Below are 487587 nucleotides of genomic sequence, written 5' to 3'. Positions count from 1 at the left end.
GTGTTACAACTGCAGCTGATGGTAGGAAAGGCTGACGATGGATCATGAGGGCTTCTTCCAGGGTCGTTGACCTACAATAAAGTTGATGACTGTTGCTCTGTATTTTAGGGGCACTTGCACGTAGTGGTGTAGCTCATATACATGTATAAAATACAATGAACATACATGTACATACAATATTTTGGACATCTGTAATAAGAGAAATGAGGTTTCAGACCACAACTGCAGGATTGAGGACGCAGCAGGATTGCATTACCCAAATTCTGGTTTAGACTTCTTTCCAAAGGGTTTAGAGGGTTAGGCCTCAAAAGGTTTTCTGTTATTAGCAATGGGGACACATGCATTAAGTTAGCATATGACACCCACTATTACTAAGGATGATATTATGTACATGATTTCTGCAAACTTTGAATGCCCATACAAAAATACTTTTCCATCAAAACTTGAAAATTTGCATTTTTTCTGAAAGGTTTTTGTTCATTACAAGGGTAGTAATATCTATGAATTACTTCACATATAATCAAATCCAGTGACATTTCACTAGACACTTTCAAACTAGGCCCCATTTTACGACAGAAAGCATTGCATTGGGTTTTGCACAGAGCAACTGTGACAGAACAGTAGCTCCATTCAGTAGTTATCACAGTATTCATGGGATGCGAAAACGGCCAGTATTGTGACACCATGGTTTACACAGTTCCCATGATTATTTATCCACATCTACTTCAGGGCATGCCTGCAGTTTGTCAGCCCAACTGGGAATTATTGCTGGGTAACAAATGTCCTGTCTTCATGCTTGAAGTCCTCAGGGCATGTATGATTAGGTGTGGCAGTCTGTGGATTGCGCTGTTGCACTGATGTTATGCTTCAAGACAAGTCTGCTTTAAAACGAATGAAAAGTAAACAAAGCAATCATTGGCACCGTGTCCTTTTTTATCCTTCACAATGAACATAAGCAAAACTTTATTCAAAATTAAAGGGCAACTTCCAATTTGTCTGTGTAGGAAACAGCACATATGGTTGCTGCCCTATTTAGACCTGAACTAAGAGATAACTACGCATAGAAAGTATGATACAACTGGACTTAATAGTGTTATATACACGTACACACTGTATACACCTTGCTCATATTCTTTGGCCTGTGTTTAAAGTCTGTTACATTAATTCACCAACCTACAGCTTTTATAATTATGTCTAGTGACAGACCATACAGAGAAAGTATTTGAAATTTCGTTAACTTTACAATTATTTGCCTTTCTAGAGTTTTAAAGCTTTTTCTGGAAAACTTGGCAAATATTTTATTCCTCTGTGGGTTCTGTACAATTTGAGACTTGCGTCTGTACACGTATGGACACTGTGAAATAATTGGTGGAAATGAACTAAGTTTGTGTTTTAAGTCATTCCATCTAATTTAACTGGATTTCTAATTTACAGGCCTGCTTGGAGCAATTCATCCAATAAAAGGTGAGGAAATATATCATCCAGCTACCAGAATTCAGACAGTTCAAACAAGAACATGAAAGTTGTAACAAGACTTTAATAATGTATTAACGATATATCATTAAATTTGACACTGAAAATGTAGTAATTAAATCATCTCAACAAATTTTACAGGACACTGTGTTCATCTCACAGATTTTCAGCTCTAAGCATTTCATCAATTCTTGTGATTTGTTCTCTGCTTTGAGATGAGTTTGAAGATGAATGCGGGCATATTCCCTTCAAAAAGCTGAAAGGCTGGCGATGAGGGCTGATCAGCTGAGCTAAGTAATGAGAGTCATATTTTCATTACAAACTCATAACAGAGATTTATATAGCATTACAAAAGAAATTTCAACAGGAAGAATCAGACATTCTGCTTAAGTTTTAATCCATCACTGAAGTTGAAATGTAAGTGAACAGGTTTTGACTTTTATCTATATCTGAGAAAGGACACTACAATTCCTGACAATATCAAAAACACCTGTTTAGTATTGGAGCCATTTGGCCACAATTCAACATCGAAAATAAACCCAATATACATGAAAATAAAAAAAAAAGCAACCACTGATTTTGATATAAATGAATGATTGTAATCACTCTAATTTACAGCTAACCTACAAATAAACACACAGAAAATTTTCCATAGTTTCAGATCAAAGAAAAAAATCTAATCAATATTTCTTTATTTCTTTCGGAAATTATTTACATACATACGTTGAATTTGAGATAATTTCCTGCATGAAGCACCTTGTCCATATATGTATTAATTAATTTCTGTGATGGCCTCCGAATCTGTTTCTGAAACATTCAGGTTTCAGCATTTCAACAGGACACACAGGTTTCTCCCTCACAACACATTTCCTAGTCTTCTTTTATTGTGCATTTCGACCTTAATACAGAGCAAGGGCTACCTTCTATAATCTTTGTAAAAAATGAACAAAATCTTTGTTAACTTCATTAAAAATTCAAACCTTCAAAATGATAAACTGTGCACATTTACCAGGATCAATTACAATGCTTTCTTTGGGACACTGGGAAAGACAGAACACACTACGAACAGAATTTAATAATTCTCCACTTTTGGAAGAGGGTAGAAAGAAAATGCTCTATAAAGCTACAACAAATGACCCTGTTTTTTCACTTTTTTTCTTTTGATGTATCTGGATTTTGAAATCCATGTTATCAAGTGTGATAAAAACCTTGCCAGGCGTCAAGTTACCAAATCACATGAAAAGACTTTCAGATTATACAACCATACAAAAACCAGTAGAGATCTGTAAATTTTTGAACCCCCATGAAAAGATAAAGCAACACTTATTAAGTTGAGGCAGTTTCCTGGAAAAAGTTACAGTGAAAATGGGGGAACACTTGACAGGGACTTTATTAGGGCCTGTCACCTATGCCATCACTGGATTCACTTGTGGACACCTCCATTACTTCTCCTGTGACCTTACAACGGTGCTTCAATGCCCGATCATAAGCTTGCTGTACTGACTTGCGCACAGCTGACTTGCGTCCCTCCAAGAGTTTGACTTGGTCCAGGCCTGAGTCTACCCCCAGCGGTTCAAGCTTGGATCTCGGAAGCCATTGCCTAGAGGAAAGGGAGCACATTTGTCTTGAACCACAGACTAAAAATCAAATGAACATTCAAAGATGTGATGTTTAACAGTGAAGGCAAAAAATGTCATTCTAAAGTTTGTTTTCTGAAACAGCACTGGTTTTGCACTTACAATCAACTGTGCTATGAAGAAAACCTAAGGAAATTCCTCTCTGTGTACTTGAATCCATGTACACGTACATGGACAGTGAGTATTGTTCCATACCATGCTTGTGTGAGCAGTGGATTCTGAGACCAATGAAATATGGATTTTTTATGCATCGATAGTGGATGGCAGTGCTCTGAACAGCCACTCAAAGAACTGTGCATACACACTCGGGTTCCTCCTGGGTTCCAGGCTCCGGGTACCTTGGGGTTTGCATGCATAGCCGGGGTGCCCGAAATCGGACAAAGGAGATGGGCAGTGTGACAAAAGAGCGTACTTGGAACAAAAGACCTAGATGCTGGGAATCGCCATCATTTTTCAGTTGGCATTAGCGGAGGTAATCCATCATTTTTTTGAAATGGTGTACCACTGTCTGTGGAATCCAGCACCTTCAGATTATAAGCGGGGACAAAAGTGCTCCAGCATGCCAGCGATGAGCAATACAGTACCACTGCACGCTAATCTGGCCGCATTTGAAAAGACACCACTACCATTCAGAAATGCACTGGGCTAATTTCGGGAACGAAGGGAATTATGCAACACCGCAAAATCTGGGCTCTCTTTACTGGGCGGCAGGCCTAGCTGCAATACTCAGGCATCAATGGAGGGTGCCTGTCCAATTAGAGTAGCACCAGACACTCATTTATGTGGGTGTAAATGAAGTGATGAATTTTTAAAGAAGACAACGGAAAATCTTGAAAATCGCCCGGAAACCGTTCTTGGTACAAAAGACCAAGCTGCTGAGAATTGCCAACATTTTTTCAGTTGTCAATAGCAGAGATCTATCGTTGTTTTGAAAGATTATACCACTGTTTGTGGCATTCAGTGAGAGTGGATTACCACTGGGGAAAAAGTGCTCCAGCACTCCAGTGATGAGCTAATCTGGCCTTTATTGAAAAGGCGCTAGCAGCACACTGTGCCAGTTTTGGGAACAAAAGGAGCTTATGTAACGCCACACAATCTTGACTCTTTTTACAAGGCCACAGGCCTGGCTGAAATACTCAGGCATCAATAGATGTTATCTGTCAGATAGAGTAGCCACCAGACAGTCACTCGATGGGGTTAAGGCATTAAGAAAAGATATCAACTTTTGAATATTTTTGGAAACCGAAGATATTGAAAATTGCCCAGTTTTGGACACTGCGTTTCCAAAGGCACCTGGCAGCAAGTGGTAAAGCTGCAAGAAAGCTATTTATAGGAAAAGTGACCATATGAATTACTTCTTGCACATAAGCCCCTGTAGTGCACACTGATGAATAAGGTCATTTTAGGTGAAAGAAGTACAATACAATTTCTGTAATAAATTATTAACCCTAACCCCATAGAATGTATGCAAATTATGAACTGGATTGGAGACTGTTAAAGTTTTGTTACCGTTACCTTGACATTTGTCACCAAAGTATAGTGAAGCCAGACATTACTTTGAAGGTACAGTTAAAGAATATGTACTGAAGTAAAATGGGAAGCTGAAGTCATAATTATATTTTCCACTGACTGAACACACTACAAAACTGTTCTCTTCAACTTTTAGAAGGCAGAGGACTGAATGTGCTGCTTTCTACCATTTTCATCATTATCATGCAGTTTGGCTTACCATGTTCTCTTGTTATCAAAGAAGAGTACCAGGTACAGATGTTCATCAATGACAGCTCGTTGGTTTAAGACTTCCATGGGAGGTACAGGGATGGGGACACCATTATGGCAGAAGCCAGACCTGGGCATCTTGGGGTTGATTATCTGTTGAATAGAATAGACAAATGACAATCAGTCTTATTAATTGCAGAGATACCCCAAAGACAGAGATGCCATTTTCAAACTGATGACTTGTCCATTATCTCATCTTGACTGGTGGCACACACCACACATAAAACTGATGGGGCATTTTTAATTTGAAAGTATGATCTTCAGCGCAGCTTTTTTAATATGGTTACTCTGACATGATCCAACACTACTCTCGCTGATCTTTTGGATAAAAGCAACCAAAAAACCTCTCCAAACAAATGCATTTTGTCAGATTCAGGGTTTAACCACTTCATGCCGGGGCATTTTTCAATGTTGATGATGCTGGGCCGGCATGACTATCATTTTTTCCGTTTTCAAAATCCTTCAAAAATTCATCATTTCATTTAACGGTCATTTATAGCCGCACCAAGTAATCTTTAGGCACTACTCTAAGTTGACAGGTGACCTTCATTGATGCCCGAGTATTTCAGCCAGGCCAGCAGCCTTGTAAACAGAGCCCACATTGTGCGGAGTTGTATAACTGTCTTTTGTTCATGAACCTAGCTTACTGCACTGCTGACCGCTTTTCAATAGGGGCCAGATTAGCGTGCAGCGCTGCGGTGGTGGAGCGCTTTTGTCCCCGGTGGTAATCCGCTCGTTCGCAATGCCTCAAACCCTGGTATACGGTTTCAAAACAAGGTTGGATTATCACCACTTTTGAGAGTGAAAAATGTCGGTAATGCCCAGCAGCCTGGTCTTTTGTTCAGAGTACGGTCTTTTGTTACAGGGCCCCGTTTCCTTTGTCCGAGTTCGGAGACCCCGGCCACCCATATAAAACGTCTCTGATCCCGGAGTCCCCGGCAGCAAGTGGTTAAACTTACTTTTAAAAAATTAGTTTGTCACTGCAGGATTCTTAAAATGGCTGGAGGTTTGAATTTATCAGCCTTAAAAATAGCCATGTGGGGTCCGTTGATGTACTGATGTTACTTGATTTTTCGATATCACTCTAAAAGCAATATCAGTCACGACTTGAAATTTTTGACCTTGATATCGTGAATGGAGTCAAAATATCAAAAGCAAGCCAGATCATTGACAATGTAAATCTCCAGTTTGAGTTCATGTGGTTGATATGTAGCAGCAAATCATGGCTCTGACTAGACTGATGCCAGATCCATATTCTTCATGGCTGCCATTACGGTCAAAGCCTGGATATCTCCAACATATTTGCCTTTTGAATTTCAAATTGGGGTGCCCCTGTATTACGTCTTCTTATCAGCTGAATGGGCACACATTTTAGTGCTGGCATTGATCTCTTTTAGTGTAATGAATGTTTATGTCCACATTAATTTTTGTGCTGATCAAGCATGCACCAACATGTACATTTAGTTAATTTTATCAATTTATCTATTGCATAAATTGGTCTTCACAAATTTCCATGACTTTTTTACAAATTTCAAAAGTTTTTCCAGGCCTGGAATTCGAGATAAAAATGGCATCATTCTTCCAGAATTTTCCATGTTTGTAGAAATTCTGCTGGAATTTGCAGCCTCCTATGCCTGGCTGGACTTTTAAACAGATGCATTTGTCTTTCTTTTTGTTTACTGTAATTACAAAATGAATTACATGTTCTTAACAATAAACATGTCAAGCTGTGTGTGGCAATTTTGTATTCATTTTGCACCATTGTGAGCACATTGCTGCCCTTCATGAACCATAACTCCATCTGGGGTCATTGATAATGATCAGGCTAGATTAAAAGCCACATTTCCAGTGCAGTTGAATGCCACTGCAAAGAGCCAGAGATTGGACTTTCAGTGTGCAAGCTACAACTAGGTGAATGGCAGCAATCAGGCAACTTGACAGATTGCAATGTTTGTGTACTGTGTGGTGTGCACACCCTATCACAGCTTAAAAGGATGAAGTGCTATGGGAGTTACAATGTTTTGCCATTTGTTTGCACTTGTCTGTGACTGTTTCGGCAGCAGTTTCTTTTGTATTGATCAAACAATACAATACCATGTGGGAGGCATGTGGCCTAGTGGTTAGGGTTTGTAGCTTCTGATCATAGGGTCAGGGGTTCGAATCCAGCTGGTGGCAGCATGTTGTGATCCTGGGCAAGTTACTTTCCCCTGTGCCTCTCTCCACCCAGGAGTAAATGGGTACCTGTGAGTGCAGATATTGTAGTTTAGCCATTTGCGCCAAAATGGCAGCACCTGGCTAGTAAACTCCCCAGGGAGCTGAGATGGTTTCAGGAATGTTCTGATGATGTGTGAGCCCAATGTGCAGGGATAATGATAATACAGCGTCTCGGAATGGTTTACTAGATAGACGGGGCTTTACAAGTGCTTGTTATTATTATTATTGTTACTATGTGGGCCTTAGAATTATGGAGTAGAGTAACTTTGAGGAAAAAAGAATTTCCAGTTAGAGAGCACGGCGAAACCCAGTCGAAAAAACACTGCCACATCCTAAAATTTCTTCAAGTTCATTCACAGAAATTGATCTCTTGCCAGTTTGTATTTTCTGTGTTCATGAATTTAATTTGAGGTTGTACTGCTTGTTCATGCTCACTTCCTGCTGCAGCTTGAGGGTTATCACTCCCCCTGATGCATCACGCATGCTTACACATAGCGAAATGCAGACATTGTTCACCAGTTTCCTGTCGTCATTGAGTAGCGTAGAGCACGAGTCAAAAATCAGTAATTTTTTTACACCGACTGTAGCAATGCTAAGAAAAATCCCCTCCCAAATCCAATAAAAAATACACCCCAAATCAGTTCGCTTGACTATTCTCGTTGGTCATGCAGCAAATGCAAAATATCTAAAGACAAAAATATCTCTCCATAACACAATTTGTGTTGGAAAGATGAGTTCACATTCTTGCAGGTACACACAAATCTACTTAATGAATGCTGTTAGCTTCATCCACATCCACGGCAATGGAAAGTCTTTAAAAAAATCCCCAGCCCGATGCTTTCAATTGCTATTTATCTCATGTACATTAAACATATATTTTTTCATATGACAGTGAAGTTTATTATTCTAGATGCATCATAATTATATTTCAGTAATAATAAACCGAGAGATCTTTTTGACATTGACATCACATTTACAACCATTATGCCATACAAAATAATATTTGTGCTTCCACTTTAATACCCGCCCAACCTTGCAAATCGCACCGACCCTAAATCTTTTTATTGAAAAAGAAAAATAACAACCACTGTTGCCGACCCTCGCGCTTATTTCAGGGGTCTGAAATTTTTCCTTTGTTTTGTTGTGTATGCCGAATTTTATATTCCACTTTTTTGCCATCAACAGGCCAGTTTTTCCTCGTTTTCTGCCTTCTGCCGATTGTTCTTTTTCCGACGATGTGACCGCCAGGCCAAACTTTCCATGCCTTCTTTCAATTTCAGACACTGAACAAGAATCTACTGTACATGTATGTGAGTGCAGTGATATGTAGCTAGCTATATGGTCTGGCTCAAAGTGCAAGCCTTTTGTGTTATATCCTTGGGCCACCCGGTTATTGTGATTGGCTGCCAATGAAACATCAATATTCATGTAGGAGTGAGAGGGACTCATTACAGCTATTTCTGTGTGAGCGGAGGTAGTGACTAACAATCTCTACTATAACTCGCGTTAGCACACACAAATTTACAACTTGAATAAGGTTAGTTCATTTTGGTTATCACTGATACAGGGTTTCAAAACTGGCACGGGGCGCACGAAGCATGGCTTTTACATGCACTATGTGCATCATTTCATACAAGCTTTCAAACATTTTTTTGACATTAACTCATTAAAATATCACTGCAACACAAATGTATAATTGATCAAAGAGGCTCAGATATGGATAGGATAATTGTCAAGATCAATCCTCAAGTTACAAATCCGCGGGAAAAAACAGTGGATGGAATACACCTTAGACAGGCATTCAACACAGTCCATGCCCGGAAAATCCAAGCGCCTGGCATGCAATGTGCATTCTTTGTAATACCAAAGAATTGAAATTTTGAAAACGTGGTCAGATCTGGTGGGAAAAGGTCCAGCTCACTCTACAAACCTTGACTTGACCATAGATATTACATTCTAGTTTTGGCTGCTTGTCATATTCAAATCAAAACCTTTCTTATATAGCCAAAAAATTTTCATGAAACATGATGAATTTTCATGAAAAAAAGGAGATACCTCCCACCTACTCTTTGTCACTTTGTTTTCATTGTAATAGGAAGCAACACTATTATCTTGTTTGCCCTTACATTCCAAGGTAAGGTTTAATTTTGTTAGGTGACTTCGAGTTACAAAGATTTTATAGTACGTCTGTGCCCACAAACTGGTAAGTTTCGCTGGCCACTTGGAAACAGGCAAGAGTTGATGTAAGCCCACAAATTTATTACCTTTCTATGGTGACACTCATTCCAACGATTCTTGCATTATTTATTCAAGCCAAGCATGGATGTCGAAAATCAGTCAGACATCAGCGACTGTGTGACTTTCTTTTGAATATGATCGTTTTTAAAATTTTACTGCTAAAGGTCAGTCTGATTTTTCTTTTATTGTTTCCAATATTTGGGTTCTAAATTCAAGTTGGGATTGTAGATTTAATTTCTAACACCTGCTATGTAACATTCACATTTTCTATCAACATAACAGTCACACATGTGTTCCTTGTATCTTTGATTTTTTGATGAAGTCTGGTGACCAATGTACAGCATTTCCTCTGATATCAGAAAAAATAAGAGACAATGTTTGAAGTTCTTTTAAATCCATCTGAAACACAATTGTATTGTTTTAACCTTCATGATTTGGACAGGAAACAGATCTATGAGAAAGACATTCCATCACAAATAGGGGAAAATGATCAATTGCTGACTATTGCTTAAGCTTGTAAAATATTCCATGCGGAAAAACTCACAAGTGCGCAGAATGGATGGCAAACGTCTGCTTCAATGAAAAAACAAACTAAAACTGCTAAAAAAAAACCACCAAAAAAAAGCTGACATTTACACTTGGTCACAGCAAACAGAAATACAGCCATTACAGTGACATCTTTATTCAGATTGCAGCAAGGCCCTTGTATTCTCCAGCCCAATCCTACTTGCAAAACCACCTAACTGCCAGAATCAAAAGCAACAGTGACTGTAAACATCAAAGCTGAACGACAATGGGCACCCTGATTTTTTTTTTTACAGTGGAATGCAGCGGATGGGATTGACTCTGGAGTTGGAATGCCAGTTATGCGTGACTCCATCCAAAGGGGTGGGACTACCCACTGTCATTTTGATCAGGATTGAAAGGCCCACCCGCCGAGGCATAGCTTAGGCTATGACCAGTCTTTTAAAGGCTTGGCCCCGTCAAAGGTTTTGCCGTGCTCCCTTAATCTGATTTTGAAATAGCAATTTACTGACAACCCTTCTGCCTTTATACAGAACTTGTCTTTAGTTTACCTTTTACCTATGCATTAATTTTCATATTTTCAAACCTTTACCTGGATACTTCTTAATTTTTTGGTAACTTCTCTCTGTGAAGTGAACAGGTAACATACCAGGGCTGGATAGGATGGGTAGCCGCGGCACTTTGCCCATACCAGGTCTAATGGGCTGAGGGGAATGTCATCTTCGTCTGAGTTCCAACTTGTGCTCCTTGTCTTACCTGTGTCAACCAAGAATGGATAATAAAAGGAGTTGAAAACTCCCATTGGATTTGTATGTAACCATGAGCAAAAGCCTTTGCAGATGCTACCTTTACGACTAGGTGAGAGCACTTTAAAAAAATACATTACTTGGGGACCAGAAATCAAGCAGTACATGTACATGGAAACAAATCCCAGTTACCATTAATCAACATCTGAGCCAAACCTTAACAAATACATGTACATGTACCATATTCAGATCATACTATCCACAGTCACAAAAACCACATTTAACACAGACACATAGCTGTCAACAGTATTAAAGTTTTGTCAATGAACATGCAGAAGGATCATTACTAATAATGTGACTTGTGAGCCTATCATCTCCAGCCAGCCCTCACTCTAGTGGGACCTGACAGCTAGCCCTCCCTCAAGGATGGCAATGGCCAATGCCTGAGTCTGTAGGCAATGCTGAGTCCATTAGACTTGATGCCCCACAGAGAGGCAGTAACTTTGCACTGAGTTGCCCTGTGGCCACCAGACCCAATAACCCAATCTGGAATGACTGTAGGGACCAAAAGTCACAATTAGAAAACTACAAACAGCCAATAGGAAGGGGACAACCTAAAGGCATCCTGTTATCATTTAATAGTCAAGCGCTAATCCCAGTACTTTCTCGTGCTGGAGGTGCATGTAAATCAACAGAGCCTGTTGCCTATCGCTTCCGTAAATATACGAATACGAATGGTGGAACAATTTCATGCAGTGGATCATTCAATCATGTGCCAGTGAAGAGCACTGCCTACTTTTGTAATCGTATAATTGTATTTACTTGTGAGCCTTTTTGGATGATGAAATAGGTATTGCAGGATGCATTTCATTACTGGAGCATCATCCGCTCCAAGCGGGAACAAAAGAGGCTGTGTCTTTAAATGAAAATTGACAGTCCTTTGGTACGAACTCACTGCACTGGCATGCAAATTTATGTGTTTTTGATGCAGAGCAAGTACACAGAATGAATTTATTCTGGAATGTATAAGTCTGAAAACTGTGTGTAAACTTTTGCATTTCTGTTTGTTCAAGTCTAGCAGGAATAAACCAAACAATAATTTGTATCTAACCGTTCAGTAGTTCAGTGTTTCAATCCAGTGAACAATACACACAATTTGCTCCGTCCCCTTTTCTTCAAAATAAAGCATTATGCATAGATTAATCATTGCCACATCGAGGAAGGTTTCACAGCTACCTTGAGGGCAAATAAGATAGGGCAACAGTAACTATTGCTTACCCACACAAAATGTACATGTACCAACACAGCATTAACACATGTAACCAGATATCAACAAACAACCAAGAAGAAACACAAGGTAACAGTCATGAATGTTAAGTCACCCTCAGAATAGTGTGCAGAAAAAATTACTGTGAAAGTTTTGATCTTTTAAGTGTGTTTTTGAAGAAATGGAAAGTGGAAAAAAGTGAAAAAAAAAGATATGAAGGACAAGAAAAACATTCAATGCTCTTTTTGGCATTGGACATTGACTTCATGACTCTGTTACCTCGTTTTTCTCTCAAGTAAGGACCCGCACCATGATGACGATGTCTGCTGGTGGTACTGGTGCTCTCGCCACAGGATGTATCACCACTGCTGTCTTCAGGGAGATTAAGTCGACCATGAGGTCTTCGATGACGGTGGCCTTCTTCCATGGTTGAAGTTGACTCAGAGATTGAGCCAGAGCTGGTAGAGCTGGTGCTGGATGTACTTTCTGAATCTGAGCTGCTTCGGGTGCGGTTATGTCCAGAACGATACGTAGTGAAGCTGTCCCCTGTTGGCTTGACACCTTCAAAACCATTGGGTAGGTTGCTTGACACACTGGACTCCAACAATCGTTTTGCTGGGCTGCAATCAGCATTGCTTGCACTCAGGCTTCGGGATCTCTTTCTGGTATGGTTCTCATTGACAACAGAAGATGTGGTAGGTAGGTTTCCCTCATACTCAGTCTCTATGTGAAGGCTTCCTTCTTGGATCCCTCGACGATTGTCTCTTGTTATATTCTCTATGTCCATGGACAGTGATCGTTTCCCCAGGCGACCACCTCTTCTGGATCCAGGACTTCCAGCAGGCTTCCCACGCCCTGCTTTCCGAAACAGTATTGAAGTTCTTCTGCCAACTCCGCCTGGGGAGGGGCTCTTGTCAGAGGAATGGGATGGACTCTTGTTGGGTGTGACTGCAGTCTCAGATGCCTCATTAGGTGAGAGTGTGGGAGCACAGTCACCGCTCCTTGGGTGAGGCTCAGACATGGAGCGAGACACCCTCTGCCTGCCTCGCCCACGCCCCCTTCCTGGAGACCTTGGTAAAGGGCGGATCACTGATGTCCTAGAAGGGGAGGACTTGCTCCTACCTACTATTTGAGCAGGTCTGGAAGGGGAAAGTTTGGGTGGTTCTGCTGAGTCATTTGGTGGTGGGCCGTCACTTCCTTCATCATCTGGAATTGTAATCAACAGAATAAAATATACACTATATTAAAAATATCAATGATTTCTTAGCTATAAGCTACTACAGAAACCCAGAGTGCCACTGACTTAAATGTATAATGTTACATTTGAAGGTATGGAAATAAGTACATTTTCTGAGTTAGTGAGAGTGTGTGCAGCATATCAGTCAGTCAGTAAGGCAACATATGAGTAACATGTTACCTTGACAAAAGATTCTGCCAAACAGACACAATCAGGAAAAGAGAAGAAAAAGAGCAGAGACAGTGGAGTGAAGGGCCAATGGAATTAGAACGCACAGATAACCAAACTTTATTTGAAACATAACATGACAAACCGAAGAACTAGTCATTTAGTTAAAAATCTTTATCCTTAATTATGAACTGGTTGTCTGGTCTTACTTGATGACCCCTCTGTGGATGATAATCGTTGCTTCTTTTCTCCAGCCTTCTTTGCTGGTGATACCGCCTTGTTGGCTTGGTTCCTTTGTTGTGCCAGCTTCCGCCGAATAACATTGATCTCTTTACGTAGCTGCTTGGCACGCTTGGTCCTTGCCGCACCATGCTTGATGGTGCAAGTCATGTCGAGTTTCTCCAAGAGTTCACGAAGTTGCTCCTCCAGGCTCATGTCTGCACGGTGGGCTGGTGACAGGGCGATATCAACTGGAGATTGAAAGTCCAATTTGTGCTTACCGATGTTACAGTCTTACACATTAGGGTGAAATTGTCACACCATTCTTTTTCATAGATTCTGTTTAATCTTGAAATTAGTGATGTACATGTGCATGTATGGAAGTACATGTACATGGAAGTACATGTAAATGTATCTTGGTTTTCAATGTGCAAAGCCCTAAACAGAATTGGATGCAGTATTTACTGTTATACAACACCTCTTGCTTGTTCTTCATCCTGGTTGGCAGAATTAAGGTTATGTGGCATGGTATTAGCATAATTGTGAACTACACACATCCATTGACCCAGTGCAAATACAAATTATGGAGTAGTGTCTGAACATGGCATTATGATAAAAAGGAAACTAACAGCATTCTTTTAACTGATGAATTGCTTGACAAACTACCCATGAGTCAATTGTCAAATTAAACAGCTCGGTCATAAAATACTGAAAACTTTCTTCTTATATGTTACACTTTGGACAGAGGTGTACCATAAAACTGCCAACATTTGGTCAACAGTGCACATCAATCCCCCCCCTTGGGCCTGTAAAGGGGTCTTATTTCCATAAGCCTTTGGCCCCACAAAATACATTTTCTGGTCCATCATCTTGTCACTCACAGTCCCCCATGGCACACTTCTGACCTCACTGCCCACTCCATGTGTGAATTCTGTATACACTGTATATCCCTCTTTAAAAACTGCAATGAATATGTTCTTTCAGAACATAATTGTGTGGTACAGGGTCTGATCAAAAGATGACAAAGTACCATGCGATAAAAGGATGTCCTAAAGATTGGCCACCACTGCAGTAGGCAAGTGTCTGCAAGGCAACCATACACTGAACATTGTAAAGCCTGGTTTCCCTATCAACGTAAGAAATGCAAAGAGCAACAGAATCAAGACGCAAACTGCAACATAGACAAATGGAAGCGTCAAATGGAGGTGTCATCGACAACACAAACAATCGCAAAGCAGCCCTCAAACAATTGGAAAAGTTGAGCCAGGTTCAAATTTGCCGACTGTCTGCGTCAAGTAGCCATAGTATCCCCACACCAACATGCATGCTGGCATGACCGGCGTGCAACGATGTCTCTCTCACTTACCGGTAGTTCTACCAATTTTACCCATATTCTCCTTAATGCTTAACAAATATTACACCCTTATGATCAACTAGGTAGCTGACTGTATGAGTAAAACAATTGTGGTTACACCATGTCCGCTGACGAACAGAGTACACTGTTCGAAATGTCGGTCCCCGGTTTTTCTCAGAACCACACGTACTCAAGAAAGAGATTGATCCATGGTCTAACCACAATCATTTTACTCATATAGTTCTTTCACCATGAAAACCTTCAAGTCTTATAAGTAGCTGACCATTAATAAAATGCATGAAACTGGAGTACAGATTTGGCATCATGAGGCAGTACAGTAGATCTAAAAGGTTATTTTCGGATGCCATTTTGTTTCAATTTGGGGTGGAATGAGGTCATGCACCTTCTCTTCCGTTTGTGTCTACATCTTCACGTCTTGCGGAGCGTCTGCATTACAAACGATCATATGGGAACCAGGCTTAAACTAGACAATAAGGCAAAATAACCACAAATCCTTTATCATGTGGTCACCATCTGTGATGCCAATTAAGCGCTCGGTGCTGGCTGCATTTTTCGTGTCGTTAACACGTTAACTGTTGATTATGAGTATACTTGAAGTCACAGGTATACCAGATTCTGCCACTATGAGGATACTCATAGGAAATGAAAGGATATTGTGATGTAAATTAAATACACTGGCATCACTTAAGAACACAAAAGATATGCGGCCGACAGTGTGGAGGACATACATCAGTAAAATGCTCATGTTCAACTACCGGTAGACACATGAAAGGTACCTGTTAACTATACGCGCATGAGTAAAATGCCCCATATGCACAACAGTCGACATTTAAATCAAAGCTTTGCAAACCTGCCCACAACTGCATGACGCTGTCCTCTTTGCCTATGATAATGGCAGATAAACTTTGGGTCATATGGACCAGTGAGAATTACCTATATGGGCTGCATCTACATCTGAAAAATATAATCTGTCCCTGTACATACACACAAAAACAAGCAGAAGTAGAAAAGCCAAGCTTACAATCATCCAACTTGAGTTCTGTTTCCTTGTAGAGAGGGGCATTTTCAGCATGGAAACCTGTCGCTGGATCATAGCCAATCTTTTCAACAATACGCTTGGCATTACGGATGACAGCTCCACCCTACAAGATCAGAAAACATAGATTATGGGGCATACAAACATTTCCACATGTACGCACTTGTTTCGGTTGTAATATTGCCATCGCTGATGTAACTATTGATTGATTGGATTCTGTACAGGATCTGTGATGACCTTAGCAGAGCATGAAAGTAGACAAAGTAAGCAGTCAGACAAAATGTCTGAACACAACCAATCCTGTTCTACCATTATGACTGGCCTTTTTGGTTGGTCATATGAAAATGTGCTTTTGCAGTGTGAATGTCAGACAATTTAAAATATACATAAATCAGAGAAACTGAAAACCTATGGGTCACATTCTGAGATACTGCAATAAGAAATTAAACTGAGAAGACGATCGAGTTCAGCATATGTAAGTACATGTACAGTACACTGTGATTGAAAGTTAACACCAAAATGGGAAACTTTTTTCACATTTTTGCTCTTTCCACGGAATTCCTTTTCATTTCACAAATTGTGAAAAAGTGTGCCAAAAGTGGAAAAATATTTTCACACCTTTTCACCCCAATTGGAAAACATTTTCACGCTTTTTCCCACAAATGGGAAAAAAAAATTTTTCACAGATTTTCCCACAAGTGGGAAAAGATTTTCACACATTTTCTCTGGTAGTGGGGAAATAATTTTGCAAGCTTTCTTCATTAAGTCGTATTTGTGCATGTACATGCAGAAATCAGGATGTTTTTGTTCTCTGTGGTTTCAAACATGCACATCTCTGAATATGGAAAGTGGAGGAAAATCAGTCTGAGAGAAAAGTTCTTCAATTCTCAGGAATATTCAGATTACTTGAGGAAGACAGCATTAAAATTTCAACGCAGTATGTTTCTCGGTTTTGAACAAAATACAATACGACAGGCGAAATCAAAGCTGGCTATGGTGGAGGTTGGAGACAAGCACTGAACACGGAACAGCTGAATTACAGTAGATTGCCGTTATAGTGCTCTCTTACATGTCTTATAAGCCTTTACATTAAATTAACCCACTTGGATGGATGCTCAACATTTGCACCGTTCATGTACATGTGTACATGTATCCACATGTTGTCATGTATGTGAATTACATTTACATGTATTGGCAGATGTATGTACCATGATTTCGGAATAAATACCTTGTATCCGGTTATCTCGACGTTTTCGTGACGGCGATCAAAAAATACTACCAAATCTCTTCAAAAACTGCCACGGGACCTCGTGCATGCCGCACCGCATTGCGAAGCACAAACTGCATCTACACCTACCACGACATCCTGACTGCTACTGCACGCCCATTCATGGACAGTCCAATCGCTGACATTTCCAATTACCATGTGACCACAGAAAGTAGCATGTCATCAGAAACCCAAGTGAAAACAGACCTGATATGTCACACTGAACACAATTGGCGAAAAGACGAGATTTGCTACATGAAGATACACGTACAATTTAAGCGGTTGATTTTATTTGTCGATCGAAAGAAACCTTTCGGTAACAAAATACTACAAGTAGTATTTCTTGTAGATTTTTTGTGTGCTAAACTACACCACGAGAATAAATAGAAAGTGGGCAAAAAACCCATCTCGCCACAGCTGAGCAAGTTAAGTTTGTTGTAATACACACATTTCATGTGTTTCGTGACTTCATGACTCGGGGACTCCTGTTTAATCACTCAACATCCAGAAAACATTTATTCGCAGACACTGACGAGTGCTTGTGGTAATCCAAGAAAACAACGCGGCTCGCCGTGGTGAGCACATCCCCGCGATCGCGCAGCATGGACCGGACGGCTCGGCCGAGGAAATCACAACTAGACTACAACACCACACTCCATGTGATGAGTTGGCCCCAACCGGCCCCAAGCGCAGCGCAGCCTGCATAATGAACTCTTCACTGCATAATAGTCGTGCGCGTGTGGCAAATGTTGAGCATTTTTGCTGCACATTTTTGTACCGTTTCACATGTCGTTCGTCCCTTTCGCATATGATTGGCTGCAAATTCGCAGGGGGGAAAAATTGTAGTGAAAATACGAAATCTTGTCGCTTTTTTCCCATTCCTTTTCGCAGCGTTAACTTTCAAATGCAACGTACTGTATATTCTTCGCCCTTGGTGTATGTACCTGTCCATGTACTATGCATTATGCACAAGAATATAGTGATCTGTATATTGCACTCAGCTCACTGCAAGCAGATTGCAACATCTTTGGCAACTTGCTGGTATCTTATCACACGTGCATTGAGCATTTGATATCAAGCATCACGTACGTTGATCATCCTGTAAAAATGTCCTTACACTCCTTATCAGGTCATGACCCTGTCAAAAGTTACAAAGTGACAGCCTTTGTTGGCTGATTTTGCCCTCTGACCTACATGTAACCTTTTGGATAAACATTATTTTGCGGCTGGTGGTCCTACATGTAAAATGTCCATTGTTCAACCGTCATTTCATGCTCTGCCTTAGCATGTGCTCATCTCACTTAAACACAAACTCAAAGAGACAAATGTCTATTTTCAACAGCCCATTTATGTCAAATGTAGTGCTTAATGACGTAAAGAATATTAACTCATATTTGTAGGCTGCTGTTCTAGTTTAACATTTCTTTGGTCTTGCAAACAATTAATTCATTTCTGGAGAGCCAAGCTACTACTGTATTATGTGAGACTAGCTGTATCATAGCTTTACGTACTGGCTTCAGACATCAGGTTCCATCAAACAAATGAAAAAGAATGGCTACAGGCCATCAAGTTCCTGCCTCCAAAATAATATAACAACAATGAAGGGATTCATTCAACAAGTCTCAAAAGAGGAACAGCAGACTATCAATAAATGTAAGTCAGTGGTGTCTGCCAAAGAGAAGTCATAACTAAATGTACATGACGCTCCGTCTCTCTCACTCGTCAAGGTAAAATTCATCAGCATACCGTGTCTCTGAGTTTGACAGCTGCCCGGTAGAATACTGTATCCTTGCTGTTGTAAGTCATGCAGTTCTTGATGACGAGGTCAAAATCTTTTTCAAACTCATCGATGGTCCTGTACTCGTGACCTGCAACCTTTGCCCTCATTGTCGAAAAGTCCATGGGATGTTTAATCACTTGAAAATAATCAGGTGCCTAAAAAATTGTTCAAGATTAAATAAGACAGATGAGAAGGTACACTGTAGATTGGGTATAGAAGGGTGGGAGTGGTTTTAAAAAGGAAGGAGGGTGGCTTTGAACTTGGTCATCTGACAACCATAACACTCCCCCCCATAAAAAGGTCATCTGAAGGAAGGAAAGAGGACACTAGTATGCACACTCTATTGAGTTTCCAAATCAGATTTGTGATAGGATAGGAAATGACACTGATGGAAATAGTTTCCTACCTCTTCCACTGAGACAGGTTCTGCAAAGATCCTGGTGGGATCTCGCTCAACAAGTTGGTCCAGTGTATTCCTGAGAAGGATGTTGAAAGGCTGCAACTGCATCTCAATAGTCATCTGATTTAACTTGATCTAAAAGTGAGGAAAACAATTATTATTAATCATTTACCACAGTATATGTAATCTCCCACACCACGATGTTGGACTTCACTTTCAAAGGGTGCAAGGCAAATAATTTTTATTTGTCAAGGTTTTGACCATGAGTAATGATCACATTCATTCAAAGGTATGAAATCTATCCAGAAAGTGTCTAGCCTGTCCACAAGAGTCACTGTACAACTGGTATATTGATTTATATACTTGACTGGAGCAACATAACAGGGGGGCATGAGGCCAAGTGGTTAGGGTCTGTGGCTTCCAATCATAGGGTTGGAGGTTCGAATCAAGCTGCTGGCAGTATGTTGTGGCCCTTGGCAAGTCACTTCACCTGTTTGCCTCTCTCCAACAAGGAGTATAAATGGGCACCAGCATTAGCTGAGGAAGCAACCTGCAATGGACTGGCATCCCGTCCAGAGGGAATAAAAATATTCTCAGTCGTTTCATGCCAAGGAAACCAGAGATAATACCACTCTGATGAGCCAAATTAGCTTGGACCAGGCTTGCTGGAGCAACATACGTGTACACACAATGTTCAACTGATGATGTACTTAAATAGTACACGGACTAAAATAATACTCAACAGCACTTACACATTGAATTACATGTATATTTACAGCGGAGGGATTACTTATTGCTCAAAGAATTACCTGTTCACGTTTGAGCTTCTCTCGTTTTCTAATGAGCTCAACAAGAAGTCTGGCTCTTTCAAGGTCATGCCGGAGTCGTTGCCAGTATTTGAGCTGCTCTTTCAACTTGTTGGCTTTCTGGTTCTCCTGCCATGTAAAGGTAGGACCAGATGGGGGATACATCAAAATATTGACAAAAATTAATGAAAAGGTGAACAGTTCAGTGAGGTTTTGCCTTGCTGAATTGGCAAACCTAATAAAACCTCCCTACATTGAAATGAACAGTTTACTTAAGTCTACAGCAAATTTATAAAGTTACTTTACATCTTCAAGAAGCACTCCCTGGGTAAAATGTTCCACTCAGGAGGTAATCATCAAATTTACTAAAATAGTCCCGAAAGATATCCATCTGCAAACCACACTTCAACCTTAAATAGATGAGTAACACTGCAGACTGACTCAGAATACTGCAGAAAATTTTTATAGCACAGATGACCATCACAAGTAACATGTATACAACATGACAAACGATAACATTTGCCCCCAGTTTCAAGAGAAAAATACTTTCTTCTTCATGCAAACCATGCACTACATCAGTGATGTGTCTGCCAGTGTAGGTGACACCTGAATATTATATTCATCCACACATACTTTTACTGATGTGTATATCAACAGGGTGCATGTTGAGACTGGTTATAGGGAAAAATGAGTAATGACAGATGCAAATCAACAGAAACTATGATAGGATAAACGGAATAATGTGGATACTAATTAGAAATAGTCTATGATTGTACTCAGTGATTATACTGTACCTCTAATGCTCATAACTATAAGCAATGCTAATACGTGTATCTAGTGTTTCGTGATCCATATTTGTTACAGCCACCATTGTCACGTAAGTCTATTTTGCATGCATACATACAGGGTACATAGTAGAACATTATGAGTGTGCAACATAGTGTTGTATTCGAGGCTCTTCACAAGTCCAGTCACAAGTCCCTTCACAAGGCCAGTCATAGGTAACAGGGTGAACCATGACAAAGGAATGCTTTTGTCACAGCTCATTTGAATAGCTTGTGAATTGGCTTAGATTTGAATGACTTGTGATGGACTTGCACTGAACTCACAGGGACTTGCGATGGACTCAAATACAACACTGGTGCAAAATAGTATGGACAAGAGTGGAAATTTGTGATTGATTTTTTAGTTGTTACGTCTTATGACTTTAATAAAAGTTGGTATGAAATCACAAATCTATTTCAGAAACAGTTTCCACTTCAAGAAAACAAGAATTTTATCAATTTGAAAAATACAGAGCAGTGTTGTAGTCAAGACCACTTAAGACATTCACAAAATCATTCAAGACCAGCACAAGACCAACACAAGATCTCCAGTATGAAGTCACAGGTTATTCATGTGAACCGCAACAAAAGTATTCCTTTGTCACTGTTCAACCTGTCACTTGTGACTGGTCTTGTCAATGGTCTTGTGATGGTCTCGACTACAACACTGAAACAGAAAAAGATTTTCTTTCAAATTATTTTTCAAGTCCAGGAAAAGTAGTGAAGTTCAAATGTATGCTATGAAATTCTTACAAAGAGAATATCTTGGTCTGATACCAATGCTTGTTTCTAGACCAATTTGAAAAGTTTATCGAAAACCATTTAAACTAATGGGAAAAAAGTCAGTAGTCCAGCACACAGAAAAGTCAGTAATTAAATGTGCGAGTAATAGTTTGAGAAAAATTTACAACTGAATATTAAACAAAATTGTCAACTTAAAAAAAGGACAGGATTAACAAGATTCCACTACACTACTTCTGATGATACAGATCTAGAACTAAACTGAAACTAACAAATTTAGTTGAGAAGGAAAGAAACTGGGGGCTACACAAACCAGTGGTACCGAGTCTTTGTTGCGTTGGGAGTGATGGTGGGCCTGCAGACGTCGCAGGAGGGGCACTCCATTCCGAGACTGACGCTTCAGAGTCCAATAACCGATCAAACGCTGCACAAATTGCTGCTTCTTCTGCAAACTGACTTTGGTTGTTATCTTGGAAATCCTAATGAAAATGACATTCAAATACATTAGAGGATCCTGTTAAATCCATTTAAATGATCCTGAACAAGGCGGTATTTTTAATACCGTTTCAGTAACATCTTTCAAAAAAGTATGGGGCATTAACATTACTTCAAATGGTTTCAACACAAAATCCAACTAATCAAGACAAGTGTCTTAAATTCAAGACCTTTCTCTCTGAGGAAATATTCCTTTTGAATGTAAAGAGCAAAATATTAAACACAGATGTTTCCTCACATGAAAATGAGTTCACACATTATTGTAAAAACTCTTGCTCATGCAGATATATAACAAAATCACATAAACCTTATAGGCTGGACTGTAATGTGATAGCGAGGTCCTTGTCACCACATTACATGTATTTGGTGTCAACCAGTATTTGGACAAACAAAAACTAACCTCTGTGGTGGGATACATGGCATTGACACAACCGGCATAGCAGCCCTTTTTTCAGCTAGAATCTTCCTTGCTTTTCTCATGTTCTTTCTTGACTGGGCCTTGGCTTTCTTGGCAGAAAGTCCCTTCCCAGCTTCATCATTCTCTATAATCTTGTCATTTAAGTTGGGCTTCTTCTCAACCTCTGGTGGTGTGTGGATGTCACAATAGGCAGTCTTTCTAATGCTAATAGAAGTGCCGTTAATGCTGGTTTCTCGGATGGGCTCCATTTTCATGAAAAGTCCTGCCTGCTGAGCACAGGTCACATGGAAAGCTGTGTAGCAGTTTGCTTTATGGCACTGAATGCAGGCGCCGACTCCACGCTGTTTGCAGATGTAACATGTGAGCTTCCATCTGGCTGCTGGTATATGGTCTATGCTGTCTATGGGTTCTAAGAATACTGTGTTGGCAAAACCCACCTCAGGGATCCAGAGAGCACACACAACATGGGCCCAGCGTCCATCGTCAGTTTGTTTGAATGCGGCACCCTTATTGGGGCACAGCGCACAATCTACTGCTCGAGATGGAGACTGCAGACAACGACGGCACAGCCACTGTCCCTCAGGAATGTATGGCACGCCATAACACTCCTGATGCACAGCTAGGTTGCACATATCACAGAATAATATAACGTTGCTGTTCTGGCACTCCCCATCATTGCAGATGCAGCAAACTGCATCTTCATCGATGAACTGATTGTTGTCTGTCTTACCGGATGTCTGACTTTGGAAGTATGACTCCTTCTCCAGTCGATCCATGAGGGTCTCAAAGATCTCTTGGGAGACAGTAGTGAGCCCATCAGTCTTGCGTTTGTCATTCATCATGTCAAGCCATGCGTAATCCTCTTCATCCATGTCATACTCAATCTCTTCGTCCAGTTCCTCCCGTGACTTCTCAATGTATCTGAAGTATGCCTGTGGACGGTCTGGTGCATCTGGAGGCTCTTCGTACCCATCCAGAATTTTGTAAGAGGCTTCAGGAAGTTTCATAGAAGAGGTGCCTCCAATATCTTTCCTTTGTTTGGTCTGGTCCAAAACCTTCCCAGCCTTGCTGAGAGGCTTCTCATTCTTTTCTTCTTCACTCGTCTCACTTTCGAACTCATCCTCAGTGAGGATGTCAATGGTCTCATGGATATCCAGCCTGTGTACAAGACCATCAATGTCTACTTCAACTAGTCGCTGCGCCTGAGCGTATGTCAGGGCTTCTCGGGTTGGGGATCGGATCACAGAGGGAGACGGGGACCGCCGGTTCTGCCGATTGGTTACCCGTCCTTTCCGCCAACTACCTCGCTTCATGGGTGAAGAGTATCCATTGCCCCCAGGTTTCTCATGGTCAAAGTTATTCAGGTGAAACTCAATTCCAGAATGGCTTCGGTATATTTTGCCACAATCTTTCACAGGGCACTCGTAGGGTGGTTTGGTTGCACGTAAATTCTCACAAAAATATTTTACGTTAAAGCCTAATGCTGGCATGGTGTATTAGAGAATGTGTGATGTAGTACAGGTACTACACAAGCAACGCAGGAACCCTGGCAAAAAGATACCAGAGATACCGTGCATGCCGTGCAGTTAACAATACCTGTAAAAAAAGGGGAGAAATTGCCATTTAGCCTCAGGTGCCTTTTGTGACCTATCACAACAAAATACAGTAAGCGTAAAGTTGCATTCCGTTCTTTCCTATTTTGATGGTTCAAAGTCAAATATTGAAATGGAGGTCAATTTGGGGGTTTTGTAATATCTGGAAAGAGTGGTCTGTCTCTTATTTGATTAATCTTTTATAGCATTATATACATGTATTCAAAACGTCATTTTTTCAACAATTTTGATGGTAGCATTATTATTTTAGATTTTATCCCTGCTCGATGTGTATTTTAACACTATAGACTCAGTGTATGCCCCCAAAGGCTTGTGAAAAAACCACAAGTGTACTCGGGTGGGACTCGAACCCACGACCTCCTGCTAAGTAGTGCAGACATCTTAACCTCTCGACCACTGAGCTTGCTGGTGTCGGCTGGCTGGTTCAAATCAGATGTAGCAGCTGGTACCGCAAACAACTATTTCAAGTCGGGCAGGGCAAAAATCGGAAATTAATTTACATCTCCCTGCCGCAACTCCATCTTTAAAATAGTTGTTCGTGGTACCTGCTGCTGCATCTGATTCGAACCAGCCAACCAACACTGGCAAGCTCGGTGGTTAAGTGGTTAAGACGTCTGTACTAGTAAGCAGAAGTCCCACCTGAGTACGCTTGTGGTTTTTTTCACAATACACGTCGGGCAGGGCCAAAAAATCCAAAATTAATTTACAACTCCCTGGTGCAAATCAATCTTTGAAATAGTAAGCATTATTCATACATGTACCTGATCACAAATGTTGAAACGATGTCAGAAACAAATACACAAAGCTGCCGAATAATGTCACATTGTCACCTTATACTTTTACCTTAAGTGTTCCATGTATGTACCATTGGAAAGCTCTCTTTCTGTTGAATTCAAAAATACGTGTACATGTACCAATATCAAAATTTTTGAAAATTCCAACTTTCAGCTCATTTTGTGGTCTTAGGCACAACAAATGTAACCCCTTGGGTGTACAAAAGACCATGGACCCCTGCACAGCAGATTACAATACAGGCAATTAACAATAGTGCACCTCCAAGAGTTTGCAATGTGTTAGCCAATCACAATGCGCGAAATTGTTGACCCTTTCAAAACGCACATTGGGTCCATAAATTTTGCGCACTGTGATGGGCCAACGCGTTGCAAAGTCTTGGGTGCGCGCTATTGTGAAATGCCCGTATTGTAAGAAACTAAGATGTACATCCTGTAATAGAAACATGCATTTTCTTCAGTAGCTTGCGGGTATCATGTTTAAAGAGGAAGTCTGAACCATGGAGGAATATGTCTGAACTAAAAGCAAAGCAAAACACAATTGACAAATAGGACAACTGTGACCTGCCTCCAGGTTCAATCATTTTCAAACCCTTAACAATGATTCTGAAAAAGATGTCTAGTGAATATTAAAAGGGCTTTAATTTCAGATATACAACAGTCTTCCTTGGAAATATGCGTGCATACATGTACATGAAGGAATACCCAACTCTCAATACTTGAAATTTGAACTTACATGTACCTGATCCCCAGCAAATGTTCAACCTTAAGTTAAAGTACAACGTCAAGCAAAACCGCTAACAAAAATCATTAAAAAAGCTGAATAGGATATGCAATAATCTCTTTTTTTTATGTTGGGTTTTGCCCTTTGAGCAAAAGTGCTGCATGCAAGGAATAGCATGAAGTTGAAGTACATGTACCAGCACATGTACCTTTCTAATCATATCCAGAAGGGTAACTTGATACAAAATTTCAAATAAGTCAAACCTTTTAATTCCTTTTATATTGAGAAAAATTATAAAGTCCCTCCATTTGGGTTTCTTTTCTAATACATGTAATGTTAGGTTCCGCTGAAGCAAAAGAGAACATTTTCTTTCCAGCGCAAACCTAATTTTCAAGGTTTGATCGGATTTAGGATTGTTATAAACGACACTAATTTTCCCTTAAAATGTTTTAACAGCCATCAGAAAGTGATAACCATAACACATCCCAAAAAGTAAAACTTAGCTGAGAAAATTCTGATGCATTTACATAGAAAACACTCAGACAAGTCTTATGGAGCAGCGCGGACATCTGGGATTCTTGCAAAATGACAGATACTGCACCGGTGAAAACAGCAACCTTGGCGACATACACACGCACCAGCCAGTCAAAGGACTGGGTTAAACAATCTTTTCTTTGATCAGTAAGTACGTGTGCACTCTTTCCCTCATTCATTTTTCCATCATACAGTTGTCATGATGTTCATTAAGCATGTTGAAAATTAAGTGAGTTTATAGTAAAGATTGCAGTAACACCATGTATTTATCTCTTCTTTGAGTATGTGTGGTTCTGAGAAGAACCAGGGAATAACTCGACGTTTAGTCATGCAGGTGGGGAATTAAGGAACCAACTAAACGATGCACATTAATTATGCTAAATCTTAATCAACCATTTAATGGAATCTGCGTGAACCACAAAACTTTTCCTTCTTCAACTCTCATATCACTCAAGACGGCAAATGAAGTATAGTAGTAAGCATAACTGTGCACATCAAAAATATCACCGAGGCCTGTCATGCACGTACTGACGTAGGCCACATGTACATGTATGTACAGTGTACATGTTTATATGTACATGCATGTATATGTTTATGTACATGTTATGTACATGTTATGTACAGTTCATGTACGACACACAATACAGGGCCTGCATGCATAGTGGACTAATGGACTCATGGCTGCACCACGTATCACATGTAATTTATCCAGAATATACCGATTGGTCTGCACGCATTCTGATTGAATGGAAGCCAGGCGCCTTCATAAATATTCATCACCAATATGGCTCAAAAATCGCAAGGTGACGGTTATGCGTGTGGAATGTGTAAACGATTCAACCACAACTTCGCAAGTGCAATTTTCGAAGGGTGATTTTGGCACGATAGCATACCATCTGTACATTGATGCAAAGTTTTTACAGAAAAGTAGGCAATAAATAAAATAAATTTGTACTTAATGTTGTAGTGGAATGAACAAATAACGGGAATCTTAATGTGCACTGCGTAGTGCGAAAGTAATACTGACCTTACCGGTGTGCGTGATCCAGCAGTCTGCTCGATACATGCGATAATGATGCATTCGCTGTAGAATATACGTAGACACTATCCAGACGGCGCACGGCGAACAAAGACGGATGAACAATGGCTTCCTACCCTAAAATCACGCTTAAACGATGAGGCGCGGCACAAAAATACACAGTATGAATCCCCTGGAATCACTAGATCAAACTAGATAAGAAAATCGGCAAATGGTTCAAGATAATTCGAGATTTAACCCAGCGAATTAATGGTATACCATCCACTAAGCACGTAATGCCCTCGCCCTAACGCGAATCAGACATTTTTTTTCAAACCCTCCTTTTAACTACTTAGGTTGCTAGAAATTACTCTGCGTGTGGCGTGTAGGGCACATCACACACATACAGACGCATAGACCGCCAGGTCCTATTCAAAACTGCAGCGGGTTTTCGTGATCTGCGTGGCGCCCGACTAAAATCAAAACTGTGGGCAAATTCACCCCTCGGTGTAGGGAATTTACGCACAGTTTAATTCCAGTCATAAAATTCTATGAAGCTATTTTTCGATTGTAAAAACCCTTCTCTTTATTTAATCTGGTCCATAGGGATTCAAAACGATGCGGTTGCAACATTTGAAAAGAATAGCCAGCAGTATACCGAAGAGCAAATAAGGTGAACGTATTTGGAAGCACATTTTACATGTACATGTAAACAAATACAAGCAATGTAATTGCGTTGCGCGTAATGCGCACTGGACGCGCTGCCATCCGTCGCTTCGCTCGTTGTTTTAAAAATCACGGTTTTACGCTCAAGACCGGCGGTCTATGCGTTTATATGCCTGTGGTGTACGTACGCCGCGCAACTTGAAAGTGCCCCCATACGTACCCGTAAGCAGAAAGTTGTGCATCACGCGTGAGCATGCAGTGCGCGCTGATATTTGCGTTTTACAGTCATGCTTTTTACCTCCGACGCATCCTTTTTCTTTTAAGAAGGAATGAATACCACATACATGTACATGGAACACCAGCAATGGGATTTCTTCATGTTTTTTTTTTTTTTTTACAATTGACAACAAAATTTAAAAACCACAAACCCACTGTTGATCTATAGAACTTAATTTATTTTCCTCGGAAAGCTCTATCTTTTTTCCTCGTTATATGACGAAATACATTTTTGTCAGATGCAATAATGTGCCCCCCCTCCTCCCATAACCATGTTAACGCTTCGTACGATATCGACGACGACCACTTACATTTACCAGCGGCGCGCGCGGCCGCAGCAGCGGCTCTTGCTCTGTGTCTTTGGTCTGTCTAATTCTGTTGATTTTGCAAATTAGCAGTGTTTAAAAATACAATTAAAAATAAAAGGCACTGTTGCAATTACCTAACAAATGTGTATTTCTAATTATGACCCATCTTTGAAGTATAGAGATAACTTTCATTGTTAAAGCCATCACAAACAGTGTTCACAAAAAATCGTTCTTATTTTAGTCATATTTGTTCGATGTCTATTCCGCTGCGCATGCGTTGATCTCAGTCAGTACGCGGCACTAGCTCTGGAGCTATAGTGAGATCAGTGGTACGCGGTATACGCAGCCTAGCGGTACGGTACGCGTACGATATACATGTGTGAGTTGCAGTGGTAGTGATATTGGAGCTGGGAAAAATTCCACAACTTCCAGTGCTGGCAGTGGTTATCAGAGGGTAAAAGGTGAATATATTTTGTTCTGATTTCCGTTATGTAGCAGTCAAAAATATGTAGTTCATCCTTTTTCTTAGAATTCGTTGGAATCATGCAGTCTACATCTTTCTTTACACTGTCAATGGCCAGGCAGTGTGTCATGGCCGTGTCTGAAATTACAACGCGATCTTTGATTACAACATGGCCGAGGCGGCAGGCCTAGACCCGTAAACAGGGCCCGACGAATACTTCTCCGTCGTATACTGGGCCCTGTCCCGATTCATAGGGATTTCTTTCGAACAGTTTATCCGGGGTATCTGGGGGCATAACTAAACACCTACTTGATTTTATGAGCTGAAATTGCACCGTTACGGCTCCGGTATGTTCACTTCCAGCTTACCAGCTTAAGTTACAGTTACAGGGTAAAATTTCCGCTTGGTGGCTAATGAAAATGTTGCCTTTTTTGCCCTTTTCCTCTCTTGACAAATTGACTTGTTCATTACACAGACTGATTTTGGGTCATCTCGTACCCTGGGTTAACTTATACCCGGGTCACCTCGTACCCGGGTCAAGTCATACCCAAGTTAACTCGTACCCAAGTTTACTCGTACCCCCTTTCATTAGTCAGTACAAGTGATTGGATTTCAACAGATATTTTTTTTACTCAGAATTAGTTTCAGAATATAAGGCAGCACGAACATACCCTGTGATTGCCGGTGAAAACAACGGTAACGACTTAGTGATTTTTATTACGAGAAAATTTGTAAAAATATATTTCAAATAATTTTTAAATACTTTATTAAACATAAAAACCAAAAATTATTTATTTTTTATTCTTAGCAGGTAAAGCATATCTCTTTTTTGGAAAATGTGGTGGCCCTGAAAAGGGCCGTTTGGTTTGATAGTGGTTGCCCTGAAAAGGACCGTTTGGTTTGGTTGGCCTACAGTGCGGGACCATTCCGGTGCTGGCTTGGCTGCAGTTGCACTTCATAGAGCAGCAATAGAAATTGTGGATTCTCCTGAGACTACCCAAGCGGGAAGGTTGATAGCCAGCCCCCAAATAGCCCCTCTTTCAAATTTTATTGCAAAAAGAAGTTACTCAAAACATTTACAGTCATAAACAGCACGTCATTAATACATTTATTTTACTGGCCGGTGTGCCCCCCAGTCGTACAGTACTATCGCAAACTGTACTACAAAGTTTGTGATAGAACTGTACGGCTGGAAGCGCTCGGGTTAGTATTTTACCAATTTACAAAGAAAAGAAGTCACTGAAATTATTGCATGCCAAAAGCTGCAATTTCAGTTGTGTCTGTTTCCATTTTCTTCATGCTTATACTGCACGCTGTACTTATATTCAAGTTTGTTTTCCAACAACGTTCTCCCGCAGTGCTCAACGTCTGCAGCATAACCCGCTCTGATGTACAGTGTGACCATTGGCATAAAAACTTCACAGGATCCCACTAAAAAAAAGAGAAAAATATGGGGATGGCAGTAACAACTCAACAAATGATGTTCTTTCATATTCATTATCTTAATTTAATATTCCCAACAATACAAGTCAACAGAGCAGAAAATATGGGAACATGCCCTCATTCCTCTTTCGTCATTCGCGACTGGGAAAAATGCTTCCATTGGTTAGATTCAGTGTGGAAATTCAGAGGATACGAGTAAACTTGGGTACGAGTTAACTTGGGTATGACTTGATGTGGGTATGACTTGACTCGGATACGACTTGAGTGTAAATTTTGGGGTATGAGTTGATTCGAGTACGAGTTGACCTGTTACGCACAGACTGCTTTGTATGGTTAAGTAATGGTAGCCTGTACGAGCACCTGTCTAGTTTGCACCCAGACTTCAGCACCTGAATTTCGTTCAGATCTGCGAGAGAACCTGTCAATCTAAGTTCCCGTGGAAAATCACGGCTGTTTGGTGTTGCAGCTAATGCACAACGCCCTTGGCTGGTCCCCTGTCCAGTCACACACAGCTTGCAGCAAATCATTGGTAGCGTGGATTGCTCTCTGTGACATGACACGAAAGTGACGAAACAGCTGTCAGTTTTGTCCAAGTGGGACAAATTTCGTCTGGAGTGGTAAAACGGCAAAAAAGGCAACCTTTTTTCCTCCGAACAAGAAAACGGCGAGTTTTCTACAATTAGCCACTTAGCGGAAAGTTTACCCTGTAAGTAGTGAACGTACCAGTCAGTGCAATTTCAGCTCATAAAATCAAGCGGATGTTTAGTTGTGCCCCTGGATATTCTGGATAAAACTTTTCGAAAGAAATCCCTATGAATCGAAACAGGGCCCAGTATATGACAGAGGAGTATTCGTCGGGCCCTGTTTACGGGTCTAGCCTAGGCCTACGTGGTTGTACTAGGCCTATACTGAATTCGTGTCCAGAATAGAAATTCTCTATATCGAGGAGTGAATTCGTCCATAGTTATGATTTTAGTCGGGTGCCGTGCAGATCAAGCAAAACCCCAGTAGTTTTGAATGGGACCTGGTGGTCTATGCGTTTATATGTCTGTGATAGAAACAGAGCAAAATGAGACAGAAATAGCGCCGCCTGTTGTTGACTCTCGGGAAGAGGTTGGCCTCCGTAGATAATGACCGGCAGTTCATTTCAGTACATGTTCCACTTTAATGATGGTATGTCTTTTATCAACAGAAGGATATTAGACAGCAGCCATGGCAACCCTGAAAGTCAGTAAGTTACCCATGAACGTACAAATGTACATACCCTAACTTTTGTACAAGAACTGGAGATAGAGGCAGTATTTTGTCAACTGACCATTAAAATTGGAAGTTTATACATGTATTTATGCTACATGTAGATAAGGTTTATACATGTACCTTTCTGGTTGGTAGACCCTGAGATTAAAACAACCAGTCTATTCATGAACTTCAAAAAGTTTTCTTGGTAAAAAAGTAAAACAGCTAGACCGTTTTTGAAAGTTTTGGACAAATTAAATGTTTTTGGACAAAACTCTTAATCTTTTAAACTTTCATTCACACATAGTGTGAGCTTATTTCAAGTACATACTGACATAACATTCACACTCAGGGTTGTCCAGTGTATGTCATGTACTGAGCATGACCTTTGATGGTGGCAGTCTTTCCATGCTGGAACATGAACATACACATGGACATGAACATGTATATAATGGATTTGCATCACCACTGAGTTGATAGTAACAAGTAGGCGCAGCCCTACCTCATAATAGATATTATTTGGAGCCTGCTTTACATGCAACTTGTCAACGTAAGGACTGTTTATTTGTCCCCTTCAGTCCAGACTAGGCTGAAATCCATCAAGAATATCCAGAAGATTACCAAGTCCATGAAGATGATAGCCGCAGCCCGTTATGCTAAGGCAGAGAAGGAGCTCAAACCAGCCAGATCGTATGGAGTCGGGGCTACAGGTCAGGAGGATAACACACCTTAAAATCCGAGGAAAAGTTGCTTAAACTTGGTTAATTGCTGAATTGACTGTACATTCTATGTCAGTGTCCAAGTTGTCAGTCACCATCAATGCTGTGTGAAGCTTTACCAACTCACTGCTTACTTCTATGCAAGACTGACATAAGAATTATGAAAGCAACATTTCAATTTGACAGGGCACAAGAAGAATCCTCAAAAGGAGGTAAAATGTGTCCATATTCAATGGTCTAGCAGATGGTGGGAACACACATCACCTGTTGGTGCTGATGATTTTGCAGTGTTTTTATTTCCAGTCACAGGCACCTTTTTTACTATGCTTATTTCTAAGCAAAATTAGTGTAACAGCCACGTTAACTGGAGATTCATTTTGTCAAGCAAACTTTCATTCAATATTGTCAGTATCATTACTGATTGTTGGAACACAAATTTGTCCCCACAGTCACTCTCATTTTTAACACGTAACATTCATAACTGCATTACCTGTGTCTGTGAATTCACGCTTTCAAGGAAATATCTTGTATGTTGTATTGCCAGTTAGAATTGGGATTGGAACAGTAGATTGCTACAAGTATTCCAAGGTTTTGAGATGCATTGCACCAGCAGTGATTCCTTTGTTTTCTTCCTGACGTCCCACAGCTTTGTATGAGAAGGCGGAGCTTGAGCCTGACACAGAGAAGCCTGAGCATCTCCTGATTGCAATCTCCAGCGATCGGGGTCTCTGTGGTGGCATCCACAGCAGTATCACCAAAGCCATTCGGGCCTCAGTCGACCAGAAACTTGAAGGGATCAACTCCAGGATTGTTTGTGTCGGCGACAAAGTTCGTTCTCAGCTGTCCAGGTGTTGATCTTAAGCCTGATTACCATATTGATCTAAAGAGACAGAGTATTGTTGATTAGTCCTAATGCTATGCAATCTGTGCAAACACTTTATTGTGTCTCGACACAGACATTTGGAAAGTCAGTTTATGTTTATTTTGATGTCTGTACACATCAAATTGCCAGAGTATGTTCATACAAACATGGACCCTGGAATGACAGGTGTTTAACAATGTCCCTCTGGCTCTGAACCACTCATTTTGCCCATTTTTCTCTCTGAAACTGAAAAAGGACACCCCAATTGTCAACAAAGTAGCTGACCATAAACTAAACACATCAAAGCGGGATACCATACCGTAAGGGAACAATATTTCTAATTGGCATCTACCACAGCTGAGTATAAATCATTAAGAAGTGATAAGGCCCTGAATGCAACTGCAGCTGTACTTTGATACCCATTTCTTACTGTCTGATACAGGTCACACAAAGAGAATGTAGCTCTGTCCGTGAATGAGTATGGGCGGAAGCCCCCAACCTTTGTCGAAGCATCCAAAATTGCACAGGAGATCTTGAATCTTGGCGAATTTGACTCTGGAGAAATCTACTTCAATAAATTCAGGTTAGTAACACATGTCCATTCTCCCATTTTACGGTTGGTATAGTAGATTCCTGTTATAGTGCTCTCAAGGGGACCTAACAGAATTGAGCTTTATCAGCGCACCACGCTATAACTGACTGAATGGACACGCAACATGTGCAAAACACATGTGCAAATGTACTTCTATGTACATGTCAAGATACATGTATCTACATGTACATGTATGTGAATTTCATTTATATGTTTGGCAGATGTGTGTACCATAATTTTCTGAGTATATGCGTTGTATTCGTTTCTGTTGACGTTTTCATGATGCCAATAAAAAAACCCACCAAATCTCTTCAAAAACTGCCATGGGACCACGCAGCGCGGCACACGCACTGCATCTACACCCACCGTGACATCCTGACTGCTACTGCATATCCGTTCATGGACAGTCAAATTGCTGACTTTTCCCAATAATCATGTGGCCACAGAAAGTGATATGTCATTAGAAAACCCAAGGGAAAAAAGATCTGACATGTCACGCCGAACACAATCGGTGAAAAGATGAGATTTGCTGCACAAAGATACACGTACAATTTAAGCGGCTGATTTTATTTCTTGGTAGAAAGAAACCTTTAGGTAACAAAAACTACATGTAGTATCTCAATGTTGATTATTTGTGTGCCAAACTACACCAAACTACACCATGAGAATAAATAAAAAGTGGGAAAATAATCACTACAATGTCACCACAGCAAAACCATGCGGGCCAGTGCGTGTCTGCAGTCTGTGTGATCACTAAACTACTGGTGTCCAGGATGGCCGGCCAATCGCGGTGGCCTTGTAATGCAGTTTCGTGTGTGTTGATTTTCAAAGAATCTGACTTTGCAAGGTAAAGAGCGCTGTAACTGGAATCGTTTCACATGCTTTATATAGTTCTCAGGGCTGAAAATCGTGAGCATTATATCCCCAAAAGTGTTAAAAACAGGAGTGCTAAAACCACATAAAAATGTACATGGTGAATGGGCTTGCAGTTGGGGAAATGAAAATAGAGCGTTATATCAGAAAGAGCATTTATCAGAGAGCACTATAACAGGAATCTACTGTATTAAGTGTTGCCTATATATTTCATGTAATTAATTCCAGTTGCATCATTGCATGTACTTGTATTCTAGATCTGATATTTTCTTTATTTTTTATGTATGGTGTAGATCTGTTGTTTCATATCGTACAACCACACAGCCTCTGGTGTCATTTGAGACTCTTAAAGGAGCAGGTAAGCTGATTTAATTATGAACATGAATTTCATCATAATACCATGCAAAACAAGCTCACTTTCAATATGAGGAGTGAATTTGTTAAACAAAATTCGTGCTATTTTGACAAGTTTTGGAAATGTAGAATCAACAAAAATAAAATGGGTAAATTTAATCATTGAACAAAAAACCCTGGTCAGCTGCCATGATATTAAGATTACAAAGTCACAGTCAGTCTTGTTACTTGGAGAGCAAGGCTTCTTCTTTTGAATGGGAACACATTATGCTCTAGGGCTTTTGCACTGACTTGAAGCCAGTTCGCTGGAGGTGAATGTGAAGCAAACGTAGTTTGACATGAAACAGTGAAATTTGCTGGAGTTGAAACTTATATGAATTTGCAGTTTATGTACAAATATTTGATCTGATATCACAAAATTTGCTTTCACACCAAGTCAAATCAGGCATTTAGGCTTTGGTGCAAGTGCATGTAAGTGCAAAGAATGCACTCCTGCAAAGATCCAAAATTCTGGAAATATTCTGCAAATTAGTTCACATAACCAGATCCCTTTTTATGTGTATGTGTTTTCCTCTTTTACATGTATGTCTTTATGTTGATGTCTCTGGTCATTATTAGCATTCCAGTGAAGCACAATTTTCTGTTTGGCAGTTGCTAGGCTCACACAGCAGTGGCTGGTCCATTTTGGCACTCACACAGCAGTGGCTGGTCTGTTTTGGCACTCACACAGCAGTGGCTGGTCCATTTTGGCACTCACACAGCAGTGGCTAGTCCGTTTTGGCACTCACACAGCAGTGGCTGGTCCGTTTTGGCACTCACACAGCAGTGGCTGGTCCATTTTGGCACTCACACAGCAGTGGCTGGTCCATTTTGGCACTCACACAGCAGTGGCTGGTCCATTTTGGCATTCACACAGCAGTGGCTGGTCCATTTTGGCACTCTAATTGTGCTGATGTATTGCTGTGCTTTACAAAAATCCCACATCAAAACTTTGGAGCACTGTAACAGAAACCATATACATGTACTTATTTTTAGTATGTCTTGGTTTAGATATTTTGATGGTTGTATGAAAAAAATTATCTGAGAATACTGCAACGAAAGTTGAATGTACAAAATCAATAGAACAGCCAGGATATGAACAGCCAGGATATGGAAAAAGACCTTTTCTGGAGGAGTATCAGGGAATGCTTTAACAGGAATCTAGTATATGTAAATGTCATTGTTGCATTCTTACATGTGATAATTAATATTGTGTGCCTAGATGAGAACTAAATGGAACAGTGAAAAATGGTTAAAAAAAGTAAAGTAACAGCGTGCGTGTGAGTGTGTTACAACTTCTATTGGTCTTGATTTGCAGACAACATGTCTGTTTACGATGATGTGGACGAGGACATCTTGAAAAACTACAATGAGTTCCAGTTAGTTAGCATCCTGTATTATTGCATGATGGAAAGTAACTGTAGCGAGCAGAGCTCACGTATGACAGCTATGGACAGTGCCACCAAGAATGCTGGTAAGTCTAGAAAGGCCCATGTACATGTCGATAGGAATTTGCTCCTGCTACATCTTTTGCTTGACTTCATGTTAATGTTGGGGCTTCCATCCATTTTTTTTCATCGTCCAGTTTTTATTGTACTAACTGGATTTGATGTTTGGACACCAAATATCTTTTTAAAAATATGATTAGAATCTTAAACTCATTTAATGGAAAACCTTTCCATCACTAGAGATTATGGTATAATGAGATGTTTACAAGGTCATTTACAGGCTTCATGTCAGCCAAATCCTGAAGACTGCCCTCTTGTGTCCTCTCTGACTCTTGACTTTTTTGCATTCCCTTACAGGTGAAATGATCGACAAATTGACGCTTCAATTCAACCGTACCAGACAGGCTGTCATCACCAGGGAACTCATCGAGATCATCTCTGGTGCCTCTGCTTTGTAATCCAGTGTTTGCTTAAATAGAGAAATTAAATTGCTTGAACAGTGGATGCTGGATAAGGTGTATCTCCAGAATGTTTCTGTATGATGTTTTAGGTTGTTAATGTAACAGGCCTGTAGGATGAGAATGACAAATTCAAACAGTAATTTAACCTGGGAACACAAATCTTCACATAAAAAGTTAAATCCTAAATCTGTCAGATATTCATGAAAATATTTTTCTGTCACTGCAATGAAAAAAAATTGCAGAAGGGTGGAGAACAAAACCCACAAACATGTATTTTACCTGATGTTTTAGAAATTTCATTCCCATGTGCATCATTTTAACTAGTCCACAAGTGCCCTTTATACATGTACTTGATATATTATTTCCACAGTGGTCTGCCATATATAGAAGACCAACTGGGAATGCCCCATGGAACTATTTATCCAAAAACTACAACATGCTGGTAATACCAACTGGTTTTGTTATGTCAAATGTGCTCACTCAAGACCTCCATAATCTAGGGTGAACAAGAGTAAATCTGGGTTTCAGGGTTGATTTTTCATATAGGTGTATATCCCAAGTGAGTTTAAACAGCCATGGACCATTGCAGATTTTGCTTTTGTAATGTGTTCTTTTTTTAGCACGGTGAATACTGATTTAGTTTTTAGGTGCTCGGTAGTGCAGCAATTATTGGGATAAAATGCTGATGTCAATACACAACAAGGCCTAGACAGAGAGAATAGGACTCCTGTGCACTGCTTGCAAGTGGCAGACAGGGTATCACTCAATGCACTTGTACATGTGCCCACTCCCTTTGTCCACAAAGTTTGTTTCTAGTCAAAATCCCAAAACATGAAAAATTAATTGAAGAGGTTTCTTTATTCCTACCCTAAAACTAAGTCACTGTTAACCACTTGCCGCTGGGGAGCCCAGTTTCGGGCATGTATTCCTTATATGTGTAGCCGGGGTCTCTGACATCAGACAGAGGGAACTTGGCCTTGTAACAAAAACGTACTTGTAACAAAAGAGTAGGCTGCTAGGGATTACCAACATTTTTTTCACTCTCAATAGTGGAGATAATCCACGGTATGCCACAGTTTGGGGCAGTGGGAGTGGATTACTACAGGGGAGAAAAGCCCCTCCACCACCACAGTGATGAGCCACACAGCACCGCTGCATGCTAATCTGGCCCCTATTGAAAAGAGGTCATCGGCGCACTGTACCAGTTTTGTGAACAAGAGAAAATTATGTAACACCGCACAATCTGGGCTCTTTTCATAAGGTGGCAGGCCTGGCTGAAATACTCCAGCGTCAATAGATGTCTGTCAGATTAGAATAGAAACCAGACAGTCCGTTTGGGTGTAAGTGTCCATTAAACGAAGATATGATTTTTTAAAAAGAATTTTGGGAACTGAAAAAAAAAGGAAAATTATCACGTCCCAGCATCATCAACATTCATAAATGCCCCTGGCGTGATGTGGTTAAATATGAGACCTTTTAAGTTCTGGAGTTTGCCTTGTTATGGAAGTGTGGAATTGATTGCAAAATAAGACCAGGTTTGGTTCATACATCCTCTGCTGTGCTGTGTTAACTTCATTCAACATATCTTTTTGCTTTTACAAACAGGTTTATCCTCCCATGTTAGAAAGAAGCATTGAGAAATGCATATACACTTTCACTCCCGGGGGGCCTATGGCTGGTAGGGCTAGTGCAGTTTAATAACCAGCTGGCCTCAGACCTGCTACATGTAAAGTTTAGCTAGTATCTCAAATTCTTGGTGCATATAAAAAGTTTCATGGCTTGTGTTCACAGCTGCTGGAAAAAATGTGCATGTATATACGTTCACAAGTTTCAAAATGGCTATAATGTTAATTATAACCAAACTTTCATCATTTCTTTGTAATGGTAAAACATTAAGTTGATTTCCTTTCACCTACATGTAGATGCTTGGACTATGCAAAGTAAACTAAAAGTTTGAATTTTGGCAATGCCAGGTTGTTTGTTACTTACAGTCTAGTGTATTCAGGAGGTGCTGTATTGGTCGGAGGGGGGGGTCAGTGCCCCAGTAACTATAAAAACGCTTGTTGGCAGGCAGAGGGAGGTGGTATTTTCAAGTTTTCTTTAAACTTGACTTTTCAGGAACACATTTTGTCTACAATATTTTGTGTGAGTAGCCAGGGAAGAATGGTTGTAGATGCAAGGGGAAAGCCTGTATCCAATGTGAAAATCAAACATGTTTTGGTCACTGATAACTCTGTGAAGATTTTATTTTACACACTGTACAGTAAACAAGTGAGTACAGTCAAGAAACTACAAAATGGAGAAAAAATAAACACATTAAACATTTACAATGCGGTGAAATGCCAAAACAAAAGTCACCTAGAAAAAGATTATTAAATTTAGGAATTCCTGTAACCTTTTATGGCTTTTGAGGGGTGAGGCTACATTATTAGCTCTTTGCATGCTTTTTGAAGGAAAGGAAATTATGTAGACTATAAAAAAAATTCACCTTTCATTTAAAAAAAAAAAATTTAACTCGGGGAGAGGGGGTAGACCCCACTGTACCCCTCGCCCATCAGTGTGGGAGTCATGACTGGCCCAGCACTTGTACTGAACACTTGTCACCTTCACAATCATTCTAAAGCTTTTACATGCAGAAGAGACTACAAACTCCACCTTTTGCACAGGAACAAGAGCATAAATGCAAAATGTCCTCATGCGATGTAAGACAACAAAGCACCATCATTTATATGTACATGTACACGCATATGGTGTTACATACGCAATGTCCATAGCAAAGAAATGATCCAACAGGACGGATGGTAATGACTTTTAAGACATGAAACTATGCAACTGTGACATACAACTAAAACATACAGATCCATGACTAATGACTGAAAAAAAGCTCTGAATTAAAAGAAGCGTATTATACAAACGCAAATGACCAGTTTATACAAGACGGAAGATCACATTACATGTAGTAAGAAATAGGTGGGTAGTTAAATACATGCATATAGGTTTGAAAACTTCCCTCTTGTGACAGAATTCAATTGCAAATCTATTCACGATTCTTAGAAAATTTATATCTTGAACTGTAAACTGATTGAAAAGTTCAAGAAAAGCATCTTTCAGCCAAAATATATTGAAAAATTGTGTAAAGAACAGAGAAAAAGTAGCAGAAACACACAAAAGTTAAAATCCAACCGAAAGCAAGGGGTTTAAGTCAACAACAGTATGCACAATCACCTCAACCATGTTTGGTTTTCTTTTGGTATTTTCCTGAATGTACAGTACCAGAATCCAAAAAACGGCAAAATGTGCAGCCTGAAGAATGCATTAGATCACAATGGCTGGAAAATAGGTCTTTTGTTCGTAACTCGGACCAACACAGTCCAACGGAAACTGATTTACAAAAAAGGGTTACATTTTGGCATGGTTAAGGTTAATGCATGCTAGTGAATAGCAATACCTGAAAGTATGTCAAATGATAAAAATGGTGGTATTACACCCAATTTGCAGCCTCTATTTACTTATTTATGTATGTGGTACAAAAATGACTGTTATTACATCAAGAACTAGCCAACAATTTTATGACAACAATGTATTGCCTGTACATGATATGTATATGCCATATATATATGCCTCAGCAACTAATCAATGTACAATTACTGTTAATGTAGAAAGTTCTGTTCTACATAACAATAACATACATTAACATGTACAAGCTTGTAAATCTAAACATGTCAAAATAGGAAATGGGTTTTCAGCAGAATTATACCTTGTAGGCAAGCACAATTTGTCAGAATGTTATATGAGAACACCATGAACTGCCGACAGTGTACTTCAAAAATCATGTGCAACTCATAGAAACACAAAACACATGTAAATGTTTGACTATTTCTTAGGACATTTGAAGTGAGAAACACACGTTCATTGTGTAAGAAGTGATTTTTTACACTTGAAATATACTGTCCAAAGCTAATTAGATTTCTTAAGTAATTTTATTTCAATGTGCAATAACTTCTGTTTTTGTGCAGTAGTTTTTGACAGTGCATATGTGTAGAGTACAGAAGTCTGGAGGCAAGGCTATTGCTGCTCTTCATGAAAAGTATGGTTATGATTACACATTCAGTAAGGCTACTCAACAAATTACTAACTGCCAGCACAGAAAATTCAGACCGTTTCCGGATTTGTAATAAGCCTGTAATCAAAAGGAAAAATATGAGATAATTTTATCACCCATGGAAAGCACAGCATACCATGTGGTAAAATTATTCATTCAATAATATCCAATACCTGAATAATCCCTTGTCATTTGACTAACATGTCACTGACATGTATATGACATATTCAACGATAAACCCTGGAATATATTATTGGACTACATAGGCACTCAGTAGGCCCAGCTGTGACTCCTCAAACAAACAGTGGTGGTTTAACTATGGGGAGCGTGTAACCTTAATTGTTAAACAAAAATGTGCACACCCCAGGATGCCCCTCAGAAATTTCACTCCAGTTCCGACACTGATAACCAGTCCAAATTACAGTTGCAGAATGCAAATGTTGCACTTTTATCTCAGGATGAGAAATTAAATTAGCATCTTGCACATGAGGATTTAATGAATACTTCGCATATGTGCAAATGGAAAGAAGAAAGAATTGTGTCATTCAGCCCAAGTATTAGAACATTTCAACTGCCACCTAATGAAATTATTCTTACCCCTGTTCATAAATATTCATTATTTGTATAACACTACCACTGCAAGACATACCTGGTACTATTTTACACACATTTCATGCACATTCATTGGTTCCTAGATTTCATAATTGCAAAGTATTTTTAATATTTACACAAAACATTTTCCCCAATGAAATTAGACCCAAGGCACTTCTGTTACTCCAATATGTGCATTTCATATCAAATTATTTAAGTAGCATTGTAATTTAAGTACAACAGGTGAATTATTGTCCAACCAAACAAGCCACAGGTGTGTTGGGTACCATGAAACAATTGTGGTGCTCCCACAAAAGTCTTCCTTGGTTGGTTTAGGATTAGTATGCGCAAAAAAACTTGCACAATTTGTTAAAACTCAAGAAAAAAGCACCAAAGTGGGAAAATGGACTCAAGGTGTGCTAGCTACATGTACATATAGGGGGCACAACATGGGGTTTTGCTGTGATTTTACAAGATCGACTGATTTAGTGGCGTAAAAGTTCAGGCAGTTGTCATTCCACTGACTTGTTTCAAGTTTGAGTTAACTGCTTTGAGAAAAATTCAGAAAAACGGCAGCCTTTTTAAAAGTCAAATTGAAGATTTTGTAATTTATCTTGTGCAAAATCCATGAACTACAGGGCATTCTGAGTGAGCAGAACAACGTACAAATTACTTGCAAGGTCCATCTGAAGATCAACAGGCATGACAGGTGGTCTTGCCCCTTCAAATGAGCATATTTCAATGGTAAAGAGTACTCAGTAAATTAACCTTGAAGTAATGTGCCTCTTTGACAATGTAGCTCTATGGGATCATGGAAAAACTTCACTGAGTAGTGATGTTACTGCAGTTTATATGCAGTTGACTCATATCACGACAAGAGTATATGCACAAACTTTTTCCACACTTTCACATCAGTTCAGACATCAATGGAAATATAAAATCCATTCTCAATTTCCTAATAATTTAGCTAAAGGTGGTTTAACTCTTGAAATCATAGTTTTTGTTGATGAAAATCATCTCCCAGTGCACAGAGCTCAAAAACGGCTGCCAAATTACGATTTGGACCATACCATTACATTTCGAGAGTGATAGCGAGATCACAACATTTTCACGTTGAGAAAGTCCCTTTCTGTACACCAAACTTAATTCTGAAGTGATCCAATTTCTTTAACTTTATACGGTACCTCAGCACTTACTTTCATCTTCTTTCAGCTTTCAATGTGTTTTGTGATTTTCCACCAGTGTGTTTTTGCTGCTTTTAGTGTTACCTATTTATAACGACTCCTACAACATCTGTACACATCACACACAAAAATCGGCACCTGTGAACAGACATCGTATTTAAAATGAGAAAAAATTAAACAATGGTCGACTGACTGAAAGAAAGAGAAGAATAGTGTTTTCTCAAAAATGACGGCATTGTGGGAAGAAATAATTTAAATTGATCAAGGCTGTTATTGACTTTATTTCAAGTAAGATTTTTCAAAGATAACTCAGCAGTTTCATTTTTTCTGATTTTACCAATGGTGCAACCTACCCTTAAAGTCACACAAATTCACAATTTGAGCAAATTATGCTCTGAATGATATTTTAGATGAAATTACTTTTGCCAATCATAATTGCAGGGGCTTTTTATTGTAAAATTATGACTTCAGATTACCTTTTCCTTGCAAACTGACCATATATCTTGCTATTCTGTTTCCACATGGTAAGGCCTCACCTTGTCTCTTGCCATTCTACTTCCAGTGGCTTGAGTGAAGCCTTGAGGAGGCTGTCCCAGATCTTGCTGTGCTGACTGTGGATGACAAGCTTTGGGCTTGTGGAGTTTGACGACTCAAACGGGCTGTTGGACAATTTAAAACAATTAAAACAATGATAAGGAATTCAGCTGGGATTGTTGAAAGAGGGAGTACATCTTGAAGAGCCAAGAATTTGTTTGCGAAGCACACAAAATGAGAGCGCAATGCAAAGTCTGTGATGGCTGGTTTCCAAGGCCCACTTAAGAGCCTTAGAAGCTTCTTTATATGGTCTGGTAGTCTCTTAGGCATTTTTGATATTTTTCCCAAGTAAAAGAGAGCTAAAATGGTTTGAATTTTCTTGTTATTGCTGTTGATGTGGTATCATGACCTTGAAAGACCCCCACCAAATGCTTTCATTAATCCAATAGCACCAAAGATATTAGCAGTCTGTTCAAGCATAGTTTAGCCTATAAGCGTATATCACAAGTGGATATCACTTTTTTGCACAGTGGAAATAAAATAGGTGATCACGGCAAGAATCAATTAAAAATTATGAGTTTCTTGCAGGCGCTAGGCCTAGTTTGGGAAAAAACCTTTAGATTTACTGACTGGAAAAGGCATTTGCTTTGCCAGTAGCTGTTCAGGACTTTGCCACTGTGGAAAGCATGCCTCTAAGTTTAAACAATCCAAGCAGGTACAATACGTTCAAAACTGTACACATGTATATGTATGGTACATGTGCCTCAGTACTTTAACCACATGGACATTTACAACATCGCTAGTGTCGTTTCCCTGCACAGTCTCCCACCATTTGGTGTACATTTCATCTTGATAACAGTGTTCTCATTTTTATTGACAAGGTATTAATGAAGTATTAATGCAGGTCCCGGATACCTGTGCAATAAATATGCGACAGATTTGATGCAAACACTTTGATTTTTCGAAATTTTTGATATTTGATACATTATAAGAGTTTCATAAAGCACAGCAATACATGATTGGTGGCGTTATCGTTCACAGGTGCCTACATGGACCGGCAGCTGCAGCATGAACACAGCAATTGACAGATGGGAAAAGCACTTCAGGTGACGGTGAAAAAAATAGTGATATCAGAATAAAGATACTAAAGCAGAAAGACATATACAAAGGAAAAAAAATAAGAAATCCTTCCAAAATTTTCAATCTTCTTAAACTTTTCAACGACTGCATGATGTCAAAGTTCTGTCATGGGACAAGTCACTTGCTCACGGCACTCCCATGTCCTTCACACCATTTCTGTTTATACAAACCAGCATTATCACCGATGTGAGAGACAGACTGGTTCCCTTTTTGGTTGTGCGCATGAAGATATGATTCTACATGAAACAAAGCGTATACCACACTATAATGGAAGCGCTAGTGTGTCCGTGCACACATGGTGCATTATCACTTGGTTTTAAGAGAACTCGAAAACATTGAAATTCCATCAACTATGGATCAACTTTTCCTTTTCAAAGAATGATCTATTGAATTGTGCTCATGGAATTCCATTTAACTGAAGCACATTTTGATACTTTTTTAGCATGGTTTTGAGTTGAAAATATAAGCCGTGCTTGAAAATTTTGCCGGTGTTTTTTCAAAACTGGCCATGCTATCACGGCCTGCATGGCTCACTAGCTAATACACTGCCAACAATTGAACCAACAGTCAAGTAAATGTTGGAACTCAGGAAGTTAAAACAAATCTTTAGAATATCTATATATCATGTCTAATGAATATAGTTGAGGTTTTTTTAAAGAAATTTAGAACAGTGCTAGACTGTGCCCACACAGTTGTGCCAATATCAAATCCAATGTGGCAAAACCAAAATGCACAATCAGTAAATGAGCTGGAAAATGTGCTTATATGTTGCCTGTATGTGTTGTGCTTGAGTGCTGCACATTTTCTAAAATTCAGGCCACCTAATTGTATGTTCTACAGACATTCTTTTGAATTCAAACTATCGCCAAGATCGACAAGAGGAAATTGTCTTATTTGATACAGCTCTATGGTATGATTTCACAAGCTGACTGTATGATGCCTGCACTGCTACAATAAAGGTACAAGTACTGTATGTGCCTGTGCTCCTGAGCAGACACTCGCAAAAATGTTGTCTATCCTTCATTGGACAAATGTATGCCCTCAGAGGATTTAACTGTCACTGAATGAAATTACTCTTACCATTGCACAAATGTGAAACATTCATAATTTGATTTATACAACACATGCATAAATCCTGTTGTTAGAACAAAAGGCCCTGCTTGCATAGTAATGTCCAGCATTTTGCGATACAGATAAATTACCCTGCAAAGTTGGACTGGCTTTCTCCTTTATTATTTTCCTCTTTAAAACTGTGAATGATAGATATGGAATGGGGGTGGGAACAATTCAATGACGTGATCAACGATCTACCAATCAAACTCAGGCGTGGGTTTATCTTGTGTCCATTTATAATCTCTAATACTGGCCAGCCTGCCATTTGCACTAAGTGACCTGAGAGTGACCCGGTAAAGACCTAGACCTAGCAGGACACAAGAGATTTGGATGCAGTCGAATACTTACTTCCAGTGTCACTTGGGGCAAGGCACGTTTCCAGATGGCCTTGAAGCTTGTCTAAATGTAAAGAAATTGTCAAGGAAGACTTTGACTTATCTCAACCTTTGTTGACATATTAAAACACTGCAACAAGGCGATACTCTTTAAGATGTTTAAGCCTTCAAGTTAATTATACACACCTGTCAACGATATTCACACTGCACTTGTCCCAATGACCTTTGTAAAATGACAAGATATTACAACAGTCCAACAAAAAGCTGGGCTTTACAAATGTTGTTCCTTGGTGGTCAAGTGTTTCACGCTTTGTGATTTTTTTTCTTACTATATTATTACTTCTTGAAGACATTATGACCACTTACTACAGCGCCTGACTGTAGCCTACAGCCACTTGAGGGCTCCACACAAGCTCAACGTCCACAGAGTAGTTTCAGCTTGGTGTGTGTGTACAAGGCCAATCAATCATGCATTAGGACGAGTATGGAGGTCACTCTGCTCTACATAGGGGAGTTGCCAGAATGTGTTTAACCACTTCATGTCGGGACATTTTTCAATGTTGATGATGCTGGGCCATTTTTTCCATTTTCAAAATCCTTCAAAAATTCATCATTTCATTAAATGGTCGTTTATAGCCGCATGAAGTAATCTTTAGGCACTGCTCTAAGTTGACAGGTACCTTCACTGACGCCCAAGTATTTCAGCCAGGCTGGCAGCCTTGTAAAAAGAGCCCAGATCATGTGGTGTAACTTTCTTTTGTTCACAAACTTGCCACAGTGCGCTGCTGACCTCTTTTCAATAGGGGCCAGATTAGCGTGCAGCGGTCTTGTGAGGCTCATCACTGTGGTGGTGGAGCTCTTTTGTCCCCAGTGGTAATCCGCTCACTCTCAATGCTCCAAACCCTGGTATACGGTTTCAAAACAAGGCTGGATTATCACTCCTTTTTAAAGTGAAAAATGTCAGTAATGCCCAGCAGCCTGGTCTTTTGTTCGAAGTACGGTCTTTTGTTCGGAGTACGGTCTTTTGTTATAGGGCCCTGTTTCCTTTGTCCAAGTTCGGAGAACCCGGCCACGCACATAAACCATACGTCTCTGATTCCGGAGTCCCCGGCAGGAAGTGGTTAAACAACACAGGAAATCCCTGCATGCTCACATGTCATCTGGTATGAAGTGGTTAATTTCAATGACATCACTTTTGATGAGGTAAAATTGGTACCAATGCTAGATTTAAAGTCAGTATATGTACATGTAGAATGTGGCTTATCGGGTTTAATTACAATCTTTATACCAGCAGCATCGTATGAGACCAGGGTCATTCTAAAAAGTAATGTCCAAGTTTTATCTGTTCCCATCACATCTGACATATGATGTTGTAACTTCAGAATGCATTCTTGAATTTCAATGAGTGATTAAGTATTGTAAATCACATATACATGCCAAATAAGTAAAAATAGTTAGAAGTCGATTCCACTGATATAACCTTTATCAAATTACACATGTCAAGTGTTAAGGGCCGGTCAAACAGGCCTCGATAACAACAACAACAAAGAAAATGAAAAAACAAATCGATTTCCTTTCATATAAGTTAAACCGGTCACACAGTACACGATGACGTGAACGAATTTCCCAAAGAAGGAAAGTTTGTTTGAATTGATTGTAGAGCGATTTTTCTTGGTGAGAAACTTCCTTTGACCAATCAGAGTTGAGCTTTGGAATTACATCACTTCCCCCAAAAAACAAAATGGATGACGAAAAATTGATTATAGAAGTCGAAAAGAACAAATTTTGTAAAACAAACCCAGTCCATTGTCGACATAAGTAAAAAGCAAGACATTTGGAGAGATTGGAGACAAACTTCAATGCAGTGATAAGCATGTTTTATTAACGTTCCAAAACATTTCAGGACCGTTTTTCAGGTGAAGGCAGGTGAGTACTGGCTCGTAATGTTGCACTACACATAGGCCTAGCCTCCCAGTCCTACCACTACACCAGTCCTACTACTGTACTAGTCATTCACCAGTCCAATCATAATAAGCCTAAATGTACATCTGCTTCACATCCAGAAATGACTTCTCCTTGTGGATGGTTTTAGTGACTGCTTGGGCTCATTTCATACATGTTTATTTGTCACAAAAGTCTGGCAACATTTGACCTTTTGGTGGCTCAAGCACACAAATGACTGTACCATATCATGCAATAATGCATATGGCCGTGCTCCAACAAGACGTGTGGGTATTTTACGAGTACCTGTCATTCTTCCTCCATGAAATGGGCCAGATTTGGGCTTAACTTAATCCATAGTCCCCTATAAAAGTGGGTTTTGAGGAAGAAATCCAAGTAACTTTAAGACATGTAAGACTTGCTGTTACCAATACCAGGTAAGGTTACAATTACAAAAACAATGTGCAGCCAGTGTAGCCACACCAGCTATTCCCATCATGCCAGTACTCACTGATGCCGGTGTTGATCAATTTTCAGTGCAATCTTGACTCTTGCACAAATTTATTGTACTTTGTGTGGAGCTGATTTCCCTTAAAATAGGTTTACTTCAGAGGGAAATCAGCTCCGTATAGACAGTGCAAATATTTTTTGCTAATTTAAACATGGCGCTAAATAATGATCATATGACAGAGGAAGGAATCCTCCATGGACAGAGTGTGGTCTGTGGATGAAACAACAGAGTATAGACGGAGTTAATAACAGAGTACCCTGCCCCTTTTTGACACTGTAAACAATGGCTGCTACCAGAACATGTGTGATTTGTTTTCCCTGTATCCTCTATGCAATTTATCTTATTTTAAAACACCTTTTGGGTATTACATGTATTATCAGGAAACTCAAAATTATATTGGTTTCATAATAATGCCCATATATTAAACGAAATAAAAACTGATCCTGATCCCACATCTGAAACACAGAGTTCGGTATTTTTTCTAGATAGTTCAATATGAGTGGTTAACTTTGCTACTCCCTACCAATCTTCATCCGTTCTTTTCTTTTGTTCAAATAAAACGTCTGCTGTTGTGTTTTCTAAAGAGCAGCAAACAAATATTGTGTTGATAAGAAAATGATAGAAAGGTCTTTCCTGTGGTAGGGATGTTTGGTTATAAAGTTTTTTTTGGGGAGCTGTGCTAACTTAAAAGATGTAATATTTTTGCAATGTGTAATTAATCAAAACATTATGTTTGTTTCGGATTAATTCTTCTCTTCTGCAGAACTTCAAGCAATATTCCAATTCCAGATGAGGTGGAAACTGAGGAAATGGATGCTGAAGAGGCAAAAGTGTGTAGTGCACCCATCAATGCTGTAGCCAAATCTGAAGGCGTTGCATTGCCATATACAAGCAAACCGTCCAAACCAACCGAGTCAAGTCCCCCCATGCCAGGTTTATCAAAAATGAGGAAGAGAATGAGGGTGAACTCCAGTCTAGAGGTTGACAGGTGTAAATCACAAGAGATAGAGGAGGATGACATTGAGCAGTTTTTCAGAGCACTCTGGCACTGTGCTTCTATACTCACCTCATGCACAGAGCTGGTCTCTCCCTTGCTCTGATTGGGGACCGGAATTGTGTTGTGATTTTTGTGAGATTGTGCTTTACCATCTCCAGAATACTCTTGTATTGAGATTTGGACATCCTGAAGTACTAGAAAAATTTATCTTTGTGAGAAGAAAGCTCCCTTATTAAAGTTTTGTATTCTCCAACTTCTTTATTCTGAAAAATATCATGCACCCACACACTTCTGGGTAATCTCTGGTTACACCTTCAGTTTAATAATAATAGAAAAAAGAGAGCATCTTCGTTGTTGGCGGCCATTTCGTCTTCAACATCTTCATTGCTATGGTTAAAAACTGATCGGGACATCACATCGGTATACTAAAAAAATTTTTATTTTATGCAGTCCGACCTTTTCAGATGATTTTTCCTTTTCAGGGTCTTTATCATTATTGTTATCGAGGCCTGTGTGACTGGCCCTTTACAGGGACATAAAAATGTCACACACTGGACCCCAAATTTACAGAATGACCCACCAAGGGCTTAAGCAAAATTTGCACAATATTTTACTTGCTTGTTAGTGTATTTGTTTCACTAGTCATGGACTTGATCTGGCAGTTTGATTTAAAATAGTGCAACAAGTCAATATCAATATTAATACTTACAATAACAGGTGTTCTCCTTGTATTACATCTGGTATCCGTGTGACCATTATTCAAATGCAACAAAACCAAAATGGGCAGTGTTGTAGTCGAGTACTTTTTTCCGAGTACCAAGCACTGCCGGGTACTTTGACTGCCGAGTACAAAGACAGGGCGAGTACTTTGCCAGCCGAGTAAAAGTATTGGTTTCCGATTACAAGAACTTGCACTTTCGAGTACGAGTACAAGTACAAGTACTTCTAATTCCGAGTACGAGTACAGGTACTTCTAATTCAAAAGTAGTTTTATCTTAATTTAGAGACTCTAAGACCTGCCACTGTGTAAAAGAAATACCAAATGCAGATGACATGGCTACACGAACAAGTGATCTGGCTAGCAATGTCACGGTCACTACACATGCATTGCAGCAGTTGACACAACGTGCATGGCGCGGCGAAAATCTATTTTCCAGACTAAATTAGTCACATGCCTGTGATTTTCTGTATGCTGGGTGCGTTGTTAGAATTTTCAGGTCCAGGAACCAGACTGCCAATGCCCAAGTAATTTGCGGGACCATTCTGGAGTACCACAATATTTACATACATGATTGGTTAAGTACGATTGGGTCGTATACGTTAATGGTCCCACGTTCGGCCTTCACTTTGTCAGAACCGTATCGTATCGAATATCGGGTCATTGGAGTCGATATTTTTGTGCTTTATTTTAACGGCCATGGTAAGTTTAACTAGTAGAGTACTAAACTACTCAAGTACGAGTACTTTGATGCTCGAGTATAATTTTTGGATGTCGAGTTCTGAGTATTTTGTAGCCCGAGTACGAGTACTAAAACACTGCAAATGGGTGGATGGTCCACATGATACGTAGGCAATAAAAAGTAATTTTCAAGTGCTCACATCTTGGACCTCAATATTAACAATCCAAAGAAATAAAGGATATCATCATCAGTGAAATCTGTCTGGTTAGCTGGACGGATTGGCTCTGGAGGTCGTTCCTTAGGCTTCTTCTTACCCATCTGGGGTGGAGGGGGAGGTCTACATGAAGAAGGTACCATCCCTGTTGTCAAACCTGTGGGAAACTTCTCGGCTACCAATTTCAAACCTAGAGCGAGAATTGAAAATGCTTCAAATACTGGGGTTGAGGGATAACAACTTTGATCTACCTCTTTGGGACATGTCAGTTGCTCTGACTTTTGAAACAGAAAATTGGACTGTAAAAAATTCTGAAACAGAAAGTGCAGATCCCACTGCTCGGGTATTGGTATGGGCACATCAATTTATTAAATAATTTTAGCATTACAAAGAGTTTCAAATGCACATATCACAGCATGGATCTACTAGCAGAATATATGTAACAATTCCTTCAGGTAGATGAAGTTGGTAGTTGAGTGGACTGTTGGGTGTGGAATTGCCTTTGTAAAGGAATTAACTCTGCCACTGTAAAAAAATCCCAGACAGTCAAAAAGGGTTGTCCACTTCCCCTGCTTTCATAGGCAGTCACGTAAACAAGTTAATTGCTAGCTATCAGATTACACAGATTAAATAGTCAAAAGGCTGACTGATAGGAAAGGCAAGGCAGAGCTACATTGTACACGTGTAACTGGATAACTTTCACTAGTGCTGCAGCCAAACGCCGAATCGAACCAAAATTATCGAACATGGCACTTCAGAACCGAACTGTACCGAACCGTACCAAACTGGCCAGTTCTGATGTTTGATATGGCACAGCACACGGAACACACTTGATAAAACTTGATAAAAGCAAACGCAACAAAAAATGGATAACGAGTTATGCCGCACAGGCGCTCAGTATATGTGTGTGTACACACATACTGTAAATGTACATGTACATGTACAGTAAACTTATGATGGCCCTGCATCACATGTTGGTTGTAAAAGTATGTGGTGACAATTCACTAATAATCAACCGAGAACATGCAACGTGCAGCACTGCCGCTGCAGAACAATTCACACATCCTATGATCGTCTTGTTGAGTCAAAAAACAACCGCTTTTGGTCGACAAAACACGGTCGGAAATTGTCACACCTCCGACAGTAACTTTCTATGGAATTTCAACTACTAAACAAACTTTGGGGAAACAGTTTTAAAAACATACTATGTTCTAATCAAAGTAGCTCGTGGATTGGGGTGGGTTCATTGCTTGTATTAACGTATTTTATACAAGTACAGTACGGCACATTCAAAGCGACCTCTTCAATGTCTCAATGTGCATTGTACATGTACACTGTACATGTATATGTACGTACATGTGTGTGCATGTCCGAACCCGAACCAAACGAAAGTTCGTTAAAAATTTCTGAACTGTTCCGAACTGGACCTTGGAGCCTACTTGCAGTGCTAACTTTCACATTTCAATTTTTGAAAGTGACAGCCTGTGAGTCACAGAACCAGTATGTATTTTTCTCTTACAAAGGTAAAGGTAAAACACCTTTTACAGATTATACCAACTACATCTATCATCAATTATTTCCATACACTAGTTACATGTACCACCTTTAAGTCGCACAATTAATCAGCAAGGGTAAATTTAAGAGTTTGGCTCAATAATGGAAACTGTGGATGACTATTGCCATTGAATTATGATCTACACAATTTGTTTTAACAAAAAGAGAATAGTTTTTGACATATATTGTGCTTAATGAAAATGCTCTCTCAATAAATATTAAAGCTTTAGAAAAAATCAAGAAGGAAACCTGACCCTGAAAATCAAAACTCGGCCTCTGACTGCAACTTACCTCCAGACAGAAGGAATGTGTTGTTGAAATCCCTCTCCACAAATGTAGTTGCTGCCATGGGACCAATCCTCTCATCTTCATCATACATGACAATGATTTTCCCTGTCTTGTTTTTCTAAATTGTTTTCAGTTAAGGTAAACTGTTAACTGTCAGTGCCAAATTATGCTGTTTACCATTTTTTTCCAACATTTCAATGAGTAATTTACAGGCTTCTTCACTGGAAATTCAGGATTGCTCTTGATGACAAAAAAAACGCTTTGAATACTCTATCAGGCAGAAGAAAATTGTGACAAATCACAAATACAGTACTACTGTACATAATAAACCAAACCAATCCAATCATTAAATCTTACACTTCAGGTGAATGAAACAGTTTATAGTGATGTAAAAATACTGTAAATATTGTAAGAATTTGTTTATAGAATTGAAAACAATTTGTACAAATTGTGAAGCAAATGTTTCTACAGAAAAAACACAATGCACGAATGCATTCCATTCCTGCAGAAACTAAGCACTTATACCAGTACCTTACGTTCAATCTGAAGGATACATAAGCAAGGATGTCTTTAGTGAAGTTGTTGACTGATCTTGATAGCATAGCAGAGGGGTAATTCTTTGCTGGTAATAAAAAAAGTAAATCATGATTTAAATAAAAACTATTCTGTATTTTTAATCAAGCACATACTGTTAATGCTCTCTTTATTGAATCCAAGTCTTCCAAGGACAAGTGTTACAGAAGAAGAACAGTAGGGCTGTACTGATAATTTGAATGTTTAATTGAGTATCAAATGTGTGGATATGGATTTTCGATACAGCAGTATTTGGAAGTGAAAACTAATGAAATAAAAAAGGAACATTTCAATTACTTAGTCATAAAATAACTCTTTTGTGAGTTAAATTTGAATCAAATCTGGTACACTGAGTTATCTGATTGGACATAAACATAACAATTTGAATTCCAGGACGGAATACACTGTTGCTATATCTTGTGATTCGGGGCAAGCTTTTGCGTAGCGACCGCCATTTCTGGAATGGACTGGTTCCAGTGTACTCTTCTTATCCATTGAAAACAGTCTATTGGTGCAAGGCGTCGCTTATGTAACCAAGCAAAAGCTTGCCCCGAATCACGAGGTATAGCAACAGTGTCTTTAGTACAGAGAATTCAAATGGTTATGTTTATGTTAATGTAAAGAACTCAGTGTACTTGATTTTATTACACTTTAACTAGCAAAATGCTTTATTGCACTCCAAAAGTATATTTCAAGGTGCAGTGTTGAGAGTAAACTTAAAGGCAGTAAAAAGCATACACCCAACAATAAGCCCAAAATTGTTTATCATTTTCTTTTATTATTATTTTTAAAAAAGGTGGATATTTTGTTATCCCATACTTTTGTGGAAATTTGGTAAAACCAAATGTTCAATTGAATGGAAGGTTGAATATTTGCATCTTTAATCAGCCTTAAATGAAAAGCAGACATCTGGTTGTTTGTCATCAAAAGAGCAGTAACAAAATCTAATGTTTACAAAGGTACTATTATTTAGAAAACGACCATTGTTTGGCTGCCCAAATAAAATCTACTTGCCTGATAATCAAAAAGAAGAGAACACCCTGCATACAAATATTCAACTGATGCTTCTGTTTGTCTTAAAAAAAACCTGATGGCCACTTTTCAGGTGGCTGTGTAAACTCTGGTTTTTAAGTGACTGAAAGCATTAAAAAATGTTTGATCAGATTTTCTGCTACCCTGACAAGAGAACGCAGACAGTCGGATATCCAGCTTTTATCCCCAAGCAAAGAATGTAAATCTGTCTTTCAGGTGGCAGAAAGGTAATGTAGATAAGCATTTTTTACAAAAATGTGAAATCTGCTTTTCTGGTTGCAAAGAGCCAGAATATCTGCACCTCTTGGAACTGCACCCCTAAGAACTTTCTATTTACTCTTTGGCAATGGACCGCAAAACAGCAGATGTACACTTTCATCCTTCATACAGGTTTGTACCATCCCTTCTGATTGCATTGCCTGTGTTCTACAGCAAGGCATATAATACCTGAAAAACTTCCTGACTAAAACAAATTTGGATTGACTACAGCACAGATTACTTGAACAGACTGATGGCGCCCACTAAGTCACTTGACTTACATGTACAGTACACATACATGTAGGTCAACAGTACATGTAGGTCAACAAACAGGGCGACCACCAAAAGCAAAGTGTTTCATTAGTATCATTTACCAAAAATAAAACTCAAACGAATGATGCACTGAGTACTATACCCTAACTTGGCCGTGTTGTTTGTAAACAACACTCAAAACACACGTTGCTATGGGGTTGATACCCACGATGGTCACATGGTGTAGTGGGCACAATGGGTCTATTACAGTCATGTATTATCCAGGAAAGTTCGGGTTTTGGTGGCCCATATATTGGGGATAATGGTAAATAAAACCATCTTGTTCAAGACTGCAATAAGTATGGTTTCCGACATGGTATGAGCTAATTACCTGTTATGAGGTGGCACTGTTTGTATGCATCAGAGTCTCTCAGATCAAGAAGCAAATATGGGTTGTCGTACTCCTCAGACTTAGGAATAGACGGTGTGGGTGGAATAGAGTTGTTTCCAACGTCAAATTCTCCTATGCCTTTGATCACACTGCATGGATGAAAGTTCTTAGTTAGGGTTGATGTAATTTTAAAATAGGGCAAAAAATGCAAAAACAGTCAATTTCAAAATGTCATTCAATATAAATTTACCATTGCACTGTGCAAGAACATTTTTAGTGTTATTGACAAGTCTAGGCATATGATCAATTTACAAAAGGATGGCCCCATGTACTAGTAGAAAGCACTGTGGCAGCAACTATTGAATCAAATCATCAAAGGTCACCAAACTATATGAGGGCTATGGGGGGAGGGTGAGGGAAAGGCACTTCTGAAGACATACTGCCAATTTTTTTTCTTTTAGGAATTGAAAGCAGCAGCGTTTTAGTTATGCTTCTACCACCCTTCTCTGAGACCTGGTGTGAGAATTCTTTAACACAGGAAAAAATTGGACAGTTGTTTTTGGAAAAAAGTCAATTCCCCCCCCCAAAGAAATTAAATTAAAAAATTGCTTAATTCACCCCACTTTTCAAGAAAGATGATCCAGCTCAGCTTACAAATTACAGACAGATTTTGGTCCTATCTTGTTTCGCTAAGATTTTGGAGAAACTTTCAAGAAAAGAATGCCCTCATTCTTCTCTGCCAACCAGTATGGTTTCAACATGGGTTTGCCATCTCAATGGCACTTATTGAAGTAGCAGACAAAGTAAGAAAAACATCTTTTCAATTGGCATATTCTTAGATTTATCAAAAGCTTTCAATACTATAAATCATGATATTCTTCTTGACAAATTAAATTACTATGGTGTATGTGTCGTTGCCTATGATTGGTGTACAAGTTCTTTGAAAAATTGTCAACAATGTAGTAGTTTTAACCTGTCTGATTTGAAACATATATCAAGTGGAGTGCCACAGGGCTCTTTGCTCAGGCCTCTACTCTTTTTTAACCCTAACCCCCTAGGCCCTTTTTGCTAGGGACCCTCCTCAATCCTCCCGAATTCTCCAATTTCGGCAGTGAAAATTTAGATTCTCCCTCAATCTTCCAAATTCCTCCAAAATTTCTTCAAAATATTACTTGGAGGTGTTCCTACTGCCTCAATCCTTCAAAATCCTCTGGCAATTCCTATCATTATGTTGAGGCAGTGTGAATGGCATTCTTGAGCAGTGCGGTTGATTCGAAAGAAATATCAGGCTGAATTTATGCACAACTAAGCAAAAACAACACAAGGTCGAACCCATGACCTTCATGCATGGCATCCTTTGCAATCAACCATGCACTTTTGCCATTCACCCTCAATCCTCTAAAACTGCCCAAATGCAAGCCAAAAAATGATGGTGATTCTCAGCAGCAGGTCTTTTGTTCCGAGTACAGTCTTTTGTTACGCGGACCAGCTCTTTTGTCCAATTGTGGCTCTGCTTGTAAAGCCATGCTGCCCAAAACACTGCAAAACAGGGTTCCTCAGCAGCAAATGGTTAATACTCACCTATTTCTCTTACTGTTATATTGTCTGGGGGAATACTTCTCATACAAATTTAAATATTAAATCTCAAAATATTGCGGGATTGATGTTTCGATCCTAGCAGAATCTTTCTCAAAGGCAAAATGACAAGTGGACAGGACAAACAAGCAAACGGAGAATCAACCAACCATGGATGAATGCATGGTTGAACAACAAAGGAATGTAAGGTGGGAAGAGATCAAAGGAAAAATACAATGAATGGAACTGGACCCCAAGAGGGAGGGGGTATAATCTGCAGACAAAAGAGAGGGAAAAAAAAAGAGGGTTAATTAGTAGGTTCCCTCTTGGATGTTCAGGCCATGGGGTTGTATGGAACGGGGGCATTTTATCCAAAGCTTCTCCCTGTTGAAGCGAACAGCATCTTTAGGAACTCAAGTGATTCTATGCCCTGTAAGATCATGTCAGACGTAGAATGGTAAGGAAGGTTGAAATTGTGGCCTACAAAGTATGTAGTCATTTGGTGCTGACCGTAGATCTGTGACCATAGAAACGCTTCTTGAGAGTGTTCTTAGTCTCTCCAACATACTGAACACTGCACACGCTGCACGAGATAAGATATATGACATTAGAAGAGCTACAAGTGATAGTGCTTTTGGTTCTGTGGGTGGTACCGGAGGAGTGTCCAGAGAATGTATCCGATTCCAGGACATGGTTCTGGAAGCAAAGTCGACAATGCAGAAGCAGGCCATGGGTCATCTTCAAAGTAATCAACGGCATGACTAGATGGAAAAGCAACTCACTTAGTAAGTGCCCACATGTACCTCAAATGATATCCCCATAGCAGGAAGATTGAAACATTTTATTACAGCCTGGACTAAAATTAATTCTGATGAATGGATTTTGGACATGGTTGTACATTGTCACATTGATTCAGCATGTTGTCCCAACCCAGATCCAGTTTTTAGATTTTGACGTGGCACTAATAGACAAATAGATTCCTTGTGAACGAAAGGCACAATCATGCAAGTAGAACCCTGCCTTGGCCGATCTGTTTCCAATATTTTTCTGATACCAAGGAAGGATGACTCGATGAGACCCATTTGACAAATTTGCCAAGTACCATCCTTTTAGATGGAAACAGAGTTTTCATTGACACTTATTCGACCACACTGCTACCTTGCTTCAGTAGATCTTAAAGATGCTTAATTTGCCATTCCCATATCCCAAGAACATCAACAGTTTCTGAGATTTCAGTGGCGAGATAAACTGTGGCAATTTACCTGTTTGTGTTTTGGGTTGTCTAGTGCACCACGTATATTTAAGAAGGTTATGAAGCCAGCAATCGATGTTTTAACAAAATAATGGTCACATTTCTACTAATTGTATAGATGATTCCCTTTTGATAGGGGACACAATTAAAAAATGTGTGAATAGCTTTGAATCTAGGTATGCCCTAACGACTGAACTTGGTTTTGTGGTGAATCTACGGTTTGAATTTTGCCTCTTATCAGAACATTAACAGTTTGAAGCAACTGATTATTTATGGCTGGACCCTCCTTTTCTTTGTTTTGACAAGGACTGCCAGCTCCATGAACATGGGATCATTTTCTTGCCCTTGAAAGAGTGTGTCCACAAATCATTGTTGTCCCTTTTGGGTACAGAATCTTCAAAGACTGGGTTAAAATCAATGATTTCCCCCTATTTAATTTCCTCATATGGAATCATAAGATCGGGAACAGCAGAATCGCGAGTAGAGGCAGTAAATGCATTGGTTAAAGACGCAACTGTCGCTGAGAGACAGCAGCTTGCAGGCTGTGATCTTGCGGAGGCCTTGAGGCGCTGGCGCAGCTTGAGGAACCAGGTTCTGCGGTGGGTGTGATATTAAGCTTAGAAGTGCACTTCTTAACTGGCGTAGCAGAAATCTGAGCAGCATTAACACTAGGCACAATTTGAGCTCTTGCAATTTCCTTCTCCAGATGCGTAAAGAACAACTGAATAATGGCCTCATTGGCCATAGTTGATTTGCTGAAAAAAAACCCACACACGACGCGCACCAGGAACAAAGCATAGCAAGCATGATATTCACCAGAAATACACTGACGAGGCAGCGTGAGGATGTGCATGTGAGGTTTGCGGCTACCGCAGTCACCCGGTAATTAGACTTTTCTCCAGGTGCTGCATTTGCAGTCATCCGGCGCGAAAGGGTTAAAGGTCTTATGACACTTTCATGCAGAAACTTAAGTTTTATCTTATGTGATAGATTTCATGTGTCCTAGTCTCTAGGGTTCTAGTTTGATATGTGATCAAGTACATGTAACCCCTTCCCGTAGCCCTTTCATTCATCATTATTTTTATTTGATGCTCATTTTGTATATATGTAATGTTTTCCCTGTGTGTATTGTTGTTTCTTTTTTTACTGTCTTGTTTGTTTCTTGTAATGGCATGTCTGACACAAGCTTTGCTTTTAAGGTATTACCACCTCTGGTGGCCTTTTTATCTCATACATTGTTTGTACAATGTACCTGTATTTTGCCATGAGGTGGAAATAAATGTAATGTAATGCAATGCAATTGAATTAAAGAACTAGATATACTGTATGCCACTAGGGCTTTTCTGACGTAGCAATTACATCAGAATCACCGACATAGGAAAGAGGTAGTGCTGCAGCTGAACCAAACCAATAATTATCGAACATGGCACTTTCAAACCGAACCGAGCCAAACTGGTCGGTTCGGATGTTCGGCTTTAATATGGCATGGCATTGCTAGTGCACAGAATGCATGCAAGAAAACTTGCAAACGTGATGAAAAATGGATAACGAGTTATGCTGCACGCACGGCGCTAGCCCTCAGCACATGTGCATGTACATACATGTACACATACACTGTAAATGTATGTACAGTAAACTTGTGCTGGCCCCGCATCACGCAATGGTTGTAAAAAGCATGCGGTGAGAATTTACTAATTTTACGGCATTTTCGCAGCACAACAATTCTAAATTCTCACTTAATCCAACTGTCCTTATGTATATTCAGATTTACCGGTAGTATTATGTTTGCCAATCTGTGATCGCCATGCCCTTACATTCCATGTTAGGCCAATGATGTCATAAATGGCTGTGCAATACGAATATTGATTGGATGCTGATCACAGTTGGACTCATGCGCGATCTATTGAAGGCAACTTGACTCCAGAGGGAAAAATGATTTTGCCAGACAGGCTGGTGCAGCGATCCAGTGCATGGCAAAATTTGGTTCAAGCAGTGTGGCCTAAGTTGTCTTTTGTTTAATCATGTTTGATCGAAGTCGTAGTGTGAATACCTTGTAATGGAATTTTGCCAGATCTTTAAGTTGTTTGCAAATCTCAACAAATAGCTGTTATCCGTTTGAAAAAGACTGACGGAAAATAACCCCTTTGGCCATGTGGGCGCCGTCTTGGAAAGACTGCTGAAGGCTCTTCAAATAAATTGAAAGCCATAGTTTGGTAGTTGAATCTGTTTCGTGCAAAATAACCAAAACACAATTTGCTGGAAATCTACTTTTATCTTGTATCCTGTAAGGGAAAGTCCCATTTGAGCATGCTGTTTTTTGTTCAGTTTCACATATCCTACGATTGTTTTGTTGAGTCAAGCATAGTCCAAACACAACCGCTTTTGGTCTGTAAAACACGGTCGCAAACTGTCACACCTCTGAGGCAAACTTTCTAGGGAATTTTAACTCCTAAACAAACTTTGGGAAACAGTTTGAGAAAAAATTATGTTTGCATCAAAGTTATTCACAGAGGGTATGGTGAGGAGATTCATTGCTTGTATTAACATATTTTATACATGGAAGTACTATATACGGCAAGTTTGTAGCGAGCTCTTCCATGTCTTAATGTGCATTGTACATGTAAATGTATGTACACATGTATACATGTCCGAACCCAAACCGAAGTTCGGCAAAAAATTTCCAGACAGTGTCTGAACCGAACCCGAACCGAACCTTGGCACCTACTTGCAGCACTAGAAAGAGGTTTAAACTATTTGTTTCCATGTACAGATACCGGACTAAAACTGTAAAAGGTAGTATCAGACAAAAAACAAAATGGCACAAAATGAAATGAATCCCCCCAAAAAGACACATAAAACCCTAAATACACAAAACCTAGTTGTTTTTGAGTTTTCAAGTCAGAAATAAATGAGTAAAATGATTGCGGTTGCACCATGTATCAATCTCTTTCTTGAGTATGTGTGGTTCTGAGAAGAACTAGGGAATAACTCCACGTTTCAAACACTGTAATCTCTCCGTCTTCAGGAGACTGACAGAAATAACAAAATTACTAAATCAGATGATTTGATGAAAGTATTGCAAGTCTCACTTTTTGTAAATTCATCTCCTTACAGCTCTCCTTTAAGCTCTTGCTTGCACGCAAGTCTAAGCACTTTCAACTATGTCTAAAATTGCAATGAAGGGAAATGAGCATGTTGGTTGATCACATGGTCATCATCCCACCATACCTCCCCATAACTACCTAAAAATTTACCTCTGTAATGTTGAACGAGATGTATGTATCTCAGCCTCTTCTCCAAAGTCACCCTCTGTCAGTGCTAATGAGGGAACTGGGCTGCCACTGCCATCCCCACTCCCTCCATTTTGTCCGTCTTTCAACTTGCCAAGTTCCCTGTCTGATGCTTGCGACTCTGTGATTTTAATTAATTAAAACTTCCAGTCTGGCCGCAGAAAATCAACGATGATGGTGTTAAGACAAACACGACTATTGAGTGCCAAGCTAGTCAGAAAATATTAGGCATGGTAGGCAGTTTAGTCAGAGAGTGTTTCCAGCGAAATGGGTTGGGTAACACAATGAGTAACACACTAAGTAGTTTGGGATTGTGCAAAGAGCAACAGACTAAATCTTTTGATTGTGCAATGAGTAATGCATGTATGCATGTGTAGGATGGTACAGGCAATGCAGGGGCATGTTCAACAGCACATACATGTACTGGTACATACATACCCTGTATATTTTGAGTGGTATGCATACAAATACAAAGTGCTGTGCAACTGAACACACCCCAGTAATACAGCAGTTGGTGTGATACAGTACTATTGGTCCAGGCATACAACTGGTTTCTATTTTTCAACAAGAACAATAATGAACCAATCTGAAGCCACTGGACACAAGAGAAATACATGTACATGTACAGTATGTCCCATCGAATTTACAGGACTTAAGTTAATATGTATCTCATTTAAAAATGAGTACAATCAGCATTCTAATTAATGGAACAAATTTGATGCCTTTTGTGGTTTTACAACTTGATGTGAAACCGAGGTGATTCAGCCATAGTTAATCAAAACAAATAACTTATTCAAAGTACTTTGTACTTTCCAACTGAACAACCTGGAACAGGCCAGCTGATCTTCTAGTTAAAATCTACCCTCTCTCTTCTCAGCAATGTAGTCAAAAGAACCCAGCCCTTTGAGGGAGAAACTGCAAACAGAGAAACATACCCAAAAAACGGTTGTCTGCTTCTTGCTGCTGGTAGGCCTTAACTTGTAATATCTGAGAAAACAACAATAACATTAATAAAAGAACTTAATTTGTTGGCACCTTTGTCATACAAGACGTGAGTGAGCCTGAACATTTAAAGTATGTTATGTGGATACATGTATTTTCTAGTTTCCTGTTATTCTGGCTGTTTGCTGTGTCCAATTAAAATCCACCCCATATCATTTTGAATGAATAATACTTTACCAATTGAACAAAGGTTGTCACTTTCATCCTCTTGAACATCTCATCCTTCTTGTACCTGTAGTCTAATGTTTAACATGGCAAAACATATCTTTTAAAGTAAGTGAACTACATTTTAATAAATTTATCTGATGTTGTTTTAAAACCGCTGGGTGTAAAGGGGTAAGGTTATGAGCATGTATGTAGAAAATTCAACTGAAAGTGTAGCTCAACAACAGGGAGTAAGTGATAGAGTAAATGTAAAATAGATTTTCATTGGCGCGGCGAGCACCACAGTGCCGAGGGTCCGCGCTGGCCGACCCTCGGCACTGCCAACCTTCTTAGGGATCCTGCATAACAAAGTTACCATTTGCATAATGCTTTCGTGGATGACTGCATTCCGGATACTTGTTGGCAGCCGTAGCGTGCCGACAGAATCACAGACACTCATCTGCAATTTTCACTATTAACAGCCTTCCCAGCTTATTGAACCACGGTCCTCAACCCCCCCCTCCTGATCCTCCACGCTCAACTGTCAACATATCAATCGCTGAGACGTTAAAAAGAAAACTAAAAACCAATCGAAATATTAGCTGTACATACATGTATTCCTAATTATTAATTGGTTGTAAAAATTGAAGCCAGATACCTGTAATATCACGTGATAATGGCAGTGTCAGTCACTGGACAGAAACAAAATTCTGTGGTCACAATGACATCAAGTTTTACCTTCCCCTACCATGGATGGTGCTTTTGAGGGACAGGTAGAGAGGAGACAAACCCAGTTATATTACTGGAGGGCCCCGAATATATTCACTGGTATTAGTTTTATTTTTCAAAATCATTTTTCCATGGCTTGATTTTCTCTCTAGTCTTAGAATATTTTCTCACACTTTACGAAACTAAAAATAGTCTCAGACTTGGAATACTTTCCAAAGACTCAGAATATTATATAACGGACCCAGGAGTATCTAAAAAATATTCTCCGCCCTCGGAATATTTCTCCCCCCCCCCACGATATTTCCCCTGGGTCAGTACTTATGCTTCATTGGACTGTCAATAGTGTCCATTGGACTCAGAGCTTTTGCTGGACTCGGAAAACTTTCTCAAGACTCAGACTATATTATATTACAGAACTCAATACATGTACATGTACATGTATGTTTTTTCCTCCCCTTTTAGTTGTTTTCCCTGCCATGGATATTTTTCCTGGACTAAAAAAAAATATTATTCCTGTAGTTAAGAATATTTTTCTCCTAGATTCATTAAATTGGATGCCGGACTCAATAATATGTAACTCGACTCAAATGAACTAATCCTGGCCTCAGAATATTTCCTGCCCCACAATTATCCCCATTTTTGAAATATTTTCCCAGACTCAAGAAAAATTTAACAGGACTCAATATTTTCCAGGAAAATGAATATTTTTGGAGGATTGAATGCGCCGAATAAAAATAATCAGTTTGCGGTGAGGCAGGGAAAAATTAAAACCACACGTGATCCAGGTTTGGATAAAGAAATGTTGAGAGGGGGCAGATTAATATGTTTGGCGGATTGAATGCACGGAATAAAAAATAATCAGTACGTAATGGGACACGGAAAAAATATTTTGGTGGGTTCTCTGCTTGGTATCATTAAGTGGTGGGGTGGGGAAAAAATAATAGCCACATGTTGTCCAGGTTTATAGTAAAAAAGAAATGTCGAGATGGACCTTGTCAATCAAAAGACGCAGCAACTAAAAAAGGCAACTGGCCCCATTACCTCGTAGAATTACATTTTACACAGTCAGTGGGTTGTCAATCTTTGTTTAAATAAAAAGCTCCTCAGGGAAATTCGTTTGAAATAGTGTCATTGTTAATGTAGTCGATCTTCCATCCAAATTAAAAAATTTACATTTTGGAAATAGTTTTGTAGTACATGTACATGTATTTCCTGCTCACAGGGTACGGACCACATTGCACTGGAATTGAGGTCTATTTCAGCTGAAGGCAGACTGAATAATTTTCAGATCTGGATGTAGGAAAACGACTGTACTCAGACAATGAAATTCAATCTGAAGTTTTGATCTGCTTCAATTTCATAGACACAGACACTTTTCTGGGTTCCCTTCCACTTATCCCTCGCTTGGAATTTGGAACTCACTTTCACAGGACTCGCTTTGTGGCTGAAATTGACAATGGACATAGGCGTGTCGTGGCGAGCCTTGTGTGAGAGAGGAATTTCCCTTTTCACATTGCTCATTAACAATGCAAATGCACGATAAGGATATTTAATGAGCTGGAGACTGGTCTGGGTGCCACGCTTCGCCACATGTAGAGGGTGGACAGGTGACTTGGAAAATGCACCATGGGGTGCCGCGGCGTCTTGCAGCAGCTCGTGACGCACCGATTAAAATCTTTTTGACATCGTGCCATGTAATTACCAACAAACTGGCTGTCATGAACTGAACTAGCATCATAACACAAAACTATTGCCATGACAACATAAAAACACAAGGAATCTTGCCACTTTCAACAAGTACAGTAGATGCAATTAACCCTCCACCTACATGTACGTAAACGACAATATTGCTTTTTATGACATAAACATTTTCCACGAAATTCCTCTCCAATATCAAGTGTGGGTCGGGTCTACTAAAGAATACCTACCCAAACAGTCATTACATATATGCAAATTTCCCATGCACTTATTATTCATCCGCTCAAAGGTTTGATCACCCGTGGAGCACCCTGACCTCCCACAATGCAGCGCGACCTTGCCGCAATGGTCATCCTTGTTTTTGAAAGCGACTCAAAATTTTGCAGCCAGAGTGGGGAGGACGGGTGGGAGAGGACTGTTTACCTACCCAAACAGTCACTACATATGCAGAGTAGCATCGGTCTTGGTAGAGGTTGGCAACAATACATCTAATGCCGAGAATACAATTTTACATACAAGTATAAAAGTAATACAGTATATTACATATATATTATAAGTATAAAGAGGAATGCATAAGATTAAGAAATGGTAAAGGAACTTCACAATGACTTGTCGTCCGTCCTACAGGAGGTCCCTCTGACCTGTGCAGATAGTAGGACTGTCCTGCTATTTGTGATGTCGCTCTGCAGGACATCCCTCAAGTTGCAGGAAGTAGAAGGAGATTTCCAACATGCAGTTTTGCAGATGTTTGCAATGGAAACATCTCCAGAGTAAGACCGAGATGAACATACTGCTCTTACGTCATGAGCCCTAATGTAGTAATGACTATGTTCATCAGAGCTTAATGGCCAGACTGGATTAGCAAATCTAATGGCTGAAGCCGTCCAGCAGGCAATAGTGTATTGACACCACTGGACGGTGTGGTCTCATGAAAGTGATAAGCGACGGGTAATATCGTCCCTCTTAGTGCTATCGTTTCAGTCAGGTACCACTTCAGGACATGTACAGGTCCCCAAAGTTTATCCGCATCCTATCCAGGACGTAAGGAGGCGGAGAGTATAAAGATATCAGACGGATCAGGTGAGGGAGTCTGATCCTTCGTCAGGAAGCCGATTGAAGGAATGAGGTGAACACCATGCAGCTCCCAAAGTAGATGGCCTTCAGCAATGGGGAGAGCCTATAGTTTGCTGCCTCCTCAAGAGGTAACCATTTTCAGGAGAAAAGCCAACCTGACATGAGCGTGCGTATGGCAGGCATCATTTAGGGTTCAAAGGACGCATCTAGAGAACCTAGCTTAGGTCTTATGACCAGACCAATTTCCCAACAAGGGGACACTGGATAAGCATATCATACAAAAGATAATGGAATGTCATGCTGATATTAAAGGGCAGTTGAACTGACCTTGAAACCAATGTGTATGGCAGCTAGGGCTGACCTATAGATATGAGTCGTAGATATTTGTAGCTCTGAGTGAAAGAAGTACATAAGGAAGTCGGTTATGGCAATCACAGGAGGGTTAACTGGAGCCAAAGCCTGACTATTGACGAACGTAACACAATGCTAAAATCTGCTGTCACAAATTTGAAAGGTGGGCAGATGACGTCCCATGCAGCCACGACTGCAGTGTTGCTAGAAAGTCCCGCTGAAGAGGAAGATCGTGGGAAGTTGAGCGTTGTTCAAGGAAGTGAAGAGATCTATATAAGGCTGCTCTCTCATCCCACGGAGAGTGTGTCCGCCACTACGTCACTGGACCCTACCATGTGGATTGTCTGCATGATCCCTTGTCCTTTCCGTTTATGTGGCTTTGGTTGGCAACATGAAAAAAAGGAAAAAGAAAGAAAGCCGCAAGACATACTCAAAGACTGAGATGACATTATCATTCAGAGTCTCTAGCATGACTGTAGTGAAGGTCTGGGCGGAAAGGAGAACTCTCCTTTCCCATCAAAGGAATTTACCTCGATAAGAGGGGAAGAAATGAAATAGGTCAGAGGCCGAGATAAAGACTTCTTGTAACCTAGATAAAGTTGATGTCAGTCTTTATCAAACAAGGAGTTCCCAACAAAAGGATAGCTAAGTCAAATGCATATGTTGTCTTTAGCGGCAGTGTATAACACCTGGATATGTGGAAAGGTGTTGAAGACGTCCATGTCTGCATCAGAAAACTTTAATCATTTTCATGCATGGGCAAAAAATAAATGGCCTGCATAGAGGCCATAGAGTCAGGCCACATAAGAATCTGTGCTCACAAGGAATCACATAAGTGGGGGCCACCGAATGGTTGTTCTGCTGATTACAGGGTTGTACATGGTGAGACGCAGTAGAAATAGATTTGCAAAATTTCTCCCACAGGGCTCCTTAGGGAAACCCTGGATTATGGGGTGCCAAGGAATGTGTAAAAATCCCAATGGCTTGAAGAACGTTGTGTTTGGATGCCTGGGGATGTGGACTGGAGAGACGCAACGGTAGGTCTGCGTCACAATGACAAATTCACTGTGACTGAACTGAAAAAGACAGGAAGTCTGCCTGGAAAATTTGTTCATTCCTGTCTTGATGCCAAGTGATGTAGTCTCGAATGCCGGCAGGTTTAGACTTATAGCGGTCATCACAGATCACCAGGTAAAGCATGCACTCACTTCCCTGTAGCCTGGGCGGGCCTACTGATGGTAGCAAGAGTAGCTCCAGAAGGCTTTGACAGGGAGTCGGGATTGGGTCCCTGTACTGACAGCATATTCACTGGAGCAACGATCTGGAAAGTTGGCCCGGAAAGTGCTAACTTATGGTTTACGTCTGAATGCCCACACTGTAGATATGTCGGAGGCTCGGTTGCATTTGCATGTAACGGCTGCCTGGAAAAGTGGGACAGTGGCTCATGTTCATTTGAGGAGGGAGCCCGATGGACCCTCACAATATATGTATAATCAAAGACAGATAGGACAAGCATTAATAATACAAGGTCATATCTATGACAAGAATTTATTATTATTTTTTTATTTATCATTTTTAATAGGTGATAACATAAGGAATTTGTAAAGTTCCAAGGACCCTGTTGTATCAGTGTTCCACTGTGCTCAACAGAGTAGTTGTCTCCAAGACACTATTCTTGAAGCCCCTAGATAAAAGGAAGGTGATGAGGAGACATTGTATACACTGGGGCCACTCCGGATTACAAAAGGGAGCAGTCCGCTAAGGCGAAGAACTTACTTCATAAATGGGAGCCCTGTTGCAAGAGTATCTGAACCCATGGGGCAGTTGCTTGACTGGCACGGACGTGGTCAGTGTCTTCCTTCGGAAGGGAGGCTGACGGAGGATCCGGACTCTGGAACATGTCATAGGCGGTGAGGACGCCGATAAAATTGGTGTCATCTTCAACCACAGACACTGTCACTTTGCTTTGACTGAAGTAGGGCCGTTCTTTAGTCAAGAGCCGAGGGTGCTCCATAGATTGGCCGGTGGTTAAGCGGAGGACAGTCAGGCTGGAGCGGACTCAAACACGTGCCAAGGTCTGGCTAGAGACTAGAATATCTCCACACATGAACGATCATGCGGGAGTTTTTGGAAAAATTGGCCAGGAAGATTCCAGTCATGCCATGTCGTTTAAACAAGTCATGGCTGATGTCTTCCTCTGGCGAAGTGGCTAACAGCAGGCCAAGCACTTGAATCATGTCTTGCTGAAGAAGACAGAGGTAGACAGGACACAGGGTCCTTGCCAGATCCTGGCGGTGTCGCTGCTTGGGTCTTCCGCAGTTGACAGCAAGGCCTTTTCCACATCCTGGTAGCCGGAGAAGACAGGGGAGTATGACAGATCCTGACAACGACCCCCTGAATTCAACCGGCTAAAACCTATAATTCATTTGTAGGGTAGACACGGCGTAGCTCGAACGAACCTTATAGTACAGAGAGTAAAGACCTGCAGGTTGCACATACAAGAAAACTGAAGAAAGAACACAAAAATATACATGAAATGAACACTCTTACCAATAAATGGATAAAATCCAGGTTATACTTTACTTACATAGGAAGAAAAGGTGATCAAATCTACACAGAATCGTGTAGCCAAAAATGGAACCTCGATAAATCGAAGATGCCTCGAAAGACACACCCGTTATGTTACCGCGCTGAGAAAAGAAGGACGATCATGGCAGCCAGGCTGTGCTGCATTGTGGGAGGTAAGGGAGCACCACGGGTGATCAAATCTTTTCAAAGAATGAATAATATGCGCATGGGAAATCTGCATATGCAGTGACTGTTTGGGTAGCTGGAGTGCTATAGACTGACTGGCTTCACTTGAATAATGAATTGGCCAAACCTATCACATTGACTATGTTGAAAAAAAAGCTTCCGTTTGATTCACTTACTTTTCCTAATTTCTTCAATCTTGGCCATATATTTGGACATGCTAGCACCTGTACATGTAAGAACACAAAAATAGAAACATCCATAGTAAATTCAGATCTCAGGCTCACTTTCGTCCTCAGTATGTTCATGTACATGTAGACATGTACTTGCCAATGGGACCAGTTCGCTACAGAAAAATAGCACTGTAGACCGGATATAATGCTCGTATTATATAACATCCACTCCACCATGGATCAGCTGGATAGAGCATTTTTTACTTTTCTCTATATTGATTGGTGTCATGCCCTTTTTCATACAGATGGACCAGGTATTTTTTCCTGCAGGAGATCTTGTGTTTGTGTTCATCCTTGCAAAATAATGTATGTTGTGATGGTCACTATCTGCTTTGTGTCTTCCCCTGCACTGACTTGACTTTGTTAACAAGCATATTGTTGGTTACATTTTGTGGTGTGTAATTTTCATTGTACAGAATTCTATTTGCAGAATTGTACTTCATATTCGACCATTGTAACCAGGGTTCAGTTTGTCAGAATTTGTGCCTTGTGTGAATTAATTCTGTTTCTACAGAAGAATATGCAATTTTGAAACACTTGTAGGTTTTTGCGTCAGATTGAGTTCTTGAGTCAAATACTACTGTAACGGACCGTTAATATAGCTTTTGTTGCCACTAGAATAGCCTCAGGCATCGGCGGATCTAGAGGGCAGCTGGTGCAGGGCCTCCCATGGAGCACCCTGACTGGCTTCTTTTGTGATTGTATAACATTTTGTGCGCAATGGAAATTGGTTTCTATTTCGGTATGCTTGTGGTTTTGGTGGGTGCGGGAAGGGTTTGCAAAGTTGTGATACATGTCTGTTGGGAGGAGAGTTGGAACGGTGTAGTTGTTCTGACTGCAGTGTGGAAAGCTGTAAGCCAAATTTCGAGTGAAGTGAAGAAGCTTTGTCATTGTACATCCTGTGAGTTGTGTCCCCTTTATGGTGTTGCTGATTAGGAGGACAAGACCCCACTATTTCACGCTATAATTGGTGGCAGTGGTGGGATTATTCACATTCATGTCTTTTGGGGAAAAGACATGGCAAGTCACATGGAATCTACACGGAGCATCATCAAAGCCATCAACAACATTTCCAAGGACATTGAATAGCTGGAATGCTCCCTGACTGAGAGCTCATGTCAGGGCACGCATGGGTCCAAATCTGGACATAAATGGCAGTGTAATTCGGTGGAGACGCCAACTCTGCTTACGGGGGACGAGTTGGACAGGTTGAAGAAATCTCGTAGCCTCTCAAATCTCAGAGCACCACTCTGATGCAATTACTTTCAATATGGAGCCTGTCCTCCTGGGCACGTAGAGGCTGCATGCTTTGTCATGCAGGCAGGCACATGGCATTGCACACATACACTACTACTAGTGGACCTGGTGTTTTAAATGTGTTTGGCCAGCACGCAAATGTGACATGCATCGGAGCGGCACCATGGGTAACGGCTCGGGAGTACAATGGGGCCTCTTACATTGAAGCTTACCTCAACATGAGTGAGATCAATAGCTGGAACAACAAACAGTGAGCTGACTACCTCCTGGTTGCACTGAAGTGACCTGCATTGCAGGTCGTCTGCTCCTTGCCGAAGGAGGTACTCTCGTCGTATGGTAAACTGGCAAAGGCCCTCGAGCGGCGCTTTGGGACAGCGACTTAGCAAATCCATCATCGTGCGGAACTGTCATCAAGAAGTAGGTGTGCAGGTGAACTCAGTCAAGCCATAAGAAGGCTGGTCCGTCGTGCATTTTTTGATAGTGGATCAACTTTTCTGAAGGGCTTTGCCATAGAAATGTTCAAGAATGCTCTGGACGACCTTGAAATGAAGTGTGCTCTGTTTCAAGGGAAGCCGTCAATGCTGGATGAGGCAGTGGAAGTTGAGGCAGAGGCATGGTGTAAGGCAGAGAAGACCAGACGGTTGAGAACAGCGGCAACTGAGCAAGGAGAAGGAAAATCTTTGGACTCTGCATCAACTGACCAGGTAACAGCAATGTTGCGGGAGCTATCGTAATTGCAACAACATGGCCATCCAACCAAGAAAACCGATGAGTTGAAGTCAGGTTGTCAGAAATGTGGCAGCCCAGAACACTTTTGAGCCCAATGTCCAGTGATGAAAAATGAACAGCCACCGTTAAACAGAGCAGAGCTGGGTTTGGAGCCGACAACTCAGCCATAAACACCCCAGGGCCCAGTACTTTAAGGCAGGGGGTGGAGATGGCTCTGCCGCCGGCACGGATAACGTCGCTGTCGACACAGGCAATTCTGTCGCCAGATGGGCCTGCCTCCACCGGCAATGATGGCCTCGCCGCCAGCGCAGGCACTTCTGCTGCCAGTGGGAACAACTACAGGGCCACAAATTCAGCTTCCAACTTTGGACTCAGACAATTTACCGACCAGTGGTGCAAATACTGAACGTGGAACGGGGATACAATAGGCGTCTTCAGAGTTGGGACTATATATTCGTGGGAAACTGTTTGGGATGGCCGTGAGCTTACTGTTAGACATTAGAGCAACAAAGACCTTCATTGTCTACCACCTGCTGGGGAGGGTGGAGCCGAAACTTGAGCCTAAGCTGCTTCCTGCAGATCGTTGGTTCCATCAAGCGGATGGCAGTGCATTTCACGTTGATGGACGCGCAAGGGTGCAAATCAATATTGGAGGGACTGAGATACAACATAGCGTGTGTGGGTCGCTGACATTAGTGATGATGTCATCCTGGGGCTTGACTTCTTGAGAGGAAACAGGTACCAGCTGATTTGGGAGGAGGATTGTTTCACAATTGGCCAGTACAAGGTTCATTCTTGGAACATTCTTGTACCTCCATTTCTGAAATGCAGCTTGAGTGCCAGGTCGTGAGCGATGGGGTGCAGCTGCCAAGTTGGGGTGTGCTGCAGAACTTGACAGGGATGAAGGGTTGTGAGGTTCTGGTCGCAAGTGCTCTTGTTGGGACTCAAGGAAGCCATGTTCCTGTTAGACTCTGAAGCGGTCATGCTGAGGAAAGGGACTGATGCTGCTATCCTCAAACCCGTGGATAGTGTTGCAGTAGTGAACACAGAGACCCTGCCCACCAAGGCCCTCGGGTGAGTGAAGAGTCTGTGCCTGGATATCTGGCTTCACTTTTCGAATGTGGCTGTAAAGAGCTGAAAGCCAACAAGCAGGATAGACTGGCAGCGATACTGAGAAGGTTTGGGGACGTGTTTTCGACTGGGGACGGTGATATTGGGCAAACTAGTTTAACACAACACCACATCCACACCTCGACTTCCCAACCGGTCCGTCAGAGACCAAGCAAATTCCCTTACACCAGCCAGGCGTTGCTGACCAGGAGATAGCGAAGATGATTGCACAAAGCGTCACTAAACCCTCTAAAAGCCCTTGGTGTTTTCCAATTTTCCTTGTGAGGAAAAAAGGCGGGTCCACCCGAGCTTGCATCGACTACAGGAAGTTAAACGATGTGACAACAAAAGATGCACACCCACTTCCCCGCATCGAAGATAATGTTGACTCACTGGCAGGGTCCATGTTCTTTTTGACCCTGAATCTTGCCTCTGGATACTGGCCAGTCGAGGTAAAAGGGAAGACCGGACGAAGACATGGCAATGCTGATGCCATGTCCAGGAAGTGTTTTCCAGACTGCAACCATTGGGGTAAGGAGGAGATCAGCCACGGCACCATATTGGACGTAGAATACTTGTGCCATTCCAGGTGGGAACAGACACAGTGTAGTACCACACAGGCCTCAGACCAGTCGGACTGGACGTCCCGCCAATGGTGGAGGCAGCGGAACCTCTGAGTACGGTAGCATCCCCCTTGGCGAGGGCAGCCAAACCTCTGGTTAGGGAGCTCCCATCACAAGACCCGTCCTTGAGGCCCGCATGTCAACCTCGGACAGATACTCCAGTGAGGGCCCAGGGTCCACTGGTCACCACAGAACTAAGTCATGACCATATTGTCCAAACACAACAGAACGACGAAGACCTCAGGGTAGTAAGGCAGTGGGTGACGCGAGGTCAAAGGCCACCATTGAGAATATAGCTTCCTTAACCACTTGCTGCCGGTGGCAGTTATTAATGCTGATGATGCTGAGGCGGGATATTTATCATTTTTTCTGTTTTCAAAATTCTTTAAAAATTCTTATCTTCGTTTACCGGACACTTACAACCAAACGAAGGACTGTCTGGTGACCATCTATTGATGCCGAGTAATTCAGCCAAGCCTGCAACCAAGCCTGCAGCCCTGTAAAAAGAGCCCAGATTGTGCAGTTTTATGCTGAGGTGACTTTTACTGCCCTTTTGAGGCAGTCTGTCCATAGATGGGTTGCACAATGTCAGCAGTGCCAAAGGTGAAAGCCACCTGCAAAGGCGAAGAGAGCATGAATGGAGTGCTACCACGTTGGAGCGCCAATGGAGAGAATAGCAGTTGATGTAGTTCGGCCACTTCTGGCCACAGAACGAGACAACAAGTACATTGTGGTTGTCGGAGACTATTTCCCCAAATGGACAGAATGCTACCCAGTGCCAGACCACACTGCTAAAATGGTGGCAACAAAGCTTGTACATGTAGATGAGTCGGTGTCTAGATTCGGTGTTCCCCTTAAGTCCACTCGGATCAGGGTCGTAAGTTTGAATCTGAAGTCTTTGCACAGGTGTGTTTCGTCCTTGGCATAAGGAGGACCCGCACCACCCCTTACCACCCGAGATCTGACGGGATGATCGAGCAGTTAAATTGCACCATGGAGGCCATGCTGAGTCTATGGGTGAACAAGTCACAGACTGACTGGGATGAGCATCTAACCCTTCTGACTATGGCTTACTGGTCAGCAGAGCATGAGACCACCAGAGAGACACCAAATACCATGATGTTGGGGCGAGAGGTTAGGATGCCAGTTGATTTGCTTGTTGGCTCCACCCCAGAGATCCAGTCCAATACACCAGAGTGTATGTGCAAGCCCTACAGGCCAAATTATGGCTTGCACACGAGGCTGCACGGGAGGCTACCGGGGCACAAATGAGGTCCCAGAAGAGGCATTACGACAGGAATGTTGGTCAGGTGTTGTACAACAGAGGAGATGTTGTGTGGCTCCACTGCAAAGTGAGGAAGAAGGGAGTCTGCCCAAAGTTGAGCCTGAGCTGGACTGGGCCATATGTCGCAGTGGACAGGCTGTCCGACGTTGTGTATACAATCAGAAAGACCCCTCGTTCTCACCCTCAAGTAGTCCACGCAGATAGGTTAAAAGCTTGCCAAGGAGTAAGTGCAGAGAGCCGTGGATTCTCCAAGGCCTGGAGATTATCTGCAAACCATTCTCACAGCGCCGCCGCCGCCGGCAGAGGTCTCAATCAACCACAGCAGAGTACGCCTCGCACTCGCCGTGGTAGAGCAGTCGGGAAACCCAGACAGCAGGAAATACTTGCAGCAAGTCTGCCAATCACCAGGCACGTACGCCAGCACAGCTGCAGCTGAAGACCATCGAGAGACACTTGCAAAGCACAAGAACAGCCCAAAGTCCACAGACAAGACAGTGATGGAGAAAGGCATATACAAATGCTGAGTTTGTGGGCAACCTTACGCCTTGCCCTACAACAGGCGGGGGCATGAAAAGTTGTCGCATGAGACTTTCCCCTGTCTACACTGCAAGCAACAGTACAAACGGGCTAACTATCTAGCCCGGCATATGAAATCCCAGCATGGTGACAGTGCTGACGAAAGTGGCCAGGTGGCGGGAATGTAAGTCGACGCCCCCAGGCCACTCAGGAGGGTGGTGAGCGTACAGGAGCAGCAACCATCAGAGGGGAAGCTGTACCTCAGGGGGAGATGGTGCATGGCTGCACAGATTCACATCGCCGGACTGACTGTGTGTGAGCCACTGGACGAGTTCCACAAGAACCCCAGGGTGGTCACAGCCACGCAGACGGAGGCGGTATTAATGTGCAAAGAGTTCACAACAGTCACACGTGAGACAACGGAAACCCGTCGGGCCGGCGGACCTACCGAGAGATCTGCTGGAGGGAGCCGGGCGATGTCCTGTGGAAGACATGGAATAGAGACACTCGTGGCAGCGAGTAGAACGTTTCCAATCACCATTTTGCTATGGGTAGGGCCAAATGGTTGTGTTCTTGTTGAATTAGGAACCAATCTGGGGCCTAAATCAACATTAACCAATAGTTCCGCGGACACCCAGGTAGGCCTATGAGTGTACATTTTTGAAAAATATATGTGCTGATTGGGAGACTTAATTTTGTATGAATTTTTCAGTTGTCTAGATAAAAAACTCTTTTTTATACTTCCCAATCTGGTGAAAGCTAAATAAATACGGACTTAAACTAAAGTTTTCTTTTTTACCTCAAATCAAGATGGCTGAACCCACGAGACTCTTTTATGATCAGTTCATTGGATCATTCAAGATTTTGTTTTAATTTTACGAAAGAGCAATTGATCAATTTGACACATAAATATGTCAGAAAAGCTTATTTGAAAGGCTTTATTTACAAGTATGAATTTCAGATGAGCCACTTCAATGGAATCCCGACTATCGCCTTCATTTTTGTTAATTATTAGCCTCCCAATCCTGTTTCACCCCCATCTGGTAATCAGTTAAAGGCCTACCTGTATCAAGTGTTGGTTTAACATCTTTGTATCTTGGGTTTTCAGGGATCTTCTTGTTCAGTACCTGATCAAAATGAAAGAATGTAACAAATACCCTGATGATACCAAACACATAAATTCAGGCACTGACATGACTGATGCAATCCTAAATTTGTCGAACCTCTGCTTTCCAACGTGAGAAAAATCAACCCGTTTCAACTAACCCAAATGATAACAATTCACTTTCAAATTGTATACTTTGCCATAAAGCGGTAGTCACTGCAACTGAAAGTTGTGCTGTTCAGGAAACAGTTATCGGCAAGCCCATGCAGACACCACATGCTTTAATGGTATGCTAGCTTGGCCAGCTACATGTACATGCAGTGGTCAATTTAGACAGGTGCACGCATATGCATGTATTACTTTTGTAAGTCCACATGCACCAATGCATGTGATTTTGTTTTTCTAAATTGAACACTGTGTACATGTTTGGTACAGTGCTATACAGTGGAACGTTGTATACTGAACACCGCTATACCGAACATTCAGCTGTACTGCACATTGTCCTTGGCTCCCAATATTTTGTGCACAGAACCTACCAAACACTATGCAGTTGCTGTTTGTAATTCTTGAACGTCAACATGATAAAACAGTCGGGGTTTTTATGTTGGAAAGTGACAAGAGGCCATTTTTCCCCAAGGATTAGAAAGGAAAGTCAGTAGTTCTTGAAGAGTCAACTGTAATTAACTAGCTTACAAACTGACAAACTTGCGTACATTGGTCCGTACTTGTTCAAAATCGTCTTCTAGTAACAACCAGGGCATGTACGTTTATAATCTGTCAACGGTACTGAATGGACACTGGTTTTGCAACTCCGCATGATTGGGTGCGGAAGGAAACCGCACGTGCACCTTGGCATTGCACTAACATTTTTTTACTATTATTTCTAGTATTAAAAACACAATGTATCTGTAGCCCAAAGGCTTAATTGCTACATTGTTTACAATTTTAAAAGAACACCCAACTGGACACAATTAAACACAATTATAATAATAACAGATACAGGTGTATGAACAAGTACATGAACATGTACATACACTGTACATGTACATACCATAAAATGCTGATAAACATTCTTTCTGAATGTCGGCTTTCAGAATTTCTTTCCGAAAGCCGACTCCAAGAATTCCAGCCTCGCGAAGGCCACCTGCCAAACAGCAAATTCTCGGTTTGTGGCCGTGCATGCTCTGCACGCTTTGAATTACACGGTGAAAAGGCTGATTGTTTGGTAGCATGCAGCTCTACTCATGCTTCCACATTCCCGTTGCCTCTTTTCAGATTGGGGACTATTGTGAAGCTGTTGATTATGATGCAAATTCAGTCTTTTCATTTCTGGGCTACACACAAAGGACAATTACCATATATACAAGAGCCAGGTTCTGCTTTCTTTCACCGTGTTCGCTCGAGCGTGGGCCAAGAATAGTAGCTGAAAAGCGGGCTGAGGATCTAAATTTTTATGGTGGCTCTAGCCACATCCTGGCGCGAAGGGGTTAAAACATGTGAAAGAACGGGCGCTTTATGTGTTTCAAAATACTGACAGAGTAAGGTATTGGCTACGTTCATACATGTATCTCTCTGTGTTGCACTTGATTATAGAAAGTTTGTTTGAATCTCTTCATTGATATTGCACGCTAGAACTTCTGGGTTGAGGCAATCACTGTTGGAACAAGTCAGAACATTTTAGTTTGCTAGCAAAGTCGACGCAAAGGCATCTTCTATGGTCATGGAGAGAGACCAAATTGTCCTTCAAAAGGGCATGCTCGTAACCTACATGTAAATAACCTGGGCCCAAGATAATTTTAAGGGCACACTTTTGAATACTCTCTAATTTGTTGATTTATGTGCTAGTTGAACCAGCATTCCAAAAGGGTGTTGCATATTCCGTTAGCGGTCGTGTATACTCCTTTATACACAGTTAATAAGCCATCAAGGGATAAGTGGAATTTTTTTAGCAGTTTTAAGCATATGAATCTTGTTGCCAGCTCTGCGATAAATCTGGTCAATGTGTTTGTCCCATCTAAGATCTGAAATGATTAAAACACCAAGAATTTTTACACAGCTATGTGGAGATCAGAAGAGGAAATCTGTAAAGGAGGAAATTGTGGAATACATTTCATAAAGCATACAATCATGCAAGCACTTTTATAGGTCTGGGTTGACTTTCATATTATTTTGTACTGTCCATTGACTAAATTCGTCCAAAACAGATTGAATTGTATGGGGGTCATTCGCTCTCCACAATAGTCATGTCATCAACACATTTGGGACTACGTAACCGACCATTGGTGCCGTCAGCTGAATTATCAAGATGAACAGTGCCATTAAATTTAGCAAGAAAAGCCAACAGTCCAAATTTTGTACCTTGCGGTGTTTCCCCTTCAAGTACATTAAAATTTGACAAAAAATTTTATACTTGACACACTGTGATCTCTTGGTCAAACAGCTGCTAACCCAAGAAATGATTGAGGGGCATGTGCCCAAGTGAAGCTAATCACGAATAACAATGTTATGATCAATAAGATCAAATGCCTTACTAAAATCTGTAACAACCAAAGAACTGTGGCTTTTCGGAAAGTCAGCATGAGCAGGTAAATGATCAATCAGTTTAACCAAATAATGAGATGTTGATACTCCCTTCTTATTACTGAACTGATTAGGATCCAAGTTCACTTGAATGTCTGAAATAATCTATTGCACAACAAAATGCCTGGCTACTTTGGTAAAGTGATCAGTTAAGGAAATTGGGCAGAGCTTATTCCAAATAGGAGAACTTTTTGGTAAAGGAATGACAATAGCTTTTTCCACTACTTTGGAACCACTGCTTCATGGTACATGTATGATGAGTTAAAGATATATATGTGAGTGGTTTCCTTAATTGATAAGCAAATTTGTGGATGATCGGTGCTGGAATGCCATCCCGACCACCTGCCTTCCTACAACTGATTTTATTTATTTGAGACTAGTCTAAAGAGGACGCCACTGATAAACAAGCTACCAAGATTTGCCACAGCATGCATCAGAGATCAATCCTGAGCGGTAGCTTCACAACTTTTAGGATAAACTTGAAATCAATTTTGTAACTTAAGATATAATAAAACACAAAACGTATTAACAGATACATATTTAAAAACTTTAAACGTGAATGCAACAGCAAAACATCATGAAAACAGCAAACTATAGTATCACAAGAGGGTGCATTTCGGTTTAAAGAGGGCACCTTTCAACATGACAACGACACATTCGGCAGTATATTTTGCTATACTGAACACCCTGTACCAAGCATTTAGCATGGACCCCATCTTGTTCATTACAGCGGCATTCCACTGTAGTTATGCCGATTCAACTACAGCACAAAAATCCAGTGCGTACATGTACATGCGTCATATGCCAAAGTCATCAACAACTGGTGCTTGTAGAAACCAATTTTCATTTATCAAAGAAGTCCCATATATTTGAGGAATTGTGTCAGGTGTGAGCTGCATGAACTTGTACATGTTGGAGAAGCTTGAGAAATTTTGGGAATATTTTCCCGTAATACATGTACCACACTTGTAAAAATAAGAACAGACAGGTTGTTCTTTGACGAAACACCTCTTTACATGACCAAACTTTCGGGGAGATTCAGTCAGCAAATCCTGAAAAAATGGATGAAAAACAGAAATCTTGTGATGAGCGCATTACACGATATTGTAGCATGTCAGAACATGATTTTTACATTAACTAACAATTTTTGTTTTTAATTCTGGTTAGTTATAAAGCAGACACCTTTATTACATTGAGAGACAAGTACATGTACTTTTCCACAACAACCCAGACCATGAAGCTGATGATCACTGACTGAATTAATGACTTGCAGAAGTGAAAGAGGTTCAAATCCTAGCCCGGAAGGAAGTCTTAGGAAGAGAAGTGGGAAGAAGTGGTGAGGTCAAGGAAACACAGACAAACAGGTATTAAGGAGGGTAAGACATGGTAAGAAGATAGTAGACCAAGAGAGACGTAGAAAAAAGGACATTCTTTTTTCCGTCCAAAAGCCCTGTCCCTCTTTTCTTTTCTGTTTATTTGATTCCCCCACCCCAATCCATCACCCAGACACCTCATCAATTATTCATACTTTTAATTAATCTTCAAATTGATTCAGAAATAAAACAAAATTCTGCAGGTATTACAGTAAAATCTTTCCAAATCTTTTATATGAGAATTTATGAGCAACACTTGGGCAGCCCAACTAGTGTTAACACATTTCTACTTCAACTTCTACAATACAGCACTAGAGTTGGCACTGTCGCAACTATAGTTGGGCCAGATGCTATTCTTGCAATGTAACAGCGGTTAACCTTACCACCATCACTGGAATCTGTGATTCTCACTGAATCCTGAGGTGGGATCATTAGACGGTTTAAGGATTATTTTGGAGGTGAATTTGAGGGCTGAGGATTTTGATTCAAGGTACATGTACATGTACGTCAATGTACAAGCTATTGGAGTGAAATCAATTAATGAAAAAAAACAAACCATGAGGGGTAAAGGACTCTAATAATATGTCAAATGTGTCAAAAAGGTGATTTGTAGAGTACAAGTTACTCCAACTAGGCCAACTGAATCCTACAAAGAGTACATTACACAGTGTCAACTTCAAAAGTTCATGCAAGATGGACCAATGCAACTCAGCTTCACCAAGTTAACGTTTGCAGGGCCTGGTACGTGTCATTGCTGATTTCCATGCACTGGCAAATTTCTACCAAGTACATGTATGCACATGTATGCTACTACATGTACATGTACAAGTATTTAGGTCCTACTGAGGAAAATTAAGGTTTTGCATGTTCTTGCAAAGTTGACAGGTTTTAGCATCATTTCAACATTGCATCGTTGAAGACCCAGGCGAAAACACACCCACACAAGTGTGTAAACACCCTCTAACATGATAGACACTGCACTGTCCCTACTTTGTTTAGATTTAAACTTTTGGCACTACATGTACCTCCCACATCCTTTGTACACACTTTGGAAAGTGGACACCTATTTATACCTATAATGGACCTATTTTCCCTTTTATTGTATATCCACCATTGAGTGTGGATACCAACTAAGACACACAATTATTGTTTAGGAGTACCAGCTTAAAAAGAAACAAACAGAAAAATTATGAGCCAATAGTGTGAGGGAAGGGGTAGTTCCCCCCACACACACCTGAGAAGATATACACATTGGCATACCAGTTAGCAATATCATCATTGTTTTTAATACTTAAAAATGTTTACATTGCCTTCATTTAGGTTATATGGTGACATCTACTGTATATGACACAACATCAAGTGGGGACAAAGGAACATTGTACACTGCCTGGAACTTCTTGGAGGCACGCAAAGTGACCACCGATCAGATGAGGAACATCAATGCAGCAGCAGACCTGATAACACAGTAACCAAAGCATTGATCATTGCAGCTGCAATGAAGTACTACAGCATGGAATCAATCACTTATCAACCTACACAGAATGATTTCAAGTATGCTGTGCATCATGACAGGTGTCAGTATGTACACAGAGTTGTAGGGGAAATCATCGATCAGTTTGTCATACCCAATAATGATGAGCTTAAACGAAATTCATCTGTCTTGTCGTTTTACTCTGCCCAAAAAATAGGCTACCCGCACAGGACTAAAGAATCACCCAAAGACCAAGCATGCAGGTATTCAGCAACCTCCACCACGGCCGCAAGGACTCCCAACAGAAAAGGGTGCACTCTTCAATTACACTAGGGCTGCACTTACATGTAGTTTGGGTCTGCTGGCATACAACTTCAATGATGCAAGACAAATGGGAGATGGAGAACGAATCATGACGCTATATAAATTCCTCATGGTTCACTTCAGGGCAGCAAAGAAGCCCAAATACAGCTACCAGAGTCTTTGTCTCCTTTTTCAGCCCTCGTTTGGCTCATGAGCTCAAGTGGAACAGGTTTGTACATACCAACGGGAAACTGAAACTAACCATTGAAGTCGACAAAGAACTTGAGCACAAGAATAAGGTTTTCAAATAGAACTGTGGGGGTTTTCAAGGAAAAGTTACCAAGAAGAGTATTGACAGAATCAGTCAATCAGCACAAGTTATCAATAAACTCGTGTCTACAGTGAACCAGCAAGCGTCCACAAGCCATCAGGAAAGCACCCACATAAGAATAGAAAGGACTTAGTCGACCTAACACTGAAGCTTCATGGGGAAAGTATCTTGGAGGTTCAGCCTGGAAGAAAGCATTTCCATTTTCCAGACTTTCCTTCTTCAGTGCTTTCAAGTTTAAATCTCTCTGAACTGCATAAATGGTTGAAATCTACTCTGAAGCAAATGGCAAGAAGATGTTGAGTTGATATACATGTACACATCCCCAGATATTCATCTTGTAGAGAGAGCTATAATTCAAATTCCTTTACTTTCATATGATGGCACTGTCTGTTATCCCCGTGGTTTGCACTTCATGCTATATATGGGGAAAATGACAAACATCAAATTTCCTAGGAAAACAACATGAGCACTGCATTTGTACATTCTCTGCAAATCTTTGTTTATGCTCTTGTGCAGTACATGTAGGTATTTATCTAACATAAATATTTTTAGAAAACTCTCTTCAATAATGCAATCAAACCTGAAGTGACATATATATTTGTACAAGCACAAACACTGATTGTTATAAAGATTGGATGAATGCTGCTGAATTTCCCAAGAAGGGACTTTTTATTTGTAATGTTTAATAGTAAAACCTATTTTTGGCTAAGAAAATATAGAAATATAGGAGCAACTGATAGTGCAATTCCTTCCTCACATTAAGTGTGGATCGGGTCTACTAGAGAATACCTACCCAAACAGTCACCACATATGCAAATTTCCCATGCGCATATTATTCATTCGCTGAAAAGATTTGATCACTGCTGGTGCACCCTGACCTCCCACAATGCAGCGCGGCCTCACCGCCATGATCGTCCTTCTTTTTGAAAGCGACTCAAAAAGGTCAGACCTCGGACTGTTTGGGTAGGTATTCTCTAGTAGACCCGACCCACACTTAATGTGAGGAAGGAGTCTTCGGTGCTCTGCCTACCCAAACAGTCACTACATATGTAGAGTAGCACCAGTCTAGGTGGGGGGGGGTTAGCGATGACACATCCAATGCCAAGAATACACTTTAACATATAAAAGTAATACAGTTATATTACATACATAGTATAAGTATAAAGAGGAATGTATAAATTTAAGAAATGGTAAAGGAACTTCATAATAACTTGTCGTCCGTCCTTCAGGAGGTCCCTTTGACCTCTGAGCTGTGGATAGTAGGATGGTCCTGCCATTTGCGATGTCACTCTGCAGGACATCCCTCAAGTTGCAGGAGGTCAACACGTAGTTTTGCAAACGTTTATGATTGGCAACATCTCGAGAGTAAGACCAAGATGCAGATCCTGCTCTTACGTTATGAACCCTGATGTAATAATGACTATGTTCATCAGAGCTTAACGGCCAGACTGGATTAGCAAATATAATGGCTGAAGCCGTCCAGTAGGCAGTAGTGTACTGACACCACTGGACGGTGTGGTCTCATGGAAGTGATAAGCGACAGGGTTAATATCGTCCCTTCATGCCATCCTTTTAGTCAGGTACCACTTCAGGACATGAACAGGCCCCGAAAGTTTATCCGCATCCTATCCAGGATGTAAGGAGGCGGAGAGTGTAAAGATATCAGACGGATCAGGTGAGGGAGTCTGATCCTTCGTCAGGAAGCCGATTGAAGGAATGAGGTGAACACCAACCATTTTCAGGAGAAAGGCCAACCTGACAAAGGTGTGTGTAAGGCAGGCGTTATTTAGCATTCAAAGGAAGGATGGGAAAGCATCTAGAGAACCTAGATTAGGTCTTATGACTAGACCAATTTCCCAACAAGGGGACACTGGATAAGCATATCACACAAGACGTGATGGAATGTCATGTTGTTCAGGGCAGTTACCGATATTGAAACCAATGTGTATGTCAGCTAGGGCTGACCTGTAGATACGAGTTGTAGATACATGTACAGTACTTGTACCAATGTACTTATCCAATCACCCAGTGATGCCCATTAAAAGCCCGAGCTGCAATGTGCTTGAAGCACCCAGTGGCGGGCGGCCCGGCGGCAGAGGTGGCAGCAAGGGCAGCAGAACGCCCGAGGAGCAGTCTCATTCGAGGTCAACGGGGCTGCAGCATTCCGGGCAGGGGGACCAGGAGGAATGAGGCTGATAGCCCAGTGGTATCCAGTTGAAAGCTGGAGCTGCAGATGGGCTAAGGCGGCTTGAAGACCCGGGGGCGTAAAAGCATGTTAAGCTCTGCAGGACCCGAAAGGGGATTGGAGGAGTCAGGGTGTCATGGCTCGATGGCGCACCAAGCAGGGCGGGCCACACCACTTGCGGGGAATCCCAGCCCAATGACTTCAGTATAGGGCGCGAGGGAATACGCCCTTGGGGCTGCTGGAGAGGTAGTGTTCGAGGCCGAAGTTGAACGGTGGGTGGTACTCTTTGGTGTTGCCGAGGAACGCTAGCTGGCACGCTGCATGGATTCCTCTGGGCCATGGTGAATTTTTCTCGAGCAAGACAAGATGCCGGCTCATTTTCAAGATTTTCCGTTTTCAAAATTCTTCAAAAATTCATCATTTCATTTAATGGCTGTTTATACCAAAATGAAGGACTCTTTGGGCACTATTCTAAAGCTGACAGGTAAAATTCATTGACTCCTGAATATTTCAGCCAGGCCTGCAGCCTTGGAAAAAGAGCCCAGATTGTGCGGTGTTACGTTAGATTCTTTTGCTCCCGAAACCGGCACAGTGCACTGCTGACCTCTTTTCAATAGGGGCCAGATTAGCCTGCAGGGGGGCTGTTTGGCTCATCGCTGCTGTGGTGGAGAGCTTTTGTCCCCGGTGGTAATCCGCTCGCTCTAAATGCCTCAAACCGTGGTATATTGTTTCAAAACAAGGCTGGATATTCTCCACTACTGAGAGTGAAAAAATGTCGGTAATGCCCAGCAGCTCAGTCTTTTGTGCTGAGCACGGTCTTTTGTTATAAGGCCCAACTCTTTTGTCACAGTTCTGTGCTCCACAGCTTTGCATATAAAGCCTACGTACTCGAAAATGGGTCGCCCGGCAGGAAGTGGTTAATGAGGTTGATGGAATCCTGTCTGACACTGGATGTGAGCTGTTAGGAACTGCTCATTCTTTTTGCATCAGTGTTTTGAATGCTATCATTCTGGTCGAAGTCACTGTACATGTGAACACCATGGTGTACGGAAGGTTTATACGAGTACCGTATAAATTTTCACCAATCAAACAAGCAAAATAATTTTTACGTTAAAAGCAGGAAAAGTATTTCACAGATAACCCAGGGATAATGGTTTTACAAGTACAGTGTATATATTTAATCAATTTATGCCACTGTTATTCTGCTAGTGAAACACAACATGAATTCAATAAATGCAATTACCCAGTTTAAAAATTGCTTTTGACTTTACAACACAGGTTCCTGCATTCAAGTTCTTACTGTTCAATTTTAATTTTAGTCACTGTCACAACTGCCTACATATGGTTCTGTATATTCACCATCTAAAAAGTCTTCTTTAGGGGAGTCATCAGAGTTGGAATCTGAATCATGACTTGGATGGTGATTGTACTGATGATCAACACAGATGTTCATAATGTTCCACACAGCCAATGCAATGTCTTTGTTTAAAAAAGGTGTACCGGGTATCTGCTGTAAAATTGTTCAAAAGTAAATGCAATGTGACATTCACTGACAACATTCTCTATTGTAGTGTCTGGCAGGCCACAAGCCATGTCTTCCCCAATGTACAAGTGGGAACTGGTGTCCGCTAGTACAAATGTTCTTTTGAATTTATGGAGCTGCTCAGTGAGTCTAGCGGTGTCATTTTCAGAGAGGGACAGCACTTTACATTCTGATGACGCTTGGGGTCCGTGATGTCTGACAGCTGCTTCTCAGCGAAGGAAGGCTTTACCAAGCATATGTCACCTTCACAACAACAGAGTTTGGCACATACAAGTACATCACAGCAATTGTGCTTGGATTATTATCTCACGTCGACATTTGTCACCTTTCAGAAACTGCTTCATATTTTCACTATTTTTTGGCCAGACCCAGCAGCTGAATAGTCAACAAGAAAAGCAACGCTTTGGTTGCCATCTCAGGCTGCCCTTCCGCTTAACTGCATGAGCGCATAAGAAAAGAGGGAATACAGCTCCCTTACAAACTTCCTGGACTATCAGTACAAAATGATAACTTTTCAGTAATGAAAAGTGTCATCAAAGTTCTTGTGCGATGATTTAAGAACAATGTACTTGATGTTGTGGCACTCTGGGCTTTCCTTGATCAAAGCAAAGTTCTTCAGGGCCACGCTAGTGAAAAACTCCTTCCAAACTTTTGTAGTTGCAGTTGCAGATAATACAACCATACAGGTGAAAGACTGTGAGCTGACAAGTCAGCTAAGCATGTGTTCATCCATTAAGATGTAAACAGAGGTGAATGGGGAAGGGGTTATTAAGTGAAATGAGAAGTTAGCATGGCTCTTTTCTTATTTAGAACCTTGAAATACAATTTGCCTGCCTGTGGTTACATGTACATGTATATTAAAAACACATCATCCACAGTGGTTACAACTTATATGCACTGATCGTGAAAGTGCTACATGCATTCTGTTCATGAGCACAAGCAGGCCTAGGCATGCATCAGTAGTATTTAACATGTCAAATAAACGCAAGTCATTACATTGATGGCTATCATGGAGGACCTTTTTGTCATTTGCATTCTATAATGCCAGCTTTTTGCCCTTGAATGTGTCATCATATCTCATGGAAACATTTTGCATCATTCATGGCTAGTCAGTGTACACCGATTTAATCGGATTTGGCAACAATAGAAAATATGTTTTACAGCAATTTTGAGGAACAAATGCTGATGAATCAGTACAGGGACAAGTAAGTGAACTTTGTATATGGGATTCTTTCCACGGTACTGACCATTTGGCCACGCAGTGGCTTTCATCAACGAACAGCCCACAGCATCTGCTTTTGACTGCTTGAAGAAGTTCTCTCCCCTTTGATGACTGAAGGGACTCAGGACTGGCAAACAAATTGAAAACTTATGGGACTGTTTTAAGATTTCCCACATAACACCAGAGGTGATGTTGGCTGCCTCCAATCCCAGCTGATGGACCCGTTGTAGCTGATCCACAGCAAGAGCTTTCAGTGGCAGCACAAAAATGACGAGAGCTTTCGAAATGTTTGGCTCACCTTTGCCATCATTATCGACCACATTATGATTGAGGAAATCAACAACAATACCGGTACATGTAGGTGCCACTTGGAAGATGACATTTTTCCTGAAGCCAGTAGGTAAATTTATAAATAGGTCATGACCCAGTGCAAACTGTAGAAGTGCACTTGTTTGGTGACTTTTTAGACGCTGAAGTCCTAATTTCTTTGTAGCGAACTTGACAGCTTCATCCACGAGACCAAGACATATTCGCAAGTACACAAGTGCATGTACATCATACAGTCTTACAGTACCTGTATTCATACTCGTATGTACAACACGCACTATTCAGCGTACAGATACGTGTACTAGACCGGACCATCGAGGTGCAAAATGAAATGCAAAATGCAAATCACAGCATACTGGGTCATTATGGTAATCACGCGACCTGCTCTGCTCAGAATTTTTCGAGCAAGACCACTAGTTTGCCAAGACGGTGTTGTCGTGATTGGATGCACTGCCGGTGAAAGCCCTCTATTGGTACTTTGTACGCATGTGCGTTGTACAAACATCCCAACACCGTCATGCGCCAAGACCATGAAGACTATGAGGCCACAAGCTAGAAAAGGTTCCTCTAGAAATTCTCATAATAACGTCATCAGCTGGCAAGTCACATGACCTTAAAGGGGCACTCTTCAAAGCACTATATCTCGTGAAGTACAAGTCAGATTCTGTTGAAACTGAGTGTGTAGTTCAAAGGGGACAGGTTGTAGACCCAAACTGAACTCATGTGATAATGACGTCATCGGGTGACCAGTCACATAACATTAAAGGGGCATTCTTTAAAGTGCTCTATCTCGTGAAGTACATGTTCGATTTGGTTGAAACTTTGTGTATAGCTGGAAAGGGTAGGGTTTAGACCCAAATTTACCTCAAGTGATAATGCAGACATCGGGTGATAAGTCACGTGAGATTAAAGTGGCTTTCTTTATAGCACTATATCTCGTGAAGTGCTTGACTGATTGGATTGAAACTTTGTGTGTCACTGGTTTCAAATAAAAGGAACCTGGGGCAAAGCAGCTGTATTAATTCACAAACACGTCTAGTTTTTCAACTTGCCCTTTTACATGACACAAAATTGACAAAACATTTATCTGCCACACTTGATTTCAAGTATTTCAAATACTCTACACGCGTAGAAACTCCTAAATTGAATGTATTGAATTAAAAGGACTTTGAGAAGTTTTCTTTTTTTTTGCAGTTTTTCCCAGATCGCAGTTGCAAACAGTCAATTCTCATTTTAGCCAGGTTACAGAGACCAAAATGCTTGTTATAACCAGGACTTTGTAAAAAACCCCAAAAACAATAAAGACATCAGAATTCAAGAAAATGGGATTTTAGAATGTGCTCTTTATAACTGTACAGTACTTTGGTCTGTATTCTTCCTGAACGAGAGTGTACCCAACTACACATGCGCAATCGAGTGGAATGTAATGTCAGGGCCACGTGCATTTGGTGCCACTGCACGAAATGTCTGCATGCTCTTAGGCCATTGGGACTGTCGAAAAGCCTTACGCAAGTGTATGTTTATCAATTTGTATTTAGTCGCTATAATTCAGTTATATGCACTGAATTTTTTGACGCTTTGTCAGAAAATGTGGTTGTCAGAGCTCTTGCTGAAAAACAAATTTATCATTTGTGTGACGCCCGGGGAAAACCTGTCAGAAGTCACTACGTACATTTTCTAGTTACGATTGATTTTCATTAAAAAAAAGGCTCCAGATGTCATTTTGAAGATTTAGGTTCCCAGTTGAAGCTATGGTCTTCAACTTTATTCTCAAAATTTCTGTATGAAAATTCAAAGTATAAAATATGTTTATACATGTATAGGGATTTAAAACCCACTGCAATTAAGAAAATGTTCTAAATATTGATGTTTTACTCTAAAACAATGCCTTTCTTTGACGCGCACTCAGAAATTCTCCCAACGTACCCCCATATGAATAACCCATCAATTGAAAGCTCTTCATGAATCCTGTACCATTAATAAAACTGTACAAGGATAGCTAGCTTTCAGTTCCACTGGGCAATCAAAATCTGAAGCACGTCTAGCTAGCGACACGTACTCGTACAATGTACATGGCATGTACACATACATGCAGAATGTTCTGCTACGCAGTGTGGGCATGAGCGCAGGTGCAGTCCCAGTCAAAAGCACCAAATAAAGGATTTTCTGATCAAAGATTGGAATACTATTGGTTATGGAGTTGACAGTGATCATGTACAGGTAGTTCCTACCCTTTAGACCTTGTAAAGAGCGCATGTTTGCCGTCCACTGAGCACTGACTGAGAACTTCGTTAAGTTGAGCCAATTAAAACAGATTTTCTCCATCAAAATCAAAGATGGCGGCACCCATGAGTGATACAGATGCTGCTATTGCTTGCTGTTTAAATAGTTTGTCACTGATAACTATGGAAACATTGCTAGTAGACTACTTTAGAAGACATCATCAAGGACTGATTAGTCTCACATCCCTCAAATGAGGTTGATAGTGATGATTCAGAAACAAATGAATCCAACTTTCGTGAGAGTGATGACACTGTCAGAGACGAAAACCATGATGATGCTGCAGGTATAGCTGATCCTGAACAGATGGACACAGATTCAGATAAGATTGTGTTGGAAAAACCTTATCAACATTTTCGCCATAACTTTCTTACTGCATTCTTTTTAGATGATGGGGGATTAATTTAGTTTCAATGCTTTTTATTGTGGGGGGGGCCTTGTACTGTTTCATGTAGTCGGTCTGGGAAATGCAAACCACAAATCTGACCAGCAATTTTGCACGCCCGACAATCTTGGTGTTTTTTCCACGCACTTGTGATTTTCTGATCAGTAGGGCTGATGTTGATGGTTTATTATCTGTTTAAATTCATGCAGCTTATTCTTAAATATTTAGGTCAATAATTATTGTTCAGAGAGAGGCCTAATACCATTTAATGGATTCTATACTTTTGTCTTTTTAACAGAATACCAAGTGCTGGAAAACTTGCAAGATGTAATCATGCCACCAGATCGTGGGGGTCCTACTGATGGTGGACACCAAAAACCAATCCATTGAAGCTGTTGGTTAAATAATGGATGGCCATGTTACACTCATTTTGAACAGGATGAATTGGATGATACACGGCTACAATGTCTCAGTATGTCACGGAGTGAACTTGACATTTGCATATAATCAAAACTCTCATGCAGTATGCATCTGTCAACCATGACTACCAAATCTCAAAAAAGACAGCAGACAGAATGGAAGAGTCAACGAACTGATTATTATCTGCATGGATTTAGAATCTGCAGAGATGTTTTCAAGCATATCCACAGCATAGGACAGAACAAACTACAGTAAATACTTTGATTGCTCCTTACAAAGTGGCTGGAGTGGAAGCGCATGTCCATAAAAACAGGAGAAAGCCACATACATGTACGTGTAATGCTTTGAAATTTGAAGACACAAAGGCAGTTGTTGACTTTATCCTCAACTATGAAGAGGGTAATGCAATAGTTTTACCTGGTCGTACTTCAAGACACGGGAAACAGATGTCAAACTCCTACCGACGAATTGCAGCAAAAGTAAAGTCTACACACAGTATTGTGTTGCGGTGGACATTGCTGCCACCAGAAAGTGTTCACTGAAAACATTTCATTGACTACGGCAGGAGTTGGTTCCCTTTTTTGTGACCATGTGACCAGCAACGGTCCTTTGTTGGGTCTGTCAGAAGGGTGTGACAAGACTAACTTGAGCCACCAATCTTCCTGACTCAGAGAAAAGTGTCATTCTTAGGGATTACAAGAACATTTGTGAAGAGCAACTACAGAACGGTCAATACTATGTGGATCTTTGCAAAACAGTGAAGGACAAAATACCACCAAATACCCAACTGAGCCCTCAAGAGGCATAGTTTTGAGGGGGAAACCATGACAGTTTTGACTTTGCACAAGAAGTGCATTATCCTTCAAATCCACTGCAACCAGGACCAATTTACTTCAAATGTCCAAGGAAGTGTGGACTTTTTGGCATAGCAAGTGAGGCTATACCGAAACTGGTTAATTTTCTGTTGGAGGAAAGCACTTCAACTGGGAAAGGTGTGAATTGTGTTGTCTCCGAGTTACATTTCTTTTTAACCAACAATGGTACTGGTGAAAGTCACTTATATCTACATGCAGATACTGGTACATGTGCTTGTAGTGGGCAAAACAAGAACTTGTGCATGATGCAGTAACTATTGTAGAGAGTTATGACCGGTCGCCACAAGAGCATTGATCTATCATTTCTGCTTACTGGTCACACCAAATTTTGCTGCGACTGGTGTTTTGGTCTGGTGAAACATCTCTACTGCAGGACGCCCGTTGACTGCATTCAGGATACTGCAAGGGTAGTAGAGAAGTCATCAGATGTAAACATTGCACAATCATGTGAATTTGAAAAAGGAGATGTTGTCCTACCAATGTATGACTGGACAGCTTTTCCCAGGACATTTTTCCGCAAAGTGGTTGGAGTTAAGAAATTTCAACACCTTCATTTCATGGAAGGTTCAAATTGTGTCGTGGTTCAGTACTTCTTCGACACTAAAAAGACTGAGCAAAATTTACTGAAATCACCACACAATTTGCCACAACCAGACAAATTGCCGCCAATTATTCAGCCGAAAGGACTTGATGCAAAAAGGCAGTGGTATTTGTATGAAGGGGTCCGGCAATTCACTAGTGACCGCTGCAAAGACACTACTGCTCCATATCCCAGTGTACCAAAGCCACATATTTAATTACAATTGCCTCATTACCTAATTACAAAGGATTTATAACTCAAAATACAAAATAGCCAACATTTCCATGGCAACACTGACCATGTATGACTTTTTGGTGGGGGGAGGTAAAACTGGTGCCCTCAATGTCAGTAATCTTAGTTATAAAGACTACACGTATACTTTTGTTCTATTTAATGTTTAAAAATCAAAGACATGTAAGATGGCCAACATATCAAAAATCCAACATGGCCGTCATTTCCATGGAAATGAGCACTGAGAGACTTTGTTATTTTGTTAGTAATAACTGTTATATTATTGATCCAAGTTTTAAAGAAATGAAAACCACTTGTATACTCATTTTGTATAATCATGTCAACTTCACCCCATTTTAAGGGATTTCCATTAATTGCATTATAAGCAAACATTGAAGCCCGATTTATCCATTTGCAGGTTTTAGAAGTATCCGTCTCTGAAAGGTCATAACTTTAGTTGTGGTTTGACTATTGAGTTCATTTAAGCTGTCCTGAAATCAGCAAATAAAATATTTGATTAAATGCTTAACAAAAAATGTAAATTTTGACCATGTGAAAGGTTTTTCTGGACCACCACACATTTAATGACTTCTTTATGCACAACGCTTAAAAACTGACTGGTTAAATCATGCAGATTCAAACCAAATGCAGGGAAAGTGGCATCAGCGTTTCCGATCATCCAGCAAGTTCTAGATTAAAAGCTCAAATTTGGAAAATACTGATGTAACCCCGTCCCAAAAGAGGTCTTGGGTAATAATTTCAAATTTTATTTTTCTCTGGCCGTTTTCCTTTTGCATACTGTAATTGTTCTTTCCTGAGCTTTTGACTTTTCTACTGGTAAGCATGCAGTGTTCCAGTGGTGAACCTTTGATCTATTGCCTATTCCTTTTGTCAAATAGCCTACTCTTTCTTTAGTTTATCTTTAATGTTCCTGCTTTCCTAGGAGATCACAGGATGCTCTTTGTATCCACTGCCTTTATTCTCTGACTAGTATACCTGTGTGTACACTTCCATTAAACCATACCAGATCAGCAGGATGTTGGGACACTTAATACCTACACTTACCCAAGCTGTGAAAGCCATAAACTTCTGCTCGGTGTTCATCTGCCTAGATACTAAATGACCAATTAATGGAGTCATGTGTGACACTTTTAAGTTGTAGAATGAGAGCCTGAGCTAGTCATGTGGTAAGGGCATGTCTGGGTGGCAGTTTGCCCCAAAGTTTTGGCAAGCTTGGCATATTCCAAACTTTGCCATCGTGCTGACTACATGCCTGCCAAATTTTGTCTGCGCTCTGTACTATTTTTCTTTGGACAGGAGGACCTCAAGGTGAGTTTGAGTTCCTATTTATATCATTTTATACTATTGTGTGTCTTTTCTGGGGTTTAGTCATTGCATTTTTCACTGTGACTCTTGTTGTAAATTGTGACAAGAAGTGTGCCGATTGATTTTATGAAGTCTGGAGTTTGGGATATTTTGAGAAGTCCAAGCAAATTTCTGATTTTGAAGTTTTGGGGTATCGTAATTTCCACTAGCCAGTAATGTTCTGAGACTAGATCCAAAAGAGATATTTCCTTGAAAGCTTTGCTTTTACATTTAGCTTAAGACATGTATTTAGTGAAATATTTGAGGTGGTTTGAATGTACTTTTTAATCACTTTGACTTATAACTTAGTGGAGGCTGGGAATAAGTTGTGCCCTTAACTGCGTTGAGAAACGTGCAGATTTTGTACGTGTAAGTTAGGACTTATTACCCATCATATCCATGGTGTACATGTATGTGATAGACTGACTGTAGTCCTACAGTTTGGAATGATGCTTTAAAATTTGTAATGCTTTTTTGATGACTATGGTTTACTTGAACAGGCTTTTGTGACTATTCAATAGATTCCGAGGTACATTGATTTATCAGAAGTTAGAGATATGAATTGTCTCTTGGTCAACCTTCAGACTTGTGTTTCTGATGCATACACATGTATATATATATATCCAGTCTGATTATGAGTTGGAGTTTTCACCAATTATTCCTTCCTCATGATATGTGGGACTGAGAAATGTTCTCCTCGGGTGATCCTGTCTAGTTTTAAGATTTGTTCCAAGTCAATGCCCTAGATATATTTTTCCTTCACATGTTAACTTACATGCAAAATGGTAATTCATTGTGAGGTTTTCATACGCAATGTACAGCTACTGAAAAGTGTAACCTGCTGAAAGTCAGTTGCGTTGGTCTTACCTCGTATATGTATTTACATGTATATTAGTGATGTTGCATGGACCACTATACATGTACTCTCTATCTTGGTTACTAAATCACATGTTCTGAAAGAAAGAGGGTCTGGAGGGGAGTATCTGCAGTCCACCTAAAGAGCTGTCCCCAAGCATTCCAGCCACTGACCTATTGTGACTTGCAAACACAGCACAAGTACACCAAGGCATCTGTGGCATATATATATCTTACATCAACCTTGCAAGATCCACAAGTATTCTTTCACGTTACATTTCTTCTGCTGACCTTTTGCTCTTCACTTGTGTCAACCGGCTACACAACATGATGGACTCCTGTTCTCCTACCTTGGAATGACTTGATGCAACTCATCTCCACATCTAGAACTTTGCCACCATTTTTTTTAGCTCAAAGTGTATGCTAACTGAACAGGATCCTGCATTTTCTGTAAATCTCCTATTTTAATTCATGGCCATCTGAATTGGTATTCTCTGGATTCACTTAATATTTCTAATATTGATTGACTTGCTTATTCCCTCCAATAAAGCAAAATCTCTTTTGTATGTAAATCCTGAATTGTGTGAGGTCAAGAGTTTTTTCAAAAGGGAATTAAATTAATTCGAAATTTGGTTCCTGCTATTTTGAAATGTAAACCACGGGTTACACTTTTGTAGTATATTCTTCAGAAAAGGTAAACTATTAAACCATTTTAAATGAATTTGTGGATCAGCTGAGCCAACAATAGATTGTAAAATATTTGTGATCCTGAAAAAGGAAAATGACAGCCCTTTCAGTGTAACGGATTGGCATTAGGCTATTCATCAAGCAATTTCTATTCAGCGACTCGTTTGTCAAAGTAGAAAATGAAAGAGAAGCTCAAATTTTCACATATTTTATAAAAGATATCTACTGATTGGTTTACAGCTAAAGCGCTGCTTACCTTCTGGTTTGGCGATCGCAAAACGTCTGTGTAAACAGTTCAACAACACGGCTAAGCAGACGACCAATAAAGGACTGTCCACAGGACCCTGGCCATTCTGCTAACATGACAATGGGCCGTGCGCAGAGCAAGGTTTTCAAGCTTTTTCTTCGTGAAAGATAAACCCTAGCAATGAGACCACCTCAAAAATAATACTTTGACGTATGTGAATAGTGGACTTTTCCACTTTTCTAATACATGAAAGATATATTGCTAAGTTTTCATATTTTTTGTTCCATCAAAAGATTTTCAAGTATTTGTGCCTCACAGTGGCAGTGCCAGTGCAGTGATGACAGTTAAGACTCAGTCATGTCAGTTGCGTGAAACAAACAAGTACATGTATAGGCCTAGGCCGAAAGTATGTTAACTTCGTATTACAGGGTTGAGATTCCTCTGGATTTTTCTGGATTTCCTGATTCTTCAAATATGAGTTGGTTTCCAGAATTTTTTGCTTTAATTCTTGTAGTTGAATTAAATGCGAAATAATATTCACGCGCGACTTGGTAAAGTCTAGCACAGGCAATGAAGTACACAAACCAATTTTACTCCTGATGAAATAGTGTGGTGCGCATAATGCATGCGGTGGGGTAGTGGTATTGAAAGTAATGGCAGAATGGGATTATATTGTGTATTTCCACGCTAAAAGTGAGTGCACAGCGGGTCCAGAACATGCACATGAAAAGAAGCAGTAAATGCCATGCGTGGTGCACATGTTGCAGTGAAACATGGATGCCATTTAAGTTCAGTACGTACAGTATGTTGTGCCTTCTGTTTGCTTTTCGGTTGATTTGTGTGATGTTTCATAGGATATGTGACTGTCAGTAATTGGGCATAATGGCATATCTAGCAATAGAATGAGATGGGGATCTGTCCATTGATAAAGGTGCCAAAAACTCATGGAGGTTCTCATGGCTAGAGACGGAGATGGATCGTGAAGTCACGAAAGGGAAGATGATATATTACAGAGATTTCTTAGTTAAGATTAATGAGTTAATTTTTGGACACTGTAAATGCTTGTGTTGTAATAAGTTATTGAAAGTATTGGAGGATTAAAGGATATAGTACGCCATGTGAAAACAACAAAACACAAGAGTCAAGTGCATGTCAGACTGACAAACTACATGTACAACCTGTCTGGTAAGTTAAGTACAAAATGTAGGCATAAGCATCTATTCCTTCCTCAAAAGAGCATAATATACCGACACATGTACTGGTATTTCATTCAGTGTAGGTCTCCTTTTTTTTAAAACACAACATGTAAGTTAACTGGCATGCCGGGTACAAAACTCATGTCAGATTTTTTTAAAGAAACGGGCCTAGGGCTTACATATTTACCACTGTGGGGAAAGGGAAAACGTGAGTGGTGTCTCTTGTCCATATTAATAATAATAATAATTCATATAATAATAAATAATACCGCTGATGTGTGTTTAGAGAGACATTCCCATAAGAACGTGCACAAAATTTTTCCAACTTTACAGTCTCATAATTCAATATTCCCTGATCTGATCTAAACCAAACTTTGTATGTTTTCATTTTAGGCCCTTATCTATCATCTCTCAAAATTTGCACAGTAAAATTCGGCCTCCTTCTGGTAGTTTGAATGTGGAAAAGCCAATGTCTCCCTAATGCTGAAAAATTTACCACGAAACGTCTCCCAAATGACCTATTTGTAAATATAATGCCCCTGCCAAATTACTTAGAAGTACATTAATTTTCTTTCCAGGGAGGATCAAGAACAGAACATGCTCCCACATTTGGCTTCATCCCATGCTCAGAAGAGAGGAAAAGAGCCAGAGGCTTAACCAGTGGTGCCTGTGAAAGACAGGATAGTAAATCAAGAAGCCATGGTACTTGGATTTACAGCTGAACATTCCCTTCCATTTACATGTACCCTCGTTCCTGAGTTTATTGGCTTGACGAAGAAGCTGGAAAAAGATAGGCAAGCTCTTCAAAAACTGTCAATGGATAGGACAATAAATTCGTATAAAATGAAATATGGTATTGAAAAACTGCTGAAGATAAACTACTGGAAATACTAAGGAATACCAAGTTCATTTTCTTGGATATTGATGCGGCCACAAGTGATAATCTCCACAACGTGTTATGCATTCTTGTCAGTTTCTATCGCACTAATGCTCATAAGATTGTTGTAAAACATCTGGTGTCAATCAGTGTGGTGAAAGCAACAGCCGAATCCTTGTATGATGAACTTGTGAATCTTTCCAACAAAAAGAATTTGCCGTGGAATAATGTTATTTCTATTGTGATGGATAGTTGTGCTGTAATGCGCGGGAGCAAAACGGGACTTGAAACAAGACTCCGTAACAGTGTCGCCTCCCACTTACTTGACATTGATGGGGATACATGCCACAAAGTACACAATGCATCAAAAAAGTAGTGCAAACCATTTGATTCATTCGTTGACTCTCTGTTTGCAAACACTTTCAATGACTTCAAGTGGACACCCGAATTCCGGGAAGAGCTGCATGAAATCTGCAACATACTTGGAGTTAAATACACCATACCCCAACTTAGCAGCCACAGGTGGCTCTCAGCCCTTCTGTGTGCAGTTGACACCATACGGCGTTTTGATGCATTCACAGTTTTCTATTTTATATTCCTGGACTCTGAGGACAGAGTAACTTACCTCGCCACTTTGTTGACACTGTACACCAAGCATAATGTAAGTGAAGCATCCAAGAAGCACATCAGAAAAATCCACCAGTTCCAAATACACAAGGCAAAAACCATAACAAGTAATGGGTACCAAGAGAAAGGTTGCTGTAACTGAGCATCTGTTCCATCAGAGGAAGTACACAAGTCTTGTCCTGAACTTTTACACGAGTGTTCTGCCACTGCTTGAGAAGTACATGTACATGTATGTCAAGACACTTGAAACGCAGAAGACACAAATTGTATGACTGGCAGAAGGAGCTGTTAGTGGAATTCTTAAGTTGTTTTGTTGCTCCAGAAGTTGTCAGAAGTGAGCTGAAGCACAAAGAATCTACGGACTTTAGAACTCACAGAGAATCTTGTCTCCACAGATGACATACATGTATTCATAGGATGCTTTGCCGGAAAGATGGTTCGCAACTGCCGTTCTGGTGACACATCAAAGGCAGAGTTCCTTGCCAAAGTCAAGGAAGCATACATTGCTTGTGGTGAATACTTGCAAAGGAACATGCCCATAACGAATCCCCTTCTGAAGATGTTGTCAGCCTGTGATCCTGCTGCATTGGGAAATCAACTAAGTCAATGGCTTATGCTGAAACTGCCTCGGCTTGTCCCCAATATCTTCGTAGACAATGAGGAAGATGCCTTTGAAATGGAAATTCGCAAGCTGCATGTCTCCCCTTTGCCACAGTTTCAAGACACTGAGCATATCGATGACTGGTACACAGCCCATGTTTTACAGGCATGTATCATCTACAACAAAGATGATATCCACAGAACGTGCTGATTTGTTTTCATGGACCAATGGTGGAAGGTGCCTTCAGTGTTATGGGGGCATCATTAAGCCTTGGACATCAAGTCTTTCAAGAGGGCATTCAATGTAATTCAAACTGTGAAGTTCAACATACCGGTATTGGGGGAAGGAAAAAGTGCCATAGAATATTACAGGAAAGCAGACCACCTTCACGACAAAACAGACCCAGAACTGTGCCACAATCAATCAAATGCACGAAGTGCTCATAAGGCTGAGTTACATAAGTGCAGAGAGCAAAACATGAAGAAGTAACAGGATCTGTGTATCATGTGTATAGTCCAGCAGAAGCTGCAGAGTAAGAAGAGAGAAATGCAACTTGCTGCAAAAGTAGCCAAACAATCAAGACCAAGGCACCTGAAATGGCTTCAAAGAAAGAAGGGAAAACATTAAAGGTAGTTTGAACATGTACATGTGTTACGTGCGGAGAACGCACGGCAGAAGAAAAATCAAAAGACGGGAATCAGGACACTAAAACATACGAGCAAAGGACAATAAAGGAATTAATTTGGAATAACATTTAATTATTAACTTAAATCAGCAAAGCAGTAAATTAAAACAAAGTAAATCTAGTGGTTTGCTGCAACTTAAACTTCTCATGCAAGAACATCGTAAATTTGAACAGTCAAAAAGCATAAAAGGAAATTATTTACATTAGCACAGCCAAGCAGAATTAATTACACTGAAAATTAGCAAGCCGGCAAAAATATATTAATATGCGAAGAGGCAAATTATATTCGGCCGAGTATGATTACCTTAAGGAGCCAACACAAGAACAGAAGAAAATTAGGCCCCGCCCAGTCAGTGCCATGGCTAAAAGAGCGCAGTCGTCGGGCCAAGCACCTCCGCACTCCGCGCCAGAACAGCCCAGTTCAGACAGGCAGGTCAGTGTCGATCCCCGAGATTCGGCTTCTACATGGAGCCACGACACTCCAGGGTCCACGGTCCCTCATCGGTGTCAGCCTTGGCTACGGTGCGGCAGTAATCGAGGCGTAGACGACAAGGAGGTGCTAACCCAACGCCGGCTATTTCGAAACGCACATGCTAAAAGCATATAGGCACTGACTGAGAGCGAAATCAATGACTACGGAGTCTTTTATAGGTTTTTGGAACGTGCCTAAATTCCACACGTACCTTTTCAGGGAGACACAAAAGGATTCGGATCAACTGGGATCGTAACACTCTCCCCTCCTTAAAAAAAGTTTGAACCACAGGAAAAACTTTTCTTTTGGTATAATTAACACGTTGTAGAAGTTTATACAAAGTATAAATTTACATGGTCATCAATGCTATTCAAATTTTGGTCAATGTATTAACTTGTTTTTGACATTGACATAGCAAAATCACATAAAATACTCAATCTCATTACAGTAATATCTAAATAGCTCTTGGCCTGTCACTGAAACTAATTAGTAACACCTAGATAATGTGTCTGCAATAACATTATCTTTCCCCTTTATATGACGGATCTCAAGAGCAAATTCCTGAAGAGCCAGACTCCATCTTAACAACCTTTGATTCTTATTTTTCATCCTGTTTAGAAAAGTCAAAGGGTTGTGATCTGTATATACTACAACTGGTTTGGTTGCCGACTCCAAATACACTTCAAAATGTTCCAAGGACAGAACTAATGCCAAAGTTTCTTTCTCGACTGTGGAGTACTTCGTCTGATGACGGTTCAACCTTTTCGAGAAGTAACAGATTGGATGCATAATTCCACAATCATCTTCCTGCATGAGTACTGAACCTATTCCAACATCACTGGCATCCGTTGCTAGTACGAAAGGTTTATCAAAATTTGGAGCTGCAAGAACTGGTGCAGACACAAGCATGTTTTTTATCTGGTCAAAAGCTTGATTGCACTCATCGCTCCAGAGAAATTTTGCATTTTTAGCAAGCAGGTTTGTCACTGGGGAAACAACATCTGAAAAGTTACGGCAGAACTTTCTATAATACCCAGCCATTCCAAGGAAACGCATCAACTCTTTCTTAGTTCGAGGCTGAGGAAAGTGAGCAATAGCTTCAACCTTTGCGTTTACTGGTTTCACTTCTTCTTGACCAACGTCGTGGCCCAGAAAGGTTACCTTTGCTTTCCCAATCTGACTCTTGGACAAATTAACCGTGAAGTTAGCTCGAGAAAGTCGATCGAACAGAGCTTTAGTATGTTCCATGTGCTGTTTCCATGTATCACTATATACAACAATGTCGTCAATGTACACTTCAGTATTTTCTAACCCTGCAATAACTTGATTCATAATCCGCTGAAACGTGGCAGGGGCATTCATCATACCGAATGGCAACACTTTATACTGATATAAGCCTTGCGGAGTAACAAAAGCTGAAATTTCCTTAGCTCTTGCCGTCAATGGTACCTGCCAATTAACAGATCCCTTTAACAGATCATATGTACTCACAAATTTAGCATTACCAATCTTATCAATATAATCGTCAATTCGCGGGAGTGGATAAGTGTCAGGTTTAGTTACAGAATTAACTTTCCTGAAATCAGTACAAAATCTTACAGATCCATCTGACTTGGGAACTAAAATGCATGGAGAGCTCCAAGAACTATTACTTTCTTCAATAATGCCATTTTCTTTCATATATTGGATTTCTCTTTCCATCAGAGATTGCTTAACTGGTCCACATCTATAAGGATGTTGTTTGATTGGTGAGGAATTTCCAACATCTACATCATGCTCAGAAATATCAGTTTTCGTAGGCACATCAGAAAATAAATGTCTGTTCTCATACAACAAGTCGGACATCTCTGATTTCTGATTTGGACTTAGATGTTGCAGTTTTACATCCAGATTGCTAAAATTTGCGAATTACTCAATTTAATATTGTCACCTGGCACATGAACATCATCAACATCAGAATCTACTAATGTATAAATTTACAGCTGCTGTTTCAGTTTTGGTTTCTGATGGTCGAACATGGTAACATTTTAGCATATTTACATGACACAATTGCCTTTTCTTTTGCCTATCAGGAGTCTTAACTACGTAATCCAAGTCGCCAACTTTACTTTCGATTACATAAGGGCCACTATAACGGGCCTTTAGTGGCTGACCTTGCAATGGCAATAATACAAGAACTTGGTCCCCTGGGGCAAAACTACGACTCCGAGCTTTACGATCATACCAGGTTTTCATTTCTGTTTGAACTTCTTGAAGATGGGTTTTCGCAAGTTCACAAGCACTCTTGAGACGCTCTTTAAGTTTTACAACATAATTCAGAACGTTATCAGGAGTTTGGTCATCTCCCAGCCACTTCTCTTTCACCAAAGTTAATGGACCCCTCACATTGCGTCCAAAAACTAGCTCAAATGGGCTAAAGCCTAAAGATTCATTAGGCACCTCGCGAACAGCAAACAGAAGTAACGGTAGACCTTCATTCCAATCTCTGGTATGTTCCACACAATAGGCTTTTATCATAGATTTTAAGGTCTGATGGAAACGCTCAAGTGCACCTTGACTTTGAGGGTGATAGGCACTAGATGTTGCAATATCAATGCCTAAGGTTTTGAGTTGATCTCGAAACATTCTAGATGTAAAATTAGATCCTTGGTCGCTTTGAACAACCTTTGGGAGACCAAAACGAGTGAAGAATGAAATCAGAGCTTCACTAACAGGTTTTGCCTTTATCGACCGTAACGGAACCGCTTCTACATATCTGGTGGAAGAACACATAATCGTTAGTATATATTGGTGCCCTGACTTAGCTTTGAGTAATGGTCCTACACAATCGACAATAACTCTGCTAAATGGTTCATCCATGGTGGGTATTGGTTTCAAGGGCGCTTTAGGCGGATCCTGATTGGGCTTACCAATTAACTGACAAGTATGCCAAGTTTTGCAGTAATTGGCAACAGATCGTCTAAGGTTAGGCCAATAAAAATGCTGCAAAATACGATCACAAGTTTTTGTTACACCTAGGTGTCCAGCCATAGGGTTGTCATGTGCCAAACTCATTATGTGATTCTGATAAATTCTAGGGACAACCACTTGATTGACAACTTTCCATTCCTCATCAGCGGAGACATATGGAGGTCTCCATTTTCGCATAAGTACACCATTCCTTACAAAATAACAAACAGGCACTTTAGAAGCTTCAGTTTCACTTAAAGCCATTTGTCTAATGCCAGTCAGTGCGGGATCTTTCTCTTGTTCAACAACCAAATCGTCTCTATTCATGAAAAGATCACTAGATAGGTTAGACTGAACATCTGAAGAATTCTGCTGAGCAGGTACAGATGACTGAGCCATAAATGTATCGCTCAAATCTATGTCATCCATCTGACCCAACAAGTCACTACTTGTGATGCTTTCTCTTTTACTAGCCATTGATCTAGTTGTTACACATGAAGGAAAGATACCCGGAATATCTTCCTCCAACTGAGTAGTATTATTGACACTACTCACTGTCATTTCCATTACTGGTTCAACAACAACTTTGCGACCAGCAACATCGTTACCTAGGAGTAAGGTTACACCTTCTAGTCCTTGCGGTAAACTTGGGGTTACCCCTTCTGTCACAGGCCCTGACACCAAATCTGACTGTAAATTAACATGATGGAGGGGTACATCAGCACAACTACTACCAATACCAGTTACCATAACATTACTTCCTGCATATGACTGAGCATCTAAGGGAACTGCCCCCTCGAGAAGTAAAGACTGGGAAGCCCCTGTGTCTCTAAGTATGACAACTGGATACTGGGGCAAGTCCACTCCACTTTCACCCAGTGAAACAAATCCTTTGGTAATAAAGGGTAAATAGCCCTCACTTATGTCAGATAGTGAGCCTTTGACTTCATTATCATCTTCAGGGAATGCAGACAATGGAACACTCTTAGTGAACACAACCGGCTTTGAGTCGCCACTACCACTAGCTTGTAGATGTTTCAAGTATGCAAAACATTTAGATTTCACATGGCCTGATTTCTTACAAAATGAACAAATCACGGTTGACTTATTAGAAGTTTCCTTTTTTGCACTAGTCCCTGAATTTGTACCGTCGGGTTTATCAGTATCTACTGACTTAAAAGAACGCGGAGGACTATTTCGAGCCCGACGTTTACAAGGGTTGTAACTACCCTTCGCAAAATTTTGTTTATGTGTCAACACATAGTCATCAGCTAACCTAGCTGCTCGGTGTAATTCTTTAAGCTGTTGTTCCTCTAAATGCATCTTTACATCATCTGGAACACAGCCTTTAAAGTCCTCCTAAAGCATGACCTGCCGCAACTTAGCAAAATCACTGCCTACACTACAAGAATTGCACCATCTATCAAAAAGAATCTTTTTCTCACGTGAGAATTCAACATAACTCTGCCTATCCTGCTTCTTTGCATTCCTAAATTTTTGCCGATACGCCTCAGGCACTTGCTCATAAGCTTTTAGAATTGCTGACTTAACCATTGCATAGTCTTTACTTTGTTCGACTGGAAGAGCTGAATACACCTCTTGTGCCTTGCCAGTTAAGACACTCTGCAGCATTAGAGTACGAATATCTGATGGCCACTGGAGCCTATCTGCTACCTTTTCAAACTGACCGAAATATTTATCAATTTCCTTATCCTGAAAGGGTGGAACTAAACGGATGTTCTTACTTGGATCAAACGCTGTAGTATGTGAAGTAGGCATAGACTGCTTCAACTTCGCTAATCCTAATTCCACCTCTGCCTTTTTCCTTTGCTCAATTTGAATTTGAAGCTCAAGTTCTTTTAACCTAATGGCAGCGTCCTCTGAGTAATGACTAGGCTCTACAGTTTGAGTTTCTAATATGCCTTCATCGGCAAAGAACTCTACAAGAACAGCATTCAAGTCTGCTTTTTTCATACTAGCAAGCACAGAAACATTGTAATGTTTAGCTACGTCAAACAATTCAGTGCGCTTCAATGTATTCAATTTAGTCTCCGAAGGAGAGGCTTCAAAGCTGGCTACGAACTTGCTAATATCAAATTTACTTGCCATGATTTCATTTCCAAGTTAGGACTACGCAATCACTAAATAACATGAAACACAAATCCTAACTCTAAACACACTCAATTGTTGCTACAGTGTCTGATGGCTTCATTTCCCGGACAACCCCCAATTCTGTTACGTGCGGAGAATGCACGGCAGAAGAAAAATCAAAAGACGGGAATCAGGACACTAAAACATACGAGCAAAGGACAATAAAGGAATTAATTTGGAATAACATTTAATTATTAACTTAAATCAGCAAAGCAGTAAATTAAAACAAAGTAAATCTAGTGGTTTGCTGCAACTTAAACTTCTCATGCGAGAACATCGTAAATTTGAACAGTCAAAAAGCATAAAAGGAAATTATTTACATTAGCACAGCCAAGCAGAATTAATTACACTGAAAATTAGCAAGCCGGCAAAAATATATTAATATGCGAAGAGGCAAATTATATTCGGCCGAGTATGATTACCTTAAGGAGCCAACACAAGAACAGAAGAAAATTAGGCCCCGCCCAGTCAGTGCCATGGCTAAAAGAGCGCGGTCGTCGGGCCAAGCACCTCCGCACTCCGTGCCACAACAGCCCAGTTCAGACAGGCAGGTCAGTGTCGATCCCCGAGATTCGGCTTCTACATGGAGCCACGACACTCCAGGGTCCACGGTCCGTCAGCGGTGTCAGCCTTGGCTATAGTGCGGCAGTAATCGAGGCGTAGACGACAAGGAGGTGCTAACCCAACGCCGGCTATTTCGAAACGCACATGCTAAAAGCATATAGGCACTGACTGAGAGCGAAATCAATGACTACGGAGTCTTTTATAGGTTTTTGGAACGTGCCTAAATTCCACACGTACCTTTTCAGGGAGACACAAAAGGATTCGGATCAACTGGGATCGTAACAACATGTACGTATGCTGAACATTGGAGTCAGCAGCAATCTGTTTTGTTATCAGTCTTTTTGTCTGTATTCACAAACAATGTGTAACAATGTGTGCGAAACGTGCATTCCATTAATGTACGCACATGTACAGCACATGTACATATACAAGTAATGTATGTATAATAACACCAACCATAGAGGAGTTTGAACTGCCCCGGCTGTAACATCTGGCCAATTAGTGCTTTCTGGCATGCCTGGTATGTCCATAGCCAGAGTGCAGCGAACGCTTGCTACGAACCATCTGTTTCACAACTACGAAACCCCTTTGTACCCTACATGTATGATCATCACCACAATTTGTCGCGGTAATCTGCATCCTTAAAACTCTGTGTACTGAGGTACATGTATAGGAAATTGAATATTCATGCCTTTGTTGGTGCTTGGTATGATCTTAGACAACATAAAATTTAATGCTTGCGCAGTTGCTTCAATTCTTGCATTATGCTGTATGTGCACTCATTGTTCTTAATGAGCTCTTTCTTCTGGAGTTATACTTAAGGAATAATAGCTCAGTTGTTGACAAGATTTTGTGTTTTGTTTGAATCATTTTCATTATGGCATTTGTACAAAAGTGTATGAGATTTCACGATCACTCCCTGTGATGAAATAGTGCATTTTGTTCCTAAAGAACTAAACTTTCAAGCAGAAGTGAACATTTCGCTGTCTTTGTCAAATTCGTACCAAGTCTTTGAACACTGATATACATGTATTGGTCGGAGGAGAATAAAAATGCAAACTTTGCATGGAAAATAGAACAGTGTATCAAAATTTTAAAAGTTTATTTACAAAAGTAGGTCTAATATGAGGGATTTTTCTCTCTCTATTTCCTTGTCAGGGCGATAACTTGGATTTAATTATAAGCAAAAGACTACAACTTACAAGTAGGCCTATTGCTAGGAAGTACATGTAGGATTACTGGCTAGGTGCATGTCCGTCTAAGAATAAGATGCAGGCAGTAATCAGGCATTTTTGGAATGTTTTCTATTATTCGTCTGACTCGCCGGTGACCATCATTTGAAAAAATGTTGCATCCTGACTCCACTTTGAACAGCAGTTGTATACAAACATGGGGAGTGAAGAGAACTTTCTAAGTACAGTAGCCTAGCCTGGGCCCCTAGGCCTATTAAATTTCACAACATTGGTAAATGTTTCTCAGTCCAGAATTCGTGTCTTTCCAGCATTTCTGACTGACTTGTATTGAGATGATATATGAAGAGAAATGTGGAGTCAGGATGCAATATTTTTTCCCCATCATTGAACACTTTGAAGTGCTTAAGTTGCAACTCCTCCTGTGTCCTTCCTCTATGCACCAACCGAAGGAATTTTGTGTCACCCCCTGTAGCCTAGGCCCGTGTCCTAATAAATGACAAACGTCATTACTTAATTATAGGCCTACTATGGAATGAATTTTTATGTATACTGTACATGTGTAAAGTGTAACCATGCTATAACTTACATCTGCTGTAGGCAATCGGGGATTTCTGCTTCTGGCAGACATGTCGTGTGTTGTGCTTGACAACTGAAACCCGAGAATTTGATGAACAGTCATTTCGCCCCATTTCCACGCCGCCCCTAACCACTTCGCCCCATCCCCATTCCCCCAATTTCCATTTGCCCGCCCGTGCTCGAGTGTGTTCCAAACCTCGCGTACATATATATAGAGAACTCATACTCATTCACTTAATTAAATGTCAACTGCGTTGCCCACGGTGAATTAATACACATGGTTGAACCAGCATTGGGTTTATTTCTCTTCCTCTTCAAGTTTATTCCAAATTTCTGTACACATCGTTCCAGACACTGCTGTCCCCGGCGATCCGATAAACCTCGGCGCGCCGCGGTAGGAAATTTTGTGGCAACATGCTCGCTACAAATACGAACAAAACAACCTAAAATTAAACTCATGACCACAGAAAATACACACATAGAAAAGATACTAAATTCTCTGAATTAACTTGAAGAAATTTTGCAACATCGACTTTTTTCAATGCGTGCGGTCACCGTGACGTGTATGTCTGAATAATAGACTGGTTGCCACACTCCATCACGCATTCTCTTGCATGCATGCGGCGCGGCGGGAACCAGTGCTTTGCGCACGTGAAGTTACCAGAACGACAGGGCTAGGGAAACATGAAGAGGCGTGATTGGCAGAAGTTGCTTTTCAGATGTTGCAAATGTGACTGGAAAAACTTGTCAACACATTCTCAAGCGTTATACATGTAATGAGAAAAATTGTCGTTCTGAGGTATTTGAGAAAACAGAAAAGGCAACAGGATTTATTTGTCTCTCTTACATTAAATTTGTTTTTTCTTGACTTGCCAATAAAAATGTTAGGGTGTCGCCGAAAAAAAATTTCGGTCGGGAAATTGAAATCTTTGTTTTTGCCTTTGCAAGTTCGATTCTCTGAGCGTTATTTGGGTACTCTAACGTTGTTTTTATTGGTTGTTTCTAGGCCTATGCTGCCTCTGTTACGTACGGTGGAGCGAAGTGGTTAGGGGCGAAGTGGAAATGGGGCGAAGTGACCGACACCCGTTCTCGCGAGCGTGTTCAGCACACTTTATCTCAGGTGAGCCAAATGTTGGGATCAGGTCAACTCGGACCCAAACCATCTCGGACCAATTCCAACTCGGACCCATGCCAACTCGGACCCAGGACCAACTCGGACTCACGCCAACTCGGACCCAATACTAACTCATACCCACGACCATCTCGGACCCACAACCAACTCGGACCCACGCCAACTCGGACCCACGCCGTTTCGGACCCACCTCGAGTCAACTCGGACCCACTGAGTCTTATGGTTGCATTACACCAAATACGCGCCCGTAGACCGAAATAGCGCTGACTCTTGAACCTCGCGAAGAGGTTGGCCTTCATTTTTTCGTTGAAAATTCAAGATTATGGACAGATCAATCACTTTTCGTTTCAATTTTATGAACTTTTTTATTCGCCTTTTCCCGAAGATACCCCCCTAATAGTAGTAAAACTATGTGCTCATATGAATGTAGCCGCCTGCCTCTATCCAAAATAGGCCCGCATTGTGGGGCTTTTTGTGAAAGAAATACTCTGAACCGGAAACTATCAATCCCAAATTTGGGATTTATATAAATAATTCTATGATCCCTCGTGATTATGGCACGTCTTATTGTAGAAAATAAGTAACCGTGGGATCACAAAATATTAATAATGAGCTCGCGAGCAGACATACGACGCTTCAAAACGTTACAGCTTGGCAGCATGCAGTGCAAAAGTGTCATTTACCAAATGCTAAAATGTAAAAGTGGACAAAATAAAAAGTTTCAACAAGTTAATCACGCTCCTGGGGTTGTGTCTGAGTTGACTCAGGATGGGTCCGAGTTGGTCGTGGGTACCGGGTCCGAGTTAGTGTTGGGTCCGAGTTGGTTGTGGGTCCGAGTTGGCATGGGTCCGAGTTGGTTTGGGTCCGAGTTGACTCGAAACCCAAATGTTTATAGGGGCGCAGACCACTAATTCAAGTGAGAATTTCTGACCAGCTCATTAGCATTAAAAGTTCCCCCGCAGCATCTTTTGAAAAAGGAGATTGTTTGGCCCCCAAAATGGTGAGATTGTGTAAATCGTTGCCAGGATCAACTCCCTGGGTCTTTGAGCTTTCATATGAGAGCAGAAGGGCTAAAAACTACGGTTGAAAAATGGTCCTAAGTGCCCGAGAAAGTTGAGGGTTGCCACTTGGAAAATGGCTGCAATCGGACTTCGGGAAAAATCACTTTTTAGGGGGTAATTTTGTTTTGTGGGAATAATTAAAAATGTAAGTGGTTAACCCACGAAAAATTGAAAAGAAATTGAAAGATAAGTGACCAGACAAGAATTTAATTTGTGTTTCAGAAATCTCAGGGATGTTGGTGTGCATGCTATTGGGGCCCTGAACGGTGTTAATTTTACACTGTTTTCAATGGGGCTTGAATTAGTGGACTGGACCCATAGGCCTACTTGTCAATGTTTGATTAAGTGAAAGCACGGGTTTTACGATAAACCCTTAACGGATAGAGTTCCATAAACATATTATTGATGGGTGAGTGGGACAACACCTTGTCATATCTGTGCTATAGTAGAACTGGTCTAATAAAAAACTCCGGAAAGAAGCCGTTCCATGAATACGGACATCTACGCTGCAACCAAAGATTATATAGCGCCGCATAGCGGTGCGACGATCTTTGCTGATACTCGACTCAGCAACGCCCACTTTTGGATATAAACGCTGAGGTACGGTGAAGCGAGGTGCATGCAAAGCAAGAGGGACGTTATTTTTGTGTGAAAGAAACAAAGTAAAACATTAAATGTAAGTAACAAAAAGAGCTCCCATCTTGGGGCCAGTTGGCAGAAATGAATGCCCTGAAGACGTCCACCGGTGGAACTGTTATGACGTCAGCAGGAAGGGCATTTCAGAGCCGAACCGCTGAATGAGAACTGCATCGGTTAGTGTGGTGCTTGTTCTCAGTTGCCGGAGCTGCCGATTATATCAGATCTCTTTGAAGATTGGGAAATCGTTAGACAGTCTCGTTTATTTAAGAAGTGTTAGATTATGGGGTTAGGGAACCCGTGTGAACCAGTTAATTGGGGAATTAGCGGAGCTTAGACTCGAAGGATTGTGTGCCGTTGTTCCATGCTTGTTGGCATAGCGACGGTTTACCCTGGTCTGGGAGCTTGCTTTCCTCGTTGAGGTTTACTGGGTGCAGGTTTCCGTTAGAGTCTGGTGAGGACTATTATAATCGCCTTCTTAATCAACTTACCTGTGTTATTTCGTAATAACTTGAAGTGGGTGAGGCTTATTTAAGTCACCTTAAACCTTGTTGCAGTTTGGGAACTGTGTTGTTTCGTATAGATTATCGTTGTACACGTCTACACCGTTGTGTTGTGTTGTACAGTTACGAAGATTGTATTTGCTTGTGTGGTCAAGACTTATCAGCTATAAGCCATCGGTAGATTATTTATTTAGACTTGAGGGTTACCCTGATCACTGTGAGGGTTACCTGGTTATTGTGAGGTTTACCCTGATCGCTGTGAGGTTTACCCTGATCACCGTGAGGGTTATTCTGGTGTAGGTTAAGGATAAGGCTGATTAATCACGTTCGTGGTGCAGTTGATCACGTAGGACTACCTCCCCGTGAGGATAATTTTGTATATAGTTAATTGCTGTTGTATATAACGGATAACTGAGCACTGACATTGAATAAACCAATCATATAATTGCCTTGAAAATCACTGGTCACCGTGAGATTTAATCAGTCCTGTATCACTTGTATTGACATTAATTGTAATCTTTATTGACATTTGGATCAATTACCTAATCATAGAGCGGTGGTAAACGTCCATCAAACGAACAGCCCCTAAGGCATAGTCCACCGTTCGTTAACTGGTATCCCCCTTGCGTTTGGATAGCCGCTCATTCTTGCGTAAGGTTAAATAAATATATTTGTGGGGTTAGGCCAGGTCAATTCTATCTCCGATCAGGCCAGTCTTCTTGTCCGCCACAAAAAGGTGTCAGTTGTCCCGCCACACTATGATCGCCATTTCAGCAATAGTTCCGGTGAGGGAAATAATAGGGTTCACGCAACACCTTTTTTGGCCTTCCACCGTCTTCCTTCTTTTTATTGCCTTCATCCACCACCAATATCCCGCGCTCTTCCTTTTCACCCGCCCAAAGTCTCACAATCTTTTTGCTCGTCCACTTCACTGCGTGCAACGACCCTGTGACCCCTGGCAGCCTGCCCAAATACATGTACACAGTTATTTTTAGACCTTGCCGGACAGGTGAGCGCCGCCATATGCACATATGTATATTTATACACACACAAAAAGCAATTCCCCTACATTATTAATACACCGTATATTGGAAAAAAAACATCGGGTGGCTGTTTTGAATGCATGAATACGAATTTTATTGAATGCAATTGCATGACACTTGCATTTCGTATAATTTCTCTCATTATTTAGGATCCAGCACGAGACATGAATTAATGGTCGGATGGCGAAACCTGTCAGCTCATTGACATAATGACAAGGTATGAAGAGAAACTCAAAGAGTCTAAATTTAAAAAACCTGTCTGGAAGCAAGTGGAAAAAGAAATGAGTATACCTGCTGAAAAGTGCGAAGACAAAGCGAAAAGTTTGAAGAGGTCCTACCGGAACCATGTCCAGGCTTGCAAAAAGACAGGCAACTCAACGAGTCACTTCAAATGGGCTACAGAAATGCAGGTCCTTATGGGAAGTGACCCCACTGTGAAGCCAGCACACATGTGACAGTGAACTAAATGAAGTGAACAACCTGGGTAACTCATCTGGTGATGAATTAACCAATGGGCCTAAACTAACGACAAGAAAAAAGAAAACCAGGAGCCATGGGTTGATGCATCAAAAGTTAAGTCAGATGATGGATTACATGGAAGAAAGGGATCACCAGTTCCTTTCTTTCATGAAATCTGTCGACGAAGACAACAAAAACTTGATGCAACAACTTATTGACAAATTGTGAGGATAGAAACATGTTCATGTTATTATCAGCACTTCTACCGAAGAAAAACATTTTCCTCCTGTAGTCATGGTAGTTGCTTGACTTGTTTTATCTTTATGAAAGTTGCCATGACAGTGAAGTTTGTTTGATATTGGACAGTGACATTCCCATTGGTTTGTACAGCGAATGTCTGATTTTTCTTGACAGAGTGGACATTCTAATAGAATTGTACAGCCAATGTCTGATTTTTACAAACCAGTGAGAATGTCCAGTGCCCACCAAAATCAGACATTTGCTGTACAATTCTATTAGAATGTCCACTCTGTCAAGAAAAATCAGACATTCGCTGTACAATCCCATGGGAATGTCCAATGTACATGTGTCAAGAAAAATAAGATATTTGCTGTACAAATCAATGGGAATGTGAAATGTCCAATATCAAACTAACTTTACTGTCATATTGTTAACAAGCTTTTTACAAATCTTAAACCTATTGTTAAAACTTTCGGAGGAGTACATGCCTTGTTACCTACACCTTTTTGTGTGTATCTAAAACTTAAGCATAAATTTATTCCTTTTTGAAAAAAAGGAAATCAAAAAACATTAACTTATCACACCAGTACTGGGATTTGCAATATACTGTACATGGATTGAGCATATCCAATTGAAATGTTTTCCCAGAAAAGCTGTGAAAAATGGAAATATTCACCGTAATTTACTTTAGGGTTTATTAATATATACGTTGGAAGGGCTAAACTCTCCCCAACGCAAAAATACATCTTGAAAACAGACGTTATGCAAAGCACAGGCAGCAAGAACTGAAGACACAAGAAAATTTGAGTCACTGACATCAAATTGAGTGAGCCTGCGAAATCTTCCTTGTAAGTGGCCGAAAGGCCTTTCAATCACTTTCCTAGCGGCACACAACTCCCTGTTGAATTTCCTCTGACCTTGTGTCAGATTACCAAAACCTTTAAATGGGGTTTGTAAGAAGGTTTTCAGGGGGTAGGCTGTGTCCCCAATTATATACTCCTCTCCTGGAAACTTGATGAAGGCATCCTGATATACACTAGAATTGCGCAGTACACGAGCATCGTGGCTGCTACCTGGCCAACCACACTTGACGTTAATGAACATCAATTGATTGAGTTGCAACTTTGCTTCGTTTCGGATCTAGCCTTTAGATTATTTTTACATAGGCTAAGGTTTCGTGTTGCTGATGATACATATGTTCCTGCAAAGGAATGAAAAGAAACTGGGACAATTGTCAACCTTGGGTCCGTATGTATAGCCTAGGTGGTGATACTTCATCTTAGTTTCTGGTGCACGGTGACGTGCACCAGACCATAGAGTGGCAGACGCAGTACTATTCAAACCATATATGTTTAAACTTATCCCCAGACGTCCGCTCATCTCCCACTAATGTGGGAGAGCAGCGGAAGTCGGGCCTCATGATTCTGGGGAAGGCTAATAATTTAAACCCAATCTGACTTAATCTCGTAATACATTGTCTAACTTACCAATATACCAGAGGACAACCAATACCGATTTTGCTGCATCTGTATGTGGATTTCCTGGGATTTGTCTAGGTCTCAATTCTGCACAGGGCCCAAGTTGTTCAATGAGAAGCCCAAATGTACTTCTTTCAAGCCGAAAATGTCTCTTAAAGTCAGTTGGTTCGTACCGCAGAACAGTATACTCGACGTACAGTTTTGGCACGGATTCCCTACGATTTGTGACATTTACATTCATCTGATCATTATGGCATACATGACGATAATTAAGAGCAAACCTGTTGATTCTCTCATCAAGTGATCGTATTGCAATGATACAGCTAATTAAATTTCATCTGATCATTATGACATACATGACGATAATTAAGAGCAAACCTGTTGATTCTCTCATCAAGTGATCGTATTGCAATGATACAGCTAATTAAATTTGACCGACGCCTTTCCATTTTTGCGGTGAGCAGACGACAGAGTACCATTGTACATGTATTTACGTTTTCACTCTTTAAAGTTTCCGCGTCGTGATAACCCTTGACCTTTTTCCTAGAACGCCTTCGCGGATACGGCTGGTGTAGCGTTCGATTAGCCTCATTTCGATGCTTCCCTTGGCGTAGAACCGGTGTATTCAAAGGAAGCTAATCGAACGCAACCTTCCTTGCGCGCTGCGCGCGTGACGTTCGTGCATATCGCATAAGGGTGCATTCCACCAAATGGTTGTATTTCTGCGCGCGAGCTCATTAATATTTTGTGATTCCACGGAGTTTTTGCAATAAAACAGGCCATAATCAGGAGGCATCATAAAAATATTTTTACAAATCTCGAATTTAAGCCTGATAGTCTCCAATTCAGGGTATTTCTTTCACAAAAAGCCCGAAATTGCGGACCTATTTTGGATAGAGGCGGCTGGTTACATTCAGAAATGATGCTTAGTTTTATTGCTATTTTGGGGGTATCTTCGTTCAAAGGCAAATAAAAAAAATTTCGAGGGTAACCCCCATGAAATTGAAACGAAAAGTAATCTTCTGGCCATAATCGTGAATCTCCAGTGAAAAAACGAAGGCCAACCTCTTCACAAGGGTCAACAGGCGGCGCTATTTCGGTCCGATTTTGCGCTGTATTTGAATGGGAGGAGGCGTCGGAAAGTTTAGGTGTACGTGTGTGCCGTGCGTGTGTCGAGCAAAGACGGTCGAATTTTGACAGACTTTGAACTCAGAAATATCACTAAAGCCCAAAACATTTGCCTTTTGCATTTCATAAGGCAGTAGGTGGTGTAAAAGGTATTTTTGGTGAGTCTTTGGAATTTTTGAGAACCGTTGCCACTTTACTTAGAGAACTCAATGTGACTAAGCTAGATCCGCAAACAGGGCCCCACGAATACTCCTCCGCTGTATACTGGGGCCTTGCCCCGATTCATAGGGATTTCTTATGCGAAATTTATCAGGGATATCCGGCATGTCCGGGGCATAACTAAACATTTGCTTGATTTTATGAGCTGAAATTGCACTGGTGTGTTCACTACTTACGGTGTAATTAGGGTGTAAACTTTCCGCTAGATTACTAACTCGCTTTTTCCTCGTTTGGAAGAAGAAAATGGGTTTTTTTCCCGTTTTCCCACTCTGGACGAATGTCCCCCCTTTCACAAAACTGCGGCTGTTTCGTCACTTTCGTGCCACGTCACAGAGAGCGAGCCGCGCAACCAATGATTTGCCGCAAACAGTGTGTGACTGAACAGGGAACCAGCCAAGGGCGTTGCGTTTTAGCTGCGACACAAAACAGCCGTAATTTTCTACGAATAACTAGATCGACAGGTACTTTCGCAGATCTGAATGAGATTCGTAGTGCTTGAAGTCTGGGTGCAAACTAGACAGGCTCTCGTATAGGGTGCCATTACTTAACCATACAGAGGAGTCTGTGTAATGACAAGTCAGGCCAAAATTCGTACAGATGCAGAGTGGGAAAACGGCAAAAAAGGCAACTTTTTTCCTCCGGACGAGGAAAAGGCGAGTTCTCTACAATTGGCAACCTATACGGAAGTTTACACCGTGAGTAGTGAACATACCAGTGTAATTTCAGCTCATAAAGTCAAACGGATGTTTAGTTATGCCCCCGGATATCCTTGATAAATTTTTCTAAAGACATGAAAGAAATCCCTATGAATCGGAACGTGGCACAGTACACGACGGAGGAGTATTCGTCGGGCCCTGTTTACTGGGAATACGGGTCTAACTCTAACTTAGCCTGCCCCCAGAACTGTGAGGGCCACTCCTCTCCCACGAATGTTTGTGGGAGAGGAGTGGACGTCGGACCCCACAGTTTTGGGGTAACTTTACATGGTGTTGTACTGCTATGGGGTTTTGAAAAGTACTCTGCCAGGGTTAGGTAGTTGTACCTGAGAAAACCTCCGTTTGTGCTTTCTGGAGCAAATCTACCCCTCAATTAATTTCTACCTATATCGAACATCCGGGTTCCAGTGCATTTTGTAGAATTTAACCTACATTATTGTCAAAAAATGAGGTTTTTTCCTACCATCCTCACCTCTCATCCCTCAATGATCTGTCCACATCTGCGTTCTTTTGTGGCCATACGTCACGTGACAAAACAGACACACCGTATTCGCGTAACGAACGTTTATCTTGTTTTGGATACCAGTCCCGATAATTCCGACTACTCTCGTTAAGATTATGTAGAGAGATGTCTTGGAAATCAGTGGTCAGGGTACCACAGTAATCACATATTGGCTTGACCATTTCAGAAGTAGGGGAGGAAGCAACATCAGGGCGCGCGGTACACGGTGCGTTGTCAAGCTGGTTATTTGCACACATTTAAAATGTTGAGAAATATGTACTTCAGGGAGTGATAATACACTACTCAAAAGAATTAAAGGAACAAGAGAACAGAAAGTTTTTGTCATGATCTATATGGGCTACCGTTAGAACAAGAGGCATATGTAACTTTAATGCCTCTTGTTCTAACTGTAGCCCATATAGACCATGACAAAAACATTCTGTTCTCTTGTTCCTTTAACCCCTCGATGACGGGAGTTTTCTTCCAAAAGCCGACTCCAAGAATTCCAGCCTCGCTTGGCCACGAAGGGCACCTGCCAAACCGCAAATTCTCGGTTTGTGGCCCTGCGTGCTCTGCACGCTTTGAATTACACAGGGAAAAGACTCATTGTTCAATGGTATGTGGCTCTACTCATGTTTCCACATTCCTGTTGCCTCTTTTCAAAATTGGGACTATTGTGAAGCTGGTGATTTTGATGCAAATTCGGTCTTTTCATTTCTGGGCTACACTCAAAGGACAATCATCATATGTAGAAGAGCCAGGGTCTGCTTTCTATCACCCTGTGCGCTCTAGCGTGGGCCGAGAATAATAGCTGAAAAGTGGGCTGAAGATCTCAATTTTTATGGCGGCTCTTACTGTCTCCCGGTGCGAAGGGGTTCATTCTTTTGAGTTGTGTATTTCGCAAGGAAACGGTTGTGAAGTTGTGGGACTAATTAAGTGTCCGTTTTCTTTGTAAGTCAGGGATTTATCTGTTGCAAAATGGTTGAGCCCATATGTGATTAGTGTGGCTCCCTGACCACAGGTTTTCCAGACATCATAATCTTAATGAGAGTTGTTGGAATTATCGGGACTGGTATCCAAAGCAACATAAACGCTTGTTACGAGAATACGCTGCGTCTATTTTGTCACGTGGCGTACGGCCATAAAAGAATGCAGATGTTCGCAGATCGTCGAGGGATGAGAGGTGAGGATGGTAGAAAAAAATCACATTTTTTGACGATAATGTAGATTAAATTCTACAAAATACACTGGAACCCGGCTGTTAGATATAGGTAGAAATTCATTAAGGGGTAGATTTGCTCCAGAAAGCGCAAACAGGTTTTCTCAGGTACAACTACCTGACCCTGGCAGAGCACTTTTCAAAACCCCATAGCATTACGGCGCCATGTAAACTAAGTAGGCTTAGAGTCACACGGAGTAGTGACTGTGAGTTCTTGAAGTAATAAAGTATTGTTTTAGTAATGTCGTGGAGCGTTAGTATGACCTGACCAATTTACAGTCTTTTTGTCCCATTTTGACATCGCCGGTAACCATTGCGCCCCATCCCCACTTCACCTCATCCCCACTATGCCCCATTTCCACTTTGCCCTGTTCATGCGCAAGTGTGGTCGAAAGAGGAGTTAAGAAAGCAAGCAGGTGGGGAAAAAGGTATTTTGGTGAGTCTTTGGAATTTTTGAAAACCGTGGTCACTTTACTATATGTAATGTTGTGGAGCATTAGAATGACTGATCCCATCTCAAAATTCAAAAAAGAGGAATACTAACGCTCCCTCAGTAGAGCTACATCTAGTCATGGAGTTAAATCATTGGAAGTTCAGATTGTGAGGGGCCGTGTTTTCGCTTCCTTACCTTCTGCATTAGGCTGCGCGATGTAAACAACTTTTGAGTGACGTAAAATACCTTTAGACTTGCTGAAGATTTTTCTCCCTGCTGGCCCAAAAAAAGTTAAGGCTTTAGCGGTAAGTTGCACTCGTAAATATCTAGAGTTCATGTATTTAGGCCTAGCTTACAAGATACAAAAACCATGGAGGTGGCAGGGGCAATTACTATTCATTACAGTTTCTTTTAAAGTTTCAGATGACAGTATTTCAAAGTTGCTGTTCATGTATGACTGAAGTCGTGACTCCGCTGACAACTGAGCATGTGGGGAAAAGTTCGGATGCTTAGAAAAGGCATGCTCCTTATGTCATTTTTTCACTGCCTGGCAAATCGTTTTGCCCTCACATATGGAGGGACGAGTCTTCATGTGGCAAAGCTTTGTTTTTCCATGAAAATGTTCAATTCCGGCTTACATTAAATATCCAGATTAATACTGTAGTTATGTTTCTAAGAACAGTAATTCAATGTAGGTTTTTTCTTTCTTAGAGATTCATTTCATTCTTTCAAGAAATTGTTATTAAAGTGACGGTGTGGGGTTTTTACAGCTAAGGCCTACAAAATAAAAAATCTTATTAGGACAAAAAAGAGATTATAATAAGTATTCATTAGGCCTAGATACTACAACCAACGTGACATCCAACAGCAAAATAAATGTTACTTTCTCATCTTGCAGAACATGTGCACAAGCCAAGTGCTGCAGTCCAGGGCAAGTTTCTCCAGGAACTACATTGTATTCACCGTCAATGCTTACAAAAGCATTTTGGTATTTTGTTGATGTGAATGAACCAAAGAAGCCTTGTGTGATTTCGCCATCCCAACCTGATCCAAGTCATGCTCCTGCACCAGAACACAACATCACTTCATAGCACCACCACCACCGATGATGATGACAGCGACTCAGAGTTTGATGACAGTGAGTCTGACAACTTAAAGGAGATGGGCCATGTAGGGTTAAATTGACATTACGTCATGTACGTTGATAGTTCTCAACCATCTTGTATACAATAAGTTGGATTAATCCCTCTTTTATGTCATTAAATCACAATTCTTTGGAATTTCTTCAGACAGCTTTCTGTACATGTACCTGGCGGCTGTTGTTTAGCTTTTGCTCCCAGAAGGGAGTGAAATAGGGTTGTGAAACCTGTCATTTTTAACACTTTTCTGCGCATTTTCAAATTATGCAGATGTGTTTTCTTGTTATACATGTTTTTTTATGTGTTGATGCATGATTTACAAGAAATCTTCCCAGCACGGCCCATCGCCTTTAACTGATTTCGACCCATTGAACTTGCAAACTCCATCAAAATAACATAATGAAGCCAGTGTATGTTCGAAAACTGCTTGCATTGGACACACATCAAGTACTGTTGCAGTGTCACCCCGCTCCAAGGTGTGACATTTTATTGTCACACCTTGTCACAGTCTCCCATGCTTCCAATCCACAGAGAAGTAAATTTTACCAATGCAGTGTCATTTTTTTGTCAGGAGATTTCCCGGGGAAAAATATAAGTTTTTCAGTTCTAGCATGTTTGTTATTTTGTCAAGAAAATTATAGTTGATGAAATAATCTCCACAGTAAAGCATGTGCTGTTTGTTTCAGTTTTATAAATAAATAAAAATGTTTTTGAAAATGAAAAAAAACATAGGACAGTTGGGAAAAAAATAAAACACAGGGAAACACTTGCAATACCTTTATTTCTTATTTGAAATTTAAAATCATTTCAATATTTTTTGAGGTAAAAAAAGAGATTGATTCTGGAAAAAATGTCTTCCGACAATAAAGGATAAGATAAAGTCGCACAAGGTGCCCCACACGGCAACAAACATTTATTTCATGCATGGTTTTACTTGGACGCCGTACCTCTGCACAAACCTTGAAAATAGGTCACAGTCAGCGACAGATGGCGTGTTCGTGAGAGCATCGAAGATCACTCTGTTTTTATTGTTGAGTTTTGATTGTTGTTTTCAAATTGCATTTACAGTAACTTAAGGAAGGTGATCAGGACATTAGTTGATATTATACTTTTTTATTTACAAGTTAAAAGAAACAGCCTTGTTCCCTCAAAAATCATGGTCTCTAGTGGATACATGTATGGGGCATGTGTGGGAATACTAAGACTCCACTCAGTAGAGCTAACTGCCGTAATACATGTACATGTATATAGAGTAACCCATCCTACATGGGCTATTATTCATGCTATTCGTTGAGGTAAAGACTAAGAGTTCCATAAGACACAGACATTTAATACTATTTCCCCATAAACATGGTTAGGTTGAAGTGGTTTGTGAGAGGGCAGTTAATGTAATGTTATGGAAATTTTGATGGGTTTCTATTTTCTTGCACCAGTCGGGTGCACTGGATGGAACCAGACCAGTCTACATTTAGGACGAATAGATCTTAGACTTTATTTCTTGAAAAGAATCCTTCTGGGGTAGACCTAGGAATCTATCAAAAGAAGGAAGAAAAATCCTGTGATGTGGGCTCAGTCTACCCCCAGAACTGTGGGGTCTGTCATCTGCTGCGCTCGCTCCCACTGGGTTCGATCCTTTCACATCTGGATTGCAGATCAGTGTGCATACCGACTGAGCAGTATGCCTACCGACTGAGCAGTATGCATACCGACTGAGCAGTAAGCATACCGACTGAGCAGTATGCATACCGACTGAGCAGTATGTGTATCAATTGCACCATTGCACTGCCACAACGAGATGGGAAAATAAAAACTTACAGGTCTAGACATGACAGATTGGCAATGATAATTGTGCAATGCTGTGTCTGTAGAATTTGTAAGTCATGTTATGGTTACCGTAACAATAGCCATTTTGTTGTAAGAAAGTGATAACAATCTCCTAAACATGCAGTTTTGGCAAGCACAATATCGAAGCATTTAGGGTCGACTCCAAATTTTCAGACCAGTCCCATGTGCACAGGGTGTCAAGTGATGTTTGTGTATGAAACTCTTTCCAGAAAATGTAAGGAGGCCATTCCATTAGGCCTATTTAATAGGCCTTCATAATTTCTGCAGTGACTGGTTGCAGGATTTGTGCCAGCATTTTCCTCTTATCTTTACTTAAAGAGGCAGGGTAAAAAACCCTTCTTTCCCCAGTTATAATCTTTAAATAACAGGTGACAAGACCATCTTCCTAAAATAACTTGAAAAATACAAAACAGTTTTCCCATTTATGGTCGAAGTAATGCCCAAATAGTGAGCTTCCGGGAGTCTCTTTTTTGCCGATTTCAGAAATACTTTAGTAGTAATGATGTGCTGATGAGCCTAAAATGTCTGTAAACAGGGTGCATCTTCACATGCGAGTCTTGCCGCCGGGAATTCCGGTTTTGGACACGTATTCTTTATACGCGTGGCAGGGGCTGTCTCCAAAATCGGGCAAAGGGAGCTGGGCCTTGTAACAAAAGACCATACTCATAACAAAAGACCTGGCTGCTGGGAATTACCAACTTTTTTCACTCTCAATTTTGGAGATAATCCAGCCTTTTTTGAAACAGTATACAGTCGAACACGCTTAACAACTTCCAGCTGGGGACACCGGATCTGGACACGTATGCTTATTATGCGTGGCCGGGGTCTCCGAACTCGGACAAATGGAACAGGGCCTTGTAACAAAAGACCGTACTCGGAACAAAAGACCAGGCTGCTGGACGTTACCGACATTTTTTCGCTCTCAAAATTTGAGATAATCCTGCCTTGTTTTGAAACATTTAGAGCGAGCGGATTACCAGCGGGGACAAAAGCGCTCCACCACTGCAGCGATGAGCCACACAGCACCACTGCATGCTAATCTCGCCCCTATTGAAAAGAGGTCAGCAGTGCACTGAGCCAGGTTTGTGAACAAACGAATGTTACGTAACACCACAAAATCTGGGTGCTTTTTACAAGGCTGCAGGCCTGGCTGAAATACTCAGGCATTGATAGATTTTGTCTGCCTGGCTAGAGTCAACACCAGACATGCCTTCACGTGTTTGCAAGTGTCCAGTAAATGAAGATTTGAATTTTTTGAAGAATTTTGAAAACAGAAAAAAATGATAAATATCCCGCCACAGCATCTTTGAATAAAGGAAACTTTGCATAAATAAACAATTGATTCAAGTGTGAGAAACCTTTAAACAAGGAGCAGCACAAAGTGGGACTTCACAAATTTCACACATCAATTTCGTCTCTTTTTTAAATACCATTTCTAGAACAAACATCACATGTATGATCTAGCTCATTTTCCAGTCAGGGGAATTTCTATAGCAAAATGTCCTCCTATCAGTCTACCTGGATCAGGAAGACGGGATGGTCTCCCCCTAGATCAGTACACTGGCAAATTTGGTGCACACAAATGACAAATAACTGTCAGTGCCACCAATTTCCTCATACACAAGATAACAGTGTACAAGAGCAACATCAAACAAAAATAACACTTTTTTATATCATTTGGTTGATTTCCTGACTGAACGGTTCGACGATGCCAGCCGGTCTGCAATGTCCACACCCTTTATCCCCTTGTTGTAGTCGAGTACACACTTGGGTTTCTCCAAAGCGATTCCGTCAGGGTTCCGCTTACTGGTGTCGGCCATCTCTTCTGTATGCATCGTGGACAACATACGGATATCTTTCTTGTCTCGCCAGACCAAGGAGTTCAAGCCTTTGTCGCTGAAGCAGTGAACAACATCACTTCTCTTGAACTTCTTGGCCAGTTTGTCTACCACCAGGTGGAGTTTGTAAAGTCGATCAGTTGTATCTGCATGGCTGTTATCGACGAAATGCACATAGGACAGCGAGTCCATAAATCTGTCGCGTAGCATGGTATTAGGAAAAAATGGAGTCTCAAGTATTAAGTCTCTCAAGTGGGGTTTCAGCATCACTATGGTCATGGACAGGAACAGTGACATCTTGGCTGGTGTTGTGTCGAACCAGCTTCGCATGTGACTTGGACTTGCTACTGACTGACTTTTCAGGTGTTCAGGGACGTAGCGGTTAGTCTCGTTGGCAATGTGCAACGTCAGCTCTGGGGTGAAGAACTGCTCGAAGATTTTGAGAGGAGTGCTGTTCTTGTCCAATTCTTGCACTTGAATGCCCGCTGTGCCTTGAAAGCCGTGTCGGTGGGGGAAGTTGACTTGAGCTGTCCATTGAATGGACGAGGAAGTTTTTACCTTCTTGGCAGGCCTCGCTAATGGTGGTTGCCTGTTAAAATCACTGTCATTAGTTTTTATTTCTGAACTATGTTTGGATTCCGACATGAAATTTGAACCACTAGTTGCTGTCAAAGTTTCCTCTTCACTTAAAGACATCGTGTAATGCAGCTGAAGGGCCGGGAAGCAGCCAAGCAAATATATACCCAGCACTACAGAAAATGTTGCTTTTCTATGAAACAAATAACCAATTACACTGAACAATGGCCCGTCTATATCCTGAGTATGTGGTGCTGGGGTGCTGCCCACATGTTCCCAGCTCAGCAGGGCCGTAAACATTAGCAGCACACCATGTCAGTGGCCTGTATTCATCGCGCTCCGGGCCCACACAGAATGCGTTGCATAAGCCCTGACCACAGCCTCAAGTGCTGCTCCACAGAGATTACCCAAAGTATTCATTCAAAGACAAAGGGGTGTTCTGATGAAAAAAAATCCCATTTACCAAGTATCAGGGGATCAACCAACTCTCCAGGTTGCCCCAGATTTCCTTTCAATGCAAAGGTCCAGGTAATTACAGATGTACTCTGAATAAAAGTTGCATGTGTGGTATGCTGCTACAGCCGTCTCCCGGTCATTAGACTTTTCTCCGTGCGCAACTCTTGCCATTTCCCAGCGTGAAGGGGTTAAAGAGTGCCCCTTTAAGGTCATGTAACTTATCATGTGATGAAGTAATCATCACATCAGGTCAATTCAGGTCTAAAACCTTTCCCCTTTGAGCTACACACAAAGTTTCAACTGAATCGGACATGTACTTCACGAGATATAGCACTTTAAATAGTGTCTCTTTAATGTCACCTGACCGGTCACCTGATGACATCATTATAACGACTTGGACAGAAACCTTTTCTAGCTTGTGGCCTTACTGTGTGCCCTTGACACTAATACAGTCAGATCGATAACAGTGCAAAAGCGGTCTTCCTGTTGAAAAACATCTAAAAAAACCTTACATACGGGACAAATTAAGCATTCAAAATTTGAAAATAAGTCAGTGATGCCATCATTATGACAATTATGCTGTTGGACTATCCTTAAGTAATTGTTGGAAGGCTTGCTAAGCATGAAGTCAATCAGATTTTTTTTAAAAGGTACCAAATTCAAGTAACAGGATAATTTAGTAGAAAAACATGTACAAAACCTATGAGAAAAAATTAAATATTCAAAATCCAAAAATAAGTCAGGTGATGACGTCATCATGACGAATTTCTTCTGGGACCTACCTGATATGATTATCTAAAGGTCTACCAAGTTTGACATCAATCAGATAAAAAAATCAAAGTGCCCAGTCGGGGGAAAAAAAGGGTCTGATAAAGGAAAAACAAAACAAAATGAGAGGTCATCTGTCTGTTTGCCAACAGAAAGAGGGCTTTTTCGCATCCTTTTCTAAAGTTGAACAATCAATGTTCTGCACAAACCGAATGGCGTAAATCTGTCATTATGACCATTTGGATCTAAGGTTTCAATCCAATCAGGCATGTACTTCAAGAAATAACGTGCTTTAAAGAAACTATAATTTGACTCCACATCCGATGTCGTCATCACATCAGGTGCAAGTTCCTCCAACATTTCCAAAGCACTCCCTTTTCAAGAAATCTGGAAGATTTGAACCGAATCGGACATGTACTTCAGGAGATATAGGGCTTTAAAGAGTGCACTTTTAATGTCATCCTCACATCAGTTTAATATTCCTCTAAAGGACTCCCTTTTCAAGACATCTGCAAGATTTGAACTTGATGGGACATCTACTGCAGGAGATATAGGGCCCTAAAGAGTGCACATTTAACATCACATGGCTTATCCCATGATGAGGTCATCAGCACAGGAGGTCTACATTCGTCTGTAACACTTTCCTTTCTAGTTATCTGCAAAATTTCAATTAGATAGGACATGCCCTTTAGGAGATAAAAGGCTTTCAAGTTGACAGATTTAATGCCAAGTTAGAGAAATGTGTACAAAACCTATGGGGAAAAATAAAATATTCAAAAATCAATACAAAATAAGGTGATGAAGTGATCATGATGTCATAAATTAGGCTATGATTTTGAATCATGGTCTTTGCCAGCTGTAACTTTGATGATGATTGAGGATCGCAAAGTAACCCAAATTGTGCCTGGAAAACGTGTACAAAGTCAGTGGGCTGAAATAAATATGTAAAAATCTATAATAAATCACTTGATGACGTCATCATGATGTCATGTTTTTAGGACCATCTATGCATGAGGGTTCTTCATTGTATAGTTTGATGAAAATCCAAAGTTGCAAAAGCACGATTACAAAAAACGTTCACAAATCGAATGGGATTCAAAGCAGAAGAGAGAGAAGAAGCAAAAGCGAGAGCTTATCTGTCTGTTTGACAACAGAACAGAGGGCTTTTTCGCATTCTTTTGTAAATTTGAACAACTAAGTCATATCAAGTCATTTTTCGCGTATAACACCTCTCTTTCAAGTTATCTGCAAAGTTTCAACCAGATCAGACATGTAGTTTAGGAGATATAGGGCCTAAAAGAGTGCATGGTTATTGCCACGTGACTTGTCTCCTGATGACATCATCGTCACGTCAGGTCAATATTTCTCTAAAGCCCTCGCTTTTGAAGATGTCTGCAAAATTTAAACCAGATCGGACATGTACTTCAGGAGATATAGGGCCCTAATGAGTGCACCTTTGATGTCACTTGACTTATCCCCTGATGACCTCATTAGTACAGGAGGTCAGCATTCGTCTGTAACACTTCCTTTTCTAGTCATCCGCAAAATTTCAACCAGATAGGACATGTCCTTTAGGAGATATAAGGCTTTGAAGTTGACAGATTTAATTTCAAGTTAGGCGAATGTGTACAAAACCTATGGGGAAAATAAAATATTCAAAGTCAATACAAAATAAGGTGATGACATCATCCATTTCTAGTAAATCTTGCATCAGGGCCTTTGTTGGCTATCACTTTGTCAACGATCAAACATCGTGAAGTAAGCAAAATTGTCGCTCGAATACGTGTACAAAGTCAATGGGCCATAAACTGGTTTGCAGAAACACTGCTCCTTTAAATTCATGTCACGTGATTTGCGCTTAAACTGAACAATTTGTATGAAGTATTACTTCATATTCGAACTCGTCTTACGCATATTTCAAATCAAATAACAGAGTGCAAAGTACTCAATTTCTTTTTTGTTCTTATAATAATCTTGAGCCGAAGTAAAGGAATACTTGTTCACTAGTGTTAAGTAGAAAAACGTGTATAAAACCTATGGGGAAAAATAAAATATTCAAAAATCAATATAAACTAAGATGATGACATCATCATGACGTCATAAAGTAGGCAATGATTTTGAATCATGGTCTTTGCCGGCTGTAAGTTTGATGACGATTGAGGATCACCAAGTACCCCAAATTGTGCCTTGAAAACGTGTACAAAGTTAATAGGCTAAAATTAATATGTAAAAATCAATAATAAATCACTTGATGATGTCATCATAACGTCATGTTTCTACGACTATCCATGCATAAGGGTTCTTCATTAGTATAAGTTTGATGACGATCCAAAGTTGCAAAAGCACTTAAAAGTTGCAGCGACAATAAACGTGTACAAAACAAAGGGGCTTTTGAGCAGAAGAAGAAAGACGAAGAAGGAAAAAAGACTGAAGAAAAAGAATGACTTTTTCGCATAATTGCGAAAAAAACTAGGAGGAATGCCTTTTGAAATTGCGAACCTCCCCAATTTAACGAAAGCAATAGCTGCTTCAGCAGTGAAGCCAAAGCAACTAGTTATTCATAAATGCCCCAGGCACGAAGTGGTTAAGGGCAATTGGTTTGGTTTCTTATGCGTCATTGACAGAAAAACACTTGTAAAATTTAGCCTCTAGCTATAAGGCTAAGGTGTGCAGGTTAACCACTTAATGCCAGGTGCTTTGAAAACTGCAGTGCACACATGCGGATCAATTTCAAGATTTTCAGTTTTCAAAATTCTTTAAAAATTCATTTCATTTAACGGATGTTTATACCCACACGAAGGACTCTTTGGGTGCTACTCTAAAGTTGACAGGTAAAGTTGACAGGAACCTTCATTGGCACAGTGCGCTGCTGAATTCTTTTCAATAGGGACCAGATCAGCATTGCAGAGGTGCTGTGTGGCTCATCGCTGCGGTGGAGCACCTGGATTGCTTTTGTCCCCGGTGGTAATCCGCTCGCTCTAAATGCCCTAAACTGTGGTATACTGTTTCAAAACAAGGCTGGATTATCTCCAGTATTGAGAATGAAAGAATGTCGGTATTGCCCAGCAGCTCAGTCTTTTGTGCCGCACATGGTCTTTTGTTCCAAGCCCAGTTCTTTTGTCCCGGTTTCGACTCTCCCGGCTCTACATATAAAGCCTATTTTCTCGAAAATGGGTCACCCGGCAGGAAGTGGTTAAGACAACATACATGTACTGTGTCAAAGATTATGATGCACTAAAGTTTATCGCTGCTCTACCATGACATTCATAATGGCAAAAAAAAGCAAACATTGCTATGGTCGCATCATGTGTCCAAACTGCCCATTCAATTTGCACCCCAAATACTTCCGACCTGATTGTGCAACCAAGGGTAATTGTGCAACCAAGGCAAACTGGTTTCTGACATGACAGTCTTAATAAAAACCACTGACCAATTACTACATGTACGTGATGGTACAACCATTGAGCTTCAGATTTCATAAAGTGGACCAAGAGTACATGCATGCATATGTGCCAATCTCACCTTCAGGATGAAAGGTTTTCATAACATAATTGATTATCAAATAGTAAAAACACAATACACTTTAATTGGCAAATATGCCTGGAAGAAATCATATACACCTGGAAGAAATCATATACACTTGGACATATGCAAGTGAGTAAAATGATTGCATTTGACACAAGACCCGTTACATGTATAGCGTATGTCTAGGGCACGTGTACATGTACGCGTGTGAGCATGACACTCCTGTTTCAAGTACTAACCACCAAAAATTATCTTTAAGTTTGGCTGCATAAAAAATTAATAATGAGTACGATATGTTCGTTGTGAACATCATATTTGACAGATGAGAATGCCGAAAATGCTGTCACATGTAGTGTTCAAAAATTACATGGGCGATGTTCATTTTGCCGCTTATTTTGGAAACATCTCCGCTGTAAATTGATTAAAATTAACAACTCGAAGCATTATATTTTCAACATGAATTTTTTTTGAACGTCATTCAAAATGACCGATTTTCTTTTGAGAAGCCTTGGTCCAAAGAGAAAATTTGCGGAGTGTCGCCATTCCGTGGAGGGCTCATGAATATCAAATAAAAAAGAGGGTGCACTATCTGGGTTGATGTCAAAGGTGAAACAGGCCATGATGCAGCAAAATGTTTTTCTAACGGCACCGCGAGAGAATGACGGAAGCTGCAAAATCACCACGATCGGTATTTTGGACTGCGGTTTTCGGAAATGTACTTGAAGAAAATGTTATCGGTCCAGTCATAAAAGGATGATGGCGGTGCTTTTTTGCACTCTTTTTTACAGCTTGTGTTGTACGTTGATATATGGGTTTTACTCGTTTTTTTTGCATTTGATTTTTTGACACTAATGACAGAATTGAATGACGTTCACGACTGCCGACTTTGGGACCCAATTAATTGTGAGAGGTATTTTTAATTTCGTGATTTTGGTTTTAATATGTATAAATACTTCACCTTTCACCACATACAGTATAAATGTGTGTAAAATATCTTCGGGGATTATCACTCCTCAGTAAATTTAAACAGGGAGTTCATGTCCCTCAAAATTGCTAACGTTCGAGACTTAAATTAACTCCAATTAAGTTGAAAGGTTGACACGGTCATCATTGTTCCAGATATCAGCCATGACTTCCCTCATTACATCAAACATTAGAAATTAATTCACTGCTGTTCACTTCAGGAAAAATGAACCCCCAAAGTTGAACATTATCTAATGGTCCATATTTTGAGGAACCTGCCATACATTAATGTGACCATGAGCCTAAAATATGGTAGCACTGTACATGTACTTAGTGTCAGTGTTGTAGTCGAGTACTTGTTGAGTACCAAGGTTCTCTGCCAAATATTGAACTGGGTAAGAGGGAATAAAGCTGGCGTACACTGGCATTTGATGGTAAATGCACAAAGGTAACATTACAAACTAAGTGTAAGAGTTTAGACACTCCAAGTTTAGTAAAATTTAAGTTTAAAGGGGAAAAGTACTCGGAAAATTCTGGGCTGAGTACTCTTCAAGTACTTCTGTTCTTAAAGCTTAATTTTTATTGAACAGTGATAGTACGAAGTCATCATTTTACTTTGTAATCTTACCTTTTGCATAACATGTACCATCAAATGCCCATGTACCAGTACTTCAGTTTTGTTGCCTCCAAAACTACATGCAGTTAAATATTTGGCAGAGAAATTCAATTGGTACTCAAAAAGTACTCGACTACAACACTGCTTGGTATCAGCAGTAGTCTAGTACTGTTCTACATGTACACTGTACATGTAATGAATAGTGTGGCGAAAATTGCCAATATGGTTTAAGTGCTTCCCAAATTCTACTAACTACATGTAATCATATAAATTGTTACTGAGGCCCTATGAATTAAGTTATTCAGTTGAGAACTTAGAGATTACTAGGTTGATTATTTCATGAATGATTGCTTATCTTCCAGTTATGATTCTACAGTGCATTACATTTACATGTTCATGTACTTCATCCAGTGCAGGAAAAGTGCTATTGCAGCATCATGGCTACCTTGCCCTGTGTACCATTTTGAGTTAAGAATAGTCACATGAGCATACACACGGCCCTGTTACAAGCTACCGAATGGTGGTTGTTTCATGAACCAATCAGTGTGCTATGCATTAGGCCAAACAAAAATTAGTTTTGTTTCCTATTACACTGAAAAATAAATTAGAGCGGTTGGTTGGGTAAAGTTTTCTTTTTTACTCAAAATTTTTATAGCCCAAAAAAAAATCGGATGATGGTCTGTATGGGGGCATGTATATTTGTAACAGGTATTAACCCCTTACAGTCCCAAATCCTCCAATTTCAATACGATTTTACATACACCCTAGGGGGTTATGGTTAAGTCAGTGTCAGATAATTACATGTACGGTACATGTGCATGCTAATGTTACATATCAGCACTGTGATTGAGTAGAAAAGGAGCTGGCTGTTGATATACAAACACATAAGAACCATCTACATGTACCTCATGCAAAAAATAATAATAAAACAATACAACGTACAGGACGATGTGGCTCGGGGCAAGGTGTCATAAGTTTTTATATTTTATTTATTTGTTTAATAAAAGGATATAGGTTCCTTGTGATTTTCTAGGTGGTCAGGTAACCGGAAACACAACTACTGTAATTTTTTGTGTGGCCTTAGATACCCGAGGGTGCATAGAGCTGGGCATGCAGTGCGTTCGCTTTGTGGCTGGGTATAAAGCCTGCCCATGTTAATTCTTGGGCTGGTTCTCTGCTGGGAGCTGTCCATTCCAGACCTTTCAAGACCAGGCAAGAATTTAAACCTAATTCCAGGGTAAAGCACTATGGAAGTGATCCTCATGAAAGTACCCATCAAAACTTCAGTTATACAGCTTTAGACAAGCAGTGCTATGCACACTGCCATTGTGAACTTTTAGTTACAAATGAGAAAAAATGGCTGCCATGCACAATCTCTATTGAGAAGTATGTCACTGGGCTAAAATTATTAACAAAGTTGTAATTTTGGCTCACTTCGAGATTCATTGTAGAGAGATTGCATAATTTGTGGTATCAAAGATTCCAGTCTGCATGAGCAGTTACTATGAGAAAGTGACCTTGACTCTGAGAAATGCCTAACCATCAGCAGAGCACCAGAGCTCTCCAAGGAGAGGATCAAGACCCTAGAAGAGCATGGGGGGGACATACCGGTACTGTTAGTGCATGCTGTGTAAAAAAAGAAACACTGCAAGCCATCTATACTGATGTGAAACAAAAGGAAACAATGACAGTTGCCAGAAAATGCAAATTCTGTGGGCTGCAGCATGAATTAATAAACAAGAAATGCCCAGCATATGGCAAAGAGTGCTCAAAGTGTCACAAGATGAACCACTTTGTAAAGCAATGCCATACAAAGAATTCATTATGAGTTCATGCAGTTCAAAATGACAGTAGTTCAGATGACTCATCCTACGAAGAACTCCTGACCTTACCTCTGGAACCGGAGACAGTCCACACAGTAGGAAAGGCATACATGACAAATGTACATGCCAAAATGATGACTGACGGAAAACCAGTTGTATTCCAGATAGATCCTGGAGCAACCTGTGATGTGATACTGAAACCGCTGATCAGTGACGTACAAGTCAAAGAGATGAATCAAATGCTATCCATGTACAACAACACTGAAACTGCTTCAGTGATGCAAACTGAAGACAATTAAGCCCCCAAATCAGAAAAAAATACAAGGTTGAATTTGTTGCCGTGGATAGCACAGATGTAATGCCCATACTGTGCAGTAAAACAGTACAGCAGATGGGCATGATCAAAATTCATAATGAGAACATTGCATATATATTCTCCTCAGTCAAAGATTTTGTGAAGTCAGCAGAACAACTAATCACTGAGTTTGCTGATGTCTTAGAGTGCACAGATGCCTGAAAGGAAATGACCACCTTAATGCGGACACAACTGTCACTGTCACAACTGAGACAAGTGCCAGTTTTACTGAAGCAAAAGTTAAAGGGCGAGTTGGAGAAGTTGACTGCAGCTGGGTGCCCAGATCTCAACAAAACACTGAAAAGAAGTCACCACCTGATAAGAGTGATCAAACATATCCTCCCGGACTTGAACAATGCCAAAGTATAATGGCTTTCAGCATGTTGAACTTGATGGAATCTTGTACCTGATAACATTCAATACACTATTTGACAGATACAGGTGGTTGAGAATGCCATTTGGGACAAGCACTGCAAAGGAAAAATTCTGACGTCAGAATCAAGCCATAGAAGGTCTTGCTGGATCACAGACTATGATGACATATTGGTATATCAGAGGGGTGCAAGAGTTGAAGAAGCAACTGCAGACCACAAAATTAAGCTGAAAGCACTGCTAGAACAATGTTGTCAGCAAAACCTCAAGCAAAATAAAGCCAACATGAAGCTGAAGATGAATAAGGTGTCATTCATGGGCCATCTCATTATGGCAGATGGCCTGAAACCTGACCTGCTGTAGCAAAGCTGAGATCTTTATAGGAAATGACAAACCCATCCAATAAGATGGAGGTGCAATGATTTGTCGGCTTTATCAATATCTCAGCAAAGTTCTTCCGAGGCTGAGTGATACCTGTGAGCCACTGAGAAATCTGACTCATAAGGATGCTGAGTGGTGCTGGCTAGAGAATCACTACAGGGATGTGCATACTACATGTATAAAACAGATGGTAACAACTGCACCAGTACTGAACTACATATACTGCAACCCCAAGGAAGAGGTTACTTTTCACTCTGATGCATCACAGACTAGTCTAGGGGCAGCACTGATGCAGAATGGTTAACCTGTCACCTATGCCAGCAGAGCCCTCACTGATACAGAAACCAGATACGCACAGATTGAGCCAGAGTTGCTTTCAGTAATCTTTGGTTAGGAACAATTCTACCCATAATCATACAGATGGCAAGTACATCTGCAGACAGATCAAAAACCACTTGAGATAATCATTCTCAAACCACTGCATCTTGCACCAAAACGCCTGCCGAGGATACTGATGCGGACCTCCCAACCCTCCTGATTTTGGCAGAAAATTTCTCCCTTTTCACTCTGTTTCCACCATTTTGACTTCGCCCCTCAAATTTCTGCCAAATCGCAATTTCTACACACCTGTATATCACCGGAAACTGTCCAGTTGATCTTGTGCAAGTACCGTAATACAACTTACCCTACTTACCCAAACAGTCGGTCATGTGAGTGAAGTGCACATTTCACATATACCGAAATCGTTCATGGACGAAAAGGGTCTTAATAATTACCGTCAACGATGGTAACGTCAACACAGCGTCAACTCCTCGAAAATGCAAGTTCAATCAACAAAAGAGGCATAGAAGTCTAATACTTGGGCTGAAAGAGACTTTCTAGTTGTTGAAAGTCGCAAATCATTTTTCAAAATGAATATTTTTCACACAAAAAAATGATCTCTAGCAGCATAGCTGTTTGCCGCCATTTTGCTTTCTCATGGGGCTTGGACTATACCATTTAGGTGTGGGTATGCATGTAATGCAACAGAGGCCACCAACTGTTAGCTCAGATGGTTGGTGCATTGCGTGGATCTTGTTGTGAGTAGTATTTTGTAAATTTCAATTTTTATAAATATATTTTTAACTACCATCACTTCCTTTTATGAAATCTGTATGTTTTGTGGATGATCCGACTATTCCAGATCCCAGTGTCATCAGTAAACTTACTGTGCTTTCCTGATTTCCTATGTGTTCTGGGGAATCTCAGAAATTTTGTGCGTTTCTTCATAGACTATGTTATACAAATCAGGAATAAAAAAATTAACATGTCTTGCCAAGCTGGGAACCCTGAATCTCCTCTAAAGAGTCGTCATCCGGCAAATCTAACTGTTTCCCTAGTCGCCTAGAATTGCTAGATTTCACCTTTCTTTCCACTGGTCAAATTCATCTTCTGATGCAGGAAAACTCTAATCCCAAACTGATTTACTGAGAGCGATTTCAGCAAAATTAAAACGGCAGTTTCCCAGAGTCTAACATGTTGTGGTTTAGCCAAAATATCCGTTTGACACACACTTTCAGTTCAGTACTGCTTCTTTGGGTTTTTAACATGTTTTAACACCGCCCCATCCCCACTTCGCCCCATCCCCACATCGCCCCATCCCCACATCGCCCCATCCCCACATCGCCCCATTCCCACTTCGCCCCATTTCCACTTTGCCCCACTTCCAGCGATCGGGTAAACCTCGGAGCGCTGCAGCAGGAAATTTTGTGGAAACATCCTTAGATCAAATATGAACAAAACAACCTAAAATTAAACTTGTGGGGCGAAGTGGAAATGGGGCAAAGGGACCGACACCGACTATATGTAATGTTGTGAAGTGTTAGTATGAGGATCCTGTCAAAGATCGAAAAAGAGGAATACTAATGCTCCACTTTGTAGAGCTATGCAGTACTGTACATCATTACAGACTTCACTCTTGTGCAAGGCAGCACTGATTTTTCCTTGTTCATGGACACGGAGAATATTCCGATTTTTCATGAAAAATTACAAATTTTGGGGAGGAGGATTCCAGTTCTTGATAACCAATGTTGGTAGGTCTGCTGATGAGTCTACAAACCTAACCTTTGACGTGAAAAGGTAATTAAACAGGGAATTGGTCATTATGACCCATACAAGGACTAAAGTGGCTACTACTCTCCACATTTAAAAAAAAAATGATCATTTTGGGAGTTAAGTTCCACTATGAGAATGCTAAGAGGGAAACATAAGTTGATGGACAGCACAGCATATCTAGCAATTTGATGATGTTCTTGTTTGTGTTATGCACTGAGGTTGCATTGTTGGCCTCAGGTTAGGGCGAGGACAAGACTTGCATATACATGTAGCCCTGAAATTCCTTTGCACGCATGGAAACAGCCTAAGCTGGACCTGTAGATGAACATGCTACGTACTGAGGGCAGCAAATCAACAAACTTTTAATGCAATACAAAAAGTTCTGAATTCATAAAAATACATTCTTACGGAGGGCATGCCCGCCCAGGAGCAACATCAACTGGGAGCAACGCAGCGCCCTGAAGGATCTACGGCAGGATCGTTCCATCGTGATCCTTCCCGCCGACAAGGGCCGTGCCAGCGTGATCCTCGACGCCCACACATACCGAGACAAGATGGATGAGCTCATCTCCACGGGCCCTTACCGGAAATTGGCTAAGGATCCCACCGACAGGCTGTGCAGGAAGATCACGGCCCAGCTTCTCGCCCTTAACAAGTCCGGAAATCTTGACGACGCCACCTACCGGAAGTTGCGTCCCACCAGCAAACAGCCTCCCCGGATGTACGGTCTACCCAAGATCCACAAGCCGGGGACACCCTTGAGACCCATCACCCACCGTGTTCCGATCACCCACCACCTTAAGGAGCCAACTCGTGCGCCCTAAGGACCCCATCCCACCCGAAAGACGCGGAGGAGTGGTCTACATGTACAAGATACCATGCGGTGACTGTGGCAAGGTATACATCGGCGAAACTGGCAGACCAATCGGCGAGAGAATCAAGGAGCACCAAGGCGACGTGAGACTCTCCCTTGTGGAGTCGTCAGCGGTAGCCGAGCACACCTGGGGAGCTGGTCACCACCCCGATTGGGACAGCGTGCAGTGCGTGGACCAAGACCAGCATTGGTACACAAGACGCGTCAAGGAGGCCATCCACATCCGCCTGAATAGACACAACATCAACAGAGCCACGGCATCGACATCCCCGGTTTCTGGCTCCCCACCATCCGCCAACACAACCACCGGAGCGCAACGGAGCCATACCGAGGACACGCCCCTTCACGCCCATGAAGTGGAGCGGGCGACGCCCGCTGAGGTCACCTGTACTGCGTCCGCAATACACGGCGGGGGACACGCGGAGGACGCGGTCCGGCGGTATGTAGCAGACCCTGCAGCATCCAGACTTCAGTTGCCTGATGAAGGCTAGCAGCACTAGCAGCCGAAACGTCGCTACCAGCAACACGACACCGCGAGTCATCGATTATCTTTTTACTGTATTTGTCATCCACCGCGGTGATTATGTTTATCTCTTCTATTAATACATTCTTTGTATTAAAGCCTCACACATTGGTCCACTGTAAATGAAAATCTGAGTGCAACTTTTATATGGTAAAGAGGTCAGGTACATTGTACATGTTGGTTTAGAAGCTCCAACAACTACCATTTGGTACATGTGTTTTCTCACCGGTCATTCTTGGCAAATGACTGTGGCTCCCTGGATTTCATCAGGACCTTACTCTGCGTTAAATCGGGACGGTTCAACTGTATCATATGATCCAGTGTCCGCATCACATTGACTTGCCTGATTAACGTAGTCGATGCAAAAGCATTTCCAAGTCACTCATTGTCCGACATGGTTTAATTTCACAGTTAAGTTTGAGCAAGTACACTGCTTCCATGGTTGGGCGCATTTGCCCGGTTTCGAAATAATGAAGAAGTCATATAATTGCAGAGCTGTAGTGTGACATCATCAAAACAGGCTGCTATTGGATGCTTCTGGCGACTTCTGTTTTCATTTTGAGTGATATGAAGGAGAATTTCAACTCATGCTTTTGATGGAAGTAGCAATTTTTATTTAGTATTTTACATACATGTAATAGATTGTTTTGAATATAACTGAATTAAAAAAAAAATTACCAATGAATTACCAATGTGACTGATATTTAAGCTCTATAATTCCTTTAAGATTAAAATTGTGTGTACAATTAAGCACAACTGTACATGGGCAATTCAGTGGAAATGTCAACCTGATGGTAAAAAATTGCTTTTTGAAGCTTATTAACGGCATATTTCAAACACAATACTCAATTCTATTTTAATTGTGTATTTCACCAGAAACAATTATTAAATTGCCATTTCAGTGACATTTCACCTATTAAGAGAATTTTGGAAATTTTTCTTGTACATGTATATTGTAATTCTTGCACAAAAAGCCTTGATTGAATGCATACCATTCCAAATAAAAAAAATTAGCCCTTTACCACTTCGTGCCAGTGGCATTTCTAAACATTGATTCTCCTGGGTCAGGGTATTTTTTCATTTTTATCTGTTTTAAAATTCTTTAAAGGATCCAGGAAATGAATTTTTCTTGAAATCAAGTTTGTGTATCTCTGTACTCTTCTTCCACGTATGAAGACTGTTTGACATCTTATTTGAGTTACGTGAACTGAACGGTGCACTTTTTTAAATATTAAAATTTAACCAAGCATTTCTGGATAAGTGAGGATGCTTTTGCTTTGATGTAAATCCAGGAAGACATGGTTCAGGTTGCATGTTTTCATGTTCAAATTGTGAACCCCAAATTTGCTATCTGGGAACATTTCTGTGAAAAGAATTTTTGCTGGATTATTGCCATATGCTTACACAGCAATAAACTGCCAAAGAAATGAAATCTGCCATCTCAGTGGTTAAAAGAATCTAGAAATTTTCTGAGCACAGATCAGTGCAACATTGAGATTCAGCGCCTTGGATGACATCATACGTGTAGTTATGCTCATGAATATGCAAAAAGCATTAACATAGAAACCAAAAAAGCAGCAAAATATGGTTCACAAAACAGACCTTTAAAAGCAGATTAATTGAAATCAAAAGATGCAATTTCAAGGGGTTTTTAGTAAGATTTATTAAAATATTTCTATTTCCTGGTTTCTTTTAAAATTTATACATGTATCTTCATTTACTGGATACTTGCTCCCACACGAATGAGTGTCTTGTGGCTACTCCAATCTGACAGACAACATTTATTGACGCCGTATTTCAGCCAGGCCTGCCGCCTTGTAAAAAGAGCTCACATCATGCGGTGTTATGTTAATTTCTTTTGTTCCCCATACAGGCACAGTGCGCTGCTGACATCTTTTCAATAGGGGCCAGATTAGCGTGTAGTGGTACTGTATGGCTCATCGCTGCAGCAGTGGAGTGCTTTTGTCCCTGGTTGTAATCTGCTTGCACTGAATGCCACAAACAGTGGTATACTGTTTCAAAACAATGGTGGATTATCTTCTCTATTGACAATGAAAACATGTGAATAATTCCCTGCTGCCTGTTCTTTTGGTATGAGTACAGTCTTTTGTTACAAGGCACGGTTCCCTTTTTCCGATTTTGGGCACCCCGGCTGTGCATATAAAGAATACGTGTGTGAAACCGGGCTCATTGGCAGCAAGTGGTTAACTACAAATCCTACAGATTTAAAATTTCGCTGAAATGATGTGGACTTCAGTCTGTTACTGAATTATCAAAAACATTTTTTATGCCATTTGAATAAATTAGATTCATTTTCTTTTCTGGATTGTCTGTTATCACCAGTCAGTGAACAAATATGGAAAAGAAAATGCACACACCTGTTGTTTATTATCAAATTGACCATGGTAATAGACTGACTGACAGTAACAGGCTGACTTACATATACTGTATATATATGTACAAGTCTATGGCTCTAAATGCAAAGCACTAATTCTGGTTAAAGCGTATAGTTCTGCTGTGGTCCAAGGTGAATGGGTTTTTGTCACTGCTTTGACTGTATATTTTGTTTCCTCAAATTTTACATGACTTTTTGTGGGCATGCAGTACTTGACATTGTGAACTTAATTTGGATGTGTTGTGACCTCCAGAAGAGGGTGCTTTATTAATTTTTTCCCCACATTTTTGGCAAAAAAATACAGTATTTTGGGCAGAACTTTTACATTTTGCATCCTAATGTATTCAAATATGGTACAAACAATCTTTAGGTGCGTACATGTACAAGTTCATTTAAACACTCTTCAGGCAACTATGGAGGTGCTTAATCAACTTCTGGGGCAAAAATCATACATTTTCACACTTTTTTTCCCAAATATTCAAGTTTTACATGTACTTTCTCTTTTGCAGCACAAAAGGGTTTTAAACCACCAAAAACTTAAAGAATCAGAACTTCAGAAAGAGTCTTGCATGTTGATATTGGTTTTTGGATGCATAATGTACATAAAGGTAGAGGATGTCCGTCTGTTTCATGTACCATAGATGTCAGTCTGTTACTTACCATAGTCTTCATCCCACTGTTTTTTCCAATAGAGATTTAGGGAAACCATCACCATGAATACATAGGAAGGACTTACCCCTGTGATGTCTTTAGCATACCATTACATTTTATTGACAAATATCAGAGAGTTTTGCCATTTGACACTAACCTACGGTACATTAAAGCCAGGTTGCAAAAGTGTCATTTTGTTACTGTGGCAACAAATAAATTGATATGACTCCTGGAAAGAACTCATTTTGAGAGAAAAGAATGTAAAGCTACATGTACATGTACTTAGAATAAATCAAAATGCACTTTAGTTTAGGTCCTGACCTTACTGTAGTCACTTTACAGATTGAAAACATTATGAAAACACCTTCCGATGTCAGTCTGTTACCCGTGGAATTGCCCACATGTGCATGGGACCTGTCCACAATAAGACATACATCTGTGTGACATTCAATACAAATTTCCAGAATTTTTGCCATTATTTTGCTTATATATGTCTTAACTTTTCTGATTGTTACCACAGAAAAGTAAAGATAAATTGACTAATATTTAAGAAGTCACAGAAGTTATTCTTGAAGATATAATATTTCAAGATGTACTTTGTGATGTTAAATTTAATTACGGGTTTTGCCCTTACTCTGACATATACGTAGTGCTTTTCCCACGAGCTTGGAAAACTTAACAAGCTTATTCAGGTGGGACTCGAACCCACGACCTCCTGCTTATTAGTGTAGACCACTCAACCACTGAGCTTGCCGGGGTTGGCTGGCCGGTCCAAGTCAGATATACATGTAGCAGCAGGTACTACGAAACCATTTCTAGATGTACTTTGCGTTGGAAAGATGTTCGATTTAATTACGGGTTTTTTCCCTTACCTTGATGTACCCGCTGCTACATGTGCGTCTGACATGGACCGGCCAGCTCTTCAAGCTTGGTGGTCTGTTTACAAGACATGCAGGTAATGTGCATTGTAGTCTGCATGCCAATCTTAAAAAGTACTCATAACAAAAATGTATTACCGTATATATATATCAAATAAGCCAGGTTGTTAATTCAGTGAGGAAAGCTCATTTAGAATGAAAGCACCAGGCAACACACCCATTCAGACATGTTCAGTGAGTGGATGAGTTGGCATACAGTCAAGATGCATGTGGAACTGATCCCACATACATGTACAAACACTTGTGTACACTGATTAGTCTTAATAACCTGCTTTGTTGTGTACTGTTTGAATACCAAATTACATTTAGCAATTGGTGTAGGGGTCTGTTGTGTTTTGTAAACCAGCCGAAAGGGGCAAATGGTACTTGAGGCCAAGCCGAAAGTGCCATTTACCCCCGAGGGTGTATAAAACCCATGGACCCCATTATTGCAGGCAATAATTGTTTTGTTATACCATGGTCATAGATTACTGTACGCTGCAATGGTCTTATACAGATATATATTTTATTGCAAGATGAATAAAACACTTTGACATATTAAAAAATATGAACAGTAAATGAGACATTAAATATCAAAGAAAATTATTGGTTGTGATGTCCTTTTTTACCTATTCTTTTTTTTTTTGGTGAGAGGAGAAAGATTGAAGAGAAGATGAGAAGAAACAGTGGCATGAGCATTTTATACAAACAGCAATGAAGCAGCAGATTTCCCCATGGCCTAACGTGATATGCAAGCCATAGCTACAAGTACATGTATTTGCTCCTGTAAAAGTATACCCCACCGGCAAAGAATTGACACATGTACATTGTGAGCATGAATTATGAGATGTATTATGAGCTTGACTCAAGTAATTTTAGGGTGTATGCGGATTTGCAAATCTGTGTTTGTGAAAATGTTTGCATTTACTGTACATGAAGGTGAGGTTATATGGACATGTTTACAGAGGTATTTTATTATTAAAAATGTACTTTTCAGTCACGAAATTCATTTTTATTTCCTCTTTTTCCCAGTTGGACCTCTCCTAACTTTTCAGTACAGTGAAGGTCGACCCAGGTTGCAATATGTCTGGTAGAGAAGGTTGGTAATTCAGCATTTGATTTTTCCCTGTCTTAGTTACTCTTTAAGCCGTTGTGGATTTGAATCTATAGAATATTGAGCTTGTTAAATTATTCAAAGAATTCACATATTTTTCTAGGTACATGTTTTAAAAGTCAAGATAATTTCTTATGTTTCCAGTTCTGCAATCTTTTATTTTTAATATGGCCCAAAATAAAAACTGTCCTTTTTAAAAAATTAACCTCTCTCCTATGCAAAGTACACATGCATGTTTGAGAAAGCCGTGCTCTTGTCAAAGGAAGAAGCTCTAATGACAAGAATTAAGAATCACAAGTGTAGGCACGTAAATGAATGTGTTCCCTATGAAACTCAATTGATTACAGTTAACCCTCATTGTGAACTCTGTTTGAATTCCAGTTCAGTGTGAATGTACATGTCAATCATCTGTCCTGACTGAACTGTGCAGGCTTCCATGGGGAAATGTTTGTGTGAGATAAATTTGGTGAAACATGAAATATTATGGAAAAGCATCATTTACAACTTACGAACAAAAGGGCAGATCTAGAGGTTAGCAGGACATCTCCCCCACCCCCAAAGTTTTTAAAGAAAATGACAGGTGATTTTTTTTAATTAATTTTGTTTGCCTCCCAAAAGCATGTTCATGTATGTAAAGGCCTCTGAAATTCAGCCAAACCCTTTACAAAGGCCATAGGAGCAGGTTTTGCCTTTTTTAATCGGGAAAAAAATTTGTTTAAATTGAATTGGAATTTTTTAAATTCAAGGCAAGTCGGCAAAATTACTTGTATCTTTCCCAGTGCAGACAAATTTAGCTTGATTGGTGGTAATATTCTTCTATTTTTTCTTTTATTATGAAATCAAAACAATATGATTTAAAGAGATTCCATGTGGCAATTTAAAACACCTTCAATCTTAGCAGTCCCCAATCCTCCAATTTCAATATGAAAGAGACAACACCACATTAAAAAACACACCTTGAGTGCCACCAGACTTTACAAATGAAAATAATATGGTCGGAAGCTGTCACTAGACAACACTGAATGAACAAAGGACTACACTGCCAACAGTCAACGCTAAATAAAAGAAGGACAATGCGGAATGAAGGAAGGACAATGTCATGCCAAAAAACCCAGAGGGTGCTATTTTTTATCATAATGCATTCTGGATGCAACCCATGGCATCAATGTTTTATTACCTTTGGGTAACCTTTGCATGTCCTGCAGCCTTAACCTCTTTGTAGGCTCAGCCCATATGCTAAAACTGACTTTAAGTACGCCATTGTGAATACCAGGCTTGCACATGTCCATAGGTACGCACAAAACTACATGTACTACTAGTAGTGTGTGTTTTAACTGTCTGTGCTACGAGGAACAGTACAAATTTTATGGATGTGTATGGAAGTGATCAAAAAACTTATTATAAGAACAAGCAAGACTGGAATAGATCATAAAACAGCGTTAAAACTTTCATTGACAACCCTGTCAAACTAGTGAAAGCTGCTACTCTGTTCTTAAAATGGACTAATATGGGAAGTCCTGGGATGCAGGATCATTACACAAAATTTTGGTGGATACACAGAGCAAGGATTTGATGGATTGTTGTGACTCAAAGACCACTGGAGATGGCACATCTTCGAAAATCAGATTTATTGAGCTTTTGATTCCCTTCCAGTGGAAAAAATTCATATGGGTTTAATTTTTAGTGTAACCGTGTTTTGTTTTCACTCTTTGCACGTAAGACTTTTTGAATTTTCCACTCATCTACTTGTACATGTATATTCTGTTGACAAGGCATTAATCTCCATTGTAAATGCTGTCTTTAAATTAGTACAACCATTGGGTTGCTCTTTTGTTCGTCTCTTGAGATCTAAATAAGGATTGGATCTCAATGCAAAAAGAAGTGACCTTTGATCACAGTTTTACACTGTGCAGTACTTGCATCCCTCAGGGAGCAGATGGAATGAAGGAAAATTTTAGTTTAACAATAATCATGCGGATACCTTTTTGAACTTGGGTTTGTATAAACTGGAATGCAACCCATCCAAACATTTGACCTGGAGTGAATGTCCTTCGCAGTGTTGTATCTGAGACCTTGATGTCCGAGACCAAGACCGAGACCAAGGCATACGAGACTCAGACCAAGACCTAGACCTACTCCTTCAAGACCAAGACCAGGACTTCGAGACTGAGACCATGACATCCGAGACCGATACAAACCATAAACCAATGTTTAGTTTTTACCAAAAGGTAAATAGGGACAAACATATGGTCTTACACTAAAGTACAAAAGAAATAAAATGAAAATATTAGCATAAACTCACACACAGAGATAGGTCATCGTAGGTCCTTAATGTTTTGCTGATTGGAGGTTTCAAGAGCTGACGATGTCGCAACGTGTACCGTAACGAAACTACTAAAACAACACGTACCACATACAACATGGAATGAAAGCACTTTCAGACGTGCACACACACACACACACAGACTAGTTCTCGTCCCAGCCCTACATTCAGCAGGAGACTACGTAGGGAACAGGAACCAGTCTAGTGTGCAAATTCAACTACTCACAATGTCATCTCCATGGTGTCAAGCAGCACGGCTACTCTGGATTGGAAATAAAGTAACAACTTGAGACAAGGTTGCATCATGCTACATTGACTAGTCTTCATTCCAGCATCGATTTCATTGTTTATTGGAAAAATCTGAACATTACTGTGTTGTATTTATATCAGTGGTTCAAGATTTGACTCGAGCGGAGGTAATTTTGTCTTTTGCAACCACGTGCATGCGTGGTAGCTAGATGTGCATTTTGTTATGGTCTTGACTGGTCTCGAGGGAGAGACCCGAGACTGTGGCATCTGAGACCGAGACCAAGACCGAGACTGGCACTTTCGAGACTGAGACCAGCCCTCCCAAGACCGAGACTTTGACAGGGCGAGACCGAGACTGCAAAAAAAGTCCCAAAATGGTCTCAAGACCTACAACACTGGTCTTTCGTTCATTTGGTATTGACTGTTCACAGTATTGTCCTTGGTTCGTGCAGCGTTGTCAGTTGACAGTTTCCAACCGCATTATTTTCAAGTTGTATAGTCCTGTGCACGCAAGGTGTATCATTTTAATGCCGGTGTTGTTTTTTTCATTCCCTTCCTGTCCTTTTGGTTTGTCATCATTTTTCGGTTTGCCGATTTCGTTAGTTTGGCTGCTGTCTTTTTGAACATAACCATAGTGAGCCCTCTATTCCCATAATGCATTGCAGTACCGTCGCCATGTTTTTCTCAGCGCCACTGCTAACGGACATCATTTTGGGCAATTTTAGTTTTTCGAGTTTCCGCTCTCGCTCCACGTTCCTGTGGTGTCTTAATCAACTGTAACAGATATGTATAAACAATAAACTGTAGTTTCTGTATATTTACCTATTATTCTCAACCCTTGCTACGGAGGACTGCTACTACCGCAACATTGTGTGAGGATTAGTGCATTCCACACATACTGTCTATTCGCCATGCAGCTGCTGGTTCAATGGGGCCTGCTGCTGGACAACGCTCTCCATTCATGGCATGCCACAGCCCAGCAGTCGTCAAAATAATCGCGCTGTTAAGAGGTTAAATGTGTGTTGTTTGTTTTTGTGCGGTATTTTTCTCTCTCTCTTTGTATGTGCGTACTCGAAGGATGTAGGATGACTCGTGCCAACTAGCGATATTAGAGGGTCAAACGGGCAACCTGGGCCAGTTGGGGGCTTAATAAGTTCAACGGTCCCCAACTTTCCCCACAGCACGACAAGAGTCAGTCAGCAGTAGGATCGAGGTGCTATGTTCCAAGTCGATACTCGTGATTATCGTGCTAATGATTACCATCACAAGTTCTGGTTAGAACCGGGGTAAGCCAACAACCACACTGGGGGAATGAACTGTGGTACGTGCAGTCTGAATGCTCTGCAAACATGATCTAGAGCAGGAGCGTCTTGATGAGCCTGTCATGGACTGCGTACAAAGTGAATAGCCAAAAACCACAGCTAGACTTGGTTTGTGCAAACGCAGGACCAGACGGGGAACAAGGGCAGGAAAAGCGCTTTAAGATCAAAATGTCCGTTGTTTAAAATCTGTGTGTATGGAAATCGTGTTAAACCTGCGGCACCAACAGACCTGGAGCCTGCCAGCTCGGGCTATTAGGCACTAACATCTGCCCCCGCATCTGTGACCATTGGAACATTAAATGCTCAAACTCTCAAGAAAGACTACCGACTGTATGAGCTGACCAAACTCTGTAAAACTCTGACATAATTGGGATTCAAGAACATAACAGGGTTTTGGACAGGCCTACCATGTGCATTGACGTTTGATGTGGCTGGAACCTGGCCTTGAAACCACATCGCGACATAATGGCATTTGTCTGTGATCTAAACGCTGATTTTCTACCGCATGGTTTAACTGTGAAGAATAGCTACCAGCAAGAAGTTCGTGCTCGCTCAACACCTCATGTTGAAGCCGTCTCAGACTTTGTTGTTGGCAGCAATCTATTGGCATGTTTGGTGTCATGCGACCTTACTGTTCCCAGTTGCAGACTTTTCATCCACCACGTAACCGAAGGTGTCTGCTAGACTACATTTTCATGAATAAGAAATGGACACATTTCATACTAAAGGTACGTAACATCAACTCACAATGCGTTTGCTCACATCACACACTTGTAAAGTGCACACTCGAACAGTCTTAGATTATGGGGGCCAACGAAACACACATACACACGACAGAGTGAGGAGATTATACATCAAATAACCAGGAAGATTTCACAACACTATGAGGCGGGACGAAGCCAAGCAGTCTGGCGAGCTAGATCACTGGCAAAAAAGTGTGACCCACTGCCATCTTCACTGCTGAGTCCATGGAAGACTGGCTATCGAAATACATGTTGCTGGCTACTTTCGTGGGCTCTTGAATATCTGGTCCCTTGAACTGGATCTGTCGCTGGATGGACTGCTGCACCAGACATCAATGTCAGCGCTGTCACAAATGACAAACTCCGCAAGGCTGCCCAACAAACCCCAAGAAAATGGATACATTTCAGTATCTTACTCGAGATTCAGCCCACCCTAAGTCAGTATTTGGCAGATTAATCAAGGGAGAAGTTGCGAGATATAAACGTCAGTGTTGTAACCAAGTACTTTTTTCCGAGTACCAAGTACCGCCAAGTACTTTGACTGCCGAGTACAAAGACAGGGCGAGTACTTTGCCAGCCAAGTAGAAGTACTGGTTTCCAAGTACAAGTACATGTACTTGCACTTCCGAGTACAAGTACAAATACATGTACTTCTAATTCCGAGTACGAGTACAAATACTGCTAATTCAAAAGTAGTTTTATCTTAATTTAGAGACCCTAAGAACTGCCACTGTGTAAAAGAAACACCGAATGCAGGTGGCATGGCTACAAGAACAAGTGATCTGGCTAGCAAATGTCACGGTCACTACACGTGCGTTGCAGCAGTTGACACAACGTGCACAGCGCGGCAAAGTCTATTTTCCAGACTCAATTATTCACATGCCTGTGATTTTCTGTATGCTGGGTTCGTTGTTAGAATTTTCGGGTCCAGGAACCAGACTACCAATGCCCAGGAAATCGCGGGACCATTCTGGAGTGCCACAATATAATTAGCGTACGTGATTGGTTAAGCACCCGCACAGACGGGGAATGGGTCATATGCATTAATGGTCCCACGTTCGGCCTTCTCTTTGTCCAAACCGTATCGAATATCGGGTCATTGGAGTCGATATTTTTGTACCTTATTTTAACGGCCGTGCGTGGTAAGTTAACTTAAATGATTTTTTTATCGAGTACTGTTAATCGAGTACGAGTACTTTGATGCTCGAGTACAATTTTTGGATGTCGAGTTTGAGTATTTTGTAGCCCGAGCACAAGAGCTGTAGTTCGAGTATGAGTACTTGGACGTCCAAGTACGAGTACTCTGAAAACGGTACTCGAGTAGTAGCGGAGTACGAGTACTACAACACTGATAAACGTATCTGCACACACTCTAAAGATTTTGAAGAGAAGGTTGAATTCTTCAGGGACAAACTCATAAACCGCGGATACTCCCATGAAGATTTGACCCTCCTCTCTCAGAAAGGCGAAACTCTCAAGAAATTGAGCAGGCAGACTAAAAAAGAAGAAAACAAGACTCCGCTTGTGTTTGTCTTGCCCTACTACCCTCAAGTGCAACATTCAGCTTTAAAACAGGCCCTTCTCAAAAACTGGGAGTTAATCGACCGTAATGAATATCTTAGTGCGCTCTTCCCAACCAAACCCCTCATTGCCTTTAAAAAACATAAGAGTATAAAGGATGACCTAGTATGTCCTCACCCACGCGAAATGATGGTGACCACATGCCTCCAGAGTGACAGCGAACTTCCAGAGGTTTTTGACAACTTCCTCTCTGTCCCATACATCCCGTCACTGCCAAAGATAAGCTGGCTTCCAATGCTTGCAGATCAATTGGGAAAAATCCATTCAAGGACCAAGACAAGGCTAACTTCAAGCTTAAATTCAAGCGTCGCAACACAGTCTCTGCTTTATCATTTTCCTGTAAAGACTCGTCAATCACTTCAGACCTAGTGGCCATTGCACTCTGGACTTTCGATGAAAACATCCATGCTGTATTTGAAAAGTTCGTACAGATCTCTACAATTATTATATCTGCATGAAGATCTAATGTGCTTGACGCCTTGAATATTTCTTATAAGGGAGTTAAGTCGAAACTCCCAAGATCTCCCACTTTATGGCAAGGACCTTTTTCCTGGGAAATTCTTGGAAACTATGGAGGCTGAGGCAAAGCAAGTTGACATCACCTACAAGCTTAGCCTTCAAAACTGCCCCTTCCACCAACCATAGAGCCCAACCCACCAAACCAGCCCCATGTCATGAAAACTCTGGCTCCTTCTCCCCTCATCTTCTCAACCTGCAAAGCTTTTGCAAAAGAGCCACAATGGAAGAGCAACTTGCCCACACTCCCCCAATCGTTTACGGGCCAGCGCCAATGAGTACACAAATTTTCCTGCGACCCTCAGTCGTGAACCCGTTGGGGGCCGCCCCCAACTTTTGCAAGGTTCTGGAGAGACATCACATCGGACAGTTAGGTGCTTTCAACCATCTCTCACATATATTCTTTCAAACTCACAAGCACCCCTTTGTCCGTCTGACTCTAATCCCTCCCGAAAGAAACAAGTGAGAGGCAATAGAGTCTGAGATAGATGCTCTCCTTCAGAAAGAAGCCATCCACCCTGTCCCATGTCACTCAGGAATGAGGGCTTCATCTCCATGTTTTTCCTCACCCCGAAGAAGGAACCCGGCAAGTGGAGACCCATAAGGAACCTGAAACCACTGAACAAGTCTATCCACCCCAGGAAATTCTGCATGGAGATGCTCTGGACGGTCCCCAGTCTCCTCCAATCCCGACTTGGGCATCATCTTCATATCCTGATTCACCTACAAGACTGCAAGTTTCTCTGCTTCATGTACAACAAGAGCTTATTTGAGTTCAAGGCCCTTACCTTCGGCCTCTTCATGACACCAAGGGTCTTCACACGAGCAGCTAAAATTGTCCCTGCTCATCTCTGGAAGCAGGACGTCATGTTATTCGATATCTAGATGATTTGTTCATCACCTGCACAACTCTTGACAAGGCAACGGCTTCTACTCACCTCACCTACGACCTTACAAACCACTAGGGTTCCTCATTAATCACAAAAAATTTAGGCCCACCCCTACTCAACACCAGACATATCTGAGGGAGGTCTTTGGTCAATGTCTTCATGCACCTGTTCAAATAAGGCCGACATGTAGCAACCATCTGCAACTACTGGTCTGCCATCAAAGCTCTACACAGCAGCTTTCTCAATGGCTCAATTCTATTGGATAATGACATACATGTACTTAAACATCTTCTCCAAGGAATGTTTGTAGAGCGTGTCCCCTGACCAAACAACTGGTTCCATCGTAGGACTTATCAGCCATCCTTCAGCTCTTTGCTGGCCCTCCATTTGAACCCCTCAGTGAGGCCTCACTACTATACACTCCAGTGAAGTTGGCCTTCGTACAGCCAATTACTACTTAATAACGTTGGGGAGGCAAACTGAAATTACTATCCATCGCCAATGACCACATCAGATGGGAACCCACGGCATATGCCTCATTCCAACCCTGGGTCTCCTTGTCCAGAACCAGTCGACTTCCATCCTCTATCATGTATCCACTTCTAAAAACACCCTTCTCTCCCTCATATAATGCGTCCTTGCCCAGCCCCCCCCCCTTCCTGCATATTATAGTGACTGTTTGGGGTGGGATGAAAGCAGTGGACTCCTCTCCCATAGTAATGGGGGAGGGTCTGCTAGTGAATACCTTCCCAAACAGTCGGCGTCCGCCTGTCCTTCCCGCTTTTGGTCTGATGGTATCATACTGAAAAAGGACAAACATTGCGACAGCGTTACAATGCATCATGGGAATAGAGGGTGCACTACAGTTGATCAAGGTTTTAGGGAATAAAATAAGGCGCAGAGAAAATTTGCATATTATAGCAACTGTTTGGGATAGGTATTCACTAAAAGACCCTCCCACACTAAGGGGGGGGAGAATTTGCCATTGTCTTTTTTGCCCCATTGGCTGCCCATAGTATTAAACCTACTTGTACTTGAACATGTACATGTAGAATAGACAGTCCCATACAAGTACTGTACATGTACAGGTACAAAGGGCAAAGTACCATATTATAAACCACTCAGCATGGTGCGAAATTGTAAGTGGGTAATTTTGTAATTTAGGGGTCCAATTTTTTGTGTGTCCCTGTCACATCTGACCTGCATGTACATGTATGATTTTGTAAAGTTCAGAATACATTCTCTAATTTCCGAGAGTGATGAATTAGGCCTAATCCAAATTACATGTACCTACCTGTTTGGCCCCGAATTTATAGAATGACCCAGGAGCCAATTGTGCTCACTGAATGGAAGAGCAAGTGCTTAGCTTACCACAAAATTTGGAATCAATGAGTATTCTGACAAGGTCCTATGGATTTCGTAATGAGAAGAGTTGACAATACCACCATACCGGTATGCCATGTGTACATGACTAATAGGCAATCTTGATTACAGTGTGGGACATGAACATTATCAAGGCAAATGTGAGCAGATAACAAGGAATACATAAATGTCATGCCTACATGGTACAAATGTGTGAGGAATGCTCATAATTTAGTGTATTTTGTTTTACAGGGGGAAAGAAGAAACCTTTAAAACAAGCCAAGAAAGAGAAGAAAGAACTTGATGAAGTAAGGAGCACTTTATCTCAGTTTTTATGCCCGACCACAAAGTTCAAGGGGTACACTTTCTGCCTTGTCCTTTCATGGATGTACACGTACAGCTTTAAAATTACATACTCAGTGTGGACCCATGAACACGATGCAGGTTGTGAGAACCTCGTGTTCATATTAAGCCAGATCCACACAAGGTTAACTTTTTCTCGAAAACATGTTAAGAGGCACTTAGAGGTAAGGGTTATTTGTTGCAAAAATAAATCAAGGAAATCATCAAAGAAGTAGCTCAAAATTGTGTTAGCAGTTTTGAAAAAGTCCTCAAATCATACTGGTACTTAATGTGCCTGTCTCAGGCCGAATACAAGTACTGTACATTGGTAATTAGTCTGAGTCCAAAGCACTAAGTATGAGTACATTCATGGCCGAGTACTGAGCCAAGTCTGAGAACCAAAATCAGAGTCTGAATCTGAGTACATGTGTAATACTAGGCTTGCGCAATACTCTTTGTTCTGATTGGAATAGTGGTAAAAAAAAACCCAGAATTGATGGCTCCGCTTTTGTGAGGAACTGGGTAACCACCATCGGCAGTTCTACATTCAAAGAGCCAACTCCAAACATCAAATCTGAGTCCAAGTCACTGCTCAAGCGGGCATACCGCACGTGCCTGCGAGTGAGAACTCCAAACATCAAATCCAAGTCCCGCTCTAGCCTATGGGCCTACCTACCGCGCCCGTGTGTATGTACTGTACATGTACGTATACAAACTCACGTGAATAAAGCACGCTGTACATTTAGCAGGGCACCTTTCCACACAAGGGAAAGTGTGTACACAAATAAACTGTAAAATACCCTTATGTCTGGGTACCAAACCGCATCGAAGTTGAACTTTGGCTGTTTTCCAATACTCAACTTTGTTGCCATCTCAGGCTTCGTCCCCAAAACCAATCCCCAATTGTGAGCCTGAAGCGTTTAAATCAGTGGGTTACTGTAATTTTGGGCTCTCTTGCATCTTATTTGATGTTTTGTGGTACTATTAGACTATTAATTGAGCTTACAGCTACATGTAAGTCTTCAAAGTAGTTAAAAAAACAGTTGAAGCCTGAGACAGAGCTTAAGTTGAGTATTGGAAAACTGCCAAATTTCATGGCCAGAAGCTCTAAGACTGTTTCATTTATGGCTGTGACTTCAACATTTGTAAATTTTGCCTGGTACTTGTGGGTGACGTGTCTGTACTTTTCACACATATGACTCCAGGCAAAATCATTGAGCGGTTGAGAAATAGCCTAGCTGTTGTCTAAGCTTGTATGAATGATGCATCAGAGTCCTACGCACTTCGGCCTACACAGAATAATTGGGGGTGCTGTTCATGTCATATTCCCGGTTCACAACTTCTTACTTGATACATGTAGGTGATAATGCAGAGCAGGTTCCATATGTGGACCCGGGCATTGGTTCAGCTAACAAGATAGCAAACGTATTAGTTACATGCCCCCACGACTGACCAGTTTATACATGGTCTTGGCCATTTACGATACTTTGGCATATGTTCAATAAGTACACATGATCCGGTCCATACATTAATAAGTGCCTTGGCATGGTCGACAATTCCATTTATGTTTGGGTAAAGTTGCATATACATGTACTGAGACAACCGCAAATCAGTTGTTCTTATTGGATTATTCCATACTGCCCTCTGGAAGGTGATACAGAATTTCATGGATATACATTGCGCATGCTATGCTATGTTCGTTGCCCGAGCTGGTAAAATATCTCTCGCAAGATTGTGCTGAAAATCTTGAATTTAGCAAAACTCCTTTGGAGTTGAACGTGAATCTTTGAAAGGTTATGCCAAAAACTCAGAAGGCAAAAATGGCAGTCGATGATGACGCTGTCACGTCGAAAAAAAGGGGACATTTTCTCGCCAAGAAAGCCCAATGCAGAAAAATCTGAAATTAAAAGTCATGCCGAGAGTGCAGCTCGGTGTGATGCGAGCACCAGTCCTACGTGTCTTGGCATGTATGACTGGAACCAGCAAAACAGAAACGTGACATGTTAACTTCTCGTACCAACTCAAGCTCGAAAAGTATGAGGGCTTGAAAAGGGCGAAAGTGTTCTAACTACAATGATGCACAAGCTAAAATGCTGACAGCAGAGGGACAATAACTCAAAAAAACAGAGGGAAAATCCTGGTCCTTGTGGTCTCATGGATTGGTATGATGCAGAACACTATGAGTACGCTTATGAGAGGAATATGTTCCTTGCACAGTGGAAAGATGTGCTCCTTCCATGACAGAACAAGATGGCAGTGCCTATTTCGGTAACAGCGACAATGAAGCTGATTGGCTTTGCACCAAAAAAAGAGGAAATCAGTGGCAGAAGCACTATCTGAAACTGACGATGTCGGTGCTGAAAGTGCAAAAGAAGGGAAGACTTTGCAGCTGCCGGGCAAGTTTCATAAGGATCAAGAAAAGATCACTGATCCAGTTGAACCAAGTTTAGCCACTATATGTTTACATCTGGCATGGATTATGACCCGTTCAGAGCAATGACTGCTGAAGTCAGGTGACGCGAAAATTGCAAGGAACTACAGCAAGTGCAAGTTAATGAACCCGTTTGGGACTTGTTGTTTAACCAAACAAAAAACTTCGACAAACGAATGCAAGTGGTACAAATTGCTGTGGCCAAATCTGCCTTATGCATCGTCCAGATGGTAGACATCTTGGGCATGTTGGGCAAACAGGCTTTGATCAATGACTCATATTAGGCCATGGTTTAAGTAAGATTTGAAGCTTTGCATGGTGGAACATACATGAGAAATGGGTTTGCGGGTACACCATGGAATCAATCTCGTTTGGGCGAGGTGTGGTTCTTAGAAGAACCGGTGAGTGTTAACTCGACGTTTCGGCCAGTGTGCTCTGGACGTCCTCTGGAGAGTGTGGCGGACTGGAGTGAATAGCTGGTTATAAAGGAAATGCGGAAGCAGTTGAGCTTCTGCCCTCAAGATGAACAGCTACTGCAACCAACGTATCAACCTTTTCAAGCCATCCCATAGGATGTTAGGATCTCCTGTACCCGAAGTCCACCCGTCGCCCACGGCGTTAGGGTCACCTATACCCGAAGTATGTCTACCGTACCTGGGCCCCACCTCCCACCAACTCCGGAGCATCCTACAGTCGGCCAACATCAAAGTACATCATTCAGCACCCAACAAGCTGAAGGCTGCACTTCATACCCACAAGGACAATCACCCACCTAGCAGTCGCCCCAGTGTATATCACATTCCATGTGAATGTGGCCAAGTATACATCGGGGAAACCGGCAGGAACCACCCCACCAGACTCCAAGAACACCGCTCGCACAGCTGACGAGGAGAATACGACAAGTCGACCATCATCAAACATGTACACTCCACGGACCACCCCATCCAATGGGACAAAGCTGAACTCATCGCCCCCATCCAGTACTGGCTCCCAAGGAGAATCCAAGAAGCCATCGAGATTTCCCGGCACAACACCGTACCCCAGACATCGGTTTCAAGCTCAGCGACATCTGGCACCCACTACTAGCACCCAAGGAGACACCCACTCCCGGGCAGTAGGGTCTTCTCTACCCGAAGCGACCCCCATTCCCCCCCCCCTTGGCATAAGGGTCCCTTATACCTGAACTCAAGGTTCCCGCCAGTTCAACACCTTCCAGAGCACACTGGCCAAAACGTCGAGTTAACACTTTCCGGCTCTTCTAAGAACCACACCTCGCCCAAAAGAGATTGATTCCATGGTATACCTGCAAACCCATTTCTCAGGCCATGGTTTCCACAATCTGTGCCTAGAAGTGAACTGCACAAGCCCAATGTGGCATGGAAATATGGCCATCTCTATTCAGCCAATGTTGCTCACAACCAATTCCTTTGTGGCGACAATGTTTAAAGGCTTATCAAGGACATAGGAAATGTAAATCACAGGTGTCGAGTAAGCTGAAGCCTAGCACAAGACCACGATCCACTCCACCCTTTACACAAGGCAGGGCAAGAAGTGGCTCGGATCATTATTGTCCACATGGACCTTGGTACTCGCATCCACATGCCAGGGGTTATCGATATGCACCTGTGACTTTGCAGCCACAATCGTATTCCATGTCAAGTTACAAATGAGCGCCTGCATATACATCCACACCTATAGGCCAAGGCAAGCCCTAATCAGGACAATCTTCAAGCTCAACTGTCACCAAAGGTGAGATATGTGACAGACCTACACTTAAATTTGTGGCAAGAAACCTGAAACAATTCATCCAAAATTGGAAGGAAATAACATCAGATGAGGACATTTTGCAAACAGTTGCAGGCTGCACCATTCCTTTCAGAAATGATACTGTCCCAGTACAAACAGGAAATGTGTGGAAATCCAGATTTAAAAATCACTGCAAGTAATAATCAGAGAAGAGACAAGTTAATGGAGAAGCAGGTGCTTGAATTGGCAAGCTCAGAGCAAGGAAAGTTTATATCGCCTATCTTTCTTGTTCCAAAAAAAATGGAACATTTCATTTAATACTTAATTTGAAAGAAAATCAGAATTTTCTGTACTGTCATTTCAAAATGGAAACTCTGACAGCAGCATTGAATCTGATAACACCAGGATGCCTGATGGCATCAATCTCAAAGATGATTCCTATGGTGTCCCCATTCATGAGAGCTTCCAAAAATATCTCAGGTTCATTTACCAGTTAACCTGTTTGCCTAATGGCTTGACATGAGCCCCTGGAAAATATAGCAAATTGATGAAGCCAGTACATGCTACATTGCGTAAGATGGGGTAAAATATAACTGGATTTTTGGATGATATGTTGATTGTTGCAGACACTGATACAGCTTTGCTTGATTCTGTGCAACAGGTTTTAACAATTTTGCAAACTTGGGCTTTACAATCAATTTTGAAATATCAGTACTTGAACCCACAACCAAGATTACCTACTTGGGATTTGAAATAGATTCTGAATCTACGATGGTTACCTTACCTGAAGACAAAAAAGACAAAATTGTTTCGCAAGCTAAGAATCTGGTGCTGGTATCTGAGGACTCTATACATAATGTGGCTAAAGTCATTGGTAGTGCAGTAGCCAGTTTTCTAGCTGTACATCTGGGCCCTCTACATTATCAAAATCTCGGAAAAGAAAAAGATACTGCCATCAGACAGAAAAAAGGAAATTTTGAGGCTTCCGTGGCTGTTACAGCCACATTGAAACAAGAATTGCAATAGTGGATAGATATTCACAAGTCAAGGCTATAATCACCAAAAACCCAGAAGTAAGCATTACGTGTGATGCTTCATTAAAAGGTTGAGGCGGCAAATGCCTCAATAAATCGACCGATGGTTGACAGAATAAGGAAGAAAAGGAATGTCATATTACTCATCTTGAATTTGTGGCATCCTTTTATGCTTTACAGTCTTTCCAAGTTAAACGTATTGAGAAAGGTGCAGCTAATACAACAGCTGTTGCTTACGTTAACCATATGGGAGGAAAGCAATCTTGCGTCATTAATATAACCAAAACTTTGTGGTCTTGGTGTCTGACCAACAGTATCTGGTTATCTGCATCACACATCCCTGGGGTAAATAATGTAGTAGCTGATTTTGAAAGTAGGCATAAACTGGCATTTTAATGATACATGTATATGCAGATAATCAGGTTTTTCATAACCTCACTCAGAATTTTGGTCCATTACCTCTTTGCTTCTAGTTTGAATGCAGAGTGCCAGTGGTATGTTGCTTGGTGAAGGGACCCCCAAGCTGAATTTATTGACACTTTCTCGCATTCATGGTCAGAATTTCATGCATATACGGTATTCCCCCCTGTAACACAGGCTTCTCTTTAGGTATATTCAGGCAGTGCATTTTACTCTGGCCCACCGGTGATATTTGTATGTAGGGCAGTAGATACAGTGTTGTACCTGGTTACATGTACATATAATTACTGTATAATGTGATAGGGCTCAGATAACAAAGATTTGGGGACTATACTTATGCGTGTATTGTTGGAGGGTAATCTCATGTTGGAGAAAGTTACTGCAGTACAAAGTTTTGAAGATTTATTGGATGAATGGATATTAGAGAACCCTGTTTTGGCATATTTCTGCTAGTTCTGCTAGTACATTGTGTTTGTCGGCCTGTGCTCAGCAAAGTCATAAGTTTTGGCTTCATACATGTAGTTTTAATGAAAACATTCAGCCCTCGGTTTCGTATCTATTGCAAACTACATTTACTTAGGTCGATATGTCGTCCAATAATATTATGTAACTACATGTTTTTAATGTACCCGTATTGTGATTTATCTTATTAGAGCCTGATTAATTACCATCCTGTCATGTGACGTGTAATTTTCACAACCTGATACCACATGTTTTGCTTTGATTTGGTTAATTCCAGATTAAACCTAGTTCCTTTCCACAAGGTGACAGTGTGGGAAGTGTCAATGACTCAGTCTCAGTGAAAGCGTAGGTTGATTCTGGCAGATGGGACAGCAGAAAGCATTAAACCCCCCCTTTCGGCTTGATTGGCAGATGCCTACAAAAGTTAGTGCAACCAAGGGTCAGCGTGTATGGTAGTACCACTGTGGCCAACCCAGCAGTGGTTTGTCCCCTTCCTAGAACTGCTAGACAAGGAGCCTGTGCAGCTACCACAAGCCAATCTCCTAACCGTGCGATTCAGTCAGAAGCTTCATCCACTATGAGAAACATTGATACTGATAGCACGACTTGTATCGGGAAAACACCCGGACAATCTTAGATTTCAGAGAGGACTTCAGAAATCATGCTCAGTGCCTGGAAATTAGGGACTCATAAATAGTACAGTGTCTACATCCACAAATGGAACAACCTTTGCACTGAAAGGCAGATTGATTGTGTTAAGCCATATGTAACTGAAGTGTTAGATTTTCTTACTCATCCTTTTGACAAGGGTATTCAGCCTTGAACACTACCAGGAGTGCTTTATATCAGATTATTGTCTGGAAAGGACATTGCATTGGTGATAAGATTCTTGAGGGCAGCGTATAACCTCAGACCCCCTACACCAAGATACATGGGATACAGCTTATTTGCTTCACAAATTGCTGGCATGTCCCCTTGAGGTATTTATCTCTTAAAGATTTGACCCTGAAGATGGCCATGCTTGTAGCCATACTGTTTGCAGCTTGAGCTTAAACATTGAGTCTAAATTAAATTTGAACAACACAGCAAAGTGTCAGATCAGCTTCGTTCTCAAAGGCACTAAAAGCAGGAGCCTCTTTGGATGATATCCTCAGTACAGCAGGTTGGAGTGGTGCATACTATAACAAGAAAATTGCCTCAAAAAGTGACATGGCCACAAAGATCCTTAGCTCTTAAATGAGGTAGAAATACAGCATGAATGGCCTATGACGCTTACTGTTACTTCATTACAGTAAAAGACTTTGTAGTCACCTACAATTCATTACCAATGCCCATTGCCCATGGTTTGGTTTCGTCTACTGAATTCAAGAAGTTGATGATATCATGTTCTTGGATTTGACATTAACACAGTGAACAGTCCTTGGATACACAACATCTCCTTGGAGCTGGATTTTTTATATTCCTGAACTGTTCCTCTTTATTTTGCAACAAATAACTTTGACCCCAAAGTGTCTCTAAAGTGGTACATGTATATATTTCAAAGATTGGAAAAGACTTTGTGGACATTTATGGTTCCACACTCTCTTCTGAACCTACATTTTATAGATTTTTGTATGGAGGTTTGCACTAAGTACACTCACGGTATGCCTTTTCAACTTCATCAGTGGAACATAAACAATTTCCTTAGAAGTTTTAATGCAAAGTAGATTTATGCAGGTTCAATTTTGTGGTTTATGATCAACATTACCAGTAGGCCATCATAGGATAAAGAATGTTCTGAAAATTTTCTATGCAGATGTACATGTACCAGTCATGGCTTTAGTCCAGCAGTTACATGTACCTTAATGAAACTTAATGAACTGAAACTTGTGTGATAAATTCAGAGGTACTTGTTCAAGAAATTCAAGTCTGATCTGTCACCTTTTCGGCCTGATGATTTGATCATAGCAGAACGTTTTTGAGAAAGATTCCATTTGGACCAAAATGGCAGGGAAGATCTGTCTGTCTATAGCATGGTCAATTAGTCTCGCTGCTTGGCTGGCTGTAATATAATGTGAAAAACAGAAGTGCAAAATAATATTTGTTGCAGATCACAAAAACAGCTGCAAATCTTTGAGAAAGATTCTGCTGGAATCAGATGTCAGGCCCTCAGACTTGTTAACATGTAACATATATTGTACATGCACATATAAACTGACAGTTGAAGGCTTATTTATTGCAATATTGATAAAAAAAATTGTCATGCTGTACGTAGATTAAAACAAAAGGCAATATTGTCTTTAAACAGGAGGACTTGGTTTGGAAGCAAAAGCAGAAGGAAGAAAAGAAAAAGCTAGATGAAGCAAAAGTGAAAGCAGCTCAGAAAGGACCACTGAGTAAGTAATCCTGTTTTAATTTGATACACAGGTGAAAACTTCAGGCAAATCATAACACTTCTTGACATTTTTCCATGGGTGTTGCCCAAGATTTTTACCAAGTGTGTGTGGGAAGGGGGCAAAGCATTTACTGGCAACAAACTGGTGACTTCCATCTGCTTGATTCTCTTTCTTTTATCATTTCTTTTACTTTTGTTCCTTGTTGGTTTCCTTTTACTTGTCAACTTTTCCTGGGGTGACATGAAGGCATTAGACCCCATCCCCGGCTACCCTTGCAAACAGTCATGTCCAGACCCATCAAGCTCTGGTTGGCTTAAATTCACATCACATATATCAAAAAGTATGTAAACTGTATCACATAAAATTTATGCATTTGTAGAAATATGAATTGTAATAATTTAAGATTGCAATGTGGAAGAGGAGCATAACCTTGAAGTACTTCAGCAGAATTTTACTTTGACTAACCAGTATACTTTGTGGAGTCTGTGATCCAAGGCTTGCTTCTACTGTTGAGACACAACTTGATCTGTTTCTTGTGTTTTGTTTTGGCTGGCTGGCTTACTGTTCACCTTCATCATGTTTATTATCTTTGGTGTCTCAAGTAAAGTTGATACAAATGCAGCTGTTTACTTTATTCTTTTGCTTTTACAGGTCAAGGTGGCATTAAGAAATCAAGGAAGAAATAACAACAGGTGTGCCCTTGCTTCAAGATGAGAAAAAGATTCATCCCAAGGAATTGAAAGCAAATGAACTTTAAGATTCATTTTAAGAAGCAATCCTGTGTATACCTGCATTCTTGAAGTAGTATGAACTCAATAAAATTTGACAAGATTATTGGGAGAGCATTAATAAGTATTATCAATGGTTTAACCACTCAGCTCATTTACATTTATATGAAGAAAACTGGTTGAGAAAAGCCTAATCACGATTATGAATTGCGTATGTTGGGAACAAATAAAAACATTTGTGTATAAAAGCAGCAACATTGTGACCAATACTTGTCATAAAGATCATAAAGCACAGCAAATTTACATCATTGACCGTTGTGTGTTACGATTAAAGGTGTACGTACACATATACAAATCCCACTTTTCACATTTTCTGCAAATATGTGTCAACTACAGCCATGTTCCCATTGGATTTTTTTGTAAAATTACTGTGGCTGTGTGGTAGAATTACAACATTAAATCCAATGGGAACACACGGTAGATTGACATTCCTGTTAAGTTACCGCGGTTGTGGTGTAAAACTAACAGGCTGAAGGATGTCGTGGAAGATTTCCGCGCAGGCACGGTAAGTTAACAGGGATGCAAAAAAGTTCAATGGGAACAGTTCCCACCACATAGATTTACTGCGGCCGCACGGTAACTGCTGAACAAGCAGGACACCTTTCCTGTGTTATGTCATCACTGCACAGCGATCGATCCAGGGCATGGGAAATGGTGGTATGGTTCCTTGTCCCCAGCTTTGCTCACGTTGTGTATGTATGTACGTGTACATACATACACAACAGGCCACGTCGTCTCATGTCAAAACGCCTTTTTTTCGCTTTCCTCCACGTCCACTTTTTTTTCCTGTGGCTATATCAGCAATGTCAGAAGCTTGAGCTCCACTCTTTCTGGCAGGTTTCAAATTGTTTTTAGACGTCTTCGAACTTGGCGGGCATGATGACAACGAGGCACTCACCTCCGTTGTGGATGTTGATGCCATTTTTTTTAACATGTGCCGCGTCCAGTCCATGGGCATGTATAAAAAACCTGGACTTGCAACGCCTTTGCATGAAAAAGAAGCCAACCAGCAGCCATTTTACCAAGCCGAATACAAAAGCAAGGTTTGGCTCCCTTTTATTGACGTCAGGAAGAACAAAGGCTGGCATTGCCAGGAAAGCTTTGTATTTGGCTTGGTAAAATGGCCTTGAGTGGATTCAATGACTCTATAAGCTGATTAAGGGTATTGCAAATCCAGATTTTATTGTACATGTCCGTAGTCCAGTCATGATCACGTTGTGCCAAACAAAGCGCAAAGCAGGGCTACTGTCTATTCTCGCCGGAAAAATGACGTCGTCGCTTTGTGTACATGACCACCTAGGTCAAAGGTGATTTGCACAGCGCCCGCAGTGGCAACATTTTGCCAATTTCCTTCGGCGAAATAAACTTTCCATTGCTGTCAAAAAAGGCCAAGTGGGAATGTGCAGAAGATTGACATGAAGGAATGTCGCGGTAAGTTTCCGTGTGGCCGCAGAAGAAAAAGTCTAATGGGAACACGGCTTAAGCTAGATTGAGCCGACAAGGGTCAGGAATGATGAAATGTATCCTGAAAAGTGTATGTTTAATCGAAAAAAATGTTACTTGAGAAAAAGTTGAAATTTTTGCATCTTTCAACACAGCAGAAATGTTGTTGGAACACATCTGCTGAATTTCATTTGTGTCTCTTTATGTACTTGCATCATATAGACAGTTGAGAGCATGCAGGCATACATGTACATGTGTACCTATATGTAAAAATGTCTGTTACGGCAAAATTCTCCAATTACCTTTCATTTGGAGTATTAAAAAGAGATTCATATTTAAAAATGCCCAAAAATTAAACACCACTATAAAAGTTCAAATGTCTATGTGTCTTCCAGTATGTGACATTTCAAACATAAAGATTTATCTAAAGGTACATGTATGTTTCATTGACAAAAATATGTGGATAATACATGATACTTGCACATACATTTAGGTACTATTGAGGCAAGGAGCAAGGAAAAAGGCAAAGTTCAAGTCGAGAGATGTTTTATGAAGACTTTATTGAGTATGAACAACGTTCGCTCCTAGTCTCTACCGTACCTTCTCCTTAACCATTTTTAAAGCCTCCCCCAGCCCTGGGCATGTAAAACCTGGTTTCCATATTGACGTAAGAAACGCAGAGAGCAACGCAAACTGCAACGCAGACATATGGAAACATGTCATTAAACGCAAGTATCACCGATAACCCAGACATAACACAAACCAACCCCAGACAGATCGGGAAAGTTGAGCCAGGTTCAACTTTACCGACTGTCTGCGTTTAGTCACTGTGTAGGCCTCTACAAACACGTACAATGGCAAGACAGGCGAACGATATTTCTCTCACTCAGTACCATTCACTTTGTCCATTTTTTCCGTACTACCAGTGTATGCAGTCCCAATCGTCAACAAAATAGCTGACCATTAACAAAATACAAACTGAAGTATCAGTTTGGCTTCAAGAGGAATCATTGCCACCTAAAGAAGGCATTTTAAGCGAAAATTTTCTGAGTTTCAGGCACCATTTTGTTTAATTTTTGGGTGGAATGACGTCGCGTCACGTATCTTCCGCGAATGTCTGCGTCTTGACGTCATGCAGACCGTCTGCGTTACTAACGAACATATGTATGGAAACCGGGCTTCACTGTGAGACATTTCATTTTGCCGACGTGCACAGGTACTGCATGCACGAGACCGAAGAGCTTCAGGAAGTTTAAAAGCGGCCGTTGTTGCTCCTTAAGTCCGGTCTCCATATGGTCGTTTGTCACGCAGACGGTCTGCAAGACATAAAGGTGTTGATGGTGTGTTGACGGTCCGTTGCGTGTTGACGGTATGTTGACGGTAATTACTATGACCGGATATAGTAACGTCAACACACCATCAACACACTGTTGACTCCTCGAAAATACAAGTTTAATTGACAAAACAGGCATAGAAAAGTAATTCTTGGACAGAAAGAGACTTTTCAGTTGTTGGAGGTCACAAATCAATTTCCAAAATGGATTTTTTTCACACGAAAAAATGATCTCCAGCAGTGTAGCGGTTCCTTGCCTCCTCATGGAGCTTGGATTGTACCATTTAGGTGCGGGTATGGAAGTAATTGACATGCGTTTAATATGTTCATGTAACATAGGCAGTGCACAGTGTGTAGGGCATTATACTCAAGACTTGGCAAATTTCCAGGCACTACACATTGTATGGAACACCAAGAGAACATTGTTTTAAATCTCTAATTTGTGCTCTTTCCGTAGTAACAATGTTCATTTGTACTCTATATGCCTGATTTCGTTGAAACCTTGTAGATAGCCAGAAAGAGAAGGTTTGTAAAGCGAGATTTACCTCATATAATGATGTCATAATTATGAGGAGTTACGCGACATTAAAGGTGCATCCTATAAACTACCATATCTCCTGGAGTACATGTCCGATTGGGGTTAATACTTGGCAGATATTTAGAGAGGGAAGTGTTTTAGACGAACATTGATCTTAAGTGATGATGATGTCAACATGTGACAAGTCACGTGATATTAAAGGTGCACTCCCCAAAGCACTATATCCTGTAAAGTATATGTCTGACTGAATTCAAACCGATTGGGTTGAACCTTGGTAGGTAGCGAGAAATGGAAGTGTTTCAGACGAAGTGAAGTGATGTTAAAGGTGCATACTTTATTCTCCATATCTTCTAATGTCCGAAAGGGTTTGCACATTTCATCAATGTTATGACGCCACCAAAGAAAGTACTTGATATACTTTTGTAAATATTTGTAGTTCTGGGGTAGATCTTTGAGCAAAGAGTGAGAAATAGAAATGTGCTAGTATCTCAAATAAACAAATGTTTTTCTTAACCCTAACAGTCCCAAATCCTCCAATTTCAATACGATTTTACATACACCCTAGGGGGTTAGGGTTAATAAAAAAGAAAATGTGAAAAAGCCCTTTGCTCTGTCCTGAAGACAGACAAAATCTCTAGTTATTACGTATTGAGCACTGTTGTATCCATGTACCTAATGGTACAGGATTCATTATGTGCATGCCTCCAGAACAGCTCTCGGAACAAACATGAATATTAATGACGCCGATCCAATAGAATGGTCACAGTTAGGTGGAACCTGTTGTGTAGTGTTTTTCATTGGGTGACAATAACATTCTAACAGTTTTACGAAGGAACACTTGTAGAACGCTGTCAAAATGACTCAATCTTCACGACTAGTAGACCAGGGCATGATCACATGACCATATGCCATTGCAGGATTAATGGTGAAATTTTTTTCCTTTTAATCAAAGCAGAACTCCAAGCACGGAGGATAAGGGGAGTTCGAACTCTCCTTGCTTTGTCCATGATCACTCATTCCCTACAGACTTACATGTATGCAAACCCACGTAAATGACTTGTGGTAATGATCTCAACTGCTCAAATAGTGAAGTATAGTCCAAAGTAAACACCATGCTGTCTAATCATTTCCTCTTCAAAGCTCGTTTCCCTTCTCCTTTTTTTGGTGGTGCTTTTCCTTTAAGACGAGCAACCCTCTTCATTTCAGCACGGAAATCAGCATGTTCGTCCCTGTGAAAGACATAAAAAGAAATGAGGAAACTGTTACATCAATTATCTATGTTTCCTAACTGCATTTTCCATTATGGAAGCAGACGACTGTTTAAAGAAGATGGCCGTTGCTTGCTAAGAATCATTAGGGCTTAAGTTTTTCCATAAGCAAAATTTTCAAAAGTTTCCACAAGCACAAAAACATCTTTATTTTGACAGTTTAAACAAAACTGTTGCATCTACACATTTCCCTGCAGCTCTCTAATGGAAACAAATGCTTGTACATTCAAAATTCAGTTCCAGTACTGGGCAGCTTCTCAAAAATAAACGTACATGTGTACTGCTTTTGGAGCATGTTTAATTTATGTAACGAGTTTTGCCCTTACCCATCGTATACATGTTCAGTGCTTGTCCAGAGCTTGTGTAAAAATCACAAGCTTACTCAGGTGGGACTCGAACCCACAACCTCCTGCTTACTAGTGTAGATGTCTTAACTGCTTGACCACTTTTACGGCAAAACCTGTTATATAAATTAACATCTCCCAACGCAAAACATCTTGAAAATGGAGTATGTTTATCGCATACGGTCCTTTACATGAATCAGTCACAACACTGGTGTCATGCTATGATTTCATTAATCCGCAAAACCAGCCCTTCAAAACACTTCCACCTGGGATATTATATTTATTGCAAAATTATCTCAAAAAAGCCTGTTATTTTGGCCCATCTCACAGCCAGAGTGGGGGGGGGGGGGAATCCACTCTCCCCCATGACCCAGCTGTTCTATGCTCGATGTTAAAAACTTGGCATGCTTACATGTATGGGACAAATGTGACACACACACACATGTACTGGCCAATCTGCATTAATTAGCACAGCAGTGGATAAAGTATTAGGGCTGACCTACACGCATCTCAGATAAATGCCAGCTTTTTCACAAAATTGGTGTCAAAATGACTGCTAAGGTTTAATGAAAAAAACTAAATGCTCGGCTTGTGAAAAAAAATTCACTACAATCCCTCCCTCGGCCCTTTCAGGAATAAGACAGTTTAAGAGTAGCATTTCAGCTGAAGTCTGGGTGTAAATGACAACAATCTACATTAGTGCCACTGCTTCAGCTTCTGTATCAGCTACCACATGTACTAGGGCTGTGCAACAGAACCAAGTGCTTGAGTACCAACCACTCACATGAATGCCAAGAACCAGTTTTCAACTTCATTGGTGTGTGGCTGGGTACCCCAATGTCGCCATCGCATACTACTTTTGAAGCAATGAGAACATAAATGTTGTAGACGAATTTGCAGGGATTTTTTCCAGAATAAACCAGGCCATATGGAATGCTGAAATTGTACATTTCTTATTTCAATTAATAATATGAATCCGAGTAGTAAGCTGTAATCAGAATCTTGACGTACATTTACGGCTCACTGGTAACCTATTATGTAATTTATATGGACTGGTATGAATACCTGTAAAGACCCAGAAACTGGAGCCTTCTCATCATCTTGTAGACTTCAGTGTGGGGTGGATAGTATTCTGTGACCTCTGGCTTATGTTCTCGCGGTTTCTCATTCATTAGCTGTACAACTTTCATGGACTGAGAGGATGTTGGACGGAAGACATTGCCAAAAATACGGGCACTCAAGCGTGCCATGCGCCTTGCATAGAGAGATGACATCCTGTGGTTCTGCAGTTGGAATTAAATTTATACTAAATGAAACAAAAGTTAAATGACCACAGGTAAATTACTCAAACCATTCACCAAGAATGTACATGAAAGTATCAACGGTGCAGTAGGAAGGAGTGGTTTCAGGGGTTACATGTAAAATGCTATCTCATAAAAACAAAAAAATATGAAACAAAAAACATAACACAATTGGGATGAGAATGCAAATCATGGAAAAGGAAACACAACTTGGTTTAGGAACCCATAAAACTAACTCTAGACAGGCTAAATTTAGTCGGAATAGGAATTTACATGTATTGAGAAAACCAGTAAAACATACTGTACATGTAAGTATTTGTTTATAAATGTGCATGTTTATAAAACAGACTCAAGTCTGAGTTAAGTTGCCTTTTCATACACACGTCAACACTTGCACCAAGCATTGCGTATCCGTCAAAATCACTCCCAGGGCAATTTTGATGGCCAAACACAATGCAGATGTGTGTTTTGTTAATGGAGTTGAGTTTTGTGTCCACAAAAGTGAAATGCATGAACGCTTGCATCACTAAACACCACTATCTTCAATATGGGGCATCAAAACTCAGTTGCAACACTTTGGATAAACCAGTGAATGAAGTTGTCCTGTCTCATGCTTGTCCTGGATGAGATATCAGGAGCACATTGAATATTTGTGACCTGGTACATCATGATCAGGAATAAGTTTTTCGTACTGGCCAAGTAAAGACGGGATGTGGGTAAATGTTGAAAAAAATTGATGTGGTGGCTTCTGTATGTTTTGGAAGCGTATGTATAAAAGGTTACTCAAGTTTGGGTACCACACTTTTGTTATCATTTGCAAGTACCGTTGACCATTCACATTCCGTTTGAAAAAGAATGGTCCGGTAAGGACACCATTACCACACAGTTCTATCCAACCAGTGACCTTCTCACGACTCATGTTAAAATTTGGTGGCTGCCCCTTTGGTGCGTATTCAACATTGTTGCAGGTGTGATCTTCTCCATTCATCCTACATGCTGCCTCATCACCAATTGTCAGCCATTCAAGACACCTTTTATTAGACAGCGTTCCAGTAGCTATTGAGCAAACTCCTGGCTCCTCCCGAGGTCTCCTGGCAAAATATGGCAGCACGTGCATTCAGTATGGATGGAACTGCAGGTCTAACCACATTACGCGGTTTAACGAAGACAGGGACAGTTCAAGTCCATCCCTCCTGCAACTGGTTCCCCTTGGCTGTTCAACAAGTCACTGTTAAACTGCAGCAACGTTTCAGCAATTCACACTGTATGCCTCCCAAATGACCCTCATTCAAATCAAGGCTTGTCCCATGTTCTCAGTAATTGTGCATATTTTCCCATATGGTCGACTTTGCCATGGGATCCCTATCAGGGAGAGCTTCCCTAAATGCAGCTTGGGTGGCTTGAAAGTTCTTAGTTTCAGGAAATTTCATCATGACAAACACTCTTTGCTACATGTAAGTTGCACCATGTTGCAGTCTTGCTGTCCTGCTTTGAACACTTTTCACCACTGCACTGGCCTACATGTACCTCGGGCCTCGTCAACACATTTAAACCACATTATTACATGACTTGAAAGGGACAGAAGGCAATCTTCCCGAATAGAAATGACTTAGCCAGCTTTTGTTGTCACTTTCAACCAGGACAAGTATGAGAGAGGACCTCATTCACTGGTTTATCCAAAGTGTTACAACTGAATTTTGATGTCCCATTTTGAAGACAATGGTGTTCAGTCATGTTAGTGATGCATGACAGGAGGGATGCCATCAAGGTACATGTATCATTAGAAATCACACTACTTATAGTTAACAGGCATCCTTGGATTATAATTTTTTCTGGGACACCCTGTACATTACTGTCTATAATACAAACAAGATTTGGGCCCAATTTCATGGCACTGCTTCCTGTGGTATTCTGCGCTTATGAGGCACTGTTGGCACAGGATTTATGGCATGGGCTCCGTAAGAGATGATTCTAAGCATAAAAGGCTATCACAGAAATTTTATGCTTAATGGCTTTGTAAGTGAAGTTATTGTACCTGAAATAATTCACAGCAAACTTGAAAATACCGGTACATAATACACACTGAAGACATAAACACCAAATAATTTATTTGCTCGCTTCTGCTGCACTGAATCAGGATACAGGAAGATAGTTTCCTTTCCAGGGGTTACTATTGGAAATAAAGTAACCATTGGGGATGAGATTGGTAGTTAAAGGCTCATAGAAGGGTATTTGCCATTAAGGATACACAAAACCTGGACAAACTTAAAATCAACTGAAAACGAAACAAAAATTGCAACATTTTTGTGCTTTCAAACAAAGTTTTAAATTTTCAATTAATTTGGTAATTTTTACTACAAAAATCAGTTGATTTAAATCACAATTTTTAAATCACAATTTTAAATCAAGGAGATTTAAATTGGCCAACCCTGCCAAATACTGACACATGCTAATGCTGGGCATGATTGACCGAGCTCTTCTCCCTATCACTATTCTGCACAATAGAGGGATCCCTTTAGCGTCGATCTGTGCACTTCCGCATTTGAAAACGAGGCTGTATGTCAGCTTCAGTTTTTAATATGATCAGACGATTGAAATTAAGGAGTCAAGACACAAAATACATAAAGGTATGTTAAATTCAGACTTTTCAGACTGCAAATTTTTGTGGAAGAGTCTTTCAGGATGACTCGATATGTACATGTATTATCAAAAGAGAAACATAACAGCAATTTACCGCAAACTAATGCACCTGCAACAGTAGTGTATCTGTACAGTGGGCATGGTTTCAAATAAAATGGCGTCATACTTGCGAACTGGATACTGCATGTACATGTACTGTGTCGACTCTATGGGCATGCTCGGCGAAGTTCAAAACACAGAGCCTCAGTTTTCGATGCAGATATCTGCAGACAGCACTAATGTGAAATCCCTCTATTTGGTCGATCGATTCTCTAACTTTACTGACCATTTTTAAGATAATTTTCACAACCATCAGTTTGAAAAAAAGGCAACAGACCAATGACAGAATTATCAACAAATCATGCACTAAGATTGGCTGATCGCGCAAAGATAGAGTGATTGCTCAAGCCAGCCACTTGCACCCAACATATGCACAAGTTGGGCAAGTTTTGGTTGCCACGTCCCTTGTTTTGCCACCAATAGATGTACATGTAGGTGGTGAAATTAGGAACCCAGCGACTATTACATGGTCATGGTTGTTAGACCAACTCAAGTACTGTCTTTATATCATGGTTATTTGTGAAGTCCCTTTCATGGCACACTTTTACAGTTCCTTTGCCTTTCCTCATGCAGTGCTACCATCCATGTACTGTACCTCTTTCATGAAAAACTCCAATTTCATTCAGTTCAATACTGGTATTACATATGTGCTGCTGAACCTTTGTAAACAAATTTCAATATGAAGTCAAAAAATTATGGCATCAAGAAAATTGGGCACAAATTCAACTGAGTACATGTATTCCCTAACAAGGCGTACCTGAACAAATCTCTGAAAATCCCACATCAACATTTAAAAATATTTTAAAAGTTCATCAGCACTAGTAAGCAGGAGGTCGTGGGTTCGGGTCCCACCCGAGTAAGCTTGTGAGGTTTTTTCACAAGCTCTCGGACAAGCACTGAGCATACATGCTTATTAATATACGTTGGGTAAGGGCAAACCAACCTGTTATATGTAATGAACAGAAACAAATGTTCCTTTTATAACAGAAAATAATTCAGTACAGTTATCCCATGAATACATAAAAGACACAGTCTGTGTCTTTTATTTCTCCATGGCTATCTAGATATTAACCCTAACCGCAAAGCATATTGTTTGGCTTACAGTACTCAGTACTACAAAATACCAAGTAATAGCCTGAGCCTGAAGAACCTAGTGCTCCAAATTACTACTTCTGGCTAGGTTACTTCCATTGTTACTCGTACAGAGAACAATAAAGCCATACATACATAGTGCCAGAGCACTGTGTGGTACATGTACATTGTCTTTTCTATTGTATTTTATGGCTTCAGAGAACAATACAGTCATGTCCTCTTACAAGCCGCTGCACTGATTACTACATTTTACAACAAGTAGTAGATTGTAGTATTATGTAGGGTTAATCCTCAAGGACATACATGTACATGGACACCACCACATGTTGCACTCACTTCCGGTCTTGCTATTTAGTATTTAGCCTCATGAAGCATCACACACGCAAGTAAGTGTCAACAATGTCATGAGTGTTACTAATTTTAAAATACCCTCTAAAGATTTGAGCATGAATTTATAATATTTGTGACCCAGTACATTGTAACCAGGAATAAGTTGCTGAGGCCGTTTTACTTAATGGCCGAGTAAGGTGGGGATGTAAGTAAATGTTCAAAAATCGATGTGGCGACTTCTTATTATTATTAAATGAATTTATTAAGCGCAAATTCTATTCAAAAACATTCAAATGAGCTGTACAACCAATAACAGAAAAATAAACATGTGTAATGTAAAATTTCATCAGAATTCAAAAGACACAAAATAACTAAAAACATTAGTTTACGATTACACACAGATATTAAAACAAAATAAATTAATTACACAGATACAGCAGGACATTAAAGCCGTCACAGACAGACAGAAGAGTGATAACCAATAAAATTCGTTTAAATACTGACAAAAACACATCACAGCTCAAAAGTGATCCTAAACAGGTGAGCTTTTAGCAGTGCCTTAAAATGGTCTAAACCTGTGGCATTTCACACCTGAACTGGGAGTTGATTCCACAGATAAGGGGCAGCATGCAAAAAGGACTCATCACCGAGTCAGGTCCTATAACTTGTACTACGAATGGATGGAATACCGTTACTCTGGTCAGAACTGCGAAGACAGAAGCGAGACTCAGTACAAACAGTGATGAGCTGTGACAAGTATTCAGGACAGTCACCATGGAGTGTTTTGACGACCAGAAGTATGATTTTGAAAACAATTCTTGACTTACATGTACAATGTAACTAGGAGACCAGGCTGAAATTGGCACGAAATTTGGGCCGGCTTTTTTGGCTGGCCTAATTTTCGGCTGCACGCTATTTTTACGGCTGCAAGCAACCCTTCACATAACCGGCTAAAATTCTACGGAGGCCGATCACGGCATAGCAGAAAGAGCCCTTAAACGTCCATAAAAAATTACAGGATAAAACAATGTTTAAATGAATCCTTCGCTGGAATGTAACTTAGCTATGAAACAACGTGACCAACTGAGAATTTTTTTCACCAACAGGAAAAACAGACCGTAATGTGTACGAAAACACACTAAGCCTTCGTGGAAAATGGATGAGGGCGCTAATACAGACAATGATGAACCCAAAATAATACCTTCGCGAACCGAATCGCAAAGTTGTATACTGTCAATTTTTCTTCTATTAAGGAAGTTGTTGGCACATGAGCTCAGAAGTTTGTAAAGACGCATGGAATTTAGAAGCAGGAAAATAAAAGAGTGCCGGAATTTACAAAGTGTGAAACACGAAAAGGCAAAAATCGAAATCGCTTTATAATTTTGATTTCAGGACTCAACGCATCCGATTAGGAACAAAAACGGGAATGTAGATTTCTGGGCTGATGTTTGTTTTCAAACGATTTTCTACCATCCTAGATTGCAAAAAAGTATGCTTTTCTCTTCAGGAATGAGTGTAAGGGGACCCCCGGGCACACGTAATTAGCGCCCCGAATAATTCGGCCAACAGGCTGTCTCAGCCCAATTGATTTCAGGAGTGGAACGCACCCGATTAGGAAGAAAGACGGGGAAAATCGGTTTTTGGGCCGATGTCCGTTTTCAAACGATTTTTTACCGTCTTAGATTTCAAAAAAGTGTAGTTTTCTCTTCAGGAATGTGTAAGGGGGACCCCTGGGCACACTTAATTAGCGCCCCGAATGATTCGGCCTATAGGCGAGTGCGTCACGTTCAACTGCGTTGACTCTTGAAACCAATTGGGCTGAGACAGCCTGTTGGCCGAATCATTCGGGGCGCGGATTAAGTGCGCCCAGGGGCCCCCCATACACATTCTTGAAGAGAAAAGCATACTTTTTTTGCAATCAAGGATGGTACAAAATCGTTTGAAAACAAACATCAGCCCAGAAATCTACATTCCTGTTTTTGTTCCTAATCAGTGCCTTGACTCCTGAAATCAATATCATAGAGAGATTTCGATTTTTGTGTTTTCATGTTTCACACTTTCTAAATAGTTTCTGGCACTCTTTTATATTTCTGCGATTAAATTCCATGCGTCTTTAGAAATCAGCGAGTTCATGTGCCTCCAACTTCCTTAATGGAAGAGAAATTGACAGTATACAAATTGCGAATCGGTTCGCGGAGGCATTTATTTTTTTAATGGGCCATCATTGTCTGTACTAGCGCCCTCATCCATTTTGCACGAAGGCATAGTGTTTTTTCGTACACATTCCGTCTGTGTTTCCTGTTGGTAAAAAAATTCTCAATTGTTCACGTTGTTTCATAGTTAAGATACATTCCAGCGAAGGATTTATTGAAAAATTGCTTTTTTTCTGTAATTTGTTTGTGGACGTTTATGGGCTCTTTCTGCTATGCCGTGATCGGCCTCCGTAGAATTTCTACCCGGTTACGTGAATGGTTGCTCGTAGCCGTAAAAATAGCGTGCAGCCGAAAATCAGGCCAGTCGAAAATCAGGCCCGAAGTTCTTGCCTATTTCAGCCTGGTTCGTCCATGGGCACGGATGACGATGAGCTGTTGTCTTAGAAATCGACCAAGAATGTATGTTTAGCTCATGTTCCAGGAATTTCCAGGGAAATAAAACCATGTTCGGAGAAAACGTGGTCCAGTTTCTTGAAATTTGTGCCCTTTTGGAAAGATCTTATTGGAAACCAGGCCGATGTTGCGAACGCGTTTGCCCGTACGCATGCCAACTGCACGGACTACACCAGTGCAATGCCAGATCGTGGTGGATTTTCCCCCTGCATGCTACCGATATTTTACTGATTTATCGAAAGTACGACGAGCTGAGGCTTCAAAACAGAGACGGCAGTTAGCCAATGAATCTTCTCTATCGACAGGTGAGTTTGAAGTAGGCCTGTGATGCTTCTTATCATATTTATGCTATCCAGTCGCTGGCCATTAACGCTATAAAAGTAACAGTACTGCTCGGGCCCGCATAAAACATGTATGATGTACGTTGTAGGCCTTACGTAAAATTTCTGATTGGTACAACTGAATACGCCCAGAGCTGCCAACCCTTCCGGATTTACTACATTCCTTCCTGGAGTCAGGCATCATCACACAATAGATTCAAAGGTATGTGAGCTAGCAGCCTTTGGAGCACTGCAAAGTGTCAGTTAATGAAAGTTGGAGCACACCACAGTACATGTCGCTCCTTTATTATATGCAAAAAAAGATGGTGGTCTTGTAATGCATTCCACCTCACAATACAACTTTCTTACTAAATGCAAACAAATTGGTGTCAATGCGCATCTTTTGCTGCCTTTTTTATTTGTAAACAAAGCTCTTGTGTATTGTTCTTGTTTTGTTCATGGCCCTTTTTTCAGATTTTCCCCAGTGTTCAACTACAAGAACATCCACCCTTACAGACACAACCAAGACATCAGACTCAAGACTGTTGCTCTCAGGCTCGATCATTGCAAAACAGCCATTGGCAGCTTCTCACATCCTCCTGGAAATCTGTATCATATGTGGAAAAACCAAGTCTTGCAGGGATTCTTGGGGGAGAAAACAGAAAGAGCCGTTGGTCCTCTGTGAGCAGGTTGATGGTGGCAAACTATTGAGAGCTGCAAGAGACAAGAATGCAAGGCAAATCTTGATTCAAATTGAAGACAGGGACTGCGTATCATTGGAAGTTAGATATCACCGCAGTTGCTTCAGAGCCTTCACCGTCTATCTCACAAGAAAAGAAGCACCTGTTGAAAAGGAGCAGTTGTATGCTAAGTCATTTGATGTGTTCTGTAATAACACCATAGAACAGAAGGTCATAAAGGACAAGAATATTTACCGGCTAACAGCACTTAGGATGAGCCACCTGTGAAACGAATGAATGTGCAGCTGGAGAGACCAAGAGAGATCAGTATGCAACAGCCTTAGATCTGTGGAAGGAAATTATGAATGCTAATAGTACTGCTCCATGGCCACCAACATCAGCAGACCTCAACCTAAATACTTCACGACGAGTTGTGCCAGTAAAACTGTACAACTTCATTGCTTGGCTTGTTGGTGCATCTATAGAGCCGGAAGAAGAAGAGCATGTGAAGACAGGCAACGGTGAAGACCGCAGAATCTTAGCCATTGCACATTAATATTACACACAAGCCTAGCGCATGCATTAGCATGAATGAGTGTTTCAGTATTGGCTCCTGTTAAGTACTTCCTAATAGATCTAATGTTATGCAGGAAGTAGAATGCAGACTTACATGTTTTAACCACATGATCACTCATGGACAAGTTAACATCAAACCATGCCCCCAAATTCCGTGCAAGAGTAGCAGGTCTTACTAGAGATTGTCCAACCTGAACCTCATCAATCTTAACTTTAGCTAGTTGCTGACGAGTACCAATGACCAAGAATTCTGAATTTGCTGTCATTAAGGAACAGGCCACTTGCTGACATCCAAGAAAGTAAATCCTTTATACATGATTCCATAACAGATAAAGCTGACACTTGATTTCTAGCTACACAAGGTGAAAATGAAATATAAAGCTGTGTGTCATCCGCGTAACAATAGACCTGAAGATTATGGGATTTTACAATGTCAAACAGTTCATTTATAGATAAAATAAATAGCAAGGGGCCCAAACAGGAACCTTGTGGAACACCCCATACAAGGTCATGCTTATCCGACAGTGTGTTAATTAATACATGCTGAGATCTCACAGACAAGTATGACTTTAACCATTCAAGAACAATGTCGTCAACTCCGAACTTCTTTCTCAGAATGCTCAAGAGAACACTGTGATCAAGTGTGTCAAAAGCAGAGCTTAAATCAAGCAAAACAAGTAAAGTAACCTGTTTATTGTTCATAGCCAGTAGTAAGTCTTTTTTTACCCTCAGTAATGCAGTTTCAGTACTATGAAACTTCCGATATGCTTACTGAAATGTAGGGAACAGATTATGCAAAGTAAGATACAATTGCAACTGATCACAAACAATTTTCTTAAGTATCTTCGAGATAAACTCCTTTATATTTTGAAGTGTATGTATGAAAGGTTACCATCAACACACTTAAAATGTATACCATTCGAAATGTTATGAAATTCTCTTTCTGGCCCTGTACGTATCTCAAATGTCAATTTGCGACTTGCTTGTATTCCTGATTTCAATGTACCGGATCACATTTTTGAGACTCCAACAACTGCCACAATGAAAAGAAATACATGTAGCAAATTTGCTTCCAGATTCTTACAGCTGGTAGTGTGAAGTTAGTTACTTATTTCTCGTTCGACATTCAGTGTTGAACAAGTAACTGTTTAATATTCAGTGCTGAAAACATTCAGTGAGCGTTAAGGATGCACATCCCTAGAAACGATGGAGTGCAAAAGAGACAAAAAATCAAACTGTGTCACCTACATTTGAGAGCTTGTTTGACCCCAAAAATGTGGGAATTGTAAATTTTGCCCCCCCTAGTTAGTTTTACTAAAAGGTCGGTCCTGAAAAAGAGTATTTACTCAGGCATCGTACCCTGAAGGTATTGTAATGAATATGCATAGTTAAACCAGTCACGCGAGTCCATCATGAATTCACGTGCAGCTGCCCAACTGCTGCCCATACTTGCAGGCAGTCTTGCATGCAGTGCCAACCAGTGAGATTATCTTGTACTTCTTTCCATGTGTGACGGGTGTGACGGTTAACAAATATATCCACTTGACAAGCTTGTTATGATCAGGCGAACATTAACAGCACAAAGAGCACGGTTTAATCTGTCCAAAACAAATATGCAAAAATTGACTTTAAACAGTTGGAAATTATAAGGATAAATCAACAACAATTTTGTTCATAATTGAAGTTAAGCAATCATAACTAATCACACAGTATCTGGCAATTAACAGGATCGATGACATTAACCTTGATCCACATATACATTTTACACTGCACGTATTAAACCTAAAGTGACATGTAATCGACCCCAATACACATTGTAAATTGTCCCAATTATGTTACTTGTTCATGTGTTTTTTCCCAAAATAAATGCCTTAAACATATCCCACAACCCAGAGAATGTCTATAATAACCAAATAAAGGAATTACAAATGACAAGTTATGCATATTTCACTTACGACTTTGGGATGACGTGGTAACGAAACACGAAATATGGCGACTGCAAAGCGTGACCGGGAAGTTCCTTCTAATCTGAGAAAAATAGCAGACCAGGTTTCACGGGTTAATATCTAGTCATTTCCGAAGTTCTAGATTACAGTACAATTGTAACAGCGCCCTCTATCATTGAAATCTAACAAACAATAAATTTACCTATAAAGGAGCATTCTGACTTAACACCATGTGACTGCTGTTGCAAGGCTCACTTAACTGCCGTATCACACTAATACTGCTGTCCCGTTGACTGTACTACACCTACATGTATTTGGGTTAGGCCTTCCTTTTGAGGGGATTGTCAATTTGTCAAACTATGTCATTGTCTTATCTAGTTTGGCGACTCTGAAAGCTTAAATCTAGGCCTACTGGCGTAATTCTTCCTCCTCTCGCTCTTTGCACGCTGCTGCCATGGGCATGGCAGAGCTTCAATCTGGCAGCTTTACACACTCAATTAGAGCTGTTTTGTTAGATAGTTATTTTGGGCGTGCTGCATTAGTTCTTATTCCATGCGACTGGACAATAGTTCAAAAAGCTGCACCGACACGATTCCGACGTGACTGTATAAGCTGCCAGTTCGAGGCTCTGCACGCTAGTATGGTGGCAGCGTGCTAAGAGCGAATGTACAAACTGACGAATGCCGAAAAACTCCATGCCCTGGGTTGCCTTTGTGGGAGAGAGTTGTGTGTAGTCCTACATAATACTTGGTTCCTATACACTGCTACATCAAAAACTCAAAAGTCACTACTCTGTCACACTCCACGTGACTTAGAGCCGACACTAGCTCTATTGAGTGGAGCCATAGTAACAGTATATTCCTCTTTTTCGAATTTTAGACGGGATCCGTCACACTAAATACTGTCAACTAGCAACAGACCATCCACACACCATCAAAACACGTTCAAAATCAAAGAAGGCGCACTCGACTGTAAAGTGTTTGCTAAAAGGATGTTTTTGGCTAAACCTCGACAGGTTAGACTCGGGAAAGTTGCCATTTTAATTTGGCTGAATCGCCTCCTTCGAACCAGCTCAGAAATAAGCAGCCATGTTGCCTCTGGGGCAACCGGGACCATACCATTACGCTAGAGGGCTGGTGACATCATATCCATTCATTCATTGCTGATTTACATGTATTATTAAAAGCAGTCAAAGGGTGAATTGCTGAGATTTTTACAATTAGACATTAAAATACAAGAATTACAATATTAACACAGGGTTAAATTATCGCACACAGCCAAAAAAAGACACTCCGATCAACAGAGGTGGGCACGTGCACAACCCATCCGGGACTCACGGCCGGAAAGCGGTCATTGGCACACAGTAGAGACCCACAAAAACATTACAGAGTTGTTTTAAATAAAGGCAAGAGTGTAAGATAGGGTTAATTACAATTATTTAAAAGTTAAGTAAAATAAGGTATGGGATTTTTGTTAAATCATTCTGTTCTACAACGATGTGCATATGATTGTGAGCATTGTTCTGAGTTTCGTAGTTGATAAGCACTCGTAACAGCAAAGGGGAGGTGCTTTTCAACTGAGAGTTGGGTATTTTTGCAATTGACATGCACAGTTTCTGTCCACGTTCCTGCAATGTATCTAGCTCAAGCGTTTGGAGAGCGTTTCTGTAAGAGTCATATTCCAAACCAAGTACATGCCCGCTTCTGTACCCGCTCTAGGTCCTGGGCAATGTTTGTCAGTGATTTCACTGGTCCAAACGGGCACTGCGTATTGTACAACAGGGTGCACAAATGAAACGAAAACAGTAACCAAATCTTTGGTGATGAGGTGAAAGTGCTTCAATTTACGCACCATGAAAGGTCGTGAATTACCGCGTCTGATCATTGAGTAAACTTGTGTATCCCATTTAAGATCTGATTAGATGAATACGCCTAACAATTTAACTATGTTGCTGTGTTTGATGGTGACATCCTTCAGGCATAGTAAACTTAGCGCTGATCTGACTCGTGAAAAACAGACGTCCAAAATCTGACACTTAGATGGGTTTAACTGCATCTTATTTCTGATAGACCAGTCATGTACATGTAAGTCAGGACCTTAGGGAGGTTGGATCTTGCATTCACAGCCCGTGTTTCTGCCAAGGTCAGATCATCTACGTATTTGAAATGTTGAAGACTGGTCCCTATATTGGCCTCATTAAAGCTACATGTACATGTAATATCATTAACAGTGGCTAAAAAAAACTACAGGTGCCAATTTAGTACCCTGTGGAACACCAGCACAAACATGTGACCAATCCGAATAGGAATGACCATACCTCACACGATAGACACGATCAGACAGAAAGTCAGCAACCCAAGCTCTACCGTACAATAGAGGAGGAAACCCCCATGTTCAAAAACTTGGTGATAGCTGTGGTGTGGCCGACTCGATCGAATGCCTTAGAAAAAGTTGTGGATATTGCGACCACCTCTAGTACCGCGGCGCTGTTTACAAATATTCCACAGTTTTATCCGTTGAAATATGTTTGGATGTAGTCTAAAATTGCTGCGATCCATGCTTCGCCGAAGGGTAAAAAGGTTGATCCCTGGAATAAATCAGTCTTGGTATTTGTGAGTTTTCAGTGTTTTGAAGTAAGGAGTGACCATCAAATGCAACGCTTGTGGGACAGGGATTCAGTTGAACATTCATAAAAATAGTTATTGTAAATAGTTATATGATAAAGAAACAACGCTTTTTCCGTTTAAGTTACTATATTTAATTTTTTCTTAAGATTAAATTGTCCCTTTTTGTATTTTGACAATAATTGTGTAAAATAAAATCTATGTTGTTTTTACTATATTGATTTTTACTTCGTATAAAGTATTTTAAAGAGGAGGGGTCATGTAGGGTTAAACTGACGTTATATGATAGTTTTCATCCGTCCCATGTACAATAAGTTGGATTAACCTCTCTTTTATGTCATTAAATCGGCAAAATTTGACATTTTATGTGTATTTTTTTAGTCTCCGCCTGGGCTCTTCGCAAAAACTTATAAAAATCGGTCAATGAGGGCAGCAGACCAATCTTGGCAAATAATGTGTTGTCATTGGATATACTCGATTTTCCAGACGGGAATGCATATCTCTGGCAAGAAAGTTGATCGGTCCGCGCAAGAACAATAATCTCTGTCTGGCGCGTAAGTAGTAGGGTTTGGACAGTTCTGGAGCACCTCCCCTTTCACCCCCTTTCACCCTCTTTCCATCACCCGCACCGGGATTTCCCACTTCACTCATTTTGACCTTTTGGCCCCGGCGCACTTTTTGTCAGCAACTGGCGACGTGCGCTGGCCTGCACAGACTCTCGCACAAACAACCTAGACCTTTGGCCCCGCGTCACCGCCCAAAGACACCTGCCAACACGACATATTTGAAATGGACGAAAGATATGTATGCCGATATTGTGGTCCAATTTTGGGTGGGTTCCTTCATATACCCCTGAAGCGATGGTAGATAGATACTACAATAATCTCGTTTGGGAAAAAAACCCTCCACAAAAATCAGAGAAGACTTTGAGAGAACTTAATATTGAATTACCCAGTGATCAATCGCGTTGCATAGAATATGTGTTAAATCGAGTTTTAGATGGTAGGCGAGCAGACGTTTAAATTAGAAAATCAAATCGACAATTTAAAAGGCGATAAAAAAAATAAAAGTCAGAAAAGTAAGCTTTCGCTCCGATTACTTTAACATAACAAAATCCACCGAAATCGAATGGCAAACTCAAATAGAAGGAAGCCCCACAGAAAGAGCTGACTCACCGGTATCTGATATTAACACGGACATTATAGAAACACTTGACCTGATAGTACCGTTTTCAGAATTGCAGATGGATACTTTGGTTCTGTTTTACGACGTAATAAGAGACTACATTGGAGCTTACGAAGCGGATACTATAGAAGAATTCAGTGTCTCAATTAGTCAAAAAATAAATGACCTTGAGAATCAAATCAGAATGTTAACGAATAAACGTTAGGGATCAGACAAAGAGACAGAAAACGCGTTAATTTATTTAATATTTTTAAATCGAGGTCAAGTTGATACTTCCAAAGAAGCTCGCCGCATCGCTTTAGAATTTATTCAAGAGGGATTTTTAGGCGACGACAACGAAGAAAGAACGAGAACGTCCGAGCGGGTCAAACGGAACCCAGACCTACTCTTTCAGTCACGGCTTCTGGTTCAAACGCCCCGGTGATGCATCGATTGCACAAGAGAGAAACACGGACGGATTTTTTACGTGGTCAAGGTTCTCGAGCACTACCCAAGGGTAAAAAAGGAACCTTGGCAATACAACCCGGGTTTTACAACGTGGATTGGTTTGACTTTTTATTAAATGTCATTCTGGGTGTGAGTTTTAAAGTTCACGAAAAGTCTAAGAGGGTGACTTTGTCTATTACCAACCCCTGCCTTAAATTGCGGCTAAATGAACAACTAGCTAATTTATTAGATCTGCCAAAGGTTAAACTTCTACCCCTCGTCATTTATAAAGGCAAGTATGATTTAAACCCCCATGAAATTTGTGTTTGTACATTGCGCCCAGTTGAATACCGGTATTAACTTTTATAACGGTAAATCTTCGGATACGTTGAGCGTTTTAGATACCAATTATAAAGATAAAATACCCAAACAGTTAATTGACAGAAACATCAGTGAATTGACTTTCTCCTTAAAAACAAGCAAGGAGAACTAGTAGACAACAAAGGCGCTGAAATTTTAATCGAGTTAGACATTTTTTAAAACGCGTATATGATAAAAAGATGACTACCAACATTTACCCAGATTTAACTTTAAACTCGGTTGAACAATCAGAAACCAAAGTCTACAGACTCAGAAAGATCGAAGAAATCAAATCTCAAATCAAAGAGAACGCGACGCACGGGAAACTAGCTGCAAGAAGATCAGTCGGGTACTCACCGCACTCCGTTACGTGGAGTACGGAGTAGAAGTGTTGGGCGCGACCTCTGCAGCCGTCGGCATTTCCGCAATTTTAGGCGTCGCTCCCCGGCCCGTCGGACTTGTAATGGAAGGCATCGCTATCGGTGCGTTTAGTGCCTACGTAGAGCTAAAGTACGCCACTCGCCAGTTAAATCATAAAACAAAAAAGCACGACGAAATACGCGTACTTGCCGATGCTAAATCAAACACGATCGAGGAAAACGTATCTCACGCGATTGAAGACGATGATATATCGCAAGAGGAATTTGTGTTGATTTTATCCGAACTTAAACAGTTTAAGGAAATGAAGGAAAGATCAGGTCAAATACGTCTACAAAATTGCAAGCGAGCGAGCAGTAAAAAAGAGTTCGAATGGCAAGTAAATGAGAGAGCGTTACGAAAGTAACGACGGGCGAAGCGGTCAATCGTTGGACAACCAAGATAATTTCATTTTATCAAAATTAATTTAATTTTGCGGTCTATTGCGCAACGACGGCCTGCGGCATGGGTTTTGATTTACTGTCTGACCCCAATCCATACGTGTCGGCTTTATTTAATTTCCACGTATATTATACCGTACGAAAAATATTTTGCGACTGCGTAATGCCCATTCCGCGCGACGACGTATTTGACCCGTTACACGATAATTACGATCATCGGAATTTTACAGACACGTGTCTTTTATACGGAGTCGATCCACGTAAATCGTATAAACAAACTTGCGATACATTGTAAAATGGGCTTGGGGCTGCTTTTTATACACCGGGTAAAGGAACCGGTTTTGCCGGGTTAAGGCACAGACGAAATTGCAGCCTTTAGAAAATGCGCAGCAAGCTCTGTGGAATCACCGGCCAACAGAGAAAAACGAAAAATGGAGCAAAATACGGGAACCAAGTTAGTTCCGGATAAAAATTATAACAAATGCGACATGTACATAGTAAACCTCATCTCAAATTTGAGATGAGGTTAATTTTTTTGGCCCAAAATTACGTTTTTTGTACAAAAGTCAAAACTACATAACCGATCGCCAAAAATAAAGTCCACACGTGATCTGCTATCCATCCGACCGCTTTACTCACCACATTAAATATCCATTGTTTCTTCAAAATGTTCGTCAAATTTCACAATTGCCTTTTGATCCAATCAGTTACACCATCTTTACTTGGTGGTTCAGGAGGTTTGGGCGTCGGTTTAGGCGTAGGCTTTCCGGCAGCCCTGGCGCTAGCTACGATACTACTAACAATGGTACTTACGGCTAGTGAAAAAGCCGTCGAAATGCTTACGATCGTGACGCCTTGTTCTCTAAAAAACGTTCGAATCTTCTCAAGTTAAATCACCACCCATGACTGCTGTAATCGTTTCCTTAATGCAATTAATTTGACTCCTTAATTGATCGGTGTTTCTATCGATGACTTCTAATCTACCCCGTCTTTCGACTCGTAAGTCGTCTAATTGCTGTTGAAGTTCTGTACGTTCTCCTTCTGATACCGCTTCTTCTTTGACCGTGTGTAACGATTTATCTAAAGCGACGAGTTCTCTGTAATTTAACCCTTTAGTTTGAACGTCCACACCTCGTGTGAGGTCTTCTACGATGTCGCTCGCTAGATCTGCTTCTTGAGGCAGTTCTACTAATTCTATGCTCTCGGGGTGAAGTTCCGCGAGGTTTCCGAGACACCCGGTCGGCTTCTTCTTTTGTTTTACCAGAAACGTAGTTATGTAAGCCTAGGACGCGTCTTATGAAATCGGTATTTGTTTTCAGTTGAATAGTGTTTAGGTTAAGAAATACTTCACTATTGTTTTCGCGGGTTAAGACAATTTTTTGCCTTTGAAATTTACGTACAGGCGATCTTTACTATCTAAATTAAAAACATTTGGTTCTTGAATTTCTGTTTCGTAACCAGTTTCTTCTTTAAAAGCTGCGTAAGGATCGACATCTTTAATTAATTCATTATATCGCTTTTCGATCTCTTAACCGCCATTCAAGTCTTGATTGGCTCTTCTTTGTTCTCTAGTGGTATTTCCTCAAAATCGACTTTAAAATAAACGATTTAAAAAACAGCTTTACGAACGCACCGCTCGAAAGGACGGTCAATTTTAACGCATCTTCGATTGTAAATTTATTGAAATCTGGCGGTTTAATTTTAAATAGCTTACTCGATAGCATAGCGTAACCCATAGAAATTCCTGAAACCATGGCACCATGGTAAACCGTGTTTGCGATTCCATTTACGTTGATTGATTTAGCGTTACTTGTTTTTATTATACAGTATTTTTAAATTTATTCCATATCTAAAATTTTGGGTCGCTCGTTGCTCGCTACGCTTTTTGGTTGAATCGGTTCTTTTAATTTAGCAGGTTTTCTTTTGAAATAAAATGCGAGTAAGATTCCTCCGATTGTTAATCCACCCAGAATTACTGTGACGACCGTCTTTGTAACGTGCGAGTTATAAAATCGTTGAAGAATTTTGATGTTCCATAACGTATCAGACTTATCAACCGCCTGCTTCTTCCACGAGTGTATCCCGTCGAATAGGTAATAAACGAGCCCCTTGTGCTTGGCCCGCACGGCCTGCGCCATGTCTCGGTTCATGACGACTTCATATAATCCGCTGCGGTATCTGACGAGTTAACCAGTTTGTCGTGACCGTTAAAAGTCAATTGAAACGTCAAAGGCTCTTTAAAACCAGACAGATAGAAAGGACCGTGATCCGTGAACATAGGTGTGTCTAATGGAATCGCGTGTCGATTTTTAAAAGCGTCGGCAATTGCTTTATCTTTATCATTGTTTGCGGCTTCGTTTTTGTCACCCGCACTTAAACGCAACTTAGCCACGTTTTCTCTTTCCAAACCAAAGTACACCATTATTTTCGTCTGCGACCGAGGTAGCCAATTGTCCTTAAAATTGTAAAAACCGTCTGCATCTCGGTACTGACGATTGAATTGCCCTCGCCATGTTGTTAAACACGATACGGTTGTCGTCGGATGCGCCGTCTAGATCGAGTTTAAAAGCCAGTTTGGCGGTGCCGGGTACTATTACGTCATCCATGCCTAAAGCGGGGAATTTTACGTTTAATGTGTGACCCGCGGCTTTGGTTCTCGGGTTATGGGTGATGGTTACCTCCCGTCTTTCGCCTTTGATCGTGCGAGGTACTTTGAATTTAGTTTTTCTTGTATTGATAGGACATATTTTTAATATATCTATGATTTATATTCTACGTAAAGATTTTAAAGAGGAAATAAAACGTTAAACCAGCTGTAAAAAATAAATCCTCGTATTGCTTTAGTTGACTTTGCTTTCTAAACATTTCACTCTGGATCTCTAAGACCATATTACCAACATGATCGATATCTGCGCGTATGTCGTCCAGGATCTACTCGATGTTTGTTTGATCGACTTGAATTTCAATTAACTTGGCTTTACTTTCGCTATTCATATTTTTAAATTATTTATTTTAAAAATGGCTAGTGCTTTAATGATGGTTGGAGGTGTAAGCGTTCACGGGTTCAAATTTTTTATTTAGCAGTTTATCAAAAAGTAAAGTCGTCGAGGAGCGAAAGCGTCACGATTTAGCCCTAGAGCAATTGGTGCAAGCGAAAGCATTTTGGGAGCAAAACTGCGTTCATATGTTAGATTTTTTAAACGAACGAATGCGACAAGAACGCGCGAGTCAGCAAACGTTTGTAAACGTGGACGAAGCGTTACGAGCTTACAGCAAATTGACTGGTAAAAATATAATGCCGCTGTCGCCAGAGCCTAAATTATCCGATTTTTACGCGCCTTCCGAGGATCAAAAAATGCGTGAATTGATATCGATTATATCCGGGACGGCTTTAGTCGGTTTCTTAGCTTATCGATTTGCGTAACTTTATTTTAAAATGGAGCGAGAATTTTCAAAGTTGTTTTACAGCCCGCAAGGCTACTGGCGGGGTGAAAGTGCGGTCGATCATTTACACGAAAAGACGGTGGTACCGTGTTAGGCTTGGCCTATCTTTGGGAAAGGCAAATAAAAAAAGTTCATGGCTAACCCCCATAAATTTGAAACGAAAAGTGATCTTTTGGCCATAATCTTGAATTTCCAGCGAAAAACGTAGGCCCACCGGCGCTATTTCTGATTTTGCACTGTTTTCTTTGGGCGCGTATTTGCTGTAGTACAAGTGCAACGTAGCCCGGGTGGACTCCCTGACTGTACTACGTTGCGGAGGGAGTCCAGGGTATAAAGGGTGCAAAATTGGGCGAAAATGTTTAACTAAAATTTAGAACATTTCTTCCTTTTCCAAGGAGCCAATATCACGTCTGTAACTCATATGTGTCCTTATCTCCACGTGTGGTGGGTTAAGAAACTCAACACATCACCATCAAAGACAAAAAGAGGAAACTAAACTGTTTTCAGCCGTTCTCCAGTGTTGTTTGTACAGTGTACGCGCGCAACTATTCGGCGTACGAGATTCCGAGCCGCGTACACGCACATCGAAACTACACGTTCTGACTGGAACCAGCGAAACTCAAGTCTAACCGAATCCATTCAGAACTGAATCTGCTTGCCCTGAAGAAGGAACTCAGTTACCGAAAGCTCAGCAATCACATATTCCAGAGCACTGATTTTATATTATATTCTTGTCAATATTCTAACCGAATCCACTGGTTTCAAAAACGCTCTCAAAAAGCACGTACCGCACAACATGGTTCTCACCATTGATCTCCATAATGAGTACACACAACATCTGGCCGGCGGCCGCGGGAGGCGAGGCTGTGACGTAGTATAGTAGTATGCGCAGGAGAGTTAAAGATCAACCCCCTTTTCACCCTTTTCCCCAAACCTTCGATGACCTCATCATAACCCCCTATACCTCATCGACTTCTTTCAAAAACCCTCAAAAACACCAACTCTCTAAAAGCACTTTTCATTTTCGTAAAAACCCTCTTATACCCCATCGAAGGTTTTCACCGTGCACCCTTTTTAAAACCGGGGTTCAAAAAAGCAGAAAGAACCAACTCACCCCCAGAGCTCGTGACTTTCCTTACCAGAAAGGACTTCCCCCATAATTCGTGACCCCTAGACCAAAAGGGACTTCCCCCATAGCTCGTGACTTCCCTTACCAGAAGGGACTTTCCCCTTTGACTTCCCCCAGAACTCTTGACTTTGACTTGACTTGATAACACACCGCTTCGGTAGCGGTGTGTTATCAAGACGTACCCAGGGAAACTGCAGAAACCGTAAAAGACCCGTTTCAAGTCTTGGAGAAACACTTTACCGATGCCTTCAAAAAGTTTAAACTTTATGAGTAAGATTTTTAAAAACCTGTTTATAGTAAATCAAATCGCAGATGGAAACGCATTCTTTTTATTGGACCAAAAGCGAGCAGACGTTTGAATTAGAAAATCAAATCGATAATCTGAAGGCCGATAAGAACATTAAAGTCAGAAAGGTAAGATTCCAACCGGGTTACTTCAACATTACAAAATCCACCGAAATTGAATGGCAAACTCAAGTCGAAAGAAGTCCTGCAGTAAGGGGAGCCGAAGGAGTTAGAGAAGCAATACAACCGAGCTCTCGAGGGCGTGACCCGCCTGCTTCACTAGAGGCAACATCCATCAATATGCGCGTTGTAGAAGCGCTTCGACCGGTAATACCGTTATCTGTATTAGAAGCAGATACTACGGTTTTCTTTTATGTCGTAATAAGAGATTAATCTTCGAGCTTACGAAACAGAATTTATCGCCCGAGTTAACCAAATCATAACTAATCTTTCGTGAGCAAACAACAATGTTGATGAATTTACGTTTAAATTTAGGTGACAATTTAGTCGAGGCCATAGAAAAAGAGAAAGAAGACGTCTTTTGCTGCAATTTGTAGTTGAAAAAGTCATCAAATACAAAAAGGTAAGACAGGAATACCTGGATCAAAGTAAATCTCTCAATAATCCGCAGTTTCTGTCCGACTGCAGAGATCAGGTTCCAAGCAAGGTGGTATTGCGTTAAATTTCGAGCGAAACAAAAGAAATTAACCCATGACAGGGAAACTGAAGTGACAAGTTTACTTGATGTCATGTAGAGGCAATTCAAACGGTTTCCCAGAATCCTGCGTCAAGTTTGTTTGTGCTTGCTTATGTCCTGCTATATTCAGAAGACAGCATTCGAATTTGCTGCTATATATCCATATATAATTTTCTTAAAATTAACTGGTAAAAAAAAACTATGAAACACTGCGATCAAAAATCGAACAGAGAGAATTCGAGCACGGCATCTCCCTTGCTTGTACATCCGAAATTTCAGATACGACAAAAAGTGCTTGCAGTGAATTGCTGACTAATTCCATACTGTCAGGGATAGAGAGTGACATGAGCAATAAAGATATTTTTCAAGTTGAATTTATTCTGAAAGCGCATAATTCTCCCTTCAAGATGGGTTTCCAAAATTTATTGAACACGCCAAAAACAAAGTCTAAAATTATGTTATGACTCGGAAAAGTACTGTTGAATTATCTCAAAATGCATACTTAGTATATGTTGGAGTTTCCATTTGCAAACATTCCAAATTGGTCTGGACTAATGTTGCATGATCTAGGTAGACATGGTATAACAGAGCTATTCTGGAGATTCAAAAATGTATAGGGTTCTCGAAAAGTCCTAGTTTCAGAATTTATCCAAAGACAACCGAACACAAGGAATAGTTGAAAAATCGATATAGGAAACCAAAAGAACAAAATTAAATTACAACAAATGTTAGTTGGACTTTGTCCCAGTGTATGAAAGGGACATGCTTCCAGTCTAAAGGGAATTTTGCGAATCATTTTGTACTTTTTTATTAGGTAATTTACTAATTATATCAATGATATATATTTCATTATCCGGATAAAAAAGGCACTATTTTGGTTAGGATTGGATTGATTATCAGAAACATTCTAGTTATTGGGAGGAATTTGATCTCAGAAATTTTCACAAACAGTAGAGAATTAGTTAATAAAGTGATTTACTATAACTTATTTTATCGCTTTGGGATAAAAATGCATTATTCATCACAACGCACGTTGTTTAGTCGTTGAAACAGTCCTGGTCATCTGGCTTATACCATGGTGAACAAGGCACTACTGTCTCACCCATCACTTTCTTGCACTAGCTGGCTTGGGATCAGCAAAGTGGGTGCATGGCCTTGCATCAATCAGCAGAGGCCTCACAGGGTTCAGAGAATGTGGTATTTCTTCCGGGCCCAGACACCTAAACCGTCTCGAGGGGAATAATTGGTGAAGCCAGAAGGCCACAAGGAAATATATAACGGTTGAACCACAGCACGTTTGGAACTAAAAATGGGCCACTTCGGCTTAGATTTTCGAGGCAGCAACACACAAATAAAACCCACCACCTCCCCATCTCCACCATAATTTTTTTACTATAAATTTAGCTTTTACTGGTTTAATGGCAGGAACTACCTGGGAGCGACACGCAGTTTCCGAAGTAAACAGATAAACAATTTAGGCGACTTATCTCGCAGTGATTATAACGTAAAGTTAGTTGTTAGTAATGTTTCATTTTGTTTTTCTTAAACACTACGCCAAGCACCCTCTTGTTCTGGTAGGGCTTATTCTAACCGCCTGTTCAAGCGGTGGAAAAAACGGCGTGCCTTATGTAAGATTTTCTTAATTTGTAAAGGATAAATAGAATCACATAACGATTAATTATAGGACAAGCACCTACTGGTTCCGGTGGGGTTTGTCTGCATGGCAAGTGTGCCAAGGAATTCCAACCTGTTATGCCAAGTGTGGCAAATCTTTCTGCTAACAACCTTCCCTTTTTCTGCCAAGTGTGGCAAGCCTTTGGCGAGTTTGTTCCTGTTTTTCTGCCAAGTGTGGCAAGTATAGCGGCAATAGAAAGTGGCTTTGAAATCGGCAAAAACAAATAAACCTGCCGCTCGAAGTCTTTGCCACAAACCAAAACGTGGTGTCAATGTGTGGTTTGTGCACATATAGTTGGAGAATAATGCAGAATTTATGGTAAATTACTTTATTAACTACTTCTCTACTGTTTGTGAAAATTTCTGAGATCAAATTCCTCTCGATATCTAGAATGTTTCTGATAATCAATCCAATCCTATGTATTAACAGGCTTTCCTCCAGTTTTAATTGATGTAATTGTTGGGTATTGGTTGGTTTTAAGTAAGGTATTGATAATTACCCCTATGTTTATTAAATTGGTTAGCATAGTAGTTTCGTGTGGCATTAATAAGGACAGAAGTCAAAATATTTTTAGAACGTTTAGGCTGTAGGGTTAGAGGTATATATATGATGAAGCCCATTTTTGTGAGAGATGGATTTAAATATGCTGACGGTGATCCGGGGTAGTTTAGGAGTAACTTCACATTGATTTACCTTTTACTTAAATTGAATATATTAAAAATTAAAAAAAATTAAAATATTCATAAAGTTGATGAAAGCCAAGTTGGCATCCTATGCATTAAATACAGAGCCCAAATCTCTAGTTCTAAGTCCTTCCTTAAATTTGAATTCAAAAGATTTTCCTGAGAGTATTCAATGACAAATTTATTACCAGGTGTTATGGTGTTGTTGGCAAACGTAAATGAATTAATAATGGGAAAATGATCATATAATTCTGACAGTACGATTGCTGATTTGGGGGCTGATAATATTTGACAGAATATTATCTATTAAAGTGGCTGAAGTGTTGATTACAGGAAAGCAAAAGGAAGAATACACTACATCCAGAAATTCCTGACGTTGGATATTGTGATTAGATCTGAGCAGATTTAAATTAAAGTCAGCAGTAACTAAAATATTGTTTGTTTCTTTGGATATTATTATTATATTTGTATTGTTGCGATTAAGCGAATGGAGAACAAAATTTAAATTATCAATGTTATTGACAAACTTCTGAGGTTTAAATGTAAAAAGGAGAAATTGTCAGCATGATTCTGATTTAAGTAATCTACAAATTTGTCACACGGGTCTCGGTTCAAGGTAAAATTAAAAGACAGTCCTAGCAAACTCATTGTTTTCGTGGGCCAAGCTACATTGAACGCAATGCTGTTTATTGCAAGCGTACGAAACTGCATGTGTACTATGTGGAATCACGCAATGTAGACGTACATGTAGGCGTTCTGCCGGCCCAACAGCCAAAAGGTAATTTTTTGTGGATCGGGAACACAGGATCGTTTCACTTATTTTGGGTGCAACTATTAGTTGGGTAAACATTAAATTTATGTTTTTTTTAAATGGTTACGTCTTTATTGTTACTTTGAAATACTTAACGTGAACTAAGTGTTTTCTATTTCTGTTAACCTTTACTGTACAAAATGTGACAAAACTAGTGTTCCACATGAGGAATTTCAGCCACGCCCACAAAGTTTTATGGGTGTTTGAAATTATTTTACAACTTTTTTTTCTTTAGCTTAAAAATAGACTGGTTCCAACATACTTGTACCAATGACTTGTTTAAAGTGCAAAATGTATTTCCATGACAATGGTTTTTATTCAGTGTCTTTGTTTATCTTAATGAGTGCTCTTGAGTGCCGAAGAATGCACCACCCGAACTCGGTCGGGTTGTGCATAGAGCCCAGGAGCATGCATCTGCTGATACGAACACATCGTATGCTGCACAGACATCAGTCGATTTGTATACAATTGGGCATTATGATATATGAGCTTGATTGCACACTACACGTATTAGAAATACGTTTACAGAGTTCCCTTGAATGGGAGTTTGAGTTGTAAGTGACGTGAATGACTTCTTATTCCGAAAAGTGGACAGCAATCGGAAGGAAAATGGCAGATTAATGGTGTTGGTAGATCAACAGTTAACTGTAGATTGCTGGTTATGCAAAATGTACCATAGCAACGTTCACTTTTTAAAGCTTAGTGTGTAACTTGTTGCCCCAGTTTTGTGAAAAGGGATTGAAATGTGTGACCAGTTATTGACGAATACGTTGGAATCGATTCCTGCACTGTAGACATTCATGCAAAGAGTACGAGAATGTATGTAAAAGGTTTGTGAAACACTTTTCAGAGGCGACACCAGAAACGAATAATGGGAGAGACTTTAGGAGGATATGACTCTGACAACCATCATGTAGCCCTCTCCAAAAACCACCCTTTCGGATCTGTCACTCATGTCTGTGCACTTTCCAATGTGTGTAGGAATTTTTTGTACATTTTATACTGGTGTGAAATTCTTGGATACGGCCCCTACTAAAATCTATCATCTCTGTGCACATTGCAGTTGGTATGGTTTTGTTTTTACCGATTAGGCCTAGGGTTTCTGTATTTTGCTATTTTTGTATAATTTGTCGGGTTTTTTTCAAATCATAACTCAATAATGGTGTATGGTTATTGTCGGAATTTATATATCTAGAGGAAAATCATGGTTTCTCTGACTAGGGTATTTTGTACAGTGTCTTATGGTGTGGGGTTTGGGGATTCGGTTTCGCCGAAAATATCGAGGTTTGAGTGGTGTGCACGCCCCAAAGGAGTAGGGTTTTCCTCTCTCGTGTAGGATTCGTGTGGGGTATTTTGTACTGTGCCATTTCCTTTGCTACGGAGCGATAAGTTCATGGCGGAATGGAGTTAAATTCCATCTGGAGATTAGAGATTCGAATGTCAACTTTAGTTGCTTGACATAAAAAAGACCTTTTTTGCTACGAACAGCAAAAGAGGTCTCGCCTCAAGTGCATTTGGCTCCTATTGCAGCCTAATTGTAGTCTAATTGTAATACCACTATTGTACGATTGTAGTTTAATTGCAGTTAAGTTGTTTTAAAACTGTTGTCCAATTACAATACTGTATTTTGACCTCGGTGTAATTGTTTTACTCTATCAAAACGAAATCCTTTGGTCTCTTTTTGATTTGCATGCTTTGTAACAGAGAAGCAGTTGATTTTGATGTGACCAATCGTTTTGTCCGCTCGAGCAATACAACAATTGCGATTGGGATTGACAAATGTCAATCGGGGGCCACAATCTGGAAATGGACAGTACCGGTACTCTTCTATCAATCCATACAAGAAACCTGTAATGATGAAATAGTTAGGATCAAACATATTGTGTTCAATATCATATCGTCGCTACCTGCGAAGCCAGTGTTGAACGATTCTATCGATACAGTCTTGGCAATCTTGACAATGTATATCGCGTATTGTCATCTTAATTGTTTTGAAATGCTTGATAGAAGTAGATACCATTCAATTTTATTGGTGAATTCCTTTTGGGGTAAAACAAGTCCTTTTCTATTGGCATAGAGATGCAAACTTAAGAGATTCCCCGATTTGAGAGATGTTTTAAGACGTGAACCCCAAACACACCGGAAGACCGCTAAAAACAACAGCCTCCCCTAACTTTACGCCAAGCAGTTTTATTAACAAAATTAAATACTCTTTGAAGTTCTGAGTTTAAAGCTTACTTGGAGTGTGCATATGATACATTTAACTTTCACAAAACTCGCCACTTTTTTTGAAGCTGCAAGTCTGCTTGTGACGTAAGCCTTCTTAAGTCAAACTGCAAAACCATCTTTCACGTTGGTGGGGAGTTTTCTGTAAAACATAAATAAAAACAGTTCAATACTCTTCTGATTTACTAACATTTTCCCATATACTTTATGCTTTCACTTAAATGTGCAATCAAAGTTATGTTAAATTGACTCCAAACATTTAGCCAGTTTTTAAGTGAAGTGGAAGCTTTTGAATAAACTCTGGAGTAAACTTGTCTAGTGCACAAACCCATTGAAACTTTCCTACGGGTAGATACTGACTCATTGCCAATCCGTATAAATTGTTTTCATCAAAATACCCTATGTATGACTACGGTTTGTTTCGGTCATAGTCCGGTAAATATTTGTTATTTGCTTTTGCGTATAAACGAAGGGCTCCTACGCTAAACATGCCGCCGCGTTTCGCTCATGCAAAAAATAGATGTTTATCAACGTCTGTTAGCAGCTCGAGTTTAACGCCCGAATGTTTCAACAAAGCATCCCAAGCAAGACTCGGCGATGTGTAATCATGGGCAGAATCAAGGCCATAACTCGTTCTGCAGACTTTTCGAAAGTTTTCAAAGACGCAAGTGAGTAATAACGCGTGCGTTTTAACGTACAGATTGTGAAAGTCACCTAATGTACGACATCCAAAGACTTGCCAGATGCGTTGTGCTGTTGCGTAAGATTCTTCATATATGTGTTCTTGTTTCAATGATCTATGAAAGACTACTCGCGGCAGTAAACTAGTTTCGTTAAACTTTTCAAATGAGTGTATGCATTCATACGGATAGACGACTTTTTTCAAGATTAGCTCTTTATTATTTGGAAACTACTTTCGTAGTAATTTAAAAGCCTCACAAGGACAAGCCTTCACCAACGCATCGAGTGAATACCCCAAGAAATTAAACGAATCTAAAAATTTCAATTCGCCCACTGAAAACGAGATGTATTTTCCGAATTTTTTGGAATACAAAATAATTTCCTGTTTGTATCCGGGATAACCCCTGCATAATCAAATAGGCGTCGTAATTCTCTAAATTATGTAAAAAGACTGGAATTTCAGACTTGTACGACACGATTTTGAGTTGTAGGTTGCAGTAATTATGCGCATGACCTTTGTGCTTACTGGTGATACGACAATGGTCACGAACTTTTGGAAATTCGTTAATTGGCTTTTTACATGTCATGCAACAATATTTGATCCAGACGTTGTCGTTTGCCTTTTGAAATTCTATCTTTTCGGTTTTTCTTTATGGATTTTTTGAATGAGACAGTTGCATTGATCACAACTCGTCGGCCATATCGCTTTTTCACAAATCCAACAAGTGTCACATGCTTCATAGTGTTTTGTAATTCAGAATTCCATTGAAGTATTTCTGGTTTGGTAAACTCCTTGTTGATCATTTGTTTGTCTAGCATTAGTGAATTTATAAACGAAATAGCGGCATATTGTCCTCGATATGTTTCAAGTTTGATGCAAACTCCGTCGCATCGAATTATAAAATAAGAATAGGCAGATGATTTATGATGTTGCGTTTTATTGTATTCCCTTCTTGCAATGGAAGAGGTTCTTGATTCAAAATCGGCCTATATAACAAATGGTGCAAGTTGCTTATGTTTGTAATTTTTTTAATCTTTCAATCTAAACTTTAATATGTTTTCACCTTCTTCAGGTAATACATCTTTGGTTATTACCAAAAAATTGTTATACACGAGGCAAGCTGACAATCTTGCTTCAGTCCACCTACATCCTTCAAGTCCCAAGAACCTGTGTGCCGACTCAGCCCCTCCCCGTCCCTTCGTAACCCAAGGAGGCCCCTACCTCCACGCCTCCACCCCACCACAGAAGTCTCGACTTATTTTTAATCCAACAGCGACTTATTTTTAATCCAACAGTAATGCTCCGTATGACTGTTGGCAAATAGTAATAGATCGACGTGTCTTTCAGTTGAAACGTTTTTAGACGGATACAAAATAGTGTGGCGGCGACACTCGCCGTCGCCCGCCAGTCGACGAACACCGAAGTACCCACCAACAGCGGGCGGGGCAATCCCACAAAATTATTTAATAAACCTCACATGCACATGGGCGGCTATGTACACACAAGGGGGGATTATGTCACGAACGGAGGACTCTAGGCCTGTCCGTTTGTTGGAAATATACCAACCCTAAAGGAATGACAATCAACGTGGCTACCAATCTACCAAGTCAGGTAAACCTCAATAAACCTCAGTACACATAGTGTCTTAGAGAGCAACAACAACAACTGTTTTATTGACCCAAGTCAACCTCACAGTACATGTATAAGCTTCAACTGTGCATCCAGGTCTGCGACTAATAAACCTCAACACAGCAATCAATTTATGCAAGTGATCATGGAACATAAGCATAAAGACTGTGTAATAACCCTCGTGTATTACCACAAGTAACCCACAGCGACAATAACCCTCACTGTGGCACCTAGTATGATCGACAGTAACAATGTCATGCAACTGCACACACTAGCCCAATAAACATAGGAGTAACCTCGTAGCAAACCCCAAGACATGCAAGCTTCGGCTTAGGTTACGGAGCTCTGAGTGAACCTCAGTGTGACCACATGCGACCAGGCCGACAGGCTTCCAGCAACCCAATCCCACGTAGTGAGAACACTGTTGCACAAGCCACACAGGCCTAAACGTCTCACACCTCTCTTGCTCAACCTACAGCCACCAAACTGACACTCAATCCCACTTATTATAAGTGATAGCTTGCTAACAAATATTCTGAGGTCTCACCATTCGCTGCCCTCGACAGATCGCCGAACACCGCGCTGCACAACCCGCCAGCTGTGTGTGAGGCTGAATTAGCGTTTCGCTCTATCTGCACTGCGATGCTTCTACCACGACGTCTGGAGACGAACTAACTACCAAATCACTGACTACGCGCCAATGGATGCGCCGCGCGTCAGGGAACCAGACATGTATTACTAAACTTGCGTCAGTCCACAGACTGTTTCGCCACAATAGGAAATGATCCATTCTTTTGGTCGTAACCGTATAAGTTAATCGACAAGTTGTTCATCGACAATTTGAGACTTGGGTGTAGGAAAGTCGATGCCGGTGATTTTAACTCGTCAGTCGTATAAGTTGAAGGTCTCTCTCTACGTAATTTGTAATTTGACATGACTTTTTCGTTATAAAGTCCCAGAGCCGCACATACTGCCCAACGTATGCATTGGCAATCGTAGTTTTGCACGTCTATGACCGCTTCTTCACGTTAATATAAAACGCGATAATTTCGTCGAGTATCCATCCAGACCCATTGTGGATGAATCGATCTATTCGATCTAAAAGCCATTCCTATTGTTCTACCAACGCATTTTTTACTTCTTGTTTGAAAGACACTGTGGTGATATTATTTAAAAATGTAAACAACGTAAACAAGGTGTTGTTGTTCTGGTCTTTCCTTTTTAAATCGGACTTCAATTGCAATATGTTATCTGTAAGTGCCTATTGCTCGTAATTCAGCTAACACTTTTGATTCGATATGTTTCTTGTGCGTAATAAAAATTGAACAACATATCGTCCTTAAAAATACGCGGTTGTAATTCCCAATTTCTAAGATTTCCTTTTAAATCTTCTAACGGCACGAACGTTTAATTTTTAAAATACTTCTGGACTAATGAAAGCTTTCATTGCCGCGATTAAATCTTTTCTAAGCTTGGGCCATTTCTACCGGTTGCAATCGGTGTAAATGATACCTATCTACAACTCGAAGTAATTGATAAAATTGTAGAGCCACTTGGCGGCATAGCCCCTCCAGAGGGAAACTGCTATAGAAACCCACCCCCTCCGTCAAAAGTGGAATAGGCCAAAGACAGCAGGGAGCGTCTGTGAGTGTACTTGGTTACTTTCATATATTTTGTCAAAGTAATTGGACATCCTCAATATGTTCTTCTTCTGTCTTTGTCCTACCCAGGTATGAGCTGATTTCTTTTTGTTAGATGTAGTTTCCAGAAGCTTTATGTCTGTTGATACGTGGCTGAATTAGTCCAATGTTATCATTCTCTTCTGAAATTATAAATGGGCTGATGATTGAATGAAGTTGATTAATGAAATATTATTACTGACTGACATGATTGATTTTGTTTTGTGATTGTAATATTGAGTATCATATTTTAAATAGCTTTTACATAGATCGGACATCATATTTTGTCTCGCGAATACGCTATTTGTTCATGGAAAGTACTTTAAGTCATGAACTATTCTTTGCACTGTCAGGGTAATGGCAGGTTTAACTGCAAAGTTCTTGGAAGTTTAAGAATATATAGGGGAAATTCATGACTGTCATTACAAACGATTGATTTGCTTACATCGACGAGGTATATTTGAGTAACTTGTAGTGCTAGGCTAACAAAATACATGTAGTGAAAGTTTCACTTTGAGGCCATCCAAAATTTCCATTATGCCCAGTGCCTGTACAGAGATAAGCTGAAGCAGAGCACGGTCAAGTGCATAAGAAATAATATATTAACAGTGGAACGTTGCCGTATAACGAGGGAGTTGGCCACCCAGTGGAATATGACACCGTGGACTAGCTAGGAGTCGGGGTAGCTAGGGGCAAGAGGTTACAAAGTTATGTTCCCCTTGAGGTTTGACAGGCAGTGTATTGGGCTGGCCACTAGTTCTAAAGTGATGTATGTCATTAAGTCTCGGTATAATGGCTATACTATTTGATGCTTTTACAGTCACAGAAAATCGACTATTATTCTTGTTGTTTGCAAAGTAATCGGACATCCTCAATATGGTCTTCTTCTGTCTTTGTCCTACCCAGATGCACTATTAAACATTACTAGAGGATAGTAGGGTAACAAATCTTGCGACCTTGCCAGGACCTGAGGCAAATGCTACCCAAATACTGCCCAGGAGACAACGATGTTAACATCCCCTGATATGGTTGAGGTCCTTGAGCAGAGGGAGGTGGTGAAGATACGCGAATGGCGCAGGAAGTGACGAGAGACGACCCTTATCTCGCTTTGGGGCAGTTGACGTAGTTTGTCGTTGAAAACGGAAACATGGAGGATCTGCTTGCATTGCAAGAGGAGCAACTGCAGCAGGTGTGCAAGAAGTTGGGAGTGGATGAGCACACTCCCAGCTAGGAAAGTGCACGCTGGGTCCTCGTCCGGAGATCCGCCATCTCAACAGTGAGACCCTCGAAGAATTGGAAGATGAGGGTCAGACGGTTTTTGAAGATCTTCAAAGCTTCCTTAAGACCTTCGCTCTAGGAACCTCAAGCACACCAGATGTCTCACCACCCGCCCCAGTGTCAAGCCCAGTATCCACATCTGACACCCCTGCTAGCCCATCTGCTGTCTCAGTAAACCAAATGATTAGCCTGCTGAAGAAAGAATTTCGCATCATCGGCCAGTTTAGGGAGCCAGGCCAAAAGGACCGGCTGTCCCATAGTAGTCTCATCAAACAAATAAAGAGCGGCCTGCGGAAATCATACCAGGAGGTTGAGATTATCGAGGCCGTCATTCGGTCCATCGCCACCGGAATGCAGCTGAGAAGCTACCTTGAGGGCAAAGAGGGGCTGACACTGACAACCCTAGGGGAAATCCTTCAAGCAAAATAATAGAGAGGTAATGCCTCAGGGATGTACCAAGATATGTCTTCGGCATTGCAGGGAAGTACGGAGTCCGCCTACGACTTCCTTGTACTGGTTCTCGACCTACGCGAGAAAATTCTAAAGGTGTCTAAGACGGAGAGCACCATAAAGTACGATCTGGCATTGGTACAGAACATGTTCCTGCACTCACTGTATACAGGGCTCCAAAATGATAACATTTGGGCGGAGCTAAAGCCATTCCTCTTCGACAGTGAGACTTCCAATGAAATCCTCTTCCAACAGCTGAAGAACAGTTGCCAAAGGGAGGGAGATTGTACGGCTAGCTAAGATGAAGAAAGCTAAGCCGACTACAAATGTGCAGGAGGTGGCTGCGACTGAACCTCAACAAACCGACGTAATGAGCTAGTTCCGGCAAATTCAAGCAGAGTTGGCTGCCCTCAAAGTTTCCACCAAGCAGGCAGTCCAGGAACCCAAGTCCAGGGAGGGGGCCAACAGATCTGGCCACCCGCCTAGTGAATAAGACTGTCATAACTGCTGCCAGGCTGGGAAGGGTCCGGAATGTGATCACAGCTTCACCTGTGGCAGCGCAGAGCGCTTCCGCAGGGACTGCAAACAACGATCGGGAAAGGGCAGCAGGGTAAGCGTAGGGGACGCGTAAATGCCCTTTGTCCACAGCAGTCCCCGGATATAGTCAACGATCCACAACAACCCCATCCAGCCAAATCACCATCCAAAACGACAGACAAGCCCAAGAGTGTTGCTCTAATGGCAATGTCAGCACAACAAATCTGTAACCACTATATTAAACTTCAATTACATTTGGCCGGTATATTAATTATGATATCAAACTGCTGTTGTGACCCCGGGATTCTTTTAAAAGAGAGAACTGTATAGTCCTAAGAAATCAGACTTTTAGTCTTGTTCCACTGTCGTAACTCAAATACTTTTATTTACATATGGACAGTGGTTTTTTAATTACAATCGTCTGATTTGTTCGAATCTGAATTGAAATCAGAAGAATTTCATTAAACAGTCTAATACATTAAAAGAAATCTATTACTTTTCAGCGATGGAAAAAAAATTGGTCAGTGAAAATCTAAGTCTCTGTCTGGATTCCCTGCATCTCTTTGACTTTTCCTCAACTTCCAGATTTTGTCGGGTGCTTGATGTAACCTCGTGCGTTGTCTTGGATAGCCCCGTTATCTGGTTACTAGGCAGTATCCCCGGCAGTGGTGGGTCTGAGCCCCTACGTCTTTACTGTCTCTGGCGCACCCCAGTAGATGGATGGAAATTGGAGGAGTAAGGGCCATCTGAATAATAAGTGATAACACACATAATCGAAAACCAGTTTCAACCTACCGGTCGAACCTTCTAAACGTTTACCCAAAACAAATTGTACAACTTTAAGTAAATTCTATGTTACTTCTTGATGAAATTCGGCCAATCAATCCGCAGACATTACTTTTAAGGTATTCGATACATGACATGGAAAGAAACTGACTTTTATATGTATTTTACAAAAACATCTAAGATCTTGGTTTACGTGGTTTCATTTCTCTTACCTCATTTCACAAATAACTTACGGTTATCGGACTCTGTCCTAGCTTGAAGTGGTCACAGGTTGGGTGCTGCTATACAGAAGGTACAATCTCGGCTGGAGAATTTCGGCACTTTAACATTCTGCCGAGCTGATAAAAGTCGACGATCATCAAATGACCACAAGGAACTTGCGAACTCAGCCGAAGCCTTGGTTGCAGTCATTATTCACCTCAACCTTTCCAAAATTCTCCCTCTCACTTTCTCCCTGACCGTTTCTGTCGATCTCGACAGCCACCCTCAGTGTTTTTTCATTCCTCCACAAAAACCTCAAGGCACGTTTTACACCGATAACCATGGCCCGGACAATACTGAAATTATATAACTCAACCCCCTTTGACTATACTGGACGACGTGGAGCGTAAACTATTATCTCGACATCCAGAACTCCGATTGGTTGTGACGCGTCTACGAGGGATAAACGATGATTGGGTGAAACTTTTTACACGTCATTCGCGAAGAGTACACTACCGGTATACAATACAATGTACACGTACAGCAAACTCGATTGTGTTCGCTGGAACGCGAACGCTGGAACGCAATTGTGACAAAATCAACCCACAGAGTTCCAGATTAATCAAGCTCGTAGGCCCAAAATGCAACATTCAGTGTAACTAAGGAGGAAGAAGGACTGGTACCCTTGAGACACTGGCGCACGGGTCTCTTTTGTGTCTTCCTCGTGGGTCAGAGATAATATGCCCAAAGCCCCGATTAGACTGTGACTGACCTGCTTGACACTAGTACCCTAACAGTGACAGCTGCCAATGATACACAGCTTCCGTATGATGGTTTCATTAAAGCAGAATTCCAGCTGCTGACCAGAGACTAGCAGCCTCTATTGGTTCCAGTGTTGGTGACAGGTGTCCGCCTCAGTAGCGCCATTATTGTGTCCAACGTGCTTGAGGAATTGGTGCAACATCCCGGATATTCAGCTGAGTCCCTGCTGGCGGCCATGAAAGACACTTTCCCAATGACCGCAAAGCAGAATGTAAAAGCCCTGGTTAACCTTCTTCAACAGCCAACCTCAGCAAGACTATGCATGGTGAAAACAGGAAGGAGGGCTGTCACAGTGAAGAAAGGTTTTTGTGCCTGTCTTGTATGCTATCTTCATACCAGGGCCCCTGAGTCGATGACAGTGATGTTTGAATCAGATGTAGAAAAACCATAGTCAGGCTTGGAGGTAGCAGATGCAGTTGTGACGATCCCCAAATGAAGCTCTTGTCGCATGTACGTCCTGGCCTCTAGCCCTACTGGCCATGACATCACCATCGTAAGGAAGACCTACCTTGGTAGTCTGCAGACCATAAGATCCATCTTCCCTGCTGAGGTCAAGGCCACCACACAAGCTACAGCCACAACAGAGGCGTCTGTTCCGCAGGTGTGTCCAGCCTCAATGCGGAAAGCCTTTGGGACAATCCCATTGACCTTCACCATCCATCAGAAGAACAAAAGGTCATAGTAAAGAAAAGAAAATGCTTCAAGAAGAATCTGGAACATTTGCTCAGAATGCCCAAGACGTGGGAAGCATTGAGAAATTACAGATGACTATCAAACTCAATGACACAATGCCCGTCCAGCGGACATACCAGTCAATCCCCCAACCTTTGTATCGCGAGGTTTAAAGATTATCTGACAGATCTCCTCAATTGGGGATGGACCCAGAAATCCTCATCCAACTATTCCTCAGCAGTAGTGTGCGTGGGGAAAAGGATAGCTCCCTCAGACTGAGTATTGACTACAAACAACTGAATCTGAAGACCATCACAGATAGGCAGCCCACCCGACGCATACAGGATATGCTCGATAGCCATGGAGGCAACAGGTGGTTTTAGACCCTGGACCAAGGCAAAGCCTATCATCAGGGGTTCATGGCAGAAGAAAGCCGTCACCTTACTGCTTTGTGACCCCTTGGGTCTCCATGAGTGGGTACGCATACCTTTCGGGCTTAAAAATGCACTAGCAGTATATCAACAATGCATGGAGTCCTGCCTTGATGAAATGAACAACCAGATCTGCACGGTGTACCTGGACGATGTCCTTGTTTACAGTACCACATTCAAAGGCCATGTTGAGAGGGTGAGGAAGGTTCTCTGCAGGATGCAAGAACGTGGCATGAAGTTGAGGCCCATTAAGTGTTCGCTGTTTCAGCTGCAAGTGAAGTACCTCGGTCGCATGGTGTCAGCAGATTGTCACTGCATTGACCCCGAAGACACGTCAGCACTCGAGGCCCTCAGACAAAAGAGACCTGCCACATTCACAGAGGTTCAACAACTTTTGGGGCTTCTAGGATATTACTGCCCTTATGTGCCTAACTTCTCCCAACGTGCTAACGTGCTGTATGATCTACTGAAACAAGACCAAGCTCAATGTCCACACCAGGGCCAAAGTCGAGGGAAAAGGTTGCGTAAGCAGAACAGCAGAATCCCAAGACGAAAGAATGATCCTGTCAGATGGGAGGCCGTCCACCAGGACGCCGTTGAGTCAATCCCTGACTGTCTGAAGAAACCACCATGTCTTACCCTTATTTTGCTCTCCCCTCTGTACTTCACACGGATGCCTCCCAAGATGGACTCGGCGCTGTCCTCTACCAAAAACAAGATGGGAAACTAAGGTTCATTGGTTATGGGTCCAGGACACTGACACCGGCTGAGAAGAATTACCATATGCACGCGGGAAAGCTTGAATTCCTGGCCCTGAATGGGCAGTATCAGAACACTTCCGAGATTACCTCTACTACGCTAAGCATACCACTGTGTATACCGACAACAATCCCATAACATATGTCTTGACCACTGCCAAACTTAATGCGACGGGGAACTGCTGGGTTGCAGAGTTATCTGATTTAACCTGGAGATCAGATACCGTCCAGGAAAGGCCAATGGAGATGCAGATACCTTGTCACGAATTCCACAAAGCTGGAGCAACTGGAAAATGCTCACACGGAAGCTGTTTCCATGAAGCTGTTCCCACGTGATGAAGGCAACCAGTCAAGGGATTACCGCCCAGGCGAACTGCCACACTGCATGGGCCAAGGCTTAGTCTATCGATGATCCCATGGTGGAAGCAGTCCGAACGCCAATTCAGCAGTTCAGTAAACAGGAAGTTAAGCTAGCCCAGGAAAATGACCCCGGTATCCAGAGAGTTCTACACTACAAGAGCTTAGGAAGGTTGCCTACTTGGAAGGAACGGAAAAAGAGAAACAAGGGAGGTCAAGACACTCCCCACGAATGGGGGAAACCCCAAGTAGACGGTGATGGTATAGTTTGGCGGAAGACTGAAAGTCACACCCAACTAGTTCTTCCGCAGCAGTTTAAACGCCTGGTCTACACCGAAGCTGCATGACCAGGCGGGACACCTGGGACCTGAAAGAGTGATCCATCTGCCTGAGATAAATTGTACTGACCGCGTATGTCATCCGAGATAGAGCATCACATCGGTAAAGTGTACCGGTGCCTCATCCGTACGAAACCAGCCAAACACAAAAGAGCACCTCTTGTAAACATCACCACCACCCAACCATTTGAGCTTTTTCCATTGACTATGTCCACTTAAAACGTTGCAAGGGAGGTTTCCAATATATTCCTGTAATTATGGATCATTTTACTAGGTTTGCCCAAGCCTACCCAACGAGAAAAAAAGCGGCAAGACTGCAGCCGACAGCCGTTTCAATGACTTCATCTTCAGGTTCGGTTTCCACAAGAAGTTGCACCATGACCAGGGGCGTGAATTCGAGAACCACCTGTTCACCAGACTGTGAGAGTATTCTGGTATCACTAATTTCTGTACCACACCGTACCACCCCCAGGGTAATGGTCAGGTCGAACAGTTTAACCGAACCCTACTTGGGATGTTGAGGACCCTCGCCGATCATCAAAAGAGTGACTGGAAATCTGCTGTGAACAAGATGATGCACGCCTACAATTGCACTCAACATGAAACGACGGAGTATTCGCCATTCTACCTCCTCAACGGTAAGCATCCTCGTCTACCAATTGACCTGGCCTTCGGGTTGGAGAGACAGCAAGAACGGGCTGTCACAGGCCCAGAGTATTCTAAACGTAGGCAGAATGAGATGAAAGAAGCCTACCGGATAGCTTCCCAACATGCACGCAGCACAGGACTGCGCAGCAACACTTACTACGATCGAAAAGCTAAGGGAACCTTCCTCTCCCCAGGTGACCGAGTTCTCGTCAATAATTTAATGCGAGCAGAGGGGCTGTCTAAGCTTCGACCATATTGGAAAACTGGATTTACCAAGTAGTGAGGCAGAGGGGCAGAGACATCCCAGTGTATGAGGTGCAACCCGAGGGAGGGGGGGGCAAGGCAAAAGCAAGGTCCTGCATCGAACCTTGTTGTTGCCATGTGACTTCATCAGTGGGGACACCAATCAGGACAGCACCCTGAACCTAATTCGACAAACTCGACGTGGTCACCACCGAGGGATTCCCAGGCAAAACGCAGGAACCCAGCCAAATGACACCCAGGAAGTGCAACCAGCCATGATCAACACTGATGACGACGAAGATGAATTAACAGTCGTCGTTACCAAGCCCTCTCCAGTCAGCAACATGAAAGGAGGGACAGCATGCACCCCAGCTCACCCTGCACAGGGCACCTCAAGTTCACCCAGCTCAGTTGCAGACTTAGCTGCAGACGATACAGACATGTCTGCTCCTCCGCCAGTACAGGGAGTGGAAACTACCGTGACGACACAAGTTATGCCATCGGACCAACTCCCACAGTGCCAAAGAAGACAGTGGATACATAGTCTGCTGTGGCAGAGAGTGCCGAATACTTGGCGAGTGGCACGCCCTAAGAGGCACCTCAAGTAGAGATGCATCGACCAACTCGTAACAGACACCCTCCAATGATGCTGACCTAAGACAGCCTTGGGACACCGTAATCTCAACCTGCATTGGTGAATGCAGCACATGTGCCTTATATGATACCGATGGGTTGCCATTATCCCCAATTTCCCAAAGAGCCACTTGTACCCGTTCCAATTCACCAGCAATTTCCGCATCCTGGTCAAAACTTTTGGCAGTATTTACCACCATCACCAAACTACTAACCGTTGACTCCTGTTCCTTACTCGATGGAGCCCAAACAAGTTAGATCTTATGTTGTATTACAGCAGTCATCAATCTGGAGGCACGGTGGCAAGTAGATGAACCTGGTAATCATGTGGCACTATTGGAGGAAAGAGAGGTAGTGAGGACAGAAGTTAGCTCTCGTCAGAAAAGGCTGCACATGAACACCAGCACTACAATTCATGAATGTTGAGATGCTAGCCAATTCACCTGATTGGTGTACGAGACTTAGGATGAGATGCCCATAGTGCTCTGGATCCACTCCAGTGGAACTCATCCCGGCACCAGTGGAGCTTTGGGGCAAACTCATCTGGTCGACACGACACTCCTGTGTGAATGGACTGTGTTGTTCCCAGACTGTTGTGCATGGCCCACCGTGGAAAAGCAAGTTAAATGTTGTACCAACCTTTCTTTTTGAAGGGGAGTGTTGTAGAACCCCTTTGCGACATAGCCCCTCCAGAGGAAAACTGCTCTTTGTCCTACCCAGGTATGAGCTGATTTCTTTCTGTTAGATGTAGTTTATGTCTGTTGATACGTGGCTGAATTAGTCCAATTTTATCATTCTCTTCTCAAATTATAAATGGACTGATAACTGAATGAAGTTGATCAATGAAATATTATTACTGACTGACATGATTGATTTTGTTTTGCGATCGTGATATTGAATGTTATATTTTAAATAGCGTTTGCATAGTTCGGACATAATATTTTGTCCTGCGAATACGCCATTTGTTCATGAAAAGTAGTGTGACAAGAATGCACTTTTCTTTATTCATCCGAAGTAGGCAGGAATCATTTCTGCGTGTTCGACAGGAAGGAAGTGGAACGTGTGTAATTTCAGCAATTTTTCAGTGGACAAGTCAAACATTGTTAGCTGAACAAATTTACCAAAAATGCTAACTGTTTACTGAATAATTCCGTCATAATGTGCAAAAGCCGTCCATTTTAACACCAATGCTATTTAATGTGTTGTTTCTTTTAGATTCTTATGCGACTTGTAAAGCATACATGTACAGTACATGTACATGTAGGTGGCGAAACGTTATACGTATTACATGCACAGTGTCATTGAATTTGCCGATTGTATACGTGTGCCTGACATTTTACATACAAATTAACGGCATACTTAACTAATGCATGTACGCATGTACTCAGTGTTTTCGTTGAGATGAAATGCGACGTGCATTTTCAGCCTATCAGCATACGCGTGCAGTTTTCTGCCCTGCCGAAAATCTATAAAGGCGAGCCGGCTTCACATTCAAGTGCCGTGTTTACCCACAGAGCAGGCCCTGTGGGAAGAAGCGATCCGGCACCGGGAAGAAGCAGGAAGACAATGACGAACTAGAAAGAAGGGTTATGATGATAGGAAAACAAACATGGCCACGTACAGGAAGTTTCAATTGCTACTCGCGCAGTCGCAGCAATAATCTTGAGGCTTAGAATAAACGCAGGGGCACGTGCAGGCTGAATTCACCTCACCTGACAAAAAAGAATCGCTTGAACTTGAAGGATGATTTGGATGTAAATAAATGAGAAGCATAATTGAGAATTCTGGAAATATTTTCTCCACTCCGTTATGAATTATCTGTCATTGTCTGTCTTAGGGATTCCGCCTCAGAAAAAAAGGTTTAGGATCAGACTTTAGGACAGACTCGGATTATTCCAACTGCCCAATTCCAACATCTTCCCTTGCGTTGCGAACCAAGCGTCCTATCCCTCCTTTACCCTTCTCCCATCAATGAAGTCTACTGGGGTTTGACATGAAGGCCTGTCTTCTTAAAAGTGTGTTGCGACATCACTACTGTGGGTGAAGCAGGTAGCTCAGCAAGTGTCACTGATATCCCCAGGTTGATCCCGGCGGGTTAATTTTAGTGATTTGTTAGGCCCAGTGCAGGTCAAGTCCCGTATACCCGTTACATGTTTGGCGGCAGCGGTAGGATTTCGGCTGAAGAATTTTAATGGTAATTTGATCACGCTGCTAACCGGGAAGGGCGTAAACGTGCGTACTTCGGACCCCGAGATTCAGTTTGGACCCATTCCAGAGGGATCACCGGAGAGTGATAATGCGAGCACTGACACGACTAGAGATGGCTCCGCTATCCAGGCTGGAGGAGATGCGTCAACCCCATTTGTGATTAACTTGGATGAGGAACGTGAAGAATTAATGCGAATGAGGCAGGAAAAGAAGAATCTGTGAAGGCAACTTGAAGCCACTGAAGAAACGAGATTTATCTCCTATCCCAATTCCACCCCCGAATACACCCCAAATCTTGAAGCCCTCAGGTACAACTGATCGTCCAGAAGTGATAAAACCAGTCCATTTACTGAGTCAGACAAGCCTTGAGCTCGGCCAACGACGTTTGATGGGTCGGGTTCTTGAACGGATTACAGGGTACAGTTTGAGGGTATAGTCCACTAATCCAAGCCCCATTGAAAACAGTGTAAAATCAGCACCGTTCAGGGCACAATGGCATGCACGCCAACATCCCTGAGATTTCTGAAAAACAAATGAAATTCTTGTCTGGTCACTAATCTTTCAATTTCTTTTCAATATTTTGTGGGTTAACCAATTACATTCTTAATTATTCCCACAAAACAAAATCCCCCCCCAAAAAGTGATTTTTTGGAAGTCGGATTGCAGCCATTTTTTAAGATACTGTCGGCGCATTTTTAATGTTAATGAGCTGCCCAGAGAAACTCTCACTTGAATTAGTGGTCTGCACCCTTGAACTACTAGCTGAACTGCATAGCTGGGGAGAATCAGCAAAAGCAACTTATCTTGCCGCGTGTTTGCGTTGGCCAGCTCAGTCGGTATAGGGAGGTTTAGACGACGAACGGAGACGTAACTACAGTTTCCTAATTGCCGCCTTGGGACAGAGATTTGGCCCTGAAAATCAGACTGAGATATTCAGAGTACAGCTGAAGACCAGACAGAATGAGACACAAACAGAACTAGCCCAAGCCAAAGGGCAATTGACGAGACAGGCGTATCCGAGTGCAAATCACCAACTACAAGAGACTTGTAGGAACATTTCATCGATGCATTGAATGATGCTGACATAAGATTGAGGGTATTTCAGTCAAGACCATCAAGTCTTGAAGATGCAGTTAGAGTTGCCGTGGAGTCGGAAGCATTCCAAGTTGCGGATAAGCAACGTACATGGACAAGAAGACCGACAGTCGAATGATCAATGCAGATGACAGGAGATAGGGTCAAGAAAATTACGTTGATGAAAGGCAGAATCTGCAGGAGCAAGTGATGTCCTTAACTACACATGTAGAGAAAGCGCTGACGGAGGGATTTAAAAATTTGCAAGGACAATTGAATGTCAACAATGAGAGGAAGAATGCAATCTTAATCGGTCAAGTTGCAAGGCCTGCAGGGCAGAAATGGGAGCACTCGGGAAATTGCAGCAGGGAAACGGGCAGCAGCCGAGCAACAACCGGACCAGTGTTCGGCCGAGGCCCAACTGTGATAAGCAGACGCTAGGAACCCTTTCATTATCATCAGCTGACTTTTCTAATTGACACTATAACTATTTTACGCCCTGACGTGTACTAAAAGATACCCGAGAGTAAGCGACCGCCGCTGGAGAAAAAGACGATGGAGTTGATGATGCCGGACGGCAAGCCACTGTCTTTCCATGGGCAAGGATTTTTCATGGTTATTATTAGAGGAGATGTCCGAAAAGAAGTACAACATAAATTGTGGATTGCTGACATTGAACTTGAGGGTATCTTGGGCTGTGACTTTCTTCATCGTTACATCTGTAACTTAGACGTCGGGAAAGGCGAGATGCAATTCAAAGATGAACCTGTAAAATGTACAATGGGAAGACTCAAACCTTCTTGTTGCCGAGTTATGGCCAAGACGAATGTGTGTATTCCACCAAGGGGCGAAGTTTTACTACCAGGGCGAGTGATGAATTCAGACAACATTAGCCTTGCTTTGATGGAGCCAACAGCGACGTTTGGCCTGATGGTTGCCAAGGTACTAATCGATGAAGAGCTTGTTCCAGTGCGTCTTCTTAACTTGAGTGATCAACCATCACGAGTGTATAAAGGAACGAACATAGCGATATGTGAGCCGATCCAAGAAGTAGTTGTGACTGAGGAGACTGATGAGAAGTTTCGTACCGCAGTTGCCCGAGCCCAGGGCGGAAAAGCAGGAAGGAGTGAGCAGGTTGAAAAACACGTTGCACTAGACCACTTAGAAGATTTGTATACTCGATGCAGAACGCACTTGAACCCGGAGCAACGACAGTAGCTGACAAACCCTTTGATACAACATGAAGGAGCGTTTGCCTCATCCCCTGACGACCTTGGAAAAACCGAAGTATACAAACACAGGATTGACACAGGCGAGGAAAAACCAATACGGCAAACCTCGAGGAGACTACAGGTATTTCAGAAAAAGGAAGCTGACACAAAAGCTAACAAGATGTTGAAGAGGGGCATAATCGAACCTTCATGCAGTCCTTAGGCATCGCCCATTGTACTAGTAAAGACTAGTCAAGAAGAAGGATGGAACAACCCAATTCTCTGTCGATTACAGGAAGCTGAATTCGGTGACGATCAAAGATTCGTATCTACTTCCTAGAATTGATGATTCACTTGATGCTTTGTCAGGTTCAGTATGGTTTTCTACACTTGATCTTCAAAGTGGGTATTGGCAGGTTGTTGTAGAAGAAGTAGATCGTGAAAAGACTGCATTTGTGACCGGCACGGGAGTTGGATTCTACCAATTCAAAGTCATGCCGTTTTGACTCTGTAATGCGCGAGCAACATTTGAGAGATTAATGGAAAGAGTTTTAGCAGGTCTTTAACAGCAGACGTGTTTGTTGTGATTTGGATGACATAGTCTCTTATGGTCGCAGTTTTTAGCAGGCGCTCGAGAGACTGGAAGAAGTGCTGGTTCGATTGAAGACAGCTGGGTTAAAGCTAAGCCCGAAGAAGTGTTATCTGTTCCAGAAAAGCGTTTTAATTTTGGGCAACGAAGTTTCTCGCGAAAGAATAGCTACCGACAAGACGAAAATAGAAGCGATACGAGGATAGCCGACACCGAGGAATGTAACCGAAGTAAGAAGCTTCCTCAGCTTGTGTTCATATTACAGACGATTCTTTAGAGATTATCATGAGGTTGCCAAACCGTTGCACAAACTAACAGAAAAACAACGGGGATTCAGATGGACTGATGAGTGCAACATGGCCTTTAGTCAGTTGAAGACAGCCCTTGTAGTGAAGCCCGTCTAACCAGGATATTTTGCCTCTCGTTGACGGCCTCTCGACCAATCAGAAGGCCGGATTTGGCCCCGCGTGGCCTTATTAACATAAAATAAAAAAACACGATATTCCATTCAACAAGGAGGGTGTAGGTAATTTTAGGAGGGGTTGTGGTGGCATTTAAAAATACAGGAACGTACCATTTACTGTGTATTGTGGCGAGTGAAGTTATTGCGCTGATTGAAAGACCGTGACGGCTTAAGAATTTCACATGGTGACCGATTTTTATTGTATTTAGACAGAGGCCTAAGGCATGCTTTAAAGCAATATAGTTCCCCTCAAATAAAAAGAGTTTAATTTGACCTTGCTTGTGAAATAGGATGATAAAAAATAGTAGATGAGTCATACTGACCGTATGGAATTCCATATCTGCCGTCGTCCGTCGCCTTTCGCTTTTTGTTGTGTCCCAACTGCAAAAACAAATACATTTAGTTCTACTGCTAAAATGAGAGTCAGGCACGATAGATCGATCGATCGAGTATATGGACATGTGAAACGATCAAGGGTCAAAGTTAAAGATACCACTGCGCAATCGAGACAAAAAAAACGGACGGGGCTCGACGGGCGACGCACGACGGGCGACGCACGACAGCAGATATGGAATTCCATACTGACCGGGAGGTCCTGGCCAACCAGGAGGTCTAAAAGTAATTAGAAATTAGGAAGCGATAATCCCTAAACAATAGACAGCTCGTGCCGGCGGGTAATGAGAGGGATAGTCCCTAGATAATGGACTGTACATAGTGGGTGAGCTGCGTCGGTGGACTATTGTGTTAATGTTTATATTGTACGTTGGAAGTGAGCGTGGAGCTTTGGACACTAAAGGAGAGAGGGCGTCCACGTGCTAACGGTCTTCCGCTTAGCTTACTTTGGCCACCAAGATTTGATCGATACTAGAGTTTTTTATGTCGGTTACCCTGTACATGTATATGGTTTGGGCTCTGGCAGAATTTTTAAAATTCTTTGAACGGATGTTTTTCGGATGTTTAATACCCTGTATATGTATACGTTTTACAAATTCAGTCAGAGCGGAGCGTTTATGTTGTTCTTTATTGTGGGACCTAAATGTAAAATATAGCATTATATAAACTTAAGAATTCTTGGGGGCGGCATGACGTCAGTTGGGGAATTTTTAACACGTAGCAAAGGGGTAAATTTACCTGAGATTTGTCATCTGAACAGCCGTCACGGTGGGGGCTTGGCTACGCAGAAAGGTTTCGGGAACGTCGATGATGCCTCGACGCAGAAACCAGCGCCCAAACGCCAAAAGATATCGGGCGATATACGTGACCTCTACCGCTTGACGATGGTCAGGGAAGTGAACATGAAGAAATTCAAGTCGACGGGGCAAGAGTACACCGTCAGATTTAATAACGATATTTACGGCCAATCTACCGTTATGGAAACCTTAAATCAAGTGTTTCAGAGTTTTATCGACACGTTGACAGAGGGGGCAGAGCCCAAAGATTTGATACGCATGGTAGTTACGTGTCCAGAGCTGGACTATCCCATCGCGTTACCCTTTATGCTCAAGTCTCGATTAACGGCCGAACGATTTCTATCTAGGATGGAGACGGTGTTACAGCCTTACAAAGAATTCACCACCGATGGAACCCTCGCAATTCAAATGACGCATGTTGCAATGCCATGTTGCAATGCCAGAAGGTGGTAAACGTCGACGCAAAATGTACGTTAATCTGGAAAGGTTTTTTAAGAGAAAAGCAATGTATCATTCAGATCGTAAATAAAGATGAGCTGTGCTGTGCTCGAGCCATCGTCACGGCCAAAGCTCGACTCCAAAAACACGAAAAATGGGATGCCGTCCGCAAAGGGTACAAGCCGCAAAGTACACTCGCTTCAGAATTGCACCGTCAGGTTGGGGTACCATTAGCGAAAAGTGGAATCGAGGAAATATAACTGTTTCAGAAGGTCCTTACTGGCTTTCAAATCATCGTAGCATCCAAATACAACGCAAACGCTGTGATCTACAAAGGGCCCTTTGCCCATTAACAGATTTACCTCTATCATCATGATGAGCACTATGACGTCATAACCAGCATGCCGGCCTTCCTGAACAGAAGTTATTTCTGCGTGAGATGTCTCAAAGGTCACGACCATCCGGAAGACTATAGATGTCAAGGCTCTTGCAAACTTTGTTTCCAACACAACTGCGAGGAAGGCGAGTTAGTATATTGCGCAGACTGCAACAGACACTTAAGAAGCGGCTTGTGCTTCGAGAACCACCAGAAACGAAACACGCGAGGTTCGTCCATTTGCAAGTCCCATTTCACATGGCGAAATTGCGGTCAGCCGTAGACATCTCAGAGGCAAAGATCACAGATGTGGGGAAAGGTACGGCAGTATATTCCGAGAGTTTGTCCTTCCCGAACACCTGTGTATATGCGACCGGTTGCGGGTAATAAAACCAAACCCAATGACTACTGTGGGGAGGCTGAGGAAGTAGAGGATGGAGAAGCCGTAATTACAGTCAGAGCTAATGACGATAGTGAAGATGACGCCACAAGTTATGTCTTCTTCGATTTTGAATGCGTACAATAAACAGTTGTTCACGAACCAAATCTCTGCATCGCCCACAAACTTTGTACCAAATGTTTGACTGATAAAGACCTGTGCTCACAATGTGAACAGCGCGAGCGACTTTTCACTGGGTCCACCACGAGGCAGGAATTTTGCCATTGGCTTTTTAGCGAAGAGAACGCGGGTGCCATCGTTCTCTATCACAACTTCAAAGGGTACGATTCCTATTTCATCCTGTGGTATTTGTACGACAATGCCGTCCTACCCGAGGTTATTTTGAATGGAGCCAAGTTGATGAGCATTACTATACCTGTGATGGATACCAAGCTCATAGACTCTTTCACCTTCCCGCCCGTGGCCCTCTCCAAACTCCCCGGTGCCTTCGCTTTGAAGGAATTGGCGAAAGGTTACTTTCCTCATCTGTTTAGTACTTGGGTCAATCAGAAAATTGTATTGAGTCACCTTCCCGATATGCATTATTGCAATCCCGATTCCACGTAGCCGGCAGACAGACAGGTCTTTGGCCAATGGTATCAAGAACACAAGAATGACTCCTTCGACTTTCAAGAGAAATCGTCAAATATTGCCGTTCTGACATCGATATTCTCCGTCGGTGCTGTCTCAGCTTTAAATCTTTCTTCATGAACATGACTGCCGACGATTCAACTCTCGGTATAGACCCATTTTGCCATTGTATTACAATTGCGTCTGCTTGTAATTTCGTGTACCGGACCAAGTACATGTATTTGGCTCCAGTTACCATCGCTATCATCCATCCTCAGGGATATCCTTCTAACGATCGTCAATCGGTCAAGGCTCTCAAACGGATGGCCCATGAGACTGGCCACCAAGTTCAGCATGCAGCCAACGGTGGTGAGAAGCACATCGGTCCCTATAAGATTGACAGTTACTACAAGTCGAACAGATTAAAAACCGTACTCGAATTTCAAGGTTGTCTCCATCATGGGCACGCTTGCCTGGTTTGGGATACACCCCCTGAAAGGCCTCACGATGGACAAGCTTTACCAGAAGACCATTGACAAGCGTCGGTACATCACGGAGTGAGGGTTTACTTACATCGAACAATAAGAGTGTGAGTTCGATACAGAACTTTCGCAGATATTCAGACACCTCTTGTGCCACGTGATGCTTTCTGCGGAGGTCTAACCAATGCTACTCGACTGCATTACGCGGCTGGGACTGGTGAAAAGATCTCATCCGTCTTCTGAGCAAACTTTGGTGAGCTTTGTCAGAAGGCCATCCAATTTAAAAATCTCATTGGTAATCTCATTGGACTGTGTAGGTTTGGTGTTTACTTACTAAAAGAAGAATTTGAGCAATAAAAACAGCAATTTATACATTTGAAAGACCAATTTATACAATAAAAAGACCAATTGAAAAATACAAAGTTCATTTTGAACAATTAAAATAAAAGATCCGTTTGAGCAATGAAAAGAATATATTTTAGCAATGAAAAGATCAATTTACACCATAAAAATCAATTTGAACAATAAAAGAACAATTTGAACAATGAAAAGAGTAAAAGAGTAATAAAACGAGTAAAAGAGCAATACATAGAGCAGTTTGAGCAATAAAAAAACAATTTGAACAATAAAACAATGAAAAAATAAAAACGAAATATGCAAATCAGAGGCAGTAAATATGTGTATATTTAGGATATACGGGACGATTTAATTTGTTTCGCTTCATTTAAAGGTCATCCTTCGCAGGGTCTACATGAATGGTATTTATGCAACCAAACCCTATGCTTGTCACCAGTGTGACAAATGCTTCGGTCAGAAGTTCAATCTAGAGAGGCACATGGAAAATATCCATGTTGAAGAGGAATCAGACATGAATTAAGTTGACAAAAACTCGGATTCTGTTGAGGAGGTCGATGACGAAACCTCGGATGGATAAAGTGCAGATTGGAAGACAATGCCGCCTACCTAGATTGGCTGGCTGAAGCTAGAGAAACACAAAGGGGGATGACGGATGAAAAATATGACAAGTACGTCAACGAAGGCATGGATGAAGATCAAGCCAGGCAGAAGGTAAACAGAAAAACCCTCTGGGCAGTCAAACAAGACTTTTTCGACAACTATATGGAGCTCCTGTCAAGTTACCAACATTTGAGGGAAAATGAAATTCACAAGGACATTGTGGATGATCACGATGGAAAACTTATTAAAGGCATGAACGTCAACAAAGCCTTGAAAAGAGTTTTGTCTAAACATGCTGCAAAATTTGCCGGATTGTTTAATGACGAAAAAGAGCATACCTAAAAGATAGTCTGTAGAGACAAATGGTTCCGAAAAGAACGAGTACATGTAATGCCTCCTACTTCAAAGTTAATAAACTTCCAGTAATCACCATTGAAGTAATTCTTAAAATTACTAAGATAATTATTGTAAAAAATCAGTGTGAACAACGGGAAATAAAACGGTACCAGTACCAACCTACCAGAAACCAATATGTGAAGTCTACTGAATTTGTTTTGTGTTATACTTATCGGTATGACTATCGAATAACAATTCTCAGGTCGGATATCGCCGGAACTTGTGCACAATATTCCACAGCATGACGAATAAATTTACCCCTTTGCTACGTGTTAAAAATCCCCAACTGACTTCATGCCGCCCCCAAGAATTCTTAATTTTATATAATGCTGTATTTTACATTTAGGTCCCACAATAAAGAACAACAGTAACGCTCCGTTCTGACTGAATTTGTAAAACGTATACGTGTACAGGGTATTAAACCGTCGTAAAAGATCCGTTCAAAGAATTTTAAAAATTCTGCCAGAGCCCAAATCATATTCATGTGCAGGGTAACCGACGTAAAACACTCTAGTTTGAAAGGAGTAAAAATTCAGCTAAGGACAACAGAGTCTTCTTCCCGTATCAATCAAATCTTGGTGGCCATAGTAAGCTAACCGTAAGACCGTTAGCATGTGGGCACCCTCTCTCCTTTAGTGTTCAAAGGTTAAGTCGGACCAAAGCTCACTTCCAACTTACACAATTTAATCATTAACACAATAGTCCGCCAATACAGCTCACCCACTATGTACAGCCCTTTGTTTAGGAATTATCACTCCCGACGGCACATACGGTCCTTTTGTTAAGGAATTATCGCTTCCTACTTTCTAATTACTTTTGGACCTCCTTGTAGGCCCGTCGGTATTTTTTCTATGAGTCACACCTTCGACTAATCCTGTTGTGCCATAATTTCATAAGCAAGGTCACTGTATACTTTAAAAGTGTACTATAAAAAGTGTAGCATATTGCCCCCCCCCACTACAACCGGTATCACCGAAAATTTTGGCGATGTCATCGAGTACGAGGGGCTGATTAAATGTAAGGTACTTCCACCCAGACGCCTGTATCACCCCGTCATTCCCTACAAAGCATCGGGCCGATTGATGTTCCCTTTGTTTGCCACGTGCGCCGAAACCCTTCAGCAGTCACCGTGTGAACACAGCGAAGAAGAACGCTCTCTGATTGGCACGTGGGTTACTCTGGAGCTGCAGAAGGCGCTAGACAAAGGCTACAAGCTCATATCAATTTACAAGGTCTGGCATTTTGACAAAGTCGCCCAGTATGATCCTGACTCAAAAGAGGGAGGTCTCTTCGCCGGCTAAGTGAATGCTTTCCTCAAGATGAAGCAAGAAGCGAGCGACTGGCCCTCTTGGTGTAAGGCGGACGAGCAGAAACATCAACATATCGAGCGGTAAGGTGGAAAGCTTGCGGTAGCACCATGCAAGGATAGCTTATGTCGTCAGTGACTGGAAATACGTTAAAATACTGACCTTTAATTAACGCATACTAGCTCGATGCATGCTCATGCGACATGTGCGATGCGTGAACGTACACAACGAACGTACGTTGCACTGTACGTTTGATGATCAACACGTGGATCGACTTCATGTTCGAGGGCCGACAAAATGCAACATCTAAATGTCAACAGAGAGGAGGATCTTCATGATATTGAAAGAGATGTCAAGGACACATTTCAGTGGAGATGGCTGGAAGAAAAGGATAACTATCAGAGCGTGAAATTGCGGTCGGACATCGGACATTTTCCGGCTCCGAGCACTTATTGTGTTTAACAAAATAAAAATGCTAGGACAAATTGTCCGACCAACATATCATAACAGCTCTTAAAATATCGACACAATATTTAGGACTATGGCGTCCTATTTATTGTTAGTTTTGTGTTAGAATGACGCCCAAGACATTAATCAGGGCTGATCGCTCATCACCGGCCCATGTCACCTAGTGCAACACACAGACCTAAAATAACCCTTAATTAATTAATTAATTCTCTGCGCGCTGTCACAGTAGTGAAAAAAACTTGTGCGAAACTGTATGCATTAAACGTAGCTGCTCTGGTTCCCGCCGCGCCGCACCCATGAAAAAGAATGCGTCATGCAAATGTAGCAATCAGTACCAGTCTGTACTGTACGTGCACTGAATGTACTGCACATTACCACTCTTCATCAGCCATACGCGTCAGGCCCGAAAGACAGGCCCGATTGTTATTGTAACGAAATCCTTTTAATTAGGTCTCCGCTAGTAGTGGGAACACACACAAATCAACTGAACAGAAAAGAACTATTTTTAAATTCGCCACTAGCCAACTGGCCTCTGGCATTTAATTAATGAACAAAAAATATTGCATCATTTCAAATATTTACCATTTGACAGTATGAATTCAAATCGTTGAAACAGCCCAACAGGTTTCCCGGCTGTAATTCACAATCTAATTAGCTCGTGGCTCTAGCCAGCAAATAAGCGAATCAAGTGCCATCTTTAAGCAGTTTGATCAGTACTCATTACTGCATCTACAATTATACAGCACAACCAGTGAATTATACAATAATAACAGAGCTACAGACACGGCTGAGATGAGGCACGGGGCACAATTGCATGAAGATAGAAACTAAACTTACAGAATTTGTCAGGATATTCACGTGTTTCGGAAGTGGCATTCATACATGTACATGCAACACAAACAAATCAAAACAGCATGTTGCCTTTACCAGCACCCAGTCGCAAATCTCCGACAGGCAATAGTGGGCTCTAGTTTTTATACAGAGTGCCCAACCCAGTTTTCAACAGAAGGAATGTAAGGGAGTGCTCTCTCCATTCTCTGGCGACACAAAATAATTCAAATGTAAATGACTAATCTACAGACTGCACTCTGAGCTCTGCTCAAGCTTATCCAACTTAACAAAAGAGTCCTTGTTAAGAAAAGAACAAGCCAAACTCTAAGCATGCAATGAGCCATGAGCAAACACAAAAAAGGTATTCTAATTAGACATCAAAAGGCTTTTTGTTACACTTCCCTCCCCTGACGAAGAGGCGCGTCTCTGCGCATGATAAAATTATTAATTATGCAAACGTAAAATTTAAGAATTCATTTTTTTCCTTCTTTTTTTTGTCATGCTTACAATTAATTCATAAACTCGAGGCAACCACTTGCATTATCGTGTACCCTTGGTGCCAAAAATGGAATCCATGTCTACATCAACATACATAAATCTGGTAATAAATTTGCAATAAGTTGGAATACTTGTATTCGACAGTTGTGTACAGTGCTGCTTGGTCTAAACAGTAGACATCTTTTTTTTTGTCTTTTTTGCGTACTTCATCAAGGAATGAGTGTGACTACAAATTACCAATGAACAGTTCAAACTTGTTTTCTCAAGTGTCCAAGTATTGGTGTGCACCCCAAACTGTCAGGAATTTAAGCAGCTGTTCTACATTTGGAATGGATCACAGCAAATACTGTCCAGTTCTCATCCACTGTGGTGGCTGTCGCCGGCGAAATCCACGTGATCTAGGTTGGACGTCTTCAGCCATTAGTGGATCTGGAGATGTCGGATGTCTTTCTGGATTGTTAATCAGCTGATCTGCATCAGTATGTTGCTCGCCGATCGCTTGCAATCTGCAAGCATCAAGCCATGATGAGGTTCCGTTGGTGTACTCTGGATCCTCCTCAGCAGACATGTCTAATGCTTCCCCATCAGCACCCCGAGCACCACACTCCCAGATTAGATCTGGTGTGCCTTGCCCATCCAGTTCACTCGAACTGTTGATGTCAGCTTCATCCAAGATGCCATCCTGAGAGGGATCTTGTGGTTCCTTCGCGGTTTCTGTATCAACATCATTTCTAACATAACATGGTTTTAATCTGTCAAAATGGACTACTGTTCTGTAACCACTCTGCAAATGCTTATTACGATAAACTGCATCACATATTCTCTTCATTACGACAAAAGGGCCCTTCCAGTGAGAAATATGGGATTCAATACAACCTTTCGAACAAAGTTGTAAAGCCAAACTTTGTCACCCATGGCATAAGGCGTACCCTTTAATTTGGCATCATACAACCGTTTTTGTCTCCTTTGTTCACCCACAATTTTCTGTCTCGCCACATCAAACGCACGTCGTAGCCGTTCATATAGTTCAGTAGCATAAGCGTCTGGTTCTTGTGGTACATGATCTAAGTTAGGATTACTTGCAAGCAAATCTAATGGTAAGGAAACCTCTCTACCAAACATCATACGATTTGGGCTAACACCTGTAGTGTCTTGCTCACTAGCTCTGTATGCCATCATAACATACGGAAGATGAATGTCCCAGTCAGACTGGTCTTCCTTTACATACATGCTCAGCATACTTTGAATTGTGCGATTGAATCTTTCTACCAGACCATCTGATTGAGGATGATACGGAGTAGTTCTAGTTTTGTTTATTCCTAACAGTCTACATATAGACTGAAAAACACGGTTTTCGAAATTTGTGCCTTGATCAGTATGAATACTTAAGGGAATTCCAAATCAGCAAATGAATTGTTCAACTAAAACCTTAGCTACAGTTTCTGCTTCTTGATTACGAAGTGGATAAGCTTCAGCCCACTTAGTAAAGTAATCCATAACTACCATGATATACCGATTTCCACGTCTTGAATAGGGGAGTGGTCCGAAAATATCTATTGCTATTCGTTCTGACGGTGCACCTACGAAAGACGGTTGAAGCGGAACGCGAGACTTTTTACAGGGAGACTTTCGACGAGCACACTTTTTACATTGTTTAACCCACCGCTCAACACTAGTGCGACAACCAAGCCAATAAAATGATCGCTGTATCTCCTTGAACGTCTTGGTGTTGCCAAGATGTCCTTCAGTCGTGGAACTATGAGCCTGCATTAACACATCTCTTTTGAGTGCGGTAGGCCCACTACTTGGTAAATTGAAGGAGACTTGCCCTCAAATCTCCTACATAAAACCCCATCTTTAATTTCAAGTTGATCCCACAAGTACCATTAGCCTTTCGTCTCTCGACTATTGCTGGACACTTGACCACGAGCAGGCTTCTCGGCACTTTTCTACTTCCAGCCTATTGTGGCGAAATTATGGTAAGGCGTTAGGACGCCCTCTATTTATTTAATTTATGCTAATGCTGCCCGGGCCGCACAGCTATAAAAACCGCGTGCGGTGGCGGGAAAGTCGGTCTTGTCAGTTGCGTGTTTCAGAAGTCAGTCCCGTACGTGTTCCACGTCAGTCCGGAGTGAGTGTTCCAGTCAGTTCCCGGTGAGTTTCTCGTCAGTCCTGAGTCAGTTACCAGTCAATCCCGTCAGAAGAACAACGAGGGGGCAGGTTTCCTAAATTTGCCAGAGTCTTGGGAAGCGACACCGAGGCAGCCTTAGAGGAGATGAGGAAGGAGATGAATGAAAAATATCGGCGGATTGAGAATGACATTCTAAAGAGCCATGAAGAAATAAAGAGCTGGATGGCGAAGACAGGTAAACGCGACAACGCCTATGCAGGTGCTTGGAAGAAGGAAATTAGCCTTGCTGATGTGACCTGTTACAACTGCCAGCGTAAGGGACATTACGCTCGAAACTGCGACCGACCACCAGTGAAAAGGAGAAAACTGTCGGAAAACGAGCAGCAGCCGACTCAGGGGCCCGAGAGGCGGCTGGAGGACTCCATGGGCCAAGGAGCAGCGAGCCAAGAGAGAAACTAACCGGGCCTAGTGTTGAGGGAAAATCATTTGTATCCCCAAGAGTTTCAGAGCCTAAGAATGGATTGTTTGTGACAGCAACGGTAAGGGGAAGACAGACAAATTTACTGACAGACACGGGCGCAACAGACACATTACTCTCCTCGACACTTTTCTATGAGATTCCGGCTGAGCAAAGACCAAAGTTGACAGGATTAGGAGCCAATGTCAGGACGGCGGATGGAAGTCTCCTGCAGACCTTAGGGGGCAGCTGCGTAGACATAAAGGTTGGAAGGAGTACGTACGCAGTTAATGTGGTATTCGGCAACATGGGAAGTCTGAAAGGAATCCTGGGGATGGATTTTCTGCTCGCCACCCAGGGGAGCCTAAACTTCAAGACCCTAGAGCTGACTCTCAACGGCGAGAAGGTGAAGTGTACAGACACCCAGGGGGGAAATTTCTGTGCAAGAGTGGTGGTAGAAGAGACCACCGAGGTACCGGCAGGGCATGAAGCGATAGTACCGGGGCGTCTTGCGGGAAAGACGCAGGCAGCAGGGTTAGGCATAATGGAGCCCGCTGATAGGGGCGAGATTTCCGCAAGGGGAATCGTGATGGCGCCCCTACTGGTAAGGTTGGATGAAGAAATAGTGCCAATCCGAGTGTTTAATCCCGGCAAGCGATTATGTGTAGTGAAGAGGGGAACAACTGCGGGACATCTCACCTCCGTAGGCGAAGGTGATGTTGAAGAACGCCTAAGGACTTCGCAAAAGGCTAAAGACTGCGTTGGAGTTCCCGAACACTTAGCCGATTTGTACGAAAGAAGTAAGAACAGTGTCGACCAGAAGTACCACGACAAGATAGCGGCATTACTTCGGAATTTCCATGACGTTTTTTCATCCGGAGAAGCCGATCTTGGCCGCACAATTCTGATCCGCCATGGGATAAATACCGGCAATGCACCACCTATACGAGAGCGACCAAGACGGTATCCTACACAGGAGCAGCAGGAAATCCAACGCCAGGTGCAGGCGATGCTGCAGGAGGGCATCATAGAACCAAGTGACAGTCCGTGGGCTTCCAACGTGGTCCTAGTGGAGAAAAAAGACGGAACTAAAAGATTCTGCGTTGACTACCGTCGCCTGAATGCCATAACCATCAAGGACTCCTATCCAATCCCTCGTATTGACGACTCCCTAGACTCGCTTGCTGGGTCCAAGTGGTTTTCCACTTTGGACCTGGCATCAGGATACTGGCAAGTGGAATTGGACCAGGAGGCCAAACAGAAATCTGCCTTCGTAGTGAGAAGGGGGTTATACTCCTGGCGGGTAATGCCCTTCGGGCTTTGCAATGCCCCCTCCACTTTCGAAAGGTTAATGGAACGGGTACTTGAGGGTCTCCACTGGGAAACGTTGTTGGTCTACCTTGACGACGTCATAGTCTTTGCACGTACTGTGGAGGAAGACCTCTCTCGCCTGGAGGCGGTGTTCGTTCGCCTTCGTGAGGCAGGGCTTAAACTTAAGCCAAAGAAGTGTGAGCTGTTCAAGGAGAGCGTTCTTTACTTAGGGCACGTAGTATCTGGAGAGGGAGTAACAACGGATCCTGAAAAGGTGGAAGCCGTTCGTGCGTGGCCTGCACCTACCAATGTGCGGGAGGTTCAAAGCTTCCTGGGATTAGTGTCCTATTATCGGCGTTTCATTAGGGGTTTCGCCGATGTGACTCGCCCACTGCATCGCCTTACGGAGAAGGCTCGGAAATTTGAATGGAGCGACGAGGCCGAGGGTGCTTTTCAAGAACTGAAACGGCGATTACAGGAGGCGCCAATTTTGACTTATCCAGAGCCAACTGCAGACTACATCTTAGACACCGATGCAAGTGGAGTAGGAATTGGTGGGGTGCTGTCGCAGACAATAGACGGGCAAGAGAGGGTAGTGGCTTATGCCAGCAGGGCCCTGAGCAAACCAGAACGCAACTATTGCGTTACCCGTAGGGAACTTCTAGCAGTTGTGGTGTTTCTAAAGAAGTTTCGACAGTACATCTACGGGCGTAAAGTCACCGTCAGAACTGATCACGGCGCGTTGAAGTGGCTCATGAATTTTCGTGATCCCCAGGGGCAACTCGCGAGATGGCTTCAGGTAATAAGCGAGTATGACGTCTTAATAATTCATCGAGCAGGCCGATCGCACGGCAACGCCGACGGCCTATCAAGGAAGCCCTGTACAAAGTGTGAGAGAGGAGGCACCTTTGGAAGAGGGGGACGTAGCAGATCCTCAGAGCCAAGAAATCAAGGAAAGGTCAGGGGTAAGAGTGGTCACGATAGAGCCAACCATCACCAGACAGCAGTGGAGGGATGCTCAAATGGAAGATCCGTCCATCCGGTGGGTGTTGCAAGAAATGGAAAAGTCAAAGAGCAGGCCTTGCCGGGACGACATTTTTCCGCAGCCCAGTGCAGTAAAGGCCTATTGGCTGATTTGGGACCAACTACAGATCAGGGATGACGTCCTGTATAGGCGATGGGAGTCAGATGATGATCGTCGAACAAGTTGGAGGCTGGTGCTTCCAATCTCCAAACGGAAGGTGATGATTCAGGAACTACACGGAGGAAAGCCGAGCGGCCATCTTGGGCTCAAGAAGACAATGGCGAAGGTGCGCCAGCGATTCTACTGGGCGGGTATGGGTGCAGATGTGAGGTCTGTGGTAAGGCAATGCGACGTCTGTGCCAGCAAGAAGTCGCCTGCGAGGCACAGAAGAGCACCCCTCCAACAATTTACTGTAGGCGCACCTATGGAACGAATCGCTGTAGACATGGTCGGACCCCTTCCACTAACTGAAAGAGGAAACAGGTACATACTAGTGGCCGGTGACTACTTCAGTAAGTGGGTCGAGGCCTACCCCGTTCCAGATGAGAAAGCAACGACTGTGGCCGAGAAGTTGGTGGGCGAATTTGTATGCCGTTTTGGTGTCCCTGCCAGTCTACATTCCGACCAAGGGAGGAATTTTGAATCTCAGGTGTTCTCAGAGATGTGCACGGTCCTTGGGATCGAGAAGAAGCGCACAACACCCTACAATCCCAAGTCGGATGGGATGATCGAGAGGTTTAATCGCACCCTCCTCACAATGGTATCGGTGATGATTGAGCCCCACAAGCATCAGCGAGATTGGGACACTTAAACTTCCCTTTGTCACCTTCGCTTACCGAGCGACGCCACAGGAGTCGACCGGTGAAAGCCCTAACATGCTTATGTTGGGCCGAGAGGTGTCCCTTCCGATCGACCTGATGACCGGAGCGCCTATCGAGGATGACCATGGTTCAAGTGAAGTGACATCTGATTATGCACTGGCGCTGAGGGAGAACATGAGAGCTGCACAAGACAGAGCGAGGTCTTGCCTCAAGCGAAGTGCCCAGCGCCAAAAGAAGAACTATGATCGGCGGACTGCGGGGGACAGCCTATCAGAAGGACAGTTTGTTTGGCTATATAACCCGGCTAACACCAAAGGGTTGTCACCCAAGCTGCAACGAAAATGGCAAGGGCCATACCGGATTATCCGCAAGCTGTCCGATGTGATCTACAGAATCCAGAAGACACCCCGGGCGAAGATGAAGGTGGTTCACTACGATCGCCTGAAGCCTTACCGTGGAGAACCAATCACACAATGGGGCGCACGGGAGCCTGGGAAGGTTACCCATGGGGGAGATAGAATACAGGATACACCAGTGATGGCCGAATTAGATAACTCTGTTACAGAGGAGTTTGAAGCCAATTCCTTGTCCCCAGAGTCCATGTCCGTGGAACAGCCAGAAGAGCACGAGGTGGCAGGAGATGTACATGACCAGGAGGAACGAGACGAGCCACCGACAAAGAAGACGCCAGGGGCTCATGGCGTTCAGACGCCACCAGTACCAAGAAGAACCCCTGTGAGGCAGCGGAGAGTGCCGCAAGGAGGTGTAGGTGACCAGGAAGAACAAGGCGAACCCCCGACAAAGAAGACGCCTGGGGCTCACGGCGTTCAGACGCCACCACTACCAAGAAGAAATCCTGTGAGGGAGCGGAGAGTGCCGCAGCGTTATTTGTAACAAATGTGACGCCTAGCTAGGGGGGCGGTGACCAGCTTCGTGCCGGTCAACTTAGAGTAGAGACCAGTGATACAAGTGGCAGTAGCAGTAGATAGAGTAACCCAACCCTCTTGCGTTGTACTTGCAGGGGCCAACAAGGAGATGATGGAGAAGCGTGACACACCAGAAAAGGGGCGGGTGGAGTGTCCCCAGTGCCATGTTTTCCTGCATCGTAGGAGCTACGAGCGCCACATTGTCAACGAACACGGGCCTAGACTTCACTTCTGGTGTTTGAGGTGTGCGCACAAGAATAGCCGAAGAGACGACCTTAGAGCCCATTACCGCGACTGCCATCCTAACAACGTCCACGAGGTCGACCGAATACCAGGAGAGACTTACGAGGAACATGAGCGTAACCAACTGGGCAGCAGAGATGGTGAGGGGAGGAAGTCAGAGAAGTTGAGATCGCCATGTGTTGGTAGCGGCAGTGCGCCTGACAAGGGGAAGAGGCAATCTGGGATGTCCAAACCCAACGAGGATAGGGAAAAGAAGGCAGGCAAGAAACGAAGTCGAGAGACGGAAGAAGCAGAGCACCGAAACAAGCAAGTACAAGAGGCGAGACGAGCACCCTGTACGTTGTCTCGAGCTCCTAATGAAGAGCCTTTGGACCTCTCGGCAGATGCCTCCCCTGAGAAGAAAAGACGGAGAGTGGTAGCCAAGTCCAAGTCAGCGGGTGAGCCCTCACAGGGGAAGGCAGCGGTACAAGAAACCGAGCTAGCTGACGATGTACCAAGAGTGGCAGAAGAAGTGGAACTACACACAGCCGAACGGGAAAAAGTGGGCAGCCTGGAAGAAACAGAGGAAAGAGCTGCGATAAATCTCTCCCCAACTCCGATGATGTGGGACCAGGAGCCTGCAGAGGAGGCCCCAGCTGACACGACACCAACACAGGCGCCCGCTACTGGAAAACCAAGGGGTATGTTGGAGATGCTTCATGGAAAGAGTTGTGATGCGGTCCAAGGACAACTACACGAAGAGGGACCAGCAGCAAAACCAGTCCCCGAGTGGCCTCAGCCATTGCTGCCAGAGAAGCTCCTTCCCGGACAGGTGGTAAGAGTGCGGGAGACGAGAGAGACCTACGTATACTCTGATGGGGGAAGGCTATTTGCGGCGAGATTCAACGAGAGTACGAGGTAGTCTACCTGAGGCCTATCAAGGTGAAGAAATCCAAGGAGCCTTCTTCTACCCCGACGAAGCCACAAGGCGGTATAATTCGTCGCCTTACCCGAGACGAGTCGGAAGACCTCGAGGCAGGACCTCCTCTGGCCAAGGAAGATCTGGAAGCAGCGATGATGGGAAAAGTCACCAAGATAACCGAAACCTCTTCGAGATCCGTGTACCAGGACAACGCCAAGGTCAGCAAGGACAAGACAACTCGTGTCTTTGATGTTAACTTCCTAACTGGGATGACTGCCGAGTCTGCAGCTACTTAAGGACTTTGTACATAGTTGCAGGAGATAATTTTCACCTGTTAAGGCGTAATTTGTTTGTAAAGCCAGAAGTTATATAAACAAAGTTTAGGTATTCGCGTTTTATGGTTTTTCAAAGCTTATAGTTTATTGTTAAAGTTTAACAGTTGATAGTTGCGGCCTCCTATGTAAGACGTTTATGATGTATAAAGAACGTGAAGGTGACGATCCATCTTGTGTAAGAAGAAGTTTATGATGTATAAAAACATAAAAGCGACGATGCATCTTATGTAGGAAGACATTCATGATGTATAAGGACGTGAAGGTTACGATGCCTGTTCAGGAGGTTTAGAAAAAAAGTTTTAAAAATTTTAAAGTTACAGTAGTTAACTATAAGGCCCCTGTATAGGAGCTAAATGTTTGAAGGTTCAAGTGACAAACTTTAGGGGACCTGTATAGGAGTTAATAGTCCATGTATAATTTCGCCTTATTTTCAGATGTTCTGGTCAAGGGACTAACCAGTCTTAGGGCAAGGCAATGTGGCGAAATTATGGTAAGGCGTTAGGACGCCCTCTATTTATTTAGTTTATGCTAATGCTGCTCGGGCCGCACAGCTATAAAAACCGCGTGCGGTGGCGGGAAAGTCGGTCTTGTCAGTTGCGTGTTTCAAGTCGGTCGCGTGTTCCACGTCAGTTCCGTGTTTCAGAAGTCAGTCCCATACGTGTTCCACGTCAGTCCGGAGTGAGTGTTCCAGTCAGTTCCCGGTGAGAACATGGCGCTACCCCTACCTACCACATCAACACCGGTAAGAGCAAGGCCGACTCCCAAACCACGAACAGGAAAACCCAAGTTAGTTGCAGCATCTGCGCCTTGTGATGCAACAGGACACTCTGAAATACAACCCCAGGCTGAGAAAAATCGGCCGGCCAACGAAGTTGTGAAATCTGCAGCAGCGGAAACGAGCACAAGCAGAGAGCCGAAGGGAGAAACGGCACCGGAGGTGTCAAGAAACTCGTCTGTACGTGAGGATGGCGTCCTCCTAGATAGGAGCATCAACAAAGAGGAAAGTACGAGCGTTACCTTGAAGCGACCAAATATTGTCCCCGACAGGTTCAACGGGAAGACACCATGGAGGGATTACTGCCGCCATTTTGAGGCGTGTAGGTTGACCAACAACTGGTCGGATTCACAGGCGGGTGCATTCCTAGCCGCAAGCCTGCAGGGACCGGCAATGAAGGTGTTGGGGAGTGGTAGCACCGAGGGAAGTCCGCCGCCCTACACCAAGCTGGTCGACCAGTTGGAGAAAAGGTTTGGACCGGGCCAGTTGGCGGAAAAACATTTAATGGAGTTGAGGCACCGACATCAAGGCGCCAAGGAGAGCCTACAGGAACTAGGGCAGGCGATCAAGGAGTTGTAAGAACTGGCGTACCCCGAACTCCCGGAGGAAGGCCGAGATCGCCTAGCTAGGGGACATTTTGCAGACGTAATTGAAAACCAGGCGATCAGAGAGGGAATTTTCCGGGTGCCACCCACAACGTTGGAAGAATCCTTTTGTGTCTCGCTGAAAGGTACGTGTGGAATTTAGGCCCGTTCCAAAAACCTATAAAAGACTCCGTAGTCATTGATTTCGCTCTGTCAGTGCCTATATGCTTTTAGCATGTGCGTTTCGAAATAGCCGGCGTTGGGTTAGCACCTCCTTGTTGTCTACGCCTCGATTACTGCCGCACCGTAGCCAAGGCTGACACCGCTGAGGGACCGTGGACCCTGGAGTGTCGTAGCTCCACGTAGAAGCCGAATCTCGGGGATCGACACTGACCTGCCTGTCTGAACTGGGCTGTTCTTGCGCGGAGTGCGGAGGTGCTTGGCCCGACGACCGCGCCCTTTTAGCCATGGCACTGACTGGGCGGGGCCTAATTTTTTGCTGTTCTCTTGTTGGCTCCTTAAGGTAATCATACTCGGCCGAATATAATTTGCCTCTTCGCATATTAATATATTTTTGCCGGCTTGCTAATTTTCAGTGTAATTAATTCTGCTTGGCTGTGCTAATGTAAATAATTTCCTTTTATGCTTTTTGACTGTTCAAATTTACGATGTTCTCGCATGAGAAGTTTAAGTTGCAGCAAACCACCAGATTTACTTTGTTTTAATTTACTGCTTTGCTGATTTAAGTTAATAATTAAATGTTATTCCAAATTAGTTCCTTTATTGTCCTTTGCTCGTATGTTTTAGTGTCCTGATTCCCGTCTTTTGATTTTTCTTCTACCGTGCATTCTCCGCACGTAACAGAATTGGGGGCCTGTCCGGGAAATGAAGCCATCAGACACTGTAGCAATAATTGAGTGTGTTTAGAGTTAGGATTTGTGTTTCATGTTATTTAGTGATTGCGTAGTTCTAACTTGGAAACGAAATCATGGCAAGTAAATTTGATATTAGCAAGTTCGTAGCCAGCTTTGAAGCCTCTCCTTCGGAGACTAAATTGAATACATTGAAGCGCACTGAATCGTAGCTAAACATTACAATGTTTCTGTGCTTGCTAGTATGAAAAAAGCAGACTTGAAGGCTGTTCTTTGCCGATGAAGGCATATTAGAAACTCAAACTGTAGAGCCTAGTCATTACTCAGAGGACGCTGCCATTAGGTTAAAAGAACTTGAGCTTCAAATTCAAATTGAGCAAAGGAAAAAGGCAGAGGTGGAATTAGGATTAGCGAAGTTGAAGCAGTCTACGTCTACTTCACATACTACAGCGTTTGATCCAAGTAAGAACATCCGTTTAGTTCCACCCTTTCAGGATAAGGAAATTGATAAATATTTCGGTCAGTTTGAAAAGGTAGCAGATCAGATATGTGTACTCTAATGCTGCAGAGTGTCTTAACTGGCAAGGCACAAGAGGTGTATTCAGCTCTTCCAGTCGAACAAAGTAAAGACTATGCAATGGTTAAGTCAGCAATTCTAAAAGCTTATGAGCAAGTGCCTGAGGCGTATCGGCAAAAATTTAGGAATGCAAAGAAGCAGGATAGGCAGAATTATGTTGAATTCTCACGTGAGAAAAAGATTCTTTTTGATAGATGGTGCAATTCTTGTAGTGTAGGCAGAGATTTTGCTAAGTTGCGGCAGGTCATGCTTTTGGAGGACTTTAAAGGCTGTGCTCCAGATGATGTAAAGATGCATTTAGAGGAACAACAGGTTAAAGAATTACTCCGAGCAGCTAGGTTAGCTGATGACTATGTGTTGACACATAGACAAAATTTTGCGAAGGGTAGTTACAACCCTTGTAAACGTCGGGCTCGAAATAGTCCTCCGCGTTCTTTTAAGTCAGTAGATACTGATAAACCCGACGGTACAAATTCAGGGACTAGTGCAAAAAAGGAAACTTCTAATAAGTCAACCGTGATTTGTTCTTTTTGTAAGAAATCAGGCCATGTGAAATCTAAATGTTTTGCATACTTGAAACATCTACAAGCTAGTGGTAGTGGCGACTCAAAGCTGGTTGCGTTCACTAAGAGTGTTCCATTGTCTGCATTCCCTGAAGATGATAATGAAGTCAAAGGCTCACTATCTGACATAAGTGAGGGCTATTTACCCTTTATTACCAAAGGATTTGTTTCACTGGGTGAAAGTGGAGTGGACTTGCCCCAGTATCCAGTTGTCATACTCAGAGACACAGGGGCTTCCCAGTCTTTACTTCTCGAGGGGGCAGTTCCCTTAGATACTCAGTCATATGCAGGAAGTAATGTTATGGTAACTGGTATTGGTAGTAGTTGTGCTGATGTACCCCTCCATCATGTTAATTTACAGTCAGATTTGGTGTCAGGGCCTGTGACAGTAGGGGTAACCCCAAGTTTACCGAAAGGACTAGAAGGTGTAACCTTACTCCTAGGTAACGATGTTGCTGGACGCAAAGTTGTTGTTGAACCAGTAATGGAAATGACAGCGAGTAGTGTCAATAATACTACTCAGCTGGAGGAAGATATTCCGGGTATCTTTCCTTCATGTGTAACAACTAGATCAATGGCTAGTAAAAGAGAAAGCATCACAAGTAGTGACTTGTTGGGTCAGATGGATGACATAGATTTGAGCGACACATTTATGGCTCAGTCGTCTGTACCTGCTCAGCAGAATTCTTCAGATGTTCAATCTAATCTATCTAGTGATCTTTTCATGAATAGAGAAGATTTGGTTGTTGAACAAGAGAAAGATCCGGCACTGACTGGCATTAGACAAATGGCTTTAAGTGAAACTGAAGCTTCTAAAGTGCCTGTTTGTTATTTTGTAAGGAATGGTGTACTTATGCGAAAATGGAGACCTCCATATGTCTCCGCTGATGAGGAATGGAAAGTTGTCAATCAAGTGGTTGTCCCTAGAACTTATCAGAATCACATAATGAGTTTGGCACATGACAACCCAATGGCTGGACACCTAGGTGTAACAAAAACTTGTGATCGTATTTTGCAGCATTTTTATTGGCCTAACCTTAGACGATCTGTTGCCAATTACTGCAAAACTTGTCATACTTGTCAGTTAATTGGTAAGCCCAATCAGGATCCGCCTAAAGCGCCCTTGAAACCAATACCCACCATGGATGAACCATTTAGCAGAGTTATTGTCGATTGTGTAGGACCATTACCCAAGGCTAAGTCGGGGCACCAATATATAGTAACGATTACGTGTTCTTCCACCAGATATGTAGAAGCGGTTCCGTTACGGTCGATAAAGGCAAAACCTGTTAGTGAAGCTCTAATTTCTTTCTTCACTCGTTTTGGTCTCCCAAAAGTTGTTCAAAGCGACCAAGGATCTAATTTTACATCTAGAATGTTTCGAGATCAACTCAAAACCTTAGGCATTGATATTGCAACATCTAGTGCCTATCACCCTCAAAGTCAAGGTGCACTTGAGCGTTTCCATCAGACCTTAAAATCTATGATAAAAGCCTATTGTGTGGAACATACCAGAGATTGGAATGAAGGTCTACCGTTACTTCTGTTTGCTGTTCGCGAGGTGCCTAATGAATCTTTAGGCTTTAGCCCATTTGAGCTAGTTTTTGGACGCAATGTGAGGGGTCCATTAACTTTAGTGAAAGAGAATTGGCTGGGAGATGACCAAACTCCTGATAACGTTCTGAATTATGTTGTAAAACTTAAAGAGCATCTCAAGAGTGCTTGTGAACTTGCGAAAACCCATCTTCAAGAAGTTCAAACAGAAATAAAAACCTGGTATGATCGTAAAGCTCGGAGTCGTAGTTTTGCCCCAGGGGACCAAGTTCTTGTATTATTACCATTGCAAGGTCACGCACTAAAGGCCCGTTATAGTGGCCCTTATGTAATCGAAAGAAAAGTTGGTGACTTGGATTACGTAGTTAAGACTCTTGATAGGCAAAAGAAAAGGCAATTGTGTCATGTAAATATGCTAAAATGTTACCATGTTCGACCATCAGAAACCAAAACTGAATCAGCAGCTGTAAATACATTAGTAGATTCTGATGTTGGTGATGTTCATGTGCCAAGTGACAATATTAAATTGAGTAATTCGCAAATTTTAGCGAATCTGGATGTAAAACTGCAACATCTAAGTCCAAATCAGAAATCAGAGATGTCCGACTTGTTGTATAAGAACAGACATTTATTTTCTGATGTGCCTACGAAAACTGATATTTCTGAGCATGATGTAGATGTTGGAAATTCCTCACCGATCAAACAATATCCTTATAGATGTGGACCAGTTAAGCAATCTCTGATGGAAAGAGAAATCCAATATATGTAAGAAAATGACATTATTGAAGAGAGTTCTTGGAGCTCTCCATGCATTTTAGTTCCCAAGTCAGATGGATCTGTAAGATTTTGTACTGATTTCAGGAAAGTTAATTCTGTAACTAAACCTGACACTTATCCACTCCCGCGAATTGACGATTATATTGATAAGATTGGTAATGCTAAATTTGTGAGTACATATGATCTGTTAAAGGGATATTGGCAGGTACCATTGACGGCAAGAGCTAAGGAAATTTCAGCTTTTGTTACTCCGCAAGGCTTATATCAGTATAAAGTGTTGCCATTCGGTATGATGAACGCCCCTGCCACGTTTCAGCGGATTATGAATCAAGTTATTGCAGGGTTAGAAAATACTGAAGTGTACATTGACGACATTGTTGTATATAGTGATACATGGAAACAGCACATGGAACATACTAAAGCTCTGTTCGATCGACTTTCTCGAGCTAACTTCACGGTTAATTTGTCCAAGAGTCAGATTGGGAAAGCAAAGGTAACCTTTCTGGGCCACGAAGTTGGTCAAGGAGAAGTGAAACCAGTAAACGCAAAGGTTGAAGCTATTGCTCACTTTCCTCAGCCTCGAACTAAGAAAGAGTTGATGCGTTTCCTTGGAATGGCTGGGTATTATAGAAAGTTCTGCCGTAACTTTTCAGATCTTGTTTCCCCACTGACAAACCTGCTTGCTAAAAATGCAAAATTTCTCTGGAGCGATGAGTGCAATCAAGCTTTTGACCAGATAAAAAACATGCTTGTGTCTGCACCAGTTCTTGCAGTTCCAAATTTTGATAAACCTTTCGTACTAGCAACGGATGCCAGTGATGTTGGAATAGGTTCAGTACTCATGCAGGAAGATGATTGTGGAATTATGCATCCAATCTGTTACTTCTCGAAAAGGTTGAACCGTCATCAGACAAAGTACTCCACAGCTGAGAAAGAAACTTTGGCATTAGTTCTGTCCTTGGAACATTTTGAAGTGTATTTGGAGTCGGCAACCAAACCAGTTGTAGTATATACAGATCACAACCCTTTGAATTTACTTAACAGGATGAAAAATAAGAATCAAAGGTTGTTAAGATGGAGTCTGGCTCGTTAGGAATTTGCTCTTGAGATCCGTCATATAAAGGGGAAAGATAATGTTATTGCAGACACATTATCTAGGTGTTACTAATTAGTTTCAGTGACAGGCCAAGAGCTATTTAGATATTACTGTAATGAGATTGAGTATTTTATGTGATTTTGCTATGTCAATGTCAAAAACAAGTTAATACATTGACCAAAATTTGAGTAGCATTGATGACCATGTAAATTTATACTTTGTATAAACTTCTACAACGTATTAATTATACCAAAAGAAAAGTTTTTCCTGTGGTTCAAACTTTTTTTAAGTAGGGAGAGTGTTACGATCCCAGTTGATCCGAATCCTTTTGTGTCTCCCTGAAAAGGTACGTGTGGAATTTAGGCACGTTCCAAAAACCTATCAAAGACTCCGTAGTCATTGATTTCGCTCTCAGTCAGTGCCTATATGCTTTTAACATGTGCGTTTCGAAATAGCCGGCGTTGGGTTAGCACATCCTTGTCGTCTACGCCTCGATTACTGCCGCACCGTAGCCAAGGCTGACACCGCTGAGGGACCGTGGACCCTGGAGTGTCGTGGCTCCACGTAGAAGCCGAATCTCGGGGATCGACACTGACCTGCCTGTCTGAACTGGGCTGTTCTTGCGCGGAGTGCGGAGGTGCTTGGCCCGACAACCGCGCCCTTTTAGCCATGGCACTGACTGGGCGGGGCCTAATTTTCTTCTGTTCTCTTGTTGGCTCCTTAAGGTAATCATACTCGGCCGAATATAATTTGCCTCTTCGCATATTAATATATTTTTGCCAGCTTGCTAATTTTCAGTGTAATTAATTCTGCTTGGCTGTGCTAATGTAAATAATTTCCTTTTATGCTTTTGACTGTTCAAATTCACGATGCCTTTGCATGAGAAGTTTAAGTTGCAGCAAACCACTAGATTTACTTTGTTTTAATTTACTGCTTTGCTGATTTAAGTTAATAATTAAATGTTATTCCAAATTAGTTCCTTTATTGTCCTTTGCTCGTATGTTTTAGTGTCCTGATTCCCGTCTTTTGATTTTTCTTCTGCCGTGCATTCTCTGCACGTAACAGGATGGTTACAAGCGCCTAGAGATCCAGATCCTTAGAGGTCATCAGGAAATCAGTGAGCTAAGAGGAGAAAGGCGTAACCAAGGGAATTGTAACTCGCGCTCAGCGCCGGAGAGCACCAGGATTCCGTTTGGCAACAACAATGGAAGTGGAGAGATTCCTTTAGGCGATTTGACGTGTTATAGGTGTAGGCAAAAAGGGCACATCGCCAGAAGTTGTAGGCAGTCGACCGGGCAGAAGAGGCAGAACACGGGAAACGAAGTACAGCTGCCCCAGGGGCCCGTGGTGCGGCTGGAGGAAAAGCAGGGCCAGTAGGTGACAGCATCTCTTCACAAGAAACTGGTAGCAATTCGGAGCCGAGACACCTTCCCGTACCTTCCAAGTCGGCTGTTGCACAAAGTGGATTATTTGTTCCAGCAGAAGTTAGGGGAAGAGGTGTACAACTACTGGTTGATATAGGTGCAACCGATACGGTGCTTAATTCGGGATTATTCTTCGAAATTCCGGCCAATAAAAGACCTAGGCTCGAGAGCAATGAGACACGTGTGAAAACAGCGAGCGGTGGGCTGCTGAGAACTATCGGCAGCGCCTACGTAGACATCCGGGTGGGAAAGATCACCTACCATGTTAATGCGGTATTTGGGGACATTGGACCACTAGAGGGAATCCTTGGGATGGATTTCTTACTGCGGACGCAGGGGAGCTTAAATTTTCACACCCTGGAACTGAAAATTGGAGACGAAAAAATAAAGTCTACCAACACCAAGGGAGGACGATTTTGTGCCAGGATAATTGTCGCAAAAACGGCCGAAATACCGCCGGGCCATGAGGCGATTGTGCAAGGGTACATGGCAGGAGGTATCAAGGCGACTGGTTTAGGCGTCGTCGAGCCAGCCGAGCGGAGTGAGTTGGCAGACAAAGGTGTGATTGTGGCCCGACTGTTGGTGAATGCTGGAGGAGACGTAGTGCCCATCAGAGTCTTCAATCCTGGACGGAGACTGTGTGTGGTGAAGCGGGGTGCTACGGCAGGCTTTCTCACCTCAGTAGGCGAAGAAGACATAGAATTGCCAGAGAGAACCCTACCCGGGGCGGAGACCAACGAGGAAGTCCCATCACATCTTATCGACTTGTACAACCGGAGCAAAGACGGAGTGGAGCCGCAACATCACCATCGAATTGCAAAGCTTCTGCGTGACTACCAGGATGTGTTCTCCACAGGGAGCACGGACATTGGACGTACTGATGTCGTCCGACATTCAATCAATACTGCAGATGCTCCACCAAGACGAGAAAGACCACGGCAGTATCCTAGACAGGAGCAAGAGGAGATAGATCGGCAGGTGCAGGAGATGCTCTGTGACAACATCATCGAGCCATCGGACAGTCCCTGGGCCTCTAACGTTGTCTTAGTAAAGAAGAAGGATGGTAGCAAGCGGTTTTGCGTTGATTACCATCGACTCAACGCGGTGACCATAAAAGACTCCTATCCCATCCCCCGCATCGATGACTCCCTCGACGCGTTGTCGGGTCCGAGGTGGTTCTCCACCTTGGACCTGGCATTGGGGTATTGGCAAGTGGAGCTAGATAACAATGCCAAGTCAGCTTTTGTAGTGAGAGGTGGTTTGTGCTCATGGCGTGTAATGCCCTTTGGGCTTTGCAACGCCTCATCCACATTCGAAAGATTGATGGAACGGGTTCTCGCAGGGCTTCATTGGGAGACACTCCTAGTGTACTTAGACGACATCATTGTTTTTGCAGACACAGTGGAGGAAGAGCTGAGTCGCCTGCAGACAGTGTTTTGGAGACTGCGAGAAGCTGGGCTGAAGCTCAAACCAAAAAAGTGTGAGCTGTTCAAACAGTGTGTATTGTACCTTTGCCATGTGGTTACGGGCGAAGGAGTCTCGACTGATCCTGAGAAGGTGAAGGCAGTCAAAGAGTGGCCAACTCCTCAGTCTGTGAGAGACGTGCAGAGCTTCCTCGGTCTCGCGTCATACTATAGACGGTTTATCAAGAGTTTTGCAGACATCGCCCGACCCCTCCATCGCCTTACTGAGAAGGGCCGAGAGTTCGAATGAACGGCAGAAGCTGAAGGCGCATTTTGTGAGTTGAAGAGGCGCCTACAGGAATCACCTATTCTTGCTTACCCTGATCCATACGCGGACTATGTCCTAGACACAGATGCAAGCGATGTGAGTATAGGGGCCGTGCTGTCCCAGGTGAAGGATGGAGATGAGCGGGTGATTGCGTACGCCAGCAGGGCATTGAGCAAGCAGGAACGCAATTATTGCGTAACCCGAAAGGAGCTACTCGCTGTGGTTGTCTTTCTGAAGCAGTTCCGGCAATACATCTACGGGAGAAGGATCACAGTAAGAACCGACCACGGTGCGCTGAAGTGGCTTACAAATTTTCGCGAGCCACAGGGTCAAGTGGCCCGTTGGCTGCAGGTAATAGGGGAACATGACCTGAACATCGTCTATCGAGCTGGCCGTTCGCATGGGAACGCTGATGGCCTATCTAGGAGACCATGTGGGCAGTGTGGCCGTGAAGAGGAGATAACTGGGAGTGACGACCGTGGTGAGTCATGCAGCACCCGCATGTCTGAGGAAGCCGGCGTCAGGGTTATAACGGCGGCGCCTACCATTACAAAGGAACGGTGGAGGGAAGCTCAACTGCAAGACCCTTCCATAAAATGGGTACTCCATGAGAAAGAGAAAGCCTTGGCAAGGCCAGATCAAGAGGATCTTTCAGCATGTTCGCCTACAGCCAAGGTCTATTGGTTAACCTGGGAGCAGTTGGAGATCAGAGAGGGGTACCTAAACAGGTGCTGGGAGTCCGACGATGGACGACAGGTGAAGTGGAAGCCGATAGTTCCTGTGGCACTTCGCCAGGAGATAATCACGGAACTACACAGTGGAAAGACAAGTGGGCACTTAGGCCACAGGAAGACATTGGAGAGAATTCGTCAGAGGTTTTACTGGGCTGGTATGGCAGCAGAGGTGCGATCTGCAGTCCGACGATGCAGTGTGTGTGCTAGTAAAAAGTCTCCAGCGAGGAAAAGTAGAGCCCCACTGCAGCAACGTCTGGTTGGCGCACCGATGGAGCGCATTGCTGTTGACATGGTTGGTCCTCTTCCAAAGAGCGATAGGGGGAATAAGTATATCCTCGTAGTTGGCGACTACTTTAGTAAGTGGATGGAGGCTTATCCCGTCGCAGATGAGAAGGCAACTACGGTGGCGGAAACACTGGTCAGCGAGTTCCTGTGTAGGTTCGGAGTTCCTGTCAAGTTACATTCGGATCAGGGCAGGAACTTTGAGTCGCAAATATTCTCGGAGATGTGTACCTTACTTGGGATAGAAAAGACACGCACCACGCCGTATAATCCCAAGTCCGACGGCCTAATTGAACGCTTAAACAGGACTCTGTTGACCATGATCTCAACCATGATTGAGCCCCACAGGCGTCAGAAAGACTGGGATATGAAATTGCCGTTTGCGACCTTCGCCTACCGAGCTACACCGCAAGAATCGACCGGGGAAACGCCCAATATGCTCATGTTGGGGAGGGAGGTGTACCTACCCATCGACTTGGCTGCTGGAACGGCAACGACAGACAACAGGAACCCGGAGGCCGTGCAAACGGACTATGCACTCAGTCTCAGGAAGGACATTCAAGCGGCTCATAATCGGGCGAGAGAGTGCTTGAGGAAAAGCGCTAAGCGACAGAAGAAAACGTATGACCGTCGCGTTGTACATGATAGGATTTGCGAAGGAGGCTTTGTCTGGTTATACAATCCCGCAAAAACAAAGGGCCTGTCGCCTAAGCTTCAGTGTAAGTGGTGTGGACCCTACATGGTGGTTAAAAAGCTATCAGATGTAACCTACAGGATACAGAAGACGCCGAGGGGAAAACTGAAAGTCGTTCACTACGACCGTCTCAAACCCTACCTAGGTGACCCGATAGAACCCTGGGGTCCTGAAGGAAGAAAGGCGGGGAGGAGTCCCACACCTGGGAGTCCTGTGGTTGAACAGGCGGGTGCCAGCGGCAGTCTTGTGGAAGACAGCCAACCCGTTCAAAGGGAGGAGTCCATTCTCCAGTCACCTGCAGCGACGCATTTCCCAGACGAGGAACTACAGAATCCAGAAAACGTAGAGGAGACATGCGAGCCCAAAGAAGAGTCCACAGAGCTACAGAGGCAGACGACGCCACCACCAAGGCAAAACCCGCCTAGGCAACGTAGGGTGCCACAGCGGTACCTGTAGTGAGAGTGTAGTTAAGAGAAACCTTCACCTCTGTAGGCTTTGTAGTGCGCCTAGAAAAACCGTAACGAAGGTATCAGGGGTTAAATTATCTCTTTTTTTTGGATCTACTGTTTGCTTACACAGAGAGAAACCTGACTGGCGAAGATGGGAGGGAGTGAAGAGATGGTGGAGTGTCCGAGATGCCACGCGATGATGCACAAGAGAAGCCTTGATCGACATCTAACCGTGGAGCATGGCCCAAGGCTTTTCTACTGGTGTCTTTGATGCTCATATAAAAACAACCGTCGAGATAACCTGAGGGCCCACTACAAGGATTGCCACCCAGAAAGGATCTCCGAAGTGGATCACATCAAAGGTGAGACTTATGAAGAACGGGAGAAGAGGAGAACCACTTCAGGCAGGTCAACGTCGAGGGGTGACGGAGAATCTAACAGAAGCTGTCCTAGGAAGGAGACTAGGGATGGCAAGACAAGTAAGCAGGGCAAGGACACTAAGAGGAAGCGTAGCCTGGATGGGGAAAGGCAGCGTAAAGACAAGAAGTCGAGGAGTGACGGGTCAGCACCCTCTTGCACTGTCTCCCGACCGCCAGATGACCTTCCAGTGGACCTGTCTCCCCCTAGAAGGCGTTTGCCAAGTCCGAAAAAGTCTGCAATGGCTGGGAATACTGGAACCAAGAGCCTAGAGAAGGAAGTCGTCGCCCCTATGAAGGCAAAAGATATACCTGCTAAGGAGCTGGATGGATCTGCAGAGTCTGCAGCAGATGTGCCTGAAGCCGCGAGGGAGGTGGAGATAGTTTCCGGTTCTGGGCAGCAGGGTGACGAGGATCTCATGGAACTGGCAGAAATAGCTTTATCTCCTACACCAATGCTGTGGGATCAAGATAATGAGCCTGCTGAGGAGCGGCCAGTGGCCCGATCTGGGGGAAAACCACGTGGGATGATTGAGATGTTCCACAGGCAGCCCACTGAGGGAGATGTACCCCGTGAAGATACATGTAGTGACAAGCTGCCACACAGGCCTCAACCCATGCTACACGGGTGCTCCACGTGAATGAAACCAGGGAGACCTACCTGTAAGCCAGCCCCAAGCGGTTGGTGGAAAGGCAATCTGAAAATGAGCAAAGTTATGCAAACATCAGTAATTGTTGCAAAACTGGACAACGTCTTTAATCACTGACTGCTCATCAAGGAATCTTTCATCATGTAATCAACACCTTCTTTCGCACTAACAAATTATCGCTCAAACTTATAACCATTCAGAAGGTCTAAATAGTACATTCAATCCCAAAGAAATGAAACTCTAACTAATGGACGAAAGAAACATAATACACAAAATTTTCGCACATGCATAGAAGTATGGCAAGAGCACAATTGTCAAATACTCATTTAGATCCTTAAACTATACTGTGTCTTTTCACCGGGCTGAGTTACGCAAGTAAGTGAACCAAAATAAGAGTGAAGTCAATCCTATTAAAAATGCACAAGAAAAATGTGTGTTCTTGGCCCTACTAGTTTTCACACGGTTTGGCACTTGCAGCTGCTGCCATATAAGCACATGGTCGAAGATAAACAACCTCTTATCTCAAACAGTGCCTGTGGTCACTACCCAGTGGACCCCATGGGCACATCCTGTCTCCCCTACCCTCGCCCGAATACTAATGAGCTAGGGCTTGGTTCCAGGAATGTGTGACTAATCTCTGCTTGGACCATTTCCTGTCCAATGTACGATAGCCAAATACTGTACAAATACTTGCAATATAAAATGCATGGTCCAACTCTACTGAGTTTCTCCAGAAAGTGGCGAGAGCGGACACTCAATTCAACACTTTCAAAAGTTATGAACAAGTGGAAAAGTTACTAAATCACACATTCGTCCACATCCTCTATGCACGTAAAGAAATACCTCTAAGTATGAGAAATCGCTGTTATCAACGTAATAATCTGGCAAGTGGCACTCCAAAACCTGTCACTTTTCTAAGGTTATATAAACTCAATCAAAATCTGGCATCTCCTACTGGAAACTTAAATAAACTTCCTCAAACTTTCCAAAACTGGAACCCAAATCCTTGTTTTTCCTGCTTCCCGTGAAACTATCATTTGGGAAGTTTTAGAAAACACAAATCAAAGTTAAACCTTTCTCTAGTTGCTTTGCTTTCTTTTAAGCCAAATTTTAACCGAAATCACTGGGTTCAAGAAAGACAAAACAGTATCAATCCTACAATTACGTAAATACAACTAAGTCTAAAATATGAGATACATGTATAGTGAAAGGAAATGAACATACCTGAAAATGAGCAAAGTTATGCAAACATCAGTAATTGTTGCAAAACTGGACAACGTCTTTAATCACTGGCTGCTCATCAAGGAATGCTTGAGTCAGCCAAGGTGAACAAAGAGGGTGAAGTTCCATTTCCTGCTGGGTGCCTTAGCCAATCAGAAGGAAGTGACCATGGCAACTGGGTCACTGCCCAGCTTACCAACTGTACAGGCTAAAAGTGAGCATGTGCTAGCCACAAGAGCACAGGGAAAGTGTATGAGGCAAACATACGGGGAAAGACTATTTTGGGGGGGGGAATTTCCTAAAACTTTCTCTCAGCTTTCGGAGGGGCCCTACATACTCCCCCGAAAAATTAAATGTTGTCCTCAACATTACAAAACAATCCGTAACAGAAACGTATGTACAAAAAAAACAAATGAGTGCTCATCACCTTATAGGACTTATGTGGAGTCGGAAGTGCGAACTATGGAGAATCTCTCCAACTATGAGCCAAAAACATCTCTCCATAAGTTTACGGGCATAGTGCGATAACTGGAATCATTCAAGGTGATCAGCCAATTTAAATTCCAAAAATCTGATCAAGAAGATCAAGTTAAAAAAAGAAAGTCGCACTTCCCTGCAAGACTTTGCAATTTTGTCCTTAGGAGCCAAGCATCATTCAAATAGGTCACAATTACTACTGTTCTACTATTGTTCAGTTCAGCACACTCCAGGTGGGTTGAAGTACGGTAGAGACGTCACTGGATGCGATCCCTGTACATACTGCTGGAGAGGATACTGCGGTAGTGCAGGGTAGTATCCCATGGGTGGCACTGCATACATGGAAGGATACGGCTGTGGAAATGAACCATTCCCATAGGGCATTCTGTAGGGGTAAGGGGCTTGAGCAGAACCCATCTGCTGGTTGGGAACCTCAGGCGGAATGGGGGCGGGGACATGGTGTGGGGGCAGGGCATATTCACCGAAAACCTGTTCTGGGGTTTTCGCAGGGGGTTCCGTCGCGAGCACTGGCAGTACTGCAGAAACGTGTTGACGAGGGACACCAAGTTGATCATAGGTGAGTGCATCCGGTGGCTGTCTGTTCCGGCTTGGGTACCTGGCTTCAGTCTCTGCTGTGGATACATCGCTTCCTTCAGGTGGGGCTTCATCTACAGGGGGTTCTGGGAGAGCTGCCACACCCGGCTGTTGTTCAGGCTCCACGTTGAGTTCGAGGTCTGGAAGGGCCTGCATCTTCAGCTCTTGTTGGGGCTCTGCTGATGAAGGTTGGATGGATGTTGTAGGGTTTTCATGCCCCAATGTCTGGTGCCGATCAGGAATGATGTCCTCTTCTGGGGTGAACTGCTCCTGCAGTTGATGTGGCATCTGAAGATAGACCTCTTCATCGGAACTGCTGCCGTCTTGAGTTGGGCTGGGCGATTGGTGAGTTAGTCGTTTTGAGCATCGTTGCTTCTTTGGTTGAGCTGTAGGTTGTTCCCCAAGTGTTTCTGATGCAGGGAGGTGGTCACAGGAGAGGAGAAGATTTCGATGAAGAACCCGTGTCCGCCCCAGTCCATTCTCAGGTTTGACCTCATACACAGGCATGTCGTCCTGCATCTGCCTGATGACAGTGTGTATTTTCTCCTCCCAGTAGGCTTTCAGCTTTCCTGGACCACCGGTCTCGTTCAGATTTCTTACCAGCACTCGGTCTCCAGGCTGTAGGCTGACGCCATGTAGCTTTTTGTTGTACAGTTTCCGGTTGCGGAGCGCTGTCTTGGAGCTTTGTCTGGAGGCTAGGGCGTATGCTTGCTCCATCTGGGCCTTCCATTTTGCAACATAGTCAGCATGGTTGGTAGCTGAGCCTTCTGTACTTGCTGGAAGGTTGAAGGAGATATCTATCGGAAGGCGGGGTGGTCTACCATACAGAAGATAGAAGGGTGAATACCCCGTAGCCTCGTTGCGGGTGCAATTGTATGCATGTACGACTTTATCAAGTGATGCCTTCCAGTTTGATTTCTGTTCTTCAGGTAGAGCTCGCAACATGGACAGTAGGGTTCTGTTGAATCTCTCAACCTGTCCATTTCCCTGCGGATGATAGGGAGTTGTACGTAAATGCATGGTCCAACTCAGTAGAGTTGGACCATGCATTTTATATTGCAAGTATATGTACAGTGTATGTGGCTATCGTACATTGGACAGGAAATGGTCCAAGCAGAGATTAGTCACGCACTCCTGGAACCAAGCCCTAGCTCATTAGTATTCGTTTACATGATGAAAGATTCCTTGATGAGCAGCCAGTGATTAAAGACGTTGTCCAGTTTTGCAACAATTACTGATGTTTGCATAACTTTGCTCATTTTCAGATTACCTTTCCACCAACCCCTCGGGGCTGGCTTACATTTGGCGACCTTGCCAGGACAGGTGCGTCTGTTTGTTATGCAACTCTGACAAGCTAGATGACATGCGCCTGTCCTGTGACCAGAACCTGTGATGCAGCGGAGAGGGCAGCACCACGAATGACATAGCGGACCCAATCTCCCAGCAACCAGTGCCCCCCCCCGGTAAGAGAGAGATGGCATCCCTGGATGAGGTGGACGCCGATGTTCATGTGCGGCTGCAGTCAGCAACCAGGGATGTCCTGCTGGCTGTATATGCAGAACTCGGCCTGGAGGAGGGAGATGGGAAGACCAACTCAGCCCTTCTCCGACGAGTGAGGAAGCACCTCAGCAGTGACGACGTAGAGGGCCAGGAGGATGAGGGCCTTGCAGTACTTGGAAAAGTACTGTCAGTGCTGAAGGGGGCCCCATCAGGCACACCGCAGGAGGAGGAGGCAGCTGTATCAAGCCAGACGTGTGCCCCTTCATCGACGGAGGTAGCAGCTGGCCCGGTGTTCCGGAGGGAGTTTAAAATCTTTGGGCAAATTGGTGGCGCGGGGCAGAAGGACAAAATAACCTTTTTGTCCCTAATGCATCAGATCGAGGCGGGGTTGGCGAGAAAATACAAGGAGAGAGAGGTGGTACAGGCCGTCATCAGGGCCATTAACCCAGCGTCACGCCTGGGAAGTTACCTTGAGGGAAAACCTTCGCTCAACCTCGCTGACTTGCGTCGCATCCTAAGGTCACACTACGGGGAGAGGGATGCTACCGAGCTTTACTACCAGCTGTCGAGGGCGCGGCAAGATGTCAAGGAAAGTCCCCATGAGTTCCTGATTCGAGCCATGGATTTGCAACAGAAGGTCCGGTTCGTCTCTAAGGAATTGACTGCAGGCCCAGAGTATGAGGCGGAACAGGTGAGGACGATGTTCCTTCACTCACTCCAGACAGGATTCCGCAGTGATGGGGTACCGACCGACATGCGCCCGTATCTCCAGGACCAGAACATCACTGACGAGGAGCTACTAGAGAAGCTGAACATAGCAGCCAGTCATGAGGCAGAGCTTCAGCAGAAGATGAACGGGTCACGACCCGTTACAGTCAGCAGCGTCTCTCAGAACACACCTGAACCAGCACCCACCAAGACCCCCAAGCCCAACCCTCTAGTTGAAGACGTGAAGGAGCTGAAGCAGCAGGTTGCTGCCTTGGTCACAGCTCTGCAAGCAGGCGGCAACCAGTCCTCCAATGCAGCGAGCAGCAGAGCGACCCGCCCCCGGGGCCCTCCCAGGAAGTGGGGCTGCCAGGGATGCCAGACACAAGGTGTTGGTGACCAGTGTCGACACTGCTTCAAGTGTGGATCACCTGACCACTACATGCAGAACTGCAGCAACCAGTCGGGAAACGGCCAAGGGTTACCGCCAAGGGGCGAGCAGTAACCACCCCAGTGACAAAGTCCCAGCATAGAGAAACCACAATGGAGGAGCAGAGGACAGGAGTAACAGCCCAAGTATGTGCACACCTCACCCCGAGACAACACAAGAAAGTAAGTCGTCTAGTCGGGAACAGATGCATGGTGCACTGCTACATTGATGGGCAGCGGACAGAGGCACTTTGGGACACAGGGTCCCAGATCTCTCTTCTTCCCCGTTCGTGGTTTCGACAACATTTCGCACACGTCCCCTTACGACCCCTTCATCAGTTGCTGGGTGAGACCCCATTGGATGTGAGAGCTGCAAATTCAACCCCCATCCCATTTGACAGTTGGATCGAAGCTGGGTTCTCGCTGAGTGAGGAGGGAAATCAGACAACCCCAAAGCTGCAAGTACCCATGCTTGTAACCCCAGATGTGTGTGAACCCATCATCGGGTACAACGTCATTGAACAGTTCACGAAAGAGCATGAAGGCGACACCAGGGGCATCCTACGCTCGGGGTTTCCCAGGATGAAGTCTGCATCCATCAAGGCCCTGGTTAGTCTCCTTCATGATGATAGTCCTGATAGCCTGTGCCAAGTCAGAGTGGGAAAGAAAGGTGTAATGATTCCAAAGGGAACAACGAGAGCAATGGCTTGCCGGGTTATGACAGGACCCGTCAGCGAAGACATCCCAGTGCTATTCGAGCCCAACATCAGTACGCCATGGCCAGATGAAGCAGATGTAGGAGAGTGCTGTGTAACAATACAGGCTGGTTCTTGTTCACACATTCGTGTGCCAGTGACTAATCACTCTGGATACGACGTCTTCATCAGAGGCCGAACTATCCTTGGCGATCTGCAACAGGTCAGGTCACTTCTTCCCTGCTTTGACGAACGTGCCCCGACTCATGAAGCCTCCCAAAACTCACAGGTGCGGGTTAATAAAGTGACTGTTCCACAGCACCAAAAGTCATCAGAGTGGACTCCGCCTGTAGACCTCAGTCATCTGTCTGAAGAGCAGAGACAAGCAGCAGAAGAAATGCTGAAGGAAGAGGCTGGGGCCTTTGCCAAAGATGACAGTGACATGGGGTGTATCACTAACCTCAAGATGAACATCCAACTCAAAGATGACAAACCCGTCCAGAAGACCTATCTTTCGGTACCCCGCCCCCTCTACAAAGAGGTGAAAGAGTGCCTCCAAGATCTCATAAACAGAGGGTGGATCGCCAAGTCTACCTCTCCGTATTCTTCTCCCATAGTCTGTGTTAGAAAAAAGGACGGCAGTCTTCGTCTCTGTATTGACTACCGGGAGCTGAAGAACAAGACAATTCTGGACCGGCAACCCATTCCGAGGATCCAAGACGTTCTTGATGGTTTAGGCGGGAACTCTTGGTTTCTCCACCCTTGACCAGGGTAAAGCCTACCATCAGGGATTCATGGCAGAAGACAGCAGACCCATGACAGCCTTTGTGACCCCATGGAGATTGTACGAGTGGCTGAGAATACCCTTTGGCCTCACGAATGCCCCAGCTGTGTTTCAACGGTGTATGGAGACGTGCCTCAAGGGTCTGACAGGGGAAATAGCCGTCATTTACCTGGATGACATACTGGTGTATGGTACGTCCTTTGAAGACCACTTGGAAAACATCCGCAAGGTACTCCATCGCTTACAACAACATGGAATCAAACTAAAGCCCAGTAAGTGCCGCCTGTTTCAGCGGGAGGTCCGATACCTTGGCCGTGTTGTCTCTGCAGAAGGACACAAGATGGACCCTGCTGACATCAGCGCCGTCCAAGCCTTGAAGGGCAAGGTACCAGGAACTGTAGGAGAGCTGTGGATATTACTTGGTTTCCTTGGTTATTACAGACGGTATATACAGGATTTCTCCCAGGTAGCCAAACCCCTGTATGACCTTTTCACTATCAGCCCAGGCAACCAAGAGAAACCCCAACACCATACCACTCAACGAGGCAAGGTGAAGCCCGCCAAACAAGGTGCAGGACAGGTCCCCTCTAAGCAACCAATCACCTGGACAAGCGAACACCAGCAAATTCTGAACTCCATTCTAGACCGGCTGACCAATCCACCTGTGATGGCATACCCTGACTTCTCCCTCCCCTTTGTCCTTCATACAGATGCATCCAATGAGGGGTTGGGAGCTATCCTCTACCAGCGGCAACAGGGAAAGCTCAGAACCATCGGTTATGGGTCGCGAACTCTCACTCCGGCAGAGAAGAACTACAACTTACACTCGGGCAAGTTAGAATTCCTGGCCATGAAGTGGGCGATATGCGAGAAATTCCGTAACTACCTATACTACGCAAAGTCGTTCACGGTCTACACTGATAACAACCCGCTCACCTATGTCCTCACCTCTGCCCGGTTGAATGCCACGGGATATTTTTGGGTGGCGGAGTTGTCAGACTTCAACTTCGACATAAAGTATAAGCCAGGAAAATCCAATATCGATGCTGACACCCCCTCTCACGATTACCCCTCGACTTCGAGAAGTACATGGCCGATTGCACCCTGGAGACAACCCCAATGGCAATTTATGCAACTATCAAGGCTGTTAAAGCGCAGCAGTCAGGACTCTCATGGATAGCAGCAATCACCTCCTCAATCCCTCCCAGCAGTGAGGGAATCCAAGATGTAACAGATCAGGAGATGGCTGATGACCAGCGAGCAGACCCTGGGATAGGACCGGTACTGGAGTATGTCAGCTGCAACCGACGACCCAAGAAGCATGAGAGAAGCAGAAATCCAGAGACGAAAGCTCTTCTCCATGAGTGGGAGAAATTACATCTCAAACAGGGAAGACTCTACCGGCAGCGAGGGTCCCAGCGACAACTTGATCTCCCCCAGAAACACAGACAGCGGGTGTACCGGGAACTACATAATGAAATGGGCCACCTGGGAGCAGACAGAGTGCTCAGCCTTGCCCGAGATCGGTTCTACTGGCCCCATATGCAGAAAGACATCGAACACTACGTCACTCAAGAGTGCCCCTGCCTGAAACAGCGACGACCCAACAAGCCAACGCGTGCCCCTATGCAGAGCATCACTACCACAGAGCCATTCGAGTTAGTGTCCATCGACTTCTTGCACTTGGAGCGCAGTAGAGGTGGATACGAGTATATTTTGGTCGTAGTGGATCATTTCACCCGATTTTCCCAGGCCTATGCCACAACCAACAAGTCTGGTAGAACAGCTGCGGAGAAGATTTTCAACGACTTCGCCCTGAAGTTCGGGTTCCCTCGAAGGTTGCACCATGACCAGGGCCGGGAGTTCGAGAACCAGCTGTTCCACCGACTTCAGCAGCTGTGTGGTATTGAACAATCACGTACAACTCCCTATCATCCGCAGGGAAATGGACAGGTTGAGAGATTCAACAGAACCCTACTGTCCATGTTGCGAACTCTACCTGAAGACCAGAAATCAAAGTTAAACCTTTCTCTAGTTGCTTTGCTTTCTTTTAAGCCAAATTTTAACCGAAATCACTGGGTTCAAGAAAGACAAAACAGTATCAATCCTACAATTACGTAAATACAACTAAGTCTAAAATATGAGATACATGTATAGTGAAAGGAAATGAACATACCTGAAAATGAGCAAAGTTATGCAAACATCAGTAATTGTTGCAAAACTGGACAACGTCTTTAATCACTGGCTGCTCATCAAGGAATGCTTGAGACAGCCAAGGTGAACAAAGAGGGTGAAGTTCCATTTCCTGCTGGGTGCCTTAGCCAATCAGAAGGAAGTGACCATGGCAACTGGGTCACTGCCCAGCTGACCAACTGTACAGGCTAAAAGTGAGCATGTGCTAGCCACAAGAGCACAGGGAAAGTGCATGAGGCAAACATACGGGGAAAGACTATTTTTTTGGGGGGGGGAATTTCCTAAAACTTTCTCTCAGCTTTCGGAGGGGCCCTACATACCTGTATGCGGATCTGTGGCGAGGTGAAGAGGGAGTTTGACATCGTCTACTTGAAGACACTACCTCCTAAAAAGGACGTCAAATCCGCTGCACCGCAGAACGCCAGTTGTCTCCGTCGTCTTACTCGTTGCAGGGATACCGGGGCGGAGGAAATCGGAGAGCCTATGGATCTAGAGGATCTGGAGAGGGCAATGATCGGCAATGTCACCAAAATCCATGAGACATCTTCGACGAGCGTGTTCCAGGAGGGCCGAAAGCTCACCAAGGACAAGATAACACGGGTTTTCGATGTGAATTTCCGAGCAGGATTGAGGGAGTAAAACCTAAAGAAGTGGTGTTGCCTTTAAGAAACCTTTTTACGAAAGCTGTTTATGCAAGTTTTGGCATCATGTTTTAGAGCCAGATTGTTTGGACTAGGCCCTTAGCTTAGAAGAATTAAGTGTTTCTTGGTTTTGTTATAAGACTTAAAGTTTTTAATGTATAAGTTTCCCCTTGTTCTAACTTAGAAGTGTATAATTTACCTGTGATTCCTTGAGGCACCTTTATTTCAACGACTGACTATGGAAACCTGTTTAGGAGTAAGAATGGATTTCGCTACTTTTATTTTTCAGATTTACGGTCAAAAGGACTGACCGATCTTAGGGCGTGGCTATGTAGCAAAATAGTGGGGTGGTTAGAGCGCCCTCTTTAATTATTTGCAGTTAAGCATTTATATCCCATAATCATAACCCGCGCATGGGTATATAAGGAATGCGCGCGAGCTACTCGCGGTCTTTCCTGTCTTTCTGTTGTTCGGTCATATTTGTGCGTGACGAGTTCGTACTGCTGCTTGGTTTGGCTGTCAGAGCAGTACGCTGTGCTGGAGAGTGATTACTGGGCACTAGGTTAGTGCAACTTCATTCAATTATTGTAATTAGTCCTGATAAGCACTCACATCTCTTTTATGGTCATCTTTTATGTAATTCAGCAGTACATAGTGCAAGTAAAGACGTAGGTGGTGTAAACAATTTGCAAATCCACAAGCCGCCTAATTAGGAGTTGCCTATTTAAGAGTCTCCTGTTTAAGAGAGTGCCAATATTAAAATAATCAACCAATCAAATTTGAAGCCAACCAGAGTCTTTATTGAGTTCGTCCAGGAAATCCCCCAGTACCAGTAACCCACGGTACCGGCCCCCTTTCTGCCAGCCCCAAGACCAGACCCGTGGGTGCAACTTGTTAGGCTTCGGCGCCTGGCGGTAGACTGCCTCCAAACGGACCTGCCCCCCTGGTCGCCTCTACAGCCGCTCGTCGAGTCGACCAAAGGCACGCCCGAGGCTCCGTCGCTGGAGACCGTTACAATACTCAAGTCAGGATCGTTACGCTGAGCTTGAGACAGCTCATCCTTGCTCATACCTGAAAAGACATTGCTAACAGAAGCACATGTTACTCTTGTTGGGGTAACCTCTGCAATGCAGGCCCCAGACCTAGACGGAACCCTTGAAAGAGCATTGGAATTTTTATGGTGATGACCAGGCCGATGAGAAATGTCAAAATCAAAACTACTTAATGTCTCCAGCCATCTTGCAAGTTGACCCTGGACATCTTTGAAGTTAAACAGCCACCTCAAGGATCCATGATCTGTCCGTAGCGTAAATTTCTTCCCATACAAGTCGTGTTTATAATGCTTAATGGAATGAACCACGGCCAGCAACTCCCGTTTTGTAACACTATAGTTTTCTTCACTTTGCTCAATTTGCGGCTGGCATAACCAACGACCTGTTCCTGTCCATTCTGCACTTGTGACAGAACACCGCCAATTTCATCGTCACTAGCATCCGTGTCCAATACAAACGGCAGTGAAAAATCAGGGAATGCTAGGACAGGCGCTGAAGTCAATCTTTCCTTTAACATGCTAAAGGCAGTTTCACATTCCCGAGTCCACTTGAAACCTACATCTTTCTGGGTAAGCTTGTGAAGTGGCGAAGCAATACAGGCAAAATCTTTAATAAACCGCCTATAATAAGAGCATAACCCAATAAAGCTACGCACTTCCTTTAGGCTACAAGGAGTAGGCCAATCATGAACTTTACATGTCTTCTATGGATCAGTCGAAACACCTTTTTCAGAGACTACAAGGCCAAGGTAAGTGATTTCTGATTGAAACAGACAACACTTTTTTGGTTTCAATTTGAGTTTCGCTTTGGTAAGACAGGCGAATACTTCACTATCTCGAGACACATGATCTTCAAATGTTTGGGCATATATCAGAATATCATCTAACTACACTAGAAAGGTTTCCCAATGAAGACCAGCCAACACCACCTCCATTAGTCGTTCGAATGTACCAGGATCGTTACAAAGACCAAATGGCATGACATTAAATTCGTACAAGCCATTACCTGTTGTAAAGGCAGTCTTCTCTTTGTCTTGAGGGCACATCTCCACCTGCCAGTACCCACTCGTCAAATCTAACGAGGAGAACCATCTGGAACCTGCCAATGCATCTAGGGTATCATTAACTCGGGGAGTGGATATGCATCTTTTACGGTTACCTTATTCAACTCCCTGTAATCGACACAGAATCTTATTGAATTATCCTTCTTCTTTACCAGAACTATAGGGCTGGCCCAAGGACTATTAGACAGAGAAATGACACCAGCTTCCAACATGTCTGCTACCTGTTTTTGTGCTTCCAGTCGTTGATAATGAGGTAAACGCCTTGCAGGTTGCCGACGAGGCCGAGCATCTCCTGTGTTAATTCTGTGATGAACTATATCAGTTTGTCCATTGGCAAGTTCACCTGACTTAGAAAATACATGATCATACCCGCATAACAATTCTTTTAATTTAACCTTTTGGGAAGTAGTCATTGCTTCGGCACTACGTTCATAAAACTTATTTAACTCGAGATGTTAATCAATCTCTTGGTCATTTTGTGTGTTCAAGTCTCCATCTCTATCACCAACTTCATCAGCAGATTGAAGAAGGGCAATCTGTGTGCCCTTATACAAAGTGCACACATCAGGCTGTAAATTAAAAACCCCCAATGGTACTCGACTCTGGTCAGCACAAATAAACGTTCGACCAACCAACAACCCATTATTCTTTTTGTAAAATCTTGCTGAAGTTTGAACGAACCCTTGTGCTTTACTGGCACTGCGATTGTGTAACCTCCCAGGAATTACTACTTCTTGTTTTGCCGGGATGGTCACCGTCTCGGCCACTGTGATTCGACACCAAGTAAACGTCAAACCCTCGGAGACAATCGGGACCTCAACAGAATCAAATCTCAGTTTTCGTTTCGGTAGATCTAACACACCTCCATTTATTGATAAAAAGTCAAGACCAAAGATACCTGCTTGGGTAATTGGTGCAACCACAATTTGGTGACGCCTTCTCAGCTTACCAAGCCCGACAATGACGTCTGTGCAGCCAATTGTTATGGGTTCTAAAGCTTAACAAAATAAGGACACTCTACAACGACTGCGATGTCTGCCATGTCTATATTGTGCCTGTCTTCCACATCACACTTGAACAGAGGAGGGCGCTATAACTCTTTCCTAGACATCTCCCTCCTTTTGTTTTTTTTTCAAACATGAACAATTAACAAACTTGGTAAAGCTTACCTTTAACAACTTGCACAAAAGAGAAACAAAAAATCATCTTTCTTTCTTTGTAAACTTGACTTTCTAAAAAAAGAAATAGAACTTTGGAAAAGAAAGAATCTTTAGTCTCCAGACACCTGTAATGATAATAAAGTTAAGTGAACTGCTTTTACTTGGATTAAAGCCAAAGGCTTCCACATTTGGATGTAAAATTTTAAAATGCCTGATTTGACTTAACTGTTATTATGATGCACCTAAGTGTAAGTTTGTATGAGAATGAGACGTTTGGAAATGAAACCAGGTTAAACATTAAAATTGTCCTCTGAAAAACTGAATCACAATGGAAGTGTCCTTTTGTGTGCAATCACTCCTTGTTTGGTGAAAATCTGCATGACAGAATTTAGAGTTCATTGTCACGTTCAAACTACAAAATCCTTGAATCTAGATGGTGGTTTGATGTTGGATCGAGTTCGCGTGGACTTCAAAGAGATCTGTTGGCTGCTTGGTGGATTTGTCTTGGGTCGGTCTGGATCTGTGGTCGTTTTCACTGGCTTGGCTGGTTCAGATAGGACTGTTGGTTTATCTGATGGTGGGGTTGAGGTAGAGACTGAGTCTGGCTGGACTGGGGTTGTCGCTGAAGAACTTTTCTCCGACTGTTGAGTTGATGCCCGCAAATGCTTTCTGTTACGTCTAAGCACTTGTCCACTGTCTAGCTCGATGAGATAGGAACGGGAACCGTCACTGGCAACACATTTTCTAGGTTGCCATGATGTGGTCTTGCTGGTTGGCTGAATTCTGACTGGTTGTCCAATCTGCAGTGCCGGTAGTGGCTTTGCAGATTTATCATATTGGTGTTTGGCCTTCTGCTTTCGAAGTTGGATATTGTCTGGCACACCTTGGACGATGTTTGGTTTCAGATATGCTTCAGGTGTTGGCAACAGTGTTCTCGCCCGTTTAGACATCAATTTCTGCACTGGACTGCTGCCACTGGAATCAGGTGTGTTACGCCAATCTAGAATTGCAAGATGAAGATCTTCTTTAGCTTTGGTCACTTTCTTGATAATGTTCTTGGCAATCTTCACTGCTGACTCTGCTTTGCCATCACTCTGACTGTGGTAGGGAGAAGACGTAACATGCTCAAACTCCCATTCTCTGCTGAATTCCTCATAATCCACAGCAATGAACTGAGGCCCGTTGTCAGTAATTACCTTGCTGGGTATACCGAATCGTGAGAAATGCTTCTTGGTGCACTCGACTATGGTTTCTGATCTGGTGTCATCGAGCTTGTCTAACTCCCAGTAATCGCTGTAGTGGTCAACTGTAATCAGGTAATCAGCATGCCTGTAGTGGAAGAGATCTTGACTGACTACGCTCCATGCCCGATTGGGAATTTCATATGACATCATCGGCTCTTTCTGTTGCTTGTTCATGAACTCATTACAAGGCTGGCACTGGTTGACCCTGTCTTTGATCTGACTTGCCATCCCTGGCCAGTATAGCACTTCTCTGGCTCTTCGTAGGCACGCTTCTACACCCAGATGGCTTGAATGGATTCTGGTAAGCATCATGCTGTGCATAGACTTGGGTACAATGACCCTCATCCCTTTGTAGAGAACACCATCCTGAACGGTGATTTCTTCTCGGAAACCAAAGTACTCACGAATGCATATGGGTACTTCATTTCTCTGCTCTGGCCATCCGTCCAGAACTACATTCTTCAACACTTGAAGAACTGAATCAGACTGTGTGGCCTTCTTGATCTGCAGCTGTGTGCTATCTTTCATGCATAAATAGCTGGATTGGTTGATGACTTCAATCTCTGACTGGAGTTGCTCTTCCTGTCTCAGCTGGAACATCTGATATTCTGACAAGCAACTCCTATCTGTGCTCTTCAGGGAAGCCCGGCTTAGCATATCAGCGATATACATCTGGCTTCCTGGCAGGTACTGCACATTCAAGTTGTACTTCTGTAATCTCAGAAGCATGCGTTGGAGCCTCTTGGGAGCTTTATGTATTGGCTTTGTGAAGATTGGCACCAACGGCTTATGGTCGGTGTTCACTTTGACCAGCTCTCTGCCATGCAAATACTGGTCAAATCTCTCACAAGAGAAGACTATGGCTAGGCACTCTTTCTCTATCTGTGCATAATTCTGCTCTGCAGAGGTGAGGGACCGGGAGGCAAATGCAACTGGTTGCCCATCCTGAAGAAGAGTTGTTCCAAGCCCTTTCTCTGATGCGTCACACTGTATTGTGACTTCTTCCTTCAAGTCGTAGTACCTGAGTATTGGAGCACTGGCAATCATGTCCTTTATCTGCTGAAAGGACTCTTCCTGTTGTGACTGCCATGTGAAGATTGTACTCTGCTCTGTCAACTTTCTGAGTGGCTCACTTACATCAGCAAGCCTTGGCAAGTACCGTGATAGGTAGTTGACACATCCTAACAGACGCTAAACTGCTTTCTTGGAGTCTGGTCGCTGCAAGTTTTTTATTGCCTCTACCTTCCTCGGGTCTGGGCGGACTCCTTTTGAGGTCAAAACTTGACCCATGTATGTCACCTCATCCAGTCGTAGTCTAATCTTCTTTCGGTTGAGTTTCAGGTTTGCTTGACGTGCACGGTGCAGCAGTGTCCTCAAATTTCTGTCATGTTCTGCTACATCACAGCCGTACACTAGAATATCACCAGCGATGACTGCTGTGCCAGCCAGCCCCTGCAATATCTCTATCTGTCGCCGCTGGTATTCTTCTGGTGCTGATGCTATTCCAAACGGCATTCTCAGATAACGGTATCTGCCGAATGGGGTCCAGAAAGTTGTCAGGAAGGAGCTCTCTTCATCAAGTTTGACTTGATGAAATCCTTCCTTTGCATCTAAGACTGTAAAGACCTTTGCATTAGCGAGAGAGGGCAATATCTCGTCAAGTGTTGGCATCGGGTATTTAGGACGTTTGATAGCTTTATTTAGCTCTCGTTGTCACCGCTAGCTAATGATCAATCTGGTTCTGCAATGATGACCCCCAGATCCGAACATAAATCAAGAACAACTGAATGAATGAAAAGAGACCAATGAATTCTTTTTAAATTTGTGTATTTACACTCTATTTACACATTTATTTACAAATTTACAGAGGAGACATGAATCTGAGAAATATGCCCAATAACTGTCCAGCGAATCTGTTCTCGTATTTAACTTCACTCCAGATCAGTGCACTTAAGTTTTGCCTATTTACAAACTCACTCGCTTTACAGTTTGGAGATTCTAACTCTTCAAGTCGGCAAATAAGCGAACAACTACAGAATTTACAAATAATACAGGTATTCTTAATTTGACTTACTTCGAATTGAGTGAATAACCAACAGTTAAGTTTTATACCAAATTTATTTAGTTGATGAATATGGAGCCGGGTTCTCCCTCAATATGTGAAAATAATACCGACGCTCTCGTGTCCATCTAGTTCAGCGTGACTAGGAGTAGGAAGCCCCAGTTGGAGAACATAAGTCTCGTAGCCTTCTCTCAAGGATGGAAATGGAGTCCTAGCTAGTGCGTCACATGGTGGGGAGGGAGACGTCAAACCCAACAGTTACGGCCATCTATTAAAGTAAAATTCAACCGAATACATGCAAGTATCGTGCCGACATTACCAATCATTCGTTAAAACTCTTCTCAATTCTGTGACATTACTCATCTTTCTTACAGTATCCTTCAATAAATATACAGGTCAGTCAATTTTCCTTCCTAATCCAATCATCAGGTCAGCTATTCTTCTGTCGACGTCAATGTTACAAAAAATGATGAATTATTTCCTCATTCACAGCTTCGTTTATTTTCACAGTTAAAGTTGTAATAATTCAATAAGTTATATCTTCAAAGTTCAAAATATTTTCTTCAGTTTTACATTCTTAAGTACAAAATTCGTTCAACTTACGGTTATGTCCATCATAACTAGACAATGTCTAGGCTGATTGTTGCAGAGAAGGGGATCGGTTTCCTGACAGATCGTATTGGCACTGAATTTTGCCAAAGCTCGATCTGATCGTGCCGGGACTGGAATTCTCCGGCCGATCGTCGCCTGCTGGATCAGGGACTTCAGCGAAGTTGACACCGGTCACAAATCTCTTACTCAGCTCAGCTTTCACTTTAGGATGTTGTCAGATTGAGAATCAAAAATCTTCTGCCAACACTCTCATACACACCAAACTCAACTCCAAAAAAAACTACACCATCCTACGAATACAGATAAAGAAATTAGTGGGGAAAAAACGGACCCTAACACGAACAAAGACAAAAGTATGTTCGGACAATAACCATGGCCGGTGGTTTTACGTAATTCATAGCAACGAAACCGCGCGTCTCTCGATCGCGATTAAGACGCCCGATCCGTGATCGACGAAGTTCTACTGGCTGCTAGGAAAACAAGCGCGAAATTTTGATTGGTTAAAGAAGTGACGCGTAAGAGAGCGAGACTATTTGCTGCCAGGGGAGAAATTTAACAGACAAAAACAACAAATAAATAAAACTACCTATATTTTCAGAGGGATCTCAACACTCGTGGATCTAAGCAAACGCGCATTTTGCCCGGTTTCTCAACAACCACTAGGCTACTGATCCATGCTGTAGGCTCGGAAACTTTTGCTATGATGCCTCGTTTCTCTAGCTCACGTATCTTGTCATACAGCTTATCTTTCATGGCAACCGGAACACGACGTGGTGCATTCTGCACCGGTCGCACAGCAGGATCAATGTCGATGTGGTACTCCCCTGCTAGGCATCCTAACCCTTCAAATACATCACTAAACTCAGACACAATGTCAACCTCTGTCAAGGGCACTGTGTCATGCTGCATGCTATTGACTGCACTGTCAACATGTACGCTTATGAGGCCCATCTTTGTACATGTCTGTCGTGACAGTAGGGGAGGCTGACTGGAATCAACTATCTTGAAGTTAAGATTCCTCTGGACACCTTTATAGTGACATGTCAGGTCACATTCTCCTTTGACATTGATGACACTGTCATCGTACAATTTCAATCTGGCTGATGACTTTTTCATGTGAGGCTTTTTTGTCTGCTTGACGTCACACAGGGTGTCAAATGACATCACGTTGCAAGTTGCCCCTGTGTCAATCTGGCACTGAATGCTTATCTCGCCAGGCTCTGAACTGAATGTCAGCGGAACCGTAAGCACTTTGTGGCCGCTGCTGATAGCTCCAAGTAGTTGCACACCAAAAATAGACTCGTCTGTATCACTTTCTGATGATACTTCCTGCATTACGTGCAATCTTTTCTGTGTTTCTCTCCATCTGCATACTGACTGGAAGTGGTTCATTTTTCCACACTTTCCACATTTCTTTCCATAGGCAGGACATTTCTTCTTGTCCCACTCATGTGAAGATCCACAGTATTTACAAGATTTCAGTGTCTTGGGCTTCTTGGGGTCTTTAGGCTTTGATTTGTTGGCGCTCTTTGCTTTTGTGCTCTCTCGTTTCTTTACGGCATGCACGGTTTCTGTTTGTGGCACATCAATCTGCTTGAGCTGTTCTTGTGTCAGCTCACTGATTCTGAGGGCTTCAATCGCTCTCTTCAGATCACATTCTTTTTCTCTGAAGAGCCTCGCTCTTGCTGCTTTATCTCTAGTTCCAAGAACAAGCCGGTCTCGGATCATCTCTGTTTCTAGCTGACCAAATTTGCATTTCTCTGCTAACTGCCGTAAGCGAATGACATACTGATCTATGGTCTCATTCGGCTGTTGATCAGCAGTATGAAACTGATATCTCTCATACAGTACATTTCTGCTTGGTGCAAAATGTGCCTGTAGCTTATCGAGAATTGTTTTGTGGCTTTTCATCTCGTCATCTGTGAGCTGAAGCTCCTTCAGAATATTCTTGCACTCTTTTCCCATCACACTTTTCAGAGTAGCCACTTGGATTGTTTCATCCTTTTTATCTAGTTCTACTGCTTTGCAATAGTCCTCAAAACTTTCTCTGAAAAAGTTCCAGTTATTGGCAAGATCGCTCCCTTTACAGTTCATGGCCTCCGGCGGTGGAATTTGATAAGCCGCCATCATGCAAAGTCGTTTATGTCGTTATTCAATATGCGTGTGTCGAGAATGCATGCACCTACGTAGCAATGCTCATGTACTATCGCACATGACACTGTAATTTCGGAAGTGTTGTTGACTTACCCCCGAAAAAACCTCTCTTGTTCTCGGTCAAAGGCTGGCTACTCCAACACTAAGTTAAGCTCAATCAAGTCTCTGATATTTTCTCAATATATCAGTTCACTTCTGACACCCGAAAAAACCTCTCTTGTTCTCGGTCAAAGGCTGGCTACTCCAACACTAAGTTAAGCTCAATCAAGTCTCTGATATTTTCTCAATATATCAGTTCACTTCTGACACCATGTTATGGGTTCTAAAGCTTAACAAAATAAGGACACTCCACAACGACTGCGATGTCTGCCATGTCTATATTGTGCCTGTCTTCCACATCACACTTGAACAGAGGAGGGCGCTATAACTCTTTCCTAGACACCAATCACCCCCTGACAACTTCCTTCAGCTGCTACAATAGACTGTTCCCAAGGCTTCATATTCTGTCGGATACTTAAAGGCATCATTTCCCACATGTGAGAATGCAAAATGGTAACTGAGGACCCTGTATCAATAAGGAACTTGATATTGACACCATGAATACAACCTCGTACAAAACAAACAGAGGACTGGGCCTGACTATCTAATTTTAACTGAGCAGTGGCCCCTTGCTCAGCCTACTGCGGTTTTCCTGTACTTGTGACTGACCTTGGTCGACTGATGTAGGTGTAGTAGATGAAACCCGCTCAGCGGCAAGTTCTGGACACTCTGACCGTCTATGCCCTGGCTGTTGACACTTCCAGCAGACAAGTGGTACCACCGGCTTTGTCTGGAATTATAACTCATAAGGCTCTTAAGTTCTGCAATGGATTGTTCTCGTTGGTGAACTTTACGTTCTAGGTCTGAATCTGTCTGTCGAGTAGCACTAGAGACCAGTTTCTTTGGAAGTTCTTTATTACATTCTAAATGTAAAAATGCCTCTTCTTCTAGTGCCAATGACAAGGCTTCACCTAGTGACTTCGGCTTTGCACGTCTAACCTGCATCCTTACTTCAAGTAAGTCAAGTGATTCAATAAATTGGTCCCTACCAATCTCTTCTCTGACTTCTGAGGACACATTAGGGCCTCTGGCATTTAATTAATGAACAAAAATAATTGCATCATTTCAAATATTTACAATTTGACAGTATGGATTCAAATCCTTGAATCAGCCCAACAAGTTTCTCGGCTGTAATTCACAATCTAATTAGCTCGTGGCTCTAGCCAGCAAATAAGCGAATCAAGTGCTATCTTTAAACAGTTTGATCAGTACTCATTACTGCATCTACAATTATACAGCACAACCAGTGAATTATACAATAATAACAGAGCTACAGACACGGCTGAGATGAGGCACGGGGCACAATTGCATGAAGATAGAAAATAAACTTTCAGAATTTGTCAGGATATCCACGTGTTTCAAAGGTGGCATTCATACATGTTCATGCAACAGAAACAAATCAAAACAGCATGTTGCCTTTACCAGCACTCAGTCGCAAATCTTCGACAGGCAATAGTGGGCTCTAGTTTTTATACAGAGTGCCCAACCCAGTTTTCAAAAGAAGGAATGTAAGGGGGTGGCCCTCCATTCTCTGGTGATACAAAATAATTCAAATATAAATGACTGATCTACAGACTGCACTCTGAGCTTTGCTAAGCTTATCCAACTTAACAAAAGAGTCCTGGTTAAGAAAAGAACAAGCCAAATTCTCAGCATGCAATGAGCCATGAGCAAACACAAAAAAGGTATTCTAATCAGACATCAAAAAGGCTTTTCGTTACATTATGTTGCAAGAAGTTTTCTGCAAGTTAATTCACAGAACTTGGTCTCTTATTTATGTATTTTCTGTGTTCATGAGAAATTTGAGGTTGTTCCGCTCATTTTATAAAATTTAGCGCCCGCTGGTCTAGATGCATCACGCATGCTTAACACGCAATACACGGACATTGTTGACCAGTTCGCCTGAATTGTTCATAATTTTCTTGTGAATTGCAGAAATTTTAACATAGATTGAGACGGTTGTTCTTCACTTTTTGAGATACTTTTGGAAGCTTTCCTCCCTACTGATGCCATTCAACCAGCACAAAATTGCCCCCCCCCAAAAAAAATGTTCCGACCTACCGATCCAATTTTTGAGAGGCATGTACCGCAATTCAACATTACATGTATTTTTTGGGCTTAATAAAAGACTACATGATGTATGCAGTAGGCCTTATTTAAATAAATTGTACCGCCGGCGGGTCCGGCCGGTGGGGGCGCCAGCTCGGACCCGCATGGAGTTGGCTGACTGCCCGCGCTGGTTGCGAACGGCCCGCGGTTTTCCGCCTCGCGCCTGCGCAGTCCCTGCCGTTAGGCGCCATGTTGTGAAGAGCTTGTCGGAAGAGCACATTGTGGTGCTGTCAGATTGCGACAGAATAAAGCAGAGATTTTTGTGACCAGAACAGTGAGTTGCACCTGAGTGTCGTTCTTCACAGCGTCGAACCCTGTGCAGCGGGACACGCTACAACTGATGGCAGTGGCGAGACGCTGGATAGCCGTAAAAAGACAGGTAAACTCTTCGCCTTTTCTGTGTCATGGAATTGGTGGATGATTTTGGTCGGGTGCCAGACTCGCTGGATAGCGGCAGCACAGGCCGGCGCGTGGCCCCGTGGTCGGGGGCCCAGACCGTGAAGGCGACGTGGAACTCACCTGGGTTGGCGGGCGAGCTGGAGTCGTTCCTTGCGGAGAATCTGGAACAGTTATCCCGGAGTGGGAGGCCAAAAATTCGAGGGTATCGAGTGCGTGGCGTGGGGGGGGTCCTGGGCTAGGTCCCCTGGAGAATACAGCCAAGTCTGCGCAGTCCCCGGGCCACTTCCCCCCTTCTAAGGTCGATGGGGCAAAGGGGGTGCAGTTCCGTTTGGAGCATGACCAATTCGCCCTGGTCGCTGGGGAGGGGGCGGGGCATCGCCAGGAGACATCCTCCCGGCCCCTCACTAGTACACCCATTGTCGACGTCCGTGAGGCGCCCTCAGGCGGTGGGGACGCACTGGGAGAGGCGTTCCAGTCGGAGCGCCCCCAGGGTGGGTCCGCGGCTGGGGGGTCCTGGCGGGAGCCGGGCGGAAGTACATTCATGTCTTGTGGTAGCGTCGGGGCGCCCTCTCGCGGTACCGTCGTAGCCGAGAGAATGCTCCTCTCGGAGCACGGCCGGGCGGCTGCCGTGGGGTTGGAGTCTCGGTGCGAGGTAGCTGAAGTTGGTAATACTAGCCATACTTTAGGGGCATAGTTTAGTTTTGCGGCGCCGCGGTGGCTATGGAAGCGTCCCTCTCGGAGCGCGGCCGGGCCGTGGCGGCGGCCATGGGGGCGGGGCCCCGACGCAAATTGAGGGGAGCTAGCGGACCCGTGACAGGTTTTGGGGCGCCCTCGCGCGCCGGGGACGTGACCGGTGTGGCTTACCGCCTGGAGCGCTGCGAGGCCGCGGCGACGGTTGTCGGGAGGGAGGGTCGAGACGGGCTAGCTGGAGTTTGTGAGATAAATAAGGAGATGCGTACAAACTCATGAGGCGGATCCCCACGTGGGGATCTGCACGTGTCTGTGTGAGGCGGATCCCCCTCGGATCCACACACAGGCACATGAGGCGGATCCCCACCGGATCCGCACACAGACTTACGAGGCTGATCCCCGTGCGGGGGGAGCCGATCAGAAGGACCGAAGACCAGTGCTACTTCCGGAGCGGTATGACGGAAGCTCATATGGGCGGATTACCTCACACACTTCGAGATCGTGGCCACCGTCAATAAATGGAGCAGGGCCGAGAAGGCGGAGTACTTGGCCTCCCATATGCGTGGACTGGCCCAGGAGGCATTCACCGACTTGTCGCCGGAGGCCCAGAGGGACTACGTGAGCGTCCTTGAACATTTCGAGCGGCGGTTTGGAGTTGCTTCGCAGGTGCCGCTCCATCGGGCTCAACTTTCCATGCGGGTGCGCGGTCGGGGAGAGTCCCTAGAGGAACTGTGGAGGTCCATCCGTTGGTTAGTCCTCCGGAGTAACCCCACTTTGCCCACGCAGGCGCGTGAAGATCTGTCGGTTGAGGCGTTCCGGAACGCCCTAGAACGAACAATTGCAGCGCCATGTATTCGCAAGTAAGGCCACGACCCTGGCAGAGGCGATTACCCTGGCCACTGAGATGGAGACCTTTTTGGAGTCCCAGGCTTATCAGCAGAAGGGTAGGATCGAGGCCAAGGAGGCCCGAGTGGTCGAGGAACCCTCCGCAGGTACGCCAGGCAAGGCGGGGGCAGCGGGTGGAGACCCACCCTTGCTGGGTGCCCCCTCGTGGGTCCGGTGCTACAGGTGCCGCGAGTATGGGCATTCCCGCCGGGATTGCCCTCGTGGGAAAGGGAAGGGTGGCGCCGTCCGCGGCCGGCTGCCGGCGGAGCCAGTCTGGACGGTGCCGCCGGGGCCGGCCCCTCCGGCGGATTCGGGCCCCCCTCGGAGCCGGCCGCCGGAGGCGGAGGACAAGTCCTTGGTTGCGACAGCTGAAATGGACGGAGAGGAGGATGACTCGATTTTGGACGGGTTTCCCGAGGTCTGGGACCTGAGCAAGCTAGCTCAGGAACAGCAGGACGACCAGGAGCTGGGACCGGTCCGCCAGTGGCTGGTGGCGGGGAGCGACCGGCCTGAATGGGAGGACATCACCGACCTTGGCGCCGGGTTCAAAAGCTGGTGGTCCAGATGGGACACACTGTACCTATTCCAAGGGGTCTTGCAGGTGAAGTGGGCAAGGGCCGAGGGGGGCCCCCCACCTGGAAGATCGCCGTCCCGCAGGCCAGGGTGCGAGACGTTCTGCTTCTTGCCCACAACCACCGAACTGCTGGACACCTCGGGCTCGCTCGGACCATGGGTCATACTCAGGCAGGCTCCTGTGTATTGGAAGGAGATGAGACGGCAGGCTGAGGAGTGGTACCAGAAGTGTCATCTCTGCGGTTCTAAGAAGTCCCCACCGCGTCCCGGGAGAGCTCCGCTTCGACAATACCTGGTGGGGGCCCCTATGGAGCGGATCGCCATTGACCTTATCGGACGCCTGCCCCGAACCAAGGCCGGAAACACCAGTATAATGGTAGTGGCAGACTATTTCACGAAGTGGGTGGAGGCGTTTCCCCTTCTGGATCAGACGGCCGAGACTGTGGTCAAGAGCCTTGTAGAGCAGGTGACCACGCGCTTCGGGACACCCCTCGAGATCCACACGGATCAAGAGTGGGAGTTCGAGGCGGGCCTGTTCCGTGGGGTCTGCCAGCTGTTGGGCATCCACAAGACCAGGACGACTCCATTCCACCCCGAGTCCGACGGCATGGTCGAACGGCTCAATCATACCGTGAAGACCATGCTGAGCATGTTTGTAGATGAGAATAAGGACGACTGGGACGAACATCTTCCCTACGTCCTGATGGCCTACCGCTCCTCTCAGCACGATAGCACCAGGCTCACCCCGAACATGCTCATGCTCGGGAGGGAGGTGGGACTTCCCCTGGACGTCGTTGTGGGGTCACCGGAGGAACAGACGGAGACTACCGAGCCACTAAATTACGTCGACGAGCTGAGAGCGAAGCTCACACGGGCCCACGAGTTTGCCCGGCGACACCTGAGGCGGACTCAGAGCCACCAGAAGCAGCAGTATGACCGTCGCGCCAAGGAGGGTGGGTTCGAGCCCGGCCAGGCTGTTTGGCTTTTCACCCCAAAGAAGAAGGTCGGCTGCTCCCCCAAGCTGCAACGGTGGTGGGACGCCTCAACGACGTGACCTACAAAGTGTAGCGTTGCGCCCGAGCGAAGGCTCAAATCGTGCATCGCAATCGGCTCAAACGCTACCCGGGTGAGGTGCAGCTGTCGAATGGGGAGAATTTAGACACAAGCAGCCAGGGAGGCAGCGCGCTGGCGGAGCCATCGCCGTGCGAGCCGGAGGCGGGGGGAGCACGCCTGACTCGCAAGGGGAGGCGGGTTCGGCACCTGGCGCGATTCTGCTCCACACTAACTCCTGAATCTCCCTCTGTTTCTCTCCCCAAGATGGACCGGTTGGCCTGCCCCCACTGTCGACGGGAATTCCGTCAGCGGACCAATTTGCGGCGACACCTGAGGAAGGCTTGTCCAGAGCTGTTCGCCGCCCGGCCCTATACCTGTGAGCGGGGGTGTGGCCGATGCTTCTTCCGCTCAGACATGCGGGATCGGCAAGACCAACACTGCGACCATGTCCTCGTCGGCCAGATCCGGGCGGAGGATCCTGACGTCCCGGAGGTCTACGCCAGTGGCGGGGAGTTGGGGGTGACGAGTTCCCCATGGAGCAGTCACTCCCCCCTGCTGGTCCTCCGGAGGGAGCCACTCGGACCCGCCCCTGGTTGGCTGCCGCGGGTGAGCCCTCGGTGCCGAAGGTGGGGGTCGCGGGGCCAGCCAGAACAACGAGACCAGTCGGACTCGCCTTCCAGTGCGGCCCCGGGCCCTCGGGCCCCTCGGTGGCCACTGCGGCCGGAGCCGCCCCCCTGCGTCGCTCAGTAGGGACGGGGACGCAGACCGAGGTAGAACCCCCAGTCCCAGTTTGGAGTGGGGGCCGTCGGAGTCTGCCCCCCGGCTCGTGGGTGACGTATGCGGGAGGGGTCCGCCTGCAACTGGGGGTGCGAGCCACCCTACAAGAGGAGCGGGCCACCAGAGATGCAGACACCACGATGGATCCACCCCTCCACCACAGCCAGTGGCGGTCGGAGGTCCAACGGGAGCCCCCTCCACCACCCACCGGAGTCCGTCCCCCAGGAGCAACGAAGAAACACCAGGGGGCACCACGGCGACCGGAGTCTCCTCCACACTGGACCCCTGGATCCTCCCCATGGTAGCGGAGAAGACCCTTGGAACCCACCAGACTGTACTCGTTGCTTGGTTTCACTCTTTGTAAGCTGCGCAGGGGCGACCGGGATGGCCTCGGGCTGGCCCGCCGGGTTGCGCCGCCTCGTTCGGGGACGAACAAAAGTCCTCGGAGGGGGTGGTGTAGCGCCGGCAGGTCCGGCCGGTGGGGGCGCCAGCTCGGACCCGCATGGAGTTGGCTGACTGCCCGCGCTGGTTGCGAATGGCCCGCGGTTTTCCCGCCTCGCGCCTGCGCAGTCCCTGCTGTCAGGCGCCATGTTGTGAAGAGCTTGTCGGAAGAGTACATTGTGGTGCTGTCAGATTGCGACAGAATAAAGGAGAGATTTTTGTGAGTTGCACCTGAGTGTCGTTCTTACAGCGTCGAACCCTGTGCAGTGGGACACGCTACAAAATCTTTGGCAAGTGTTGATCCAATTCGATCAAGCAAATTTATGACATGGCCTGCCTGATCGGCCAAACTAAAAAAAAAAAAAGTACGTATCTTTTTGAGTAAAATACAGCAGGCTGGCCTACATATAGGCTGCAACTCATTTCTGTGATCGACCAGCGATGATCAAGAAAGAACTTTTTTTGTTTTTATAGATGACTACACGATGAAGATGCACGTTGTGTACATGTACATGCACGCAGACCCATGCATTAATACGCATAAAACCGACACCGTGCAAAGCGCTGTGGATTTGTTGATTTTCAGATTTTTTTGCATAGGCTAGTGGCATCGCTGAAGAAGAACCCCGGATTGAGGGCCATAGCAAAGCTGATGCTTAACAGGTAAGCAATACACAATTTCCGCATGAAAATGTTCTTCAGCATTGATTTATAAATATGCAAGAAGCTACGTCACAACCAAAGATTGTATAGCGCCGCGGAGCGGCGCAAGATGGGCAACTCTCCACTGAAACGCGTAATCACCATGGGCGCCATTTTGGTGTGATATTGCGCCACAGTATATGCGCGTTTCTGGGCGGCGCTCTGTGTATGCATGGATCGCGAAGCACAATGTCGTCAACGTGTGCAGCCATCAACCATTTTTCTCCTCCAGGTCTATGCATCAACAGCAAAAGCAGGTTCAAGAAAAGCTCGGAACTATCATTCTCATATTTTCCCAAGAACAAAGAAAGGCAAGAAGTAATTTAAATAGTGCAAAGTGAAATTTACCAAAAAATAGGCATACAATAGCGGCAAAAATCAACACATAGCTCAAGCTAGATTGAGCCCCTAAATTAATGACGTTCATATTTGTAATGAGCCTCTGACCCGTGAATGCATGTACATTGTAATTAGCTTAACATTCTACTAAACACCTAGGCATACACTACAAATATCTACTGGCATATTGGACAAAGGATGAAAACCACACCACCTTCTTTAGGAGTTTTATCAAGCTTTCTTTATTTCACAGACAGTATGGACAGTTAAAACAACAAAAGCGCAGAAACTGCGCTTGAATTTTACTATGTGCTTACATTTTATTTGATGTTTCCATTTCATTACAGATGCCAATTCTAAGTTCAAAACACCCACAGGAAGGATCTTCTGAAGAGAGCCCAATGGTGTCTCTACACAAACTTCTGCCTGTGTTCCAATTATTTTGAACCCAGTTAGTTTACCAATCACCTCCAAACAAGCTGAAATGGAATGAAGTGCCCACAATGTTTGAGGTCCCAAACCCACCAAAACTTGTGACACCTCAACGATAAAAATGAGGATGCTAAAGGAAGCTTGAGCCAGATAGGACATAAAAAGTCCACTAAAACTGGCCAAAAGAAAATAAATATATACAGATATACTTACATGTACATGTATCATATATATGTGTATATACAATTAAAATTGCCTATCAATCTTTGTCTGTACATTCAAGTTCATCAGTGACTTTGTCATCACACGAACCCATTACACATTACACGTGCCCATTGGCTGAATGCTGAATTTGAGTTAAAGTTAATGGGCAATATGGGGGTTCAGCCAATGGATGCTTGATTTATATATGCATATATGTATTCTTTGACTAAAACAGTTGCACACGATCATAGTAGATGGTCCCTTAACTGAAGATGGCATTCATCATAGGAAAACCGAAAAAGCTCTGCTCAAGGAAAGAGTCAAAACATCTCGACTGAGAGAGAAAGTGCAACGGCTTCAGAACATCCTCTCACGTATTACCACTCCAGCTGAAATCAGGAGCAACCTCATCAAAGGTGCTACTCGGTACATGGATGAACCAGCTGTTTTTCTTTGCTTCTCAAATTGACAAATACGCAACTCATCAAGGTGTGTAAATGTTAGAGGTAGAAGATGGTGTTATGCAAAGTAATTTTCTTGTCTCTTGATTCTGAAATTGATTGTATGCGACAAAGGATGCAGTAATGTGAAACTGTACAATACACTTGCAATTTCAGAGGAAAACCATACTTTTTGCTTGATGAAAAAAAGGTCTTTTGTAGTTTTATCAGCCTCATTTCCTTAACTAAGAATACAAGATCAAACTTACATAACTACCTTCTTAGATACATGTCTAAGGATTCAGAGGGGGCCACTGGACATGTAAAATGGTCCTACATTTGATTTTTTGGGGAGTGTGATTCACAAATGCCCATTCGTATGGCATCTAAACTTTCACGAGGTCCCTTTGACAACTTCTCAAAAATTGAGAGTGAATAAGGCAGCACAGGTCTTGTGTCATACCGTTGCAGCAGGCATCTACACTTGTACTTCTCATGGGAAGCTCCCTGCTGAAGCTGCCTACACTTTAGAGTTCGAAAAAATCATTCGATAACTTGTTTGATGCATTTAACAGCAGGACCTGAGATAAGAAGCAGGTTTTGAAGAGACCTATGTCAGAAGGAACAAACCATACATCGTTTTTAAGTACTTGTACACCATGGCTTTAAAGTTTGGAAATTGTTGGATTGAAAAATGGTCTGTGTATTAAAGGTATGGATTTTGAATATTTCTTCCCTTCTCCAGCTTTGAAATGACATGAAAACATGTGATAGTGTGAAATTTCTTTAACAGGTAGATTCAACCACGATGTAGTTGAAAATCTTTTTTCAACAATAAAGCGGAAGTGGGTTTTGTGACAACCCAACTACATCCCAGGTTAGGTTTGGTGTGTAGCAGGCTCTGATAGATTCATGCTAACATTGAGCTCTCTTTCACAGAGAATAGGGCCCCAACAACACCTGTTACCCACCCTGTTCTTGATACCATCCATAGCTGGTTACCAGTGATGTAAAAGCCTGAGGAGTCATGTTGTTCCTTTTCAGTATGACCAGTGCAGATTGGCTTTGTTGTCACCCGAAGCAATTTTACATAATCCATCCCTCCTGTTTATACACAACAAAGCATGGGATACTACAAAATAAGATTCTGGGTCACTTATGGTGCTGTCACATTCCTTTGTTGACTTCTGTAATCTCTGTGAACAGGTATTCAGAACAGAAACAGATCTTCCACAGAATAACCAGTGCAATTTGTAATGAAAGGTGCCGTGGGGTATCTGCCCTCTGGCGTACGAGAAACATGTATGTAGGGCCTAGGCTACAACTTGTGTTTAAGATTGCTGCATGATCCGACAGCCGCAACCCAGAGAATGTAACCACACAGAACACACCAAAATTCTCCGATTTCATCTCCAACGGTTTTAAGTTGTGATGTTACACATTTGTATTTATGATAAATATAAGTTCCAATCTTAATTGGGGGTAAATATTCACCTTATTGCCCCTTTTTCGTGGATAGAGCCTCCCGCCGCCATATGTCGCGTGTACAAACAGCTCGCAATTTGCACACCAAAATGGCAGATCGTGACTCCATAAAATTAACACATGCGGGATGGTCAGTTCCCCATCTTGCGCCCCTGCACGGCGCTATGCAATCTTTGGTCACAACTGCATCATCTTGGTCTTGCTGGAAAATGTATACAGCGTTTTGGTTAGGGCTGCAGACAGATTTCTTGTTAGCTGGTTCGGCAGTTCAGCCGAACCAGTATTGTAATCGTTCTGTTTTAAGCTGGTTCGGCAGTTCAGCCGAACCAGGTATTGTAATCGTTCTGTTTTTTTTTTTAGCTGGTTCGGCAGTTCAGCCGAACCAATATTGTAATCGTTCTGTTTTTTTTTCTTTCCTTTTTTTTTTCTTCTTCTTCAGCCAAGTTTTTCTACCCCTACACTTTGGCACCTAGGAAAATCAGAACAATTTCAAACTTGGAGGATAGTTGTGTGATCATCCAAGGACGGTCCTAGAAGAAATTCACAGTGATAACTTAAGTAGTTCATTTATTATTGATTTTTGAAGAATTAATTTTCCCTCATAGACTTTGTACACAGATTGCACACAGTTTTCGGACTGTCCTATATCAGGCTATGAGGGCGCTATTGCAGAATTACGGTCGCACCAGCTGCCTGGGCTTTCAATTTTCAAGAAACTGTCCCATATTGAACCATGGATGGCGTTGTTGCACAACATAGGGTTTGTACACACATTGTCCCGCATAATGCGTGAGCAGTCCTCAACTTCGACCCAGAATTACTACCAGAACGAAGAAGAAATCAGACTAAATTTTCCCTTCCGTTCGATCGCAAATATACCCAAGCGTCCAAATATTAAATAATATTTCATAAGTTTTTCCCAGTTTAGACAAAAATCACGTGACATGAAATTAAAGGAGCAGTTTTCCTGCACACGTGTTTCTAGCCCATTGACTTTGTACACGTTTGTCAGCGACAATTTTGGTAACTTCGCAGTCTTTGATCGTTCCCAAAGTGATAGCCAACGAAGACCCCGATGCAAGATTTATTGCAAAGGGATGACGTCATGATGACATCATCCCCTTATTTTATATTCATTTTTGAATATTCAATTTTTCCCCATAGGTTTTGTACACGTTTTTCTACTTAACACAAGTGAACAAGTAGTCTTTAACTTCGGCGCAAGATTACTATCAGAACAAAGGAGAAATCGGGTACTTTACGCTCTGTTATTTTATTTGAAATATGCCTAAGAGTCCGAATATGAAGTAATATTTCATAAAAATTGTTCAGTTTAGGCGCAAATCACGTGACACGAACTTAAAGAAGCAGTGTTTCTGCAAACAAGTTTATAGCCCCTTGACTTTGTACACGCTTTTGAGCGACAATTTTGGTAACTTTGCAGTCTTTGATCGTTCCCAAAGTGATAGCCAACGAAGACCCCGATGCAAGATTTATTGCAAAGGGATGACGTCATGATGACATCATCACCTTATTTTATATTCATTTTTGAATATTTTATATTTGCCCATACATTTTGTACACGTTTTTCTACTTAACACAAGTGAACAAGTAGTCTTTAACTTTGGCGCAAGATTACTATCAGAATGAAAGAGAAATTGGGTACTTTACGCTCTGTTATTTTATTTGTAATATGCCTAAGAGTCCGAATATGAAGTAATATTTCATAAAAATTGTTCAGTTTAAGTGCATATCACGTGACTTGAACTTAAAGGAGTGTTTCTGCAAAGAAGTTTTTTTGCCCGTTGACTTTGTACACGTTTCCAAGGCACAATTCTGAACCCTTTTTGATATTTGATCGTTTTCAAAGTGACAGCCAACACAGATCTTGATACAGAAATTATGTAAATAAATGTCATGATGACGTCGTCATGTGATTTACTCTTGTTTTTTCAATATTTATTTCAGCCCCTTGACTTTGTACACGTTTTCAAGCCAGCATTGGGTTAGTTTGAGAGCTTTGATCAACAATATTTATCTTGTTGGTAAAATAGTCCCGAACCAGCTCTGTGTTTGTACTTGTTTACAAACACTTTTCTCTAGTTTTGTTTGAAATCATGTTAACACAAATGGTTACATTCTTTCCTTTTCTCTTCAGTTTCTGGGGAAGTTTGGACAACGACCCAACATGGCAAAGAATTCGTACTTGAAGGACCCGACTGAATACCTCGACATGGTGATGCGTGATGACATCGAGGTTCAGAGCACTAACTTTGTCAACGAAGAGATGGTGGAGGTGCAGTGGCAACACACAGAGGACTTTGTGGAACCATCAGGGAGGACCAACGTGATCCTGGCCGCCTACATGGCGTGTCAAGCTTGTCTTATTTAAGTTGTACAAACTGTTGGACAAACTCGAACATAGGGTTCTGTATTACGATACCGACAGCGTGATTTAAGTCAGTCGAAAGGGAGAATGGGAGCCGGATATTGGAACAATAATGGTCCGGGTGTGTTTCTATTAATTGATTCCAAGAAGGCGTTTGATTCAGTCTCACACGAATTTATCAGTTTTGAACCGTCTATTCAGGAATGGTTCATAGTTTTTTTTACAGTGGTGCGGCCACCTCGGTGTTAGTAAACAAGTTTTTATCAGAATGGTTTAAGATATAGAAGGGTTGTCGTTATAGAGATGGGTTTGAGACCTCTTGTTTCTTTCGTGTGCCGAAATTATAGGTATTATTATGTATGTTCGTAAAGACAGTCATAAGGACATTTCAGTACAGGATACAAAGTATAGGATATCTCAGTACGCAGATGACGTAATATTCTACTTTGATGGCAGAGTCCCTTGAGAGAGCTTTAAGATGTTTGGTAATTTTGTCAATATTTCTGGTCTCGGAATGAACAAAACTAATTGCTGTGTGGATTGGTAGTAATAAGGGTGTCAAAACTTTCTTTATTCATTAGGTTCGCCCAAAGGATATTTTAGAGCCCTGGGCATTGATTTTAGTGTCAATCTCGATACCATGACTATTATAAGAGTGTTCGAAGCCACTGTTACTTTAATCGATTAAAGTTCTTGGTCGAGTCACAATTGTTAAATCTCTTATCTAAACTTACTTTTAGATTTTGGTTCTTCCAGACCCACCCCCGATATTATTAAGAATTTAATAGTATGCTGTGTAAATTTATATAAAGGGGGTGCTTGGGAGTTGTAAGGAATCAGGTGATTCAAGATTATTAACATGGCTGTGTTTAGATGATAAGTTTATATGCGGATCCGTTTGTTGAATAGCACTTCTACCTGGGTTTCTTTGTTTTGTAAGATTATTCAGAATGTACTGTTTAATTGAAGGTGGTCATTCTAGCATCAATTCTTTTCTTCAGCAGGTATAGTATCCCAATCATGTTTGGATTGACGTTTTTAAAGCTTGGAGTCATTTTATTCAGTGTTCAGGGCAGCATGTGCTTGAAAATGTTTTGTGGTACCATAGAATTGCGATTGGCAAAAAATGTATTTTTTTATAGACACTGGGCTAAAAAAAAGAGTTTTGTGAGTAACTTTCTCAACAGTGATGTTCACTTCTTAAGCTTAGATGACTTTGATACGGGAGAGATATTAACAGTCGGGAAATCTCTTTGGAGCTTATTGTGATGGGTAAACTTTAATATACGTTTTTTCCGAATTACTTTTAATTTGCAGTTACTTTTGATGGATAAAAGGGCTCTACTCGTCTGTATCACATTCTTACCCCTAAAATAGGTTTATTGATGGGGAATGAAGCTGGCATGTAATCTTCCTTTCAATGAATGGTTGGAGTTATGCCCTTTCTAACTTTAAGATGTGGTATTAAATTGCAATGGTTTCAATATAGACTTACAGAATCTTGGCTGGCTCTTATTTGTATAAAATTGGCAAAAGAGGTAATAACTAAGAAAAGAACCAATTTTTTTTGTCAAGCTAAGAGTGAAACCTCACTGCATCTCTTTTGTGAGGTTTTCACTTCTTTTTAGAATCAGATCAGTGATTGGCTTTAAGATACCCTGAACGTTGATATACTTTTAAATAACAAATTTCTAATAACTCGAGGAATGTACTCAATTGAATTCTTTTGCTTTGCCGCTTTCATATTTAATTCCATTGAAAATGCACGGGGATTAACTATCATTTTCACTATTTAAAGACGATTTAAAAAGATTATTATGCCTTAGATTTATATTTACCTCTCTCGGAAATTATGCTAAATCCCATACTAAATGGGGCCTTTTTTCTTTACCATGTAACTGATTAATGTCTAATGTGAGTTGACTTCTTTTTTGTGTTAAATCTAATGTAATACACAAGAGCAACTAGTATAAAAGGGCCAGAAGGGAGGGGAAAAATTTGAGCTGCTCGTGAACATACTCTCGAGAACAGGCCGCCCGAACCCGGGCTTTGTATGAATGAAGGAACGTTGAATAAACTAGATATCATTTTGCATCCACGGGTTGTGTATATTTCAAGTCGGGTATTGTTATTATTGTTGTTATTGTTACATAACAAGGCACTAGGGCCTATCACATCAGACGTCCAGGTGCCAAACACCAAGGAGTCAACAAAGTTTCCAGGCCAGGATGGTATAATTCCGTCCCAAAAGACATGTCTCTAGCTGCTCAGGGACATTCCACTACATGAACGCCGCCACCAAAGAAGCATGGTGTATGTTTTTAGATGAAACTGAATGAATTTCCTCCCTTTAAAACACGATAGCCCATCAGTCCACCACTTCTGACGGCATTTTACTACGGAATAATTCACAAAATGGAAAGCAAGGCCTTACTAAATCTACTTCCTTTATTTCAGGATTACTCCACAAAAGTTTGAAATATGGATTTCAATCTTTGAGCACTAGGTAAAGGGCAACAATGAGTAATGAATGTTTGCAATACATTCCATCAACCCCCCTAATCGATGCCCCAAGTAAATTAAAACTGTAAGGGTATCTTTTGTTCACAGGTTAACACACATGAATATGAGGGATTTTCCACACATATCTGTTTAGACATGCACAACCACAAATGAATCTTGTGTGGCTTTTCCTTATTTTTACAGGCAATAAAGACAACCCAGAAAAGAGTTCAACAAGCAGTGTTGTAATGATTGACCATAAAATTTCTTTTAAACAGAATCCCTGAATGGCTTGTTTCCATTTTATTTTATTCTAACCCCAATTGTGCCTAAAAGTGTTTTCCTGGGTTTTGAATCCTTTTTTCGGGGAGGGGGAACAATATGAAGGAAGATATGAGACGGCGAGGACCCCCCCTGCTTTGTGTTGATCATTGTTTCACTGGAATGTGAGGAAATCTTTTCAGACACTTGGGGGAGACGTGTTAGGTAACAATATGGACATGTTGGGAGGTACCTCTCGGCCTCATTTCTTGCTGGATGTAGGAGAACAGGATGCTTATGGGAAAAACTGGGGAAAATTCAGAATTCAGCCAAATATATGAACATTTCATTTGAGCGGTAAGTTTGAAAAACACTTTTGCTTTCCTTTCCCGTCAGCCCCAAATGTACACTGTATGCAGCTTTAAAAAGAGCTAACTTAAAGCAGGTATCAAAAGCTCAACACTAATGCATATTTTATCATTAAATACTGAATGATTTCCCTTCTGAGAGTGAATTATATATAACGGGTTTGCCCTTACCCAACGTATATTAATAAACACTGTATGCTCAGTGCTTGTCTGAGAGCTTGCGAAAAAACCTCACAAGCTTACTCGGGTGGGACTCGAACCCACGACCTCCTGCTAAGCACTTCTGAGAGTGCTTAGAATGATTTCCCTTCTGAAAGTGGAGAATGTAACCTTTCTACACTGCCTGAACAGAGCTTCATCATCTGATTGGTGAAATGTAGATCACATGGCATGAATCACTTATCCAAATGCAGGGCATGTAACTGCAGTATGCAGTAAATGTAGAATGTGGAAATGGGACAGCGAGGCCAATATAAGCCAGCACAATAGGAAGAAGAAAGTTAAAAAGAAGTGGCCACCAATGTGAAAAACCAAATTTTCGACACTACTGGGTCTTTGTTGGGGCTTGGAATGCTGGTCACAAGCCCCAACAACGGTTTAAAAATCAGATGAAGCTCTGCCATGATGCACTTTACATACATGTAGCTGTCATATGGCTAATAAGAGATGTGAAGTCATCGCTTTTACTATGGTAGACAAACTCAGCAAGCAATTTCTGAAACTGTAATGCTTGTAATAAGAAAAACATTGGATACACTGACAAAAGAAAAAATTGAAATCAGATGAGAAAGTATGTTGAAGCATGAGCTGTTTTTGAGGACCACTTCTTGTCCAGATACTATGCCGCATTTAGAAACGAAAACAAAATGGTGATGCATTCAAACATTGTGCAAAAAAAAAGAAAGAATAATCTTGCAAAAAATAATGAAAAAATAATGAATTTGATAGGGAGTCACTGTAAAGCAATGATTGAAGCTGTATGGGCTCTCCTCCAGCTGACAGAATTACAGTATACTCACAAATTTAACCCAACATGTACAATGCATACATAAGCATCTCAGTTCAATTAGTAACAGGTGAAGGCTACAGAGCTCCAGATCGTAGTGGTGGTGAAACCAGTATGACTCCATCTCCCCGAACAAAGAGCATGGATATATTTCTTTTAGTGGTCTGTGATAAAAGAAAATGAAATTAAAAATAAAAGAGCATTTATTTCTTTTTCCCTTTCAACCATTACTACATATTTATAAGCAATTATAATAAAGAATAATTCAAACGTTAATGATAAAAATCTAGGATACTTCAGAAAGACGACAATAACAAGCTTTTGTAGTAAATATCAGTAGCAAATACAACTGTTCAAATTTAAATATTCCTCTGGAAAGTATTTTGTATCATGGTAGGACTTTTGTTTTATGCACATGTATATTACAATAATATACATGTACATGTACCTTAGACAAGAACAAAAACTAGATGAAATCAGGGTTGCAAAAATACATGACATATATGAGTTAACTAATATGACTCCATGTTTGTTTATAAGTGTAAGAATTCACACAATTTCTGCTTCAATGAAATCAAAATACATGTGCTTTGAAAATTGAAGCCTCATACCCGACATTCATTTGGTTTGCTTGTCTACTTATTTTGCCAGCCCGTGTCAACCTGATCCCCATGATGTTAGAACCCTATCACCCAATGAAACAAAATTTGAAAGATATCATTGTTGCAACTCTAAAATACAACTCTGGAAAAAAATCATTAGACCACCATCATTTTGTTTAGTTTATGCCACTCAGAGGGTGTCGGTGACCCTGATATGAGCTTTGTTCTGATATGAGCTGCACTTCGGCATGCTCTCCACTAGCCAATGACAGTCTTTCCGTGTCACTGCTGACCACTCCTGATGTAAACATTCAAACAACTCTGCTTTGTTTGACGGCTCCGTGGTCTTGCATTTTTTGTTTAATTCTGTTCCACAAGTTTTCAATTGGGTTTAGGTCAAGTGTCTGAGCAGGCCAGGTCATGATGTGGATGTTATGATCTGTCATCCATGTCTCAACTGAATTAGCTGTCTGGCAAGGCGCACTGTCCTGCTGTAAAACCAAATTATTAAAGTTGGGTAATGCAGACACTGGGCAGTAGATTTTCTACCAAAACTTGTTTGTAGGTGGCCTGGTTCATTCATCCTTCACATTATCGCATTTGTCTGAAGCAGCCCTACATGTGTATAATCGCAAAATCACCACCAAATTTCACCTTAGGAATCAAACACTCAGGCTTGTAGGCTTCCCCAGACCTTTTTCTCGCCATCACATGGAAGGGGGGTGGAAACAACTGGAAATTAGACTCATTGCTGAACAAGACTTCAGCCCAGTCATCAACAGTCCAATTCTTGTGTCCTTTGGCAAATTGTAACCTTCTCTTCCTCTGCTGTGACTTCCAGCCAGCTTCCAGGAGTCTGAAATTACAGACTCTCCTGAATCTCAGTTTTTAAACTTTACCACACCTTCTGAAGGTCACTGGAGGTCAATCATCGATTTTTTTACGTGAACAGATGAGTAGTCACCTGCGCAGTACAGGATGCTGTTTCCTGTTTCCTGGCTGCAAGCTTGGTGTTTCCATACCACCCTGCTTCTTCTTAGTGTGGTGGACTGCAGTCTGATATACTCAGCCTTGTAGCCACCTGCCTTTCACTGTAGCCTTCATCCAGCAGAATGACAATGGAGTTCTTTGTTGCTTTGCTCAGCTCTTTAGTTTTTTGAATGATTAAACTGATAATTTATTTGTTCCTGGTAACTGTCTCCGTATGAGTGAAAACTGTGTACCACAAAATCACAGTGTTTTAGAGTGATTTTAATGATGTTTGCATAATTTTAACGATATTTGGATACTCTGCTAATATGATCGGTTTGAAAATATAATCATAAAAGGAAGCTACTGACACCACTGAAATGACATTTAAGCAGTAAATGGATGAATTGTTACCAATGTGAAGTTCTAAACTACATGTACATCAGTTACCAATAATTTCCATATGCAGTGAAATGGCTTTGACATATCCACGAAAAGGGACAGAAACATTAGTGGTCTAAAACTGTTTTCCGGAGCTGTATACACCTGTACAATGGTACTAGTGACACCAATGTTTTTGAAAGTGATTTTTATTTTTTTGGCAAACGATTTTGGTGATACAACTATGAAGTTGTCCACAAAGTGTACATGGCTAAAACTCCCTGATAGTGTAGATATAAATGCATAAACAATATTTCTTATACATGTAGAGCATGACCTTTTTGGTAACTTCTACCTGAAATGACTCCTTTATTTTGCATCCTTCAATAGCCTGATGAAATGTTGAAAACTTCTTATAATTTCATTAAAAAAAAAAAAACTAAAGGTGGTGTTTGTGAACAAACACAGGCTGTTTCAGAGTTTGCTGTTTTAGTCAAATCGTATTATAAAAGAAGAATGTTTACAAAATACATGTAGATTTGATATGCTAATTTTACAGTTTCATGGAATACAGCTGAGTTACCAAAATATTGGCTATACTGGCTATATATCTGTGTAGAAAGTCAATTTGAAAGAAAAACCAAAATCATAATAAATTCATCGATGTCATCATGACATCATTTTTAACTGTTTCATATCACCATTTGAGTCCATCCTTGATGCAACTACATGTACATGTATAATGAAAAAAGAATAATATATTTTAAAGGTTGCACAGTCCATCCTGATTAGACGTGCATGCAATGGATAACTTTTAATGGCATGTGACCTCTCGCATGATGTCATCATCATCAAATGAGATCAATATTGCTGTAAAATACTTTGTTTTCCAGTTACATGCAAACTTACAACACGATTGGACGTGTACTTCAGGAGATAAAGAACTTTAAAGATGGTACCAGTAGTGTCACGTGACATGTCACGTGATATCATCACCATCACATCAGGTCAACAGTCCTCTAAAATATTTCGTCCTGAAGTTACATGTATATGCAAGGTTTCAACCCTATTGCATTGTATTTCAAGATAAACAGACCATTAAAGAGTGCACCTTTAAAGTCACATGACTTGTCATGTGATATTATCATCATCACATGACATCACTTTTCCTCTAGAACACTTCGCTTTAAAGTTATATACAAAGTTTCAACACAATCGGACATGTACTTTAGAAGTTATAGTGGTTGTTTATAGTCGCACGCAGTAATCTTTAGGCAATACTCTCAGTTGACAGGTGACCTTCATTGATGCCTGAATACATGTATTTCAGCCAGGCCTGCATCCTTGTAAAAAGAGCCAGATTGTGCAGTGTTATGTAACTTTCTTTTGTTCATGAACCTGCTACAGTGTGCTGCTGACCTCTTTTCAATAGGGGCCAAATTAGCGTGCAGTGGTACTGTGTGGCTCATCGCTGCAGTGGAGTGCTTTTGTCCCCGGTGGTAATCCACTCGCTCTAAATGCCCAAAACCCTGGTATACTGTTTTAAAACGAGGCTGGATTATTACCACCTTTGCGGGTGAAAAATCTCAATAATGCCCAGTAGCCTGGTCTTTTGTTCGGAGTATGGTCGTTTGTTACGCTGCCCTGTTCCCTTTGTCCGAGTTCGGAGACCCCGGCCACACATATAAAGCATATGTGTCCAATTCCGGAGTCCCTGGCAGGAAGTGGTTAATCATGTACACATGAAGGGATACGGCTGAAAGGCTAATGTAGATTTTCGATTTTTTTATCTCTCAGAGATGACCGACATTTACAACTTATAAGGCTGTCGTTTATTTATTTTTGATATACACGTAGTCGCATCCAATTGTACAAAATGTGAATCTGCATTAACCCTTGCGACAGGAAGAGAATAAATCTTTTTATCTTTCGTAAGAAAGATTCGGGTCACTGACTCAATTTGTTTGTAGCCTTGCCACTCTGGTAACAATGTACATGTACATATGTACATTACTATAACACAACGTATTGAATAGGTACACGAATGATCTAAAACACATGTAGACATGCCCGTGTACATGGTACATGTATGTGCATACTGTTCTGAAAAAATCTGGTTCCACATGGTTGTTATAAAAAGGTGTACTGTGGACATAATATGACACCACCAGTGACATTTAGTTTTGCTTTTAATCATGCACTGTCCCTTAACATCAGGCTTGTTTTTTTTAATAATTAAATGTTTGGTGTTTTAATATTTTTGGAATCCTTGTGAGCCATAATTGTGATCCGGCCCTAGGTTTTCACACAATTTGTATTTATTGCAGCAAAATGAGGTTAGTTTTACTCAGCTGGGTGAGAAAACTAAGCATCTTTACTTTGTTTTCGAGAAACCAGGGATTACAAAAAATAGCAAATTTAAGAATGACTTATCCTGGTATCCTTATGATTGGTCTTTTTTCTATGTGCTTTTAGAATATACTGTGTCAAGATGAAAAAAAAACTAATATTATCCACCATAAATGTACACTGTTGAAAATCAAATTAAGAAAACAACTATAAAGGGAGAAAAAAACCAAAAAAAACAAATTGGGACACAGAAAAACACGCAACAAAAATTACAAAAGTGACTGGGATATTGGGGAGTAACTCAGCTTAAAATCAGCAATCATCATCTGCAATCCTCTGAAGCACCGTACAGAAGTTTGATGATGCCCAGTGACTATTAACTCACATCTGCAAAACCCCATTTCAAGTCTGGGGCATGTGGTAAGCCAAATTTACCTTATAGATTTCTTCGTATGTCTCTTCATCAATCTCCATAGTTGTCACTGTCTCTTCTACATCACCAAGGATCATATTAAGATGTTGGTCATAAGCCTGAAAGGATAAATTTCAAGTGCATGTGTAAATGTTACATGAAGTACCCAGTTACAAAAGGATTCAACATGCATACTATACATTGTCGGGTGCCCAGCAGAAGGGCATAAGCACACTTACGCCCTTTCGCCGGGAAGCATGATCACAGCAGGAAAAAATGTTCCCGGCAAAAGGGCGTAAGAAACACACTCTCATTATTTAGTAAAAAGGATACAATTTAATACAAAATCAGCCTGGGCTGTACAAAAAGCAACCTTTGAACAAATTATTAAAGGACTAGGGCTTTTTTTTTACTTTTTGCCAAGAAATCTTCATATTTCATTAAAATACAATAGTTGTATAATTTCGTCCTTTTGCTGGGAAACGTTTTTTGCAGTGATCATGCTTCCCGGCAAAAGGGCCCAAGCGCTTAGGCCTTTCTGCCTGGCACACGACGACATAGTGTTGCGTTCCAACAAATATTCTCCTACATACTGGTCAATGTACATGCTATTTCTATTACGCACCACACGCTCAGCCCACAGCAAGTGCATGGTGGCTACCAGTCATATTACATGCACTGTGCACAGAGTGCATTGCATCCCACATTCGAGATACATGTAGTTGTACTATGCAGTGACATGCCCTAGAACCACTAGTCCCTAGCACAGCATATAAACCACACCCTGAAAGCCTGCATCCGGTGACGATACACCAAGGTCAAATTACCTTCACTCAACCAGTTATGCCCTAAAACTATTGTGTGTAGATTTCCTAGCAGTCCGGCGGCTTAGAATGTTGTACACAACTCAGTGTCCTGAGAAAGACTCACCCTTTCCTTTCCCTCACTAAGTCCAGCACAGCACGCCCAAGAAAAACTTTTCACCGTCCCACTTCACGGACTTTATTGCTTTCCAGAAAAAAGGGTCAGTGAGACCAAGTGTACACAAAACCCCCATAGAGTTTTCTTCCACAGGCTTTCTACATGTATGAAGTACCCCAAGCCAGTGTTCTCATTGGCTCGTCCCCGAAAGTCTGTATGAACGGAGCACTTCCACTGGTCAAAATCAATCCTTGACCAACTTAAATGTACAATGTACGATGGACCTCCCCCACATACAGAGGGAACACTGCCCATTATGGGGGTGTCTGGTCGAGTGATTAGTATTTGTAGCTTCCTATCAGGGTTGAAAGTTCTAATCCAGCTGGTGAAGGCATGTTATTACAGCACTTAAATACTGCATGTGACACCCAGTACCTTACATGCACGCAGTAAGAGCAGGGAAAGTGTCACGGGTCTGTATTGGGTGTTGCTGCTACATCTATCCTCTTCTCATGGGCCTCCATGATCCTGTCACAGTGGATTCTTCTTCTGCTCAAAAGCCCATTTGTTTTTGTTTTTGTCACTGCAACTTCAATGCTTTTGCATCTTTGGATCTTCATCAAACTTGTACCAATGAAGAACCCTTATGCATAGATGGTCCTAGAAACATGACGCCATCATGAAGTCCTCAAATGATTTATTATTGATTTTACAATATTTATTTTAGCCCATTGACTTTGTACAGGTTTTCGAGGCACAATTTTGGGTACTTGGAAATATTTAATCGTCATCAAAGTTACATGTACAGCCGGCAAATACCCTGATGCAAAATTAATGCCAACTTTATGACGTCATCATGATGTCATCATCTTAATTTGTACTGAGTTTTGAATATTTGATTTTGCCCCGTAAGTTTTGTACACGTTTTTCAACAGCCAGACTTCAGGACTCTGGTCAGTCAAACTGATATCATGTTTGTACACACTCATACTCCACCACGTAAAGAGGGTCCAAGAACATGTGTCATCACAACATCATCAGTGGTTACGTGACATGAGATTAAAGGTGCAGTTTTTCTCCATGGGGATTGTACACGTTTTTGTACTATTCTTGAGCTTAATGGGTGAATCTTCCAAAACTTTGACCAAGAATTACTACACTACATGTCATGTGAGCTTAATGGGTGAGTCTTCCCGAACTTTGACCAAGAATTACTACACGGAACGAAAGAGAAATCAGACTAAATTTTCCCTTCGATCGATTATATATATACTCAAGAGTGAGAATATCAAATAATAAGTAATAATTTTTTCAGGTTAGACGCTGATCACCTGACATGAACTTAAAGGAGCAGTTTTTCTGCACACGTGTTTTCAGCCCATTGACTTTGTGCACTTTTCAAGCCACAATTTTGGTAACTTTGCGATGTTTGATCATTATCAAATTGATAGCCAAGACACATCATGATACAAATTTTACTGGAAGTAGATGACATTATGATGATGTCATCATTTGATTTATTATTGATTTTTCAATAAATTTCAGCCAATTGACTTTGTACACATTTTCCAGCCATCATTTTAATAAACTCTTAGATCTCTGATCATCACCAAGGTTATAGCCAGCAACGACCCTGATGAAAAATTTTGCTTAATTTATGATGCCATGATGACATCATCACCTTATTTCTTTTTGAATTTTGAATAGTTCATTTTTGCCACAGTGTTTGTACACGTTTTTCCTTTACTTTTTTTGCTAATGTTTTTACTAAACATTAATGAGTGAGTACTCCTCAACTTCAACGGAGCATTACTACTATAACAAAAGAGAAATCAGACTAAATTTTCCCTTTCGTTTGATTACAAATATACCCAAGAGTCAAAATATCAAATGATATTTCATAAAACGTCTTCAGTTTAAACGCGAATCACCTGACATGAACTTAAAGGAGCGGATTTTCTGCAAAGAGATTTTTACCTCCTTGACTTTGTACGTGTTTCGGGCCCATTTTGGAAACATTGCGATGGTTGATCGTTATCCAAGAGATAGCCAACAAAGACCCTGACGCAAAATGAATGCCAAATTTACGACCTCATTCATGCTGATGTCATCATTTGATTTATAATTGATTTTCAACATTTATTTCAGCCCATTGACTTTGTATGCGTGTTCATGCCAACATCATTGGTAACTTTGCGATGTTTGACCGTCATCAAAGTTACTGCTAACAAAGACCCCGAAAAAGGAACTTTGTCAAATTTATCACATTATGATGACGTCATCACCTCATTCTGAATTGATTTTTGAATATTAAATTTTCCCCATAAGCTTTGTACACGTTTTTCAACAGCTAGACTTATCGGGGACTCTGAGTCAATCTACCTAATTTCATTATCGTGCACACTGTCATTCCACCACGCCAAGAGGGTTCCAGGGCAAAATAGTCATAATGACATCATCAGGTGTCATGTGACATCAGGCTTAGATGTACAAAAGAGTGCGAAAAAGCCCTTTGTTCTGATGGCAAACAGACAAATAACCTCTCGTTGAGTTTGCATCTCTGGTCTGAATTTTTCGTGTTTTTTGAACGGGGAAGGGGTTCAGTAATTCACTGGGGATTTGTGGATTAATGGCCTTACTTTTTCCCAACTGTTAAAACTGAAAAAAGCTTATTGAAGAAACAATCATTATTTCTTTGTATGATTTTCCTTCCGCCATGTGCATATGCCACAGATAATTTGAGCCAATCACTCGTGTGATGCATTTAACGACTGGCCATGGTTGGTAATCATGACGGGTAATTTGGATGTACAACTAAACATTGGAGTGGCCTAAGCCCCACTCTCTGTAAATAGTTTTGCTCACCCAAGCAACTGTCATTTTCCAAAAACTGTGATTCCTCATGTTTTCCTTTTTGTAACATTTTGGTTTTTATGTTGTCTCAATGCTGTCATTCATTTATAACCCTGATTTACTCCCATTGATTGACTGGTATATGGAATTTGGGAATTATTGTCATTGTTTCCAAAAAGTATAAGCCTGTCTATGACTTTAATTATCAGCAGACCTAACTACATGTATGTTTCTTTTGTTTGAAGCAAGTTTTCGATGTTCATTTAAAAGTGCACAGAAGTTTGGAAGCCCAGGGGGGATGTGCGGTATTCTTGATTGTTCAGTACAGCAGTGTTTGTTATCCCTACGTTGTACATGTACTGTAGTCCAACAGACATGCCCTATATGCTGGGGCTAGCTACATGTACCAGTACTGTATAACAACTACGGTCTGATTGGATGTACTGGAAATGTTAATCTGTGAAGGGTAAATGTTTAAAGTACAGGTAATTTCATTTTCATCTTCAAAATTATGAATGAAAATACATGTAAAGGGTATGTATCACAATTGTCCACACTTACATTCAACTTGCCTTTCAGCTCCCTGTCATTCCTCATCTTAACATAAATGCGTTCATCCAGGCTTAGCCGAATGAGATCCAGAGGCTCCTCTACAGTACTGGTGGGTCCTTGCTACATGAAATACATGTACATAAGAAAAAAGAACTTTCAACAAATCCTTTACAAGGCTCATAGTATAATTCCAGATCCTGGTTCCTGAATCCTTAACCTCTTCCTTCGTATTATACATGTATATGCAGAAATCATTTTTTTAAATAAAAAAACCAAGGAATGAAAAAAAAATGTATTGTGCCATTCCCACACTGTCTAGTACTATGCCTCACACACAACATGAAAGCAACTTTGAAATTAAAATACATCCATGTACCAAGGTGTTCCAAAGGCAACAAACGTGGGAGCCTTTGTGTCATCACTCAACACCTCCTCATATCATGCTGTAGCCTGTTCACTCAATCAATGAATACATACATGTAACAATACATGTACATGTAAGTCGTATCCAGTCATCCATCACATCTTACTGCGATGAAGTAATCAGCATTGAAGAAATAGGCAATGGCTGGATGTGATGGGCAATGGCATGACGTGACAGGACGACACAATGCCACAACACAACACATATTTGTTGTCTTTAAAATGCCATAATGTACGTGTACATGTACATGTACATATACGTGTATGTACAATCATTTACCAGCTACAATGTACATGTACACTGCATAAATACATTTTCATGCTCCTTCACTTTGCTCATTCGCATGAAAACACCTTGATTCTATTGAATGAACACTGAATGGACCAACACAGAACAACAAGGAATTGATTCTAGGTTTTATAATAGAGCATGGGAGAGGGGGTTTCAAAATGCAGATGAGTGCTTCAACCTTCTGCTTCCAAATACTGTAGGTACAATAAAAGTTCAATACACAATCGATATAAATGTTAAGAAAACAAATTAGAACATTCATTTAAAAAAAAAGTTGGTCTAACACCAATAAAAAGCTTAAACAATCCGAAGTCTATGTAAATTCTGAAGAAATTGGCTGGAAGACCTTGAGCTATTTTGAGCAACTATGGAAATATTATGCATCACTAACAAGTAAATTATACAAACTTCATGTAAAAAAAATACATGTACATGTATGTACAGAGTGATCCTACAACCAAGTAAGGCCAAATAATTATAATAAATAAAACATGCCAGCAATTTGTATCAGCTAAAAATTGAAGCACGATACCAATGCATATACTGTATGTAGTACATTTGACTTCAATATTCTGAAATGTTATAAAAATTCAGTATCGCATTGATTAAACACAAAATTACATGTATACTAAGAGAAATGCAATACTGTAAGTTGCAGGAGCAAAATATTAGTGACTATTTTGATGAATTAATCCAAATAAATTTTCTATACAATGAGAAGCTGCCGCAAATTTGAAAACTGGCAGAAGAACTGTTTATGAGGGCAGCATAAAGAAATATAAATATAGTAAATGTAAACTTAATACTGATATTTCTAAACAGAACACCAACAGAACACAGTAATTTTGGTGAATGCTGCACTCATGATTCTTTCCGTTAAAGCCATTACATTGAGCTGGCAAAACATAAAAAAGTTCATTAATACAATTTTAAAAAGTGATCTCACTCTCAAAACCACTGCTGTGTTGACTGCCAGATACAAAAAACCACAAAAAAAACATTTTAATGGAAAATTGGAAATGTACACCTGAACTATGCAAGTCAATGCTTTTAGGCTTCAATTAATGTGAGTTCTCTTCGTGATAATTTAAATAATTCAGCATACAAAGCACATACATGTAGAAGGAATATAGAGGTATCAAATAATGAAAGATTAAAGTCTGGATCAAACGGGTCTAAGATGAAGCAAAGCACACATTCAGGTCATGCAGTACCAGGATCCAGCCCAGCATACATTGTTTCCGCCTTCACTGTTCCCCGCCTCAGTGCTTCACCGAACTAATCCCTACATCTGGATCCCTCTCTACACCATATACACTGTAAGTTCCACTCCCAGTTAGAATCCTGCTGCTGAATAACTCGCAACGTCGAGTTATTCCCCGGTTCTTCTCAGAACCACACATACTCAAGAAAGAGATTGATCCATGGCGTAACCGCAATCGAAAGAAAGTCAAGTGAACGTCGTATTATGCCATGTGTATGTAATACTCTACATGTGAGCGGTATGCAGTAGTAGACTCAACCTGCCCTACATGTAGGTAAGGGGAGAGTCTACTGCCTGCAACTTACGCAGATTACCTATAGATACATATGCAGAGTAGCACCGAACCCAAGGACAGTGGGATGGCAAGGACGCACCACTAACACCCTAGCCACAACCATGGAGGCGACGGAAGGACCAAAGTGAATGCAAAGTGTTGCCGACAAAACATCCTCCTTACAAGGTCTTTCGGGAACACCGTAGTTTAATGTCTTATCAATAGAGGGCGCTTATTCCGCACTTCATTGCCAATCCAGCCCACTTAGTTTTTTACATGATTCACAAGCACGTGACAAGTGTATCACGGTAATAGTCGGTTAATTTCCTTTCTGTTTGTAAAATCTGTCAGCTCAGCAAAGTGAGTGTTTTCTTTATTAGCTTATCCTTTAGTTATTGCCTTAAGATAAAGGCATTAAGACACATTTTTTGGTTATTTTTCGTGGCTAATACGTAGTAACATTTTTATATGAATATGTCCAAGTTTTTGGGAACCATGATTCATGTACAGCGTATTCATGTTACATATGTATAATTAGATGTCGCACATGTATTGTCATTAGGCAATGGATGCAATGTGCATTTAACTGGAGGTCTAGAAGTTTGTGACCAGAATTTGTGTCGGTGGCATATATAAGTTTTGTCTACATAATTATTTATTTTGTATTTTTCAGTCGAACCATCATTCAGACACCATTAACCATCAACCGCTAGACATCAACTACCATCAAATATTGTCATTTGGATTCCATCACACCTTTGAAAACCATCATATATGCCATCCCAGTAATTTTGCCATCATTGAAGACACCCTTATCCATTCTGGCCTATATGTAGGAGTCACCTCACACATGACACCTTCGTGATACAGCAAACCCAGTGATTTATTTCTTGCTCGAAAGTATTAAAGGAGAGTTAAGCATAAGTGGACACTAGAATTGAATTTAGATGTGTGTTGATTGCCGAGCATATAGCGACAGTTTGAAGTCAAGTAGCCTGAGTGCTACACAAAGATATAAATATACATACATTGCATTGGCAATGCACAATATCAGATTAGGAAGAACACGATCCAGACTCACTAGATCGTCTGAAGCTCAAGAACATTGATGTAGGAGCATGCAAGGGATGGGCCCCATCAACCAGGAACCTGGTGTAGAGGAAGACTGGCACCCCAACCAAAATTTTAGACATTGGTAATGATTATCATGTGTTGAGGCGGAACAAAGGGAAGACCTCCAGTAAGATTGACTCTGGCCGCCCACTGAGACAAATGATGACATACTAGAGCCGACAGTGGGACTTGCAGATCGAGGGGATCCCAGCTTGGTTTGAAATAAGAAAGAAGATGGCACTGGAAAGGCCGCATGTAAAGCCGACACCAAGGAACAAGGTTAACGAGACTGGCCATCAGCCCAAGCAGGTCGAGACTCGCCTGGAGTAAGAAAGTAAACATGAAGCCCTTCTAGGTGAGGTGTGGTGGGACTGAAAGGATGGCCAGCTTGTGAAGAAGGTTGGAAATTTTCGACTCCAGAGCCCGTCGTTTGGAGAGATCACTTGGGACCAGAGTCAGTCAAAACGTCATGTTGGACAGAGGGGGGCTCGTGAATTCCAATTGGTAGCCGTAGGTGAGAGAGGCGAGAACCCATCCATCTGAAGTTATTTCCCCCCTAACCCTATGAATCTTTGAAGGCGGCTGCCAACAGGTTTGGAGTTGGGGGTTGTGGGCAAAATGGTACAGTCACCTGCGCCAACCCCGTTTTTCGTGATCTGCACGGTGCCCAACTAAAATCAAAACTATGGGCAAATTCACCCTTCAGTATACACACAGTAGAAGAATTCCAGCTATAAAATTCTATGTAGCCATTTTTCTATTGTAAAAAGCCCTCTACAATAAAATCTCGATAACTCAAAGTCGGTTAACTTGAAACTCTGCTTAACTTGAAGAATAATTAATTCCCGCAAAAAAAATAGGCTTTTAAGTACAAAAACATATCTGTAACTCGAACTGCTCAAGTTGCCAGATTCGTTTACCTCAAAGTTTTTGTGTAGCAGATCCAAAAGAAACCACTGCCAAAATACATGTACTTCCAGAAAGTATAAACAGAACGCAGGTCTACATGTAGTTATGAATATTTCTCACACGCACACTTCGTCTTTTCACACTGGAACACTTGCAACCGCGCAACAATTATGATCGATCTAGACATGTAAACCACACCGTGACAGCAAAATCCGACTTACAGGAATTGACACAATTGTTACTATGGGCTCATTGTAGCCAGTGCGTCGGCAGGCCAACTGATGGCTGTTTGCGGTGGCTGCGGCAATGCATTGGAGATCTTTGTGTATGCCACATGCACCACACGTATGGAAGTTAAGTCTGGCCTAATGGTCTGGCTCAACTGCTTGCGCTCACCTGTGCAATGGCTGCCCAATTAGAGCCACCAACCACAGCATGAACACACGCAGTAGACCAACCATGTGACTACAATGCAAGCTTTGAATATGCTATGTGAGATGCGTCCCCGTCGCAGCTGCTAGAAATCTGCAGAGCTTTTGTGTAGCCAAATCTCACTCCCAAAAAATAAACAAAAGTTTGAAAATAAAGGACAAAGAACAATAAATAAAAACAGACACCAATAGCATCTTTGTTTTTACGAAATTTTATTGAAGCGCAAAAAGGTGTGCCCTCATGTGATGAAAAAAGTCATCTGACTCATCGGGAAACCCCGCCCGAGTACGCATATGCAAGGTGCTGTGTTGCGGTATCAGAAATGGGACCCCCACAATGCGTCACACATGCACAACGCAAAAGAAAGATTTGCCACACAAAGGTACACAGTTTAAATGATTTACAGTACATGTAATGTGTTATTTAACAGCCGATTGACAACAAAAATCCTCCGCAAAAATGTCTTTCTATGAACAAAAACTTGTGGCACCAAAGTGCCACAAGTTATGATACACATCGTAATAATGACTTAACTTCAAAAGCAACCCTTCAAACAGAAAAAATTTGTTTGGTAGCCATTGGCTCTTAATGGGGGAAAATCTACATGTACATTTGTAGGTGCAAGCACTAAGTTTAGTAAACATGTGCACTGAATATTCATGAACACACGTACACACACGTACACACATGTGTTTACATGTACATCGTCCATCCATGCCACAGTCATGACACGAGGCAGCCCGTCAAAAAGGAAAAGAAGAAAAAAAACAAAAAAAAACAAAAAAACTAGAGCTTATCTATCTGTTTGCCAACAGAACAGAGGGCTTTTTCGCATTCTTTTGTACATTTGAACAACTACGGCATCATGACATCAAGTCATTTTTCGTATATAACACCCCTCTTTTAAATTATCTGAAAAAGTTTCAACCTGATAGAACATATATACTTCAGGAGATATTGGGCTTTAAACAGTGCACCTTTAATGTCACATGACTTGTCTCCTGATGACGTCATCATCAAATCAGGTCAAAATCCTCTAAAGCACTTCCTTTTCAAGATATCTGCAAGATTTGAACCCAATCGCACAGCTACGTCATGAGATAAGGGGCCTTAAAGAGTGCACGTTTAACGTCACGTGACATGTCTCCTGATGACGTCATCATCACATGAGGTCAATATTCCTCTAGAGCACTCCCTTTTCAAGATATCTGCAAGATTTGAACCCAATCAGACATCTACTTCAGGAGATATGGGGCCTAAAGAGTGCACCTTTAATGTCACATGACTTGTCTCCTGATGACGTCATCAAAACATCAGGTCAATATTCCTCTAAGGCACTCCCTTTTCAAGATATCTGCAAGATTTGAACCCAATCAGACATTTACTTCAGGAGATACATGTATGGGGCCTAAAGAGTGCACCTTTAATGTCACGTGACTTGTCTCCTGATGAAGTCATTATCACATGAGGTCAAAATTCCTGTAAAGCACTCCCTTTTCAGGGTATCTGCAAGATTTGAACGAAATTGGATATGCACTTCAGGAGATAAAGTATTTTAAACGAGGCACCTTTAATGGCACGTGACTCGATTGGCCTGAGATGACACCTGGAGAGTGTGTACTAGGATCCTTCTCACCAGTCATGCCAGTTTTGTTGCGGTGAACTGTTTGGTTGTTTCCATACGCCAAAACTCTGTGTACTTTGTTACTCCATTGCCACTTTTGAGCCTATGAAGTGGACGACGATGCAAGTGATTTGTATTCTGATAAAGAAAAGGTGGTAACAATGTATTGTTAAACCCAAGTTCATCTTGTATTGCAGAATTTGAGTACAATTACCAGCTGAGATACCAGAACTGAGCTCGAAATGAAATGGACTTTATTCTTGGACATTAACTTATAGGTTCCTTTGGTGCGGTCCAGGTCAGACTGTTATTGTAAAACATTTTGCTTGTTTTGGGTATTTGAAATCTTGTTTAATTGAACCTGAGTAATCTCCGTCACTACATCAGTCAATAATATTGAAAATAGCGGATAATTAAACTAATTGCTGATAGTCTGGTTTGGTTTTGGTTTCAGAAGAGTTAATTGTGAGAATAGGGAATACCTGATTGGAAAACCAAACTCTCTGATTTGGGTACCCTTTCAAAGTGAAGTGTATGCATATTTCCAATGGCGACTGTAGATTATGTAGTTATTTGTAGTTTGCAACCTAATCTTTCATATCTTTCCAGTCACACTTCCCAAAATTGGGGGTACATGTGTCGCTGATGCAGTCTGACGACGGTTGTACTGGCCGTCAACTAGCCGAACGTCATACTTGTTTGCGCAGATCAAGTTCACTAGGCTACCTCCATACTGTTATAATTTTTTCGCTGGGCACTTTATCTCTAATATAGAGTCATCATCTCTTACACCATCAGGCTGGCAACTAGCTAGTGGTCCCCTTTCATGGATGACAAGGCCAGTGGTCTTCACCTTTCTCCTACATACACGCTCATAATATTGCTGTGCAAGTGGCTCACATTCTTGACCATGTCTTGTAGCCGAGTTGCCCATGAACCTGTCAATAAGTTTTCTGTTGATCCTCATTCTTAGGATTGGTTTTCTTGGAAACATCTGCAGACTCACTGCTGGTAATACGTACTTTATGTTGATCGAGCCAAAGTGTTGAAGAGGGGCACCCTGTAGCGGCCATCAGCTTCTGACATTGTTCTACATTGCAGGATATGTACTTATTATATAAGGAAGTACAGATCTCATATTGTCGTTTTGCATAAGTGCCATGTTCACTTGGGTGTCAAAGACAGTTTTAGGGGTCTCGTATGGTTTGGCACAAAGAACATGGTTTATTATTGTGCCAGGTATGAATGCAAGCCGTCTTCAGCAGTATCTCAAGAAAACTTCAGTTCAGTCCCTAATGCTGACCTCAATGGAAATGTTCTTTCTTGTTTGTTCAAACCAAGTACTCATACTCATAAACCATTCTGAACACAAACACTAATATTTTACAAGTGCATATATGCAGAATTTGGATGCAGCATGTTGAAAGAAGTTTGTTCTTGGTATCAAATCACAACTTCCTGGGAGGGGGAGCTTTTTATGGGTATTGTATTGATGCTTTACACAATGTCATACATAATTATTGTACTAAGCACTTTTAATTAAGCTCAATTAATTTTTCAAGCTTTGCATAGCCTATATAGTTGTAACATGATGCAACACTGACAAAAATTAATGTGCAAGTACCATTAAAAAGATGAAAAAGTGACATCCAAGTAGGAAATTCCTATACATGTAATTAAACCCTAATTACAGTCAATTAATTAATTGGTTAATTTTTTGGTACAGTTGCAGCATGATGCTAGCTGTTACTCATCAGATAAACTGGTAAAAGTACTGAATCCCTGCTTAAAACCCCAGTGAAGCATTTTTGGATCCCAGTATATTCTTTCTTTGTATTTAAAATCTAAAAAAAATCACATCTCCATTAATATTTGTCCAGTACCAACAAATAATACATCATTTTGAAGTATTTTTCAAGCTCCTTCACATTAGACCTATTGATTAACATTGTTAAAAGTTCAAAATTTCATTACACATACCTATCATATCACAAGGCCTATTCGTGCTCAGACTCGTAAACAGGGCGTGATGTATACTACTCCTTCATATACTGAGCCCTGTCCCTATTCACAGGGATTTGTTTCGAAAAATTTTATTCGGGATATCCGGGGGCATAACTAAACATGAATCGTCTGCTGTTGGTATTGTCATCACGTGAGGTCAATTTTCATTTGTAAACTTTCCCTTCCTTACTACATGTACATGTACCTGCAAGGTTTCAACCCAATAAGACATGTACAATACAATATACAATACAAAACATTATATTTTTCGTGGAAAAGGAATAAAAGAGATTAGATATCGTAAAGCTTTGTCCCTTTTGGCGTTCCAAAAGCTAGTGGCCGGCATTTTGCCAAGTCCCGAGTATATGCCCTACGCACTGTGCGCCGTCTATGTTGCAGGCAGATATTGGGCATCCACACACACACAGTAGCATATGCACAGCATGCGAATTGGATTTGATATTCGAGTTGGCAATTTATATTGTAGGGGTTTTTTGGGATGGCACTTCACCTGTGTGAAAAAGTACACCAGTTACGCACTTCATGCAGCTGACTTCAATGTTTTAGCTGTCATCTCACACACAATTCATGCTTATACATGTACATGTATCTCTTACAGTTGATTTTTTAATCGAATTTTGAAGAGTAAAAGAAGTTCTTATTGTAACTTCCGGTCTGATGACGTCATCAGCCCCACACTTCACACACGTGTTGACTGAGTAAAGATGGTCATCTACATCAATTTTCAGGCGATTCAGACAAACTTTGTCACAGACATCTATTCAAAATTCATTTTTCGAAATTTTAACCTGTCGCTAGAGGGTGCTTAACAATTACGTGATGTCATCAGTGGATGATTTGAAGAATACTATGACCCAACAGACTAACACCGTTGAAAACAACTTAATACCTAATACCACTTTTAAACAATAAGGCCACTTCTAGTTTTGACTGGAAGGAAAGGTCACGTGATTTGACACACACAAGATGAATTCAAGACCACATTTTATCCTGGCACTTGCTGCAAGCAGGATATTGGGGGGGGCACGGTTGATTTTAAATGGATTTTTATACATTTAACAGAATATTTAAATATTCAATATTTAACAATAAATCACTTGATGATGTCATCATGACATAAATATTTCAGAATTATCTTCATTTTATAGTTATTGCTTGCTGTAAGTTTGACGACAAGCTCCGTTTCAAACTCAGACTTTATTTACGTGGTTTGCAAAATGGCCCTGGTGTCCGTATACAGTGCATTAACAACATATGCTGAGAACGGGAACCACCCAACACGTGCATGTGATCGCTGCACACGTACAGTATCATATGCATGTATGTACAAGTACAGCACACACGGTAAGCTTTTAATTCACGATGCAACTTGCGCTGCCATTTCTACTTTTCTGGAACAAATTTGGAGTATATAATCATTGCTTTTTGATTTTTAAGCATAATCAAAATCACAAGTATTCCAGTACATTTTGAATGTATTTTTAAACAATCTTAAGTTGCAAGTGGCGACTGTATTGTGAAAATATGATCGCATTATGAAGAAGTTGGTCGCATTTGCGACTGATTTAGGCCCAGTTTAAAGCGTTGTTCAAAAAAAATCGGGACCTTCTTTTAACTCGAATTTGGGATAACTCGAATTTTTTGTCCATTCCCCAGAGATTCAAGGTATCCATATTTTACTGTGCATGTATTTACTTAATCTGGCTCAAAGCGATTCAAAACAATGCAGTTGCAACAGTTGAAAAGAAGAGACAGCAGTACTGAAAAGAAAAAAAGGTGAACATGTTTGGAAGCACATGTAAACAAACACAGGCAATGTAAGTGCGTTCCATGTAATACGCACTGGACGCGCTGCTATCCACCGTTTCGCCCACTGTTTGCTCATACTTTTCAAAATCTTGGTCATACGCACAAGACTGATGGTATAGGCTTTTATACGTCTATGGATAGACACACTGTGGCTTAGCAATGCTAAAAACAGCTGAATGCAGTTGCCCCCAGCTGGAAACAAGTGGCCAGCTGGAATGGGAAGTCTGAAGCGGGCAGTAGGCTGGCAGGGGGTGATAAGGGCACGACAAATTCTGGGTAGCTGCACATGGGGCTTATAAAAGGGCAAGGCTCGGCCAGCTGGTGAAAGGAGATCTTCTGTGCGCTGTTAATGCATTTGACCTCACTCTCAAGGAGATTAACAAATTGGTCCGCAAAGAGGTCCCTGGCAAACAAAGGGAGACAGACGCATGAGCATGGATTTCATCAACTCGTGCGGGATGTTCTTGGCTTCAATAGATAAATGATTCATGAGTCGCAGTAACTCAAAGAGAAACCAGAGTGAATTGCTCAAGGTCTCTAATCAAGGTGTCAATCAAGGCAATGAAAGGCCATGGTAAACTCAGGAGAAATGTTTGAGTCCTCCTTGTATGCACAGGACAAGAACTCAGTCATGAGGAAGAGAAAGAACATAAAGCAAATACCGATAACGGATGCATGGTCAATCCTTCAGAGACATCTGGAGAGTCTTATCAGTGAAAGGGCTACTAAACTTGTCCTGGCTTAATCTTAGCTTTGGCTGCCTCAGAAGCGTCGGGCACTGAAATATAAGTATCATGATTGCCTGGAGGAAAATTGAAGTAAGAACGAAACTAATTGCTGAAGTACCATGTTTGGCTTTGGCTAGTCTGTCCATGGAATCCATGCATGAACGATCAAGCGGAAGCTCGGGAAGACAGAGGGAGAGGAAGACGACCTCAGTGGGCGATGCTTGAACAAGGGGCAATTTTGATCATTCCGTAGAGGAATGGGAGGGAGGAGTCCCAGAACCTGAATCACCTCGTGCTGGAGAAGGCAAAGGTGGGACTCGAAAGGAGAAAGATTGTTCACAGAAATAGGCTCCTCCTCATCAGGAGACTGATCTGAGTCAGAGACTGGCCTGAGTCAGAGACATGCAAAGGTGGGTCAGGACCAGTGGCAGGATCAAGGGAATGGCTCTCAGCAGATGCCAGCTGAGACAGCACAGGAGACAGTGAGAAATCATGCTGTCCAGTATAAGACGCGGAATGCACCAGGGGGAAAATAAGGGTCTAGATCCACATGAGTAGCAGCCGGAGGATGAGAATAATGCTGAGTAAGTGCTGATATAGATTCTGTGAGAGCACACAACATGCCCAAGCTTTGCCATGGGCCCAGTCCCAGCCACCGAAGTGTGGGAAGAATCCCGACTGGAACAGGCACGGGCAGGAGCCATCGCCTTCTTAGTCACGGTAGCTGGGTGAGAAGCCATAGCAGAGGTCACCAAGAAGAGCGAGTAATGATTATGTAAAGGATGAGAAACACCAGGCGGTATACATACCACGAGGTCAGGTGGCTTGTGCCCAGTCAAACCTGGCCGTGGGCCACCCGAAGGGTACATATATGGTCTCGATTAGCAATGGAGCTCTTGCAGCAACGCTAGACTACATGGGCTGCTACGGTACATGGGAAGAGCGGAGTGGCTACGACCGAGGACCTTGAACTGCAGCAAGTGGCTTGGTGAGCAGCGGGGTTGCCCAGCAAGCTGTGGGAAGGAATCTCTCAATAATGGAAGATCGCAATATGTCAGTGACATTAGGGCTGGGTCAATTTAAATAACTCACTATTCGAATATCCGACTTACAATTTGATTGATTATCCAAACATTCGTTTGTACCAACCTGCAGATTATTTATGAACAAATCATACAAAATCGGTTGCAATAATGCACAAAATTGTACAACATAATAGCTTCTCAAAGCTAGGAGTATCTCCAGCCATGATTAAGCAAGATTTAAATTAGGAGATGAATAATATTTCTAGCCCTGTTCGTAAGGGCTAGAAATTGTAAGATTTCTGTCACTTTTCATTTGAATCTGCTTGACACAAACCTCTATGTTAAGCAATTTTTCTCATTTAAAACAAAAGAAAATTTTTCACTTTCTTTTCATGAATTTGGCATTTGAATATTCTTATTCAAAAAAGATATTCGAATATTTAATAACCGATCAAATACTCGGTTATTCAGCACAGCCCAAAGGGATGTGAGTGAGAAGCGAGGTGGAAGCAAAAATTCTCCCCAAACTGGAATCTAATACAGAGAAGTACGGGAAGAAGGCAGCAACATGCCCACAAAATTAACAAGTTATATACATACATGTGTATGTAAGGTACAGTGTGGCTTTATTGAGTGCAATGTTAGTACTTTAAAAAATAAAAGGAACCCACGGATCCTTAGTATGATCAATTCTTGCGGTCGGAGGTTGATTCATTCATTGCACTCGAGGCTGCAAGGGGCATTACCCTCCATTTACTTGGTACAGGGATTCGCCTGTTGACTATAATTTTTGCTGCATCGTGATAAAAATAATTGAAACCTGTATGGTACAATGTGGGAGATATTTACCGTGCATAAAAAGTAAAATATCTGGCATATTTGATGGAAAGGATAAGCCTTTAGTAGGCCTAAATTAAAAGATTTTCCCCGTACACCACATTTTTAGAGAGTGAAATGTTAAAAGCCAATAACTGACCATACACAAGAGAAGAATCAAGACTCGGTAATGTCATCCCCACCACGAATATGTTTATTGTGTGCATGTATGCGACAAGCGACGGAACATGCACGAAATAGATCAGAATTCTTGATCCTGGGAATACAATGCTCGAAAAATAGTAAAGTATACGTACATGTAGGACCTACATGTACAAAAGCACCACTCAGTATAGCTGTGGGCCTATGTAAATGGAAAAATCTGACACAAACTTTGACAGAATATTTACTATATTTAATCTTATTACTGATAATCTCATTCTCAAAAATTGCGGAAGAACAAAATAAAAACTAAAATGGTCTTGGTCGGCATGAAATCACTGTCAATAAATTATGTACAGAAATTCCCGGATGTTCCAACCCAAGAATTACAGCCAAAAACAAAGATTTCTTCAAAAGAATACTAAATAATATTTAAAACCATTTCATGTTTAAGAAAAAACCTTTTGGGGTACCTTTGACTCCAACCTGTCAGCACTTCGCTGAAATTGCTTCGCACGTCCAAAGCCGTGTGTGCTGGCGCAGCGTCTGGGCCAGCCGGTATATGATCTCAACGCGTACGCGTGGTTCAGCCTGTCGCAAGGCCGGCAAGGCAAGGCTAGAAAACATATACGACAAGCGAAACTAAAGTTGGGACAGCCCAACTACAAGACTACAGTTGGGACAGTCCCAACTATAGTTAGTTATACTACGCTATACTGTAGTTGGGGCGTAACACTAACAGTAATAACAAGAGGGGATTTCTAAGAACTAGCCCCACTAGTGTGGCACGGACTCTCACTCCCGATCCATCCTTAGCCACACATCCGTATGCACAATTTCGTGTCGGCGTACTGAACATTTTTGGCGCACCCACTTATAATCGTGGGCGCAATTTCTTTTGCACACGAACATGATTCTTGACCTTCAGTTTTCTAAATACCATTTGTTGAATGATTTCACTCACATTATTCAGGTATTTTCCAGTCTTTTTTCCTTTATCCATTCAATCTAACGAGCTCACTCTCACAGTTGCCATCTTTAAAATAAGGTCGTTGAGCATTACGTCACTTGACCCCTCGTCGTCTCAGCGGCTGTTCCATGGCAAGACATGTAATAAACGGACTGAGCGATAAGATACATGTACTACATGTACCAATGGACTCAGTTTTATTATCTTAACATGGAACAGCCGTTGAGACGAAGAGGGGTCAAGTGACATAATGCTCAACGACCTTATTTTAAAGATGGCGACTGTGAGAGTGCGCCCGTTAGATTGAATGGATAAAGGAAAAAAAGACTGGAAAATACCTGAATAACGTGCGTGAAATCACTCGATAAATGGTATTTAGAACGGAAAGGTCAAGAATCATGTTCGTATGCAAAAGAAATTGCGCCCACGATTATAAGTGGGTGCGCCAAAAATGTTCAGTACGCCGACACGAAATTGCGCACACGAATGTGTGGCTAAGGCTATCTAAGAACGAGCTTTCTTCCTTTTTAACGTGGGTCCTCAATGGAAATCATACCCAAGGCTTAGAGAGATGAGAGACCAACCTGTTCTTGTTCATCGGTCATTTTCAAGCACTTAACCGGTAATAAGAAACCCTTCCCAGCCGGCGATCAAAACGAGCGAGTTCTCGCACAGCAGTTGAGTAACTTTGAATCACATGTACATGTACTGTTGCTGATGCGTACGCGTTACGGTTGCACTGCATCAAATACGCGCCTATAGAAAACAGTGCAAAATCGATCGAAATAGCGCCACCTGTTGACATTCGTGAAGAGGGGGGGGCTCCGTTTTTTCACTGGAAATTCAAGATTATGGCCAAAAGATCACTTTTCGTTTCAATTTCATGGGGGTTAGCCAAGAAGTTTTTTATTCGCCTTTGAACGAAGATACCTCCCAAATAGCAGTAAAACTAAGCGCTCATTTCTGAATGTAGCCACGCACCTTTATGATCCGAAATAGGTCCGCAATTTGGGGCTTTTAGTGAAAGCATGGAAGAAATGATCCGAACTGGAATATATCGGTCCTAAACTCAGGATTAATAGAAATATTTCTATGATGCCTCCTGATAGTATGGCATGTCTTATTGTAAAAATCCCGTGGGATGACAAAAAACTAATGAGCTCGCGCGCAGAAATACAACCATTTGGTGGAATGCACCCCAGGCAATTGCACAGCCTCGTACCACGTCCACACAGCCAAAGATCAACCTCTTCCCATGGGAACGATTTTGCCGCGCCATATCGTTGATACCCTGCACGATATGCGGCAACAATTTTGACCACGTAAAAGCTCCTCGGAAGCAGAGTGCGGCCTACACGCGTGATCCAACCAGATACGCCTGCACGACGTGTAAAAAAGACTGCCACTCCAGAATCGGGCTTTTGTCCTGTCTATAGCCATGCATGCCATTTTGACCTTCCCCCCGGTGCGCTAACCATCGCTTTTCGGGACGAGGCTGCCGATACAAAACGCTACGCGCCCTGCAGAGAAGGAATTTGCACTATATCATTATCAAGCTGAACAGCAGTGTAAAGTTAGATTGTCTTGTTATTGTTGTTTAATTCTATCTAAATAAGGTTTGTCAACTTAACTCAATTCAAGTACATGTACTGTATATGCGGAACCCTTTGCACGAAATTGACCAACATGTGGTTTGCCAGTACAAAATTTCCCTTCGACCCTCTGTATGGCCCTGACCAGGTGACACTACCAGTTGACCCAAATACCTTTACAAGTACTTAATAGATTCAATATTATAATTCAGTTGTGGTAGGTTTTCTCTTATATATACACGTATAATTTTATACTACAATCACTTTGTCATTCGCCACGTCAGCTACTGCAGCTTCGAAGTTGACTAAGGGAATTTGCCACTTTTTGCTCTTGGATAAGCTCAATGTCGTAAGTGTTCTTTATTTCAATGATACTGAATGGATTGGAAATTGTTGTATGAAAATTTACACCTTGCCACAAGTAATCCGATTTAAATTATACATAGCTTAACTATTGCTTATTAAGTTTAGTTTAGTGATTGGATGTTAATTCTCTTTGCGTAGATTGAACCATCATCGATATCGACATCATCAACCATTATCGTCAGATACACGCAGAATAAATGATGGTGATATGTGCGTAATATACTGATGCGTCCGATGTGTTGAGAGATTCGGCAGTGGCAAATGTCTCTTTGATTTTTTCCGTCACAAGCAGTAGTAAGGAATGGGAAGTTTGGGACCAAACCACAAAAATCCACCAAATCTCATTTTACTTAATATAAATCCCAAAAATTTGAAATTCCCAAAATCCACAAAAACTTTCGAAAATCCACAAAAATCACGCTTCTTCAAAAAATCCAAAAATTCCCCAAAATCCGCAAAACTTGAAAAAATTCACAAAAATCGTGCTTCTTCTTGAAAAAAATCCTCAATTACCCCAAATTCACCAAAAACCCCAACATGTCCCTATTAAACCTTTGCAACCCTATTCGAGTACGCAAAAGTAGTCGCTGCCCACGCCGCTTGGTTATCCACTCATTTCACGACGGTGAAGAAGACCATAGTCCAAATGAAAAAAAGCCTACGTTCAGCGTCAAAGACATCGCAAAACTATTTTGAGGCTTGGTGAGGGAAACGAAAGACGGTTCTAAAATAAAATTCTAAAATAAAATTCCTAAAATAAAAGTCGTTTTAAATCAAACATGCGAACAAAAAAATAATTTTTTAATAATTTTTTTTCATTTTTAATAATAGTTTTTCTGTGGCTGTATAAGCATCGAATCAGTATAGCCATTATACCCAGACTTACTGACAAACACCACTGGCACTTTAGAACTGGTGGCCAGCCGAATACACTGCCTGTGTAACCTCACGGGGAACATAACTTTGTAACCTCTTGCCCCTAGTTTACCCCGGCTCCGAGCTAGTCCATGGGGTCACATTCCATCGGGTGACCAACTCCCTCATTATGCGGCATTATGCCTTAATATATTGTGACGAAACAGGGGTAGGCGTGAATGCTAGTCTAAGTCATGAATTATTAAGCATTGCGTTGACCAATCAGCATTGCGTAGAGCACTGGGTCTGGGCGCTTGCAGCATGCTTAGAACGCGCACAATCAGTGAGTTTCGCTGCTGGGTCGTGTCTAGGAAAGAGTTATAGCGCCCTCCTCTGTTCAAGTGGTGTGGAAGACAGGCACAATATAAACATGGCAGACATCGCAGTCGTTGTGGAGTGTCCTTATTTTGTTAAGCCTGAAAACCCATAACATGGAGTCAGAAGTGACCTGATGTATTGAGAAAATATCAGAGACTTGATTGAGCTTAACTTAGTGTTGGAGTAGCCAGCCTTCAACTGAGAACAAGAGAGGTTTTTTCGCGGGTAAGTCAACAACACTTCCGAAATTACAGTGTAATGTGCGATAGTACATGAGCATTGCTACGTAGGTGCATGCATTCTCGACACACGCATATTGAATAACGACGCAAACGACTTTGCATGATGGCGGCTTATCAAATTCCACCGCCGGAGGCCATGAACTGTAAAGGGAGCGATCTTGCCAATGACTGGAACTTTTTCAGAGAAAGTTTTGAGGACTATTGCAAAGCAGTAGAACTAAATAAAAAGGATGAAACAATCCAAGTGGCTACTCTGAAAAGTGTGATGGGAAAAGAATGCAAGAATATTCTGAAGCAGCTTCAGCTCACAGATGACGAGATGAAAAGCCACAAAACAATTCTCGATAAGCTGCAGGCACATTTTGCACCAAGCAGAAATGTGCTGTATGAGAGATATCAGTTTCATACTGCCGATCAACAGCCGAATGAGACCATAGATCAGTATGCCATTCGCATACGGCAGTTAGCAGAGAAATGCAAATTTGGTCAGCTAGAAACAGAGATGATCCGAGACCGGCTTGTTCTTGGAACTAGAGATAAAGCAGCAAGAGCGAGGCTCTTCAGAGAAAAAGAATGTGATCTGAAGAGAGTGATTGAAGCCCTCAGAATCAGTGAGCTGACACAAGAACAGCTCAAGCAGATTGATGTGCCACAAACAGAAACCATGCATGCCGTAAAGAAACGAGAGAGCACAAAAGCAAAGAGCGCCAACAAATCAAAGCCTAAAGACCCCAAGAAGCCCAAGACACTGAAATCTTGTAAGTACTGTGGATCTTCACATGAGTGGGACAAGAAGAAATGTCCTGCCTATGGAAAGAAATGTGGAAAGTGTGGAAAAATGAACCACTTCCAGTCAGTATGCAGATGGAGAGAAACAGAGAAAAGATTGCACGTAATGCAGGAAGTATCATCAGAAAGTGATACAGACGAGTCTATTTTTGGTGTGCAACTACTTGGGGCTATCAGCAGCGGCCACAAAGTGCTTACGGTTCTGCTGACGTTCAGTTCAGAGCCTGGCGAGATCAGCATTCAGTGCCAGATTGACACAGGGGCAACTTGCAACCTGATGTCATTTGACACCCTGTGTGACGTCAAGCAGACAAAAAAGCCTCACATGAAAAAGTCATCAGCCAGATTGAAATTGTACGATGACAGTGTCATCAATATCAAAGGAGAATGTGACCTGACATGTCACGATAAAGGCGTCCAGAGGAATCTTAACTTCAAGATAGTTGATTCCAGTCAGCCTCCCCTCTGTCACAACAGACGTGTACAAAGATGGGCCTCATAAGCGTACATGTTGACACTGCAGTCAATAGCATGCAGCATGACACAGTGCCCTTGACAGAGGTTGACATTGTGTCTGAGTTTAGTGATGTATTTGAAGGGTTAGGATGCCTAGCAGGGGAGTACCACATCGACATTGATCCTGCTGTGCGACCGGTGCAGAATGCACCACGTCGTGTTCCGGTTGCCATGAAAGATAAGCTGTATGACAAGATACGTGAGCCAGAGAAACGAGGCATCATAGCAAAAGTTTCCGAGCCTACAGCATGGATCAGTAGCCTAGTGGTTGTTGAGAAACCGGGCAAAATGCGCGTTTGCTTAGATCCACGAGAGCTAAATAAAGCTGTCAAACGTCATAAATACCCGATGCCAACACTTGACGAGATATTGCCCTCTCTCGCTAATGCAAAGGTCTTTACAGTCCTAGATGCAAAGGAGGGATTTCATCAAGTCAAACTTGATGAAGAGAGCTCCTTCCTGACAACTTTCTCGACCCCATTCGGCAGATACCGTTATCTGAGAATGCCGTTTGGAATAGCATCAGCACCAGAAGAATACCAGCGACGACAGATAGAGATATTGCAGGGGCTGCCTGGCACAGCAGTCATCGCTGATGATATTCTAGTGTACGGCTGTGATGTAGCAGAACATGACAGAAATTTGAGGACACTGCTGAACCGTGCACGTCAAGCAAACCTGGAACTCAACCGAAAGAAGATCAGACTACGACTGGATGAGGTGACATACATGGGTCAAGTTTTGACCTCAAAAGGAGTCCGCCCAGACCCGAGGAAGGTAGAGGCAATAAAAAACTTGCAGCGACCAGACTCCAAGAAAGCAGTCCAGCGTCTGTTAGGATGTGTCAACTACCTATCACGGTACTTGCCAAGGCTTGCCGATGTAAGCGAGCCACTCAGAAAGTTGACAGAGCAGAGTACAATCTTCACATGGCAGTCACAACAGGAAGAGTCCTTTCAGCAGATAAAGGACATGATTGCCAGTGCTCCAATACTCAGGTACTACGACTTGAAGGAAGAAGTCACAATACAGTGTGACGCATCAGAGAAAGGGCTTGGAACAACTCTTCTTCAGAATGGGCAACCAGTTGCATTTGCCTCCCGGTCCCTCACCTCTGCAGAGCAGAATTATGCACAGATAGAGAAAGAGTGCCTAGCCATAGTCTTCTCGTGTGAGAGATTTGACCAGTATTTGCATGGCAGAGAGCTGGTCAAAGTGAACACCGACCATAAGCCGTTGGTGCCAATCTTCACAAAGCCAATACAAAAAGCTCCCAAGAGGCTCCAACGTATGCTTCTGAGATTACAGAAGTACAACTTGAATGTGCAGTACCTGCCAGGAAGCCAGATGTATATCGCTGATATGCTAAGCCGGGCTTCCCTGAAGATAAGATAAGAGTTGCTTGTCAGAATATCAGATGTTCCAGCTGAGACAGGAAGAGCAACTCCAGTCAGAGATTGAAGTCATCAACCAATCCAGCTATTTATGCATGAAAGATAGCACACAGCTGCAAATCAAGAAGGCCACACAGTCTGATTCAGTTCTTCAAGTGTTGAAGAATGTAGTTCTGGACGGATGGCCAGAACAGAGAAATGAAGTGCCCATATGCATTCGTGAGTACTTTGGTTTCAGAGAAGAAATCACCGTTCAGGATGGTGTTCTCTACAAAGGGATGAGGGTCATTGTACCCAAGTCTATGCACAGCATGATGCTTACCAGAATCCATTCAAGCCATCTGGGTGTAGAAGCGTGCCTACGAAGAGCCAGAGAAGTGCTATACTGGCCAGGGACGGCAAGTCAGATCAAAAACAGGGTCAACCAGTGCCAGCCTTGTAATGAGTTCATGAACAAGCAACAGAAAGAGCCGATGATGTCATATGAAATTCCCAATCGGGCATGGAGCGTATTCAGTCAAGATCTCTTCCACTACAGGCATGCTGATTACCTGATTACAGTTGACCACTACAGCTATTACTGGGAGTTAGACAAGCTTGATGACACCAGATCAGAAACCATAGTCGAGTGCACCAAGAAGCATTTCTCACGATTCGGTATACCCAGCAAGGTAATTACTGACAACGGGCCTCAGTTCATTGCTGTGGATTATGAGGAATTCAGCAGAGAATGGGAGTTTGAGCATGTTACGTCTTCTCCCTACCACAGTCAGAGTAATGGCAAAGCAGTCAGCAGTGAAGATTGCCAAGAACATCATCAAGAAAGTGACCAAAGCTAAAGAAGATCTTCATCTTGCAATTCTAGATTGGCGTAACACACCTGATTCCAGTGGCAGCAGTCCAGTGCAGAAATTGATGTCTAAACGGGCGAGAACACTGTTGCCAACACCTGAAGCATATCTGAAACCAAACATCGTCCAAGGTGTGCCAGACAATATCCAACTTCGAAAGCAGAAGGCCAAACACCAATATGATAAATCTGCAAAGCCACTACCGGAACTGCAGATTGGACAACCAGTCAGAATTCAGCCAACCAGCAAGACCACATCATGGCAACCTGGAAAATGTGTTGCCAGTGACGGTTCCCGTTCCTATCTCATCGAGCTAGACAGTGGACAAGTGCTTAGACGTAACAGAAAGCACTTGCGGGCATCAACTCAACAGTCGGAGAAAAGTTCTTCAGCGACAACCCCAGTCCAGCCAGACTCAGTCTCTACCTCAACCCCACCATCAGATAAACCAACAGTCCTATCTGAACCAGCCAAGCCAGTGAAAACGACCACAGATCCAGACCGACCCAAGACAAATCCACCAAGCAGCCAACAGATCTCTTTGAAGTCCACGCGAACTCGATCCAACATCAAACCACCATCTAGATTCAAGGATTTTGTAGTTTGAACGTGACAATGAACTCTAAATTCTGTCATGCAGATTTTCACCAAACAAGGAGTGATTGCACACAAAAGGACACTTCCATTGTGATTCAGTTTTTCAGAGGACAATTTTAATGTTTAACCTGGTTTAATTTCCATACCTCTCATTCTCATACAAACTTACACTTAGGTGCATCATAATAACAGTTAAGTCAAATCAGGCATTTTTAAATTTACATCAAAATGTGGAAGCCTTTGGTTTTAATCCAAGTAAAAGCAGTTCACTTAACTTTATTATCATTACAGGTGTCTGGAGACTAAAGATTCTTTCTTTTCCAAAGTTCTATTTCTTTTTTTAGAAAGTCAAGTTTACGAAGAAAGAAAGATGATTTTTTTGTTTCTCTTTTGTGCAAGTTGTTAAAGGTAAGCTTTACGAAGTTTGTTAATTGTTCATGTTTGAAAAAAAAGGAGGGAGATGTCTAGGAAAGAGTTATAGCGCCCTCCTCTGTTCAAGTGTCGTGAACGCAGGCTGGGAGCTAGTGGTCTTTGCTGTTGGATTGCTTGACGTCTGTAAACACTGATAGTGGGGTAACGGCTGGAAGGCAATCTTGTCATTGTGCTAGCTAGCCTTCAGGTTTACATGATGTACTCAGATCGCTGTGAGGGTAATTTCCCTTTCGTTAGATCGACCCTGTTTTGCATGACACTCTGTGTTATTTATGTGAAGGCTATCACTATTTAGTGAGGTAACCCTTGGGCTTTATACTAGCTGTGTTGGAGTTAGTCGGGTGGTTAGTTAACCACGTGAGGCATATTGTATTGCCTTGTGAGGTGTATTGTGTACATAAACCTTGTATGATTTATATACCTTATTGATTTTTATTGCAATAAATCAAATACTTAATTATTGTCCTTGGAAATCCTGTGTCACTGTGAGGTTTATTTAGGTTTCCCTGTGTTTCATTACTGTATTGCCAGATATATCCAGTGGTGGTAAACTTCCACCCAACGAACTGCCCCTAGGGCTTAGTCCGCCGTTCGTTAACTGATATCCCCCCTTGTGTCAGGGTAGCCGCTCATCCTTGCTCAAGGTTAATAAATATATATTTGTGGGGTTGGGCCAGGTCAATTCCATCCCTGATCCGGCCGGTTACTGGGTCCACCACAAGAGGTGTCAGTTGCATTCGCCACAGTATTATTCCTAATGCACTTGACCGTGCTCTGCTTCAGCTTATCTTTACTGAGCATAATGGAAAGTTTGTGTGGCCTCAAAGAGAAACTTTCACTACCTGTATGTTAGTTAAACTGGCACTACAAATTACTCAAACATACCTAATCGATATACGCGAAATCAATCGTTTGTAATGAGAATCATGAATTTTCCCTGTATGTTCTCAAACTTCCAGGAACTTTGCAGTTAAACACGCCATTACCCTGGCAGTGCAAAGTATAGTTCACGGCTTAAAGTACTGTAACGAGTATACGATATCAACCCGCGGATATCGATGACGCTTGCTGAGATACCTGCTTCACCCACAGTAGTGATGTCGCCACACACTTTTAGGAGGACAGGCCTTCACGTCAAAGCCCGGTAGACTTCACGGATGGGAAAAGGGGAAGGGAGGGGTAGGACGTTAGGCGCACAACGCATGGGGAAAAATTGAAATTGGGCAGTTGAAATAATCCCAGTCTGTCCTAAAGTCTGATCCTAAACCTTTACTCTGAGGCGGAATCCCTAAGACAGACAAAGGCAGACAATTCATAAGCAGTGGAGAAATATTTCTAGAATTCTCAATTATGCTTTTGATTTATTTACATCCAAAATCATCTTTCAAGTTCAAGTGATTTTTCTTTTCAGGTGAGGTGAATTCAGCCTGATATGCCCCTTCGTTTAATCTACGCCTCAATATTATTGCTGCAACTGCTGGTAGCCAGTCTACTGTCCATTACTGGACGGATCGAGCCCAGTCTAATGTGGCTTTTGCGAACCCGGGTTTCCCGGGTTCGCATTCAAGACCACCCCACCTAGTTTATGGCCTTTCTAGTGGTAAACGACCCACGATATAATGGCTTCAATCAGTACACGGCCATGTGTGTCCACTTTTAGGTCTGATTTACGGCGGTGTGGTTTGTTTGCAGTAGGCACTGTATGTGTGGTTGCGGCGCGGCCTGGCTGCAGGCAGGAAAGTGTGGTAGTGAACTTACGTGTGAGTGATCAACGTATGTACATGTACAGTAACTAAATGTACACTGTACATGTAGCTTCACCTTGACGTCCTGTACATACGTACATATGTACATGTACAAGCACATGTACTGTACATGTACCTGTACATGCACATGTACATGTGGGTACTTGTCATTGTGTGACCACTTGCATGAAATTCCGCAATAATTCATGGCCAATATACAGCGCAATTTGGATGGTCAAGATGTAATATTTCTTGTGTATTCGAAAACAACATTACTTCTTATAAGTTCAATTGTTTTTCTTTCCTCGGTTGTTTCAAACAGATTTATTAAATACTTATTTGTTTAAACCAGTTAGAATTTTTTGTCCATTTTCATTGAAGTGAAAAATCGATCAGTGGTTTGGTATTTAAAATCAATTTACTAAACCTCACGTCCCTCAAGTGCTTTTTAATTGAGGCCCTTTTTTCGTCGGGTACTACAAGCATTGATCAAATGAATTTCGATCTTTACAATAAAACATAGCAATCCAAGCCGTGTTCTCACGGTAGTCCTTCAACACAGAGTTGTACTTTTGCGACAATAACCAACATGAATGGTTAAAATGCCTACCGCTGAAAGCCATTTTAAATAAGGCACATGTACTGCTTCCTTTAAATTTGTACGATATTTGAGAACTGATCGGCAGCACAATCGTTCACGGTAAATAAAGTGCATGTACCATCGATCATTTTTTGATATAATTCAATAGCCTCGTTTAATCCGAGTTTCTCCCGATCTAGATCACATAGATGTACATTTTCGTCTCTTTATATCCATAGAAGATTTAAATAAGTCTTATTTTTAAACAGCGTCGGGCAAATAATTATAATTGCCTCGAATACAAACTTGTACTCAGTTTCTAGTAAATCTAATATCCACTGGGTTTTCCCACTTCCCGTTTTACCTACGATTAACGCACAGTGTGGCTTCTTGTACATCAGGTTCATACTTTTTTAATAAACCAAGCTTTTAAATTTCCCGTCCTCTACCGTCAATTGCGCGTCCATCACCAAAAACACGTACATGGCCGACTGGCCCGCATTGTCGTCCGAATTCCTAAAATTCATCCAAAGTCCGTATTTGTCCTTTAGATACTCAGCCATGCCAACACCAGTCAAGTTTAGATCCTTTACTACAGATCGAGCTGATTCAGTATCCGATCACCGAAGTATTTGTTAAATTCGGCAAGTGTTGATATTCAAATAGCACTTGCGAATACAGCTGATTTGGTTTACCCTCTACCATGACTACAGTTTTAGTGACATGCGGGTTGTAAAATCTCTGGGAGTTCTTTACATTTGGATCCTTGAACAGGATCAAGACGGCTTTTAGACTTTTAATCGTTTGATCAATGCTGATGTTCCATGACGTGTCTGACTTGTTACCGCTTGTTTCTTCCAAGAATAAATTTGGTCAAATAGATTATACATGGGGCCTTTTATTATTCACTTCTTTATCCTGGGGAAACCTCTCAGTGAAACACTGTTTTCCAGAGGTGCCCAGCAATTACAATAAAATCAGTTAAGCCCATCAAATATTATAAAATACTAAATATCCAGAAAATAAACTGTACTACTTAAGAAACCAAAGATTGTGCTTTTGCCTCATAGATTGTGCCAGGTCTCGATTGGCAACGACTTCGTATTCTAGGGTCAGGTCTGAAATGCCGTACTCTGCGTTTGTATCTGTCGAATTGACCACTTTGTCGTGATTGTTAAATGTAAGTTGGTACGTTAGAGGTTCTTTAAAACCTGAGGAGTAAAACGGCCCGTGATCTGTCAATGGTGGCGTGTCCAAAGTAATCGCGTATCTATTTTTAAAAGCGTCTGCGACAGCTTTGTCTTTACCGTCGTTTGCAGCTTCGTTTTTGTCGGCTGCTCCCAGTCTCAATTTGGCCACGTTTTCCCGTTCCATGCCAAAATAAGCCATATTTTTGTCTGCGACGCGGGTAGCCAATTATCTTTAAAATTGTGAAGCACGTCTGCGTCTCTGTAACTCGCGATTTTGTTATCCTGTAGACTGACGTTTATTTCAGAGATCAAGTTTCTTGACACGTTATTATACTCGGTGCGATTGTCGTCCGAACCACCGTCTAGGTCCAACTTAAAAGCTAACTTTGCGGTGCCCGGAACAATTGCGTCGTCTGTGCCCAATGCGGGAAATTTTACGTTTAGCGTACGGCCTACAGCGATGTTACTTGGATTGTGCGTAATAGTGACTTGGCGTCTTTCGCCTTTGGTGGCGCGAGGCGCTTTGAGCCTGCTGCTCGTGTATACCTTTTTGGTGCACTGCTGTGACATTTTCTTAATATATACGATTTTTAATTTAAGGGTTTTTAAAGTTTAAGTTTTAAAAATAAGTAAAAATCTTAAAGAAGAAAGATAGCACAATCAACAATACACCGGATGCAAAAAACATGTATTCATATTTGCCCAATAAATTGCACTTAAGAAATGTATCGTGTCGCATTTCTGCTAAACAATTTTGAATCTCTAAAAGCATGTCCCCCGGTGATCAACGTCAGCACGCATGTCTCCAAGCATTTGTTCGATGTTGCTTTGGTCAGCTTGGATTTCAGCCAATTGGTGTTCCATATTTACAATAAAGCAAGTTAAATTTAAGCAAAACGATACACTAAAAAAACAATAATTGCACTACCCCCCAAGATCCATACAAATTCGCGAATTTTTTGATCTTCCGAAGGTACTTAAGAATCGGATAGCTTGGGTTCGGGTGGTAGAGGCAATATGTGCTTGTTTACCCGTTAATTCTGAATATGCTCGTAAGGCTTCGTCTACGTTTACAAAAGTCTGCTGACTTGAACGTTCCTGTCGCATACGCTTGTTTAAAAAGTCTAGCATGTGCACGCAATTTTCTTCCCACTTTTGTTTCGCTGAAGCTAATTGTTCCAACGCGAAGTCGTGTCATTTACGTTCTCCGTCTACTTGATGTTTAGCGAAACTGCTAAGCAAAAAATTTGAACCCGTAAATGCCAGAGCGTTGACTATCGCTCCACCGATCATCATTAAAGCACTAGCCATTTTATTTTATAAAGATTTTGATTTTAAAAAAAATGGATAAATCAATAGACCAAAAACTATCAAAGTTGTTTTACAGCCCACAGGGGTACTGGAAAGGTGAAAGCGTCGTAGATCATTTAGCACAAATAAACGGGTGCAGACAAGTCGACAGTTAGATCCTGGTTAAAAAAGGAGGCAAATGGGCAAATTTATTTACCGCAGACGTGCTGATTAGAGATTAATACTATCCGGGCGAGCAGGAACGTGGCACCGTTAAAAGGGCAACCGATATCGTCTGGTCAGTAGACGTTTACCAAGTGGAAAAACGCATGAGTCAATTCAAACGAGTCAATGGCAAAAAAGTGAAAACGGGGCCTACTCTGTTAAACGGGCCCAAATGGACTTTTGTTAGGCAAGAACTTCAAGTGATACCCGAAGACACCGAATTACTTCCCGAAGAAAGCTAATTTTTAAAATTTAACTGCGCAAAAACCGAATTAAGAGCCTGTTCTTTGTTTTGTTTTTAAAATTTGACTGATATACCCATTCGTAAATGAACGAAACGCGCAATTTCTTCGACTTGTTGCCTTGCACAACTTGCCTGGGGCGTTCTACGTCAGTCGCCTTAAATCCGCAAATGGCCGATTGACAGTGTCCACAAGCTAACGTATCAGTGCCATTCGGTAATATGTACTGCTTCGTGTCTAAGGGGGACATATTTAGTTTATTTTGCGAGATTGTGATGCTTGTCTGATCTAAATAGCTTTTGTTTATTATAATTCTGTACCCGTTAAAATAAGCATCTTTGATAAGCATCGTGCGATAAGTGTTTTTCGGTTACCACATTAGTGACTCCTTTTGCTTTTCTCTTTTAAATTTTATTCTTCAGTTAAAATGGAGTACATTTTTGGTCGAATACAAATAGCTTCCTTTATCACTTCGCCACCAAATTCGTCTTTCGTGTTACCAATTACGTTTTAGTTTTTAGGGTCGTAAAGCGCGTGCGTAGACGAGTAATTTGAAAAATCAAACAGGGCAGTTTTCTTACTCAAGTAGCCGTTTAAATCGTCAGTTGGAATCTCAGCTAGTAAACTGTCGGTGTTTGTGTACAATAGACGTAGAAATCGTACATTAAGGTCTTAGATAAACCCAACACGCTTACGCCGCAGTAAATGGGCTTATTCGGCAGCGTAGTCGATTTATAGTTTGGTTTAAAAGTTAGTTTCTTATACCTTTCTGCGTCTTGGAGGTCTCTCAATAGATGTCCGTTAATGCCAAACCTCACGTTTTCCATCGTCGTGCCAAATACCGATTGTTCATCAATATTGAGAAGTCTTTCTCAAAATCGGACTTGGCTATTTTACGCAATTCGGTATTTTTATCGATGTAACTCTTCATCCAAGGCGCCTGTTTTAACGACATTACGCGGTGAACGTCTTTTAACTGGAGACCGAGTTGCAGGTACTTTTGTAACGTCCGAAAGTGAACCACGTGTTTATGTTTTAAGCCTAAAGTGGCTACGAGTCTATCTACTGAAGTTGCTTGCTCACCGTTACTTATCAAGTTACTTTGATAATCTGATAACCATTCATTTGGTATTGACATATTCTCAGGTGCCAGTGGGAAGTCATTGTGCAAAGAATGTAAAACTTTTGGGTAATTTAAGGTCACTTCAAACATGAAACCCTGTAAATCATTTGGGGAAAGTCTAGAAATGTATTCAGCGCTAACTTGTTAAGTCCTTGACCCACTGAAACTCGCCCGCGGGTAACGATTGGTTCATGGCCCTGCCATACAAATTATTCGCGTCTAAATACATGATATAACAAGTCGGTTTTTTCAGGATCATAGACCTTTAAATCGGGTTATTTGCTTTGGCATAACGCTTTGCACCCACGCTTGAAATGCCGCCTCGTTTGGCCCTTTTAAAAATATGTGTTTATCAATGTCTGTCAATAGGTCCAATTTGACCCCGGAGTGTTTGAACAAGCATCCCACAATAAACCCGGTGAAGTGTAATAGTTGACTGGGTCAAGGCCATAGTTTCTTTTACACACTTGACGGAAGTTCTCAAATACACCCGCCAGTAGTAGTACATCCGTTTCTACGTATAAGTCGTGGTAGTCTCCGAGATTTTAACAATCAAAAGTTTGATTGTACGTCGCTTGTACGTATTCTATTTCTATAATTTTCTTTTGCTCTAAGCTACTATAAAATGCGTCTCTTGGTGGTAAGTTAATCTCTTCAAATCGATCAAAAGAGTTGATATATTCGTACGGATAAATTCCCTTTTCTGAAAGCTTGTCGGTGTCATTTGGAAATCTTGCGCGAAGTAACTTGAAATCATCCGGGGAACAATTTTTAACCAACCGATCGAGTGAAGCAGCCATGAAATGCAATGAGTCGAGAAACCGAAGTTGCCCAAAGCTAAACGAAATGTAATTTTCGTTGTTTTTAGCAATTACTTTAATCTCCTTCCCTTGACTCCTGACAGATAAAATAGGTCCGTTTTCAAGGCATTTTGCTCAAACTACATGTGATTACACGGCCATCAAGTCTTTTCTGAAAAATTATCATACATGCATAAAAGAGAAACACAAAATGCAAAAATTCCGTGAGAAACACATTTTTTCATTTAAGTCTACTCTCTTTAATTTTTTTTGTTAGAGGAGCAGGCTGCTTAGGTTTGCTCACAGCCGTTTTTGTAATAATTATTTAACACATCGTGTTTGCATCCCACAGGCTAAATATGCTCACAATGTATACATCACTTAAATACAGGTTTCCCAGCTAAATTCAGGCCAAAGTCATTCAACTTAACACAATGAACATTCACAGACATTTACAAGTCAAAAGCATGCATTCAATTTCATTATCTATTTAGCATTTTTAGTGTTCTTCAGTAATGTACATGTATACTTTCAAATCAAACACGTCAAACTGTTATATCGTTCACTCAAATTTGTATAGGACCTCAATTTACACACAAACTGTTTCTGCATAAACACTATGGCATAACAAACAGCACTTGATTTTTGGTCATATATGTAAGTATACAGTCACTGGACATGGAATGATGATCTTCTCAAAGATGTGATGAAATTTCCGTAAATATGGACAGTTAATTTAAATACCTCTTCCAAAGTGCTTCATAATAAAAAGGACGAGGTTTCGTAGAGAAATAGGGAGGTTTCTTGAGGTCCAAACAAACTGAATTACTCAGATTACACTTGGTGGGTGACAAATCAGCAGTGTCTCAAAGACAGCATGGATAACAAGATGGCGACCTGTACAGCCTGGAACTCAATAGTACATATTCCAGGACATCTAATTACACATGGGCACTATGGGGAAGAGGTGTACAGGTTCTTTCACACACCTCTTTCAGTTTCAAGAAGTAAGTAATCAGTGTCTTATTTATTACGTTTCTATGGCGTTTCAGAAAGTAACGGCACGTGAGTAATGATTAACGAAAATAAACTAAAAATAAGCCCGGTAGACTAGATTCAGGTCCAGGTACTCTACGCTGACCGCGTTATTCCCCATCTTGATGGCACTGCACCTGAACACGAGTGCACTCTCACACGTATGTCACGCAAATTACGTTTCTCTCCACCTCCGTCTCGCACTCCTTCATTTGGGAACAAATCTCACAATTATTTTGCCCAGCTAAGTGTACGATTTTAGGTTTATGCATCTTAGACATTAATGTATACAACAATGTTTATTTTCTACATGTCATCGAAACACAATTAGGCCGAAACGATGCCAGTTTACATGTATGTTCATGCACGGACCATTTAGAATAAAATCAGCAGTTTATACAGTTTGACGGGGTCATTCTTGACGAAAACATATAAAATTCTTTTTTTTACCCTTGATTATTTGACAAGTAATACAAAACAATTAATCTGACTTTTGCAAATTTAGTAGTACCGCCGAAATGTCTGTGGGTGGGGGTCAGGGTTCAGTCCCAAGTCTGTATTTAACTATACGTATGCCGCAATTTCGAGACCGGAATGTAAAAAAAAAAAAATCCAAGATAAGAGTTGCTCACCAAATCATCAAACTCCAAAAACTCAATTTTGTATGCTGGACTAATTAACGATTTTTACAAAAGTAACATAGACGTGTAAGTTAACTATAGACGGCCATGAAAAGACCTTGTGATGACAAACCAAGAGATTTTGAAACGACACAAAAAACGTGCATTCTCAACGATAGTGTACAAGAGTCAAATTGAGCAACGCTTTGAGAGTAACTGCAAAGAAGAGCTGAATTCAAATTGAGTTTAAAATAAAATCCAGTTACGTACTGCTTGAACCATCCTGTTGCATCATCTGCAGTAAACTGATGTACTTATGTCTTATGAAGAGAACTTTCTTCTGTAGACTTGCGAGATGTGAACAGTCTTGAACAACTGTTTGAAAATACCAAGAGAAAAATCCTGTTAAATAACGCCTTATTTTGTTCGAATTGCGTAATAAACGACAAACGAGTGTAAATGCTCCTAAAACGATAGATGCAAAATCAACAACATATTTTTCACTTAAGACAGTACGCTAACCTTGCCGGGAGGACCACAACTAAATTACATAACAATGCATGTTTATAAATAATGTGTACACTTATCCAAGTGCCCAAATCATTCGTACAATAACCAAGAATAATCTTATTCGGACCATCCTCCACCAAAACAAACTGACTTAAAGTGTGGTTTTTTCGAAATTAAACAACTTACAGCGTATTACATACATGTGATTTTTTCACGGAAGCTATATTGGAAGGATTTAATAACATACATAAAAAGAGTTATCGTGCAGATTATGATCGGACATGCCCTTTCGCCTGTACCTAAAAAGCATTAAGATATGGTTCTCTTTTAACCTGTGGAAAATTCTCATTATCATCCTGGGAAAGAATTATCGATGAATTTCCTTTTGCAGCGTTTCAGATGAACGAAATGAATGATGATTGGTAGTCGCGGAGGAGGGAGAGTCTTTGCAGTAGGATCTTTTATTATGCTGCCAATAATCTCTTGAAAGAATTGCCAAAATGAAGGGATCGCGATAGCAACTTGTTAGAGGATTGCAGCGGTCTTGTTATCAAGACTTCGTATGAAGTATCTCAACAGTGCATGTACATGTATATATATAGTATCCAAGAGTATTCCCTTCACTTCCTTGTCTTAAATGGAGCTAGTCTTGATTCCAGTAGTTCATTAGGCGTAACAAACTGCCAACAGACGAATCAATACAAAGGAAGGTCTGAGATATTTCGTTTGTAACAAGTTTTGTTCTCTGTATGCGTACAATAAATTACGACTGTTGAAAGTTCAAAAGTAATTTTGAAGCCCGCTTGCTTCTCTTTGGTACTTGGAAAACTGTAGGAAGGAATTAAAACCAGTGTACCCCTCATCTGAATAGAAATTCACACCCAAAAGGAAATTTCTTTTGTTTTCTTTCGTGTTGGAAACCAAGTTTTATTGAAATGTAACATATCCTTTCGTTCCAGGCGTTCTAAAACTGTCACTGCACCACATTTGAAAACGATGACACACTTAACAGGACTTACAGGACTACTGAAAAATTTACCCCGCGGCAAGGTCTTATAACTACACAGGCAACACAGTGACGTCGATTTGAGTCGGCAAAGTCGGTAAATGGTCAGGGTCGGTCAGTCAGTCGGAAGTTCCCCAAAATGGACGTTGGGCCCTGACTGTTTTGCCGACATGGGTAGGAATGCAGTCTACCGGCATGCTAAGAGATTGCCAGCCGACGTCTGCCACGATTCCTCTGACCGACGTCGTGTAAACTCACCTTCCGCCGACGTCGGCTAGACGAAATGCAGCTGACACGTCCAAGCAACTACGTCGAACCGAAGTCCTTTGACAGTCCTTCACCCAACGTCGGGTTATTACCATTTAGCCCACGTTGGTGAGAATGCGGATAACCATCAGGACTTCTGGCTGACGGTTAGGCGACGTCGTCAAAGTTCTTTGGGCCAACGTAATATTACTCAGCTATTATTGACGAAGTGCGGCTGACTCACGTCCACATACATAACCAACTGCTTTAAGCCAACAGCATTTGATTCAATTAACCAAATCTGACAATATTGTCTTGCATATTGCATTTACCTTTCAGCAAACGTTTTGAAGTACGTATACATTAAAAGGCAGATCGAAATTTTGTGCATTGGGAGTGCAGCGTTAACCGGGTCTTTAATATCTCTTTCTTTAGATTATTAAAAGTCAGTCGAGAAAGGTCATTTCAAAATTGGTAGTTATTACAAAACCATGTGCCAAAAAGGGACACGATAAATTAAACCGACTTTATCTCAGAAAATCCGTCTGAACCAAAAATGTTTACAATGAACCCGACAAAATGATTTCATGCATTTGCATGTGATTCACATTTGAGGTGCATGTGATCTCATCATCTCACAAGTCCTGAGAAATGCGCCTTGCGCTGTATACCCGCAGCTGGTTCCCACCCGACAATTATAGGCCTTTTCACACTACGAAAAATCTCCGGGTTGGACACGGGTCTGACTCGTGTAAAAGTCAGTGACCTTTTCACACTACAGAATTTGCACACGGCACTAACCCGTGTAGAGCGCTCGACCCGTGTTGAAACCAACCCTGCTCGGGAGGTGGGTTGAGAGCGCTCAATCCGTATTGAGACTGCCGACGTGTTGAAAGCCGTAGTGTGAACGCAAGTGGGTTATTGTTCGACCCGTGTAAATATTGTGCAGGCGAACTCACACGCACACTGTAGTAATAGGACGCCAACAAACAAACGAATTACCTTTAACTTACGACATGCCTTAATTTCACGCGCGTTCTTGGTAATTGTACTGACTTTGTGCTCTGACAAAAAACATCCAAAATGTCAGATAAAGGCTCTCAATCTGAAAAAGGCACGCATGGAAAGAGGAGGAGGTAAAGGCTGTGTTGGCAATTTGGGATGACAGCTCCATCCAAAGCCAGCTTGATGGCATGACAAGAAACAGCAAGGTGTTTCTCAAAATAAGCAATTTGACCCCTGTCGGACGCGCGAGTGTGTCGTAAGTGTGAAACGATCGCGCAAAACATGGGTCGAAACATTACACGTGTAGCAAAAATGCCGGCGCTGTGTCCAGTAGTGTGAAAACGAAGCAGAATTGAAGCCAGTTGAAATTTTAAGAAGTCAACTCGGGTTGGAACCGTGTAGATTTCGACCCTAGCCCAATTAAAAACTGTGTTGTGCTACAATGCGTTTTCTGTAAAATGTATCAGTAATTAACTGAGAATCTTTGTAACGGACACACTTTTGACTGTACAGTGATTTTTTTTGTAACGACAGAACCCCGGAGAAAGCTTTGCAAATGTACAATTTTCCTCTGTAACATGAATTAAGATAAATTTGCATACTGACTTTGGTGCACAAAACCACTTTCATAAAGCTGATTTCGCCATTTCTCTCGTGTTTCCTGTTATTGCGAGTAACCGGTAATGTTTTTTTGGAGGAAGAATTTTATTCTGAGTCACCTTGTGTGCCAATAAATAAGAACTGCTAAAACAAATATGTTTTTTAACCTGCAATCCTGCCAACTGTGACTAAAGTCGAAAGAAAAAGCGATGCACATATAAGCAAGCTGCGTGGCGTTATGGAGTAGTCTAGTGGCATCTGTGATCGTGATGTATCGGTCAGGTAAAAAATATGTCTATAACACATGAAATAAAAAACAAACTTGTCAGTGTCATTACTAACGTATATCCTCCTTTGACCGTATAAGCAGCCTCCTTCCACCTCACTTACGTTTACTCTCCGTAAATTCGCAAATAAAAATTTGTTCTTGCGCAAAATGAGCGTCTGTACATTAACATGACATTTGTAATAAAAATTGACGTAAGTCTCTATGTTAATGTAGAGAAAAATTTCTAACAGTGTTAAAGTACACTTTTATGCTGTAATGTGTACATGAGAGTAATTGCAAAATACCCCGCCAAGCGAAAATCTACGGCCACACAGTCGAGTCATGGAGGAATAAGTGGAGGTTGTTCAACTTCCTGGTTATCCTTGCTGCGTCGAGGTAGGGGTTGTGTAGAGTATTGAAGTCATTTTTGAGAAAGATGCACACTGTGAATTACATACAACTCATTAGGATCCAATGGGGGTCCCGGGGAGGGGCTACGGGATTACGAAGTGGGCCCTGTGCGTCCTGCAACGCAAAGTGAATGATGAAGGCGGAAGAATTTCCGTCTCGTAAGTGTGACGTCACATCAGTTTAAACCACATGTACTGCACATAGAGTTACATGCATTGATCGCCGTTCACATGGAACCATCGAACCGGAAGTTAACGCACAACTTCCGCAATCCCGTCCAATGGGAGCCTGCAAATCGTGGTGCGTCTGCCTTAACGACAAAGTTACTTGCGAACTTGATACCAAGTCTAATCACGTATGTTTCAGAGGGAGATTATTAACTCTGCATGTCCCGTTTTTAAGGTCATTTGCATATGAGGGCCATGGGAATTTGTGCCAGGCAAACAGCTGCTTCATTTCATGAAATTTACGTCTTATTTTCACTTTTTGGAAAAAAATTCCTGCCCAAAATATTTTCACGGTAAGATAAAGCCTTTTCCTAACGTGTTTCGTGAAAAACATTGAGAAACAGTACTAGAGTGGTCAAAACTAGTGATTTTGGTGAAAAGCACTTTTCGTTAGCAGTGTTTTGTTTATATTTTGATGCAATTTATGAAGGCTCGAAACAAAGAATTCGAAGTTATCAAAAATGGGCTGTGGTGGAGAAATATGTGAAGGTTTTAGAATTGCTGACGGTTTTGGGCTAGATTTTTTCTCTTCCCGACTGATCGACCTAACTCAGCACCGATTCCTTCCTTACGGCTTTGCGAGCGTAAGTATTCAGTGACTCGGGTACGAAACACGAACTCAAAAGTACAGTTAGTTAACATGAAGTTTATTATTGAAACCGAGGTCTATCTGTCATTATAAAATGGCCAGGAAAACGTTGAAATTTACGGTATATATCCCCAGTTTTATACGGTACTCTACACGCATGAACCACATGAACATGTACACCAGCTCCGTCGAGAATTTCCATGCACATGTACATGAACGCCGCGGTACGCGTGTGACAAGCGGCAGTGTACTGTGCACAGTATGTGGCTGGATCAGTTTTGTGCAAGTAAAACAACACGTATTGATCGCGCAACTATACGCTGAAGTATCAAACAGAACTCATGAAAGTTGAAAAAATAGCTACATAGAACTGGTTGTATTGTGTAGTTGAGATTCTGGAGTAGTAGGAAACTGAGAGTTCTGGAGCACACGCCCCTTTTTGCCCGGTTTTTGCTCAAAACCCTTGGGTAGTACATCGACCCAAAAAACGTCGAAACATTTTTGGTGGGGGAAAAATGGGAAAAAATGGGAAAATCCAGAAATGACGTGAACCCCGTTTTTGCTCAACACCCCTGGGTAGTACATCGACCCAAAAATCTCGGGGATTTCCGCTCAACTTTTGACCCGGCGCCGCTCGCTCGCTCGCTGGCTAAACAACTCGTGACTGGCAATCACTCGCAAACAAGTCAAGACTTGCCCGTTATAAAAACGAAAAAATAAATAAACAAACAATAATAAAAATACATAAAAATAAATGGTAGATCAAACTACAAACGTGAATTGTTATTTTTGCAAAGACACGAGTAATTCGGTTGACTTGATAGATTCGTACGATTGCTCTCGTTGTTTTAATTCAAAAAGTTTACGCAAATGCATCGGTTGTAAAGAATGTCGCAATTGTCACGAATGTCAAGACTGCGTCAGATGTAAGTACTGCTTCACCAGCGACGATTGCGGTAGATGTATACATTGCGTGGCTTGTTTTAATTCATACGACTGCAGAAATTCGAATGCCTTGGACAGTTGCGAGGACTGTTACGACTGTGTCAATTGTATCGAGTGTTTTGGTTGTACGTACTGCACCTGCTGCGTGAATTGTAACGAGTTGGAAGGAATGGATCACGTGGTGCTCGTAGACGGCAAGCATAAAAAGCTGAGGCACGCGCGAGAGAACGAGTCACTGCCCGATTCATCGACTAAAGTCGACGCGGACTTATACAAAATTGGATTAATTATTAAATATGACGCTGACGTCGAAATTCCGCCTGAATAAAAATGAAAAAAAATTTTAGAAATCTACTTATAAATAGAACATGTCAACTCAAATATATATCGTCTCAAATGACCACGAACGTCTAAATGCCGGCAACAAAAACCCAAAAATTACCTATGGCCCCTTTGACTCTGAAAATTTAGTCATTTTAAGACCTACAAAGTGTTCTTCTAAGATCGCTTATCACCACGAGGGACAAAACAAACGACTGTTGATTAGGCTCGAAGATCCTTGTTACGGAGTCAACCCAGTTTATAAATATGGTACTAAGGAACCTACTGGCCAAGATCAAATTTGTTATCAGGTGTCTCCCGAGACCGAGTCGTTGCTATTATGTGTAAATGATGAAGTTTATAATTATTTTGAAAAATTAACAGATAAGATGCTGGAAGATCTCCCCGTGATTACGCGTAACTCTTTTAAGGTGTCTCAAAAACTAGACGACATATCCGATAGGATCAATTATTTAGTTAAACCGGCTTATACCGATAAAAGTGGGATGTACGTTAAGATCGGCTATGATGCCACATTGGTGGATAAATCGTGTAAAGAAATCGATCGCGCTCTTTTTGCGAACAAAAAATGCCAGGCGATCTCTTTGATCTCTCCTAAAGATATTTACTATGGCGCCCACGGTTCACTTTCTTGCGGAGCGAGCGTTAGATATCGAGTCACGTCAGCTATGCTCACGGTTGAAGAAAAACCTTGCTTTTGGGAAGCGTTTGATTAAAAGCGAGTAGTTAGTGAAAATCAATTTAACCCCGGTTGGTAACAACCGGGGTTAAAATTTTTTTTACTTTAAATAAATAAACCCTTATATAAAATGACTGATGCGGAACTTTGCCACTTGTTGAATAGAAAGGAAGTACACATAATTGGGGCAACGACAATTGTGAAACCGAGACCGCCTTGCGATCACCAAATAGTTGAAATAGATGAAAGATATGCGTGTACAAATTGTGGCCAAATTCTTGGGTGGGTTTCCTCGTACACTCCCGCAGAAATGGGAGATCGGTACTTTAATCATCACGTTTGGAGGAAACCTAAGCCGCCAAAATCGAGAAAAACCCTACAAAAATATAACATTTGTTTTCAAAAGGGCGAAGCGGGTGAAATAGAATACAAGTTGAACCAAGTTTTAAACGGTAAAATCTCTCGAGGTAAACCGTTGGAGGCTTTAATTGCAGTCTGTTATCAAGACGTCACTGGGAAAATCAAATCTGAAGTTAAAGAACTTTTTCAAGTCTCGGATAAGCACTGGAAAAACGCTATGGAGAAGTTTAACCTCGCAAAACAAGACGTATAAAACGTATATAATAAAATGGAGACGCATACTTTTCACTTGACCGAGAACCCGCAGACGTTTAGATTGAAAAACGAGATCAACAACACCAAAGGCGACAAAGTCGTCCGAGTAAAGAATATTCAGTTTGAAGCTGGATATTTTAACGTAACAAACGCCCCTGAAATTGAGTGGGATACAAACTTGGACGGTAGGCCAGCGGGGGTACTTGGCGAACGACCGCCCGGTATGCCCTCAGTGGAAAGAACGGACTCATCTCCCAATCCAGAATTAGTACAAACAGCTAAATCCAGATTGATCCAAGCAAATAAAAGAGGCGAGTTAGCGGAAGAAATCAGAATCATCGCTGATGAAATTGAGCAGCTAAACCAAGAAATCGCAGCTTTAGAAGATCAGTTAAACCAAAGACAACCATCAGAAACGCGAGTTCGTTTAGCTTTTGATCTCGACGATAAAAAAATTAAATCAGCTTCACTGCTCGAGGGGCAAAGACAAGCTTTAGATGAAATCTACGAAGGGAATCCACCAACTCGACCTACCACCACCACCAACTCCCCCAGGAGACCCAGAAGAGAATTAACTAAAAGACTGTTTTTGACGGGGCTAACTGGGCCTATATACGACAGACTTTATTCGCGAAGCTCATCCGAACCATTACCTCCCGGTCAAAGAGGAAGCATCGTGGTATCCCCCGGTTATTACGGCATACACTGGTTTCACTTTTTGTTAAACTCGATACCGGGCGTTTCTTTTAAGGTTCACTCGGAATCTAAACGGGTGACTTTGGCCATTACGGACCCCAATCTCAAGTTGCGACTAAATAAAGAAGTGTCCAAGCTATTAAACTTACCCAAAATAAAACTTTTACCCAACGTTATTTACGAAGGCAAGTACGATTTAAACCCCTTGAAACTCGCGTTTATTCATTGCAAACAATTAAATACATTTGACAACTTTTATGACGGGCGGACTTTAGACTTGCTGTACGTGATAGCTACCAAGCCTCGCACCTGTAATCACTGTGAAACGCCTAAAAAGTTAATTGACAGGAACATCAGTGAATTGACTTTTTCTGTTAAAAATGACAGAGGTGAGCTCTTGAATAACATCGGCAAAATTTTAATCGAGTTAGACATTTTTTAAAACGCGTAATTATAAAAGTAATAAGATGACGACTAGCATATACCCGGAGTTGACTTTAAACTCGACTGAACAAGCGGAAACAAAGGTTTACAGGCTAAGAAAGATCGAAGAAATTAAATCTCAAATCCAAAGAGAACGCGACGCGAGGGAAAATAGTTACAAAAAGATCAAACGACTTTTAACGGCGCTCGGATACGTGGAATACGGCGTGGAAGCACTAGGCGCCACATCGGCAGCCGTAGGCATTCCCGCCATTTTGGGAGTGATCACCGGTCCCGTCGGGCTTGTGATGGAAGGCATCGCTATCGGTGCGTTTGGCGCTTACGCGATTCTAAAGTACGCCTCCCGTAGACTCACCCACAAAACTAAAAAACACGACCAAATTAGAATGTTGGCAGACGCTAAATTAAATACCATCGAAGAATACGTATCTCACGCGATTGAAGACGGTGACATATCCAATGAAGAATTTGTCCTTATTTTGTCCGAGCTGAAAAAGTTTAACGAGATGAAAGAAAAGATCAGATCGCGTACGTCTACAAACTTGGAAGCGAGCAAAGCGAGCGAAACTTCTAAAGAAGAATTTGAACGGCAAGTCAACGAAAGAGCAGAAGCGCTGGCCAACGAACGAGCAGCGGTTTTAAAAAAAGATCTTATGAAAAAACTTGGCGAATAAGTTTTACAAAGTCGGTTAAATACGAAGAGAAACCAGAATGTTTAAGGTGTTCAAAATTATCAGAATCACCACCCGCTTATCAAAACTTGGTCTGTCCTACGGCACCTGAAAAAGACTGGTAACAGAAATAACCTTTTCTTTTTAAAATTCTTTTAAAATAAATGGGAGGCAATTTTAGTAGTCTAAATATTTTAGTAAACGAAGACAATTCCTTTACAGCCGAGTTTCCAAATTTAACGCACGCGTATAAATTACCGAGAGTAACTACGGATGAAGCTGTAAATAGGTGGTCTAGTCCGGAGGCGATATTTTACCAAAATCAATTTAATTTTGCGGTCTATTGCGCGACGACGGCCTGCGGTGTGGGCTTTGATCTACTGTCTGACCCTAATCCATACGTCTCGGCTTTATTTAACTTTCACGTGTATTACACCGTACGAAAAATATTTTACGACTGCGTGATGCCCATTCCGAGCGACGACGTATTTGACGCGTTACACAATAATTACGACTATCGGAAGTTTACCGACACGTGCCTTTTATACGGAGTAGACCCGAATAAATCATATAAACAAACGAGAGACACTTTGTCGAACGGATTAGGCACAGCTTACTACTACGAAGCGAGCAGTGCGAGCTACGTACCCGTTCCGGGTAAAAACTACGACGCGCACGACTTACACGTGACCAACGGTAAATATGCGGGATCTACTTACATGGGATTTGGATGGGGAGGTTCCGGTCACGCGAGTACATACACAGTTACTTGGATTTCACAGTCGGACACGGTTACTTTGGCCTGGTGGGACTTCGTTCCTAAAAAGTCTCGTTTGACGGACGTGGGAATCACCAAGGTAAACGAATCAATTCGAGCTTACGTCTACGCGTTACTAGGGGCGCAGGCGCAGACCAAGACCAGCGTTTTGGCCACCGGCACCGGATTAGACGATGTTAGATTATGTTATACAAGGTTTTCACTTAAACGTTTTGAATTAAGGCGTAAAAAAAAAATCTCACCCCAAATTTGAGGTGAGATTTAATTTTTTTTTTTTACTTTTTACCCATTCTTTTGCACATATGTCAAAAGCAGAACACCTGCGCCCACGAACAAGGTCCACACGTGATCCGCCACCCATCGACCGCTTTACTCACTACGTTAAAAATCCAACTCAAAATGCTACCGATGATCCCGGGAAAAGCGTCTAAAGCCTTCAACCCAAGTTTCTTTAATACGTTGGCTAAATTTTGTAATTGTCGTTTGATCCAATCGGTGACCCGCCTTTGGAAGGAGGAGCAGGCGTTGGTTTAGGTGCGGGTTCAGGCGTTGGTTTAGGCGTTGGTTTGATCGCTCCGCTAGCTCCGGCACCCCTGACGCTGGCCACGATACTACTAACTATGGTACTTACAGCTAAACCAAAAGCCGCTAAGATGCTCGCGATTGTGACGCCTTGTTCTCTAAATATCGTTCGAATCTTCTCACCCAGGGTGTCATCCGAATGTAAAGCGTAACTAATTACTTCTTTTATTTGTGTTATTTGACTTTTGAGTTTACCGTTTAATATGTCTCTTTGAGCTTGTAGTCCTTCGAGTTGATCTTGCAAGTCACGTAAATGATCCGAATCTTCAGAAGTCTCGAGCCTACTTATTTCTTCTTGAATTTCTGGAATTTTCGCTTCGTTTAATCGTATCTGTCCTTTAATCGTTCGCAATTGTTTGTCTAATCCTAAGAGCTCTCTATAGTTTAATCCTTCTGTTTGAACGTTTGTATCTTGGGTGAGCTCTTCTACGATTTCACTGACTTGGTCCGATGTTTGCGGTAGCTTTTCCATTGGAATGCTCTCGGGTTGAATGGATTTTAACTTTGATTCAGCTTTTTGCACCGATCTTCCAAAATTTTTAAATCCTAATTTGTATCTTATAAAATCTTGCGCTTCACCCGTTCCGGTGTATCCAGCGGCTTTGGCGTTTTTGATGATTGTGTCAAGACCGACGAGTAAATCTGGATTTCTTTTGCTGGTTAATAGCACATCACCGTATTTACCTTCTCTTTTGTAAAATAAACCTACGCCTTTGCGGTAATCAAACCTTTCATAGTGAAGTACCGACGGTACATCTTCTCTTCCGGCGAGTTCAAAATATCGGTAAAAGTCTTTTACAATTGGGTGAGTTATGAATACCGCTCTCCCTCGTTCTAAAGAATCACCGGATAATGTTACTGGTCTTGGGTTTATTTCCAATTTTGATTCAATCGGTTTTGTTGTTACCATTCCTCCGTATGGTTCGTCCAATACAGGTTCTTTTTGTTCAATCGGTACTGTTCCTACTCTTAGTTCATTAAATGAAGTGTTGGTATCGTCCAATTCATTTAGTTCTAGTCTCTCTCGATCTCAATCACATAGGTAAACATTTTCGTCGGTGTACACCCACAGTCGTTCTAAATACGTTTTATTCTTAAGGAGGGTCGGGCATATAATTACGATAGCTTCAAACGTAAAACGATACTCGGTCTCTAAAAGATTTAAGATCCAGTTGGTCTTACCCGATCCAGTCTTGCCCACGATTAAGGCACAGTGAGGGTTTTTAAACATCTGGTTCGCCCTTCGGTCGTTCTCGCTATGCTCTTAGCTTGCTCGTTCCACTCACTCGTTCATTTAATTTTAATAAACTAAACTCTTGAAATTTCCGTCTTCTACCGTTAGTTGAGAATCCATCACCAAAAATACGTACATCGTCAGCGGTCCTGCGGTCTCAGCCGTTCGTTCCATTTGTATAGATATGTACCCGCCTCCACCGAGAGGTCTGCCCGATCCGTGAGCGGAATTGTCGTCGGAACTTCTGAAGTCGAGCCAAAGCCCGTACTTGTCTTTTAAATAGTCGGCCATGTCTACTCCCAACAAGGATAAGTCCGAGACGACTCCTCTAGCCAATTCTTTATCCGAGTCTCCGAAATATTTAGTGACTTCGTTCCAATGTTGATATTCAAACAAACCTTGCGAGTACAATTGATTAGGTCTACCTTCAACCGTCACAATCGTCTTAGTTATATGCGGATTATAAAATTTTTGCGGGTTGCGGGTCGTCGGGTCTTTAAACAGGATCAAAATTCCTTTCAAGCTTCTAATACTCTGGTCGATGCTAATGTTCCATAGCGTGTCACTCTTGTTTACCGCTTGCTTCTTCCACGAGTGAATACGGTCGAATAGGTAATACATCATTTTTTTGTTTCTCAAGGTTTGGGCCAAGTCTCGATTGGTGACGACTTCGTATTCCAAGGTAAGATCTGAAATGGAGTACTCCGCGGCGGTATCTGACGAATTAACCACTTTGTCGTGTCCGTTAAAAGTTAGTTGATACGTCAGAGGCTCTTTAAACCACGAAGGATAAAATGGGGTATGATCCGTCAACATAGGCGTGTCTAGTGGAATCGCATAACGATTTTTAAAAGCGTCGGCAATTGCCTTGTCCTTACCGTCGTTTGCGGCAGCATTAGCATCGTCAGCCCCTAGACGTATCTTGGCTATGTTTTCTTTCTCTAGTCCAAAATACGCCATATTTTTGGTCTGCGACGGGGGTAACCAATTGTCCTTGAAATTGTGAAATACGTCCGCATCTCGGTAACTTACGATTTTGTTTCCCTGGAGAGATATATTTATTTCCGACACCAGGTTTCTCGCCACGTTGTTATAAACCGTCCGGTTGTCGTCCGAACCGCCGTCTAGATCCAGTTTAAAAGCCAACTTTGCCGTGCCGGGTACAATGACGTCGTCAGTGCCTAAAGCGGGGAATTTTACGTTTAACATGTGATCCGCGTCTATGACGCTCGGGTTATGCGTAATGGTTACCTCGCGCCTTTCGCCTTTGATCGCGCGAGGAACTTTAAGTCTGCGACTCGGGTTAAGCTTTTTGGTGTACATCTTACTTTTATATAATAGTAACCTTATTTTAAAAATGGCTAGTGCTTTAATGATGGTTGGAGGAGCGATAGTAAACGCCTTGGCATTCACGGGATCAAATTTTTTATTTAGCAGTTTATCAAAAAGTAAAGTCGACGAAGAACGAAAGCGTCACGACCTCGCGTTAGAGCAACTGGCGCAAGCAAAACAAGAGTGGGAACAAAACCGCGTACACATGCTAGACTTTTTAAACGAACGAATGCGACAAGAACGCGCGAGTCAGCAAACATTTGTAAACGTAGACGAAGCGTTGCGGGCTTATTCTGAATTGACCGGTAAGAATATTATCCCGTTACCGCCAGAGCCTAAGTTATCCGATTTTTACGAACCTTCCGAAGATCAAAAAATTCGCGAGTTTGTTTGGATTATAGGTGGAACTGCGATAGTCGGGTTGCTAGCTTACCGATACTCCCTTCGGTCGTAGCTCGCTTTGCGTAACTTATTTTAAAATGGAGAGAGAATTTTCAAAGTTGTTTTACAGCCCGCAGGGTTACTGGCGAGGAGAAAGCGCGGTAGATCGTCTCCACGAAAAGACTGGTGCAGACAAATCGATCGTCAGAAACTGGCTAAAAAAGCAGGCCGTTTGGCAAATATACTTACCCACACCAAATTACGTACCCAGACCTACAATGTTACAATCAGAATCGATCGAACCTAATTACGCGCATCAAATGGACATACTTTATTTACCCTGGGACCGAGTTAAAAGGAAAACGTTTAAGTACGCTTTGACCGTGGTAGACGTGGGTTCGAGGTATAAAGAGGCAGAACCGTTGACCAGTAAAACTGCCGAGCAAGTGAGCGAGGCAATAAAGAAAATTTACGAGCGAGGGGAGCGAGCGAGTACGAAGCGCAGCGAGAACGAGCGATCACCTCTAACCTGGCCCAAATTCGTAATGGTAGACTCGGGGTCTGAATTCAAAGGTGAGTTAAAAAAGTTAATGACAAAAAATAAAGTACAAATTCAAGTGGGTGAACCTGGGGTACACAGATCTCAAGGAATTGTAGAAAGGTTTAACCGCACTTTAGCCGAAAGGTTATTCGGCCACCAATACGCTCAAGAAATGTTAAACGTGGGTGTGCGTAACGTGGAATGGGTTGAACGTTTGCCTCAGGTCGTGAAATCGTTAAACGAGGAAAAAACGCGATTAATAGATGCCGTTCCTGCAGAAGCCGTCAAATCAGACCGAGTGAAACAAGAACCGAGTACACCTGTAAGAACTACCCAAAGAGAACTTCCTCCAGACGCGGTCGTTAGATACCTCTATTACCCGGGCGAGCAAGAGGGCGGCACCGTCAGAAGGGCAACGGATCCAATATGGTCCGTGGACGTCTATCAAATTGAAAAGCGAACTAGTCAATTTAAACGGGTGAAAGGCAAGAGGGTCAAAACGGGCCCAACTTTATATTACCTTTTAAACGGACCAAATAGGAGTTTCGTCAAAGAGGAACTTCAGGTAGTACCCGAGGATACCGAATAACCGGAGTAATACTCGCTCCGCTCGTCACTTCGTTGTTTATTAGCTTATGTCCTTATGCCCGTAAGCCAACGTATCGATTCCGTTCGGTAGTATGTAGCGCTTTGTGTCCAACGGTGACAGACTAAGTTTCTGCTGAGAGATCGTGAACATCCGATGTTTATCCGATCTAAATAATTGTTGTTTATTTAAATAAGAAACCCGGTCAAATAGGCAGCTTTTATACATCTCGTGGGTCAAGCTTTTCTCGGTTACTACCTTGGAAACCCCTTTCGCCTTTTTTAAATTGTGATCAACCGTCAGAATTAAAATACATTTTTGGCCTGATACAAACGGCTTCTAAAATTGTTTTGCCACCAAATTCGTCTTTCATTTTACCTATAACTTTTTTATTTTTGACGCTGTAAAGCGGATGATCGGGCGGGTAATTACTAAAGTCAAATAAATTACGCTTTTCGTTTAGGTAGCCAGTTAAATTGTTGGAGCTTCGCTCGATCTGAACTAAAAGAGAATCAGTGTCCGTGTAAAGTAAGCGTACTTTTTCACCAAAATTGGCTTTTAGTTCGTTGTAGTAGAAATCGTACATTAACGTTTTTGAGATATCGAGAATACTTACACCACAATATATTGGCTTATTTAATTTTGTTTTGGTTCGGTACATCTCCACAAACGAAAGAGAACAGTCCTCAAATGGTACCGTCGATTTATAATTCGGTTTATAAGTTAATTTTTTGTATTTGTCGGCATCTTGTACGTCCCTCAGTAAATGACCGTCAATTCGATATCTCACATTTTCCATCGTCTTGCCAAAGACCGAATTGTTCATCAATTTGAAAAAGTCCTTCTCAAAATCATTTTTTGCTTTCTTGCGCAATTTCGTGTTTTTGTCAATATAGCTTTTCATCCACGGCTTTTGGCAAAAACGCAGTACCCGGTGAACTTCTTTGATCCACAACCCTAGTTTGAGATATTTTTGCAATGTACGATAATGGCACACATATTTTCGTTTGGTGTTGAGAGTGGCCACTAGTTTGTCTACCGAGGTGTCTACTCTCGTTCTCCCTTCAGTCGTAACTCGCTTCACCATTACCAATTAAATCCTGTTGGTAACTCGAAAGCCATTCGTTTGGTACCGACATATTTTCGGGTGCAAGTGGAAAGTCATTATGTTTGTCATGGTGACGTTCCAGGTAATCTAAAGAGATATCTCAAACATGTAACCGTAGTCGTCGGTTAGTCGCAACTCTTGGATGTAATAGTAAGTAAATTTTTCTAAGTCTGTTTCCCAGGTAAATTCCCCTACGGACAGATATTTGCTCATCGCCCAGCCGTATAAATTATTTGCGTCCAGGTACATGATCTGTGACTCTGGCTTATTTGGGTCGTAGTCAGGTAGTTCTGGACTATTGGCCTTTGCATGTCGCTTTGCACCCACACTCGAGATACCACCTCTTTTTGCCCTTTCAAAGAACAAGTGCTTGTCAATGTCTGTCAGTAGTTCCAATTGTATACCCGAATGCTTTAACAATGCATCCCACGACAGGCCCGGTGACGTATAATAGTTGGCTGGGTCAAGGCCGTAGTTCTTCTTGCATACCTTCCGGAAGTTCTCAAATACACCCGCTAACAATAGCACGTCCGTTTCCACGTATAAGTCGTGGTAGTCACCTAGATTTTGGCAATTAAATTTTTCCCATACTGTCTCTGCACGAATGTATTCTTGCTGGGTTATTCCTCCCTGCTTCAGAGAGCTATAGAAAGCGTCTACTGGTGGGAGCCGTCTCTCTTGAAACCGATCAAAGGAGTCTATATACTCATAGGGGTAAATTCCCTTTTCCAAGAGTAAATGAGTCCTCCCTTTGGTCGTACTCGCTGCGCTTTTATTATTTGGAAACCTTTTGCAAAGTAAGTTAAAATCATCGGGGGAACAATTTTTAACCAACCGATCTAGCGAAGCCGCCATAAAATGAAAGGAGTCTAAAAATCTGAGTTGGCCAAAAGAAAACGAAATGTAATTTTCAGTATTTTTAGCGATCAACTTGATTGATTTTCCGTAAAATCCGTGAGCGCCTTGCATAATCAAGTGCGCGTCGTATTTCTCCAAGTTGTGTAAGATCACCGGAATGGGTGTTTGATCGACCACTATTCTTAACTTGAGATTACAACTAGCGTGCGCTGGACCTCGGTACTTCCCCGTCACGTGACAATGATCCCTAACCTTTCTAAAATTGTTAATGGGCTTTTCGCAATCCAAACATTTCCACTCTTTGAACTCTTTTTCTTTGCCTTCAACTTTAACTATACGACAAAACTTGATTTTTTCTTCTTTTGTCTCTGGTATTTTTGGAATATCACATTGACAGTGAGATTCACCCGCTTTCGCCCGATCTATCAACTTTTCGCAGATCCAACATCTATTACATTTTTCGTAAATTTTTTGTAACTTGGCTGACCAGATCAACTTTGCTTTGTTTTTAAACGTTTCGTTGATATTCTCTGTTTCCTGAGAAAGTGACCCTACAAAATTAACAGCCGCGTCTTTTGGCTAGTACAAACTCCATCACATCTGACGACAGCGTATGAGTATCCGCAAGGCTTGTGAATCTGTGTTTTGAGAGTGTTTGTATCGGTCGGCGGTAATTTTCCTAAAACAGACTCAAAATCGGCGTAAATGACGAAAGGCGCGTCTTGCTTATTTTTGTAATTTTTGAACTTGAGTATATTTTCACCCTCGACCGGCATTTCAACTTTACATGTAGGAACGTTTAAGCCTTGGCAATCTTCTTTGTGGCTGGCTAACTTTTCTTCCGTTAGGAAAGGCGACATGCGCTTGAAACACCAGTGTTTTTGGCCGTTGCGATGATCGATATCACCCGTCAACCGAGAAAAGTTTTTAATCCAAGAATAATGGTTCTTCTCGCCCTTGTTAAATAAAAGTCAATTGATCGGTTCTTCTGGCCGCTTGCTTTTGTGGAGAATGCAAAGACCGTCTTTTTTGGTGTAACCAAACACATTGATTGCCAAGCTATTTAGCGATTCGATACGTGGAATTTGTGAAATCGGTGTTGGAAAGCTTATGTTTGTAAAATTTAAACCATCTGATTCTGACCGGTAAGTCGAAGGTCGCTCCTTATTAATTTTATATTTTGGATTTGTTTCTAGCTGGCTTTTGACTCCGTCTGAATATAATTTTAAAGCTGCTCTCAACGCCCATCGAATACATTCTTGATCTTTATTTTGGACGTTTATGATTGCTTTTTTGTGTAACAATTCCTTAGGCAACAGAATGTAAGAAGAACCCACTGGATTATATTTAACCACGTTGACATAAAAAGCGACAACTTTGTCAAAGATCCAACCCGAGCCTTTTTGTGTATGAGCCTCCACTTGTTCGATTTGTTCTTCGCGTTGCTTAGCAAGTGCATTTTTAACACCAGGTTTATTTGTTACTACGTCTTGATCACTCTGAAAGGGAAAGGTGCCGTAGTCAATCGTTCCGTCAATTTTTTCCAATCTAAACTGCACTTTAAGATGTGTTTGTAATTTGTAACTCCCGATTTCTTTGAGTTCAGCTAACGCTGTTTTCTCTATCAACTGCTTGTAAAAATCAAAAAAATGTATTTAGTCAAGGAGCAAAGTCCAGAAAACCCTCTAATTTAGGAGTTAGCTCAACACCCCCAACATCTAAGGTTTGACTTCATAAAGTGGTAGTTTATACCTTACACATCTTCACTAGGTAGTATGTGGTGTCAAATTGTGGTATCACTTTTGAGAAAATCGTGATTTTTTGAAGAGTCAAGCCTTCTTTCAGTGGGGATTTCTGTAAAGACCAAACACTGTTTACATATTAGGCTTATAACACAATGTATTTTTTAGTGCAAGTTTTATCGCATTTGTTTTGGTACTTATATCATTTAAAACTATAATAAAATATTTACTACAAAGATTTTATTTTTTAATGGTTATTTGTTATAAAAAACACTTTAATATTCGTATTTTAAATTATTGATAATAAAACTTTTGGTTTTTGCATATAGTCTGGTGCCTCACATGAAAAAGAGCTATTCGTTTTTCATGCAACGGGTCTGGGTTTCAGATCAGGTTACACATGGCAAGCATAGCTTAGTCACGTTAGTTGCAGATCATCCATAGTTTTCGACTTGCAAATGTCTCTGAAGTTTGACAAAAGCCTAAGGCATTTGTTGCAGCATTCGACAGACTTCTGCCTGATGACTGAAGAGGACAATCAAGCTTATTGGTAGGTTCCAGAAGTGTTTTGCATAACTTTTTTCAACACGATTTGTCATGTTTGTTCATGACCATGGTCATGGGGATTGTGAATTTGGGGAAACCCATGTCAGATCACGGTTCGATACTCTTTTGATATTTCTTCCAGACATTTACAAGACCTTTTGTTCTTATTTTAACAGATACATCACTTCTTTGCCATGTCACTTCATCTTATAGTGTCTTCTGATGATTATTTCTGACTACCAACGGACCAAGAAGGGTTAATAATGCAGGTGTGTTTTTCATTCTCAGCGCTCTTTCTTGGGTGTAACCCTTTCTTCTACGTGTTTTATACTTTGTATTAAACATGTGGGCCTTGATTAAGATTTCTGATAACAGGCTCTGTCTTACTGGCACCATTGTAAGGGTAGTATCCATATTTAGCACTTAAATTAAATTGCTACTTGAGACAACATCATTCATGTGAAAAAATACAAAATCATTTCTTTCATATGATACAGCACCGAGACGTCTTTTCTCTATGAGAGCTTTGTCATGATCGTCCCATCTTCATCAGCGGGCCAACAGCAAATGGGGTTCACTGTCATGGACTAAAGAGAACGAGTATGTGTTTCACAAATTGATGTTGCTGTTACTTTTTTTAATAGGGGATTTGTTTTAAAAAAATAAAATGGTCTTTTGATATTTCTTCCAGACCAGACATTCACAAAACCTTTTTGTTCTTATTTTAACAGATATATCACTTCTTTGCCAAGTCACCTTATCCCATGTTGTCTTCTGATGATTATTTCTGACTACCAACGGACCAAGAAGGGTTAATAATGCAGGTGTGTTTTTCATTCTCATCGCTCTTTTTTCTACGTGTTTTATACTTTGTATTAAACATGTGGGCCTTGATTAAGATTTCTGATAACAGGGTCTGTCTTACTGGCACCATTGTAAGGGTACTATCCACAGGGTAAAATTAGACCAAAAAAGTGCTCAGACAAAATGTAATAACACAACCAATTTTGTTCTGCCATTACCAGCTTTTGATCAGCCTTAATTATACACAAGGTAGAGTTGTAGGGCACTGTTATTGATATGTTGGTCAGACGATTTAACCGAGCATATTTGATTTTGTTCAGACAAACACCATAAATGCTCGGAAAATGTCTGATGTCCGACTGTAATTTTGCGCTCTGGTATCCATATTTAGCACTTAAATTAAATTGCTACTTGAGACAACATCATTCATGTGAAAAAATACAAAATCATTTCTTTCATATGATACAGCACCGAGACGTCTTTTCTCTGTGAGAGCTTTGTCATGATCGTCCCATCTTCATCAGCGGGCCAACAGCAAATGGAGTTCACTGTCATGGTGCCTTGGTGCAGATGGTTAAAGCGGGTGGTGCCTCAACGTTTGGTCAGCTGGCCTCAAAGTACTACAGTATAATTACAACTCCACTCCGATATGAGGGTTACAACCAGGTGGATTTAGTCTTTGACCAGTACCGAAAGGAATCGATCAAGGGTGCTGAGCGTTTGAAGCGGGGTACATCTATGGCATTAGAAGTAAAGATACACAGTGCTGCAACACCAATTCCAAAACAGTGGGCTAAGTATATCTCAAACCCCACCAACAAAACCAACCTCTGTAACTTCATGGCAGATGAACTGAGTCGGATCGGCAAGGAGAAACTGCAGGCAGGCCAGAAGCTTCTTCTAGGTGGAGGGTGTAAAGATGGAGAGAAGGCCATTATGGTCACGAAAGGAAAAACACAAGACATACCAGTTTTAGCTTGTGACCACGAAGAAGCTGACACCCGGCTTTTACTCCATGCAAGTCATGCTGCTGGCGAACACAAAGTTGTTATCATTGACTCGCCAGATACAGATGTGGCAGTTTTGTGTGTCTCACTGTTTAGTCAGGTTGGATGTCTGGAGTTGTGGTTCAAAACAGGAGTGAGGGACAAAAAGCGGTTCATCCCAATTCACCTAATTGCAAAACACTATGGCCCTCAGTTGTGTGATGCACTCCCTGGCTTCCATGCTCTGACTGGATGTGATTCTACAAGTTCTCTTCATGGAGTCAGTAAGAAGAAAGCCTTCAGTAAGTTGTCATCATCTGTGGCCTTTCAGGAGGCAGTTTCACATCTTGGAAAGAACGTTCCTTCAGAGAAAGATGTACAGGTTTGCTGTGAGCGCTTCATATGTAGCCTGTACACAAACAACAAGAGAGCTGGGAGCAGTGTCAATGATGTTAGATACTGGCTTTTCTGTCAAAAGGGACAAAAGAACGAAAACCTGCCACCGACACAAGACAGTCTGACTCTACATGTTAAGAGGGCACACTACCAGACCATGGTGTGGAGAAGGGCCCTTCATCAAAAGCAGAATCTCCCACCGGCAGCTGGAAACGGTTGGGAGATGAGAAGTGGTGTTCTCCAACCAGATTTAATGACGAAAGATCCAGCACCAAGAGGATTAATTGAGTTAACAGTCTGCAATTGCAAGACTTCATTCTGTAGACGCAGGGTTTGTCGTTGCCACACAGAGGGTCTGGCGTGTACAGAGTCCTGTGCTTGCATGGCGTCTGAAGATTGTGAAAATCCAAACAACGTGACAGGGGAAACTTTGGATGATGACAGTGAGGATGACTTGGATGCATAAGTATACAAGTAAAAGCATCAACTGTTTTTGTAAAGAACTGTCTTTTTTGATAAAAACAGGTTTCTTTTGAAATTTCACAATGGAACAGGCAGCCTACAATTAGAAATTGGTTTTCTACACGCCAGCAACACAAGTAAGAAGATTGGGTTTTTTTGTCGAGCATGCAGCTACATGTAATTTAATTTCCTAGTCCACATGTATGTGCCCGAAAGTTGCCTGACATAATACATCTGACAGAAGTAATTTACAGCCAGTGTACTATTACAGTAGCGACAGAAACCTTAAGCTAATATTTGCATTCTTTAACTTAAAAACATGATGTGGCAATATTTCTTTAACAAGAAAGTCCCTTAAATGTTGCTTTGTTGTAAGAAAATGGGAGTATGATACAGATTTGAGTGGATTACAAATTTGCATTGCAACCATGCAGTATCAATTCCAAAAGAAATATGCAAAACAAGGGCTTGAAATTTCCTGTGGAACTTAAAAAGTGGCTGTGGTAAAGCCTTATTGACACCTAAGGCCTTAAAATATTATTTGGTTGAAAGAAAATAGGAACTTAATTTGAATTCATATGAGGAGACATTAGTTAGCCCCACTTGTGTGGCTGCAGATATGCTACACTGTGTGGTGTAGCATATCCGCAGCCACAATTAGTCAGTTCAAATTAAAGTATGAGTTTAATTAAATCTGATAGGATAAGCCTCAAATGAGGAATTTGCATTTTTCTGTAAATGAAAAATGGACTTGGTAGTGCTGCCTTGACCACCTAAAACACTGAAATGTCAAGAAATGGGAATCCATTTATACAAATACGCTAAATTTGATGAGCCACTAGAACATGAGTTACACGTTCCCGCCCTACAACCGAAAAATGGGCGTGGCAGCATTGTTTGGACCTCCCAAGTCCTTGACATGTACATTTGTGACAGATTAAGGGATTATAATGTTTCATTATCCATTTCTTGGGAAATGAAATAAAAACAGAAGCTAGAAGTTGCAGCTTAAAGCAAGACTTCGAATTTTCTTTTGTGTTTTATTATTTATCGCATTTTCAAAATATTGTAATATTTTTACGTATAGCGCAAAAGTGCTACCACAATTTGAGGCCACATACTACCTAGAAATGTTCTCTAAGGTCTATTCCACCAAGTTATGCTGTCAGACCTTAGATGTTATGAGGGTTGAGAACTTTCATTTTTTCAGGGTCCGTGCTCCTTGACTAATTAAATCGTCTTCATAGAAGCGAGGAATCAACTCCCAATTACGAAAATTATCTTTCCTTTACTTCCTCGAGTTCTTTAGGTTGTGTATAAGCTTTAATCGCAACAATAAAGTCCTGTTTGACGTATCTGTCTTTGTTTGCATAAGGAATATTATATTTTTGTACCGTTTTCAACAGCTGCCGATATGACTGACGCGGGAGATATCTAAATTGTTTTTGATCCTCTTTGATAGCGTTTATTAGTTCAAATCGTGTATGGTGTTTATTTTTAGGTGTCGGTAATGGGATGTTATACCGCTTGGCAAAATCTTCTAAAAACGCCTTCTTAAATCGAGTAAAATATTTTAGTATTGGTCTGTGTAGAAGGTTGCTCATGTCTCTATTTATATATAGGTTTCTAAAATTTTTATCATTTTTTCTATCGACTTGACATGTTTTTTATATATAGATCATTTATTTAAGGCGGTTTGTTTTGCTTTGAACAGAGCCAAGGTCACTAGTTCAGACCGGAAAAGCAAGGGGAAATCCCTTTTTGTTTGTGCAGGCCGGTGCCAGTCACGAGTTGTTTACAACCGGAGTCAAAAGTTCAAGGTCAGTGAAGTGGAAATCCCCAGCGCTAGTCACGAGTTGTTTACAGGAAAAGTTCGCCGGGGTCAAAAGGTGAGCGAGAATTCCCCCGAGATTTTTGGGTCGATGTACTACCCAAGGGTTTTGATCAAAAACGGGATTCATGTCATTTCTGGATTTTCCCATTTTTCCCCACCAAAAATGTTTCGACGGTTTTTTGGGTCGATGTACTACCCAAGGGTTTTGAGCAAAAACCGGGCAAAAAGGGGCGTGTGCTCCTGAACTCTCAGTTTCCTACTACTTCTGGCTTGTCGTATGCAGTGTCTCACTATTCTAGGAAAACATGTAAAATTGAGAAATTTTGTGGGGAAAAGTGATCGATTGAAAGTGGAAATAATTTATCACCTTAGCAACCACTTTGGGGCTAAATTTCATACTTGTGTATTTTGTATGTACGGTTCTGTAGTGTTTTATTCGGTTTAAGCCTTCCAGATTACATACAAAGTGTTTCAATATGATCGTTTGTAACTGCAACCTAACGAAGTCTTGAAAACACCAAGGCTCAACAGAGGATTAGCAAGGTGATAAGGACATTTCCATATGGTTCCCGAGGGTCAAGTAATCGCCGCGCAAGATCGAAGTCGTTAACGTGCAATGCGGGTCCCGGAGAGCGGTTACGCGGATACGGGGATACGAAGTGGGCCTTGTGGATGGAAGCGTAACTCTGCGTATCTGCGGCTACGAGGTGTGCACGGTGAATGGCGGGGTATGCGCCCAGATACTTCAGACATAGGCTGAAGGCTTAAGATGACCTCGCTGTGAAGCTTGCGTTTGGGGCTCTAAGTTTGCAACCTTGTGCAGTGGAAAACATAATCAGTGGGACCATGGTACCCTCAGAACTGAGGCGTCCGACGTCCGCCCCACTCCCAAGTGTTCGTTCCAAGTACATGTATGATTCGACTCAGATGCAAAATTAATGCTAGTTGCTGACTGAGTTTGGACTGCTGTGGGCGTTACAAACTATTCTGAGTTTCAATCCCAGAAGAAAGTTTGTTACCGTGAAGTGAAATCTACGTTGTTTGTCCCAAACGAACATAACGAACATGTAGGCCTATGTGTTCCTCAGTAGAAGTAGGGATGAGGGAATTAAAGAGCAGCAGGGATTTCACTCATCGTAAAGGGGTAGAACTAAACGAGGCGATCGATTTGTATCGAAAAATTTTTGACGGGGTAAATACCTTGTTCATCATAGACGACTGCGCCACCGATCAAATTATTAAATATCGTAAAAAATCCAAAGGAAGCAACCCGTGTGCGCTAAGTCGAATGGCGTTTAGTGGTCCGCACTTTAATCACAGTTGCTGGCTTTTAACTCAGAAATACAATTCGGTGCTCAAAGACTTCAGGAGACTTTATTAAGCATCGCCACGCCAACTGATTTTTTAGGTTTTAACATAAATTTAAATTCGAAAGAAGACCTGATGAAAGATCTAAATAACGACCAGATTATTAATCAGACCATGAGCCACTTTTTAAGCAAGTGATGTTATAAATACAGAATTTATTTATCACCCCTAGTAGCAGCTTTAATAACTACCAAACATTTATCCATCAATAAAAACGCGTCTATTATAAAACAGAATGACAACGGAAGAACAGCAGACAGCAACTCCTGCGCCGAGTCCGGTAAAGACGGTAACAAAAGTTAAAAATCTGAAACGAGTGGTACAAGGCAAAAAATTAGCCGAGCATAATCGAATGCTGAAACAACAACTCGCCAAGATGAAAATAGGCGAAACCGAACCCGAACACTACCGGAAAATAAAATTTATAAAAAGGTTACAGAAAACAGAAATTTGACATTAGGCGGCTTGGCGATTGGAGCGCTCGCCGTATTTTTAATTTTTAAAAATAAGTCAACGCCTGGAAAAACACCGCCTTTACAAATGACACCAAAAATTCAAACAACCACGCCAGAAATTTTAGATATGGAATAAATTTTAAAAAGCTTCTATACTCGGAATGAGTAATGCAAAATCAATCAACGTAAACGGCGTGGCCAATACGATTTACCAGGGTGCAGTAGTCAGTCTAATTTCTATGGCTTATGCCAAGCTATCGAGTAAGCTATTTCAAATTAAGCCGCCAGACCTAAATAAATTATCCATAGAAAACGCGTTAAAATTGACTGCGTTGTCTAGCGGCGTGTTGGCTACACAGGGTTGGCTTGTTTCGCAGCGTATATTACCCGCAAGTTTGCCCAGTAGTTAAAGTAAGTTTAAATCGTTTATTTTAAAGTTAAGTATAAGTTAAAGTAAGATGGCAGAAGGAGGATTCGAACCAGTCGATTCTGACCCAAATGATATACCCCTAGAAAACCTACAAGAAGAAGCTGATAAAGAAGTCGTAACATGGGACGATACCTTTGATACTACTTCATTCACTCGCGGCACGTTTAAACCAAAATTGTCGCAAGCCCCGGTTGAACCAAAATTGTGACTAGCCCCAGGCCCAGATTAGACCTCGATACGACCTTTGAATCAGGGCAAAAATCAACTTTGGCCCCGGTTGAACCAAAATTGTCGCTAATCCCCAGGCCCAGAGTTCTAGAACACAGCACGACCTTTGAACGGGGGCAAAAATCAACTTTGGCAAGCTATAGAATAGCATCAACTACAGCTAAAATGGAAGACTTTTATGACTCGGTTCAAAGAGAAATTGGGTATGAAGCGTCAATAAGAGATCCAAACGTGTTTAATTTAGATAGCAAAGACCACCTGTACGTAAAGTTCGAAGGCAAAACAGTTATCTTAACCTGAGAAAAAGATAGTAGTGTATTTCTCAGCCTAAATACTATTAAGCAAAAAACAAATTCCGATTTTGTAAGGTGCGTCCTAGGCTTGGGAGTCATCTCAAGTTTTTTTTTATTTTTTGTCATGTGTTCATTACCTTTTGTAGACTGAATTAGATGGTTGTTTGGAAAAACTTACAGACGTTGTCAGTCACTCTGCTTATTTTGCTTCATTTACTTGTTAAATGTGCAAGTTGTGTTACCTGTGCCCTTTGATACATGTACATGTACCTCCATATCCATTCACTTCTGGATTCAAAACTGGAAGTGTTTACTATAATATTTTTAAAGGTTCCCTAGCCAGAATTGTCGAATCATGATTGTAATAACAGATTTTCAGTATTTCACATCAAGAGATAATAAAATGCGAAGCAACAATATGGTTTAACTTTCGGTATATTATACCATGATTTTTTGGCTAAGAAGAAAGATATAACAGGAAGATTTATTGAAATACAGGGCCTGTACCCGATCTAATGTTAATGTCTTTTGGGCAGTAACATCGCCATATTAAATAAAATAAAGTTTTATGTGCCTGAAGTAAGACCATAGCTTCCAGGAGAAGAAAAACCTGAAGCAGCGTTATATTTTATGAAAGGGTTGATGTATATTTATTCCAAATGATACAGTTAGAGAAGTTTCAAAAAGCTCTGAGTAAGGAGTGCAGTCCTTTGCCTGTGGCTTGTCTGTCATCGAAACCACAAGTGTCCTTTAGTGGCCCGCCTGACCAAAACCACAGAGTGGGGGGAGGGAGACTGTGCATACAAATACTGATTGGGGAGATTGTGGGGAAATTTCCAGTAGCCTTCAACATTCCACCGTAACACTCTTCCACAGTTTATCCTCAACTTATCCCGGACGAGATTTGAGTTGACTCCTTACGCGACTACGTTTCTGGCAAAACAAAACAGCAGGCGCAAGAAGTGGGAAACTCGACTTAAAACCAGTTATCTTTATTGACTACAACTGATAATCGACTAAAGTTGGCTTCCATTTATTTTATATATGCTTTATATACTACTGCGCTACACTTTTAAAAGGAGGCACCGTGGGTTTTACGTCTCGGTGCGACGGGGGCGGGTCTTCGTATTTAACCGACTTGTGCACAGTTATTTGTTTTACTCGTCAATTTAGTTTTTTTCAATTTTGTAGTCGTATTTGAGCGGGGGGGCGGATCTTTTTTTATTTCGTTAAATTTTTTTAGCTCGGTTAAAATCAGTATAAATTCTTTTTGAGAAATATCGGCGTCTTCAATCGTGTGTGATACGTATTCCTCAATGGTGTTTAATTTGGTATCGGCAAGCACGCGGATCTGATCGTGTTTTTTGGTTTTATGGGCTAGTCGGCGGCTGGCGTATTTTAACATTGCGTAAGCTGCAAATGATCCGATAGCAATGCCTTCCATCACAAGACCTATGGGGCCGGTAATTACTCCTGAAATAGCGGGAATTCCTATAGCTGTGGAACTTGCGCCTATCGCTTCGACGCCGTATTCTACGTAACCGAGTGAAGTGAGTATCCGAGTATCCGTTCTTTTTGTAAGAAGTTTCTCTAGCATCGCATTCTCTTTGGATTTGAGATTTGATTTCTTCGATCTTTTGAAAGCGGTAAATTTTTGTAACGTTTGATTCCGTTTGATATTCGTCGTTTGTTGCCATCTTTTTCAAATATAAGTTTTATATTTTCGCGACCAATATATTGAGCTCAATAATTAATCCGTCGTTTTCATTTTGTAAGAGTCCTCCCGTTTCTGATCTAACGTAAAAAGTTAATTCGCATATATTTCTTCGCTGCAATTTTCTAGGTGTTTCAAAATCGCTACGGAAATATTAATTCGTTGAAATCACTTGAAATAGGTCAAACAATTGCCCATTGTAAAAATTATAATTGATGTCCAACTGGGGACAATAAATGGACTCAAGTTTATCCGATTCCAATGTATAACCCCTTTCAAATAGCTGGGATTACTTTATCACTCTTTGAATTATCGATTACGTTTTTTAATTTAAACGTCTGAGGATTTTGACACAAATAAAAAGTGTGAATCTCCATTTTAGTATAAACAGGTTTTTAAAAATCTTGCTCGAAAAGCTTAAATTTATCGAGGGCGTTGTCCCAGTGTTTCCCGAGACTTGAAATAGATCTTTTATGGCTTTGGCAGGTTCTTTCGTCACGTTTTGATAACACACGACAATTAAGGTCGTAGCGGTTTGCCTCTGGAGATCTTACCCGCTAAAATTCGGTTTACTCGATACTCTATTCTATCCGCTTGATCATGCGTCAATTGAACGTTTAATTCTTTTAAAATTTTACTCGACTTTCGCTTTGATTTTTATAAACATAACGCTGGTTATATTTAACACCTACATTTTCCACTTCATCTGAATAAATCTGAGCTATTAGTAATCCGCAATCGCGGCATGCGAGTTTGTAATCTTTCATTATTTTCTCGTCGTAAGGGCACGTGGGTTCTTCTTCTTCTTAGTTCTGCACACGGGGGTACCATTTAATTTCACAAGAGATTCCAATTCAGATCCAGAATCAGATCGTCCGAATCCGCTAAACACCTGCAATGCCGACTTATTTGAAATAAGTCCGTCATTTCTAATTTTCAACATAGCTGCCGATACTTCATACCAAACACTGGCGCCGCAAGAAAGCGAACCGTGAGTTCCATAATAGACATCTTTTGCACAAATAAAAGATTGTACGTCACATCTCTTATTTATAAATTTCTCGATATTTGACGAGTCAATGGATCTTTTTCAATCATCAAATAAAGAGGTATAGGGTCTATTTTAACGTACATTCGGTGCTTGTCCATGTAAGGTGGTTTAACTAAATATTCTATTTTATTAGGGTCATCAATATCGCGACTAGCTTTGTACGCGTTTATGGTATTAGACGGGATATTAGATCTAGTGTCAGCTCGAAATTCGATGAACCTGTAAACAGCTAAATTTATGTGATCGAGTATGTCCGCGGTAGGTTGTTGTATTTGATAGCAGATTTGTCGCCCTGTTAAATTTACCGGCGTTTTATCTCGAGTGCCGTATTTATACAGCGGGTTTATGCCGTAACAGGGTTCGATCGTCATAATCAACAAGCGTTTATCTTGGCCGTTGTGACGATAAAAGATAGGCGAGCTGTAATGTGGGCCTTCTTTAATCACAAGTTTTGAAATGATTAATTTACTCGGATCAAAAGGATCGTAGGTGACATTGAGATCGCAGTTACCGACAATTAGGCGCGTGTGGTCATCTGAAACGATACATACTTGGGTTGACATGGTTCTGATTTTTCCTGTTTTGTCTGAAATTTTTATCATTTTTATGCAGCCGCGTCTATTAATTAACTCGGGTGGGATTTCTACTTTAATTAAATTTCCAACGTCAACGTCGTATTCAATAATTAAACCAATTTCGTATAAATCAGAGTCCAGTTTAGTCATGGAATAGGACGGTGGTTCGTTTTTCTCGCGCGTGCCGCAGCTTTTTATGCTTGCCGTTAACGAGCACCACGTGATCCATTCCTTCCAACTCATACAATTTACGCAGCAGGTGCAAGCGGTGCAACCAAAACCCTCTATACAATTGCTGCACTCGTAACAGTCTTCGCAACTGTCCAAGGCACTTGAATTTTGACAGTCGTATAATTTAAACAATATACGCAATTTATACACCTGCCGCAATCGTCGCAAGTGGATCAGTTATATATCTGGTGCAGTCGTTACATTTGTGGCAATCGTGGCACTCTTTACAGCCGGTGCATTTGCATAAACGGTCAGAATTTAAACTGCGCAGGCAACCGTAAGAATCTACCAAGTCAATTGAATTTCTCGTGTCTTTGCAAAAATAAAAATTCACGTTTGTTTTGCGGTTTATCATGTTTTTTATATATTTGTCTCGTTTCTATGTATTTTTCATTTTTTAAGCGACGCATAAATCTTCGCAATTAAATATTTCAATCGGCTTGTAAACTTGTTTGCCAGTATTAGTCTTTCTCATTAAACAAATGCGGTGTCTTTGGTTTTGCACGTCTAGCTTTGCCTAATCGATTAAATTGCGTTGCGATTTGTAGCCATTGACGACTAATCACGTCGCGTGAACGGCAACTAATTTAGCGTATTCAAATTTGGTGACTAAAGTTAGGGCCATTTGATTTTAGAAAAATGTTGAATTTTTTTTTAGTATTTCCAGGAGCGCCCAGAGCAGAGCTATTTTTTCCTGCGGTGGAAATTCCCAGGGGAAAAGTCCCTTGTTTGGGGTGCCGCGCCAGTTGGAGGTCGCGTTGAGGTCGCGCCAGTTGGGTCACGAATTTTGGGAGAAGTCCCTTTCTGCGCGTGGACAAGTGAAATCCCTGCTGCTCTTTAATTCCCCCATCCCTACTACTTCAGGTACATTCACGTGCGTAATCATTCAGTCAACAGTTTTCCCACTTAGTTCAGAATGAATTCTTGACGATATCACATAACTGTTAGAAAACTCTTTGCTTTTTTCCTTTCCTGGATATTCAAAATACATTTCAAGACAGATGGATTTGCGTGGGGGATGCGTGGACACGTTGCCCCAAAATCGTCAAAACTTTGAAGGCGAGAGATTAACGTGTACATCTGGTACACGATGCAAAATATTTGAGGCCTCAGAAAAGCCATGCCATTTCAACAGACATGATAATGAAAGATCATTAATCTAACGATATTCATAAATAGAACATAAACAGGTCGTTAACCTAGGAATTTAGTTAAAATATGGGTTTGTAAAAAAAACTTGTCATTTATCGTTGATTTTTTGTTTGTATTACTTGTTTTTACAGATTCGGTAGAAGTAAACCAACCTTGGCTAGAAGAGGCAGCTGACTGAGGTACAAGCAAATTGTTTGCTACACCGTCCAGTGCAAGATCGCCACAGAAATGTCAATTTTCAAAAGAAATCACAGTAAATCCAATAATTTTGTGTGAATTCCAGAAGATTTATCACAAAAGGTATAAACTTACAAATGTCCCTAAAATACTGAAATACATTTTCACAAAATGTGTCCAGTGAAATTTCATACATAGGTAATCATAGGTTGTTTTGTTGAATAATACAGTTTGCCTGTGACCAATTGTGAGTTTACAAAATGATCAATGCCCATGAAATAAAAATGTTCCCTTGGAAACGGCCCTTAATCAAATATTGCACTTATGTTGCTCATTTTTATTCAGATTTGTGTCATCCCCTGCATGTCGGAAACATCACCCTTATCACTGTATTGTCTTGCCTGATAACTTTCATATCAGCTGTTATTCATCTCTTCAGGTCTCCCGGTGCTGTTTGTTGAGAACAAAAACACAAAAACTGCAAATGGCCCCATAAGAAGAGGTCCATTTGCGTTAGGTGCAGAGATCTCGGGGAGCGTCCCACAGGCTCATTTTATGCAATTTCTGTGTGTTGGGGCATTTTACTTTTAGGCAAGAGCAGTGATCAAGTGTGCTATTTCGATGTGCTGAGGACGGCACAGATCTGGTTGGGAAGAAATGGCAGTCCTGTTTAGGGAAAGGGTTAAATTACATGTATTTCTCAAGAAATTGGTAGTTAACAAAGTGCACAAGTACTATATGTTTGCTTTTCATGGTCTCTGATCTTCTAAACCCTCCTAATTTGTACGTGTGAAAAGAATTATAATGTAGTAATACACAGTGTGTAAGCTTTCTTCACTATAAATCTACCCATGAACAAGTGTGACTATTGTGTAAGAAGTCCGTGTACCAGTACATGAAATAATTGATGTACCACTTAAAAGTTCAAAAATCATGCTTAATTCTCAGCACTTTATTAAACTGTATTTCCCAGTATCGAAGTCCAAGAATCATTGTGGTTGATCTTTGGCTCCTGTTTAATTGCATTCCTCAAGTGTACATCCTTGGCTTCATATTAGACACCTAGAGTAAAAAGTGATTAATTTCTAGAATATACATGTACATATATGCATAGGGGCCTATCCCTTGAGCAGTGCTAGTGCATGCCTTTCATTTTTTTGTGCACACATTTTTATTTTTCACGCACAGATTTTGTTCCAGAGAAAGAACATTCTCACATGTACCCATAATATAGCTTTGTGGATACAACAAACATATTTTCATGAACCATGTTGAAGTGAAGACCATATGAAAGCATGCACTGTGCAGTTTATAAGAAAAACATTTTAGTGTTGTAGCTTGAAGAGTTGAACACGGGTCTGTACATTTGCATCGTGAACATAAATATTAATACTTTTTCCATGTTTTTACAATTAAAACAGAATGTTGTTGAGTAGACTGAATAAACACATACATTTCGGTGTCGACATTTAAATTGTATAAGTCCTCGTTCTCAGGGGGTTCTTATCAAAGTGAGCTACGTTTCTATCGAGATGAATGTAGTGAACACGTCTTTGTTTTAATATGAAGGTTGCTTTGTTCATTAAATGAAATTGTTAATATGAAGGTGCTGTGAAATTATTATTTAATGGAATTACATTATGATTGTTGAATCAGTCACAGTGAATCTGGTCCGAGACGGACCGACGGATTTATGAAGTCAGTGATAAGGCCGAATATGGGAGTTGGGACAATGTAGGGTGGAGGTTACGAACCAGTTTGTTAAATGTCGGACCGACAGATTTATGAAGTCGGTAAATGGGCGGAATATGGGAGTTGGGACAACGTAGGGTGGAGGTCGGAGCTTTTACGTCGGTACGACGCCTTCACAACGTCGGTCCAATGACGAAGGTAAAGGTTGGCCCTCCGTCGGCAGGAATAACGGAATTTGGTCGCTAGCTGTTCGTCGGGCCGTGGCCATAAAAGGTAAGTTGATACAACGTCGGTCCTTTAACCGTCCGACGGCATGTTACCCACGTTAGGGGGGGGTTGCAAATACGCACCCTGTCTACCGTCCGACGTCATGTGCTAGCTAAAAAAAATTCAGACGTCAGCCCGACGTCCCTTTGCTACCTGGGTCACCACGGCAGCACAGACAATCACTGCAATGAGCTAGCCGCGCCGAAGTAGTTGAATCTCGTTAATACGAGGGCCTTGGGACTTACTAAATTAGCTCGTTTTATCCGGACCTCACGTCTGACGCGAAAGCTGCCGTCCTGCTCGACGTATGTATCACCAATCGACCTTAGGTAAAGCGTACATGTGTAGGCCTACAAGTATGCATAACTTTTTGTTTAAAAGTACGTGCGTTTTGTTATATGAATTTGATTTTAAAAAGTTTATCAACGTGAGGTACAGTTTAATGAGTAAAGACTTGTAATAAAAATAATAATAAAATGTAAGAACAGAGGAAGCAGAATTTCCACCAGTCATGAAGATTCGGAGCGATGCCGAATCACAGAGTTCGGGTGGCCTGTTCTTGACACGGGTTTCTTGTTCTCGCGCTCGAACGGCGGAACACGACTCAAGAACACTTTTCCCGGAACAGGATCATGCACCACCTTTTCGTCAGGGTTTTACAGGAACACACGGGAAAACTCGTGAGATTTTGATTTTTGAACGGCTGCAAAAAATTCAAGATGGTCGTACAAAGACGGAGACAATGATAAATTTTACAAAATTAACAATAATCATTTTCCATAGCAAAGAAATGAATGTTCCTTTTTAAACAGAAATGAATTCAGCCCAGCTTTCCAAAGTTCACTCTGAAAGAACGTACATGGATGCCGCCATGGTGCATGCAACGACCACAATAACCGCACAAGTATAGCTGTGTAAAGATATGTGCATTAACATTTTAGTTGGTAACCAACACCAGAGATCCGCTTCCTGCACATAAAAATAGGAGGACACCAACTATTGGTGGTGAGGACAGCAGAGGGCGAATATCGCGTTTTACTTTAGTCTTTTAGAAAGGCGTGTGAGTTTGGTGAAAAATTGTTAGCGAGGGATGCTCCCTTTTCTTCAAAACTTGTGGATGTTATTTTCTCAAACATTTTGGGACTGAAAACCACGGTTTAGTCATGATTTTCTAAATTTGAGAATTTATACGAATACCAAAATCGGAAGGGGCGATATTTTCATGTTATGTTGTAGAGCGGGTGACTTTTTCTGACGGGGTGGGCATTTGGAGGGACCGGGTATTTGGTTTAATATGGAACACAATTTTGATTAGTTTCCCGCGGGACGTTAGTCTTAGAGAATGGGGGGGGATGGGGAATCAAATGAAAGATTTTTCTAGTTCACCGCTGTCCTAAATCGGTATTGTTTGTGTTAAGGCAGTTCGAGAGCGGCCTAAAAGAATTTCTATGTTAGGTACCGGACCCGCAAAAGCCCATTGTTCTTTCTTGTTCGGGAGACAAAGGGCTTGATTCGGGGGAGGTAAAACCACAGGGCTGTTCCGGGGTATACGCATAAATCACAGAAGCACCTTTCAAAATTGAATGGACTGGCTGATTGACAAGTTGCCTTCAAAAAAGCTTGCGCTAAATAGACAGATAACAATAGATTTGCAATCGGCCAGAACCCCTAAAATGCTCCTCTTAACCGAAATTTGTAACATCCAAGCTCGTTTTACACATTTTTTTCCCTCTTATGAATGTGCACAATTACCCGTGCTCATATTACCGAGAGTCGACTTGGAAAAAAAAGCTAAATTTAAGCATCCCCCATTAAAAAATCCCATTCCAGGTTCAAACCCAGCTTCAGCTAAATTTGTTGTTTGCATTAAAATTGTAAATTTCACCAGGTCAGTTTCCTTTTTTTTCCATATTACCCTCTATAATAGCACTTGCAGAAAATGTGTGGCGCTAAAATTGGTGTTCAGTTAACATCTTTGGTATCACTATACATGTACATGTATATGTGGGACAGCACTGCATTTGTCTGTTGTATAGTATTAAGAATGAAGTTTTCAGATTAAACCCACAGTTCTATGGTCACAACGGTAGCAGTTTGGGAATTTTTTTTCTGTTTGCTTTTAATTTGACTCAGATTCTCCATATAACTGCTTAGTAGAGGTGACAGACCAAACTGGGCAGTGGCCCCAATCTTGGAATCAGCTCAGTCTTACCAATGCAGAACAGGGTGTGCTGCCCCCAATTTTCCATTGCTTTTCGATTTTGCCCAGCCAGACGTGTATTTTAACACTGTGTACTCGGTGTATGCCCCCAAAGGCTTAAGGGTACTCGGGTGGGACTCGAACCCACGACCTCCTGCTTACTAGAGCAGAGGTCTTTACCACTTGACCACCAAGCTTGCCGTTGTCGGCTTGCCGGTTCGAATCAGATGTAGCAGCAGGTACCACAAACAACTGGATGAAAGCTTTTCAACTGAGCCTTTTAAGAACAAAGTCACCATTCCTGCTGCACCAAAATGACGTATTCTCTCTTGCAAAATATCATTGCTCTCATTGGCAACAACAAAGATAATGACACCAAAGCAGCTTACACTTGACTTGCCATGACTGTGTGGCACCTTATGGGCTGCTCCTTATTCATCAATATATTCTTCATGGGCTTGGACACTGCATAGCATCTTCCACCACCCAGCAATTTGACCAGGACCTCGCTATCATGTGCTCTAATGAAGGTGACATCGTCATTACACAGGCTACCCAATGTGGACATCTGGAAAATCTCATTGCAGAAAACATTGTTTTCAAAAAGAAACAGAGTCAGGGAAAAGAACTACTCATCACACAGTGATGATTTTAACACAATTAAGCTGCTAGTAGTGCTACACATGCAGAAGAGAGAAGTGTGGTTCACCGAAGCCAAAAGTGAAGAAGGGGTGGAAGAATTTGCAATTACCAAATGCAAATTTGCCACCCTTCCTCAGAGATTTAAAGAAGGGCCCAGAAAGGATTTTTATAACTAGTCTTGCTTTGGAGAGAAAGGTAGACATCTTAATTCGTGAGCACAGGGAAAACCTTGCATTCTACATCATGAAGATGGCAAAGGAGGTACATTTATATGTGATAAGGGAATAAAAGTGTACTTGGCCCATCTCAAACAGCATTTAAACCCGATTTTGGAGACACTATGCTGAAAAGTTATTCAGCTTTGGCTAGGGACATTATCAGCATTCATTCTCCACAGTCATTTTTCAGTGGTTGGCTCTCAACCACTAGGAAAGATTAAACTGTTTACGAATGGCATTTATAAACTAAATTATGTAGTCACTAAAATTATGCAAAATCTCTTGTGTTTTATTTAACCATTTGTATAAATCAATATACATGTAGCCATGTTTGATGTTTCTATGTATCTCCAGGGATGCCCTTCCACATCTTCATGCATGATTGTAATTACTCTGTCAAGAGATACTTGCTTTTCTTTCTAAATTCCTTTGTAAATTGGAAGATTATTTCTATAAATAAACAGAAAATTGACAACACTATGTGACTGCACAATCATGCTGATTAAACTGTCTTGCCTAACAAAGGTAAAGATATGATCATTATAATATACAGGTTACCGAAAGGGTGGGGAAGAACCTTGTAGTCTTTCCAAGGCAGCCCTTTTTGTCCTAACAGGTCTTTTCTGCCTATAGGAACACAATGGCAAATGAAGACTTTGCTTACCATTGATAAAATTCAGTTGACATTGCTTCAAGTTTGGTGAAACCAAGACTCCAAACCACTGCAGTGGGTTTATGGGTGGCTGTCCACTGTCCACATCCTTATCCTTTAATACTGGAGGATCTCGAACGTCTGAAAAGGAATCAAATTTAACAGAGAAACGCATCGTTGATTGTTAAATTCTCCTCTCAGCAACATCCTGATCATTGCAACCTCATTTTTCTGCGATCGTCTATGAAAAATGTCTGACATACAAAGGTTTGCTTCTGACAAAAAGACTGCTTTAATGAGTCCAATTTCAGTTTACAACATTGATTTTGTAAATGACACGTAATAACTGGTTTTGAAGCAGGATTTCACTAAAAAGGGTTCTTGGATCCTTTTGCTGTTTCACCTGACCCATGGCAATCGTCAAAAGAGGCCTATAGCTAGTGATGAATATGAAATTTGGGGAAAAGTTCCATATACAGCTGCCAGCAATTCTTCTTGGTGACTTAATAGCAATCAGAAAGCAAAAACATGTCCAGAAAAGGTCAATTTAGGAGGAAAATACCAAGTCATTTACTGAGAAAACACAATTTTTCAGACCTGTCTCATAGGGTTTGTGCACAAGGTGTCAAGTGGCATCCATAATGGATTTGGAATTTTTCCAAAGTTTGGCATTTGAGAAATGACATTTATGTACTGTTTCCAGTTGAGATTATACACCAGCTGGGGGTTTGAAAAATAGTGGATATAAATGAAAGATTCATAGGTTAATACTATAAAGTGTAAATTGCAAATACAGTTTGCCTTAAAGTGACCGGAAACCAAAATAGTGTGAGTTGAAAATGTTGAAGGTTCAACTGAATTTGAACAGGCTGTAATTGATAGTGGACCAAATTGATTGAAGGTTTTTTTATTGAAAGCTGGTGTAAAGGATTTTCAGTTTTGACTAATTCAAACAATATAGTTGTACCGGAGTTAAGAGACCTTGCAACTTGTCGAGAACTGTGCTGAGAAAAAAGTCTTTCTTCAAGAGGAATTATTTAATTAAAGTTTTTAAAGGAAACAAAAGTGTTGAGTGTTTTTTTTTCATTTATTTTATGATTGTGTATGGCATATTTCTTCAACTTGTACTTATCTGAGGGAGTCATCAAAAGTGACTTTGACACCGTCAATACCTGTAGTTTTACCCACATGAAGGGCGGAGAGCTGTTTTACAACATACTCATCAATTTCATCAAAGTTCAAATGTTCATTTAAACAAGATAAAATGTTGCATGCACTTTCAGTCTCATCAAAATTTTGTGCTAATTTATTTTCAATCTCAGTAAAATAGGTGTTGAAAGCATTAGCAATATCCTTTGGCTCCATAATGCAGGTGCTATTTACTTTAATATCCCTGACACATTCACGGTCTTTTGATGGAAATATACATTTAATTATCTTCCACAACTTTTTGCAATCACTTTTATGAAGCTGAATGATATTTGAGTAATATGCTTTCTTAGCATATTTGATCGCATTAGTTGTCTGGTTTCTTCTGGTATGGTACAATTCCCAATCCCTACATTTACCACTCTTCTGGGCAATTCTTCTACAGAAAGAATTTCCTGGTTAAACTGAAAAATCAAAATTGTAAATAGCTGCTTTTTAAAATAAAAGTAAATTTGTAAATAGGTTGCCATAAATAGAAAAGCTTGTATCGGGTGTTTTTATTTTGCATGACAGTGCAAATAACTGCTGAAGGCCATGTCTATGGGGTTGGGAGAAACCAGGGATCTGACAATGGCAACTATGGCAAAATCGTTGATTTCTCTGAACTCTGAACACAATCTTTCTCTGAACACTGCCAATGGTTGCTCCCAGATAGGTCAGTATATCCACACTGACTAAACTGCTTGAAATGTTCAAGCACCTGGTCAAGGAACCACCAATGATGATAACATGGATGTCCTCAACCATTTTGGAAGATGATGAAGGTCCTGACAGTGATGGTTTTTGGCCAGGACCTCCAATATGTACAAAGAAAAGACAATTTTGAAGTGAAATTTCACAGCATATCAAATGACAGTAATGCGAGGAAGGATCAATGTTGATATGATGGTGAAAAATCATATTTTACGGTTCCAACATTGCTACAACCATTAAATAGTGTATATTTTTCATGCCTACAAAAGTCTGAACCCAAATTGGTTTGCTACAGTCTTTTCATTTAGGTGAACTCAATGTGACTATATATGCCTTCTGATTTTTGGAAGTGAAAAACCAACCTAAATACAAATTTGGGGCATAGCAGGTGTGAAACTTGCAGAAGGTCGTAATGAGAGCCTAAATGGCCTAACTACACCCTGAAAACATTTATTAACAACTATCAAAAAAAATTCTGATGCACCAATTGATTTATTCTAGAACATTTTTATGATTTCTTGACAAAGCAACCATTTTCCTAAACTGATTATTTGATTAAATCTAACTGAAGATGATCAAACATGGCTTGTCATACTTGAATGACAAACCTACAGTGTGAATGTTAGAGCCAGACTTAGTGCATTCTGATGATACCACATGCCCTCCAAACTCTAACCTCCCAACACCCTACGACACCCCTCCCCCCAGCAAAAAGGAAAATCTCTACAGAGCTTGTGTTTGAATGTGGCATGTCTCCAATTATTTTGTATGCATTTGAACATTGAACATAATGAAAAACTGCAAAAAATATATTATTTTAAATTTTCATAATAAAGCATTAATGTCTAGACCCTCCCACTTCAATACTCCCTGAGCTATATTAAAGTTATATTAAATACTGCTTAGCCTAAGAAGTCTAATGGAGCCTGCATAGTTCCAACACCCATCACTACCCATAAACGTCCCTGAAAACCCCTACGGACAAAGGCCAAACCAAAAACATACTGTAATATAATTCGACCTGACAACTGCCCAGGTCGGTCTTGACCTGCATCTGACCCCTGCGGCTAGAGATGCAGATCTGTTTTGATGGAAGTCTACCACAAGGCCCCCCAGCACACTACCAAGAAAACATCCTCACATGCTCACACACCACCCACAAATAAGGGAATGGAGGGCAGCTGGATACAGGTTTGCATCTTCCCTTTTGTCCTCGTAATTTATTCACCTTTAGGTGTACATCAGTGCCTCACCTATGTAATTTTTTCAATAAGTTACATAATTTTCAGAGTGGAAGTGATTCAGATATCAATGGGTAATTACAACTCGCACAAGTATGAGGCTCCCCTACTGTGACAACCTGCTTAAGTGTTTGACTGGTTAGCTATTGAAGACTGGAAGAAATTTACGATAAATTTCACAGAGACCACACTCTGATTGCAGGCCAGAGTGCGAGGCCAATATATACCCTGGCGTTGTAGGCCTAGACACAACATACTACTAGCATGCACACAATGGCTAGGTACTTACTCGAGAAACATTGCCCAGCAACCAACACTCGAATGTGCACTAATTGGTTTTCTGTCTTATGCATTGCATTACATAGGTATCTTCCAAGTTTGGTCAGTCCCTCACCTAAAACTGCTACTTAAAATAAAAGCAATGAAGAATCTTTAAATAATGTATTAATGTCTACTGCACATTACAACCTGAAACTAAGAGCACCTTATTGATTACAAGTCTTAAAACAATAGTAAGTGACACTCCAAATTAATTTGTCAACGGTGTAAACACTTGTTACTTTACAACAAAGTTTTATGCTCAAAAGAATGTGAATGGACACATATTTGACTTTTCCACCACAGCTTACAACTGAAGTTTTTTGTTAGAATCAGTAAATGACAGGAAACCCAGTGAATATTTCAGAAATCTAAAAGTTTAGCTAGGAGCCGGACACCAAACACATGGCAAACCGGCTATACAGACACACAGGACATACAGGTAACAATTCACATAAAATAATGGACTACTGCATCCATTCAACATATTACGATTGTGGCCACACTAAGGATACCACACCGTCCTTACCAACCAAGCACCACAACATGCACATGTGGGGCCTTGACGACGATACAGGCCAGCTAAAAGTACCCCACCCAACCTCCACAAAGATTACATGTAACACACCTTGCTTCACATTAACAAGTTGGCCCAACGAAACCAAAGGGCATCAAAATCTAACTTACAGCTAATTGAAAAAATAAATAATCAAAATTCCAAAAGGTGGGAAACGAGGAGGTTATACGCTACATACACTGTAGCCTGACTGGAACTGAGGCGCACTATTGTTAGCTAAATACAATTTTACGCAATTACTTCTAGAAAAAATGTGATAAAAGTTGGCCTACTGAATTAAAATTATGCTCTGTGAAATTTGTTACTATCCTTTTTTCTGCTAGAAACTGCTAATGATGACAGTTAACCTTAACCTAGCCCGTAGCAACAATGAAAGGACCATAATAATGGCGGAGAGTTTAGGGAGGTGGTGGACCGAACAAATAGTTTCAAGACAAAGCTGTGACAAAGTGACTACTGTAACGAAACAGGGGTAGGCATGAATGCCAGTCTAAGTCATGAATTATTAAGCATTGCGTTGACCAATCAGCGTTGCGTAGAGCACAAGGTCTGGGCGCTTGCGGCGTGCTTAGAGCGCACACATCAGTTCGTGAGTTTCGCTGCTGGGTCGCAGAGTGACAGGATCGTGGAGGACGCTGTCTACCGTTCTGTGCTGTGACTGTGCGAGGTATAGCGTGGACGCTGCACCAGGGGTGCTGCGTGTAGTGACTATAACTGGTAGGTGTATTTGCGAACCGTATTGGGTCTAGATTGCTTTAGTGATAGAGCTGAGTGTCGTGAACCTAGGCTGGGAGCTAGTGGTCTTTGCTGTTGGATTGCTTGTCGTCTGTAAGCACTGATAGTGGGGTGACGGCTGGAAGGCAATCTTGTCATTGGGCTAGCTAGCATTGATGTTTACTTGATGTACTCAGATCGCTGTGAGGATAATTTCCCTTTTGTTACATCGACCCTGTTTTGCATGACACTCTGTGTTATTTGTGTGAGGGCTACCACTATTTAGTGAGGTAACCCTTGGGTTGTAGACTAGCTGTGTTTAAGTTAGTTGGGTGGTTAGTTAACCACATGAGGTATTGGGTACATAAACCTTGTGTGATTTATATACCTTATTGAGTTTTATTGCAATAAATCAAATACTTGATTATTGTTCTTGGAAATCCTGTGTCACTGTGAGGTTTATTTAGGTTTCCCTGAAGTTCATTACTGTATTACCGGATAAATCTAGTCTTTCCTAATTGGTGGTAAACTTCCACCCAACGAACTGCCCCTAGGCTTAGTCCATTCGTTAACTGATATCCCCCCTTGTGTCAGGGTAGCCGCTCATCCTTGCTCAAGGTTAATAAATATATTTGTGGGGTTGGGCCAGGTCAATTCCATCCCTGATCCGGCTGGTTACTGGGTCCACCACAAGAGGTGTCAGTTGCATTCGCCACACTACTCTCCCACGTGTTCCCGCTAATAAGAAAACCCTGGGCAACCCAATTGGCTGCCAGTTGCCTCCACTGACCAATCAATGCCTGTATCCTATGCCACTTCTGATTGGATAGCTCCATAAACCTTAGATCCCCCAAAACCATATAAATAGCTTGAATTGCTAGTGGCATCCGTCCAGAGCAATACACTCAGCTCACTGCACACAACCGTGCGCAAGCTGGGTAGAAGCATGCTCACCCGCATAACAGTGAAGCACGGTGACAATGTGTGCTGGTATTCAATATACTGATAGGGGCTCATACATTGCATGCACAATGCATCATTTCCCACAGCAAGATACCTGACAAGAGTGTTTGTACGTACCTTTAATGAACTGGGTGCCCACCCACAGAAGATCAAGCTTCCACTGAGTAGCATTGGATCATTGACTTGATAAAATGAATTAACATAACTCTATAACAAAGTGTTAGAGTTCTGAAGAGAGATCTCTATACACTCATGACATCTAAGGATTCCTCCATGTGTTGGGACAGGTAAGTTACACTGGCAGTGGAAGTGGGGAGAGAGGGTGCGGAGTGGAAGTTGCCCCTTCTTTTCCAACTGGGGGGGCATAGCCCATAATGGAGTGCAGCTTAACAAATCTGCCTATTAATGGCTGATGCCTGATGGTCTCACAATTGATTCCCAACTTTGAAAATCATTCCACCGCCACTGGTAAGTTGCTAACAGCGGTCTTGCCAATATCCCACAGCACTGACATGGGTGACATTGCTATCTCCGTGGCTCCCCAATGATGATTATTGATTAGATCTCCACAACCATGGCTATCTCCAGAAGGTTGGTGGCAGCCTCTCCACCCATCTTCGACAGCTGTGTCTTTGGTACTACCTGATATTACTCAAGTACTCCTATACCCTGCAGCTGCGTTTTGCCAATTTGGAAGGTTTTTTCTTCACCTCTCCACCTTTAGGTGGAGTTATTCCATCCCGAGGTGCTTTGCACACAGCACAAGGCACTAGCTCATGCATTCTCAGCTTCTTGGTATGTTGCTCTTCTGGATGAGCCTTACTTCCATGCCGCTTGTATGGACTTCCTTCCTGCTTCCACCTATCGGGGGAAGTTCTCCTTGTCACCTTCACGTCGCTGTTGATATGGCTTCCTGGAGTTCTAAGAGCCCACCGCCGTACATACTGTTCAGCTCTTATTAGTGGTCTGAACACCAACCTCTAGAGGGAGGCTAGGTGTTTGAGGTGAGGTAGGGACTTAAGCGTTCCCCTCCTTTTCAGGACCTGAACTCATTGCCTGCTGCTATGATCACTCTGAAGAGTCAACCACCATTTCTTTCCATCCATCCCCTGTGACAGGACCACACGTACGCCTACGCTGCTTGCGTCAGTGTCTAAAATACACTCAGCTGTAGGGTCTGGTAACTTTAAAGCCAGTGTCTCTAAAAGACTGATAAAGTCTTGGTGTAAAGCCTCATGGTCGCTAGCCCACTTAAACTCTCTACCATTTTTTGTGAGGCGAAGTATAGGATGAACCTTATCAGCAGATCCCATGATGAATTTGGGATAATAGGATGCTGGTCATTAGAAGCTCTGCACTACCCTCTTGTTGGCACTGGCCAGACCTGTACAGCCTTTACCTTCTTCGGGTACCTTGTAATTCCATCCCCGGACACTAAATGCCCCAAATATAGAACTCTCTGTGCGAACAAGTGACAATCCTTCGGTCTGCCTGCCTGCCAAAAATGCTGTGTTTTTAATGTAGTTAAGTCATTATTTAAATCTGTTAGCATTCTAGTCTCTGAATTGTTTTGTTCTTGTGTGATATTTGGTTCTTTTAACGCATTTTCAGTTGTATAAATATTTTCTTCTACTCATGCAATTTTAGATTCTACAAGTTTTAATTTCTTTGTTGTATCCATCAAGCTCCCGTTGTGTATACTTAAAGCCTGTAGTTTGTACCTCGGTGTCTTTAGTTTGTACCTTGGTGTCTGTAGTTTGTGACTCAAATTCTACGGTGCCAATTAATTCTCTTGCAATAGATTGCAATTCATTAGCAATATAAGCAAGGTCTTCTGTTGGAAGATTTTCAGGATTTATTTTTTCAACTTCTTTTTTTAATTCTATTATTTCTTTTTTGGTTTTAGTACTTCAATAGTCTTTAAATCTTAAAATGCGTCTTTACAAAATCTATGTTTGTTTTATCTTGAATAGGGCAAGAAATTTACTATTGTCGCTTTGATGAATCAAAAGAACTTTTACATCTTTAAACTTGACGTACAAACGACCTTTATCGTCGAGATTAAATATATTTGGATCTTTAACTGGCGACTCGTAACTGGTTTCCTTTTTAATATCATTATAAAAATCTTTTACTTTAGCTAAAACAAGTGATGTTCTAATGCTCTGCAGGTCTTGCCCCAGGCCTTCTACAAATGAATTTTCTTGTTCTTTTCTTCAAATGATGTTTCTTGTTCTGTTGTATCATCCAGTATTGATTCTTCTACTCCTTCTTGATTTGCTTCTCCTTTTTTATCCAACAGAGGAATTTCATCTTGTTTAAATTTGCCCGCCATTTACAATAAACCGATTTTTAAGCGCTGGGTAAACTTGCGGGTGTTACACCTTGCGCCACTAGCCAGCTCTCTGTGGCCAATGCGCCGCTAGCAATTGCAGTCAGTTTGGCTCCGTCTTCTATCGACAGTCGATCCAAATTGGGCGCTTTAATTTTCAATAGTTTTTACCGAGCATGGCGTATCCCATGGAAATTGCTGAAATTACTGCACCGTGATAAATCATATTTGCATTTCCACTTATGTCTATCACTTTTGAGTTACTCATTCTTATTATAATACCAGTTTTAAATTTATTCCATATCTGAAACTTCTTGTGCTGGTTTCAGTGCAGTTTGAACTTGTTTTGGTTTTGTTTTTATCGGTGCAGTTTTCTTTTTCAAAACAACGCGAAAGTAATTCTTCCGATTACTAAACCACCCAAGTTTCTGTTTTCGCTGATAGATTGATAAATTTTGTTTACTGATTTGGTGCTCGCTTCGCTTAGTCTTTTTATTACGTTCTGCCAGGCGTTTGCCCAGCTCGACTCGTTTGGGATTTTTAACTTTGGTCACCACCTTCACTGGGCTGTTGGCTGGCGGTGATGTTACTTGTTCCTCGTTTGTTTCCATCTTCTTTTATAATGGGCATATTTTTGTTAATGACCAAATGTTTAGTCATAATTAAGGTTGCTACCAATGGTTATAAGTAAACCCCATACTTGTAACAAAGCTCACTCAAGAAATGGCCCATAGTTTGTGATATAATTGGATTGTCGTTTAAATCTTGCATTAGGTTTTCTTCTAATTTTAAATCGACACAAATTCGATTAAATCCCACAAATTCTATCGGTGTAGCGATGCCTAAAAGACGTGTGTACAATCTCAAAATTGAGTTACCCAACGCTTTAACAATTTCTCTGCCAAGTTTTACTTCGTACAGACTAAACAATTTTTCTTGTTCTGCTGGTGCAAGTGCTTCAATGTCTTTGACAGAGTATTCTTTACCTAAATATTTTTTGCTTTTGCCAGAGGCTACTACTGAACAGAGTCTGTCTTTGACGTTGGGCTTGAGTTCGACTGATTCTGTTTTAACTCTTGAATCGGCGAGTATACTTCATTCATATGATTTTTTAAAATATAGCTTGGCACGGAGGTATTCACACGTGTAATACGTCAAGTTAATGGCAATAACTAACTCGGCAACTACTTGAATGAATTGCAGCATTGCCATTATTTAATAATGACAATTTTGTTTAACTAGTTGAGAATTTGTTAATTAACAAATTTAAAACAAACTGGCGGCTCTGTCAACAACACCAGTTTACTGTACTTCACGTCTCGCAAAATGCCTTTTTAACTGATTTCGTTCTTCATCTGATACAAAGTCATTTTCGTCTAAACACAGATCAAAGAAATTTCTATCTTCAGTGTAAAACATTGAGATCCCCCAAAAAATTGCGATCAAAAAATGTTTTGATACAAGTCGACCGCTTCGTTAAATTCGAGTTCTTCTCGATCTAAATCACACAAGTGAACATTATCGTCAGTATAAATCCATACCCGCTCTAAACAAGATTTTTCTTTTAAACAACGTTGGACAAATTATCCCGATCGCTTCAAAAGCGAATTTACATTCCCATTCTAAAAGATCCAAGATCCATTTGGTTTTTCCTGAGCCGTTGTGCCCACAATTAAGGCGCAGTGAGGTGATTTATACATATTCATTTTAATAAACCAAACTTTTAAAATTACCGTCTTCGACAGTCAATTGTGCATCTTTTACCAAAACACGTACATTGTCAAAGGCCCCGCAGTTTCTGCTTCACGCTCCATTTGAATCAAAATGTCACCGCCTCTACCAAGCGACCTACCCGACCCATGTGCCTAGTTGTCGTCTGCGCTTCTGAAATTGAGCCAAAGGCCATACTTGTCTTTCAAATAACCGGCCATGTCAACGCCAGTTAGATTCAGGTCTTTTACGACCGATCGGGCCGATTCTGAATCGGAATCGCCAAAGAACTTGGCAATTTTGGAAAAGTGTTGATATTCAAATAGTCCGTGCAAATACAATTGATTCGATTTACCTTGGACCATGACGATTGCTTTTGTAATGTGCGAATTATAAAATTGTTGGGGATTTTTAAGGGCCGGGTCTTTGAACAAAGCTAAAACGTCTTTCAAACTTTTCGTTCTTTGGCTTTTCCGTTATGGTATGGTCTGTGTTAATGTTCCACAATGTTTCTGATTTATGTATCGCTTGTTTCTTCCACAAATGAATCCGGTCAAATAAGTAATAAATGGAGCCTTTGTGTTTTTGCCTCAGGGTTTGGGCCAGATCTTTGTTGGTCACGACTTCGCATTCCAAAGTTAGATCTGAAATTGAATATTCCGCGGCCCTGTCTGTCGATTTAAATACTTTATCATGACCGTTAAAAGCCAACTGATAAGTAAACGGTTCTTTAAAGCCCGAGGGATAAAATGGTCTGTGATCCATCAACATGGAACGTCTAATAGAATGGCGTAGCTAGTTTTAAAAGTGTCGGTGATGGCTTTGTCTTTACCATCGTTGGCAGATTCGACTGCATCGGCTGCTCCCAACTGCAATGTGGCGACGTTTTCCCTTTCCAACCCAAAGTACGCCATGTTTTTAGTCTGCGTCGTGGGTAGCCAATTGTCTTTACAATTGTGAAATACGACCGCATCGTGGTAGCTTAGAAGGTGGCAGCATTTAATACCTCAACGTGGCAATGGTTGACTCATGGCCCATCCGTAAAGATTGTTTGCATCGAGATACAACAAATAACTTGCGGGCTCGTTTGGGTTAAAATCGGCGAGATATTTGTTATTAGCATTGGCATATCGTTTACCACCGACACTCAAGATGCCTCCTCGTTTGGCTTTTTAAAAAAATAAATCCTTCTAATCCTTCAAGTTTTATACCAGAATGTTTTATGCCAAGTTTTATGCCAGAACAACGTGTCCCAAAAAAGCCCCAACGACATATAATAATTTGCTGGAACGAGGCTATAATTGTCATAACACATATTTCTAAAATTTTGAAACACATCCAGTCAAAGCAAAGTGTTTTTTTTAATGTATAGGTCGTGGTAATCGCCCATGTTTTGACATCCAAACGCATTCCACAATCGTTGCGCATCGTGATATTCGGCATCAGTACGCGCGACCGTTTGAGCGAGCTATAAAATGTCTTTTTTCGTAAGCAAACTTTCGTTTTCAAGTTTTGCAATGTGCTCAAGGTTTTCTTTTGGACGTGCTTTGACGATATTGTCCAACGAAGCTGCCATAAAATGATATGTTCATGCCTTTATGATTCATGTGCAGTGGAAATGATAGCAAGTGCTGCACAAAATCTGTGTAGATGCATGAGCAAACAGGTCGACGTGCGGTAGCTGTGGTAGTTGGATCAAAATCAGCCTTCTCCTACTGCGTCACTTTACAAGTTAACTCAACGATGCCCTAGAATGCCCAGTACGCAGCTGACACCCAAGAATGCCTGGTATTGAATTTAAACAGAAGAACAACATTCTTAAATTTTGGAGATGCACGCAGTGACCAAAAACAGTTCATGTATTGCTAGAGAGCGCTATAAATATTTGCGCGCAAGCGATCAAGAAAGAAGCGCCGCCACGCACAGAACATGCACTACACAGCATACACATACAGAAAGGTGGAGTGTGACTAAGAACAGAAGAAAAATTAGCAGGAACCGGTGTCGGGTAAGAGTAAACAATACGGACACTCGATCTGGTTACACTCACCCCCTTGTTTTGAAGAAATTTCAGGGAGAGAAAGCCTGTAGAACAACATGCCAGTCATGATAACACAATGAAAACAACTTAAATTCAACTGTCGAATTGTATGAACAGGTGAACGATGGTGGGAAATGAGTGGATCAGCTGTGTTTGTTCAATAACAAATGTAAGTTCCCTTCCCCCTTCCTCTTTCCTTTCCTTGGCTTTTAACATTTTGAAAATAATGAAAATTCGGGGAAGAATTCCATATACGAAGTTCACTGTAATATCGCGTAATTACTACAAAAGTATCCTTACTTTGATCGCTGAATGAAGACGATTCCAATAGGCATTGAAGAGCTGAACATCATAGGACAGAAATGTGGAGTTTTGGGCACACTTTTGGAGCTACACATGGACCAGGTTTACATTGACAGGCGGCCATCTTTGCTTCTGAAGAACATGGCGAATGCGCATGACGTGTGCGAATGAACCGAATCATATCCAGAAAGAACCATTATTTAACAGGGGTTGGGCTGCCACAAGCATTGAGGTAATTTTATGCATGAATCCGCAACACGAGGAGTGCAGAGGGCCGTCATCTGTCTGGATGGATCTACACAGTTCACGAAATGCCACGCAATGTGCCCTACTGTACATGTACAATTTTTACTTGGGGGAAAATAGTGTGTGTTTTGCGACAATTTTTAAGTTGGAGGATTTGGTTAGAAGGAAAAAATGGGCCCAATTTCTTTTACAGACAGTTTGTAACTTGGACAATTTGTTTAGAAGGAAAAAATGGGCCCAATTTCTTTTACAAACAGTTTGTAAGTTGGACAATTTGTTTAGAAGGAAAAAATGGGCCCAATTTCTTTTAGAGAGTGCTTGTCAGTTGGAGGAGTTTTTTTCTATATTTATACAGAGGGAAGGGGAAAAGGGAGCTGAAACCTGTCTTTAGATTATTGTGTGGCTATCTGCGCTCTAAAATGTGAGGGGAGGCTTGTACAGGAGAAGAACATCCTTAAGGATTTGATTGAAGTGGTCTACTCCTGCATGTCGGCAGCGCCACATGTATCAGTCGGCCAGGTAGAACCCTAACTGGTCGCTTCCACTGGTGTGGACGGTCACCTCTCTCACCAATTGCACGTAAGACTCCAATTCTCGCTCATATTGCATGTATTGCTAATGGATGAAGCAAGACTCCACCTGAGTTCTTATACAGCATTGGACTGAAATTCCTTCTTTCGTACGGCCGACTGCATTTCTACTTGTTCTTTCTCTCTTGGTTTATATAATACGACGGAGATAACTTGCGTCATACAATTGTGCTCAGACATGTCTCTTACCTAGTTGATTTCCTTTGGCACAACCTACTCATATTAACAACGGATAGCCACATTTATCTATATTTAAATATTCTAATTTATACAAATATTCGTGAATAATTACATATTCAGTTTCATAAATATTGATTATTTTTTTTAATATTCATCTTGACCTCATCGTGACCTCTCCTTAATTCAACCGTAACTTTATATGGAACATATCGACTTTCTCCGGCAACAAGCGCTTGTGTGGCGTGGTCAGTTAGACTGCTGTATTTCTACACCTAACAGTTCTCTTCATTGCAGGTTTGATTCCCCTTTACGACACAATTTGGATTAAATGTATTAAATGTGTATACTAACTGTAATACTCCTTGTACTAATGACAGGAAAACTGTGGAGAAATAAAAGGACTGGATAGTGAAGGGAAAAGTTAAAGGTAGAGGATATAGTAGGGGAAAAAAAGAACGGCAAAAGGACTCACTTTTTTGCCGTTTTATTGCGTGGGGCCCCTTTTTTTTTAAACCTGTCCCCCTAAGTTACTGAACCCCCTTTCACATCTCTATCCCCCAAAAATAAATGTCGCCCCTTTTTAAATCTGTCCTGGAGCAAAAATTTCTCCTAAAAAGTGAACTTCGTATAAGGAATTCTTTCCAAATGTTTTGAATTTCCCTCTGCTCTGGCCTGATCTACTTGACCTGATCACCCCTAAAGAAACGTTTAGAAAAAAATCCCTTACCCACGGAACTGCTGTAACTTTTCACTAACTTTGCCTTTGACACTTGTGACAGCTGTCGATGCTCCAGCAGAAAGCTGCAGACTTTTTCATCTTCATCTTCACTGCACAAGTAATAATTAAAAAAAAACATCTGCATTGATAAAGCACTCATTTACATGCAGTTTTACACTAGATGCTATGAATGCTGAAATGGTTCTTGAATGCCCCTTGAAAAAGACACAGAGTTCTGCTGGTCACAAATGTTTATTGTATATGCCCGAACGCTGATTACATGTACATTCTCTGCTGGAAAATCTTAAACTGCAATTGTTACTGAAAATCTAAAGAATGCTTACTCTTAAACCACTCTTTTCAGAAAGCATCAGATATTAAGAATCTTTCACTGTACATGCTATAAAAATGACAATGATCAAAATAGACTTAAAAGACACAAAATCTGTGACTTTAAAACTTTATTCATGATGAGAAATGCTCTCAACAGTTCCTTACATCAATTTGGAAGTTCTCAGGGTTAATGTTCACACTGCATTTTTTTCATTTTCATGTACTGGGTATAATGGTGATTACAGATTTAATTTGGGTTGCAGCATTAGGTCTACAATAACCCTGTCAGTCTGTTTTATATCATCACTCAGTATTGCTCATTACTGATACTTTTGTTTTTCTTTTCAATTTATCCCAATTATTACTTTTTTAATGCAGGGAATAATGTGTGTTGGCCAGTCTTGAATGTTTAAGACCTGAAAAGGAAAATGAACATTGATAATACGCAAGGCAATGGTGAGCGACATTATCAGAGATCATTCTCCTGAGATAGTCTTAACCAAACATTTGAGACAGGCTGAGCATTAATTTATTCCCATTTATTAAATAGCTTTTGAGCTATACAATTTTACTTCATTTTGCTATATCCTTGGTACATTCCTATAAGGAGTAGTAGTAAATGATATGGAGACTGTAACATGCATGGCATGCGAGATTTCTTGTAAAACATGCGTCAACACATAAACAAACATACATATAACAAGAAAACGCATCTGCACTATTTCAAAATGCGCAGAAATATGTTAAAAATGATAGTTTTCACAACCTTATTTCACTCCCTTATTGGAGCAAAAGCTAAACAACAGCCGTCCGGTGCTGAAAGTTGTCTAAAAAAATTCCCAAGAATCGTGATGTCCTAGGACAATGTAGGACAGAATCCTTTATCTAGTGACTGTTTGCTATTACGCAACAACACGTCGACATGTATGTAATGCAGTAGCGTTTGAGTGTGCCATCATGTCAGACTCAAGCAATGCTAGCATTGATATTTTTTTCCGATCATGACAGCGATCAGTTGTCATGTTCATCTTATTCATTTGACAGAGAAAGTGACATGGAAGGACCTGATGAGGCACAAGAAATATTGCCTTATCAGTTCGAGACCAGAATATACTCAGTAAGAGATTTTGCAACAAGGCTGTTGGAAAGGCATGGTGGCAACCTAGAGGATCGACAACAAACACTGACTCATTTGGGATTTTTGCCCTGCCCGACATGTATTACAACACTGTATGCTCAGTGTTTGCCCCCAAAGGCTTGTGAGAAAACCCACAAGCATACTCGGGTGAGACTCGAACCCACAACCTCCTGCTTACTAGTGTAGACAGCTTAACCACTCAAACACCGAGCTTGCCGGTGTCGGCTGGCTGGTTCAAGTCAGATGTAGCAGCGGATACCGTGAACAACTATTTCCTAGGATGGAAGGACGGCAAGCTCAGTGGTCCCCAGTGCAAATTCATCCTTGGAAAAACACTGACTGGTAATGATTTTTCCTGCAGCATTATAAAAATTTGTCTTCTGAAAAGATGTAATTGTCCTACCATTGGCTATTTGATAGCTGTATTTGCTAACGCTTTGAATTACACGGTGAAAAGGATGATTGTTCGATGGCATGCGGCTCTACTCACACTTCCACATTCCCGTTGCCTCTTTTCAAAGTGGGGACTATTGTGAAGCTGGTGATTATGATGCAAATTCGGTCTTTTCATTTCTAGACTACACACAAAGGCCAATTATACAAGAGCCAGGGTCTGCCTTCTATCATCGTGTTCGCTCGAGCTTGGGCCGAGAATAATAGCTGAAAAGCGGGCTGAGGATCTCAATTTTAAGGTGGGTCTTGCCGCATACCGGTACGAAGGGGTTAAAATGAAAAATGCATGTATTATCGTCCACAACCGGCAAAAGCAGGTGACAGGAAACGGGTTGACATTGGGTTGGGATTTGTCTTTAGGGCCTACTGCCTACTGGGAAAGCTAGATTGCCTTCCTTGTCTTTTATCTGTTTTGTCAGTTTGGTTGTTTTTGTGTGTTCCAGTGATTTTTTTTTTTGGGGGGGGGAGTTTTTTGTCCATGGTTACAGGCTAGTCCACTTTGTCAAAGTTGGTGTTCTATTCCAACAATTTTTTTTACTGAGCACTGCAAATCGCTTGCTTGGACTGATTAACTTCCTTGCTATGCATTCTGGTGTGGAGTTCAAGTCTGTCCTATGACCTCACAATTTTGCCATGATTTGTCTGCTACCCTCATTGACTGATATCAAAATATTTTTGGAAAGAGCCCAGGTGGAGACTAAAAAAAGCACACAGAGAAAACACCAAGTTTTGCTTATTTAATGAAATAAAAGAGGGGTTAATCCAACTTATTGTTTATAATATAACATCAATTTAACCCTATACGGCCCATTCTCTTTAAGACTGACCATGTGATGGGTTCTCAATCACTTTGAATTGCTAAACTGTCTTGTGGTATTAAAGTAGTAAATAATGTGACGCGTCGGACGGCACATACCAGAGAGTCCCTGAGCGGCTAGGGACAAGTCCGTTGGGACCAAAGTATACCGTCCCCCAAGAAAGTTCAATGATCTCTAGTCTTTGTTGAGATGATGCCTAGTCTGATTGGCTGAAACTTAATGACGTAACCTACACAGACCTGACTTGAAATAACTTCGCCTGGACACCTGACTTATATACAACAATCAAAGTGGCTGGTTTATTCATCAACACTCCTTCAATCACAATCAACCAATACACCAGTAGAGGGTGCTCTAAATGGGAAGACTGTGTGACTAGACTTTGCCCGGAGCAATGAGCCCCATGATAACCCGTGTACATCTAGTGGCACCGGGACCTGAATAAGTCAATAGGGCTATCTCAGGGCTAATACACCACTCACAACTTGCGCTGCGAGATAGCAATCCACCCTTAATCGACCGTAAGCTTCCACAAGGAACTTTTACCGCACCACCAAATAGCCCCTTAATTAACCCACCAAGCCCCTTAATGACACACGCACCACTCGGGACTAGGACTAGCCACAATAACGACCCAACGTACGAGGGTCTTACCTGTACGCCTGCTCAGATGCTCTGCTCAAACAGTTCAGGGTTTTTAATAGCAGGATGGAACCCAATACAAGGTTCTGCTGTAATGTGCTCCCATTGCGCCTTATACACGCTCATGTGACCAAGCAGTGACTTTCGCTGCCCTATCACACTACGCACAAGGCACAGCCTATGCACTGTGCTCGCTTAACACACAGTTATGTGCGCCTAACATCTGCCTCTGTTACTGGGCAGAGCGCCATCTATAATTTCTGCTGTGCGCTATGCCTAGCACCCTCTGTCGCATCACAATAATCATAGGTTGACTTTTTTCACATGTCAGTGTTTTTCGGTTTACAATTCAAAAATGTAACAAGTTTCACAGAATTTCACTCAACCTTGTTTGTGTCTAATCTTAACAAATTTTTTCTCAGTTTTAACTCTTCCTCCTTTTTGAGTACAATTTTCTCAAAAGCGTAATTAGGAAATTTTGAGTGCAATGTGATATAGGGATTCTTGAAGTATGTCTAATGTCCCTGAGCAGCTAGGGATGAGTCCATTGGGATGAAGTACACGTATACTGTCTCAGTTGAACACCTGATCCTTTGGATTTGGCTGGATGGCTTGCTGTTAATCTTATTGGCTTACTAGTTCAGGCAAAACTCAAAGTTACATAATTAACCAGTCTAGGACACCCATTCACTGTACACTAGAACATCAGGGATTGGTTTATTCGAACAAACATCTAATCACGGGAAAGCATGCTGAAGCGGCTAATTCAGAAATATAACTACAGAAGGCACCCCTTGAAATGGAACAGCTTAAACATCAATTTTACTTGCCTGATAAGAAAACTGCCCCAAATGAGGACACAGGTCAACAGCAACTAACAGATGGTGCTTTCTCAACTGTAAGTTGCGGGCAAGGACAGAAGTATTTAGCATATTTCCCCCCATAATGCACTATCTATAAGGGGGCATGTAATACATCCAGGGCCAAATCCAATCTACGGATGGCACCCCACTCAACTAATATTGCATGGGTTCCAGCAACACAACCTCATTTCTCCCACATCACACACACCAGGTAATACTGTAGCCCTCCAACCAAAAGTCCACTCATGTCAAAGTACGCAACAGCGCGACACGCTAAGACACCACATTTTTATTGTACGGACAACAATGCACCAGCACAAACCTAATATACATGTATGGGCAGCAGGGGTCCACTCAGGCTGCAAACGAGACATTTGCCAGGGACACTGCCCCTTGCAACTAATGCTGCAAGAGTTACGGTAGATAGGCCCTTCTTCGACTGTCCGCTCCCCCTCAGAGGGTCCTGACATCTCCAAGCAACCCACCGTGATCCCTACAGCCCCCAAAACACAGGAAGTAGTGCTTACCATGAACCAGCATTCCGGTCCAATGCTGAGAACTTAGCGGGCAAGGTTCATTCTCCCTCATACTGGGGCGGAGCGCCTTTCACAGCCTCACCGCAGCCTCACCCTTGCGCAGTATCTGCTGCGTGCATGGAGTAGTGACTAGCTCCGTTCAATCAGTGCGCAATTGGCAGGATACAGTCGCCATGAATAGTGTTGTGAATGCTGCATTAATTGCTGCACACTGAGTATACAGTGTTAATTAAAATATGCTGGTGTAAGGGCAAACCCGTTCTTAAAATTACCATCTCCCAACAACGCAAAGTATTACTTGAAATTGTTTCTTGGTTCCCGCTGCAACATCTGACTCGGACTGGCTAGCCAACCCCGGCAAGCTCAGTGGTCAAGTGGTTAAGACATCTGCACTAGTAAGCAGGAGATCATGGGTTTGAGTCCCACCCAAGCAAACCTGAGAACATCTTCACAAGCACTGAGTACTAAGTGTTAATCAGTATGAGTTGTTGAAAGGGTAAAACCTATACTTACAATTAACAACTCCCCAACGCAAAGTACATCTTGAGACACAAATACCTAGCAAAGCCCTCAGACCATGGGCCAGAAATCATAGCTTCACTGGAACTGGAGTTCCGTTCTCACTTTCGAGTGGCAACATGGAATCATGTTTTCTGGGTCAATATGAAGGTGCTGAATTCAAAACCATGCCTACTCCCAAACTCCTCCCCATTTTAACTGTGTGGGTTGGGTCTACTAGAGAATACCTACCCAAACAGTCACTACTTATGCAAATTTCCCAAACGCATATACATTTAGCTATTCGCTGAAAGACTATATCATGCAAGATGCCCTTTGACCTCCCACTATGCACTGCAGTCTCACTGCCATGTTTATCATTCTTTTTGAAAGTGACTAAAAATGTCATAGCCTGGTGGGGAGGACAGGCAGGACAGGACTGTTTGGGTAGGTATTCTCTAGTAGACCCAACCCAAACAGTTAATGTGGGGGGGAGAGTCTATAGTGCTCTACCTACCAAAACAGTCACTACTTTGATACAATCCCTGCCCCATGGGAATAAATGCCTTTGCTGTCTTGCTCACTCCACAGATAATTTACCGGTACTATTGGTTCTCCTAGACTCATACCCCAATGACGGAGCGGCAAATGTTTACACAATTGTTTTCTAAATGGCTTCCAGCTAGGATACAGAGGGCCCCGTGTAAGCACAAATGCCATTCATCAAAATATTACTTGTGCCCTGTCTGATAAGGTTAACCTGGACTGCATGGCAGAGCCATTTTCAAAGCCTCCCAGTCCAAATCTTAAGATTTCCCCAGTAATGTTAATGCAGGCACCAGTACCAGAGGTCTGCACCAAGAACCTTCAGGCCAATTCATAATGTAAGTCTGGGAGCTTGGAGGCAACCCCAGGGGGCAGCCTCCCTTAGGGAGCTGCGTGGTCCCTATTGGGGGGAGGGTGTGTGCCCTTCGATAAGGGGACTCCCAGAAATAAATGATGGATGAAACAAACCCCTTGATCCTGTTCATTTATTGTTGATCATGTCCTCTATTAAAATATCCCTGAAAAACAATTTATGACATTGACATTAAATAATAATATAGAGAATTTACAAAGTATAAAATCATATGTGTGTTGAATGTGCGATGGAGTATACTAGCATGTGCATTAACATTTGCATAATTAGTATTTCAACTCTGCCAACTCTCCTGGGGTTGCAGTTACATGTAAATATTCTGTGACCCACTGTAACAGGCTTATGCGTAACAAACAGGTTCAGCTTGAATTGACAGGACATGGGTGACAATGCGGATTATAAACAAATACAAACACAAACGATTAAGTTCATTCATGCAAAGAACATTTAATGAGGCAGCCCTGGGATGAACGCAATTGTTATGCTGATGCTCTTGAATTATGCATGCCTGCTGCAGCAACCGCGATCAACCCGAATATTCCATGCATGGTGCACAGACAGACCCTCGGTGTACATGTACATGTTCATGTATACCTACTGGTTATTCTCGGAATGTGTAAAGTGGGTGCCGCATTTGCAATTCAAAGCGTCGGGGACATAAACACGGTTAATTCTTCTCAGACTGTCACAAAAAAGCAGACTCTCTATATACTGCAAAGGTGATCGGCACAATGCCCGAAAATATATATTTTACTGGCACAACATCGAATCACACAAGGAGAGCACTATCCTGTATTTCAACACATGCACATGCGTTCATGTACAGCATCATTCGCGTGCACATGTGCAACCAGACTCGTGCAATGAAGTATTAAACAATATGACTTTTTGTCACTTCATGAAAAAAGAGGAACACAGAGGCTAAGCTTTTTGTTAGTTGTTTGTGTAAAGTTGCTATGAAATTAAACAACATTTTGCTTTGAAACTCTGCTAATTTACTCATTAGATCAAAGGAAGTAAAATGGTAGGAAAAACTCCAGGTCGAAAAATTTTAGATTTTCCACCGGTGGGTTTTTGTCACTTCGTGAAGACACCGACGAATTAATCAAATATATTGTGATGTGTTTAGAATAATAAAATTCACTGTAGTATGAAAAATGTTAATGCACATGTGAGATTAAAAAAAGCAAATACATGTGTGAAAGCATCGATCCAGGGATTTTTAAATTAAAAGGCTTTTGATCGCAATGGCTGATGACGAAGCTAAACGGCATGCACACGTAGGCCTGTGTGTATCTGCAAGAATGTGAGGACTCATCAACTGAAGCCCCAATCCATGTAAGTAGTCTTTCCAACACAAATTGTGTCATGGAGAGATATTTTTATTTTATTTTCCATCTGTCTTATGATTTTCGACACTAGCTTCATGACACAATTTATCAACAGTCCGAGTTCACTCACCAACCATGTGGCGCAGCCGCCCGCATGCAAGATGGTAGCTGAAGAAGCATGATGTTATGAAGGAATACATGTATTGCGATTGGATAGCTGTGTCTTGCAAAATGTACGTCACGAAAACGCAGTCTCATTGGCAGGTACGCCTGATCTTTTTGCAGCAATACAAATAATTCAATGTGGGGTGATTAGTTGGGCTCTTGAGATGCGAGAGTAGTCAAGCGAACTTATTTGGACTTATTTTTATCGGCACTGGGAAAGGAATTTTTGGTTCGTTTGTGTAATTAATGTACAAAATCATTGATTTTTGAATCATGCTTTACATTTGTCATGACTACAGGAAACTGGCAAATGATGTCTGTGTATCGCGTTGTAAGAAAGCGTGACACATCTGGAGGGGCGGACGATTAGCCTTGTGCTGCAGCTGGAAATTTTGTGGAAACGCTCGTTTCGAATACATCTATTCAGATTTCATGTTTCAGAATTTTTAACCTGTCGATAGAGGGTGCTTGACAATTACGTGACGTCTTCAGTAGATGATTTGAAAAATACTTTACCCCAACACACTAATACCATTGCAAACAAGTCAATATCTATTACCACTGTAAATATGCAATTATATGGGTAATGGGCTAAAGTTGGTGGTTAAAGAAACATGCACAAAACAAATGGGCTTTTGAGCAGTAGAAAAACAATGGGAAGAAATAAAAACAGAACAAAAAGAATGCATTTTCTGCAAAATTGCAAAAAAGCCAAGATAAGCCAAAAACAGAATGTCTTTTTGCAAAATGGTGAAAAAGTCAAAAAAGAACCAAAAAAATGCCTTTTCAAGGAATTGCGAAAAAAGTAAAAAAAGTAATGAAAACAATAGCTGCTCTGCCTGTTCAACCAAATCAGCAAAAAAAGAACAAAACCAATGCTTTTTTTTTAAATTGCAAAAAGCAAAGAACAGAACAAAAAGAATGCTTTTTTTTGCTAAGTTGGTAAAAAAAAGCCAAAAAAGGGGGGAAAAGCCATAGGGAAAACAAGAGCTGGCTAAAAAGCCAGGATACAGTCAAAGACATCCACATGAAAAGTGTAGGGTATGACTTTTATAGGGTCCCTGTTATGCTTGACAATCTACATGCACTATGTTTATTCAACTGTTGTAATTCAAATAGTAATTCAAATCAGTGTCCAAATTAGATGTTTATTTTTATAAATAAATGTTTGTAATATATAAACAAAAAGTAGCAATGAAAATGTGAAAAAAGGGGTTTTTTTTGTTTATTTTTACCTCATACTACTGGACCCCTTATTTATGGAATGACCCAATATGAAATAAAGTCTTGTGGGGATCTCTGGAAAAAAAGACATTGAAATCAATTGCTAAGCGAAAATGCTTTTCAACGGGTTAAACTTTCTGCATGTCCCATGTGTAATGTAAGCAAAATTGTGGGTTTGCCAAACTGCAAACACAACATCAAAAGTATCATATCTACATACACATACCTCATCTTGACATATGCTAGTGCTTTCATTCCTCTGTTATCAAATTGCAATGTTCCGACTTGTTCTTTTCCCATGGAAATACGAGCTTTTGACAAGTGGTAAAATCCCTGAAAGCAAACAGAACACATTATCAAGTGAACAATTGACCTTCGCAAATGTACACGTGTAACTGGACCCTAATTAGGTCTTACGTTATAGCCCCTAGTAGTCGACTCTCATTAATATGAGGGCCTTGGGACCTACTTATCTTTATTATCCAGAACTTCGCGCAGGGTGCAAGAACCTCCATTGGAAAATGCTAAAGCCCAGCCAAGTCACAGGGCAGAGGGCGGACTTTGCTGGGTGTGCCGGTCACTCTTGGCAGTGTGTGCTTTAGAGTGAACATATTTTAGCAGTCTGTCTTTTGCCATACTTTTTTCAGGTATGTTTTAAATGTTCTATTTTTTAGTAGATAACAAGGAGTGGTAGATTATCCAGAATCCCTGAGCACAATATAGTTTTTAACTTCCCTTAAAAGTAACAAGGAGTGAAGATAACTTAAAGATTGTATAATCAATGGCTATTTGGGGATCCTGATAGTCAACTGGTGTTAGTTGATTTTTCTAGTTTTTCTGTCCAAGTTATGACATGCTGCATTTTGGTGAGATTCAATAAATTTAAAGTCTGGTAACAGGAACAGTTGGGTTGGATTTGTTCTAAGAATGCTAATGGCCGAAATGTTTGTTTCCCTGCTCAATGTTTAACTTGTGTGTAACTGAATTCACTGAAACTACTAATGTCTCTGCATACCCGCACATACTTTTCATCTTGTTTAGAACAATAATTTTTTTGTAGCTTAAAGAGGTTCAGCGAGAAAAAGTTTGTTTATTGTCTAAAGAAGTTGGTGTACTGTGTACTGTAATGTACATGTTTTGCACAAAGTGGTTCAAATAGGCCTGTTTATATTGAAAGGAGCCGGTGCTTTAGAAAGCTACCCTGGATTGGAGCATCATAAGAGTGGTTTTATTGCTTACAGCATCACAACCCCTCTTAGTGTTTATGCTTTAGCCCTAACCCCTAGGCCCTTTTTGCTGGGAACCCTCCTCATCCTCCAGAATCCTCCAATTCCGGGGTTGAAAAATAGGATTCTCTCTCAATCCCCCAAAATCCTACAAAATTTCTTGAAAATGTTACATGGAGGTGTGCCTGCTGCCTAAATCCTTCAAAAAAGGCACTGCGAATGACATTCTTGAGCAGTGCGGTTGATTTAAAAGAAATATCCAGCTGGATTTATGCCCGACTGAGCAAGAACAACACAAGGTCTAACCCACGACCTTCACTAATGGCATCTTTCGCAATCACTCATGAACTTTTGCCGTTCTCCCTCAATCCTAGTATTGAAGAGGGTTAGGGTTAGAGGCATGTGCCAGGCTAAGTTATGCTGCCATAGTAACAGGGGTGGCGGCCAAATTGTTAGTGCTGTTCCCAGAGGAGTATGTGGCAACTGAAATATTACATATTTGTCTAAAATAATGTGGGTAACTAATCTATGTGTTGCTACACTTGAGATACTGTAGTTTGTTGATATAGTTGCCTGGCATTGTTATTTCATCAAGTGTTTGTTGCCACTCTTGGCAGTGTGTGCTTTATAATGAAGAACACATTTTGGCACAGTCTCTTGTCTGCCAATTTTTTTTCCAGAATAAATCACAGTCAGTACATCACATTTGCCGGTGTGGGAGTCGTTTCACTGATTCGAGTCTCCCCCTTTCAAGAACCCAAAGCACCTATCCCCACAAAAGTGTAAGCAGTGGCTTGAGGAGGCAACACATATTAAGATACAAATGCCGGAATCAACTGCCAGGGTGCATAGACATGGGGTTCAGTAGTCAAATTTACCCTCAGCAAAGGGAAGTTACCACTGACCGTGCCAAGCTTGCACTTTTGAAGAGCCCAGGATTACCGCACAAAGATGGGGAGGACCAAGTTCTCCTGCCAATGGAGGATGATGTCATTCTTCCCCAACCGAGTGATGGAGTTGAGAGTTTCAGGTTGTTGTCCTGACAGAGGAGCTGGGAAAGCTAAAACTGACAGTGGCTGCCCCTACCTCTGTTGTTCTTGCTCCAGATAGAAAACTGCCATTTTTTTAGGGAAGGGAGGATACTACCGGGTGCAGTGTGCCAACAGACGAGTTTGTCACTACCATCCGTCATGCCTATGACAGACTGTCTACTCCAACTCAGTAGTAGGGGCAGTTCCTGCTTGACACATTGAAGGGGAGCCCCAGGGTTGAGGCTACGGCCCTCCTAACCGAAGGAAAGTCAGTAGAAGATGCCCTGGTCTACCTTGCTAAATCTTACTCTAAGAATCTAACTACCATTCGTGACTTCTCAGTTGACCTACAATACATGTTCCAGCACTTCCAGAGGAAATATAATAAGCTTTTCCAGCACTCGGACATGATTCTGCAGAAACAGTTCATGGACCATCTAGAAGCAGAGGGATTCTGTCTCTCTTGCCATGACATGTTGGACCATAGGTCTGACATCATATTTGCAGAGATGAAGCACTGGATAATACAATAGGCGGAGCACAAACTCGCCAACCATGAGATGGCTAGGCAGCAGGGGACTCTTTCAGCACTTTAGTTGAAGGATGAGGACCACGTTGGCCAAATGGATAGAATCGCAAATGAAGCAGGTCTTGGAGAAGCTAGACACCCTCCAATAACCCTCTGCACCACCCCAACCGCCATCCTGGCAACCCACTGGCCAATGGATTCCCAAAGTGACCATCCCACAGCCCAGTTCGTTGTTTCAACTGCAACGAGTTGGAAAACTTTGCCAGAAAGTATCCAATACCCCGAACCTACTACCACCAATCCCCAAGCAGACACCACCGCGACAAGCCCAGTGGCAGGGAAATGACAGCCCCTAGCTGTTAGGAGCCAGACAGCTGGAGGGAGATCAGATAGCTCTAGGATCCTCTCAACTGGAGCAGTAACCAATTGTTACTTGGTGACAGTTCTCTTTGGAGATATCCCCTTGGATGCTCTGCTAGACACAGGGTCTACAGTGATGACTATTACAGATAAGTGTTACGATACAGCCTTCAAGGGGATGGGTTATAAACTTCGTGACATACCATGAAATTTCCAATGTCAATCTGAGAATAGAGTTGACATTCCTCATCTTGGCTACATTGAGGTTGACCTCACTGCCTTGAAGACCTGATCCCCTCATGTTAATTTTAATGGATCTGGAGACCTCGGGTGCACCACGAACCCCAGCAATCCTGGATATGAATATCCTAGGACAGTGTTGGTCATGGCCGATAACCCTGCCTGATCGAAGCTTAACACCTAAAGCAGTTGGGGTCAACAGACGGAACCAACATAGCAATGGGCAATGACAGCCACAAAGAAGTGCCTACAGTTCCAGATGACTGCCAGTCCCATTAGTCATGCTTATCTTCCTCAAGACAAGAGTCCAGTGATACTAGCCAGACAAGTAGCAGTTCTGTATGTATCAGCTTGACCAGGGCCAGATCATATGGAGTACAAAGCCATTTTGGAGCCAGATGAGTACTGAGACGTGCTGACATCACTTGGGCTAGGTCCATGTTGTGGCAGGTAAGTTTGTGGTAGTGTTGACAAATGAGACCAAATTTGATGTTACCCTGCCTGCTCATGTCTGCCTTGGTACCTTGTATCATACAGATGAAGTCTGTCTAAGCAAAGGAAAGAAAACAATGAATATCCCGACCCAACCGCCTGTTGCCCAAGCAGCTACTGTAACTGCTTCACAGACCGAAGCCATTGCTGGTGAGGTAGACATGGGAGAAGGACTGTAACAGGAGTTGAGAACACAATTCTTCGATCTCCTGAAAACTTATTTCATAAACATGACAGGGACTAAGGGTACTTTGATTCCATCAGACACAACATTGATATGGGGGATGCCTTTCCTATCAAGCAATGTTATCGGTCAATCAGCTACGATCCTTTCTGGGGTTTGCAGGTTTCTTCAGCAAGTTCGTGAGTAGCCTTTGATCAAGGCACGGCGAAATGGATCGTTGCTCAAGAGCAAGGAGCTGGAGGAGACTAGTTTAAGTACCAAACCAATGCATGCAGAAAGACTACATGACGAACCGCACATCCGCCCTGCATGCCTTTAGAGTTCTACCCCACGCTTATGTTTTTCTTCACATTTGCTACCGTTTCGGTAGCAGATACGATATATGCGTATGCATTAAGTCTCCACCAATCAAAACAACTACCTCTGTTGTGGGATTACATCATGTATGTATGAATTATTCATCATTACAATGGACGCGTGTATTCAACATGGCGTCTTTTCCAGCAGTGGGGCTCTAGCTGACAATATGTAGCACCGACGCTTGGGATTCCGATCAACAAATTGAAAATGCAGTAAATGTTGGCCGTGAAGGCTGTTCTGAAGGGTCAAGACGTATTTGTCAATCTTCCAACTGGATATGGCAAAAGTTTCATATACCAGGCCGCACAGTTGTGCAAAGACTTCATGGACGTAAGTACCGGTAGCCTAGACAAACTATTGCTAGGCTTACTTAGCCCCCAAAACATGATTGGTTCAGAGAAATGTGAATAATTCATCAACATTAGCATATTGGATAATTCAGATCAACCACTGCAAACAAAGCGCCAAAGGTGCTTGTGGCAGAGCGCACAGTCCACAACACACACACACCTCGGCTACTGAATGCATATGCATGGTTTATTTCGGCCGTGCATGTGGTTCGTCTTGTAGTCTTTCTTCATGCATTGGTTTGGTACTTAAAGTAGTCTCCTCCAGCTGCGTTCCTTGTTCTTGAGCGACTATCCATTTCGCTGTGGACACCTTGATCAAAGGCTAGTTCATGAAGGGATTCTCCAACGCTGCAGCACCCCTCCTTAAGTACTTCCAATGGACCTCTACAAAAGAGGGGAGAAAGAGAAAACTGACAGAAATAACCCTTGATGAACAGCCCATGCAACTTTCAGACTCAAGCAGAAATTGGTGACAGCCCCAATCCTGAGGTTTCCCAACTTTTCATAGCCATTCACTGATGAGACAGATGCCATTACTTGTGGGCTAGGGGCAGTGCTCTTGCAGCAACTACCCAACGGAACCAGCACCTGATTTCACAAAATGCCACAATGCATCGTATCTCGAGTTGCGATGTGTAAAATATCTCAACTCGTGATGCGTTGTGCTATCCGTTTCACAAAACTTGCGATACCTTTAATGCATCGCAAGTTCCTCGACAAAGGTTCAAAACCTGCCACAAGTTATGATGTCTCTTTGGGTCATCACAACTACACAAGAACATGTTGCAGGATTAAAAATGGCGCTTATGCTCTTGACATTGTGAGGCAAGACAGACCCTATGAAGAGAGTGGCTTTTCAGGGATAGGCGCAACTGTTGGATAGTTTAACCAATGACAAGGTTTTCCAAAGCTATCGCTTCACCCGTGAAAGGATTAACGGGATAGTACAGCATGTTGGAAACCAAATTCAGCACAATACTCAGGTAAACAAATACATTTTTGTAAACTTGGCAATGCATGAAGAAATGTCTTCCTAGGCCTATATAAAAAAAAGTGCATAAATATATTACCAGGGACAAGGGCATATGTCGAATCAACAGGAGGGGGCAAATATACATTTTAGGAGGGGGAAATTGGAATTTTGTCACATAGGCCTAACCATTCATCGCCCTTCCGAGGGGGTTATCATTAGGCTACTTTTTCAGGCTTTGTACATGCTTTTTACAGAAAAGAAAATAGGAAGGCATAAAATGTTGAAGATCAGTTTGCACTATTCTAGTATTTAGTAGTGCTTGTACTGTATTAATAAAAATGAGTTTTCATAGACAGACTGTAAATACTGTCTTCAAATGCAGAATTAGTTATTGAACAGAAAAGACGGGGTAGGGGCTGGAATGGATTATTGATAAGTGAAAGGACACATGCTGACAGTACATGGCAGGTGAATAATTATGTTAAAAGTCCATCCAAATTTTTGTTGAAGATTTTTTGAAATTAAAACAATTCTTAATGCAGTTTCAATTTTATTACAGTGCCTGAAAATGCACATGTGTATCCCACATTTATAATTTCTACTTTCGCCATTTTAGGGCACTTTGGAAGTTATGGCACTTAAACAAGACACCTCAACAATGAAAACATTTCAATCATCATAATTTGCAGTTTTAAATCTTTTTCGATGATGAAATTTGGATTTTCCAGTGCATGACGATTCTGGTACGACTGACACTTTCCTAAAGGATCTCTCTTCTTGTAATGACGTCACAAAAGCTGTGCCCTTTAATCGTGGGGAAAAGAACTTGATATGTAACAGAAAGATGCTACTCTTGGCAAAAAAGTTCAAAGAAACAGAAAGTTAAACAAATGTGTACCCGATGTCTTATTCCATGTCTTAGACTCTTCAACAAGGTAAATATACCCTCTCAATACGAATTAATTGTAGAAAATTCTACAATCAAGTTTTCTTTGCTTTCTTATTTAAAAATGTAAAACAAGAAAAATTCCCACTTACAGTGTAAGAAGGGGTTGAGGACAGCTGACACCAGTAACACACTATATATTTGTCTTTTATTGAAACAATAAATATTCAGGGTCAAAATAACAGTTGGCAAGGGACATGTTGAAAATAAATGTACATGTATTGTGGATACCAAATTAACAAATGCATAAATATTTTTCCCATTTAATGTAAAATTCAGAAATTCAAATACTTTCCTATTAACAGACACTTCACAGAAGTTCACTTTCCGCAGTTACTAATTTAACCTCTTCCTGCTGGACGGATACGCTTTATATGCATGACCGGGATCTCCAAACTCGGACAAAGGGAACTGGGCATTGTAACAAGACTGTATTCGGAACAAAAGACCAGGATGCTGGGCACTACCAACATTTTTTCACTCTCAAAAGTGGTGATAATCCAACCTTGTTTTAAAACCGTAATTTTCGTCATTACTGGCTGGAAATTGACTCAGTTTAATCCCACAAAACTTGGCAAAGTCTTAAATAGAAATACACAAAGGTGACAATTTTCATAGCAACAAGCAAATTACACTTACCTACACACTGAGCAGATGACACCACACATGTCTTAGATGAAACAATCCATCTTCCAATCATCTATGTTGTTTAACTCCTTGGCACGTTGTTTCCCAGAGGCTGTTTTATAGCTTACTTTACAGCCACAGTAAATAGCTGTTGCCTAAAAATAATTAAGCTCGTACTAAAACTTTCTTTTTGCTTAAAGCACAAAATAACGCATCATTCTTGCAACATGTTTTGTGACATGGCCCGCATGATGCATCGCAGTAGTGATGCGTCGTATCATTAAGACACGTTATAGCACTACGATTCATCGTAACTTGAGACAGGTTTTGTGAAATCACGTACAGGGCTGTTATAGCATGCCCAATGGACACTTATGCAAGGCTGAGAGGAACAAGAACTAATCGGCGTTTAAGCTGAAGCTTCTGGCCATCTGGTGGGCTGTCTGTCAGGCTTTCTGTGACTTCCTTATGGGGAACACGTGCATGATTGTAAGTGACTCCAGTCCATCAAAGTACCTTGATTGCGCCAACTTGAGTGCACCTGAACTCTGGTGGGATCATTAGCTGTCTTCCTTTGACTTCAAATTTGAGTATCCCCTTGGAAAGAATAACAGGGCAGCGTATACTCTGTCTCAGCTTAGCAACCATTCTGATGAACCTGCTGACAGTCCAGAAGTTCCAAATGTTGAAATCTCCTGGGGTGCCATCTCTGGTCCCACCTGTATAGTGTCACCAAATCTGTGTCGTACAGGCAAATGGTAGCTGTAGCCTGCCTGGGTATACATCATCTCAGCTGCAACAACTTCAGCTCGAAGATGTCCTGAGAAAGGTATGTATCTTCAAGGGGACAGAAACCTACCAGGTATGAAAGGACTTAAGGAGATGTATGAGGTCCTTAAAATTTTGAACACTGGGGCCAACTCTACTTAAAGGAAGGAGTACTTTTTCGCCAATGGAAGTACCCTGATGGGTCAGAGGGTGAATGCCTGGTTGTGCTAGCAGTACTCACAGATGTAGTACTTCACTGTCTTCATGATAACGCTTGGCACTTTGAAGCTAAATGGTCTTTGAAGTAGATAAGGCCCCTCTTTTTCTAGCTCAGGATTGAGGCAACTGTCAAGCAGTGGTGAGAGCAGTGCAGAGGATGAGCTTTAGCTAAACCACCCAACTGACACACCACAGGCCCCTTGGGTACACTCTGTGCCACCGCCCCATCGAAAGTTGCTCACATTAGACATTACTATATTGGAGCCTTCATCAGACGGATACAAGAACGTCCTGAAGCTTAAAGATGTTTTGACCAAGTACACTTGGGTGGTGCCTACCAGGAATCAGCATGCTGAAACTGTGGCAAAAGCCTTAGTCAAACATGTCATAATTCCCAATTTGGAGCACACCTTCAGCTACACTCGGACAACGGGAAATGCTTCAAGGCTTCAGTGGTTGGAAATTGCATGCTCTTTACGGTATTGGTCGCTCTTACACCACCCCCATCATCCCCACGGGACCGGGCAGTGTGAATGGCTCAGAAGAACACTCTCCTCATGATGAGGAGAACAATCTCCTCATCATGCTTCCTGCTGCAAAGAAAGCCAGGTGGACAGACAGCCTTTCACACCTGGTCTCACTGTACATCAATACCACTCACTCCTCAACTGGTTACGAACCGGCATATCTGACGTCTGGACATACAGCACTATTGCCTCAGTATCTGTTGTTAGGGGTAGACCATCTTTGAGAGCATTGAGAGACCCCTCATCTCTATGTGCAGAAGTACTCCGGACAGATGGAGAAGGCCTGGGAGAGATACCCACTGCAAACCTGGAGCAGAATGCAAGGACATCTTTGAGCAACCCCTCAAGCAAGGCAAGTATGTGCTTGTTTGAGAGAGATCACACCAGGGCAGAGCCAATTCATAGCACCATTGGGAACCCAGGCCCTGCATGGTGGTTGGGTGCCCGTACACTGGTCAGCTGGTCTACATGGGGTCCACAATTCCTCTGGCAAAGAGTTCTCCATAGGATGGAGCTTAAACAAAGCCCCTGGGAAGTACCCAAATGGGGAAAATACCTGGGCACCCAAGGCTGATGGGGCTGATGCTGCTGCTGCAATTAGCTCCATCGATTATAGATAATTGCCAATAATAACAATATATCAAATTTTTCGAAGAATGTTTTCAAGCTTAAAACCAATGCCAAACATTTATTGCGGTTTAGCAGCGTACCAATCGGTCCTAGCAATGCACACGATAAGTCTGCTGTAATTTGCAATCTTTTTCAGAGCATTTGACAATACCAACAACTTGCAATCAGAACAGTATATTCAAATGCAGAGGCATGCATACTTCAGCCAATCTGTGATCTGAGTGGCCGGCTTCATTGATGATGGGCCTCATTTAAATTTCAGTATTTAATCATTGATAGCATCTTTAGGTCACTACCAAGAAAAAAGCACGGGAACTGCATGTGCAGGTTGTGAGGTTATCAGTCTAAGTTCAAGGCGTTAGGGATTATTTGAGTCATTGTAGTAGAGTACCATTCAACATGTTTTGGGACTTGCTATGCTAAACAACATGCTGGCCATAAAGAGGGGCGCATTCTGCATGATCCAACATCAAGTGCACGGGTCTTGGAGAAAGACTAAATGATTGAAAAAGCAATGAAATCTTACAAAGGGCAAGATTGGGTGTCTGTGCATAGCTTTTGATTTTTTTCTCCAGATTTCTATTAAAGATTTAACCTTTATTCATGATCCATTTATGGCAAAATGAAAATAATGTTGACCCTTCAAAGGAGCACAAATAATGTTCAGGGCGACTATAAAGGTTAGGGGAGAGGCCTACAGAGGAAATAAACTGCAAAAGATATGCTGTATGACTATATGTGTAGCAAAAACATTTTAACAAGAGTGCAAGACTGTGAAGTCGTCAGCAAGACCAGACAGTTGGCAAGATTAGAGAAAGTCGGCAGTGTCAAGATTTAATTCATGAAAGGGAAGTCAGAGGTTTATTGGACTGAACACTGTAACAAGTTATTGCCTTTGAATTTCTTGCATGGCCTACATTAAGTACAAATCTAGGAAAAACTACAAACATTCTTCTTCCACCTTGGACAAAACACTGTCTATTAACAACCACCACTTTATTATAATTCAAATCTTCATTTTTTTATCATATCAGCACTTTGGATTTATCAATTTCAATGTTAAATTAGTATCATTCATATCAATATCAAAGTAGAATTGATATATCGGATATTGATATATCAAAAGACCTTATGCTGCAGTCCTACAAGCTGAAGATGAATGTCCCCAGATGATTCTCCAACAGCTCTTCCACAGCAGAGTGACCCCACTGTCAAGACAGATTGCTCCGTCACAGACAGAGCTACATGTACCTCACTATTGTCAAACCAACCAGATGAATCTACTCAAGCCTGCCCTTCCAGCACTAGCCAATATGGTCTACAAGATGCATGCGATACAGAAACACAAGTGGCCAGTCCGCCCCCAATGTGGATGCAAAGGCGCCTCGCCAACAAACCCAATGATCTAGCCGTGCAACCAGGGGTAAGCCACCAATGAGGTATCAGTTGAGCGTCATCCAGCTACTCAACAAAGTCAAATGGTTTGTTACAAATGACACTGATACAGAGTGATCAAGCTATTTCGAACTGCTCCACCTCCTCAGTACTGCTGAGGACGTTCTGAACACTAATGTCATTTCCTGTGTAACCAAACCATTTTACCCTATTTGTTATTAATTACATTAATCTTAATCCAGCCTGTAAGAAAAATAATGTTAGTATTAAAGTAAGTGGTATTACCTCAGAATCACAACATTTTTGTATTCCTTTGGAAGTTCTATGTCAAGTGAGTAATAAGATGCAGCAGTGGTTGGATCTGCTCAATGACATGCTGTGTTTTTTTTTTCTTGTGCCTGTCATCGCCCTCGATGACATATTAATGTGGGACAACTGAAGGGTGGATCAACCCTCATCGGATAATGGTACAGTCCAGCCAAGTGGACAGAGGGTGGACTTTGGTGGGTGTGCTAGTCACTCTGGACAGTGTGCTTTACAGGGAACAACACATTTTAGCACAGTCTGTCTTCTACCATGGAGGAATGTTCTTATTCCTCCATGCTTCTATCATCTTTTTTCAGGTATATGTTTTTCTTTATGTTTTATTGTTGAGTAGTGAACTAAAGATGGTAGATCATTATCCAGAATCCCTGAGCACACTATAGCTTTGAAATCCCCTTAAAAGTAACAAGGTGTGAAGATTACTTGCAGTTTTTATAGTCATTGGCTATTTTGAGGATCATGATAGTCAACCGGTGTTACCTGACTTTTTCTAGTTTTCTGTCCAAGTTATGACATCCTGCATTTTGACAAGATTCAAGAAATTTATATTCTGTCAACAGGAACGGTTGGATTGTTGTTGAATGTTAATGGCTGAAATTAGTTTCCTTGGTCAATTTTCAACTTGGGGCTTGTGTGACCGAATTTCTCCCCCCACCTAATGTGGGTTGAGTTTGCTACTACATACCTACCAGATTACCAATACTTATGCATTACTTCCTAGTCCATTACTTCCATTCGCTAAATTCTTGATCACTGATAGTGCACCCTCACTCACCACCCGCAAAGGCGTCAGGCATGTTCGTGCTCTCTTTCAATGCACGAAGCGCAGCGAGGCCGTGTGTGAAGGATGGAGGGAGATTGGTAATCTGGTACTATGCAGTAGTAGACACAACCCACATTAGGTGGGGGGAGGGTCTACTGCCTGCAGCCTATGCAGATTACCAATACATAGCACTGACCCTGAGGCAGTGTTGTAGTCGAGTACTTTTTTCCGAATACCAAGTAATGCCCAGTACTTTGACTGCCGAGTACACAGACAGGGCAAGTACTTTGCCAGCCGAGTACAAGTACTGGTTTCCGAGTACAAGTACTTGCACTTCCAAGTACGAGTACAAGTACAAGCACTTCTAATTCCGAGTACGAGTACAAGTACTTCTGATTCAAAAGTAGTTTTATCTTAAATTAAAGACTCTAAGACCTGCCACTGTGTAAAAGAAACACCGAATGCAGATGACATAGCAACAAGAACAAGTGATCTGGCTAGCAATGTCACGGTCACTACACATGCAGCAGTTGATACAATGTGCACGGCGCCGCGAAGTCTATTTTCCAGACTCAATTATTCACATGCCTGTGATTTTCTGTATGCTGGGTTTGTTGTTAGAATTTTCAGGTCCAGGAACCAGACTACCAATGCCCAAGTAAATCGCCATTCTGAAGTACGATAATATAATTTGCATACGTGATTGGTGAAGTACGCGCACAGACGGCGAATGGGTCATATACGTTAATGGTCCCACATTCGGCCTTCTCTTTGTCAGAACCGTATCGAATATTGGGTCATTGGACTCGATATTTTTGTACCTTATTTTAACGGCAGTGGTAAGTTAATTTAAAGGATTTTTTATCAAGTACTGTTAATCGAGTACGAGTCCTTTGATGCTCGAGTACAAATTTTGAATGTCGAGTTCCGAGTATTTTGTAGCCTGAGTACAAGAACTGTAGTTCGAGTATGAGTACTTGGATGTCCAAGTTCAAGTACGAGTACGAGTACTCTGAAAACGGTACTCGAGAAGTACTCGAGTACGAGTACCGAGTACGAGTACTACAACACTGCCCTGAGGACGGTGTGAAGGCAAGGACTCACTAACCACATCTATGTACCACTGAGAAAGCAAGCAGGTTAATACAAGTATTAATTATACATGAGGCACATCATTATGAGGAGAGTACAAACTAACTCACCATGACAAATGTGCAATTGTCTCTTCTTGAACAAGCAAAGGACAGCCGGCAGATGGCTTATTGAAGTGCCATGTGAATGCTCCCCCTGCAAAACATCACTGAAATAACAAGAAGTGAAGTAACTTTACAAATTTCTATCACAGGATTCCCTTTGAAATAGGCCCATGAGGAATGAAATGACACAGACATCTTGGGCATAAGTATGCCTTATACTTTGGTTGTCTGCGCCATAAGGCCAATCCACGTTACCAAACGCAACTTGCAATTGTATCTCTGGAGGCTGGACAGTAAGGTCAGGTAGACATGATGAATAGTTGTGTAATTGGCCCCGGAATGTCCTTTGTCCTATCAAGGTACCATTTCAGCATGCGGACAGAACACCAAAGTTTATCTGACGATGACGCCAAGGACTGGATCGCCGGAACAAAGATATCTGGGGGATGGAAGAACGGAATTTGATTCTTAGTAGTAAGGAAGCCTAACTCAGGAACAAGACGTACCCCCAAAGGCTCCTATCAAATGTGACCTTCAGCTTTGGAGAGAGCCTTAATTTCGCAACCCCAAGGAGAATTCATCACAGCCAGTAAGAATGCCAGTTTGATGCAGAGGTGCAACAGGGAGGCATGGCCTGTTGGCTCAAAGGGGGGATGAGACAGAAGTCAGAGGACATCGCCGGGACACCACACAGGAACAAGGCACTTCAGGGGAGGCTGTTCAATACACATTCCCCTTAAGAGGTGGTGGATCGCTGTGTTGTTAGAAGAGCCATCTGCAAAGCTGCCGTGCACTGCCGCAATTGCTGAGCGGTAATTTCGAATTGTGGAGACAAGGAGGCCAGAGAGGAAAGGATGAACAAAAAAAAATCAGCACAATTAAAAGAGGTGCAACGGTCGGATCCGCTGAACGTCCTTTGCACCATGAGTAAAATGTCGTAGTCGGCTGTCATAAATCTTTCTTGTGGACTCTCGTCGACCCTTGGCAGTGAAGGCAGCAGCAGCCTTTCTGCTCGAAGGATCGCTTGACAACATCCAACACGTTAAGAGTACAGCTGAGTGGGGTCTGGATGCCTCCCTGATGACCGATGTAGGCAACAGTGATCGCATTGTCTGATCGAACCAAGACCATTTTGCCTGTAATCATAGGGTGGAAGTGGCTGAGGTCTTCGAAAATCTTCTGAAGTTTGAGCACATTGATGTGGGAGATTGGCACCCCAACCAAGATTGGAAGCGTCAGTAGTGATAACTGTCTCGTGTTGAGGTGGAACAAAGGGAAGACCTGCACTGAGGTTGGCCCTGGCTAACCACCATGACAGGTGACGGTAAATCAGGCCTGATAGAGGAACCTGGCAATCGAGGGGATCTTTGCTCAGCCTGAAGTAAGATAGAAGGTGGAGCTGTATGGGCCGCATGTAAAGCTGGCACCACAAACAAGGTCGATAAGGCTGGCCATCAGGCCGAGTAAGTGGAGCCATGCCCGGGTGTTCACTTGGCATTGTCCCCTGAATAGGGCAATGCACCACATGAGATTGTCCACGTGCTCGTCGGTAGGAGTAACAGTGCTGCAGTTCAAGTCGAGAACTGCCCAGAGGAAAGTCAGTGTTTGTGACGGGGTCAGTCTGGACTTCTTGTGGTTCATTATTAAGAAACCCAGGCAAGATGCAAGGTCGTATGTTGCCTTGGACTCGACGTCTCGGACATTGAAAGGAATCGGGTGTGGTCATCCCCCACCTGAAGAAAGAGGCCAGTGATGTTGTATGGTCTGTGGCTGTCGGCAGCGGGCTGATGGAGGTAGACCAGATGGGGTGGTCTATGGGATGTTGTTCGTACCACACCACGTCAAGGTTCAAATTGCTGGGGGAAGGATATATTTTCTGGGCGGTCGAGACGCTTCACCTCACTCTCCAGAAGGCTAACAGAGTATCGTCAATGCTATGAAACACCATGGTGACAAACTCGAGTGAGATATCCGAGCCCTCCTCACATGCTGGGACAGAAACTTGGTCAGGAGAAGTAGAAAAGCCACACAGCGGATGCCAATCCAGGAAGCACGGTTGATATCCCTGAGCACTATCTCAAAACAATGCAGACTCTTGTCAGTGAAGACATGACTGGATTTGTGCCTTGTTGGGTACACCTTATCCTCAACAGCCTCGGGTGGATCGGGTACCGATGAGTAAGCAGGGTTCCAGCTGCTGTTTGCCATTCTCCAAATTGGTGAATAATTATTATTTTGGCTATTGACAAGGCGAGAAAAATTGGCAAATATTTTGCAAATTCAGACAAACCTTAAAACTTGTTTGTCACCAAAGTGTCATAGTGGTATTAATTTCCAACTTTCAAAAACAATTCCCATTCACATTCACTGTCGCAGTGGTGAAAACTCAAGCGCAAAGCACAGTGCATTAAACAGCTGCTCTGGTTCCCGCAGCATCCCCCCCCTCATGCAAAAGAACGCATGATGGAAATGTAGCAACCAGAACCAGTCTATACATGTACGGTACATTCCAGATTAGATTAACCACATCAGCCGTACACGTTATCGCATGCAACCCTAAATCTGCTGGTCAAAAAAAGGATCGATGTTGCAAGAGGTTTTCTGCAAGTTAATTTACAGAATTGGTCTCTTATTTATGTATGTATTTTCTGTGATTATGAGTTTAATTTGAGGTTGTTTTGCTCATACTTAAGCGTGTTTTAACAAATTTCCTGCTGTGGCACAAGGTTTATAGCCCGCTGGTCTGGATGCATCACGCACGCTTACCACGCGATACACAGACATTGTTGGCCAGTATGCTGCCGTGATTGCCAGCAGCACTGTGTGAAATGTCCACAATTTTTGTGAATTGTCGACTGTAGAAATTTTTACACAGATTAAGACAGGTGTTCATCATTTTTTGAGATAGTTTGGGAAGCTGTCGTCCCCATTCATGCCATTCAATCAGCACAAATATTGCCCCCCAAAACAAAAAGACTGCGCGCATGCAGAAGGCTTAAGTTAAATAACCATAAAAATCGTGGATTCTTCTTCAAATCGGGGAAATCTTGGGCAAGTGTTTGTCCGAAAGGGTAAGCAAATTTATGGCATGGGCTACCCGATCTGGCATGCTAAAAAAATTTGTTGCGGCCCGAGTCCAGTTGAGCATAAGCCCATGAACACGTATGCGTGGGCTCAACATGTACTTGCATTGTACTTCCTAGGCCTCGAACATGAAGAGTACACTTAGTCTCCGCATAATTTTGTGCTTGCGTTACATAAAATGGCGCAACCTCAAACCTGACACACTTGATGCCTTGATGAGGGTTACTGCTGAAGGTCCTCCAAGCATTGTGTTTGATTTCCATCGGACATTCAAACTGTGGTCTGATGAAAATCCTAGAAGATATTTGGTCCATGTACATGTATGTGAGTCATTCATATGGGCATGTATTCTTCACATGTACTTACCTTGGAAGTAACTTCCAGCAAAACGTGTGAAATATGAGATTAACATGAATTCCAACAAACGTTGGAAATATGAGATGTACAGGATGTAATTTTTATTAAATGTTAGTCGATTTATAATAATTGATCCATTTGCAAAGCAGTTCACACAAATTAATTGAATCAGAGTGAATGACATGTCTTTTATCTTTATTTTCAAACAACTTTGGCTGCCAAAATACATTATTTTGGCTATAAAATCAAACATTTGGCTACAACTTTGGCTGTTAATTGAAGTTTTCCAGCTGGAACCCTACGTAAGTATCACAATTGCCCTGTGGAAAGTTAAAGTACGAGTGAGAACGGTTGCCACCATATCACGTCTTGGCCTTTGCGAGCTTATCCATGGTTTCTACTTATGTGAGGTCCAGAGGAAGCTCAGGAAAGAGAGGATGAGAGAAAGACAACCCTGGTGTGCAATGCTTGAATGAGGGGCAACTCTGGTCTTCCACAGGAGGAGCAGGAGACAGAAGTCCAAAGACCTGAATCATTTCACATTGGAGTAGACGAAGGCGGGACTCCGAAGGAAACAGATCATTTACCAAAACAGGCTCTTCCTCATCCTGCGACTGACGCAAATCAGAGACCAGCAGCGGTAGATCAGGACCAGCAGAGAGATCAAGGGAATGGGCCTCAATGGATGCCAGCTGAAAAGGCCAAAGAGACAAAGGAAGATCCCGTTGCCCCGTATGAGATACAGAACGGCCTGGGGGCGGGATCCGGATCTGGATGCGCAATGGCAGGGGGATGAGTACAATGCTGAATAAGCGTTGAGATAGTCTATTGGAACTTGGATCTTTGGTAGACGGAGATCCCAATTTTACTTTTTTCTTCTTGGAAGAGTGGACGGAAGACGAACAGTGGCTGCGAGATTTTGCGCTTCTGCCCCGTTTCTGTTGAGAAGAATGCTGCACAGGAGACGGGGCTGTGGGTTCATCCCGCTGTACCGGAGGCAGAGAAAAACCAGTAGACACCACCCCCTGTGGAAAGGGATCAGCGATAGGGGGAGGCCAAGCCATCGTTGTAAGCCAGTCGGCTCAATGTCCCCAGGTGAAGAGTGGGCCCAGGAGGCTAGGTCTATATCTCAACAGGAACGGGAACAGGCCATAGCAGTCGTCCTGTTAGTCCAAGAGGTTGGGCAAAAAGCCATTGTCCAACACCAAGCCCGAAGGACAAAGAATAATACGCAAGAAATATCTACCTCGTCGAGAGGGCCTTGCGGTCAGACTCGATGGAGAGGAATTGAAAAATCACGGTGAAGACCAGGCAGCAACTACATTCAAGGTACAGTGCTTCATAAGGGAAAGAGACCACGAATAACTAGCCAAACGACGTTCTCTCATGCAGTAGACCACCACTGTAATGCACCAAGATTAGGCAGTAGTGGAGCGGAATCGGACTAGTGATATCTCAGGGTCTGCAGGCGCGTGGCATGAGCACCAAATACCACACAAGTACCACTATTACGAGTTCGCGAATTTCACTTGATGCTCGAAGAGCTAACTCGTGTGCTCGAAAGTACAGTGCTGGAGCAAATAAGGATATCAAATGGCCATACCCCGGACTGGCCAAAGGGAGGGAATAGTTAACTACGCACTGTCCTATTCCCTGACTTAGCAAGGACCAAAACCAATGTCCTACTAACCACCTGCTGTCAGGGAACCCCGTTTCGAGCCCCATGGATTTATACACAGAGCAAGGCTGCCTGAAATCGGACAAAAGAGGTTCATGTAGTCCATGTAACAAAAGACCACACTCGGAACAAAAAACCTGCTGCTGGGAATTGCCATCATTTTTCAGCTTGCACTTTTCGAAGGTAATCCATCACTGTTTTTAAACAGTACATTACTGTTTTAGGCGTAGCGCACCCGTGGATGAGCACCGAGGTCAAAAGTGCTCCAGGGCCCCGTTGATGAGTGATACAGCACCACTGCACACTCATGTACACATTGACAAATCATTTTTAAGTTTGCAAGAAAACAAGGTGATTGGACTGACCTTATTCTGTGGTTTGGTACAGATATTTACAATCATTCAACTTGTTTTACTACATTTTCTATACAAACATGTATGTAGATGTCTTTGTGATCTTTTTTTTTTGTTATTTCATGTCATTTAGTGTTTTTAAATTTCTTGTTGGCTAGTCATTTGATTGTACATTGTCTTTAATATTTTATGTTATGTGTCTGTGAAAGTTTTTATATGTGTCGGGTTTTACTGTATATAGTTCATGTGATATTAATATTATATTTATCATTCTTTTCTTTTAATTCAGTTTTATCTTGTAATTGTACATTGTCAGCCGTTGGGCTGTCTGCTACAAACATACTGTAATAAACCATAAATAATATTAATAATAATTACCGCTAATGGGTCATTAGGGAGGCATTTCCATAAGAATGTGCACAAAATTTTTCCAACTTAACTGTCCCATAATTCAATATTCCCTAGTCTGATCTGAACCAAACTTCGTGTTGTCATTTTAGGCCCTAATCTATCATCTCTCAAAATCTGGATGGTAAAATTCAGCCTCCTTCTGGTAGTTTGAAAATAGGGAGACACTGAAATATCTCCCTAAAAGCCAATGTCTCCCTAATGCTGAAAAGTTTACCATAAAATGTCTCCCAAATGACCTATTTGTAAATATAATGGCACTAAGAAAAGAGGACAAACGTGGCCGATGCCTTCAAGGAGGGGGGGAGTGAGTGAGGGCGCACTATTAGTAATTGAGAATTTAGCGAATGGAAGCAATGGACTTGGAAATAATGCATAGTAATCTCCGTAGGTTGCAGGCAGCAGACCATTGAAACTACTAATGTCTCTGCATAAGATGTACCCACACATATTTTCCATCTTGTTTAAAACTATAATGTTCTGCTGAAGTTAAGCTAGGAAAAGTTTGTTCATTGTCTAAAGAAGTTGATGTACTGTGTGCTGTAGTGTATTGTACATGTATTGCAAAAAGTGGTTCACATAGGCCTGCCATGTATATTCCGTAGGGTAGCAGTGCCTGGGTGGACATTCCTTAGACATGTGGTCACTCCCTTATCAGGCCCTGGGGGGTCTGATGACCAGTGGTCTGTTATGTTGAAAGTAGCAGGTGCTTTAGAAAGCTAGACTGGGTTGGAGCATGGTCACAGTGGTTTCCGATTGCTTACTGCAAAACAACCCCTCTTAGTGTTTCTTCTTTAGAGGAAAGTGTCAGGCTAAGTTATGCCGCCACAATAACAGGAATGGTGGCCAAAGGGATTGTTAGTACTGTTACCAGAGGAGTATGTGGCAACTGAAACATTATATACTGTTTCTAAAGTAAATGTGGATAACTAATGTGTTGCTGCACTTGAGATACTGTAGTTTGTTGATATAGTTGACTGGCTTTGTTATTTCATCAAGTGTTCATTGCCAACTGTTTAATTGCCACTCATGGCAGTGTGTGCTTTGGAGTGAACAAGACATCTTAGCACGGTCTCTGCCATCTTTTTTCGGAATCACACTCCGTACATCACAGTTGCCGGCAGGGAGTTGTTTCACTGATTCCAGTCTCCCCCACTGAAGAAGCCAAAGCACCTGTCTGCCACACTTTTCTTATTAAACGAAAAGTATTTTCCCACTCGTATCATTTTGTCAAACATACTACTGTTGAAGGGCAGTGAATTTGCTTTCAAAACAGTTTGAAAGTGTAATGTACATGTAAAGATTTGTTATTATAAAACATGTATTATAATTGAGAACAAAGTGGCACGTTATGGTCACAGTCATGAGAGAACATGTCTACATAAACTTACATTAACATTTTATTGGTGACTGCCTACAGAAATACAATTTTGTGTGTACAAAGTGAAGGAAACCAAAAACGAAAGTGCCCATAAAGAAAACCCTTTGATCACTTGGAAACCTACAATGTCCCAAAACCCCGGATGTGGATAGCAAGCATTATCACAGTGCCTAGTATTGAAGGGGTTCGTTTATTAAGTTGTTTCAAAATGCTCATGCTAAATAGAGAGATAACAATACATCTGCACTCGACCGAACCACAAAAAACACTTGTCTTAACCAAAATCTAGTATCACCCATGCTTGTGTTAAAGATTTTTCTTCTCATAGGAAACACATTTTGGTCGGGACTGCTGAAATATGCCTATTTTAACCTTTTTGCAGAGTCGCAAAACCAGTGCCCATTCAATTCCATTGGTAGATTGACCCTGCGTGCCCTGGCCCTTACTAGAAGATGACTTTGAACAAATGTTATTACATGTTCCCAGTTTCTCAGCTCACTAATTACAATTAACTCTTCAACTATAGCGGTGTGAGTGGAATACAAAAAAAGGCTGAAAATAGCTGAAATTGCAAGCATGAAGCATAAAGCATATACCGTGCGAGGTCCGGGGCCCAAGGAAAATTTTTACAGGTAGATGCTCTGTGGTGCATTTTACAACCTCTTGGTGTAACCATTGATCTTTTGTTCTTGCAATTTGGGCTATGCATATTTTTAATTTTACTTTTCTTTTCATATTTGTTTGAAATTCTTGAAGAGGTTAAAATGAATGGAAAGAGTTATATACATGTTTCTGGACAATGCTAATTTTCCCTTAAAATATTATAACAGCCACCAGGAAGTATTTACTTAGAAAACAGAGGTTTTTCAGAATAGTCCCATAGGTTTATTCACAGAGGCATGAAGTGTTGTCTGTACATGGAACTCTTTCAAAATGAACTAGAATAGTAGAAATAGGTATATCAAAATTGTAAAGTCTATCAACTGATCAAGGTTGGTAGAGTGAGTTAGCACTTTTCCCACCTGATCTGAACATGTTTTCAAAATGTCAGTTCTTGAAATAATGCACATCATGAATGCACACAAACTAAGTGGAAGGGGTGAACGTATGTCCAGCAGCAAAAGAGGCCACACACAAGTCCAGCTCCTTGCTCAGGGCTCATGCAATTTATACACAGGTGTCTATTTCATATTCGGGGAGTTCCTATAGTTTTATTTGCTTTGTGCTTTACCAGTGTATAAATCCCAATCTATGTAGTGCAATCTAACACTACGGTTGAATGTTGGAGTCTTCTTTTCCGTAAACAAGAGAGATGTGACACCTGAGTCAACCATAGTAGAACATGTTTTAGCAGGTGTGCACAAGTAAATGAACTTCAGGCTGGTAGACCACCTATACTCACTGTCCAAGTTTTACCCTTATTCGGTCATTTGGGTAGTTTCACTGTGAATTTCCACTCGATTAAAATGTAGTTTGTGGCATTTAGAGCGAGCGGATTACCACTGGGGACAAACTGCACTCCACCACCACAGCAATGAACCACACAACACCACTGCGTGCTAATCTGGCCCCTTTTGAAAAGAGGTCAGCAGCGCACTAAGCCAGGTTTGTGAACAAAATAATATTATAACACCCACAAAATCTGGGCTCTTTTTACAAGGCTGCAGGCCTGGCTGAAATACTCAGGCATCAATAGATTTTGTCTGTCAGGCTAGGATGGACACCAGACAAGCCTTCATGTGTTTGTAAGTGTCCAGTAAATGAGGAAAAGAATTTTTAAAGAATTTTGAAAACAGCAAAAAATAATAAATATCCCGCCCCAGCATCATGAACATTGATAAATGCCCCGGCAGGAAGTGGTTAATACTGGTGTATGTCATGTGATCACTCTATTTAACCGTGTTCATTTTCAGTTAAACTTGGGGTAGCAAGAAATAGGGTTAAAAATGGGGTTCTTTTTGAAAACTGGTAAAGAGCTCTGCTCATTAAGTCTGCGGTAAGTTTTGTGGTTTTTCAGCTCGGATAGCAAGGCCGGCTATTCAGTTAAAACAGGGATCTTCTGGGGAATCACACTCTGTGATCAGTTTTGTGGAGCATAATCGCCAAGGCCAGATGAGTTCCTTGTGCTTGGCGATCATATCGCATTAATAGGCTGCCCCGCCCTAATCCCTAACACTATACTAAATAGCTTTTAATCGCCACTGATTGATACAAGTGAGTTCTTTGCACCTGGACTCAGCACTTCGTAGGCCTATTCTATACCTGAATGTATTAGTTTTCAGGCGTCATGCAGCCCATGTGTATTTCAGGATAGAGACATTTTATTTAAGGCATCGCAAATCGCTGCTGAACAATCAAGCCCTTTACGAACTGGCAGAACCGCAGATGGAATATAACATGCAAGCTTATAATGTGCCCGATCTTCCGCATATTGTGAATATTTTTGCTACAAGCTCTTACATTAGCCAAGCCACTGAACCACAGAATCGAACCTAAAATCATATAACATGGCACTTTCCAACCGAACCGACCAACACTTTTAGGTTCGGATGTTCAGCTTTGATATGACATGGCATGGATAGCAAATGGAAATGCATGCAATTGCAAGAAACGTTGAGGCAAAAAAACAACAACATACAACGGAAACAGGATAACAAGTTATACTCGTGCTAGCTGGGGACTGTACATGCACACGTGCAAGTAAAAAATCAATGAATTTATCATGTAAAGTTACAATGTACATGTACACGTACATGTAGGTATGGCATTTTAGCAGCCTCACAATACTAAATTCTCACTACATTTGTGCTTATACATGTATATTCAGAAAACATTATGCATGCAAATCTCCAAGATGCACACCCTTACATTCTATACTTGGCCAATGAAGTTAAAAATGGACATTCAAAATGAATTTTGATTGGATGCTGATTGCAGTCAGACTCCCGCTCAATCGACGGCATCTCCAGGGGAAAATATATTTTTGGCCATTTGCATACAGGTACGGCCCCAATTTACACGTGACGTCTTCTTCATTCTTGCTGTTGGCTGAGACAATAATGAAAAGGATGTTCTAAGCTTGGGGACGGGGGATTGAGAGATTTCTAACCAGGAATTTGACATACACATGTAGACTGTAGATCAAAAAGTGCAATGTAAGATTTAATTTGAAGAAAGTGAGAATGAGTATTTCCTCAACTAAAAATACACTGAAAGCTGGCCAAAGCAAGCCGGTCGAGGTGATCACCACCCGCTGCAATATCAGTTCATGTCAGCGTCTGCCCCTGTGCACCTTTTTACTGATCCAGCCCATGCACATGCAGAAAAGCTTGCCTTCGATATCCTTTATTAGGTAATATGTGAATTTACCCAACAGGACTCTGCGGTTTGTTGCACACCTTTTCTCCACCGTTGAAGCATGGTTAAAATGGGTGATTGTTTGTTTGGACTGTGGATGGACCAGAGGAGGATTAAGGCTTGAATAAAAAAGGGTGGTGGGTTCGGTTGAAACACGGTTAAAATGGGGCGAATATTTTGGCTTTGAGCTATGCGGTTAAAATGGGGTTAAAATCAGGGCGGAATACATTTTAACCAAGGAATGACATTTAACCTTATTTTAACCGATCCAATTTCATAGTGTTTAGGGTATGTGTTTAATGTTTTGCTCACAGTTAGAGTGTTTTCATGTAAACTTTGATGTTTTCCCTATATACATGTAGCAATATGGAAAACTCAAGAATTCAAAGATTGGCATCAATTGACACGTCCATCAGGAATCACGCGAAGGAAAAGGAAGCGACTTAATACTAGCCCGTGAAACCTGGTGCGCTGCTTTTTTTCAGTAGCTGGGGTGACCAATGATTCATGAAGAGGAGACAATCCAATACACCATTTGAGACATTTCAAAAACGGAATCCATTACGTCGCTTCGACAGCTTAGTTGGTAGTGATTTGAACTACAGATCCATAGTCCCTGGTTCGAATCCGACCCATTTGTGCTATTCATTTTCCAATTTTATCATTGTGTTTGGGATTTCCTTTTTCAATTGATGCAGAAACAGAGTCCAAGCATGAACCCTCTAAGCGTCTTGAGAAAAATAGCAGACCAGGTTTCACGGGTTGGTATCTAGTCACTTCCGAAGGAAAAGAAGGACGAATATGGTGGCGGTCCCACTATGCCTCATGGCTTTATACCAAATGCACTGCCGTTGATCAAGTTTTTAGGGAATTGAATCATAAAAATGGGTAGGTTGAGTGCAGTGCACTAAGAAAATAGACAGAAAGGCATCCTGAGCATGCCCGTCCAATCGGAATGTAGGGCATCTGTGGTTCATGCACAGAGGGAGAGAAACTCTCACGCAGAATGCCAGGTGTTGAGTGTTGTTTGGAGAAACGAAGAGGTCAATGTGAGACTGCTCTATCATCTTGAGGAGAGTTCGTCTGCCACTACGTTGTCGGACCCTGACATGTGGATTGTCTGCAGGTTAACTGCCCTTGCCCTTTCCGATGATGTGGCTTTGATGGCAGTGCGAAAGAAGAGGCAAGAAAGCTGCAAGACTTACTCATAGATGGATATGGCATTATCATCCAGAGCCCCTAGCATGACTATAGTGAGGTCTGGATGGAAAGGAGACTCTCTTCTCACCTCCACGGAATCGACCTCGATAAGGGAGAAAGAAATGAAATAGGTCAGAGACCATGACTTCATGTAACCTAAACAAAGTTGGTTTCAGTCTTTATTGAGAAAAGAATTCCTAATGGAAGGCTTGCTAAGTCGGATGCATGTTGTCTTTAGTGGCAGTGTGTAACTCCAAAACATGTGGAAGGGTGTTGAAGACATTCATGTCAAATTGAAAGTAAGCAATGTCCCGTACCCAACAAGGCCGCTAGTGCCCCAGCGGCAACAGAAGACTTTGATCGTTTCCACGCATTTACGAAAGCATTTATTTCAGAAACGGACAGGACCTGAGTACCCCCTACGTTTCAGCCACAATGCAGCTGGGCATTATTTGACGGACCTCATAACAGTCACAGTGAACAGACTTTGGACACGCCAACTTTAAAGTAAACACACACCAGACAGTGTGCGGGGCATGGCAGGGCGGCAGAGCAGAATCTGTGGTCACATACAGAAAATGGTCGTTCTGTGGATCACAGGGTTGTACATGGTGAGCCGCAGTGGGAATAGATTCACAAATTTCTTCCGGAGGGCCCCTTGGGGAAACTCTGGATAACAGGGTGCCAAGGGGCATGTAAAAATGCCAATGGCTTGAAGATTATTAGGTTCGGATGCCAGAGGATTCAGACTGGAGTGACGCAGCGATGGTTAAGCATAATGAAGGGAAGAGCTAAAAATGATGGGAAGAATGACTGGCAAATACTATTTGCTCATTCCTGTCTGGGTGCTCGGTGACGTAGTCTCAAAAGCCAGTAGACTGAGGCCTGTAGTGGTCATTAGGGATTACCAGGTAAGGTGTGGACTCACTTCCCTGTGGTCTGGGCAGGCCTACCGGTGACAGCAAGAGCCACCCCCAGAAGTCTGTGACAGAGACTCGGAATTGGGTTCGCATATCGATGGCGTATTCATCGGAGCAGCGATCGGGTCAGTTGGCCCAGAAAGTGCTACTGTCTGGATTATGTCTGGATGCCCAAGCCGTAGACGTTGGACGACAGGAGGTATATGACACGTGACAGCCACCTGGATACTTGGGGAGGTGGCTCATGTTCATCTGATGGACTATCATAATACATGTACTGTCAAAGACAAACAGTCAAAGAAGAGCTTTGATAACACAAGGTCAATTTTGGGTCCCAAGTCTTTGTTTTTTGTTTTCCATAACTGATAACACAACGTAACTTTTATAATAAGATAATTTGTAAAGTTCCAAGTTCCACTGTCGAGGTGATGAGCGATGAAAATCAGGGCTCATTGATGGATAGGAAGACTGACATCTACGGCACAGAAGTAAGGTCTTTGAATTTCAGGCTTTTCATTGTGAAAGACTGCAATAAGTGGAAATGCTTGCGGTAGCACCATGCGAAGGAATATATCTCTTGTATGTGTGGTTCTGAAAAGAACCAGGAGTATACTCAACTTTTTGGACTGCATGCTCAGTCTGTCGTCAGGAGATGAGGTCTTGATGATCGGAGCAGTGCCTCTTCTTGGGTTTCGAAGAACTTGATGTAGGAGGAGCACTTGTGCTTGCCTTTCCCAGTGGTGGGTGACCCAATAGCAGAGGTGTGCAGAAGGGCCGCAGAAGGTGGAACGCCCGGGGAATGTTCCAAGTCGAGGTCAGCAGGAACTTACAGAATTCTGGGCAGAGGACCAGAGAAGTGAGCTTTAGGTTGTGTTTTTATAAGTCTGTCCAGTCTATAAGTCAAGGCCGTAAGGAGGTTTCACTAAGCGTCCTGAACAGTCACGACATCAGTCGGTTGAGCACATGGTGTCTTGGACGAAGATGGAGAGGGTGTTTATGATGAGTTAGACTGTGAAGACTTGGGAGTCGGAGGAGTTGGAAGTGTCTGCTCCGTCACATCAGAAGAAGATGGAGAAAGCGGTGCTGGAAGCTGTGATAGAGGGGTTGGGGTTGGGTTGGGTGTGTTTACCAGGGCTGAGCGGTTGCGACGGACTGTGCCACAATTGGTTTCAATGATGTAGGATTGTGGCTGTGGTGTCTGGCTTATGACTGTTCCATGGCGGTCTTGATCTCTGATCCACACAGTGTCACCTGGCTGTAGTTTGGGCAACTCTCTCGCTCAGTGTCAGAAATTGAAGTTGTGTTGTTGGTTGTCGCGGTAGATTTCTTCCTTCTGTTGGACTTTCTGGTGGAGCTCAGGCTGGGCCTTTGGAAGGAGATTGATGGAAGTATTGGCAGTTGAGTGCGAAGCTTTCTACCCATCAATAACTCACTTGGTGAATTATGAATTTGTAGGTCTTAACAAATTGTTGGAATGAGTGAGTGCTGAACTGTGGACCATTTTAAGATACCACCAGGTCCGATATCCCGCGCACTGCGAAGACTTCCTTCAGAGCTCGGATCACAGTTTCGGCAGATTGGTCATTTCAGAGAGACTTAATCTCTATCTAGCGCGAGTAGTAGTCCACCACAATAAGGAAGCTTTTCCCTTGGTACTCAAACAAATCCATGCCCAGTCTTTGCCAAGGACGGGATGGAAACGATGCTGCCATGAGAAGCTCTCGTTGTTCTGGTCGGTGTTTAGTGCAGGTAGAACACTTGGTATCCTCACTTGGTGTCCTCAATGCTTTTGGAGATACCTGGCCACCAAAAAGATGTACATGCTCTGGCTCGGCATTTGGTGATTCCCAGATGACCTTGACGGATGCAGTCAAGCGTCTCCAATCTCATGGCTCTGGGGATGAAGATGCGATAATCATATAGAAGAAGAATGTCGACTATTGCGAGATGGCTCCTGCTTTCCCAGTACTGGTGGAGTAATGGTGAGTGCGGCACGAATGAGGGCCCCCCGTTTAGGCAGTAGTCCTTGATTTGTGCACATTCTTCATTGGCTGTTTGGGCTTCAGCAATGTCGATTAGGCATTGTGTACTTGCAGGGAGTGTAGTCATCATGTGCATAGCAAAACTTTCGACTTCGTTGATCAGTATGGAGTCGGTTTCATCTGGTTTTCGACAGGGGCACAGGACAATGCGTCAGCCAAAGTCTGGTGCTTGCCTGGTACATACTGGACCGACGGGCCAAATCGCATCGACGTAGTCGGAAACGAAGTATGTGTGGGGGCATTTTGGACAGTTCCTTTGTCTGCAAGAGGGACATAAGTGGCTTGTGGTCTATCTCACAGGTGAAGTGTAGCCCCAGTGTGTAGTCAGAGAATTTTTCGCGCGCCCATGTTGCGGCTTCTCATTGACTGCGTTTCATGTCTCTGTTTTGCTGAGAGAGCGTGAGGCGTAGCAAATTGGAAAGTGTTCTCCATCATCTTGTTTTTGGAGCAAGACAGACCTGATACCAAATGACGATGCATCAGTGGTGATGAAGGTGGGACGTTTGGGGTCATAGTGAGCGAGTACTTCAGGTGAAATAAGCATGGTTTTCACCTGTTGGAAGGATCTCTGCTGTGCCTCACCCCAGTACCATGCTGTGTCTTTTCGGAGCAGCTGGCGTAGTGGATCATTGATCTCTGCCATCCGGGGAACGAATTTCCCAAGTTGGTTAACCATTCCCATAAATCGCTGCAGTTCAGTGATGTTCGATGGGACTGGAAATCCTGCGATGGCTGTAGTCTTGTGTTGGTCAGCATGCTGGCCAACTGCGTCATTCACATGACCCAAGAACTTGATAGTGCCTTTGGAGAATTCGCATTTCTCATTGAGGGTTAGGCCAGCTTTCTGAGGGCACTTTAAGACTGCCCGTACACACTGGTCATGTTCAGCTTGGTTGGCGCAATGGACAAGGACGTCATCCATATGGCAGATGACACCGTCAAGGTCAACGAGGATGCTTGACATAGTTCGCTGGAAAATCTCTGGTGCGGAACTGATGCCAAAAGGTAGCCGGTTGAAGCAGTACTGGCCTGAGGGTGTGATGAATGTGGTCAGCAGCTTTGATTCCTTGTCGAGTGGCAGTTGCCAAAATCCACTTTTGGCGTCGAGTTTTGAGAAGATTCGACTCTGGCCAAAATTAGCGAGACTTTCATTGACTGAGGCCGTGGGATGAATCTCACGTTGAACGCATTTGTTCAGCTGGGTCAGGTCACCACAGATGCAGTATGATCCATTTCATTTAGGAACAGTTACCATAGATGAGCACCAAGTTGTTGGCACTCTGACTGGAGAAATGACTCCTTGTTGAAGCATGAAATGTATCTCCTTTTCCACCTGTGGCAGTAGGGGTGGGGCACTTTACGCGGTGTGTACAAGCATACCGGCTTAGCATCAGGACACAAGGTGATGTTATTTGGCGTTGAAAGTTTTCCCAGGCCAGGGAACTCTGCTCGGAAGTTGGGAAGTGATTTCTGTTTCACCTCATTGACCCTTGCTACAAATCCAAAATCTACGCATGCTCGTTTACTGAGTAGCGAACATCGCTGGTTCCGAATAACATAAAGTCGATCAGTGATTTCCTTCTGGCCATGCTGCATGGTTGCGGTCGGCATACCAGTCACGGGAAGTGGGATACCACCTGGACCACGGAGGGACTGATTTGTCTTTTTGAGTTTTACTCCGCTGAGCCATGGTTCTGTGTCACTGATGACGGACACTGTCGCCCCAGTGTTGAGCTTAAAACGGGTACGGTGTCCATTTACGGAGATGTGTGTGCTCCAGTAGTTGACAATTTCACCAAGGAAGGGAATGTCATCATCGGGTGTGTCTTGCACTTCATGGACCTTTGTAGTGCTGCGTTTAGGGGCAGGGGCACTGCGACAAACAGTCTTGAAGTGGCCTTTTTTCTGGCAGTTGTCACATACTGCATCCTTTGCAGGGCATTGCAGGCGTGAATGACGAGTTCTGCCACACCATTTGCATGTCCCGGAGGCTGGATCTTGTTTTGGCTGTAGGGGCTGGCTTTTTGGCTTTTGGTTGTCGGATGCAGCTTTGCGTTTGGTGACCTGGTCAACGTTTACGGGCTTCATGTCACCCCTAACAATGCCACAAATGTCCTTTCGTGCCTCGGCCTGGCGGCATAGCTGGACCGCTTTATCAAGTGTGAGGTCCACTTTTGACTGCAGGTGGTCAATTTGTCATCCACCACCCCAACAACTATTCTGTCTCTGATGAGGCGATCTTTTAGCTCAAGATATTGACAGTTGTCAGCCAATCTGTACAGATCTTGTATGAAAGCATCAATGGGCTCGCCTGGCTTTTGTGTGCGTTTGTTGAAGCGAGCTCTTTCCACTATCACATTTCGCCTGCCTTCATAATGTTCGTTCAGAGTCTTTTTGACGTGATCATACGTTGCTGTTTCCTCATTGATTTTGAGGGTAATCAGGATATCGTCAGCACAATCCCCCATGGAATATGGCAGTGTGCTCACCTGTTCCTGGTCTAGCTTTGTGTTGAGGCCGGAGGCGATCCAATATCGTTCAAAACGCTTGATCCATTTTCGCCACAATTCACATTGGGTTGGCCTGTTGCTGCCATCAAACTTCCCTGGCAGGGGGAGCTGGGTCATAAGTTGAGTAGCCATGCTGTGGGTCTGTGTTTAGACCGCTGCCACCATGTAATATTGGGTTTTATCAATGCTATTACATGTAGTTGATAAGGCATAATCCTACAATCTATCTGATCAATGTTGAACAGCAGCTGGTGGTCTTCAGAGTCCTCTGGGTAATGGCAGTCGAAGGGCGTAGTGTACTTTACAATGACTGTCTGGTATCTTGACAGCGACCACCTAAAGTCAACAGGCTGAGGCCTATTATCGGTAGGGTAAACATGGGCTGGGATGAATCTCATGGTACCAATGGTAATAACCTACAGGATGCACATACAAGAAAAACTGAAGGACAGAACACAAACTATACATGAAAAGAAGTCTCTTACCAACATAAAATCAAGGTAATACTTTATTCAGAAAGGAATAATGGATGATCAAATTGACAAAGAACTGTGCAGAGAAAATGGAAACTTGATCAATCCAAGATGCCTAAAAGACACAGCCATTACATTACGAGAAAAGAAGGAGGAACATGGCGGCGAGGCCGCATTGCACTGTGGGCAGTAAGGATGCACCTCGGATGATCAAATCTTTTCAGCAAATAATAATAATAGGCATATAGGAAATTTACATTTGTAGCGACTGGGTAGGTAGAGTGCCGTAGACGAAGTTGGCAAACAAAACGAACTTTGTGGTAACTCATTTTTTGAAAAGAATCCTAACTTGTCAAATTTGAGAAAAGGAAAAAATTAAAGAACAAACCACCAGTTTAGCCAAGGGCATGTGTGAAACCTAGAATCTTCTGCATGAGTAACTGGCCTTCAAACTTTACTGATTGGATCAAGAAAATAATTTCACAGTTGAATTTGATCAGAGTTGAATCCCAAATTCCATCAGCAGGGCGTAGCGTACGTATTGGCGTATTTTACCCAATGGAAATCGAGAATACGAAAATAACTTAGCGTAAAAAATGCATTCATTTTGGCCCTCAATACTTTAAAAACACTACGTTTTTTTATGGTAGGACATCAAATATGTTGCAAGCAGAGATGCCACTAGCCTATGCCACAAAAATCTGAAAATCAACATATCCACAGGGCTTCGCACGGTGTCAGTTTTATACGTATTAATGCATGGGTCTGCGTGCATGTAATGTACACAACGTGCATCTTCATCGTGTAGTCACCTATAAAAATAAAAAAGTTCTTTCTTGATCATCGCTGGTCGATCACAGAAATGAGTTGCAGCCTCCATGTAGGCCAGCCTGCTGTTTTTTACTCAAAAAGATACATACTTTTTTTTTTTAGTTTGCCCGATCAGGCAGGCCATGTCATAAATTTGCTTGATCAAATTGGATCAACACTTGCCAAAGATTAATTTAAATAAGGCCTACTGCATACATGTACATCATGTAGTCTTTTATTAGGCCAAAAAAATACATGTTAATGTAATGTTGTGCTGTGCATGCCTCTCAAAAATTGGATCGGTAGGTTGGAGCATTTTTTTATTTGGGGTAAATTTTGTGCTGATTGAATGGCATCAGTAGGGTAGAAAGCTTTCAAAAGTATCTCAAAAAGTGAAAAACACCTGTTTTAATCTCTGTAAAAATCATAGCAATTCTTAAAAAAATTATGAACAATTCAGGCAATCACGATGGCAAACTGGCCAACAATGTCCGTGTATCGCGTGGTAAGCAATACACCCTTGTGTACAAAATATGCGCCTGGTTGAAAAAATTTCCTCGTAAATTTGTTTCATTTTCGGATTTTGAATTTTTTTATTGGCCTAGGCCTATTTTGTTTTATTTTCTTTTTCAATTTATATATAATTCTCTTTGTGCATGTTTCCTGTTTTACAGCTAACATGCAACACAGCATACTGGGTCGTCATAATAACAGCAAAGAACACCAGATGAGTATGGGCCTTGAGACGAGACAAGCTTCTTTACTGTCTTTTGCTACCAGAACATGCTGCTTCATTGTCTGTGTCAGAGATGAACTTCTTCAGGACTGTGCTTTTTGGGGCACAAAAAGAAATGGCGAATTCATCCATCAACAGTCTTCTTGAGCTGATAAGACTTAATGGGGGAGGATGTGACTTGAAGGATGTATGTGATACAACGGTGAAAGAAGTTCAGAAAACCCTCGTGAAAATAATAGAAACTGATATCTTGTGTTCTCTGAAACAATTTTAGGTGTATGGCATTATAGCAAATGAGAGTACAGACATTGCGGTCCATAAGAAACTCGTTCTGTACATAAGATATGTGAGAAATGGCAAAATGGAAACCAATATGCTATGCAATGTTAGGATTGCAGATGGAACAGCAGATCTGAGACTATTGTATCTGAAGTCAAGCAAAAAATTCAAAGTCTTGGCCTGAACCTAAAGCAGCTTGTGGCTTAGGTAGTGATGGTGCAAGTGTCATGACAGGTATTCACAAGAGTATTTGAGTGAAACTTCATGACCTCGCACCTGCCCTTGTACATGTGCTCTGCTTGGCACATAGGCTTGCTTTGGCTTACATGCTGCTAAGAAGTTTGAGTTCGTCAAAGTATTCAGGAGTAACATAAATACTCTGTATTATCACTTTGCTTCATCAGCCGTATGACAAGCAAAACTAGCGGCAATCCAAAAGGTGCTTGGCAAGCTGAACCTCAAATTGAAGGAGCCAATAAATGTCAGATGGCTTTCAATGTTCATTGCAGTGAATGTGATTCACAAATGTTACAAGTCTATCATGGTCACCCTTAGTGATGATGCTGTCCGTAACCAAAATGCAACAGCCTCTTGTCTGCAGAAATTCAGGAAAACGTACAAATTTTGTGCAACATTGGCCTTCTTATGTGACATATTAGATGTGGTAGGAGACTTGTGTAGGTTCATGCAAAGTCGAGAACTGCTGTGTGTTGACTTGCTGCCCAAAATGCAGGCTTGCCTAAGTTCTGTTGAAGAGTTTAAGGAAACCCCAGGCCCTAAACTGAAGCCGTTTCTTAACAGAATTAAGATTCAGAATGGAGGCAATGAGTCTGGGGATGCTGTATGTAGCCCACAAGTGGCAGTCTTGTTGGATGCAAATAATGCAAATGGTGTTGAGTTGGTCTACAACAGGAAACAGCTTATAGAAGTTTATTCATTAAGATCAAAGTATGTGGAGGAAATAATCAAACTTGTGCATAGATGACACAATACATGCCACAAATGAAACATCCTCTGTGTTGAAGGCACTGGCATTACTCACTGACCCATGCATGTTTAATGCGTCAACTCCACACAATGTGAAGGACAGCTTGGAAGTTGTTGGCATCATCAATTTTAGCTGTTTATTGGACCGTGATGTACTTAAGCAAGACTTTTCCAGGGCAAAGGGAATGATGAAAGGTGCCGGTATTCTGAGTTCTGTGCAGTTCATTCAACAGATACTATTTCTTTGCAAAATTGTTTTGACGATTCCTCTCACTTCCATTGACTGTGAATGAGGATTTAGCTGCCAAAACAGAGTAAAATTAAAGCTACATGTGAGTAGCAGTCTCTCAGCTGAGTCCATAGAGATGCTAATGAAACTTAGCAGCACAGTGGATCAGGACCGTATAACCTCACATTCCCTTTGCACAGAGCCAACCAAAACTGGAAGGCAGAAAAGAACAGGTTTCTCAAGCCGTGTTTTAAGCCCCGTACTCAATCTCAGACTGGTTCACCATCCAAGGGATTTATGCCAGAAGAATTGCAGCAGGAAGTTGGTCCTTCAAGTTCCTAAGAGAGCTGGTCTAGTAAATTGTAATAAGTTTCAGTCATGAAGTACACTTGTACTTGAGCAGGAATTTTGTAGTCCTTTACTACGGAACTGGTCAAGGGAACTCATATAAAGTTGCAGTCATTAAGTTGTACACCAGCAAACTAAATAAAGAAGAATTAGAAACTGTATGTTAAAGAGGGATTACTCGAAAATCTGATGTAATACCATTGCTTCCCATTTCATTTCAGGTTTTAATTTCCATTAGATTTGTTATTATTGGTACCATTTACATGTATAACAATACATGTTGTTCAAATACACACCTTAAGCATCAATGATCACCATCATCCATACTTAAAATGCAAAGCCTACAAGATATAATGTACATGTAAGTGTATGGTAGTATGGTTGCAAAGCTAAACCACTTCGTGCCGGGGGCTCCGGTAACGGAGCCATAGGCCTTATATTTGGGGCCGGGGACTCCGAGATCGGAACTTTACTATAAAAAAAAAAAAAGTTGCTGGCCGTTTCTTAAAAAAGTTTGGGGCTGTCAGTTAAAAAGTTTAGGCCATCATCGGCCGGTGAATTGTGACTTTTTCATAGCCAGGGTGACCGAACTTCTTTTATAGCCCGGGTGTCCGAACTTATTTTATAGCCGGGGTGACCGAACTTATCAAAGCCTTGAATAAAAGTACGAGCTCCTGAGAGCTGCTGGGCCCTGCCAATCAATCCCTGTATTCTTTCAGCGCAGAGCGCTGCAATTAGCGGAGGTAATCCGTGTATTTTTAGCAGTGCGTATTCGTTCGCGCGGCCGGGCGCTTGCAGGGGATTATCGCTGCACTGCACCGAAGACAAAGCGCGGGCTGTGCGGGCTCATTATGCACCTGCGCCCCATGAATGACCCGGCCCGGGCGCTGCTGGCCCTTGCCACGTTGACTGACAGGGCACGGCCCTCGCTGCTTGAGAATAAAAACGCCGTGCAGTGTTCGCGTGCATTCATATTGGGTATCGTGTTATTTAGAGTACAGACAACATGGCTGAAGTTATATCCAGAGAGTCCAGTTCTTCCAGCGAAAGCGAGTTTTATCTGAGTTCAGACGAAGTTTCTTCGTCTTTTTCATCACCGCTGTCACCTGCTCAAGTACAGTCAAGTACAGAAATTGATGTACCCTTGGCGGTATATGCCAAGCGCAAGAGACAGTCCCGTACACAGACCGCCGCGTCGACCAGCAGCAGTGCCGCACCGTTCCAGTGGACAGATGAAGACAGTACACCACTGAAGTACGGCTTCACCGGTAATGGTGGTGCCGTCGACCCCCGCCTGCATCGCAGCTCAACCTGCAGTGAAGCCTTTGAACTGTTTTTTGACGACGTTCTCTACAAGAAGATAGTGCAAGAGAGCAGCTGGTATGCCGTGCAGAGGCCCGCTACGACATCGGCGCACATGCGATCATGGACTGATCTGAACACTAGAGAAATGAAGGTCTTTCTGGGCCTTTGCATAATGACGGGAATTGCGAAGCACCCCACCCTTCATAGCTTCTGGTCCACCGACCCACTACTGAAGATGAGCCTATTCCCGTCCGTCATGCCCCGAGATGGCTTCCTTGCCATCCTGCAGTCCCTGCACTTCAACGATAACACCGCCATGCCAGATGACTGCACCGACCGCCTCTTCAAAGTGCGCCCAGTCGTCGACCATCTTGCTCAGAAGTTGGCCACTGTCTACGTTCCTCAATGGGACATTTCTGTCAACGACTCCCTGCTGAAGTTTTACGGGCGTCTCCGCTTCGCTACCTACAACCCCAGAAAGAGGGCCCGCTTCGGCATCAAGATGTACAAGTTGTGCCAGAGCACCGGGAGTGCCGCCGGGTACTGCTACAACTTCAAAATCTACAACGGCCAAAGTAGAGGAGACCTCCCAGCAACTACACAAGTGGTGATGGACCTGGTGAACGACCTAAGTGGTAAGGGCTACAACCTTGCCCTCGACCGGGCCTTCAGCAGTCCCGATTTGTTTCGACGACTTCACAACCAGAAGTTCAACGTCGTCGGCACCGTCATGGGGAACAGAAAAGGGATGCCGAAAGACCTGCAGTTCGTCAAGCTGAAGCGGGGCGAAACAGCGTCCCGGTTGGCCGACCTGGGTGTCAGCGGTTCTCTCCTGGCCATGGTGTGGCAAGACAAGCGCAACATCCGTATGCTCTCCACCATGCATACGGCAGACATCCGTGGCACCGGCAAGCAAGACAGGACAGGGCAGGAAAAGCAGAAACCGACCTGTGTCATCGAGTACAACGCCCTGATGGGGGCGTTGACAAGAGCAACCAACTAGCGGCAAATCATCGAGCAACTCGTAAGTCCCTCAAGTGGTACAAGAAGCTCTTCTTCTACCTGCTCGACTTGACGCTGGTGAACACCTACGCCGTGTACCTGGCCGTTGGTCACCGCCTCTCCTTCCTCGACTACCGCTTGGGTCTTGTCCGTGAGCTGCTGTTCGACGAGCCCTTGCCCGAGTACCGCCCTCAGCACGATACTCCACCAGTCAGCAACTCCCGCTTTGTTGGCCGACACTTCCCTGTGGACTTTGAGAGGACCAGCTATGGCGACTTCCGCTACAGGCGGTGTGTCCTCTGCGCTTCCCGTGGTCTGCGAAAGAAGACGCACTTCGAGTGCGACACGTGCCACCAGCCCCTCTGCGTCGCCCCCTGCTTCAAGGAGTACCACACTGTCCACTAATTGATACTTTGAACGTTTATTTTCATGGACATTTTCATTGACATTATATTTTGTGTTTTTCATGTGTGTTTTGACTTGATGCCCCACTTATCTAGAGTAAAACAATATGTCATTTCTGGTGGTTTTACTAGGTGGTCATAGTTTCAACCTTTGAAAAAGATGACAAAAAAAACAAAGTTTCTGGAACGTACTGCTTTGAGGATGTAGTATTTTCATCTCTTGAAAAAGTGGCACATTTCCTTGTAATGGTTTTACTAGGTGGTCATGTTTTCAGCCTGTGAAAAAAATGACAAAAAAGACAAAGTTTCTGGAACGTACTGCTTTGAGGATGTAGTATTTTCATCTCTTGAAAAAGTGGCACATTTCCTTGTAATGGTTTTACTAGGTGGTCATGTTTTCAGCCTTTGAAAAAAATGACGAAAAAGACAAAGTTTCTGGAACGTACTGCTTTGAGGATGTAGTATTTTCATCTCTTGAAAAAGTGGCACATTTCCTTGTAATGGTTTTACTAGGTCATGTTTTCAACCTTTGAAAAGAATGACAAAAAAAGACAAAGTTTCTGGAAAGTACTTTTTATTCCTTAAACCGGTGTTTGATTTTTATTCGATTAGAAAGAGTTTTACTTTTATGAGTTCGACTACTTCAATGAGAAAAGAAAACACAAGAGAAATGACAAGAAGAAAATAAGAGAAAAAGAAGTTCTCTCCAAATATTTGTCTGTGTGTATTTCTATGTGTACTTTATTTTATTGGTTTCTAAATTTTACTTGAAATGGTTTGGGAAATAAAGTTTGGGAAGGGAAATATCTTACACTATAGGAGGGAAAATGAACAAGTTGGGAGATAAAATATGAGAGTGGTTTGGGGGGGATATAAGTTTGGTAGATGGGAAAATATATAACAGAAAATAACCCCAATAGCTTCAAAAAATAGCGAAAGTTACACGCAGCAGCGCCACGAAAAAGACACACTTTTAGACCCCTTTTTTACAGCATGAATTCATTTGTCCGTCATTGCCCGCACTCACTGAACAGTTGACAAAGCCCAGTGCACGTGCACAGCTTCCCATTCACTCAAGCCCAGTGCACGTGCACAGCTTCCCATTCACTCACTGCATATTACACGCTGAGGTCTTGACCATCAATCGCTCCGCATAGCAACACGGCAGCATAGCAACGCACTGGGCCAAGGCCCGGAACAAACGAGCCCTTATATAACGCACACAATGGGGGCTCTACACAGAGCTGGCGGCGTGGCCGCAAAACCGAAGGGTCAATGGAGGTTGCTTGTGAGGGCTAGACTCGCCACGGGACACCCATTTTATGGGGTTTAGGCGTTCAGAAAAAAAAGATATGAATTTTTGAAGATTTTTGAAAAACGAAAATATGAAAAAACCGCCAGGCAGCGCATATAACGGTTAAAAAAAAGCACCCGGCAGCAAGTGGTTAAAGATAAAATGTATGCATTATGTACACTGCTGTATCCATGTTGAAGGCCAGTAACGGTAGTACTGGCGTAAGCAGACACATACATGTACCTGCATACTGTATTTCTGTTAATTTTATGCAGCAGCAGCTAACAGTTTGTATGCATGAGAAATAAAATTGAAAGTCAGACGTCGACAACAAAGTCTGTGCCTTGCAATTTCAACTTCCGTCCTGGGTCTGCAGATAGGGACACAAGCACTACACAACTTGTTTTATGTTTAAGATGACAATGTAAACCAAATCTCATGTACTGAGTTTGATTTCATAATCATTTACTAGAAGACAAAAAAATACTCCTTGCTTTCACTCCAGGAAGTGAAATACTTCCAGATTTCTTACCTCAGGAGTTGCAAATACTCCTTTCTACAAAAGAAGTGAGTATAAAACTCCATTGCAAAAAAAGTTAATGAAAGCCTTGATCAGTATGTTAAATACACAACACATCTATGATCGAAGTTGCAGCCATATTACATGTATATTGCAACTGATGCTGGTACCGTAAGTTAGCTTCTAACCCGACTGGATGACTTCAATTACCTGTTGGAGTGTACTATGCATTCTCTGCCTCACTTCTGTAATCTTGTCAAGAGTGTCACTGTAGTTGACCACTAAATCATCTAACTCCTGACGTACCGTCATGTCCATTTCTCTCAACTGATTCCTCTGAAATATACCAGAAGTACTGAAATACATGTAGACAGAATACATATTTTAAAAAGCTTAAGACTTCATTTAAAATACATCAGAAAAAGCTTAAGGATTCAATTTAAAGGTACAAGTACATTAAATTGACAAAAAGGGTTCGTGTCAGTACCTTAAACCACATGAACAAATTCTTTAACAGAAAATACAATGTATCTGTGCATCTCTTAAGCAATTTCAAACAAAACATTTTCATTCCTAATTGGCATTTCGTTTGCTCTGAGAGGAAGGAGTGTAAATGGTTATATAACCAAGGGACAAGTGAAAGATTTCCTGCACAAATAAATACACACACTGTGTTCCTACCATTGATTGGGTGCGCCAGTGTGCTGAACAACTGCTGATAGCATGCCCAACACTCACTCCACTTTGTTTTCCGGAAAACTGTATCATCAGATTTAAACATTTTGATAGTTTTTGAGTCACCTTAAGGAACACTTGGCAGGATGCAGAACGCTTTCCAAACAGACCAATCGCCAGTGCTAAAAATTGCTCTAATTACACGTAAAATGAGTGCTAAGTACCCTGGTTCTGCAATGATGCAGTCAGACATTACCATACCATAACTGAGTGATAATGTGGCTGGCAAACAGTGTACACATTGTTAAGTTTGCATCCTTCTGCATAGTATGCCCATGAGAAGTCAAAACATATTAAATATGATACTTAAACTTTTCCATTTTGATCGATGATTTTTTCCAGTTTCGTTGATAAGCTTCTTTTTGGGGGGCTTCTTTAGAATCTTCTCTTTACAAAGGCCCGTTCACTTTATAAAGATTTTTTTATACTGCACTTTGGTAACTTATATGTCTGTGTAACAACAATGCATACCCATTGATGTTATACCACACAAAGATCTTCATGTATAGATGGAATAAGATTATGTCATCAGGTGATTTATTTTTCATAAATACCTCAGTTTCTCTATTCCTGTTGGTTCAAATGCTTCATGTAACTGTGTGTTCACATTACTTTGATAATGCATGCTGTGATTTGATACCCCCCCGGTGGGTCGCACATAGGGATCTTTAGTAATTTCTGACATACACTTCTTCCAGCATGTAAGGCAGCTGGGGAAGCCCAAATTTGTCCATGTAGACGACTTGATAGACTTTGCCATGTATACTACCAACAATTGAAAACATCTTCTGTAATACATGCATTAGTTCTAACTGGAAAATTTTTGAGGCTTGAGTGCTTTTCTAGTTACTGGGTCTTTGCCATTTCAAATAGTTTCTAACATGCTTGATAAAGACCAAATCAATCCTTTGGGATGGAAATCTACATGTATATCTGAGAGGTTGGGCATGCTTATGTAGAGTTCTTCAAGTTTTGATAAGTGTGACCTACTTCTAAGATTCCTAGGCATTTATTCTAGATTCACAGTCAGCATCCATCATTTCACACCTCCATCCGAGTGTTTAATGGCTTGATCATAAATTCCACATACAGCACATGTAGCCATTTAGATTTTCAACTCCACCTGGTAGATCCTGGGTTAGTTTCTACATCCACTACTAGCAAATTAAATTTATAATTACACTTTCAAGTCAAGGACTAAAACTTAATCAAATCACTTTTTTCGTGACTCAGACTCGACTTGGGTCACACTGGAAAATGAATTGGACTCAACCTTATACTGGTAGCTCAGACTCGAGCCATGGTGACTTGCGATTTGAGTCACGTATTTTCCAAGAAACCAAATTTACAAATTTGTGAGATGAGCGTAACATTCTTTCAATAATGGAACTCGACGCAGGGTTGTTGAAATCGCATGCAGGGTCCAGGGCCGAATGCACAAACACACACAAGTGTGTATTTGCCTGCAACTGGGGACCTCCTATTGTTCCTATTTGTTTGTACTTTTAACTTTTTTAGAAGACCACCCATATGTTTTGTACACAGTTGCCAATCAGCCACCCTCTATCAATCAGGGACCTTATTGTCCTCTATTGTTCAGGGTCCCCAACTGAATGCAGAAACTCACACACACACACTCACACACCAAGCTCTATGGTGTTGTAGCAGAAATTAGTTTACTTCCTGTATCTGCCGACTTAACTTACTTTTGTTGTTATACGAAGAAACTTCTAATGCGCATGCGAGCTCCTACATGTACGTCATGTTGTTGCTTTCATAATATTCAAGTTGGGCGCCTCTGCTGTGCACGCATTATGGTGCAAGCAGAAATCACACGTCGGTGCGTGTTTTGGGGGATTAGTTGTTCAGCGCGCTTTATCTAAGTCTTGGGTGTGCGAGTATACTCGTTTATGCTTAGTGCACTTTTAGGAGATATGAACTTTGGTCCTGGTTACAATGGGTAGATGGATTTTCACAGTTTAAGGCCACATTAAAGTACATTGATGAAAGAGGCAGGACCACTCTGGGGTGTATATGTATATTGCTCACTACTATATCTAACCATGACATTGATGATTAACTCAGTAACAAATAGAAATGAGAAGAAGTGTGTCTGTCGCGAGACAAACACTGAGCTGTTTTGGGGAACTCCTTCAATTCAATAAAAAAAAGAAGTTGGAATGGGGGAATCAAATAGTAGTCATCAACTCTATTGGTTGTAGCCAGCATTACCGGCGGATAGCATTTCTTTATCGGTGCATGTCGCATTTGACAAATGGGGCAAAAAGCAACACCTTGGACAACGGATGCACATATTTTAATTTAATATTTGATGGAAAACCGTAATGTACCGTTAATGCCATGTCACATGATGACGTTATTACGACGATTTTGTTCTCAGAAAGCTCTGAGTGTCGACCTAATATACATGTTCATTCAGTCATATCAATAAAAAGGAGTGGCTGTTGAAAAATACATACAAAACCTAAGGGGAAAATTAAAGATTCAAAAATTTAATTTACAAAAAATAGATACATCACGATGAAGTCAGAAAAATGGCATAATATTTTATCTGGGTTTTTGTTGCCTGTAACTGTAATGACAATTGAAGACTGCTAAATCACGAAAATGGTGCCTTGAACACACCCGTACAGAAAAAGTGCACCTTTCAATTCAAGGTTACATGATTTGCGTTTAGACTGAAACATTTTTATGAAATATTACTTGACATACTGACTCTTGGGCATATTCCAAACCGAATAAAAGACCAACGGCGTAGTGGCATTGTTAGAAGCACATTGTTTTGGAAGAGTTTTTCTCATCTGGAGTGAGTGTCAGAATTCTGCAGCAATAAACAGCCGAGAGCCGACAAAACGTGACAGAAAGCTTCACAGTGCCGTTTGTCAGCATACATAGACTCAGCAGAACCGGTCTATATTACAATACAATTGGTTTACTGAATTCTGACAACACGGCTGATTAGTAACTGAATAATATTGGTTTGTTATAAAATAAAATGGATACCATTTCAAAAAGGGGACATTCTGGGAGAACTTGTGCCATAAAGTATTGCTACAATAACAGCAAAAAACTCCAGATTTGGAAGAAGGAAACATGTGAAGCCCACTCACCACTTCTGCATAAACATTGTGCATGATTCATGCCTTACTTGGTTCACCAGTTTTCTGGACTGCCCAAAGATGTCAACGTTCACCGAGTAGTAGACAAAAGAAAGTACCAGATCAACTTTACCCTCCTATACCTTATCAACCTTTTTCTTGATGACCTTATCAACCCTTTTTCAAAAATCTCAAAAACCGCCCGATCAACTTTACCCTTGTATACCTACCCGACTCCCTCTTCCCGGGACTTCCCCCTTCCGAAAAAATGAAAAAGTTTCTCACCCCTCTATAAAATATTTGTTGCCTCATGAAAAGAAAAAACCTCAAGCCCCCTAAAATGGGAACTTGAGGCTTCAAGAAAAAGTTTAATTACTTATATATAAATATAAACATAAATAGAAATCCAAAAACCACATCGCAACATCGTCCTGTGTTATCAGGTTTTAATCGATTTAAAAAATCATTTTTATCTGACTTTGTCAAACAATGAACATATCATTACCTGCAGCTCACTATTGCCAACATACGAAACCAGATTGTACGCAATCCAAGCGAGCCAGCATTCATTCAGAAACCTACAGCACCAAACTTACCGTCAGCTCTTACAGGTATTCCAAGACAATGACATATCCTTTACAGCCACAGGTGCAAACGGCAACGTGTTACGAAAAGATCTCATTACAGCAATCAAAAATTACACTCAACCGGAAGCGATTGAAGAGTCAGACATTCAAAACGTCCGACGCTTTCAAGGTAACTACAGAAATTGGGAACTGAAGCCTAGTTTCTTTGCAGACGACTTAGTACACTTTTTGAGTTTCTTCCAAAATTACATCAAAAAGAAAGGCTGAGTCTAAAGAGACAGGAACGCACAAGTTGCAAACCGCGATCAAGGTTCAATTTAAAATAGAAAAGCCCGAAGCTGAAATCCAAGTCAGTGTTTTTGCGTTTTCGTGCAAAAATATCACGGTGTTTACCCAACGAGAGGTCAAAAAACGAGTTAAAACAACAAATAAAAAATAAATGGAAGACGTCGATGCACACAAACACGGGGTTCAGACTGGGTATGTTATAAAGTTGTCGCGTTTTATATTAATGTGGTGCGATATAATCCCACTGGCACCAGTAACATTCCTCTTCCAAAAGAATTGGTGGTTAAAACAGGGATCATCAAGGTTCAAAATAGAAAGCAGAAAATTGCAGAAAGAAATTGTTTTGAACACAGAATGTACCCCAAGGTTTTGTTCATGTAATAGAACTCACAGTGAAGTTTCATGTTTATTGTACACATTTTTTTACCCTCATTAAATGTGGTTGAGCAACAAAGCCATTACACAATTTCATAATTCACGTGTTCTATCCATACAGCTGTTGCCGAGGTCTTTGAAAATGACTACAAACACAGGAAATCTGGACCATTTAAAAAAGTCAAGGCAGCTTAAAGAAAGAATGATATGTGTAAAATTTCTGTACTAATTCACGATTGACATTTTCAATAAATCAACAAAACACTGAATTTTGCTTGCAGTCAAAGCTCCCTTGTTTCCTTGAAAATTAATGTCTCTAGGTTTTGTATTGTCATCATTGACAGTTTAAGACATTATTTAATTTATTCTCTTATTTAAGTGTACTTATTTCCAAGACTTTTAAGCCTCTCAAAACTTATTGTTCACTGGTAACTGTTGTCTAGAAACAATCTGTCATTGGTCTTAAGAGATTGGCAAAACTGAAGCTACCCAAGCGACATATGCGAAGTTGCAGTTGGAGTTGCAAAAAGGAGAAAAAATAGAGGTGCAAAACAAGTGAAACACCTTTAAGAAAATGGAAAGTCTTTTTAGAATGTTTTGAGTTCAGACAGGTTGATCCTATTGAGTGATTCGTTATTTAAAGTCTCCAAACAAACTGAAATCTTTTCACGAAACCGGTAAAGCGTACATGAATGTGGCTACTCTTCAACGCACGGGTAAGTTCCTATTCAATCACACGTGAACTTGACCTTCTAAATCTGAAACAGGCAGACGAGATCGGGCAATCTTTCTCACCAAAAAAATTTAACTTGATAGTGACAATATTAATAATTTGTAAATGCGAAAATTGTACTTTGAAGTTCGTTTTTTACACGCGGAAATGTCCCACGTGCATTAACATAGTGAAGTCACAGCAGCGGACGAATCATATCTTCTCGCTTGGTTTCAAGTTACAAAAACCTATTCAAACCGAATTGTCACTCGCGCCATTAATCATGATCGTTCGTGACTCTCACACTGCCCTGCCTCCCTTGAAACCAATTCCAGTGATGTACCAATATTAGAACAATCTCATGCCTTCAATGGGGCATACCCTGAGGTATCCTCAGGTAACTTCTGAGTCGACTTTCAAACGAGGTATATCCCTGCCCTTAGGTGTATATACCTCACTTACAATATCAGGCTGTGACCTTTTTCTGACAGCCTCTAGCTCAGCGAAGAGACGATCCTGCTCCCACTTGAGCCACTGAATTTCCATTCTGGAGCAGTTCAGGTCATCAAGGACAGAACCCTTGTCATCCTCTTTCTTAGAGGCGACCCCACTGCCCTTACTACTACTCACACTGCAGTTTTGTATTCGATTGTGCTAGTGCTCCTATGAGCGAGCAGCCAACAAATACCCCTTCTATGTTGTTGGATCACGTGTCAAACCCAACAGAGAACCACAAGGAACAGCGCAATGCAGAACAGGCTAAGGACAATGACAGCAATTGACCATCTGTCCAGTATAGAACAGCGTGACCTTGTCACAATTAATCCTCACAGTGCACCTCAATGAAGTTTACTGACAAAAAATATTCAGCAAGAATTTCCCTGATCCTACTGCTCTCTACAACCAGAAAAATCACAATCAAATTCTACGCATCCCACTTCTGACGCCATTGTGACGATGCAACTGACACCTCTTGTGGCGGACCCAGTAAACCGGCCTGATCAAGGATGGAATTGACCTGGCCTGACCCCACAAATATATTTATTAACCTTGCGCAAGGATGAGCGGCTACCCTGACACAAGGGGGGATATCAGCTAACGAACGGCGCACTAAGCCTAGGAGCAGTTCGTTTGGTGGAAATGTACCACCACTTAGAAGAGACAGATGAATACTGGTATCAGAGTAAGGAAATACAGGGAAACCTTAATAAACCTCACAGTGACACAGGGTTTCCAAGGACAATTAAATTAGTGCAATAGGTTTATTACAAATATGAATCAACGAGGTATATCAAACACAAGGTTTATTTATACAATACACCTCACAAAGCAATTCAATAAGCCTCACGTGGTAAACCTAATCACATGGCAACTCTAACATAAACCAGATTATTGCCAATGTTACACACTACTAGCAAGCGTGGAGTGTTAATCAAATGAGGGATAATAACCCTCACTACCCTGGGTTGATTAATCCAAGGGATAATAACCCTTACAGGAACCAGAGCGCTTCCACTAACCCTCAAGGCAAGCCAGTTCAATGATACCCGGATCGCAACCCACGGTGTCCACAGACGGCAAGCAATCCACAACGAATCACCTACCACTAGCTCTCAACCAAGGGTTAACAACCTACGCTCTAGACTGTTCACACTCTAACCAAGACCCAATAAACAGTTCATTACTACATGTACTACTCCACCTACTGGTTGATACGACGCGTCCCACGCTACCTCACAGTCGGCGCAATGTAAAGCTCACAACATTCGGCGATCCTATTACTCTGCGACCCAGCAGTGAAACTAACAGTGCGCGCCCTAATCACGCCGCAAGCGCCAGACCTAGTGCTCTACGCACCGCTGATTAGTCAATGCATGCATTAATAATTAATTAATTAGACTGGCATCCATGCCTTCCCCTGTTTCATCACAGTATTAAAAGACTACAGAAGCAATACAGCTTGAATTGCAATGTTTTATTGTAAGGATAAAACCAGTTTTGATCAATGTTTGGACGAGAATGACGTTGGGTCCGACGAAAGAAGAGACACAATTAAAACGCATTTGCGTGATGTGAAATTTAGCAAGTTAGTTTCAAATACAGAGCCTCTAGTTTCCTATTTGTTTTATACAAAAAATGAAAATTTGTTTATCTAATACCCAAAATTTAAGATGGAGACAAAATTTTGTACCAACTGCTGCAAGGAGAAAATTTGGCATCGTTTAAAACTAAAGAAAACGGTGAAATATGCACTAATTGTAAACAATGTAATGATTAAAAAAAAACAAGCACTGTAAATGTGTGCATGGACAGCAAAAATCGAAATGTAGAAATTGCGATGGGGTTGGCATTTGCTTGCACGGTAGACAAAGAGACGAATGTAAATCCGATTAAGATTACAATTAACCTTTGGTTAAAAAATTTGAGCATTATCATAAAGACGATAATTGCTATGAGCCCAAAAAAATGTATCAACAGAGAACTTTTACAAGAATTAGTCGATAACAATGAATACTGCTATTACACCGACTGCCGAATTAAATTACAATTCTTAGAGCACAAAGCTGATCAAGCCACCATTGAACGGTTGAACACATCGATCGGTCATGTAAAATGGAATTGTGTATTATGCTGTCTAAAATGCAATTGCATGAAAAAATGCAACATGATTGACGAGTTGACATATTTATAAGCTAGTTATTTTGTTTTAAATTGCTATGTTGGGCTAATTGCAGTTCGACTGTAGCATGTTTTTTATTTTGCTGTAAGTAAATGATAACAATGCTGGAATACGTTCAACTAGTTATACAATTAGTTATCGCAACAAACTTGAGCTATTATACGTATCAATATTTATGCATCAATCAAATGGTCCACCAATTTAAAAGCTATATAATAAATGGATGTCGTCAAAAGTATACTCAGCACAAAAACAGAATCCACCCAAGCTGCCGAACCCAAAGGAAATGTAAAAGAAGCATTAAAGACAGACTCTGTTCAGTAGTGACCTCTGGTGATTCAAGAAAATATTTGGGCAAGAAATATTCCGTGAAAGATATAGAGACACTAACTCCACCAGAAAAAGACAAGCTGTTTAACTTGTACCAAGTACGCTTTGGCAAAGAAATCGTAAATACGTTGGGTAACTCGATTTTGAGCCTGTACGCACGTATCCTTGGAATAGCCACCCCACTCAAATTCCTAGGATTAAACGTTGATTTGAAATCTGAAGATTTAACCAAAGATTTCAACAATGTTCCTATCATTTCGCAATCAATGGGACATCTGCTGAGTGGAATTTGCTACAAGTATGGGGTTTACCTAATAGATGGCTTTTGTTTGCCACGTTAATAATGACGAAATATTTGGCTATCAATAAGAATACGTCTATAGTAAAATAAGATGTCAACAGCAGAACCGCACCGAGGCTGGTAAAGCAACAGGTGCAAATGGTAACGAAGAGTAAAAATCCCAACAGGGTAGCGCAGGGTAAACGATTGGCGGAACATAATAAGAAAATGAAGCAACAGCTCGCCCTGTTGAAAGTTGGTGAACCTGAGCCCGAGGCAAAATCTGAAAGTTATCTTTTGCAGACAACAGAAATTTGGTCATAGACGGACTGGTAATTGGAGGAATACATGTAGCACTAGCGTTATTTTCAAAGAAGAAAACATTCCCGGTAAAAACGGTCATGCAGGGAAAAGAACCGACAACAGTTCAAACAACAGCACCTGTGCCAGAAGTTTTAGAGATGGAGTAAATTATTTAAAAACCATATATAATAAACACGAGTGAAACAAAATCAATCGATGTAAATGGAATCGCTAATACGATATACCATGGCACCATTGTTTCAGTAATTTCCATGGGCTACGCTATGCTTAGTAATAAACTATTGAAAATTAAACCACCCGATCTGGACAAGTTATTGGTAGAAGATAAGGCTAAAATGGCCGCTATTGCCAGAGGTGCATTAGCTACACAAGGTTGCCAGTTTGCCCATTGGTTAGGAAACGGTTTGCGGTAAGACCCTCTGGTTTGTTGTAAAGTAAAACTGGTTTATGATAAAGTAAAGTAAGGTAACAGAAAATGGCAGAAGGAGGATTCGACCCTGAAGAGATGCCCTTGTTGGTTAAAGAAAAAGAAGATGAAGAGGACCAAAACATAGAATGGGATGATAACTTTGACAGAGCAGAGACAAGTTTCATAGAAGGCCAGCCAATGGTTAGACCTAAAGAAGACACCTTGGTACATGTACGTAGGGGAACATTGTTAAGAATGAATCCTGCGGTAGACGACTCCTATGATTATTACAAACTCGCCGGTCAAACAGATATCCAGAGGCCAAACTAAGAAAACTTTAAATATATAACAAAAAATGAAATAGATAATGTACTTCACAAATATGAAGGTTTGTATTATAAAGAAGCTGGTTATCAATGACTGTATTACTAACAGACATGCAAAACCCCAGGAAACTTGTATCACTAGACACAATAGCATCGTGCGCTAAAAAAGCTGCATATGATAGCAGATCGTAATTTATTTGATACAAATTAGGTTTGGGGGATTACTTAAAAGGAACGGGACAAGCGCCAGCTGCATTAGAAAACATCAATTCTGAAAACATCGAGCTGCAAGAACTGCCTAGCGCAAAAAAACTAGGCTTGAAAGCGCTTGGAGCTTTACCGGCATTACTGGCAGCGTTCTTTCTTGGATATTCAACATGGCGAGTAAAGCAGTCGGTTGGATCGCAAGTAATGTTTGGACATTGTTTGTGGGTGTGGGTGTTTTCATTTTGTCTTATGTGCAGAAAATGCAAGTCAACATAAATTGAGCGAAAAAAATTAAGCTTTTCTCAAATTTGAGAAAAGGTCTTTTTTTTTTAATGTCTTTTACTTTTTGTTTTACTCTAAGTCAGTACGTTGTACAACATAACACCAAGTCCAGTGACTGCAATCATTTTGCAATCTCTTTTTACATCATAAAGCAAAACCAGAGTGTCTAACTCTAATTCTGAGAAGGGCACTGTAAGGTTTAACTGGTCTAATAAACTTATATCGATGTCTTGTGTATTAGGTCTGGTGTTTGCTGGGCTTGGCGTTGGTGGGTTGGCTACTTCACGCTCACTGCGCCTGCACCCTTCGGGTCTCCTTCCGGCAGGACTTCCTTTGACTTGAGTTTACCATTCGATTTCGGTACATTTTGTAATGTTGAAGTATCCCGGGTGAAAGCTTAAACTTTTTTGACTTGTGCAGCCTTTTAAATTATCGATGGCATTTTCTAATTCAAACGACTGCTCGCTTTTAGTCAAATAAAAAGAACGTGCTTCCATTTTATTATGAACTGTTTTTAAATTTTTTGATAGCATCGGAAAAGTGTTAATCTGATACTTGAAACAGGTCTTTTATTTTATCTATAGTTTCTTTGGTTACGTCTTGATAACAGACTACCACCAATGCCCTGGGTGGTTTGCCTCTAGAGATTTTGTCTGCTAAAATTTAGTTTAAAATTTGTTTTCTATGAAACCCGCTAACTCTGTAGTCAACTGGATGTCTAGTTGTTTAAATATTTTGTATGTTTTAGATTTGGGCTTTTTGTAAACAAAACTCTGATTGTATTTACCACATACATTTTCTACTTCAAAGTCTGAATAAGGGCACAATCTTTGAAAACAATCATGACAATTGACAAATCCGTCTGCTGTTCTTTTATTGATGTGTTTACATGTGTTTCCTTCTGTTTTTACATATGCTGCTGGCAGAGATTTTCCGTTCAGTTAACTATACAACTCTCTTGTATATAGTGGTAGGTAATAACTGTCCATTGTTTTTCAAAACGTTATTTATTTAAGGACAAAATCTCGTGCTGGTTTTATAATGTTTCAGTTTTTTTCTTGGCTCAATCTGCCTAGTCAACTAAATGTGCGTAACAGCCATAGTCTTCGCGAAGGTCTTTGGGTAACGGTTGCGCTTGTGGAGTCACGGTTATTTCTACAGGTATCTTGAATAGATAGTGCTTTAGAGGAATATTGACCTCAGGTGATGATGGCGTCATCAAAGACAAGTCAAGTGACATAAAAGGTTCACTCTTAAAGGCCCTACATCTCCTGAAGTACTTGTGAGATTGGGTTTAAACCTTGAATTTACCTTCAAAGGGAGCTCTTCGGACGAATAATGAAGCGATGTGACGATGACATCATCAGAAGACAAGTCACATGACATTAAAGGTGCACTCCTCAAAGCACTATATCTCGTGAAGTATATATTCGATTGGGTTCAAACCTTGCAGATCTCTTCAAAAGGAAGAGTTTCAGACAAACATTGACCTGATGTGGTAAGGACTTCATCGTGTGACTATTCACGTGAAATTAAAAGTACATTCTTTACAAGCCTGTATCTTGTGACCTACATGTCTAATCGGGCTGAAATTTGGTAGATAGATTTGGCAAGTGTTATAGACAGGGTGACATTATGTAAAAGGTGCAAACTTTAATTCTTTGTATCTCCTAATGGCCAAGAGGGTGAAATTTGAATTTGTTAGTATCTCAAATGAAGGAATGCCCTTTTTTTAAGAAAAAAGAAAATGCGAAAAGCCCTTTGCTCTGTCCATAAGACATACAAAACCTCTAGGTTTTTTTCTTTTTTTCTTATTTTTTCAGACTATTTCCTCATAGGGTTTGTACACATTTTCTTCCACCGGTCGACTTTGGTAGTTTTATATATCTGATTGACTTCAAATGTGGCAGACCTTCAGCCAATCATCCAAGGAGGTTCTTAGAAGAAAATCGTCATGATGACGTCATCATTATAATTAATTTTTCCAATAGACTTTGTACACAGACTGCACACAGTTTTCAGACTCTCCTATATCAGGCTATGAGGGTGCTGTTGCAGAATTACAGTTACACCTGCCTAGAGTTTCAATTTTCAACAAACTGTCCTATATTGAACCATAGATGGCGTTGTTGCACAACAGAGGGTTTGCACACACAATTGTCCAGCATAATGCATTTTTCTTTCAAACTGACTTTCTACACATATATATAGCCAGTATAGCCAATATTTTAGCAAGTCAGCTGTATTCCATGAAACTGTAATTTATCATATCAAATCTATTTTGTAAAGATTCTTCTTTTATAATACGATTTAATAACAGCAAACTCCGAAACAGCCTGTATTTGTTCAAAAACACCACCTCTAGTTGAATTTATTTCTATTCAGAAAGAATACCATGTCACTTGACATACTGTGCATAATCTTACAGGGCAGCACTAGAAAGTTTTTCTTGCTACCTGTACATATGAATACCTAGATTTTTCTCACTTTTACATGTACATTTGACTTTTTAGGGCATATTACCAATTTCTGGCAGGGAAATTGAGCAGCATGTGTCTGGGTCTGTCATGGAATTTGTTCCTACTATTCTTATCTTAATGATTCTTAATGACTGACTTTCATAAAATAAAGGATGAAAGTAATCAAAATATTTATGTATCTGTTTCCAGCATACTGTACATTGTACCTGTGTTTACTAAGAGGTTCGGTCACAATGCATGTATTTTGACAAAACACTTTATACTTGGTGGAACACAGATCAGTTGCTTTGCATGATTTGAAGAATCTTACTGTATTTGACATACATGTGGGCACATAGTCCTATGTGCATTGCCCTAGATAGCTGACACACTTCCTGGCAGATGTTATACTTTTTGCACTCAGCCTAACTTTTTATACATAAGGTGGGATCACAAGCATGTATGCAGCTTTTCACGATTGGAAGAAGAATGCTGTAAAATCTGCACTGTCTGCCCACTACAGAACTTGTGTCCCGAAAGCAATGTGGCTGTGGCCAGGCCGAGCAAAAGAACAAACATACATGGAGAGTCGGGAAATTAATAGATGAAAGGAGCGTACAGAAATCACGACAATATACATGTAAAGTTCGGTGAATTAGGACGCTCAAGACGTGGATACTGAATTGAATGGCGTGATCACCGGTCATAGATAGAGGGGGGCCTGTCTGGAGATCACGGTTGATTTACATGCCTGAGTGCCTCTGATGTTGAAGTTTCAGATATCGGAGGGCTAGATAGATCTGCGGGTAGGGCAATGACATCCACCGCAAGCATTATGAACAGAGGACCGATGGTCAGAAAAAAGCACACACGATATGCTGATCATATCGTGTTTTATTCACCAGGAAAGCTCCATACAATGATGGAGCGACGCCCGGAGAGCAGATTTCTTCATTTCCCACCAAGCTGACTCTGGCACGGGAGTCTCGGGTGCTAGCCGGCAGTCCAATGTATAGTGTGGCGGTAGGCCTATGAGCAATTGTTGGAGCCACGGTCAGAGTTTAGTATGCGTGACCCAGACTCACATTCACCAGGGGCCGAACAAATGACGTAAGGCGGCCAGGAAGAGCGTACATGTAGTTCCCGCATGCCTGGATTTCCGGAAACTGGACAGGTCAAGGCAGAGGCATAGGCCTGAATGGGAAACTTCACCAGCTGTACCTAATACGACAAAGAGACGCTCCCAGGCGTAGTATGTTCATGGGGTGGAGCTAGATGCGAGTTGTGAGTGAGCAGCATCTCCAAGAGAGCGGACCACCGTCATCAAGCCAGATGCAAAAATATCTTGCCTACAATCCCGGACAAATCTCTTTGGAACATACCTCCCCTCGCGCCTTGTCAATGTTGTTTCTCATTGGCTAAGCCGGGCTTAATTTTGGTCCAATAAATGACCGCAACATTGAATGGGAGAGACGGGGGATCTTTTCCCCACGCTTCACACAAGGTCTTCCAAATATCTTGTCCAGGATTGTAGGTGTAAAGCAAGATTTCTTGCATCTGGACCCCGCAGAAGACGATGAGTGTTTATGCTTCTTACATGCAGTGATTTGACCATGGAATCCAAAGGGAGAACCTAAAAACCCGGGGTGTCAGGAATATCTGGAATACAGGCCAAAGTGGGTTGAGCTGCCCGGGAGCTCTGACAGAAGCACCCTGGTTGGATAGTCCTAGCTGACAGGCAGAAACCGCAGCGATGAGTGGCGTTCGAGAACCACGGTGATAATGCAGTTCTGTAGCCCGAAAAGTAGTCAGCGGAGAGACTGCATAGTTGGGAGGTGCCTCTGAATGGGCCGCCCCTGGGAATAATAGGGCGTCGGCCCAAGGCTTTGTAACTTCCGAGTCACGCCTACATGAACCCCTATGAAGTTCGTCTGACAGCTGTAGTTCAAGGTGTGTGTGGCGGTCACTGTAGCTGGCCCGGGAGGCTTCGGGCCGCCCCAGTGTGTAGACTGGCGAGTCATACTGATGCATACACAACCCCCAAGGTAGGCCCAGTCGTAGGGAGACCACCAAAGGACTTCAGAGTGTGGGAACTTGGGGGGAAGAAGTAAGTTTACTCGCCCCAAGTGCAGCGCCGGACGAGCAGAGTCGCCACGATCTTGGGCCAGATCCCGCTGGAAAAACTGGTCTGGCTGGAGAACAGAGGTCAGGCTGCGTTACTGCCAGCTGAGGCTTGGAGTCTATCTTGTAGGCAAGAAAAGTGAAGGCCTGCAAGAGGGACTGAAGGGTCGCCATCCATGGGGGCAGATGCGGATCGGAGTGGCATTTCTCCTTAGCCTTGGATGAGGAAGAGGAAGCCGAAGAAGACGTTTGGCCTTGCAATCTTAAGTCTTTGCCGAAGCAGGGGGAGCTGGAAGCCGGGACAGATGGAGATGGGGCCGGGCGGGGATCCCCCGAGTGGTCGGCCGCACCCTTGGAGGAACGTCCCATGTCGGGATTGGTGGCCTCATGTCCGGAATCCATCAACAGAGCAGAGGTCATAATGGAACTGCGGATGGAGTGTGGCGGTCAAAAGCCCTGGCGGCGTAGCAGTCAAAAAGGGCTAGCATCGTCCAATGTACATGTAGCTTGAGGCTGGGTGCCGTGTTGTAGCACAGGTTCGCCCACAGTTGAGGCGGTGAACCGTGGCGAGCCAGCAGTAGGAAAAGTAGGAAATTCCTATACATGTAATTAAACCCTAATTACAGTCAATTAATTAATTGGTTCATTTTTTGATACAGTTGCTATCTGTTACTCATCAGATAAACTGGTAAAAGTACTGAATCCCTGCTTAAAACCGCATTGAAGCATTTTGGATCCCAGTATATTCTTTTTTTTCATTTAAAATCTAAAAAATATATGATGGAGTCCACCCGAGTGTAACTGGCACTAATCTCTTACTATCTGACTTTGCCTCGTGTATTATTTCACAAATGGAGAAATCTTAAGTTTCACTAACGTAAGTGGGGTATTATGTCTGTTGAGTCCTCGTATTTGAGCCAATGCAATTAATCAGTAACATGCAGAATTAAACAATGGTTTTCAGGATCTTATCTACCGGTATATAGGATATTCATGCAGGATGTCCAATCTGAGAAGACAATTCAATTACTTTGGGGGATTGATTGATTCGGAGCTGTCTGTTTCCAAGTGGTGAGGTTGCCATGTAGGCATTACCTTTGAAGAGTTCAATGGTTTTCATCATTTTCATGTGTATAAAGACCTGTTCCCAAGTTTATAATGCATGCTGGAATTTGTGAATTTTGAATGTTTACATATTGGTTAGGAGTGGCTTTTCTTTTTCCTGTTGGGGCATGATCGGCATGTGTGGCGTTTTTCACATGATTTGAAGGTAGCCACTTCCTAATACATACAAGATGTGACATGTATCTTTACTATTATGATAAATCGTACCAATGATATTATTGTTGGCACTGATGTTTGCCATAATACACTGTAACTTGAAGGGGTCAGCCACACCCTCTTATGTACCCAATGGGGTGGGGTGCTATATGTTCCATAGCACAACCAGCACTGACCCTAAATGGTTGGATGGATAATTCTATTTTTTCAAGATTATTTCTGGGGCCTGGGAGCCCATTCATTAATGATTGGCATGTACGCTAAATGACAATGGATGTACATGTACATCGGACCTGGGAATCCTTTCTTTGTTTGATGTATGTTTGGGGCCTACCAGCCCATATGACTGATGCCAGGTTGCGCAAAACAGATATCTGGCAAGAGGAAAATGATTTGAGTATAACATGCAGTTATCAGCATTATCCAGTTTTAACAGGGACCTTACAAATGAATCACATTCTACATAAGGAAAGGCACGTGTAAACAGTGAGATGTCAGCAGTGCACAGGTCTATTCAGCAATAAACCAAAGTACTTCAAATCATAATGTACATTATTTATTTGTGCATCTTAATGTTGCTCAATTTCTAAATACCAGTCAGTGCTAATTTATTTGAATTCCTTCAATTTTATGTGTCCATAAACAACGTAAGTACATGTAGCTATGCAAGGTAGTAAATGTTCCAAATAGACACTTCTGAGATGATTCACATGCTGCTCTACCCAGTCTCTATCACACTGAACATTGGCAATCACATTCACTTAGAACTTACAATTTTGCTTTTCTGAACAGTGCACAGCAATTTGGACTTGGTAATAGTAACCAAGTCGTGATTGTCAGAATTCCCTTTGGATTTCTAATGTTTTTCAATGTGCCTTTACTGGGCTTGCTAATTTTTCATGTTTATTTATTACTGATGACACTGTTCATTACACAGCGTCATGGGTTTTCTTTGCACACATATTAATACAGGACTATTTTGATTGACAATAGAGGCCAAGAAGCAGTAGAATGTGGCATACACACATAGCTTTGTTCTGTAATATGCTATGCTGATCTCAAACTCCCCATGTCTTTGTGTGTATGTTCAGCAGGGTCTTGCATGAGTGAGGTGGAATAAGAAATGCCAGTGCTTATTTGCATGAAAACAAGATTGTGTCTTGTATAACAGCAGTGTGGGTGTGACTGGACACAGTTATTGGTCAGGATCTTGATGAGCACTCAGGACAGTTAACTGATTCCCACAGCCGCATGCCCTTTTAGCTGCACGAGAAGCAGATTACTTCAGACTGCTAAAAGCAATTGAATTCGGCTAAACCAAGAGTCAACTGGATCGGCAATCCAGGGTTTGACATGGCAAGAAAACCACAAGTTAAGTTTTGCATCATTACTAGCTAAAATAAAAAAAAACAATGTCACGTCAGAATTCATTATGCATGAGATTGTAGTATTTGGGTACAATTATTATTTTGGGTTTGTGCTTGGTCAATTGTTTCTTTTAAATTTAGATGGCCTGCATTGTATCTTGTGCCTGAAGTGCATGACACTTGACAAGTGATGCCTGGTTTCTTGAGTTTGATGCCATATATTGAGCCTGTGTCACAGAGACGACTGAGGGCACTGTGGTGGAATGAGTGAGCTTGATAAACTGCACTAGATCAACCATCACTATACACTAGATTGGCCTGAGATGACACCTGGAGAGTGTGTACTAGGATCCTTCTCACCAGTCATGCCAGTTTTGTTGCGGTGAACTGTTTGGTTGTTTCCATACGCCAAAACTCTGTGTACTTTGTTACTCCATTGCCACTTTTGAGCCTATGAAGTGGACGATGATGCAAGTGATTTGTAATCTGATAAAGAAAGGGTGGTAACAATGTATTGTTAAACCCAAGTTCATCTTGTATTGCAGAATTTGAGTACAATTACCAGCTGAGATACCAGAACCGAGCTCGAAATGAAATGGACTTTATTCTTGGACATTAACTTATAGGTTCCTTTGGTGCGGTCCAGGTCAGACTGTTATTGTAAAACATTTTGCTTGTTTTGGGTATTTGAAATCTTGTTTAATTGAACCTGAGTAATCTCCGTCACTACATCAGTCAATAATATTGAAAATAGCGGATAATTAAACTAAATTGCTGATAGTCTAGTTTGGTTTTGGTTTCAGAAGAGTTAATTGTGAGAATAGGGAATACCTGATTGGAAAACCAAACTCTCTGATTTGGGTACCCTTTCAAAGTGAAGTGTATGCATATTTCCAATGGCGACTGTAGATTATGTAGTTATTTGTAGTTTGCAACCTAATCTTTCATATCTTTCCAGTCACACTTCCCAAAATTGGGGGTACATGTGTCGCTGATGCAGTCTGACGACGGTTGTACTGGCCGTCAACTAGCCGAACGTCATACTTGTTTGCGCAGATCAAGTTCACTAGGCTACCTCCATACTGTTATAATTTTTTCGCTGGGCACTTTATCTCTAATATAGAGTCATCATCTCTTACACCATCAGGCTGGCAACTAGCTAGTGGTCCCCTTTCATGGATGACAAGGCAAGTGGTCTTCACCTTTCTCCTACATACACGCTCATAATATTGCTGTGCAAGTGGCTCACATTCTTGACCATGTCTTGTAGCCGAGTTGCCCATGAACCTGTTAATAAGTTTTCTGTTGATCCTCATTCTTAGGATTGGTTTTCTTGGAAACATCTGCAGACTCACTACTGGTAATACGTACTTTATGTTGATCGAGCCAAAGTGTTGAAGAGGGGCACCCTGTAGCGGCCATCAGCTTCTGACATTGTTCTACATTGCAGGATATGTACTTATTATATAAGGAAGTACAGATCTCATATTGTCGTTTTGCATAAGTGCCATGTTCACTTGGGTGTCAAAGACAGTTTTAGGGGTCTTGTATGGTTTGGCACAAAGAACATGGTTTATTATTGTGCCAGGTATGAATGCAAGCCGTCTTCAGCAGTATCTCAAGAAAACTTCAGTTCAGTCCCTAATGCTGACCTCAATGGAAATGTTCTTTCTTGTTTGTTCAAACCAAGTACTCATACTCATAAACCATTCTGAACACAAACACTAATACCTTACAAGTGCATATATGCAGAATTTGGATGCAGCATGTTGAAAGAAGTTTGTTCTTGGTATCAAATCACAACTTCCTGGGAGGGAGAGCTTTTTATGGGTATTGTATTGATGCTTTACACAATGTCATACATAATTATTGTACTAAGCACTTTTAATTAAGCTCAATTAATTTTTCAAGCTTTGCATAGCCTATATAGTTGTAACATGATGCAACACTGACAAAAATTAATGTGCAAGTACCATTAAAAAGATGAAAAAGTGACATCCAAGTAGGAAATTCCTATACATGTAATTAAACCCTAATTACAGTCAATTAATTAATTGGTTCATTTTTTGGTACAGTTGCAGCATGATGCTAGCTGTTACTCATCAGATAAACTGGTAAAAGTACTGAATCCCTGCTTAAAACCCCAGTGAAGCATTTTTGGATCCCAGTATATTCTTTCTTTGTATTTAAAATCTAAAAAAAATCACATCTCCATTAATATTTGTCCAGTACCAACAAATAATACATCATTTTGAAGTATTTTTCAAGCTCCTTCACATTAGACCTATTGATTAACATTGTTAAAAGTTCAAAATTTCATTACACATACCTATCATATCACAAGGCCTATTCGTGCTCAGACTCGTAAACAGGGCGTGATGTATACTACTCCTTCATATACTGAGCCCTGTCCCGATTCACAGGGATTTCTTTCGAAAAATTTTATTCGGGATATCCGGGGGCATAACTAAACATGAATCGCTTGATTTTATAAGCTGTAATAGTACCGGTATGTTCACTACTTATGGGGTAAACAATCCCCTAGGTTGCTAATTGCAGAAAACTTGCCTTTTCCTTGTTTGAAGGAAAAAACATTGCCCTTTTTTGGTCGTTTCCCACTCCGGATGAATTTTGCCCCACTTGCACAAAACTGACAGCTGTTTCGTCACTTTTGTGTCACATCAGAGAGAGCGAGCCGCACTACCAATTACTTGCTGCAAGCAGTGTGACTGAACAGGGAACCAGCCAAGGGCATTGCGCATTAGCTGCAACACAACACAAAACAGCAGTGATTTTCCACGAGTACTTACCGGTAGATCGACAGGTACTCTTGCAGATATGCGAAATTTGTAAGTGCTGAAGTCTGGGTCAAACTAGACAGGCTCTCATACAGGCTACCATTACTAAACCATACAAAGGAGTATGTGTAATGTACAAGGCAGGCCAAAATTCGTCTGGAGTGGGAAGACGGCAACAAAAAGGCAACATCTTTTCCTGAAAACAAGGAAAAGGCGAGTTTTCTGCAATAATATTAGCAACCTAGGGGATTTGTGTGGTTCCCTGACCACAGATTTCCCAGATGCCTCTATACATAATCTTAACAAGAATAGTCAGAATTATCAGGACTAGTATCCAAAGCAACATAAACGTTCGTTGCACAAACACACTGCTTCTGTTTTGTCACGTTACGTACGGCCATGAGAGAATGCAGATGTGCCCAGATCGTCGAGAGATGAGAGGTAAGGATGATAGAGAAAAAAAATCATTTTTTGACAATATACATGTAGGTTAAATTCTACAAAACGCACTTGAACCTGGATGTTCGATATACATTGTAGGTAGAAATTCATTATGAGGGTACTTAGGTGTGGAACCAGACTACATTCGCTTATTTGTCAATCACAGCTCTCTTCAGAGAGGTCATGTACACTGCCATTTTACCCCAAAATTGCCCTCAAACCATAAACACTGTTCTCTTTTCTCTCTAATATGAAAGAGGACATCACCAACAACTTGTTTAGAATGATACGTTGTTTCGAAAAAGAAGAATTTTTTTCCCTTATAATATAGGAAGAGGGTGCTAAAGGTAATGAACCCCCCACAAACTTGCGTATATGGATGTGTGGCCAAGGATGGAGTGGTAGCAGGAGTCTGTGCCACACTAGGTGCTGGGTGAATTCCACCAAATTGTTGTATTTCTACGCGCAAGCTCATTAATATTTTGTGATCCCACGAGGTTTTTACAATAAGACATGCCATAATCAGGAGGTATCATTGAAATACTTCTATAAATCCCAAGTTTGGGACTGATAGTTTCCAGTTCGGGGTATTTCTTGCACAAAAAGCCCAAAATGATGGGCCTATTTTTGATAGCGGCAGGCAGCTACATTCAGAAATGAGTGCTTAGTATTACTGCTATTTTGGGGTATCTTCCTTGAAAGACTACAAAAAAAAGATTTCGTGGCTAAACCCCATGAAATTGAAATGAAAAGTGATCTTCTGGCCATAATCTCGAATTTCCAGTGAATAACGGAGGCCAACCTCTTCGCGAGTGTCAACAAGCAGTGCCACTTCGGTCCAATTTTGCACTGTTTTCTATGGGTGCGTATTTGGTGTAGTGCAACCTGTAAGGGGCTGGTAGTACACAGGCCTATTAGCCCAGGTTGGACGTTGCCTTCATTTCATTATGACTGACGTCCAGGGTATAAAAACCACAAATTTGGTTCTAATTTGTTCTTGGTTTACCTTGTTGAAGAAACTAATTTTTCACGTTTACAAGTCCTTCGTGGTCTTATCTACATGTATCCGTCTGGAGGGGTTTAGGAATTTCAGAACGATCCATGGACTGCAAAATCAAGGAAAGTAAGAGAAAGACAATGTTACTTTTGTAGACGTAATTCATCCGTTCTTGAGTCTAGTTGTAAAGTGCACGCACGCACACTACAGGAATCCGAGGTGTGTGATTTCCAGTGATGGTACATGTATGTCTCTGGCCTGCTACACACGGAGGCTGTGATTGGTACCCGGCTTTAACCCACCTGCCATCGAGCCAATGCAGTTCCATTTTTGTCCAATCAGGGGCTTCAGACTGACCAATAAACCCACTATTGGTTAGCCCTAAAATGTTCATATTTTGTTCTGCTTTAGATTTCTGTTTATAAACATACATGTAAATTGCCCCACAACCTGTTATTTTATAAGAATAACCTCGGTTAGCCTAGAAGGCTTTGTATATGCAGGGTTCTTATACTTGTACAGGAAGAACGATCTCTCTTTGAAGTGTTTCACATGTTTAATTTGTTCGTAGAGTTTTATTTGTTAAAGATGTCTAAATACACAATATTGTAGAGATCCGCTTTTTATTAAAATGAAACAGTTTCTTATCTTAATAACTGAGAAATGAAAAGAGGATTACATTGCAGGTATGATGATCGGGATGAATAGGCGAGAGCGACGCTATACTGATCAGGAACACAGTATGCACACGTGCGATCATGCACAAATCATGCTGTTGATCGGCCTTTCCCTTTTTTATTCGTATAAACTAAAGATAAAATAAGCAGACTGAAGTGGTAATTGGCAGTGACGAGTTCGATTTTAGAGCAATGGACTACAGGTAGCTAGGCTGTGTCAAAGTTTTTAAACCTCAAACTAGGGTGATGTTTCGTTTTTAAATTCAGGCATAAGAGATCATGATTGTTAATTGCCATTTTTGACTCTCATATCAGTCTAGTTTATGAAAAAAATATTTATCTAGCCAGCGTTTTCTGAAAAAGTTCACCATCTCTAAAAAAATGTATTTGGTATAACTTTTACGATGGAACAAATCGATAGATATTAGTAAATTGCTAGCAACAGAAATGTGCCAAAGCTTTGCTGGATAATGCCCTCTCCCCTCAACAAGGAACTGCCAAGTCCCTTAACTTCTATTGAATTTTGTGGACACATTTTGTCCATCTATTTTAGGTCCACCCATTAACAGTATAATACATGCTCAAAAATTGTACAAATCATTGTACAAGGTGGGCATGTTGCAGGAGCGCGTCAACGTGACACGTTACGTGTAACATATACTATATGGCGTGTGTATCGAGCTGACACCTAAAAAAATCAAAAAAAAGAAAAAATTCCCGATTATCGTCCGAATGGTCCATGTGAACTGCTGTGTTCCATTGTGTTTATCAAGCACTCAACGAACGCCAGAGCTGCAAAAGGCGACAAATTTCCGTGAGAAATAAGGCCATCAAAGCGAAATTCAAGTACATGTACCTCTGTATGCAGTCTACATTTCGTAGGCGGAGACAAAACTTAAGATGTACCGGATCCAACAATTTTCCCGGGGACAAATTAGTGGGAGGAGGTTGTTTCCCGTTAGATTTGGAACTTATCCAAATTGTTGAGTACTTGATTAAACACAATGGAACAAAGCAGTTCATATGGCACCATTTTGGACGATATTCAGGATTTTTTTTTCTTTTTTTCGTGTCAGGTCGATACACTTGCCATATACTTATAGTATACGTTACACATAACGTGTCACGTCGACGTGTTCCTGCAACATTCCCGCCTTTCACCCACAATGCACCGCGGTAAACACTGCATTACGTCATTATGTCGTAGGTCTATTCATGCTGGGCCTAGTACGAGTTTTGTTTTTAAATTGACCGATCAAATTATCCTGTGAAGTAACCTTGAGAGGTACCTATAAAGTATACTGGCTATAGCTCTTGCAAAATGGTAGAACGGTAGTTTCACTCACTTACAGACCATCAAACCGAGTAATTTTTTTTAAAGAAAATGAACATTCCACTCACCTGCCTCCATGCTATCTCTGATCTGAGTCATAACCCTTAGCTCACCCTGGCCCTACGATCGCGCTGTTAATGTTTCACAATGCGCGCTCGTTGGTTACTAGACCCCAACTTCCACGACAAAGGCAAACGCGTTCGGAAAAAAGCAAAAGTGTGGTAGGCCGAGGGGTACGGTTTACACTCATACACATCGCCCCATTTCCAACGAGTTCGCCCCTAATGCTTGCACTACACTAAATACGCGCCCATAGAAAACAGTGCAAAACGGACAGAAATAGCGCCCCCTGGTGACTCTCCTGAGGTTGGCGTCCGTTTTTTTTTACTGGAAATTCAAGATTATGGCCAAAAGATCACTTCGTTTCAATTTCATGGGGGTTAGCCACCAAAATCTTTTTTATTCATCTTTCGAGGAAGACTCCCCAAAACAGCAGTAAAACTAAGCGCTCATTTCTCAGTGAATGTAGCCGCCCGCCTCTATGCAAAATAGGTCCGCAATTTGGGGCTTTTTGTGAAAGAAATACCCTGAACTGGAAACTATCAGTCCCAAATTCGGGATTTTTAGAAATATTTGTATAAGGCCTCCTGATTATGGCATGTCTTATTGTAGAAACCCCGTGGGATCACAAAATATCAATGAGCTCGCGCGCAGAAATACAACTATTTGGTGGAATGCACCCCTAACCACTTCGCCCTTTCCCACTCCGCCCCATTTCTCCATCCCGGAAGAGAGAGAATCTGCCAAGTTAACCCTCGAAGTTAACTCTGACGAGACGATGCTGTCAGTTGCGAGCACAGACTCTAGTTTCCCCGAATCATCTACCTATGATGGTCACAGAATCAAGGAGGGAGAGTATTCGAACCACGATGCTGGTGACCTGGCATCAGGTGATTCGACGTCAGTGGCACCGGAGTCAAACCCCAATGCCCGACCTGTGCGTAACCGGAGGCCCCCTCAGTACTACGGGTTTGAGTCGGTGCAAGCCAAACTCCTCCAACAGCACTTAGCCGTGCAACAGAGGTGCCTGGATGTAACAAGCAGTCTCCTGAGAGCTATCAGCTTGGAAAAGTCTTTCCAGCCCTGAAGAGACCATATCGAGGACGCCATGGTTTAAGAAGGGGAGAATGTCGGACCCTGTTCGAATGCCATTTGAAGATGTTGGGTCCGACTAAGTGTCATTCCCACGGAAGTGTGTTGACCACAACACACCCCTCTCCAAGAAGGCCGGACGGGAGAACATTACTGGACCGAGCCAAGTCTAATGTGGCTTTTGCGAACCCGGGTTTCCCGGGTTCGCATTCAAGACCACCCCACCTAGTTTATGGCCTTTCTAGTGGTAAACGACCCACGATATAATGGCTTCAATCAGTACACGGCCATGTGTGTCCACTTTTAGGTCTGATTTACGGCGGTGTGGTTTGTCTGCAGTGGGCACTGTATGTGTGGTTGCAGCGCAGCCTGGCTGCAGCCAGGAAAGTGAGGTAGTGAACTTATGTGTGAGTGATCAACGTAAGTACATGTACAGTAACTAAATGTACACTGTACATCTTGCTTCACCTTGACGTCCTGCACATACGTACATATGTACATGTACATGTACAAGCACATGTACTGTACATGTACCTGTACATGTACATGTGGGTACTTGTCATTGTGTGACCACTTGCATGAAATTCCGCTATAATTCATGGCCAATATACAGTGCAATTTGGATGGTCAAGATGTTATATTTCTTGTGTATTCGAAAACAGCATTACTTCTTATAAGTTCAATTGTTTTCCTTTCCTCGGCTGTTTCAAACATAAAGAGAAAATGGGCTCAATTTGACCACTTTTCCAATCATAACGGCATTGTCTGAGAGGATCTAAACTGGAACAAGAATACGCTCACATAAGTCTTCCCTGTTTCTTATGGAATTCCATATCTGCCGTCGTGCGTCACCCGTCGTGCGTCACCCGTCGTGCGTCACCCGTCGTGCGTCGCCCGTCGTGCGTCGCCCGTCCGTCGCACGTTGCCCGTCGTGCGTCGCCTATCGAATGGGTTGCATAGGACATGCAAAAGCCGTTGTTTAACAAATGACAATGTGATGATTCCATTCACTTCTAAAGATCTTTTCCGAATAAGGCAAGTACAAATCCCACCTGCAAAGCATATACTAGTCACATAATTAATTAATCTGCCAACCGATACAAATATTCTATCTTGTCCTCTCAATTTCACTTTGAAATCCAGAAATACTAGACGTGCTTTGGCTTACAAACTGTTTATTAAATGTATTGTTAAGGGGCAATTACCACTTGGTTTAAGTTTCAGAAAATGTATAGATTATTTACAGTGTTTGATTCCCAATAGTTTTCATAAGAGACGAACTGATTCAACATTAGTTTGAGGGCGGGTATACCTATGATGAAACCTGCTGTATACTCCAAATTAGACACGACTTTATTTGCAGGTTGGCTCACAGAAGTCTTTTAAACAGTAACGTTACTTGTTAGCCCCATAAATAATGCTGATGTGCTGGACAACCTGTTTTCATTGCTCTATCCACCATGGCATACGCACCCACAAAAACCAACACGTCATATTTCTTGAAACTTAAACCAAGTGGTAATTGCCCCTTAACAATACATTTAATAAACAGTTTGTTATCCACAGCACGTCTAGTATTTCTGGATTTCAAAGTGAAATTGAGAGGACACGATAGAATATCTGTATCGGTTGGCAGATTTCTTCCTGGAAGTTGATGAAAACAAGTCGGCACATTTTTACAGTATGCAAATTAGAATAACACCGTGGATAAGTTGGCCGGAACATTTTTGCTGAAAATGTTTTTCCCCAAAAAACACTTGGTTGAATTCTCAGAGAGGCGATATTTTCTTGTCAAGGGGCAGGGGTAGTCTAGCATTATTGGAATTAATTATGTGACTAGTATATGCTTTGCAGGTGGGATTTGTACTTATTCGGAAAAGATCTTTAGAAGTGAATGGAATCATCACATTGTCATTTGTTAAACAACGGCTTTTGCATGTACTATGCAACCCATTTGATAGGCGACGCACAAAAACTGCATTTATCTGTTCACTCCATTAACCCGGACTCGGGATTACAAGTGTGGACATAGTAATTTTTGTATGCCCACGTTGTGTACCACCGTGAAACAATAACATAGTCATTTATTCTTTTTTTTAATTCATTACATTTTCACCCACAACCTCCTAATTTTTTTTAGAGTACCATGGCACGCCATAGTCACTTAAGTTAAGTTACGCCAAAAATATAGGCTTCCTATTTGCAGTTTCCCAGTGGAGGGGGGCTATTTCAAGTTCCCCGGGATCTTGTTCCAGCTGTACTGGAGAAAAAAAAGAGAAATAGGGATCAGAGAACATAGGGATTGGCAAACATACGGACGCGGAAAAATTTAGACTGTGGGTAACATGGGGACCTTGCGAGTCGAAGCCTCCCTTAAACTGTGTCTGTATTGATTGTATCAACTGTACTGACACACTAAGATCAAATTGTACATGAGCCACTTAGATGAAATTTAAAGCTTGTGCATGACCCGCCCCCGTTTGATGGAGGCGACTGGCTGCCTCGCCCCCGATAGATGGAGGCGAGTTCATTCACAGTTGGGTTGTACAAGAAATGTAAAACAATAAGTGTGCATTAAGTATGCCCCCATTTGATAGAGGGCGGTGGCTGCCTCGCCCCTGATAGATGGAGGCGAGTTCATTCACAATTGGGTTGTACAAGAAATGTAAACGCATGCGTTGACTATGCCCCCGTTTGATGGAGGCGAGTGGCTGCCTCGCCCCCGATAGATGGAGGCGAGTTCATTCACAGTTGGGTTGTACAAGAAATGTAAAAGCGTGCGTTGAGTATGCCCCCGTTTGATGGAGGCGAGTGGCTGCCTTGCCCCCGATAGATGGAGGCGAGTTCATTCACAGTTGGGTTGTACAAGAAATGTAAAAGCGTGCGTTGACTATGCCCCCGTTTGATGGAGGCGAATGCCTACCTCGCCCCCGATAGATGGAGGCGAATTCATTCACAGTTGGTTGTTACAAGAAATGTAAAAGCGTGCGTTGACTATGCCCCCGTTTGATAGAGGCGAGTGCCTACCTCGCCCCCGATAGATGGAGGCGAGTTCATTCACAGTTGGGTTGTACAAGAAATGTAAAAGCGTGCGTTGACTATGCCCCCGTTTGATAGAGGCGAGTGGCTGCCTCGCCCCTGATAGATGGAGGCGAGTTCATTCACAGTTGGGTTGTACTAGAAATGTAAAAGCGTGTGTTGAGTATGCCCCCGTTTGATAGAGGCGAGTGGCTGCCTCGCCCCCGATAGATGGAGGCGAATTCATTCACAGTTGGTTCTTACAAGAAATGTAAAAGCGTGTGTTGAGTATGCCCCCGTTTGATGGAGGCGAGTGGCTGCCTCGCCCCCGATAGATGGAGGCGCGTTCATTCACAGTTGGTTCTTACAAGAAATGTAAAAGCGTGTGTTGAGTATGCCCCGTTTCATCGTTACTGTTGTGATGTCCATCATTCTTAAAATGAACTGATTCTAATTCAAATTGGATGCTGTTTCCAAATTGGGTGTGTTGGTAAACAAATTTGAATTACGAATGAGGTGTTATCATTCAAATTGTAATAACTAGATACTCAAATAAAATACTTGGCATTGTCTGAATGCATTCAAACATGTACACAACTTTACTATTATGGAGCCAGGAAAAGTCTGCAGGATTTAGTATATGTAATCGTGATTATAACAAAAAATAGGCCTATGTGCCAAAATTACTCCAAACTATGTGAAAGAGTCAGAGCTGGAAAAATATTTTCACAAAACATGTGGGAGGCCTGGAATTCGACATGACTTTTTAGGATTGAATAAATAGCCAAAGTCTTCAGATGAATGACACAAAAGTAATATATACCGTAAATAATAATGATGATCACCACACAACATGCTAAGCTACAGTGAACTCAAAGTAAAGGTGATACACACTTTCTGTCATTTTTGAGAATTTGTGTTTACTTAATTAACTGGGAAAACTATTTACATGTATCTCTAAAAACGAACGGGTTTGATTTCCCATGAATATGAGGTTTTATGTCAACCACAATGGAGCATAAGAACGCCCAAACTAAAGAACTAACTTTACTCAATTTTTTTGGAACTAAAGCATGTTGCATGTTCTGTATAGACAGGAATGAAAACGCTGACACCGTGGGATTTAGTGAGGATTACCTTACTTGCTTTGCAACTTTCGCACTGTTGGTGTCACTAGTAAATGTGTACAATAGAACATGATCGCATGCCTTTATTGCTTTGTCAATGTCAAAACACTAACAATTCATCTCCTGAACCTAACTAGAATAGGCCTACAGGGGTAATAATGACACACGCATGAAACAGAAAGTAATACGCTGAAACAAGAAAAAAAAGTATTTCTCCCATAATATCATTCACTGGTGCACCCTAATTATGAATGGATGAGGCAAGCAGACCACTGTGCAAGTGCCACTGATATAGAGATCATGCAGTGGCCAGTGTATAGGCCAGTGCACGTACACCTATGCAACTTGGCCCTGTCCGCTTCGGGGTCAGCTGATTGATACTCTCACTCCTGCGGTTTCTTTTCTTTTGGGATCACCTGTTACCCACAATTTCAGCGACAAGTGATATATACCCGTTTAGCGCTGGACCCCCATGAAAACGAAGAAAGCCACATTAGACTGGGCTCGGTCCAGTAATGAAACCATCTGCCTAATTAGTCATTTATATGTTTCCACTTTTCCCGTGGTTTTCCTTTTCCGACTGACCATATGTTTTCTTGGCCAATCCATCTAAGAAGTGGGCGAATAACCTTAAACCGACTATAAAAATTGAGACCACATCCTGGTACGTGATCTTGAGAAAGTCTTAATTACGAAAGATGAGATTATTCCTTACCCAAGAAAACTTCATGACTAAAGACCATTCTGCATCAATTCTTCCGAGCACATGGCCCACCGGCTATAAGAGGCCCAGGTCGTCCTGTCCTCCTCAGAAGCGATCTGAGACCTGATGAGAAGGCTGTCTCCAAGTGCTGTCTGCACTTTGCCTGTTAGACAAAAGTTGTTGAAACTTTTCTCCTTTTCTCCTTCTCAACACTGACCTGTGTGCTCTGTTGGTGCAGGGTACTTGCCCATAGGTCATGTCGCTTTGGGGAGCCGACCCGGTTCGTCTCTCTACCGTCTTCACTGTGAGTCTCTTGACCTAGCGAAAGACTACCAAGGATTTGGAGCTGCACCCATGTCCAATGGTCAAGTTGGATCAAGCAAGATCAAGATCACAGCTAAGCCTGATTTAGTTATTTTGTTAATTTCTTGATTGTATAAGGGATTGCATTTTTTCTGTAAAAGTTATTTTGGTTCCTTTTCCAGTTATTGAATGGATTGCTTTGAATCCTGTGTTTTCGATTTAAGTGTATGTTTTAAATTGCCTGTCCATCCATTGTTGGTATTTCTTGTATATCGCTATGTACTTTGAGTAATTGTATTTGTAGTGTATTCTAGCAATAAGATTATTTGAGGATCAACATAAGAAGCTGTCCGTTTGGATTCTTTCGAGCAGATTTTCCTTGTAAAACAAATTATCGGACCGGCACAGGTCTCGACTATGACAATCGAGAGCCAACCTGTGACATCAAAAGTTAGTATATGTTGTCAACATTGTTCCAACATTGTCTCTGGTTTGGTTTTGCTTAATGCCTTGCAGGCCTCCTTTCTCTCAGTCTACCTTAACATTTGAATGCTCTTCTCTTTCTGCCGGTATACCATCTGTACAAGTTTGCTAATCGATTTCAGTGGAGGTTGTATTGTTAAAATATCCAGGGTGGAAACTTATTTTTTAACTCAACGACTTGGTCGCCTTGTAAGTTACTGAAGTAGTTTTGTAATTGAAACGTTCACTCATTTTCAGTAAAGTGAAAAGCGTGTGAGCTAACGTCTTCCATATTAATTTGTTTTAATAACAAGTTATTTTTTTCTTGTAGTTTAAAAAAATGGGAGTAAATTTTAGTGAATTGTTTATTCTTGTTAACAAAGACAACTCGTTTTGGGCCAAGTTTCCCGACATAACTTCAGCTTATAAATCACGGCAGGTAACGACAGACGAAGTCATAAACCGCTGGCGTACAGATCCCTTTGTCATTTTTTAAAAATCAAATCAATTTTGCGGTCTATTGTACAACGACTGCGTGTAGTATAGGTTTTGACTTAATTTTTTAACTTTTTCGTGTACTATACGGTAAGAAAGATCTTGTTTGTACTATAACTATACCAAATGACGAGGGCGCTTGTGACCAAACAACCTCAGGTCCATGGTGGTGCATGTTAAGCTGGACCGACGTGTCTGTGCAGATCTCTCTGTCTTCTTCTGTTTTCTTCTGTTTTGGGGCAAAATACACATTCAATATGTCTCTAATTTTCTAGTGGGCTGCTCTCCACACTTCTTAGATATCACTGGATAACCTGTTAATTTTGCGGAGGAGTATTTCGGAGACTTTTTTTTTAGATATATACTCACCTTTTTGCCATCGATGGTGCTGACAGGCGCGGCCTGCATGCATAGGCCGAATGCAACCAGTTGTCCCGTGATGCGGCCCCAATGCAAACACATGTGCGACTTTGTTTCCATGCTGTAACGGACTATTGCCCCCGCACTGCGACCACATGACGCCCCTTGCAGCATGCATGTACAGTGCAGCCGTGGTTATGCTGAGACAAAGTGCTGACGCGGTGCTTAAATCTATTCGTTTCGACGAATAAATCTTCTTCATTTATCGATTTCAAGCAGAAACGAAGTTTTAATGGGACAAAATTCCCCAGTTTTGTGGTACACTTTTCTCAGAGTGTATAGGATGAAATATCTTGAGCAGCATATTTTTTAGAAAGGGTGTACCCTGACTTAAAATATTACAAGAAAACAAAGTGGTTGACAGGAATATATGTTTCATTATTAGAGACAATCCAATTTAATTTCTGCTTTGATCTTGTGCCAGCCGTAACAACGCATTGAACCAGCTGTGAGCTTAAGTTGCACATCCCTGGGTAAATGGTCCGTGGTTCATGTAGCATAGGGCCTATCAACTTCCAGTTCCTTTATTTTTTTTAGCAGACTCCAAACACAATGCAAATAGTTTGACTATACCTTTGAAGAACCTATTTCACCGTTGGCCACCTCTTCTCCTAAAGCGTCCAATGAAAAAAAGCAGCAGAGAAGTAAGAGTGCAAGCCAGGGTCTGACACGTGCAGGAAAGAGCAAGCTCCAAACCCTACCTGTCAATTGCGATGGCATCAAGAATAAAGTACTAAACCTGCAGGTTTTGGCTGAAACTCACAAGCCTGACATCATCATAGGGACCGAGTCAAAACTTGATGATCAATCTTGAATTCAGAGATCACTCCTGCCGGCTTTACCATTGTTCAAAAGGACAGAAATAAGTTTGGCGGTGGTGTTTTCGTCACAATGGAAGACCATCTCATTTTCGCCAAACTAACCTTGCAAAGTGTCACGAGTGCTGAGCTGATGTGGATCCACATAACTATTCGGCCTCCTGGTTTCAATATAGCCCGAAGCAGCTGGATGATTCAATCTCAGAGATCCAATCCAAATTTAAGTCTGTAATAATCCCGATCCAAGGAGATTTCAACTTATGGGATGTCGACTGGTCTAATAACACAGTCAAGCCTTATGCAAATGAATCAGCTAAATGTCATCTTCTCCTTAATATTTGTGCTGAACACAACTTGGAGCAGAAGGTTAGAACCCACAAGAACGAGAGATCTGGCAAGCAGTATCTTGGACTTGATTTTAACATCACATCCTAACTTCATCAAAAACACTCAAGCAGTGGAAGGCACCAGTGACCATGAAGCGGTTCCAAGCACCGTCGATTTACAGCTTGCAGTCAACAAGAGACATCCCAGAAGAATCTTGATTTACAGTAAAGGCGATATTGAAGGTGTAAGATCTGATTTTAATCTCTTCCATGAGGAGTTCTTCAATGATACATCTCAGCGGTCCACCAATGAGAACTGGCTACAGCTGAAAAACTTTATTTTGCAGACAAAGGAGAAAAATATTCCAGGCAAGATCTCGAGCTATTAACCTTGGATCACATCCTCCCTCAATTAACGAATGATCAGAAAGAAGGCCAGAATGTACAAGAAGGCAAAATCTTATAATTCTAGAGATGAATGGGATCAGTTCAAGTTAATAAGACTGTGCAGAAAAAGATCCGAGCCTCATACTGGTCATACACTAACCACATGTTAAATGATCACAACGACAAACAGAAGAACAATTTCTGGCGTTTCATCAAAGCCAAGCGCCGAAATAATCCAGGCATTTCACCGTTGACACATAACAACAGGATGGTTTCAGGCAACAAAGGTATCAACAACATATTAGAATCTATCCCTTCATCCTTGCGCCTATTTGCCGATGATTGTCTTATGTATCGGTCAATGAACACTGTGGAGGACTGTAGAGCTTTCCAAAAAAGATTTTGACACCCTGCATTCTTGGTCAGCAAAATGGCAGACGAAGTTCCACTCGTACAAATGTCACGTGATGCAAATATCTCACCGCATAAACAACACCAACTTTGACTACAACCTTTGTGATGATGCACTGACGCCAGTTAATGAACATCCTTACCTCGGTTTAACCTTCACACATCCAAGTTGTCCTGGAAGAAACACATACAAAACATCACCTTAAAGGCTAACCAGATGCTCGGGCTTATTAAGCGGAATTTGAAGCAATGTCGCCCACGCATTAAACAACAAGCTTACATCCCTCTGGTTAGCCCACATCTAGAATACTGCTCCACTGTATGGAGTCAACATCATCAAACTAAAGTCAATCAGGTTGACGCCATCCAGAAGAAAGCAGCTAGATTTGTGCATAATATTTACCAAAAAAACAGAAAGTGTGAATGAAATGCTGAAATACCTACAGTGGGCTTCCCTCCAATCCAGGAGGGAGGCAGCCATCAATGAGGCGACACCATTTCCTGACACTCAAGACAAATACCAGTCTCAGGAACTACCACCCGGCATACCAGCCTCTCACAACTCACTCCTCTAAGGACATCTACAGTTCTCATTCATGCCAACAGCGGTTCAGCTCTGGAATGCCCTTCCTGCTGACGTCATAATAGCTCCATCGGTGGACGTCTTAAGGGCACTCATTTCTGCCAACTAGCCCCAAGATAGCTCTTTTTTAACTTGCACTTAATGTTGTACTTTACTTCTTTCACACAAAAATAACGCCCCTCTCGCTTCGCATGCATCTCGCTTCACCTCAGCGCTATATATCCAGAAGTGGACGTTCCTGAGTATCAGTGTAGATGTAGAAATCACGTGATCTGATTGTTCTACCAACTGCCACGGATCACCTGATTGAACTCCAGCGACTTTTCCTAACTCCCCCACCCACCTACCTGTTGGGAGGGGTGTCAATCATGGGATCGCCCTGGCAGTGACTTAAAGGGGGGGACATATCCATCCTCATATGTTTGTGCACAAAACACTACTACATCAAGTTAATGCACGCAATACCTACTCCGCTCTAAAGTACTCCTTCCCCTTTGGAAAATGTATCAGGCTACTGTCAAGGATACTTGCCAATGTGTCTGGAAGCTTGTGGTTGGCGCCAGCACTCTAAATAGATAGTGTATTGACCTGCAGACCCGGATAAGCCCTTGTGATTTACAGGGTCTCGGAGGCTGGCTGGAATTATTTACATTGTTGAGGCCCAGCTGTTGTGCCATTAAGGCCCCGGGTGAGTGAGTCACGGTGATTCAAGCGTGGATAGCGGGAATTTCCCGTGTATTTTTAGTAGCGCCGATGTATTTCCGTTGCAGACCATGCCCCCAAAAGGACACTTCCCCCACAAAACATACTGAGAAGTCTTCCCAGGAAGGCATCCATCTGATTTATCTCGAAAGAAACAGAAAAAAACATTGAATAGGGGTTGTTTAACAAATCTGAGACAATTTGACCACGCCCCGAAAAGGACACTTCCCCCACAAAACATACTAGGAAGTCTTCCTAGAAAGGCCTCCTGAATTGTTTTAAAAGAAACAGAAAAAAAGACATTTAATCATCGGATCATTAACCACAACTAGATTTGAGCCTCTTTGGTCACAAAGGGCCGACTTCTATACCCAGCAAGATATCTGGGACGGAGGGGTACCCCCTTCCTTACCCGTCCAATCCCTATACACACTCTAGACTATTGTTACCTAACACATCCGCCCTAGAAGTCTGTAAAGAATTCCTGAGATTCTGATCAAACAATGAACAACACAAAAGTGGGGGGGGGTACTCTCGTCCCATATCTTGCTTCATATGCCGACTTCTGTTGAAAACTGACACCGGTGCCTCTTCGGAGGGTTAATTAATTAATATTAACGCATTAAACAGCAAAATGACCGCAGAGCCTTGGATGATACTTATCGCCTGTTTTACGTTGAATCGACTAGGTCTTTTAAACAAATGCGAGATTACTTGTCAAACGGTCTCAGTACTACTTTTTATTATGATACAAGTGGTAGCAGATGTATCCCCGTACCGGGTAAAAACTATATATAAATATCTATATGACACCTACATGGGATTTGGAATGCCTAACCCACCAAAAGGATCGGGATACCCGAGTACCTATATAGTGACGTGGATTGAGCAAGACGACAGTGTAAAGACGGCCTGGTGGGACTTCATTCAGAAAAATTCTAATAAGTTCTACAGACATTGGAATCACAAAGGTCAATGAATTAATCTGAGCTTGCTTTGTTAGGAGCGCAAGCACGTAATCATCGTGTTGACTGAAGGCACGGGATTAGACGATCAACAACAATTTATAAATTCTGTGATTAACTCAGAACCAAACCTCGAACAGTCGATCGAACAATTTCAGAATTCATTACTGTCTGCCAAAACTCCTTTGAATTTTGTGGTGAGACCGGGTGTGTACCTAGTGCCAATACACACGGATTTGAGAATCGGAACGTTTGACGGCTAGAACAGCTTACAAATTGCAACTTAAGATATGCGCCCCGTGTATCAACTCGACGTTAACACGCAAAGTGTACCAGAGTCAGACGATTTAAATCAGACGATTTTCAACAGCCGCAAGATAAAATTTCAAACGAAGACCCAGTGACTCCCCTACCTCTGCTTCCCGTTTCAATTCAGAAGATACCTACCCAACTAGACATTCACCAAGACAAAAAACTGTCGCTGACGCTTGGAGTGGTTACGATTTCACTGGCTTTGATTTGTTTTGCGTGTTAAACGAGCGTAACGAACGGGTGTGTGACTCATCAGAAATGAAAAAAAAATTAGCACCCCGCAATTTGAACAAGATGTTATTTTTAACTAAGTCTTACATTTTATCAGAACTAAAATATTCCAACACCAACGCACCCACGGCTAAAAACAAAGCCCACACGTGCTCGGCGACCAACCGAGTACATAACCCGCAGCTTTTAACAACCAACTCAACATGCTCCCTATATCACCGGGCAAAGCTCCCAAAGCAGTCACACCGAGTTTTTTAAACACATTAGCCAAGTTATTTAATTGCTTTTAGCCATGCTAATTATTAGCCATGTTTATGTAATGACAGGCCATCTATTAAGGAGGTCCGCTTAAATTATTAGTTTAAGGGCGCCAAGGCAAAGGAAGAGGGGCAGATATAGTCCAAATGTAACCGTCTCAATGATAGGCCTACAGTGTTTTATTTACATGTCAACTTTGGCTGTTCAAATATCTAGATTTGATCACAGTTAATTACAATTCCAGACAGCACCTAATAATGGACAGTATGTGGAGTAAAGATCGAAACCCTAGTGTAAATCATACGAGTCGCCACATAAACAAACAGCTGAAGTACAATATAGATCGAACATGTCAGTATCACATGTACGCTTCACGTGAAACTTTTACTATTGAGACTGTGAATTTTCAATCCAAAATCACTCATTCCACGTTCTGCTATGACCCCAATAATCATCAAGTCGGGTCACACACTATGGAATCATAGACTGCGAAGGTGAAGAGGCTACAAATCAGCTATTACAGTGCAAAAGGCTAGTTTTCATGGTAACAGGTTCATCCCAAGATACTCTGTGGTGCCCACACTGGAAATGATTATAATAAATCGCACGCCCACCGCACTTCCTTCGTGGAAATTTGTTATACATTTCTGACGGGCTTGGCGGCGTACCAAATAAACTATGGTGCCCCCCTAAAACCCGCTTCCCTACATCTATAAACCATGGTTCGCTCGGTTTAGGCTCGGGTTTAGAATGGGGTTTTGGTTTAGGGTCGGGTTTTAGTTTTGGCTCGGGTTTTGATTTTGGCTCGGATTTTAGTGTTTAATATGGTAGTTACGGTACCTATGTCTCTGTCACCAGCCATTATGCTAGCCATGATGGTGCCGATTACAAAACTAAAAGCTGACAAAATACTCTCGACCGTGACACGGTGCTCTCTAAAATGGTTCGAATTTTTTCACCGAGTGTTATATCTGAATGCATTACACAAATAGCGTTTTAATTTGTCTGGGTTTTTTCTTAATCACCTTCAAGTTCGTGTATTTGATAGCGTGTCCCATCTATTTGGTCTCGTATTTCCCGTATACGGGTTTTTATTAAAATGGTTTCTTCTTCGTTTTCGACTCGTTCGTTCTCGTGACTCGTATTTGCCTTCTTATCAACTGTATCGCTTTGTCTAAAGCGTATAGTTCTCTGATGGGTATTTTTCCAATTTCGGTTTGTATCTCTGCGTCTTGAGTGAGGTTTTGGACGGTTTAACTTGTTTGGTCTGCAACTTGTTCTATTTCTTGTTCTGCTGTTTGGATCACTTCTTGGAGAAGATGTTTGATTTCTACGTTTGGTTACTGAAAAAGATTGTCATTGCGCACAAAACACTGCCAATTCAGTGGCAACAGACAGATCGTGTTTTCCTTCTGCAGAAAAACAAGAAAGCGTATTACACTTTTAGAATTGGTTTCTCTATTTTGAATAGATTTTCTTCGTGTTGAGCCATTTGTTAATGCCAAACCGACCCCGAAGTCTTGTAATGACAAGATGGCGACACCCATGGCAACAGACCAAATGGGACGTAATTTTCTTTTTGTAGTGCTGTTTTACTTACGGGCGGAGAAATAAGCAGTTTTGTCTTTTTAAGTTGTCAAAACAGTATAATGATTATAGCCAAATGTCAGAGGAATGTACACCGTGTTTCTTTAGAAGGGCTTAATTAAAGAGCGGGATGTACGCGCTCCCTATTAAGATGAGGCGGACTTTTCAGAGACATGTCTGAGTTTCTGAGTGGACAGTAGGTGTCACGAGTGTGGGTCTGTGTTACCCGGGAGGGCGGGGGTTTGCCACGTTGTTGTTTTGGGTACTGTCGTGTGATGCTGTAAGCATTAAATGGTTATGGAATGGAATAAATGATGACTATTATAGGCAAGGTGCTGTAGTATGCCCTGCCCAGAGCATAATACCCCCAAGTATGTGTAAATACATAGTTATTTAATATTTTGTGACACAATAGCTATGGGTTATGGTCACCAATCAGTACAGGATTTTCTCAGTGGACGGGTCCATAGTACATTTGCGCGAATGGGACTGCTGCTCGCAGGTGTCAGCAACAAGAGGCAAGTTGGCCAATGAAAATGGACAAGGTGGGCGTAACGTGAACGGTTCACCATACTATTTCAGCACACATCTCTCTCAATTGAAGCTTTTAACATTTCAGACGGTCCCAACTTCGAGATAGTGAAGCTTCAATAGGCTGATAGGCTAGATACACCGTCAGAAATTTCTTACTAGGTCTATATCGGCTTAAAGTTAAGCATAAAGTAAAACTTGAGAAATTTTTTTAAATTAAAACAATTTCTTTCTATAGTAGTTGTGAATTGCCGGTTCTTAAAAAAACGTGAAAAATTCTCTCAATCTCTCTCTGCCCCATCACCCTCTCCAAAAAATTGAAAAAAAAAATAAAATCCCAAAACTTGACGACAAACCATGGATCTCACTTTCGCTACCATAAAATCTATATACGCTATCCGCTCAATCCATAGCCGTAAAAGAAGACCTCATAGCTCGAGCGATACAAGACGTTCGACGCCAGCGGCGATGGTCGCATCTTCTCGGTGAGGGAGATGAAACACGGTCCTAAATGTTATTAACCCAAACCGATATTTTTTTAAATGAAAAAAAAACATACAAACTACACCTCTAAACAAACTTTTATCGTAACCAACGACCACGAACGTCTCAATGCCGACAACGCAGACCCAAACGTTGTATACGGACCCTTTGACCCCGACAGACTCGTGATTGAAGACCCCGTGGTAAAAAAGAGTGAAAAACATACACAACATTATTCACCCATTTTTTATAACCACGACAGCAAAGAGAAAACACCTGTTGATCATGATACCAAAAACAATCTGCTACGGCGTAAATCCTGTCTGTAAATTTGGTGCCAAGGAAAAACCTCCCCCAAATATCGTTGAACATCAAATCTGCTATCACGACGGATATACTTAACCACATAAACTTTGTGGCTTACAAATACATCGGTACGCAAACGGGTAAAAAGTGTCACATTCCACCAAATACAATCAGCGCTTACAGAGCAAGTCTTGATGTAGAAGACTTGGAAAAGGTCGATAAAAAAACGCATGTACGTCAAGTTACATACCACGACCACGTTGTTTGACCATTATAAAAATAAAATTTCGCCACATCAATTCGACAAACATATTGGAAAATGTTGCGACGTGGTTTCGTTGATTTGTCCCAAAGATGTATATTATATGGCACACACAGTCTTTGTCTTGCTGTGCCAGCGTTAGATATAAAGTCAAAAAAGCCATTTTAAAGATTAACAATGCCAATGTCATTTCGCATAAAACGGCATTGTAATCGTTATTAGGATTTGACAGTTATAGCAGTGACTCAGAGTAAATGGCATATAATAAAGATCTCCATTAGCATGATTAGATTTGATTGTAAGCTAACGTTTATAAGCCTCGTTTTCTTGAGATAATGAGGGTTTTTTTTATTTTGGCAGAAACCAGTCTTACTCGACTTAAATAAATCAGACTTCACATATACTGTTTTGCGCAAAGCAAAGTGTTTGTTTTTTCAACCCGGGTGCTTCCTTTCGTTGGGCGAGGTCAGCCTATTGGTGGAAGTGACTCACTGCCACGGTGACGTCGGGTTTTTTTAATTGCGGAAGTGATATGTGCAAGAGCGGTATTTTTGGTTTCACGTGTATTCAATTTTACAGTGACTCACTGCCACGCAGTTATTACATTACGAAATCTCACGATGACATAGCCGAATGCCTTTACACTTTAGTGGTGGTTTTGCGCAATATCGGTACACGAATTTATTTTTGATTTTACATATAATCAGTCTGCAGTGACTCATTTCTACGCTGTTACGAAATCCTTGCATTATCCCCGCATGCACAGGACCAGAGAACTGAACTCAGGGACAGGTGGACACTCGCATTCCACCTTTTGTGTCGATTGGCCTGAGCAGCCGTTTATTGAACTTGACACAGTTCAGGTTGTTCCCGCCCGAAGCTGGTGACGCGGAACTGCAAGCATATCTTACATTGCGTTTCAAGCAAAGTGTAGCTATTCAGCAAAAATTACAGAGATTGTTCCCGCCCGAGCCTGGTGACGCGGAACAGCAGCACATATCAGCAAAAGTACCGGTACTATGACAATCAGCAAATGTCAGCAATTGTTCCCGCCCGAGCCTGGTGACGCGGAACAGCAACTCATATCAGCAAATACATAGAGCCATCAGCAAAAATGTATGAAAGCAATTATCATATCAGCATTTGTTTCCGCCCAAAGCACATGGAGCGGTAAATTAATACTGGAATGTACCTGCTCGGTACAAAGCCTTCGATATGCAAATTCAAACAGCAATTACAACTGGCAGAATGCAAAAATACCCAACTTTCATGAACAAATTAGCAAGGATTTACTCCACCATACAATAACTTTGGGCTAGCCATCAAACGCTGGGATCGGACACCAATTTCCACGAGGTGCTTCCAACAGGAAATCAGAGAACTGGAACATCTGGAGTCTTCGCCGTCCCATCCAGTGGATATAGGCCAGCCGATTAAGACGCTCTCCCCAGGGCGATGACCCCGCCACCCGAGCACACCAGCACACAGAGCTGTCTCCAATGACCCACACAGTTGGCTTGGCAGGGGCCAATTCTCGCAAGAAAAATGAAAAGAGAATTGGAACAAAACACGAGCAAAGTACGTAAGTTAATACAACGTGTAGCGTTCAATGGAAAATAGCTGGGGGAATCTTAATGTAACGTCGGTAAGCCCCAGACTTCCAACGCCCTAAAATTTTAACATCATCCTCAGACACACCTGCCATAGCTGCAGACGTAGCTGCCCCTATGCGAAAAGAATGAGAGGTAAATCTGGCGTCATAAAGCCCTATAAACTCAAGGGCACGACGGAGGACCGCGACAAACTGGTAACGCGTGACAGGACACCCATCGAAATGTGACAAAAACGGGCCACGGGGGGATGTGGAGCAGTCAAGATAGGACAAAGTCGCCCGGACGGGGCACATAAAGTTTTGCCGGCTATGCGCTGCTGGGATGGAAACTACATAACCATGGCCATATTGATCTGTTTTCGAGTGACGTAGGATAAGTTCGACCCTTAAAGGGGAGTCTTTGATGGTAACATCAGACCGACACAACGGGCTAGAAGATTGGTGGGATTGGGCAGTAAATTCCCCAATGCGAAGGAACCCAAAAAACGCAAGTAAGAAAGCCACTCGGAAAAGCCGAGCCTCGAAATTACTCGAGCAAACGGCCTGCAAGGCTGGGACCATACGACATAAAATATCATAAGTGATAGGGCGCCGGCGGTTGCGACGGTGACACTAACTACAGCCTGATTGTCACACCAAAATATCACACGTTTATCATGCAATGGGACAGCCCACTGCTGGACCGCTAGCACAATAGGGAATAACTCCAAGCAGGCAATAGAAAGGGACTGACTTTTTACATGTTCGGGCCACTTCCCTTGACACCAGTGCGAAGCAAAGTAAGCCCCAAAACAAATTTCAGCAGAAGCATCAGTGTACATGTGCAATTGGTCACTATTGTACCATACCGAATCCGGAAACATTATCGTTCCGCTGAAATGTGACAAAAACTGCTGCCACGCCAGCAAGTCTGCTCGTGCACCTGAAGTGATGCGAATTTTGTGATGAGGTTTGGAGATACCCCTAGCTAGATCATGCAAACGACGGAGAAAGGCCCTGCCAGGTCTTACCGCCTTACAAACAAAATTGAGACGACCTAGCAGGGACTGAAGATTGCGCAGCGTGATTTTCTTCTGATCGAGCACACTCACAATCGTATTTTGTAAAGCAACTTGCTTATCAGTCGGGATTTGGATCTGTCGTGCAACCGTATCGATCGCTAAACCCAGGAAAGTGAGGTTCGTAACTGGACCTTCGGTTTTTTCTTCCGCGATGGGAACCCCAAATCGCTGACAAACTACTCTGAAAGATTGGAGGGAACGTGCGCACTCGGCATAACTAGCCCCAACGAACAGGAAATCATCCAGATAATGCACAATGTTAGGAGATTCGGCCACCTTACGAGTACAGTACTCAAGGAAAGTACTGAACCGCTCGAACGTAACACAGGATATAGCACAGCCCATAGGCATGCATTTATAAAAATAAAATTGGCCGTTATGGGAAAAACCAAGCAAATCAAAATCGCTTGGATGGACGGGAAGTAAACGAAAGGCCGATTTAATATCCGACTTAGCCATCAGGGCACTGCGTGGTAAACCTGCGATCATAGTTATCGCCTCATCAAAACTCGTGTATGAAACGGTGGTGTCTGCGGGATCAATGAAATCATTCACCGATTTGCCGATAGGGAACGACAAATTATGGATTAACCAAAATTCACCAGGAGTCTGTGTGGGCGCCAGGCCCATAGGCGAACAACGGAAATGAGGAAGAGGCTGGGACAAAAACGGGCCAGCAACGCGACCCAAAGCAACTTCACGATCAATTTTTGACTGCAGAATGTTGGGATGTTTGCGAGCAAATGCAGAATTACGAGCAGAGGTACTAACCCTGGAACCTGAATAGCCTACCCGGAAACCGCGCAAAAAACCTTCTTGCAAAAAGTGGGAGTCCTGAGTATTAGGGTGAGCCCGTAAAAGAAGGAAGCATACTACTTAGTTTTACTGGGGTTGATGCCAGCTGCCGGCACCCGTGCTGAGACGCGAGACTGTGAGTTTTCCCGACAACGGGTTGCGGGGTGGCAAAATGCCCTACAGGTGGAGCAGCGATGCGCGAAGCGACACAACGGGCAATTGCACTGACCGCGGTTGAAGTCGTTACATGTAGGTTGACCAACCCCGGCGACTGGGCGCCGACCAGGCCCGAAATCGGACCAGGGGTTGGTGGCAGTGGAGGGGGCACGTTCGCGTTGCTGGTACGGACAAAAATTATGCTGGTGCGAAACGGGCGCACCAAGCAGCACCAGCCAAAGTTCGGCATCAATAGTTGCCCAAGAGCACGACGGCACACGCGCCTGGCGCAATCGAAACTGGATGTCGTACTCGCGCCAACCATACCCCACATGTCGAAATGCTGCCGAGCGAATAGTGTCCGCGTACTTCAGTAACGAACGCGCGTGGGTAGGATGGCGCAACAAATACACAGATGCAAAAACTAGAAACACTGACGTCCACTGCTCGATAGACGTTATACGCGGAGCCTGCTTATGGGGACGAATCTGCCAAAGTGGGGACTCATTGGACCCGATTGTAAAAAGTGTCTCGTCAAAGGAATTATCCAAGCCGGTGCCGCGCGACGACTTCAACAAGGTTCCGAATTCTACGTACTCCCCCCTCCAAATTTTGTCTTTTAGATGTTGAGGAATCGCGGCCCCGAGATCGTCACAGACGCTAGTTAATGGCATATTCGAATCGGAAAAGGAGGTAATTGACAATGCGCTTGGAGCTAAAGTTCCCGACACCACGGGCGTGAAAATGGAAGGTTGCAGGGCTAATTCAAAAGGAGTAGCAACGGGGGACTTACCCGGCTCCAAAGTTTGCGACGAGCTCCCTCCAGGCCGACTGATGGTAGCGGGCGCTGGCGTTGCATGGGTAGCCTCAACACTTGCACTGTCTGGAATCATTCCGACCGTAGCCAACGGTGTAATAGTGGTATCCGGACCGGGCGATGCAAGCTGCGGTGCACTAGACCCCGCAAGGGCCGCAACCACCGACGCATCTTGACGGGAAGACTTGCGAGGCCGCCCCGAGCACGCTTCGCTCCACTCGTCGGCCCAGAAGGACCCCGCCGCTTGGAATTGGCGCGGGGCATAACTAACAAAATTGCTTTTGCAAAACAGACAGATTTTCTCTTTTCCAACCAAACGCCACGGCTGCTCAAGCAAAAGTGACCGGGAGTAACTCTCTCCAGTGCTACTACCATTTTAAGGTCACGCCAGTAACTAGTTCGAGGCATTAAATCACCTTGCCAGCAACCGCAAGTAAACACTACTGACCCACTTAGTGACAAGAGCCTCCAATGTTCCGCGGTGATAAATTATTTGAAGCTGCAATTTATTTTGCCTCAAATTGATTATAAAATGACACGGGTGACGCAGGAAATTATCATTTCGATGTTAGCTATCGAGGCGACTGCAAGTGTAGTATCTCTGCTCTAATTAGATTACTTTTACATTGGTCGGAAATGAAGATTTAACTTGAGTACTGTAAGTATTCGAGCTGCCTGACTTGTCTCTGTTTGGTAAACTTGGAAAAATTATTTTAAAACATTTAAATGAAAGCATGAAGCATACGGGAAAAACGTTAATAAAACAGAAGAGTATTAAACTGCTTTTATTTTTTGTTTACAGAAAACTACCCACCAACGTGAAGGATGATTTTACAGTTTGATGGCTTACGTCACAAGCAGCTTTTAAAAATAGCGATGAGATTTCGGACAGCAAACTCCGAGTTGACTTTTCTCTGCAAGGAGTCATTTAATTTTATTAATAAAACTGCTTGGTGTAAACTTAAGATGGCTTGCGTCACAAGCATGACTTGGGACTTTAAAAAGCGATGAGATTTTTGAAAGAAAACACCGAGTTCACTTTTCTCTGCAAAGAGTTATTATATTTTATTAGTAAAACTGCTTGGTGTAAAGTTAAGGGAGGCCGTTGTTTGTAGCAATCTTCCGCCGTGTTTGAGGTTCACGTCTTAAAACGTATCCCCGCACCAAAGCTTTCTTATTTAAACAAATAAACTCTGTAATTATAAAAGACAACGACTTGCTATTATCTCCCACCAGATTTAGAAGAGTTTTATACCTTAATTAGAGAAAAACCTCCACAAAAAGCGTATGTAAAAATAAAAGAAGACACTTGTAAACACGCCAATAAAAGAATAGAAAAAGGGTTCGTTAATTGTTTGATTGTTTTAAAAGATATCAGCCTTATACAGACTTTGAAGTGGAAAACGTAGGAGGTCGATATAAGCAGCGTTTAAAAAGTCCAAATCTTAAATAAACAAACTGACAGAAGATCAAGTGGGCCACATAGAAAGCAAGTTAAACCAAGTTTTACAAGGCAAGATCTCTAGGGGACAAGTACTCAGGTCGTTAGTGGTGGTGTGTTATTAAGACTTGTTTACAGATCAAACGTCAAAGTCAGGGACCTTTTTGAGTCTCGGAAAAACACTGGAGGGATGCTGTCAATAAATTTAGACTTTTATTAGGAAGACCGCTAGAGGACCCTCTCTTTAAAAACCGTTAATAATAAAACAGACTTTAGATGGATTCTTTTTATTTGACCGAAAGCGAGCAGACGCTTAAATTGAAACACGTCATCAATAACACAAACTCGTTAGAGTCATCAAACCTACAGTTTAAAACTGGGTATTTTAACGTGACGAATGCTACTGAAATCGAGTGGGAAACAAAATTGGACGGTGAACCGAGTCAAGATACGAGAAAAGAATTAAAAACGAGTTTTTGGGAGCCATTACACTAGATGCAGAGATTCAAGAACAAAAGAATTAAAATTACAAACCAACAGGTCAAGGATTTAGAAATACAAATTTCTCAGGAAAGACACCAGCCAACAAAACAAGATTTACATCGGCGGCTGTCTGATTTACACCAATTAATAAATGATGAACGTGAATGTAGACGATTAGCTTCAGAGGAATGTCGAATACACAACGAGTCCCCGTCAGGAGGGTCTATCAACGTGCAAAAGGACGAACACGGAATATTGAGAAACAGAGATCCTGAAATAGACAAAAGGCTTTTTCTCACGGGTTTAGAGGGTCCGTATTTGATAGTATTTGATAGACTTGGTGCTCAAAACTCGCTTCAACCGTTACCCGAGGGCAAAAAGGGGAAGCATCGTGGTGTCTCCCGGCGTTAATAGCATAGACTGGTTTGACTTTTTAATAAATTCGATCCCAGGTGTATCTTTCAAAGTTCGCTCAGAGTCTAAGAGGGTGAAGTTAGCGATCACGGACCCCAATATCAAGTTGAGGTTAGATAAAGAATTGTCTAAGCTGTTGAACTACACAAAGTCAAACTTTTACCCGGCGTCATTTGTGAAGGCAAATATGAATTAAACCCCTTGAAACTCGCGTTTATTCATTGCAAACAGTTAAATACCTATGACAACTTTTATAATGGAAAGTCTTCAGACTTGCTGGACGTGATAGCTACCTAGCCCCTAAACTCAACACCCAAGGTGTGTGTAAAACGCCTAAAAAGTTAATAGATAGGTACATCCGCGAGTTTACCTTCTCTGTCAAAAATGCGCAAGGAGAACTCATAAATAACAAAGGTGCTGGAATTTTGTTTGAGCTACACGTTTTTAAAACGCATATATAATAAAAAAGGAGAGATGGCAGCTACGGTACAGTCTAGCATTTATCCTACGCTAGAGTTAAACAAACAAACAAACGAAACGGCGGAAACCAAAGTCTGCAGGCTGCAAAAGATCAAAGGCGTCAAATTACAGATCTTACAAAAGCATAACGCACGCGAGACCTCTTACAAAAAGTTAAAGAGGTGGGAATTTCTTTCATTTTGTTTTCGTTTATTACGTAACGTGAGCGGTGAAGCGCGTCACCAATTTCTTTTTAAATAGCCCTTACTGCCATGCGTTCCTCTCTTTTTTCTTTCCTGCGTTACTGATGGTCGCAGCGGTCACTTCACTACTCCGAGTTCCTGTGCTTCGTTCTGGGTGATTCCGGTTGTTAATTTTCATCCTTTTCTTCGCGTACGTCGTTGTGGTGAACCAGGTTGTTTGGCAGTAGTATATAGCCAATATATTCTGGTGAGCTACAACGACAGCGTTTCATTTCATATCTTATTTTCTTTGTTACCCAGGTGGTCGATTTATTTTCCTTTTGATATAAAAACTCGTTTACTTCTTTTGGATAAGAAAAAAACACACACAAAAAGGTTTATTTATTTTGTAAGGCGAAGTAGCTACTCAATTATTTTCAAAAGGTAAGTTAGCCACTTTATTTTTGAGACAACATAGCCTAAAATTTAACACTCACAAAAAGAGAAAGCGAAGAAGCGAAAGAAAGCTCATTCCCTCTTTAAAAATGTTTCTTTAAAAAGCGATGGGAACCAACTTTAGTTACTTAGTGATCGTGGTTAATAACGACAACTGGTTTGCTGCCGAGTTTCCCAACTTAACGCACGACCATACAAGTTACCGAGAGTACAAACAGACGAAGTGGCCCACCGTCGGGTCAGCAACCCTATAACCAGTTTGATTTCGCGGTCTATTGCGCAACGCGGCATGTGGAGTAGGTTTTGATATACTGTCTGATCCTAAAGTGTATGTATCGGCGTTGTTTAAATTTCACGTGTACTACACGGTGAGAAAAATCTTGTTTGATTGCGTCATGCCTCAAAAAGCGACGAAATATTTGACACATTGCACAATTACGACCACCGCAAGTTTATTGACACGTGCCGACTGTTTAACGTCGATTCGACCAAGTTGTTTAAAGGAACCAAGAAATAGAAATATGTTTATAAATTTTACTAAAAACTCTCGAAATTGCATCTTTGGGTTTCAATTAACCTCATTTTAAATTTTTGTTTTGCAATTTTAACCCATATTTTGATACTTTTGGGGGTTTAATGCTAATACATATTTGCATATTCATGAGCATCATGATGCCATCCAAGGCACTGAATCTCAGTGTTTGAAAAAGTGCACCGTTCACTTCACATAACTCAAAAACATGTCAAACAGTCTTCACCGATGGAAGAAGACTACGCAGACGCACAAAAAGCAATATAAGAAAAATTCATTTCCTGGATCCTTTAAACAAACGCAAGATACATTGAGCAACGGATTAGGGGCCGCTTATTATAATGAAAATGGTTACGTACCGGTTCCGGGCAAAAATTACGACGCGCATGATTTACATGTAACCAATGGCAAGTAGGCAGGCTCCACTTACATGGACTTTGGATGGTCGAAACCACCTAAGGAGTGGGCTGTGCGAGTGCGTATACCGTAACGTGGATCGAGGAGTCGGACTCAGTCACGTTGGCTTGGTGGGACTTTATTCAGCAGAAGTCTAAATTAACCGACGTGGGATTACGAAGGTGAATGAATCGATCAGAGCTTACGTGTACGTATTGTTGGGAGCGCAAACTCAAACAAAAACCAGTGTGTTAGCGCCTGGAACGAGATTAGATGCTCAAGAATAATTTGTTACCATCGTGGAATCTTTGATTAACTCAGAGCCAAATTTAGAAGAGAGCATTAATCAATTCCAAGATTTGTTACAGTATGCCAAAACACCTCTTAATTTTGTGGTTGCGCCTGGCTTGTACTTGGTTCCTTCAGACAGGGATTTTCGAATCGGTACATTTGACCGCTATAACAATAGTCTCCAAATAGCGACGCCTGGAATGCAGACAAGATATACTGCAACGTTGAATTCTAGCTCTGCTCCAGTTTCCAATTCATCGACCGACTTTGATGATCCAGAAACTAAGGTTGAGTCCAAAGTGGTAGAGCCACAATCTACACCTCCTTACCTGTACATAAAACGACACTTAAAGGAAAAAAAACCGCTTGACGTTCATAACGTAGAGAAATTGTCGTTAAAAATCGGTGCTACCCCCTTTGGTGGAATAGCTTTCATGGCATATAAGGGTGTAAACTTAAAGCGAACAAAAATGTAAAGGCAAAAAAGCCTTACATACCATTTTAGCATGTAAGACTATTTTTTTCTCAAAGATTACTCTGACAAAGTAAACGTTTTTGCATGTATGTCAATATCAAGTAACCCACCGCTAAAAAAAGGCCACAAATGATTGTTGACCGCATCATTTGTAGCTTGAATGGTTTGTTGAGTTTCTTCATTTTAAATTAACGGCGTTGTTTCATCGTTTGGAACTGTAAGCTGTATATCATCAGACGGCTTAGGTTTAGATTTAATCATATATTTTTTGATACGTGTAGGCTTTTTTTAATTTCTTTTAAAATTTAGCTAAACTTGTTGAATAATCTCCAATTCCTAACTAGTCTCGAATAAATTTGGGTCCTTTCTAACCAGCACGTTCCGCAATGTCTTCAATGTAACTTACTTTTAAAAATTCACCGGGCATTAAACTTGTAAGCCTTATGTCTTTCAAAAATAGCGTCTCGATCTATTCTAAATTTGTCAAAGTAAAATACTTTGATGTCATAGACTCCCTTAAATTCGGTGTTGCAGCCTTGATGGAATTTGCTTAATATTTTTTTTTGTATCTGTGTATACATGTGTTTTTTGGTTTCTGATTTTGTCTCGGACTCGGGCTCGCCGACATTTAACCGGGCGAGTTGTTTCATTTGTTCACGTGGGTCTTAACCGGACTCGGGGGTGGGGTCGGTGGTTGTTCCTTTGTTGCTTTTGTCGACATCTTCTTTTAATACATAAGAACTTTTGTTGATGGAAAAGTGTTTCGTTGTAATAAGGTTGTAATAAGCGTCACTACGTGCCATATTATAACACATTTCACTCAACAAATGACCCATAGTCTGACTAATGATAGGGTTGTCATTCAAGTCCTTAGTTAAACCTTTTTCTTGATCTAAGTTGACGTTGTAGCCTAAAAGGTCAACGGGTGTTGCCAACCCTAAAACGCGAGCGTACAAACTCAAAATCGAGCTGCCTAAAGTTTTGACAGTTTCTTTTCCGAATCGAAGCTCGTATAGATTAAATGACTTCTCCTGTTCAGCTGGCGTAAGTGATTCCATATCTTTGATGGTATATTCTTTCACGAGATTCTTTTGGATTCCCCCGTTGAAGCAGCGGCGCACAAACGGTCTTTAATTGGGTTCGTGGATTGGATGGATTAAGATTTCGAGGTGAGGATCGTTTTGAGGTCTTCCATTTTTATTAAATGTTTTTTTTTTTTGAACGATAGCTTAATACGTAGGTACTCGTAGGTGTGATAAGTTAAATTGATTGCAATAATGAATTGAATAATTAGTTGAATGTATTGTAACATGTGCTGTTATTTTATTTACAACTAAATAAAAATTGATGTAACCAGACTATATCAGCCCGATAACACCAATTTTAAACAAATCTTAAGCAAGGAACAACGAAGTTTATTTTAGTTGTGAACAAGTCTGTAAGACTTCCTTTTGTTATTACAAGACAGACAGCACAATACGCAGTTACTATTAATGTGTCCCATTTTATTATCTTATCGCTCATCGGTTCCCATGTCTGATTTTCGTTCTGAAAATTGCAATTTCACTTTGCAATCCTCGTAATAACAATATTAATAATCCTCGATGAGTCCTTGCAAGAAGTCGCTGTCCATAAAGGAATCAGGATCAAAGCAATTGTATTTTTTATCTTCACAACGACAGCTTTTAATCCAGAGGCGGATCGTGATCTTAATTGGATCCCTGCATAGTTGACACCTGTATTTTTCTTTACCGTGTTTACAGATACCATTGCCTCCACATTCTTCACAGCTGTATTTTCGTCATCTGTGTTCACAACACGCATTTACGCACAAACCTCTTTGCTTTTTATGCTCGCAAATGACGACCCGTTACAATCAACGCATCGACACTTTTCTGCACATTTGTGTCGATCTTTACACATCTTTGTCATTTCAATACACTTTGTACAATTTGAATAAATCTTACCGTTGATTTTTACTTGAGACTGTGAACGATCTTTTGATTGTTTACATCTACTACAAATCTTTATCTTTTCTGTTGTTATTGTTATATTGTTAATTTATAATTTACATCAGAGAATATGACACAGGTGGCTCTGTCATTAAGGTAAACTTTGAGAACTTCACGTCACGTAAATGTTATTTCAGTTGATCCCGTTCTTCTTCGGGAACCAAGTCGTTTTCATCCAGCGCTTGATCAAAAGAGTTTTTATCTTTTGTGTTAAAGAGGGCGATCCATGCGGTGTTTTCGCGAAGGTCTTTGAGTACCTTATTGTATTTTTGTGTCAAAAACCAACATGATTGCAAGTAATAAAAACCAACATGAGTGCAAGTAATGTCTTGCATTAAACGCCATTTTACTTAATAAGCAGCTATTACTCGTTTTACTTTTTTCCTGTATTTAACATCCTGATAGGATGAACAGTGGTCCACGATAAACAACATATTCACGCCGTCAAAAGCTTTTTGATATAGGTCCAGCGCTTTGTTCATTTCAAGTTTTCCTTATCTAAAAGGTACACATTGTCGTCAGTATATACCAATAATCTTTCTAAATACGTTTTGTTTTAAACAAGGTCGGACAGATTGTCACAATCGCTTCAAATACAAAACGATATTCCCGCTCCAATAAATCCAGCACTCACTTTATCTTATCACTGCCTGTCTTTTCCACTATGACAGCACAATGCGGACTTTTATACATATTTAGACTCATACTGTTTAATAAACCGAACTCTTAAAATTGCCATCCACTATTGTCAATTGTGCGTCCATAATCAAAAACACGTATACCAAGAGCGGCCCTGCCTTTTCCGCTTATCGTTCCATTTAAATCGCAATGTCGCTTCCGCCGCCCAACGGCCGACCAGATCCACGTGCCGAGTTGTTGTTATTGTTGGAACTTCTGAAATCTAACCACAGACCGTATTTACCTTTCAGGTAGTTAGCCATGTCAACGCCGGTCAAAGTCAAGTCTTTCACAACCGCTCGACCTGCGTCGGTGTCTGAATCGCCGAAAAACTTGGAGATTTCGTTCGTGCTGGTACTCGAACAACCCTTGCGAGTAGAGTTGATTTGGTTTACCTTCGACGGTAACGCTGGTTTTCTTAACGCGTAGATTGTAAAATCTTTAGGGGGTTTTTAACGGCTGGATCTTTGAACAAGATCAAAACGCCTTTCAAGCTTTTAATCGTTTGATCGATTTTTATATTCCTCAAAGTATCGGGCTTGTTGACCGCTTGTTTTTTTCGACGAGTGAATCCAGTAAAACAAGTAGTACACGCTGCTCCTGTGTTTAGCGTGTAAAGATTGAGCTAAGTCTCGGTTGGCCATGACTTTGTACTCGAGCGTCAGGTCCGAAATAGCGTACTCTGCGGCGGTGTCTGTCGATTAAACGACCTTGTCGTGATCGTTGAACGTGAGTTCGAACGTTAGGGGTTCTTTCAAGCCTGTAGGATAAAAAGGCACGTGATCTGTTAAAACCACATGCTGCCAGGTGCTTATAAAAATGCAGTGCACGCATGCGGGGCGATTTTCAACATTTTCACTTTTCAAAATTCTTCAAAAATTCATTATTTCATTTATATAACGGCCGTTTCCACCCACAGGAAGGACTCCACACTGACAGGTAACCTTTATTGACTCCTTAATATTTCAGCCAGGCCTGCAAACTTGTAAAAAGATCCCAGATTGTGCGGTGTTACGTATGATTCTTTTGTTCCCGAACCTGGGACAGCGCTCTGTTTGCGTCTTTTCAATACGGGCGTGCAGCAGTGCTGTGTGGCTCATCGCTGCGGTGGTGGAGCCTACTGTTTCAAAACAAGGCTGGATTATCTCCACTTTTGAGAGTGAAAAAATGTGGGTAATGCCCAGCAGTTCAGTCGTTTGTGCCAAGCACGGTCTGTTGTTATAAGCTCTCCCGGCTCTGCGTATAAAGCCTATGTGTTCTAAAATAGGTCACCCGGCAGGAAGTGGTTGATATCAAGAAGTCTAACGGAATCGCGTTTCTGTTCTTGTTAGCGTCAGCGATCGCTTTGTCTTTACCGTCGTTACCGCGCTGGCGTCACCTGCCCCCAGTTGCAGTTTGGCTTTGTTTCCCTTTTTAGACTAAAATACACCATGCTTTTAGTCTTTGTCAAGGGCAACCAGCTATCTTTAAAATTGTGAAGGACGTCAGGGCTATATAACTCACAATTTTGTTGCCTTGTAGACTAACGTTTAGTTCGCCAATCAAGTTACGGGCGACGTTATTATACACGGTTTGACTGTCGTCGATGGAGCAATGGTGCCCGGATTGTGCGTAAACGTTACCTCACGTCGTTCGCCTTTGATGGCTCGAGGTGTTTTTGGCTTGGGTTTCATTTCTTTGTATATTGGCTTGCTACGTCTTTTTATTATAGACGGTTTTATAATTTAGAGGTTTTGTTTTAGGTGGTTCCATAATTTATAAAGCGTTTTTAAAATTAAATGCGAGTGCTTTAATGATGGGAGGATGAGCTATAGACAACACACTGGCGTCCACTGGGTCCAACTCTCTGTTTAGCAGTCTCTCTCAAAAACATGTAGACGAAGAACGAAAGAGACTCGATTTGGCTTTGGAACAATTGGCACCAGCCAAACAGACCTAGAAAGAAAATTGCGTTCATCTGTTGGTTTTTTAAACGAATATATGAGGCAAGAACGCACGAGTCAACGCAGGTTTACCGATGTAGACGAAGCCCTGCGTGCTTATTCGGAATTGACAGGGAAAAACGTGTTGAAGACGTTGCCGCCAAGGCCCGTGTTGTCAGATTTTTACGTGCCTTCGAAGGACTAACGCGTTAAAGAGCTCGTGTGGGTTCTCGAAGGAATTGCCTTGGTCTGTTTTTTAGATTATCAGTTTGCTTAACTTTATTTTAAAAGCCATGATTAAAGAAAAAGAGGAAGAATTTTCTAAACTGTTTTATATTCTGCAAGGCTATTGGAAAGGCGAAAGCGCCGTATATCACTTGCACAAAAGAAGGGTGTGGGCAACAATGGCGCTGTAAGAAGGTGGTTAAAACAACAGGCCGTGTGGCAGTTGTATCTGCCTGCACCTGTCTCGAACCGATGACTCGGTCAAACCCAACGACACACATTAAATGGACGCGTTATATTTGCCTTGGGATCGCGTAAAACGTAAAACTTACAAATACACGCTGGCGGTAGTCGACGTGGCCTAAAAATACAAAGAGACGGAACTTTTGACGAGCAAAACGGCCGACCAAGTAACCGATGCCCTAAAACATATTCATAAAAGTCCCCATTGACCTGGCTTAAAACAGTTAACGAAGACTAGGGGTCTGAATTTAAAGGCGAGTTTTAAAAAAGTTTGCTAAAGAGGGCGTTCAGATACAAGTGGGTGAACTAGGTGCTCATCGATCGGTGGGGCTCGTTTAACGGTTCAACAGAACGTTGGTCGAACGACTACTCGGTCATCAGTATGCAAAAAAATGTTGAACGTCGGTGTCACAGTCTATGGGAACTCTAGCAAGAAGATCACTTCACACAAAAATTTAATATTTACAATATATACATCTAAATTTATTCAAAACAATAATTATGCCCAACTTGAAATAACAAATAGTCAAATGTCCCTAAATGCAGAACGTGGCCCGTGACCATAAAATGGCAAATCCATCAATCATACTAGATTTATCTTACAATTAAGTTTCCTGACCAATTCTTATTTTACACGGTCAAATTCCTTTATACGAATTACTCAATATTTGCAATGCTCAATCATCAATTCACGTTATAAAACTGTCAGTTTCTTGTGCAATCTTTCTTCACATAAAATAGTTCTAGAATCCTTAATTTGCAGGTAAATTCTCAAAGCTCAATGTTAAAACGTCTAACCACACAATCCATCCGCACTGTGGAGGATATATAGTAAATGAGCCAGATTTACTTCAAACTGCAATTCCTTACTTAATATCCAGACAAGTCAAATAAGTCAAATACTTTACACGTTTATAACCAAAATGTCACAATACCACAAGTAGTTTACCACAAGGGTGATACTTATACAACAAAAATCAGTAAATTTCCCACGACGTGTGACTTTTAAACAGGTGCAACAAACCAAATAAATCAAATATCTCGAATTTTTAATCACATTCACAAGATAAGGCCAAACACAAAGGGAATCAAAAAAATATCAGAATGTTATACAACTATAAGAAATTATTTATATAGGGAATATTTGCAGTGATGCTCATCACAGTAACAGTAGTTCCACACCCATCGTCCAGATCGCCAAGGCTAGTTGGATCACAAGAGCAGGACAACGCCTGTAGTTTCATCTACACAGGTTCGGGAACAGCGAGGCTTCACTCTGCCAATGGAGTTCCCGGCGGCTAAAGACTCTCTCCAGGCTTCACAGATTAACCGGGCTGCCTACAACATCAGGGATCTGCCGATCCATGTACATCATATAAGGACCATCTAAAATAGAAAATTATTAAACTACGCCTTGCCAAAACGAGTATAACAACCTGTCACGATGACAAATTAAACCGATTCCAAGCGATTAAAATAAAAAAAACATACGGTATAACTTACGACGGCGGTTATTTCGCCGACATATGCTTGTCCGAGCCACCCCAAGACTTCACAGAGCCCCAATCATCTGTGCCAGTAGCCAAGGGACGGCACAAGCTAACCAAAATGGCTAAGTCAGCATAAATCAGAATACCGTTTTCCCTCTACCATAACATGTAGCAAATGTCACACCACACCCTGTTAAATCAATCCTTTTATACATTCACACCCACATTCAGCGAGTGCCAAGGGTGCACTAATGCACGCCCCTGCATTCCAAAGCTGGGCCAGGGCTAACACAAAGGTGAACTAAGTCAATTAATACAAAACTACAATGGCCAACAGCAATCATGGTCCTGCCAGGGAAAAGACTAAAAATGTGGTTACTCTGATTCAGCTGTATCAGTCGAGGTGGAGCGTCTGCCCAAGTCGTAAAAGCACTAAACAAAGAAAAGACCCGGTTGATCGATGCAATTCCCGCGGAGGCCGCTAAACGAGACGGAGTGAAACAAGCAAACTTCCTTAAGGTGCTGTCATCCGGTACCTATATTACCCCGGTAAACAAGAAGGCCGTACCGTCAGGAGAGCGACCGAAAATAAAAATGAGTTCAACGCTGTATTACTTGCTCGATACGACCAAGCGTTCTTTAGTGCAAGAAGATCTTCAAGTGATACCAGAAGATACTGAGTTACTGCCTGCTTGATAATGACCGCAGGTTAAGTATCGATGCCGTGTGATAAGTATCGTTTTGTATCTAAAGGCGGTTCTAAATAGACGTTGATTAAAAAGCTTTGGCACTGTTGAAACAAGCAATTTTTGTAATTTTCGTACGAGAGTTGGTTTTGTTTTGGTCAAGACTTCAGAAACACCTTTGGCTTTTTTCAGATTTTGGTATTGTGACAAAATGGAATCCAACATGAGTTTGCCACCAAATTCGTCTTTCATCCTACCAATGACTGTCTTGTTTTAGGGTCGTATAGTTGACGATCCGTCGGATAATTACTCAAGTCGAATTGATTTTTATTTTGGTTGATATAAGCGTATATGTCATCGGTTTCGACGTGTACCAACAGAGAATCGGTATCAGTATACATCAACATTATTTTGTCGTTAAAATCTCGTTTCAACTTATTGCAATAAAAGTCATACATCAACGTTTTAAATAAATCTAAGATGCAAACGCCGCAACAGATGAGTTTGCTCAGAATTTTTTTGTTTTTTACATTTTAACAAACGACAGATCGCACTCGAGAAACGCCGTGGTCGTTTAGTAATTCGGCAGGCAAGACACTTTTGTAAAGGTTTTGTATCTCCGTTTCGCTGAAGATGTACATCAACATAGTGTCTCCTGTTTTCCATCGTTTTACCAAATACTGAATTGTTCATAAGTTTGAAGCAATCGTTTTCAAAGATAGAAGCAGCTTGTTTGCGCAATTCTGTGTTTTTATAGATTAAACTTCTCCTCCGAGGCGCTTGCTCGAAAGACATCACGCGATGAACTGCTTTCAGTTGAAGTTCCAATTGTAAATAGTCCGGCAACGTTCGATAATCTACTTCATATTTTTGTTTTGAGTATAACGTGGCCACGAGTTTGTTTACTGAAGCAGTCTTTATTCCATTTTGCTCAATCAATTCTCTTTGATAGTTTGACAATTGGAATGTTTTCAGGCGCTAATGGGAAATCGTTGTGTAATCAAGTACGTGCTGAGGGTAATCGAGAGTCACTTCGAACATGTAGCCAGTTCTAGATAAATGTGAAAGTTTTTTAATATACTCAGAAGTAAACTTGTCTAAGTTTCGTTCCCAATGAAATTTACCTGCAGGTAGACACTGACTCATTGCCCATCCATATAGATTGTTTGCATCAAAGTACCCAACATGTGACGTCAGTTTGTTCGGGTCGTAAACTGATAAATATTTGTTATTTGCTTTTTACGTAACGAACGGTTCCGACGCTTGACATGCCGGTGCGTTTTGCACATTCAAAAAAAGATGTTTGTCGATATCTCTTATCAACTTAAGTTCCATGCGGGAACGTTTCAACAGCGTGCGCCAAGCAAGGCTAAGTGACGTATAATAATTGACGGGGTCTAAACCATAATGCATTCTGAAGACTTTTCGGAAGTTTTCAAAAACGCTCGCATGTAATAACGCGTCCAATTCGACGTACAGGTCGCAATAGTCGCCTAAGGTTCGACATCCAAAGGCTTGCCAGACGCACTGGGCTCTTGTGTAATTTTCTTCAGATATATGTTCTTGTCTGAGTGAACTATAAAATGTTCCTCGCGGCGGTAATTTAGTTTAAAATGAGTCCACGTATTATTATGGATTTTTCCAAAAGCAGCTCTGTGTTTTCGAGAACTGTTTTCGGAGTAATTTAAAAGAGTCTTGATGGCAAGCTTTCACAAGTACATCGAGCGAATGTGCCACAAAATTAAACGAATCTAAAAACTTGAGTTGAGCTACTGAAAAAGAATTGCACTTTTCGGAATGTTTTAGAATAGAAAACAGTTTGTTGTTGCTCGACGCGGCTAATCCTTGCACAATGAGCATCGTAATTTTCCAAATTGTGTAAACCTACCGGAGTATTAGTCTTTTTTGGAACTATTTGGAGTTGAAGATTACATTGCTATATTCAACGGTGATGTGACAGTGGTCACGAAATGTTCAAAATTTGTTGATTTGCTTTCTACATTTGATGCAGCAGTATTCGATCCAACCCGTTGTTTTTTATTATTTTAAATTCTTCCTTTTCGATTTTGGTTTTCGGGTTTTACGGGATGGAACAATGACATTGATCATCTTTTGATGCATATCGGTTTTACGCAAACCCAACAGGCGTTGAATAATTTGTGCCATTTTCGTAGGTCAGATGTCCATCGAAGCGGTTTTTGTTTGGCAAACACGGCGTTAATTTTGCGTTTTTTCTTGTATGAGAGCGTTTATAAACGAAGTAGCAGCATCCCTTCCTCAATATGTTTTGTGATTCACACAAACACCGTCGCAACGAATGACAAAGTACGAGAAACCAGACGGCTTGTGATATTGCTTTCTGATTGTGTTCCCTTCTTGAGGCGGAACAGGGTGTAAAACTGATTCCAAATTGGTATATATAACGAATGGCGCGGGTTGTTTTTTTAATCTTTCATTTGGAATTTTAATTTGTTTTCATATTTTTCGGGTAGCACGACTTGAGAAGAAGGAGAGTCTAATCCTAGGCAATCTTCTTTGTGTTGAGCTAACCTTTTGGTGGTTCTAAAATGGGATTCGCATCTAAAGCTTGGATATATTCTATGGCCATGATTACTTATAACGCTCGACACGAGTCGCAAAAAATCTTCAATCCACCAGTTTTTTAAAAATTCCATTTGAAAGTACACGCAACAAAACTCGCAACGCTCGTTATTTAAGCTCCTGAAAATATGCATACGCGGGACGCGTTTTGGACGCAACGACCGATCCAGTCTACATAATGAAGATCAATGATTAGACTTCAGTTTCTCTGGTTCCAGTCAGAACATGTAGTTTCGATAAGCGTGTACGCAGCTCGGAATCTCGTACGCCGAATATGAGCTGCACTGCAGAACGGCTGAAAACAGTCTACAACAATGGCAAGAATTAACGTTACTTCCAACTTTATTTTATAAGGACGCATAGAGTAAAAGACGTGAAACTGGTGCGCCTTAGGAAAGGTAGAAGTGTTGAATATGTTAGTTACAACATTTTTCGCTCGATTTTGCACCCTTTAGATTGGTGGCGCCAAGGGCCAGCCGGTCGGATGGGGGCACCAGTCTGACTCCACGGTGGTGCGGCTGGCGCCCTTGCTGGACCAACCGGGAGACCCCGCCGTGCCAGCGCTAGGAGGCTTCTTTTGGCGGCCGAAATAAACGGGTTTTGCCCTTGAAAACAAAAGTCCTGAGCTCGTTTTTCCTGGAGACGTTTGGATCTCCGCAACCCAGATTCTACCTGTTCAGATGCTGCCCGCCCCAAGCCTTTCTATGGCTGAACTGGCTAAACATCTTGGGTGCTAAGCTGTGGAAAGGCAGCCCTACCTGGTCTGATACTTTTGTGTCCGACAACAGGGATCTCCTACAGTCATCTGGGGGATCACATGTGATGAACTAATTTGCATCATTTTCCTCAAGCAAAGGGCCTGGGATTAATGAGTTGCAGTCATTATTTGCCTCTGGCAAACCATACAGAGGATCTCCAGAGCCTTGCAGAATGAGCTCTTTGCGGGGTCCAATATTATCATTCTACGATTCAGCCACCTGGCATCGCCACCTCCAACTGGTCTAACAACAAATAGATCTTGTGTTGGGTTGATCTGAATGACCACATATGGTTGCTCATTAAATATGTTAGTCAGCTTTTGCCTACCCTTGCATGCCATCTGCTTGACCAGGACACGATCACCAACACAAACGGGACGCGCTCTTGTGTGCTTATCATAATTGCCTTTATTCACAGTCGCAGTCCAACTAAGCCTACCCTTCACCACCTTATGGGTCTGATTTATGATCTTGGCCTGTTTCTCAATAGCTTGTTCATTCCAATTGCTGTTTGTGTCGTGCAGAAGATGATCTAAGAGGATTGCTGGGCTACGCCCAAATATAAGGGTGCATGTGGTGTAACCTGTTACAGTATGAGGGATGTTATTGTAGATGTATACTAAATGTGGGACCAAGTCAGGCCACAGGTGTCGGCTCTCATCATCAAGGGACCTTATCAAATTACAAAGTGTCCGATTAAATCTTTCAGACAGGCGATTTCCCTAAGGATGGAAATCATTGGTTTTGGTTTGCTTAATACCATACAGCCTACAAAGCTCTGAGACAAGCTCACTCTCAAAGTTTTGACAACGATCTGAGTGAATTTGTGCCGGAACACCATAATGGCAAAACCAATGATCTCGTAAGACCTGTGCCACAGTTTGTGCAGTCTGGTCTTGGCAAGCAACCACTTGGGAAAATTTTGCAAATGAATCTGTCATGATCAGTACGTCTTCTACCCTTCCCTTTCCCATGTCTAACTTACGAAATCAATTGCAAGGCGCTCTAGTGGCTGAAACGCCAACAAGTGCCGCATGGGTGGGCGGACAGTGGGAGTTGGAGGCTTGAACAATCATTTCGCGTAGTTTCTTTGGTACCAGAAATTGGAAGACATCGTCAACCAAAGGATCTGTTTTGCATCGAAAGAGTACACCATTTCGTTCAGTGAGTCGTGGCCATTCCATCATCCAACCCAGCGCTCCTGCAAAACAAATCAGAATATGACAAAGGTTGACCAGGTGTCCATTTTTGTTGCCAATACTTCCTAACAACCTTTAACTCCTCGTCCTCCCACTGAAGACATGCCAATTCCTCATATGAAAATGACGGGAAAATGACAGGGGACGAGAATTTCGAGTCATCAGATAACCCATCCCCACACTTCGTTGAAGAGATCCCCTCGTAATGCATGCCCTAAAGTACCTCAGGGATCTCGGCACCCACCACAATAGGATCAGGTTCGTCTGAATGTACACTTTGTGTTTCTGCAATTTCATTATTCTCAGGATGCCTGCTCCCTAGGGCTAGAGCACATTTGTTAGATTTACCCGATCTGTACTTGACATCAAGGTCAAATGGTGCAAGCTACGCCATCCAACATTGTTCCGTTGCCCCAAGTTTGGCAGTTTGTAAGTAAGCTGACGGATTGTGGTCCGTCCAAACAACTGTATGGTGACCCAGCAAGTATTCGCGGAATTTTTCAGAGACGGCCTATTTAAGGGCTAACAGCTCGAACTTGAAGCTGGACATCTCGGTGCAATTCCGCTCTGATCCACGCAAGCCCCCACTCCCATATTCTACAGGGTGAAGTTTTCCAGATTCATCACTTTGGCTAAGGCAGGCCCCCAGACCCCTTGCAGAAGCATCAGTCTCAAGGACAAAGTCACGCTCAGAGCAGGGGTAGGCCGATACTGCAGCCTCGCAGAGGGCCCTCTTCAAAGTATTAAATGCCTTATCTGCCCCAGGGGACCAAGTGAATGGGCAATTCGCCTTCCCTGCTTTTGCTTGTGCTTTAGTAACAAGGGTATGGAGGGGCTCTGTGATCTAAGCAAAGTCACGAATAAAACGTCTTTATTAAGACGCCGATCCTGAAAAGGATCGTGGCTGACTAGCATTGGAAGGAGTGGGCCAAGAGTGCACCCGCTCAGTCTTCTTTGGATCAACAGTCACTCCCTTGTGGCTGACTACATGCCCCAAGTGCAAGAACTAATATATTATCGTATGATGCAATACAGAGGCACACATATAAAGTGAGGCTAGTCAGCGTCAAAAAAATTTGGAGGCAGAAAGCTCTAACCAGCCTCACTTATAAGTGTGCCTTCTGTATTGCATAATACCATAATATATTAGCACCACAGTTACAGCATGGCCATTTAGCTGCACAGGCCTAACTTATACGTAGCGGTGGGTAGTCCGATCGGGTTCAACAACTGGCACTTCGTCCCATTCAGCTTAAGGCCATACTGCTTAAGGCGACTAGATGCTTTGTAAAGCCTTTGAAGGTGAACACTAAAGTCTGTAGAGTAAACTAACAAATCGTCAAGGTATGATACCAACTCAGATAGATTAAGATCCCCAAAAACTAGTTCCATAAGGTGTTAAAATGTGCTAGGGCTGTTGATTAAGCCCTGTGGAAGCTTTAAAAAGTCATAAAGACCCCAGGGGACCCTGAAGGCTGTCTTCTGAATGACGTCACAATGCACAGCAACTTGAAAGTAGCCATGGGCCATGTCTAATGAGGAGAATAATCGTGCATCACCAAGGGCTTCAAGAGTCTCCTCTATTCTCGGCAAAGAGAAGGAGTCCTTTGTTGTCTTTGCAGTCAGGCACTTATAATCGATATAGAGTCTCAGTTGGCCATTTTTCTTTCGTACCAAAACAGTGAGGCTAGCATACGGACAGGAGGAGCGGGGAAAAACACCCCGATCAAGAAGAACTTGGAGCAACTGCTTTACCTCATCCACCTGAGTTGGGATAACCCTACGATACGAAAGAAGTGCATCATCACTTTTCCTTATCTTATGAGGGATAGGGTCACAAAACCTTAAGTCATATGAGCCACTGGAGAATACATTCAAATGCTTTTTGATCAAGTCAGCGGCTGCTATTGCTTCGCTACCACCTACGTGTCTAAGTGTCAAACCAGGGGCAATGATAACACTGTTCCATCGGGTTTAGGTGAACGACTCTCGGTTCTGGTCCATATCTTCCAAGTCTTCCCTAGATTGAGGACGATTCTGGTGCTCTTTCTCAGTAACATCAGGCTTGGTGACTATAGCTGCTTTCTCAGCAACTGCACGATGAACAGAAACATTGTACCCGTTCTCGTGTGACTCAAGAGATATGTACTCTCTGGGAGTAACCTCAAGCAAGCTCACTATATGAGTACCTGGAGGAATAACTACGGGTTCCTGACTATTGTTAGCAACACATATGTCAATAAAAGCACCATTTACTTCAGCTATGCCCTCTACTTCATGGAACATGAGAGTGGAACACGCCAGATTTAATTTCCCTGAAGCTTCCAGTATTTGCCAAACAAAGCAGACAGACTGAACCAAGAAACCTAATTTATTCAATGAATCTATAACACCTCCCAACTCACAATGTATCCGAGAAACAGTGCAAGGGGAATCACACTACGCTCCCTTACAATTGCGTCAAAACATACGGGATTTGTACAACACTCTGAGCTCGTTCCACCAGATACAGCAGGAGAGTTTCGCACCCATTGAAGGGCAAATTCCCAATCAAGGTCAGTACTTGCAGAACAAGCACCATGCACACTGCATGCTATTTGCAGCGAAATGTTGCAACCCAGTATTACTGGGCACTGCTCTGTTTGAGCAGAAGTCTTGGACTGTGGAGTCTCCTTAGAAACTGGAAAACTTGCCCTGAACTCTCTACAAAACACCTCCATTGTGGCATATATATAGCCCTGCACATGCATCTCAAGGTCATTTGCCCGCATTAACTTCAGCAGTTTCCCCACTGGTTTTAGTTTTTATTTTGCCTCCTTTATATGCTCACGGTAAAATCTGGCAGAGAGTAAAAACACTTCAGCCCCTGTGTCTAAAAGGCACCTAACAAGATGGCCATTCAGAACAACTTTAGTAGTAGGACACTTAGCAACTAGTTTCCGGTGAATCCCAGCTGGAGAGAGGCATTCATCATGTTTAGCCGCCTCATCTCTTAAGGCTTGAAAATGAATAGAATTTGCATGTAGAGGTTTTTGAACACTACAGACTCCTACAGACTCCTCCTGCGTCACATTGCCCTCTGTGACGGAGATGGCAATTTCCCGAGCTTGGTTGTTTATGACTTTTATCAGTCTTTCCATCGGTCTTTTTGGACTCCAATTTTTGGCGCTTGAAACAGTTTTCTACTAAATGCACTGACTTTCTGCAGAAAGAACATTTTAGCACATTTTTATCTTTTCTACTGGGGCACTTTTCGGTCAGTAGGTTTTCCATGCTGTCAGACGTGGCTGTCACCTTTGTGCACGTGTCAGCTTATTGTGCAACAAGTTTCTCTACAGAATCGATCAATTTTCTTGAACCTCAAGTAACTCAGGAATCTAGTTACACTGACTTTCTGCAGAAAGAACATTTTAGCACATTTTTATCTTTTCTACTGGGGCACTTTTCGGTCAGTAGGTTTTCCATGCTGTCAGACGTGGCTGTCACCTTTGTGCACGTGTCAGCTTATTGTGCAACAAGTTTCTCTACAGAATCGATCAATTTTCTTGAACCTCAAGTAACTCAGGAATCTAGTTACACTGATTTGCCTTAGCTGTAACTTTATATTCAGTGGGTGATTCCAGTTCAGGGGCACTGTTCTCAACTTCGGTTTGCTCGTTATCAGGGAACAACTCTAAGGCTAGTTCACGCAATTCACAGAGTGAGAGATTTGCTTGGCTGTGAAGCAATTTATGCATCTCTCGCTTTACAGCTATGTCTCTTACCCCCTTGACAAACTGCTCTTTTAGGGTATTCCTTCGGAATTGTGCGTCCAAGGCAGCTGCCTCAATGTGATCATGAAGCCTAATTAGTGATCGACTAAAATCAGTCAAACTTTCCCCAGGTAACTGGTTACGAGAATACAGGGCCCATGATAGGGATTGAACAGTTTCAGGGGAGCCAAATCTATTCGCCAACAAGGTCTTAAGCTTGGGAAAATCATTCCGGTCATTAACCGGTGTGCAAAGCACTTCTTCCTTAGCGGTGCCCCTAAAAAATTCAAGAGCTGTGCTCAACCGATCTGCATCACTGAGACCACCTGTCTGACATATGTGTCTAGATCAGCCAACCACTCAACTAAAGTTTGGTCACCTGATTTTTAGGGTGGCCATGGAATTTACAAAGTCTCACAGTAGTCACACGTTGATACCTCAAGTTTTGGAAAGCTCCAGTAAGTGAGTTTGCGAGCGCTTGGTTGGACTGTAGAATGGCCTCTGCCACCCATTTTGGTAATGCCATAGCTCCAACAGTGTTAGCAAAGCACAGTAAAAGAAAACGGTGAAGTACAGCAGAGCAAATAAAAGTGTTTCCTACTCAATAAACACTAAACATTGTCATATGTACATGTAACTAAGGACTAATCAACACTCTTGTACATGTGTGCAAGCGTATACATATAAAAGATAATGGTACAGAAACGAGCAAAACTCACAAGCATACGTGTATATGTACAAACTGCTAATTCACAAAGTGGTGTGCACATTCGTCACACATACCACCAAAGTAAAGCTACATCTCACTCGGAGCCACACGTGAATATACAGGTATTCAAAGAAACTTCCCAATCGATGTGTAATATACACACATGCCTATGCAACATGTAAGCATTCACTTTTAACTGACAGGTGTTGTCAAGAATGTGCACACAAACTTCACAGATTTTTCATTAAAAACCTACGGAAGGTCTGAGAATGGAACTCCAAACCTTAGACACAGCAGAGGATTAGGAGCAGAAAAACGATTCTAGTCACGTCTTAATTGGACCAGTTTAATCTACATGTACCAATCTGTCAAGGGTTCACATCTGCAAAATCTCCAGGTTGCTTCAATAGAGAGCCCCCCAGATCCTGTCTAAGATGCCATTTCTTCCTGTAGTGGTTCAGTCCTGTTTTTATCACTCGGGGGGGGGGGGAGATTCGTACACCAGTGAAGGGGGATATGGAGGGTAGTCATTAACCTTGGTACTCAAATAAATGAGTCTTGACCCCTGGCTTCAGTTGATCGGTGTTATTTGTTATTATTTACTCGTCCCTCAGATCAGGATGACAAGAGGACACCCCGAAGAAACCAATAAAAAGATCCACTGAAAAGTCAAGATGGAAATATTTATTATTCCCAGCCAGGAAACAGCATAGGAGATCAGGAGTCACTTATGTTGACGCCCAAATATCCGCAGAAAATGCTGATCAAAGTCAGTGAGCATGGTGGCAGCGTGCGTGCTCCTGCACGTAGGCCACAAAAGTCTATGACATCAGAGCCATGACATCATCTTGAATATATTATGTTAATAAACTACATGCAATTTTAGGTGAGTGCCCAGATCTCCACAATAGAGAGGGGCAAGTTCGTCTTACACGCCCTACAACTCTAGCCTGTTGGAAAAAGAAGCAAAGGGTTGTCGGCAACTAAGACCTAAAGGCGAGGGGGTCTGGCACAGAACAACAGCAGCTAGATGTTTTATGTGAAGGAAGAGACAGCAATGCGCAGACTCGGTTGCCTGATACATAAGGAACTTACTCTGACACATTGCAACGAAGTGTCTATTCTACTGCGTGATATCTTTCTCTGAGAGCACGCATATGTATTGATTAGAGGAGTTGTTGGCTTCGAGATGTGGATTACCTTCGGGTCAATCTCAAAGTCCAACGTTCATAAGAACAACTGTATTTTGAGGAGGCCAAGGCGTAGGGAGAGGGTACCTCCGTAGTGATTTATCTGGCGAAGCGACAATGTGATATCCAACATACTCCTGTCCCCGAAATCTGAAAGTTCGGACACAGGAGTAAGTCATAGAATTCGGTAAGTGCCGGTAGAAACCAGTAGTTGAGAATCCGTCCACGGTTTCACTGGTCACATATATGCTTGTGTTATGAAGGCCCAGAAAAAGGACGAGAGCCGAACTTACTTAGATAGGAGAGTGGAAAAACGACAGAAAGCTGAAGATTTAGAAACCTGTATGGCTAGCATGCTTCTATTAAAGTGATGTTCAGGAAAGCTCCAGCCTCATCTGCACATCTGCCTACAAAGGCCAGTCGCTAGAATGTCTGATTGTGGGAATGGTTAGCTGGTGGGAGGAGATAAAGGCTACCAGAGTAAGGGCCCTAAAGACACCGACAGAGTGACAGGGTCGAGGCTAGAGAGTTACTCTGCCGTGAATGAAGTTGAAGAACTTGAAGTTTCGCGAGAGGACTGGAATGGGAATCAGACACACGCAATACCAAATGTGTCAGGAGAGATTGGGATTCAATGACATGAATCCAAGAGGGTAGCTGAACGAGCAGACACGGGTATTCATCTGACTGAAGAGGTGTCTGACTTCTGTAGTAGGTAGTGTGGCGAAACAGGGTAGCTGCGCAGACTTGTGTTTAGTCTGGGTTATTATTAATTCAGGCGCGTCTAATTCATGCATTAAACATGCGCGCGGCAACCAATCAGAGGCACACATTACCTTCGGTCTGGGCGCTGGCTGCGTGGGTTGCGGGGACTTCTCAAGATGGCAGCGTGCTAACCAGAGCTCAGTGGAGTTGTGTTGTGTTCTGTTTTTCGAGTGTAAATCTGACGTACGACCGCTGGTGGTTGGGGGTCTACCTCAAGTGTACCTGGTGCGATCCTTTAGTGTGGTGCTTGTTCTCAGTTGCCGGAGCTGCCGATTATATCAGACCTCTTTGAAGACTGGGGGATTGTTAGACAGTCTCGTTTATTTAAGAAGTGGTAGATTATAGGGTTAGGGAACCGTGTGAACCAGTTAATTGGGGAATTAGCGATGCTTAGACTAAAGGATTGTGTGCTGTTGTTCCATGCTTTTTGGCATAGCGTCGGTTGGTTGCAGTCCTGGTCTGGGAGCTTGCTTTCCTCGTTGAGGTTTACTGATTGCAGGTTTCCGTTAGAGTCTGGTGAGGACTATTATAACCTAGTTCTTAACTTACCTGCGTTATTTCATAATAACTCGAAGTGGGTGAGGGTTTTTTAGGTCACCCTGAACCTTGTAGTTGGGAACTGTGTTGCTTCGTAAGCCAGTAGAGATTATTGTTGTATAAGTCTACAAGTCTACCCTGTTGTGTTGTATAATTACGGAGATTGTATTTGCTTGTGTGGTCAAGACTTATCAGTTATAAGCCATCGGTAGATGGCTTATATTTATTTAGACTTGAGGGTTACCCTGATTCCTTTGAGGGTTACCTTGTTATTGTGAGGATTACCCTGATCGCTGGAGGTTTATCCTGATCACCGTGAGGGTTATTCTGGTGTAAGTTAAGGATAAGGCTGATTAATCACGTTCGTAGTGCAGTTGACCACCTAGGCCTACCTCCCCGTGAGGAAAATTTTGTATATAGTCCTGTATCACTTATTGACATTTATTGTAATCTTTATTGACATTGGGATCAATTATCTAATCACAGAGGGGTGGTAAACTTCCACCAAACGAACAGCCCCTAAGGCATAGTCCACCGTTCGTTAACTGATATCCCCCCTTGCATTTGGATAGCCGCTCATTCTTGCGTAAGGTTAAATAAATATATTTGTGGTCAATTCTATCTCCAATCAGGCCAGTTTGCTGGTACGCCACAAAAAGGTGTCAGTTGTCCCGCCACAGTAGTAAAGTAAGTAAAGTACCTACAAGATCAATCATCGAAGGTACCTGAGAAGTAAGTAGCCATGAACGTCAGATCTAGGGAATGGAGCGCATTGACGTTCCCTTTTTGGTCTGTATCTCCCTGCGTTACCTGTGAAATTATGGTGAGGGCATGGAGAAATTTTGGCCACTGTGTGGAACCGGCGGGGAAGAAGAACTGTAAGTAGTGCTTGTTCCCCAAATCCTTTGTGGCCACTGGTTAGTTTGCGAAAGGGCAGGCTTACACTCATCCCTGAAGAAAGGTTTTATAGGTAGGTGTAAATAAAGGTGACTTTTTTTGAAGCCCCAAGTACAACTGTTGCGTGGGCTGAATAAGGACTGACCTCATTTTTGGGCAAGGAATTGTTGCCGGAAGACTATTTAAGAGCGGCCAATGAAGTCACTGTATTGAAGGACTTCGGGCATTTAAACAGCATAAATGGGAGATTAAAGCCAGACTTCATAAATCTGGAAGGATGAAAAGTTGGGAATCGCAAATGGAGCGTCCACGCAAAAACCTAAAATCATCAATAGTACTGCATGACGGAAATACAGTGATCGTATTTCGCATTCAGAATCAGAAAAAGTGCAGACAGAAGTACTACTTCGGAATCCAAATCAATTTTATTTCAATGAATACATATTGTTTATCGAATATCGAGAGCGATGGTATCATCAGATCAACATCCTTACTAATGGTTATCAGGAGGACAAACCAATCAGTGTACCGGGAGTTGACAAAAAAGACAATGTGGGAATAGCAAATAGGCCTAGATCAATAATCATTTTGCTTCTATGGCTGAAAATCTTCCAATCTTCGATACAGTCCAGTTACCAGCTTATTGTCCTTCCAAATCTCCCCTCCTATATGTCCAACATTGGGATGTGTATCGTGAACTCATACACATAAAGTGTGGCAAGTCTGGTGGTCCAGATAATATTCCAGTCCGTATCATTCGAGAATTTGCTTGTGAGTTGACCACCCCCCTATCTCATATTTTTAATACTTCACTTCAACTTGGTATTGTTCCTGATGTTTGGGAACGAGCTATTATTGTCCCCATCTCCAAAAGCCCTCCTGCAGTGGTTGAAAAGTTAAGACCAATAGCATGCACGGACCATTTTGCTGAAATTCTTGAGGGTTTTGTTGCTAAATGGACTGTGCAGGATTTGAAACCTTATGTGGATGATCAACAGTTCGGAAATAGAAAAGGTTTATCTACTACACATTGTTTGATAGATTTAATGCATTCTTTGTAAAAACATGCCGAAACCAGGAAAGCAACATCCACTCTGGTTTTCACTGATTACAGTAAGGCATTCGACGGAATCGATCACAACATTAATTCAATGGATTTCAAACTTCCTCAAGAACTGCAAACAGTGTGCCCTATGGGGGTCTCACATCTGACTGGGTTACTATGCACGCCGGAGTTCCTCAAGGGACAAAATTGGGCCCCATTGTGTTTTCTGCTGTTATTAACGACGCCTGCCAGGATTCCAATGACTGCATATATCATTGGAATATGTGGACGATTTAAGCCTGATTGAAACCCGCCACGTCCTACAACCTACTCTTCTAGAGACTGTTAATGATTTGGTTCAGTAGCCACAAAATAGTAATATGTCTCTGAATCCCATAAAATGCGCCACTATAAAAGTTAATATTACGAATGAGGCTCTTGCATCACCTGTAATATGCATCAATGATGAACTTCCTTTAAAAATCACAGACTGTTAAATTGTTAGGGGTTCACATCCAGCAAGATCTTAAATGGGACACTCATATTAATACACTAGTTCAACGGGCCAATAGCCGATTTCATATGGTTCGTGCTTTAAAAGGCCAAGGATTCCCAACTGAAGTTTTAATCACTGTCCATAAAGGGTACCTGCACCCCCTACTTGAGTATGCAGTTCCGGTGTGGAATGGTGCAATCACAAATCGGCAACAAAATCAGTTGGAAATAATTCAAAAACGTGTCCTTAACTTAATTTTAGGGCCTGATTATAATGATTACGATGATGCTTTACACTCAGTCAAATTAGACTCTTTGACTGACCGTCGTAGATCACTGTGCCTTAGATTTGCCAAACACTTGATGAATAATAAGCACATGTCGCATCTCATTCAGCAGCCTGAAACTAGTAGAATATTACGATGCAAAACAAACAGATTTAGGAAGAGTGCAATCCCCAATTTATTTATCTCGATTAATTAACTCTATGAGTTGATCCAAGTGATTGTGTAGAGGTTCTTTGCATTGTTGAATATGTGTGTATCTTAAACTGTGGTTATATGTATTGTCTCATATAAATTTATATATATTTCTGTTGATTCAATTCCCATCCTAACCAACATTATATTCCGTACCCTGCCCAATCCAATCCCACCCTAACCCCACTTACCTCGACTCCATTCCCCCTACCAGTATTTTTTAAACCCCGTCCCACACCACCCCAATATTTACCTTTTATATCCCACCCGGTTTTAATTCCTGCACTTGTATTATTTCCCGCGTTTAACCTTTTTGTGTGTTAAACATAAGTAATTGATGGTTTATTTTATTAAATGTGTATTAATCTGACTTAATTATATTTTTGAGTTTAGTAATAATTTTGTGTCTTATTTTATAATAGTGTTTGTCAAGATTACATGTAATTTTTTTTATTTATTGTTACAGTCTTACACAGTTCCGCGTTTGTGGCGAGAAGACTGATATAATAAACCGTTTAATAAAAAAAGCAATACCAATCAAGTAAAAACTTCATTTTGATCACGCGGACGTAATCGGAAGAGATAAAACGAGGTATCAACAAGACAAAGTTGTTGTCGTTTTGTTTTAATGACGCTTTCAGCAACTCGGGCTATTTACGCCAATAACTACGTTTATTCATACACTTTATTAATCAGAATCACATTACGGAGTTAGGAAGAACGTCCAATTTTAGAGGCAGGAGGAAACTGGAGTACCCTGGGAAAACCTGCGAGAGCGAGTATGGACTGGAAAAAAAACGAGGTATCAACGAGACAAAGATTGGGGCTGACGTTAGAGACACTTCTGTCGGACCTCGTGACAGTCAGAGTAAATATGTCTGGACACGCCCACAAGGGGAGAACTCAAAGCAGACATGCATAGTAGACGAGTATATACCCAGCAAGAAATGAGACCGAGGGGTACCCTCCCAACATGTCCAATCCCGATACACATTCCAGACTATTGTTACTTAACACATCCCCCAGACGTCTGAAAGGAATTCCCCAGATTCCTGCGAGACAGTGACCAACACAAAGCAGGGGGGGTCTCTCCGTCTGATACCTTGCTGCATATGGACGAGTATGAAGTTTGGACTCGCCCACATCGGAAGATCTCGCGTCCGGACAGTGAAGTGGACATAGCGAGGCCGTGTGGAAGATTTCTGGTCAAAGTGGTTATACGTTCGCCAACGTAGTACGAGAAAGCAGCCTAGAAAAGTGCAGTATTGCATGATAATAAGACGCGTGTAAAATCCCCGACGGTGTATATCTCGGTGAATTTGAACACCTGAAGCGTGGACGCGGACAGGAGAAATGCAATAATGGGTCTAAATTCAAATAGTGTTATCACCAGGGCATGGCCAGAAATGAAGCACGTTGCCAGTGGATCACCGTTGTCTCAGACATCGGTGAGATCAGGCGTATGGCAATCGGGGGGGAGTCATTCATTTATTCTTTATTTACTACATAACTGTCCATTACAATATATCATGATTAAATAAAGAAATGTAGATGGGGGGTCCCAAAAAGCAAAGGCTTGTCAAGCCGGATCCCCAAGTATATTAATTAAAACAAAGCACACCCAATGCACACCTAATGCATAGGTCTGCGGGAAGTGCGGGGTCGTATTCCGCAGGTCTGCGAGAACAGGCACGGGAAGTAGGAAGGTTGTATCTGGCAGATTGCTTGTACATAGTCACTGTTTTTTGGCTCCGCACCTGCCGACGTGGGACGAACTCCAGTCGAGGGTTGGTTCGCACTGTAATGATAGGGTGTAGTATCCACTGAATATCCCAAAGAACGGCTGGTTCGAGTTTAGTCCAGGGTGTAGGGTGGAATGAGACCGACTAAACAACATACGGTGAACAGACACCTCAGCGGCAGAGCAGACCGGTTACCGGCGTCGTTGTCTGCATTGTTGTGCTTGCGTAACTGTATTGCATCCACCGGAGTCACGCCGACGAACGCAAGGGGTGGCCCGGTAACATCTATACCCGCATGCCTCAAATGAAGGGTGGTTGAGAACGGCGGTTCGAGGCGCTCAGTATGGCTGGCGCACGAGCGGTGTGGGGTCTTCCCACCGCCAGCCTCGTCAGACACAGGGCATAAATAGGGAGATTTGTGATTCATGGCGGTACCAATACCCAGGGTGCAGGTGGTGTTGTACCCGCATTGCCTGGTGCTGTCTCTATAGGGGTCTTCCTAGATCGGGCCGGGGGTCTAAGAGGGCTGGGGTAGAATTAGTTTTCCGAGAAGGTAGCCGGAAGACAGGGTGTACAGAGTTCGGAGGCCCCATTCGTGCCAAATGGCCGGCGGGCTCCGTGGTTCGGTATCGCCTCTATAAGGGCCGTCCTGGAAACAACGGGACGTTGATCCAAGAGGGATTGGCATCACTATCACGCCAGGATATCGAAATTGAAAGGGGAAAATCGCCGAAAAAGTCTATGTCATCTTTTGGCGACCCAGTCTGCTGCTCGGACTGAAGCAAAGCCGTGTCAGAATGGGATTCAGGTAGGTCCAGGTCCGGAGCGGTAGAAGCCGGTGTGGGTTTGTCGCTCAGGCAGCAGACGAGGGAGGACAGAGATTCGTTAATATACTGGAACGCAGTCATCCAAGGTTCGGGGGGGGGTCGCGTTGCTTGGAATGACGTCTCTTCTCTGTTTTTGAAGAAACCGGTGAAGAAGAAGACCATTCGCCCTCAG

The 487587-nt window shown here is 41.9% G+C and overlaps 11 protein-coding genes, 1 long non-coding RNA gene and 2 pseudogenes across 44 annotated transcripts; 4 read left to right on the top strand and 10 right to left on the bottom strand.

Annotated features, from left to right (window-relative positions):
* Positions 1-926: 926 nt before the first annotated feature.
* Positions 927-27745, bottom strand: brpf1 (bromodomain and PHD finger containing 1). Of its 7 annotated transcripts, none has more exons than XM_022243657.2 (13): positions 27335-27743; positions 25102-25141; positions 22628-24241; positions 22046-22211; positions 20171-20296; positions 19368-19496; positions 18928-19116; positions 15900-16020; positions 13494-13754; positions 12159-13085; positions 10516-10622; positions 4840-4982; positions 927-3073 (listed from the first exon to the last, which is right to left on the bottom strand). In XM_022243657.2, the coding sequence occupies exons 3-13, from the start codon at positions 24133-24135 to the stop codon at positions 2866-2868; spliced, it is 3885 nt and encodes a 1294-aa protein (XP_022099349.1). In that variant the 5' UTR covers positions 24136-24241; positions 25102-25141; positions 27335-27743; the 3' UTR covers positions 927-2865. The 7 variants fall into 7 exon arrangements, with proteins under 7 accessions (XP_022099349.1, XP_022099351.1, XP_022099353.1 ...); XM_022243659.2 differs by having other exon boundaries at positions 27340-27743; XM_022243661.2 differs by lacking the exon at positions 25102-25141 and having other exon boundaries at positions 13494-13733; positions 27335-27745.
* A 1131-nt stretch (positions 27746-28876) lies between these two features.
* On the top strand, positions 28877-38612 carry atp5f1c (ATP synthase F1 subunit gamma). Its single transcript, XM_022243669.2, has 8 exons — positions 28877-29036; positions 31674-31712; positions 32296-32427; positions 33083-33284; positions 33741-33881; positions 35057-35121; positions 36475-36630; positions 36962-38612. Exons 2-8 carry the CDS (start codon positions 31694-31696, stop codon positions 37060-37062), a joined length of 816 nt encoding a protein of 271 aa, XP_022099361.1. The 5' UTR covers positions 28877-29036; positions 31674-31693; the 3' UTR covers positions 37063-38612.
* On the bottom strand, positions 35145-107901 carry cep41 (centrosomal protein 41). 6 transcript variants are annotated; one of them, XM_087135479.1, is made up of 14 exons: positions 107361-107901; positions 76158-76221; positions 75543-75575; positions 69521-69568; positions 62772-62833; positions 62528-62579; positions 61557-61713; positions 55476-55624; positions 53524-53591; positions 52973-53087; positions 51156-51317; positions 46078-46134; positions 43479-43601; positions 35145-36116 (listed from the first exon to the last, which is right to left on the bottom strand). In XM_087135479.1, exons 1-13 carry the CDS (start codon positions 107451-107453, stop codon positions 43495-43497), a joined length of 1167 nt encoding a protein of 388 aa, XP_086991605.1. In that variant the 5' UTR covers positions 107454-107901; the 3' UTR covers positions 35145-36116; positions 43479-43494. The 6 variants fall into 6 exon arrangements, with proteins under 6 accessions (XP_086991605.1, XP_086991603.1, XP_086991602.1 ...); XM_087135477.1 differs by lacking the exon at positions 35145-36116 and adding an exon at positions 39281-43080; XM_087135476.1 differs by lacking the exon at positions 35145-36116 and having other exon boundaries at positions 39281-43601; positions 107361-107900.
* Positions 85072-86427, bottom strand: LOC147799384 (uncharacterized; annotated as a pseudogene).
* Positions 86715-88432, bottom strand: LOC147799383 (recQ-like DNA helicase BLM; annotated as a pseudogene).
* Positions 107902-111139: 3238 nt separating the features above from the next.
* On the bottom strand, positions 111140-114563 carry LOC147799382 (uncharacterized). The gene is made up of 3 exons (XM_087135530.1): positions 114281-114563; positions 113898-114183; positions 111140-113564 (listed from the first exon to the last, which is right to left on the bottom strand). Exons 1-3 carry the CDS (start codon positions 114379-114381, stop codon positions 113112-113114), a joined length of 840 nt encoding a protein of 279 aa, XP_086991656.1. The 5' UTR covers positions 114382-114563; the 3' UTR covers positions 111140-113111.
* A 471-nt stretch (positions 114564-115034) lies between these two features.
* Positions 115035-163755, top strand: LOC110990433 (translation machinery-associated protein 7-like). Of its 5 annotated transcripts, none has more exons than XM_087135493.1 (5): positions 115035-115188; positions 141263-141329; positions 150583-150638; positions 159053-159140; positions 159387-159479. In XM_087135493.1, exons 2-5 carry the CDS (start codon positions 141314-141316, stop codon positions 159455-159457), a joined length of 231 nt encoding a protein of 76 aa, XP_086991619.1. In that variant the 5' UTR covers positions 115035-115188; positions 141263-141313; the 3' UTR covers positions 159458-159479. The 5 variants fall into 5 exon arrangements, with proteins under 5 accessions (XP_086991619.1, XP_086991617.1, XP_086991616.1 ...); XM_087135494.1 differs by lacking the exons at positions 115035-115188; positions 159387-159479 and adding exons at positions 115785-115944; positions 159792-163755; XM_087135492.1 differs by lacking the exon at positions 115035-115188 and adding an exon at positions 115785-115944 and having other exon boundaries at positions 159387-159472.
* On the bottom strand, positions 163557-364278 carry mrps33 (mitochondrial ribosomal protein S33). 8 transcript variants are annotated; one of them, XM_087135498.1, is made up of 4 exons: positions 195666-195792; positions 192820-192949; positions 165920-166137; positions 163557-164471 (listed from the first exon to the last, which is right to left on the bottom strand). In XM_087135498.1, exons 3-4 carry the CDS (start codon positions 166126-166128, stop codon positions 164366-164368), a joined length of 315 nt encoding a protein of 104 aa, XP_086991624.1. In that variant the 5' UTR covers positions 166129-166137; positions 192820-192949; positions 195666-195792; the 3' UTR covers positions 163557-164365. The 8 variants fall into 8 exon arrangements, with proteins under 8 accessions (XP_086991624.1, XP_022111130.2, XP_086991625.1 ...); XM_022255438.2 differs by lacking the exons at positions 192820-192949; positions 195666-195792 and adding exons at positions 175858-176096; positions 176454-176526; XM_087135499.1 differs by lacking the exons at positions 192820-192949; positions 195666-195792 and adding an exon at positions 364150-364278.
* LOC147799381 (uncharacterized) lies at positions 254795-258555 on the bottom strand. The gene is made up of 2 exons (XM_087135634.1): positions 256199-258555; positions 254795-255863 (listed from the first exon to the last, which is right to left on the bottom strand). The coding sequence occupies exon 1, from the start codon at positions 258335-258337 to the stop codon at positions 256802-256804; it is 1536 nt and encodes a 511-aa protein (XP_086991760.1). The 5' UTR covers positions 258338-258555; the 3' UTR covers positions 254795-255863; positions 256199-256801.
* Positions 273809-299168, bottom strand: LOC147799380 (U6 snRNA-associated Sm-like protein LSm3). 3 transcript variants are annotated; one of them, XM_087135637.1, is made up of 4 exons: positions 299005-299168; positions 284564-284674; positions 280252-280347; positions 273809-275679 (listed from the first exon to the last, which is right to left on the bottom strand). In XM_087135637.1, exons 1-4 carry the CDS (start codon positions 299023-299025, stop codon positions 275593-275595), a joined length of 315 nt encoding a protein of 104 aa, XP_086991763.1. In that variant the 5' UTR covers positions 299026-299168; the 3' UTR covers positions 273809-275592. The 3 variants fall into 3 exon arrangements, with proteins under 3 accessions (XP_086991763.1, XP_086991761.1, XP_086991762.1); XM_087135635.1 differs by having other exon boundaries at positions 298977-299162; XM_087135636.1 differs by lacking the exon at positions 299005-299168 and adding an exon at positions 298415-298523.
* LOC147799379 (uncharacterized) lies at positions 301957-303144 on the top strand. The gene has a single exon (XM_087135521.1). The coding sequence runs from the start codon at positions 301957-301959 to the stop codon at positions 303142-303144; it is 1188 nt and encodes a 395-aa protein (XP_086991647.1).
* Positions 313864-438044, bottom strand: LOC110988582 (vacuolar ATPase assembly protein VMA22-like). 7 transcript variants are annotated; one of them, XM_087135487.1, is made up of 8 exons: positions 437820-438044; positions 435751-435850; positions 434316-434499; positions 413834-413959; positions 375033-375139; positions 365896-365996; positions 352064-352192; positions 313864-315657 (listed from the first exon to the last, which is right to left on the bottom strand). In XM_087135487.1, exons 4-8 carry the CDS (start codon positions 413939-413941, stop codon positions 315545-315547), a joined length of 558 nt encoding a protein of 185 aa, XP_086991613.1. In that variant the 5' UTR covers positions 413942-413959; positions 434316-434499; positions 435751-435850; positions 437820-438044; the 3' UTR covers positions 313864-315544. The 7 variants fall into 7 exon arrangements, with proteins under 7 accessions (XP_086991613.1, XP_086991609.1, XP_086991610.1 ...); XM_087135483.1 differs by lacking the exon at positions 434316-434499 and adding an exon at positions 414305-414382; XM_087135484.1 differs by lacking the exons at positions 434316-434499; positions 437820-438044 and adding exons at positions 414305-414382; positions 436421-436563.
* On the top strand, positions 333994-337256 carry LOC147799378 (uncharacterized). 3 transcript variants are annotated; one of them, XR_015424994.1, is made up of 5 exons: positions 333994-334228; positions 334401-334493; positions 334722-334824; positions 334956-335048; positions 336095-337256. XR_015424994.1 is itself a non-coding variant. In XM_087135474.1 (5 exons), exon 5 carries the CDS (start codon positions 335599-335601, stop codon positions 336874-336876), a length of 1278 nt encoding a protein of 425 aa, XP_086991600.1. In that variant the 5' UTR covers positions 333994-334228; positions 334401-334493; positions 334722-334824; positions 334956-335048; positions 335497-335598; the 3' UTR covers positions 336877-337256. The 3 variants fall into 3 exon arrangements, 2 of the variants coding, with proteins under 2 accessions (XP_086991600.1, XP_086991601.1); XM_087135474.1 differs by having other exon boundaries at positions 335497-337256; XM_087135475.1 differs by having other exon boundaries at positions 333994-334493; positions 335497-337256.
* Positions 438045-468697: 30653 nt separating the features above from the next.
* Positions 468698-471999, bottom strand: LOC147799377 (uncharacterized). The gene is made up of 2 exons (XR_015425051.1): positions 469747-471999; positions 468698-469629 (listed from the first exon to the last, which is right to left on the bottom strand). It is a non-coding gene; the product is annotated as an uncharacterized LOC147799377 (long non-coding RNA).
* Between the last annotated feature and the right edge of the window lie 15588 nt (positions 472000-487587).

Source organism: Acanthaster planci, linkage group LG04, assembly GCF_054643075.1.
Source record: "Acanthaster planci isolate LZ-2023a linkage group LG04, COTS_SCS, whole genome shotgun sequence".
In the NCBI taxonomy this organism is placed as follows: Eukaryota; Metazoa; Echinodermata; class Asteroidea; order Valvatida; family Acanthasteridae; genus Acanthaster; species Acanthaster planci.
Note: the sequence above shows the minus strand (reverse complement) of the source record. Positions and strands in the feature narration are given on the sequence as shown.

Bases quoted from the DNA above. Each gene is read 5' to 3' on its own strand.
- brpf1 (XM_022243657.2), bottom strand. From the start codon at position 24,135: ATGCCAGCATTAGGCTTTAACGTAAAATATTTTTGTGAGAATTTACGT. The intron at 13,086-13,493 runs GTAAGACCAGAC...TTACAATTCCAG, and splicing joins ATCCACAGAGGGGTCATCAA to ATGATGAAGGAAGTGACGGC. The intron at 4,983-10,515 runs GTATGTTACCTG...TCTATTCAACAG, and splicing joins ACCCATCCTATCCAGCCCTG to ATAATCAACCCCAAGATGCC.
- atp5f1c (XM_022243669.2), top strand. The intron at 33,882-35,056 runs GTTAGTAACACA...TGTATGGTGTAG, and splicing joins ATCTACTTCAATAAATTCAG to ATCTGTTGTTTCATATCGTA. The intron at 35,122-36,474 runs GTAAGCTGATTT...CTTGATTTGCAG, and splicing joins TGAGACTCTTAAAGGAGCAG to ACAACATGTCTGTTTACGAT.
- cep41 (XM_087135479.1), bottom strand. From the start codon at position 107,453: ATGACTGTTCATCAAATTCTCGGGTTTCAGTTGTCAAGCACAACACAC. The intron at 76,222-107,360 runs GTAAGTTATAGC...CATTTTGATCAG, and splicing joins CCCGATTGCCTACAGCAGAT to GTACTGAACAAGAAGATCCC. The intron at 51,318-52,972 runs GTAAGTTGCAGT...TTCTCGCTCTAG, and splicing joins CACATTCCTTCTGTCTGGAG to GTTTGAAATTGGTAGCCGAG.
- LOC147799382 (XM_087135530.1), bottom strand. From the start codon at position 114,381: ATGGTACTCTGTCGTCTGCTCACCGCAAAAATGGAAAGGCGTCGGTCA. The intron at 114,184-114,280 runs GTTTGCTCTTAA...GAGAATCAACAG, and splicing joins CTTGATGAGAGAATCAACAG to GTTTGCTCTTAATTATCGTC. The intron at 113,565-113,897 runs GTATTACGAGAT...TCTAAAGGCTAG, and splicing joins ATATTGGTAAGTTAGACAAT to ATCCGAAACGAAGCAAAGTT.
- LOC110990433 (XM_087135490.1), top strand. From the start codon at position 135,735: ATGTACAAGATACCATGCGGTGACTGTGGCAAGGTATACATCGGCGAA.
- mrps33 (XM_022255435.2), bottom strand. From the start codon at position 171,092: ATGGTGACTGTCCTGAATACTTGTCACAGCTCATCACTGTTTGTACTG. The intron at 166,138-171,005 runs GTATTCCATCCA...TTCCAACTGCAG, and splicing joins CAGTTCTGACCAGAGTAACG to AACCACAGGATGTCATCTCT. The intron at 164,472-165,919 runs GTATTCATACCA...TGTCTTTCACAG, and splicing joins CAGTTTCTGGGTCTTTACAG to GGACGAACATGCTGATTTCC.
- LOC147799381 (XM_087135634.1), bottom strand. From the start codon at position 258,337: ATGATGGCGGCTTATCAAATTCCACCGCCGGAGGCCATGAACTGTAAA.
- LOC147799380 (XM_087135635.1), bottom strand. From the start codon at position 299,018: ATGAACAAGAACAGGTTGGTCTCTCATCTCTCTAAGCCTTGG. The intron at 280,348-284,563 runs GTAAGTGTGGAC...TTATCCTTTCAG, and splicing joins AGCTGAAAGGCAAGTTGAAT to GCTTATGACCAACATCTTAA. The intron at 275,680-280,251 runs GTAAATTTGGCT...CTTTTATCACAG, and splicing joins CATACGAAGAAATCTATAAG to ACCACTAAAAGAAATATATC.
- LOC147799379 (XM_087135521.1), top strand. From the start codon at position 301,957: ATGGCGGCTTATCAAATTCCACCGCCGGAGGCCATGAACTGTAAAGGG.
- LOC147799378 (XM_087135474.1), top strand. From the start codon at position 335,599: ATGGTTAAAGCGGGTGGTGCCTCAACGTTTGGTCAGCTGGCCTCAAAG.
- LOC110988582 (XM_087135483.1), bottom strand. The intron at 365,997-375,032 runs GTATGTGTATGT...TTACTTGTGCAG, and splicing joins CTAGCATATGTCAAGATGAG to TGAAGATGAAGATGAAAAAG. The intron at 352,193-365,895 runs GTAAGGGATTTT...ATTCCTTTTCAG, and splicing joins AAGTTACAGCAGTTCCGTGG to ACGTTCGAGATCCTCCAGTA.